Source organism: Choloepus didactylus, chromosome 2 (genome assembly GCF_015220235.1).
Source record: "Choloepus didactylus isolate mChoDid1 chromosome 2, mChoDid1.pri, whole genome shotgun sequence".
Lineage (NCBI taxonomy): Eukaryota > Metazoa > Chordata > Mammalia > Pilosa > Megalonychidae > Choloepus > Choloepus didactylus.
The window spans coordinates 157,044,012-157,547,504 of record NC_051308.1 but is presented as its reverse complement, the minus strand read 5'-3'; the positions used below and the strand labels follow the sequence as shown (position 1 = coordinate 157,547,504).

The 503,493-nt window shown below is 36.4% G+C and overlaps 1 protein-coding gene and 3 pseudogenes across 1 annotated transcript; 2 read left to right on the top strand and 2 right to left on the bottom strand.

The window, feature by feature from the left end:
* Window positions 1-26,759: 26,759 nt before the first annotated feature.
* COL24A1 (collagen type XXIV alpha 1 chain) lies at window positions 26,760-493,109 on the bottom strand. The gene is given in 62 exon segments (XM_037826738.1): window positions 26,760-28,178; window positions 31,038-31,253; window positions 33,443-33,552; window positions 36,828-36,996; window positions 37,582-37,647; window positions 46,302-46,328; window positions 46,428-46,463; window positions 70,645-70,680; window positions 75,030-75,083; window positions 78,159-78,221; window positions 78,823-78,876; window positions 78,969-79,076; window positions 80,712-80,819; window positions 108,257-108,364; window positions 109,485-109,538; window positions 128,376-128,429; window positions 128,536-128,589; window positions 142,460-142,513; window positions 148,188-148,244; window positions 148,870-148,923; window positions 149,179-149,232; window positions 154,071-154,178; window positions 155,821-155,874; window positions 181,801-181,908; window positions 182,069-182,122; window positions 187,498-187,551; window positions 187,773-187,826; window positions 189,774-189,827; window positions 201,361-201,414; window positions 208,648-208,692; window positions 208,811-208,855; window positions 209,124-209,177; window positions 231,253-231,306; window positions 232,666-232,719; window positions 233,938-233,991; window positions 236,254-236,307; window positions 295,065-295,109; window positions 297,885-297,938; window positions 302,148-302,176; window positions 302,179-302,191; window positions 303,388-303,409; window positions 303,411-303,439; window positions 324,617-324,670; window positions 361,899-361,952; window positions 366,861-366,914; window positions 370,533-370,586; window positions 370,837-370,881; window positions 370,958-371,011; window positions 377,076-377,120; window positions 378,888-378,941; window positions 396,416-396,460; window positions 399,182-399,235; window positions 419,728-419,772; window positions 420,923-420,976; window positions 434,439-434,483; window positions 443,115-443,168; window positions 446,961-447,014; window positions 455,537-455,590; window positions 459,501-459,554; window positions 466,725-468,088; window positions 485,635-485,699; window positions 492,974-493,109. Coding segments are annotated over 62 exon segments (5,178 nt in total). The 5' UTR covers window positions 493,075-493,109; the 3' UTR covers window positions 26,760-28,031.
* LOC119527089 lies at window positions 99,361-100,220 on the top strand (annotated as a pseudogene).
* LOC119527090 lies at window positions 185,704-186,352 on the bottom strand (annotated as a pseudogene).
* LOC119528162 lies at window positions 351,418-351,935 on the top strand (annotated as a pseudogene).
* Window positions 493,110-503,493: the final 10,384 nt, after the last annotated feature.

The window sequence follows — 503,493 nt, the reverse complement described above, 5'->3', positions numbered from 1 at the left end:
GGGGTTGCTCTTCTCTCACAGTCATATATACATTTCTTAATGTTAGAAACTCAGTATATGGTGGCTATTTATTATTGGGACTCCTGATGGAGTTCAGGTAGGAAAGAGGGCCAACTTTTATTCTTTCAATTATTTGTCAGTAACAGCCCGCATCAACTCATTCTCCATTTCCAGCATCCTGCAGGATTTCCTAAGAAAATGAATGTATATTTATGAATAAAAAGTGCTATTCATAGGCTGGGGCCAAAAGTTCAATCACCAGGAGTAAAAGATCTAAATACAAAACAAAAACCAACCAAACACACAAAACCCACCTTTGCATCTGTGTTTCAGGGTACTATTTTTTTCTTTTATTACAATTGGGCATTAGGCACTTACAAAACATGATTTCACTTATTCTTCATAGTGTGTATGTGAGATATATATTTTCCTGACTGCACAAGGAGACTTCAAAGAAATGGCTTCTTAGCTGTCAGCTCCGACCCTGTTAGTTCACAAGGCATTTAGCTGTTACCAACCATTCACACACTGGTCAGGAAATGGGAATTTTGAGTGGGTGAGCAGAATGAGAAAGATAATTTTGGAAACATGGTTGCAGCATCACCAATTGAGCAGTACTGGAAGAAGACTTGAAGGAAGTTTGGAGAGATTTTAGAAAAATCTCATGGGTTGTGAGGCAGAAACTTCCAGAAACATCATATGCACAGTGTTTTTTAAAGGTACTCAGAGGTGATTTGCCCATGGAATCAAATAAACTTGACTGGATCTTCAGGTTAGTTTACATCTTTATACCAGGAAAAAAACGGAAGAAAGAACCCATTTGTCCTTTTTGAAGACCATGAGTAGAAGATGAGAGCAACAAAAGGGAGTGTTGATCCTCAAAAGAATAAAACTGTCTAGATTTCCATTTAAGATCTGGAAATAAAGATCAGAGACCAGAAGCATAAGGACTTTCTAAGATTTTGAAATTTCTGTCATTACCTCACATTTGTTCTTGTAATCTGTGTTTTTTCATGGTTACTGGAAGAGAAATCATTAAACCATTGAGGATCCTTGATAGGATCACAGCTAATCCCTTATCTAAATTAAACAATCATCACTGTGGGAAAGGTAGTTTTAATGATGATATTGTTGTGGAGGTATGGAGGTACTGGTGGTATAGTTAAATGGCAGTTTTGAAGGAAGGGGGAGGCCTGAGTGGTCCCAGAAGAGGGGATTTTAGGTTGTTATAATGTAGAGCAAGGGTATTGCCTGCAAGGGGGGGAGGGGGCAACAGGTGGGGACAGGAAAAGGAAAGAAGTCATGTGGGGCTGTCACTGAATTTCTGTCCCTTTCCTCAAGACCCTTTCCCTCCCTTTTCCACATGTGTGGAATAAACAGGGAACAAGCCCAGCTCCTTCCCGGATAGGGCTAGACCTTGCTGTGCTCCTAACATCTCTGTCTCCTGCCCCTGCATCAGGACATAAGTCTATATTGTCTCTATTTCCAGACCTCATGATGCAGCTGTCCTAGCCACTTCAAGAACTAGCCTTTTGCCAAAACCTATAGTTGAGTTTGGTTTAACAACTGGAAACCTGGGGATGCTTTTAGGAAAACATCTCAGAAGAAACTGAAAGACCGTCAGAAAGTGTAGTTTTAGAAGTGGTTAAACCATTTCTAGTGGTTTATCAGGAACTGTGTGTAAGCATAAAGTCAACCAGTTTGAGAATTAAAAGGGCCTTTCTTTTTTAAAAAAAAATCATTTTATTGAGATATATTCACATACCATGCAGTCATACAAAACAAAGAGTACATTCAATTGTTCACAGTACCATTACATAGTTGTGTATTCATCACCAAAGTCAATCCCTGACACCTTCATTACCACACACACAAAAATAACAGGAATAAAAATTAAAGTGAAAAAGAGCAATTAAAGTAAAAAAGAACACTGGGTGCCTTTGTTTGTTTGTTTTCCTTCCTCATTTTTCTACTTATCCATTCATAAACTAGACAAAGGGGAGTGTGGTCCATATGGCTTTCCCAATCACATTGTCACCCCTCATAAGCTACATTTTTATACAATTGTCATCAAGATTCATGGGTATCTGGGTTGTAGTTTGATAGTTTCAGGTATTTACTGCTAGCTACTCCAATTCACTAGAACCTAAAAAGGGTTGTCTATATTGTGCACGTAAAAGTGCCCACCAGAGTGACCTCTCGGCTCTTTTTGGAATCTCTCTGCCACTGTAGCTTATTTCATTTCCTGTCACATCCCCCTTTTGGTCAAGAAGATGTTCTCCATCCCATGGAAGGGAGGTCTAGATTCCTCCCTGGGAGTCATATTCCACGTTGCCAGGGAGAGTCACTCCCCTGGGTGTCAGATCCCATATAGCGGGGAGGGCAGTGATTTCACCTGCCAAGTTGGGCTTAGCTAGAGAGAGAGGGTAAAAGGGCCTTTCCTGACGACACAAAAGACAGGTAAGAAAACTAAGACCCAAAGCAGTAAAATAATTTGTGCAAGATTACACAGCTCTTCAGTTCATGACAGTACTAAAACAGAAAATTAATGTACTGGTCAAAGCCTTTTGTTTACATTCAAGCCAGCTGATGATAAAGGGCAGGAAGTGGAAGTGCCCTGGCGTCCCACATAAGAGGCAGAAAACAGGAACCAGCAAGTCTAAAAGCATGAACTTTATTTTGTGAGTGTGTGTCTGATGTGTTGCAGGTTGGGCCACTCAGAGGCAGAAGCTGTTAGGAGTTATTAGCGATCAATACCTGTGAAAGGAAGGAGGAGGAAGCAAGATTGGTTAGAGTGATATTTTAAATTGTGATGGAGGCTTGACAAAGCCTTGGCCAACCTGTCAAGGAGCTCCAGAGAAAGTATTTTCCATTCGAGTGTCCCACATCAGGTAGAGCTAACCAGTACTTTATATTCAACTCACTCAGTCACCTGATGCAGGCTGCCCTGGGCAGGGCATGACATTGGGTGAGGGGCCTCTCTGTAGCTGAGGCTGATAGCTGGAGCTGCTGATTGCATTCTGTGACTGGGCAGCAAGCCTTTCTTCGAAGGGACATCTAGGTGGCACATCTCTGAGGCTACCGCAATGTGCATTTATATTCACCTCTGTGACCATATGGGCTGGTGCTGCTATTTTTATGTCCCCTCTTGAGTTTGGATGGTTCCTGATCTACCAGAGTTATGTGGTGTGCATAAGAGCATGATCAGAGATTCTATCCCTCCACTCCACTCACCACTCCCATCAGTATCCTTCTTAGACTCCAGCCTCCCTTTCCTTACCGCAAAAGGGACCCTTCTCTATTTCATCTCCTATGGGTTTCTCGGAGTTTCTGAGCTAGGCTCTGAGATCCATCATCCTCCTTTCACTTATGTGGACCCCAGGATGTGGGGACTGTAGGAGGCATCAGCTTGGTTAGTTTGCTATCATTTTAGTAACTGGCAGTCTCCAGATTAAACTTTTCAGCAATGGAGTATCGTAATGAACTTTTGAAATGATATGTGGGTGTCCCAAATATCCTTCCCACTGGGCTTCCCATGGCATCACCCAAATTCTCTGAGGATGCCTAAAGATTTCATTTGATTCACAACTTTGAGGCAATACATAGCAATTCCTATCTGGTTATCCATGGACTACTGCATCAGCATCACCTATTTATACTTGATCAAAACAGATTTCTGGAACTTTCCCCAGAGGAATCTATTCAAAATGGAGATTGCTGCTGGGAATCTTTGTTTTTAACTAGTGTCTCTGTGTGGTGGATCAGGTTTGGGAACCACTGGGTAAAGACACTACAATAGCACTATACAATATGGTAGCCACTAGCCATAGTGGCTGAGTATTTGAAGTGAGGTTATCTGAAATGAGAAGTGCTGTAAGTGTAAAATAAACACTGGATTTCAATGACTTCAGTACAAAAAAAAGAACGTAAAATATCTCTAACAACATTTTATATTGATTATATGTTGAACTGGTAGTTTTTTTAAAATATATTAGGTTATATAAAACATATTAAAATTAATTTCACTTGTTTCTTTTTACCTTTTTAAAATGTGGCTACCAGAAAATTTAAAATTACATATATCAGTTACATAACATTTGTATTGGACAGCACCATACTGGCAGATGTTATAAAATTCAAATTTCAGTTAGAAAGAGTTAACATAAAGTGAATACTCAAGAATTAGCCAAAAAGAACTTCTGCGGAAGATGGCAGAGTAGGGAGTTCTAGGACTCAGTCCTTCCACCAAAACTGCTATGAAATAAGCAGGTACAACTATTTTGAAACTCTGGAGGCCAGAATAACACTGTACAACATTCAGGGATGTGCTGGTTTGGGTGTATTAGTCCCTCAAAATGCCATTATCTTTGATGCAGTCTTGTGTGGACAGGAAATGTATTGGTGTTGATTGGGTTGGAGACTTTTGATTGGATGCTTCTGTGGAAATATGATCACTGAACTGTGGGCAAGATCTTTCACTGGATAATTTCCATGGAGGTGTGGCCCTGCCCATTCAGCATGGGCCTTGATTAGTTCACTGGAGCACTATATAAGCTCAGACAGGAGTGAGCTTGCTACAGCCAAGAGGGACACTTTGAAGAATGCAACAGGAGCTGAGAGAGGAGCTGCAGATGAGAGACAGTTTGAAGATGGCCAATGAAAGCAGACTTTTGCTACAGAGAAGCTAAGAAAGGAAAAACGCCCCAAGAACAACTAAGAGTGAAATTTTTGAGGAACTGCAGCCTAGAGAGGAATGTCTGGGAGAAAGCTATTTTGAAACCAGATCTCCGGAGCAGATGCCAGCCACGTGCCTTCCCAGCTAACAGAGGTTTTCTGAACACCATTGGCCATCCTCCAGTGAAGATACCTGATTGTTGATGACTTACCTTGGACACTTTATGGCTTTAAGACTGCACTTTGTAACCAAATAAACTGTCTTTTATAAAAGCCAATCCATTTTTGGTGTTTTGCATTCCGGCAGCATTAGCAAACCAGAACAAGGGATAAGTGGGAGGAAGAGGCTGATAAACAACAGTAAAGAACAGTAAATTGCTCTCTCTGCAAGGCTACTGGCACCCATCACCCATTCTCATGGCATGCTACATGGGGTCCAGTCCATGGCTAGATCACCGGTGACAGAAAGGAACCTAAAAGTCCTCTTCTCCAAGAACAGGGATGGGCAGGGCCAATCATTTGTCACAGCTTTTTATTAGCAAATTTGGATCTCTGGGGACTCAGCTCTGAGGGCAGCCATTGTTTCAAACCTCCCTGGACAGGTGTGGAGGTGGTGGAGATTTAAAAATGCAGCACTTATTCAGGGTTGTGGAGGACAGTTAGGCGAAGGGCTACATTTCCAGGACAGGCCAGGAAAGCTCAGCTTTGGGGAGCCATCAGAGAAGCTTTTGGCAGCCTTCCTGATCCCTTCCTCAGGGCACTTTGGAACTGGTCTGTGCCCCCTTCATGGGCGCCTGGCTCTGTTTTTTCTGGGAAGGACTATCTTGGGGAAGTCCTCTCTGGGGTGAACAAACTCCTAGAATTTGCCCTCCAAGCAAAAGCAATGAAAGGAGTGTAAAAAAAAACTATTGAGGCTGGAACAAAGGGCTACCAGCTTCAAACACTTGGGAGAAGGAAGTCTGTTTCTTGAGAAACAAAGGGGACAACCAAACTCCTGTAAATAGGGAACTCCAAAACAACTAACAAGCAAAAGCCCAGGACAAGACAGAGAACCAGAAAGACAGAGAAAATCCTGTACACTCCATTCGCCTTGGGAAGACCTTCCTGTTAGGAGGGCTGAAGCTCAAGAAAATCTCTGTCTTATCACTAGCTGGTTACAAAACCAAGAAACAAACATCTCAGGGAATAAATCCCAAATCTAACATTTTAAAGTATTAAAATGTACAATGTACAACAAAAGACTTCAAAACAAACAGGAAATGACGCCTATCCAAAGGAAGAGGATAAAAATACTGAAAATACCAACAAATGTGGACATACTGAAAAAACCCTTTAAAATGATCTTAAAAATGATCAAGGAGATGAAGCAAAGTACAAGGAAAGAACTAAAAGATGATATGAAAACAATGAAAGAACAGTATGAAAATCTAAGTAAAGAGACAGAAGTTATAGAAAGGACCCAAACATAATTACTGGTTGTGGCAACCCACGGCCTGAGCAAAACGGGCCTGCAAATCTTTGGTGCACATTTAGGCAGCTAAATGTTTAACTTATTGTCTTTGTAAGCCAGTAAAGAGAAAAAGTATAAATTGCCCTTAAAATGTAACTTTATGGGAAGCAGGCAGGAGGTGAGAGGCTCTTAGTCTCACAAAAAGAGCAAAATGTAATTGTTCAAGTGTTAGTCCTTCCTGTACCACCTCTCATGTCAGAGTGACCTGTTCCTGCATCTGTGTTACTCCCACTCTTAGGAAGGCCTTTGTCTTAAACCTTTGTAAAAGACTTTCTGTCTTCTTTGTATTACTCGATCATCTTCCGTGTGAATGCGATGCCTGCCTGGCCTGAGAGAGCCGTCATGATCTCTTCATGACTTCTCACCCTGTAAATACGCCCTGAATAAAAGCTCATGTATCAGAAAATACATGTTTTCTTTGGCCTTTGGACTGGCATGGCCTTCATTGGCTGTGACACTGGTGTTGAAGACCTCAATAACCAAAATAAAAAGTGCCTATAAGAGTTTCAAGAGCATACTGGAGCTGGCAGAAGAAAGAATCAGTGAACTTGAAGATAAGGCACTTGAAATGAGTCAGGCTGAGAAGCAGAAAGAAAAAAGAAACATTAAAAGTAAAGATAGCCTAAGACAGCTGTGGGGCATCAAGCACACCAGTATATGCATTATGGAAGTTCCAAAGGAGAAGAAAGAGAGAAAGAGACAAAAGGAATAGTCAATGAAATAATGACAGAAAACTCCCCAAACTTAGCAAAAGACAGGAATATGCATATCAAAGAAGCTCAGAGAATACCAAACAGGATAAACATAAAGAAAAATACACCTGTTGTATATTGATTATACTATCGAGTGCAAAGGACAGGACAGAGAAGAGTTCTGAAAGCTGCAAGAGAAAGGCAACATGTAACATACAAGGGAATCCCAATTAGATTGAGTGCTGATTTCTCATCAGAAATGATGGAGGCAAGAAGGCAGTGGGTTGAAACAGTTAATGTGCTGAAAGAAAACAACTGATAGCCAAGAATTTTATATCTGGCAAGATTCTCTTTCAAAAATGAGGAAGAGATTAAGACAGTCTCAGAAAAACAAAATCTAAGGGAGTTCATCATCACTAGACCAGCGCTACAAGCAATGCTAAAGGCAGTTCTTCAGACAGAAAGGAAAGGACACTAGTCAGTGGTTCAAAACAGCATAAAGAAATAAAGATGGGTGGTTAAGGTAACCATTTGGGTAATTATAAATGCCAGAACTGTTGTATTGTATTTTTGGTATGTAAATCAACTTCTTTCTTCCTGCAGGTACTAAAATGCAAATGTAAACAAAGTAATGATAAACCTAGGTTTTTGGACATACAATGTACAAAGATATAAGTGGTAACAAGTACTAAAAATTAGCAGGGATTTGAAGGGTATAGGGAAATATATATGTGCATGCTATTGACGTTAAGTTGGTATCACACCAAATCTGATTGTTAATATATTTAGGATGTTTAATTTTAATCCCATGGTAATCACAAGGAAAACAGGTGAAAAATATATCCAGATATAAGTAAGAAGGCACTCAAGATGGTGCAACACAAAAAAGCAAATAAATATAAAACTAGGCATTAACAGAAGTGAGGGACAAAAAAGGATAAGTTTTACAAAGGCTAAATAGCAAATGGCAGAAAAAAGTCCTGCATTATCTGTAGTGACTTTAAATGACAATGGATTAAATTCTGCAGTCAAAAGGCAGAGACTGGCGGAATGGATAAAAAAGCATGACCTAACTACATGCTGTCTGTAAAGTACTCACCTCAAATTCAAAGATAAAAGTAGTTTGAGTATGAAAGATGGAAAAAACATACCATGCAAGTAGTAAGCAAAAGACAGCTGGGGAGGCTATACTAATATTGGATAAAATAAGCTTTAAATAAAAAACAGATACAAGGGACAAAGATAGTCATATACTGATAAAGAGGATAATTCGGCAAGCAGATATAACAATTATAAATATATATGCACCTAACAGGAGAACCCCAAATATATGAAGCAAATACTGACAAACTGATGCATAAAAGGCATTTGACAAACTACAGCACCCCTTCTCGATAAAAATACTCAGGTCACTAGGAATAGAAAGATACTTCCTCAACATGATAAAGGGCATATATGGAAATCCCTCCCACAGCTAATATCCTATTTAATGGTGAAAGACTGAAAGCTTTCCTTCTAAGATCAGGAACAAGAGAAGGATAGCCACTGTCACCACTATTATTTTTCATTGTACTAGAAGTTCTTGCCAGAGCAATTAGGTAAGAAAAAAAAAAAGACATCCCTATTGGAAAGGAAGAAGTAAAACTTTCCCTATTTGCAGAAGATATGATCCTATATGCAGAAAGTCCACAACAAAGCCCCTGGAGCTAATAAATGAATTAAGCACCATGGCAGGGTACAAGATCAACATGCAAAAATCAGTAGTGTTTATACAAACAGGGAATGAACAATCAGAGGAAGAAGTCAAGAAAAGAATTCCATCCACAATAGCAACTAAAAGAATCAAATATTGAGGAATAAATCCAACCAAGGGTGCAAAGGACTTGTACACAGAAAACTACCAAACATTGCTAAAAGAAATCAAAGAAGACCCAAATAAGTGGAAGGAGATTCTGTATCCATGGATTGGAAGACAAAATATCATTAAGATGTCAATACTACCCAAAGCAATTTATAGATTCAATGCAATCTCAATAAAAATTCCAACACCCATCTCTGCAGAAATGGAAAAGTCAATCATCAAATATATATGGAAGGGTAAGAAGTCCTAAACAGCTCCTGAATAGCTAAAGCCATCTTGAAAAAGACTGAAGTTGGAGGACTCACACTGCCCAATCTTAAAATTTATTACAAAGCCATAGTAATCAAAACAGCATGGCGCCGATGTTCATAGCAGCATTGTTCACAATTGCCAAGAGATGGAAACAACCCAAGTGTCCTTCAACAGATGAGTGGTTAAACAAAATGTGGTATATACATACGATGGAATACTATGCAGCAGTAAGAAGCAACAAGGCCCAGAAACATATGGCAACCTTGAAGATACAATTCTGAGTGAAATAACTCAGATGCAAAAGGAGAGATACTGTATGTTACCACGTCTATGAACTATCTGAACAATGTAAAATCAATGTCTTATAAGGTAAGTATATTGGGGGCCTAGTGATAGACAGTAGCTAGTGAGTGGGAATGATAGTCTAATATGTTCAGATATGTTAATGATGGTGAATTCAAAGGTGTGATAATGGATAGGGGTGATGATTATTTGTTAATGGGATTATAAGTATCAGAGTTGTACTGAAGGCGAATAGGAATGAAAGGTCGTTTAAAGGCATGTTTCCCACAGATCAACACCACAAATATAGATAGGTGCTTGCATGATATATTTCCAATGTATAACACTGGCACAGAGACTTGACAACAGAAGGGTACATAGGAAAAATCTACACATTGCGTACTAGGGACTATAATTAATAGGAGCACCATGTTCTATAAAAGTTTCACTCACTAAGTTTATTTGTCAGAAACTTAAATCTTTCAGAGTGCTCCTGTGCTGGTTTGGATGTATTATGTCCTCCAAAACACCAGTATCTTTGATGCAGTCTTGTGTGGGCAGGAAATGTATTGGTGTTGATTGGGTTGGAGACTTTTGATTGGATGTTTCTGTGGAGATGTGATCACTGAACTGTGGGCGAGATCTTTCACTGGATAATTTCCCTGGAGGTGTGGCCCTGCCCATTCAGCATGGGCCTTGATTAGTTTACTGGAGCACTATATAAGCTCAGACAGAAGGAGCCAGCTTGCTACAGGGACACTTTGAAGAACGCACAGGAGCTAAGAGAGGAGCTGCAGCTTACAGAGACATCTTGAAGACGGCTGTTGAAAGCAGACTTTTTTTTTTTTATAATAAATTTTATTTTGAAATAAGTTCAATCTTACAAGAACAGCTGCAAAAACAGTACAAACCCCATACATAGAACTCCATCATACCCCGACCCCCCTCCCCCGATACCCCGATCCATCACCTTTAAGATCCTGTCACACCACTGTCTCTTTCTTTCCCTCCCTCTCCCTTTCTCCCTCCATCCCTAACACCCATCATCTATTGCTCTGTCCTCTGAATGTATGAGAGCAAGCTGCACATATCTTTGAACAAATATAATTCACATATACCTTTCCCATGGACAAGAACAGTATTTTATGCAATCTCATTAAGTGCATCTAAGAAGTTCAATAAATTCAACATTGATATAAAGCTTACATTCTATATTTCCCTGTTTTTTTACTTGTGTCTCATCTGTGTCCCTTTGAGCCTCCTCTCCTCCGACCTCAGATCCCATCCAGGATCATCTTTGGCATTTAATTGTCATCTATTTAGACTGTCTTATTTTCTTTTTTTTTCAATTGTGGAAAGATACATACAGCCTAAATCTTCCTATTCCACCCCTCCCTAGCATTACATTACTGGGATTAATCACATTTAGAATGTTGCAATGCTATCACCTTATGACCATCCATTTCTAGAAGTTTCCCTTCACCCCAAACAAAAACCCTACTCTTATTTCTTGACTCCCCATTGCCCCTTCCCCCACTTCTTGGAACCCCTACTCTACTTTTCATCTCTTTGGTCATCTTCTCTGATACTTTCTTTGTGTTTACCATGGGGCTTAAATTAAACATCTTAAATCTATAACAATCTTGTTTTTCTTTGATACCAACTTAACTTCAATAGGACATGTAAACTGTGTTCCTGTACTCCTCCATTCCCCCACCTTTATGTAGTTCTTGTCAAAAATTACATATTTTACATTGAGTCCAAAACCACTGATTTATCATTACAGTTTATGTATTTTAGATCCTGTAGGAAGTAAATAGTGGAGTTATAAATCAACAATAGAGTAGTATTGGTATTTATATTTACCATGTGATCTTTACTGGAAATCTTTATTTCTTCATGTGGTTTCAGTCAATTGTTTAGTGTCCCTTCCTTTCAGCCTGCTTAGGACTGATCTACTGGTGATGAAGTCCCTCAGCTTTTGATTATCTGGGAATGTTTTCATCTCCCCCTCATTTTTATCTTTCAGGTGTTTGTGAATTCTCCAAGTCTCTGAAGGTTATTGACTTCTATTTGTATTCCATTTTGGTCAGAGAATGTGCTTTGAACAAATTCATTTTTTTATTTTTTATTTTATTGAGGCTTGTTTTTATGTCCCCGCATACAGTCCATTCTGGAGAAAGATCTGTGATCACTAGTAAAGAACGTGTGTCCCAGTGACCTGGGATGTAATATTCTATATATGTCTGTTGAAATTCTCTATATATCTCTCTCATTTCTTTGTTTCTCTGTCGGTAGGGGTCCCTTTAGTATCTGAAGTAGGGCAGGTCTTTTATTAGCAAAATCTCTCAGCATTTGTCTGTGAAAAATTTAAGCTCTCCCTCAAATTTGAAGGAGAGTTTTGCTGGATAAAGTATTCTTGCTTGAAAATTTTTCTCTCTCGGAATTTTAAATATGTCATGCCACTGCCTTCTTGCCTCCATGGTGGCCGCTGAGTAGTCATTACTTAGTCTTATGCTGTTTCCTTTGTATGTGGTGAATTGCTTTTCTCTTGCTGCTTTCAGAACTTGCTCCTTCTCTTCAGTATTTGAGAGTCTGATCAGAATATGTCTTGGGGTGGGTTTATTTGGATTTATTCTATTTGGAGTTCACTGGGCATTTATGCTTTGTGTATTTATATTGTGTAGAAGGTTTGGGAAGTTTTCCCCAACAATTTCTTTGAATACTCTTTCTAGACCTTTACCCTTCTCTTCCCCTTCTGGGACACCAATGAGTCTTAAATTTGGATGTTTTATTTTATCTATCATATCCCTGAGGTCCATTTTGATTTTTTCAAATTTTTCCCCATTCTTTCTTTTGTTCTTTCATTTTCTGTCCTGTGCTCCTTGAGGAGGCTGAGTTGTTGTTCAACCTCCTCTAATCTTGTATTATGAGTATCCAGAGTCTTTTTAATTTGGCCTACAATTTCTTTAATTTTCATAAGATCTTCTATTTTTTTATTTACTCTTGCAATATCTTCTTTATGCTCTTCTAGGGTCTTCTTTATGTCTTTTATATTCTGTGCCATGCTCTTCTTCAAGTCCTTTATATCCTGTGCCATGCTCTCATTGCCTGTCTGTAGTTCTTTGATTAATTGGGCCAAGAACTGTGTGTCTTCTGATCTTTTGATTTGAGTGTTTGGGTTTGGGTTCTCCATGTCATCTGGTTTTATCATATGCTTTAAGATTTTCTGTCATTTTTGGCCTCTTGGCATTTTCTTTACTTGATCTTTAATTTGCTAGAATTGCAGCTTGGTGACATACACTTTCTCTAACCAGCAGATGGTGTCTGGGAGTCACTTATTCCCCTCAAGTCAGTTTTCCCCAACTTTGTGGTGTGTGGGGATCTAATTCTTGTGGGGTCCAATTGGTGCACTTAATTTGGGTGTGTTGTTGGCGCTGTCTGCCCTCAATGAGGGGCGTGTGCCTGAGCGGTTAGGGAGGAAGGGCAGGTTTAATAATCAAACCTCCCAGGTGCTCTCGGAGATTTAAGGCTGTTCTCGCCGGCTGACCCAAAAGTCCTTGGTATTGCTGTAGGTTCCCTGGGATTTCTGAGTGGCTCCCTGCTTCCTGCTGTGCTTTTCCAGGACCTCTGTTGAGGGGGGGAGGGCCGTGCCACGTCACAAAGTGAGGGCCAGCCTCCAGGGAAGCCCTGGGCCACCAGGCTGTGTAGGGGCATTCCCAGCCCACTTCAAAGATGGTTGAATGGGATGCGTTAACTTCCCCCTTTCCACACAGCTCCGCCCTCCCAGCTCTGGGACAATCAGCCATGGGTGTATTCAAGGCCACTGTCCATGGCTGATATTGTGTCATGTGAGCGGTGCTGCGGGAAAGACTCCCTGTCAGGCTGGGTTTCTTGGCTCAGCTCTGTGCTGTGTGTTTGTCCCCGGGAAGGAGTAGCCCTGCCGCTGGGGAGATGGCTGCAAGTGGTGCGTTTTTGTTTTTTAACTCTCCTTTTGGCTCCCCTTTGCTCCCCTGGACCCGAGAAAATCAGCAGTGGGTGTGGGAAGGGGTATCCTCCACCCGAGACACCGAGGCATTAGTCCAGACTGCTCCCATCTTATCTGCAGCTGTTCCCGGGCTTCCTTTTTTTTAAAAACACCAACCTACCATTTCCCCACACCGCAGCGTGGCCGAGGGACTCAGCCGACTCACTCACTCGTTTCAGAATGCAGACTCCTGGTTTCACCAAACGCACGTTCCCTGTGGCTTTAGCAGACCTTGTCCGGCTGGTGCTACTCTGGAAGTGGTGTTCTGGGTCACTTTCTGGTTTTTTATCTAGTGTTTTCCACAGAGGTGATTTTTGCTCTGTCTCACCTAGCCACCATCTTGCTGACCTGAAAGCAGACTTTTGCTACAGAAAAGCTAAGAGGGGACAAATTCCCCAAGAGCAACTGAGAGTGAGATTTTGGAGAGAAACTATAGCCTAGAGAGGAACGCCTTGGGAGAAAGCCATTTTGAAACCAGAACTCCAGAGCAGACACCAGCCATGTGGCTTTCCAGCTAACAGAGGTCTTCAGGATGCCAATGGCCATCCTCCAGTGAAGGTACCTGATTGTTGATTTGTTACCTTGGACACTTCATGGCCTTAAAACTGTAACTGTGTAAACAAATAAACCCCCTTTTATAAAAGCCAATCCATTTCTGGTGTTTTGCATTCCAGCAGCATTAGCAAACCAGAACAGCCCCTATGCCAGCTAAGTCCTGAGACCCAGAGTAAATAGCCTCTTCAAGAACATCAACTTTGCTCATAAAGTTGACATTCCTTTTCAACATGAACAGGTTAGGGTGGTCACTGCCTAGAAATCCCTGAAGATCCGGAAGATGACTAAACTAGAGGAAGGGGTAGCAACAAAGAAGATGGTATTTAACAAAGGATTATGAATACTGAATCTTTATGTAATTCTCTTTTCCTTAGTTGCTAGGGTATTAGAATAGTTAGAAGGAAAAAATTGATATGGTGGAACTGTAAGCCATAGCATCCCTTGAAATATGTTCTATAGATACTTGTTAAATTGTAATTTGAAAGCTATACTTTTTTGTATGTGTTAGATTTCACAATAAGGAAATGACTAAAACTAAGGTACTATACAACTCATAATAACTTTGGAAATTTCCTATATATCTACTAGTTAAATAGTACTTAGAAAGATATTACCTTTTTGTATATATGTTATATTTTATAATAAAGAAATAACTGAAACTGTGGAATTGTAGCCTATAATATTCTTTGTGATTTGCTCTCCAACTACTTGTTAAATTGCACTTGGAAAGCTATTACTTTTATGTATATATGTTATATTTTACAATAAAAATATGATAAATAAAAAAATACTACTAAAACAGAAAAAAAAAAACAAAAAAACAAAAACCCAGCATGGTATTGGCACAAGGACAGACATATAGGCCAATGGGATAGAAATGAGAGCTCAGAAATCAACTCTCACATTTATGACCAACTGATTTTTGACAAATTGGCAAAGACCACTTCACTAAGAAAAATGAGTTGCTTCAACAAATAGTGTTGGGAAATCTGGATCTCCGTTTGAAAAAAAAAGGAGGACCCTACCTCACATCATATACAAAAAATAACTCAAAATTGATCAAAGACCTTAATACAAGAGGGAGAACTATCAAACTCCGTGAAGAAAATGTAGGGAAGCATCTTCAGAACCTTGTTTCAGGCAATGGTTTCTTAGACTTCATACCCAAACCCAAGCAACAAAAGAAAAAAATAGATAAATGGGACCTCATCAAAATTAAAAACTTTTGAGCCTCTAAGAACTTTATCATGAAAGTAAAATGACAACCTATGCAATAGGATAAAATATTTGTAAACCACATATCCAATAAAGGATTAATATCCAGAATATAGAAAGAAATCCTTCAACTTAATGACAAAAAGACCAAAAACCCAATTAAAAATGGGCAAAAGACTTGAACAGATCAATTTCAAGATATTGAAATTTCTTGAAAAAATTTCAATATCATTAGTCATCAGGGAAATGCAAGTCAAAACCAAGAAGAGATACTACTTCACACCACTAGAATGGCTACTAAAAAGAGAAACAGAAAATAACAAGTGTTGGAAAGGATGTGGAGAAATAGGAACACTCATTCATTTTTGGTGGGAATGTAAAATGGTGCAGCCACTGTGGAAGATAGTTTGGGAGTTCCTCAGAAAGTTAAGTATGTAAGAACCATATGACCTGGCAATCCCACTACTAGGTATATACACAAAAGAATTGCAAGAAGGGAGTCACACAGATATTTGCACACTGATATTCATAGAAGCATTATTCCCAATTACCAAAAGATCGAAGCAACCCAAGTGTCCATCAACCGGTGAATGGACAAATAAAATGTGGGCTATACATACAATGGGATATTATTCAGCCATAAAAAGGAATGAAGTCCTGATATATGCTACAACATGGATGAACCTGGAAGACACCATGTTGAATGAAATAAGCCAGACACAAGAGGACAAATATCATGATTTCAGTGATTTGAAACAATTAGAATAAGCAAACACATATAGTCAGAATCTAGAATATAGGTTACCAGGGGACAGGTTGGGATAGGGAATGGAAAGTTAAGGCTTAAAATGTGCAGGGTTCCTATCTGGAATGATGGAACTGTTTTGGTAATGGATGGTGGTGATGGCAGCACAACATTGTGAATGCAATTTATAGCACTGAAATATATATCTGAGTATGATTAAAAGGGGGGGAAATGTTAGATTGTATATATGGAAACAAGAATAAAAAATTTTTTTAAAGCCTTGGAACTACACCATACAAACAGCAAACCCTAAGTTAAACCATGGACTTTAATTAATAGTACAATTATAAAAATGTGCTATAATGAATTGTAACAAATGTTCCACACCAATGCAAGTTGTGGTGGGGTGGTATATGGGAATCCTGTATTTTATGCATGCTTGTTCTGTAAACCCACAACTCCTCTAATATTGAAGAAAAAAAGAATTGCTTAAGCATATTAGTTTACTTATTGATTTGTTATTCAATTAAATATTTATCTTTCACTCATTTTCCAAACTGCATCCAGAGCATCTTTAGAAATCACAAGTCTGAGTCTGATCATGTTAGTCACCTCCTTAAAATCTTTCAATGCCTAATCTTTTCTACTGAGATCAAGAGATAAATCCTTATTAAGACCTCGAAAAGGTCGTTTATGCCCTGGACCACATCTGCTCTTCAGACTGATCTCTAATTACTCACCCTTCAGATGGCAATGCAAGCACTACTTCCCTAGAGAAGCATTCCCTAACCATTCCTCCTCCCCCCTGTGTAGTCTAGGTAGGGTTTTTGTTTGATTGCTTTTGATGGTCTTTCATTTAGAGCACTTATTTCAGGTTGTGATTAATATTATCATTTGATTAACATCATCATTTGATTAACATCAGTGTCCCCCACCAGAAAGAAAGCTCATCAATCACAGGAACTTCGCACTTTCTGTTTACTTTTGACTTGCCAACTCAGAGTGGAGTGCTTGATACATGACAGACACTAAAACATGAAGCTGTGAAGGACTTGGGCACCTATCAGGCATCTCCCACTGTGCTATGTTCTATGATCAGAAACATTAAAATCTACACTCTGCCATTAGGAAGCTCACAGTTTAGTGAGGGCAGACAAACATGTAAATAGGAAAAACAACACACTAAAGCAAGTGTTAGAATATAGACATATAATGACCCCAAAGAGGAAGGAGCATGCATTCCTTTTCAGGGAAAGTTAGGCAAGATTTCTTGAGGAGCCGACTTGAAAAATGAGTAGGAGTTGGCCAGGTTGACAGGGCAGGAGAGTTTTCCAGACAGAGGCATGGCTAGAGTGTATTGACCCTGACAGGCAATGGAGGGAAAAATGCAGTTGACAGGTAATCAGAAACCAGGTCATCATGGCCTTGAAGATCTTGTGGAGAAGTTTGCTCTTCTTTATCCTGCAGGTGACAGGAAGCCAGATTTTCCTGAGCTTAGATTCCAGGATTGGGGCACAGAAGTAAGTGGTCAGGGAAGAAACCACAGTATGATTATTCCTAATCAGAGGATTATGACTTAGATTGTGATTTAGATGGACTTATTATTACAACACAAAAACTGTTTTTAATGATTTGGCTAGATCTATTGTTAGCAAATACATTATTTGGATCAAACAAATACATCATGATTCAGGAGCTTCAATTGTAATTGATGAGCCTTTAGAAAGATTGAACAATTGGGCCATTACTATTAGAGGAATCCAGGACCTGATACAAAAGGCATAATATTTGCTGCAGAGAATTGTGTGAAATATATTTCTAAAAATATTTCTGATTTAATTTTTTTAAAACCTAAAACCCAGAAGCAACAAGTTTTTATTAGCCAGAATAATACTTGATTATGAAACCAAGCTAAATAAATTCCAATTGTTTTAATTTCATACTTTCAACCATTAAACCAAAAACTTGCTAGTGCCTACTCACTAAAGTATAAAATTTCATTTCCCATTGTAGTAAGATTTGATAGAAAAAGATATAATATTTTTTATGTGGTATTTTGAATTATGTGGGAAATATTTAGGAATAGTTAGAAAATATTTTAACTGTGAATGTTTTATACAGTATATTGGCAATTATATTGATACTTAAATGGTTTAATTTCCTTTACAAATTGAAAATGCTGATGTGTAAAAAATTGAATTAATTTGAAGTTTTAATTTTTTAATAGTTGAGGGAGATCCTTATCCCTTCAAGAAGAATGTCCTTTTCATGAAACTTGGTTTGCTGTGTTTGCTTCGGGAAGAAGTAAGTGAGAAGTTTTCTTACATTTCAACTCTAAATTTGTTCTGAACTAGATACGTAGTAAAATTATTTTTTTAATGGATTAGTACTGACATTATTTTTTGTGCTTGTATGAAGTCCTAAAATTTCACTGCTAACTATAGCCAAGATGATAACTCAGATTACCCATCAACTGCTGTTCTCTACAGAGTGCCATTTTTCTAACTTGGCTTTGAATTATACCAGGATTTGGAAACCAAGGCACACAGATTGCATAATTGTATACTCAAGCTTGGGTTACAATGACTTCATCATATATATCAGAGCCAATTATTATATAGTTCATGAGGAAACAGTTACTCCTTATCTTTAACTGGGCAAAGCACTATACATCAAAGGCTAGGCTTACACTTATTTTTAAAACTATAAAAGTGGATAGGCTTATGTGGAGGGCCAAACCCATGTTTTGGTTAGGATGTGAGGTCTGCCAAAGTGCCTGCTGCTGAACACCATGCTCCTACTGCTTAGTCATTTCTGTGACACTAGCAGCATTCCCTCTCATGGTTTATTGCAAAGTCATAAAGCAAGCAAACAAACAAAAACTTTCTGCTTCCTATAGAAAGAACTACATTTATGTTTCATTCATAAATGAAAAAAGCATAGGAAGATGCAGGTTTGGTGAAACCTGAAGCTTGTAGCATTTTGGGTGTCCTCTTTATGGAAAAGAACCGAGAAATATTGTACTTTGCAAACTTTACAAACACAAATACCTATGCAAACACATTTTGAAGGCTGCTTCAGGGGCTAAAGTTTAGATCTATTAGTTTCATGGTAAGTTTGCCTCTACAGAAGACATATTTTAGATGAACTTGATAGGACTTTTAAAAAATTAACTTGACATTTCTTTTAGATTTTAGTTTAACATGCTAAATTACTTTGCCAATGAGAAAATATTTTTAAAAGTGCAATTTGTGAATTTATAGATTTTACTTTTGACTTACGGCTATATAGTTGCTATATATATAAGTGTTTTGTAGCATATGGAATATGATTGAGGGTGTCTTGGTTTGGATATTCATGCTATTACTGTATGATAATATAAGAACTATAGGTGAAAAATGTTGTGTGGTGATGATATAGTGCCTTCAAGACCTGAGGCTCAACAGACTCAAAGCAGGATGAATATAAAGAAAACAAAACCTAGGCATATCATAGTCAAATTGCTGAAAACCAAAGAAAGATAGAGAAGTATCTTGAAAGAATCAAGAGAAAAATGACATACTACATACAGGGGAACAACAATATGAAAGATGCTAATTTCCAATGGGGGCCTGAAGATATTGGAATGACACAGTAAAAATGCTAAAAAAAAAAAAAAAAAAGTGCAACCAAGAATTATCTAGAGAAAATATCCTTCAAAAAATGAAGGTGAAAGAGACAAAAACAGAGATAACTCACTACCAGCAGACCTACACTATAAGAAATGGTAAAGGAAAATTTTCAAATGAAGGTAAATGACCCTGGATGGTAACTTGGATCTACATGAAAACATATATTTTAAATTTTCTTCTCCTAATTATATAAATATAAATACATTTAAAGCAAAATCTATAACAGAAGCATAATGGAGGAAGGAATTAAATGGAAGTATACTGTTGCAAGGTTCCTATACTTTGCTTGAAGTAACTCAGTGCTATCTCTAAGTATATTGTGATAAATTAAAGCTTAATATTGTAATCCCAGACTTCTGGGAAGATGGTGGAGTAGGCAAGCTGGAACAGGCTTCTCATCCATGAAAGTAACTAGAAAGGGGCTGGAGGACACCAAAGATCATGGTTTCAGGGTGTGACCGCCATAGAGGGTCCCCCACAGTACGTGGAGGGGACACTGACAAAAATGGAGGAGAGATGGTGACTGGAGGGATGCAGTGTTTTCCCTTTGGATGGCCTCCCAGCTGGCAGCAGCAAAACCGCTGCCTGGCAAGGGAGTGAGCAGCAGCTCTCCACTCCCATGCACCTACCTTGACAGTTAGCTGGGGGGTGATCCTCCACAGACAGCAGGGATCTCCTGTGGGGAATTTGGTGGGTAGTGTTTGCTCTCCCCACACAGAAGTCCGGTGTGTGGGGGTACAATGGCGAGCAGCGGGGAGGGGAGAAATGCCATACTGGTGATTGGGAGCCCATCCCACACCCCAGAGACTTGTGGGTGCAAGGCAGGTAGAGAAGCGGCAGGCAGAGCCCACGTCCCACCTGCGGGGTGCCCTTGATCAGGCTCCCTGCCTACCTGCTTGGGGCCCACATTGCAGCCCCTGGACCAGGATTCTCAAGAGCACACGGAGATCCGGTGCACTGACTGTTCCCACCTGGTTTGGACTCTGCCCACCACACAGGAGAAGTTCCAGGAAGACCTACTTGAGAGCACCACCTGTTGGCAGGTTATGGAAACTGCAGTGCAGCAAGCTGTGCCTCAAGAGCGGCACCTTCTGGTAGGATTTGGAAACTGCACTCCAGCAAACCAAATTATATATAAATGCTCAAATAATTCTGCACTTCCCAAAATAACCCTATCAAGACAAGCACATGCCCCAAAGCCAACAGAAAACTACAAAGCACTTAAGGATCTAGAAGATATGGACAAGTCAAACTAACAAATTAAAAAGCCACAAGAGACACAAAATTTGGAGCAATTAACTAAAGATGTAAAAACAAATCTCCAAAACAACTTCAATGAGATGTCTAAAGACATAAAGGAAATCAAGAAAACACTACAAGAGCGTAAACAAGAATTTGAGAGTAAATAAAAAATTAGCAGACCTTATGGAAATAAAAGACACTGTGACTCAAATTGAAAAATATACTAGAGACAAACAATAGCAGATTTGAAGAGGCAGAAGAAAGGGTAAGTGAACTTGAGGACAGAGTAAATGAATGTGAGCTCGCAAAAGAACAAATGGGAAAAAATGGAAAAATTTGACATGATCTCAGAGAAATTATGGACTACATGAAGTGAACAAATACAAGAATCACTGGTGTCCCAGAAGGACAAGAGAATGGTAAAGGGCTAGGAAGAGTGTTTCAAGATATAGTTGAAGAAAACTTCCCAAACATTCTAAATGACATAAATATGCAAATCAAAGATGCTCAATGAACTCCAAATAGAATAAATCCAAATAAACCTACTCTAAGACATATACTGTTTGGATTGTCAAATTCTGAAGAGAAGGAGAAACTACTGAAAGCAGCAAGAGAGAAACAATTCACTACATACAAAAAAACAACATAAGACTAAGAAGTGACTGCTCAGTGGGCACCATGGAAGCGAGAAGGCAGTGGTATGATGTATTTAAGATTCTGAAAGAGAAAAATTGCCAGCCCAAAATTCTTTATCCAGCAAAGCTCTCCTTTAAAATTGAGGGAGAGTTAAAAATTTTCACAGACAAACGCACGCCGAGAGAATTTGTTAACAAGAGACCTACCCTGTGGGAAATACTAAAGGGAGCTCTACCAGCTGAGAAAAAAAGAAAGAAAAGAGAGGTCTGAAGAAGAACACAGAACTGAAGAGTTATTAGTAAGGATAACTTAAAGGAAAAAGGAGAGAGGGAAAAATAGATCTAACAGTAATAACTCCCTTCAGAGTAATAACTTTCTGAATGGATTAAACTCTCCAATTAAAAGACAGACTGGTAGAATGGATTAAAAAATATGACCCACTGATATGCTGTTTACAAGAAACTCATCTCAGACCCTGTGACACAAAGAGAATGAAAGTGAAAGGATGGCAAAAGTATTCTACGCAAACTGCAATGAAAAGAAAGCTGGGGTAGCTATACTAATATCGGAAAAAAATAGACTTTAAATGCAAAGATGTCACAAGAGCAAAGAAAGACACCTCCAGAAAATCTCTTTTGTTGCTCAAATGTCGACTTTCTCTCTCTAAGCCTAATTCTGCAAATAAATTCATCACCCTCCTGCCAACGTGGGACAGGACCCCCAAGATGAATGAGCCTTCCTGGCGACATGGGCTGTGGATTCCGGGATTAGGTCTGACCCTGGCATTGAGGGATTGAAAATGCCTTTTTGACCAAAAGAGGGAGAAGAAAGGCAACAAAATAAGATTTTAATGGCTCAGAGAATTAAAATAGAGTCAAAAGGCTGTCCTGGAGGTTACTCCTATGCAAGCTTTACCTAGATATGCCAAATGACCACAATATGATAAACCCAAGTCAACAGTATGCCTGAAAACCTTAAAGAATACCTGGATCCTTATCTGAGACTCTAAAGTTTCATTCACTAAGTTTATTCTTCAGCAACTTAAATCCTTCAGAGTGCTCCTATGCCAGCTAAGTCCCCAAACCCAGAGGCAATAGCCTCTTCAAGAACATCAACTAAATTTGCCCCTTTGCTCATAAAGTTGACACCCCTTTTCAACATGAACAGGTTAGGGTGGTCACTGCCTAGACATCTCTGAAGATTGGGAAAGTGATTAAACTAGAGGAAGGGGTAGCAACAGACAAGAAGGTATTTAATGAAGGATTATGAATACTGAATCTTTATATAATTTTCTTTTTCTTAGTTGCTAGGGTATTAGAACAGCTAGAAGGAAAGAATTGAAGTGGTGGATTTGTAACACCTATCATCCTTTGAAATTTGTTCTTCAGCTACTTGTTAAATTGTAATTTGAAAGCTATACCTTTTTGTATATATATTATTTTTAACAATAAGGAAATAACTGAAACTATGATACTACAACTCATAACAACCTTGGAAATTTCCTATATATCTACTTGTTCAATCATACTTTGAAAGATATTATCTTTTTGTATATATGTTATATTTCATAATAAGGAAATAACTGAAACAGTGGAAATGTAACCTATAATATTCTTTGAAATTTGCTCTCTAACTACTTGTTAAATTGCACTTGGAAAGTTATCATTTCTATGTATATATGTTACATTCTGCAATAAAAATATATGATTAAAAAAACTGTAATCCCTACAACCACCACTAACAAATGGAATAAAGGACAGACATTTTTCTTCCTTTACACGTATGAGGAAACTTCTGCTTCTAGCTATGATGGAATTGCCCATAACAGACAAAACCTGTCACCAAGAGAACTACAAAATCTGGATAAATATAAAAAAATAGCTGTTTCATGGCATCAGTGATCATTCAAAGCAGCTAGGAGAGACTAGAAAGGAAGAAGATGAAGTGAACTGAAGCTTCTCCAGCATTTTTGTCCCTTTCGGGCATTTGCTGAGAAGAAAAGCAGTAATATAGAGCCTTTGACAGTCTCCAAGACTGGGGCAGGGGGCAGGGGATAAAACTTAGAGCTCAGAATCCACTAAGAAGGATGGGTCCTTGTAATCATCCTAGGCTTTCAGTTGAGGGCTACTCATATGAGTATGGTAAAACTAGAAATAGACCAGCTCTCAGAAGGCCTAAATTCTAGTCTTGAATTATCTCAGTCACTTACTGTGTCTAATTTTGTCACAAGAAAATTAAATCCTCTTGGGCAGACGATATCAAGTTCCAGAGCTTCTGCAATATTTCATACATAATGCTTGGCATTTAATTAAAAAATTGTTATACATGCCAGGAGACAAGACCAAATGACTAAAAACCAAGAGAATAAAACAGACAATATAAATAGACTCTTATGACATGCAGATATTGAAATAATCAGATATGGACTTTAAGTCAACTGTGATTAATATGTTCAATAAAGGATAAATGACAAGATGGAAGGTTTCATAAAGGAATTGGAATCTCTAAAAAAATGAAATGGAAAAATTAGAATTGAAAAATACAGTTTCTAAAATTAAGAACTCAAAGATAAGTTTAACAGCATATTAGACACTGCAAAAATAGAGTTAATTAACTGAAAGATAAATCAATTTATACTGAAGCATGAAGAGCAAAAAGATGAAAAATACAGGAATAACATAAAAGATATATGAAGGACAGTAAACATGCTTCAAATACGTGTAATTGGAGTCACAGAAGGAGAGAACAGTAGAATGAGCAGTAGTAATACTTGAAGAAACCCTGGTCAAAAAATTTCCAAAACTTAACACAGAGATTAAGTCACAGATTCAAGAAGGTCTTGAATTCCAAGCAAATAATAACAAAGAAAATTCTGCTAAGCACATTTTAGTAAAATTGTTAAACACCAAAGATATAAAACCTTAAAAGCAAAGAAAAAAGACACAATGTGTTCAAATGAGCAAAAATAAAACTGACAAATGACTTTTCAACAGAAATAATGGAGGCCAGAAGACAACAGAATAACATCTTTAAAATGAAAACAAGTGACAATCTGAAATTCTATACCCAGTGACAATGTTCTCCAGAAATAAAGAGCTTTTAGATGAAGAAAAATGAGGAAATTCGTTACCAGCAGGTCCACATTAAAATAAATATGTAATGGAGTTTTGTAGCAAAAGGCAAATTATCCCAGAGAAAGCACCATAATGAAGGAAAGAAACAAAAACACAGGAATGGGTCAATAGGTGGATAAATATTACAATATTACTATTGTTAAAACATTAGTAATAATGATATTCTGCAGGGTTTTAAATATATGCAGAATTAAACAGGATTAAAGTGTTGCAAGGTCTTTGTATTGTCTGGAAAGTCAAAAAGTATGAGAAGCCTCTAAACAGTCAAATATGCTTATTGTAATTTCTAGGGTAACCACTAAAAAGACAATAAAATAATGTACAACTAACAAATTAAAAGAGGCAAAATGGAATGATAAAAATATTTTATCTATAAAAAAGAGGGAAAGAAAGGAGGAGAAAAGTAACAGATGAGACAAATACAAAATAATAGCAATATAGTAGGTTTAAATGCAAATATAACAGTAATTACATTAAACGTAAACAGACAAATTACTCCTATTAAAAGTCTAAAATTATCAAAGTAGGTAAAAAATAAACAAAAATCCAGCTACAAGTTGCCTACAAGACACATTTAAATAAAGGACAAAGAAAGCCTAAAATAAAAAAATAAAAAGATATACTATGCAGACACTAACCAAAAGAAAACTGGTATAATTATACTAATAATAGACAAGGTCTTTATTTTAAGGCAATAAGCATTACTAGAGATAAAAGGGACATTCATGATAAAATAGTTAGTCTAACAGGATATCACTAGTATGCTGGAGCTGACTTGGACCATCTTGTAAGAGCCAATATGTGAATCTCTTCCGAATTCCATGTTCAGTGACTTCACATTAATAGCTTGAAATCAGTCACAATATGAGTATTTACACCATGGACATTGGCTAATGCTACAAATCAGGGCTTTTCCCTCTTCTCCCCTTTGAAGGGTTGGTTGTTAAGATTTATCAGCATACAACTGGATATAACAATTGTTAAACTGAATGCAATTAATTATACTTATAAAGCAAAAAAGTGAGAACCAAAAAGGGAAACAGGCAAATCCATAATTACAGTTGGAGATTTTAGCATACCTCTCTCATTGTAGCTGACAGAACAAGCAGGGAAAATAAAACCCCAGTCCAATGTAAGTAAGGATGGAGAGAATTATAACTTACCCAAAACCAATGAGTGGTAGCTAAGGTTGGAACTGAATTCATCTTAGCCTAATTTTGCTTTTGCTATGGTTTTCTATTGCAGGGAAGAGCTGTGATATTTACCTTATAAGGATCACTGTGATTTCTATATTAATACAAAATAGGAGAAAAACAAAGCATATTTCTTAATTACATATGGACACAACTACATCTCATTGCTAGAAAGCCTTTATATGAAAGTCTATATTTACAAAACAAATTATGGGGACAGTATGGCTTTAAAACAGAGGAATAATTTTAAGGGATGCCCTGTAATTTTCTTTGGTAACAACTATCATGGAACTATTAAACCTTTGATAGTGGTGGTGATGAGAATGATGATGATAATGATAGTAAAGAAGACAATAGTGCAGCTAATTTTTACTGAGGGCTTGCTTTGTGCCACGCATGATTTTAAGCACTTTCCCATGTGACCTTATTGAATCCACTCAACAAGGAAATGAGATTGATACTTTTGTTATTGCCATTTTCCAGAGAAGAAACCGAGGCACGGAAAAATAACTAATATACCTACATCCACACAGCTAATCCTAAGAGTACTCTTACCAATATACTATTCTGCCTATGCTTAAATTGATTAAAATGTGCTTTAAATTTAATATTTCATGAACATACTTCAAATATAAAGAAAGGTATTTATGTTATATATATATTTCTTAAACAGTCTCTAGGGAAAGCATTTATGTCTCTGAACTAAGTTTTTTGTTTTTCATTTTGAACAGTAGGTATAGCAGGCAGACTGAAGCTAGAGAGAATATAGGCTCTTGTTTTCTTCATTTAGAACCAACTTCTGTGCTCCTTTTTGAAAACGTCTTTATCTTTCTCAAACAGAAAATCAGGCATTTTTGCCATGCCCCATTTTGTTCAAATAGGAAACATAGCCTGTAAATTCTTTTGTAGGTATATAACAGTCACTTTCTGAAAATGTAAATATACACAGTAAAGAAAGATGCCAGAGGGACTAAAATACATAATAAGATAATATGGTAACATATGAAGAAAAACAAATACCCACGAAAATGATTTAAAGCACATTTTTTATTATAGATAGTTAAGTGTGATTTGCTGTAGTTAAAGGTATGTTTATAATGGATGAACAAACTTTTCTTTATACCAAGAGGTATAATATTTTTCTTTTAATAGTGAACTAACATTTTTCTGACAACAAGGAAAGACTGAACTGGCTGGGCCTATTTTAAATGGCAAAAGATGTTTTTTTCCTGGATGTTGCTTCAAAGACTGGTAGGTTAAATGCCTTTCGGTCCCAACACATTAAATTTAAGAACAGTGAAAGAGAAATCAATGAATATGACAAAGCAGAAATATAAAGTTTTTATAATTTAAGGAAGCAGCAATATCAAAAGATTTGCTGAATTAAAACTTTACAAAATATATATACAAAAGCATCATTCCAGATGATCATGGTTTTTAAAAAATAGTACATCACAATCCCCAAACTCTAACCCAAACCTACTACTGGATGTAGCTGGCCTTTACTATTTTTTACAACAATTTAAACAAAAAAATGAAAATAAAATAAACCTCCCAATTCTCTTGTGTATAAGCACAGGATACATTGTGCTGGCTTTGATTCCATATCCACAAAGAGAATTCTAAAACAGAACAAGGACTTCACATAAATAATACTTTACTTGGTATTACGTATGTGACCAAACAAATTAAAATAAGTATGAACAACCAAGACATATCTTGATGTAACCAGTACATACACTCTTAAAGAATGACAAGACGAAAAAAGAAACAGAATACTCTACAAAAGCCATAAGCACCTTGTTTTAGAAAGAGCACCAAGCAACACAAAAAGGCAACACATAAGAGGTAGTGTACCACCGGCTAAGATGTATATGTCCATTAGGGACCTGAATACAGCTTAGTGTTTGGGAAAATAAGACATAATAGACTGTGGCTTATAATTTTTAGACAGAAGCACAGCACATTTGGGAGCATTAGCCAGTATTGCTCCATAGTACTCTGCATCTCCAGCTGTCTAATGGATACCTCGCTATCAGACAGTCAAAAATATAGGATACCCTGAAGAATTCCATATTCATAAATTTTCAATTCTCAGGAATTCTCTAAGAAAGCTCAGATCAATATTATTTTTAAAAGAATTAAATACTTTGTCAATTATAGTTCTTTAAGAAATGCTTTTTCTCCTTCTTAGGAGGAAGTCTTTTCTTCCTGAGTTTCTTTATGATTTAGCCAATGCTTTATTCCATGCATTTCATATTGATAGTACCTTTCTATCTATAGTTTTGCCTCTGCAGCAATTACCTGGCCAACAGCATGAATTCTGAACTAATTTAGAGACTTTAGAGAAAGCATACAGAACTGCTTTCAATGTAGTACTTCTGTCCAGTTTTGAGATAAGGAAGTTTTTGTACTTCAATCACTGGAAGTTGAGCAGGGTCCTGGGTTTGAAAAAGGAATTTTGCTTTATGCCAACTGCCATCCTGAATCTGGAAAATAAGAACAAAATGCTTTTATATGTCATTGTTTTTTAGCAGTCATTCTCAGAAGAAAATGCCCTTTGTAGACAATGCAGATTTATTTTAAGGATTAGAGATAATGAATTGAAATTGCCTGGAACAGAATAAATGGTAACACTTACTATTAATAACTGAAAATTTGGGTTTATTCCTTTTTCTGTAACTGCATTTTTTGTTGTGATTTTTCCCGAAGACCAGGCTTCTGCTTCTGTTGTCTCTGGATCACTAGACCAGATATGAAGGAGAAGGCGCCCCTTCTCCAAATAGGAGTAATAACCGGCCATTCTGTGGATGGGCATTTTTCTTGGATGGAAGGGAAGGAGCTATCTTAACTTCTCTGTACTTTAGGCAAGAAATAACCAGAATCATCTTAGTCAGAAGTAGTTAAATAATAGCTACACTGAATCATCTTTTAGGTTTCTTTTTACTCCATTCTGCAGCTCCCTGTTTATATCATTTTTTTCTTTTCTCTCTTCCTTCCAGGCTTTTTGATTTAGCATATTATTATATGTTCTTTTGTTTCTGATAAATTCTATTATGGATCAAAAACATATCATAAAATGTGCTATGATTAAGATTCAATAAGACAAAATAAGGATAAACAATTGACAAGTTTTGTGGAGCTTTCTATTCAGGAATTTATTCATTTACTTATTCATAGAATTATCATGTGATGAATTTTAAAATTTGAAGGACTTTTAGGAATACATAAGTTAAAATTTCCATTTAAAATTAAGGCAATTAAAGCTCATTGAAGATAAGTCACTTGTCTGATGTCATAAGTTTACTGCATATCTAGAACTAGAATACTGTATGTAAGACATTTTTAGATTCATTCATTAAGTCTTTCAAACAATATTTATTGAACACTAAGTACTTTTGACATAGCTGAACAAGAAGTTATCGGCAATTTTCTTACAGTGCTGTGGGAAATACAAAGATGAATACATTAGTCCTGGCTTCTGAATTCTAGCAGCTTATAAATCTAGTTGGAGAGAGGAGAAACATAAACAAATAGCCATAATACAAGACCAAATATAGTAAATGCAATATAAGTAATACAGATGGTGAATGCTAAATCCCTTATTTCTAACTAGAGTAGTCAGGGAAAGCTTTATGGAGAATTCAGAATTTAAGATGGGCCATAAAATATGTCTGAAAGATTCACTTGGTTAGAGAGGTAGAGAAAGGCATTTTCAGAGAAGGGAATGTCATGAGGTTTAAAAAAAAACAACACAGGAAAGCAGAAGATGGGTCTGAAAATCAGTCTAGTTTTAATGGGTTAAAAGCGCAAACCATGGCTTGGGACAGATTTGCATAGGAATCTAGGTATGTTCTTCACATATAAAATCGAAACAATAAAAACCTACAATATAGGATTGTGAGGATTAAATGAGATTTCAATGAAAAGTCCCTATAGTATAGCGTGGCATGGGCTTTTATAGACATCTGTGGTTAATTTCTTGCTCCTTGACCTTGGGCAAGTTCCTTAACCTCTCTGTGCCTTCATTCTCTTACCTACAAAATGGGACTAAAAATACCTTTTTCACAAAGCTGTTATGATTAAATAAAATAATGTATGCAGTGCATGGTACCTGCCATATAATAAGTCCTCAATAAACAGTAGTAGTAGCTGTTGACATGATTATTATTATTATTAGTTTGGCAATAGTGTAAAGTACACAGCCAGTGAGAGCCTGGGCTAGAAAGGTAGGTTGGGTTCTGACTGTTTTAAGTTTTGAATAAAGGATTGATAAGTTTGGATTGTAAGTCACTGAAAGTTTCTGAGCAAGATTGTAAAAATTAAATGAATTGGTAGGTGATACTGATCCCTTGGAATATGGATATAAAGAGTTGTAGACTTCTGACTGTTTGCTTATGATTTTTGAAATGCCTAAGCACTACTGATTTTTCCTGGAGGAACTACCTCCCTAGAAATGAAGTGCTAAGAAAAAGTGGAGTCCCTTGGGGACTAAATCATGGGTTGCATAATGTACAAAAGAAAACCAAGCAACTTAAAATAACTAATGATGTGTACATAAAGTCAACAACTCTATTCTCTATAACAGGGGTCAGTAGACTTTTGCTGTAAAGGACCAGGTAGTAAATGTTTTAGGTTTTGTGGACCATGCAGTCTCTGTTACATCCATTCAACGCTGCCACTGTAGCATGAAAACAGTCATGGGCAATAAGTAAACAAATGGGTGTGGTTGTGTTCCAATAAAAATGTATTTACAAAAATAGGTGACGGGGTGGGCAACAATTTGATGATATCTGTTCTATAACACAGTGTTTTAAAATGATAGATTTTTCTAACTATTTATTTAATTATAGTAGGAAAATGGGCTACATTTCAAATATTGATTAGTAGGGCCAGTCAATCTGCAATTATAGTCACATTTGGTATTAGGCACAGAGACTGACAAAATGAAATAAAACTGATTTGCCTCTATAACTGGTCTTGTATGCATTAATGAGATGTAGAATCACAGCAGCAAAAATAATATGAAAGAAATCTATTTATATGCTCTATCTCTCCAGGTATAATTATTTCATATGGAAGAAAAAATAATTTTTATGTATTAACACCTGTTTCCTATGTAAAAATTCATGAATGACCAACTGCCGTGACAAAAGTTGACAAGATATGATACAAGCAAATGACTGATTCTAAAAAATATAGGATTATGGTAAGTCAGGCCCATTAAAACTTACTACCCTTCAGTATCTGCAGTTTGCATAGAAATGTACTCTCATTATACTTATTTTATAGTTTTATCAATTTTAATTTAGTCATGGTGAACAATTCTAAAAGGGCCATTCCCTTACCTTGCAGTCATTTGAAAGCACTTTAGGTTCAAGCGGAGTGTTTTCTTCAAAAATCTGTCCATTCCATGCTCTGAAACCAACAGGCAGTCCTGGGCCACTTGTCTGTCCACTTGTCCACAATGGAGTGTTTAGACAGTGAATGGTGATGATATGGGTAGCTTCTGAGCTCAGTAAATGAAGGAAGTTCATCTGGACTTTTCCAACTCCAAACTCCAACTAATGTCATAGAAACAATATGCAGGTTATAAGATATGGCAACTGAGCAACTTACAGTTGGGAGAAATTTGAGGAAAGCCCTAAAAAGGCAGCCCTGAAAAAGCTACTTTTCTGGGAATTTAAGTGCCACTCTGTGGTGTGCTGGTAAATGTTCAACCCCTGGCTCTTTGGAGGAAAAAATCCTGATTTATGGCATTTTCTGCTTTCTATGCTGTAAATACTCCCACCACAGCTGATTTCAGGCTAACAAGGTGATGTCACTGAACATGGAATTGGGAAGAGATGTGAACAATTGGCTCTCCTGAGGTGGTAAAAACCAAGATAACTCTCATTAATGTTATCTAAAATGCAGAACTACTTTGCTGTTGTTTAATGCTTTAATCATTTTTTTCATAAAAATCTGAAATTCTGCTGTGCCTTTTTTTTTTTTGAAAATTTTTGCGTGTATTTCCAATTAAGTTGCAAGTTGTAATAATAATAACTTGGTTGAGCAATTTTAATTATATGTGCCCCTAAGGACAATGACAAAATTGTATTCTTTTGTGTTGCCAGTCCCTAATGCAGTTTCAGTCATGCAGTGAATCATCAATAAATGTTTACCTAATGAAAAATATGAACAAATATTAACTGATAAAGTCAACAACATACGCCAAGTAAACAGAAATGGTTCCTATTGAGGAATTTATATTAATCTCCAAACTTAAAGCTAGAAGAATATTAGTTATGAAGTAGCTGAGAAGGAACAAAAATAACAACAATGAAAACAACACAGAAAGCCCTACGAAAACAGAGGAAAGCCAAAAGAAGGGCATAAAGATGAGACCATGGAAGGATAATGATAAGGGACATGAGATTTAAGTAGTTCAATTCCTTCATTTTACATGTGAGGACCAGAAACTTGCAAAATATGTAACCTTTCTGCCTTAGTTTCCTAGTTGGTATGGGGTATAACACCTCGTTATGAGAATTAGAGGTGCCAAGTGTAATTTACCGAGCATAATGCCTGGCGTGGAGGCCCTCTATTATCCAAGTTCGATAGATAATAGAGGAGGAGAGCCTAAGACCCAGGTCCCTGATTCCAAGTCTTCTGTTCTTTCCACTATCTCTCCAGCCTCCCTCAGATCGAGTTTATGCATAGGAGCTATGGGAGAACTGATTCAATGGAAAGAACTGGAGTGCCTTTCCCCACTGCTCCTATCTCCTTTGCACACCCCCCCCCCCTTCCTTCTATCATAATCCAAATGAAAACCCTGGGCAAACTTCCAGGGGCGCGAGGATGATCACATGGATATTTCTCACCTCAGACTATATGGATTTCCTGGGAGTGGAAGAATCCTTCCCTCCTCTGTTTTGGGGATAATAATGGTGAATGCCTTCTGGGATGAATCAGTGAAACACCCTGGTTTAATGAAGGGGATGTTTCAGGAGGAAAGAATAGTGCAATAATAAGCAGCTAAAGGGACTGAGAGACTGTACATTTTACTTGCGGCTTTTTTTTCTATTGATGAACAAAACACACAATAAGCACATGTAATCAGTTATTTACTGGTGAGAAATAAGTTCTCGGTAATACCAAGCTGGTTTAATCAGTTATAAAAAGAAAGAAATGCAGTTCCCATTTTTTCAACTTTATGGTAGAATTTGTTATAAAACCCAGTGTTATACCAAACTAACTCGCATTCATTTAAAAAATTTGGTTCACAGAATAACCCCTGATATAAGTTTTAAATAGTGTCCAAGGGATGTCTAAGGAAGGTTATTTTGTGCTCAATCACCAAAAATAGCAGGCTTTGTGACAAATTTTTTCCTCTAATGATGATGATGTCATTTTCAGTAAAACTTTAGGTAACTGATTACCAGTTACAAACACTGTAGCTGTTTAGAGGTTTCCTAAGGTATGTACATGCACAAAAAACATAACATATTGCATATTTTAAAGAAATGTATGAAACATATCAGTAGAGTAAGCCAAGCTAAGCCATTCATAACAATACATAATCAAAATGTGAAGAATTACTGGAATTAGATATTTTTTTAAAACAAAAAATTTTCTTTCTTATGTATGATAAAGAATAATACCTTGCATTCATTTTTAAAATTTATAATTATTGAAAGTAACAGAACATTAAAAATTATTGTTCAGTAATATAATGCAAGTACTGACATATATTCTAAAATTCAATACATACTTTTGTCACAGAAACAGGAGGTAAACATGTCTGGCCACCAGCACTGAAATTGCAGAAAACCTCAATGGCATCTGAAGAGCATCCGAGATTTGGATCAATCCAGTATTTTCCTATTAATTTAAAGTAAAACACGAGTTGCTTAAATGCCATTCTAAAATATATTTGAAGTATCCTTACAAATTGCCACGATGCTTTAGATAAACTTAACATAGTCTTGCATATTGAAAAACTTAGATTATAAATATATTTGCATTTAGTGAGTGAATGAAAACTGAAAGCATTAGGTAAAACTGATACTGAAATTACTGTATTTTTTGAAATTGTACTTATCAACTTGACATTTCATAATATTAATCGAAGATGACAGCATGATTGAATCTATTGCTGGAAGAGATCTTATAACCATGTAGTTAAACCCTTCATTCCGCAGATAAGATGAGTTTATTTAAAGTGAATCAGCAACTTAAAGTGAATATCTAAAGTTACATAGTTAATAGAAGTTAGTGTAGTATACATGTATATTTCTGTTCTACATCATTACAAATTTAGAATGAATATTTTTTAAAAATTGAAACTTCAGTCTCTCTAAGGAAAAATATAATATCTTTATATGTAATACTGATATTAACAATAGAAACAGTAAATATTTTTGCTTTCAGAAAGAAAAATATAAAATTAAGTGGTTATTTTTATACTCTGTTCTTCAGATGTGTTAGTGGGAGTTGAGAATGGAGGAAAAAACTGAAGTTCCTACAGCTGGTGTAAGTCTGCCAATTTTTGCCTCCACTGAGGGCTCAGGAGAATAAAATGGGGTCTAAAATCAGACACAGGAAAACCTCAGACTGAAAAACATTGAGCTAGCATCCTAATTCCAGAATAACAGACTCAGAATATTGAAAGAGCATCTTATTCCAAATGCAAAGGGCAAGAATTTTTTCATGAGGCAGTCCTGCGTTCTTGAGAAAAAGGCAACACAATCAGGCAATTTTTGTCAAATGTCATTTCCTACAATAAGTAAAGATCTTTGTCTAGTCCACTCTAGCCCCATAACAAAGATTACTCTAGTTCATTCTGGGCTTCCTCTAGTCCATCATTTTAGTTTTCCAAAACATCCTCAACTGCTATTCTACTAATACTTCAAAATGCATACTTGCTGAATTGGCAGCTCAGAGTATAGGGGACTGTCATTTATTGCAGTGGTTCTCAAACTTTAGTGTGCAATGGATTCATCTGTTAAAACTCAGATTGCTGGGTCCTAACCCTCAGAGTTGCTGACTCATTAGGACTAGGGTGGGACCTGAGAATCTGCCTTTCTAACAAAATCCCAGCTGACTGTGGTCCGCTGGAGAACCACTGATCTTCAGAAACAGGGTAGAAAGACGGTGAAGGAGAATCTCCCCTCAAAGTCCCTTTCTTCATTTCCTCAGATTTTTGAACATTTTATAAAGCTTGTAGAAATTATAGCTGGGTTTTTCTCTAGGATCCAATGTAGGCTTTTAGTCTTACCTAATGGGGTAAACACATAGCATCACTCACCACCTCCTCCCTTTCAAGAACTACTTTCCTACCACTATGTGAGTTGATAAGCTCTTTATAAAAGGTTTCCCGTCAAGCAAACCTTTGTTGTTACATGGGGTGGTATGCTTTGAATTTGGGCTTTATACTGTGCAGTGGTGAACTGGTGGAGGTTTCGTAATTTTTTTCAGGATATGCTGGGATATAAGATCCTATACTACCATATATCTTTTGTGGGCTTAAATATTCTAACTCAAAACTGGCTCTTTCCTCCCTGAGGACACTGCTTCCTTGTAGCCTTTTTGAGTTCTGCCATGGCTTCCATGGTAATGTGTCTGAAGAGGATAAGGTATCTTTCTAGCTCCTCATTGCCAATTTCAGACAATTTCCCTCTCTTTCTCCCCCAAAATATTCCATATTGAAATTATTGTCAATACCCTCTAACACTCATTACCTCTTGTTGCAATCATAAGACTTTCATTCCTTGAAGATTTTACCTAGTTTGGCTATCACTTTTTAAAAATCAGTTTATGACCTAATTCTTGGTAATTTTAAATCCACAAGGATGATCTGTGCAATTCCAGGTGTTTCTTTTCCCATGTATATGGGTATTTTTTTCTAAGGACACCTAAAAAAGTAAACAATTCTCAATTTCTTAAACAATGAAATAAACATCTAGCACAATTTCAATTGCTTAGGTAGGCCAGCAATGAATGTATTTTTGGGCATGAAGACCCTTCTGATACCCGCAGTCTACATCACTTAGCTATTTCCCCTACAAGTGAGGTAGACTTTAAATTAGATTTCATAGTGATATGTATGTCTCACATTTTTGTTCCTTTCAATCTTACAGAGTCACATTTTTCTATGCTTAAATATGAATCAAGCTCATATTTATTATAGGCTCTGCAACTGTAAATATTATTTTAGTTTTTATAGTAATTTAGGACAGGAAATATCTACAGAAGTATTTTATTAATATAAATAAAATGAATATTTTCATTGTACTTGAATGGAAGCAGATATTTTTGGACACATACATATACGTATTTATATAAAGTATGCACTACTCTTCACCCTATAGAATGACATAACAATTTTTCAAACCAGCATAATGTGTCATCATGCTGAGATTGGCATTTTTAGCAAAAAATGATAACTACCAATACTGATTTTATGGATGATGACAGACCAAATAGAAATTAAAATTAAATAACATATTGTACCAGACAGGATTTTCCCTCCTTATCTGATGACTGCTCCATTTGGTTTAAAACCCTTCCTTGATGGTTCAATTCTAAGTTCATTTTTGTACCTCTGATTAATGAATTTGGGATGTATATGTAGCGGATGAGAAATTTACAAGAATGACAAACCATTCCACCTTCATGGTCACTGATTCTAAAATGGGGCATTTAAAATCCATTTTGTGAAACTGTATTTTTAGAGGGAGTGTGGTGGAGGAGCTGTGATATCTTTCTTCGTGTTGTCAAACTTGGTGGCTCTGGATTCATAAGTTCTAACAGGAGCTCCTGTCTCACTGTCAACCGAAATGTCAGCCCTACCTATTTAACATGAATGTGCTACATTCTACAAAGTATAAGTAAATAATGTTGGTAGGGGTAGGGTAGAAAAAGTTGGGGTTCAATAGGGCTGTAAAGAAGACCTTTGTAATGTGAACCCTTGAAAAAAGATACTTTGACATAAGAAATGTCTCCCTCTAAGATTATTTTGTTCTTGACATCAAAGTGCTATCTGCTAGGGTTTTATAAAAACAATCAGATTTGGAATGAATTCACTTTAAATCTCAAACACACTGAAATGATGAAATGAAATTGGACACTATAATTTGAAGAAACCAAGAACTTACCATCTGATACTTTGTGTTCACAGTTAAGCAAATCTTTGCAGATTCGTGCTGGGTTATCTCGTGTGCCAAGAGGATTCTTGATACTGTGCAGTAAATTGCTAAGGTAATTCAGAGTTTTGAATATCTCTGCACTGTGGTCGAGTAAAGTCACTTCAGTATTCTGGTAGCTCTGCCAAATCATCATAAGAATCACATTAGCACAAAAGCACACAGCAGCTGTCACAAGTATGTAACCCTATTGAATAACACAGAACAAGGCAGAAGAAAAATGTGTAGCGTTGTCTTGTTGAGTTGGGAAAGGATGTAAAACACATATTTAAATATAGGCATGGTTTCAAGCTGGCATAAAACTTAAAAATTACCACATCTATTGCATAATGTTTTAAAAAAGTTCTGCTTTGAATAATTAGAGTTTGAAGAAGAAAAATGAGTAGTCATGATAGATACCATTCTCAGAAACATGGTTGACTTCATTTAACTATTGTCTTCTGTAGTATCATATTCCTTCCTTACAAATAAATCCTTTAATAATATTACATGTTTGTTTTAAATATTTTCCTTAAAAATATCCTATGCATATAGATCTGTTTAATTGTATTAAAATAGCTTACTTTTTCTTTGAAAATGTTTTTATCTTTTCAATCTGTTTTAAATACAATCTTTAAAATAAAGCCACATTTTGGCATCCAAAACAAATTTCTCTGTTCAATCTGTACACTTAAAGTGCCAGTGTAAATAAAGCCAGATATATTACCTCCGTTTGTAAGGCAGTATTTGATTCAATCAAAGCTTGAATAGCAGCATTGATATCCATATGTTTCTGTATAAAACAAAACCATTTGAGATCAGCAATAAAACCAACCTTGAATGCTCTGAAATAAAAGCTGTAAATCCCGAAAGCATTGCTATTAAAGTATACTATACTCATTATCTAAAGGGGGTTTGCAACTCTGGTTAGACAGACCTTGCAAATATTGCCTGGTTATCTGAAAGGACAATATGCTGCTTTCATCCAAATTTCAAAGGTCTCCTAATTAAAATAGGACCAAAGTCTAGAGCCCTCAAATGAAAAACTATTTGTCTCTGCTGCATGAAAACACACACAAAAATTTACTCAAATGAAAGAAGAATGAAATATGATTCCTTCAGGTAATAAATTGTAAAGTGGAGAATAAATAACTGTAATAATTTTCAAGTTACATTCTTGGAAGGAAAACAGAATAAAATATTACTGTCCTGAGGTAGTGACCACTTTAGTTTAATCTGATACTTCTGTGGTCTTAAAAACAATTTCTGAAGTTGAAAAATGTACCATTAGTCCCAAAAGAAATAATATAGCAAGAATCTAATCTCCTCTTACATTTAGTAAAAGATATTTTTTAGAGAAAGACTCAGAAGACTCATTATTAAAAGTCTTTTTGTAAAATTTAAAAATATAAAAGCTTGGAAACTAAGTAGCATGAGTTGGCAGGTGATTCTGGGAATAGCATCTGTGGAAGCTAACTGAACACTCTAAAATCTTTCAGAATGATTGTGCTGCTAAAATATCTTTTTATTTGGAGGTCCATACAAAAGAAACTGTTTTCAACAGATCTCTCATAATTCATGGTTGGTAATTTGACAAACTATTTAAAAATTATCAAAAATCAGTAAAATGCACTATATCTACCTCAACCTGTGGTTTTCATATTGGAAAAGCACTGATTCATTCTGCATATGTATATCGCCAAACACTGTGATAAATGTTGAAAATCCAGTGTTAAGCAAAAAAGAAACTTGCACTTGTGGTACTTAAGTTTACAGGGGAGATAGGCATCAGTCCAATCATCACATAATTACAAATTGTGATATATGCTATTAAAGAAAAATGCATGGAACTATGAGAGAAATTAGGGAATCTCAAGACTGGAGGACACAAGAAGTTGGAAGGTATAGGTTAAGGAAGGCTTCCCTGAGGCAGTGACATTTAAGCTGAGAACTGAAGAATAAATAAGAATTCTTAGGAAAAGGGGTAGGAAAGCTTTCCAAGTACAGGTAACAATCTGCCACAAAGGCTGTAGGGAACATGGCCTATTGAAAATGCATAAAGGATTAGCTAAAGTGTGCTCTGCAAATGAAAAAATTCTGACCACCAGGCTCGTGTGAATGGGCAGATTTTGGGCAAGGGCCACAAAAAGATATTATTGGCATTAAACATGGGAAACTGAATTATGTACAAAACAAGAGCTGCCTTTATATTTTCCAGTTGTTATTAAGGGCTTTAATCTTAAAAAACCCAGCATAGCAGTTCTCAGACTTTTCAGACCCAGAACCCTTTAGTACTTGTACGAATTATAAAGGGCCTTAACGAACATTTGTTTATGTGAGTTATAACTTTTGATATTTACCATATTAGAAATTAAAACAGAAATCTAAAAACTATTTGTTAGTTCCTTGAAAATAACAATAAACACATTATATTGTAATACAAATATATTTTATGCAAAATAACTCTGTTTTCCAAAACAACAACAAAAAATTAATGAGAGGAGTGGCACTATTTTACATTTTTGCAAATCTCTTTAATGTCTGGATTAATAGAAGCTAATTGGGTTCTCATATTTGCTTTGTATTCAATATGTTGTGATATGTTACTTTAGTTGAGGATATTCTGGCTTCATAGAAATATATAGTTGGAAAAAGAGAAGTATTTAGTAGACTTTTCAGATAATTGTGGGTATTCTTCTTTGATACTACACGAAAACTTAGCAAGTGGTAGTTTCTTAAAGGTTAGTTGCAATGTGGAATCTGAAATCATATCAACAAATTTTTTGTACTCTTTTATATTAAAATCTATTAATCTATCTTAAACTTTGAAAATGTTTTTTTCTTTTACCTGTACATGATTTTGTTAACATTATGCACTGATAATAAGGAAAACATTAGTTCATAGAATTATGCAGATCTACCAAATACTGAGACATTTTATGATATAATGTTAAAAAATTGGTAACATCATAACCAATATCATCATAAAAATTCAGGTATTGGGAAGCTGTCAAACGCAGAGTGATAGAACACATTTTCCCAAATTCTTATTTTTGCTTGAAAGCTTAAATTTTATCAAAGGCATCACATTTTGTCAGTTGTTTTTCTTGAAGTGACAGATTCATGTCATTATTTTCAAGGAAATATCTGCCAAATACTCAAGTCTGAATAATACTGTTGGTCTGTCAAATGAAAATGGTGTTCCATGATAAAACATCTAGTTCAGTTTGCAATTCAAACAATTGCCCAAGTGTTTTTACTTAAGGCAACCATTGTACTTCAGTATGCAGCAGAAGTCCTTTATGCATTCTTCCATTTCATCACTCAGAATATTAAAAAGATGTATTCTCAGGTTGGAGATTTAGGAGACAGTCAGCAAAAATGGAGGAATAAGACTCTTCCACTCTGCCTCCTCCAAAAAGTTCTCTCCTTGACAAAAGAAATGAGAACACTGGCAAAAATTGTCAGAATCAACTTTTTCCCCAGAACTCTGGAAATTAACAAAATTCTTGCAGCAATACTAGGAGTGTTTATTCAAGAGAAACAGCTGAATCACAATTAAAGCAGTGAGTTTTATGGTGTTTTAAATTGCTCTCTCCTTATCACCTTTCTCCAGCTCTGTAGTAGCCTTTAAAACAAACAGCCTGCAATCACAGTCAGAACTAGCAGCTGGATAGCCACAGGAGGGAGCAGATGAGGTTGAAGCTCCTTCAAAGCCTCATTCCCTGAGAACTGTCATTATTTGACCTGTCAGGTGGTTCTCTAAAAGACACTACTTGCAAGATTGTCTTTATTCGACCTGAACTGGAACTCATTCAGTGTGAAAAGTCTTTCCCCCAGATTCGTTAAAATAAAACATTTGTGTGTTTAAAAACAAAATTAGAAGGAATTGCTTAACTTCAGGGCTGCCTGAAGCAGTGGATAACAGTTGGGACAAACAATAGGCTAATCAAAAAAGTTTCAAGTAGAAGTTGGGGAATGTGGTGTCTATAGAGACTTTGAAAAGTCCTGACATTGCTGGGAATCTAGAAGGCCACGAAGATGCATAGAATTGTGTGAATGTTCAGGAAAAACCTTCTCAGGCCCCAAGCTCTCTCCTCTGGTTGGCCTTGAGGTTCTACACAAGCAGGAAGCAAGGCTAAGGTGTAGTTATCAATTACCTACGTGTTGAAGGTGTGTGTATCTCAACATCCCAACACAAGCCCTGTGGCAAAGACTGGCAGACTTATTGGTTCTGGTGTTTAAGGAAATCTCTGTCCAATCATTAGCTGACTACTAAGCTAACTGAGCAGAGACTTCAAGCTGATTAGGGAGATGCTGGGCTCACTTTTCTCTCAGAAAAACAACTACAGGTCAGGCAGAAACTGTCAGCAACAATTGGATCTGGGGCTCTGGAGACGGGTTGGGGAGAGTGCTCTGCAACACACACAGAAAGTGTGGGAGGAAGAGACAGAGAAACTGCAAGGAGAGATTGTGAGTAACCTCTCAAAGCCCAAGCTCCTGGCACCCATCCTCAACTCTCAGAGCAGAAAGTGACCAGTTCTCTTGTCTCTGGAGGGTGGGCAGCTCCAGACTGAAAGGGCAGTGGAGGTCCACTCTCCCAAGAACAGGGTGGGACATGATCTAGCACAGTGCCAGCTTTTGGCTGGTGAATTTAAACTGCTGGGACCGGTGGTTTCAACCTATCTGCCTGACTTGGCTATTCCATTGTCTGATGCCAACAGCTAAGAAATAGCCTGCTGAGGTGAATAGGTTGCTGAAGAACACCATCTGCTGGCAGACATGGAAAGTGCACCTCTGGGAAGCTATTTAAAAGGTTTTTGGGCGAAGAGGGCCATATGCTGGACAGGCCAGGAAAATGCACCCTTGTGGAGCAGAATTAAAGGCTTTTTTTGGTGTCTTCACCTAACCTTCTCCCTGGAGTCCTGTGTAACTGGTGTGTCACCCCTTCATGGGTCCCTAGCCCAACCTTGGTTGTGTAATACTGACAAAACAAGTGTCCAAGAAGAGCAGTAACAGAAACCCAATTAACAGCAAAAACTTTGGCAAGAGACAATCCGACCTTCAGAGTAAACTCATCAACATAATCTGATGCCCAGACATCAGCAAAAATAACAAACCACATTAAGAAAAAGGATGATATGGACCAGTCATAGGAGCAAATCATAAAATTGGAGGAGATACAGAATCTGGAACTAATCAAAGATATTCAAACAAATCTCTTTTCAAAGAGATAACTAAAGAGGTAAAGGATATTAAGAAGACACTGGGTGAGCATAAAGAAGAACTTGAAAGCATGCAAAGAAAAATAACAGATCTTAGGGGAATGGAAGTTACAACATATGAAATTAAAAATACGCTAGAGGCACACAACAGTAGCTTTGAACAGGCAGAAGAAAGGATCAGCAAGATGGAAGACAGAGCATCCGAATTTGAAGAAATAAAGAGCACTGATAAAGCTAACTATTTCGATATAGGTAAATGTAAAACAAAGTATAAATGTATTTGTTTTTAAATTTTTTTCCCCAGATTTACTGCATAAAATAATAATTATAAATCTGTATTGACAGGCTTACAATGTAAAAACACATAATCTGCATGAAAATAACACATCAAAGGAGGAGGGAGGGATATTGGGGCATTTTTTTGTATTCTACTGAAATTAAGTTGATATTAATATGAACTAAGGTCTTATAAGTTGCTGATTGTAATCCCTTACCTTAAGGTTAAGACATTTAATAAACGTAGTAATGTTTACTACTTTATTTAGGATATTTTTAAGTGAAATGGGCATGTGTTTTTTTTGTGCATGTGTGTCAGTGAAGAATACAATGATTATTAGATTAACAGTGTAGAGTTTGGGACTTGATTCATGCTAAAGTACCAGCAGTTTTAACCACCCATCACTGCAAATGTCAAATCAATAAAAAAGGCCAAAAAGTCCTAATGTTATTAAGAAAATAGTTTTGATCTCACAGATAGACCCCTGGGGTCTGCAGATCACACTTGAAGAACCAGTGCTCTGTACATAGTGGCCTTCAATGAGCTGTAGAAAGATCTTTACCCTAGGCACATTTTGTAAAAGAGTTTCAATAGGTATTAGAAAGAAAAGAGATGTCATAAGACTTGGCAACTTATGAATCTTCTTGGCAATCTCCATAGTCCTATGATTCCCAATGCATTCTCAAAGCTTAACTTATGCCTGTCATAGTGTAGGCATTCGATTTGTTGAATTAATTAATTTTTTCCCTAAGGGTAGCTTTTAGGGAGGGCAGACCTAGAGAGACTTCATTAAGTGGATTTTCCTGGTAAGCAAGAGCTAAGTGCTCATGTCGGAGTGCAAAACTCTCATCAGGTGCAGTGATGGGGATCCACAAGAAATAGCTTCTTACATGTACTCTAGTTAGAGAGAACACATTCTCACATGAAAATAACTTAAGGTTTACAAAAAGTGCACATAAAATACAAAACAGAGAATATGGAGTGATCAGACTGGTGGGATAAAGGAGGGGACAGAAGGATTCATTGTACCTTTGGGGAATGTAATCCTCACAGTTCTCTCCCAACTTATTTGTAAGAAACTAGCATCTAGCCTAGACACCCTAATCTTTTGAGGGTGCTTTTTTATGGTGAAAACACTGATGGGACAGGACCTGATTTCAGGCCATGTCTCTCTCCATGGTGGAAGTATTTGCTGGTGCTAAGGAATCAGGACGATACCAGCAGATGCCACCTCTCAATTCATCAATCCAGGTTTCACAATCCACTTACAGGAATAAATCACCTGCAAATTCCTTATCTCATTTGATGTTTTTAAATGATTACTCTTTCTCTACTACCACCACTCCCCATTACTCCACACATACTTCCCTACAGCTTATTCTTTCCTTTATCCCATCAAACATTTTTGGTTAACTTTGACATCCTTTTGCAGATTTGTTAGTTTTTAAATACTTTACCATTTTAGCTATTCTATGCTAAGAATTTAGGCAAGTCAATTTACTTTTAAAGGTCTTAGAAAGAGAAGGTTGAACTGAATTAGAGGTTTTCAAACTTTTTTGATCTTGACCCACATTAAGAAATGCATTTAAAAAATTATGACAATGTTCACACATATATACTTATATTTAACTTAAAAAACTTTCACAAAACCATATTTATTTTTACTAGTGGTAAGGTACTTTTTTTTTGTTCATCTTTAAAGTGCTTTTTTATTGAGGCAAAATTCACAGAACATGAAATTCACCATTTTAACAATTTTAAGGTGTAAAATCCAGTGTTTTTTAGTACATTCACAATGATGTGCAATCATCACCATCATAAAATTTCAGAACATTTCATCACTTCAAAAGTAAACCCCATGCTCATTAAGCAGCCACTCTCAGTGATAATTTTTCCTATTCAGTTCCATTTCATTTCAAAAGAATGCTGAATGGGACTCATTAATTTGATCCATTGACTAATGAGTCACAGCTTACAGTCTGAAATAATTACTAGATAATTACTAAGAAGATTGCTATTTCTAATTATATGATCCTATTCCATTCTAGACACTATTTCCCTCCAAGTGAAATCTTCTAGCTTAAGGGATATCCACTGAAATTTTCTAAGAGACTGGGCTTACTTTCCTGGACCCATTCATTCAATCAGTGGACACTTATTAAGGGCTTGAATGGATAAGAAATGAAAAACAAAAACAAAAAAACACAAAAAACAAAACCATAGTTCCTTCATTCAGAGTTCACAATATAGTAGAGGGAAACTGGCATGAAAATAAATGTGCATGAATTTGTGATGAAGCAGAAGTGATCAATTCTGTCCTGCAGTATGATAAGATGGAATTAGAAGAATTTTACAGAAGATATGATCCTAAATAACTTTTGAAAGGATATACAGGCGTTGTCTTCATGTCATGTAGATGTCTGCTCTAGAAGTCTTGTTTTCAAGGCTACACCATCTCTTTATTAAGATGGACTCTGAAAGTCCCCAAAAGACAATATAGAGAAATCTTTTTCATATTGACCAAGAAGGAGGAAAACAGAAATGAGAGAAAAGAAGGAAACAATGAAACTAACATTTATTGAGTAGCTACAATGTCATTTTCTCATTTAATCCTCATAATTCCTGAAAGTATATATTCTTATCTATATTTTGCTCAGAGCAAAAACTTCTCACATGTCCTACTTTATTTTGGTTGGATAGGATGCCCCAAACTTTGGTGTCAAAATATGCAAATTTCCACTACACACCTTTAATTTGCCCTTACGCATGATTGTTTATAGCTTATTCCTTCTTGGAAAGGCAGTTACAGTATATCAAAGTCATTATTACATGGGAAGGCAATTGGTAAGGGCACTTGTTATCCATGCATGGGGTTAGGTAGAGGGGGAAAGGAAGAACAGAGAAGTGGTGAGTAATTTGAAGATTTGAAGAAAGACATTCCCATTAATGTTCATACAAGGAAGGTTTCAGTCTCCATCAGTCAGATGGCCAGAAAGGGGGAGGAATTTTTTAAAAATCATAGAGAAAAGGGTCTCCTGTTTCCAAGGGGACAATCTTCCCTCTGAAATTTTGCTTGAAAAGTATTCCTTGCCCCAGTGAAAAGGTGAGGGGAATGAAGAGTTACTGGTCTGCTGAGAGTAGAACGTAGTGATCCACCAACTGGAACTGACAGAGATCAAAATAACACCAGAGCAGCATGTAGAAAAATAAATAAGGCTTGGAAGACATATGACTGGTCATGGTTTGGGGCAACTGGACAGTGTAGCCAAATGTGGATCTCCTGTAGGCAAGAAATATGACCAAGGACTATTGTATTTGGCCAAGAGGCTATAGGAATGGAGTGTAGATGGGACTGGGGGTGGAGGGAGACCTCTTGTAGGGAGCAAAAAGACAAAGAAATTGTAGAATTTTGAGACTGGATACTATGCATAAGGGAAACCAAGCTCAGAACATCAGAGGCCAAGGGTCAATAACTGAAGCAACAGAAGAAGCATGCCTCAAAGTAAGGGTGGCTAGCTTGGGCTGTAATAGATAATAAGCAAATACATGAGAAGTTTGAGGGCTTTTACAGCCACCAGCAATTGAGAAGGATTCATCTAAAGCCTAAGAAGTGGATTACTCTGGCTGGCAAAAAAGAACATTTGAAAAAAGAGGACTAGAACCTGGAAGTAGGAAGCACTTCCTGGGCACTTATGTGTATGAGGCACTGTACTGGGTGCTTCAGTTACTTCATCCTCGAAACCACTCAAGGAAGTAGGAGATATCTCTGTTTTATAGATGAGCAGTCTGAGGCTTGAATTTTAAGTTAGTAAAGGGGGTCAGCTCTATATCAAATTAGCAACAAAGCACAGAGGTAGGCAAGAGAGACACATTTTAACAGTTACCAGAAGCAGCTTTCAAAAGTTAGTTTAATGTACTAAAATAAAACAAATCAGGAAAACTTACTCTTGGGCCAGGTGCTCCAGGTGGACCCTATAACAGAAAATTCAAAAAAGATATTTAGTAGATATCCTAAAACTAGCAAACATATAAACTTCAACAGTAAATAGATGCAAATTTAAATAAACTCACTGGGGGTCCTGGTTGACCTCTTGGTCCTTGAACACCCTAGAAGAAATGGAGACAAAGCACAATATGTATATTGTGCTTTTGATTTGGTATAAATAAGAGAACTAACATTCAACCTTTAAATGTGGCTTTTTTGTGTGAGGCAGGTCATAAGATTTCAAAGTGGTTTGAGTGCTTTAAAATCATATGCTCTTGTATTTAGCTATCATCCTCATTCATGAACAAGCCGTTTCCTGTTTTATTGATATTTTCAGAAGCTGAATTTACTCATGTTAATAAACTATTATAAATGTAGCATTTAAAAATGTTAACTCAGCCTAAGCTTTCCCTATTATTTCCTACCTATCATTCACCTAATCATCAAAAAATAGAAATTTCAGTGGTCTTAGACACTCCCTTTTCCTTCAATATCCACCTATAAATTGGTTATCAAATCCTGTTGATTTCATCTCCAAATCACTCCAAAATGCTTTTCTTTCTCCCCATCCCCACAGTAACTTAGTTCCCTCACTAATCATTTTTGCCTGTACTACAAATTTGACTTCCCGACTTTATTCTTTCTATGTGCTACTTCCTACATAAAAAATGTGAATCTAATCATGTCATTATTTACCTAAAATCCTTTAATGACTCTTTACTGCTTAGAGGATACAATATAAACTTCTTAATAGTAGTAGCTACCACTTACTGAGAACTCACTGTCTGCCAAACTGTATGCTATATCTCCATGTTACAGTTAAGAAAATGGAATGGCTAAGTAACCAGTGAATAAGGGGCAGAGCTCGGATTAAAATCCAAAGTCAAGCAGACACAAAAGTATATGTTCTTAGTCACTGTGCATCACTGCCTCCCCTTTAAGGTCTAGTCCTCATATTTATTTTCCCCAACACACCCTACACTCCACCTGTAACCAATTACTTGTAGATCTTGGAATCTTCCAAGTTCTTTAATACATGTATATCTCTTGCATGTGTTTTTTCATTGACCAGGGATGTTCCACTCTACGTTTTCTATCTGTTGAACAACACTCTTCTTCTAGTACTTCTTTAAAACTCTTTACCCACATAGCCTATCTTCACCCACCTTCCCCCTCCTTAAATAATTACTTCTTTTTCTGCATTCCATGTAACACTGGAAAGTCCTTAAGGAGTCTTAGTCACTTTTTTTTTATCTTCTGGAACAAGAACAGTGCCTAATACACAGTAGGTGTTCAACAATTGTGAGTGAATGATTAAATCAATGAATTAATAATATTAAAATTAATTAGTATTAAAATTAGAATAGTTAAAATGTGTACGGTAAACTGTCAAAAGTTATGATGACATTTTTCAAAATGAAACAATAGTAACCACTGTTAAGAATGTTAGGAAGTTTTGTATATCTGCTCAAAAATTTACTTACTTGATGGTCAACTGAATATTAAGACCATATTGAGTCAAACTCAGAACATGGTTAAAAGTTTACAAAACGAAATTTGTCTTCATCTGAGTTTTGAATAATGTTGATGCTATGCTTGACTTAGTTTTTTTTTTTTTTATCATCATTTTATTGAGATATATTCACATACCACGCAGTCATACAAAACAAATTGTACTTTCGATTGTTTACAGTACCATTACATAGTTGTACATTCATCACCTAAATCAATCCCTGACACCTTCATTAGCACACACACAAAAATAACAAGAATAATAATTAGAGTGAAAAAGAGCAATTGAAGTAAAAAAGAACACTGGGTACCTTTGTCTGTTTGTTTCCTTCCCCTACTTTTCTACACATCCATCCATAAACTAGACAAAGTGGAGTTTGGTCCCTATGGCATTCCCAATCCCATTGTCACCCCTCATAAGCTACATTTTTATACAACTGTCTTCGAGATTCATGGGTTCTGGGTTGTAGTTTAATAGTTTCAGGTATCCACCACCAGCTACCCCAATTCTTTAGAACCTAAAAAAGGTTGTCTAAAGTGTGCGTAAGAGTGCCCACCAGAGTGATCTCTCGGCTTGTTTTGGAATCTCTCTGCCACTGAAGCTTATTTCATTTCCTTTCACATCCCCCTTTTGGTCAAGAAGATGTTCTCCGTCCCACGATGCCAGGTCTACATTCCTCCCCGGGAGTCATATTCCACGTTGCCAGGGAGATTCACTCCCCTGGGTGTCTGGTCCCACGTAGGGGGGAGGGCAGTGATTTCACCTTTCAAGTTGGCTTAGCCAGAGAGAGAGGGCCACATCTGAGCAACAAAGAGGCATTCAGGAGGAGACTCTTAGGCACAAATATAGGGAGGCCTAGCCTCTCCTTTGCAGCAACCGTCTTCCCAAGGGTAAAACTTATGGTAGAGGGCTCAACCCATCAAACCACCAGTCCCCTATGTCTGTGGTCATGTTAGCAACCATGGAGGTGGGGTAGGCGAATACCCCTGCATTCTCCACAGGCTCCTCAAGGGGGCACTACATCTTTTTTTTTTTTTTCCTTGTTTGTCTTTTTTCTTTCTTTCTTTTTTTTTTTTTTAACTTTCCCTTCTTTTTTAAATCAACTGTATGGAAAAAAAAAGTTAAAAAGAAAACAAACATACAATAAAAGAACATTTCAAAGAGACCATAACAAGGGAGTAAGAAAAAGACAACTAACCTAAGATAACTGCTTAACTTCCAACATGTTCCTACTTTACCCCAAGAAAGTTACATAATATAGCAACATTTCAGTGAACTTGTTCCTACTACATCCATCAGAAATTAACAGACCATAGTCATTTCTGGGCATCCCCAGAACGTTAAATAGCTTATCTGTTCTTCTTGGATTATTGTTGCCCCTTCCTTAATTGCTCTCTACTGCTAGTTCCCCTACATTCTACATTATAAACCATTTGTTTTACATTTTTCAAAGTTCACATTAGTGGTAGCATATAATATTTCTCTTTTTGTGCCTGGCTTATTTCGCTCAGCATTATGTCTTCAAGGTTCATCCATGTTGTCATATGTTTCACCAGATCGTTCCTTCTTACTGCCGCGTAGTATTCCATCGTGTGTATATACCACATTTTATTTATCCACTCATCTGTTGAAGGACATTTGGGTTGTTTCCATCTCTTGGCAATTGTGAATAATGCTGCTATGAACATTGGCGTGCAGATATCTGTTCGTGTCACTGCTTTCCGATCTTCCGGGTATATACCGAGAAGTGCAATCGCTGGATCGAAAGGTAGCTCTATATCTAGTTTTCAAAGGAACTGCCAGACTGACTTCCAGAGTGGCTGAACCACTATACAGTCCCACCAACAATGAATAAGTGTTCCAATTTCTCCACATCCCCTCCAGCATTTGTAGTTTCCTGTTTGTTTAATGGCAGCCATTCTAACCGGTGTTAGATGGTATCTCATTGTGGTCTTAATTTGCATCTCTCTAATAGCTAGTGAAGCTGAACATTTTTTCATGTGTTTCTTGGCCATTTGTATTTCCTCTTCAGAGAACTGTCTTTTCATATCTTTTGCCCATTTTATAATTGGGCTGTCTGTACTATTGTCATTGAGTTGTAGGATTTCTTTGTATATGCAAGATATCAGTCTTTTGTCAGATACATGGTTTCCAAAAATTTTTTCCCATTGAGTTGGCTGCCTCTTTACCTTTTTGAGAAATTCCTTTGAGGTGCAGAAACTTCTAAGCTTGAGGAGTTCCCATTTATCTATTTTCTCTTTTGTTGCTTGTGCTTTGGGTGTAAAGTCTAGGAAGTGGCCTCCTAATACAAGGTCTTGAAGATGTTTTCCTACATTATCTTCCAGGAGTTTTATGGTACTTTCTTTTATATTGAGATCTTTGGTCCATTTTGAGTTAATTTTTGTGTAGGGGGTGAGGTAGGGGTCCTCTTTCATTCTTTTGGATATGGATATCCAACTCTCCCAGCCCCATTTGTTGAAAAGACCATTATGGCTCAGTTCGGTGACTTTGGGGGCCTTATCAAAGATCAGTCGGCCATAGATCTGAGGGTCTATCTCTGAATTCTCAATTCAATTCCATTGATCTATATGTCTATCTTTGTGCCAGTACCATGCTGTTTTGGCAACTGTGGCTTTATAATAAGCTTCAAAGTCAGGGAGTGTAAGTCCTCCCACTTCGTTTTTCTTTTTTAGAGTGTCTTTAGCAATTCGAGGCATCTTCCCTTTCCAAATAAATTTGATAACTAGCTTTTCCAAGTCTGCAAAGTAGGTTGTTGGAATTTTGATTGGGATTGCATTGAATCTGTAGATGAGTTTGGGTAGAATTGACATCTTAATGACATTTAGCCTTCCTATCCATGAACATGGAATATTTTTCCATCTTTTAAGGTCCCCTTCTATTTCTTTTAGTAGAGTTATGTAGTTTTCTTTGTATAGGTCTTTTACATCTTTGGTTAAGTTTATTCCTAGGTACTTGATTTTTTTAGTTGCTATTGAAAATGGGATCTTTTTCTTGAGTGTCACTTCCGTTTGTTCATTTCTAGCATATAGAAACATTACTGACTTATGTGCATTAATCTTGTATCCCGCTACTTTGCTAAATTTGTTTATTAGCTCTAGTAGCTGTATCGTTGATTTCTCAGAGTTTTCTAGATATAAGATCATATCATCTGCAAACAATGACAGTTTTACTTCTTCTTTTCCAATTTGGATGCCTTTTATTTCTTTGTCTTGCCGGATTGCCCTGGCTAGCACTTCCAGCACAATGTTGAATAACAGTGGTGACAGCGGGCATCCTTGTCTTGTTCCTGATCTTAGAGGGAAGGCTTTCAGTCTCTCACCATTGAGTACTATGCTGGCTGTGGGTTTTTCATATATGCTCTTTATCATGTTGAGGAAGTTTCCTTCAATTCCTACCTTTTGAAGTGTTTTTATCAAAAATGGATGTTGGATTTGTCAAATGCTTTTTCAGCATCTATTGAGATGATCAATTGATTTTTCCCTTTCGACTTGTTAATGTGTTGTAATACATTGATTGTTTTTCTTATGTTGAACCATCCTTGCATGCCTGGAATGAACCCCACTTGGTCATGGTGCATGATTTTTTTAATGTGTCTTTGGATTCGATTTGCAAGTATTTTGTTGAGGATTTTTGCATCTATATTCATTAGGGAGATTGGCCGGTAGTTTTCCTTTTTTGTAGCATCTTTGCCTGGTTTTGGTATTAGATTGATGTTAGCTTCATAAAATTAGTTAGGTAGTGTTCCATTTTCTTCAATGTTTTGAAAGAGTTTGAGTAAGATTGGTGTCAGTTCTTTCTGGAAAGTTTGGTAGAATTCCCCTGTGAAGCCATCTGGCCCTGGGCATTTATTTGTGGGAAGATTTTTGATGACTGATTGGATCTCTTTGCTTGTGATGGGTTGGTTGAGGTCTTCTATTTCTTCTCTGGTCAGTCTAGGTTGTTCATATGTTTCCAGGAAATTGTCCATTTCTTCTACATTATCCAGTTTGTTGCCATACAGTTGTTCATAATATCCTCTTATAATTTTTTTAATTTCTTCAGGATCTGCAGTTATGTCACCTTTTTCATTCATTATTTTGTTTATATGGGTCTTCTCTCTTTTTGATTTTGTCAGTCTAGCTAGGGGCTTGTCAATCTTGTTGATCTTCTCAAAGAACCAACTTTTGGTGATATTTATCCTCTCTATTGTTTTTTTGTTCTCTATGTCATTTATTTCTGCTTTAATCCCTGTTATTTCTTTTCTTCTACTTGGTTTAGGATTGTTTTGCTGTTCATTTTCTAGCTTCTTCAGTTGATCCATTAGTTCTTTGATTTTGGCTCTTTCTTCCTTTTTAATATATGCGTTTTGTGCTATAAATTTCCCTCTTAGCACTGCTTTTGCTGCATCCCATAGGTTTTGGTATGTTGTGTTCTCATTTTCATTCGTCTCTATATATTTAGCAATTTCTCTTGCTATTTCTTCTTTAACCCACTGATTGTTTAGGAGTGTGTTGTTTAACCTCCAGGTATTTGTGAATTTTCTAAGTCTCTGATGGTTATTGACTTCTAATTGTATTCCATTGTGGTCAGAGAATGTGCTTTGAATAATTTCAATCTTTTTAAATTTATTGAGGCTTGTTTTATGTCCCAGCATATGATCTATTCTGGAGAAAGTTCCATGCGCACTAGAAAAGTATGTGTATCCTGGTGATTTGGGATGTAATGTCCTGTATATGTCTGTTAAATCTAATTCATTTATCAGATTGTTTAGGTTTTCAATTTCCTTATTGGTCTTCTGTCTGGTTGATCTATCTATAGGAGAGAGTGATGTGTTGAAGTCTCCCACAATTATTGTGGAAACATCAATTGCTTCCTTTAGTTTTGCCAGTGTTTCTCTCATGTATTTTGTGGCACGTTGATTGGGTGCATAGACATTTACGATTGTTATTTCTTCTTGCTGAATTGCCCCTTTTATTAGTATGCAGTGGCCTTCTTTGTCTCTCAAAACATCCCTGCATTTGAAGTCTATTTTATCTGAGATTAATATTGCTATACTTGCTTTCTTTTGGCTGTAGCTTGCATGAAATATTTTTTTCCATCCTTTCACTTTCAGTTTCTTTGTGTCCCTGTGTCTAAGATGAGTCTCTTGTATGCAACATATTGATGGTTCATTTTTTTTGATCCATTCTGCGAATCTATATCTTTTAATTGGGGAGTGTAATCCATTTACATTCAACGTTATAACCGTGAAGGCATTTCTTGAATCGGCCATCTTATCCTTTGGTTTATGTTTGCCATATTTTTCCCTCTCTCTATTAATATCCTTTATTGTACCCATACCGAATCTCTTTAGTACTGAACCTTTCTCCAAGTCTCTCTGTCCTGTCTTTTTTTCTCTGTCTGTAGGGCTCCCTTTAGTATCTCCAGTAGGGCAGGTCTCTTGTTAGCAAATTCTCTCAGCATTTCTTTGTGTGTGAAAAATTTAAGCTGTCCCTCAAATTTGAAGGAGAGCTTTGCTGGATAAAGTATTCTTGGCTGGAAATTCCTCTCACTCAGAATTTTAAATATATCGTGCCACTGCCTTCTCGCCTCCATGGTGGCTGCTGAGTAGTCACTACTTAGTCTTATGCTGTTTCCTTTGTATGTGGTGAATTGCTTTTCTCTTGCTGCTTTCAGAACTTGCTCCTTCTCTTCTATGTTTGACAGTGTGATCAGTATATGTCTCGGAGTGGGTTTTTTTTGGATTTATTCTATTTGGAGTTCGCTGAGCATTTATGATTTGTGTATTTATGTTGTTTAGAAGATTTGGGAAGTTTTCCCCAACAATTTCTTTGAATACTCTTCCTAGACCTTTACCCTTTTCTTCCCCTTCTGGGACACCAATGAGTCTTATATTCGGACGTTTCATATTATCTATCATATCCCTGAGGTCCATTTCGATTTTTTCAATTTTTTTCCCCATTCTTTCTTTTATGCTTTCATTTTCCATTCTGTCATCTTCCAGGTCACTGATTCGTTGTTCAACTTCCTCTAGTCTTGTACTATGAGTGTCCAGAATCTTTTTAATTTGGTCAACAGTTTCTTTAATTTCCATAAGATCATCCATTTTTTTATTTAGTCTTGCAATGTCTTCTTTGTGCTCTTCTAGGGTCTTCTTGATTTCCTTCATATCCCGTATATGGTCTCATTGTTCATCTTTAGTTCTTTGAGTAGCTGCTCTAGGTGCTGTGTCTCTTCTGGTCTTTTGATTTGGGTGCTTGGGCTTGGGTTATCCATATCGTCTGGTTTTTTCATATGCTTTATAATTTTCTGTTGTTTTTGGCCTCGTGGCATTTGCTGAACTTGATAGGGTTCTTTTAGGGTTTGTAGACCTATTGAAGTCCTTATCTCTAATTTATCAGATCTACAGCTTCGTGGAGTACACTTTCTCTAACTAACCAGCAGGTGGCGTCCACGAGTCACCTGTTCTCCACAAGCCAGTTCTCCCCTGCTTAGCCTTTTTGGTGAGTGGGGGAGTGAGTCTTGTGGGGCCCAATTGGTGTACCAAGCTTGCATGTGTAGTTGGTGTTGCCTGCCCTGTATGTGGGGCGTGTTTCTGGGCAGTCGGGGAGGGGGGGTGGACCTAACAATCAAATCTCCCTGATGATCCTAGAGTTTTAAAGCTGCTGCAATAGTCTAATCCTTCAGTTCAGTCCTGCCACAGTTTGTCTCTGCCACTGACCCACAAGTCTTTGGTATTGGCGTATGGCTCCTGAGACTTGCAAGTGGGCCCCTCTTCCAGGCTGTGCACCCCGGGTCCTCTGTTGAGGGATGACTGTGCTATGTCACAGGTGAGTGCCGTCCCCCCAGGGCAGTTCTGGGCTGCTGGGCTGTGTAGGGAGGCTCCCAGTCTGCTCAAATGATGGCTGAATGGGGCTTTGTTAATTCACACTGCTCCACCTTCCCAGCTCTGGGACATTCAGCTGAGGTTGCAGGGAAGGCTAATGTCCATGCCCAGTTTTGTGGTGTGTGCCTGTTATTTGAAGCACTTCCGTCACACTGGGTTGTCTGGGGCAGCTCTGGGCTATGGGGCTGGCGATGGGCAGGAGTGTTTCCTGTCCACCAGGATGGTGGCTGTGAGCGGACACCCCCCTTTTCTTGGGAAGTTGTGTTGTTTAGTGAATTTTCTCAGCCACTGGATTATTGCCTTTTGTCTCAGAGCTCTCTTAGTTCTTTTCTTGACTTGATGTGCCCAAATTGCAATTCTTTGAAGCTTTCTGTATTGGGCTTCTTAGAGTAATTGTTTTAGAAAAAGAAAAAAGGATTTAAAAAAAAAAACAAAAAAAAAAAACGGCCCTCCTCAGAGATCTAATGGGTTATTGAAATGCTAATAGACAAAGCAACCAGGGCCATTAAGGAAAGGTCCACAGGGCAGAGAGATCAGCTTTTCTTCGGGATTTGCATATGCGCCTCAAGGCCTGAGCTCCGCCCTTCCCCTTTCTGTGTTCACCAGAACTCCAAAAATCCTCTGCTTTTATTTTGGAGTTTTTCGTGTTGTTTTTTTTCTATGCCTGTCTCCTCTCTGCTGGGCTGGCTGCTCTCAGAGTCTCTGGTTTCTGGTCTCAGTCTATCTATGGTTGGAGTTTGAATCAGTAGAATGAGTTTCCGATAAGAGCAGCCACTGCAGTTCTCCCTTCTCCTTCCTGTAGCTGACAGCCCCTCCTCCCCCGGGACTGAGCCTGGCAGGGAGGGGCGCGGGTCCCCTGGCCGCAAAAACTTACAGATTTCGCTGATCTCAGCAGTTCCACGTTTTCATGAGTGTTGTATGAAGTATGCCCAAAGACAGATTGCTCTGTGGTGTCCAGTCCACGCAGTTCCTGGCTTTTTACCTACTTTCCTGGAGGAGTAACTAAAACTTACAGCTCACCAGTCTGCCATCTTGCCCCGCCTCTCCGCTTGACTTAGTTTTAAGTATCCTTTATTGCCAAAAGCTGTTGATCCTAAATATACCATGACAGCTAGAACAAACAACACATAATCATTTAAAAAAAGTAGAATATTCCAACAGCATGCTTGATGGACATTTCTTAGTTTGTCTGGCTTATGATTACAATTTTAAGCAGAGAATGTACAAAACTTGTGCCTCAGAAGCTGCATAAGTTACAGAAATGTCATGTTAGAGATATTCGTTTAAATATACAGAGGCTCAGAGTGAATTTGGCTGTGTAAGTTTCTCCACTTTGGACCAACATTTCAAAAATAATAAACAGGTGTGACATTTCACCCCACTTTCCATATTTCTGCCATATGCAAAATATCACTGATGCTTTAGTACAAAAAAAAATATATTATATCTTGGATTTTGAAAGAGGAATTTATCATAGAATAGTTAGGAAGAAACTATTTCTACTGTGGATTTTATTGAGTTCATTTCTGCTTGCTACCTAGAACAAGTCAGATCACCACAAATATGATCAAATGAAATACTTCAAACCCAAAAAGACAGGGCAGGGCAACCCCAATGTAACAACTACATAGAGCAGAGCAAGTAACCAAGGGAAACAAGATGATTCCAACAATATAACCCTTTATTAATTCTTTTTTATTCCTGTGGCTACCACGAATTAGAAGTGATTCACTCCCTCAACATACTCTATAATAAAACTACAATTGTCTGTGTTAGTTTCCTAAAGGGAAACCAAATTATTGTTACTGGTGACGATTTGGCCACAGTGAAAGTACTGCCTTTGAAAATAGACTCTCTCTCATGTAATACCAGAATTTACATTTGACCATCCAAAAGTAACATATTTTATCATTAGACTTTAAAAATACTGTTAAGTACATGTCCTTGAACGCAAGTATGTTAAATTTTGCCTTTATATAAAGGCAGTCTTCATGATCTTTACTTTAGGCTGGCTTAACATGGCTTTCAGTTGTCAAGAGCTTCCCTTTTCTCATTTGTAAATTGAGCAGCTTACATTGTAGGATGTTTAACAATATTCCTGGCTTCTACCCACTACATGCCACTAGAAACCCCTCTTTCCCTCAGTTGTGACACCCCAAACTATCTCCAGACATTTACAAATGTTGGGGTGGGGGTGGGGGTACAAAATTACTCTTGTTTGAGAACCACTAGTTAAGAGGGTTTAATTGGGAATTCAGCTATACAATTAAGATTTGTTAAACAGCAATGCAATTGGGATGGAGTTATAAGGCATGAGGCGTGACGACTACTAATCAGCTGTCATATAGGTGGCTGGCCCACTCTTGCTATAGGTAATTGGTATTATATAATCTTTTCCACCCAAGTTGGTCCTAACTTTTATTTTATGAGAGGCACTATGATTTATAGAAAAACATAATGACCTGAGAATCGGGAAAGCTGTACTCTAGTCTTAGCTCTGTAACTAATTTGCAGTAGATCCTCAAGGAACTGAACATTTGGATTTTAGACATCTAAACTACACCATGAGGGATTTCATGAGATAATCTCTAAGGTTCATTTTAGAATTGTAATTTTTGAGCCTTTTATCAATTTTCTTCTTTATGTTTTGTATTTGGAGACAGAAGGGGTACACATGCATACAGGCTGGGCATTTCAAATTGGAAGTTTGTATGGATGTAAGGGGAATGTGTACTTGAATTAAGAGTTTGGTAATTTTTCATTTAAATGAATTATACTATGAATTTAAAAAAGAAATTATATATATATGCTTGAAATTCTTAATTTTTTAATATTTTGGGCATTTCCTCCTAACAGTTTTTCCTTCCAATGCTTAAAACATCTTCCTCCTTTCAAATTAGAAGTTCATAGATAATTCTGCTACTCAAGAATTATGCAGACACATAAACTGAGAGGCAGTATTTGAGAAAACTTCAATGGTATTCTATAACATTTTGTTGATTTTTATTAAATAATACACCATAAAAATAAAGCAGATAATCTAAAAACTTATACTGGGATTGATTTATATAATTTTTTGCCTACTTTTTTTGTTTCTATAGATTTATTTATATTTACATTTTATATAAATGGAACTGTACAATAAATAGTACATTATGTCTGGTTTCTTTTACTTCATTTTTTTTTAAATAGTATCTTTTTTTAAATTAGAGAAATTGTAGGTTTAGAGAAAAATTGTGTAAAAAATACAGCAGTCCCATATACCCTCCTATTATTGACACTATGCTTTAGTCTGGTACCTTTGCTACAAAAGATGAAAGAATATTAAAATAGCACTATTAACTACAGTTCAAAGTTTACATTAGGTGTATTTTTCCCATATAACACCCTATTATTAATACTTTGTATTAGTGTTGTACTTTTGCTATAATTTATGAAAGAACATTCTAATACTTGTACTATTAACCCCAGTCCATCGTCCACAAAAGGGTTCAATGTTATACACTCCCATGTTTTATCTTCTAACTTTCATTCTAGTAACATACATGACCCCAAACTTTCCCTTTCAACCACATTCATACATAATTCAGCACTGTTAATTACACCCACAATAATGTGCCACCATCACCATTATTCATTTCCAAACCTTTACAATCAACCTAAATAGAAATTCTGTACAAATTAAGCATCAGTTCTCCATTCTCTACCAGTCTATCCTGGTAATCTATGCTCTAGATTCTTACTCTATGAGTTTGCTTATTACAATTAGTTCATATCAGTGAGATCATACAATATTTCTCCTTTGGTGTCTGGCTTATTTCACTCAGCACAATGTCCTCAAGGTTCATCCATGTTGTCATATGCATCAGGGCTTCATTTCTTTTAATAGCTGAATAACATTCCATTCTATGTATATACGACATTTTGTTTATCTATTCATCAGTTGATGGACACTTGGGTTACTTCCATCTTTTGGCAATTGTGAATGCTACTCCTATGAACATCAGTGTGAAAGTATCTGTTTGAGTCTCTGCTTTCAGTTCTTCTGGGTATATATCTAGCAGCAGGATTGTCAGGTTATATGGTAATTCTATATTTAGTTTCCTGAGGAACTGCCAAATTGTCTTCCATAGCAGTGCATCGTTTTATATTCCACCAGCAATGAGTGAGAGTTCCTACTTCTCCACATTCTCTTCAACACTTTTAATTTTTAAAATAATAGCCATTATTATTTTTTATTATGGGTGTCAGATGATATCTCATTGTGGATTTGATTTGCATTTCCATAATAGCTAGTGATGTTGAGCATCTTTTCATGTGCTTTTTGGCCATTTCTATCACCTCTTTGGAGAAACATCTATTCAAATCTTTTGCCCATTTTTAAATTGAGCTGTTTGTTTTTATTGTTGAAGTAGGATTTTTTATATATTCTGGATAATAAGCCTTTATTGGATATATGATTTCCAAATATTTGCTCCCATTGAGTAGGCTGTCTTTTCACTTTCATGACAAAGTCCTTTGATGTACAAAAGTTTTTAATTTTGAGGAGGTTCCATTTATCTATTTTTCTTTTGTTGCTTGTGCTTTTTCTTTTTAATTCATGTTTATTGAGATATATTCACATACCATGCAGTCATACAAAACAAAGTGTACATTCGATTGTTTACAGTATCATTACATAGTTGTGCATTCATCACCAAAATTAATTTTTGACATTTTCATTACCACACACACAAAAATAATAAGAATAAAAATTAAAAAAGCATAATTAAAGTAAAAAAGAACACTGGGTTTTTTTTTTTTTCTTCCCCCATTTTTCTACTTGCCCATCCATAAATTGGACAAAAGGGAGTGTGGTCCATATGGCTTTCCCAATCATGTTGTCACCCCTCATAAGCTACATTTTTACACAGTCGTCTACAAGATTCATGGGTTCTGGGTTGTAGTTTGATAGTTTCAGGTATTTACTGCTAGCTATTCCAATTCATCAGAACCTAGAAAGGGTTATCTATATTGTGCATAAGAGTGCCCACCAGAGTGACCTCTTGGCTCCTTTTGGAATCTCTCAGCCACTGAAGCTTATTTCATTTCCCTTCACATCCCCCTTTGGCCAAGAAGATGTTCTCCATCCCACGATGCTGGGTCTAGATTCCTCCCCGGGAGTACTATTCCACGTTGCCAGGGAGATTCACTCCCCTGGGTATCAGATACCTTATAGGGGGGAGGGAAGTGATTTCACCTGCCAAGTTGGCTTCGCTGGAGAGAGAGGGCCATATATGAGCAACAAAGAGGCATTCGGGAGGAGGCTCTTAGGCACAATTATAGGGAGGCCTAGCCTCTCCTTTGCAGCAACAGTCTTGCCAAGGGCAAGTCCTGTGGTAGAGGGCTCAGCTCATCAAACCACCAGTCCCCTATGTCTGTGAGCACATCAGCAACCATCGATGTGGGGAACCCCAATATCCCTGCATTCTTCAACAGCTCTTTAAAATATTTTAACACACTTTGTTACTCTTTGTTTTGTTAATGTGATATATCACATTAACTGATTTTCTTATGTTGAACCACCCTTGCACAACTGGGATAAAACACACCTGATCCCTTGTATAATTCTTTTAATGTGGTGTTAGATTTGGTTTGCGAGTATTTTATTGAGGATTTCTGCATCTATAGTCATAAGAGAAATTGGTCTGTAATTTTCTTTTCCTGCAGTATCTTTATCTGGCATTGGTATTAGGGTGATGTTGGCCTCATTGAATGAGTTAGGTACCCTCTTCTTCAGTTTTTGGAAGTGTTTGAACAGGATTGTTATCAGTTCTTCTTGGAATCATTAGTGGAACTGTGGAGCCATCTGGTTCTGGGCTTTCCTTCATTGGGAGGTTTTGATGACTGATTCAATCTCTTTACTTGTAGTTGGTCTGTTGAGGGCTTCTATTTCTTCTTGAGTCACTGTAGGCTGTACATATGTTTCTAGAAATTTGTCCATTTCACCTAGGTGTCATATTGTTGGCTTACAGTTGTTCATAATTCCCTCTCTGATGCTTTCTATTTCTGTGGGGTGAGTAGTAATGTCCCCCCTCTCATTTCTGATTTTATTTATTTGTACTTCCCTCTTTTTTTGTCAGTCTAGCTAAGGATTTTCCAATTTTATTGATCTTCTCAAAAAACAAACTTTTGGTTTTGTTAATTTTATTTTTTAAATTCTCAAATTCATTTATTTCTGCTCTAATCTTTGTTATGTCATTCCTTCTGCTTGCTTTGGGGTTTCTTTTCTAGTTCCTCCAGGTGTGCATTTAGGTCTTTGATTTCAGTTCTTCTTTTTCAATGTAAGTCTTTAATGTTATAAATTTCTGCCTCATCACTGCCTACATTGCATCCCATAAATTTTTATATGTTCTTGTTTCCATTTACCTCAAGATATACTCTGATTTCCTTTGCAATTTCTTCTTCAACCCACTGATTATTTGAGACTGTTAATAGTTCCCCACCTTTTATAGATTTCCAGCTTCAATTCATGATGGTCAGAGAAGATGCTCTGTATGACTTCAATCTTTCTAAATTTAGTGAGGCTTGTTTTGTGACCCAATGTATGGTCTACCGTGGAGAATGATCCAATGTGCTTGAGAGGAATGTATATTCTGCTGTATTGGGGTGTAATGTTCTGTATATTTCTATTAGGTCTAGTTCATTGATCATTAGTCAAGTTTGCTGTTTACTTACTGATCTTCTGTAGATGATCTATCTATTGATGAGAATGGTGTACTGAAATCTCCAACTATTTTTGTAGAGGAGCCTATTTCTCCCTTCAGTTTTGGCAGTGTTTGCCTCAAGTATTTTTGGGGCACTATGACTAGGTGCATAAATATTTACAATTGTTATCTTTTCTTGGTGGATTGCCCTTTTTATTAATATACAGTTTCCTTCTTTGTCTATTATAACAGCTTTTTGACTTAAAGTCTATTATGTCCCATATTAGTATAGCTCCCTAAACTCCTTTGGTTACTATTTGTATGGAAATACATTTTTCCATCCTTTCACTTTCACCCTATTTGTGTCTTTGGGTATAAAGTGAGTCTGTTGTGAAAAATAAATAGTTGGATCATGCTTTTTCGATTTAACTTGTGTCTTTTGATTGGGAGTTTAATCCATTAACATTCAGCGTCATTACTGTAAAGGCAGCATTTACTTCAGCAATTTTGTCCTTTGGTTTTTATATATCGTGTGTGTGTGTGTATATATATATGCATATATATACATATATTTTTTTTCCCTCTCATGTCCTTTATTGCAACATCCTTTTCTGTATAGTTGAACTTTTGTGATGTAACTGACTGATCCTTTCTCATTTTTTTCTGTGTATTTTAAAACTACTTTCTTTATGGTTACCCTGGGGTTTACAGTATACAACCTACATGTATAACTCACTAATTCAAAAAGATACTGACTTAGCTTCAATAACAATTTCTCTGTTCCCATATGCCTGTATTTTTGCTCTTTATGTTGTTTTTGTCTCACTTTAACACTTTAGATTTTGTACATCCTTTATCAAGAAATGTGCCCCCTTTCCTTGTTTAATTGTATTCTGGTTCTTACATGAATTAAAGAGTTATATATTGAGGATACAGTACTATTGGGTTTTGAGTTACCCTTTTAGTTACCCCTACTGATAATCTTCACTTTTTCACACAGCTCCATCCTACTCTTTCCTCTCTTTTCCTTTCAAACTGCAGAACTCCCTTTAGTAATTCTTGTAGGGCAGGTCTCTTGATGAACTCTCTCAGTTTCTGTTTATCTGTGACTATTTAAAACTCCCCCTCATTTTTGAAGGAAAGTTTTGCTTGATAAAGAATTTTTGACTGGTGGTTTTTTCTTTTAGTAGCTTAAATATAGTATATGATGAATCGTTTTCTATTGCTACTTTCAGAATTCTCTCTTTATCTTCGGTATTTGACATTCTAATAGTATGTGTCTCATTACTTCTGTTAGGATTTATTCTGTTTGCAGTACATTGAGCTTCTTGGACATGTATGTTTGTGTCTTTCATGAGATTTGGGATGATTTTGGCCATTATTTCTTCCATTATTCTTTCTGCCTCTTTTCCCTTCTCTTCTCCTTCTGGGACACCCATGACATGCATGTTGTGTGCTTTGCTCTGTCACTCCAATCCCTGAGACACTGCTTATTTTTTCTATTCTTTTCTCTATTACCACTTCTGAATGTACAATTTCAATTGTCCTATGTTCTAGTTTGTTGATCCTTTCTTCTGTTCAAATTTGTTGTTGTATGCCTCTAGAGTATTTTTAATCTCTACTATTGTGCCTTTCATTCTCATAATTTGTTATATTTCTCTTTATACTTTCAAATTCTTCTTTATGCTCACACATTGTCTGATCATCCTTTAGCTCTTCATGCATATTTTCCTTCATCTCCTTGAATTTATTTAGGATATTTGTTTGAACATCTTTGATTAGTTGTTCCAACTTCTGAGTCTCCTCTTAAGTTTTAATTTGTTCCCTTTACTGAGCCATATCTTCTGTTTCTTAATATGACTTGTAATTTTTTTGCTGCTGTCTAGGTACCTGATTATCTTGATGTTAATTCTGAATGTTCATTTCTCCCTCTTGTCTAGGGTTTTATTGTTGATTTGCTTTGTGCTAAGGCTCTTCTTTGACACTTGGTTTCACTTATTCTTGACCTGTAGAATAATCTGTGTTTAACTGTTCAGATTTTCTCAGCTCTTCTTCTTCTGATTCTTCCCCTGGATATGAGGTGCAATTTTTGAGACTGCACCTTTTGTGGAATTTTTTCACCCCCTGAAGAGAGCTTGCTTTCCTCTCCTCCTTCTCCAGGAATCTTGATCTTTTCTGTTTTTTCTTTTTTCAGACTTTTCTCCCCAGCTCTTACGATTTGTTTAAATTTTCTCTCTCATTCATCGCTCCATTTTCCTTACACTTCTCAGTTCTGGTCCCCATCCTATCTTATAGCAGTTCAGTTTAATGCCCCCCCACACACTTCTTTTCTGTGAGGCTTTTCTATCTCCAGTTTCTTCCCCCTTAGGGCATCCTTCCCTGGGAAGCCTGATGGGGTCAATCCAGAAAGACAAATCAGTTGAGAAAAGTTTGTTTTGCTTTTAGGTGTTCAGCTGACTAAAACTTAATTGAGTGAGGGCACAACAGTTCTTACTAGCCTTTCTATTGCAGTCTCTCTTTTATTTTTGTTCCTGGAGGCGCTTTTGTATCCAGCACTCCTCAGCGACTTGTGTTTCACTCTGAGTCTCTTTGGAGTCACAGTGCCTGGATATGCCTGGAATTCTAACCTCCTGCTGTGAGTCACTCTGTGGTCTCATTCTGCAGTGGGAGGGACCTGGGCCATACTGCCTCTGTGGACTCCCAAGTTGTGCAGGACTGAGTGAGGGGGAGGGGAATGTAAACTGACTGGTGTCTGGGATGGACTTCTCTTACCTGAGAATTTTTTGTTTTTCAATTCAGTCTTACGGAGTCTTTTAGTCTCTACTGTCCCCCAGAGTTCTAAGCAAGTGAGATTTGTCCTTTTATTCACTAAATCTCTGGGGAGGCTTTTTCAGGGGATGTCTTATGTTGTCATGTTGATGACATCACTTTTTTCCTACTTTTATGACTTTAAGTTATATGTTTCAAGTTGTGACATTTTGCTGAACTCCTTTTCAGATGACTGACACTAAGATATTATTTCTGCCATGAGTTAAATTTAATTTTTACTAATTTATTTCAGTATTTCTGGCAATCCTCTTTGCATTACTTACTTCAAAAATTACTCAGTCACGTTCTCAAAATGTTTGGAGGGGGGTCTTAGCTGTCTGGAGATTTTTGTAATCTTTCAAGATTAATTTGTCAATAGTGCTATAGTTTTGAAGTAGGGGAGGAGGAGAGAATTCTATATCTACCAGGAGATTTTCTTAGGATGTCAAAAAACTCTGGTTCTGTTGAGAAAAAATATATGAACTGCATTCAGGGACTTATTTTTTACACAGCCCACAGGTAGGCAGATATGGAACAAGAACAGAATAGAAAGGTAAGGAACACATACATGGCAATAACAGAAACTCTCAGTGGTGAAAAGGAAATACTTGGGATGATTGCTAGGGTTTACAATGTCAAAATGTAAATGGCATGCAGCCTAACCAAGTGTGCCAGTTTGGCTGTATTATGTCCCCCAAAATGCCATGATTCTTTAATGCAATCTTGTGGGGGCAGACATATTAGTGTTGATTAGGTTGGAACCTTTTGATTGTTTCCATGAAGATGTGACTCAATCAACTATGAGTGAAACATTTGATTGGAAAATTTCCATGGAAGTGTTTCCCCACCCGTTCAGGGTGGGTGTTAATTAAATCACTGGAGTTGTGCAAAAGAGTTCACAGACAGAAGGATCTCAGACCAGCTAAGAGTGACATTTTGGAGAGCAACTGAGAGTGATATTTTGGAGAGGAGCTACAGCTGAGAGACACATTTTGAAGACGGCTGTTGGAAGCTGACATTGATATTTTGGAGAAAGCCATTTTGAAATGCAACCTGGGAGCAAGCTAGACGCCAGCCACATGCCTTACCAGCTAACAGGGGCATCGGCCATCCTTCAGCAAAGGTACCCTATTGTTGATGCCTTACCTTGGACACTTAATAGCCTTAAGACTGTAACTTTGTAACCAAATAAACCCCCTTTATAAAAGCGAATCCATTTCTGGTGTTTTGCAAAACAGCAGCATTAGCAAACCAGAATACCAAGAAATCCAAATTCATGCTAAAGGGGCTACTTTTCATGTGATGTGTAATAAGCTGTAATTTTCTCTGTATTTTTTGAAGTCATTGAATCATGCTTTAGTCTTGGCATATAAATTCTTATAAGCTTCATGTATAACCAAAAATGAAGATTTATAAAGCATAATTTAGTGGATTGTTGTGATTCTGATCTTTGTACAAAGAGTGAAGTCTCTTATTTGTCTCAATTCAGTAGGTCTTGGCTAATAAATATCAATCCAAAAATGTTCCATTTACTGGCATTTTCTGAGGCTGATTTCCTTGAGGGTATTACATTTCTGAAACATAATAACTAATCAGGAGTCTTTAGCCACTACTTAAACCATTGTATTGAACAACGGTGAAGAATGTACTGAAAAAGTCCTAATGAGAGCATAAGAAATGTTACCAAGCTTTTCCATAGAATCAAAGCAGAAAAGGTTTAATAGCACATTTTATGAATTAAGTTAATTACAGAATGATCATTTGGGATTAAAAGATTACCTTAATAAAGCTCTTAAAATCTAATGGAATCAAAGGAAAAGAGACGGTACCATGATATTTAGTACTAGTTACTCAATAATAAAAACAGAATAAACTCATAATTTTAATGTGCCAGTGAATCCTTTTTTAGGCATCTAATTTAATTGCCTGCACTAAGTGTGCCTGTTTTGTTTGCTTGTTTTTGTTTTTTGTCTTTGATAATGGGAGTCTGCACCTTATGTGCAAAGAGAACTAGGGCAACTCACAGAGCAAGAAACTAGTAAGCATGTTAATTCTGGGAATGTCACTTTGGTAGTCTAGAATTGGAGATAGCTGTTAACCTTTTCATTTTAGGGAACAGTATTCAATCATTTATCAATACATTTATCAGACATTACATATTACATGCCAAGTTCTGTTCTGGACACTGATGACCAGTGTAACACACAAAATTCCCTACTCTAAGGAAGTTTACTTTCTAGTGGAAACAGAAAACAAGTAAGTTCAAAAAGTGGAGGTGCTACGAAGCAAACAAAATAGGATATTGTGAGAGAATGGGAATAACATGAGACAGAGTGATCAGGGAAGGCCTTCCTAAAGAGATGATACATCAGCAGAGACCTGAATAATGAGATAAAGGCAATCATTTGAAGAGCAGGTGAAAGGGCTTTCTAGGTAAAAGGGAGGCATGTTCCAAAGAATAGAAAGGTCAGCCTAGTGTGTGGAAGAAAGTGTTACATCATGAGATTGGAGAGGCAAGCAGGGACCAGCTCATGTAGGTCTTGAAGACCAAGGTAAGGAATTCAGAATTTATTCTAAGTGCAAGAGGAATTCTAAGGGAGGTTTTAAACAGGGGAGTATTATAATTTGATTTATTTTTTAACAATATCCTTCTATTTGCTATGTAGTGGGGAGATCATGGCTATCTGGACAAGGGTGTCAGTAAAGACAGTGAGAGAAATGAATAGATTCAGAATAGGTTTAGAGCTGATAGGAATTAACATCTACTTTTAAGGACCCTTCTTTATGGTCTTTTCTTTTGTCAGTTCTTTTTCTTTCTTTCTTTTTTTTTATTAGAGAAGTCGTGGATTTATAGAATAATTATGCATAAAATGCAGGATTCCCATATTTTCACATACCACCCTTTTGTCATTTCTTTCTTGGGGGATTATTTATTTTTCTTTTATGTACAAGCATGACTCTTAGAAGTGGAAAGGACTTTAAAGGTACCTATTCTAATCCCCTACTCAATGCAGAATTACCAGTCCAGTAACTAAGATGGTCATTAGGCTTCTAGTTCATTGTCTATGGTAGTTTGGAACAGTATGTACCCCAGAAAATCATGTTCTTATAGCTAATCCAGTCCTGTGGGTGTAAACCTTTCATAACTAGGACCTTTTGATTAGGTTACTTCAGTTAAGGTGTGGCCCAGGGTGGGTCTTAATACTCTTACTGGAGTCTTTTATAAGAGAATGTAATTCAGACAAAGAGAGAGAAAGCAATGGAAGCAACATCTGAAATCAGTGAAACCCAAAAGAGAAGGAAGAGAAGGAGATGCCTCCATGTGCCTTGCCATGTGGCAGAGCTGCCAAGGATTGCTGGCAGCCAGTTTTCAGGAAGAAAGCATTGCCTGATGATGCCTTGATTTGGACATTTTTCTCAGCCTCAAAACTGAAAGCTTTTAAGCTAATAAATTCCCATTATTAAAGATCACACATTTCATGGTATCTGCTTTGAGCATCTGAGGAAGCTAAAACACTATCTCAACTATATGATCCTGTTGTACAGCTCTAATTGTTAGTTCATTTTTATTACACTGAGCTGAGACGTGCTCCAGAATTTCATCCTTTAGTCAATAAGTACCGTGTGTTAGTTAGGTGCCAGTTGCTATGATAAGGCTGGGGACTAGGGGGGTACCAAAGGTCGTTGGTAGGGACGAGGTGGTATCAAATATACTCCATGACCTTCATGAGAGCATGGAGCTCACTGTTTTTCAGGGAGATGAGCCCCGAAAATGAAAATACAATTCAATAAGTAAGTCATTGGAATTTTATTCTCTAGAATTACTCATGTTATACCTATCCTCTCTTCCACAAGACAACCTTTCAAATATTTGAAAACAGCTATCATGTCCCAACATCTCAAGACCTCTCTAACTCACTTATCAATAATTCATTAAGTATTTATTGAATGTCAACTATAAGACAGGCACTGTCTTAGGTATTGGGGACAGAGCATTCAAAAGAAATAGCAGATAAAACATCTGTGCTCATGGACCTATATTCTGGTGAGAGAAGATATAATAAGCAAAAGACAAATATGCAGTATGTTAGGTGGTAAGGAAACAGGGGGTAGGGAAAGATAGGGAGTCTTGGGAGCGTGGGGATATTGCTGTTTTTATAGGCTAGTCAAAAAAAGCCTCTCTGAGAAGGGAGCATTCAAGTAAAGAACTGAAGAACTGGCATTAGGCATTGAACTAGGTCTGTTGTACTCGGTGCTAGGACCAAGGTTGACAGTGGGGTGGGGTCAAAACATTAGCAAGTCCATCCTGAGCAAGTGACCTTTAACTTGAAACCTCAAGATGAGTAAGAATTAGAGGGAGGAGGAGTAAGGGAGAGAAAAAGCAGGTGCAAAAGCCAGAAAGTGAGGAGAAAGCTGCGAGAGCTCGGAGGAGGTATGATCAGGTGGGAAAGTCTGGCTAAACAACTCAGATATTTAAATTGACCTTCCCAAGATATGGCTCCCAGCTCCATCACCAAGCTGAGAGAGCCCTTCTCTGAATGTGCTTAGTTTTTTTTTTTTTTCTTTTTAATCTTCATTTTATTGAGATATATTCACATACCACGCAGTCATACAAAACAAATCGTACATTCGATTGTTCACAGTACCATTACATAGTTGTTCATTCATCACCTAAATCAATCCCTGACACCTTCATTAGCACACACACAAAAATAACAAGAATAATAATTAAAATGAAAAAGAACAATTAAAGTAAAAAAGAACACTGGGTACCTTTGTCTGTTTGTTTCCTTCCCCTATTTTTCTACTCATCCATCCATAAACTAGACAAAGTGGAGTGTGGTCCTTATGGCTTTCCCAATCCCATTGTCACCCCTCATAAGCTACATTTTTATACAACTGTCTTCGAGATTCATGGGTTCTGGGTTGTAGTTTGATAGTTTCAGGTATCCACCACCAGCTACCCCAATTCTTTAGAACCTAAAAAGGGTTGTCTAAAGTGTGCATAAGAGTGCCCACCAGAGTGACCTCTCGGCTCCTTTTGGAATCTCTCTGCCACTCAAGCTTATTTCATTTCCTTTCACATCCCCCTTTTGGTCAAGAAGATGTTCTCCATCCCATGATGCCAGGTCTACTGAATGTGCTTAGTTTTGTCCATGTTCCCCTTTGAGGATGGCCTGTCTAGTGAAGACTGGTATACCAACTGCTTTATTGTGGATGCTGTATTTCTGTCAATACAAGCTAAGATTGCAGTTATAATCCATTGAATTTGTAATTCATCAGAGCATCTGGTGTTTTTTTCCCCACGTGATATAGCTGTCACATTGTTATAGGTACCCAAGGCTTTCTAATCCTGTCGGAAGCTTAGGTTCAATCACAGTACCTGGAAAGGATAGGTCAGGGAGGCATTTGGAGCCAGGCAAATCTGGAGAATGGGCTAATTTCAAGGCTCCTGACCTTTCCTTCCCCACTCCTCTCCTTGTGTGGGTTATGGCTTCACTGTCTGCATATGGCCTTGCTTCCTGCTACTGTGTGTCTGCTGAGAAAATGTGAGGGCCACACTTCTGCAAATTGAACACATCTATTTTAATGTGCTTTAGGAATTCTTAGGCTATCTGAAATTTCATAATTTCCTTTCTTCAGTTAATTAATATAACTGCAGTTTACTATTTCTGGTGCCCAAGCATACCCTATTGTGCAAGCAAAAATCTCAGCTGTCACAATGTAATTTCATTTCCTTTTATTCAAGACCTTGCTATCTTTAAGTTTGTTCTATGGGCCTTCTGTACTTGGTTTCAATCTCCCTCCCTCCATTCCAAGCCAGGCCTGTGCTCATGGCTGTTGCTTTAATAAATTCAGCTGGGACAATGGTCCCTTTACAAAATACCTTTAACTCTGAAGTACTGGTATCCCAAAAATGTGGGAAATAGTACCAGTATAAGCCACCTAGGTCCTGAAAGTGCTATGTATGCTATGTACCTTTTGCCCATCTTCTTACTAGTAATGATATCAATTGACTACAAAATACAAATAATGATTTGCTTTTGCTTAGCCACCCCCTTCTGTGCTGACTGGACATAGTGGTTACATACCCAAAGCAACTTGGCAGAACTCTTGTTCTGGCACTGGTGGAGAAAGTCCACACCTGCTCTCCTGCTTTCTGACAAGGCAAATGTTCTATTTCACATAATGATCCAGGAAGAATGTGACAGGCAAGTTCTTAAACACCCTTAGGATAATCAGATTTCACTGTGAAATACTGTGTATCTTTGTTGTACTTCTCAACAACTATTATAATTTTATTTTTATGCCACAAGTGTTAGAGTCATAATAGTGAAGAAATCAGACAAGATCCTTGTTTTCTTGGATTCTAGTGATAAGGGATACTATAACCACAAATTTAAACTTACAGTTTCACCTCTAATGCCCTTTTCACCTCTGGGTCCCTAAAAGAAAAAAAAGTTAGTTCAGGGTCTTATTTATCAAATGTAGCTGAGGTTGTACACAGAAACATGACGATTTGTGTTTTCTACCTAGCAAGAAAGTTTTTTTTTTTTATTAATTTATATAAATTCTAGCTTTTTATTCCTAAATAAATCAAAGCAAAACAAAAACAAAAACCACCTGTTAGTCCATTAATGCTGTCTGCTTTGCTATCCCTAGCTGCACACTGAAGTGAGACTGGGACAACAAGCTATTTATTCATTTAATTAAGTCAAAACAGTTGATCTAGCAGTCATATGCAAAACAATTTAGAAAGGAAAGTGACAGGTTAAATTTGACTAATATTTTTCTCCTTTGGGCTTTGAAAACTGTTTCTAAGGTGGTTTTTTTTCCTTTCATCTCCTCTTTCTACTTTTTTAGCTGCTTCCCACAAATTTTGACATGTTGTACATATTTTCATTCAGTTTAAAATATTTTCTAATTTACTTGAGACTTTCTCTTTGATGACTGGATTATTTAGAAGTGTATGGTTAAGTTTTCAAGTGTTTGAAGATTTTCCCATTATCTTTCTATTACTGATTTCTAGTTACTCCATTATAGCCGGACAACATACTTTGTATGACTTCAATTCTTTTAAGTTCGTTAAAATTTGTTTTACAACTCAAAATATGGACTATCTTGGTGAATGTTCCTAGTGCATATGAAAAGAATGTGCAGTCTGTTGTTAGATGGACCTAAGGCTTTTTAAGCTGCTGTTACTATTTTCGTGTCCACCATTATGTAAATTATATATGTGCTTTATTAGTAAAAAATTAGATGGTACCATTCATCTTTCCTGTAACCCGAATTTATCCCTTCACAATATAATATGAATTTCTTCCATGTTGATCAATCCACATTCCTCCAAATAACTACAGTACTCACCTGATATTTAATAGACTGATAATATTTTTATTTAATTTCCTATCATTAGATTTTGTTTTTTTCTATTTTTGTCATTATAAACAACTGTATTAACATCCCTGTACTCTTTAAAATTTTTGATAAAAACTGTCCTTCAGAAAGTTTCTCTGAATTTGTATTCACACCTGCAGTATATGGGTGTGTATATCTCTCCTGAAACATGCCATGTACTATCATTCTTTGTCACTCTTGCAAGCTAAAATACTATCTCACATATTTTTCACATATTGTCATATGTACTTCTTCTTTTGGGTTTCCCATCTTGTCCTCAGCTCACTTTAAATTAGGGTATCAACTCTAAAAAACTGATTTTTAAGACATCTTTACAGCATTTCTTTTTTACATTCTCTCCCACCTCCAACCCAGTATTAACAACCTAGTTAATAGCTTTTTCATATCTTTTTCTAACAAGATATTTATAAATATATTTATGTATGCATGGGGGTTATTTGCCATGTTTTATAAGATTGGGAACATATTATATACACTTCTATGTGTTACGCTTTCCTACTTCAAAATGTACCATGAAATAACCGCAAGTTAGTTGAACTACATATAACTAATTCTCTTTAAAAGTTACACAATATTTCATGAAATAGCTATACCATAGTTTGCTCAACTATTCCTCTACAGATGAGCATTCACATGGTTTTCAGGGTATTTTTTGCCAATACAAACGGTGTAGTGATAGACACTTGGTGTACTGGTGCTTTTATTTTTATGGGATAAAAGTGGAACTCTTTGGTTAAAATATAAGTATATGCACTTATATTTTAACAAATATCTTCCTGAAAAGGCTGTCATTCACATTTCTACCAGTGATAAATGACAGTATATTTTCTCTTCTGAGACGTTAGATGTAATACCTCCTTATTACTTTAATTTGCTTTTCTCTAAAAGTAAGATAAGTACCTTTTCAAGTAATTTTTGACCTTTTGGATTTGTTTTTCTACAAATTACCTATTTAGACCCTGTGCTGGTTTTCCTATGGGTTTTCAATCTTTTTCATACCAATTTGTTGAGAGCTCTTTGAACATTAGCTTGTTACATGCTGCGTGCTTTGCAAATACTTTCCCCAACCTACCTTTTTATTTTTATTTATGGAATCTTTTTCCATACAATTAAATTTTTTTTTCAAATACTCAAATATGTTTTCTTTTCTTTTATAATTTTTAGATTTCCCATCTTCTATAAAAGATCCCCCCAACTCTTAAGCTAGGCATTAGTTTTCTAGATTATTTTTCTAAGATTTTATAGTTTCATCTTAGTTCATCTGGGATTTATTTTTTAAAAATCCTGGGTGAAGTAGGGTTCCAATTTCATATAGCTGTAATAGGACAAAGTAATTCCATCCCTCTTCCCTGTCACTGGTTTAGGAATGGGTATGTGGCTGGATGCTGGTCAATTAGCCACAAGAAGAAAGGCAATGGAAGACTTTTAGAAAAAAATTTATTTTCCCAAGGTAGACACAGATCACTTTTTCCCTTTGGATAATAAGTATGTGTGTGGATCATAATTATGGATGTGACTCCTAAAAAGTTGTAGTCATTTGCTATACTCCTGATCATGAAGTCAACATTTGGGATGGAAGAGTAAAGATATGGAAAGAACCTGGTCTTGGATAGCAAGATTGAGTCACTAAATTAATGAAATCTGAAGTCTTCCTACTTCTGGATTTCTTATAACGTGATGTAAATTTCCTCATTGTTAAAGCCAGTCTGATTCAGGGTTCCTATTGCTTGTAGCCAAAATTATCCTGATATACTATTCTTGTTGTAATTAAATTCCTAGATATTCTGAGGTCCATTTCTAAGCTCTAGGGGAGTTCCACTGATGAATTTGTTTATTTCTTTGCCTTACCTTATAGCTTCATTTACAATGACTTGGTAGTGTTTTCTTATTTGAAAATGCAAGCTCCCCCACCCTCATTCCCTGCCACTATTTTTCTTTGCAATGTTTTCGGCCATTCTCAAATGCTTATTCCTTCATAATGAACTTTTCATAAAAGTTTCTTCTGAGAATGGAAAAACAGAAAATGGAAAAAATGTGATGTGCATGCTGAATATTATAAGGACCTTTAAGAACTAGCCATAAACAAAACAATAAGATATTTTTATTCAGCCATTTATTTATCACATTTTCTTTGGCTAATTAATATTTCACATTTTTGACAGAGGCGAACAATTGCTCAGTAATCAGAACAGTATGTATTCCTTTGCTTGCTGAAGAACCACCCACTGAAATAAGAGAATTCTCCCACTTAAAATCTCCAACTTAGACTATATAACTGAGTGGTAAATGCGAAAAGGCTAAAGAAATGTTGAGTTATACAATTATTTTGCTTATAAATCCAGTAACTTTGGTGTTGAATTTTTTTCTCAATTTATCAAAGAGTAGAGTTGTACTTAATACTCAAAGCATTCCATTTTTTGTATTTTAAAACTGTCTCTATATATAACACTTTCAAATTATTCAAAATATTGATTCTCAATTTGACCCTTTTTACTGTGCTTCTCTTGTATGTTTCCCTATTATCAGTATTGTGAAACTCTCCCAGGAAACCATCACCTCCCCAACCACTGTCTTATTTCTCTGCTTCATTTCATAGCCATATTTCTAAAGCACTGGTATATACTAACCGTCTCTATTTCCTCTTCAGATATAGCTTGAATGAGGTGGAAAGAGCACTGGTTTTGAAGTAAGAAATATTAACTATATAATTCATTAGTTGTAACACTTTGAATGACTAGATGAATCTCTATATACATCATCGGTTTCCTTATCCATTAAATAAAAATACTAATATTCAATTCAACAGTTTACTGTGACAATTTGAGAAGTAATTAAATATTTTCTATCTACTCCCTTCTTCACTGCAATCTGTACTCCATCTTCCAATGCAACTCAGTCTCTCAAAAATCACTGTCGACCACTCCTTTCTTAAAACTTCACCTACCCAACCTTGTACTTTTCTGGCTTTCATGCTATTCCTACCAATTATTTCTTTCTTTCCTTTACAATTGGTACTTCCTAAGACTCAAATCTTGCCTGTCTGCTTTTCTTTTGCGATGGTCTCTCCTTCAGTAAGATCCATTTTTATTGTTTTAGTGGTTACTTCTATGTTTATGATGCTCAAAAACTGCCAGTTCTATTTTCCTTTCTCAACTCCAGTTTTAAGTGCCTACCTCACTATTATACTTTCTTCATTACACACATGATCTCCAAGTTCTCTGTAAAAGAGAAAGAGAATATCTATTTTTTGCCCTTTGCTTCTCATATACCCAGGTTGATCCTTTTTATTTGAAAATTTTATTTTAAAAACAGGACTAAAGGAAAAATAAGGAACATGAAAAAGTAAAAAGAAAGACATGTATATTGACAAACTTACAATTCCACCTGTTGGGCCTAGTATACCTTCTCTGCCAAGGGGGCCAGTATTTCCCTGTTGTGATAAAAGAAAAACGGTCAGTCTCATTTCCAGTACAATTCAGAAAAAATCCGAAGAATATCTTGTTCAATGGTAAAACAGCTCACATCTTTGTGATTACAGTTCTTATTATAAAATCTTATAATTAAATTAGCAGAAATAATAGTAATTTTGATTCACAATCTGTGATGCAATTCTGTAAGTTACAGTTTTGAAATAATATAGTATGTTTTCTGTATCAGGAAAGATACAGTATCTAATAAATTGATAAATCAGCATTGTAATTTTTATGCAGAAATAATTTTAATGATGTCATTTTATGTGTGTCATTACATACATGGAATTAATTTATATATATAAAGGACTATGTGGAATGATGAACAAATTGGTGAATAAATTTCTTTATAGATGTTGAAGGAATAGATGTTTAAGTGACATACATCATGGAATACAGAGAAAGCTTGGGAGAGAACCAGAGGGCATCCTATGTAACTAACTAAACTTCAATTTCATCATCTGTAAAATAGGAATAAGAATGTCTACCTCATAAGACCATTGTTAAGACTAATTGTGAAAAGTGCTTATTAAGTTGCAATCTGTTATTTGATTATGAAGATACTCTTGAATAACCTAGGTATGAACCCTTTCACTTCTCAATGAATACAAAATACCCTTTTTAGTTTTCTTTTCTCTCAACCTCTACCCCCATTCTCACTGGCTGCCAATTTCAGTTTTTCTGGTTCAAACTTAACCTGTAACACATAAATGCAGATGTTTAACGGGCTTCTCTTTTTCCAACTCCTCTTTTGCCAACTCCTGCCAAAGTATAGGAAATACTATTAATTGTGATCGTTATAAAGCTATTAAATTGCTTTACTATTAAAGTGGCATTAAATAGTGAAATTATCTGATACTCTAAAAGTAAATCTAATTAAATCACATTTAAATGCAAAGCTCTACTTTAAGTGGTAATTTCTAAATATGGTATCCAAATCTCAAAGATTTTCTTAGCCTAACCAAATGTGTCCTCTGGTCTGGCTGATTACTGAAAACAATGACAAGAAAGCTTCAATCTAATCAATCGAACTGTGATCTTTGAAATAATGATTCATTTTAAAACATGGAGTGGTATACATGGATTCAGATAAAGTAGGACCAAAGAGCAAACAATTGTTTATGTTTATCTAGATGTGTCCAAAGGACATGGTGCTATAATTTTAACGGTTGGTAGCAGTTAGCTACACAAATATATCTTTAAAATGAAGAATAATTAATCCAGATTTCCTAGTTACTATTAGTTTTATTTATTTAATCATCAAATTGTTTTGCTAGCATATTTTATGCTAGGTACAGAACTAGGTACTGAGTCACTTAATAATATCCATTTTATATTCTAATTCTTATTTGCCTTTTGCAATGAAGTCAATAAGATGTTGATTCAAATCCTGGCTTTTCCACATACTAGCCATATATGTCCTTGAGCAGGTTAGATTCCAAGACTCAGTTTCCCCCCTGCAAAATGGGGATAATGGGATCTCTCATGGGATTTTTACGAGCATTAAATGAGATAAAGTGCACAAATTTAGTATCAGTGTCTGGTATATAATAGTCTGTAGCTAAATATTAACTTATCAGGAATTTTCACCTGTCTCCTAAAATGACTTAATCAACAGATGTCTACATGCATAAATAAGTATTTGTGAGCTAGTTATCAGAACTTTACTATTGGTGAGCCAATAAAATTTCTGGACATGCAGAGCAGTACAAGCTCAGATCCTGGCCCAGAGAGACAGAACACTTGGTAAGACCCTGCTTAGGACAGGTGCTAGGCAGGTAGCCAACGTCTTTTTGACAATATCAAGAAAGGAATTAATTAACTGTGAACTAAATAAAACATAAGTGAAGGGACTTAGTTCTTCAACAAGAACTGAAGTGCAATATTTACTATAGAGATGCCTACCCATCTTTAATCCACCTGTGTAAATCAAGAACTAGACTTTACCTAAAGCACCAACTTTCCAGTTTTTCAGAAATCATAAAAATAACTAATAAATTCAAAGAAATGTTGAGAAGGGTCTTTAAACAAACATTTCCCATGACAACACTGTCCTATGTATTAAAAATAACTTAATGTAGGAATTAGAGAAGAGGTGTAGGATTTAAAAATTTTGATTTTTCATTTAATATTTTGCACCATACAGTGGTTTTCAGCTGTAAAGTCTTCTTCATGATTCCTTTTTCCTGGATGTGAACTGGTCCCCCTCCTCCTCTCTGCTTTCTCTACCCCTTGCCCTCACAGCTACTGTTAGTCATAGAGGTGGTACTATTATAGCCAAACCACTGTTTGAAGCTTTATAGCTTTCATTTTTTTCCTTTTCAGTTTTTAGACCATCTTACCAATTAGGAGGCTGTGTTTAGTAAAAAACGAAGACAAACCAAAAAGGGAAAAATCAAACAAAATCAATGACCAGTAACTGCTGATAGCTTATTTATATTCTCTACAGTTTGCAATTCCAGGCACTAGACAGCTAAATTGTTAATTGGAGTTCTTCAGACCCCATCTTTGCAGCTCTTTAAGCACCTTTCCCTTGGGATATCCATCTTCTACCTGGAAAACACAGCCATAAGGAAGTATTTTTCAAAGTGTGATCTGAAGAGCTCTGGTCAAAGGCAGGCCTCCTACAGGTGGTGCATGGGGTGGTCTCAGGTTGTATTAATGCTCATAATGTGAATTATTTTGCTTTGTTCAGGCCAGGCTCTCCATAGGGTCCTTGATCACCTTTCTAGTCCTCTGCGTCTCAATATAACCAACCAATTAATAAATCTGATAACAGTACAGAGTATTTCCCTTTTTTTCTTAAAAGCAAAAACTGGGAAAATACGGGGTGGGTGGCCTGGGGGACTTTTTGCTCAAACTAATATATGAACTGAAAAAGTTTGAGAATCTCTGCATGTGCTCTAATGAGCTTCTATCTTAAAAGTCACTTGCTTAAGTTTTTAATTTGACTTTTATTAATTTTAGAGTTCATAACCTGATTCCTACAATAAACAACCAAAATTTCTGGGTAGGTAGAATGTTTTTACACTTACTCGCTGTCCAGTAGGACCTTTAGGACCTGATACTCCAACCATGCCAGCATCTCCGTCAGGACCCTAGAAACAAAAAGTCAAAAATTTTATCTGAACATGAAAATATGAATTTTATATGAACATTTTACAAATGAAATACTCTTGTACCAATATATCAAGAATAAGCTCTTAAAAAATCAAATGTGATAATGCATGCTGAATGTTTAGGGGGAAGTGTACTGAAGTCTGCCATTTACTTGGAAATGCATCAAAAATGGATATAGAGAGAAAAAGAGAGAGAGAGAAGGATAGATGGATAGACACATGATAAATTAAGTGGAGTAAAATGTTAATGGTAGAGTTTAGGTAATAGGTATCTGAGTTTCACTGTAACATTCTCTCAGTTTTTTTGGTATGCTTGAAAATTTTCCTAATAAAATGTTTGGAAAAAAATAATGAGAGGGATCAAAAGCAAATCATATAATAAAATTGTGAGAACAATATATAGTTACATAAGTTTTAAAATTAACATATTCAAAATTCAAACATATAAGTCTCTATACAATTAAAATTTTGCTGATTAAAAAATTAAAAGCTCAGGTCAAGTTACTAAAAATTGATATTAAACATCTCTTTTTTTTTTTTCTAGATAGCTTGAAGACTAGCAGAAAAAACATAAACATACTTTAGGGCCTGGGAATCCTTGAAAACCTGTCAAACCTTGAGCACCATGTTCTCCCTGCAATGTGAACAGACACAATCATCACTGTTGTGCAACAGTGGCCTGCTCTGTAGAATAAATATTTGGTGAGTTTCTGAGTTGGCACATACAGGCTGCCCTTTCAGGCCAGGCTCTCCACATGGTCCTTGATCACCTTGTGCTCCTTGGTGACCTCTTTTACCTTGCATCCCAGGTTCACCAGGTAGCCCTTGTTCACCCTATGGACAGAAAAATGAAAGGTGATCCCAACTTTAGAACCAAAAAACATCTTGGCTTTTAAATGAAACCCAAAGATAGGCTTATCCTTAGCTATAGTACAAGGTACTGGGGAAATAAAATTCTGCATGATCAGCCTCTCAGCCAATATTTTCCACACAAGTAATATTTGATTATAATGAACAAGAAGGGTAGCAGAGAGGAAAGAAATGTAATGTCAGAGGTTGTGATAACACAGGATGGTAGGGGACTTACAAAATTAGGAGGAGGGTGGTGGAGCTACAAAGAGGATGGTGAGAGTGTAGTGTGCATGGGTGTGTTTACATGTGATGGAACTTGTATTCTCTTTGAATTGATATTAGTTTGCTGTTTTTTTTCCCTACCGTGCAGAGAAAATTCAGTTATCTGACACCAGAAATGGAGCAGGGCTTACTGACGTGTGAACCCTGGTTTTTGCCACAATGATCTTTTCAGTGAAGGAATTTCCATCATCTGCTTCCCATAGTTTCTCCAATATAAACTGTTATCTTCATTTTTATCCCCTAAAAGTTCACTTCAGTGATATGCTTAATTATCATTTTATTTTTAAAAGTCAAGGTTTCTTCATTTACTTTTTATTTTTGCTTTTGAAATGAGAGTTGGACTATTTTTTTTACACCATTTCTAATAATAAACTTAGGAATCAGATGTAGTTAGGGGTAGGTTAATAAAAGATAATGCTTAGTTGACTTGAGCCAAATGTTCTTCAAAATTAGTAAATTATCTTTCACTGATTTGACATAAAGCTGTGTCTTTGGCACTAGATAAATATGGATCCTTTTCTTATTGCAGAAAATTCACACATAAGAGGTAGGGATTTTTCTGACATTTTTTTTTCCCCTTGGCTTTAGCATTTGCTCAGGTGCCTTGGGTTTCAGTGGAAAGGGATTATTCATGGTATAAATATTAACAGAAGGCTCAAACAGGAAACAGTAAGTAGCTGGTTTTCAGCTGACCCATATTGGTTGGAATACCTGAAAATTGTGTAGAAGCGGAACTATCAAGTTAAGGGGTAATAATGATTTCTAGGCTTTTATGAACTAATCTCTACATTGACTGGGTCAATAATGCACTCTGATATTTCTAAGAGAGGCCTTGTCGGGAAAATCTATTGACACATGACAATACTCCATGCATGGAATGCTAATGCAAGACTTAATTGCTCTCACTAATTCTAGAAAATATTCTGTACTGTTACCAGATTTATTAACTGGTTGGTTATGTTGAGACATAGAGGATTAGAAAGTGTATCTGAGAAAGTATTCATCTGGAAGTAAATAAGATTTCTCTGTTTTGGAGGAGAAGGTAGATGACAGAGAAAAAAGAACAAAGATGAATCAAAGACACCATTTTTAAGCATTGCCAGTCCTGGGTTAATGGGCTGTTTTGGCAAATTAAAAGCTATGTGGTTATCATGGGAGACGGACATGTCAAGGGCACATACTTTTCTTTTTACCTAATGTGTTTTTACTATTTTTACTATTAGCCACATTTTATTGAAAGCCATTAATCTTACCATCTTGTGATCTAGCTATTAAACTCAGGACCAGTAAGGGTGGCCAGAGCTGCTCATCCATCAGAACAAAGCAACAAAGTACCTTTGGGCCTAGAAATCCTGGGCTTCCTGGCAGGCCTGATAAGCCTCTAGCTCCTCGAGGACCTGGAGAACCAGCCAGTCCTGTTCTTCCTGGGCTGCCTCTGATGCCCTTAATAAGAAAGATAAGAAAGGAAAACTGCTGCAGTTATTAGAATATCCATGAGAGGCTCAATAGGGGTTTGGTGGGCTAGTGTTTTAAAGGCTGCTTGTCAAAACACTGCTTAGGTTTAGGAGTTATCCTGTGCTTTTTTCCTCAAATAAGTGAAATGTGTAAATAATTTTGTGAGAAACCCCTCCGCTCACCTGAAATCTCTGATTATAGTTAATGCAATGATCTTAGGTCTTTAAAATAAAAATACTGAGGCACTGCATGGTCCACCGGTATCTTCTGATTTTAGCCTAGGTGTGACGCATATTTGTTGTATTCCCAACTTTTTGTTTAATACTCTAGTTTCCATGACAGATTTATTAACTAATTAATGTCTCCTTAAGAAGAATATTCTATTTCTTAACCACAAGTGTTCCAGAAAATTTACTATAAATAGTTTATTATTGGGAATAAGCTTAAGCAAACAATAGTTCCTTAAAATCAAGTCCTAGAACAGGGGCTGGCAAATTATGGCCACAAGCTTAATCTAGTCTGCCACCTATTTTTGTATAGCTCGTGAGTTAAGAAGTTTTTTGTTTTTAAATGGTTAAAAAAAATCAAAAGAAGACTATTTCATGACATGTGAAAATGATATGAAATTAAAACTTCAGTCTCCATAAATAAAGTTGTATTGGAATACAGCCATGCCCATTCATTTATTCAATGTCTACAATGACAGAGTAGTGGCAACAGAGACCTTATGTGGCCCTCTCACCACTTTGCACTGCTGCTTGCTGCACTATACATTGCAGTGATTCAGTTACAACTCAACTGTGTTTTGAAAGGCACATATATCATCTTACTATGATAATTTATTTTATTTGTTTTATTACCAGGGAATATCCATCATGTCAAAAAAATAAAAGAAGAGAAAAGTGGACTTGGAATGTCATGCTTTTAAGGTATAGTGGTATGTGGATTATTTTGTTATCAGATTATTGCCTTGTGTTTGTTATGCAATGACATTATAGCTGTGCTAAGAGAATACAATATTCATCAACATTACCAGACCAAGTACTTATCACAATATTCCCATTTTACAGGAATACAACAGTTAGATAAACTAGAAAATTTAAAAATTTACTGCAGCAGAATATCTTTGCAAAAAAATGAAATCAAGGCTGCAACTAAAGTAAGTTTCTAAACTAAAGTAGTCCAGAAAGGAAAGTTGTTTTCAGTTTTAACTCAGTACACTGAAAAGTGTACTGGAATTGAAATGTCAAGTTGCTCTACAAACTTCCCATCCTGTCAAAAATTAAAACAAGCAGTGAGATCTCCATTCCCATACAAATTTGCAGTGAATATATTTTCCGAGCTCTAACAGTTCCAGCAGTGCTTTATGGACTCTGATGCAAGAAGTCTCTCTGTTTCAAAATCCATTTAATTGCAATTAAGGAGTTCCCAACTAATCTCCAATTGTAAATGACTAACCTGCAATGTAATAAAATGCTAACAAGCAATTATCAAGAGAAGAATATAACAGAATGCTATAAATGCATTCCAAGCCATGAATATGCTCAATGAAAATCACATGCTCATGAATTACAGTGTTGGCAGTACCTATCTCTGTGAAAAGAATTTCCAAACATGAAATGTGTAAAATATTTGAAATCTCATTATAAATTAGCATTAACAGAAAAACAGATGTTGATGATAGTGAACACTAACTTTGAACTCCAATAAGTTAAATGTTATCCTCCCAAAGAATTCCATTCTTTTCACTAGTAGACTTCTATTACAAAGAAATGTACTCAATTAGTATATTTGGAATTTCATCAATAAAAATTTTGTGGGAATTTACTTTCTCTCATTATATAAGTCCCTACATAATATCCTTGATTTTGCCTCTTGCCCCACAAAACCTAAAATATTTAGTATTTGACCATTTACAGAAAAGGTTTGCAGATTCCAGTTATAGGAGATGATTGCTTGCTACTTTCTGAGTTGATTTCTGAGATACTAAGTTGGGTTGTGCAATAGTTCTTCCATGCATTCAAAAAATATTTATTAAATATCATCTGTGTAAGGACGGTGGCATGGGAAAGACACAGTTCTTGATTTCAAGAAGCTTAAAATAAAGAGAGATAGAATGTAATATATATAAAATTATAATGAAGGCAAAAACATTAAAAAAAGCCAGAATGAGAAGAAATACTGAAGAAGTAAATTACTTCTGGTGCTAAACAGAAAAGGAATCACTGAGGAGGTAGCAGCAGAACTGGATTACAAGATAAAGAGATTGCCCTTAAAGATATAAATGTGGTAGGAGAGATGATTTGGCTCAAGAAAGGATAGAGTTATTTTTGTGGAAGATCTGGTTGAGAAAATGAGATTTAAATGGGAAAGCCAATTTTGAATTCAATACCAAAGCATTTTTCTTTTTTTTTTTCAATAACTATTTCCTCCAAATTGTGTTATTACATATCCTTTTATTCTCTTACTTATGGTAAAAAATAATTTAATATTCTTTATTTTTGCAAACTTTATCAAAAAATTAAAAAAAAGTTTCAAACAAAACAAAACAAAGGAATAAGAAAAACAAATATCCTAATATAACTACATTGCTTCCAATATGCTCCTACCATACACCAAGAAAATTAATGAACCATAGTCATTCCTGAGCATTCCCATATCATTAAGATTACCCTCAATATATCTTATCTGTTCTTATTAGATTATCATTCCCCTTTCACTAGTTGCTGTCTATCTCTAGGTCCTCTATATTCTATAATATAAGACACTTATTATACGTTTTTCACCAAGTTCACATTAGTGGCATCATACACTATCTCTCCTTTTCTATCTGACTTATTTCACTCAACATTAAGTCCTCAAGGTTCATTCATGTTGTCATATGCCTCATGACCTCGTTCTTTCTCACTGCTGCATAGTATTCCATCATGTATATATATCACATTTTGTTTATCCACTCATCTGATATAGCATTGTGAACAATGCTGCTATGAACATTGGCGTGCAAATTTCTGTTCATCACTGCTTTCAGGTCCTCTGGGTAAATACCAAGAAGTGAAATTGCTGGATCATAGGGTACCTCAATACCTAGTTTTCTGATGAACTGCCAAACTGTCTTCCAGAGTGGCTGAACCATTATACAGTCCCACCAGCAATGAATAAGAGTTCCAATTTCTCTACATCTTCTCCAGCATTTGTAGTTTCATGTTTGCTTAATGGCAGCTATTTTTATTCATGAGAGATGATATACCCTTGTGGTCTTGATTTGTATTTCCCTAATAATTACTGAAGATGAACATTTTTTCATGTGCTTTTTAGCCATTTGCATTTCCTCTTTAGAGAAATGTCTTTTCATATCTTTTGCCCATTTTATAATTGGGTTATTTGTACTAATGTTGTTAGTTTTAAGATTTCTTTATATATATAAGATATCATCTCTTATCAGATAGATAATTTCCAAATATTGTCTCCCACTGAGTTGGTTGTCTCTTTACCTTTTTGACAAATTCCTTTAAGGCAAAGAAGCTTTTAATTCTGAGATAATTCCCATTTATCTATTTTTTCTTTCGTTGCTTGTGCTTTAGGTGTAAGGTCTAAGAAGCAACCTCCTAATACTACATCTTGAAGATGTTTCCCTACATTATATTCTATGAGTTTTATAGTGGAGTCTCTTATATTGAGGTCTTTGATCCACTTGGAGTTCATTTTTATATAGGGTGTGAGGTAGGGGTCCTCTTTCATTCTTTTAGATATAGATATTCAATTCTCCCAGCCCCATTTATTGAAGAGGCTGTTATGTCCCAATTCAATGGATTTTGGGCCTTATCAAAAATCAGTCAACCATAGATCTGGGAGTCTATTTCTGAATTTTCAATTCAATTCCATTGATCGATATGCCTATCTTTGTGCCAATACCATGCTATTTTGACTACTGTGGCCTTATAGTAGGCTTCAAAGTCAGGCAATGCAAGTCCTCCCACTTTGTTTTTCTTTTTTAGAATATTTTTAGCAATTCAAGGCATCTTTCCCTTCTAAATAAATTTGATGACCAGTGTTTTAGTAGAGTTATATAATTTTCTGTGTAGAGGTCTTTTACATCCTTGGTTAAGTTTATTCATAGATACTTAATTTCTTTTTAGTTGCTATTGAGAAGGGAATCTTTTTCTTGAGTGTCTTTTCAGTTGTGTCATTTCTACTGTATAGAAACATTACTGACTTATGTGCATTAATATTATATGCTGCCACTATACTGAATTTGTTTATTAGCTCAAGTAGGTGTGTCATCAATTTCTCAGGATTTTCCAAGTCTAAGATCATATCATCTGCATATAATGAGAGTTTTGCTTCTTCCTTTACAATTTGGATGCCATTTATTTCTTTTTCTTGCTGAATTGCTCTGGATAGAACTTCTAGCACAATGCTGAATAATAATGGTGACAATGGGCATCCTTGTCTCATTCCTGATCTTAGAGGGAAAGCTTTCAGTCTCTCACCATTGAGAACTATACCAGCTGTGAGTTTTTCATATATGCCCTTTTTAAATGAGAAAAAAAGAAGGAGAGAGAGAGCTGGAGAAGGGCACAGAACTGAAGAGTTTAGTAAGGGCACCTTGAAGAAAATAAAGAGAGACAGAGTAAAAACAGATCTGACAAATAAAAACCAAAGGATAAGATGGCTGATTCAAGAACAGCCTTCACAGTAATAACATTGAATAGGAATGGATTAAACTCCCCAATTAAAAGATAGAGATTGGAAGAATGGATTAAAAAATATGAACCATCATATGTTGTCTCCAAGAGACTCATCTTAGACCTAGTGACACAAAGAAATTGAATGTTAAAGGGTGGAAAAAAATATTCCATGCATGCTACAGCCAAAAGAAAGCAGGTGTAGCAATACTAATTTCGAGATAATAGTGACTTTAAATCCAAGGATGTTATAAGGGACAAAGAAGGACAATATACACTAATAAAAGGAACAATTCACCAAGAAGAAATAACAGTCATAAACGTTTATGCACCCAATCAAGGTGCTCCAAAGTTTAAGACACAAATATTGGCAAAACTGAAGGAAGCAATAGATGTTTCCACAGTAATTGTGGGAGACTTCAATATGACACTCACTCCTATAGATAGATCATCTAGACAGAAGACCAATAAGGAAATTGAGAATTTAATCAATATTCTTTAAAAATTGCCTTTTCTAAGTAGATTTTCTTCATGACCACAAAATTCATTAAAATGATGAACAAAAATTTATTTTGTATCTACTAGGTGCCATGCATTGCTGAGTGATTATAGGGAACTATCTATAGGATATAGGTTCACCTTTGCCTTTTCTGTTCACTGTATCTTAACCATTTATTTTCTACCTTTTCTCTATCTTAGTGGCTCTGAATTATGGGTGCATCTTCCAATCCAACTTTATTGTCATCAGAATTATATTTCATAATAAACACTGGTGAGCAAAATCCTCCCAAGAAGCACCACTACCTAAAGGATTAAGATAAATATCTTAATATAGCATTGAAGATCTGATCTAACATATCATTGCTACTCAAGTTATCTGTGACTATAGCCCTTAATGAACCCAATAACATGGCCATTTTGAATCCTCAAAAGGTGTTCTATATTTTCTTGTCTTAGAATTTTCACTTATAATGTGCTCTCTATTTGAAAAAGATCTTTCTCTTCTGTCATTTGGCTTTAAAGATCAAATATAAATTCTCTCTCTCTTAAGAAATCTTTCAAGATTTCTAGACTCTGTAGACTTTTGTTTTACTTTGAGTACAATATTTACCATATTCTGTGTTATTTCATGCTTAATATGTGAAGTATTTTTCTCTCCCATAAGATTTTAAGTTCCTTGAGGCCAACTGTCTCCTTCATTTTATTTATTCAAATATTTATTGATCTTCCACTGTGTCTGAAGTACTTTTCTATGTACTAGGGACTCAATGGTGAACAAGATAAGGCCCTTAAGGGAGCTTATAGATGGTTCCACTTCTAAAACATAGTTTGAAAACTACTGGTTTAGACTAACCAGCATTAGTCCAATTATCATATTCATTTTGCAGTTGATAAAAATAGGACCATGAAGATTAAGCAATGTATCTTTACACAAAAAATATGAAATGGCAGAGCCACTGATTATAAAATTTTTGCAGAAGCAAGACATTACAGTGACGGGGAATGTAGAAATTCTGGCTCTTTAGAAATGTGTTATATATTCAAAGCAGAACATCTGATAAATTATTGACTTACATTTCTAATTGAGGAAGCTGGAGGAGTACTATTTGATTCTCAATTTTGACTAATAGGAAGAAAAGACTGGCAGAATGGAATGCAATGATGTAGTATATATTTACTATACTTTTGAGAATATTCAATCCTGATAAAGAAGAAAACAAAACAAATGGGATACATAAAATTGATGTTATGTACAGATAAGTAAGCTAGTAACCTATAAGACATAAAGTAAATAGAGCATATAAATTTCTTTTTATGGGTAAACATAAATAGAAAAGGACTGAAGGACCATGTACACACTAAATATTCATGAGACACTAAATATTCATGATATACTAAAATTCATGAGGCATATAAGGCTGTCAATATTCCTTAGGTTTTAAATAGGCCACACTCTGGTAATATTCATTCTGGCTCCATATGTATTCTGCCAGATAAAATCCATATGTTTATCAAAATAATTGTCAAGCTACAGCTGAGCCCAGGTGCACTTGCCTCTGTGTCTCTCTAATAAAGTGTGGGTCAATGTGCCTGGATAGATGGAGACAGAGATAGAGAAATAGAGAGAGATTAGAGATAGAGATAGGGAGAGAAAGAGAGAGAGAGAGAGAGAGAGATCAAGCCACCTTGTGTAACTTAGGATTCAGGTGGTACGGTTCTCTATCTACTTTATTTGCACTTCATCCTAAATGTATTAGCCTATCTCTATTTCACCCTGCTTCTCACTATGTGTTTTATTTTGATTTAATTTAGACTGTGAGCTTTTTTGTTCCATACCTCTGGGATAGTTTGTCAGATTGTGTACTTTCCACATGAGTTATGAAAATTCTGGGTATATGATATAGATGCCACTTTAGAGCTCATCAATGCAAAGGAAAGGAAAGCCAATCATATTTTCTGTGACTTTGGGTATTAGATTTCAAAAACATTTGGAGAAGGCACAGATATAAGTTATACCAATGGTCAGGACTCTAGTGGCAATATGACTACAGAAAAGGAAATGTTAAAAACACAATTTTGATGAATAGTCTTCCTCCTCCAAAAAGATAGGTAAATAACCTAAAGAAACCAATGGCCCGTAGGGAAAGCAGATTTTAAAGGATCATATATGAAAGATGGACAGAAGAGCATGTAAGCAAGAGAAAAAATCAAAAGTTTTACACCAAGAAAGTAACTCCAGAGTTAAACTAGGTGAAAAGTTAAGTTGCAGAATTTAGATTAATGTGAGAATTTTCCCAAAACCTTTCCTGATCTGAATATCTAAGAACAGCAGAGACCATAGTTTTGCTATTGGTTAATTACTTCTGGTGTCCAACAGATGTATTTTGCCATAAGTAGCTTACAAATATCAAAATGTACTTGAAAATATTTTTCATATTCATAATCTTCCTTTAGTGTTCTATTTGGAACACTATTCCATCAGGAGTTGCTGCTTCCTGATGCCCATCCAAGTCTTAAAAACTTTCTAGCTTTCAGGATGATAGGCCAATAAGTGTAGAGTTTTCCAAAAACTGTAGTGGGTTGTCTTGCAAGGTAGTGTGTACCCTATCCTTGGATATATTATAGAAGTCACATATGTTATGGAGAGATGATTTTAAGATACCGAGTTTCCATGATTCTAAAATAGTATCACTTCGTTTGTAATTCTAGGTAATTTTTAAGACCTTTATTCTTCAATAGGAAAAAAATGTATCTTTTGGGTGATACATGAACAATGGACATTTAGATGGTATTGAACACTCCTGAACTCAAAAGGAATTACTGGGTGAGAATAAATAACAAGGACAGTAAGAGTAGTCCTTTGGGTTTAACTGTATACTAGAAACTTCATTTTACTTGCAGTGCTATCAGACATTTAATCCAGCACAATGAATATGTTCCAAGTCATTTACTGTTCAAGTTGGTTTCTTATAACTGAAAGAAATTTGAGAATAGTAGCAGAGTGTTCTGTACAAAGTTCCAAACCATGTTTCATACAAGTAGAGAACAAACATTTCTGATTATGAATACACAGATGGATGATTAATTCTGCTTTCAAGAGAAACAGATGCTAATCCCTAGGCATTCTTTCCAGTGTCTTCTAAATGATTCATCTAAAACCAATCAACAGAGAGTAAGTAGGTCATTCTGAGGAAATTTTAGAAAGCAAATAAGACCATAATTACTATGAATTTGTTCAAAGATAACTGAACCAATGAACAGCTTACCTGAGTCTTAAAAAAGTTTATTATGGTCGGTGGTAAGAATGCATGATCTCTCAAGGCCTGAGACCTCCATTATTCTTAGAGAGGAGCCAGTCTCCTTGTTGAAAATGCTTCTGACCAATGTGGGAAAGTGTTGTCAATTTTTAACAGTCCTGACACTGATGACTGCCTAGGCCTTTGGACTTTTAGGAAACAAGTACTTGGATCAGTAATGACAACAATGAGTTACTTTTTATTGAATGCTTTCTATGTATCAGAAACTGTACTAGACATTATAGTTGTATTATTTTATTTACTCTGCTGTCAGTTAAGGGAAGAAGAGGGAGTTGTCTTTCACTTTAACTTCTCTGTGGGAAAAGGAAGGAATAGTTTAAGTCTGCCCTCATTCTAAAACTGAATGGAAAGATCTGCAAAGAAAAATGGGGCTATCTGCACACATTTACAAGACAGACACAGAGACAGATTTTGGAATGATGATGTTGGTGTGTATATAGAAGTGAAACATACCAAAGAGACTGTCATTCTGCTTATTTCCCTCCCCTTTGTTTAGCTGTCTTATTCCTATTAGGATTAAAATAAATATATTAGGAGATAAATAAGGAATAAATGAAAATTGTTAAATCTGGGCAACAGTAGAAATCTACATTTAAAAGAGAGTTCACAAGAAATACTATCTTTAAAATTACCTTGAATGGCAAGTATAGAATTACCATATGACCCGGTAATCCCATTTCTAGCGATATATCCAAAAGAAGTGAAAGCAGGCACTTGACCAGATATATGCACACTGATGTTTATAGTTGCATTATTCACAACTGCCAAAAAATGGAAGCAACCCAAGTGTCCATCAACAGATTTATGGATAAACAAAATGTGATATATACATACAATGGAATATTATTCCACTGTAAAAAAGAATGAAGTTCTGATACATTCGACAGCATGGATGAACCCTGAAGACAGACACAAAAGGACAAATATTGTATGATCTCACTGATGTGAAATAATTAGAATAAGCAAACTCATAGAGTTCAACAAGAGTACAGGTTACCTACCAGAAGCTGTGGTGGGAATAGGGCATGGAGAGTTAATATTTAATTGGTACAAAATTTCTGTTTGGGGTGATGGAAAGGCTTTGGTAATGGATGGTGGTTAAGGGAGCACAACATGTGAATGTGACTGACACCAATGCATTGCATATTTGTTGTGGTTAAAAGGGGATGTTTTAGGTTGTATGTGTGTTACTAGAATAAACATAAAAAAAAAAAACAGGACTGTACAACACAAATAGTAAACCCTAATATAAACTATGAGCCATAGATAACAGTGTAATTCTAATAATATTTCATCAATTACAACACTAATACAAATAAACTAGTGTTAATAAGGGGAAATTTTTAATAAGAGGGAACTCTGTATTTTCTTCATGAGTTTTCTGTAAACCTACAATTTCTCTAATAAAAAATTTACCTTGAGTGAAATTATAAATACCTGTAATTTAATTGCTTTCTGAACCATAGAACATAAATTTAAAATGACACTGAACTTCAAACTATTGCTGTTTTTCTTTAAAGTATGATCTTGAAAATTTTCTAGGGAGACAGTTTTTGCTTTCCATACTGCCAAGCCACTGCATGTACACAGCACTATGTTATATAGTTATTAACTGTATGAGAAAACAGTAATAGAAATTAATTTACTTTCTATAGTACAAACAAAATAAACATGATGTCCTGAAATTGTGCTTGCATTAATAGGTTACTTGAGTACTGTATTTTTTAAGTCAGCAAACCAATGAGTTCTAAAAATAATACTTTGCATCCTTTACTCCAAATGACTAAAAACACTTCTGTTTAACTAGGAATTTATATTTTATTTGGTTAACTAAATATACCACTCCTTGGAAAGAACTGGCTGTTTAAAAATATGTGTGCTAGTAAGTATTAGGTGATTATATGCAAGACTACATTATACATAAATAATTTAGCATTCATAATATTTTCCTTCAGTACTAATCATAAGTAACATGGCCAACTGCTTTAACTAAGATTTATTATGAGCTATATAAAAAGCTTGGAGGTAACTTTAGTTCTGAATTCCTAAAGAGACAAGTCTTAGAGTAGTGAATAAAGGTCTGCTTGACTTAGGTACTTTCCCAAGAGTATACAAAACTAACCTCTTGGTAAACCTTAAAAAATAGAGGCATTTCAACACTGTGTTACCTCACAGAAACTATTCACACATTTCCTATTAGAACAACTGGTGGTCTATCAATTCTACAAAATGGTGCAAATGCCACTATAATATTAGACAAAATTAGGGAGTCCTATGAAATCTCCTTTACTCAAGTCTCAATACACATTCACAGAACTAACCAGGCCTGAAAAAAGAAATTTTATTTGTACTTTGGCTGTTATGCATATCTAGAAATGAATGCCCATCTTTTTATTTCAAATAGAAATACTTTATGTGGTTATACCCACTCTATCTTATTTGATCTTCCAATAACCCTGTGAAAATGCCAAATTCTTCTCTGACTGCAGGTTTCTTCATTTTGGTTTCTTCTATGTGCATGCTTTTCCCAGTTCTTTGTACATCCGGCTCCATTTTACTTTCAGTCCTCAGCTCAAGTATAACCTCCGCAGTGAGGCCTCTCCAGTCTACTCCATCTCCTGTACCCTGTCTCTTCCATTACGCTCTATCTCACAACCCTATTTGTTTCTTTCATAGCACTTACCACAATTTGGAATGATCTGCCTTTCTTCCTTTGCTCTCTTCCTCCCTTCCTCACTTGCCTTTTCATCTTTTTTTTAATTGTCTATTATCCAATTATTAGATTTATCCTTAAGAAATTGTGATTACCTTTGGTCAAAAAATGGTCAACTGTCAGCAATTTCTTATGATTCCACATGATAGAATATATGCTTCATGGGGTGAGCTCCTTGCCCATCTAATTCAGTCCTAAATTCCTTAACTCCTGGCTCAGATTAGGCAACTAAAAAATAATCTTTTGAATGAATGAATGTCAGCCTACTCATGAATATTCGTTATTATGGAAAGATAATCACTCAATAAATGCATGCACTGTGCTAAGGACTTTACATGCGATATTTCATTTGATTTTTGTAAAAAGTATATATGAATTAGGTACTATTTTACCCATTTTATAGATAAGAAGTTGTTCATCATAAAGTCAGAAAGATAGAAGAGCTTTCCAAGAGAGGGAAAAAATTACATGCAAAAAGGCATGAAAGAGAGGGAAAAACACAGAATTTGGAGGTATGTTTAAGTAACTAAACATACTTGAAGTTGTAGAGCACAGTGGTTAAGAACATGGGCTATGCAACCAGATTGCCTGGTTTTGAATTCTGGCTCCATTACTTGTTGTTTGTGTGACCTTGGACAACTTACTTTGTCTCTCAGAGTCCCAGCTTGTTCTGTAAACTGGGAATAATAGCTATACCTACTTCAGTGGGGTTCTTGTGAGGATTAAATGACAAAACATATTCAGCACTTAGAATAGTGGCTGGTACATAGCAAGCATTCAATATTTGTTAGCTGTTACTATGACTGGGATGCACAGCACATGTGAGGAGAAAGGTAGAATAGTAGATTAGATGTACACAGAATTTAGATCATGAAGGAACACCATTCTACAAAGAGTTTGAACTATGATTAACAGTCATGAAAGTTTCAACTAGGAAAGTTACCTCCTTAAGCAAATCTTTCTGTTTGTTGCTAATAAGTAGCCAAATAGACTGAGTTTTGTCTCCTTTGGAAGAGTTCCTAATGAGCAGAAAATGGCCCAGAACAAGCAGTAGGAGGGGGAAGAGGGAGAAAGTACCAATCAGGATAACTCATAACTGGATAATAATCCTCTCAAAAATCAAGGATTGGCAGATACTGAATGTGGATCTGGTTGAGGCAAGTATGTTTCTTTCTTCAAAATGCTATGAAGGAAGAGAATGTATATTCTTAGAAACAGAAGCTACTTTAGCATGACTAGCTCAAAGACTAGCGGACACCCAGCCCAGAGGGGTGGCAGGGCTGCTGTTGTTCCTAATAGAGGCTTCCATGGTGGTCCTGCTACTCTCTGCTTGGATTATGAGTGGGCTGATGAAGTGTGTTTTTCCTTATACTGGACACAATTCACAAATGGAAAACTCAAAAATTTCAATGTTCTTTTAGGAGAAGCATCTCATTTTAGACTACGTTTAAGCCTGTTCACCTGACAAAGTCAAGATGAAAAAGCCTTGATTTTTCCTAATCAAGTTGCTAGTTTTCTCTCTTTTCCTCCCTTCCAACAACCAGTTTTATTAGTTGCAGCAATAAAAAATAAGACTGGTAAGCCTTCATTTTGATGACAAATGGATTTATGATCTCTGGAGAGAAAAGTTATTTTCCTTTTTTTCACAAATGATGGAGGTACTATGCTTGTACAGAAGTCCAACTCAATGAAAACAGAATGGTAGACTCATTTGCCACAGATGTGTTAAGTTGACTGGCCTTAAAGCACTCATTTGTACAGAAGGAAATTCACACCAGGCAGCTGTGAGCCTCCCCAATACTGTCCTTTCAGTTTTAGTCACATGATCTTTGAAAAACATTGAAATTACAGATTGAATATGCCAGGAATTCTTTAACTCCTTGGCCACATCAAAACAAAAAAGAACATTGTTTAGGAACATCAGGCAGTTGCATAATGCTAGAAATCCCAGAATAAATATTTTTCTCATGGAAAAACCCAGCAGAGTCTTTAAAGGTAAGCCAAGAAACACCATGGTGCCATGATTTAAAAATAAAAGGCCAATGGAAAGATGTCCTTTTCCCTGGTTGAAAATATTCCAGGGAATCTGTTAGTATTTAGAAATTGTATTACTTTCTCTAAAGTAGTTTTTCTATTATCAGAGTAATTTCAGAAATAATTCTCTTAGAATTCACATTCCCTAATGACCAGTTTAGCCATTTCTACCTAATTTCAGTTGAAAAACTGACTAATTCCCTGCAAAGCATTAATCATTGTAACTGCATATCAAATATTCCACAGAGCACAAAGACATTTGTAGAAAATATTTCCATATTCATAAACATCAACAACATACGCAGACCTTAGATTACAAAGAGAAGTTCCTGTTTTTGTTTGACCAATTCACACTCACATTGTCCTTTCCCTGACCATGTCTTCAACCTTCCCCATCTCTACTAGGTCATTCCTAGCGAGCATTTAAATGTGGTCAAGTTTCTCCTGTTTAAAAATAACTTTCCACCTTGATCTCAGTTTCCTCTCTAGTTACTGCCCGCAGAACCAAACTTCTCAATTGAGTTGTCTGGATCTCTTTCTTCATTTTTTCACCATCCTCCCTCTCCTCTAGCACACCAATTCTGTTTTGCCTTGCACTAACTAAATCAAATGGTTCTTGCTAAAGTTATGAATGAATTCTATGTGCTAAAATACAATGACCATAATTTCATTCCTTTATATTTCTATATTAATCAGGGTCCTTATTTACAAACACCAGAAACTAACTCTGAATGATTTAAGCAGAAAATTTATTGAGAAGACATTTGGTAGCTCATATAATCACAAATCACCAGGTTTGGAAAACTGGTAGAATTAAAGGTAGGTAGCTAGAATTAGACACTGTAGCTTGCACTACCATTGCTGCTGGTCAATGGACACTATGGCTGACATTACTGTCACCCCTGGAAACTGGGTGCTATTGATGTAACTGCCACTGCCACCAGAACAGAATCTCCACTGTATATGATTCTTTGTGTCATTATCCCCCAATTTGAAGACTCAGGTGAGTATATCTGATTGGTCATAACTGGATCATGGGCCTACAGCTTTGTTTCAAGGAGGGCCTGGAAGGTGAGAGTCTGAAAGTTTTTACTTCTATAGTGCAAGATGGCCTCCCATCGAGACTCATAAAGAGAATGATTTCTAAACATGAAAATGGGGGTAAGATACTGAGTAGCCAAAAAAAAAAAAAACAAAAAAAACAAAAAACAGAAATAATACTAAAAAAAAGAAAGGCAAATGTCCAATAAAGTCCTTCAGGATTATTAGATATAGTTGATGACTTCCTTCTTCTTGAAATACTCTTTCCTAATTTTCCATGAAATTATATTCTTTTTCTCCTACCTATTATGATCACACCTTTTAAGTTCTGCTTTTTTGTCTCGTCTTCCTTCTTAACCTGATTTCTAAGTGTCAGAATTCCTCACAGCTTGATTTTTTTTTTTACTTACTAGATGTGCCTGTTTTTCCCCATTTGCTCTCTAGGCCGATTAACTACCCTTCTCTTTCTTGCTATTTGCCCTGAGAATCTGACCTTCAGGGACCTCATCATCTTGGTTCTCTTGCCCTCTGTCTTCCAGTTGGGATACGCTAACAGGTGGGAGGAAAGAGAAGTAATATATTTATTCCTCCCATTTCCTTCCATAGGCATTCTGTCAGTGGCTGGGTTACCCTCAACTGTAGTTCCTGCTCCTCTTCCAATAGCACCAGCTTTCAACTTGGATCTTATAATATCCCTTTTTTTCTATGAGGCCAATATTATCCTGACACTAAAACCAGACAATAACATTACAAGAAAAGAAACAAAAGAGCAATTTCCCTCATTATCTTAGATGCAAAAATTCTAAACAAGATTTAGCAAATTGCGACAGGATTGTGGGAAGATGGAAGAGTAGGGAGTTCCAAGAATCAGTCCCTCCACCAAAACAACTACTGAATTGTCAAGAATCGTTTAACTCAAGTATTTTGAAACTCCAGAGTCTAGTGGAACACTATATAGCATCCAAGGAAGAGCTGGAGAAAGAGGCTGGTAAATTGTGGTAAATACCAGTGAATTTCATGCTCCCTGAGCCTCATGGCAGACAGTAGAAGGGACTGCAGCCTGGGTTCCTGGTGTAGCTTGCTGGTGCCAAGGTGGGCTTTAAGGACCTAGTCTTCCAAACTCTAAAAGTGGTATGGTGGCTGATCACTGCTTTTGATCAGCTACTTCAGATCACTGGGGGATGGCTCTGAAGGTGACCACTGTTCCAAATCCCCCCAGGCAAAAGCAGCAGAAGAATCTTAAAGACAGTACCCTTCCTCAAAACTACAGAAAACAGTTAGAGGGCTGCATTAACTGGGTGAGTGAAAATCAAGAAAATGCAGCATCAAAAGCTCTTGCTGGACGTCCCTTAACCCGTCCCTGGTATGGTGTGCAGTGAGCCTGAGCTCCCATTGTGGGTCCCTGGTCCTATTTCAAACGGAGCAGAGTGGCCCCTTTGTGCATACTGGGGTACATGTATGTCAGTGCCAATCTATCTGGTAGAAATCTGAGGGACTGAGCCAAAGAACTTGTCTCAGCATTGTCCTTCCAGAGTTTTTCCTGATGGCAGGGAAGTGTATGCCTTACATAAAGCTGGGAAGTGTGAGAAACAGCTAAGTCAAAGCAAGGCAAAGCACTACCTGCAATAAGTCACACACTAGAGCACCCATGAGGGGGTGAAAGTCTATTTCAAAGGGCTTAGAAGGAGCATTTGAAGTTCTATAAACCATAAATGGGAGAATTCCTAAGGCCACAAGCAAGCATAGGCCCAAGAAAGGAAGCAAGGTTCATGGCTCCAGGTAGGCATACATAAGACAGAGAGGGCCCTGCACTTCGCATTTGCCTTGGGCTGATCTTCTTGATGGGAGGGCAAGCTGTGATGGAAACCACCAGCCAAAGCAGAGTGAATTTGCAAAGACAGTGAAAGGTGCTTTTTGCTTTGGTTTGTCTGTTTGGTTAGCTCCTGTCATTCAATAAAATCTCTGTTAGATTACTAGCTGGATACAAATTTAAGGAACAGATAGCTCAGGGACTAAATCCTGCTGTTAAAATATTAAAATGTACAGTATGCAACAAAAGATTACTAGACAAGGAAATAGGAAATGATGGTCTATCCAAAGAAATAATATAAAAATCCAAAAACCATCAATGAAGAGGACAAGACTCTGGACATACTGAAGAAAGATTTTATAAAAATGATCCTCAGTATGCTCAAGAAGATAAAAGAAAGCATAGAGAAAGAAATAAAAGATATTTAGAAATAAATGATCAATATAGAAACCTTTCTGAGTCTCTCAACAGGAACCAAACAGCAATACTAGCATTGAAGACCAAAATAACTGAAATGAACAATTCCTTAGGGGGTTCAACAGCAGATTGGAGCTGGCAGAAGTAAAAATCAGTGCCTCAAAGAGAGTACATTTGAAATGATTCAGGCTAAGGAGCAGAATTAAAAAGAATTTAAAAAAGCAAACAGAGCCTAAGAGACCTACGAGACACCAAGCATACCAATATATATGCATTATGGGAGTCCCAGAAGGCAAGAAAACAGAGAAAGGGGAAGAAGGAATATTCAAAGAAATGATGGTAGAAAACTCCCAAAATTTAACCAAAGACATGAATATGCACATCCAAGAAGTCCAATGAACCCCAAACAGGATGAACTCAAAAAGAACCATGTGTAGTCACTAGTAATCAAATTCTCCAATGGCAATGCTAAGGAGAAATATCTGAAATCTGCAAAAGAAAAACAATGAGTTATGTAAAGGGAATCCAATAGGATTAAGTTCTGATTTCTCATCAGAAAACATGGAGGCAAGAAGGCAGCAGTATGTAATATTTAAAGTGTTGAAAGAAAACAATAGCCAACCATGGATCTTATATCTGGTGAGATTTTTGTTTTCAAAAATGGGGGAGAGATTAAGACATTCCCAGATAAACAAAAGCTGAAGGAGTTTGTCACCACTAGACCAGCCCTACAAGCAATGGTTAAAGGAATTCTTCAGACTGAGAGGAAAGGATCCTAGAAAGTGGATCAAAGTGGTGTAAAGAAATAAAGACCATTGGTAAAGGTAACCATATGGGTAATTATAAATGCCACTGCTGTTGTTTTGTACCTTTTGTTTTGTAACTCCACTTCCTCTTACAGGTTCTAAAATGCAAATGCATAAAAAGTAATGATAAATCTATGGTTTTGGACATACAATGTATAAAGTAATTTGTAACAAGTAGAAATAAAGGTTTGGTGACAGAGAACAATAGGAACGGTATATGTGTATGCTACTGCAGTTCAGCTGATATCAAATCAAATATGATTGTTACAGATTTATGATATGAATTTTAACCCCTTGGTAACCACAAAGAAAATAAATGAAAAAATATATTCAGAAAGAAATGAGTGGGGACCCAAAATGGTACAATACCAAAAAAACAAATAAATATGAGGTAGACATTAATGGAAGAATTGACCATCAAAAAAATAAAAGATTAAAAAGACAAAGTACAAAACGTCAGAAGAAAGTCCTGCATTATCAGTAGTTACTTTAAATATAAATGGATTAAACTCACCAGTAAAAAGGCAGAATTGGCAGAATGGATAAAAAACCATGACCCAACTATTTGCTGTTTATAAGGAACTCACCTTAAATTTAAAGATAAGTAGGTTGAAATTGAAAGGATGGGGAAAATATACCATGCAAATAGTAACCAAAAGGGAACTGGGATAGCTATAATAATATCAGATAAAATAAACTTTAAGTCAAAACGTATTACAAGGGACAAAATAGAACACTATATACTGATAAATGTGTCATTTCAACAAGAAGACATAACAGTTGTATATATATATATGCACCTAATGGCAGAACCCCAAAAGACATGAAGCAAATATTGACAGATTTGAAGGGAGGCATAGACTGTCCTACATTAAAAATAAGAGACTTCAATACACGGTTAAAATAATGGATAGAAAATCCAGACAGAAGATAAATAAGGAAATAAAGGACTTGAACAATACTCTAAATCAGCTATACCTAACAGATACACATGAAACACTTCACCCAATAGCAGCAGCATACACATTCTTCTCTAGAATACACAGGTCATTCTCCAGGATAGGCCATATAATAGGTCATAAAACAGGTTGCAATAAATTAAAAAATACTGAATTCATACAATGTATCTTCTCTGACCACAATGCAATGAAGCTAGAAATCAGTAACAGGCGGGTGGATGGGCTGGGGCAGAGCAACCTAAGATGGCCGATTTTCAGGATCCAGTGTTCGATGAGGAGAAGGTACACGTTGCTGCTAAATTCATCACTCATGCACCCCCAGGGGAATTTAATGAAGTGTTTAATGATGTCTGGCTGCTACTTCTACTTAATAATGACAATCGTCTCAGGAAAGGGGCAGCACATGCATTTACCCTATATAACATGGATCAGTTCACACCTGTGAAGATAGAAGGATATGCCAATCAGGTCTTAATTACAGAACATGGTGACCTGGGTAATAGCAGATTTTTAGATCCAAGAAACAAAATTTCCTTTAAGTTTGATCACTTATGGAAAGAAGCAAGTGACCCCCAACCAGAGGTAGTAGATGGATGTCTGAAGTCTTGGAGAGAATCCTGTGACAGTGAGTTAAGGGCCTATGTGAAAGATCATTATTCCAATGGCTTCTGTACTGTTTATGATAAAACTATAGATGGGCAACAGACTATTGTTGCATGTATTGAAAGCCACCAGTTTCAGCCTAAAAACTTCTGAACTGGCCATTGGAGATCAGAGTGGAAGTTCACCATCACACCACCTACAGCCCAGGTGGCTGGAGTGCTTAAGATTCAGGTTCACTGTTATGATGGCAATGTTCAGTTGGTTAGTCATAAAGACGTACAGGATTCAATATCAGTTTTGAATGAAGTCCAAACTCCCAAGGAGTTTATTAAAATCATAGAGCATGCAGAAAATGAGTATCAGACGGCAGTTAGTGAAAACTATCAATGTCAGACACCACATTCAAGGCATTGCGCTGGCAGCTTCCAGTTACCCTCACCAAAATAGCCCGGAACAAGATAATTAGCTACAAGATTGGCAAAGAAATGCAGAATGCTTAAAATGCTGAATGTAGGATTCTTAAGTACCTGGGGGAAAGAGGATTCATTCAACTTGTGGTCATATGATAAATAGGTAGTTTATAAACAAGAATAATATTTTGCTAGGGCTTCAAAGATAACTGGATTTCTAGCCTCATGGAATACTGTTGAACCTCCAACCATTGTCTTGATTCTTTTGTGTTCTTTGTTTTGTAATTTTCTGTTCCCTATATCTACTTGTACTTTTTTTTTTTTTTTTTTTTTTTTTTTTTGCCACAGTTAACGTTGGGGAGAGTGCTCTATCCAGGAGTCATCTGACTGGAAAATTTTCCTAGCCATGACGCCCTGTTACCAATACAGACAGGTAATATGTTCAGTACTTTTCTACCCCGTCCTTCAAAGCATTTCTGGTACTTCATTGGTTTTTACCGATCCACCAAGAGCCCAAGAGGCTGCCCTACACTATAATTAAATGGAAAACACATTCATCCTTCTCCCTCAACTTAGGGCATCTCATGACTGTAGTTTTCAAAATTTGGGGATAGGGCTTTCAGGTTCTTTTGGGGGGGGGCAAAGGAAGTTTCTGGGAAATTCCATTATTGCCAGCTTCTCTGGGGAAGTTGTTTTTAAATCCAAAGACTTGAACGACATTCCCTGCACATGAACATGTTTGCTTTTTTCCTTCCCTCATTGTCTCCTTTCCATTTAGTACAATTATATATATATATATGTATATATGCATTTTTAGAAGAGAGTTTTACCCATTTATTATTTTTTTAATAGTCAAGAACTGCTGACATACTGTGGAGGTAGTAGAGTAACTATGAAACTTGAAAAATGCAGCTATTGAAGAAATAATAGGTATCTTGTGCTTTAATGCTTCGTGGCAGGATTGTAGTATAAGCAAATGAATTAACTATGTAAATCATGAATAAAAAAGTAAAAATGAACCAAAGTGAGAAGGTTAACTTCCAGTCAGTATTCTTCTTTTGTAACCTTTTTATTTAAGGGAATACTAGTGATTTGTTCTAAATAGGATGTAAAACTTTTTTTCCAAATTACTCTTATTCAGTTCTGCCTGCCGAGGATGTAAACCTAACTGTGATATAGCTAGCCTTCTCAGGTATACTGTTTGATCTCAGAGTACACAGGTGACATAGATATGATATGATGACTTGTAATGATGGATTCATTTACATTGTTTATACTTCTATGACCAGGCCTTAAGGGAAGTTTTTTAAAAACCAAGCAGTGTCTTCCCATCTCCAAATACATGTCAAAAAAGAACGGTGATTGTGCTTCAGCTTTGTTTTTGCTCAGTAATACAGTCAAGCAAGAGTGTTTCCAAGAGACCCGTTGTGCTGAATAAGCATTTTTATTTCAAATAAAATATATTTGTATTACTTATCATTCATACTATCCACCCATACCTCACTATCCTCTGTAACAGGTAGTCCAATAGAAATATACCTGTTTTGTTCTAAAAAATAAAAAAAGAAATCAATAACAGAGAGAGAAATGGAAAATTCACAAATATGTGGAAATAAAACAACATACTCTTAAACAACTAGTGGGTCAAAGAAGAAAACACAAAGGAAATTAGGAAATATCTTAGGCAAATGAAAATGAAAATACAACATATCAAATGGTATGGGAAGCAGCAATCACAGTGCTGAGAGGGAAATTTGTAGCACTAAATGCTTACATTAAAAAAAGAAGAAACCTCAAATCAGAGACTTAACCTTACAACTGGCCACAAAAAATGAGCATATTAATCCCAAAGCAAGCATAAAGAAGAAAATAGAGATTAGAGTGAAGATAAATAAAGTAGCAAATAAAAAAAACAATAGAATCAACAAAACCAAAAGTTATTTGTTTAAAAGATCTATAAAATCAACAAACTTTTTATCTAGAGTAACAGACACAAAAAGAGAGTCACAAATAACTAAAACCAGAAATAAAAGGGGGAACATTACTACTGAACCTATAGACATAAAAAGGATTATAAGAAGATACTATGAACAACTGTATTCCAACAAACTAGATAACCTAGATAAAATGGACGAATTCCTAGAAACACACAAACTACCTACACTGACTCAAGAAGAAACAGAAGATCTCAACACACCAATAACTAGTAAAGAAATTTAATAAGTATTCAAAACCCTCCCCAAAAGACAAGCCTAGGACCAGATGTTTTCACAGAGGAATTTAACCAAACATTCCAAGAAGAATTAACACCAATCCTGCTCAAACTTTTCCAAAAAATCTGAACACTCCCTAACTCATTCTATGAGGCCAACATCACCACAATACCAACGCCAGATGAAAATACCACAAGAAAAGAAAATTACAGACCAATATCCCTTAGGAATATACACACAAAAAACCTCAGCATAACACTAGCAAACCGAATCCCATAGCACATTAAAAGAAATATACACCATGATCAAGTGGGATTTATCCCAGATATGCAAGGGTGGTTCAACATAGGAAAATACTTATTAATGTAATACATTAACAGAACAAAGGAAAAAAACCCACACATAATAATCTCAATTGATGCAGTAAAGGCATTTGACAAAACCCAGCACCATTTCTTGTTAAAAATACTTAGAAATCTAGGAATAGAAGGAGACTTCCTCAACATGATAATGGGCATATATGAAAAATTTATTGCTAACATCATAGTCAATGGTTAAAGGCTGAAAGCTTTCCCTCTAAGATCAGGAAAAAGACAAGGATGATCACTGTCACCACTGTTATTCAACACTGTACCAGAAGTTCTAGCCAGAGCAATTAAGCATGAAAAGGAAATAAAAGGCATTCAAATTGGAAAGGAAGTAAAACTTTCCCTATTTGCAGATGACATGATCTTATTTATAAAAAATCCTGAAAAATATGGTGTAAAGCTACTAGGGCTAAGAAATGAATTCAGCAAAGTAGAAAGCCATGAGATCAAGGTGCAAAATAGTGTTTCTATACATTAGTGATGAACAATGTGAAGAGGAAATTAAGAAAAATATACCCTTACCAATAGCAATCAAATATGGAGGAAAAAATTTAATCAAGGATATACAGGACTTGTACATTGTACATGAAAAAGCACAAAACATTGCTAAAAGAGTTCAAAGAAAACCTAAATAAATGGAAGGACATATGTGTTCATGAATTGGAAGACAAAATATTGTTAAGATGTCAATTCTACCTATATTGATTTATAGATTCGATGCAAAATGAATCAAAATTCCAGCAGCCTTCTTTGCAGAAATGGAAAATCTAATCATCAATTTTATAAGGAAGGGTGAAGTACCCCAAATAGCCAATACCATCTTGAAAAAGAACAAGGATGGAGGACTCACACTTCTGATTACAAAGCTACAGTAATCAAAGCAGCATCGTAGTGACTAAAGACAGGCATTTAGACCAATAAAACTGAATTGAGAGTTCAGAAATAAACCCTCACATCTATGGTCAATTGATTTTTGATAAGTGTGCCAACTCCATTCAATGGGGAAAGAATAGTCTCTTCCATAAATAGTGCTGGGAAAATTGGATATTTTATGCAATAGAATGAAGGTGGATCCCTATCTCATACCATATATACAGAAATCAACTCAAAATGGACCACACTCCTAAATAAAAGAACCCAAACTATAAGACTCCTAGAAGAAAACATAGGGAAGTATCTTTAGGACCTTGCATTGGCAATGGTTTCTTGGACTTTACGCCAAGAGCACAAGCAACGAAACAAAAAATGGATAAATGAGATTCATCAAAATTAAAAACTTCTCTGTATCAAAGGATTTCATCATGAAAGTAAAAAGACTACCTACAGAGTGGAAGAAAATATTTGGAAACCACCTATCCAATAAGGGTTTAATAATCAGAATACATAAAGAAATCCTACAACACAACAACAACAAAAAGGACAAACAACCCAATTAAAAAATGGGTAAAAGACTTGAATACATATTTCCCCAAAGAAGATATATAAATGACCAATAAGCATATGCAAAGATGATCAACATTATTAGCCATAAGGAAATGCAAACCAAAACCATTGAGATACCATTTCACACCCATTAGCATGGCTACTTTTAAAAAAATGGAAAATAACAATTGTTGGAAAGAAGGTAGGAATCCTCATTCAGTGTTGGTGGGAATGTAGAATGGTGCAGCCAGTGTTGTAAACAGTTTTATGAATTAGCGTGACTTGGTAATCCTACTTCTAGGTATATACCCAAAAGAACTGGAAGGACCCAAACAGGTATTTTCACACTGACGTTCATGGCAGCATTATTCACAAATGTGAAAAGATGGAAGCAATTCAAGCATACATTAACAGAGGAGTGAATAAATAAAATGTGATATATACATACAATCAAAAATTATTCAGCCTTAAAAAGAGATGAAGTTCCAATATATGCAATATGATTGAGCCTTGAAGACCTCAGGTTGAGTAAAATAAGCTAGATACTTAAGGACAAATATTATATGCTCTCACTTATATGAAACAATTAGAATAAGCAAATTCTTAGAGTCAGAAACTGGAATACAGGTTACCAGGGGTTGGGGTGTGGAAAGGGAATGGGGAATCAAGGCTTAATTCATACAGAGTTTCTGTTTGGAGTAATGAAAAAGTCTCGGTAATGGATGGTATTGATGGTAGCATCACATTGTGAATGTAATTAACACCACTGTCTTATATATTTGAATGTAGTTAAAGGAGGAAATTTTAGATTGTATATTTGTTACTAGCATAGTTTAAAAATAACAACCACAGGACTGTAAATCACAGTGATTACCGGTATAAATTATAGCAAAAAGTTAATAGTATAATTATAATCATATTGTTTCATCAACTGTAACAAAGATATCACATTAATACAAAGGGTTAATAATAGGGAAAACTGATGGAAAAGTTTTGGTAGTGGATGATGGTGATGGTGGTGCAATATTGTGAATGTGATTGGCACCACTGAAATGTGTACTTGAATGTGGTTGAAAGGAGAAATCTTGGGTTGTTTATGTTACTAGAACAAAAATTAGAAAAAACCATAGAATCATACAACACAAACAGTGAACCCTAAAATAAAGTATGGTTTATGGTTAATGGTAAATTGTAGTGATGTTGTTTCGGCAGTTGTAACAGGGATGCCACTGGTGCAAAGTGTTGGTGATGGGGAGGACTGCCTACATGAGGGGGGGTATATGGGAGTTCTCCATTTTCTATTTTCTATAAGAATTTTAGTAAATCTGCAACCTCTCTAATAAAAAAAAGAAAAAACACCCTAGTGCTTAGTTAATACAGTAAGAAACAAAATGACTTATTATCATCTACATGGTTAAAATTAAATGCTCAAAAATGTATATTTTTAGAACAACATATCTGAATAAAAATGCCTACATTAAAACACATAAAAATGGCTGGCTATGTTAGGGGGAGAAGGAGAATGAGGATAAAAGGAAATGAATCAGTCAAAGAGCAGATACATGCAAAACCTGAAGGATGATTATATGCCCTAAATTCACGAATATGAATAGGCCAACAAGTCTGTAGCTAAGAGTAAAAAAATAAAAAAAGACAAAGAGAGGGGTGAAAAGAATCCAAAAAAATAAAGAAGCCAAAGTAGAAATCTTTTCTCTTCTCCTGGTCTGGCATTCAGGATTTGGGCAAATGATGTAGGTCAATTATTTGACATTGCCATGTAGGTCTCTGAACCCTGAGGGAGTGGCATGAAGATGCAGAACAGTTTAGAAATTATTCACAGTGACAGTGGCCCTAGCACTGAGAGTCCAATGGGGGTAGTTTCCAGTGGTGTCAAAGCCATTGGTGGCATCCTAGTTAGCCTGTTCTTTGCCTGGGAAGTCTTGTTTTAAGTATCCCTTAATTCCAGCATTTTCTGGCCTTGGATATCCAGCCTTTCCATTGATTCTGTAAGCTACCCTACTTCCATCTCATACTTTGTTTTCTACTTAAGTTAGCCAGCTGATACTCCAGATCTCTATCTGGATTTTGGAATAACCCTAAGCATACAAGTGACCTTGGCATCTGATGCTAAGTCCCCTTCATTCTTGTCTATTCCAGATAGACCCAGTGATTTGATTTCATGCATAAGCCTTCACCCACATGGATTCTAGGAATAAGGGCTTAGAGTGGCATCAAGTGGAATTAGTCTTTTATTTGCATGGATTGATTACTTGATATTGGTTTTCACTGATCCATTAAATTACTATCCTTTAAGTATTATCTGACTACTGAACAAGGCTGTACAGATGTTAGGAAATATCTACTTTCTTGCTAGAAACTAACAGCAGATAAAAATCAGTTGCCATATTGCTGTCTTTGTGCAAGAATAAATGTTTTAATTTTTGTAATTCAAATCAATGTTTTCCATTCCATGTAATTTTCAATCCTTCCTACAGGAGACATCAGGCAGCACCTATTGTCAGAAAGAAGTTGTTTGTCACAATGAACCACTAAATGACTTGATGTAAAAAGTAATTGATAACTCTGATGGGTCACCAATGTTCTGATGACTATCCATACACTGAACATCTGAAATTCTTGTTAAACACATATATGTAGCATCCTGGTTATTATTAACGATATCTGGAATGGATATCTGGTTTAATAGTATTTTAGCCAAAGAACAAATTATTTCCTATTCCTAGTAATTAAATAAAGAACAAATTATTTCCTATTCCTAGTAATTAAATAAACTCTTATGCTTTTGTTAGTTTTTTACAATTCACTTATTAGCCTTATAAACTTCTGGGCACATCCACAACCACATCACCTCCATGCTTAAATTTGTGTTCAGCAACAAGAAGTACACAATATTTTGAAATGTGGACCAGCTCCAATAAAAAATTTCCCAATTCAACCTAACACACAAAAATATAGATTCTCTCACCAATTCAGAGTTTTATTGTTGTATTTTAAAATACACATTTCATTCTAAGATTATCATATGGTGAGCCTGAAGAGCAACATGAAAATGAAGGCCCAATAGATAAGTTCCCTATAAGACTGAGATTTAAATGAAAGTGCTCTTTTCACCATACTGTTGGTATTAGTAAGGTCTCTAAAGTATCTATTTTAATTAAAAACATGAACCTGGCTGTCAGAGTTTTTTAGATCTTATCTTGATAATCTTATGTTCTGACATATTGCCTCCAAAATAAATAGAACCATATTTAGACTCCTTAGAAACACTCATGCTTGCAGTAGATATTTATTTCTGGGATAATTAAATTGGTTAAGTCATAGTTATATTTTTACAAATGAGATAACTCATCACAGTGAAAGAAGAATAACCATTTGGGTTTGAGTTTAGGTATAGCACCATGCTAGATTTAAAAAACAATTAGGATTGATTTATTATTTAAGAAAACAAAACAAATAAACAGGTAACCATATCCAAATGGCAAAAATGTAAAAGGATAAATTTTACTGATTCTTGAAATATGTGGTCAATTCTTTCATATTTCAAGTTAAAACACAACCTGGGTAACAAAATATCTGGATCAACATGACATTGGGGAAGGAATGAGGGAAAAGGGCTAAGTGAAAACAAAAGTGATCTTTAAAAATTTATCATCATATACATAAGAAAAATCTGCATAAAAATAATAAAAGTAAAGGGAAATGAATTTTGGCAAAACCTACCTTGAGTTACCGCCAAGACATAAATGTTCCAAAGGTGGCTTAAGACATTTTGTTGAACTGAAAATACAGCCAGGTTGTGTAGCCTCTAAAATTTTCTTCATTATAATTCTTATTTACAAGATTTTATATGTGTAAAAGCAGCATGTTATTAATACTGTATGGGTTATTAGGTATAAAATAGTCATGAGAATGTACCCATTAGCATTTCTTTTAAATATATTTGATATAATCATAAATACAATTTCAAAATATTTGTTAAAGAAATGACTGGTTTAATCTAAACCAATGCTAAAACTAAGAAAGATAGCCAAAATATCTATATTTTAGCAAAGAGACACTTGCACATAAGAAATAAACAGCAAAAAAAATTCAAACTACTTACAGGAAGTCCCTGTTTTCCTGGTAGCCCAACTCTTCCAGGGTTTCCTGAAATGCCGTCTGCTCCATGGTATCCCTGCATGCCTTTTGGCCCAGGTAGGCCTGGAAGTCCCTTGATAATTAAAAGTTACTTGGATTAGAGACAGATGCTGTACAGATGTTGAAATGACAAACACCTTCTTATTTATGGGGGTGAAAGTACATATTTTTAATACCCTGAACCAGGACAAATTTTCCTGTTTCCTGGATTCCTTAGTGATTTACTATTTGGATTCAAAATATGAGGTAACTCTTTATAAGCTCCCTAAACAAAAATCCTTAGCAATCAGCACTTTACTGTGTAACATTTTCAGCTTCAATGTAATTCCCTGGTATGTCTCTTTGGGTCAGCCCATGCTTTAGCTAGCTGTGGAGAAAAGATCAGATACATGTGCCTAGGAGATAGGCCATCATTCATCATCTGTAAAACCTTGCATTGCGACTATTTTCCGAAGAAACGAATTATGGCTCTTTTTGCTGCCACTTTGAATCAGATAATTGTAGGGCTGAGAAAAAGTCTGAACATTTTGTTTCTACTCTTGGGCAACTGGATTTTATCTGTAGTCATCTCTGATCTGAATGTGCTTATAATTCATGTTCATTTTCTCTATTTTTTTTTGAACCCACACAGGCTACACCAAGCAAGCACCTAGGTTCTGGCTACGGGAGACCAGCAGAAAGTCTTTGCTAATAAGCCAGTCAACACACATCTGCCTGGCCAGAAGAGGTAACCGATGGCTAATGTAAAATTAAGCTTTTTTCTGTGATGGAAGGATTTTTTAAAAATTTTTCTAAAATCCCATTTGCCAGGAGAATGAGAGACTGAATCCTCCAATGAAAACTCAGTCCATGCCTTTTTAATTAGTGCTTGAAGTTCTTTAACCTTCATCACCATTCATTTAGCCAAGATTCCAAGTTTCCTGCTTCTCAGTGGTTCACCAACAAAGAAGCATGAGTCCACAGAGAGGGTTGCATAACACATCCTTCAACTGCAAGGACATGTCTCTAAAACAGCAAGCTTGATTTTGAGCTAAATGTTCATATTTTGTTCCCTCTGTGTTCCAGCATGGTTTTTTTTTAAATCACAATCTGATTTATACAACATTTGTCATAACTGGCTCCAAACTTTTCTGCTTGTAAAAGTTGCCAATTCTATTTAGAACAACACAAAAGAAAAAAGGTTTGTTACTTACAGGAATCCCAGGTTTTCCAGAGGGACCAGGTACTCCTTTCTTCCCCTTAGGACCCTAAAAATGTGAAGCACAGCTGTCAATTGACGGTTATACATTTAATTAAACTGAAGGCATGGGAAACCCCCCTGAGTCCTGCATGCTACAGCCAGTGCTGCCACTAATTGTATATCACTGAGGTTGCCTTTTAACTTTTCTGGGAGTCACCTTCTTCATATGAAAATGAGAGAATTTGTCCAGGTAATCAAGAATTTCCTTTAGGATACAAATTCTATGATTTAAAAACTTAAATCATAGTTCTAAAAAGGAAATGTATAGATTATTTAAAAATATCCCCAATTTCGGGCAGGGTCTTTGTCTCCCTTCTGAAAGTGGCTCAAATTCAGTAAACATTTATTGAGTGGTATGTATCAAGGATTCTGATAAGTGCTGGGAATGCAAAGGTGAAGTTCCTGCTCACAAAGCAGGAAATAAATCCATATCCCATAATGTGCTTCTCTGGAAGCACAGGGAACATACTTGTGAATCAAAGGAAAATATATTCATTTCTCATGGAACTGTTTATTTTTCCATGTGTGAGATGTTTTAAATCATAATTGATTCAGCAGTAATTGGCCTACCAGGATAGTTAGGAATTTTGACCTTGAAAATCATGCCATTGTTATGATGATATTCTCAAATTATTTTAAGAAGAGAAATGGGAAGAGTGACCTGGTTCACAAATAAGAAAAAGAACACATTGCCACTACAGAAACATTTCTCAGGAATCATCACAAGTTCTCACAAATAAGAATTCCAACAAAGTGGAATGTTAAATTACTCAAATTAAAAGACAAATTGTTCCAATGATTCAACGCAACAACAACAAAAGAAACAATTTCAGAAGTTGTTACACCTTCTGAAAATGATCTTAAATATTTTTAGGAGAAATAGTATATGTAGTCACAGAAAAAAAGGACATGATGTTTTCTGTAAAAGATAAAAATCCAACTTTGATATAATTCAATAATATTTAATTTGGAGGGAGATATATGGATCAAGGATTTGATCCCCAACTTTGAAAACTATTTAATTTGCCTTTAAAAGTCACTACTGCAAAGTCTTCTAAGGGTGAAGAAGTCAGAAAATGGAATAGTTGGTGACCTAGGTTTAGTTGAAATACATAGAATTCTGGAACATATCTCCATAGTAAGTAAAACATGTCTTTCAGAACACAATAAAAAAGTAAAAAAGCAAATAAAGACTATTTTGAATACTGAAAAATGTTCTGATTTCAGTCATCTTGAATAGTGCTAATTAAATAGCATATGAATTATGATACTATTCAAATGTTAACCAGTATGTTTTTTTCCTTCAAGGTATTTCTTTATATGCAGAGATAGATCTATTCTAGACTTCTGATTTTCAGAATAGACTTTTACTTGGCTTGTGTGGTGGTTTGAAGTTGTATGTACCCTTGAAAAACATATTCTTAAATTTAATCCATTCTTGTGGGTGTGAACCCATTATAAATAGGACCTTTTGACGAAGTTACTTTTTTCAGAGACGGAAGAAGATGGCGGCATAGAGAGGAGTGGAAGCTAGTTTGCCCCCCTGGAACAACTAATAAACAACCAGGAACAACTAGTAAATAATCTGGAATAACTGTGGGGGGACAAACGTGACTGTCCACTCATCATACACCAACCTGAATTGGGAGGAATGCCCGAGATAGCAGCATAAAATCTGTAAGCAAAAACTGCAGATCCAAGCCAGGAGCCCCCTCCTGCCACAGCCTGAACTGCAAAGCCTCATGGTGCTAGAGACCAGCACTCTCCTAACAGGTGAATATAGCTCAGCTGAGCTCCAACTGGGGTTTTAATTAACAAACGTGGACTGCTCAATACAAGCTATGAATCCCCAACAAGCAGACAGAGGCTCTTGGTGACAACTGACCTTGGAGAGCCGGAAGGTGGCTGTGGACTGGCCCTGAAAGGGGCTTTCTGTCCCTTTTTCAGCTCAGTGGAGAAAGTCTCAGCCATTTTCAGTTTCCAGTGTTCTGAACCAGACAAGGGTGGAGACTGCACAGGCAGAGAGTATTCAAATACTAATGACCTCTCCCTAGGGCGGGTATCTTCCTTATGAGGAAAGAGGTGGGGCCTAGCTCTACTACCCACCTTCCATTTAGAACTAGACCCCAGAGCCTGGGGGAAAACAGCCACAGGCCACACCTCCTAACACCAGTCTAGAGCTACAGGCTGACGGTGCCATCTGCTGGGCAGAAAAGCACAGTGATTTGAGGCCTCACAGGGTGTACCAATCTTCTAAGACACCCTCAGGGAAACCGGATACTATTGCCTCCTTCCAAGACCTGAGCCCATTCTGGTCTGGGAAAACCTGATTGGAGTAACTGAGGAAACCAGATACCTAGACAACAGAAAACTACAACCTACACTAAGAAAAATGAAGTTATGGCCCAGTCAAAGGAACAAACTTACACTTCAACTGAGATACAGGAATTTAAACAATTAATACTAAATCAATTCAAAAAGTTTAGGAAGATATGGCAAAAGAGATGAAGCAAATAATGAAAATACTGGGCATACATAAGGTAGAAATCGAAAGTTTGAAAAAAACAACTGGCAGAATCTATGGAAATGAAAGACACAACATGAGATGAAAGACACAATGGAAACATACAACAGCAGATCTCAAGAGGCAGAAGAAAACACTCAGGAACTGGAGAACAAGGCATCTGAAAGCCTACACACAAAAGAACAGATAGAAAAAAGAATGGAAAAATATGAGCAATGTCTCCAGGAACTTACGGACAAAATGAAAAGCAGGAATGTATGTGTCATTGGTGTCTCAGAAGGAGAAAAGAAGGGAAAAGGGGCAGAAGCAATAATAGAGGAAATAATTAACGAAAATTTCCCATCTCTTATGAAAGACATAAAATTAAAGATCCAAGAATCACAGTGTACCCCAAACAGAATAGATCTGAATAGGCCTATGCCAAGACACTTAATAATCAGATTATCAAGTGTCAAAGATAAAGAGAGAATCCTGAAAGCAGCAAGAGAAAAGCTATCCATCACATACAAAGAAAGCTTAATAAGACAATGTGCGAATTTTTTCAGTAGAAACCATGGAAACAAGAAGGAAGTGGGGTGTTATATTTAAAATACTGAAAGAGAAAAACCACAAACCAAGAATCCTATATCTGGCAAAACTGTCCTTCAAATATGAGGGAGAGCTTAAAATATTCTCTGACAAACAGAGAATGACGGAGTTTGTGAACAAGATAACTGCTTTACAGGAAACACTAAAGGAAGCACTGCAAACAGAAAGGAAAAGACAGGAGTGAGAGGCTTTGAACACAGTTTTGGGAGATAGTAGCACAGCAATGTAAGTACACTGAACAAAGATGCCTATGAGCATGGCTGAAAGAGGAAGGTTAGGATCATGTGGGAAACCAGAACAAAAGATGGAAGATAAAGAACTGGGACTGTATAACTCAGTGAAACCTAGGGTGCTCAACAATTGTAATAAAAGGTACAAATATGTTTTTACATGAGGTAGAACAAATAAATGTCAACATTGCAAGGTGTTAAAAAATAGGTTGGGATTGGGGGGAAAATACAATCAACTAGAGACTATAATTAACAGAAACATTATATTATGCTTCCTTTAATATAACAAAGGCAATATACCAAAGCTAAATGCACATGGCAGGGTGGGGCATAGGGGAAGGGTATGGGACTCCTGGCATTGATGATGTTGTCTGACTCTTAATTCTACTTTAGTTTAATGCTGTCTTTCCTTTTGTTGCTTTCCAGCTGTCATGTTTTTTTTTCCTCTCTCTCTCTTTTTTCTTTTTCTTTTGTCCCTCTACCTTCTTTGCCTCTTCCTCCTTCTTTGTGGAAGAAATGGAAATGTCCTTATATAGGAAGTGGTGATGGTGCTGAATACATAAATATGTGATTATAGGGAACCAACGATTGTTTACTTAGGACAGAATGTATGGTGTGTGAACAAAACCATCTTAAAAAAATGGGTTGATGAAGAAACTTTGGGGGCACTATATTGAGTGAAATAAGACAGACACATAAGGACAAATATTGCAGGGTCTCACTGATATGAACTAATTATAATATGTAAACTCATAGACATGAAATATAAGTTACCAGGATATAGAACAAGGCTAAAGAATGGGGAGCAGTTGCTTATTATGAGCAGAATGTTCAACTAGGGTGAACTCAAACATTTGGAAATGGACAGGAGTGATGGTAGCACATTGTGAGAATAACTAACAGTGCTGAAAGGTATGTGAAGGTGGTGGAAAGGGTAAGCTCAGAGTCACGTATGTCACCAGAAGGAAAGCTGGAGGTTAAAAGATGGGAATGTATAAAACAGTGAATCTTGTGGTGGACAATGTCTGTGATTAACTGTATAAATATTAGAAATCTCTCTCATGAACTAGAACAAATGTATGACACTAAAGCTAGAAGTTAATAATAGAGGGGCATATATGAAAAAATATACCTATTGCAAACTATATACTACAGTTAGTATTTTAACATCTTTCATCAACAGTAACAAATGTACTATATCAAAACTATGAATCAATAATGCAGGGGGGGTGGTTAGGGGTATGGGAGGATTTGAGTTTCCTTTTTTTGTCCTTATTTCTTTTCTGGAGTAACGAAAATGTTCTAAAAATTGACAAAAGAATTGTGGTGATCGATGCACAGCTGTACGATGGTGACATGGGCATTGATTGTACACTTTGGATCTTTGGATAGTTGTATGGTATGTGAACAATCTCAATAAAAAAATAAAGAAAAGAAGAAAAAAAGAATGTGTGGCCCATTTAGGATGGGTCTTAATCGTATAACGGGAGTCCTTTATAAGCAGAGTGAAATTCAGACAGAGAGAAAGCTGCAGGAAGTAAGAAGCTGAAATCAATGAAACCCAACAGAGAATGGAGAGGCCAGGAGAGGCTGCTATGTGCATTGCTGTTTTATGAGCTAAGAACCAAGGATCACCAGCATTGAGCCCAAGAACTCCACAGTCTTCAGGGAGAAAGCATCACCTCGATGATGCCTTGACTTGGACTTTCTTTTAGGCTCAAAACCATAAGCTAATAAATCCCCATTTCTAAAGTCAACCCATTGCATGGCATTTGCTTGAGCAGCCTAGAAAACTAAAACAGCTTATCAATTTCAAAATATTGCCTCTGAAACTCATAACAGGGGGTGGGGGCAATAGATTGAGAGAAAAACATTTTCAGTTTCAAAATCATGATTTGTAAAAATAAAAAGCCTGATTTTTTTTCATATTAAAAGTCTATATTTTAGTATTGAAAACCAAGGTCATAAAGGATTCAAGTCATAAAATTAATGCCATCAAGAAGAGATTTAGAAGCATTATAATAATGTAAGTTTTTTCTGCCTAATGGGATATGAAAAAATCTTCCAGTTGGGAAAAGGGAAGAGGAGAAGGGCCCTTTGCCCCACCCCAACTCCAAGACCTTGGGTGGATGAGATAACACCACCAGAAAAGTTTGGGGATCTAGGCACAGAGGTGATGGATAGGGAGAATAAAGGCCTTATTAAGATGTCCACATACCATGCCCGGAGTATCGGCAATAAAGTAGAATTCTACACGAGTTATCTAGGCCAGTGGGATTGAGAAAGTCTCTCTGAGTCTTCCAAGCACCCAGCATGTATGGGAAGCAGAAGCAACAGAATATTATTTCCATGTGGCCAAGAGGAGCAAACATATGGCATTGAGAGCCACATCTGAGGAGACCTTGCATCTCAGACAAGAAAATAATATGCTCCAGCATGGACCAAAGATCACTCTCCAGGTTAGCCAAGGCAGATGCCAATATGGTGGGATGATGGTGATGGGGACAAAAGGGATGATGTAGATTTCAGAGGATGGTAGTGTGAATTAATGATCACCAAGGACCAAAGTCACCTCCCATTTCCCTTCCCCCCACTGCCACCCAGAATGTAATGGCAAACCTAAGAGAGTGAATGCAGAAAACTCTAAATCAATGCAGGATATATGAGTGGTTGGAGTTAAATGTGGTCCATTGACTGGATTTCTGCCAATCAGGCTTCTATCAACAAGCAGGATTGGTACTGTTTTAGTTTGCTAAAGCTGATGAAATGCAATACACCAGAAATGGGTTGGCTTTTGCAATGGGCATTTATTAACTTACAAATTTACAGTTCAGAGGCCATGAAAAATATCCAAGTCAAGGCCTCAACAGGATGATACCTTCTTCTTGAAGAAAGGCTGCTGGTGATCTGGGGACTCCCCCGTCATATAAGAAGGCACATGGTGATGTCTGTCTCTCTCTTCTCTCCCAGATTTCACTGCTTTCAGCTTCTTGCTTCCATAGCTCAGCTTCTGGGTCCTTTCTCTGTCTTCTGTCTCTCTTAGCTTCTTTGGCTTTTATCCTCTCATAAAGGGTTCCAGTAATAGGATTAAGACCTACCTGAGACACACCTCAACTGAAATAATCTAGTCAGAAGGTCCAACCTACAATAGGTCTACACCCATAGGAATGGATTAGTTTTAAGAACATGATATTTTCTGGGGTATATACAGCTTCAAACCATCTCAGGTACTCAGATGTTGAGTTCCATTATAAAGAACATAAATAAAATTTTATTTTTAGTCAACCTGTGTTTATGGCTTAAGATTCAGATATGCTATACACGTATGTGAATATCTTATTCCAAACCTTCAAATAACAAAATGAAAACAGAGAGAGTCACATATTATCACAGATCAGTCATGTTTTGGGGTTACTATTACATTGCAGATTATTTAAGAAGAGTTAAATATTATGCCTTACACAATCTACACTTATTGGCCTATCATCATGAAAACTTGAAGGTTATTAGGACTTGGATGGGAAGCAGCAGCTCCTCATAGAATAGTGTTCCAAATAGAACACTAAAGGAAAATTATGAATATGAAAATTTTAAAGTACATTTTGATATTTATAGTAGGATACTCATGGCAAAATACATCTGTTGGACACCAAAAGTATTTAAAACTATGTTCTCTGCTGTTCTTAGATGTTCAGATCAGGAAAGATTTCTGTAGGGTAAATAGTTTTATTTGTGTAAACCTTGCTTCCCTTGCTTGTTATGACTTATTTTCCCCTTTGTTCCCATGGAAATGCCTAACCCCTCATTAATTTTCTATGGACAGGGAGTAACGAGTGTATACAGCATGACTGGTACATAGGGCTGATACAGGAAGAAACAGGTACGGGCAAAGACAGCCATGTCAATTAAATGTAGAAATCCAGTCTCATGACTGCAATGACATGGGACAGAACATAAAGAAAAGGCTATGCACATTTCACTGAAAACCCCCCAAGTCCTGTGATTTATTATGCCCCTGGTATTGTGTCTTCTTTGTTCTCTTCCTATATATACTGCTGCATATCCCCACTAGAATAGCAGAGTGCTACATGGGGTCCACTGTGGATTACATCTCCTGTATGTTAGCATCTCTAAAGGAACGTTTGTATGAGTCGTCCATGTCTTCCCAAGGTGTTGTTCTTTGGGCTCAAGAGCCAGGGCGGTAACACCCTAGGATCCGAGGCTGTGTTTCTATAGCAGCACAATTTCCTTTTTTATAATTATTGTCACCACAACTAAAAGTAGGCTAGCTAGAAAAACCATAGTCTTACACTGGAGATTTAAAAAAATATATTTCACAAAAGTGTAGAGTATTGGTACCCCTTTTTGAATTTGTGCATTTAAAAATACTCAAAGTTGGAATTGCTGGATAGTTTTATAACTAAACTAAGTTATCTAACCACTAAAAATTAATCCTGCACAGAGGTGGTCTGTTCAGTAGGAAATCACAGATTGGGCCAAAGGCAAAGAAAATATGTTGTCACATAAAGTGTAACAAAGTTTAATTGAGTTGGTATAAGAAGGGAAGAAAAGTCACTCCAACCAATCCCCAAAATTAAATATTAAAAAAAAACTAGAAGTATTCTATACTACTTTCAAACTTAACTTACGTATGTTATTTTATTTAAATATAAGCACCCTATAAATCAATGAGCAGACTTTTTTATTCTCATAATAGGAAAGGCAAATGAATTTTATATGTAGTCTTTAGAGTGCATAAAATACTGTGTTTTCCTTTTTACATGGCTAGCTTTGAAAAATACATAGAATAGCCCATTTGAAATCAGATCCATTTAAGACAGGCTTCTATTCATTTGTACTAGTTTAAAGACTACTAGAGAGGGTAGTTTAATTCCCTATCTTGATAAAGGACATTTTTTTTTTTTAATCTCCCATTTTATTCCAAAACTTTGTTTGTTTTCTGTTTAAATGAGGCTGAAGGACAGTGAAGTTATCTCAATTCTTTGCTAGTTCAAATGACCTTTGAGAAGGCAGCTTTAAAAAGAAAACACGTTTAAAGAGTTAGGCAATACACTCTTTTTTTAATCAAGAAATTTCAATTCACTAAAATCTGGAATTTTGTTTTGGGAGGAAAATGAGAGTTTGGCTTGAGTCCTACTCTTTGAAAGCCATTATAGGACAATTCACAGTGCATTACAAAAGTCTTTTAAAACATGTAGTGGCTCTGCAATTGGTTTTGACTTGCCCTTTTTCTTTATAGTTGCCCACAATACCAAATCCAAGAACCTAATAAATATATTAGTTGGTTAAATAAAATTAATCATATTTTTCTTAATTTATAAAACATTGCAAAGTAATAGAAGACTTCTGTATAATAATGGGAGCTAGGAAATAAAGTTTCTAGTGTTGGTTCTGTTGCTAACTAGTTCTGTGACCTTAGGTAAGTTATAATCTCTCTGAATCTTAAATTCCTTCTGAAAATTTAATCTGAAAAATAAGAGGGCTGTTTCCAAATCTAAAAAAGAAATTTAAAGCTTTGGCAAAATGTAAGAAAACAAGATGACAGCAATTGGGCAGGATATACCTGACTGTCGAAGGTGCTCTGGGTGAACAATACACAGTCAATGTTTATTCTTGTTGCTATTTAAGTCCTAAGAAGCTGGAAATATTTACAGAAAATACAGAAACACTCAGAAGTTACAAAAAGTCACCTGTCAGGTAGAATGAGAAATCTTTTTCTCCATAAGGATCGGAGAACAGAGAATTATGTATTCAAAAATTAGGATATTGATTACATCGAATTTTAATGGCTTATACTCTCATTATCCTATTATTTTTAACCAAGCACTTATTTTAAATAGTAACACACTCTAAAGATACTCGGGTTTAAGTTCATTTTCCACCTAACTTCAGAGGAATTTCTTATCCATTCATAAAGATTATTTCATTAAAACAAAGCAAATCCAAACAGCTAAACCTGATCTTTTTTTTTTAACAATCTGCAATTCCAATTTTTATTTGATAGAAAAATTATGACTGCCATTCAAGCATTGTCATAGGAAAATTTGCATTTTTAAAAGACATTTAAACAGTTTAGGGAAAAACTTTTAATTCCCAAAAGCACATATTTTTTAGTCTTAACTTTTTGTAAGATTCTAGCAGTTTTCTATTTCATTCACATTTTTTACACTCAATTTTTGCTGGACTGTTGTTTGTCAATATACAATATATACCAGGACTTATCAAAAATTTAGACTCAACACTAAAATGTGTACTAATTTTGAGGAAGGGGAGCAACTAATTAGTAAAAACTGCAAATCATTAAATATTTGATACTTTAAAATATGGTTATATTCAAATACATGTTGTAAAACAAACTAAGGGTCAACAAAGCATCTTCATATGTGCCTAAGGAAATGCAAAAGAATGATAATTTTGAAATTACATATAATTTTCTGCAAATATAAAGGTTTACTCTCTTGGGTATGTTAAACATCATCTCCTCCATAATGATTTCACAGGGCTACTTTTCAAATCCCATTGCCTCCCAATAATGTGAAGGTAAATTTAATAGAAGTAATAAAAAATAAAATGTATATTGAGCTCTTGCTATCTATCACTGTTAAGTGCTGTATATGAATTATCTAATTTAATTTACATGAATATCATAGAAAGAATTTTCAGATGAGAAAAGATCTAACAAATTTGCCCAAGGCCATACAATCTACTAAGAGGTGAAGCTGGGATTCAGAACCAGGTAATTTGACTCTAGACTGAGTCAAAATAATAAATTTTTTGAATTAGTAGAATTCTCAATTTTCTAACATATTAATAAACTTAAAAAACATTGTAGCTATATTACTTTTGTCATCCTTATTAGGATATGAAGTCTAAGAGAAAGACTGGTCTTGCTACATATTCCAATAATGAGTCTCATGGATTTGTACAGAGAAGATGACAAGTTTCTTTATGAACAATTGGCATGTCTTAGTCTTCCAATGTGTGTGTTTTGGAATTGTGCCATTCACTTATTCACCCATTTCACAGATTTTTATTTAGTACTTTCAAAAAACAGATAAGGTACCTACCCCAAGTAGCTATTACAGTGGGAAAAAGATTTTTTTAAAAAGTTTATTATAATTTCAGGCAGCAATATGAGTGAGAAAGAAAAACAAACCACAGTAAAGGAATAGAAAGTGACAGGTACATCTATCCCCTTCTCTGTGCATCTCTGTGTACCTACTTTAGTTAACCATGATACCTAACATTTGTGTCCTTATTATGTCCCAGACACTGTTAAAATGCTTTACATCTATTAACTCATTTATTACTCATAACAACGCTATGAAGTAAGTACTATTACTGTTTCCATTTTACAGATGAAGGAACTGGGCACAGAGATGTTAAGTAATTTGTTTAAAGTTCCCAAACTACTAAGTGGCAGACCTGGATTTGGACCCAATCTAGCCCCAGAGTTTGTTCACTTCTTAACCTCTATTCTAGACTATACTGATAAGGCAGGCAAAGACATTTTGAAGTACAGATGCTGTTGGAATAAATTTCAAAACAGCAACTTGGATCTAAAACCAAATAAGGAAGACTATTTAAGATGGGCAATTAAAAAAAAAAAAAAGATTTCTCTGAAGGGTGCATCTACATTGAGAAAACATTTAAAAGGCCCTGATTATATCTACTTGGGATCTGTATATGATATGTTGGATTGCACATTAACTGTATTTTCAAGAAATAAAACTATAGTCAGTTTTAGTTCTCACTTCTTCCCAATTCACTTACTAAAATTCATTATTAAAGAGTGTTACAGAGAGGTAAAACATAAATCAAGGGAAATAAAGCAAGAGATTGAAAAGGCAATTAGAAACCCTAGTCAAGGGACAAAGGGGAAATATTATTCTTTTCTTTTAATTTTTTTAAAATTCAATTTTATTGAGATATATTCACATACCATATAATCATCAAAGTGTACAATTAGTTGTTCACTGTACGACAACATAGTTGTTCATTCACCACCCCAATTTATTTTTTCAACATTTTCCTTTACCAGAAAAAGTGAAAATAAGAATAAAAAATAAAAGTAAAAAAGAACACCCAAATCATCACCCCCCTCCCACCCTATTTTTCATTTAGTTTTTTGTCCCCATTTTTCTACTCATCCACCAATACACTGGATAAAGGGAGTGTGATCCACAAGGCCTTCACTATCACGCTGTCCCCCCTTGTAAGCTACATTGCTATACAATCGTGTGTGATGAGTTTTTTAAAACAGGCAACTCAGATATCTGTGTTTAGGAATAAAAATATCTGGTTCCATTCTTCCTATGTTCTTTTATTTTTTTATTCATATTTATTGAGATATATTCACATACAATGCAGTCACACAAAACAAAGCATACATTCAATTGTTTACAGTACCATTATATCGTTGTGCATTCATCACCAAAATTAATTTTTGACATTTTCATTATCACACAAAAATAATAAGAATAAAAATTAAAGTGAAAAAGAACAATTAAAGTAAAAAAGAACACTGAGTGTGGTTTTTTTTTTCCTTCCCCCATTTTTCTACTCATCCATCCATAAACGAGACAAAGGGGAGTATGGTCCATATGGCTTTCCCAATTACACTGTCACCCTTCATAAGATACATTTTTATACAATTGTCTTCAAGATTCATAGATTCTGGGATGTAGTTTGACAGTTTTGGGTATTTACTGCTAGCTATTCCAATTCATTAGAACCCAAAAAGGGTTGTCTATATCGTATGTAAGAGTGCCCACCAGACTGACTTCTCGGCTCCTTTTGGACTTTCTCTGCCACTGAAGCTTATTTCACTGCCTTTCACATCCCCTTTTGGTCAAGAAGATGTTCTCCAACCCACAATGCCGGGTCTACATTCCTCCCCAGGAGTCATATTCCATATTGCCAGGGGGATTCACTCCCCTGGGTGTCAGACCCCATGTAGACGGGAGGGCAATGATTTCACCTGCCAAGTTGGCTTAGCTAGAGAGAGAGGGCCACATCTGAGCAACAAAGAGGCATTTGGAAGGAGGTTCTTAGGCACAATTATAGGAGGCCTAGCTTCTCCTTTGCAGCAACAGTCTTCCCAAACGCAATTCCTGTGGTAGAGGGCTCAGCCCATCAAACCACCAGTCCCCTATGCCTGTGAGCACATTAGCAGCCATTGAGGTGGGAGAGCTCAACACCCCCGCATTCTCCACCAGCTCCTCAAGGGGGCTCTGCATATTTTTTTCATCGCTTTTTTTTTTTAATTTACTTTTTTTAAAATCAACTATATAAAAAAATTAAACAAAATACAATAAAAAAAAATTTTGAACAAACCATAACAAGGGAGTCCAACATGTCCTACTCTACCCCAAGAAAATAACCTAATATAGCAACATTTCTGTGACCTTGTTCCTATCATACCCTTCAGAAATTAACAAACCATAGTCATTCCTGGGCATTCCCAGAATGTTAAATTTACCCACAATAGCTTATCGGCGTTTATTGGGTTATTGTTCTCCCTTCATTAATTGCTCTCTATTGCTAGTTCCCCTACATTCTATATTATAAACCATTTATTTTAGGAGTGTGTTGTTTAACCTCCAGGTGTTTGTGAATTTTCCAAGTCTCTGATGGTTATTGACTTCTAATTGCATTCCATTGTGGTCAGAGAATGTGTTTTGAATAATCCAATTTTCTTAAATTTATTGAGGCTTGTTTTATGTCCCAGCATATGGTCTATTCTGCAGAAAGTTCCATGAGCACTAGAGAAGAATGTGTATCCTGGTGATTTGGAACGTAATGTTCTATAGATGTCTGTTAAATCAAATTCATTTATCCAATTGTTTAGCTTTTCATTTTCCTTATTGGTCTTCTGTCTGGTTGATCTATCTATAGGAGAGAGTGATGTGTTGAGTCTCCCACAATTATTGCAGAAATATCCATTGCTTCCTTTAGCTTTGCCAGTGTTTGTCTCATGTATTTTGTGGCACCATGATTGGGTGCATAAACATTTAGGATTGTTGTTTCTTCTCGTTGAATTGCCCTTTTTATTAGTATGTAATGGCCTTCTTTGTCTCTCATAACATCCTTGCTTTTAAAGTCTATTTTATCTGATATTAGTATTGCTACTCCTGCTTTCTTTTGGCTGTAGCTTGCATGAAATATTTTTTCCCATTCTTTCACTTTCAATTTCTTTGCGTCTCTGTGTCTAAGATGAGTCTCTTGTATGCAACATATTGATGGTTCATATTTTTTGATCCATTCTGCCAATCTATATCTTTTAATTGGGGAGTTTAATCCATTTACATTCAATGTTATTACTGTGAAGGCATTTCTTGAATCAGCCATCCTGTCCTTTGGTTTATGTTTATCAGCTATATTTTTCCCCCCTCTCTCTTAATGTCCTTTAATAAACCAATATTGAATCTCTTTAGAACTGAAACTTTCTCCATCTCTCTCTCTTCTTTCTTTGTTTCTCTGTCGATAGGGCTTCCTTTAGTATCTGAAGTAGGGCAAGTCTTTTATTAGCAAAATCTCTCAGCATTTGCCTGTGAAAAATTTAAGCTCACCTCAAATTTGAAAGAGAGCTTTGCTGGATAATGTATTCTTGGTTGGAAATTTTTCTCTCTCAGAATTTTAAATATGTCATGCCACTGCCTTCTCGCCTCCATGGTGGCCGCTGAGTAGTCACTACTTAGTCTTATGTTGTTTCCTTTGTATGTGGTGAATTGCTTTTCTCTTGCTGCTTTCAGAACTCGCTCCTTCTCTTCAGTATTTGACAGTCTGATCAGAATATGTTTTGAAGTGGGTTTATTTGGATATATTCTATTTGGAGTTTGCTGGGCATTTATGCTTTGTGTATTTATATTGTGTAGAAGGTTTGGAAAGTTTTCCCCAACAATTTCTTTGAATACTTTTTCTAGACCTTTAGCCTTCTCTTCCCCTTCTGGGACACCAATGAATCTTATATTTGGAAGTTTTATTTTATCTATCATATCCCTGAGATCCATTTTGATTTTTTCAATTTTTTTTTTCTCCATTCTTTCTTTTGTTCTTTCATTTTCTGTTCTGTGGTCCTCGAGGAGGCCGAGTTGTTGTTCAACTTTCTCTAATCTCATATTATGAGTATCCAGAGTCTTTTTAATTTGGCCTACAGTTTCTTTAATTTCCATAAGATCTTCTATTTTTTTATTTACTCTTGCAATTTCTTCTTTATGCTCTTCTACGGTCTTCTTTATGTCCTTTGTATCCTGTGCCACGCTCTTCTTCATGTCCTTTATATCCTGTGCCATGCTCTTGTTGCCAGTCTGTAGTTCTTTGATTAATTCTGCCAAATACTGTGTGTCTTCTGATCTTTTGATTTGGGTGTTTGGTTTTGGGTTCTCCATACTGTCTGGTTTAATCATATGCTTTAAGATTTTTTGTTGTCTTTGGCCTCTTGGCATTTGCTTTACTTGATCCCTAATTTGTCAGAACTGCAGCTTGGAGGCGTACACTTTCTCTAACTAACCAGCAGATGGCGTCTGTGAGTCACCTATTCCCTTCAAGTCAGTTCTCCCCAAATTTGTCTTGTGGTGCATGGGGATCTGATTCTTGTGGGGTCCAATTGGTGCACCAAGTTTGGGTGTGTTGTTGGTGCTGTCCGCCCTGAATGTGGGGCGTGTGTCTGGGTGATTAGGGAGGAAGGGCAGCTTTAATAATCAAACCTTCCGGGTGTTCCTGGAGATTTAAGGCAGTTGCAGGAGGCTAAGCCTTCATTTCAGTCTTGCCACAGATTGTCTCTGCCGCTGACCCACAAGTCCTTGGTACTGGCGTCTGGTCCCTGGGATTTCTGAGTGGGTCCCTCTTCCAAGCCTTCTAGGACCTCTGCTGAGGGAACGTTGTGCTATGTCACAAGTGCACGCCATCCCTCAAGGGAAGTTCTGGGCCACCGGGCTGTGTAGGGCCGTTCCCAGCCTGCTGTAAGGATGGCTGAATGGGGCGTGTTGACTTCTCCCTTTACGCAGAGCTCTGCCTTCCCAGCTCCAGGACTATTAGCTGTGGGTGTGCGAAAGGCTACTGTCCACGCCGGATATTGTGGTGTGTGCACGTGATGCTGGAAACACTTCCTGTCACACTGGGTTTTTTGGTGCGGCTCTGGGCTGCGGTGCCGGAGTCAGGCAGGAGCGCTCCCAGTCTGCCGGGAAGATGGCTGCAAGGGGCGTGGTTATTTTCCCCTTTTGGCTCCCCTCTGCCTGCCTCGCTCTGAGACAATTAGCAGTGGGTGTGCAAAAGGCTATCTTCCATGCCAGATATTGAGGCGTACCCACAGTCTGTTCCTGCTGCGCTTCACTGTGTGGTTCTTGCTGCCATATCTGCAGGCATTTTTGTGTTTTTTAAAAAAGAACTAGTCCACCTCCAAATACCAACCCACGGTTTCCCCACACTGCAGCATGGCTGCTGGACATTCAGCCGGCTTATGCGTTTCAGAACGCAGACTCCCAGTTTCACCAAGTGCATAATCCCTGTGGATTCAGCAGAACTTGTCCAGCTGGTGCATCACTGGAACTGGTGTTCTGAGTCACTTTCTGGCTTTTACCTAGTATTTTTCATGGAGGTGTTTTTTTGCCTTGTCTCTCCTGGCCACCATCTTAGGTTCTCCCCAGGAAATAGTATTCTTAAGTCAAGATCTATAGTTGGATATTCATGTAGAAAATCATGGGTGTAATTATTGTTTGAAGTCAATGATAAAAGGGAATTGGTATATTTCATGTGTCATTTCATCTACAGAAATAAGGAAATGGTATAGATTATTCCAGCAGATATAATAGAAGACAGTACAGAGACTAGGGTCACAAAGAGGCAGAGGCACAGGCTGGGATTTAAAGTTCTCTAAATCCTCATATAGATTTACTTTATAATATTGTATGGGGACAACTATCCTGGCTGACAGAATCACATTTACTTTATACAGACCCAATCTGGCTAGAGAGGAAAGATTGACTACCTTTGCTGAACTAACAGTATAATAACTCAAATTAGTTCTGCTTTTTTTCAGTGACCTCAAATATGCTTAAGTGAGGAACAGCTATAGTAGAATACAGATATGATGCAAGGAAATAGACTTTAAGACTTTTCTTTCCCAATGACAAGCAAACTATGTAACAAAATTCAATGATAAGGATTCCTGTGAAATTAACTTCTAATTCAATCTCTAAGGGGAAAATGATTCAAGTACATTGCCAAAAAGGGAAATAGGCACTGGTATTTAATTATCAATACATAGATGAAAAGAAGACACAAGAAATCAGTCATTAACAGAGAATAGTGTTTATGCATCTACCAAAAAGTGGCCTGTATTTATTCATATCCTCTCCCACCCCCAACTTCCTCTTTTCTCTCTTCCTCTGTCCCTCTCTCCCTTTCTTTCTTTCTCTCTAATGTGCCCTTGGGTTGTATGCCAGCATTTCCCAAAGTAGGAAAGAACTAGTTCCCCTGAATTATGCAGAATTTAAACTTTGGTTCCTGAACAACTTTCAGCTCCAAAACCCAGGTTGAACTGACTATGTAGGCTGAAGAAGCAGTTGTCTAGTAAGAACATTTCACTGACATAATCTTAACAGATTCTAGTATATATCAAGAACATCCTTGTCTTCTTCCTGAGATATACCCAAAAGGAAAAAGAAAATATTGCAAATATGAAAATACTAACTGTAAAAGATTAGAAATTTTAGGATCAAGCCTTGAGAGAACACTTGTATTCTTTGGCACTTAATGCAAATATAGGAATGCAGCATGAAAGCAGTAGCAGTGTTCTACATTCTCAAATTTTCTGTGACTTTTTCCAATTCTGGTATTTAAAAATTCTAAGTGAATGAAACAATGGTCCTCTTTTCTCAGCAGTTTTTCTTGTTCAAGCTTGCCCTCAATGGAATATCTTATTTCTTAATTATTTTTTAATTCTTATTATTAAGGAAATTAACTAATAGTCCTAAGACTATTCGAAAGGAATAGGTGAGTGAACACCTATTTAATGTATCTAAATTGGCTCCATTTTATTAATTATTCCCCAAAGTGGGAAACACAGTATGGGTGGAGACTGTTCAACAAATTAGGAGAAATATGATCTCAAAGTCATTACTTATTATCTACTCTCACGTAATTTATTATTAAAATATAGTACATTTTCTTTTTTTAATACATTTTATATTGTGAAATATAATATATACAGAACAGTGATAACTTTCAGAGTACGACTTAACAAGTAGTTATATAGGTAATTCCAAAGAATGCTACGGGTTACAGTTCCACTGTTTCAGTTATTTCCTTATTGTGAAATATAATATATATAAACAAAGGTGATAACTTTCAAAATATGACTTAACAAGTAGTTATATAGGTAAATCCAAAGAATGCTATGGGTTACAGTTCCACTGTTTCAGTTATTTCCTTATTGTGAAATATAACATTTATACAGAAAGATGATAACTTTCAAAGTACAATTTCACAGTAGCTATAGAGCAAATTTCAAAAATGTCATGGGTTACAGTTGCACGATTTCAGTTATTTCCTTAAAGCCATCCCAATACCCCAGCATCCAAAAAAATATATCTATATAAAGATTCAGTATTCGTAATCCTTTGTTAAATCCTATCTTGTCTGTTGCTACCCCTTCGTCTCATTTAATCACTTTCTCAATCTTTAGGTCTGTCTAGGCAGTGATGACCCTAAGTTGTTCACGTTGAAAAGGGGTGTTGACATTATGGGGAAAGGGGCTGCATCTGGTTGATGTTCCTGAAGAGGCTGCTGCCTCTCTGTTTTGGGACTTATCTGGCATGGGCATTTTCTTAGCAATTAAGTTTAAAATCAGTAGCACCTGAAGCCAGGATACAATGAAAAGCAGGGCAGCAATGAACTTATGGTGTAAATGACAAAGCCAGTTTAGCTATGTAAGGCTGAAACAACATCTATCAATGCACAGGGAAAAAGAAGTCTAAATTCAATACACCAACCAATTTTTAGTTTGCTTATGACAAATAACTAATTTGTTTTATGAAAAGAAAATGTTAAAACCAATTGTGAGTCTGTGTCATGTCAAACTATTTCTGTCCTTATCCTTCTTATCCTTATCCTAACCACTGAAGAGATTTGACTGATAAATTTTTTACTCTTCGATGCTGGTTTTAAGGCTCATTGCTATTTCTGCTTGAAACTTCAGAAGAGACTATTAGTTTGGGACAATCTTAGGTAATATTCACAAAGCCAGGTTATACACTGGGTTGCTGGTAAAGGGAAATTTTGATAATAGTCAAACATATGAATCAATTAATTATTATGTTTTAGTAAAATTACTGACTAACACCCCATTTTGAGGCCTACAGTGATCCCTGCTCTGGAGGAATGAACAATCATTTGAATTACAATAAATAACTACTACTTATGCCTCTATTTTCTCAAGCCAACAATAAATTTCAAATTGTCTTAAATGGTTTCAACTTACTTCAGATCCTCTCTCTCCTTTTAGTCCTTGTTCACCCTGGTCACCTGGTTTGCCCTTTAATAGGAACCAAAAACAGAAAGCACACATGAAGCAAGGATCAAATAAATTATACTAATTTTTTTAAATGCCAGAATTAGAAAAGAATGGTTTCAAAACTTACGGGGGGCCCTTGTTGTCCAGTGGTACCTCTTAGCCCTGGTATACCTACATGACCCTAGGGATAGAAAAAATTATATTGTTAGAGTCAACACAGAAATGTGACTTAGAGAATTGGGCAGGATCACTTAAAAGGGTAGTCAAGTGTTGCAAAATTCAATTTAAATATCATGGAGATTATGATACTCTCTTAGAAACAGGATAGAACATAATAGCTACTGGATACTATAATGAATGACAAACAATGTAGGTGTTTTGTTTTGTTTTGTTTTCTCCATGTAAATAGTCAATGTAGTGGGTTGAATGGTGACCTTCCCCCCGCCCCCCAATCCGGAAACTGTGTATATATGACCTTATTTAGGAAAAGGGTCTTTGAAGATCTAATTAAGTTATGGACCTTGAGTTGAGATCATCCTGGAATATTCATATGGATCCCAAATCCAATGACAAGAGGGAGACAGACAGAAGACGGAGAAGGTCATATGCAGAACAAGGCTGAGATTGGAGCAGTGGCCTCACAGGAATGCCCACAGCCACAAGAAGCTGGAAGAACAAATGAATGATTCTATCCTGAAGCCTATGGAGGAGAGGGAGCATGGACCTGTCAACACCTTGATTTTGAACTTCTGATCTCTACAACTGTGAGAGAATAAAATTCTGTTGTTTTAAGCCATCTAGTTTGCTGCAATTTGTTACAGTAGCCTCAAGTTAATAACTAAAGTAATAAAGAGTTTGAGAACAAATTTCTTTTTCAACATATTCACACTGTGGGAGTATACTAAGGTCTCCATTTTTACAAAGTAAATTCATAGCCATTTTGATAGAAGGTTTACTGGGCTGAAGACTGGGAGCAACTACTACATATTATGCCAAGACACATCAAATACTCTGACATTTAGCAATCAGTCATCACCCTAGTTCTCCTAAAAAGGAAAGGCTGACCTACCATGTTTCCCTTTGCAAGTGGATAAACAGAAACTAGCAACAACCCAGGGGCATGCCAGGTGAGAGTTATGCAGGAAGAATTCTGCATGTAATCTCTTTTATCCCCTTCCCCGCTGTCTCCTTCACATAAGGTTCCTTTCTTCCTATTTTCTGAATATTACACAAAGGATGCCTTAGGAAAGATGGTTATCAAGCCCATCTCCTTTTTATGGGCTAGGAGAAAAAGGAATTACATACATAAGCTAACAATATTTATCTCACAGAAAGGTCATTTGAGCCTTCTTTGTTTGCACTCTATGAGGCAAATATTTGTAGGTTTTAAGTTTCAAATTCCTGATAAAGGAAATGAATCATGGTTAAAGGAGTGAACGTTGGCAAGAGAGAAAGGTTAGTTTGGAGAGCTTTCTATATAGCACATGGCCACAGTAAAGAAAAAAACATTACCACATATGACCCTCAGCAGCAAAAAATGAGCAGAGTCAGCAAATAACAGAATCAGGTTAATCAAGAGGGAGAGTTTGGTATATAGCCCCCAAGTAAATATGACTACCTGTAGACCACTTATGAAAGAGGATGCAGAAGTGGCTGGTGAGAAGCTTGGGTTACAGTATGAAAGTGAGAGTGAGCGAATGAGGAAATTAAAACAGCTCAGAATTATGACGGCAAATTAAGGCTTTGTCACCAACCTTGGCTATAATTTTAGAGTCCTTTACAGACTAGTCATAGAATACCTACTGCCTCTCTTTGCTTTGTGAAAATATGACACAGATCTGGCCAAAGACCATTTTTCTGCAGTGTTAAAAATTAAATATGTTGTAGTAAACATTATTATAAAGTTATATTTGTGAAGTCATGGGAAGTGATGAATTTTGCATGATTATATTCATGGTGGGATGAGTTGAATAGTTGAGGGGGGTTGGGGAGGATTTTGTAAGGGAAGTGAAGGTATGCTAACTCTTGAAGGAATAATGTTCCAGGCAGTAAAGTAAAAGGAAAACATTCTGGGTAGAGGGAACAGCATGAGAAACAAATGGATATTCATTGGAGAGAACATGTCATGTGGAGAATGGATTTGGGAGGGCTATGAGGAAGACAGAGAGACCAGTTAGGAAGCTATTGAAATAATACAGGAAAAAATTGAGCATCTGAACTAACATAGGGCAATGGGGCTCGATTCAAGATATATTTAAGAGTCCCAAAGAAGCAGCCCATTGACTGTGAGAGATGAGATACGAGATGAGAGGTGAGAAGTGTAAGACAGAGAAAGGGGGAGAAAGGATTAATCTGTTAAACAAAAACATATATATGGAGTACCTACTAAAGGATTCACTGTGCTAGTAGCTAGGAGGGTCAGATTTGGGGAGGATGATGATGCTATCGTTTGGGACATACTGAATTTGATGAACCTCTGATAATGTCCAATAGGTAGGTACCTGGATATGTGTGCCTGATGCTAAGGAGCAAAGGCCAAGTGGGGATTTAGTTATTGTTATTTCACGGCATGCAAAAAAATCTATGACTTTTGCCAAATCAAAGTAAAAAGGAATTTGTGATAGAACATAATTTATTCAATGTTTTTCTGGGACGTTGGCTTGTATACGTTTAGCCTGACTTAATATTGGGTGTCTGCTTGTTTCTGTACACACTCTTAAAAGTACATGTTGACAGGATAATATATCTAAACCCACATATCCCTTGGCTTTTCTGAACTTCAAGTGATTGTTTTGACCTAGTGATGTATATTTTGCTGGATAAGAGCTATAAGTAACTGTGTCTATTTTTATACTGATTAAATGTTCTTATATTGTATGTCTTAGATATGTGTTTTCCAAAGGGGGAGGCAGAGGCTGTATCTGGGGTGTCCAGTGTATCCATAGCACTTAGCTCTGTTCCTGGCCCATGACAGACACTTGAAGATATGCTGAATGAGCAGAGACTGAGTTTGTAGAAATTTTATCATATATAACACATAAAATGTGCCATGCATTGTGATGCCTAGTAAATATTTATTCAAGATAATGAGGAAGACACTTGAGTTTTGTCATTCTTAGTTTTTTTTAAGGGAATTAAAAACAGAGGTTGGTGAGAAGGATTGATAAAAAAATTAATTTCCAATTAGTTCACAGCCAAATAGAAGAAAAATCTGCATTATCCATTCCATTATTTCCTCCAACAGGATAATCATAAGTTCATCACAATTGTAAGAATATTTATGAATATAAAAGTATTTTTAAAAACCTTGGTGATTATTCAGTCACAAAAAGGAATGACATACAGAAACACACTACAACATGGATGAACCTTGAAAATTTTAAGCTAAGTAAAAGAAGCCAGACACATATTGTATGATTCCATTTACATGAAATATCTAAAAAAGGCAAATCCATAGAGACAGAAATCAGATTAGTGATTGCTAGGGGCTAGGGAGAGGGGGAATTGGGAAGTGGCTGCTTAATGGGATTTCCTTTTGGGGTGATGAAAATGTTCTGGAACTAGATAGTGATGATGGTTGTACAACACTGTGAATGCACTAAATGCCACAGAATCATACACTTTGAAATGGTTAAAATGATAAATTTTATACTGTGTGAATTTCATAATAGAAAAGTAGAGAGGCGGGGCAAGATGGCAGACTGGTGAGCTGTATGTTTTAGTTACTCCTCCAGGAAAGTAGGTAGAAAGCCAGGAACTGCGTGGACTGGACACCACAGAGCAATCTGACTTTGGGCATACTTCATACAACACTCATGAAAACGCGGAACTGCTGAGATCAGCGAAATCTGTAAGTTTTTGTGGCCAGGGGACCCGCGCCCCTCCCTGCCAGGCTCAGTCCCGTGGGAGGAGGGGCTGTCAGCTCCGGGAAGGAGAAGGGAGAACTGCAGTGGCAGCCCTTATCAGAAACTCATTCTACTGATCCAAACTCCAACCATAGATAGACTGAGACCAGACACCAGAGAATCTGAGAGCAGCCAGCCTAGCAGAGAGGGGACAGGCATAGAAAAAAAACAACACGAAAAACTCCAAAATAAAAGCGGAGGATTTTTGGAGTTCTGGTGAACATAGAAAGGGGAAGGGCAGAGCCCAGGCCCGAGCTCAGGCCCTGAGGCGCATATGCAAATCCTGAAGAAAAGCTGATCTCTCTGCCCTGTGGACCTTTCCTTAATGGCCCTGGTTGCTTTGTCTCTTAGCATTTCAATAACCCATTAGATCTCTGAGGAGGGCCCTTTTTTTTTTTTTTTTTAATCCTTTTTTCTTTTTCTAAAACAATTACTCTAAGAAGCCCAATAAAAAAGCTTCAAAGACTTGCAATTTGGGCAGATCAGGAGAGCTCTGAGACAAAAGGCAATAATCCAGTGGCTGAGAAAATTCACTAAACACCACAACTTCCCAAGAAAAGGGGGGTGTCCGCTCGCAGCCATCATCCTGGTGGACAGGAAACACTCCTGCCCATCGCCAGCCCCATAGCCCAGAACTGCCCCAGACAACCCAGTGTGACGGAAGTGCTTCAAATAACAGGCACACACCACAAAACTGGGCGTGGACATTAGCTTTCCCTGCAACCTCAGCTGATTGTCCCAGAGTTGGGAAGGTGGAGCAGTGTGAATTAACAAAGCCCCATTCAGCCATCATTGCAGCAGACTGGGAGCCTCCCTACACAGCCCAGCAGCCCAGAACTGCCCTGGGGGGACGGCACTCACCTGTGACATAGCACAGTCATCCCTCAACAGAGGACCCGGGGTGCACGGCCTGGAAGAGGGGCCCACTTGCAAGTCTCTGGAGCCAAACGCCAATACCAAGGACTTGTGGGTCAGTGGCAGAGACAAACTGTGGCAGGACTGAACTGAAGGACTAGACTATTGCAGCAGCTTTAAAACTCTAGGATCACCAGGGAGATTTGATTGTTAGAGCCACCCCCACCTCCCTCACTGCCCAGAAACAGCCCCATATACAGGGCAGGCAACACGAAATACACATGCAAGCTTGGTACACCAATTGGACCCCACAAGACTCACTCCCCCACTCACCAAAAAGGCTAAGCAGGGGAGAACTGGCCTGTGGAGAACAGGTGGCTCGTGGACGCCACCTGCTGGTTAGTTAGAGAAAGTGTACTCCACGAAGCTGTAGATCTGATAAATTAGAGATAAGGACTTCAATTGGTCTACAAATCCTAAAAGAACCCTATCAAGTTCAGCAAATGCCACGAGGCCAAAAACAACAGAAAATTATAAAGCATATGAAAAAAACAGACGATATGGATAACCCAAGCCCAAGCACCCAAATCAAAAGACCAGAAGAGACACAGCACCTAGAGCAGCTATTCAAAGAACTAAAGATGAACAATGAGACCATAGTACGGGAGATAAAGGAAATCAAGAAGACCCTAGAAGAGCATAAAGAAGACATTGCAAGACTAAATAAAAAAATGGATGATCTTATGGAAATTAAAGAAACTGTTGACCAAATTAAAAAGATTCTGGACACTCATAGTACAAGACTAGAGGAAGTTGAACAATGAATCAATGACCTCGAAGATGACAGAATGGAAAATGAAAGCATAAAAGAAAGAATGGGGAAAAAAATTGAAAAAATCGAAATGGACCTCAGGGATATGATAGATAATATGAAACGTCCAAATATAAGACTCATTGGTGTCCCAGAAGGGGAAGAAAAGGGTAAAGGTCTAGGAGGAGTATTCAAAGAAATTGTTGGGGAAAACTTCCCAAATCTTCTAAACAACATAAATACACAAATCATAAATGCTCAGCGAACCCCAAATAGAATAAATCCAAATAAACCCACTCCGAGACATATACTGATCACACTGTCAAACACAGAAGAGAAGGAGCAAGTTCTGAAAGCAGCAAGAGAAAAGCAATTCACCACATACAAAGGAAACAGCATAAGACTAAGTAGTGACTACTCAGCAGCCACCATGGAGGCAAGAAGGCAGTGGCACGATACATTTAAAATTCTGAGTGAGAAAAATTTCCAGCCAAGAATACTTTATCCAGCAAAGCTCTCCTTCAAATTTGAGGGAGAGCTTAAATTTTTCACAGACAAACAAATGCTGAGAGAATTTGCTAACAAGAGACCTGCCCTACTGGAGATACTGAAGGGAGCCCTACAGACAGAGAAACAAAGAAAGGACAGAGAGACTTGGAGAAAGGTTCAGTACTAAAGAGATTCGGTATGGGTACAATAAAGGATATTAATAGATAGAGGGGAAAAATATGACAAACATAAACCAAAGGATAAGATGGCTGATTCAAGAAATGCCTTCACGGTTATAACAATGAATGTAAATGGATTAAACTCCCCAATTAAAAGATATAGATTCACAGAATGGATCAAAAAAAATGAACCATCAATATGTTGCATACAAGAGACTCATCTTAGACACAGGGACACAAAGAAACTGAAAGTGAAAGGATGGAAAAAAATATTTCATGCAAGCTACAGCCAAAAGAAAGCAAGTGTAGCAATATTAATCTCAGATAAAATAGACTTCAAATGCAGGGATGTTTTGAGAGACAAAGAAGGCCACTACATACTAATGAAAGGGGCAATTCAGCAAGAAGAAATAACAATCGTAAATGTCTATGCACCCAATCAAGGTGCCACAAAATACATGAGAGAAACACTGGCGAAACTAAAGGAAGCAATTGATGTTTCCACAATAATTGTGGGAGACTTCAACACATCACTCTCTCCTATAGATAGATCAACCAGACAGAAGACCAATAAGGAAATTGAAAATCTAAACAATCTGATAAATGAATTAGATTTAACAGACATATACAGGACATTACATCCCAAATCACCAGGATACACATACTTTTCTAGTGCTCATGGAACTTTCTCCAGAATAGATCATATGCTGGGACATAAAACAAGCCTCAATAAATTTAAAAAGATTGAAATTATTCAAAGCACATTCTCTGACCACAATGGAATACAATTAGAAGTCAATAACCATCAGAGACTTAGAAAATTCACAAATACCTGGAGGTTAAACAACACACTCCTAAACAATCAGTGGGTTAAAGAAGAAATAGCAAGAGAAATTGCTAAATATATAGAGAGGAATGAAAATGAGAACACAACATACCAAAACCTATGGGATGCAGCAAAAGCAGTGCTAAGAGGGAAATTTATAGCACTAAATGCATATATTAAAAAGGAAGAAAGAGCCAAAATCAAAGAACTAATGGATCAACTGAAGAAGCTAGAAAATGAACAGCAAACCAATCCTAAACCAAGTAGAAGAAAAGAAATAACAAGGATTAAAGCAGAAATCAATGACATAGAGAACAAAAAAACAATAGAGAGGATAAATATCACCAAAAGTTGGTTCTTTGAGAAGATCAACAAGATTGACAAGCCCCTAGCTAGACTGACAAAATCAAAAAGAGAGAAGACCCATATAAACAAAATAATGAATGAAAAAGGTGACATAACTGCAGATCCTGAAGAAATTAAAAAAATTATAAGAGGATATTATGAACAACTGTATGGCAACAAACTGGATAATGTAGAGGAAATGGACAATTTCCTGGAAACATATGAACAACCTAGACTGACCAGAGAAGAAACAGAAGACCTCAACCAACCCATCACAAGCAAAAAGATCCAATCAGTCATCAAAAATCTTCCCACAAATAAATGCCCAGGGCCAGATGGCTTCACAGGGGAATTCTACCAAACTTTCCAGAAAGAACTGACACCAATCTTACTCAAACTCTTTCAAAACATTGAAGAAATGGAACACTACCTAACTCATTTTATGAAGCTAACATCAATCTAATACCAAAACCAGGCAAAGATGCTACAAAAAAGGAAAACTACCGGCCAATCTCCCTAATGAATATAGATGCAAAAATCCTCAACAAAATACTTGCAAATCGAATCCAAAGACACATTAAAAAATCATACACCATGACCAAGTGGGGTTTATTCCAGGCATGCAAGGATGGTTCAACATAAGAAAATCAATCAATGTATTACAACACATTAACAAGTCAAAAGGGAAAAGTCAATTGATCATGTCAATAAATGCTGAAAAAGCATTTGACAAAATCCAACATCCCTTTTTGATAAAAACACTTCAAAAGGTAGGAATTGAAGGAAACTTCCTCAACATGATAAAGAGCATACATGAAAAACCCACAGCCAGCATAGTACTCAATGGTGAGAGACTGAAAGCCTTCCCCCTAAGATCAGGAACAAGACAAGGATGCCCGCTGTCACCACTGTTATTCAACATTGTGCTGGAAGTGCTAGCCAGGGCAATCCGGCAAGACAAAGAAATAAAAGGCATCCAAATTGGAAAAGAAGAAGTAAAACTGTCATTGTTTGCAGATGATATGATCTTATATCTAGAAAACCCTGAGAAATCGACGATACAGCTACTAGAGCTAATAAACAAATTTAGCAAAGTAGTGGGATACAAGGTTAATGCACATAAGTCAGTAATGTTTCTATATGCTAGAAATGAACAAACTGAAGAGACACTCAAGGAAAAGATACCATTTTCAATAGCAACTAAAAAAATCAAGTACCTAGGAATAAACTTAACCAAAGATGTAAAAGACCTATACAAAGAAAACTACATAACTCTACTAAAGAAATAGAAGGGGACCTTAAAAGATGGAAAAATATTCCATGTTCATGGACAGGAAGACTAAATGTCATTAAGATGTCAATTCTACCCAAACTCATCTACAGATTCAATGCAATCCCAATCAAAATTCCAACAACCTACTTTGCAGACTTGGAAAAGCTAGTTATCAAATTTATTTGGAAAGGGAAGATGCCTCGAATTGCTAAAGACACTCTAAAAAAGAAAAACGAAGTGGGAGGACTTACACTCCCTGACTTTGAAGCTTATTATAAAGCCACAGTTGCCAAAACAGCATGGTACTGGCACAAAGATAGACATATAGATCAATGGAATCGAATTGAGAATTCAGAGATAGACCCTCAGATCTATGGCCGACTGATCTTTGATAAGGCCCCCAAAGTCACTGAACTGAGTCATAATGGTCTTTTCAACAAATGGGGCTGGGAGAGTTGGATATCCATATCCAAAAGAATGAAAGAGGACCCCTACCTCACCCCCTACACAAAATTAACTCAAAATGGACCAAAGATCTCAATATAAAAGAAAGTACCATAAAACTCCTAGAAGATAATGTAGGAAAACATCTTCAAGACCTTGTATTAGGCGGCCACTTCCTAGACTTTACACCCAAAGCACAAGCAACAAAAGAGAAAATAGATAAACGGGAACTCCTCAAGCTTAGAAGTTTCTGCACCTCAAAGGAATTTCTCAAAAAGGTAAAGAGGCAGCCAACTCAATGGGAAAAAATTTTTGGAAACCATGTATCTGACAAAAGACTGATATCTTGCATATATAAAGAAATCCTACAACTCAATGACAATAGTACAGTCGGCCCAATTATAAAATGGGCAAAAGATATGAAAAGACAGTTCTCTGAAGAGGAAATACAAATGGCCAAGAAACACATGAAAAATGTTCAGCTTCACTAGCTATTAGAGAGATGCAAATTAAGACCACAATGAGATACCATCTAACACCGGTTAGAATGGCTGCCATTAAACAAACAAGAAACTACAAATGCTGGAGGGGATGTGGAGAAATTGGAACTCTTATTCATTTTTGGTGGGACTGTATAATGGTTCAGCCACTCTGGAAGTCAGTCTGGCAGTTCCTTAGAAAACTAGATATAGAGTTACCATTCGATCCAGCGATTGCACTTCTCGGTATATACCCGGAAGATCGGAAAGCAGTGACACGAACAGATATCTGCACGCCAATGTTCATAGCAGCATTATTCACAATTGCCAAGAGATGGAAACAACCCAAATGTCCTTCAACAGATGAGTGGATAAATAAAATGTGGTATATACACACGATGGAATACTACACGGCAGTAAGAAGGAACGATCTCGTGAAACATATGACAACATGGATGAACCTTGAAGACATAATGCTGAGCGAAATAAGCCAGGCACAAAAAGAGAAATACTATACGCTACCACTAATGTGAACTTTGAGAAATGTAAAACAAATGGTTTGTAATGTAGAATGTAGGGGAACTAGCAATAGAGAGCAATTAAGGAAGGGGGAACAATAATCCAAGAAGAACAGATAAGCTATTTAACGTTCTGGGGATGCCCAGGAATGACTATGGTCTGTTAATTTCTGATGGATATAGTAGGAGCAAGTTCACAGAAATGTTGCTATATTATGTAACTTTCTTGGGGTAAAGTAGGAACATGTTGGAAGTTAAGCAGTTATCTTAGGTTAGTTGTCTTTTTCTTACTCCCTTGTTATGGTCTCTTTGAAATGTTCTTTTATTGTATGTTTGTTTTCTTTTTAACTTTTTTTTCATACAGTTGATTTAAAAAAGAAGGGAAAGTTAAAAAAAAAAAAAAAGAAAAGAAAAACAAGGAAAAAAAAAAGATGTAGTGCCCCCTTGAGGAGCCTGTGGAGAATGCAGGGGTATTTGCCTACCCCACCTCCATGGTTGCTAACATGACCACAGACATAGGGGACTGGTGGTTTGATGGGTTGAGCCCTCTACCACAGGTTTTACCCTTGGGAAGACGGTTGCTGCAAAGGAGAGGCCAGGCCTCCCTATGGTTGTGCCTAAGAGCCTCCTCCCGAATGCCTCTTTGTTGCTCAGATGTGGCCCTGTCTCTCTAGCTAAGCCAACTTGAAAGGTGAAATCACTGCCCTCCCCCCTACGTGGGATCAGACACCCAGGGGAGTGAATCTCCCTGGCAACGTGGAATATGACTCCCGGGGAGGAATGTAGACCTGGCATCGTGGGACGGAGAACATCTTCTTGACCAAAAGAGGGATGTGAAAGGAAATGAAATAAGCTTCAGTGGCAGAGAGTTTCCAAAAGGAGCTGAGAGGTCACTCTGGTGGGCACTCTTACGCACACTTTAGACAACCCTTTTTAGGTTCTAAAGAATTGGGGTAGCTGGTGGTGGATACCTGAAACTATCAAACTACAACCCAGAACCCATGAATCTCGAAGACAGTTGTATAAAAATGTAGCTTATGAGGGGTGTCAATGGGATTGGGAAAGCCATAAGGACCACACCACTTTGTCTAGTTTATGGATGGATGAGTAGAAAAATAGGGGAAGGAAACAAACAGACAAAGGTACCCAGTGTTCTTTTTTACTTCAATTGCTCTTTTTCACTCTAATTATTATTCTTGTTATTTTTGTGTGTGTGCTAATGAAGGTGTCAGGGATTGATTTGGGTGATGAATGTACCACTATGTAATGGTACTGTAAACAATCGAAAGTACGATTTGTTTTGTATGACTGCGTGGTATGTGAATATATCTCAATAAAATGAAGATTAAAAAAAAAAAAAAACTGTATGAAAGGAAGACAGAAGTAGTTGCCAGGGAACTGTTTGAAATTCAGTCATACTCGATAAATTTTTCATTTTAAATTTATAGAAATAAATGGATAGCTTATAAAGTAGATATCTTAAATGCACTCATATATATTTTAAATGTTTTGTAGAACATGTCATTCCAAATTGTTTTGTGAAATATCATAGGCATATTAAATTAGTCACATATTTTAATATTTCTTTAAACCATAGATTTCAGCAAGCATGGTTCTATGTCTTACAGGCCTGGAAGCTTATTCAAATTGTGGGATATTTAATAAAAAGCCATAATATAATTATTACAAAAAAATAAAAATAAAAAGAAAAGTAGTTTGGTGATAATGCTAATCATCAGTTTACTTGAATGAAATCATAGTATGTATAACATCCATCTAGAAAAGCAAATATTTAAAAATATCACCTGAGGCTACAACAGGATAACCTAACTAAATAAAGCATGGTTCACCTGTGTAAATCATACTCATGTTTGGGAAAACTTGTGTAGGGGGCAGGTGTGGAACTTCATGACTTTCAGATGTCTAAGCAATGAAATTAGCGTGGTTGTCTAGCATCAGATTGTGGACGGTTTAGAGTAGAAGAAACGATAAAATGAGCCCTAAAATCTCAGAAGATAGGATAAAATAAGACAGAAAGGAAGACATAGATCAAGGTAGTTCATGAAACATGCACAACTGCAAACTTCATGAGAATATGTGGAATGAGGAATGAGAAATAGATTACATAGTGAGCACAGGGAAAAATTTTCCTCTGATGAAGGATTTCTGAAGGATTCTATCCAGAATAAAGGGGGCAGCGTTTTTTTTTTTTTTTTTTTTTTTTTTTTTTCTGTTAGCCAGGTGAAGAGTTTCTTTTCTTCTTCCCATTGTGGAGTTAACTGCTCATTTGCAGTAAAAATACTGATTTAGCTACTGAATGTTTTGTACTTGTTAGAGACCAAAAGAAAGACATGGCAAGAATCTGATTTTCCTGAGAATGTGTGGAATCATGCACAGAAATAGTTAAGGAAGTTTAAAAAGTTTCTCAGATTATGCTAGAAGCAGTTAGGCAGGCTTCTCAAACCAAAGAAAAGGTAATTTCAAACAAATCTGCTGAATTCCTTGGATTAAGAAATACTTGTAGAACCAAATGTTATGTAAATTGGAAACAGAACATGTATATCATTCTAAAACAGCTTCTCTGAAAACAGAAAAACATAAATATGGCCATTACAGTAATTTCACAAACAGTTAGATCTATCTTCAGTGTATGACTCAAAGAGGGCTCTGGAAAATGAAAGTTAAATGTTCAGATTCCTTTGGCTTGAGAAAATCAGTTTATCAATGATAGCTGTCTACCTGTCAGTTTATCCATTCAATCTAGCTAATCTAAGTCACCATTTCAGACATGACCACAGAAAGTTTACCTTGGTAGAGGGATATACTGGACCAATTAATCCATCAATTCATTATTAAAAACCTATTATGTACAAGGCTCAGAACTAAATATTGTACAAGAAAGAAAGAAGCCATATTCACACTTGCGGAGGGGAGATAAGACACTGGCACATTAAAAAGTAATTAGCAAAAAAAAATACTTGCTACAGAAGATAGTAAAATATTTGTGTTGAATGATATAAATATTATAGGAATACAGAAGAGGGGAAGACTGCTGTTAGTCTGAGTGGGTCAGTGGAAAAGAGCTTGAGCTAGCTTATAAAGGAGATAGGATTTATGTAAGTGAAAATGAGAAACAATGGCAGGCAATGTTGTGAGCAAAGTAATAAGACAGGGACTATGGAGAGTGAGTTAACAAATGACCATTTTGTTTAGTAACTGACATTGTAAATGGAGAGGCAAGAGATACAAGGCAAGAATACAGAACATTCTCAACACAAATGTGCTTATAAAAAACGACAATAAATTCTGGCACAGTTTAATATAATTTCAGCTGATGAAGTTTGTCTCATAAAATCCTTCTAAGGAATGGAAGATGTTAAGAATTGACATAGGGCTTGAGAGTATAATGGCATTCATCCATCTGTTTGGCAACTATTTATTGAATTCCTATGATACACGAGGAACTTTGTGTTCTAGAAATTGGGGTTACAATGATGGAAAAGACAGACAAGATTCCTGTTCTCATGGTTCTTACATTTTGGTGAGAGAAGACAGACAATAAACAAAGAAGCAAATATATTAAAAAGTGATGACAATTTAGATAACACTGTCATGAAAGAAATTGGGTAATATGATACAAAGTCATGGCTATATATCTATTTTAGATAGAGCAGTTAGAATGTTACTCTCAGGAGGCAACGTTTCGGCTGAGATCTGAATGATGAGAAAAAGGCAGCAGGAGAAAGAGATGGGAAAGATGATTCTAGGAAGAAGGAACAGGAAGTACAAAGACCGAGGCTTTTTCTAGGACCCAAATATAATCCACTACTACTATGTCAGTGAAGCTTCTTTTCATCTGACACTGAGGAGAACCACACAGAACCTTATTCAAATTTAGAAAAAAAGGTGTGTAACTTGCAGTTTTACCTTATACCCTTCTTCTCCTGGCTCTCCTCTTTCTCCTTGTTCCCCTATTGGACCCTACAGAGATCACACACACACAAAATCAACTTCACAGCTGGATCTAAGTACTTGTAAATGCAGATGATAAATTAATGTGGATTATACTTTGCCAAAAATATGAAAAAAAAATGGCATAACCCAAATGTATGATAATTTATTTAGTTACACTGAATAATTTTAAAAGACTTAATTTTAGTGACACCAAGTTATTACCAAAATATGCCAATTACTGAATTTTATAAAGATAATCTTATAATTATTCTGCCTGGGAAAATATTTAAGGAATGAAGTCTAATTAAAAAAATACAAATTTTAAGATGAGTAAAGTATGTTTTACATGATGTCAAAAGAACTTGCATTTTTCTTTCATGTTAAAATGATTGAAAATGATTTAAGCAGGACTATTAAGTCATTTAATTCCATTAATAACATGAGATATGTAAAATGATATTTTAAATGTATTTAATACATAATCCTACCTTACTATTTTTTTTTAAATTTAATAAATTTTATTTTGAAATAAATTCAATCTTACAGGAAGAGTTGCAAAAACAGTACAAACCCCATACATAGAACTCCATCATACCCCGACCCCCCTCCCCCAATACCCCGATACATCACCTTTAACATCCTGTCACACCACCATTTCTTTCATTCCCTACCTGTCTCCCCCCCATCTATCATCCATCATCTATTGCTCTGCCCTCTGAACATATGAAAGCAAGCTGCACATATCTTTGAACAAATAATATAATTCACATATACCTTTTCCATGGACAAGAACATTCTTTTATGCAATCTTATTAAGTGCAGCTAAGAAGTTCAAGAAATTCAACATTGATACAAAGCTTACATTCTATATTTCCTTTTTGTGTGTGTGTGTGTCCCATCTGTGTCCCTTTGAGCCTCCTCTCCTCCATCCTCTGATCCCATCCAGGATCATCCTTGGCATTTAATTGTCATCTATTTAGACTTTTTTTTTTTTTTTTTCAATTGTGGAAACATACATATAGCCTAAATCTTCCCATTCCACCCCCTTCCTAGCATTCCATTAGTGGGATTAATCACATTTAGAATATTGCAATGCTATAACCTTCCCACCATCCATTTCTAGAAGTTTCCCTTCACCCCAAACAGAAACCCTACACTCACTTCTTAACTCCCCATTGCCCCTTCCCCCACTTCTCGGAACCCCTACCCTACTTTTCATCTCTATGGTCATATTCTCTGATACTTTCTTTGTGTTTACCGTGCGGCTTAAATTTAACATCTTAAATCTATAACAACCTTGTTTTTCTTTGATACCAACTTAACTTCCATATGACATATAAACTATGTTCCTATACTCCATCATTCCCCCACCTTTATGTAGTTCTTGTCAAAAATTACATATTTTACATTGAGTCCAAAACCACTGATTTATCATTACAGTTTATGTATTTTAGATCCTGTAGGAAGTAAATAGTGGAGTTATAAATAAAAAATACAGTAGTGGATGATTGTATGGTATGTGAATATATTTCAATAAAACTGAATTTAATAAAAAAAATACAGTAGTATTGGTATTTATATTTACCATGTGATCTTTACTGGAAATCTTTATTTCTTCATGTAGTTTCACTCAATTGTTTAGTGTCCCTTCCTTTCAGCCTGCTTAACTCCCTTTAGCATTTCTGATAGGACTGATTACTGGTGATGAAGTCTCTCAGCTTTTGATTGTCTGGGAATGTTTTCATCTCCCCCTCATTTTTATCCTCCAGGTGTTTGTGAATTCTCCAAGTCTCTGATGGTTATTGATTTCTATTTGTATTCCATTGTGGTCAGAGAAAGTGCTTTGAACAAATTCTTTTTTTTTTTTTTTTAATTGAGGCTTGTTTTTATGTCCCAGCATATGGTCCATTCTGGAGAAAGATCCGTGATCACTAGAGAAGAATCTGTGTCCCAGTGACCTGGGATGTAATATTCTATATATGTCTGTTAAAATCTCTGTATCTCTCTCTCCTTTCTTTGTTTCTCTGTTGGTAGGGCTCCGTTTAGTATCTGAAGTAGGGCAGGTCTTTTATTAGCAAAACCTCTCAGCATTTGTTTGGGAAAAAATTAAGCTCTCCCTCAAATTTGAAGGAGAGTTTTGCTGGATAAAGTATTCTTGGTTGGAAATTTTTCTCTCTGAGAATTTTAAATATGTCATGCCACTGCCTTCTCGCTTCCATGGTGGCCGCTGAGTAGTCACTACTTAGTCTTATGTTGTTCCCTTTGTATGTGGTGAATTGCTTTTCTCTTGCTGCTTTCAGAACTTGCTCCTTCTCTTCAGTATTTGACAGTCTGATCAGAATATGTTTTGGAGTGGGTTTATTTGGATATATTCTATTTGGAGTTTGCTGGGCATTTATGCTTTGTGTATTTATATTGTGTAGAAGGTTTGGGAAGTTTTCCCCAACAATTTCTTTGAATACTCTTTCTAGACCTTTAGCCTTCTCTTCCCCTTCTGGGACACCAATGAGTCTTACATTTGGAAGTTTTATTTTATCTATCATATCCCTGAGATTCATTTTGATTTTTTCAATTTTTTTTCTCCATTCTTTCTTTTGTTCTTTCATTTTCTGTTCTGTGGTCCTCAAGGAGGCTGAGTTGTTGTTCAGCCTCCTCTAATCTTGTATTATGAGTATCCAGAGTCTTTTTAATTTGGCCTACAGTTTCTTTAATTTCCATAAGATCTTCTATTTTTTTATTTATTCTTGCAATTTCTTCTTTATGCTCTTCTAGGGTCTTCTTTATGTCTTTTATATCCTGTGCCATGCTCTTCTTCATGTCCTTTATATCCTGTGCCATGCTCTCACTGCCTGTCTGTAGTTCTTTGATTAATTGCGCCAAGTACTGTGTGTCTTCTGATCTTTTGATTTGGGTGTTTGGGTTTGGGTTCTCCATATTGTCTGGTTTAATCATATGCTGCAAGATTTTCTGTTGTTTTTGGCCTCCTGGCATTTGCTTTACTTGATCTCTAACATGTCAGAACTGCAGCTTGGTGGCATACACTTTCTCTATCTAACCAGCAGATGGCATCTGTGAGTCACCTATTCCCCTCAAGTCAGTTCTCGCCAACTTTGTCTTTGTAGTGTGTGGGGATCTCATTCTTGTGGGGTCCAATTGGTGCACCTAATTTGGATGTGTTATTGGTGCTGTCCACCCTGAATGAGGGGCATGTGTCTGAGCAGTTAGGGAGGAAGGGCAGCGTTAATAATCAAACCTCCCAGGTGTTCCTGCAGATTTAAGGCTGTTCTCTGCCACTGACCCACAAGTCCTTGGTATTGTCATAGGTTCCCTGGGATTTCTGAGTGGTTCCCCCTTCCCTGCTGTGCTCTTCCAGGACCTCTGCTTGGCCACGCCAAGTCACAAGTGTGCACTGGCCTCCAGGGAAGATTTGGGACACTGGGCCATGCAGGGGCGTTCCCAGCCCGCTTCAAAGACGGTTGAATGGGGCATGTTAACTTCCCCCTTTCCGCACAGCACCGCCCTCCCAGCTCCGGGACAATCAGCCGTGGGTGTATTAAAGGCCACTGTCCATGGCCGACACTGTGGCGTGTGCACGGAGCTGCGGGAAAGACTCCCCGTCACACTGGGCTTCCCCGCATGACTCTGGACTGCGGGCCTGGCCCCAGGCAGGAGTGTCCCCTGCCCTCTGGGGAGATGGCTGCAAGTCGTGTGGTCCTTTCTCCCTTTGGCTCCCCTTTGCTCCCCTGGGCCTGAGACAGTCAGCAGCGGGCGTGGGAAGGGGTATTCTCCACGCCAGACACTGAGGCGTTAGCCCAGCCCGCTCCTGCTGTGCTTCACTGTGGGGCTCTCCCCGTTATATCTGCAGCTGCTCCTGGGCATTTTTTTTTTTTTTTTTAAAGAACTAGTCCATCTCCAAATGCCAACCCACTGTTTCCCCACACCGCAGCATGGCCGAGGGACTTTCAGCCACCTCACTCACTCGTTTCAGAATGCAGACTCCTGGTTTCACCAAATGCATGGTCCCTGTAGATTTAGCAGACCTTGTCTGGCTGGTGCTACTCTGGAACTGGTGTTCTGGGTCACTTTCTGGTTTTTCTCTAGTATTTTTCATGGAGGTGTTTTTTGCCCTGTCTCACCTAGCTGCCATCTTAGGTTCTCCTACCAGAAATTCTATTATTTATTCTTTAATTTGTGAAATTTTAATCCTCAAGACCAAAATTGACCTAATCAAAATTGCACATATTAACTTAAATCGTCAAGGCAGAAACTAAGCTAATAAACTCAAACTTATTAACTTTTTCTAAACATTTCTAACATCAAATCTTTGATATAATAAACTGTTCAAAGTATCTACTCTAAAATGCACTTGAAACATCTTTCATTACACACTAGGACCTGATGTTGAAATAGATACTAAAATTGAAATTAGCTAGCAAAACCATAAGAGAATTTATTATGAAGCATTAATTGATAAATTTTAACTTATTCCTAGATGGACAAAGTTATTGGACATAACATAAAGACATTAATCTCTGACTCTGCTTTAATTTTTTAGGTTATTTTTTCATTTAAGTTTCACACCTTTCCCATCTGTATTACATTGTATTTATAGGATAAAACTACCACTGTTATATTAGATTTTTAATAAATTTTTATATTTCAGGTGGTATTCTTCAACCTTGGCTTGCCAGAATCTGGGGGAAAACAGGTACTATTATAGTCTATTTGTCAATTTTTTTTCCATTCACTTTTAAGTCTTGCGTTATTCCTAAATTTTCTCCTGCATCAGATGTTTAGAGACTAGAACATATTTGATGAAGAACCTTACATATTCTTTTTTATAGATAAGTTTGCCTCTATATGAGATGGCTTGATTTAATCATAAAAAAAAATTAGAATCATCCTATTTCAAAACCAAAGTATAACTTTCAACCATCTCCAAAGGGTCACACCAAATATCCAACAGTGACTACAAATTCTGATCCTTCTGCTTTAGGATTCTTCCTTAGGATTCTTTTACCCTATTTGAAAATAACTGTGAAAAATAGAATATTAACCAATTACATTTATTTCTATGAACTAAACATTTTTATTTTAGCATTTAATTTACACATGTCCTTTAGACATTGCTTTAGTCAAACTGTAACATAGAGATGGTTACTCAGATAATCAAAGTTACAAGAATAGCTACTTTTCAAAATAATATGGCTACAGTTAGCACTTAAAATGCTTAATTAGAAGACTATAGCTTAAAGGTTCTTGGTTCTATTAGTGGGTTAGAAGGGTTTTAGACTGATTTGGCAACTATGTGTAAACTACTATAAAAATATGCAGATTAAGGTTTTTGAATACTTCAGAAATAAATCTAAATATCTACCCTAAAATGTCTAGAGTATGCAATTTTTTGGATAATCTCTATAAAAAGGTTTTATGTATCCACATTGAAAGTTAGGTTTGGGAAGTCACTGTACTGAATCTATGTATTATGCTAAAGACCTTGACTTGGATATTAATATTTTTTCATATCTATGGCTTTCATATCATTTAGAATTTTATGACCTCAAATACTGCTCTCCTATCAAACCATGTTATAAAGCTAAGAACATAAAATTCTTTGAAAAGATGTGATTTGTATGTGAATGTATTACAGCAATTACAATTTATCTTGAAGCATCAAATAATTTTTTAAAAAAAGACCTACTGGTTCACCTCGAGGCCCAGGTGGTCCTAGGACTGTGTTATCCTCTCCTGGATAACCCTAAAATGAAATAATGATTTAAAAAGAAAGACCAAATTAATAAAATAACCATTAAAAATATGCAGCCTATTATTTTCTAATATATTAGGAAATATACAATCTGGTTTTATCTTTCTTTAAAAGGAAAACTAAGAAACTAAGCATATGCCATTTTATATGCATTGTAATTTATATGAAGTTCTGCTTAGAAGTGCCAATCTATTTTAATAACTAAAAAGTACCTTAGAAATTTTTGCAAAGGGTCAGATTTTTAACGATATTATAAATCCAGGGTAACATTGTGATTATTTCTAAGTCATCAGAAAATTTTAATACAAATATACTATAATTAATCATTTAACCTTGAGCCTCACAATTGCTTTCAATAAATAACTTTTTACTTTTACACAGCTTTACAGATTGCAAAGCACTTTCACATATATTATTTTGATTGTACCTCAAAACAAGCTATGGAAAATGTTTTTAAAATTTAGCCACTGGCATCTTTTTAAATTCTAGAATTCGCAATATTTCTCAAGTTGAAAAGTGCTTCTTTTATTCCTTGAGAATAGTTCCATGCATTCTTTCAGAAATAATTCATGAATTCAATGGATAACTTTAGGATTAAAAAGGTACATGCACATACCTTTTCTCCTTTAGGTCCTGGCAATCCAGAATGTCCTGGTTGACCTTGATGGCCCTAAGAAAAGGACAAGTAAGTAGACATTCTCTATATCACTTGTATGTGCACTGCCTAATATCACCATGCCCTTGCCATTAGATATTGCACTATTCTGAAATGGAAACTAAGATTCACTCTATAGGTGGATGAGGGCTAAATATGTTAGAGAGGTTTGTCAGGGAGATTTCATATGAATTTGCATTTTTGAGATGTTATCTTTAATACAAATATTTTGATGCAAATATACACTTTCATTATTTCATTTACAAATACCAAAAATCCTGGAATTCCTGGTTCTCCATCAGGTCCCATCAGTCCTGAATGTCCCTATAAAGCAAAGTAAATAGTAGTGAGGGAGAAAAATGTACAATTGATTAAATCAAACTTGAACTCCTATTATTTCAGTTGTTCCCTTTATATTTTTCATGGCTTGAAATTCTACCTGGTCTCAAATGGGAACACAAAAACATAATACCCCAACTTTTAATATTCTTTTGAACCACAAAAGTACCAAAAGAAAATCTCTTTGGTTTACTGCTGGTATGAATATCTTTAATCATATTAAGAGAAATACTTTCAGTTGTTAGAATCCACTGGTCTCTAGAGAATTCTTGGAATTATAGTTTGTATCTGTAAAAGTCTGTGGTAGATGTACATCACTGAATATTAGAGGTGAAGCCTTACAGTTTTTGATTTTGTCACTATGGGATCAAGGAAAACTCCATACTCTGATAGTTTTAGAAGCTTTGATGAATATGGATTCAGTCTTGGTCAAAGTTGTTAAAACAGAAATGGCTGAAATGTTATGCATAATAATTCTACTATGATTGTTCTTATTATCAATATTTTACAAATAAGAAAACCAAACAAATTAAGGGCTAATCAGTAAATGTCTCTAGCCTACTGGTAAGATGGCTTGGACAACTGAAAAAGAGAAAAAGTAATGATCCTAAAAATGTACTATCTTTTATATTATCAAAAAGTTTCCACATCAACTCTCCTATTTGAGTCTCAAAACAAACACGAGATCAAGAAATTAAGGCACAGAACAAGTATGTGACTTGCCAAATACCACACTAACCATGTACTAGAACCAACTCTGTCGATCCCGCATGTAGAATATTTCTCATTTGAACATTGCTTCACTATATTGGGTGACTTTTTTAAAGTCCCAGCTCTAAAAAAGTCCGTGGTTCAACTGTAACCATATATCAGTAAATTACAGACTCCTTCAGTTAAGATCATGTGTCAAATTGAAAGCTGTATGAAATCAATTTTAAAAATATAATAGGAATTCAGCCACTCCACAGGTGAATAATTTATACTAGAATGTAACTATTCAGTTCAGGCTACTAATTAAAAATCATATAAGAAAAGTTGCCAAAGCCCTCTAAGAAACTAGTGCATACTGGATTGAGACGGCTGAAATGACACACGTGTTTCTCCAGCACCATCCCCCCAAAATGACTGAAAAGAATGCTATTTATTTATTTGTTTACAATAACAGGACAGGAAAACAAGTAAGTATCAGTGAAACAAAATTGTATGATCTGAGATAGGAAAGGAGAACTGAAAACAAAGAAGAGAATTGTTGCAGATGTAGAAATGGTTTCAAGAAGTTTCAAAACTTCAAAATCAATCATTAAATTAAAGGGGCAGGATGGTAAGGGTAATGGATAAGAGCTGCTACAACAAGACATAAAATATGTGATTCATAAAGAAGAAATGTGTTATGAATCTTAATGTACATAAGAATAAATATTCAAAATATGTAACTCCTCCCCTCAAAAAGCGGGGGGATGAGTTAACATTGAGGGGGAGACTTCAATAACCTCTCTCTGAAATCAAGAGATCAAAAAAAAAAAAAGTAAGAAAGCTATAACAATATGAGTAACTTAGTTAACAAGCTTGATTTAACAGAATTGTATAGAACCTTAGCCCTCTCAAAAAAGAATGCACAATCTTTTAACAAAAGTTGAGTGTATAGTAGGCCACAAGAAAAGTTTAATAAAGTTTCCCAACACAAAAATCATATAGGCCACATTTGTTGACTACAATCCAACATAATTAGAAATTAACAATAAATACCAAAAATAACTTAAATTTTTAAAAGACCCATTTAAATAACTCTTGTTAAGGAGACAATAAAACCTGAAATTGGAAATGATTGATAAGTGTATGATAGTGAAAGCATTAACATAAAAATATGGGGATACAGCTAAGGCAGCACTCAGAGGAAAACAGGTAGCACCATATGCAGAAAGAACATAAGAAAGAAAATTTGAAAAAGTCACAGACCTACTATTAATAAAAACATCAGGCCTAGATTATTTTAAAGCATGTTTCATCAGAACCTTTGAAGAGCAGATAACAGCTATGTTTCCAAACTGTTACAGAGAACAGAAAACTCTGAAACTTTATTAACTGAAAATTTATTAACTGATTTCATAAGGCTTGCACAATTCTTACACCCAAACCCAATAAAGATAGTGCACATTAAAAAAACAACAACAACACAAAACTATAGGGGAATCTTGCTTACAAAAGAGATGTAAAATTCCTAATATAAATGAAGCTAAACTAAAACACTTAGATAAAACATTAGAAAATAGAATCCAGTAGCATTAAAAGAATAATACAATCATGAAAAAGCAGGATTTATCCTAGGAATTCATGGTTGGTTCAACTTTTGAAAATCCAGTGATATATTTTCTCACATTAACAAAACAAAGCAGAGGGAGAATGAGATTATCTAAATAGATAAAAAAGCATTTGATAAAATCCAACATCTATTCTTGATTAAAACTCTTACCTAAGAACATAGAGAAAATATTTTTAAACTAGGAAAGGTATGTTTTTTTCTAAAAAAATTGCAAATAAAACTTGTCAGTTACACATGAGAAGCATTCTCAATAAAGACAGGCACAAAAGAAGATTCCTCTATCATGACTCTTACTGTAGTACCAGAAGTCTAATTAATATAATGAGTTGAGAAAATAAATAAGAGGAGGCAATAAGTTTTTTTTTTTTTGCCCAAAGAACCCAAGAGACTCATCAAAGTTCAATAAAGTAGAAATAAGATCAAAATACAAAAATAGATTTCTTATACAGCAGCAATAACCGATAAGAAAATGTAATAGAAAAAGGATTATGTTAACAATCAGAATAAAATCCATTTAAAAATGAAGAATAAACCTAAAAAGAAAGGTGCAAGACCAGAGAGGAAGGAAATAATAAAACTTTACTGAAGGATATAAAAGAAGATAGGAGTAAATAGAAGACATATGTTTCCTTGTAGAAAAGACTCAATATTAATGGAATGTGGCAAGCTGACTCCAATGTTCACATGAAGAGAAAATCATGGTAAAAGCTCACCTTGTTAGAAAAAAATATTATGGAGTATTTTCTCTAAATACTCAAAGGATGTTGATCTCAAAAGATATCCTAAAGATCTAATAATTAAAATTGTTGGTATTTACCAAGGAACAGACTAACAGATTGATAGGAAAAAATAGAATAGAAACAGACCAATGATTATTTGATAATTTATTTTATGTTAAGGGTAGCATTTTATAAAAGTGGGAAATTGATTGATTGTTCAATAAATGATATTAAGACAATTGGCTATCAATTTGGGAAAAAAAAATAGTCCTCTACACTTATCATACCAAACCAAACCAAAGCAAACTCCATATGACTTAAAGAGTTAAGGGTAAAAATAAAGCTATAAAAATAATAGAAAAGAATATGGAAGAATATTTATATATATTTGATGTGAGGAAGGTGTTTCTAAGAAAGAACTAAAACTCAGAAACTGTAAAAAAAAAAAAAAAAGCCTTACAAGTTTGGCTGTGTAACAATTAAAACTTTCTCTACAGAAAGACAAATAAGATAAGTGACAGAAAGAGAATATATTTGTAATATCTTTTGCAACATATTTAACAAAAATATACTAATATTTTAAAACTGTAAGGTGCTATTGCAAATAAATAAAAGGACAACAACCCCAAGAGACAAATGTGTAAAGGATATATGAATAGACAGCTTCCAGAGAAAACAATACAAATTACTTAGTTGCAATCAAAGAAATGTGAATAGAAACAAAAATGAGATACAAATTTTCATTTATTTCCTAGGCAAACATCAAAAGGATTACTATCAAGTGGTAGGGGGTGGGAGTGTAAATTTAGTGAACCCCCTTGGAACATGTGTCAAAATTTAAAAGAGAGTATTCATTTAAAAGAAAATCCAAAATAAGAGACTACTTTAGGTCAATATTCTATGGATGTATCAGTTCTTATTTTATTAAAAAATCAATCACATTACATAATATTTTTGAGCACATAAGTCAAAGACAGAATCATTCGTAATTTAAATAAAAGGAAGTAAGAAAGGCTTGGAGTAGAAAGATGATAGTAACTGATGGAAGACTTAAAATGAGCCTGAGGCAAACCTTCCTGAGACAACAGATGGACTATGCAATGCTCTCCAACAGGCCTTGGTGAAAAGTCTAGCATTTGAGACGTTTAAATGGAGATTAGGAACTATACATGCATTTTTAATAAGCTTATGAAACAGTCAGAAGACCAAATTGGGTAAACTCTTAAGCATTTTGCTTTTATAAGTTCAGAAGTATCATGCTGCACTTGCTCCCAACATCATGCAAAGTCCATGCAAAAGATTAAAGATTTAATTGGATGTTATGGAGATTTAATCGTAACAGGTTAGAAAAATAATCTCTAGATACAATACATAGAGTCCAAGCATATAAAGAAAATCCATTTTTAAGTAAACTTAATTTTTAAAGCAATTTGTTAACCATGACAGCATAGTTTTATGCAGGTATTAAATCCTGATTAAGTGTTAGGCATATAAACTTTCCTACTTAGGTTAGAAGTTATAAACTGATTTCTTAAACCTCATTTCATATTTTATTTCCAGTTTTAGTTTTTTTTCTGCCTTTCCTTTTTCACGTCCAGAAACCACTAAGCCATTTAGGTACTGTGGAATGCTTACAATTCACCACATCCCATGGAGGTAGATTATTTTCAATGGAACTATTGCTTTCTCTGTAAAGTTAATCAAGGGATGAAGCTTTAAGGACATGGATACATTTCTTTTCCATCCACAGTGACTCAGTTCTGGTAACAAATCAAAATACTAACCACAGAACCTCTTGTTCCTCTGGCACCCTTAGGACCACTTTCCCCAACTTGTCCAGGGGTACCTCTGCTTCCAATTTCTCCTGTGGGTCCCATTTGTCCCTTTTCACCCTGTGGATGTCATTAGTAAGAGAGAAAAGTAAGAAAGAACAAATTTATACTTAGACTAATTAACTATATCATATACTTGAATGATTCCAGAGGATATTCTATTAGACAAATTCTATAAATATTAATTTAACAGTACTTACAGACCACTACTAACAATAATAACATACTACCACCACACAAATTATTTAAAGATATAATTACAAGCAATTTTGGAAAAAAGTCTATTAAAAATAATTTTGGTCAAACAAGCAGAGGATATCTGGTGCTTATGTTGAATTCCAAATAATCAAGCTTTTTATTTTGAATTTTGTTATTTATTTTCTGTTTTGACAAAGAACTTCAATGCCACAAAGATCTGTTTAATGTAAAAAATGCTCCCACACAGTTCTGCATATCCAGGATTATCAATCACTAGTTTGGAATATGCCTTCAAAAACATACAATATTTTAAAATCAGTTTACATCTCTTTGAAAACAGTTACTTTCTGTTTTCCATTGGACTGGCTCTTTCCTAGCAGAGAGCCACTCTTAAACAACACTAAGTGTTATGCATTCTCTGAAGGTGGGAACCAACCTGTTCCATTATTGATAATGAAACAGACACAAAGAAAAACTAAACTGTAACCACAGTCAGCCAGGAAATTTTTGGTATTTGTAGGACTGAAGAATTTTAAGCACTTTTTTTTTTTTGTGATCTCTTTTGAACACCAAATAGACTTTATTTTACTTTCTCAGAAGTGCAGGTTGTTGTATGGAGCTATATGTTCCACTTCACTTGCTATGCTGATTTTAGACATAATGCTACGTATGATGAAACAATACTCCAATATTGGGGTTATTTTCATGGACAAAATGACAACTAAAATTTGTGTCATTCATATTTTTTCTCTTAAATGGCCAAAGATTCTGAAAAAGATGAACTAGGTCTATATTAGCAGAAGTGGTAGAATTGGACCTTGAGTATTAGAAATGGTATAATTTGAAGTTAATTATAGTAAATATATTCAGGAGTGTTGTAGTCCCATGGGAAAACCTTCTTAAAGCCATATTGAGTTTTAAACAAATTTTTGATCCCATACAAAGAGGAATTTTTCATTATAATGTAGTAGAATTTCACAAATACATCAAGTTTTTCAGTAAAAAGTAAATTGAGCAAATAAAAAATATTCTTAATTCATGGTTCTTGGTCAATACACGGGAAAGGTAAAATCACTCATGAATCTTTTCAATTTAGAGAAACAAAGTAATAGTGAATCCAGAGAGAATTTTAATCATATTGGTTTTTCTACCAAATATTTTACTAAATACGTCACCAAGTAACACAAATGGCATAGTATTTTCCTTTTTTCTCTTTGCTTACTGATAGGTTGCAGGAAGAATTTTTGGCAAACAGGAAAAGAAGGAAAAGCAAAGACCTTTAATCATCTAAAAGTAGAAAATTTGCCTTCAAATAAAAGAGGTAAGTACTCCTAAATGAAGTTAAATATTAATTTATGCAAATATGTCTTTTTTAGCCAAATTTACAATTCTTTATTACTTTATATCTAGTACAAATAAAAACATTACAGCACTCTATGTAGCTCTGGGCATATCAGAAGAAAGAAAATCAGCACAGAAAAATGTAAAAAAAAAAAAAAAGTACCTTTTTTCCTGGTCGACCTCTTTGTCCTGGAATTCCCACAATTCCTTCAGATCCCTGAATATGCAATATAAAAAAGGAAATAAATGTTTAAAGAAAACACAAAATGGAGTGTCTAAATACTTACTATCATAGTCACTAAATGGTACACTAAGTAAAAATAAGAGTTACTTTTCAACAATATTATCTTTGTATAATTATTTATAAAGAGGTCATAATGATTAAAGTCACAGCTGTTAATAGCTAGTAAAGTCCACACATGCAAACTGGCCAATATAGTCAAAATGAGACTGTTCTTTACTCTAGGAGAAAAGTTGCTTGGTTTCAGCATACCCATCTTAATTAGCAAGAATGTAATTAAAGTAAATCTGAATGCATCCATTTCAATTCTATGAGCTACTGTTGAACTTATAGGATTAAAAAACATATGTAATACATGGTCAAAGAAAATCCCCAAATCTCATTAAATACAGAAGAGTAGAGATAGTCTTTGATCTGTGGAAAAGAGGAGATAAGGACATAAAGGAAGAAAGAGAAGGTAGTCATATTAAACTATTTAAAATTATGTGTTCATTTCAATATGTATTTTGTTTAGGTGAAAGACTAAAACTTTTCAACTTTTAATCAACTTTGTTCAGTAAAAAAGCATTCAAAATATTTTAGATATTGTGAATTTGCAGATCAACAATAGTTAGGCTTAAATGACAGCTACAGTAAGCCAGTTTGCAAATTAAAAAATGGATAATAATTAATCACAGCAATCTTTGCATTAGTTGGAAATGAAAATGGAAATCTCAAATTTGTGTCCCAAAGCTTGATGAGTTGCAAAAATGATGTAGACAAGAAATAAATTGTGGTTTGCCACTGTGCTATGTAGGCACTCGATAAATATTTGCTGAACGAATAAACAGAAGGAAATGAGGAAATGACTCATGCCCTATGCTCCTGAGCAAATGCTCTTTTAGCCTCTGAAAGTTGCTGGATATAGAGGCCAAAGCAGCTAAATTCTATTGCTGTAGTTCTAGCTGCATCCAGAGGTTGAAACGATAGTTGCACTATACTAAGCACCTCTGTGTGCTTAATGAGATCTTTTAAAAAGAGGCTGGTTAACCTTCATAGAAGTTAAGGCAAGAGCTTTTAAAAGGCAGACTGCCCCAGTTTCATATTCTGGCTTTGGCAGCTAATAGCTAAATGACCAGAGGCAGGTTATTAAACCGCTAAAAGCCTTGGTTTCCTTTTATATAAAATGAATATAATAATATCCCCTAAATGAGGCACTAAATTTAAATGAGATAATGGGTATAAAACTTAGAATGGACTAGGTTTAAAAGAGCTCAATAAATATTAGCTCTAATTTCTGCTGTTTCTTTTAAAGTGTATTATGCAATATTTAAAATATACAAAAAAGATAGTAAACAGTAAAATGAATAGCCATGTACCCACTTACAAATAGAATCATATTTATACATAATACATATATAAAATTGAAGCCACATACACAGAAACCTTTCCAAAGACATCATCATCCTCCCTCCCCACTCAGATGTAACCATTCTATCACTCCCATTCATTTCTTTATACTTTTACTCTGTTTGTATGCAACCCCAAGCAATACATGGTTATTTTGCATCTTTTTAAACTTTAAATAAAGAGTATTACACTTTAAATATTCCTTTTTTTTAATTTGACATTTTCTTTTGAAACTTGTTTTTTATTTTTTGGCACAACATTTTATTTTTTAATATATTCAGTGTGGCTTTAATCCATTCTTTTTTTCTTTTTATGGTTACAGGATTTATTATCAAACCACAAATTTTTAACCATTTTCCAGTTGATGGACTTTTTGGGGATTTCCCTTTTTTTTTTTTTTTTAATGTTACAGACAATGCTGCAATAAATGTCCTGCAAAAAAAATTTCCTCTTCGTGCCCAAGCTGAGTTTTTTTAAGGGAATATATCATGGAAACTTGGAGTTGGATTCTGGGTTGTAGGATATATGCATCTTCAATAACCTAGGTAATGCTAAATTGTTCTCCAAAGTGGTTGTGTCCATTTATATTCCCACAGCAATGTTTAAGAGTTCCAGTTATACCATATCTTCTGTTATGCTTGGTGCTATCAGACTTAATATTTGCTATTTGTGATTTCAGTTTGCATATCCCTGACTATTAAGGAGGAATGAATATCTACTCAAATAGTTATTTGGACATTGATGTATGGATATCTGGTCCCTATCTTCTGCCCATTATTCTACTGGGCTGTTCTTTTCTTACTGAGTTATACATAAGAGATCTTACATGTATTACTGATAGTTGTGTTTTGCTCATTCCACATATCACAAATCTCTTCTCACCTTGTTTATTATAACTTTTGATTAACACAAGCTGGCAATTTTAATGTACCCAACTTCACCATTATTTTTCTTGTTTATTTTGTTTCTTGTAGTGTATTGTTTAGGAGATCCTTACTGCTTCGCATAAGGTCATAAAAAATTCTCCTAAATGTTTTCCTAGGATTTTAAAGTTTTGATTTTCCCAATTAGGTCTTTAATCTAGTTGGAACTTAACTCATGTGTGTGTTTTTGTGCATGGTGACGGAGAGACTTTTTTTTCCATTTGGTTAGCCAGTTGTACCAGTATCATTTATAGAACGGTTCATCTTTTCCCTAAACATCTGCAATATATAATCAGTTTAACAAACAAGTTTCAGAATATACTTAGATATGACTCTAGGTTATCTTCTATTTCCACTGATCTATTTGCCTATCTGTGTACTACTATGACACTGACTTAATTACTATACCTTCAATAATAAATTATGGCATCAGGTAGGGCAAGTCATCCCCTCCCAAGCTCCCCAAAAACATGCTCTTTAAAACTATTTTGACATTGGCCCTTTGATCTTCTACATCAATTTAAAAATCACTTTTCATCAATTAAGTTCTAGAAAAAAAATTCTTTAGGGATTTTGACTGAAATTGTATTGAATTTATAGACTAATTTCTGGGAGAACTGACAATTTTATGATATTGAGTCTTCTTATCCATTAGCATAAAATATTGATCATTTATTTAGGTCTTCTTTAATAAACCTTTACATTTTTTTCAACAAGCTTTTGTAAGTATTTTGTTACATTTATTCCTAGATTATTTATTTTGTGGCTGATTATATTGTAGCTTGTATTTTATTTAAAAATAAGTTTTCTAATTGCTTGTTGATAATGAAGAATGGAATGTTTTTGTATATTGATTTTACATTCAACATCTAGCTGAACTCTCATTAATTCTAACATTCTATATATTATTTCTCTTGTTTTATTGTACTTGCTGGGAATCTGAGTAAATATTGAGTAGAAATGCTAAAAAATTGTAATCTTTGCTCATTTCTTTGGTGTTTTACCATTAATATAATAATTATAGGTTTTTGGTAGCTACCCTCAATGAATGGATACTAAATTTTACTAAATACTTTTTGTTTCACCAATTGAGATGATATCTTTTATATCTTCCTTTAATTTGTGAGTATGTGACTTGGGTTTATAATTCTTTAAATGTTAAATCTGTTGCAAGATGGGTATAAAAGGGAATTCATAAACTGCTTTATTATATCAGTACTGCATAAATGCACTGAATTCAAGTGTTCATGTATCAGCTGACACTATTGCTTGGTGATGATACCTGCCCACTAACAACTCAGTTTAGGCATTGTGGTATGTGTTTATACAGGTATTTATAAAACATTGTGGGATGCTTCCAGTTGACCAAGATGGCTGTATAAGATGTTCCAAGGTACCATTCCCCCACCAAATCTTTGAGCAACTAGCAAAAATGGAGAGATATCTTCCTCAAAACTCTAGAAAACAGTTAAAGGGTTCCAGTAACTGGGTGAGGGCTGGATCAAGAAAGTGCAGCTCTCAAAATGGTAGGAGAAGTTCATGAAGTCCCTCTCCCCTCCCTTTCCTGACATGGCGTGAAGCCATGTTCCACTCCCATTGTGGGTGCCTAGTTCTGTTCCAGAGGGAAGAGAGTAACCCTTATGTGCAAATTGCCCTGATTATATGTTGGTGCAAATCTACTGAATGGAAGTTTGAAAGACTGAACTACAAAACTCATATAGGGCTCACACTCCCAGAACTTGCCCTACTGGCAGAAGCATCTTGCCAACAGCTAAAGCTGTTGTAAGAAACAAGTAAGTCAAAGCAGCCTGGGTCAAAGGATTACTCATTTTTAAGTCAAACAATAGAGTACCAGGGAGGGGGAGAAAATCTATTTCATAGGAAGTAGAAGGGGCATTTGAATTCCTAGGAAGGAGGGAATTCCCAAAGCCAAGAGCAAGCACAAACCCAGGAAAAGATGCAGCATCAGAAAAGAGATTACCATGCACTTCAAGGTTGCCTTGGATTGATCTTGAAAGGAGGGCTAAACTCTGAAGCAGGGCAGCAATCAATGCAGAACAATTTACAACTACTGCGAAAGTTGTTTTTGGCATTGGTTTGTTGATTTCTGTTAGCTCCTGGCTTTCAAGGAAATCTCTCTCATACCATAGTTGGATACAAATTAAAGGGACAGCTGAGGGACTAAATCCCAGAGTTAACACATTAAAGTCTTAAAATGTACAGTGTGCAATACAAGATTACAAGACAAAAATAAATAAATAAATAAAAAGAAACAGGAAATGACGGCTCATAAAGGAACAAGATAAAATCCAGTAACCACCAATGAACAGGACACATATTTTGACACACCAAACAAAGACTTTATAAAAATGATCCTCAATATGTTCAAGGAGGAAAACACAGAGAAAGAGGTAAAGGATATCAGGAAAATGATAAAAGAACAATATGAGAATCTCAATTAAAATTGAGAAATTTTAACAATGAACCAAACAGAAATAATAGAGTTGAAGAACACAACAAATGAATAGAAAAAATTACCAAACAGCAGATTGGAGCTGGCAAAAAGAATCAGTGAACCTGGAAATGAGACAATTTAAAACAAGAAATGATTTGGCTGAGGAGCAGAAATAAAAAAGACTGAAAAACGAAAGTGAATAGAGCCTAAGAGACCTGTGGGACACCTTCACATGTTCCAATACATGCATTATTGGAATTCCAGAAGGAGAAGAAAAAGGGACAGAAAAAATATTCAGAGAAACAATGGCAGAAAACTCCCCAAATTTAATGAAAGATCTGAATATGAACATTCAAGAAACCCAACAAACCCCAAACAGGATAAACACAAAGCAAACCATGCCCAGACACATAGTAGACAAATTTTCTAATGCTAGGGACAAGGAGAGAGTTCTGAAAATTCCAAGAGAAAAGCAACATGTTATGTACAAGGAAGTCCCAATAAGATTAAATTCCAATTTTTAATTAGAAAATATGGAAGCAAGAAGGTAGTAGGGCAACATATTTAAAATGGTAAAAGAAAACAATTACCAACCAAGAATTTTGTACTTGGTAAGACTGTCTTTCAAAATTGAGGGAGATATTAAGACATTCCCAGATGACAACTCTCTGAAGAAAGTCAATGAAATGTCTGTGAAAGCTAAGGCTTCTGGCGTGGATGTTGGCAACTCCTGAACAATCTTCTCCTTCTAGCATTTGGGGGTGTGAACCCTGTTCCTCAGCTCCCTGCCCTACACAGAGGAGAGTCATGGCAGTAAAACAGATCTATTTACCCAACATCAGATTGAAGTCAAATTAACTACCCAGTCCTTCTTTATTAAATATTAACTGACCACTAAGGATCACCAGAAACTGGGAAAAGACTTTTAAAATAAAAAAGAGGCAAATGCCAGTAATATTGTGTTTTAGTTTGCTAAGCTGCTTAAAGCTGATAGCATAAAATGGTTTGACTTTTTTAAAAAGCAGTTTTATTGAGATATATCCACACACCATCCAACCTATCCCAAGTATACAATCAATAGCTCACACTATAATCACAGTTGTGCATCCATCACCACAATAAATTTTAGAACATTTTCATTACTCCAAAAAGAAAAACTCCATACCCTTTATCCCTCTACCCCTATTATTGACCCTAAATTTTAGAACATTTTCATTACTCCAAAAAGAAAAACTCCATACCCTTTATCCCTCTACCCCTATTATTGACCCTTAGCATTGGTCTGGTGTATTTGTCACAGTTGTTGAAAGAATATTAAAATATTACTGTTAACTATAGTGCATAGCTTGTATTAGGTTCATTTCTCCCCACATACCACTCTATTATTAACTCTTTGTAATAGTGACATACATTTGTTCTAGTTCATGAAAGAACATTATTATATTTGTACGATTAACCATAGTCATCATCCACAACAGGGTTCACTGTGTTAGACACTCCCATGTTTTATCCTCTACCTTTCCTTCTAGTGACATACACGACCCTCAACTTTCACTTTCAACCACAATCACACATATAATTTAGTGCTGTTAATTACCCTCACCATAATGTGCTACTGTGCCAGTATGAATGTATTATGTCCCCCAAAATGACATTATCTGTGATGCAGTCTTGTGTGGGCAGATGTATTAGTGTTGATTAGACTGTAATTCTTTGATTGTTTCCATGGAGATGCAACTCACCCAAGGGTAGGTGATAACTCTGATTAGATAATTTCCATGGAATTGTGGCCCCGCCCATTCAGCATGGGCCTTGATTAGTTTACTACAGCACTATATAAGCTCAGACAGAAGGAGGGAGCTTACTACAGCCAAGAGGGATACTTTGAAGAACGCACAGGAGCTGAGAGAGGAGCTGCAGCTTTCAGAGACATTTTGGAGATGGCCTTTGAAAGCAGACTTTTGCTCTGGAGAAGCTAAGAGAGGACAAACCCCCCAAGAGCAACTGAGAGTGACATTTTTGAGGAGCTGCAGCCTAGACAGGCACATCCTGGGAGAAAGACATCTTGAAACCAGAACTCTGGAGTAGATGCCAGCTACTTGCCTTCCCAGCTAGCAGAGGTTTTCCGGACACCATTGGCCATCCTCCAGTGAACATACCCAATTGTTGATGACTTACCTTAGACACTTTATGGCCTTAAGACTGTAACTTTGTAACCAAATAAACCCCCTTTATAAAAGCTAATCCATTTCTGGTGTTTTGAGAAAAGGCAGCATTAGCAAACTAGGACAGATTTTGGTACCAGAGAAGTGGGGTGCTTTTGCTGCTAAGTTTGCAAATACCAAACATGTTGGAAAGGCTTTTTAAATGGATAAGGGGAAGATTCTGGAAGAACTGTGAGGAGCTTGATAGAAAAGGCCTAAACTGCTTTGAAGAGATTGTTTGTGGAAATATGAACTCTAAAGATACTTTTGACGAGGCCTTGAACAGAAGTGATGAATGTGTTGCTGCGAATTGGAAGAAAGGCGATCCTTATTTTAAAGTGGCAGAGAATTTGGCAAAATTGAGTCCTGGTGTCAGATGGAAGGAAGAATTTGAAAGTGACAACCTGGGATACTTAGCTGAGTAGATCTCCAGACTACATGTGGAGGATGTACCCTGGCTTCTCCTTGCAGCTTATAGTAAAATGCAAGCAGAGAGAGATAAACTTAGAGCTGAACTCTTGGGTTCAAAGAAACCAGAAGCTGATGGCTTGGAAAATTACGGGATTCCAGGGGGTGGAATCCCAGAAGCTACAGCCCAACGTGAGGATGTTACCAAACGTGGAACACAGCCACCATTTCAGTACAAGCCAAGATTGGAGATGGAGTTATCCAGAAAGGATTTGTGGAAAGTTCTACTGTCTGATGGCTTTGACCCGTGTGCTTCATGCAAAGCCAACAGAATTTTTGCGAGATCTTTATAGACAGAGCCGCTGCTAGTCGGGACTGGAGGAGACAGACAAGGAACAAATTGCAGGAAAAATTTCTTCAAAGACAGAGCCATGGAGGTTGAGGTCTGGAGTCAAGAGGTCTCAGGCTGGGAGAGCGGAGCAGCTCACATGCATGGAAAGGGTGAGTTTGCCCTTGAGGTCGAGGGTGGGCCCTCCGCCTCTATGCTCTGGAAGAGTTTTGCCACCTCAGGTCCCAAAGAGGGTGGAGCACATTCCCAGGGAATTGGGGAGAGCCTGGCTGTCACCCCACTGTTCTGAAGGGGTTGAGTGTGTGCCCCAGAGATGGAAGGGAATCTGGGAGCTGCCCCGATGTTTGAGGAGGGTGGGGCCGAGAAGGTGGTGTCCCCAATGTGTGGATATGTTGGAGCACTCACCTAAGCATTTGGAGAGGAAAGGGCTGCCACAAAGACCCTTAGGAAGGGTTAGACTCCCGCTCTCTCAAGCCCCAAGGATGCAACATCATTCTGTTAATGACTCTCAGACTTTGAAATCTAATGGAGTTTGTCCTGCAGGTTTTAGGAACTGTTTTGGTCCTGTTGACCCTTTTATCCTTACTGTTTCTCCTTATGGCAATGGGAATGTTTGTCCTATGAATGTCCCTCCTTTGTATATTGGAAGCACATAACTTGTTCTAAGTTCACAGATCCACAGCTACAGGAAAATTATGCCTTAGGACTGACCATGCCTGTAATTGATTTTGATGGAATTTTATACTTAACTATAGTTACTGAAATGATTTAAGTTTCTGTGATATTGTTGTGGGATGAATGTATTTTGTATATGGAAAGATAATGTCATTTTGGGGTCCAGGGGGTGGAATGTGCTGGTTTGAATGTATTATGTCCCCCAAACACCATTATCTTTGATGCAATCTTGTGGGGCAGACATTTTAGTGCTGATTAGATTGGAATTCTTTGAATGTTTCCATGGAATGTGCCCCATCCAACTGTAGGTGATAACTCTGATTAGATATTTCCATGGAGGCATGGCCCCACCCATTGAGGGTGGGCCTTGATCAGTGGAGCTATATAAATGAGCTGACAGGCAGAGGGAACTTTCAATCTATCTGAGTGATATTTTGAAAAGGAGTACAGCCGAGAGGGACACTGAAGAAAGCACAGGAGCTGCAGATGAGAGACAGTTTGAAGACGGCCGTTGAAAGCAGACTCTTGCTCCAGAGAAGCTAAGAGAGGACAAATACCCCAAGTGCAACTAAGAGTGACATTTTTGAGGAACAGCTGCCTAGAGAGGAATGTCTTGGGAGAAAGCCATTTTGAAACCAGAACTTTGGAGCAGACGCCAGCCACGTGCCTTCCCAGCTAATAGAGGTTTTCCGGACACCATTGGCCATCCTCCAGTGAAGGTACCCGATTGTTGATGTGTTACCTTGGACACTTTATGGCCTTAAGACTGTAACTGTCTAAGCATATAAACCCCTTTTATAAAAGCCAATCCATTTCTGGTGTTTTGCATTTCAGCAGCATTAGCAAACTAGAACAAACTTCTAGCACAATGTTGAACAGGAGTGGTGACAGTGGGCATCCTTGTCTTGTTCCAGATCTTAGAGGGACAGCTTTCACTCTTTCACCATTGAGTATGACGTTAGCTGTGGTTTTTTCATATATATCCTTTGTCATGTTGAGGAAGATTCCTTCTATTCATATATTTTAAAGTGTTTTTATTAAGACAGGATGCTGAATATTGTCAAATACTTTGGAACTGAACAGGATTTATAGTAATTCTTCTTGGAATGTGTCCCAGTTTGCTAAAGCTGCCATTATGCAAAATACGAGAAATGGATTTTTATAAAGGGTGTTTACTCAGTTACAAATTTAAAGTTAAAAGTGGTCAAACTGAGGCATCAACAAGAGGATACTTTCACTGAAGGAAAGCTGTTGGTGTCTGGAATGCATCTGTCAGCTGGGAAGGCATGTGGCCAGTGTCTGTTGGTCCTTTGCTCCCAGGTTGCATTTCAAAATACCATTCTCCAAAATGTGTCTCTCAGCTTCTCTCTCTCAGCCTCTGTGCATCCTTACTTGGGCTTCTGTCACTCTCAGCTTCTCTCTCTCAGCTCTAGTGCATCTTTGCTTGTTCTCTGAGGGCGTTTCTCTCCAAGTGTCTGGGGGTCCTCTCTTAGCTTCTCCAGGGCAAACTCTGGGCTTCATCTCTTAGCTTAGCATCTCCAAATGTCCTTCTGTCTGCATCTTGAAGTGTCTCCAAGCATCAGCACCTGTGTTGGCTCCTGAGCTCTCTTAAGTACTCCTGTGAACCAATCAAGACCCACCCTGAATGGACAGGGTCCACACCTCCATGGAAATAACCCAATCAAAAGGTCTCACCCATGGTTGGGTGAGTCACATTTCCATGGAAACACTCAATCAAATGTTTCCACTCTAATCAAAAGACTAGTAAGTCTGCCCCCACAAGATTACATTAAAGAATCTGGCTTTTCTGGGGGACATAATATATACAAAGTGGCATAGAATGTTTGGTGGACTCCACCTATGAAGCCATCTGGTCCCAGGCTTCTCTTTGTTGGTGGGTTGTTCATGACTATTTCAATCTCTTCACTTTTGATTGGTTTGTTTAGGTCTATTTATTCTGGAGATAGTGTAGGTTGTTTGTGTGTTGTTAGCAATTTTTCCATTTCATCTAAGTTGTCTAATTTGTTGGCACACAGATGTTCATAGTATCTTCTTATGATCCTTTTAATTTCTCTGGGTTCAGTAGTAATGTCCCCCTCTCACTTCTGATTTTATTTGCATAGTCTCCCTTTTTTTTTGTCAGTCTTACTAAGGGTTTGTCTATGTTATTTATCTTTGCAAAGAACCAACTTTTGGTTTTATTGATTCTATTTTTTTGTTGTTGTTCTCAATTTCATTTATTTCTTCTTTAATCTTTGTTATTTCTTTCCTTCACTTGCTTTGGGATTAGTTTGCTTTTCTTTTTCTAGTCCCTCCATGTGTGCAATTATGTCTTTGATTTTAGCTCTTTTTCCTTTTAATGTAAGCATTTATGGATATAAATTTCCCTCTCAGCATTGCCATCACTGCATCCCACAAGTTTTGATATGCTGTGTTCTCATTTTCATTGTCTCAAGCTACTTACTTGTTTTGGGACCCAGCATATGGTCTGTCCTGGTGAAAGATCCATGAATACTTGAGAGAATATATATACTGCTGTTTGGGGATGTAATGTTCTGTATATCTGTTAGGTCTAGTTCATTTATCATTTTATTCAAGTTCTCTGTTTCCTTATCGATCCTCTGTATAGATGCTTTATCTATTGATGAGAGTGGTGTATTGAAGCCTACAACTATTACTGTAGGAATGTCTATTTCTCCCTTCAGTTTTGGCAGTGTCTGCCTCATGGATTTTGGGTCACCCTGGTTAGCTGCATAAATATTTATAATTTTCATTTCTTCTTGATGGATTGCTACTTTTATTAATATTTAGTGTCCTTCTTTGTCTCTTATAACATTTTTGCATTTAAAGTCCATTTTGTCTGATATTAACATAGCTACCCCAGATCTTTTTTGGTTACTGTTAGTGTGGAGTATCTTTTTTTTTTTTTTTTTTTTAATCATCATTTTATTGAGATATATTCACATACCACGCAGTCATACAAAACAAATTGTACTTTCAATTGTTTACAGTACCATTACATAGTTGTACATTCATCACCTAAATCAATCCCTGACACCTTCATTAGCACACACACAAAAATAACAAGAATAATAATTAGAGTGAAAAAGAGCAATTGAAGTAAAAAAGAACACTGGGTACCTTTGTCTGTTTGTTTCCTTCCCCTACTTTTCTACACATCCATCCATAAACTAGACAAAGTGGAGTTTGGTCCTTATGGCATTCCCAATCCCACTGTCACCCCTAATAAGCTACATTTTTATACAACTGTCTTCGAGATTCATGGGTTCTGGGTTGTAGTTTAATAGTTTCAGGTATCCACCACCAACTACCCCAATTCTTTAGAACCTAAAAAAGGTTGTCTAAAGTGTGCGTAAGAGTGCCCACCAGAGTGATCTCTCGGCTCGTTTTGGAATCTCTCTGCCACTGAAGCTTATTTCATTTCCTTTCACATCCCCCTTTTGGTCAAGAAGATGTTCTCCATCCCACGATGCCGGGTCTACATTCCTCCCCGGGAGTCATATTCCACGTTGCCAGGGAGATTCACTTCCCTGGGTGTCTGATCCCACGTAGGGGGGAGGGCAGTGATTTCACCTTTCAAGTTGGCTTAGCCAGAGAGAGGGCCACATCTGAGCAACAAAGAGGCATTCAGGAGGAGACTCTTAGGCACAAATACAGGGAGACCTAGCCTCTCCTTTGCAGCAACCGTCTTCCCAAGGGTAAAACTTATGGTAGAGGGCTCAACCCATCAAACCACCAGTCCCCTATGTCTGTGGTCATGTTAGCAACCATGGAGGTGGGGTAGGCAAATACCCCTGCATTCTCCACAGGCTCCTCAAGGGGGCACTACATCTTTTTTTTTTTTTTCCTTGTTTGTCTTTTTTCTTTTTTCTTTTTTTTTTTTTTTAACTTTCCCTTCTTTTTTAAATCAACTGTATGAAAAAAAAAGTTAAAAAGAAAACAAACATACAATAAAAGAACATTTCAAAGAGACCATAACAAGGGAGTAAGAAAAAGACAACTAACCTAAGATAACTGCTTAACTTCCAACATGTTCCTACTTTACCCCAAGAAAGTTACATAATATAGCAACATTTCAGTGAACTTGTTCCTACTACATCCATCAGAAATTAACAGACCATAGTCATTTCTGGGCATCCCCAGAACGTTAAATAGCTTTTCTGTTCTTCTTGGATTATTGTTCCCCCTTCCTTAATTGCTCTCTACTGCTAGTTCCCCTACATTCTACATTATAAACCATTTGTTTTACATTTTTCAAAGTTCACATTAGTGGTAGCATATAATATTTCTCTTTTTGTGCCTGGCTTATTTCGCTCAGCATTATGTCTTCAAGGTTCATCCATGTTGTCATATGTTTCACCAGATCGTTCCTTCTTACCGCCGCGTAGTATTCCATCGTGTGTATATACCACATTTTATTTATCCACTCATCTGTTGAAGGACATTTGGGTTGTTTCCATCTCTTGGCAATTGTGAATAATGCTGCTATGAACATTGGCGTGCAGATATCTGTTCGTGTCACTGCTTTCCGATCTTCCGGGTATATACCGAGAAGTGCAATCGCTGGATCGAAAGGTAGCTCTATATCTAGTTTTCTAAGGAACTGCCAGACTGACTTCCAGAGTGGCTGAACCATTATACAGTCCCACCAACAATGAATAAGAGTTCCAATTTCTCCGCATCCCCTCCAGCATTTGTAGTTTCCTGTTTGTTTAATGGCAGCCATTCTAACCGGTGTTAGATGGTATCTCATTGTGGTCTTAATTTGCATCTCTCTAATAGCTAGTGAAGCTGAACATTTTTTCATGTGTTTCTTGGCCATTTGTATTTCCTCTTCAGAGAACTGTCTTTTCATATCTTTTGCCCATTTTATAATTGGGCTGTCTGTACTATTGTCATTGAGTTGTAGGATTTCTTTGTATATGCAAGATATCAGTCTTTTGTCAGATACATGGTTTCCAAAAATTTTTTCCCATTGAGTTGGCTGCCTCTTTACCTTTTTGAGAAATTCCTTTGAGGTGCAGAAACTTCTAAGCTTGAGGAGTTCCCATTTATCTATTTTCTCTTTTGTTGCTTGTGCTTTGGGTGTAAAGTCTAGGAAGTGGCCGCCTAATACAAGGTCTTGAAGATGTTTTCCTACATTATCTTCTAGGAGTTTTATGGTACTTTCTTTTATATTGAGATCTTTGGTCCATTTTGAGTTAATTTTTGTGTAGGGGGTGAGGTAGGGGTCCTCTTTCATTCTTTTGGATATGGATATCCAACTCTCCTAGCCCCATTTGTTGAAAAGACCATTATGACTCAGTTCAGTGACTTTGGGCGCCTTATCAAAGATTAGTCAGCCATAGATCTGAGGGTCTATCTCTGAATTCTCAATTCGATTCCATTGATCTATATGTCTATCTTTGTGCCAGTACCATGCTGTTTTGGCAACTGTGGCTTTATAATAAGCTTCAAAGTCAGGGAGTGTAAGTCCTCCCACTTCGTTTTTCTTTTTTAGAGTGTCTTTAGCAATTCGAGGCATCTTCCCTTTCCAAATAAATTTGATAACTAGCTTTTCCAAGTCTGCAAAGTAGGTTGTTGGAATTTTGATTGGGATTGCATTGAATCTGTAGATGAGTTTGGGTAGAATGGACATCTTAATGACATTTAGCCTTCCTATCCATGAACATGGAATATTTTTCCATCTTTTAAGGTCCCCTTCTATTTCTTTTAGTAGAGTTATGTAGTTTTCTTTGTATAGGTCTTTTACATCTTTGGTTAAGTTTATTCCTAGGTACTTGATTTTTTTAGTTGCTATTGAAAATGGTATCTTTTTCTTGAGTGTCTCTTCAGTTTGTTCATTTCTAGCATATAGAAACATTACTGATTTATGTGCATTAACCTTGTATCCCGCTACTTTGCTAAATTTGTTTATTAGCTCCAGTAGCTGTATCGTCGATTTCTCAGGGTTTTCTAGATATAAGATCATATCATCTGCAAACAATGACAGTTTTACTTCTTCTTTTCCAATTTGGATGCCTTTTATTTCTTTGTCTTGCCGGATTGCCCTGGCTAGCACTTCCAGCACAATGTTGAATAACAGTGGTGACAGCGGGCATCCTTGTCTTGTTCCTGATCTTAGAGGGAAGGCTTTCAGTCTCTCACCATTGAGTACTATGCTGGCTGTGGGTTTTTCATATATGCTCTTTATCATGTTGAGGAAGTTTCCTTCAATTCCTACCTTTTGAAGTGTTTTTATCAAAAACGGATGTTGGATTTTGTCAAATGCTTTTTCAGCATCTATTGAGATGATCAATTGATTTTTCCCTTTCGACTTGTTAATGTGTTGTAATACATTGATTGTTTTTCTTATGTTGAACCATCCTTGCATGCCTGGAATGAACCCCACTTGGTCATGGTGCATGATTTTTTTAATGTGTCTTTGGATTCGATTTGCAAGTATTTTGTTGAGGATTTTTGCATCTATATTCATTAGGGAGATTGGCCGGTAGTTTCCTTTTTTGTAGCATCTTTGCCTGGTTTTGGTATTAGATTGATGTTAGCTTCATAAAATGAGTTAGGTAGTGTTCCATTTTTTTCAATGTTTTGAAAGAGTTTGAGTAAGATTGGTGTCAGTTCTTTCTGGAAAGTTTGGTAGAATTCCCCTGTGAAGCCATCTGGCCCTGGGCATTTATTTGTGGGAAGATTTTTGATGACTGATTGGATCTCTTTGCTTGTGATGGGTTGGTTGAGGTCTTCTATTTCTTCTCTGGTCAGTCTAGGTTGTTCATATGTTTCCAGGAAATTGTCCATTTCTTCTACATTATCCAGTTTGTTGCCATACAGTTGTTCATAATATCCTCTTATAATTTTTTTAATTTCTTCAGGATCTGCAGTTATGTCACCTTTTTCATTCATTATTTTGTTTATATGGGTCTTCTCTCTTTTTGATTTTGTCAGTCTAGCTAGGGGCTTGTCAATCTTGTTGATCTTCTCAAAGAACCAACTTTTGGTGATATTTATCCTCTCTATTGTTTTTTTTGTTCTCTATGTCATTTATTTCTGCTTTAATCCTTGTTATTTCTTTTCTTCTACTTGGTTTAGGATTGGTTTGCTGTTCATTTTCTAGCTTCTTCAGTTGATCCATTAGTTCTTTGATTTTGGCTCTTTCTTCCTTTTTAATATATGCGTTTAGTGCTATAAATTTCCCCCTTAGCACTGCTTTTGCTGCATCCCATAGGTTTTGGTATGTTGTGTTCTCATTTTCATTCGTCTCTATATATTTAGCAATTTCTCTTGCTATTTCTTCTTTAACCCACTGATTGTTTAGGAGTGTGTTGTTTAACCTCCAGGTATTTGTGAATTTTCTAAGTCTCTGATGGTTATTGACTTCTAATTGTATTCCATTGTGGTCAGAGAATGTGCTTTGAATAATTTCAATCTTTTTAAATTTATTGAGGCTTGTTTTATGTCCCAGCATATGATCTATTCTGGAGAAAGTTCCGTGAGCACTAGAAAAGTATGTGTATCCTGGTGATTTGGGATGTAATGTCCTGTAGATGTCTGTTAAATCTAATTCATTTATCAGATTCTTTAGGTTTTCAATTTCCTTATTGGTCTTCTGTCTGGTTGATCTATCTATAGGAGAGAGTGATGTGTTGAAGTCTCCCACAATTATTGTGGAAACATCAATTGCTTCCTTTAGTTTTGCCAGTGTTTCTCTCATGTATTTTGTGGCACCTTGATTGGGTGCATAGACATTTACGATTGTTATTTCTTCTTGCTGAATTGCCCCTTTTATTAGTATGTAGTGGCCTTCTTTGTCTCTCAGAACATCCCTGCATTTGAAGTCTATTTTATCTGAGATTAATATTGCTACACCTGCTTTCTTTTGGCTGTAGCTTGCATGAAATATTTTTTTCCATCCTTTCACTTTCAGTTTCTTTGTGTCCCTGTGTCTAAGATGAGTCTCTTGTATGCAGCATATTGATGGTTCATTTTTTTTGATCCATTCTGCGAATCTATATCTTTTAATTGGGGAGTTTAATCCATTTACATTCAACGTTAAAACCGTGAAGGCATGTCTTGAATCGGCCATCTTATCCTTTGGATTATGTTTGCCATATTTTTCCCTCTCTCTATTAATATCCTTTATTGTACCCATACCGAATCTCTTTAGTACTGAACCTTTCTCCAAGTCTCTCTGTCCTGTCTTTGTTTCTCTGTCTGTAGGGCTCCCTTTAGTATCTCCAGTAGGGCAGGTCTCTTGTTAGCAAATTCTCTCAGCATTTCTTTGTCTGTGAAAAATTTAAGCTCTCCCTCAAATTTGAAGGAGAGCTTTGCTGGATAAAGTATTCTTGGGTGGAAATTCCTCTCACTCAGAGTTTTAAATATATCGTGCCACTGCCTTCTCGCCTCCATGGTGGCTGCTGAGTAGTCACTACTTAGTCTTATGCTGTTTCCTTTGTATGTGGTGAATTGCTTTTCTCTTGCTGCTTTCAGAACTTGCTCCTTCTCTTCTATGTTTGACAGTGTGATCAGTATATGTCTCGGAGTGGGTTTTTTTGGATTTATTCTATTTGGAGTTCGCTGAGCATTTATGATTTGTGTATTTATGTTGTTTAGAAGATTTGGGAAGTTTTCCCCAACAATTTCTTTGAATACTCTTCCTAGACCTTTACCCTTTTCTTCCCCTTCTGGGACACCAATGAGTCTTATATTCGGACGTTTCATATTATCTATCATATCCCTGAGGTCCATTTTGATTTTTTCAATTTTTTTCCCCATTCTTTCTTTTATGCTTTCATTTTCCATTCTGTCATCTTCCAGGTCACTGATTCGTTGTTCAACTTCCTCTAGTCTTGTACTATGAGTGTCCAGAATCTTTTTAATTTGGTCAACAGTTTCTTTAATTTCCATAAGATCATCCATTTTTTTATTTAGTCTTGCAATGTCTTCTTTATGCTCTTCTAGGGTCTTCTTGATTTCCTTCATATCCCGTACTATGGTCTCATTGTTCATCTTTAGTTCTTTGAGTAGCTGCTCTAGGTGCTGTGTCTCTTCTGGTCTTTTGATTTGGGTGCTTGGGCTTGGGTTATCCATATCGTCTGGTTTTTTCATATGCTTTATAATTTTCTGTTGTTTTTGGCCTCGTGGCATTTGCTGAACTTGATAGGGTTCTTTTAGGGTTTGTAGACCTATTGAAGTCCTTATCTCTAATTTATCAGATCTACAGCTTCGTGGAGTACACTTTCTCTAACTAACCAGCAGGTGGCGTCCACGAGCTACCTGTTCTCCACAAGCCAGATCTCCCCTGCTTAGCCTTTTTGGTGAGTGGGGGAGTGAGTCTTGTGGGGCCCAATTGGTGTACCAAGCTTGCGTGTGTAGTTGGTGTTGCCTGCCCTGTATGTGGGGCGTGTTTCTGGGCAGTCGGGGAGGGGGGGTGGCCCTAACAATCAAATCTCCCTGATGATCCTAGAGTTTTAAAGCTGCTGCAATAGTCTAATCCTTCAGTTCAGTCCTGCCACAGTTTGTCTCTGCCACTGACCCACAAGTCTTTGGTATTGGCGTATGGCTCCTGAGACTTGCAAGTGGGCCCCTCTTCCAGGCTGTGCACCCCGGGTCCTCTGTTGAGGGATGACTGTGCTATGTCACAGGTGAGTGCCGTCCCCCCAGGGCAGTTCTGGGCTGCTGGGCTGTGTAGGGAGGCTCCCAGTCTGCTCAAATGATGGCTGAATGGGGCTTTGTTAATTCACACTACTCCACCTTCCCAGCTCTGGGACATTCAGCTGAGGTTGCAGGGAAGGCTAATGTCCATGCCCAGTTTTGTGGTGTGTGCCTGTTATTTGAAGCACTTCCGTCACACTGGGTTGTCTGGGGCAGCTCTGGGCTCTGGGGCTGGCGATGGGCAGGAGTGTTTCCTGTCCACCAGGATGGTGGCTGTGAGCGGACACCCCCCTTTTCTTGGGAAGTTGTGTTGTTTAGTGAATTTTCTCAGCCACTGGATTATTGCCTTTTGTCTCAGAGCTCTCTTAGTTCTGCTCTTGACTTGACGTGCCCAAATTGCAATTCTTTGAAGCTTTCTGTATTGAGCTTCTTAGAGTAATTGTTTTAGAAAAAGCAAAAAGGATTTAAAAAAAAAAAAAAAAAAACGGCCCTCCTCAGAGATCTAATGGGTTATTGAAATGCTAAGAGACAAAGCAACCAGGGCCATTAAGGAAAGGTCCACAGGGCAGAGAGATCAGCTTTGCTTCGGGATTTGCATATGCGCCTCAAGGCCTGAGCTCCGCCCTTCCCCTTTCTGTGTTCACCAGAACTCCAAAAATCCTCTGCTTTTATTTTGGAGTTTTTCGTGTTGTTTTTTTTCTATGCCTGTCTCCTCTCTGCTGGGCTGGCTGCTCTCAGAGTCTCTGGTGTCTGGTCTCAGTCTATCTATGGTTGGAGTTTGAATCAGTAGAATGAGTTTCCGATAAGAGCAGCCACTGCAGTTCTCCCTTCTCCTTCCCGGAGCTGACAGCCCCTCCTCCCCCGGGACTGAGCCTGGCAGGGAGGGGCGCGGGTCCCCTGGCCGCAAAAACTTACAGATTTCGCTGATCTCAGCAGTTCCACGTTTTCATGAGTGTTGTATGAAGTATGCCCAAAGACAGATTGCTCTGTGGTGTCCAGTCCACGCAATTCCTGGCTTTTTACCTACTTTCCTGGAGGAGTAACTAAAACTTACAGCTCACCAGTCTGCCATCTTGCCCCGCCTCTCGGAGTATCTTTTTCAAGCCTTTCACTTTCAATCTATCTGTATCCTTGGGACTACAGTGTTTTGCTAGTAGGCAGCATACAGATGGATCATATTTTTTTTATCCATTCTGCCAGTCTGTGTCTTTTGATGGAGAGTTTAATCCATTAATATTTAATATCATTATTGTAAAGGCAGTACTTCAACCACTCTATCATTTGGCTTATTTTTGTCTCTCTTTTTATCTTTTTAGTTACCCTTACCGAAATCTTAATTTCTACACTCTCCTCTAAGCCTATCTCTCTTTTCTTTTCAGTCTGAAGAACTCCCTTTAGTAGTTCGTGTAGGGCAGGGCTTTTGTTAATGAAATTTCTCAGTTTCTATTTATCTGTAAGTATTTTAAACTCTCCCCCATTTTTGAAGGATAGTTTTGCTGGATAAAGAATTCTTGGCTAGTAGTTAATCTCTTTCGTTACCTTAAATGTATCATACTGCTGCCTTCTTGACTCTGTATTTTCTGATGAGAAATCAGCATTTAGTCTTATTGAGCCTTATAGGCGACATATCTCTTTTCTCTTGCTGCTTTCAGAATTCTCTCTTTGTCCTTTAGCATTTGACATTCTAATTAGTACGTGTCTTGTAGATCTATTAGGATTTATTCTGTTTGGAGTATGTTGAGCTTCTTGGAAATGTACATTAAATTTTGCACATTTTTGAAGAATCTATTATGCTTGAGAAAAGGGGGTTGTCTATATTCTATACGTCATTTTATTCTGTTGTTATAATAAGAAAGGTCTCCCTGGGTTCTTTTGTTCACATTTTTTTCCTCTTCAAAGATTCACTTTTTGGGGGGTGAGACTAAACTTGCATTGGTATTACATTGGCTTAATCTAGAGTTTGTCCTGAAATGCACAAGTAATATTTTGCTCCAAAATGTTGGCTTTTAAAAGTTAACATTATCCAATGAAACCCGTTTGTGTATTTAGAGGCTTGCAGGGCAGGCTGAAAAAAAGAGAATCATGTTCTACAATATGCATTTTTAAATAGCTTTCAGCAATAATTACAGAAATAAGAATACTATTATATAAATATTGGTGACAGAGAAGAATGCTTGATGTTGCCTATTGATAAAATAGAGGAAAAGCTGTGATTCTGTATTGATCATTTAAAATTTTGAGAGAGTAGCTGTTTTGTCTCAGAAGTACCACCTCACGTCTATCATTTTTAACAGCTTTATTGAGATATAACTTACACGCCTTACAATTCAACCTTTTAAAGCTTAAAATTCAATGGTTTTTAGTATATTCACAGAGTTGTGCAACAATTACCACAATCAATTTTAGAACATTCCCATCATGTCCAAAAGAAACCCTGTACCCATTAGCAGTCACACGTCATTTCCTCTATAGATTTGCCTATTCTGGGTATTTTATATAAAGGGAGTCTACAGTATGTGGTCTCTTGTGACAGGCTTCTTTCACTTGGCATAATGTTTTTAAGGTTCACCTATGTTGTAGCATGTAACAGTATCTCATTCCTTTAAATTGCCATATAAAATTCCATTATATGGCTATACCACATTTTATTTTTCATTTATCAGTTGATGAGTGTTTGGGCTCTTTTCACTTTTGAACTATTATGAATAGTGCTGCTATTAGCTTTTGGGTCCAAGTTTTTGTTTGAACACATTTTCAACTCTCTTGGGAATATACCTAGGAATATTCATGGGTAAAGTGATAATTCCATTTTAAAATTTTGAGGAACTGCCAAACTGTTTTACAAAGTGGCAACCCTAATTTATACACAACGAGCAATGTATGAGAGTTCCAATTTCTCCCTGTTCTCATCAAAACTTGTAATTTCTGTCTTTTTTTATTATTATTATAACCATCCTAGTGAATGTGAAGTGCATTGTATCTCAGTGTGATTTTGATTTTCATTTCCTCAATGGCTAATGCTTGAGTACTTTTTCATGTGCTAATTGCCCATTATTTGTATATCTTCTTTGGAGAAATGTCTGCTTAAATACTTTGCCCATTTTTCAGCTGGATTATTTGTCTTCCTATTGTTGAATTCTAGGAGTTCTTTATACATTTTGGATTCAAGTCCCTGATCAGAAAAATAATTTGCAATTATATCCTCCCATTCAAGCAGGTTGTCTTTTCACTTTCTTGATAATATCTTTTGAATCATAAAAGTTATTAATTTTGATAATTCCAATTTATCTAGTTTTTTCTTTTGTTGCTTGTACTTTTGGTGTTGTATCAAGGCGGCTTTGCCCAACCCAAGGTCACAAAGATTTACTTCTCTGTTTTCACCTAATACTCCTATAGTTTTGGCTCTTACATTTAGGTATATGACCCATTTTTAGTTAGTTTTTTTTTTTTTTTTTTTTTTTTTGTATGTTATAAGGAAGGGGTCCACAACTTCATTCTTCTATATATAAATGTCCAGTTGTTGTAGCTGTTGAAATTGTTGAAAAATCTATCCTTTTCCCTATGGAATTGTCTTGGCATCTCATGTTTTTATAATTTAAATTTATTTAATTATATTTTTTTCCCTTAAATTTCATCCCTCCAGATAGCCAATAACTAGATATTATTAAACAAAGTTTAGAAATTACTTGTGATTCCCATCAGAGAATAGTTTCCTTATATGCTTGAAACCTTTCAATGGCTTCCTGCTGTGCTTCGAATATGACAAATTTCTTACCTTAAAAGGTTCTTCATGATTTGCTTCCTACCTATTTCCTCAAACTCAGCCCAAACTATTTTTCACCTTGTTCACTATGCTGCAGTGACAACAGCTTCCTTTTAGCGTCCCCAAAATACCTTAGCTAATTCTTACTTCAACATCTTGGCCTTTGCTGTTCCTTCTCTCTTGAAGCTCTTCCCTCAGCGATTTGCGTGACTGGTTCCTTTTCATTCTTCAGGTCTCAACTTAATTTTCTCCTATTCAGAGATGGCTTCCCTGACTGCCTTGACCAAAATAGGCTTCCTTTCCCTTAATCAGTTATTCTCTCTCATCACCCATTTATTTCTATCATCACATTTATTACAATGATCTTATCTATCGTCATTCTTCTCTTCTAGAGTGTAAGATCTGAAATCAGTGACCTTGCTGGTCTTGTTCACTGCTGTATCCCCAATGCTTAGCATAGTCCTTGACTCATAAAAGATACCAAAAAAAAATTTGTTAAATTAATGAATGGACAAATACATGTTAAAGAATCACAGAGTCTGTACACTGAACAAAAATGTAGAAACATCCAAATTAATGCTATTTCAGAACTATATAACCTTTTCTTCCAAAGAAAATCTATACAGAAGCTAATTTGTTAAATAGATTACAAGGGTCTTTTCTGACTGAAGTAGGAATAGAAGGAACAGAGAGCCCTGCTAGTTCAGCATCCCTCTCGACACAACCATCTTGGGAGGTTCTGCATAGCTAACTCTCTATTATGTGAAATGTGTAAACGTAAAACCAAAGAGTGACTCATCCAACAATGTACAGCTTTTTCCAGTGGTAGAGCAGAGATTTGAACAATGGTTACACATTGGTTGGTCCAGGGCTCTTTCTATTTCTGTATTGCTTTATGAGAAGCAGTTCAGAACAAACAAACCTAATGTAAAACCAGAGTCAAAGGAACCACTCAGATGACAGAGATTTAGAGTAAACCTTTAATCCTTAATGTTTGTCACTGACCCCAAATTCCCAATCCGATTATTTTTTATGGTTTCCAGGTAGACAGTCTCTCAGAAAGAAGAGAAACCATGTACACTTTATCATTCTTTTCTAACTATTGATATTCCTCTCATCTTTATGATTTCATTTTTCAGATCCTATTGGAAAAGCTTTTTAGAGAGATACTTTATTTCATTTCATCTTCTCTTAAAATATTCACCACTACTTAATAACATACCACCTTAACCAGATGGGGAAACCCAAACTTTAATAAGCGAACCAACTTTTGACCTAATGGAATAAGACAAGCCAATTTCATGTTTATGCATTTAATTTTGGTGTTTATAGCTCCACATCTGTTTAGATCTTAGATATCACAGTGGTAGGTTTTTTAAGAAATGAACAATCAGGCAGATTTCCAAATTCTTTTCTCATACAGAGTTATGCATTTAAGCAATTGAACATAAAATACTATATTTTTTCTTCTGTTCAAAGGAAGACTACATCTGGATTTGGAATTTGTTACATGCGTCCCTTGGTATATTTTCCATTCCAGCTCTCATTCTTGAATCTTCTAGAAAGTTAGAACATCATCTCTTTTCTTGGGGAAAAAAAGTTCTCTCTCTCTTTCTTTTTTATTTTTTAAGAATCCAAGGTAGTATCTTTGTTACGCTGCCTAAGGAAGAATTTAAAAAGTGCAAAAATAAATCCAACATCAGGCTGTCCAATTAAGCAATAGTTCCTTGGATCATAATTTTTTTTTTGAAAAAATATGCTAAGGTATTTTTAGTGAGTTTATGAGTTGAAAGGCATTTAAAATTCCAAGGAGAACAACAAAAAGAATAAAAAAGAAACACATATGTGTTGTTACTAAAAAAGGCACTAAAGATGTGTCCTAGGCAGGATTGTTCCTGGGAAAAATTATGAAGCAGATGAAATCTGTGTTTATCATTTTTCCAAGCTTTGTTTTGAGCCCCTATTCTACCACTCACCAGATGTCATGCAGCATCACCCTCCCTGGGATTCTTGGCTTCCTTATTCTATGGCATGCTTTAGACTTTTCTTTTTTTTTCTTTCTTTTTTTTAAGTTCTGTGTTCTTCCCCATCCATTCATCCTTAGGGTTCTGCTAGGAAACTGAGCTAGCTGATTGAAAAAATTCATGCTGAAGTATTAGTAATCGTATATAAAAGTATAAATTCGATAAGAATTCTCAGGGAGATGACCACATTCGCTTGGTACTTTTACTTGGCTTCTCTGTGAGTCCAGACCTTATGCTAACGGGAGAGGGATGAATGCTCTGAAAGGGATGAAAGTTATCAAGAACCCTAGAAAAACAAAACAAAACATAGGACCAGGGGTAGGTACCTTATGAATAAGTAAAGTATGGTTTAGAGACAGAGAAGTCAGAAAATAATGAATCTAGACCCAGGTTTCCATCCCCCATATTATATTTTAAAAGACTCTTAGTTTTCTGAGCCTTAGTTTTGTCAGTTGTAAAACTGGGAATAATAACATCTGCAGGTTATTGGAAAGATTCTATGAGACAACATAAGTGAAAAGATTGTATTTTTCAGTGTCTTGACCAATGGCATTTAAGAGAAATTTCTTTTTGAAAACATTAGGGGTAACCTAATGTTTTATAATTGCTGTAGTGGTACATCTATCACAGTTTTCCAGTATTGGGAGGGCAGAAAAGAGGAGAAATGGACACTTTAATACCACTTAAAACTGGAGGAAAAAGACTCAATTTATCAATGCTCAAAAACAAAACGTGATTCTTCTGATTCATCCTCACTCTTCAAACGTCATTTTGAAATATGCTGGTATAATTTATCTATTATTTTGGGGAAGAAGTGAGATATTATTATATTAATTGTTGCCAAAGCAGTATTGACATGGGTAAATGACATGGATGGTGAGGTGGCCAGTTTGTGCTTCGCTTATTCTTCCAGTTAGGACTTTTCTTGAAGTCTTTGCAAACCTAATTGAGCTGACTGGGTTGTGGGCTCTTATTGACAGGGCAAGCAGTGCTCTGGAGGTTAAAAGCCAGAGAAAGAGAAGTACAGAAAAAAAAATGTGAAGACAAAATCACTTTGTCTCCCAAGCTATTGATATTATTTGTCCACTCAAGATACGTTACTCTTTACTGAACTCCTATGTGGAAATGCTGGAACACAGAAGTACTGGACACTGTGGTGTATGGGAAGGAGTAAGGACAGAACCTCTGCTTTTGAAGAGTTGTGATCTCTCTTGGGGAAGAAGCCCACATGCATAAAAGTTAACTCACAGACTTTAAAAGGCTAAATAAGACTATGAGAGCCGAGAGGAAAGAGAAATTATTTTCTGTTAGGGCAAAAGGGGATGACTCTCAAATTATGAGAATATTTCATATCTCTAAGGCTAAGAATACCTAGAGAAGCACACAGAGAATAATTTTGGGGAGCACCCACATTGAAGGATATGCGTCAAGGATGAGGGAATAGTAAACAGTAAAATGACCAGAAAGGCCCTATGTGGCAGAATACAACAAATATCATAAATGAAACTTTTAAGCAAGAGGGAAACCGTTTGCATTATTTGTTCACATCTTCCACTTGTCCCAAGGTGAAAAAACTTATTCAATATGTAGTTTAGAATTTCCCTTGAAGTAATATTACAATCTAGATCAATTAAGGATAGCTTATATTAGACTTGCAAAGGATTCTTATTTCATCCAATAGGTAGGATATTATTCTACAGGAGGAATGTCAGGTCTATGAGTAAAGATCAAAAATATCCACTCAAACTAAGTTTGAGAAAACACAAAACATTCTCCTGCAAATGCTTTATTACAGAAGTCTCATGACTTACACAAATATGGGAAAAGTATTTTTCCTCTTCAGAGCTTGGCAGAGAGCAGGGGCAGGGGGCCTTGGTTGGTCCCCCTCTCAAGCCACAATTCCACACCTCCAATTTCCCCCTGGACATATAAGGAGTCAGTGTGTGTTTGTGTGTGTGTGTGTGTGTGTGTGTGTGTGTGTGCGTGCACATGTTTAGGGACTGAATTTACTGAATATTTGAAAATGAACCCAGCAGTACTTACCGGAGGACCCATTTGACCTGGTCCACCCAAAGGCCCCGTAGTTCCTCGTAATCCTACATCTCCTTTTTCTCCATCCTCTCCGGCAAGGCCCTTTCCTCCTGGGGTCCCCTGTAACCAAATACATATTTTTAAAAAAGGAAATGCAGTGAAATAACCATACAATGTAATAAATAGATTTTTGTTTGGCACACAAAAATAATTATGTCTGATATTTTAAAGATTCAAACAAAACATCTATTTTATACACAATGCTAAAAGTATAATTTACCTTTAATCCATCTTTTCCTTGGAGACCTTCTTCTCCAGGAGCTCCTGGTTCACCCTATTTTGTACCAGAAACAGTTAGGTTAAATATTTTGCTAAATCACTTATCTTTTGTTTGTTTGTCATCCCCCATTACAGATTTTTTAAAATTAGAGAAGTTGTGGGTTTACAGAATAATCATGCATAAAATATAGAATTCCATGTATCACCCTATTGTTAACACCTTGCATTGGTGTGGTACATTTGTTACAACTGACGAAAGCACATTTTTATAACTGTGCTATAAGTCCATGATTTAACTTAGTGTTTACTGTTTATGTTATGCGGTTCCATGGATTTTTTTAAAAATGTTTATTCCTGTACCATCTATTCAACCTCAAATTTCCCCTTTTAACCACATTCAAATATATAACTCAGTGTTGTTAATTGTGTTTACAATGTGTGTTCTCATCACCAGCATCTATTACCAAAACTTTTCCGTTGTCCCAAATAGAAACTGTACATTTTAAGCCTTAATTCCCTGTTCTTTACCCCGACCCTGTCCCCTGGTAACCTATATTCTAGATTCTTACTTATTCTAATTATTTCGTATCAGTGAGATCATACAATATTTGTCCTTCTGATATCTGTCTTATTTCACTCAAAATAATGCCTTTAAGATTCATCCATGCTGTCACATGTTTAGAAAGAACATCATTCCCTTTTTATAGCTGATTAATATCCCACTAAATCATTTATCTTAGTTTATTTTTTAACCCTTAGCATCTATAGAAACTAGAAGGTTTGTGTACATTTATTCCTCTACTTTTTTTCCACCATTTAAAAGTATAAATTTCAGTGGTTTTTAGTATATCCACAGGATTGTGCAACCATCACCATTAATTCCAGAACATTTTCGTCCCCATGAAAAGAAACCCCATATCGATTAGCAGTCCCTCTACACTCCTCCCAACCCTCCCAGCTCTAGACAACCACTAACCTACCTTCTGCTCCTATGGATTTGCCTAGTCTAGACATTTCATATAAATGGAATCATGATACGTGGTCTTTAGCATCTGGCTTCTTTCACTTAGCATGGATGGATGTCTGTGTGGTTCTTATGAATAATGCTGCTACAGACATTCATATACAAGTTTTTGTGTGGACACTTGTTTTCATTTCTCTTGGGTATATACCTAGGAGTACAATTGCTGGGTCATGTGGTAACTCTTAACTGTGTCAGAAACTGCCAGACTGTTTACCAAAGCAGCTGCACCATTTTGCAGCCATGTATGAGGATTCTGATTTCTTCATTTCCTTGCCAACACTTGTTATGATCTGTCTTTATTATACTCATCCTAGTGGGTGTGAAGTATAATCTCTCTGGGGCTTTGATTTGCAATTCTCTGCTACCTAATGATGTGGAGCCTCTTTTCATGTGCTTATTGGCCATCTGTGGATCTTCTTTGGAGAAACAGCTGTTCAAATTCTTTGCCTATTTTTAATTGGGTTGTCTTTTTATTTTTGAATTCTAAGAACTCTTTATATATACTAGATATAAGTCCCTTACCAGATATATGATTTGTAAGTATTTTCTCCCATTCTGTGGGCTGTCTTTTCACTTTCTTAATAGCATCCTTTGAAGCACAGATTTTTTTTTTTTATTTTTTTTTATTTTGAAGATGTCATATTCCTCTCTGTTTTATTTTATTGCAGTGCTTTTGGTGTCAAATCTAAGAAACTGTTGCCTAATACAAGATTACACAGATTTACATCTATGTTTTATTCTAAGAATTTTATACTTTTAGTTCTTCTATTTAGGTCTTTGGTCCATTTTGTGTTAATTTTTGTGTATGATGTGATCAATTAATTCTTAATTAACTAATTCTCTTGCATGTGGATACTCAGTCTGTATTGTTTTCAATCATCAGAGAGGAGCAGAGAGGATGGCCTTCCTTTGATTTCCTAGAAGCATCTTTTGTTACTGAATTTTGCTGTTAGGCACACAAGTAGTCTTGAGTTGCTCATTATTTATATGAAAATGCCTCCCAAGGAGAGAGAGCTATTATGTAATTCAATCCCATCAACCACTATCTATTGAGCATGTATTAGATGACAGCGATTAAAACAAAGGTTCCCACCCTCACAGGCCTTACACTCTAGCAGACAAGAATGTAACAAATAAGTATATTATATAATATGCTAGAAGGTAGTAAGTGCTGTGGGACAAAAAAGGGAGCACAGAGCCAGGGGAGTGGAGCATGCTGGGAGATAAGGGGTGGAAGTTTGCAAATTGGAAAAGGATGATCAGGGTGGGCCTCTTTCAAAAGATGAGATTTGAGCAAAATTTGGGAGTTGGCCAGGGATCTGAGGATGCAGGTATCTGGGAAAGAGCATTCGAGGTGGAGGAAACAGCCATTGCAAAGACCACAAGGCAGAAGCGTGCAGGGCATTTCTGAGGACCAGCGAGGATGATGGTGTGGCTGGGGCAGTCTGAGGAAGAGGGAAAGGGCAAGAGGCCACAGAGAGCCAGATCGTGTAGGGTCTCATAAACCATTTTAGGGACTTTTATTTTGAAGGAACTGAGAAAAGTCACTAGGAGTTGCTGAGCTGAGCAGTGATGTTATTTGATCTGCCCCTCCTCCCTCTCCTTGCTTTTCAGGACTCCAATTAAATGAATATTGTGATTCTTGAAGGAGTATCACAGTTCACTGATGCTATGTTTACTTTTTCAGTCTCTTTTCTGTGTTTCATTCTGGATAGTTTCTGTGAAGACAAGTGGTTCCAGCTTGGGCATGTGGAATTTAAGAATCTCATCAGTTTTCAAGTTGGAGGCAGGGGTGGAATCCAAGAACAAGGCCAAGCACTGCATCCTGGTACCCTCTGGAGTTAGGAGTTCAGAGAAGAGGGTGAAGCAGCCAAGGAAGCTGGTTTTTGGAGCAGTGTGGCAGCTACTTAAGAGCATCCCCTGACCCCATCCCCTGTCCCATCTTCCTTCCTTTTTCCTTCTCTTTCTCTTTCTTCCTTCCTTCTTTTCGAGAGGCACCAGCCATGTACCAGGAATTGGACGCAGATTTTTTGCCTTCAGTAAACTCATGGTCTTATAGGAAAGAATGACATAAAATGCACACTTATAAAAGAACGTGCACATGTGGTGATGAATGCATAGAAGCTTGGGTTTCCAGTTGTTAACCATTTATGCAAAATTATAGTATGGACAGCTGTTTGTAAACTAGCACAAAAGAGTCTGGGATCTAAAACTGTCATTAATCTTTCTCTCCCATGCTTAATTTATTGCAATTATTATCAGGAGACTGATTTACTTGGTCATGTTAACTAAATTCAGTCTCGATCTAAGAAAAGACTTGTAAAGCACCAATCAAAACTATTACATTGTCCACTGTTCTTCAAAACCCAACTTTTTGTGATTTCTGTCACTTTATTAATGATCCATTGTTGATGCTTTTGGAGAAGACAAACTATGAGACCAAATAAGGACCAGCTTCGTTTGCTGTTATTTGAATGTGCATGTTGAACTCGCATCCTTAAGGAACAAGATAGCACAGAGAAAAATCACATAATACCAACTGTACATTTCTTATTCTGCAAATCTTACTTAAGTTAATATCATCTTCTGCAGACGGGGTAAGTGGACGTACTTTAAAATCTTTCTGATAAATATATTGCCAGGCTGCATCCAACTTGGGAAACATTCTTCAAAATGGAATATGCTGGAGCCAATTCTGCATTGTGGTCAACGCCTATGTCACGGGCTCAGGTTCTTCATCCTGAAATTTCTTTAACTCCTGAAGAAGTTACTCGTATTTTTCAGAGTCCTGCTCCATCAAAGTACTGACCTGGTTGTTATGGTGCTGTGCTATCTATTCTTCCACAGCCATGGCACAGGCCATTGCTCCTTCCTTCCCAAGCAAGGTGGTCCCAGCTCCCAGGGCAAAACGCATCACGTTCCAAAAGGGCATCAGAATTGTCGGCTGGACCCCGAATGCAACCATCAATGGACTGAACTTTTTCAAATGGACTTTTCTTGATCCCACATCTTCTGCATGACCGGTCTGACGCTGGTCCAGCACAGCATACCATCTGCCCTGCGCAGATGCGGTTCGCTCCATACTCACTGTGTGATCCACTTGGATTATTTGATCAATGGCTGCCTGATTGATATTGTCTAAGGTCATTTCTGAACCACAAAACCTGATGCTGATTCTTCTTCCATAAACTGAGAGGGGCCGCTGGCGCCTGTGCGCAGCTGCCACAGTGAGCGAGCTGCCGCTGCCCCGGCACAGCTCATTACCCTGACAGCAAAGCAGCCGCTCCCGAGTGGACGGGGCCAAATGTGCCCTTGGCGCAGACTCTCCTCTACTTTATTTTTAAGGGGGATTTAACAGCATAATAAATATGATTTAATTTTCCTTGATATACAAGGAAAGCTGCAGATGATTTATGGAGTCATAGTGTTATAAATTCAAATACAGCAGAGTCATAGAATGACAAGAAATTTTACATAATTTAAAGGTAATATATTCATTTGGAAGTACTGGATATTTACACAGGTACATCTGTTTCTGAGTTCAAAGAATGTAAATATTGCATACCATAAAGTAATATTTTACTATAGTGTATTTGCATGGATTCATCAAATACTTAATTCAGTTATGATCACTCCACCATATTTATAGTGTTTCTGTGTTTTCTCCCTTAAGAGGAGAGGCAAAGAATAAAGCTCTGGTAATTCAAAATAAGCCGTCTTCCAGATACAGAATATGCAGAAGAGTAGTTTTATCGTCGTCTACCTCTCCCACCACTGACACTTCCATTACCCTTATACCTCACCCAAAAGATAACTGAAAAGGAAGGAGAAAAAAAATCAAATGAAAAATATATCTCCGTACTTTCCCTTTTTGTAAACAAAGGCCCCTTAAAATTATCTTGGACACTGTTATCTTGCAAAAAAACTCCTCTCCACAGCTCAAAATAAAGGTTATTTGTATTAGTATAACTTCTCTAAGATATCTAATCACAGGTATTTACAATTATTTCCTTGCTAACTTTGCATAATTCTAGTTTTGTTTTTGTGTTTTAGCATAAATTATATTTCAATCCTTTGTCTTATGAGGTCAGGGAATATACTGAGAGTTGATCATTGGTATTTGTGAATTTCTTCTTAATGCTAATATTAGCAACAGAGTGTCTCCACATATTTCCAAGGGTTCTGCAGACTATACCCGATTCTAAAAGGATTTATGAGGTTAGGACTCGAAATGCTACTAAATTACAATGTAACAGAGTTTAGCATGCAGCATTTGAAATAAAAAATAAAGACAAAAATTTTGTATAATGTGTCAAAAAGGTTTATTATGCTATTTTTTGAACTGTTTAGGCTGATACATTTTTGCCCTCTGAAATGCATCAAATGGATTTCCAGTAGATACTTACCCGTAACCCTGGTTCCCCAGCCACTCCAACACTGCCTGCAGGTCCAACATCTCCCTGAAGAAACAAAAAGATTAAACTCTTCCAATAAAATTGCATGTGTAATAATGAAGGGTATATCATAATGGACAAGGGCTCCAAAATGCTTCCCATTTTTTTCTGCTGGCTTTCACCTGCTTCTAGGATGTTGGTGTGGGTGTTTGCTAAACAATGGCAAATGTAGGGGAATCAATGGTGAAAGTTTAGATGCTATCACTTTTGCTTTTTAACAAGGTTACCTTGGCACCTGGCTCCCCTTGCAGACCAGCTTCTCCCTCAATGCCTGGGGGTCCCTAGAAGAGAAGGATTTGACAAGTCATTGATAAGCATCCCGTCATCAATTACAAAGGCAAAACAACCTCATAAGAAGATGATAGTAATTTTTTAGCTCAAGGGTAAGATATTCTTTCCAGAAAAGGGTCTTTGTTGTCCCTTTATAAACTTCATGGCATGAGATTAGACCAGATACTTTCTGGACTTCTTTAACAGTTCAAATGGCAAAACAACTTTGCCAGAAATCAGGACTTTCAAGATAGGTTTCTACTGATTTTTCATCTTTTAATCCTTGGTCAAAGAATGAAAGATAAACCACCTCCTATGTCCTCTTCTAATTTTAAACCTGCATAGTGTTATTAAGCTCTGTGCTTCTTCATTTTTGCTCTCCCCATCCCTTTCTGCTGAGCCCTCTGGAACATTCCACTTTCTTAAAAAGTTCATTTTTCTTTATTGGTTTTACAAAAAAAAAAAAGAAATCACAAAATTAAAACATGAATTTATTCACATTATAATATTCTCTCTCTCTCTCTCTCTCTCTCTATATATATATATATATATATATTTTTTTTTTTTTTTTTTTTTTTTTTTCCCTAGTATCCTTTCTGTGGGACCAGTTTTATTGGAGAGCTTTTGGTTCTTTTAACTTTGAAAGCATACAATGTCCTGCAACCTCTGGTTTTTTCAGGACTAGAGCTCAGCAGGTCTGAGCTTTTGTATTATTTTTGTCTCCCAGAAATATTTATCTTCCCTTTTCATCCCTACTTTCTTTCTCTCTCTCCCTGTCAATACATACACATATATACACACACAGGTATTCTAAAAGGCCTATGAACAGAGAGAGTAGTTTAAAGTATTAACTAACAGTAACATCTTGACTAAAAGTTTCCCCTTTGCTTTCTATCTTCAGGGACTTCTCAATATTTTTGATCCGTGGATGACAATCTTTTTTTTAATAATTATTAGAGATTAAAATATTTTTTTTTGCCATTTTATTGTATTTTAGATGGGAAGAAGTTCAGTTTTCCATTTTGATCCAGTCTCTGCAAACCATAATTACTTTTTTTAAAAAATAAATGTTACACATACTCAACAGAACAGATGGGCTTATAATGAAAAGGCCTAATTCCATTCTTCAGAAGCAACTACTATTTAAAACAAATCTTGTTTTTTAGTTTCTCCTAGTGGTTCTTTCTATAGCTAAAGAAGTATACCTCTACTTCTTGATATAGCTCTCTGCTAAAAACTTTGTTCATTTATACTACCTCCCCTTTCACCATCATTTCCCTAATTATTCAATAGTTGTGTTATTTTACTTCTTCCTATTGGTTACCTTTAAGACCTCTTCACTGTTAGTATAGTGAAATACTTAAGAGAAAGGACTCTGAAGTCTGATTTTGTGCTCTGCCTCAGAAATTATACGACTTCATAATCCACTCCAAGATTAAAATTCCTTCTTGAAAGAAAATTCAAGTTCTCTCAGGACTTCTTTCATGTCAAAACTGCTTTTAATCTCAAAGACCTCCTCCAGTCCCTATTTTTTCCCAATTTGTCAGTCCTCTTGGCCTCTCTTATTCCTTTCTTAGGCTAAATCCAATAGATGACCTTCTGGAATAGTTTCCTTACATTACCTCTTTTCTTTTACCAAGCCTTGATCAAGTGCTATAATTTGCCTTCTCCATTTACATTCCCAGATGAATACTGCTGGAGAAAGTTATACACTTGTGCAAAGTGGCACCAATAGATGTTGAGAGGCATACTTTTTGTTCTGTGATTTTCATAAAAATCAGGTTCTTACAACAGTCATCTCTGCTTTTAATGGTGTTTACAGTTTTATTTTTACGATCTGAAACAAAATATTGTAGAATTGTTCTTCATAATATATATGTAATATATAAAATTTACTAGAGAAGTTTTCCAAAGTACATTGGGTACTGATGAACTAACCAGAGGCACAAAAAAATTACCTCAGCACCCATTTCTCCAGGAGGTCCAGCATCACCTTGCAGTCCTCGTGGTCCCTATTGGAAATAAAATTTTAAATCTGAGAATCGAAGTTTTCTCTGTATTTCAGTAAATATATACATCTAAATATGGAATTTATAACATAATGTATACAATATATCATAATATATATATTACTTTTATTAGTACATTAATTTATTCTCTTTATAAACACAATTAATATCTTAAGTTGATTCACCTGTTTTTTAGTGTGTCTGTATGACTACTGTTAAGCTATGCTGGGATTTAAAAGGAAAGGGAAGGTGTGAAGGGAAATGAAATAAGCTTCAGTGGCAGAGAGAGTCCAAAAGGAGCTGAGAGGTCACTCTGGTGGGCACTCTTATGCACAATATAGACAACCCTTTTTAAGTTCTAATGAATTGGGGTAGCTGGTGGTAGATACCTGAAACTATCAAACTACAACCCAGAACCCATGAATCTTGAAGACAATTGTATAAAAATGTGGCTTATGAGGGGGGACAGTGGGATTGGGGGGGCCATGGGGATCATACTCCCCTTTGTCTAGGTTGTGTATGGATGAGTGGAAAGGTGGGGGAAGGAAACAAACAAACAGACAAGGGCGCCCAGTGTTCTTTTTTACTTTAGTTGCTCTTTTCACTTAAATTATTATTCTGGCTATTTTTATGTGTGTGGTAATGAGGGTGTTGGGGACTGATTTTGGTGATGAAAGTACAACTATGTAATGGTACTGTGAATAATCAAATGTACGATTTGTTTTGTATGACTGTGGTATGTGAATATATCTCAATAAAATGAATATTTAAAAAAAAAGGAAAGGGAGGGAAAGAAAGAATAGTAACATTCATTCTTGTATTCCTTAACTGACTCATTCATAAAACAAACATCTGTCAAGCACCTAATAAGTATGAAATACTGTGTGAAGAGCTTTCATAAGTAATCTTATTTAATAGACATGATAGTTATAGATCTACTTAATATTCCTGGTGAGTACGTGACAAACAAAAAAAGCAAATATATGGTCTCCAATGAAATAATAAAAATTTGTTGAAGTTTGCTTGATGACACACTTTATTCTGAGAGTCCAGCTGAATAATTCCTGTTTCATATTAATAGATGTAACAATGTTTACATAGTATAATCATTAACATGCAATAAAATACATGCTGGGACCTTTACAGAAATCTTGGTCACTGTGCTACTGAATAGTATCATTTTAAGAAAATGAATATTGAATAACCAGTTTATTGCAGAAATATAAAATTGCTGACCCAAAAGGATCTATGTATCAGTGTGTGGAAGCCATCTGCTGTCTACAATTATTTTAGATGGACTGACGTTTATTTAGCAACTATAATACAATGGTATTTTCCCAGCCATCCAGAAAAGCTACTTGCATATTGGATCTTTCTGGAGAGACAATACAAGGCATATTTTTTTTAGATTCAGAGAATAACAAGATGGTTCAATTTTTCTGAGATTATACTCCACCACAATTCTGTAAATGCCTCACTTTAAAAAATGTAGTAAGGGGAAGGAGAAACTGTGGTATGGCTAGTTATCTTAAACTGTTTTTAAAAATTGTTACAGTAATGTTAATTTTTAAATATTTAAAAGGTATAGAAAGTATGTGCAAAAAAGCAGATTATGTAAATCACCCATAATCCTACCCATAATATTCTTGCATATTTCCTTCCAGTTCTTTTGTGGGATCATTCTTATAAGTTTATATCCTTCTGTTTCATGTTTAATATCCTACTGTTCATATATATATTTAGCATGTCATTATAAATTCTTCATAATTGTTCAATCACTGCATAATATTCCATCTATTTAATATTCCACTGTATCATAAATCATTTCCTAAATGCTAGACATGTTTTCAATTATTCTTTATAATATAATTTTGCATTAGTAGATTTATTGTATGCATTTTAGAGTATAAGTGATCCTTAAGGACTGTAACATCATGTAATAAAGTCAAATAGCTGAGATACATATTTGAATGAATGATAGGATTTTAAGGTTGGTATGCAGAAGACATATATGCTGTCCTCTACTAAATGGTAGAGCCATTAAAAGTATTAAGGCATATTGGTATTTTTCAATTATGGCCTACTACATTTTATAGATAATATTTTTAAATTTATGAATACCTCTTAGAATGCATTCCTACTCTACAAACATACTGAGAGAAATATCTTTGTGCATAAGCCTTTTATGTGCAGTCTGCATTTTTCCCCTAGAACAGTCTGAAATGTAGCATTATTTGCTCAAAAGTCAATAACTTTGCATAAAGTTTGCAATAATTAACATTCCACAAGTAGTATATTTAAGTTAGAGTATATTTCAGTGAATCCATGGCACGACAGAATATTACTTTAAAAAATCTTTGTTAATTTGATAGACAATACGGGATCTAAAAAATCTTGTTTACCTTTGACTACTGGTGGAATTGAATGTTGTTTTGTCACTTGTTTAACAGCTATCTACATACTCTTGTTTTTTCATGCCTTTTGCCCATATATTTTCGGGGTCATTTACAAAGTCTTGTATGAATTTTTTGTTTTGAAGATACTAACTCTTATCTGTCCTAATTACTGCTAACATTTTTCCAGTTTGTGGTTTGCCATTTAATTCTAATATATTGTTAAAGCTAACTCTTTTTTTCACCTGAATATGCTTATTGCTAGAATACTTGAAAATACATAAAGGTAAAAATAACCCACCATAACATTTAACCACTTAATATTTTGGTGCATTTCCTTCAATCTTTGAGCATTTTTTCAAAAATTGGGATGAGAGAAGTTTAAAATTTGTATATAGTTAAATCTACCAGTCTTTTCTTTTATGATTTATTCCATCACATTTAAGTTTACAACATCTATACCCATTTTAAAAGTTCTCTCAACTACTTTTTAAACTACTTTTGGTTTAAAAATATTTATCAATTAAATCCATTATTTTGATGTACCTACAGTATGAAGTGATAATCAAAACTAATTCTTTTAACCAAAATCAAACTTCCTAACTTGCACTTTACACTATAGTAGAATGCTTGGAGTTTCCCTGAAAATATTTCCATGTCTTTTCTCACGCTGTTCCATCGACCTAGAGTCTTATTCGAGACCAGGGCACCAAGTGTCATTTCCTCAGTCAAGTCTGGGCTAAGTGCATCTCCTATGTGCTCACTTAGGAAAGTAAACAAATCATTATTTTAGCATTTACCCTAATACATTGAAATGATCTGTTAATGTACTCCCTGTATTTCTATTAAATTGTAAATCCTCATGTCTTAATAATACTAAATCCATGATTTATTTACTCTGGCCTCTTAGCATCCAGCACTGTACTTACTACAGAGTAGACTTTCAACAAATATCCATTCAATTGATTTGGAACAGTAAGCCAATATTCCCAGCATTAGTTTTTAAACAACTCTTGTCTTTCCTACTGATTTGTGATATTGCTGTTAACAAAAATTAAATTCTTGAATGTACTGGTTTATCTATTTTTTCTTATGTTGCTTGTGATCTTGGTGTAAAGTCTAAGAAACTATTGCCTAACACAAGGTCCTGAAGATCTTTCCCTATTTTTTCTTCTAGGAATTTGATAGTTCTAGCTCTTACATTAAGGTCTTTGATATATTTTGAGTAGATTTTTGTAAATGGTGTGAGGTAGGGGTCCTCCTTGTTTTTGCAAGTAGCTATCTAGTTTTCCTGGCACCATTTGTTGAAGAGACTATTCTTTCCTCATTGAGTGGTTGTGGCCACTTGTCAAAAATCAGTCGGCCATAAATGTGAGGTTTGATTTCTGAGATCTCAATTCTATTCCATTGATCTATATGTCTGTCCTATGCCAGTACCATGCTGTTTTGATTACTATGGCTTTGGAATAAGCTTTAAGAACAGGAAGTATGAGTCCTCCAACTTCATTTTTCTTTTTTCAAGATGGCTTTAGCTATTCAGGGCCCCTTACCCTTCCATGTAAATTTGATGATTGCCTTTTCCATTTCTTTAAAGAAGATTGTTGGAATTCTTATCGGGATTGCATTGAATCTATAAGTTGCTTTAGGTAGTACTGACATCTTAATGATATTTAGTCTTCCAATCCATGAACAAGGAATGTCCTTCCATTTATTTAGGTTTTCTTTGATTTTTTTTTAGCAATGTTGTAGAGTTTTCTGTGTAGAAGTCCTTTACATGCTTGGTTAGATTTATTCCAAGATACTTGATTCTTTTAGTTGCTATTGTGGATGGAATTCTTCCCTGATTTCTTCTTCTGATTGTTCATTGCTTGTGTTTAGAAACAATACTGATTTGGGGGTGTTGATCTTGTACCCTGACACCATGCTGTATTCATTTATTAGCTCTAGGAGCTTTGTTGTGGATTTTTCAGGACTTTCTGTATATAGGATACCATCTACAAATAGGGAAAGTTATACTTCTTCCTCTCCAATTTGGATTTCTTTTTCTTGCCTAACTGTTCTGGCAAGAACTTCCAGTACAATGTTGAATAATGGTGGTGACAGAGGTCAACATTGTCTTGTTCCTGATCTTAGAGGGAAAGCCTTCAGTCTTTCACCATTAAGTAGGATGTTAGCTGTGGGCATTTCATATATGCCCTTTATTATTTTGAAAAAGTTTCCTTTTATTCCTAATGTTTTAAGTGTTTTTAACAAGAAAGGGTGCTGTATTTTGTCAAATGCCTTTTCTGCATCAATTGAGATGATCATGTGGGTTTTTCCCTTCATTATGTTAATGTAGTGTATTATATTAATTGATTTTCTTATGTTGAACCACCCTTGCAGACCTGAGATAAATCTTACCTGATCATGGTGTATAATTTTTTTTAAATATGCAGCTGGATTTGGTTTGCTAGTATTTTGTTGAGGATTTCTGCATCCATATTTATTAGAGATATTTGTCTGTAGTTTTCTATTTTTATGATATCTTTATCTGGCTTTAGTATGAAGGTGATGTATGAAGGCCTTGTAGAATGAGTTAGAGAGTGTTTCTGCCTCTTCAATTTTTTGGAAGAGTTTGAGGAGAATTGGAGTTAAGTCTTCTTGGAATATCTGGTAGAACTCTCCTGTGAAATCATCTGGTCCTGGGCTTTTATTTTATTTGGAGATTTTTGATTACTGATGCAATCTATTTACTAGTAATTGGTTCTTTGAGATCGTCTATTTTTTTCTTGCATCAATGTTGGTAATTTGTGTGTTTCTAAGAATTTTTCCAGTTTATCTAGGTTATCTGATTTATTGGCCTACAGTTGTTCATAATACAGCTTATAGTCCTTTTTATTCAGTGGAGTCAGTAGTAATATCCCCCTTTTCATCTCTGACTTAGGCTGTGTCCTCTCTCTTTTCTATTTGTTAGTCTAGCTAAAGGTTTGTCAATTTTATTGATCTTTTCAAAGAACCAACTTTTTGTTTTGTTGATTTTCTCTACTGTGTTTTTTTTCTATTTAATTTATCTCCACTTTAATCTTTGTTATTTTCCTTTCTTCTGCTCACTTTGGGTTTAGTTTGCTCTTCTTTTACTAGTTCTTCCAGTTCTGATGTTTGGTCTCTGATTTGAAGTCTTTCTTATTTTTTAATGTAAGCGTTTACAGCCAAAAAATTCCCATTCAGCATTGCCTTTGTTGCATCCCATAAGTTTTGTTGCATTGTATTTTTATTTTCAATCATCTCAGGATATTTCCTAATTTTGCTTGTGATACCTTCTTTAACCCATCGTTTGTTTAAGGGTATGTTGTTTAATTTCCACATATTTGTGAATTTTCCATTTCTCTCTATATTGATTTCTAGTTTCATTCCATGTGGTCAGAGAATATACACTGTATCATTTAAATATTTTTGAATTTATTTACTTGTGTCTCAACATACAGTCTATCCTGGAGAATGATCCATGTGCACTTGAGAAAAATGTGTGTTCTGTTTTCACTGGGTGCAGTATTCTATGCACGTCTGTTAGTCTTGTTGGTTTAGTGTATCATTCAAGTCCTGTACTTTCTTATTGATCTTCTGACTAAATGTTCTATCCATTTTTGAGGGTGGTGTGTTAATATCTCCTATTACTAATGTAAAACCATTAATTTCATCATATGTTTGTCAGTATTTGCCTCATATGTTTTAGGGCTCTCCTGTTAGGTGCACATATATTCATAATTGTTACATCTTCTTGTTGAATTTTCCCCTTTATCAGTATATGACCATTTTTGTTCCTTGTAACTGTTTTGATTTAAAGACTACTTTACCCCATATTAGTAAGGCTATCCCATATCTCTTTTGGTTAGTACTTGCATGTTATATTTTTTCCATCCTTTCACCTTCAATGTACTTGTATCTTTGACTTTAAGACTCTTGCAGAACAGCATATAGTTGGGTCATGCTTTTTTATCCATTATGCCAATCTCTGCCTTTTGACTGGAGAGTTTAATCTATTTACATTTAAAGTTACTACTGTTAATACAGGTCTTTCTTCTGCCATTTTGCTATTTTATGTTTGAAAAATTTAACACCCTAAATATATAACAATCATCTTTGGTTTGATACCTACTTAACTTCAATATAAAGTACATATAATTTTCCTATACCTCTCTGTTTCCCCACCATTTTTTTGGTACTTGTTACCATTTATATCTTTATACATTGCATGTTCCAAAACATAGATTTAACTTTAGTTTTTATGCATTTGCCTTTTAGAATCCTGTAGGAAATAAGAAGTGGAGTTATATACCAAACAATACAATACAATGATACTTGCATTTACAGTTCCCTAACTGGTTACCTTTACCACCCATCTATTTCTTTATGCTTCTTTGAACCACTGTTTAGTGTACTTTCCTTTCAGTCTGAAGAACATCCTTTAGCACTGCTTGCAGGGCAGGTCTATTAGTGATGAATTCCCTCAGCTTTTGTTTATTGGAGAATGTCTTAGTTTCTTCCTCATTTTTGAAATAGAGTCTCCTTGCATATAAAATTATTGGCTGGCAGTTTTCCTTCAGTACTTGAAGTATTTTAACCCACTGTCTTCTTGCTCCATGGTTTCTGATGAGAAATTGGCACTCAATCTAATTGGGCCTCCCTGGTATGTAGCATGCTGCTTTTCTCTCACAGCTTTTGATGGGGTGCATTTTTTTTTTCTCATGTTTATTCTGTTTGGTGTTCTCTGAGCTTCTTGCATGTGCATATTCACACTTTTGCTAAGTTTGGGAAGTTCTCTGTCATTATTTCTTTGACTCTTCCTTCTGCCCCTTTCTTCTCCCATAATGCAGACTTTGGTGGGCTTGTTGGTGTTCCATAGCTGTCTTAAGCTATTGTCACTTTCAGTATTCCTTTTTTCTTTCTGCTTTTCAGCTTGACTCATTTCAAGTGTCTTGTCTTCAAGTTCACTGATTTTTTCTTCTGCCAGCTCCAATCTGCTCTTGAAATCCTCATGGGCATTTTTCATTTCAGTTTGCCCCCTCCAGAGGGTTGATACAATGGCTGACCTCAGAGCCGGGAAACAGTGATCTGAATTTGCTAATCAAAAGCTGTGATCAGTGATTGGCCATCACCACTCCTGTTTCTGGGGAAGAGGATTTTTACATCCCTTTCTGCTATCGGCAGTTAGCCAGGAACTAGACCGTGTGGAGGCTTGCCATGAGAGTGGGGGATGGTTGCTGGCAGATGCCACACAGAGAGAGCAATCTACAGTTCTTTACCTTAATTTATCTACGTCTGCCTCCTGCTCTTCCCTAGATGCTCTGCAGTGTTGTTCTGACCTCTGGAGTTTCAAAATAGTTGTTTTAGGCAGTTTCTCCCTGTTCAATAGTTGTTTTGGTGGGAGGAATGTGTCCTGAGCTCTGCCATTTTCTCCAGAAGTCCCTCAATACTGTTGAATTTTACTTGATTTTCTGATGTTAAGAGTTTATAACCATATTTGTAATTGAAATTCATCTTCAGCTTTTTCTGCAGATATTATGTTTGATTTTGGTATGTCAAAATTCTCCTGAAATGCTGGTATTGCGTCTTCTGTTATCTTTTGTTTCCAGGACTGCTGCCATTTTGTGGTAACTTCATAAGTAACTTGGTGGGGAAATGAGTGAGGCTTCATCATATGTTTTCAGTTAACCTGGGAATTTTTTAAATTTTCTGTTGAGGTAAGTGGAAGTGAGTTCTGGTATTACTTAGGGAAAAGTACCTAGAAAGTAATATTTTAAAAATTATCAGGTATATTGTAAAGCAAGTTTATGAAGAATTAATCTTTAAGAGGACAGCATTCCCTTCTTTCCCCCTTTTTAAATGGCAGTTTTCAAGACTTAGAGATATCAACAATATTTATTGTGATGAGCAGGTGCTTCTTTCTACTCAAGTGTTGAACACCACCACCACCACCACCAGCAACAACAAACAAAAAGGAAAAGAAGTAACATTTTCCTTTTATTAAGAGCCACTGTGTATAGTTGTGCAGGTTTTTCATTGCACAAAACTAGGAAGCACAAAATGTATCAGCTTTGCATGGACTATATATTTTTTTCCAAATGTGATTAAAATCTAGATCAGAGGTCAGCAAACTTTTCCCTAAAGCACCAGCTGTAAGCATTTAGGCTTCTGTGCCATGAGGGCTCTGCCACAACTACTCAACTTTGTTACTGTAGCATGAAATCAGCTATTGACAATACACTGTGTAACTGAATGGTTGTGGTTGTGTTTCAGTAAAATTTTATTTAAAAGAACATGTGGCTGGCCAAGGACTTAGTGTGTCTACCTCTGCTCTAGATACATACTTATGCCTACGTATTTCTCAACAAAACTAAGACTGTCATGAAGATTTTATGTCAGGTTATGATTATGACTGAAACTCTTAACTTCTAAATCTTATTTTCCTTTACCTCTCTTAATCTCCACTGCAGTTTTATCCTCTTCTACTAACATCCTGCCAATGTTAGAATTCTTCAAAGCTCGGTCTTAGATCTTCTTTTTTCACTCCTATACTCTCTCCCTAAGCCAGTGAAAATGATTCCAGTATTTTTAACTTCAATGCATTCCTGTCTCTGAGCTCCACATAAACTGCTCACTTGATGTTTCCACCATAATTTCTCAAAGGCACCTCAAATTCAACATAATCTTCCATTATCAAACCTAGTTTTCTGTTGGTGCTCCCAGTTTCAGTGAATGGTACCATTGTCTCTCTAATTCTACAAGTCAGAAACTTAGGAAGCATACTTGACATACAGGATTGCTATGCCCTGTTGATATCCTTGTGAACCTTTTACATATGTCCCCTTCTTTTCTCTTCTATCAAAAAAGTTTCTACCGTCTTTTATCTAGATTACTGCAACAGATAACCATTCTTGCTTATTCTTGGCCGCTTCCAATTTAATCTCCACTTCTAGTTTGAGTTTTCTTTACAACACAACTATCTCATCATAAACTAGCGCTATGCCTTCAATGGCATCCCTTTGTTCTTAGGATAAAGACATAAATCCCTGGGAATATGGCTCATAAAGCTGGGTGTGTTGAGTCCTCTGTCACCCTTTCCATCCTCATCTTGCACTTACTTTCCATCTACTTTGTGCTACAGCCACACTAGCCTTTTAATTCTTCAAATAAATCAGTGGTGTTTTCTCACAGCTCATGACTTCTCTCTGGAATGACCTTTCCCTATCTTTGCCTGGGTAGCTACTATTCATCTTTTATATCACAGTCCAATGCTCTCCACATGGAACCCTTCCCTAACCCCCAGATTAGGACAGTTTCTCTGTTATAGGCCTTCTTACACCTGAATTCCTATCCTTTAGGGAACTTAGTTTGTAATTACTCATTTACCTCTGTGATTTATTAAATTAATGCCTGCTTCTATCACTAGATTGAAAACTCTATGCTTACCACTATATAGGATCTTAAAAAATATTTGTTGAATGAATGGCCAACTATCCAAATCCAAATACTTGCATTGCAATGAACAAACTAGTTTTGAATCTTGTGTGGGAAAAAGAGACAACTCTTATTAGAGATGCCTGCTATAGAAAGGCTATAGGCCTCTATTATTTTATTATTCTCAAAATATGAATATATTTCAGTATCTCTTCTGTGTCCTTCATTTTACCAATTTGCTTCTGTGCTTTTCATTCTATTATTAGTCCAGGCAGCCCAAACATATGAAACAAAACCATTATATTTTGATTTATATTTTACTTACCAGGCTCCCTGAACCTGTGAACTGCATGTCAATTTCAGGGGCTTTAAAGTCATTTGGTCATTTAGGGCTACAAGTAACAAATCTTTTCGGTATAAAGTCTAAGATATTATTTTTGCTATTGCCTGCTCAATTGACACACTTATGTTTACTTAAATGAGTACTTTTTTAATAATTAGTTTTCATTCCATTTCACTATAGCTGAATGATTATGCCTTTGGGTATACCACCTTTTGTCAATTCAGTTTAACAAGCATGTATTGAAAACAGATATAATATGCCAGACATGATACCAGGAAAGGGGATTACAAAGGTGATGGAAAGGTCTCTGACTTCAAGGAGTTAACAGAATTTTTAAAGTAAATAATATTAAAGAAAGTTATATTATTTATGTCAAATAAATATCAGAATTGGGATGGTATGTTAAGAGATGAAAAACAGGGAGAAAACTGAGAAGAATTTAGTTATATAAAATCAACACCAAAATTAAAATTCTTTATTTGGAAAGAATTTATGTATATAGTCAAATCTTTATTTATTGTTTGGAGAGTTTAGATCTCAGGTTAAATATGCAGAGTTTATATCTCAGGTTAAATATGTAAAGAAAGAAATAAACACAGTTTGGTAAGAATAGTTCCCTGACTGTTAGAATTTTCCACTTGCTACTAGCTAAATGAAGTATGCAAAGGGCACCCGTAAACCGTCATGTCAACTGACAGATAAGATCAACCCAGTTGTTTGAAAGACTATATTGTATTGTAAATTTTAGAAGCATGTTACAGCATATTACATCTGACACCATCAACTAGAAGAATGAGTTCATAGGCAATAAAGAATAAATTGTGAGAAGGCAGGTGTGACACGGTCTTTCCCTTTCACAGTTTATTTTCCATGGAAACTCTATACCTAATATTTATGAAATTGTGATGTAAGTTTTTGTATTGTTGTTGGAGAGGTATTTCTGCCATGCCTGTACAATTTGGCCTATTACATGTAGAGTTATGCTTTACTATAGGGTCTTTTATTATAGAGTTGGCCTCACAAATGTGATTGTGTATGTGTGTGGCAGTGTAATAATTATAAAACAGCAAGCTATTTGAAACAGAATTTCTGAGATTCAATAAAACAGAGTTTTCTTTGTTGAAATATGCTCAATTTTAACAGTTTCAGAAAAATATTACTAAATGTGGCTATACAAAACTAGGAAGGCAGTAAAAACTATACTCACAGAAAAATATTTGGTGAACATAACTAGTCTAGGAGGTCTATGATAAATGCTGCTTTCAAAAATATACCAGTCACAGAAGAGCAAGGCAATAATAATGGAAAGGTAAGTGTACATTATGAGAAAAACACAATTAGAAAAATATAAAGATACACTTACTGGTTCTCCTGCAAGTCCCCTGTCTCCTGGGCTTCCAGTGGATCCTTGTAAACCCTGAACAAATAAAGGCAAGCCTGGAGAAAAAGTGGTGCTTGACAATATTTTAGGCAGTTTCTTTACCTCAAATTTCCTTCCTAATCCTTCCACCTAACTTTTCTATGTCTACCTCTATTCTTATATTTAATCTCTACTTCTATACTGGGCCAACTAACTATCCAGAATTATTTTAAATTTGGATTTCTTTATACTTCTAATATTTATATAAAATGGCTTACTATTATTTTTTTAAATAGTATTCTTGTTGTGTATTCACAGATATGACTTATGCCCTAAAACCTTGTAAGGCACAGGAGTTCCAGCATCTAGATGACTACAGATGACCAAATTAGACCTCTCAAACTTCCTTTTAAAAGAATTTTTTTTTGTTTTTACACTATGCCATTCATGGTACCCTAAAAGCGGCTCTTGAATATGGAAGTATATTCTACATGGTGAAATGGTAGATAGAACTCTAAAACAATTTCCAGGTCCCCTTTGATCATCCTATTCACAGATTTACTGAGCATGTACAGTATGCCAGACACAAATGACAGCTAAAGATATATAAAATACTGCCCCTTTCTATTTGCAATTTACCTCTTCTACATTATTGACCTGGGGAAAGCCAGCAACTTTACAGCTGATCACAATGACCATTTTATCATAAAAACCAAAAGCTGAGAAAAAATATGCTATTGAATTAGAAGTAAAAATGTTCAACATTCTTAGCAACATACAATCTTCTAAGTTATGATCATTAGTGCTATATTCAGTTATATAAGGCTATCAGGTTAAAGAAAGGGAGATATATAAAATCATGGATTCTCATCTGGCTATGGCCTTGTTACATGTAAAATCATATCTTACCCATTCACTCCAAGCTCCTAAATTAAGAAACAGGATCAATGTGAAGGTCCCCATCATGCCAGTTAAATCAACAGCAAAAGTTTGGAGCCTTAATAATGTCTGCCCAGCTCTCTTTGAAAAGTATGTTTAGAGACACTATCAAGCTTAATAAACACCTTTGATACTGTTTAAGATGCATATTTGATAGCAATTTCAAAGCTGTTTGGGGAAGCTTTGTAACTACTTAAACAGACCTCTTCATTTTAACTGTAGATAATAAGAAAAAGGACAGGCTGGCACAAAATTAAAAATTCCCATTCTGGCTTTTCAGTTGCTATTGATAACATATCATTTGTAGCAGAACTTCTTATCCCGTGACTTAAAACTCAGTAATTAGGATAATGAGTATGATAATGATGACCTTGAGGACAATAATGACTATAACGGTTACTATTTATTGAGAGTCTGTGCCAACCACAGTTATAACATCAGGTGTTATAACTACAGAAGTTAAATATTAATGATCTCCATTTTAAAGACAGGGAAACTGAGCTTCAGAGAGGTTAAGTAATTTGTACAAACAGCTAGTAAGTGAACCAGGATTTGACTCCCAATATGTCTGACTCTGATGTCATGCTCTTCCACTATACTGATCTACTTCCTACAGATTTTAATGAAAAACTGAGCATTCAATGGCATTTCCATTTTCGGAAAACATGTGTGGAGCATCCTCAAACACCTTTTATGAGTATAAGCAAGGAAGCATATATATGTTACTTTCATGGTTACACTTTAGTGTGTGATCATGGGTAACTATGATAACTTTATGTGTTCTGCCTCACTACTGGAAGAATGGGAAAGAATAGCTTTTAAAATAATTTTTGAATTATAAAGATGAAATAAATGTTTCTCAAGTATCCTTAGTTACTTCAGGGAAAAAGATATGTAAGAAAGAATTAAGAGTTCCCACTTTCAATAATGGCCAAGTAGCCCCTATCAAATCAAACTATTTGCAAATAACAAGTATAAACTGAGAAAAATTTTTTTAAAAATTAAATAAAAATTATGATAAAGTGTTGGAGAGAGACCAAAAATTGGAGTGGAGGGGTCTACACTTGAAAAAAGTGAATGGCACTGAATAGGTTTCTGATTTTTTAATATGGCTTTAAGTGGATGGCAGGTCACAATGGATGGTTAAAACTAGTATCAAAATCTATAGTCTTACTGGCTTGTAGAACCTGAAGACAGAATTTGGAGTGATTACAGCTGCTGGAAAGTAATGGAAGAAAGAGACAGAGAGGAGGAGCCTCAAATTACTGATACAAAATCTGCCTAAATCTCTTGATGAGATTTGAACTATATCTGCAGGGCAGATTCCAAGCAGCCCAGCTAAGGTTAAAAGAATTGAACAGAGATTTCAGATGCCACCCACTGCAGAAGAGATAGTGTGGTGTTTGAATCTAGCTAAGCTACTGCCTGCTAAATAAAAAACAAAACAAAACAAAACAAAACAAAAAAAGCAACGCTCCTCAAAGAAATATAAAAGAATTTGGAGTCTCTATAATAGATCATGAAAAATGTCCAAGATACAATCTAAAAATTATTTGACAAGAAGATATGCCTGTATTTATAAGAAAAGGCCATCAATGGAAACCAATCTCAAGATTAGCCACATAGAGTTACCACACAAATGTTTTAAAGTAGTTATTATAACTATTCTCAAAGATGTAAAGAAAAATATACTCTTGAATAAACAAATAGGAAACCTCAGCAGACAAAGAGCATTTATAAAAAGAACGAATGGAAATTATAGAACTGGAAATTAACCACCCTAAATAAAGTTAAAATTACCTTATCTCAAATTTAAAAATCCACTGAACAGGCTTAACAAGGAAGTGGAGATGAGAAAAGAGTCAGGTTATCTGAGTACAAAAACAGGAAAAAGAAAAACTGAAACAAAAATTAACAGAGCCTCAGGCCATGAGGGATGATATAAAAACAAGTCTAACATATATGTAACTGAAATCCAAGAAGGAAAGGAGGGAGAAGGTGGGGAGAAAGAAAATATTTGAAAAAATAATGAGTGAAAATTTCCCAGTTTAGTGAAGACACAAATTTATAGACCCCCAAAGCTCAGCAAACCTCATGCACTTATGCAAAGAAAATTCACCTAGGCACATTAAAATCAAACTGCTGAATGTCAAGGATAAGCAGAGAATCCTAAAAGCAGCCAGAGGAAAATGATATGAGGAAATAAGATATGGGTAACTGAAGACTTCTCATCAGAAATAATGGAGGCCAAAAGATAGTGGTGTATAATTGGGCATGCTAAATGGAAAAACAAAACAAAACAAAACAAAACCAAAAACCTGTCAATCCAGAATTCTATATCTGATGAAAATATCCTTCAAGAATGAAGGTGAGACAAAGACATTTTCATAAATAAAAACTAAAAGAATGCATCACCAACAAAACTTCACTACAAGAAATCTAAAGGAACTTCTACAGGCTGTAGGGAAATAACACCATTTTGGAAAGAATGAAGAGCTCCAGAAATGGTAAACATGTGAACAAACAAAAGGCTATTTTTAATCTCTAAATATCTTTAAAGTACATATTCCATTCACAGTAAAGCAAAATTACTTTATTTATATTACATCAAAAATTATAACTTTGCATTGTGGATATAATAAGACATGTAGATGTGAAACTTAAAACCATTATAGCATAAAGGTCAAGGTGTTAGTGAATGGACCTATGTGGCTACAGGTTACTCACATTTTATATGAAGTATTACAATATTTAACTCTAAGTAGACCATGGAAAATTAGGATATATACTGTAAACCCTAATCCAGGGGTTGGCAAACTACAGCTTAGGGGGCCAAATCCAAACTGTCAACTGTTTTGTAAATAAAGTCTAATTGGAGCAAAGGCATGCTCATTGTCTATGGCTACTTTTGCACTGAAATGGTAGAGTTGAGTAGCTGTGATAAAGACCATATGTTCCACAAAACCTAAACTATTTATTTTTTGGCCCTTTATAGTAAAAAAAGTGCCGACCCCTGACCTAAACTTAATGGCTTAAAAATAATGAGAAGAGATATAGTTAAAAAGCCAATAGATTAATTAAAATGGAATTCTCAAAAGTATTCAGTGCCAAAAGAGGGCAATGAATTAAAAATTAGGGGACAAAGAAAAAACAAATTTTAAATTGGTAGACTTAAAACCAGCCATATTTTAATTATATTAAATGTAAACCAAACACTTTAATTAAAAGGCAGAGAGTGGCAAAATGAATTTTAAAAGCAAGACCCAACTGTAAGAGACTCATTTAAAAAATAAAGGCACACTCCCCCCTACGTGGGACAAGATTCCCAGGGTGTAAATCTCCCTGGCAATGTGGGACATGACTCCCAGAGAAGAGCCTGGACACAGCATCATGGGATTGAGAAAGCATTCTTGACCAAAAGGGGGAAGAGAAATGAAACAAAATAAAGTTTCAGTGGCCAAGAGTTTTCAGATGGAGTAGAGAGGTCATTCTGGAGGTTATTCTTATGCGTTTTATAGATATCCCTTTTAGTTTTTAGTATTTTGGAAGAGCTAGAAGGAAAAACCTGAAACTGTTGAACTGCAACCTAGTAGGCTTGATTCTTCAAGAAGATTTTATAACTATGTAGTTTACATAATGTGACCACGTGATTGTGAAAACTGTGGCTCACACTGCCTTTATCCAGTTTATGGACGGATGAGTAGGAAAATGGGGACAAACATTAAATGAATAATAGGAGAGGATGGGGGATGGGATGTTCTAGGTGTTCTTTTTTACTTTTATTTTTATTCTTAATTTTCTTTTTTTGGAGTAATGAAAATGTTCAAAATTGTGGTGATGAATGCACAACTACATGATGGTACTGTTGACAACTGACTGCACACTTTGAATGACTGAATGGTATGTGAATATATCTCAATAAAATTGAATAAAAAAATAAAAGGCACAGAAAGGTTGAAAGTAAATGAATAGAAAAAGAAATGCCATACAAACAATAAACGTAAGGCTGGAGAGACAATATTAATATAAGATAAAGTAGATTTCAAGACACAAAGAATATTACTAGAAATAAAAAGCATCAGCAGAGATACAGAGATAAAGAGGAACATTTATAATAATGAAAGGGTCAGTTGACCAGGAAGAAAATAATAATCACAAATGTAGATAAACTATTAACAAAGTTTCAAAATACATGAAGTAAAAATTGACAGATTTAAAGGGAGAAGTAAAGAAATACAAAATCATAGTTGGAGATTTGTAATAAGTATCAAGACAAAAAATTCAGTAATATATGAACACTACAGTTTTTATAAGATTTAGAAAGCTAAAAAGAAAAAAGTGACCCAGGATTTAATCACCTTAATAACACAATTCTTTGTAATAAACTGCCCAAATGATCATACCACTTCCTCTAAATTCTCCCTTTGGGTCAGATCTATGCATGCATGGAAGTAAAATTTAGGAAACAGCTTTGGCCAAGAGACAAATATGTTTTTGGTTACCTAGACTTGCAGAGTACTATATGTGCTGCCAGTATGAGAACTATGGCTTTAGAATCATGACAATTTAGAGCTTGAGGAATCTTAAAAGGAGATCTTACATACCTTACCAATCTCTTTATTTTACAGATTAGGAAAATAAGACCCAGAGAAGCTAACCAATTTAGCCAAAGTTATATAGATATTATTAGCATGCACTAGAACAAAGTTCAATATGATTTCCACCAAAACTTTTTATTATACAGCTTTGCCTGCTTGTTGATAATACAAAAATGACCAGAGGCATTAAGATTACTATGCAGGATCAAATGAATCTTTGGAGCGTGTGTAATTTTCTTGCAATAATCATTCCTAGCTTCCCCAAGATCCTATTTCAGTTAAATCAAGGAGAAGATAATGTCAGTATAGAGTTAAGTAAACCTCAATAACTATTATAAACATATGATTTAATGTCCAACCCAGGTCATCCAAGAAGGTAACTTTATTTTCCAGTAGTCTATGAGACTTGTTTGCCATAAGCTATGGCTACAAAATAGTTCTAGTATCTTTTATTAGATTTAGGAAGTTAAACATCAAATTTCACATTTATCCAGACAAATATGATAAGCTGAAAATGATGGTAAAATTTTAAGGAATGTCAACATTGTACAAAACAAGAAAGTAACTTTATTTCTATGGGCCTCATTTTCCTAAAATGAGAAGACTGAATTTGATGAACTCCATATTTCTCCATTCACTGCAGTATATTAGCTTTGTGTACAGTGTAGCAAAGGGATCAGAATCTACAGAAACACCAACTGCATTGATATAATAGAAACCTAAATGATGAGTTTTAATACTCGAGGAATGTTTTGGGGGGATTTCAATTAATATATAATACTGCTTACACACTCTTCTTTCCTTGGATACGGTCATTTTTCTCTTTTAGGTCTCATATTTTAGGTTTGACCAATATGAGGCTATTGAAGGAAACAACAGGCAGGGGGCAGCAAATTTCAAAGGAATAAGCAAATGTAATGATATTAGTTACAATTACTAAAACAGTCAACATTTTTATCCTATACTTTTTTGATTCTTCAGGTGCAATCTATTTATATTATCTAACTGTACTACTTTAATTATATATTGTATATGTATATGACTAATCAAAATGTCATCATTAAAATTATGATTCCAAATGGAAGTAATTAAAAATACATAAACATTTAATAAGCTTATTTGATCATATTAATATATACAATATATTTTATATATGTGTATATGTGTGTGTGTATATATGTATATGTGTGTGTGTATGTATACACAAATATATATATCTTTCTTTTTTAAACATTGTTTTCTTCCTCAGTTAGTGATGATAACCACAGAATTTGTTGCCTCTCCTCAGGAAAAAAATGCATAATTCTGACAAGATTTTTGATGGTAAGAAAACAGCATTATGTAATACTAAAAACTCTTAGAGTGGTGCCGTAGAAAGCATGATGATACACACAACTCCACACTCCGAGGGCCTTAAAAGCAGTCATGCTGAGTTAAAAGAAACTAGACAAAAAGTCTCAAAGAAGTTTCTTGTGTTAGTTTTATTAATGCAACATTGTTATATTTATATATCACACCATTTTATTTTGAAATGAGTTTTACAAAATCTAACTTATAACCAGGATGAAGTAAAAATAAGAATTATTAACACCAGTTTATAGATAGTTATAACTAAGAACCAACTTGCCCAGATTGAAGGAGAGAAAAAACTTATAAATTCTCTTAGTTTAACATACTAAATATCAACCAGTAGTTGTTCCAGAGGATAAAGCTGATGGAAATGCTCATAACCTGATTATGTGTCATTACTTACTGGTTTCCCTTGAGCTCCTCTCTCTCCAGAGTTTCCAGCCTTACCCTATACAGGAAAGAAAATGCTTGGGTCAAATAGCCCCTGCCTAAAATAGTAATCAAACATTTAGAGAAATTGCAGATTTTAAATGTTCATGTTTAATGAGAAATATTTTATTACATACAGTAAGACCATGAGGTCCTCTTTTTCCTTGATCTCCTTTTTCACCCTATAAAGTATCAATAACAGTTGAGTTAGTAAAAATGTAAATTATTGTCCCATACATGCTAGCATACGATCACATACAAAAATAAGGTATCAATATATAGTTCTATATTGAAAATAAAACATATTTGTATATATAGTAAAAACTTCATACTTAGACTAAGAGAAAATTTGGAACCATACCTTTGTAAGGAAATACATCATTTTTAAAGACAGGATTTATAAGCTTAATAAAAATTAACTGCATATGAAATGAGAAAATCAATGATTACCTTTGTACCTTGTATCCCTTGTTCCCCTGAGAGACCATCTTGTCCTCTTGGACCCTAAGGGTAGAAAGAATATCCTGTTGTTAATTTGAAATGTCCTTTTTTACTGTTATATGTCCTTGCAATGAAGGCAGTATGTGCTTCCTTAGTTGAAAAACTCCTTCTGCTTGCTCCTATGCCCTGATCACAGAATACAGCTGAGGTGTTATTACTGAAGCCATTTGCGTGGGAAAATCAAGTCAGTATTTTCAAGACTTAATATAAAATAGTAAATCATATGACCACAAGAACAGCTGATTCAGTTGTTGAGGTGGCAAACATAAAAGTTAGTTTTCAGGTATTTTGTTTACTTTATTTACGTAGATGCCAGCCAGGATTTATTCTAAAAACAACTCTATGTCACCTTAAAAGTGGCTGGTTTGTTTGTTCATCCAACATCTTAAGTTTTCTGATGGAATGGTAGTCTTCTCTTCACATTACTAGAAAATAAATGCTGACTGAATTGTGCCTGCTATGCACCTGCTTGACAACAGTTACTGGGAAATGGCAGGAACACAGAAAGAGAAAATGCTGTTGGGAATATTAGTGTAAAGTATTAAAATTCTCAATTTGCTATCAAAATTAATTCAGTAAATAGAAGAAACCAGCTGAAGCATTAACTGCAAAAGTCATTCTCTAATAAAATGATAGCATATGTCTCCCTAAGTTACAAATTTCCTTGCAAGATCTTAAAGTCCTTTTCAAAGGACTCACTTCATTCTACAACCACTAACTAAACATGTACTGTGGAAATGGCACTGGGTTAAGTGTTATGGGAATACATATTATAAGACAGTTTCTCAATTATAAAGCTCATAGAATGATAAAATAAATTATACAAATGACTATAATATAGGAAGAGATAAGGGATGTCAAGTGCTTAAGGGATTCAAAGGAGGGAGACAGTTTGTACATACACGTAATGGGAATGAAGATATTTTTACAGTTGGAGATAATGCTCTCATAGACTTTTTCAAAATATATGGCATTCTAGATAGAAGGCATATGAGAAAAAGGCATAGAGGAAGGAAATAAGATACTGAAAGAATAACAAAGTTGTCTATTTAGCTGGACTACTGGATGTAGAGAAAACGTAAGAAGTACATGTAGCAAGGAAGACTGGGACGTAAAAGGTAAAGAATGGAGTTTATATCTAAAAAAGTTGATAATGGGGGCAGCAATAAAATCTCCCAGTACAAAATGGTGATCTGAAAGTGACCCCCTAGTCTTCAGCACCTTCTCTTGTATCCCAAGTGGGATCAGCTTTGGATTAGCTTTATATTATTACAAACTGCTTACTATAATAGGAATCTCTTCTTGGGTATTCTTGAGCAACTGCAATCCTTGATCTTCTTGGAAATGTTCATGGGATTGGACTTGTACTCCGTGAGGATCTATGACTCCACTGGTCACATTAAAGTTAAAGCTATGGATCCAGCTCTACAATTTCTTAGTCTGTATTCAGAGTATTTCATCATCTGTCTCCAACCTTCCTTTCTGCTCTGTTTTCCAATAAAAGACTTCAAAATAAAGTTACAGTCTTAGTCTCATTGTGCAGGGCCTTCAATGGCAAATTGAGGAGTTGGGACTTAATTCAACAGATCAGTAATTTTCAAAATGTTGTATTCATTCAGCAAACATTTACGAATGCCTACTGCATGCCAGGCACTGTTTTAAGCCCAGAGAACCTGGGAGGGACAAGAAACAAAACCCTGACTTCATAAACAAGCAAATAAACATATAAAATGAAATATATAAAAATGACAATAGACAAGTGCAATAAAGAAAAATAAAGGAGATTAAGTGACCAGAGAGTGTCCAAGGTGGGGAGCACTATTATAGATTAGGTGGTCTGAGAGTTTCTCTAATGTGACATGTGGGTAGACACCTGAAGGAAGTGAGAACATACGCCATGAAAATATCTTGGTAAAAATCATTTTGACAGAAGAAACTTCAAGTGCAAAGATCCTGAGGTGGGGACATGCTTGGAATGTTTGACAACTGAGTAACTGAAGATGAGAAAGAACAAAGATTAAAGGATGACTCTGATTTTCAGTGTGAAGGCCCTTCAGAACCCTACTCTAAATAATCACCCTCAAACACTCAGCAGCCTGTTTTGATTCTCTTTCTTTCACTCCTTCAGTACCTTCCTTTTTATTCTTGCCCTGTAAGAAAACACTTTCCTTAAAGTTTTTGGAAGAAGAGGAAGGCTGAGAGAGTTTGAAAACTAATGAGTGGTCAACACTCTAAAACATTGCAGAAAACAAGTAAGAGCTAGACTGAAAATGTCCCCACTGTTAACTAGGTACCTAAAAACCTCTGCAGGCTGAAATTTCTATCAATCTTTCTTGGTTATTCTGTTAATGAGTGTTCTAGTTTGCTAATGCTGCCAGGATGCAAAACACCAGAAATGGATTGGCTTAAAAAGGGGGTTTATTTGGTTACACAGTTACAGTCTTAAGGCCATAAAGTGTCCAAGGTAATACTTCAACAATTGGGTACCTTCACTGGAGGATGGCCAATGGCGTCAGGAAAACCTCTGTTATCTGGGAACGGACATGGCTGGTGTCTGCTCTAAGTTCTGGTTTCAAAATGGCTTTCTCCCAGGACGTTCCTCTCTAGGCCAGAGTACCTCTTCAAAATGTCACTCTTAGTTGCACTTGGGGTATTTGTCCTCTCTTAGCTTCTCTGGAGCAAGAGTCTGCTTTCAACAGCTGTCTTCAAACTGTTTCTCTCCTGCAGCTCCTGTGCATTCTTCAAAGTGTCGCTCTTGGCTACAGCAAGCTCGTTCCTTCTGTCTGAGCTTATATAGTGCTCCAGTAAACCATTCGAACTAAACGCTGAATGGGTGGGGCCACATCTCCATGGAAACTATCCAGAGTTATCACTCACAATTGGGTGGGGAGCATTTCCATTGAAACAACCTAATCCAAACATTCCAACTTAATCCCCACTAATATGTCTGCCCCCAAAAGATTGCATCAAAGAACATGGTTTTTTTCTGGGGGACATAACATATACAAACTGGTACAATGTGTAACTGGTAAAATGATGGCATAATAACAGAAAAAAATTAGAAATGCAAGTTTGTTTAGCAAGGAGTGTAGGAAGATAATGAGTTCAATTTGAGATTATCAGCCATTTGAAGCAGCAATAACCAAGGAGAGGGATGGAGATTTAAAAGTCATTCTGGGAGTGACATCATCAACATGGTAACATAAGACATCTACTGAAAACCTCTCCCCAGAAATACAGCAATCAATCAATCAATCAATCAATCAATAAACAGACAAATCTAACTTGCTCAGAACTTTAGAGGAAGGTGAAGAAGACTGGAGAAGGAACCCACAAATGTTGATTTGAAGAAAGAGAAAAATATCAGGTAGTAAACTTCCATCCCAGACTTGCCAGACCATTTCCTTCTCCCTCAGTCCCACATAGCTTGGGAAGTGGCCAGAGGCAGTGGCTGGGATCCCTTCAACCTCCCACCGGGGAGACAGACTACAAAATCTCTCACATCAGTGAGAGAGATCCCCACCTATATACAGACATAGAAATCCAAGTCCATAGGGACCCTGGCAGGACTCAAGCCACCGGAGAGGGTGGAAAACAAAAGAGCACCAGGGAGGAACTAAAATGGAGGAACAGCAAGTAGCCAGGCAGAAACTGTCTGAAACAACTGTTTGGGGACTCAGAGGACTGGGGAGGACATTTCAATACCCAGGTCAGTGCAGGACAAAGGGACTGAAAAAATGGGAACAGAGACTGCAATTCCACTATGGATCCTGGCACCCATTCCCCTCCCTTGAGGGAAGCAGCAGCAGGAGGCCTGATCCTTGCCTGGGGGACTGCTGTGGACAGGGGTGGCTGTGGAAGTCCTCTGCCACAAGTACAGAGGAGGACACAGCCCAACACTGAGCCAGATATTGCCATGCAACGTGAGAGCCCCACAGTTTCAGCTCTGCCTGGTCAGACACTGACAGGGACCATGAGTTAAACTGCTTCTGAGGATAAATAAGTTACTGAGATTGCCGTCTACTGAAAAGGCCAGAAAGTGCAGGGGTAAAATGAAGGGCTTTTTGGAACCTCTCCAGACCCTATCTCAGGCATACTAGAGCTGGTCTACACCTTTTGCATGGGTATCTGGCCCTGTTTTGGCTGGAAGATACTGATAATACAACTATCAAAGCCCTAATAGAAAACCAAGGCAACAACTAAATCCTAGACAAGAGAAACTGACCTTCAGAATAGACTCATCAAGAAAATCAGATGACCAGATATCAGGAAAAAATCACAAGGCATACAAAAACACAGCAAAAAATGGCCCAGTCAAAGGAACGAAAAAGTTGGAGGAGACACAGAATCTGGAACAACTAATCATAGATGTTCAAACAAATCTCCTGAATCAATTCAAAGAAATGAAGGAAAATATACATAAAGAGATAAAAGATATTAAGAAGACACTAGAATAGCATAAAGAAGAATTTGGAAGTATACATAGAAAAATAACAGACATTATGGGAATGAAAGATGCTGTAGATTAAATTTTAAATATATTTGAGACACACAACAGCAGGTTTGGAGAGGCAGAAGAAAAGATCAGCAAGCTAGAAGCTAATGCAACCGAATTCGAACAGACAAAAGAACAAATGGAGAAAGAAATGAAAAAAATTTGAGCAGGGTTTCAGGGAAGTGACTGACAACACAAAGTGCACAAACATATGCATCATGGGTTTCCCAGAAGGAGAAGAGAAGGGGAAAACACTAGGAAGAATATTTGAGGAAATAATGGCTGAAAATTACCCAACCTTTATAAAAGACATACATATGCAAATCCAAGAAGCCAAACATACTCCAAACAGAATAAATCTGAATAGACCCACTCCAAGACAAGAGAAAAGTGATTTTCCACATACAAGGGAAGTCAAATAAGACTATGTGCTGATTTCTCATCAGACACCATGGAGGTGAGAAGGCAGTGGTATGGTAAGATAATGAAAGAGAAAAATTGCAAGCCAGCAAAAATGTCATTCAAAAATGAGGGAGAGTTTAAAATATTCACAGATAAATAGAAGCTGAGAGAGTTTGTTAGCAAGAGACTGGCTCTGCAAGAACTATTATAGGGAGTTCTGCCAGCTGAAAAGAAAAGACAGGAGGGAGAGGCTTGGAGGAGGGTACATAAATGAAGAGTACTAGTAAGGGTAATTAAAGGACAAAGAGAGAGAAAAAAATAGGTCTGACAAATAAAAGCCAAAGAATAAAACTGTTGAAGTAAGTATGCTTTTATGATAATAACATTGAATGTTAATGGATTAAACTCCTCAATCGAAAGACATAGATTGGCAGAATGGATTTAAAAAATGATCGTCTATATGTTGTTTACAGAGACTTATTTTAGACCCAAAGATGCAAATAGGTTGAAAGTGAAAGGATAGAAAAAGATATGTCATGCAAGCACTAACAAAAAAAAAAAAAAAAAAAAAAAAGTCAGGTAGCTATATAATATCAGACAAAATAGACTTTAAATGCAAAAATGTTATGAGGTAAAGAAGGACACTGTATATTAATAAAAGGGGCAATTCACCAAGAAGAAATAACAATCATAAATATCTATGCACCTAATCAGGTTACCCCAAGTACATAAAGCAATCACCGGCAAAACTGAAGAGAGTAATATATGTCTCTACAATAACAGTGGGAGACTTCAACACACCACTTTCTTCAATAGATAAAACATCTAAATAGGTATCAATAAGGAAACAAAGGACCTAAATAATATGATAAATTAATTAGACCTAACATACATATGTAGAACATTGTACCCTAAAACAGCAGGACATACATTCTTCTCAAGTGTTCATGGAACATTCTCCAGGATAGACCATATGCTGGGGCACAAGGAAGGTCTTAATAAATTTTAAAAGACTGAAATTATACAAAGCACTTTCTCAGGTCATAATGGAACAAAGCTGGAAATCAATAACAACCAGAGAACTGGAAATTGCACAAATATATGGAGATTAAACAACACACTCTTTAAAAACAGTGGGTCAAAGAAGAAATAGAAGGCAAATCATTAAATATCTTGAGATGAATGAAAACGAGAATATGACATATCAAAACTTATGGGATGCAGTGAAGGCAGTGCTGAAAGGGAAATTTATAGCCCTAAATGCCCATTTAAAAGGAAGAAAGAGCTAAAATCAATGACCAAGTTGAACAACAGGAGAAACTAGTGAAAGAACAGCAAACTAACCCTAAAGCAAGCAGAAGGAAAGAAATAACTAAAATTAGAGTGAAAATAAGTGAAATAGAGAATAAAACACAATAGAATCAATTAAACCAAAAGTTGGACCTTTGAGAAGATCAATGAAATCGATAAACCCTTAGCTAGACCGACAAAGACAAAAAGAGAAAAGATACAAATAAATAAAATCAGAAATAAGAGGGAGGTCATTATCACAGACCCAGAAGAAATAAAAAAGATCATAAGAGGACACTATGAACAACTATATGCCAATAAACTAGACAACTTACATGAAATGGACAACTTCCTAGCAATCAATGAACAACCTATACTAACTCAATAAGAAACAGAAGACCTGAACAAACCAATCACAAGTAAAGAGGTTTAATCAGTCATCAAAAACCTTCCAACAAAGAAAAGCCCAGGACCAGATGGCTTCACAGGTAAATTCTACCAAGCATTCTAAGAAGAATTAATACCATTCCTGCTCAAACGGTTCCAGAGCATTCAAGGGGAAGGAACACTACCTAACTCATTCTATGTAGCCAACATCACCCTAAAACCAAAGCGTCATAAAGACACTACAAGAAAAGAACACTACAGACCAATGAATATAGATGCAAAAATCCTCAACAAAATACTTGCAAATTGAATCCAACAGCACCTTAAAAGAATTATACACCATGACCAAGTGGGTTTTATTCCAGGTATGCAAGGGTGGTTCAACACAAAAAATAAATTAATATAATACACCACATTAAGAAATCCAAGAGAAAAAACACATGATCATCTTGATTGATGCAGAAAAGACATTTGACAAAATTCAGCATCCTTTCTTGATTAAAACACTTCAAAAGGCAGGAATTGAAAGAAACTTCCTCAAAATGATAAAGCCACAGCTAATATCACACTCAACAGTGCAAGATTGAAAGCTTTCCCTCCAAGATTGGGAAAAAGACAAGGTGTCCACTGTCACCACTGTTATTCAACACTGGGCTAGAAGTTCTAGCTAGAGCAATTAGGCAAGAAAAAGAAATAGCACACATCCATATTGGAAAAGAAGAAGTAAAATTTTAACTGTTTACAGATGACATGATCCTATATTTAGAAACCCCCCAGCCCCAAACACAATAACGCTACTTGTACTACTAAACAAGTTCAGCAGAGTGGCAGGATACAAGATCAACATGCAAAAATCAGTAGTGTTTCTTTATTCTAGTAATGAACTATCAGAGGAGGTAATCAAGAAAAAATTCCATTTACAATAGCAACAAATAAAAAAAGAATCAAATATCTAGGAATAAACTTAACCAAAGATGTAAAGGACCTGTACACAGAAAACCACAAAACATTGCTAAAAGAAATCAAAGACATAAATAAACGGAAAGACATTCCATGTTCATGGATTCGAAAGCTACACATCATTAAGATGTCAATCCTACCCAAATTGACCTACAGATTCAACACATACCAACCAAAATTCCAACAGCCTACTTTACAGAAATGGAAAATCCAATTATCAAATTTATTTGGAAGGGTAAGGGGCCTTGAGTAGCCAAAAACATCTTGAAAAAGAATGAAGTGGGAGGACTCACGCTTCCTAACTTCAAAGCATATTATAAAGCCACTGTGGTCAAACAGCATGGTATAGGCATAAAGATAGACATGTTAATCAATGGAATTGAATTGAGAGTTCAAAAAAAGGACCCTCAGATCTATGGTCAATTGATTTTTGACAAGTAAAGAGATTGAATCAGTCATTAAAAGGCTCTCAAGTCCGCTCAACAGAACAGTTGGGACAGAACGGTTTCTTTAATAAATGGTATTGGCAGAACTGGATATCCATATCCAAAAGAATTAAAGAGCACCCCTATATAACACCCTATACAAATATTAACTCAAATGGATTAAAGACCTAAATATAAAAGCCAGTACCATAAAATTCCTAGAAGAAAACATAGCAAAAATCCTCAAAATCTAATAATAGTAGTTTCCTAGACTTGATACCCAAAGCCCAAGCCATGAAAGAAAAAAAAATGAGACCTTCTCAAAACTGAATACTTCTGTGCTTCAAAGGATTTTGTCAAGAGGTTGAAAAGGCAGCCGACACAATGGGAGAAAATATTTGGAAACCACATATCTGATAAGGGTTTAACATCCAGCATATATAAAGAAATCCTACAACTCAACAACAAAAAGACAAAAAACCCAATTCAAAAATGGGCAAAAGACATAAATAGATATTTTTCCAAAGAGGAAGTACAAATGGTTAAAAAGCACATGAAAAGATGCTCAGTTTCACTCGCTATTAGGGAAATGCAAATCTGAACCACAATGAAAATCATTTTACACCCACTAGAATGGCAACTATTAAACAAATAGGAAACTACAAGTGTTGGAGAGGATGTGGAGAAACTGGAACACTCATTCATTGCTGGTGGGATGTAAAATGGTGCAGCTGCTATGGAAGACAGTTTAGCAGTTTCTCAGGAAGCTAAGTAGAGAATTGCCATATAACCCAGCAATCCCACTACTTGGTATATATTCAGAAGATGTGAAAGCAGGGACGTGAACAGACATTTTCACACTCACGTCCACAGCAGCATTATTCACAATTGTCAAAAGTCAGAAGCAACGCAAGTATCCATCAACAGAGGAATTGATAAACAAAAGGTGGTACATATATAAATAGAATATTATTCAGCAGTAAGAAGGAATGATGCCTTGAAGCATGCAACAACATGGATGAACCTTGAGGACATTATGTTAAGTGAAGTAAGTCAGACACAAATGGAAAAATATTGTATATCAGTAATATGAACTAATCATTAACATGTAAATTCACAGACATAAAAACTACAGGATATAGAATGAGACGAGAGAATGGGGAGTGGATGCCTAATATGTGCAGAAGTTTTAACTAGGTCTAACTTTAACATTTTGAAATGGATAGAGGTGATGGTAGCATGTTATTGTGGGTATAATTAACAGTGCTGAACTGTGGGTGAATGAAAGGGGAAGTTTACAGTCATGTATGTCACCAGAAGGAAAGCTGGAGGTTAAAACACGGGAATGTATAACAAAGTGAATCTTGTGGTGGATGACGACTGTGGTTTACTGTACAAATATAAAAAGTTCTTCCATGAACTAGAAGAAATATATGATACTATTATAAGGAGTTACTAATAGAAGGGTATATGGGAAAAAAACGTACCTATTGCAAACTATGGACTACAGTTAACAGTAATATCTTAATATTCTTTCATCAACAGTAACAAAGGTACCACATCAATACTAGGGGTCACTAATAGGGGGGTACAAGGGGTACGAGATTTCTTTTTCTGGAGTAATGAAAATGTTCTAAAATTGATCATGATGATGAATGCACAACTATGTGATTATACTGTGAAACACTGATTTTATACTTTGGACAGATTGCATGGTATGTGAATATATCTCAATAAAACTGCACTTAAAAAATGTTCACTGCAGGTAAAAAAAAAAGTCATTCTGCGTAAGTTAAAATGGTATCAGCTGTAAGAGTAAAGCTTTCAAAAGTCCCCTCAGACACTCAGCTATATGTTTAGAGGTTTTAAATTTTATTTTAATATTGGTCCAAAGATGGCAAATAGGTTTCATTTCTTGGCTGAAATCAGATTAAGTGGTTGACTACATATAGAGAAAGAGAAAAAAGGATTTTGAGGCTGCATCTAGCTCAGGCGGACTCATAATTAACTGCCAGTTTCTGTCATGATGCATAAATTATGTGCTGCCATGGTTGAACTAATACAAACTTCGCTTTTTAAGATGAAGAAACTGAAGCCTGAATATGTTAAGTGAGTTGCCTGACTCACATTATGCTGATCTAAATGTTCAGACTTTGAATTGTGCTTAGTTAAGTTTGTAATAATTTTTCAAATGTGAAAAATAAGGACTGGAGAGGCGGGGCAAGATGGCAGACTGGTGAGCTGTAAGTTTTAGTTACTCCTCCAGGAAAGTAGGTAGAAAGCCAGGAACTGCGTGGACTGGACACCACAGAGCAATCTGTCTTTGGGCATACTTCATACAACACTCATGAAAATGTCGAACTGCTGAGATCAGCGAAATCTGTAAGTTTTTGCGGCCAGGGGACCCGCGCCCCTCCCTGCCAGGCTCAGTCCCGTGGGAGGAGGGGCTGCCAGCTCCGGGAAGGAGAAGGGAGAAATGCAGTGGCTGCCCTTATCGGAAACTCATTCTACTGATCAATATTCCAACCATAGATAGACTGAGACCAGACACCAGAGAATCTGAGAGCTGCCAGCCCAGCAGAGAGGAGACAGGCATAGAAAAAAAACAACAATACGAAAAACTCCAAAATAAAAGCAGAGGATTTTTGGAGTTCTGGTGAACACAGAAAGGGGAAGGGCGGAGCTCAGGCCTTGAGGTGCATATGCAAATCCCGAAGAAAAGCTGATCTCTCTGCCCTGTGGACCTTTCCTTAATGGCCCTGGTTGCTTTGTCTATTAGCATTTCAATAACCCATTAGATCCCTGAGGAGGGCCCTTTTTTTTTTTTTTTTTTTTTTTAATCCTTTTTTCTTTTCCTAAAACAATTACTCTAAGAAGCCTAATACAGAAAGCTTCAAAGAATTGCAATTTGGGCACGTCAAGTCAAGAGCAGAACTAAGAGAGCTCTGAGACAAAAGGCAATAATCCAGTGGCTGAGAAAATTCACTAAACACCACAACTTCCCAAGAAAAGGGGGGTGTCCGCTCACAGCCACCATCCTGGTGGACAGGAAACACTCCTGCCCATCGCCAGCCCCATAGCCCAGAGCTGCCCCAGACAACCCAGTGTGATGGAAGTGCTTCAAATAACAGGCACACACCACAAAACTGGGCGTGGACATTAGCCTTCCCTGCAACCTCAGCTGATTGTCCCAGAGTTGGGAAGGTGGAGCAGTGTGAATTAACAAAGCCCCATTCAGCCATCATTTCAGCAGACTGGGAGCCTCCCTACACAGCCCAGCAGCCCAGAACTGCCCTGGAGGGACGGCACTCACCTGTGACATAGCACAGTCATCCCTCAACAGAGGACCCGGGGTGCACAGCCTGGAAGAGGGGCCCACTTACAAGTCTCAGGAGCCATACGCCAACACCAAGGACTTGTGGGTCAGTGGCAGAGACAAACTGTGGCAGGACTGAACTGAAGGATTAGACTAATGCAGCAGCTTTAAAACTCTAGGATCATCAGAGAGATTTGATTGTTAGGGCCACCCCCCCTCCCCGACTGCCCAGAAACACGCCCCACATACAGGGCAGGCAACACCAACTACACACGCAAGCTTGGTACACCAATTGGGCCCCACAAGACTCACTCCCCCACTCACCAAAAAGGCTAAGCAGGGGAGAACTGGCTTGTGGAGAACAGGTGGCCCGTGGACGCCACCTGCTGGTTAGTTAGAGAAAGTGTACTCCACGAAGCTGTAGATCTGATAAATTAGAGATAAGGACTTCAATAGGTCTACAAACCCTAAAAGAACCCTATCAAGTTCAGCAAATGCCACGAGGCCAAAAACAACAGAAAATTATAAAGCATATGAAAAAACCAGACGATATGGATAACCCAAGCCCAAGCACCCAAATCAAAAGACCAGAAGAGACACAGCACCTAGAGCAGCTACTCAAAGAACTAAAGATGAACAATGAGACCATAGTACGGGATATGAAGGAAATCAAGAAGACTCTAGAAGAGCATAAAGAAGACATTGCAAGACTAAATAAAAAAATGGATGATCTTATGGAAATTAAAGAAACTGTTGACCAAATTAAAAAGATTCTGGACACTCATAGTACAAGACTAGAGGAAGTTGAACAACGAATCAGTGACCTGGAAGATGACAGAATGGAAAATGAAAGCATAAAAGAAAGAATGGGGAAAAAAATTCAAAAAATCGAAATGGACCTCAGGGATATGATAGATAATATGAAATGTCCAAATATAAGACTCATTGGTGTCCCAGAAGGGGAAGAAAAGGGTAAAGGTCTAGGAAGAGTATTCAAAGAAATTGTTGGGGAAAACTTCCCAAACCTTCTAAACAACATAAATACACAAATCATAAATGCTCAGCGAACCCCAAATAGAATAAATCCAAATAAACCCACTCCGAGACATATACTGATCACACTATCAAACACAGAAGAGAAGGAGCAAGTTCTGAAAGCAGCAAGAGAAAAGCAATTCACCACATACAAAGGAAACAGCATAAGACTAAGTAGTGACTACTCAGCAGCCACCAGGGAAGCAAGAAGGCAGTGGCACGATATATTTAAAATTCTGAGTGAGAAAAATTTCCAGCCAAGAATACTTTATCCAGCAAAGCTCTCTTTCAAATTTGAGGGAGAGCTTAAATTTTTCACAGACAAACAAACGCTGAGAGAATTTGCTAACAAGAGACCTGCCCTACTGGAGATACTAAAGGGAGCCCTACAGACAGAGAAACAAAGACAGGACAGAGAGACTTGGAGAAAGGTTCAGTACTAAAGAGATTCGGTATGGGTACAATAAAGGATATTAATAGAGAGAGGGAAAAATATGGCAAACATAAACCAAAGGATAAGATGGCCAATTCAAGAAATGCCTTCACGGTTATAACGTTGAATGTAAATGGATTAAACTCCCCAATTAAAAGATATAGATTCGCAGAATGTATCAAAAAAAATGAACCATCAATATGTTGCATACAAGAGACTCATCTTAGACACAGGGACACAAAGAAACTGAAAGTGAAAGGATGGAAAAAAATATTTCATGCAAGCTACAGCCAAAAGAAAGCAGGTGTAGCAATATTAATCTCAGATAAAATAGACTTCAAATGCAGGGATGTTCTGAGAGACAAAGAAGGCCACTACATACTAATAAAAGGGGCAATTCAGCAAGAAGAAATAACAATCGTAAATGTCTATGCACCCAATCAAGGTGCCACAAAATACATGAGAGAAACACTGGCAAAACTAAAGGAAGCAATTGATGTTTCCACAATAATTGTGGGAGACTTCAACACATCACTCTCTCCTATAGATAGATCAACCAGACAGAAGACCAATAAGGAAATTGAAAACCTGAACCATCTGATAAATGAATTAGATTTAACAGACATATACAGGACATTACATCCCAAATCACCAGGATACACATACTTTTCTAGTGCTCACGGAACTTTCTCCAGAATAGATCATATGCTGGGACATAAAACAAGCCTCAATAAATTTAAAAAGATTGAAATTATTCAAAGCCCATTCTCTGACCACAATGGAATACAATTAGAAGTCAATAACCATCAGAGACCTAGAAAATTCACAAATACCTGGAGGTTAAACAACACACTCCTAAACAATCAGTGGGTTAAAGAAGAAATAGCAAGAGAAATTGCTAAATATATAGAGACGAATGAAAATGAGAACACAACATACCAAAACCTATGGGATGCAGCAAAAGCAGTGCTAAGGGGGAAATTTATAGCACTAAACGCATATATTAAAAAGGAAGAAAGAGCCAAAATCAAAGAACTAATGGATCAACTGAAGAAGCTAGAAAATGAACAGCAAACCAATCCTAAACCAAGTAGAAGAAAAGAAATAACAAGGATTAAAGCAGAAATAAATGACATAGAGAACAAAAAAACAATAGAGAGGATAAATATCACCAAAAGTTGGTTCTTTGAAAAGATGAACAAGATTGACAAGCCCCTAGCTAGACTGACAAAATCAAAAAGAGAGAAGACCTATATAAACAAAATAATGAATGAAAAAGGTGACATAACTGCAGACCCTGAGGAAATTAAAAAAATTATAAGAGGATATTATGAACAACTGTATGGCAACAAACTGGACAATGTAGAAGAAATGGAAATTTCCTGGAAACATATGAACAACCTAGACTGACCAGAGAAGAAATAGAAGACCTCAACCAACCCATCACAAGCAAAGAGATCCAATCAGTCATCAAAAATCTTCCCACAAATAAATGCCCAGGGCCAGATGGCTTCACAGGGGAATTCTACCAAAGTTTCCAGAAAGAACTGACACCAATCTTACTCAAACTCTTTCAAAACATTGAAGAAAAGGGAACACTACCTAACTCATTTTATGAAGCTAACATCAATCTAATACCAAAACCAGGCAAAGATGCTACAAAAAAGGAAAACTACCGGCCAATCTCCCTAATGAATATAGATGCAAAAATCCTCAACAAAATACTTGCAAATCGAATCCAAAGACAGATTAAAAAAATCATACACCATGACCAAGTGGGATTCATTCCAGGCATGCAAGGATGGTTCAACATAAGAAAAACAATCAATGTATTACAACACATTAAAAACTCGAAAGGGAAAAATCAATTGATCATCTCAATAGATGCTGAAAAAGCATTTGACAAAATCCAACATCCCTTTTTGATAAAAACACTTCAAAAGGTAGGAATTGAAGGAAACTTCCTCAACATGATAAAAAGCATATATGAAAAACCCACAGCCAGCATTGTACTCAATGGTGAGAGACTGAAAGCCTTCCCTCTAAGATCAGGAACAAGACAAGGATGCCCGCTGTCACCACTGTTATTCAACATTGTGCTGGAAGTGCTAGCCAGGGCAATCCGGCAAGACAAAGAAATAAAAGGCATCCAAATTGGAAAAGAAGAAGTAAAACTGTCATTGTTTGCAGATGATATGATCTTATATCTAGAAAACCCTGAGAAATCGACGATACAGCTACTAGAGCTAATAAAGAAATTTAGCAAAGTAGCGGGATACAAGTGCATTAAGTCAGTAATGTTTCTATATGCTAGAAATGAACAAACTGAAGAGACACTCAAGAAAAAGATACCATTTTCAATAGCAACTAAGAAAATCAAGTACCTAGGAATAAACTTAACCAAAGATGTAAAAGACCTATACAAAGAAAACTACATAACTCTACTAAAAGAAATAGAAGGGGACCTTAAAAGATGGAAAAATATTCCATGTTCATGGATAGGAAGGCTAAATGTCATTAAGATGTCAATTCTACCCAAACTCATCTACAGATTCAATGCAATCCCAATCAAAATTCCAACAACCTACTTTGCAGACTTGGAAAAGCTAGTTATCAAATTTATTTGGAAATGGAAGATGCCTCGAATTGCTAAAGACACTCTAAAAAAGAAAAACGAAGTGGGAGGACTTACACTCCCTGACTTTGAAGCTTATTATAAAGCCACAGTTGCCAAAACAGTATGGTACTGGCACAAAGATAGACATATAGATCAATGGAATCGAATTGAGAATTCAGAGATAGACCCTCAGATCTATGGCCGACTGATCTTTGATAAGGTCCCCAAAGTCACTGAACTGAGCCATAATGGTCTTTTCAACAAATGGGGCTGGGAGAGTTGGATATCCATATCCAAAAGAATGAAAGAGGACCCCTACCTCACCCCCTACACAAAAATTAACTCAAAATGGACCAAAGATCTCAATATAAAAGAAAGTACCATAAAACTCCTAGAAGATAATGTAGGAAAACATCTTCAAGACCTTGTATTAGGTGGCCACTTCCTAGACTTTACACCAAAAGCACAAGCAACAAAAGAGAAAATAGATAAATGGGAACTCCTCAAGCTTAGAAGTTTCTGCACCTCAAAGGAATTTCTCAAAAAGGTAAAGAGGCAGCCAACTCAATGGGAAAAAATTTTTGGAAACCATGTATCTGACAAAAGACTGATATCTTGCATATACAAAGAAATCCTACAACTCAATGACAATAGTACAGACAGCCCAATTATAAAATGGGCAAAAGATATGAAAAGACAGTTCTCTGAAGAGGAAATACAAATGGCCAAGAAACACATGAAAAAATGTTCAGCTTCACTAGCTATTAGAGAGATGCAAATTAAGACCACAATGAGATACCATCTAACACTGGTTAGAATGGCTGCCATTAAACAAACAGGAAACTACAAATGCTGGAGGGGATGTGGAGAAATTGGAACTCTTATTCATTTTTGGTGGGACTGTATAATGGTTCAGCCACTCTGGAAGTCAGTCTGGCAGTTCCTTAGAAAACTAGATATAGAGCTACCATTCGATCCAGCGATTGCACTTCTCGGTATATACCCGGAAGATCGGAAAGCAGTGACACGAACAGATATCTGCACGCCAATGTTCATAGCAGCATTATTCACAATTGCCAAGAGATGGAAACAACCCAAATGTCCTTCAACAGATGAGTGGATAAATAAAATGTGGTATATACACACGATGGAATACTACACGGCAGTAAGAAGGAACGATCTTGTGAAACATATGACAACATGGATGAACCTTGAAGACATAATGCTGAGCGAAATAAGCCAGGCACAAAAAGAGAAATATTATATGCTACCACTAATGTGAACTTTGAAAAATGTAAAACAAATGGTTTATAATGTAGAATGTAGGGGAACTAGCAGTAGAGAGCAATTAAGGAAGGGGGAACAATATTCCAAGAACAACAGATAAGCTATTTAACGTTCTGGGGATGCCCAGGAATGACTATGGTCTGTTAATTTCTGATGGATATAGTAGGAACAAGTTCACAGAAAGGTTGCTATATTATGTAACTTTCTTGGGGTAAAGTAGGAACATGTTGGAAGTTAAGCAGTTATCTTAGGTTAGTTGTCTTTTTCTTACTCCCTTGTTATGGTCTCTTTGAAATGTTCTTTTATTGTATGTTTGTTTTCTTTTTAACTTTTTTTTTCATACAGTTGATTTAAAAAAGAAGGGAAAGTTAAAAAAAAAAAAAAGAAAAGAAAGAAAAACAAGGAAAAAAAAAAAAGATGTAGTGCCCCCTTGAGGAGCCTGTGGAGAATGCAGGGGTATTCGCCTACCCCACCTCCATGGTTACTAACATGACCACAGATATAGGGGACTGGTGGTTTGATGGGTTGAGCCCTCTACCATAAGTTTTACCCTTGGGAAGACGGTTGCTGCAAAGGAGAGGCTAGGCCTCCCTATATTTGTGCCTAAGAGTCTCCTCCTGAATGCCTCTTTGTTGCTCAGATGTGGCCCTCTCTCTCTGGCTAAGCCAACTTCAAAGGTGAAATCACTGCCCTCCCCCCCTACGTGGGATCAGACACCCAGGGGAGTGAATCTCTCTGGCAACGTAGAATATGACTCCCGGGGAGGAATGTAGACCCGGCATCGTGGGACGGAGAACATCTTCTTGACCAAAAGGGGGATGTGAAAGGAAATGAAATAAGCTTCAGTGGCAGAGAGATTCCAAAAGGAGCCGAGAGGTCACTCTGGTGGGCACTCTTACGCACACTTTAGACAACCCTTTTTAGGTTCTAAAGAATTGGGGTAGCTGGTGGTGGATACCTGAAACTATCAAACTACAACCCAGAACCCATGAATCTCGAAGACAGTTGTATAAAAATGTAGCTTATGAGGGGTGACAATGGGACTGGGAAAGCCATAAGGACCACACTCCACTTTGTCTAGTTTATGGATGGATGAGTAGAAAAATAGGGGAAGGAAACAGACAGAGAAAGGTACCCAGTGTTCTTTTTTACTTCAATTGCTCTTTTTCACTCTAATTATTATTCTTGTTATTTTTGTGTGTGTGCTAATGAAGGTGTCAGGGATTGATTTAGGTGATGAATGTACAACTATGTAATGGTACTGTAAACAATCGAAAGTACGATTTGTTTTGTATGACTGCGTGGTATGTGAATATATCTCAATAAAATGATGATTAAAAAAAAAATAAAAAAATAAAAAGGTTGCCTATATTGTGCATAAGAGTGCCCACCAGCGTGACCTCTCGGCTCCTTTTGGAATCTCTCTGCCACTGGAGGTTATTTCGTTTCCTTTCATTTCCCCCTTTTGGTCAAGAAGATGTTCTCCATCCCATGATGCTGGGTCTAGATTTTGTAAGAACTCCAAGTTGATCCCTATGTCCCCTGTAATCCACATTAATAGACTATCTATGAATGAAAGAAGCATCCCTTATTTACTGAACAAATCTTTTAACTTGGACTCAGCATATTTACATTTCCTTTAACCACTGCTGCCTGTTAAATACACCCTTTGCTTGACCTCTTTGTTAATTATTTTTTTAAATCATATTTTTTATTGTAGAACATATATACATAGAAGTGCTAACTTTGCAAGTACAATTTAACAAGTAGTTAGAGAGCAAATTTCAAAGAATATTATGGGTTGCAGGTCCACAGTTTCAGTTACTTCCTTATTGTGAAATATAACATATATACAAAAATATAATACCTTTCAAAGTATGATTTAACAAGTAGTTATATAGGAAATTTCCAAAGCTGTTACGAATAATTCAGAGCCTAACTAACTATGCCTAGCAGTCTTTTCTGGCTCTTGCTTTAAACTGGAATAAAATGTTTCATTAACAGAAACTAACATTATCAGTGGTTTGGGGAAAAAATCTTTTGATTTTCTTTTTGTTACGAACTTTATTTCAGAAGAAGAAACTAGAGATGAAGTTCTGCCTTATCATTTGGAGTGCTCTAAGCATTACTAGCATTGAATCTAAATGTTAAGTATTATTGCTGCTTCCCCAATTTTCTCCCTCGAAGGAGGCAAAATTCAGAATTTGTATAGTCATATCCATTTTACATCTTGCACAGAAAATCTTAAAACAATATTACTAATAGTTATTTTAGTCTCCTTTTTCTTTTATTCAAACCTTAAGGAGCATGGTCAGAATACAAAAATCAGTTAGTTGTATGCCTTCATACCACCCCTCTAGAGAAAAGCTGTAGAACCCAAAGATATCTCATGATCAAAGACCCAATTCAAGGTCAAGGAAGGAGATGAACAAGTTAACTTTGCTCTGTGTGTCATCTTTCCTGACCAGCAGCTGGACACAAAAGTATGTGTTGGAGAGACTCCAAGGTATCAGTTACCTAGCCCCAAAGAGTTAAATCTGCACACGAGGGGCGACAGCTGAGCTTATGCTGATCTTACAGACCAACAGGCAAAGTCATTACCTTTCTGTTATTGCAGTAGAGAAGCTCCTAGACTATATTGTCTTTACAAGGGACAAGATTTTGTGTGTAACATTAATTAGGCTTTGGAAAATTAAATTATTTAATTTCACTTATATAACATTCTTCAGACAAACTTTCAGGGAGAAACAAAGCTTAAAGAATGTAAGATGAGTAATAATACTTTACATTTCAAAAAGAAATACTTTATCCTTAGACTTCCATCTAAGAATCTAACTTTTAGCCAATCCTAATGTTACCTTTTACAGCTATATAATAGGATTGTACAATGTTCACAAAGTATGTTAGAAACATTTTTGTGATACTAAGTTGCTTAGGTAGTTTCCCGAGATGGCAAGGAATACTGCTTAGCTGTGTTTTTCCCATGCTCTGCCAATATTGCAGAATACTTCAAAAGCCTCTAGATTATAAGCCATTCAACTGGAGAATCCATGTGGCTTAGATCTAAGGGATGGTTACTATTGAATCCTTCATGGGGCTAGTGGAGTGGCTGACAAATTGTAGGAAATTAGTAAGTGTTAGATGGAGGGGTGGATAGATAGGTGGGAGGGCAGCAGATGGGCAGGTGGAATCCTCTGGTAGTGGTCCTACCATATCTGATGTATCTGATGTTCACATAGTCATTTGATGAAAATCACAGGCAGAACAATAAAGGCATACAAACACTAGTTCCATAATGATAAATCACCATGTGGTTTCAGGGCTGATGTGCCTAGGGCAGAGCTTCTCCTCCATCATGCTATGACACAGATGGGTGCCCCAAAGGGCTTAGAGGTGTGTTAGAAATATCAAACCCCTCAGCCTTTGGAGTAGCTGGGCAAAGCTGGGGCACAGGAACCCTAGCTAGATATCTTCTTCATTTATCTCAGTGGGCCGAACAAATATGATATTTTGTGACTGAAAAATATTGAGAAACACTGGCCTTGGGTGCTGGGATCAAATCTGTAGTGGAGGATGGATTGGAGAGAGGAGGGTAGAGACATGAAGATACCAGGTGGCTTCTGCAATGGAATTTCCTAAGACTATATTATTTCTTAAATATTCTGGTCTTCAGTTGTTTTTTGTATTCCTGATATACACTGACTGCTTGGAATAATCTTAAATTAAAGAAAGTCTTTTTTTTTTTTTTCTTATCTGGAAATTCAGATTTCCTTGTTTAGAAAATATTGGGTGAAACTTTAAATAATTATGAGGAGCCATTTGGAAGATGACCTATAAAATTATTTGGAGATTAAAAGGAAAGGGAAAATAGACACATGGGGAGGCAGGAGTTGAAGACAAATTGGCAAATCATGAAAGAGAAATAATCTGCACAGGAATCATGGGAAGGTTAGGAAACTGCAGAACAAATAAACTTTCCATATGGTTTATGATTTAGCATGCTTGATTTAGGAGGAGATTTTGCTTAGGTACATTACTTCATCCTGGATAATCAATAAGTCCTCAATAGCTTAATTAACAAAAGGCACAAATATTTCTTCTTTTTTTCACCTGTCACAAAACTAGTTGAACTTTCCCACTAGGACTAATCCAAAATTGAATAAACACATTTGACCTGACCAAGTATTGAATGCTGGCTGGGTAGGGACCACTAAGTGACAGTTTGGATCCAGGCCATCTACTGTTATTTTTTATTTTATTATTATTTTTTATTTTATTATTTTTAATCCTATTTGAGTTAAAATATATGGGACATCAAGGTTTTTTTTTTATAGACCGCAAGTCCAAAACCCAGTGAGGAAAATCATTTTCAGAAAAGAAAAAACAATGCAGACAAATTTGCTCTCTTTCTTCAATCTTCATCTAAAATACGGGTTATGAAATTAAAGTTATTATTTCAAAATGGGCATCTTTAGCACTCTTCTCCCATTTACCAACTGGTAAACTGCAATTTTGTGTGTGCATGTGTATGTTTAACCTTTGTTAGTAATAGCCACATGTAAAAATTTTAAATACATTAAAAATTTTTTAAATACTATTTCTAAAACTTAAATCAAAGTAAGGGCAAAAGAGAAAACAGAACTCACAAAGACCATATATTTGAAATTAATTAATATTCCATATGATATAGTATAAGCATAGGATTTAGCATCAGACATATTAAGGTTTAAATACTGTTTTTGTCACTTTGCCATGTGTCTTTACGTCACATACTTAAGCTCTCTGAGCCTTAGTTTCCACCACTGTAGCTGAGGTAACACCTCACTCTCTTAAGGTGGTTCTGAGTATTAAGTGATTCAACATATGCAGAAGTGCCTGGTATGCAATGGGCATACAATAAATGTGTTCTTTTTTTTAAGAAAAAAGGATTTAAAAACAACTTAAAGAGAGGAAGATTTTTCATTCAATTATGTATGTACAGTTATTACAATGATGATTATAACACCTCTCATATGTAGTTAATAAACTCATATTCCTCCTGCATGTCCTTATTCTATTTCTCATTGCTCTTCTTTTATCATGCCATTACTATTCCTTGCTATTTAAGTCTATTATGAGCAGAAAACTAATTTATTTAAAGATTATCACATTCACAATTTCTCCAAAGAATGGAACTGGAAGTAGGAATAAGAAAGGAGTAGTCTAAATGTTAGTGAAATGTGTATAAAATAAGATGGAAAAATACAGTTTTATAAGTGTAAACTGACATGTCACATTTCAATTAATATAGGTAGATCGTCTAACATAACAACGGTTATATCAGATCTAAGCATAGTACTAGAAGGTATGGTGCTATCTTTGCTGAACACCTATCACTTTTCATGAAGTCATTTTTATTTAAGTTAATTACTTCTTTTATTAGATTACTTACTCTTTGTCCTTTAGGACCTTGACTTCCAGGTGGTCCTCTTGCCCCCACACGACCCTACAGGTTGAAAATTTAAAAACAGAATTCAAAGGAATGTTATCAGAATGGAAGCCATAATCTTTCTTAGACATATGTAATTCTCTTTGGGAATTCTTAAAATAACATTGATTAGTCTCCTTTAAAAATATGCTTTAGTTATCAAATTCTGCATACTTCTCCCCCAGTATTCTGCTTTTGATGTATTCTACTACTTGGAGAAATGTCACTTCTGGGTGTTTACACCATGACCAAAGAATGGGAAGCTTTTATTATTCACTGCTTACCCACTTTCAGCCCAGTTCACCAAAGAAGCTATGGCTATCACTGAAAGATTTCTCTCTCCTTTATTCTAGACATTTATGACAATCCCATCAACATCACATAAAAACTGATTTTTTTCTGTTACCAATCATGGACAATTACAAAAAATATTTCAAATTTAATAAGCCATAAAAAATAGCCAGAAATGAAGATTCTTAAGTCAATTACAATGAACTATTTTTATGGTTTATAGTCTTCAATAAAAGACTCAAGTGGAAATCAAAATTTATTTATCTAGATAACATTAGGTAGATAAAAACTGAGTGGACTTTTATAGGGTCTCAAGTTCATTTATTCTTTTATGTGAGTAAAGAGGTTGACAATAGAGCCCTAGACCAGTTTTCCTAATTTCAGATGCCAAAAATACATCTAATTATATACTGGAAAATCAGGCTTATCTTCAAAACAGAACCTTCACAAAATTTAGTATAAACACAATTTCTGATAAGAACAGTTCTGCTTGGGGGTGGGGGGACGAGGCTTAAAGTGGATCTTTTTTAAGTTCATAAAAACTGCCAAATTTTGATAAGCAAACTTTATCTTTTAAGCCACAAAATTTCATTATTTTCTTGAAAACAACAAAGTATTTTCAAAACCCACTTTTCATTTAATAAAGTTATGTTTGCTATGAATTTTATCTGGTGTGTTTGAGAATATTTACAAATTTTTAAGAAAAAATATGTTGGAACTTTTGCTTATGACTTAAGTGTATCCAATTGTTCTCACTTCTAATCTTGATTACTAACCCTGTTGTTATTTTACATGGGGTTATTTGAAACAAGTTTTAATGTTCTGCAGTTATAGGTTGCAAAACAGAAACTGGCTTATATTGACTATCAGAAGTTAGCGATAAATAACATAGCAAGTAGAGGTGAGGAAGGTCAAGAAACCATGACATACTCCAGAGTGTTTTGCCTTGACTGGGAGAGAAAGCAGCCACTGCCAGTTTACGCATGACTTATTTTGCACAAAAACAATTAAATATGGCATAATTAAAAGATAGATTTAAACTTAAAAGGGCACTCTAGAAGGAATCATAGTCTTTCCTGTACTTACAGGTAACCCCAGTGGACCCATGGGTCCTGGAACCCCAGGAGGACCTTGATATCCCTATAATTTAAGTAAAAAAATGAAAGACATAAAACCTCCATCATATCTAATTATTTACATTGAATTGAATTATAAATAGCAATAAAAATGATAATTTGATAAACTGTCTCTCTCATATCCAAGATATAAGAGGCCACAGATAGACCATGGAAATCAAATACATGTTTACTCAGAAGCTGTGTATTCTTCTATTAGAAAACTTTTGCCTAGAAGAGAAAATTGCTGGCTACGATCACTATTTCAGCCTACTGAGAAGAGAAAATTCATCTCATCTTTCTGTAGGTTATGTTATGCTTTGCATAGATACATGTTATGTTATGTAGATTAAAGTATTTAACCGTATCATTTTCAGGGAGGTCAGAGAATTCTATAATTTAGGAAAGTAAATGTGTTCAAATACTTTTTAGCCTGCCAAATTTTAGAAGGACCGTAACTCTTTATGGAATTAACACTGACTCAGACACTCTTTTAGGAGGTAACAAACCTGTAAGGCAAACTTATAGGTATGCTAAATTTCTTACCTGATAACAATTGGAGATATCTAAAAGATAATCTTATAGAGATTTTCAGATAATATAGAACTTAAAATTAAAGACTAACCTAGGTAAAATGAAGTTATAGACATAAATATTATGCGCCACCAGATCCATCATATTTTCTGAAAACAGGATTCTTTTATTGATAATAACCATTCATTCTAGTTCCTATCATATTTATAAATTGTCAAATAAACTAAAAAAAATGCAACCCAGATATCAAACTTCTCAGCTGTTATATTCTAAAGAGATAAGAGAGTACAATGAAGTCTTAGTTCTGAGCTCTCGTATGTCAAAGAATTATATCGTGATCACAAATTCATGGACAAGTGACAATGATGATATATGCCACAGAAACTATAAGCAGTAGAAGAATAAATAGAACCCTAATCGAATTTTCTTCTTCAACCATTTTAGCTAAATTATGGTGGTTTAATTCTTCTCTTTAATAGAATCATTTCACTATATCATTTCACTAAGCCATCTGAACCACATGCTTTTCAATGCTATAAAGAATTCGGAAAGGTCTACCCTTTTAAGGAAAAGAAAATTCTAAAGGAAATTTTATTATAAAATAACACTTTTCACTTACTTAAATTCCAGTCAAGGCAATTCCACCTCTGGAATGCCTTAACTTTATTTGATCTCTGGAAACATATTTTTCAAATCACTGAGCTCTTACCATAACACCTTTTCCCCCCTGGGGACCAAGTGGGCCTGGACTTCCACGGTCTCCCTTTTAAAACAACAAAGGAAAAAGAGAAACACTGAAAGATGTTAGTCATGATTGATCTTAGCCTGCATAGGAAAATTGCCAGAGTTATACCCTTTATGTATATCTCATTCTAATTTCCAATACTTTAAAACTTTACACATTTTACATTTTTATTCTAAAATTGCTAGACTTTTAATATAATGAAATTATCTGAATATGTTTTTTAATACCTAACATACTAAAAGTTTCATTAAGATGAAGAAAACAGAGTTATGGACCAATAAATACGATGTAAAATTGAACATATATGCTAAAGTTTTGTAATTGGAAAATGCTTACAATTTTATGGGACATACAAAATATAAGAAAAAGTAAAAGCATCACAGCATATTGTAAAAATTAACTATTTAATAAGTATAACTACTGAAAAACTTGATTTCTATAGTTTGTCTACCACAATTAAGTACACAGAAATAATTCTGGAGAATTATGACAATCAAATTTGCCACAGCAGATTAAACTGAACTGATTCACATTAAAATTCCAAGGATTGTTAAAATCTTAGTGTAGTAGAAGATTTGACACAGAATGAAATAACTAAATAAAATTTAAAAATTATAAAATCACCTAAAATTTTTGAACTGAATCCTTAATATATTTTGTTATATAGCTAATTAAAAAGCAGTAAGTATTTATTTAGCACTTTCAATGTACTAGACGGGAGTTAGAAAAGACATAAAAGAAACTTGACTATATTCTGCTCGCAAGTAATTATAGAGATGATATCAACAAAGATGAAGCATCCAGAAGACAAATTTTAAACTGTGTGGTATTCCAAGCACAGCAAGGGAAGCAATCAGGAAAGAGTAGAGGAGCTTGAGGAGACCTCACGGAAGAGATGGAATTCAGTTGAGTTTCACAGTTTAGGTTTGCATAAATAGAAGGAAGGGGAGAGGATAGGCTAGACCAAAAAACTAGTAAGAGTGGGAATAGGAACAAGCATATAATGCATGAGACAGGGGAGAGAGGAAGGTATATCCTGGAGACTTGAAAATTTGTGGGATAAACTGATTAAGCCAGATTTTACAGTGTCTTGAAGGCAAGGTAGAAGAATTCATAGTGTTGGCAGCAGGGAAGTTTTTCAACACGTTTCATGATGACCCATCAAAATTAGTCTTCTAATATAATTTATAGGATGGATTAGAGGATAAAAAAGGAAAAGTATAGAAAATATAATACAGAGGGCAAATTTAGGCATAAAGTGGTAAGGGTTTGTCTGAAGGGGTGGCTGTTGGACTGGCCATTGGAAAGGGTGAGTTGTAAAGAAAGATCCATAGGACCTGCCGATGAAGTAAGCATAGGGAATGGAGGAAAGGGAAAACTCACAGATGGGTTCATCACACCGATCCTGGAAGACTGGAATAAATGTAAGGCTCACAGAAATGAGGTAATTGGAAAGATGCCTGTTGAGTGTGGGACAAAATGATAAATACAATTTTAGATACGTTGAGTTTTATTTGAATTAAAAAATTCAGATGAAAATAACTGGGATTATCTATTTTCTAATTTACTTCCAGTGCTGGCTCCACTTTATTTTTTAAGAGTAGCTTTTTTGTAGTAACTGTGCCAGACTGTCATGTTTACAGTTTATATTCAGCAAGCCAGGTTTCAGTCAAAGATCCAAACTCCTTGGTTTATTACCTACTTAGTCCATTACAAAATTCCATCCAAACAAAAAATCAGAAATGCTCTAGACGGTTTCAAGTAAAGTATTACTTTTCATTTTTAAAAAAATCTCCTGAATTTAGAACTCAACATGGAAATCACTCTTGAGGTAAAGATTCTGGGTAATCTTTAACTATATTACAATTTCCAATTATGATAGCTTTCCCAAGACTAACTGCTTACTGGATTTCAAATGGAAATGAAGATATTGTGACCAAGACTTGGAATAGATAAAGTGATAACTTATTGTCTTTCAAAACTGCCTCTTACAGGGGCTCTGCTTCCATAAAGCATATTTAAATATTCTCCTGTCATAAACGTAGATTGTCAGTTTCGTCTTTTCTGTTCAGATCACATCTTTCCAACCAAGAGGATACTCTACCCTTTTGAAAATAGAAACATACACGCTATTAGCTATATTTCAATATATTTAAGAGATTCAGTACAGGTAATGTATTAAAAGTTACAAGTGATTTCTAATTAACATAAAATAGCATATGATTACCTCTCCTGTAGCCTAAAATCCTTACTGTTAAACAGAATAATGAAATAAATTACCTTTTCACCAGTGCTCCCAGGTATCCCAACTTCTCCAGGTAAACCAACAGGTCCCTTTTAGGAAAAAATATAACAGAAAACACAGATACATTACATTCCTACTCTAGCATCCTGGTCTTAAGTCACCATAATCACTATGTTTCTTTCTAACTCATCCTAAATATTATCTTGGAGTAAAATTTCTCCTGGTATAGTAAGAACCTATAAAGTCATATCAGTATTAATAAGTCCATTCAGTCAATCGACAAATCTATGAGATTGCCTAATCTATTAACAAGCACTATGCTAGGAGGCACTGAGTTTCAAATAATGAACAAATCCAAACATAGACTCTGTCTTTTGGAGCTTACAATCTAGTGGCTGTTATAAAAAAAACAAACAGACTGCAGTTTTCATAGCTGCTTGATGTGGACACATTAGTTTAAGAAACCATTTATGTGCTGTCCTTCTTTGAAAGCACCTCAATAAGTGATAGAATGACACACTCTCATTTATTCATTTATTCATTCATTCAAGAAATATTTGGTACCTCCTCTGTGCTAGTTGCTGTCCTCATGGGGTGAAAAGCCTTGTAGCATGGAGCCAAAAACTAAGCTAAAAATTAAATAATTACAAATTGTGATATAGGTTCATAAAGGAAAAAACTATGATGCTGAAATGGAGAATAAAAGAGAAAACCTACTTTAAGGAAGATGGTATGGGAAGGTATGATGCCTGAAATTTAATCTGGAACCCAAAGAATAAGAAGGGGCCAGTCAGCCAAGTGAAGAAGGGAGGAAGGGTATTCTAGTAGAATAAATAACCCGAGTAAGGAATAAGTTTGGTGTCCTGGAAAAAGTGAAAGGAAGGCCTTCAGTGACACTGGTTCAGAGTGAATAAGGCTCAGAGTTTATCTTTCTTTGTCATTTTTTATTTTCTAGAATTCCTCCTTTAAAAAAGACTAACACAGAACAAGCTTAACAGCAAGAGCATAATTCTTCCTCCTGACTCTCCAATTATAAAGAGGTTGTTTTCTACTTTTATTTAATGATGTGTGAGACAATTTCTTTTTCAACAGCTACTAAGCTAAGACCCTGTGGATAAATCATCATATAATAATATGATATATTATCACATAGAAGACTGAACCATAAATAAATGACTTGCTGTGTTGAATCTAACCAAAGTTAATGCATGGGGCATGATTTTTTTCCTGAGAAGACCCAGTAACTATATGGAAAAGCATTCTTTCTGGCAAACATTAGATAGAACTAAGTAGCAGCTGCACTATTTAGACATATACATTCTTTACCACAGTCCCTATCACTCTCTATTGTCTCTTACTCATGGCTCATACCATGTATTTATACTACCTGCCTAGTCCCAAGTGGTCATTTGAGTTTTCCACACTCAACACAAGTATTAAAGGTGCACTCAGTCAAAAGGGACTCAGCATACAGTAGTTGCAATGAATATAATTGGGAAAAGTAGGTTCTTACTGGAAAAAAGGCAGTTCATCAGACTACATCTTTAATGAAACTTAGAATTGGAGAAGGCAGATTTAAATTAATTGCCCTGCACCATTCCAGAACCTCAAAGAGTCTAAATGAAACACATGTCAAATTTGATATCATAAGCATTAGTAGGTGCAGAAAGAACTCTTACATAGCAAGGAGGAGTATAAACTGGCACAATCACTTCAGAAAGCAATTTAGCATATGCAGTAAAGTTGGAGATGCACATAATCTACAACATAACACTTTTACTTTTAGTTGTTTATATGTGCTTCTACTCACATTTATGCACTAGGAGACATGTAGAAGGATGTTCACTACTGCATTACTTAAGCACAAAAATAGAGTCATCTTGATTATCAATATGGAAACAGATAAACTGAGATTTATTCATATAATGGAAAAAACCTCAACAGTGGCCAAAATAAATGGACCAGATCTACATGTATCACCATGGATAAACCTTTAAGAATACAATGTTGAATGGGAAAAAAAGCAAGTTTCAAAAGGATATATTCATTATTTTATGTACAATTTTAAAGCACACATAATAATAGTCTAAATTGTTAATGGTATAAAACACGTGAGAATGAGAAACAAAACTTTAGGATAATTGCTTATGTCTATGAAAGCAATGGTAGCTCACTGTTATTTTAACTTGTATTTCTCTGATAACTAGTGAATCTTAGATTGCCTTCATGTATTTGTTAGCCTTTGGACCTTTTGTGTGCATTTCCCATCCAAATCCTCAGCTCATTTTTTTTCTATTGAGGTTTCCTATGTTTTTCTTGACGTTTTGCAGGAATCACTATATATATACAAGGTATCAATCCATGGTTGGTTTAAGGCTGTTATAAATTCTTTCTCATAATCCATCATCTGTGAGGTTTTTAAAAAATGTCTTTCGTTTACTAGAAATCCTTAATTTTGATGTAGTTAAGTTCATCTGTTCTTTTTTTTTTCCCTTATTTTTACTTTATTGCATTTTGTGGATCTTGCTTAAGAAGCCTTCCCCTACCTTTATGTCATAAAGATAGTCTGCATTCTTTTCTATTGCTATGACTTCTCTATTTAAGACTTTAATTCATCTGGAGTCTATCTTTTCTTACATGGTATGATTTGCAGTGTGCCTTCCTACGGGAGGAACATATCCCTCCATCATACTTATTTCAGGTTTGTCTATGTAACTTACTTTAGGGAATAAAAATATGCATGGAAGTGACATGTGCCACTTTTCTTAAAAGTCAATTTCCTTTTTCCTTCTGTCATGAGTTCAATAATGTCCCAGACTGGGGCTGCTCCTCCAGCTTGTGTCTCAGAATGCAGATGACATGGAACACAGCCACAACCAAATCACAGTGGCTAGAATGCAAGTAAGAAATAAACCTTCATTTTAAGCCAAAATTTTGAGGTTGTTTCTTACTGAGCATAATTTAGCCTAAGCTGAATGATGCAAAGTGCATTTTAAAATTGATGAGATATGGCATTTATTTACCCCCCAAACAGGTGATTTTCTCCACTTTCTTTACTCCATGTGCCAAAGAGGTCCTAGGGGATGGTGGAGCCACAAGAAGGAAGGAGCCTGGGTCTCTGAATCACCTTGTAGGGGAGATCTACCCAGGAACACCTGAACTGAACTATTATATGAGCAAGAAATAGCTTTCTACCATGACAAAACAATGAAAAATTTTAGGTTTATTTGTTATAGCACCTAATGTTACCTACAAATACAGTGAATTAAAATATGTGTCTACAGGAAATTGAATGACTTTCTAATCTAGCACAATTGGCCTGTTCAAAAGTGAGTCTCACACAAATCATTTTATAGATGAAGATGGCATAGAGTACACTGAACCAAATTCTGGTTTAGGTTGCAAATCAACTTTTTTTTCAATAAATGTGAAATAATCTGAGAAAATAAAATCAGGCAATTATTTATTTGTGTATGTTACAAGCATTGTGCTGAAAGTTGCAGAGGATGCAAAGATGAGTAAAATATACTAAGGAGTTCATAATCTAGAAAATTGAAATAAGGCAAATATATATTTGACTATAAATTAAAGGAAGAAAAACTATAATTCTACATAATGCAGGGAATATTATATCTGGGTAGGAGCATAAGTAAGGATTTTACAGGTGTATTTGCGATATGGCTGAATTGTGACAAGATGAAATAGTGAAAGGATATTCCAGGTAGAAGGAATGATGTGAACAGGAGGCGGAAAACATAAAGTTAATCCTGATTGTCTGGGACGTAAGATATGTGTAAAGAAATAGACTGGGAAAGATATATTGATGATATACTAGTAAGGGCCTTGAATGCCAAGTAAGAAATTTGTATGTGTTTGTGGTATTTGCAGGAGAATTTGTGTTCGCAGAAGAATCATTGTCAGTTTTGAGCAAAGGAGGAATGTAATCGTAACTGTACTGAATGGATAGTAATCTAACATCACTGTGTTCAAAGGGGAAAAAGGGGAAAAATAGAAAATGGGAAGAACAGTTAGAAGATATTGTTCCAGGTGTAATGACTCTTATGAGATGAGGACAATGGTATCATCACTAAAAAAAAACAGTAGGATCAGGAGAGAAGCTAGTTCTAGAGGAAAGATGATGAATTAAGTTATGGGACATGTTAATTTTGGCCCTTAGGGTGTTGAGTTTTTCCTAAAACATTAATTTGTGAGTTCACAGAAAAATCAATTATTGAAACTATAAGAATGATGTAGGAATAACTACACAGAGGAACAAGGACAGAATATTAGTGAAGACTCTTTAGAGTCAAGATGTAAAAATAGAAAACAAAAAGAAGAATCAGATAGGAGAAGAACCACAAATGTGCAATGAATGTTAAGGGAGGGAAAAGTTTCAGGGAGGGAGAAATCAGTGTCATATGTGGGAAGGTTTGAAGAGGATGTGGATTGAGACAGAGTCCTGGAATTTGGGAATTAGAATGTTGTGGTGAATGCTAAGAACAAGTTCGGTAGCTTTGGTGTGTTTGAATATTAGTTTGCCAAGGAGTTAATAGTGTGTGGGTGGAAGAAAGTGGAAAAATTGTGTAGACTATTATTTTAAGTTTGGCAGCAAAAAGGAGGAGACATAGTAGCTGTTTGAGGTTGTAGTTTGCAAAATAATTTTATTTGGAACCTAATTTTGTACTGTTTGCCAAATAGAAAAAAGCTCATGTACTATAGAAAAATACTCTTTTGAATAGAAGGAAATTATATTCAAAACCTGTATTTTTGCTGTGTTTCATAGAAAGAAGTTTTTAATAGGCTATGACTAACCCATCTCGATTGGCTGGGGACCAAACACATCTGTATCAGACAGAAGATGCTGGCATCTTTAATTTGTACCCCCAGGGTTATCTCCTAGCCAGCTTCCTCATTCTGGATAGTTTCCCTGCACTTAGTTCGTCCCGTGAGTTGTAGAACTCACAGCTGGGAGACATGTTGGGCAAGGGTACCCTATAACCTAACGTTTTCTTTCTTCCTAGCAGAAGTTCTGTTAAAAGGTCTGACTGATGGTGCCATGACTTGCTTTCATTTTTATCCATGAAATCTCAATGGAAGTCATATATTCCACTAAACAGATGAATGCAAGCCACAATCAAGGACGAAGAATTATATTTTAAATTTTAAAGTGCTCAAAGGTAAATAATGTATATATGGAAATGGCCATAATTTTTTTTTTTTTATCTATTGACCCTTATAATGGAAAAATGGATGACTTTTGTTTTTGTTCCTTTCTATTCACTCTTCTTCATTTCAAAACAAATGTTGAAATTTTTTATATGACTGTACTGTTTATCTATGGCTGCAAAACAAATTATCCCCCAAAGTAAGTAGCTTAAAACAATAAATACTTATTATTTCAAAGTTTCTGTGAGTCAGGAATTTGAGAGTGGCTTAGCTGAATAGTTTGGCTCAGGGTCTTTCATGAGATTGCAATGAAGATTCAGCAAGGACTGCAGTCATCTGAAGGACTGACTGCAGCTAGAGAATCCCTTTCCAAGAAGGCGGTTGGCTGGAGAATTCAGTTCCTCACTTGCTATTGGCAGGAGGCCTTACTTCCTTGCCATGCAGATCCCTCCATAGGGCCTGATGACATGATAGCTGACTTGCTCCAGAATGAGTGATCCAAGAGAGAGAGGAGACAGGGGAGAAGAGGCACTGCCTTTTATGACTTAGTCACAAAACGTCACATCCATCATGTCCTATTTGTTAAAAGCAAGTCACTAATTCCACCTCACACTCAAAGAGAGTGAAATTAGACCCCACTTTTTGGAGGGAAGACTATCAAAGAATTTGTAGATATATTTTTAAACCATCACATGACTAAATTCTATTCTATTCTTGGTTTGATTTAATATTTTATTAAGATTTTGATAACTTCCAATAGTTTTTCTTCTCTTTTAGATTATTAGATTTATTTTCAAGTGACAACACTTCTGTAGGAGCTTTCTAAATTAATGTTGTCTGCAGAAAGTAATTTTCCTAAAGATGAAATGCATAAAATGTCTGTCTTAATTTTGCTAAGCTGTGACTGCAAAACCACAAACTAGTTTTGGCTTACACAACAGAAATTTATTGGCTCATGGTTTCAGAAGTTAGAAGGCTTGGTTCCTTCTGGGGTCAGTACCATTCTGGCTGCCAGCAATCCTTGGGTTCCTTGGCTTTCCAATCACTTGGTGATGTCCTCTCCTTTCTTTTCCAGGTTCCATTGACTTCCTGGCTTCTGGCTCCTATCCATAGCTTTCACTCTTTATGTCTGGATTTCTTCTGTTTACAAAGGACTCCAATCATTCAGATTAAGGCCTAACCTCATTCAGTTGGGCCACACCTTAATTAAAATAACATCTTCAGGAGATCCTATTTACAATTTACACACCCACAGGAATGTGGATCAAGACCAAGAACATGTCTAAGTTGGGGTACATAATTAACTCCACCACAGTCCACCCTCTGGACAACTAAAAGACATGTTATTCCTACATGCAATATACATGCACCCAAGCTCAATATGCCAAAAGCCTTAAGACATTTCAGTAACAACTCAAAATCCTAAGTGTCAGCATAATCAGTTATGGGTATGGTTCATCCTGGGGTAAAATTCCTCTCTATCTGATGGTTCTGTGAAATTTAGAGAACAAGTTATCTGCTTCCAAAGTACAATGGTGGGACATGCATAGGATGCATAGAAATTGCATATAATAGAAATTGGATGGAAAATAGGGGCCATGGGTCCAAGTAAGTATAAATCCCAGCAGGCAAACTCCACTAGATTTGAAGGTCTGAGAGCCATTTGTGGATTGCTTTGTCCACTGGGCATGCTGGAGAAGCAGCCCCACTGTTTTAGACACTTGACAGGAGCCATGCTCTCCCAGAATGTTGGGGTCTAGGCCCCACCCTCTCTGAGCACTGGTGTGGTGGCATTGCTCTACCCAAAACCTGCATGAGGCCTCTACTGGCATGGCTGTTGAACTCTCCATGATTTGAAGTGGGAGCCCCATCTCCTCCAAGCAGCTGAGCAGAAGGTCTGCCCACTCTAAGCCCTGGAGTGAACCCATCTTTTCCACATACATGAGTGGGTCCTCTCTCTTGGCCCAAGGAGATCTTTTCATTCCAGACCTCTGCTTCCATGATTCTGCCCTAGAAGACATTCTTCCTTCAATTTGTCCCTTCTTTGTCCCATTCATTCCATGCTGGCCATGCTTCTGTTCATATAAATTTTGCAAAAACTTTTGCCAGTTTTGTGGGTAATTCAAGGGGGTTCAACTATTAGACAAAAGGACTCTGCACAGATCCTTCCTGGATAACTGCATTTCCAATCCTGACTTTTTCTGAAGGGCTGACTGGATCCATGTTCAGCCACACCCTCTTTAGCAAAGGTTGTCCAGTTAAACCCTCATGTGGAGCCCTTTTCTCAGGGGTCTCACTTTTTGAAAGCTTGGGGAGGGCCCTAGCCTCAGAGCATGCTATTTGGATAGGCTGGGAATCTTCCAAATCACCAATTGCCAGGTTCCTTTGTACTTAAGAGTTCACTTCTCAGCATATCTATTTCCTCACTCATTTTATTAGAAGTTCCAAGGAGAAAGCATGCTTAGCTTGGAAACCTCTTCAGCTAAATAGCCAAATTCATCTCTTACAAGTTCCACTTTCAATCCCACACTAGGACAGAAGTCATTCTTATTTCATTAGTTACTGAAAATCTATCATGTGTAAGGAACTATACTGGCTAATTTAGTATCATATTAGTATGCAAATATTGTACTATAAAGTACAATAGAATATCATATAAAGTAGTGATCAGCAAACTATGGCCCTACAGTCTGGCTGCCTATTTTCATAAATAAAGTTTCACTGCAACACACCCATGCCCATTCATTTATGCATTGTCTTTGGCTGCTTTTGCACCCTGATGACAGAGTTGAGTAGCTGTAACAGAGACCACAGAGTCCCAAAAGTCTAAATCATTTATTATCAAGCCTTTTAAGAAAAAGTTTGCTGACCCAAGATAATGCAGGAGATTCACTGTCAGTGTAGTTCATGGAAAACTCCACGGAGGAGGTGACATTTCAGCTGATCTTGATGAAAGTGAAGGACTTAATTAAATGGAGTGGGGATGTAAAGAGTATAATAGGATCAAAAGCACAGAGGTGGAGAAGTTAACCTGACACATATAAAATTGTTCATTTGATGAAATGACAAGCAGTAGTGAGAAAGAAGGCTTAAAAGATAGGTTGAGATAAATTCACAAATGTCTTAAATGTTAGGAAGTGTTGACCTTTTTAAAAATATTGGGGATTAAGGGGAATGACAAAATCAGAGCTATTCTTCCAGAAGGCTAACACCACACTAATTTGTAGAATGAAATGAGAGGCTTAAGGAAGAATGAACAGTAAGAAAGTTATTATAAATTCCTTTAGAATTTAATGAAACTTAGCATTGATTCTATTACAGTGTCACACATAAACTAAATCACAGTTTGATAAAGATGATTAATTCATGTTATTCCTCATCTATATAGCAGCTATCTATAATTAACATTTCTGTTGGGCATTTAAGGGAAATACAAAGACTACATTGAAGCCATAGTCTTCTGCTTATAAGAAATACCAGGAATTTATACCTGTTGATCAAGAATTTTCCCTGAAACCATTACATAACACTGATTTCACATTTAACACACATTAAAGAAAATGAGCTAGACAACCCTACAATAGTTGAAAACATTTTACTTTTTACAAAAATAGAACAAGTAATAATCTATTCAAAGATTTTGTTAGCTAAAGCAGAAATTGAGAAGGCCAAAAAACCCTTATGTCTAAAAAATCATACAGACATATGAAGTAAAGAAGTGTAGAAGTATATGGAAAGTGTAATTTATCTGGAAAAGAAAGAGGACCTGTGTACCGGTTTGTATATATCATGTCCCCCAGAAAAAGCCATGTTCTTTGATGCAATCTTGTGGAGACAGACGTGTTTAGTCTTGATTAGGTTGGAACCTATTGACTAAGTGTTTCTATAGAGATGTGACTCAATCAACTGTGGGCAAGACCTTTGATTGGATAATTTCCAAGGAGGTGTTACTGAATTAGGGTAGGTCTGAATTAAATCACTGGAGCCATACAAATGAGCTGACAAACAGAAAGCCTTCAGAGCAATGGAGAGTGACATTTTAGAGAAGAACTGCAGCTGAGAGCCATTTTGAAGATGGCTGTTGGAAGCTGATGCTGACATTTTGGAGAACGCTATTTTGAAACACAACCTAGGAGCAAACAGATGCCAGCCACGTGCCTTCTCAGCTAACAGAGGTTTTCTAGACACCATTGCTATACTTCAGTGAAGGTACCCTACTGTTAATGCCTTTGTTTTGACATTTTCATGGCCATAAGACTGTAACTTTGTAACCAAATAAACCCCCTTTATAAATGCCAATCTATTTCTGGTATTTTTACATAATGACAGCATTAGCAAACCAAAATAACCTCCTTTTTAGACATGATGAATAGGAGATCCCTACAAGGCATTCTGTTAGGGATATTTAGAACAGACTTGAGTATCTGGGTCTAGAACTAAGGACAGATATCTGTGAGTCATCAGCAAATAGATGGCAGTTAAAGACCTTGGAAGCAGAGGAATCACCAAAGAGAGTATGTAGACTGAGAAGAGGAAAATGTCAAGAACAATAACAGAGTAGGTTGAAGAAAAGAAAACTTATGGAAATAACTATCCACAGAAAGAAAGTGAACTGTCAAAAGGAGGATATTGTTGTTATTCCCTTTCTCAATAATGCTTCTTCAGTCTTTTTTCTTTGGGGTAATTTTATGACTTGACAAATATGAATGAACCCTTTCTGTTTACTTGTTTTTTTTGTATTCGTTTTTGTTTTGAATTTTTTAATTGAGATTGTTCACATACCCTACAATTATCCAAAGATCCAAAGTGTACAATCACTTGCCCATGGTACCAGCATACAGCTCTGCATCCATCACCAGTTAGTTTTTTTCCAATTTTTAGAACATTTTAATTATTCCAGAAAAGAAATAAAGACACACAAAAAAAGGAAACTCAAATCCATACCCCTAACCAACCTCCCTCCATTGATTCATAGTATTGGTATAGTACATTTGTTATTGTTGATGAAAGAATGTTAAAATACTACTAACTGTAGTATATAGTTTGCAATAGGTATATATTTTTTTCCTATATGCCCCTCTATTATTAACTTCTAGTTATAGTGTCATACATTTGTTCTAGTTCATGAGAGAGATTTATAATATTTGTACAGTTAATCACAGACATTGTCCACCACAAGATTCACTGTTTTATACATTCCCATCTTTTAACCTCCAACTTTCCTTCTGGTGACATAACGTGACTGAGCTTCCCCTTTCCACCACCTTTACACACCATTCAGCACTGTTTGTTATTCTCACAATGTGCTACCATCACCCCTGTCCATTTCCAAACATGTAAGTTCACCCTAGTTGAACATTCTGCTCATAGTAAGCAACTGCTTCCCATTCTTCAGGCTCATTCTATATCCTGATAACTTACATTTCATGTCTACAAGTTTACATGTTATAATTAGTTCATATCAGTGAGACCATGCAATATTTCTCCTTATGTATGCAACTTATTTTACTCAATATAGTGCCCTCAAGGTTTCTCCATCAACCCATTTTTTTAAAGACAGTTTTGTTCACACACCATACTTTCCAACCTAAGTAAACAATCGATGGTTCCCTGTTTAGTCACGTATTTATGTATTCATCACCATCACCAGTATCTGTATAAGGACATCTCCATTTCTTTCACAAAGGAGGAGGAAGAGTCAAAGAAGATAGAGAGACAGGAGAAAAACAAAAAAAGAAAGAGAGGAAAAAAAGAAAAAAAAACATGAAAATTAGGAAGCAACAAAAGGAAAGATAGCATTAAAATCAAGTAGAATAAAGAGTCAGACAACATCACCAATGCCAGGAGTCCCATACCCTTCCCCTATGTCCCCCCCGCCATATGCATTTACCTTTGGTACTGCCTACGTTATATTAAAGGAAGCATAATACAATGTTTCTGTTAGCTATAGTTTCTAGTTTGCATTGACTGTATTTTCTCCCCAATCCCACCCCACTTTAAACACCTTGCAATGTTGACATTCATTTGTTCTACCTCATGTAAAAACATATTTGTACCTTTTTTCACAATCATTGAGCACCCTAGGTTTCACTGAGTTATACAGTCCCAGTCTTTATCTTTCCTCTTTCCTTCTGGTGTCCCACATGCTCCTTACCTTCCTCTTTCAACCATACTCACAGTCATCTTTGTTCAGTGTACTTACATTGCTGTGCTACTATCTCTCAAAATTGTGTTCCAAACCTCTTACTCCTATCTTTTCTTTTCTGTCTGCAGTGCTCCCTTTAGTGTTTCCTGTAGAGCAGGTATCTTGTACACAAACTCTGTCATTGTCTGTTTGTCAGAGAATATTTTAAGCTCTCCCTCATATTTGAAGGATAGTTTTGCTGGACACAGGACTCTTGGTTGGTGGTTTTTCTCTTTCAGTATCTTAAATATATCACCCCACTTCCTTCTTGCCTCCATGGTTTCTACTGAAAAATCCACACATAGTCTAATTAAGCACCCTTGGTATGTGATGGATCACTTTTGCTTCTTTCAGGATTATCCTTTTATCTTTGATGTTTGATAATCTGATTATTAAGTGTTTTGGTGTAGGCCTATTCAGATCTATTCTGTTTGGGATATGCTGTGCTTCCTGGATCCATAATTTTATGTCTTTCACAAGGGATGGGAAATTTTCATTGATTATTTCCTCTCTTATTGCTTCTGCCCCTTTCCCTTCTCTTCTCCTTCTAGGATACCAGTGAGACATACATTCCTGCATTTCATTTTGTCCTTAAGTTCCTGGAGACATTGCTTGTATTTTTCCATTCTTTTCTCTGTTGTTTTGTGTGTAGGCTTTCAGGTACCTTGTTCTCCAGTTCCTGAGTGTTTTCCTCTGCCTCTTGAGATCTGCTGTTGTAGGTCTCCATTGTGTCTTTCATTTCATGTTTTGTGCCTTTCATTCCCATAGATTCCGTCAGTTGTTTTTTCGAACTTTCAATTTCTACCTTATGTATGTCCAGTGTTTTCATTATATGCTTCATCTCTTTTGCCATATCTTCCCTAAACTTTCTGAATTGATCCAGTACTAGTTGTTTAAATTCCTGTATCTCAGTTGAAGTGTAAGTTTGTTCCTTTGACTGGGCCATAACTTCAGTTTTCTTAGTGTAGGTTGTAGTTTTCTGTTGACTAGGCATCTGGCCCCCCTTGGTTAACCCAATCAGGTTTTCCCAGACCAGTATGGGCTCAGGTCTTGAAAGAAGGCATTTCAGGTCTCCCTAAGGGTGTCTTAGAAGATTGATGCACACTGTTAGGCCTCAAGTCACTGTGCTTTTCTGCCCAGCAGGTGGTGCCTGTCAGCCTGTAGCTCTAGACTGATGTTAGGAGGTGTGGCCTATGGCTGCTTTCCCCCAGGCTCTGGGGTCTGGTTCTGAATGGAATGTGGGTAGTAGAGCTAGGCCCCACCTCTTTCCTCTTAGGGAAGATACACCCCCTGGGGAGAGGTCATTAGCATTTGAATAGACTCGGACTCTGCTATCTCCACCCTTGTCTGGGTCAGAAAGCTGTGAACTGAAAATGGCTGAGGCTTTCTCCACTGAGCCAAAAAAGGGACAGAAAGCCCCCTTCAGGGTCAGTCTGCAGTCCCACTCAGTTTCACCTGTCGGCCAGAAACAACACCTGGTCCTCTGGGCTCTCCCTCCCTCCCAGAGAGGTCCTCCAGCTCTCCAAGGTCAGTTGTCAAAAGCCTCTGTCTGCTTCTTGGGGATTCATAGCTTGTATTGAGTGTGTGCTAATTAAAACCCCAGTTGGAGCTCAGCTGAGCTATATTCACTTGTTCAGAGAGTGGTGCTCTCCAGCACTGTGAGGGTTTGCACTTTGGGAGAGTGCTGCTCTGTAGCACCATGAGGCTCTGCAGTTCAGGCTGTGGGGGGAAGGGGCTCCTGGCTCAGGTCTGCAGTTTTTACTTACAGATTTTATGCTGCGATCTCTGGCATTCCTCCCAATTCAGGTTGGCGTATGATGAGTGGACGGTCATGTTTGTCCCTCAGCAGTTATTACAGATTATTTTCTAGTTGTTCCTGGCTGTTTATCAGTTGTTCCAGGGGGGACTAACTAACTTCCACTCTTCTCTATGCCACCATTTTCTTTCCCCCCTTTCTGTTTACTTGTAAATACAATGCTCTTGTTTCCAAAAAGCAAACCTTTGGATCACTCACTCCTATTTTACAATGAAATCTTTTACAAAGAAATGTATTTCTTTGATAGTGTGACTTGGAGGAAGCTACTGTATCTCACTGTGCCTTATCTTTCACCATTTAGGAAAATGTGACTTTAAGATTTGTCTGTATGCTCTATAAAGTAGGAACGCATCTTGTTTGAGTCTGTATCCCTTATCCTAGCTTACTGCTTGGAATACAGAAGATAATTAATATATAAATGTTGAATGAATGAGTGAACAAATCAGATACAGTAGTCACGGCAGACACAGAAATGAGCTCCCCAGAGTCTCCTTCAAACAAAACCTTGCTGCCCCTGCATCAGATCCCTCAAGGTTTAACCCTCAGCAGAGAGCCCTGCATTAAAAATCTTGTTAAGGTGGGAATATAAAGCTCTAGCTGTTTTGGCTTAATGTGCAACTAGTTTGTAAGACCATACATGCTTCTGAACTCCCCAGCAGGTTGGCTGAGGCTTTGTAGGATATCTTGATTTCTCCCTTTGCCCAAATCTGCTTTCTCCTTACTCCTTTTCATACGCATTAATTCCTAATAAATACCCTAATTACTGAACTTTGTCTCAGCATCTGCTTCCAGAAAAACAAACCTGCAACAGGTGTGGTCTAAGAAAGCAGGTGAAAAGTTGTGGTTTTGGAGTGGTATTACTTACCATCCAGCTGGCAATGAGGACCCCATCGCTGATAGTAGGTGGAATATACACAACCCCTGGCATAAGTTGGTGATCTATTTATTTAAAAGGTTCACCAGTAGTGACCTGGGATGGTATGCCAATGGAAGGGAATGCACTAGTTAGTGTCATAGGAACTGGGGGAGGACACCTGGGACCTGACTCTACAGGTACCTACCTGTTCAAGGGAAACATAATAACATAACACAACATTACATATAATGTAACATAAAACATAACATAACACAACATAAACATAACATAACATAGAATTAGACATGAAAGAGTTTATTAATTTGAGACCTCCTTCCCATGATATAGGATTTTACATCTTGGCAAGGACCCCAAGAGATCATTCAAACACATATCATGGGACCAAGCAGTGAGGTAAGCAGCCCTGCCACTTGGGCCAAATGATTTGGCAGATCCTATGGTATTAGAGACATTAGTGGTAGGAAACGATGCCATATGGAACTTCTGTGAAGCCTCAGTGGGAAGTTCACAATGCACACTCCTGGGGTTCTGGAACAAGGACTCCCATCTACAGCAGTGATTTATGTGCCTTCTAAAAAACATATCCTACTGTGCTACTGGGTTCTGATAGAAACTGAGCACTTAACCATGGGATACCAAGGGACCATGCATCCAGATCTATCATAAGCTGTGTTCGGCAGACTCACCAAGTCATAAGGTCAGGTAGTCCTAGTGCAATCTGGGATAGAATGTGAGCAAGACAAAGGCTCAGACAAATGGAATGAATAAATAGCCCAGACCTGCAGCCAGTACTATTCTTCAGGTGACACCTTTGGCTACATAGGCAGTTCCTTATGAAAAGGTGATAAACAAGGAAAAAGCATGAACTTGGTTTATGGATGTATACGTATGGTATATAGGCACAAACTGAAAGTGGATAGCAGTTGCACTACCATTAAGAATTCCTTAAAAGACGGTGAGGAGTGACATCATCAACACAGTGACAAAAACAGCTACTGAAAACTCTCTAGAGATTCAATGAAGAAAAGGATAATTCTAAATTGTTTGAAATTCTGGGGGAAGAAATAGATTGGAGAATAACCTTGCAAATGCTGAATTGAAGAACGAGAAGAAATTTCAGGTAGGAATCTTCCATCCAGGGCCAGCTGGTCTTCTCCCCTCTCCCTTACTCAGTCTCAGTGTGGGAAGGGCACAGAATCAGCAGACAGGACCCCTCCCACCAGGGACACAGTCTATAAAATCTCTCACAGCAGTGAGACATGCCCCTACTGTTTGAAGACCTTTGATATAGGGGAGGACATTTCAAAGCCCAGGTCAGTGAGGGACAAAGAGACTGAGAAAATGTGGACAGGGACTGCATTTCCAGCCCTAGGTCTGAACACCCTTCCCCTACTCTTGAGAGAAGTAGCAGTGGGCAGCTGTTTCCTTGCCTTGGGGATGGCTGGAGTACTGGGTCAGCTGAGGGAGTACTTTACCACAGATGGAGCCCCACATTGAGCAAGATTTTGGCCAGCAAAGTGAGGGCATAGGAATCCACAGTTTCAGCTCACCTGTGTAGACACCTGTGCTTGGAGGTAAAGCAGCCTCTGAGGACAATAAAGTTACCAAACAGAGCCATCTGCTGCACAGTCTGGAAGGTTCAAGAGAATTAAACACCTTTAAAAAGATGCTCCAGACCCTTTCTTAGGACCACAGGAGCTGGTCTACACACCCTGTATAGAAAGCCAGCTCTGTTTTGGCTGAGAAATACCGAAGACCCAACTGTTAAAGCAGGGTTCTAAAACAAACCCAGGTCTTACTGGCCGGTGGAAAACAGAGCACCACTGGAAGCCAGCAGATTTTTATTAGCTCACATAGTGCACTTGCTGGGGTTCCCAGTGCCTACCTCCCATCCCCGTGGTAGGCCATGGTGGGTGCCTGATTTTGGGGGGAATATTGGGGGCCAGAGCCAACCCAACAACTGGCCAGTGAAAGAAACAAAGAAAATAAAGAGATCAAGGACAACCAACATGAAAACCCTAGGTAAAAGAGAGAAAAAATCTCCAAAATCAACTAATCAAGAAAATCAGATGCGTAGACAGCAAAAAATCATGAGACACATCAAGAAATATGAAGATATGGCACAAAGGAACAAACTAACACCTCAACTGAGATTCAGGACTTGGAACAAGTACTTCAAGATGCTCAAACAAATCTTCTAAATCAAATCAGCGAGGTGAAAGAAAATGTGATAAAAGAGATGAAGGATATAAAGACAACACTAGGTGACCATAAGGAAGAATTAGTAAGCTTGAAAAAAAACAAATGTCAGAACTTATGGGAATGAAAGCCACAATAGAAGAGATAAAAAACACAATGGAGACATACAACAGCAGACTTGGAGAGGCAGAAGAAAGGATTAGTGAACAGAGGACAGGACATGTGAAATCCTACACACAACAGAACAGATAGGGAAAAGAATGGAAAAATATGAGCAGGGTCTCAGGAAACTGAATGACAACATGAAGTTCATGGATGTACATGTTATAGGTGTCCCAGAAGGAGAAGAGAAGGGAAAAGGGGCAGAAAGAATAACAGAGGAAATAATCAATGAAAATTTCCCAACTGTTATAAAAGACAAAAAATAACAGGTCCAAGAAGCGCAGCATACCCCAAACAGAATTGATTCCAATAGACATACTCCAAGAAACTTACTAATCAGATTTTCAAATGTCAAAGACAAAGAGAGAATTCTGAAAGCAGCAAGAGAAAAGCAATCCATCACATACAAGGGAAATGTGATAAGACTAAGTGTAGATCTCTCAGCAGAAACCATGAAGGCAAGAAGGCAGTGGTATAATATACTCAAGATACTGAAATAGAAAAACTGTCATCCAAGAATCCTATATCCAGCACAACTGTCCTTCAAAAAATGAGGGAGAGTTTAAAATATTTTCAGATAAACAGACACTAAGAGAGACCTCCTTTACAAGAAACACTAAAGGGAGTGCTACAGACAGATAGGAAAAGACAAGAGAGTGTTCTAGTTTGCTAATGCTGCTGGAATGCAAAACACCAGAAATGGATTGGCTTTTATAAAAGGGGTTTATTTGGTTACAAAGTTACAGTCTTAAGGCCATAAAGTGTCCAAGGTAAGTCATCAACAATCAGGTACCTTAACTGGAGGATGGCCAATGGTGTCTGGAAAACCTCTGCTAGCTGGGAAGGCATGTGGCTGGCATCTGCTCCAAAGTTCTGGTTTCAAAATGGCTTTCTCCCAGGATGTTCCCCTCTAGGCTGAAGTTCTTCAAAAATGTCACTCGTAGTTGCTCTTGGGGTGTTTGTCCTCTCTTAGTTTCTCTGGAGCAAGAGTCTGCTTTCAACGGCTGTCTTCAAACTCTCATTTGAAGCTACTCTCTCAGCTTCTGTGCATTCTTCAAAGTGTCCCTCTTGGCTGTAGCTACTCTTCAAAATGTCACTCTCAGCTGCACTGAGTTCCTTCTGTTTGTCAGCTCATTTATATGGCTCCTGTGATTTAATTTAGACCTAACCTGAATGGGTGGGGTAATACCTCCATAGAAATTATCCAATTAGAGTCATCACCCACGGTTGGGTGGGGCACATTTCCATGCAAACAACCTGATCCAAATATTCCAACTTAATCCCCACCAATATGTCTGCCCCACAAAACTGCATCAAAGAATATGGCTTTTTCTGGGGGACATAATACATTCAAACTGGCACAGAGAGGTCTGGAGAAGAGTGTAGAAATGAAGATATCAGGAGATAGAAAGAGGGCAGAGATTAGGTATTTGATGCTCAAGGAGTATAGAATGTTCAACAGTATTGATTGTACAGATCCAGAAATGGATAGCACAATACTGTGTGATGGTAGCACAATATTTATAAGTACACTGAACAAAGATGACTGTGAGTACAGTTGAAAGAAGAAGGTTAGGGGTATGTTATGACACCTGAAGGAAAGACAGAAGATAAAGACAGGGACTGTATAACTTAGTAATACCTAGAATGGTCAATGATTGTGATCAAATGTACAAATATAAGAATGTTTATAGATGAGGGAGAACAAATGAATGTCAAGTTTTCAAGGTGTTGAAAATGGGATGGTATTGGGGAAAAAATAAAATCAATGCAAACTACAGTCCACAGTTAATGGTAACATTGTAAGACGCTTCAATTAATTGTAACAAAGGCAATATACCAAAGCTAAATGTCTATAAGAGGGGGTTATAAGAGGGGAGTATGGGATTCTTGGTATTGATGTTGTTGTCTGACCTTTTTATTATATTTTATTTTTATTTTTATTTTATTTTATTTTAGTCATCATTTTTTTTTCTTTTTTTTTTTTCTTTCTTCTTTCTTTTTTCTCCAATTCCTCATTCTTTGTGGAAGAAATGGACATGTCCTCATACAGATTGTGGTGGTGAATGTATAACTAGGTAGTTATACCGGGAACCACTGACTGTTTACTTAGGAGGGAATGTATGCTGGGTGAATAACACTGTTTAAAAAAATAAACAGAGGGACACAAGTGCTGGAGAAAATGTGGAGAGAGGGATGTACCTAATTCATGTTGGTGGGGAAGTAGAAAGGTGCAGTCCATCTGGAGGGCAATGTGGTGGTTCCACAGGAAGCTAAGTATGAAGTTGCCATATGGCCCTGCAACCCTATTAGTGGATATATACTTGGAAGAACTGAGAACAGGGACGTGAATGGACATTTGCACAGTGGGGTTTATGGTGGCAGTATTCATGATTTGCAAAGGATGGAGGTGGCCTAAGGTACATTGACTGATGAATGGAATGGCGAACTGTGGTGTATACAAACAATGGAATACTGAGTGACTACGAGAAGGAATGAAGTTGTGAGGTATGCAACTAAGTGAATGGAATTTGATGACAGTATGTTGAGTGAAATAAACCAGAAATGAAAAGACAAACATTATAATGCCTCACTAATATGGACTAACTATAATGTATAAACTCTGAGAATTGAATCTGAGAAAATAAGTTATCAAGGGAAGGCTTATGGTAAAGGTTCCTAGATTGTAAGCTCTTACAGCAGTTACATATATTCCTGAGTGGTAAGAGCTATTTCTAAATTCTGAGATGCTGAGCTCTTTATGAATAACTGGTTGGTCCCTGCAACTTTGGGTATCTGTGTGTTGAACTCAGAGCCAGAGTTCAGCAGCTATGAATGCCAGCATTACCCCATACAGCAAATGCTAAAGAGGCTGAAAAAGAGATCAGACTTTAATTAGAGATATGAATGAAATGGACTTGGTTAGGACTAAGGTAAACCAGACTAAAGGGCAAAGGACGATAATAATGGTATTTTAAAACTTCAACTTTTGTGAGACCAAGGGAAGAGATGTTTGTTTGGTGCAAAATCTATATTTTCTGTAACACACTATATAGTTTAACTTGCATGGTCAGTATATTCAAACACCAAAATTACATGGAACTTTGAATAAGGAATGAGGTCTGGTTGGTTTGTACTGGTTAGTGTGAATCCCCGATACATCCCAGAGTAATGTGAGCAGAGAATAAAAATGTATTTGCAAAATCCCCTTGAGGGACTGGGGAAAAATGTGAAAATATTAACTTTCCCCACCTGGGGAATTACTGATAATTCTCACAAGCATTGGGGACTACCAATTTAGAAGGCTGAGCCTTGGATCTTGGGGCTTGCTCTTAGGAAGCTTGTTACTGCAAAGGAGAGGCTAAGTCTACTTATAATTGTGCCTATCAGTCACCCCTGGATAACTTTTTTGCTCAGTTGTGGCCTCTCTAAGCCAACTTGGCAGGTAAACTCACTGCCCTCCCCACTACATGGGACATGACTCCCAGGGGTGGAAATCTCCCTGGCAACATGGGACATGACTCCCAGGGATGAATCTGGACCCAAAAGCATGGGATTGAGAAAGCCTTCTTGACCAAAAGGGGGAAGAGAAATGAAACAAAATAAAGTTTCAGTGGCTGAGAGATACCAAAGAGAGTCGAGAGGTCACTCTGGAGGGCATACTTATGCGTTAGATAGATATCCCTTTTCAGTTTTTAGTGTATTGGAATAGCTAGAAGGAAATACCTGAAACTGTTGAACTGCAACCCAGTAGCCTTGATTCTTGAAGATGATTGTATAACTATATGGCTTACACAGTGTGACTATGATTGTGAAAACCTTGTGGCTAACATTCCCTTTATCCAGTATATGGACAGATGAGTAGAAAAATGGGGACAAAAAAGTAAATGAATAATAGGGAGGGATGGGAGATAGGATGTTTTGGGTATTCTTTTTTCCTTTAATTTTTTTATTCAATTTTATTGAGATATATTCACATAGCATGCAGTCATATAAAGTGTACAATCAGTTGTTCACAGTACCATTATATAGTTGTGCATTCATCACCAAAATTAATTTTGAACATTTTCATTACCACACACACAAAAATAATAAGAATAAAAATTAAAGTGAAAAAGAAAGAAAAATTAAAGTATAAAAAGAACACTGGTTTTTTGTTTGTTTGTTTGTTTTGTTTTTTGCCCCTGTTTTTCTACTCATCCATCCACATACTGGACAAAGGGGAGTAAGATCCATATGGCTTTTCCAATCACATTGTAACCCCTTATATGCTACATTGTTATATAATTGTCTTCAAGATTCAAGGGTTCCAGGTTGTAGTTTGATAGCTTCAGGTATTTACTGCTAGGTATTCCAATTCATTAGAACCTAAAAAGGGTTGTCTGTATTGTACATAAGAGTGCCCATCAGAGTGACCTCTCGGCTCCTTTTGGAATCTCTCTGCCACTGAAACTTATTTCATTTCACATCCCCCTTTTGATCAAGAAGATGTTCTCCAACCCATGATGCTGGGTCTAGATTCCTCTCCGGGAGTCATATTCCAAGTTGCCAGGGAGATTTACACCCCTGGGTGTCAGATCCCACGTAGGAGGGAGGGCAGTGATTTCACCTGCCAAGTTGGATAGCTAGAGAGAGAGGGCCACATCTGAGCAACAAAGAGGCATTCAGGAGGAGACACTTAGGCACAATTATAAGCAGGGCTAGCCTCTCCTTTGCAGTAACAGTTTTCCCAAGGGCAAGTCCTGTGATAGAGGGCTCAGCCTATCAAACCTCCAGTCCCCAATATCTGTGAGCGCATCAGCAACCATCGAGGTGGGGAAGTCCAATATCCCTGCTTACTTTAATTTTTATTCTTATTTTTTTTTTGTGGTAATGAAAATGTTAAAAAAATTAATTGTGGTGATGAATACACAACAATAATGGTACTGTGAACAAGTGATTGTATACTTTGGATGATTGTATGCTATGTGAATATATCTCAACAAAATTGAATTAAAAAAAAAAACAGGACAGTGGCAAGGAATCATCCTCCTAATGGGTGGAATTTTCAGCACTGAACTAGGTCATCCACTTTGTGTGAAAGGAGAAGTATCCTGAGGTTAGAATATGTGAAGATTAATGAAGTAGTGAGTGGCTTAGGTGGTTGGTTAGGTGCCTGAAAGAAAGAATATTCTAAGACTGGGGACAAGGAAATTTGAGGTGGAGGCATGTGGATGGGCATATGGGAGAGAGCACAAAGTGTGAAGATTGTGTATCATATGTTAATGCCTACCAGAGAGCATCAAACATGAAAGAGGACCTATAAGTAAATGAAATGACTCAGAAAGTGGACATCAGTCATCTTGGTCAACAACTACCTCAGATCTGAATAATGGACGTGTGAATGGAAAGGGAATAGGATAAGAGATGGAAGTTATACATGGTCCCAGTATCGTGAGTTCCCATTTAACAAGGCTAATTTAACTACTGCTGTCACCGAATATGCAAACTGCCAGCAACAAAGACCAACACTGAGCCCCTGATATGAAACTCTTCCTCAAGGAGACTTACATGGTGGCAAGATGACTACATTGGGCCCCTTTTATTCTGGGAAGGCTAAAAATTTATTCTAATAGGAATAGATACATACTTTGAGAATGGGTTACTTTTCCTGCACTCAGGTTCTCCACCAACACCACTATCCAAGGGCTTTCAAAGTGTCTTATCTACCATCATGGTGCCCCAAAACACTGTGCCAGGCCAAGCGACCCACAATACTGCAAATAAGGTATGACCATGGACTCTAATATCATATCAAGGAGCTTCCAAACTGATGGAGCATGAGAATGGCTATCCTATAGAATGACACATAAACACTGAATCAAAGACAGACCATCCTGAGGCAAAGTTTATTGTCATCCTACAGAATGAAGTATAAATATTGAATCAAAAACATTTATCTTGCACAGTGCTTCCAAAAGGAAGCATTCATGGGTCTTGGAACCAAAAGGTGGAAGCTTAATTCACCCCATTTACTGCCACTCCTATAGACCCTCTATGCTTCCCTTCACAAAATGTGGGCTCTGCAAAGTTGGAGGTTTTGGACCCTTTTCCAGTTCGCTAATGCTGCTGGAATGCAAAACACAAGAAATGGATTGGTTTTTATAAAAGGGGGTTTATTTGGTTACGCAGTTACAGTCTTAAGGCCATAAAGTGTCCACCAACAAAGGGTAATGCATCGACAATTGTGTACCTTCACTGGAGGATGGCCAGTGGCCTCCAGAAAACCTGTTAGCTGGGAGGGCACGTGGCTGATGTCTACTTGTCCTTTGCTCCCAGGTTGCGTTTCAAAATGGCATTCTCCAAAATGTCTGCATCAGCTTCCAATCGCCATCTTCAAAACATCTGTCTCAGTTCCAGCTGTGAGCTCCTTATGTCTGAGCTTATATAAGGCTCTAGTAAACTAATCAAGGCCCAAGCTGAATGGGCATGGCCACACCTCTATGGAAATACTGAATCAACAGGTTCCAACCTAATCCACACTAATACATCTGCCCCTACAAGACTGCATTAAAGAATATGGTTTTTTCTGGGGGGCATAATATATACAAACCAGCATAGCCCCCAAAGAGGACACACTTTAACCTGGTAACATAGTAAGAGTGTCCCTTAACTATAAACTATGGCTACCCCATGGACACTTCAATCTCCTTGTGTCCAGGGACCAGGAAACAAGGAAAGGAGTCACTATCTTGCCACAATTAATTCACCCTGCTGATCAGGAAGAGGGGGAAGACTGATATAATTTTGCAGTCCTAAAACTAGTGCAGTGCCAGGGGCTATAATTTATACCACTAACACCTCCTCTAAGTTTCCCTCAGGAAGAGAATCCACCAGAATCCTAGAAGGGCATCTCTTTGAAAGCATATGAAGAAGTATATCCAAAGTGGCACAAAGAGTGGACTATGGTGAACACCGAAACGGATCACCTAGATCCTACTTTAAGGAAGAACTTGCTGCCCAAGCTGGCAGCAGACAGCTCCAACTATCAGCAGCTTCAAAGTTTGCCTCTGCCTAGAGAGCCTTCTTGGCCAAAGGTACAATCTTCCCAGGGTGGCCCATACACAATGACTTCATATGGTAGCCGTTACAGCACAGCATGGGATAACTCTGATGGATCATAAATGATTCAGAGCTTCCTATAGTGCTGGCTTAGATTTAGTTAGGCCTTTATCATAGTTTGATTTTTCCCTCTGTCCAAGCCTGCTTCCTCCCCTTTCTTTCCAAAAGTGATGATTCCCTAATAAATACTCTGTAGCAAAAATACCATAGCAACAGTCTGCTTCTGGAAAATCCAATCTGTGCTTGCAGTTCTGTAACTGTTCCCTCAATTCACTAGAGGACCACGGTATTACAGCAAAGTGTCACTGAGTCCATATAAGACATAAATGCTGAGAGTAGACTAAATACATAAAAGCACAGCACATCTCCTATACTTGTGGGCTTGTAAAAACAATTCTCATTCTTGAAAAGGTTGAAAACCACTAAGATAGAGTATGTCTGAATTAATGAACAAAGGCAGAGTCACTTTTTTACCAAAGCTTGAGGTTTTTGAAAAACATGGGGAATTTCTACCTGTATTCAATGTTCCTTTATGTTCGAAGAACACAACTGCATGTGGCTTCTAAGATACACACCTAAATATGGGTAATGACTATTACCATCCTGAAGATAAAAAGAATGTTTTATCTTTACTATTTGTTGTATATACGTGGTTTCTGGGAATTGGTTCCCAGATCCAAAGGAAACAGTGTTTGGAATATATCCTAAATTCAAGCAGAGGGAGCCTCTCTGGAGCATCTGGAGTGAGCTAGTTATCCAATTCCCCTTTCTACTAAGTGACAAACCTTTTCCTGTTGATTGGCTGAGGATGCAAGTTTTCGACCCTCACCAATGACTGAGGACATTTTGGCAGCAAAAAATACAGCTTATTATAATTTGTTTTACCTAATATTTGATTTACTTCATGTAAGATTGCCTTAAGCCTACTTCTCTTTCATTAAGTGAGCTGTGCTTATATCATGTGCTTAGACAATTTTACTATTTTACAATGTCTAGTGCTTAAACAGTACAAATAAACCAAATGAGGAAATGATATAACACAGAGATTAGGCTAAATCATATCTCTTAATGAACTATGAGATACATAGTCCTCTTAATTTTTTCTCTGGGATGAGGAAGGGGTATAGGAAAATAAAGATAATAATTACCTGTGCTATCTGTTGAGCCAGTCTGTGAAACTAAGAATGTGTCTATTTAGCCTTATTAATTAAAGATTACAAAAAATTGAAGATAAACTGAAAACACTGGTGACTAACAGAAGAAAAGACAATTATATAGAAACCCTGCATTTGTTTTAAAAATATAGAAATGCCATAAAAATTCACTTAGTAAATATTTGAGCACATAATACATGCCATCCATTGCTAAGCAATGTAGAATAGTTTATACAGTCAGTTATATTTAGAATATAGTCAGGAAACTCATTATTTTAGAGGCTCCTAATTGGTCAATATTCTGTCTTGGGGTCACAGTTCTACTTCAGGGACAAGGTCTTTGTTGATATATAGGTATCCTAAAAGATGTAACTAAATGATCTGTTCAGTATTCAAACAGGGATGTCAGCCTCTGACATTTCTCTAACAAGTATGTGACTCTTCCCTTGGATATAACATGTAGTTGTGAAATAAAAGTTGAGAATGAAGCTCTGCCTCAGGAAGGTCTGACAATGATCAAGAGAATATGCCTGAATGTCTACTCAACAGATGCTTTTGCTCACACTTTTGTTACAGGAAGCTCCAGAATAGAAAGGCAACTGGTGCTGTACTCCCTGCACTAAATTTGCTAAGCTGTGCTGTTCACATTTTCTGTTCCTATGAATAAATTTCTTTTTAATAAATCAAGGGTGATAATGTGAATATCAGCATAGAACTACCACCTATCTTGGCTGAATTTTCCAGGTTTATATTAACTAAAAAAATTAATAAGTTGGATGAAAGGAATTTTCCTGCTATGACAAAACATTTAATTTGCAAACTCTTCATAAGACTCTAAAAACTAGCAGAGTCATTCATATAAAAGAATATGTAGTTATAACCATAGAATACCTTTTCACATATAAAGTGTTAAATTAGTTCTCTATTTCTTTCATGCAGACCTAATAGGTATTGAGATTTTTGTGGATCCTATGTAAAGACAGAATTAGAGTCAGAAAATCTGACATCTTCTCCGGCTTTGCTCTGGATAGAATCACTGTAACTAAAAATGAGGAAAATATCAGCACAGTGTTAGCAGATTACTAGTCCAAATACTTGAGTTCCAGCTTAAATCTTTGATGTGAAGCAAATAACTTAACAGTTTGTGTCTCATCTTCCAAACTCTAAAAAAAATAAAAAGAAGTTGGACTAGATAATCCCTCTCAAACTTTCCAGCTTTAAAACTGTATGATTTTAACCATAAGAGAGATGAAAAGCACAAAGGTATCTGAGGAGCATTTATAATCTTTTGAACAAGTGACAAAGAGACATGTAAACTTTTTAAAACTGAAGTGCTTTTATTTCAGAGGAAGGAGGAGTTTCCAACATTCTGGATCTTCAATATTTTTAAGAAACTATTTACTGACACTATCTATTGGAGGCACATTTTATGACCACTCATACAGCTTACTTTATTGTTTTCTTTAATCCCACTGTTGGGGATTTTTTTAAAAAACTTGTCGTTTAAACTTGTGTGAGCTCATTGAAAGTAGGAGGGCTGTGTTCTGTTCACCTCTATGTTCATTTCGTTGCCTAGCACTGTATCTGACACACGGTAGGTGCTTAATAAATGTTTGTGGAATGAATGAATAGTGGAGATCAGAGAGGAAGGATTTCCTCAAGAAAATGTCCTTCTCTCATTAGGCTGTGACAAAACCTTTTGAAATTTTCTACCAGCTGGTTGGACTATGGTTCTTTGCAATACAACTTGTTTGATTTATATGGCACTTTTAGTGCTTAAGTGCAGTATAACATATTTAAGACACGCTGCAGAATAACCTGGAAAGAAAGATCTACCAAAAGGAAGCATAGCTTGCAAAAATAAATCAGACTGGGCCACATTTTTAATTTTTTTTGCTTTGGGGTCTTGTCCTGTATGATTTATTGTTATTGGTTCTGACTATGTATTATACATAGTTCCAGCCCTATTCAGTAACTGGGCCTTCATTATGTGCCTTCCAGTCCTTTTCCTTGTTATACAACAAATCTTAACTAAAAGTACTACATTTTTATGCAACAGTTTCTGTAAAAACTCTGGGAGTGGGTAGAAAATGAGAAACATTTTATAAATATAAACTGCATGCTTGTTTTGATCAGCATATTTACTACCATGAACTGAATTAAGTCAAGGTCAGCCTATGTAAATTACAAGTTATACTTAGGGTTAAAACACAAGGCCTGCAGACTGACAGCAAGACAGCAGAGTATGCAGCTACAAACTCCCATCTGTCTCCCCACAGAAACATCAAGAAACAAGCAAAACCTGTCAGAAACAATTTTCTCAGAATTCTGGAAAACATTCAAAAAGTTTACAGCAAACAAGTGAATATGAATCAAGAAAAAGATAACCTAAAAACAGTAGGAGAGATTTGTGGCATTTTTATTTGCCTTTGCCCTATCTCCTCCACAACTGATCATCAATATTGAATACTGGGAAGCTGGCATTTCCAGTGTGGGACCCTGGTCTCTGGTTCCAGAGGGAGTGAAGTAGACCTTATTCACAAATTTGTGTGTATTCTGTTCTAACCAGTTTGATGGCTCCTTGAAGGACTGATGCAAGGAACTCGTCTCTGTTTTGCCTATCTTGGAACTCACTCAGGGGGGAAAGTGGCAGGCATTTCTCAAAAATACTGTGGGAGAACAATCAGTCTGCAGTCAAAGTTTCCCTGTGATAATATTCAAATATTCATATTTCAACAAAAAAAAGTACAATGAATAGGGAGAAGCAGGAAAGGGTGGCCTAATCAAATGGACAAAATAAAGCAATAGAAACCACTCCTGAGGTAGCCCAGACATTGTAGAAGACAAAATCTTTAAAACAAATGACTGAAATATGTTCAAAAAGCTAAAGGAAAACATGAACAAAGAAGTAAAGGAAATCAGGGAGGTGATGTAAGAACATAAGGAGAATATCAATAAAGAGTTAGATATTACAAAAAGGAATCAAACAGAAATTCTGGGACTGAAAAATATAATAACTGAAATGAAAAATATCACCAAGGGGGTTCAACAGGAGATTTGAGCATAGAGAAGAAAGAAATACTGAACTTGAGGACAAGACAACTGGAATAATCAGTCTAAGGAACAGAAAGAAAAAAGAGGGAAGAAAAGTGAACAGAGCCTAATGGACCTGTGGGATACTGTGCCAGTTTGGATATGTTATGCCCCTCAGAAAAAGCCATGTTCTTTAATGCAATCTTGTGGGGGCAGCAGACATATTAGTGTTGATTAGGTTGGAACCTTTTGATTGAGTGTTTTCATGGAGATGTGACTCACCTAACTGTAGGTGGTAACTCTGATTGAATTATTTCTATGGAGATGTGGCCCCACCTATTCAGTGTGGGTCTTGATTAGTTTTTTGGAGTCCTTTAAAAATTGCCACACAGGCCCGGATGCTTGCTGATGCTGACACTTGGAGATGCTTGGAGATGCAGACAGAAGGACAATAGCTAAGAGATGAAGCCCAGAGTTTGCCCTGGGATATGCTACAACAGGACCCTCAGGCACTTAAGAGAGAAATGTCCTGGGAGAAAGAACCAAGAATGTACAGCAGTTGAGGAGCTGGAACACAACCCAGGATCAACAGACATCAACAACGTGCCTTCCCAGCTAACAGAGGTTTTCTGGATGCCATCGGCCTTTCTTCAGTGAAGGTACTCTCTTTTTGGCGCCTTAGTTTTGGACACTTTTATGGCTTTAGAACTGTAAATTTGTAACTTAATAAATTCCCTTTTATAAAAGCCAATCCATTTCTGGTAGTTTGCAAAACACCAGCATTAGCAAACCAGAACAGATACCATCAACCAGACAAACATATATTATGGGAGTTCCAAAAGGAGAAGAAAAGGGGGCAGAAAGAACATTTGAAGAAAAACTGACTGATAACTTCCCAAATTTGATGAAAAACATAAATGTACACACCCAAGAAGTTCAACAAACTAAGTAGGGTAAATTCAAAGATATCCACAACAAGAGAAAAATTATATTACAACTGTCAAAACCCAAGAAAAAGAGACAGTCTTGAAAGAAGTAAGAGAAAAGTGACTCGTCAGGTACAAGTAATTCTCAATAACATTAACAGTCAGATGCTTATCAGAAACCACAGAGGCTAGAAGACAGTGAGGCGACATATTTAAAGTGCTGAAAGAAAACCAAAAAAAACATTCAATCAAGAATTCTACATTCAGCCAAACTATCCTTTAAAAATGAGGGATAAATTAAGACATTCCCACATAAACAAAAGCCAAGACTTGAGTCCACTGTCACTAGAAATGCCAGTTGTCAATGGTATTGGACACATAATGTATAAAAATGTAATTTGTGACAAAAGCATAAAGCAGAGGTAGAGCAGTACAGGAGCAGAGTTTTAATATTATACTGAAGTTAAATTGGTAACAATTCAAAATAGACTGTAATACATTTAGGAAGTTAAATGTAATACCTATGGTAACAAGAAAGAAAATATCTAAAAAATTTACACAAAAGGAAATGAGAAGGGAGTCAAAATGGCTTACCACAAAATATCAACTAAATACAAAAGAAGGCAAAAATGGAGGAAATGAGGGATAAAAACCATATAAGACATAAAAAATGAGAGTCATATGAATCCTTCCTTATCAGAAATTACTTTAAATGGATTAAACTTTTCAACTAAAATACAGATTGATGGATTGGATTAAAAAAATTAACAAAACTATGATCCATCTAAACACTGTCTACAAGACATTCACTTTAGATACAAAGATACAAAGAGATTGAAAATCAAGAGAGAGCTTGAGTGGCAATATTATTGTCAGAGAATATAGATTTTAAGTCCAAATGATTTCAAGAGATAAAGAAAAACATTGTATACTGATAAAAGTTTCAACTCATCAAGAAAAGACAATGATTATAAACACATATAACCTAAGAGCAGAGTCCCAAAATATATAAAGCAAAATTTGACAGAAATGAAAGGAGAAACACACATTTCTACATTAATAACTGGAGATTTAACTGCCTCATTTTCAAAAATGGTGTGCTGGTTTGAATGTATTATGTCCCCCAGAAAGAGCCATATTCTTTGATGCAATCTTGTGGGGCAGACATAATAGTGGGGATTAAGTTGGAACGTTTGGATTAGGTTGTTTGCATGGAGATGCACCCCACCCAATTGTAGATGATAACTGATGGGATATTTCCATGGAGGCGTGGCCCCACCCATTCAGGGTGGGCCTTGATCAGTGGAGCCATATAAATGAGCTGTCTTAAAGAGACTGAACAGAGTGCAGCTGTGAGTGACGTTTTGAAGAGGAGCAAGCTTGCTAGAGAGGAATGTCCTGGGAGAAAGCCATTTTGAAACCAGAACTTTGGAGCATACGCCAGCCATGTGCCTTCCCAGCTAACAGAGGTTTTCTGGACGCCATTGTCCATCCTCCAGTGAAGGTACCCGATTACTGTTGTGTTACCTTGGACACTTTACGGCCTTAAGACTGTAACTGTGTAGCCGAATAAACCCCATTTTTATAAAAGCCAATCCATCTCTGGTGTTTTGCATTCCGCAGCATTAGCAAACTAGAACAAATGGATAGACCAATCAGAAGATTAGAAGGAAATAGAGGACTTGCACAACACTCTAAACTAATTAGACCACAGAGACATACAGAATACTCTTCCCAAAAAAAGCAGAATATATATTTCCTTAAGTGCATATGGAACATTCTCATTGATAGACAATATGTTAGGTCACAAAACAAGTCTTGGAAATTTAAAAAAGAGTGAAATCATACTAAGTATCTTTCCAACCACAATGGAATGAAACTAAATATCAATAACCAAAGGAAAACTGGAAAATTCACAGATACATGGAAATTAAACTCACATTATATTAAATAATCAATGGGAAAGAAGATATTTAAAATGAAATTTGGAAAATTCTTTGAGATGCAAATGAAAACATAACATACCAAAATTTATGGGCTATAGTGTAAGCAATGCTTTGAGGGAACTTAATAGCTGTAAACACCTATGTGAAAAGAGAATGCTCTGAAATCAATAACATCACTAGACACCTTAAATAACTAGAATAGAAAGAACAAAATAAAGCCAATGCAAGCACAAGAAAGTAAATAATAAAAATTAGAGAGGAGGTAAATGAATAGGAGAATAGAAAGTTGTTCTTTGAAAAGATCTACAAAATTGATAAATCTGGAAATGGACAAATCCCTAGAACACAAAAACTACTAAAGCTGGCTCAAGAAGAATCAGGAAATTTGAATAACCTATAACAAGTAAGACAAGAAAATCAGTAATCAAAAACCTCCCTCAAAAGAAAAGTACAGGATCAAAAAGTTTCACTGGAAAACATTAAAAGAAGAATCAACACCAATCTTTCTCAAACTCTTTCAAATAATTGAAGAGGAGGGAAAACTTCCTAACTCATTCTTTGAAGCCATCAATGACCTGATATGGAAGCCAGACAAAGACATACAAGAAAACTATAAGGCCAATATGACTTAGGAAATTAGATGGAAAAAATATTCAAAAAATACTAGCAAATCAAATCCAGCAGCATATTAAAAGGATTATTCACTATGATCAAGTGGGATATATCCTAGGAATGCAAGGATGGTTCAACAGATGAACATCAATATAATACAACACACTGATAGAATGTGTGTTGTATCCTTTCAATTGATCCTCTTTCATGAAAAAAACACCCAATAAACAAAAAATGGAAGATAATTTCCTCTTTCATGATAAAAACACCCAATAAACAAAAAATGGAAGATAATTTCCTCAACATGATAAAGGCTATATATTAAGAACTCCCAGCTAACATCATATTCAGTGGTGAATGACTGAAAATATGTCCTTTAAGATCAAGAATAAGACAAGGATGCCAGAACTAGTAGGCAAGAAAAACAAATAAAAAGCATCCAAACTGGAAGGAAGAAGTAAAACTATTTGTCGAGCAGGACAAGATGGCGGAGTAGTGAGGTGTGGAATTTAACCACTCCTCTAGGGCCACTGGTAATTAGCCAGGAACTGAATAAAACAGCATTTTCTGGGTCTCTAGTGGCCAGTCATGCATCGTACACTAGTCTCGAATGGGTGGTACAGCTGAGATCACAGCAAAACCTGTAAGTTTCCCCAGATCTGGTGGACTGTCTTATAGCTGGCTCCCTAAGGGGAGAAAAAAACAATCTGCTGGGAGCAAGAAGGGGGACTTAACCCAGCCTCAATTGCAGAATTAACAAATTAATTAATTAACTTTTGGAGTTGGGGGCATTCAAGGTACTGGAGAAGAACTAGGCTCCAGGAAGGGGTGGGGCACATGGAAGCAGGCACCCATTCAGTGGTTCCAAAAAGGCCTTTTTTTTTTTTCCTGCATTTTGGGCCTTTTCTTTTCTTGCTCTCTGACTTCTTATCTTTTAACACTGCAATAGCACCCTGGCAACAGCAGAATTAAAGCTGTTGGAGAGTAACTATCCAGGTGAAAGACATAATAGCCTAAAGCATGTATCTTTAAATACTCTATATAGAGACTGACAAAACTTGGGGGCTGGGGAAAGGCCTAAAAAAGGGATACTTCTTTTTCTTTTTCTTTTCTTTCCTTTCCTTTCTTTTTCTTCTTTTTTTTCTTTTCTTTTTTTTTTTTTTTCATTTAAAATAACTATTCTAAGTGGCTCTTTACAGAAAGCTTCAGATATTTGCAACTGGCCTCTGGACCCAGGCAACAGAGAGCTGAGATAGGTCTGACAGACAAAGCAATGAACCAATTGGGGGAGACAATTCCATAAAGGGCATAACTTCCCCAAGGAAAGAAGGGTTTGATCTAGCTCAAGTGGCAGCCTTCATCCAAGGAATTCAGATCCCCAGGGCTAGAAATCAGAAACCAGGGACAGAGTCTGTGGAGAACTAAAGGCACCACAACCCTTTACACTGGTGGGGAGCTGCAGGCTGACTAGCACCACCTGCTGGATAGGATAGGAAAAGCACAGAGTCTAGAAGCCTCCCAGGAGGGTCTCATTTTCAGGGAAACTCTACATCCTCCTCCTGAGACCTGGGCCTCTCTGAACTGGGAAAACCTGAATGGGGTCAACCATATCTGAGAAGATCCTCTCACAAAAAGACTACATAGAGGCAGGGCAAGAAACAGAAAAAGAAAAGGTGAAAAACTCTGATCAACTAAATAGAAGCTAAGTTAGAGGTCTAGAATAAGTTGAACTGAACACCAAAGGATAGAGAACAAAGCCAACCAACAATAAAACCCTAGGTAAAAGAGTGAAAATGAGCTCCAGAATAAACTAATCAAGAAAATCAGATGCCTAGACAGCTTAAGATAATGAACCATACTAGGATACATGAAAACATGGACCAGTCAAAGGAACAAACTAATAGTTCAACTGAGATACAGGAGTTGAGACAACTAATTAAAGATGCTCAAACAAACCTCCTAAATCAATTCAAAAATCAATTCAATGAACTGAGGGAAGATATGGTAAAAGAGATGAAGGATATAAACACATTGGATGAATATAAAGAAGAATTTGTAAGCTTGAAAAAGCAAATGACAGAACTTATGGGAATGAAAGACAAAATAGAAGAGATGAAAAACACAATGGAGGGATACAGCAGTAGATTTGAAAAAGGCAAAAGTAAGGATCAGTGAACAGGAAGACAAGACATTTGAATTCATACACACAAAAGACCAGGCAGGCAAAAGAATGGAAAAATATGATCAGGGTCTTAGGGAGCTGAATGATAACATGAAGTGTACAAATATATGTGTTATGGGTGTCCCAGAAGGAGAAGATAAGGGAAAAAGGGCAGAAAGAATAATAGAAGAAATATTCACTGAAAATTTCTCAACTCTTACAAAAGACAGAACATAAAAGATTCAAAAAGTACAGCATACCCCCCCCAAAATAGATCCCAGTAGACCTACTCCAAGACACTTACTGATCATATTGTCCAATATCAAAGACAAAGAGAGAATTCTGAAAGCAGCAAGAGAAAAGTGATCCATCACATAAAAGGGAAGCTCAATAAGACTATGTACAGATTTCTCCACAGAAACCATGGAGGCAAGAAGGCAGTGGTATGATATATTTAAGAAAATCAATAAATCAATTAATGTAATACACCACATCAGTAAATCAAAGCAGAAGAAACACATGATCATCTCAATCAGTGCAGAAAAGGCATTTGACAAAATTCAACATCCTTTCTTGATGAAAACACTTCAAAGGATAGGAATAGAAGGGAACTTTCTCAATATGATAAAGGCGAAATATGAAACCCATAGCTAACATCATACTCAATGGGGAAAGGCTGAAAGTTTTCCCTCCAAGATCAGTAATAAGACAGGGATGCCCACTGTCACCATTATTACTCAACATTGTGCTGGAAGTTCTAGCTGGAGCAATTAGGCAAGAAAAAAGAAAAACAAAAGGCATCCAAATTGGAGAGGAAGAAGTAAAACGTTCACTGTTTGCAGATGACATGACTCTATACATATAAAATCCAGAAAAGTCCACAGCAAAGCTACTAGAACTAATCAATGAATACAGAAAAGTGGCAGGCTATAAGAGCAACATGTAAAAAATCTGTAGTGTTCCTATACACAAGTAATGTGCAACAAGAGGAGGAAGTCAAGAAAAATATTCCATTTGCAATACCAACCAAAAGAATAAAGTATTAAGGAATAAACAACCAAGATCACTAAAGACCTATACAGAGAAAACAAGAAACTGCTAAAAGAAATTGAACACAACCTAAAAAAATGGAAGAACATACCATAGTCATGGATTGGAAGACTAAATATAATTAAGATGTCAATTCTACCTAAACTGATTTGTAGATTCAATGCAATACCAATTAAAATCACAACAACTTACTTTGCAGAAATAGAAAAACCAATAACCAAATTTATTTGGAAGGCCAAGGTGCCATGAACAGCCAAAAATATCTTGAGAAAGAGGAACAAAGTGGGAGGTCTCACAATACCTGAAATTTTAGCATGTTACAAAGCTACAGTGCTCAAAACAGCATGGTACTGGCATGAAGGATAGATATACCAACAAATGGAATTGAATTGAGTGTTCATAAATAGACCCTCTCATCTATGGACAATTGATCTTTGATAAGACAGTCTGGGACAGAGCAGCCTCTTCAATAAGTGGTGTCTGGAGAACTGTATATCCATTTCCAAAAGAATGAAAAAGAACTCCTGTCTCACACCTTATACAAAACAACTCAAAATGGATCAAAGACCTAAACATTAGTACTAAGACCATAAGACTCTTAGAAGAAAATGCAGGGCAATATCTTAAAGATCTTGTTATAGGAGGTGGTTTCCTAGACCTTCACCCAAAGCGTGAAGAACCAAAGAAGAAACAGACAAATGGGATCTCCTCAAAATTAAACACTTTTGAACATCAAAGAACTTTGTCAGAATAGTAAAAAGGCAGCCTACGCAATGGGTGACAATATTTGGAAACCACATATAAAGTGCTCCTACATCTAAACAAGAGAAAAGACAAACAACCCAATTAAAAAATGGGCAAAAGACATGGATAGACACTTTTCTGAAGAGGAAATACAAATGGCTCAAAAACATAAGAAAAGATGCTCAACTTCACTGGTTATCAGGGAAATGCAAATCAAAACCACAATGAGATATCATCTCACACCTACCAGAATGGTCATTAACCAAAAAACAGAAAATTTACAAGTGCTGGAGAAGATATGGAGAAAGAGGCACTTATTCACTATTGGTGGGAATGTAGAATGGTACAGCCACTCTGGAAGGCAGTATGGCTGTTCCTCAGGAAGCCAAGTATAGAAGTGCCATATGATCCAGCAATTCCATTACTAGGTTTATACTCAGAGGGACTGAAACCTAAGACACAAATGGACATTTGCAAACCAACATTTATAGTGGCATTATTTATGATTGCCAAGATATGCAAACAGCCCAGATATCCATCAACAGACAAGTGGATAAACAAACTATGGTATATACGCACAATGGAATACTACGCAGCTGTAAGACAGAACAAAGTCATGGAACATATAATAATGTGAATGAACCCTGAGGAAGTTATGTTAAGCGAAGTTAGCCAGAAACAAAAGGACAAATACTGTATGGTCTCAGTAATATGAACTAATATTAATAAGGAAACTTTGAGAGTTAAAGCTGAGAACACAGGTTATCAGAAGATAGAAAGATGGTAAAGATCAGGCATTTGAAGCTGAAGGATTATAGAATGCTCAACAGGATTGACTGAGTAGATCCAGAAATGGAGAGTGCAGTGCTGTGTGATGGTGGCACAGTATTGTAGGTGCACCAACCAAGGATGTCTGTGAGTAAAGTTGAAAGAGGAGGGTTGGGGGCATGAATGATACCAGAGGGAAGGATGGATGATAAAGTCTGGGACTGGTAACTTAGTAAAACAAGTGGTTAGTGATGGTGACTAAATACACAACGTAAAAATGTTTTTACATGTGGGAGAACAAACGAATGTTAACCTTGCAAGGTGTTGAAAAGGGATGGCATTGGGGAAAAAATATAATCAATGCAACTAGAGTCTGGGGTTAACAGTAACATTGCAATATGCTCCCATCAAATTCAACAACGACAATATACCAAAGCTAAATGTCTGTGACAGGGGGGTGTAAGGGAAGGGTACAGGATTCTTGTTAGTGGTGTTGTCTGACCTTATTCCTGTATTTTATTTTATTTTTACATTTTCTTTTATCCTTTTTATTATTCTTTTGTTTCAATGCTTCTTTTGAGTAATGAATATGTGTAAGTGCTAATTGTGGTGATGAATGGACAATTATATGATGATAATGTAAATGACTGATTGTATACTGTGGATGATTGTATGGTATTTGAATATATCCCTATAAAATTGCAGGGAAAAAATAAACAGAAAGATACAAGTGCCGGAGAGAACTTGGAGACAGACGTGTGTATTCATTGTTGGTAGGGAAGTAGAATGGTGTAGCCTATCTGGAGGACAGTGTGGTGGGGTGGTTCCACAAGAAGCTAAGCATGTGGGTGCCATGAGGTCCTGCAACCACATTATGGGGTATATACCTGAAAGATCTGAGAGCAGGGACAAGAATGGACATTTGCACACAGGTGTTTATGGCAGCAGTATTCACAATATGCAATGGATGGAGGTGGCCTAAGGGTACACCAACTGATTAACAGAGTGGTGAACTGTGGTGTATGTATACAATAAAATATTGAGCGGCTACAAGAAGGAATGAAGTTGTGAGACACACAACTAGGTGAATGGATCTTGAATACAGCATTTTGAGTGAAGCACGCCAGAAACGAGAGGACAAACATTATAATGCCTCTCTAATATGGACTAACTATAATGTGTAAACTCTTAGAACTGAATCTTAGGGCACAGCTTATCAGGAGAATGCTTACTGTAAAGGTCCCTAGATTGTAAGCTCTTAAAACAGTCATATCTATTCCTGAGTTGTAATGGTTATCTCTAAATCCTGTGATGCTGAGCTCCTTGTGTATATAACCTGGTCGGTCTCAGGAACTTTGGGTATCTGTGTGATACCTGAGACTGGGAGCTAGAGCTTAGCAGCTATCATTGTCAGTATTACCCCATATGGCAACTGTTGAAAGAGTTGAAAAAAGAGTTCAGACTTCAATTAGAGATATGAATAAAGCGGATCTGGTTAGGTCTAAGGCAAATCAGGCCAAAGGGTAAAGGACGATACTGATGGGGTTTAAAAACTACAACTTTTGTGTGAGACCAAGGGAGGAGATGTTTATTCAGTATAGGATCTATATTTTCTGTAGCACACTAGATAATTTAACTTGTACGATCAGTTTTTTTGAACACTAAAGGTGCATGTAGCTTTGAATGGGAAGTGGGATTTGGCAAGTTTGTACAGGCTGAGGTAAAATCCCGATACATCCCAGAGTGATATGGGTGGAGAGTAAAAGTGTATTTGTGTCCCTGCTCCCCCCAAGGAACTGGGGAGAAATGCGGAAATGTTGACTTCCCCACCTGGGTTATTGCTGATTTTCTCACAAACATTGAGGACTGCCAATTTGGTGGATCGAGCCCTCCAAACGGGGGCTTTCCCTTGTGAGTGTTGTTGCTGCAAAGGACAGGATAAGCGTACTTATCATTGTGCCTAAGAGTCTCCTCCAGACAGACTCTTTGTTGTTCAGATGTGGCCGCTTCTCTAAGTCCACCTGGTAGGTGAAATCACTACCCTCTACCTGCTGTGTGGGAGATGACTCCCAGAATGAGCCAGGACCCAGCACTGTGGGATTGAGAAAATCTTCCTTACCAAAAGGGGGAAGAGAGATTAAACAAAATAAGGTTTCAGTGGCTGAGAGATTTCAAATGAAGTTAAGAGGTCACTCTGGAGGGCTGGAGGGTATTCTTATGCATTATACAGATATCACTTTTTAGTTTTTCATGTGTTGGAATGGCTAGAGGGAAATACCTGAAGCTGTAGAATTGCAACCCAGTGACTCTGATTCTTGAAGATGATTGTACAACTATGTAGCTTGCATAGTATGACTGTGTGATTGTGAAAACCTTGTGGCTCACACTCCCTTTATCCAGTGTATGGACAGATGAGTGGAAAAATGGGGACAAAAATTATATGAAGAATAGGGTGGGATGGAGAGGATGGAAGTTTGGCATGATCTTTTTTGCTTTTATTTTTATTTTGGAGTAAGGAAAATGTTCAAAATTGATTCTGGTGAATCACAACTGTATGATGGTACTGTGAATAACTGTACACTGTACACTATGGATGACTGTAGGTTGTGTGAATATATCTCAATAAAACTGTATTAAAAAAAGTAAATGAACCTTGGGGGAGGAGAGGAATGGGATGTATTGGATGTTCTTTTTTATTTTAATTTTAATTTTATTTTTTGGATTAATGAAAATGTGAAAAGTGAAAATGCACAACTACACGATGATACTGTGAACAACTGATTGTACACTTTGGATGACTATATGTTATGTGAATATATCTCAATAAAGTTGCATTTTTAAAAAAAATTCTATATATCACTTTGAACAAAAATGGCTGTGATGTGCCCCCCTCAGGCTATTTTGTCAAATCAATGAAATAAAGAAACATTTCATAAACAGAAGACAGATTATAAATGTAAAATTCTCTCAGTCTATTGGGAAATACAAGTGTAATGAAATTCCCTTAGAACTCTTTTCCAAGCTAGTGGGAAAACTTACTAAAACTTAATATATGGATATGCTTTGATTCTTAAAACAGGACTTCAAAAATGTACAATGTTCAAACAAATGCTTCTAGTGAACAAACATATAAAGAACATTTCATTGTTCTTGGAAAATATTTCATAGTAAGACTCAAGTATTTCAGGTAAGAAAGATAAATTCCAGTAGAACTTCAGATATACAAGTGCTGTACATAAAATGCAAGTTAAATTATTAAGTTTACACTCAGTACACAAAATCAATGAATGGTAACAAAACAATCTGTCTGCTAGTTTGAATCCAATTTCTGATTTCAAAGAAGGATTTGAAGAAATCACATTTTTATTTAGTGCTTTTTTTTGTTAATGATAAAAGACTAATGAAGCAGAATCACATATGGCAGACTCAATTTAATAAAAACTGATGCATCCCAAACAAAGTATAACTTTCTAGAACAAGCAATGGCAAACAAGAGCCTCTAAGCCAAATCCTGCCCTCCATCTGTTTTTCTAAATAAAGTTTTACTGGAACACAATCTCATCCATTCATTCACATATTAAGCATGGCTTCTTTCATGCTAAAAGGACAGGGTAGAGTAACTGTGACATAAATCTTAATATCCTGCAAAGCCTAAAATATACACTATTTCACTCTTTACAGAAAAAGTTTGCTGATCCCTGTTCTAGAATGTCTGTAACCTTTGAGTCTTGAAATTATCTTCATCCCCATTCTTCTATATGAACAAGCCATGTATACTACATCTTATATATCTTGAACATAAAAACATCATTAGAAATCTTTGCTATTTTTATTGATGTATAAATATCTAAATAAAAAGAATATAATATACTACTAATAAATGAAAGTAGTAGCTTCTATGCAAATGCCACTCCAAGAAAAGTCTCTTAACCCCTTGCAACCAAACTGTAACCCCTGAGATTCTTCTATATAGAAATTTAGAGCTGCCATTTCTTCAAAAGCTTTGATGACCATTTGATTCAAAAGCTTTGATTATCATTTCCTAAGAGAAGAGTAACATATTTGTGCTGGTTTGGAACTGTTATGGACCCCAGAAAGCCATGTTCTTTTATTCCAATCTTGTGGAGTGGGATCTTTGATTAGATTATTTCCATGGAGATGTTAACCCTCCCATTCAGGGTAGGTCTTAATTAGATCACTGGAGTCCTTAAGAGAGCTGAGAGCCCACACAACCCCAGATGCTTGGAGATGCTAGGAGATGCAGACAGAAGGGATGTTTGGAGATGCTAAGCTAAGAGACGAAGCCCAGAGTTTGCCCCAGAGAAGCTGAGAGAGGACTCCCAGATGCTCAGATAGGAACATCCTGGGAGAACAAGCAAGGACCAGCAGACGCCAGCCATGTGCCTTCCCAACTGACAGAGGTGTCCTGGATGTCATCGGCCTTTCTTCAGCGAAGGTATTCTCATGTTCATCGGCCTTTCTTCAGCGAAGGTATTCTCATGTTAATGCCTCAGTGTGGATAGTTTTATGGCCTTAGAACTGTAAATCTGTGACCTAATAAATCCCCTTTATAAAAGCCAATCCATTTCTGATATTTTGCATTCCTGCGGCTTTAGCAAACCAGAACAATATTTTTAGCCACATAAAGACAGTTTTCTATCAACATATATGTCCTTACAGTAGGTATCAAAAATAATATTCACTTCTTTTTCTTATAGACTCTTGTATAAGTCCTAACAGGACTAGTATTTTGACAAAATCATGTGCATAAGTATTTTTTCATTTTCTAGATGATAAGCTACTTAGGGACTATGCCTTATTTAGCACACAATAAGTATTCAATAAGTCTTTTGAATAACAGAATAAATAAACTAAAGAAATAAATAAGATTTACCTATATTTCATTTTTATTGGCTATATAAATCATAATATCCTTCCAGAGCACAGAAATATAACTGCATGATGAAGAAAAACATTTGAGATACATATATTTGAAGATAATGAATTTACTTCAAATCATAGAACTATAATCTTTAAACCTATTTGGATTCAGAATCTGAATGCCCCAGACTTAAAAATACAGAATTATCTTGAATGTAATTTTTAAAAATGGTCCTCAGGCATAAATTCTTAAAAACCAGAGAGAATTAAAAAATACTTATTTCTATCAATTATAAATTAGGTAAAGTGATCAGGTCTATGTTTCCTTAGTATGAAAGCTAATAGGATTAGCAACCCTTGGCAGTAAGCTCACTAAATGTTCACATCTGAGCAAGACTGCTGTTATCTGTATTTGGAAACACAAAGTTCCATTTTAATTTCTCTTTTAGTCTGAGTCTTTGAAGTAGTTTATTGCTATTCCAATTTAGGCAATCTGAGAAATTTTATTAGATTAAGAATGTTACTCCTGATTATTATTCTTTAATGTGGCATGTATGATAAATAACTTGTTAACTATAGCACTGGTTTTCCCAGAATATTTTACTTCTTAATAGTTGCTAAATGCACATTTAGTAAAGATAAGATAAATAAAATACATGGAATATAAAACTGGGTATATAAGTCTCACTGAATGTTTGGCTTTCAATAACTTTGGTGTTTTTAGCTTGTAGCACAGAATCACATATATCATTTATTTTCCCCTTAGAAATTTTGCCTTTTAGTTTTTGTATCATTTATTTTCCCCTTAGAAATTTTGCCTTTTAGTTTTTGTCTTACAATTATACACATTTATTTTTTATTTTTGTGGGTTCACTGTCTTAATATCCCGTCACGTATAATTAATCTCAGTCTATTTCTTATCACTATTTCTAAAAGATTTTTTTTTCAGTTTTGTCATATGAATAAATTTCTGTAGTTTGCATTTTCCCACACCCTTTAACTTTCATAGTTCTTGAAAAAGTACTGTAGGGCCACATCTAATATTGTGTTTTTTATTTTCCTAATAACTTGTTTCTTATAAAGAGATTCACATGTGTAAAGTGCGCTATAGTGAAAGATTTTGGCTTGTGTTTGTCCCCAGTTCCTGAATCTTTGGGATTTCCTGTGATAGGAATGTTAGTTTTTCTTCATGGACCACACCTGATAGTTCATATGCTAATAAGCCAGGGAGGGGCCAACCACAGCTGTAGTCTTAGGGCAGACAGTTACCCCACCAGAAAGACCACCCAGGTAGGGGGTTAGGGCGTGAGGTCTTGTCATATCTGCCCATGTCCCCAGTCTCTGAGAGGGGAGGGGGAATGCAGATTGAGTTCAACCCATTAATTTCTCATTCATGTATACATAATGAGATCCCCTATAAATCTGGGACATGAAGCTCCAGTGAGCTACGATGATTAAAAAATTATACTGCTGCTGTGCCAAGAGGGTGACAGGTTTTGACAACACATGGAGAGGACATGGAAGCTTGCATTTGAGACCATCCCAGACCTTGCCCTATGCATCTCTTCTTTTGGCTTCTTATTTGTAAACTTTAATTATACTATAGTTATAATCGTAAGTTTAGCACTTTCAGTGAGTTGAGTGAATGGTTCTAGCAAATTATTGAACCCAAGGGGGTGCTGAGAATCCCCGAATTCATAGCCAGTTGGTCAGAAGTGTGGATGGCCTGGGACCCTGAATTTGCAACTAGTGCCTGAAGGATTCTTGTAGAGGATTGGCCTTAACCTGTGCAGCTTGGCCTAACTCCGGTAGTTAGAGTCAGAATTGACTGGGTTGAGTGAAGTCTTCGCAATTGTAAAGGTTTTGTTTGTTTGTTTTGTTTTGTTTTCTGGTGCCAAAACCCGGGTTCAAATGTAGAGAAGTTTCTGATAACTATTGCAAAGTCAGGGAAATTGTATATCTAACAGCACAAAGACCCAGACATCCCTATACCTTTCTAAGCATCTCAACTTTCCTAGAAATTTGCCATTACTTCATTTTCTTAGATAAATCTCTTTTGTTTGTTGAAAAACTATTGGCACCTCATTTATAAAATAACAGTTCATCTTGGAGCTAGTTCTACCTGGATTTCAGAGGGTGGGTAGGAATTATCCTTTTCAATTAACTACCCTTCAGTTCACCATGAACTATAATGTCATATATGTTCTCTGTTCACATCTGCATACTTTCTGTATCCTTCCTTTTAATATTACCACTTATATACTCCCTTCTAATTTTCTACACCTTCATAGACATAATACTATAATGAAATTAATTCATTGTGCCTTTTTTTTCCACTGTGCCTTCTTAATTGCATAAATGATGCTATTTTTAGATTTCAATGATTATAAATGCCAAACACATGATCCCACAACACAATGATTTTAATCTACCCTTGTTTTTGAGAATCACTTCCAAAACCACAATGTAGTATTTGGGGCCCATGATCTCTATCTTCATGCAGTAATAACAGGACCATATGGTATCCTTTAGAAAGACAATTTGAAATCGAGTTAATTGTTAAGACAAGTGGGGTTGTATGGAGATAACAGACCTATCTCCTTTTCAATCCTAGCTCTGCAACTTTACTATCTGACCTAAGGCAAGTTTCTTAACTTCTCTGAAATGCAAGTTTCCTTTTGTATAAAATAGGAATAATAATTATTTTCCAGGGTCTGTATGGGAAGTAAAAGGCATAAAATACATAGAAAGTATGTAAGCATAACACAGATTTTCAATAAATGGCAGCAATTTTTATCATTTCCAGTTAAATGTCTCTCTCACCCTCTGTATGGAATGCATATAGGTATTATCATGGATATACATTTCACATAACTTTACATTCCCTGAGAAATATTCTCTTTCCCCCATGAAGGAGGCATATAAGAGCTTTGCAGCTGTGCTATATAGGTCTGTGCAACTTAAACACAGAAGGGGGGTACATGACGTTCTTTAAGATAAAGGCACTGAGATTACTGAGGCCCTATCTTCCTGTTTAGTTAAAGGCCGCCATCAGCTTCTGGGACTTTACTTCAGGGAAACATGATTCACTTATTATTTCAGTAGACCCACCTAAAACTAGCATATTCTTAATGAAAGGAAAACTGGAACTCATTTTAAAAAGTAAAATCAACTTGTATCAAATTTGAAAGCAATTTCCTGGTTATCCAGAGAGCAGCAAAACCAATACTGTATCAAATAATAGTTTGCATTGAGTACTCTAAAATATTTCTTCTAGTTTCTTCAAAATCTTTCCTGCTTCCATGGTAAAGACAGTAAATTATGTTCGAATACTTCTCAGAAACTAATAACATCTGATAATATTTTAAAATTTAATTGCTAGCTTGGCCTAAAGAGAATACAGAGTAAAATTTTATTTGGTCCTTTTCCAAATCTTCCTAACCATTAATTGGTTGGTTAATAAGACAAACTGATGATTGCTTGATGCAGATAAAAGAGTTCTGGAACTAGAGCTAGAAAATTTGAAGCCCATATCTGCTGTTTAATAGCTGTATGAATTTGGGCACAATACATAACTTCATTAATTTCTGTTTTCTCATTTACAGACTGGCAATAAGAAGGCCTATTTTATAAGGGTTATTTATTTTTGAAAAGAGTAAATGAGATAATAGATCTTTATTAAGTAGATTTCTTTCCTTTTATTCCTTCCTTTGACTCTACCTGTTTGATCTTGAATGAATTAGTTATAATCCAGTTTGGAATCAGCCATCAGAAGCTCTATGATTTGAAAGCTTTTTAAAATAAGAAGTAGAGTACTGATTTTGAGGATATCTATGGCCTTTCCTCTTTCTCTTCTTTTCTGTCCATCAGTCATTATCTCACATTGGAGAGCAGGCAGAAAAACAGAAGACACCATAGATGATTCATCAATTCTTGCTAAATTGATAAATTGAGGAATGAATGATATGAAACAGTAATGTTTTAAGTGGCAAATCAATGTGGCCAGACTATAGGAAAAAAATCACATGAATCTCTTCAAGTGGGCTGGAAAGTAATAGATGAAATATAATCAAAGGCAATTTATGAAAAAACTTCCAAACTTTACATTTAAAATAACAGACCAGGAAAGCATGCTTATTATTTTCCAAAAACATCTCCAGTTTCCTGCTATACGTATAAAAAGCTCTTCATGATTCTGAATATCAAAAATAAGGAAAAAGAAAAACAGACATTATTACCCACTCATTGAGAAAGCTGTGAAGCCACTGCCTCTAAAATACTTAGTGTGGTTTTGTTTGCTCCAACTCCAGAAAGACATCATGAAATTGGAGAAGGACCAGAAGAAAGAAGCCAGACTGCTTGGGAGAGGAAGACTAGGAACACTAAAATTCTCAGAAAAGAGGCATAGATTCTTAGAATTGGAATGATCCTTAGAAAACATATATACTTATGCTTCCAAAATATTCCTGACAAATCAACAACAGTTGAATTATCAACTGTTTAATTAACATCTGGGGACCAACTAGAATCCTTCCTGTTTCTGCACCCTTCATCCAAACTATCATCTCAAATATATCTCAATACATCTATTTCTCTTTATCTCCACTGCTGTCACCCTGATCTAAGCTCTCTTTCTCATTTAAACTCTAATTTAGAAACTGAATCCTGACTGACTTCTGCTCTTCACAACCGTATACCAATTTACCAATCCACTGCAACCAGAGAAAGTTCAAAACAAACTGGATCATGTCATTGGCTTACATAGAATACTTCAATGGCTTTTCATCATTAGGAACAAGTCCAAGGTACTCAACAAATGCCCTGAATGATTTGGCTCCTGCCTCCTTTACTAGTATCATCTTCCTACATGGCTTTTCCCTTCGCTCAGTCTGGCCACACTGGCTTTCAGTTCCTCCAAACAGGTAAAATCCTTTCCTATTTAACACCATCACATATAACAATAACATCCACGACCACCATTACCATAGCAGCAACATTTACAAATTTTTTGCTGTGTGACAGGCACTGTTGGAAGGGTTTTATGTGCATTATCATGTTTAATCCTCACAAGAAACTATGAGACAGTTATTACTTTCCTTCCTTTACTGCCAAGAAAACAGATATTTAGAGAAGTTAAGTAATTTCTCTAAAGCAAGGTAAGTGGCAAAGGTGAGAAGTGTGCTTTCTTGTATATTCCTGGATTGTTCTTTCTCTCCATATTCTTCCTGGTAAATTCATACTATCCTTGTCACAAAGCATGTCATTTCCTCAAAGAGTCCTTCCTTCATCTCCTAATCTAAATTTAATATCCTTCTCATAGTCCCTTAAACTTTTCCTATATAAAATATATCACAATTTATAATTTTATATTTCTTTATGCAATTGGTTAATGCCTGTCAAATCTTTAATAAGTTTCATGAAAGCAGTAACCATATATTCAATAAAAGTGCCTGGTGCCATCAATAAATATCTGCTGAATCTTCCCTTAAATTTATTTGTAAAATGTAGAATGCTAGAATAGGTGGGATGAGCACCTTTGAAACTCGACTTATTTTGGGCACATTTACAGGAACTACTTCTTTGCACACAGAAAATGATTGTAAGAACTATTACGGGGAGGGCGGGGCAAGATGGAAGACTGGTGAGCTGTATGTTTTAGTTACTCCTCCAGGAAAGTAGGTAGAAAGCCAGGAACTGCGTGGACTGGACACCACAGAGCAATCTGTCTTTGGGCATACTTCATACAACACTCATGAAAATGTCGAACTGCTGAGATCAGCGAAATCTGTAAGTTTTTGCGGCCAGGGGACCCGCGCCCCTCCCTGCCAGGCTCAGTCCCGTGGGAGGAGGGGCTGTCAGCTCCGGGAAGGAGAAGGGAGAACTGCAGTGGCTGCTCTTATCGGAAACTCATTCTACTGATCCAGACTCCAACCATAGATAGACAGAGACCAGACACCAGAGAATCTGTGAGCAGCCAGCCCAGCAGAGAGGAGACAGGCATAGAAAAAAAAACAACAACACGAAAAACTCCAAAATAAAAGCAGAGGATTTTTAGAGTTCTGGTGAACACAGAAAGGGGAAGGGCGGAGCTCAGGCCCTAAGGCGCATATGCAAATCCTGAAGAAAAGCTGATCTCTCTGCCCTGTGGACCTTTCCTTAATGGCCCTGGTTGCTTTGTCTCTTAGCATTTCAATAACCCATTAGATCTCTGAGGAGGACCCTTTTTTTTTTTTTTTTTTTTTTTTAAATCCTTTTTTCTTTTCCTAAAACAATTACTCTAAGAAGCCAAATACAGAAAGCTTCAAACACTTTCAATTTGGGCACGTCAAGTCAAGAACAGAACTAAGAGAGCTCTGAGACAAAAGGCAATAATTCAGTGGCTGAGAAAATTCACTAAACACCACAACTTCCCAAGAAAACGGGGGTGTCCGCTCACAGCCACCATCCTGGTGGACAGGAAACACACCTGCCCATCGCCAGCCCCATAGCCCAGAGCTGCCCCAGAAAACCCAGTGTGACGGAAGGGCTTCAAATAACAGGCACACACCACAAAACTGGGCATGGACATTAGCCTTCCCTGCAACCTCAGCTGATTGTCCCAGAGTTGGGAAGGTGGAGCAGTGTGAATTAACAAAGCCCCATTCAGCCATCATTTGAGCAGACTGGGAGCCTCCCTACACAGCCCAGCAGCCCAGAACTGCCCTGAGGGGACGGCACTCACCTGTGACATAGCGCAGTCATCCCTCAACAGAGGACCCGGGGTGCACAGCCTGGAAGAGGGGCCCACTTGCAAGTCTCAGGAGCCATACACCAATACCAAGGACTTGTGGGTCAGTGGCAGAGACAAACTGTGGCAGGACTGAACTGAAGGATTAGACTGTTGCACCAGCTTTAAAACTCTAGGATCACCAGGGAGATTTGATTGTTAGGGCCACCCCCCCTCCCCGACTGCCCAGAAACACGCCCCACATACAGGGCAGGCAACACCAACTACACACGCAAGCTTGGTACACCAATTGGGCCCCACAAGACTCACTCCCCCACTCACCAAAAAGGCTAAGCAGGGGAGAACTGGCTTGTGGAGAACAGGTGGCTCGTGGACGCCACCTGCTGGTTAGTTAGAGAAAGTGTACTCCACGAAGCTTTAGATCTGATAAATTAGAGATAAGGACTTCAATAGGTCTACAAACCCTAAAAGAACCCTATCAAGTTCAGCAAATGCCACGAGGCCAAAAACAACAGAAAATTATAAAGCATATGAAAAAACCAGACGATATGGATAACCCAAGCCCAAGCACCCAAATCAAAAGACCAGAAGAGACACAGCACCTAGAGCAGCTACTCAAAGAACTAAAGATGAACAATGAGACCATAGTACGGGATATGAAGGAAATCAAGAAGACTCTAGAAGACCATAAAGAAGACATTGCAAGACTAAATAAAAAAAATAGATGATCTTATGGAAATTAAAGAAACTGTTGACCAAATTAAAAAGATTCTGGACACTCATAGTACAAGACTAGAGGAAGTTGAACAACGAATCAGTGACCTGGAAGATGACAGAATGGAAAATGAAAGCATAAAAGAAAGAATGGGGAAAAAAATTGAAAAAATCGAAATGGACCTCAGGGATATGATAGATAATATGAAAAGTCCAAATATAAGACTCATTGGTGTCCCAGAAGGGGAAGAAAAGGGTAAAGGTCTAGGAAGAGTATTCAAAGAAATTGTTGGGGAAAACTTCCCAAATCTTCTAAACAACATAAATACACAAATCATAAATGCTCAGCGAACTCCAAATAGAATAAATCCAAATAAACCCACTCCAATACATATACTGATCACACTGTCAAACACAGAAGAGAAGGAGCAAGTTCTGAAAGCAGCAAGAGAAAAGCAATTGACCACATACAAAGGAAACAGCATAAGACTAAGTAGTGACTACTCAGCAGCCACCATGGAGGCGAGAAGGCAGTGGCACGATATATTTAAAATTCTGAGTGAGAAAAATTTCCAGCCAAGAATACTTTATCCAGCAAAGCTCTCCTTCAAATTTGAGGGAGAGCTTAAATATTTCACAGACAAACAAATGCTGAGAGAATTTGCTAACAAGAGACCTGCCCTACTGGAGATACTAAAGGGAGCCCTACAGACAGAGAAACAAAGACAGGACAGAGAGACTTGGAGAAAGGTTCAGTACTAAAGAGATTCGGTATGGGTACAATAAAGGATATTAATAGAGAGAGGGGAAAAATATGGCAAACATAAACCAAAGGATAAGATGGCTGATTCAAGAAATGCCTTCATGGTTATAACGTTGAATGTAAATGGATTAAACTCCGCAATTAAAAGATATAGATTCACAGAATGGATCAAAAAAAATGAACCATCAATATGTTGCATACAAGAGACTCATCTTAGACATAGGGACACAAAGAAACTGAAAGTGAAAGGATGGAAAAAAATATTTCATGCAAGCTACAGCCAAAAGACAGCAGGTGTAGCAATATTAATCTCAGATAAAATAGACTTCAAATGAAGGGATGTTTTGAGAGACAAAGAAGGCCACTACATACTAATAAAAGGGGCAATTCAGCAAGAAGAAATAACAATCGTAAATGTCTATGCACCCAATCAAGGTGCCACAAAATACATGAGAGAAACACTGGCAAAACTAAAGGAAGCAATTGATGTTTCCACAATAATTGTGGGAGACTTCAACACATCACTCTCTCCTATAGATAGATCAACCAGACAGAAGACCAATAAGGAAATTGAAAACCTAAACAATCTGATAAATGAATTAGATTTAACAGACATCTACAGGACATTACATCCCAAATCACCAGGATACACATACTTTTCTAGTGCTCACGGAACTTTCTCCAGAATAGATCATATGCTGGGACATAAAACAAGCCTCAATAAATTTAAAAAGATTGAAATTATTCAAAGCACATTCTCTGACCACAATGGAATACAATTAGAAGTCAATAACCATCAGAGACTTAGAAAATTCACAAATACCTGGAGGTTAAACAACACACTCCTAAACAATCAGTGGGTTAAAGAAGAAATAGCAAGAGAAATTGCTAAATATATAGAGACGAACGAAAATGAGAACACAACATACCAAAACCTATGGGATGCAGCAAAAGCAGTGCTAAGGGGGAAATTTATAGCACTAAACGCATATATTAAAAAGGAAGAAAGAGCGAAAATCAAAGAACTAATGGATCAACAGAAGAAGCTAGAAAATGAACAGCAAACCAATCCTAAACCAAGTACAAGAAAAGAAATAACAAGGATTAAAGCAGAAATAAATGACATAGAGAACAAAAAAACAATAGAGAGGATAAATATCACCAAAAGTTGGTTCTTTGAGAAGATCAACAAGATTGACAAGCCCCTAGCTAGACTGACAAAATCAAAAAGAGAGAAGACCCATATAAACAAAATAATGAATGAAAAAGGTGACATAACTGCAGATCCTGAAGAAATTAAAAAAATTATAACAGGATATTATGAACAACTGTATGGCAATAAACTGGACAATGTAGAAGAAATGGACAATTTCCTGGAAACATATGAACAACCTAGACTGACCAGAGAAGAAATAGAAGACCTCAACCAACCCATCACAAGCAAAGAGATCCAATCAGTCATCAAAAATCTTCCCACAAATAAATGCCCAGGGCCAGATGGCTTCACAGGGGAATTCTACCAAACTTTCCAGAAAGAACTGACACCAATCCTACTCAAACTCTTTCAAAACATTGAAGAAAATGGAACACTACCTAACTCATTTTATGAAGCTAACATCAATCTAATACCAAAACCAGGCAAAGATGCTACAAAAAAGGAAAACTACCGGCCAATCTCCCTAATGAATACAGATGCAAAAATCCTCAACAAAATACTTGCAATTCGAATCCAAGGACACATTAAAAAAATCATACACCATGACCAAGTGGGGTTCATTCCAGGCATGCAAGGATGGTTCAACATAAGAAAAACAATCAATGTATTACAACACATTAAAAACTCGAAAGGGAAAAATCAAGTGATCATCTCAATAGATGCTGAAAAAGCATTTGACAAAATCCAACATCCGTTTTTGATAAAAACACTTCAAAAGGTAGGAATTGAAGGAAACTTCCTCAACATGATAAAGAGCATATATGAAAAAACCACAGCCACCATAGTACTCAATGGTGAGAGACTGAAAGCCTTCCCTCTAAGATCAGGAACAAGACAAGGATGCTCGCTGTCACCACTGTTATTCAACATTGTGCTGGAAGTGCTAGCCAGGGCAATCCGGCAAGACAAGGAAATAAAAGGCATCCAAATTGGAAAAGAAGAAGTAAAACTGTCATTGTTTGCAGACGATATGATCTTGTATCTAGAAAACCCTGAGAAATCGACGATACAGCTACTAGAGCTAATAAACAAATTTAGCAAAGTAGCGGGATACAAGGTTAATGCAAATAAGTCAGTAATGTTTCTATATGCTAGAAATGAACAAACTGAAGAGACACTCAAGAAAAAGATACCATTTTCAATAGCAACTAAAAAAATCAAGTACCTAGGAATAAACTTAACCAAAGATGTAAAAGACCTATACAAAGAAAACTACATAACTCTACTAAAAGAAATAGAAGGGGACCTTAAAAGATGGAAAAATATTCCATGTTCATGGATAGGAAGGCTAAATGTCATTAAGATGTCAATTCTACCCAAACTCATCTACAGATTCAATGCAATCCCAATCAAAATGCCAACAACCTACTTTGCAGACTTGGAAAAGCTAGTTATCGAATTTATTTGGAAAGGGAAGATGCCTCGAATTGCTAAAGACACTCTAAAAAAGAAAAACGAAGTGGGAGGACTTACACTCCCTGACTTTGAAGCTTATTATAAAGCCACAGTTGCCAAAACAGCATGGTACTGGCACAAAGATAGACATATAGATCAATGGAATCGAATTGAGAATTCAGAGATAGACCCTCAGATCCATGGCCGACTGATCTTTGATAAGGCCCCCAAAGTCACTGAACTGAGTCATAATGGTCTTTTCAACAAATGGGGCTGGGAGAGTTGGATATCCATATCCAAAAGAATGAAAGAGGACCCCTACCTCACCCCCTACACAAAAATTAACTCAAAATGTACCAAAGATCTCAATATAAAAGAAAGTACCATAAAACTCCTAGAAGATAATGTAGGAAAACATCTTCAAGACCTTGTATTAGGCGGCCACTTCCTAGACTTTACACCAAAAGCACAAGCAACAAAAGAGAAAATAGATAAATGGGAACTCCTCAAGCTTAGAAGTTTCTGCACCTCAAAGGAATTTCTCAAAAAGGTAAAGAGGCAGCCAACTCAATGGGAAAAAATTTTTGGAAACCATGTATCTGACAAAAGACTGATATCTTGCATATACAAAGAAATCCTACAACTCAATGACAATAGTACAGACAGCCCAATTATAAAATGGGCAAAAGATATGAAAAGACAGTTCTCTGAAGAGGAAATACAAATGGCCAAGAAACACATGAAAAAATGTTCAGCTTCACTAGCTATTAGAGAGATGCAAATTAAAACCACAATGAGATACCATCTAACACCGGTTAGAATGGCTGCCATTAAACAAACAGGAAACTACAAATGCTGGAGGGGATGTGGAGAAATTGGAACTCTCATTCACTGTTGGTGGGACTGTATAATGGTTCAGCCACTCTGGAAGTCAGTCTGGCAGTTCCTTAGAAAACTAGATATAGAGCTACCATTCGATCCGGCGATTGCACTTCTCGGTATATACCCGGAAGATCGGAAAGCAGTGACACGAACAGATATCTGCACGCCAATGTTCATAGCAGCATTATTCACAATTGCCAAGAGATGGAAACAACCCAAATGTCCTTCAACAGATGAGTGGATAAATAAAATGTGGTATATACACACGATGGAATACTACACGTCAGTAAGAAGGAACGATCTCGTGAAACATATGACAACGTGGATGAACCTTGAAGACATAATGCTGAGTGAAATAAGCCAGGCACAAAAAGAGAAATATTATATGCTACCACTAATGAGAACTTTCAAAAATGTAAAACAAATGGTTTATAATGTAGAATGTAGGGGAACTAGCAGTAGAGAGTAATTAAGGAAGGGGGAACAATAATCCAAGAAGAACAGATAAGCTTTTTAACGTTCTGGGGATGCCCAGAAATGACTATGGTCTGTTAATTTCTGATGGATATAGTAGGAACAAGTTCACAGAAAGGTTGCTATATTATGTAACTTTCTTAGGGTAAAGTAGGAACATGTTGGAAGTTAAGCAGTTATCTTAGGTCAGTTGTCTTTTTCTTACTCCCTTGTTATGGTCTCTTTGAAATGTTCTTTTATTGTGTTTGTTTTCTTTTTAACTTTTTTTTTCATACAGTTGATTTAAAAAAGAAGGGAAAGTTAAAAAAAAAAAAAAGAAAGAAAGAAAAACAAGGAAAAAAAAATGATGTAGTGCCCCCTTGAGGAGCCTGTGGAGAATGCAGGGGTATTCGCCTACCCCACCTCCATGGCTGCTAACATGACCACAGACATAGGGGGACTGGTGGTTTGATGGGTTGAGCCCTCTACCATAAGTTTTACCCTTGGGAAGACGGTTGCTGCAAAGGAGAGGCTAGGCCTCCCTATATTTGTGCCTAAGAGTCTCCTCCTGAATGCCTCTTTGTTGCTCAGATGTGGCCCTCTCTCTCTGGCTAAGCCAACTTGAAAGGTGAAATCACTGCCCTCCCCGCTACGTGGGATCAGACACCCAGGGGAGTGAATCTCCCTGGCAACGTGGAATATGACTCCCGGGGAGGAATGTAGACCCGGCATCGTGGGACGGAGAACATCTTCTTGACCAAAAGGGGGATGTGAAAGGAAATGAAATAAGCTTCAGTGGCAGAGAGATTCCAAAACGAGCCGAGAGGTCACTCTGGTGGGCACTCTTACGCACACTTTAGACAACCCTTTTTAGGTTCCAAAGAATAGCTGGTGGTGGATACCTGAAACTATCAAACTACAACCCAGAACCCATGAATCTCGAAGACAGATGTATAAAAATGTAGCTTATGAGGGGTGACAATGGGATTGGGAAAGCCATAAGGACCACACTCCACTTTGTCTAGTTTATGGATGGATGAGTAGAAAAATAGGGGAAGGAAACAAACAGACAAAGGTATCCAGTGTTCTTTTTTACTTCAATTGCTCTTTTTCACTCTAATTATTATTCTTGTTATTTTTGTGTGTGTGCTAATGAAGGTGTCAGGGATTGATTTAGGTGATGAATGTACAACTATGTAATGGTACTGTAAACAATCGAAAGTACGATTTGTTTTGTATGACTGCGTGGTATGTGAATATATCTCAATAAAATGATTAAAAAAAAAAACCAAAAAAAAAAGAACTATTACGGAAATGAAATATTGATGGGACTGCTGTGCTTGGAATACTCTATCACAAATCAGGTTCTAATTGGGTAAATCCAGAAAGAAACAAATCAAAAATGAAGGACGTCCAGGTAAAAGCAATTAAATGACTGTACAAAAAGTTTGGGCAAAGTAAAAAACTAGCTACTTTGGGATTTCCCAAAGTTAGAAGATTGATGTCCTGAAGTACAACCATATCTTCCCACATCTCGAGAGTTTTGTTGGCAACAGAACTCCAGATTATATGAACTGTATTTCTCAAATTTTGAAACTAACAAGAAAAAAACTGGGAATTACTGAGAGCCAAATGCATTCTTTAGGCAGTCTATATTTTTTAATTAATTCAATATAGCCATTACATAAAAAAATAAAAATAATAATAAAAAAGGAGCCTTTATCCTCCAACCTTAATGAGAAAGAAGGAATTCAAAGTTGGAAAGATGTTTGTTTGTTTAATAATATAGCTGGATACTTAAAGCTCCTTTACAACATCTAGGCCAAGTGGCTGTCCAACTAATATTAAACATTCTCAGCATGGTATAATGCAGAAAGATTTGGATTTTGAGTTAGGAGCTCTGGGTTTAAATATCTCAGCAATTTATTAGCTAAGTAACTTTCAATAGGTTACTTATTGTGTTTCAGTTTCCTCACTTTTACAATTTTAATAACAACATTTGTTTTTTTAAATTGTTTGACAATTTATTGAAACCATAAGATGAAATATCACTTAACATAATGCTTGGCACATAGCAAATGATTAATACATTTTCTTTTCCAGTATCTGACAGAAATCCAGTATCTGCCAAGACAGCACATTTCCTTTTTGGACAGCACTGGCCTTTGGTTCTTGTAATGTGTGGAACTAGTTCAACACAATTAAGTAAACATTTAAAAGTTTGGTATATAAGCTATTTTAAGAAAAGATGCTCTTCATTGGTATTTTAACTTTGGCTACTAACTCTATAAACATTTCTTAAGTAATTTGTCAATCAGAAATTGCAGAATTTAATTTATTCAACTGACCTTAGAGATATTTAAGTTAACAATCATATTTGATGAGAGCTTTGATAATCTAATTGTTATAAATGCTCCATTGAAACTTCTCTTCTCAGCAAAGACAAGCAAAGTTGACCTTCCAGTGATTCAGGATTAACTGCTGTGGCAAAGGCTTTTTAAAACTAAAGAGATCTTCTTCTTACTTTTATTAATAATGACAAAAATAAGACTAACAGAAATGTTTTTTATTCATTTACTATATACAGGAAATATAATTGTTTAATTACATAAACTTAAAAAACAGTTCTGCAGAAAATTTTATTATTATTTAAGTCACAAAATAGGAGTATGAAATTGAATTTGCTCATTTATATTTTCAAGTGATATCACCTGCTTTGTGACAATTAACCCTGCACTCTGTAAATAAACTCACTTGCCTTTTGTTAATTTATCACTTTATATATGTTACATGGGGTAATTTCTTAGACTATTTTGGCTGACTTCCCCACTACAGATAATAAAATTACTTCTAACAGATTTGGTTCAAATACAACATAAAACCTCCTTATTCAACAGTAATGTAAATTTAAGCAAGTCAAATATTATTTGAGTAACGAAACTATAATATATTTTCTAGTTAATTATCTCTTGGTTTACTCCAATCTTTTAAATCTAAATAAAAATTACCTTCAAACCATTTAACTACTTTATGGTTTAATAACATGGCTTTTAATAATGAAAAATGTTAAGGTCAAATTTATATTAAAATTAATCAGAATGAAAATAAGCCAACTATTAGAAACAAGAATGCTCTTGATAGCATAAATATAATTTATATTGGAAGAATTTCCCTCATTTTTCTTTTGTACAGTAGGTCTTATTTGTCAACAGAAACATCACGAGTAAGTTTAAATTTGTAATGGACCATAATGTAAAATATAAACCCAGTCATTTTTTTCTATAACATCTGAATGCAGATCTTTGTGTTGCATTTGTATAATACTGATTTATTTACCCAGTTTCATCTTAAGTCATTTTTATACAGTCCATTTCTATTTGAAGGTGGACATTTAAATGAACAGTATTATTTTATTTGTATTCCATATAGATAAGAGTAGAGTTTGCAGTGGATTTGCACTTAAAACCTTTAGCTTGAGCAGCACTAGGGGGTGCCACTGGAATAATAGTTTTAAAATGTGTTACATGAAAACCAAAGTGCATTAATATCAGTGTAGAAAGAATGGCTGAATACATAGTCAGTAGTTTGCTGTAAAGAAGCATTTTGATGGTTTTAAGCATTTCATTGCTCATGGGGATAATGAAAACCTAATTTCAGAAAACAGTAACTGCCATATGAAATGGCAATCCTGTTAGTAGGTATATACTCAGAAGAACTGAAAGCAGAGACACAATAGACATTTGCACACCAATGTTTATAGTGGCCTTATTCAGGATTGCCAATAGATAGAAACAGCCCAAGTGTCCATCAATGGATGAGTGGATAAACAAACAGTCTATACACAAAAGATGGAATATTATGCAGCTGTTAGAAGGAATGAAGTGGTCCTGATGCATGCAACAACATGGATGAACCTTCAGGACAACATGTTGAGTGAAATAAGCCAGACACAAAAGGACACATATTGCATGGTTTTACTAAAATGAACTAATTATAATTAGCAAACAATGTGAGGTAAAATCTAGAGTATAGGTTACCGGGGGATAGAAAGAGGGCAGAGAATGAACAGATAATACTTAATCTGTAAAGAATGTTGAAAAAGGTTTCTGTAAATGTTCAGAAATGGATAGCACAACACTGTGTGGTAGTAGCACAATACTGTAAATTTAACTAACAATGCTGAGTGGGCATATGGTTGAAATGGGAAGGCTAGGGTCGTGTATGTCATTAGAAGGAAAGCTAGAGGATAAAACATGGATCTGTAAAATACTGCAAAATCTATATGGACAAGGACTATGGTTAACTGTATAGATGTAAGAAAGTTCTTACAAGAACTAGAAAAAATGTACATCAGTATTGCAAAGTGTTAATAATAGGGTGGTATGTAGGAAAAAAATACAATTAATGCAAACTAAGGACTATAGTTAACAATGACATGGTATAATATTCTTTCATCAATTGTAACAAAGGCATTATATCAAAGCTAAGCATCAATAATAGGGGGGTATAAGAGAAATGGAATTTTTTTTCAGAGAAATGAGAATGTTCTCATATTGACTGTGGTAGTGAATGCATAACTATGTGATTATACCAAGAGCCACTGATTGTACACTTAGGATGTACTGTATGGTGTGTGAATAAAACTGTTAAAAAAATAAAATAAACAAGTTTACTTACTCATTTCCTGAATGTCTTTTGCTACTATCAAATGTACATTTGAAAAGATTTCCTCACTTTCCATCACCATTTATGCCTCATTTCTCATGAAAACAAAATCACTTATATGACATGTATTGTTCAAAAAATAAAGTATATCTACATTTGTTTTGATCTAGTGGGGAAAAAGTCTTCAGAATTAGTTATGATATCTGTACGTCTATATTCTAAACTGTTCTTGACTAAAGTTTGAAATTAGATATTTTCCCTTTTTTCCTAAGTGAATTCCCAGTAAAGAATTCAGCAGGCTGCTCACAGTGAAAACTGTTTCTCAGGACATTAAATTATATGGTCAATGACTCAGTGTTAATAACTTTCCTTGCCCTTTCAGTTTTTTCTCTGCAAATTGGGGATGAAGAGCCTACTAAAGAGCCAGATAAAATAATGACACCTTCATGAAGCCTCCCCTGATTTCTCCAATTTGTAAATATACATTTCCTTCCCTGACAATTGTTTCCTCTAATCAGCCAAAGCTACTTGGAGACTAATTAATCTCTTGAAAAAGACATATGTCAGGAACCTTGGATTCAGCAATCCTTATCTTTAGGATCACATTTCTTCCTCGGTTTTGCTTGAACTAGGTGCCTAAACTTGATTCCTAGGGCTAAGGCCCTTCACCTAGGCATCTTACCTGTATTGATAAGTCACCTCTCCTAGTCCTCAATTTTTGTTGTTTACAGGTGCCAACTTGGGTATTCAATAAGCTTATATATTTTGAGACATATAAACTTGGTAGAACAAGCTACTGATTTTCTCTTCACTTTTTTTTTTTGAAATTCAATCATTTCTTCACTCCAGTAATTACCACACCCATAATATTAAATTAGTAACTCCTGGTGTTCTCACAGAATTTAGAAAGGACATTAAATGAGAAAGGACTACAGATCCATTTATGCATAGAATTATTTGTTACAGGGAAACTGTGAAACAATGAAACACTTTCAAATTATGAATAAGGAACAAATATCTTTAATTCAGATCTTTACCATTTTTGGCTTGATATGATGAAACAGTCTCTTACATTTTCCCTCTGCCTTTATAAAATCCAGCATCTCACACATTTCTGTTGAGATAACTTAAAAAATTTGTAGTGGACAAGAATTTATTTTGAATTTTAAATACTGATTGTGACTAGTATGATTCCTCAAAATGCTTACATATGATTAAAAAAATGAAAGTAGGAGCATAAAATAAGCTTACTGTTTCACCGATTTTTCCAATGTTTCCTTGATCTCCTACTTCTCCCTGTTAATAAAGAATATAAAGTTGCAAAAATGATTATTTTTCAAACAAGATTACTCATAACATCTCTTCCATTTTTATTCTAATGTAATTATCTAGTCATACCTTAGAAAAAGGCAAAGGAATCTCAATTATCCAAACCTCTTAATAGTATTATGGTCCACCTGTAGTATTTCTGTAGTATTTCTGTGGTCTTTCCTCTATTCTTGTGTGAACAGTATTAACCCACATTTCTAAATTTCTTTCTTCTATTTATGACTCTTAATTACTTTAAAAACACATTTTTACAAATAAAATTTTTAAAAAATAAAATGTACTCAGGCATGTTCTATAAAAGGCAGAGTAGTAGGCATTACTACTAAAAAGATACTAAGAAGAATAAAAATAAAGTACCTGTCCACAGGGATACTATATTTGCTTGAGAAGATATGATGTATACACACAAGAGATACCTCACAATGCTGAGGAGCACAGAATAAATGCCGTGGGTAATTATTAAAGGAGTGCATAGAAACAGGTACCCTGTGGACTGGAACAGCTAGAGCTGGCTTCACTAAAGAAGTAATGTATGTTCATAATCCCTCAGCCACAATGTCGAAGTCCACAAAGTTCTGAAACTCCAAAGTTTACACAAATCATTTGGTGACAAACTGAACCTAACCTGAATGTATTGGCAGCAACACTACCTGATCTCAGAGGCTATTTATAGTTTTGACTTATTCCTCTTAATCTGAACACACATGTCACTTGCAGAATATTAATGCATCTGGCTATGGTATGCTCTCTCATACCCTACCGGCAGTGTAAAATAACAGAGTAAATGTGTCACAAGACCTTGCTGAAACTCTGTTCTCACACCTCCTTGTCCTAACCCTTATAAACCACCCCCCTGGCAACCCCTGCTTTTGCAGAGTGCTAACTTCCATCTTTCACAGCTGCTGCTGCCATGGAACCATAACTCCTGTAAGTAACTCCTATTAAATTCATGTCTAACTCCATGCCTGGCGTGTTCTTGGTCCTAGGGCTAAGCTCTGTTGTGATAAATAAAATATATTATTAAACTAATTTCATTAGTTTCTTTTTTACTTTTATAAATATGGCTCACATTTTATTTTTGTTGGACAGCACTGAATTTATTCGCTGAAACATAACATAATGAGTAATCGTTTTGGAATAAACTTTCAAAACGTATACAAATTTTCTTTTCAATTCCTATATGCATCTAGATAAATAGCAAAGAGTGGAACACCTGTAGTAGGTTGTAATACTTAGTTTTTGACTGGCAATTCATCAGACAGATTTTATAGAAAATGTGTGGCAGGATAATACACAGATTGCTAATATCCTAGTATTTTCCCCTCAACACCCCTCCCCCATCGAATTCCAAAAAGAGAGACAGACCCATTGTGCTAACTGGCCTTAGGAGAGGTTTATATTATCAGGCAGAAAGCAAGTTGCCTGCAGATTGCCTGAATTCTTGTTTCAGTTTTCCAAAAGTCTGAAGATAAGAGGTTAGTTGTCTATAAAGGCAATGAGAAAGGAATATTTCCCCAGGTCTAGGGAGAGAACAGAGGTCCTCTAGTTGCCTTTGGCCTATTTATGTAAAGGACACATCTAGGTAAATGGCTACATGATAAGCAGAGATGAAAATTTGAGCCACAACTAAGAGGCAGGGATATTATAAAAACTTTCCTCTTTTCCTGAGCAACTCAGAAGCCATCTAGATTCTCGTGTGATCCTAGGCAGAGGGTGGGACATCAATATGACTGAGATTTGGTTTCTTGTCAGTTTTACTGAATGGTAGTTTGTAGCTGGATTTCGTACAGCTATTGGACAGTATTAATATACAGGGGTTAATTCTAGTACAGGAGAACTGATTGATTAAGACTTCTTGTAAGTACTGTGCTTCTTGTTTTCTGGGGGTGAGGGGGCGGGGTGTGTGGTCTGTAACCTGAGAGTCAAGAATACATAGTCCCCCAAGCTAATTTCTGCCACAGTCAGATATACTGATATATTTAGAATATTTTAACTCATATTTCTTTTTAAATTGATCTGGAAAAGTGATGCTTTGATTTCCTTAGATTCCAGCATCATAAAAATGATGATAAGTTAAATATAAATAATGAACTGTAAAGCTTTAGGAAATTTAGCAATAATGCTGTGATTTCAATTTTTACTTAAATTTAAAATTTGCACAAGTCACTGATTCTTATAATTAGTTTCTTTCAGGCCTTGATGCCATACAATCACTGCATTACTTTTTCTTTGATAGTGCTACAAAAAAAAAAAAAAAAATCACCCAAAACCTAGAAATTAGGCTCAAAAAGTGGGTGACCATCCTTTCAATGTCATAAAGGGGGACGACCACCAATGATTACCAAGGGAATGTACTTAGACTATTTACTATTGTTTAAAGAACCCAGACTTAGTGAAGTTATATTAACTTGTAGATTTCTATTCCGTTCACTAAAATAGATAACCTCAAAATCTGTGGTTTAATGCCCTGTTTCTAACCCACATATTTTATTCTAACAATTTTTTTACAAAATTGCATATATATATATGCAAATATAAATATAGGTAAATGATTTCCTAATGCTCTTTGAATGAATTTTAACATTTACTGGTTCCCTCATTAATTAATGAGATGAATAAAATCTCTGACTTGCCTTTATTTCTTATCTGTATGAAAGTCATGATTTTATCTTTTTTTAAATTATACTTTAAAACTGATTTTTAAAAAGTTTATTATCATTTATTATTTATTATCAGCTTTACCTTTACACCTTCTGGTCCTGGTACACCTGCATATCCCTTTCGACCAGGTTTTCCCTATAAGACAACAGAAAAAAAGAAAAAAAGAGATGTTTAGGCATTATCATTTTTGAAAGTTTCCTATTATGAAATTTTAGACTATTCTTATAAGATTAAGCACATCAAAATTATTTGATAAATGTGATTTTAAAAATCATACTCAGTAGCCATTCATTCTGCAAATATTTACTGACTGTCAACAATGTGCCATGCACAGTTCTAGGGTACTAGGGATTAAGGAGTACACCTATCATTATAGAGTTTACATTCTTGTAAGGATGACAATTCAAAAATAAGTAAAATATATAGTATGTTTTATATATACTATATGTTAGGTAGTGATAATTGTGAAGGAAAAAAAATTAAGGAGAGAAAGGAGATATAGACTGTTGTGGAAGTTTTGAAATTTTTTATAGGATTGCTAAGGAAGACCTCACTGAGAAAGAGGCATTTGAGTAAAGACTTAAAGAAAAGGATAAGTTCTATGACTATCCTAAGGAAGAGCATTTCAGGTGAGGGAAACAGCAAGTGCCTTGAGGTAGGAATGACCTAGTTTGTTCAAGAGACCATGAGGAGCCAAAGTAGAGAGAGGAGAAAATCAGTAAGGAGATGAGATCAGAGAAAGGAATGGAAAGTGGGAGGCCAGGACATATAGAGTCTTGTAGGTTACAGTAGGGACCTTGACTATTACTCTGAGTGAGACAGGAAGTCTCAGACAGGCTTTGAGAAAAGAGGTGATATAATCTATGTTTTAACAGGATTACTTTGGTTGAAGAACGAAAGCAGGGAGTCCAATTAGGAGGCTATGTAATAATCCAATGATAGCAATCAGGATGGTAGCAGAGTAAGTTGTGAGAAATAACAAATTCTGCATAAGGTTTGACTGTAGAACTACCATGAATTGCTAGCAGGTCCTATGTAGAATGTGAGAGAAGAGTAGTTAAGAATGAGCTAAAAAAATTTTGATCTGAGTTACTGACCAAATGAAATAGGGAAGACTGGGACGATCAAATTTGGAGGGCAAATCAGGAGCTCACTTTTGGGCATTTTATGCTTGTTAGACATCTAAATGGAGAGATCTTGTGGTAGTTACACAATTCTAGAGTTTTGGGGCAGAAGGTTCTGAAGATACAATATTAGGAGTTAACAGCATTTTGATGGTATTTAAAGCTACAAGATTGGATGAGCTTATCTAGGCAGAGTTTAGATAGAAAAGAGAAGAGGTCCACAGACTAAGCCTTGGGGCACTCCAAAATCCAGAATTTGAACAAACGATGAAAAATATGCAAATTTCCTGCCAGAGAGTTAGGAGGAAAGCAACGCAAGTGAAAAAAGTATTTACAGGAGGAGAGAGTGATCAGCTGTTGTATCAAATTCTGAAACAATGAGTATTAAGTAATGTGAGGATTAGGGGGAAGAAAGCAGAAATGACCATTGGATTAAGCAATATGGGGGTTATTGATAACCTTCATAAGATCTCTTGTATTCAAGTGGTGGAGATAAAAGTGGTTTCAGCAGGTAGGAGGAGAAAACTTGGAAAGAGCATGTATACACAACACTTTCAAGGAATTTTACTGGAAAAGGAAGGAGAGAAATGTGGTAACACCTGAAGAGGAAACAAGTCAATGCCAAGTTTTGTTTTTATTTTAAGCCGGAAATAATAGCATGGTTGTATACTGATAACAATGATTCAGCAGAGAGGAAAAAATTATGATGCAGGAGAGAGGGGAGAGAATTGCTGGATCAGTGTTCTTGAGAAGGCAAGAGGGTACAGTATCTAGTGTACAAGTGGAAGGTTTGAGCTTAGCTAGAAAAATGGCCTGTTCATCCATGACAACAGGAGAGAAGGTAGAGCAAATGGGCATCGATACAGGGAGAGGCAGATGTTACGCTAGGAACTTGTGGAAGTTCTCTTCTGATAACTTTAATCTCAGGGAAATAAAGAGCAAGATAAAGGTCTAAGTGAGGATGAGAGAGAAATTGATGGAGTTTGAGGAGAGAAAAAGTATGAAATAGGAAGAAACGTGAAAGAGAGAAAGGCTATGGAAATAGAGTTCAGGATATAGTGTGTTGGATAATTATGATGTTTTAAGCAGGATGAGTAGGAATGTGAGGTCATGAGGGAGATGAGAAACAGTGGAAAGGCAGTAGGATCAATGGACTAAAATTCCTAATGGGAGTGTTAGATTGGGTTACAAAAGGGAATGTATTGGAAAGAAAGAAGGTGGTGATTAGAGAGTGAGAAGTTTGAAATTAAGGAGGGGTTTCTGTTACAGATAAAAATAAAGTCAAGGTCAAGGGTATGATCATAGGAGTGAGATAAGATCACTGGAGGATAAGATCCCTGGAGGAGAGGAAGTCAATACCCCAGTTACTGAGAAGACTAATCTATATGGTTTCTAATACCAAACAACTGATACCTGATTATATGAGATTTGGTTAGGGAAGTCACTATGTCTCAAACAATACATATGACAAATTTAAATCTGAGTAACAAAGGGGGAGGGGGAAAAGAACGGGAGTACTAATTTATATCTACTAGTCATTATAGATTTAGACTTTAAGATCACTGCCCATTTACAAATATTCTCATATGTTTCTTTCTTAAAGAAAAATAAAACAAAAACAATCTTTTGGCTCTGATTCTCTTTTGATCACATTAAAAGCTTTACCTTTTCTAGCTTTTTAAAAGATATCCACCCAAAAAGAATTGTTCTAATTTTAGCTTGTGCCTTACTTAAAATTATCTGGTAGTTTCCTACCAAACACAAAGTAGAGCAAAGAACTGAAAATTATCCTATTGTATTGTTAAATAGCAATGCTCTCTAATCTATTTAGAGGTATAAGATATCTACTTAAGAATTCTGAATTATTAGATTTGTCTATGATATTTATAAAAAATTTCAGTAATATATTTTTATTCACACTTGTTTGAAAGAACTTTAGTGAGAATTTTCCTTTATCTTTAAATAACATAACACTCATGCAGATACCACAGGACATGACAGAATTAGGAAATAGTTATACAGCATATTTTATATAAGAATAAGAATATATAAGAATAGTTATACAGCATATCTTATATAAGAATATATATCTTATATTCTTATATAAAGAATCTCACTGGAATCTGTTATCAGTACACTGATAATCTCTTGAAATCAAGCGATTCAGAGCATCAGTATTGGAGTCATACTTAAGCTAACAGTCCTTGTTTAACTTCTCTCATGTAAAGTTTATCTTAAGCATATTATGCTTCAGCATGTAATATTGAGATCATATTTTCATATCTAAAAAAATGGAGATCAATATCTTGCAGGGTTGTTATCAAAATTAGACATGATTCAGGCTACATAGCCAAAACTAAGTTCTAACTTACCTTCAATCAATAGTAACAACAATAATAATAAATATTAAGACCAAGTAGGCAAGAGCTGAACATGGTTCTCTTGTTTTCTAGGAAATGAATTTTTAAAAAGATAAAATTTACTGAGCTCAAATACAACAGTTTTTCTGTTACATAACTCACCTCACAAAAAATAAAATAAAACTTTTTTCTCAACGGATTAATGGTGATATATGCACTAGTGAGGTGCTCTGGTGAGAACTGTCTCCTTAAATGGAAAAAATGTTTTAAGAACCTGTACTCTATGATGTTCTCAAGAAAAAAGAAATGTGTATTTCATGTGAGTATAAATGAATGTAATTATTACAAAATAATAGACACACACTTTAATTTATGATAATGTAACTTTGGACACCATTCCCAAAATGCTGAAAGAATCCATTTTCAGAACTTGAAAACAAGTAATTCATATATTACCATATGATATTAACTGAAGAAAAAAATGGCAGAAAATGAGTCTTCTCAGCTCTCTCAATAATTTTACTGACACACTTAGAAAACAGAAATTTCCAAAATATTGCCACAAATGTAGTTAACTTCCTAAATACTTTGAGAAACTTAATAGATAATTTGTACAAATTACTAAGACCAGACAACCACTGAAGAAACAAGTAAATAACTAGCAGGTATAATATCATTCAAAATATCTCTAAGTATTTCCATTATAGGCCTATTTTATTATGGAGGATTTTATAGTTTTAGGCTATAGTTTATTTTAATCCTTGTCTTTTGCTATACTTAAAATTTTGTGCTATTTTAAAAAAGATTTACAGAACAATTGTTTCAACAGAAGCACTTACTGAAAACTATATGATACCTACTATTGGCCCCAGTTCTCCAAAGGGTCCACTGGTCCTTCTTCTCCCTTAAAAAAGGAAAAAATCACACACATCACAGTGTAAAATAAGTACTTAAAACTGTAAGCCTTTATTCTTCTATTTATGCTGAAATCTGAAGCTCATTCTGAGATGTGATGAAATGATGCTGTGATTTTCTTGTATTTCAGAGTTGAGCCACCCCATGATATTAATTTTGTGTGTTTTATAATCCCACATCTACCCTAGGAGGAAATTTGTCAGGGAACTCAAAATTATATTTAGAAACTTGGTGGTAGAGAAGAATGAAAGTAACTAGGTTATTACCAAATAAGAATTGGGATTACTGAGATCAAGAATTAAGGATAATTTTTATCTCTTTGTAATAATACCTCACTAACATAGCGAGGAATTCAGTACACATTGGTATACTCAAAAAATTACTTACACAGACCATGTCTGTTCTTGGCACATTTCAATACTTCATTCATTCCACAAATACATGTTTGAAGCTTAGCTTAGTTGTCTTAAGCCCTAGAGATCCTACCCAAATGTGGCTTAATGTCTACGTTTATTCTTAACTAATCTACAAGTCCAACATTCCTCAAGTCAAATCAGCTAGAAATGTTCTAAGATATAACATCTAGGGCATTCTCCTAAAGATCAAAAACTATGGTTGGACAGAGACTGAAGAGTGGAACACAGAAAAACTAAGGAAAGGGGCTTTATAATTATCAAAGCAAGTTTCAAACATTATTTTAAAAAATTATAAGTAATAGATGTGTTTACCCCATTTATGGTCTTATTTACAAAATATAATGATTTCTTCACTTTTAAATAAATAGCTGAGATTGCCACATCGGACCATATATTCTATTTTATTTGATGAACAAATATTTTGCTCAATTCCCAATCAATTAAAATATAATGTATTAGGTCACAAATATAAAATAGTCACAAACAGTAAATAAAATTCTAGTAAATATGAATGAGATTCTGGGTTCAGATTCTTTAGACATTCTATGGAGACCAGTGACAAAAATCACTTGCTGAATTCAGAACACTGTAAAATGATTTCAAATCCCATTCAATAATTGCCAGTATAAAATGGCAACCTTGAAATCCTCCATGGCAAAAATTGTTTACACTAAGACAGTTTCACAAAGCAAAGCTAAAGTTCCACAAAAAATCAAATGGGAAAACTTGAATTAAAAATTTTCTGACTAGATATTTATTTCCTGCATACCTGAGTTCCTTTGAGACAGGAGTCCAGGAGGTCCTCTACTTCCAAGAAGTCCCTTAAAAGCAATATTAGCACACACAATAAAATGTTTTGGTCAATTAACACTATGATCAATCAGCATTAATCTGGACTTTTGTCTTCATATTTTATTATTTCAGAGACAATGTAAGGAGGAGATGGATAACACTATTTGGTACTATCATATACCATTAGGAAGTTTCAAAATGGGGTGGGAGAGTAAATGAGCAGATTACTACAGGACGTCCAAACGTTGGGAACATAGGATAAATTTATTTTTAAACAGTAAAATGTTCAGATAATCTGCTTGGTATGTTATACCTCAACCTCTAGACAATCTTTCAGAAAAAAAGTACTTTTAAATTTATTTCCAATTGTTAATCTGATAATACCACAATAACTATATAATAGAGTATCCACAACAAGTCCGAAAACGGATGGAAGGGGGACATAGTTTTTAACATCTGTTAAAGATCAGCCGACTCTGGAACACATTATTGTACTAAATTCTTTCATTTAAATCATACTTATTTCCTGTCTTGATATAGGCTAACTAAGAAAAAGGCAATTTGGGGGAAGAAAGTGACAGTCTGAATTTGACTAGTAATTTCAAGGACTAAAAGAAATCAAAATGCAGATTGTTAAAAAATAATTTGCTCTGAATGAAATCCATTCAAAGTAACTTGAAAAAAAAAACCTTCCTACTTCAGAAAATACCCTACAGCACATATTCAAAATTAACATTTTCATATTCAGTTCTGTTCCCCTAACTCTGCAATATGCAATAGCAGAAAAATTCTTTTAAGAATTATGCTTCCCTTTATTGCTTTTAGTTTATTCTATAATCATCAAAAGGCTTTATTTAATTTTTGACTATAGCAAATAACCATTCCTAATAGCAAATCTACATACTGACTCTTATTTTTGGTTTGGAATGCAGCAGAGTGATAAACAATGCACCAGAATCATTCCTTCATGTTCTATCATTGCTGTATTTTAATACAAGCAAAAAATGAGAAACTCCTGGTCTGTTTAAAAGTCTCTAATATACTAATACAGGTTTATTGTATACATAGCACCATGCAAGAAACATAATGACTTGGGCAGTAACCTAACTTCTTTGTGCAGCCTTCTTACTTTTAAAATGAAGAGATGGATTCGATTATTAAAACGGCATTATTATTTTATGCCAGCCTAACATACATTCATCCTTTCACAGGCAAAAGCACCCTAATTTTCCTTAAGAAAACACCTTTCCCCTGTTCTTAGTCTATGTGGTTTGAGGGAAAGTGACTCTACCTCTGACTTCAAGATTGGATATTAACATGGACATAAATTAGTCTGCATATTCTAAAACCTAGAAACAGCAATTGGTTTAGAAATAAGGGACCTAATTCAGTCAAACTGAAACAAATTCCAGACTTCAGTGGTACTACTGGAAAGAGAGAAGAGCATTAAGGATGATGTAAACTTGAACAGCAGGAACCACCAAATGGAGAAAGCTTGAGAATAAAATCAGTGAACTAACAAATGGAGAAAGAAGGAGTGATCAGGCTCCAATGGTATTATTTGAGGTCCTGAAACAAGATGTAATTGAGTCCCTAAATTTTTCACATTTTATTTAAGTCTGCTTAATTTGGGTTTCCATTACTTATAACTAAAAAAATCCAGACTGATACAATGATTCTCAAACTCTCATCAATGTCCAACATACTGCTCTTTTAGAATTCTAAGTGGAAAATTTTAAGTGTTTAGAATGATAGGAGGTACAGAATCAGAATGCTGAGATACTTAAATTCCACCAGAGGATAGCTGATGTTAAATCATTTAATTCATTTGTTCATTCATTTTTTCATCTATTTTGTTAATTTTCTTTTATGTGTAAAGCCCAATAAACAGCACCTCATTAGCCCTAAGTATACAACTATAAATAATATACAGTCACTGTTCTCAATGAATTTAGTATGGGAGATGGTCTTTTTAAAATTTTTTATTTGAGAAGTTGTAGGTTTACAGAGATCCCATCAATAAAATACAGACTTCTCATATATCACCCTATTATTAACATCTTACATTAGTGTGGTATATTTTTTATAATTCATGAAAGAACATTTTTATAATTGTACTAGTAACTAGAGTCCATTGTTTACAATAGACTTCACTGTTTGCCTTGTACAGTATTAGGTTGTTATTTTAAAATTTTTATTCTAGTAACATATATACAACCTAAAATTTCCCCTTTAGCCACATTTAAATATATAATTCAGTGCTGTTAATTACATTCACAATGTTGTGCTATTATCACCACCATCCATTAGCAAAACTTTACAATAAACCCAAATAGAAACTCTACACAATTTAAGCATTAATTCCCCATTCTCCACACCCACCCCAGTAACCTAGATTCTAGATTCTAACTCTATGAGTTTGCTTATTCTAATTATCTCATATCAGTGAGACCACACAATATTTGTCCTTTTGTGTCTGACTTATTTCACTCAACTTAATGTCATCAAGGTTCATCTATGCTGTCGCATGCATCAGGACTTCATTCCCTTTTATGGGTGAATAATACTCCATTATCTGTACATACCACATTTTATTTATCCATTCATCAGTTGATGGACACTTGGGTTGTGTCCATTTTTTGGTAATTGTGGAAAAAGTGTTCTACTGTAATAAAAGTAGAGTTAAACACAAAGTGAAAATTGGAACCTAGAAGAAAGAGCAAAATCCTTCCCGGGAGAGTCAGAAAATTTTTAGTATGTACAAATAATTTTGTATTGAGTTATGATGAGCTAATAAAAACTTATAAATACAAAACGTGCACATCAAAAAATGTATAGACAACTCCTGGAGCTCAAAAGGCCCTGATGAACATACAATTTTAGATAAAAGTGTGTGTGTAAGAGACTGGCTTGGCTCCATATCCAGGTGTATCAAGTGGAGGGCTTAGCTGTCATTCCTGGTGACTAAAGAGAACTATGTCCTCCTACTATCTCATTGCAGCTGTTTACACCCTAGACAGCACCACTGATTATGAAACAAAAATATCCCTTTCAGTAAAGTAGACAAGCCCAGCCTCCTTTTCCCTCTCTCTTCCAAGGTATTTGTAATCTTAAAGGAATAATAAAAGCTAGATTAAGAAAAAAAAAAAGGTTATATATTGTTTACAAGAAATGCAACTAAAATAGAAAAATGCAGAAAGATTCAAAGTCCAAAATACAGAAAAAGTTATGTAAGGGATCTACCAACTCAAAAATATCTGAAGTAATTATATTACTGTTAGGCCTAATAGACTTTAAGGCAAAACATATTGTTATAGATTAGAGGACCACCAAATAATGATAAAAGGCAATTTTACCTATCTAATAACACAAAATCCAAACATATAGAGCAAAAAATTGATAGATGAATAAAGAGAAACTGACAAATCTACTCTCTTAAGTGGAAAATTTAACAAATCTCTCTCAGTGATTAGTAGGTCAAGCAGAAAAAAATTAGTCAGAATAAAGAAGACTTAAATAGTATAATTTTAATAAAGTTGATCTAATGGTCATATACAGGAGACTGAAGACCCCAAATGGAGTTTAAAGTCTTTACAAGACACATTTGTCAAAACTAATCACATAAATGTCACAGTACCACTGATTAAAAAATTAGTTACTTGTACAGTGAATTACTATATATAGCATTAAAAAGCTATAATGAGCTATAATTACAGGCATCAACCTAGATTAAGTTGAAAGATAATGTTGAGTGGTAGGAGCAAGTCCACTAAAGGATATATGTAGTATTTCATTTATGAATTTCCAAAATGGTGGGTAAACAATAGGTATTGCAGAAGTATGTACATAGATGGTAAAAATATGACACAAGAGAGTGGTTACCTCTAAGTTCAGGAGGGAAAGAGGTGGATATGATTAGAAAAGGACATGCAGGGCCTTCCAATGTTCTATTTCTTAACCTTAGTGGGGTTTGTTTTATTATTGTTGTTTAGCTGTGCATATATGATTCACATTTATCATACATTATGTAAAAACCAAATTAAAATATTTTTTTAATGCACAGAACCTGAAGTCCTTCAAAGAGCCTGGATTTGAATCCCAGCTCTGCAGCTTATAGAGGCATGACCTCAGTTTCCTTGTCCATAGAATGATTAGATCAGCATCAGAGATGTGTTGTAAGGAATACATAAAATGGTACCTGGAAAATAGCAGGGAGTCAATAAATAATAGCTTCCTTTCTCATTATCATCACACCTTGAATAGTGTTTGCAACAGTTTCTGAACTGGCATTTCACTTGTCTACCTTATCCATTCATCCCATTCATATTAATAATCTACTATTATTATTCCTAAAACATTTCTTTCATTATCTCACTCCTCTCAAATTTTTTCATGGGCTTGCTAGTATCCAAATTCTTTACCTTTATATTTAAGACCTATCAGAGTCTGTATACAACTACTTTCTCTAATCAGATAGGTTTTTGTCTGTTCTCCATTCTTTGTTCCTTTTGTACCTCTTGCAAAGAATCTCATTATTTGGCAACACTTGCCAAATCCAAACCAACTCAAATCCCATTTTCTTATGAAGTCTCTCAAAATAATGGCTACACAAATTATTCTCTAATCTGAACTCTTATTACTCACTTATTGTATGTCTCCTAGTTATGCTTTTTGACTTTTCACATGTGGAGGTCTCTCATCTCCAGAGGATTACAAGTTCCTAATGACTGAAAACCATGCTTTAATCTTGTTGTCAAGTTATGGAAACATGGGTATCTTACCCATTAAACAAACTCAATAATTCTTTCTTGGCTGACTGAATGCTATCTGGTGAATAAAATAGTTAATATAAGAAATCCAGGTATAAAATCATGATTTGAAGTATGGGACGTGAATCTTCAGGGTTGGGTTAAGATGACTTTGGAGAACTATCTAGAGTTATACATCTTTTTCTTATCAAGTTAGCTCACTGCTATATGGAAAAATGCATGACACACTGAAATAATTCCATGTAAAAGCTATTACCTTATATTCTTTCTTTTTACATGCAATTTATTGAGATATAATCACATAACATACAATCATTCAAAGTGTACAATCAGTTGTTCACAGTTTCATCATACAGTCGTGCTTTCATCACCACTTACATCAAAGATAATGGCATTTGGGGGACATAATACATTCAATAACAATTGAACATTTTCATTGCTCAAAAAAGTAAAATAAAAATTAAAATAAAAAAGAACATCCAAAGCATCCCATTCCCCTCCTCCCCACATTGTTCATTTAGTTTTTAATAGTTTAACTCAGATAAATTGACACACCCTACAGTCACCCACAGTGTACAATTATTCACAGCACCATCATACAGTTCTGCATTCATCACCAGAATCAATTTTTGAAACTTTTCCCTACTCCAAAATAAAAATAAAAGCAAAAAAGAACCCCTAACTCTTTCCATCCCCTCCATCTCACTCTATTCTTTATCTAATTTTAGGTCCCCATTTTTCCACTCATCTGTCCATAAGCTGGATAAAGGGAGTGTGAGCCACAAGGTTTTCACAGTCACACAGTCACACCATGCAATCTTCATAGTTAAACAATTGTCTTCAAGAATCAAGGTCACTGGGTTGCAATTTGACAGATTCAGGTATTTCCCTGTAGCCAGTCTAACACACTAAAGACTAAAGAATACCCTCCAGAGTGACCTCTCAACTCCATTTGAAATCTCTTAGCCACTGAAATCTTACTTTGTTTCATCTCTCTTCCCCCTTTTGGTCAAGAAGATCCTCTCAATCCCACAGTGCTGGGTCCAGGCTCATCTCCAGGAAACAGTTCCTGTGTTGCCTGGGGGTTCACGCCCCTGGGAGTCATGTCCCATGTAGTGGGGAGGGCTGTGAGTTCACCTGCGTAGTGGGCTTAATGAGAGGGGCCACATCTGAGCAACAAAGAAGTTCTCTGTAGGGGACTCCAGGCACAATTATAAGTGGGCTTAGCCTCTCCCTTGCAGCAACTAGCCTCACAGGGGAAAGCCCCCAGATTGAGGGCTCGGTCCACCAAATTGGCAGTTCTCAGTTTGTGGGAAAATCAGCAATAGCCCAGGTGGGGAATTCCAGCACTTCTGCATTTTTCCCCAGATCCTGGCGGGGGTGGGGGGGTGGGCAGGGAGCCCTCAAATACACTTATACTTTGCCCATATCACTCTGGGATGTGGCGGGATTTCACCCCAGCCTGTACAAACTCACCAAATCCCACTTCCTATTCAAAGCTCCATGCACCTATGTTGTTTAAACAAACTGATTGTACAAGTTAAATGATCTAGTGTGCTACAGAAAATATAGATACTGCAGCAGATAAATATCTCCTCCCTTGGTCTCACACATAAGTTGTACTTTTAAAACACAGTCAGTACATTTGCACACTGGTGTTTATGGCGACAGTATTCATGATTTGCAATGGGTGGAGATGGCCTAAGGGTACATCGACTGAAGAACAGAATGGTGAACTGTGGTGTATGCATACAATGGAATATTGAGCAACTACGAGAAGGAGTGAAGCTGTGAGGCACCCAAGGAGGTGTATGGATCCTGTAAACAGCATTTTGAGTGAAGTACACCAGAAACAAAGGCAAACATTATAATGCCTCACCAATATGGATGTTCTAGTTTGCTAATGCTGCCGGGAATGCAAAACACCAGAAATGGATTGACTTTTATAAAAGGGGGTTTATTTGGTTACACAGTTACAATCTTAAGGCCATAAAGTGTCCAAGGTAACACATCAGCAATCGGGTACCTTCACTGGAGGATGGCCAATGGTGTCCAGAAAACCTCTGTTAGCTGGGAAGGCATGTGGCTGGCGTCTGCTCCAAAGCTCTGGTTTCAAAATGGCTTTCTCATACTATGCTGCAGTTCCTCAAAAATGTCACTCTTAGTTGCACTTGGGATACTTGTCCTCTCTCAGCTTCTCCGAAGCAAGAGTCTGCTTTCAATGGCCGTCTTTAAATTGTCTCTCATCTGCAGCTCCTATGCTTTCTTCAAAGTGTCCCTCTTGGCTGTAGCAGCTTGCTCCTTTTGTCTGATCTTATACAGTGCCCCAGGAATTTAATTCAGCCCCACCCTGAATGGGCAGGCCAACACCTCCATGGAAATTATCTAAACAGAGTCATCACCCACAGTTGGGTGGGGCACATCTCCATGGAAACACACAAAGAATTACAATCTAATTAACACTGATAGGTCTGCCCACACAAGATTACATCAAAGATAATGGCATTTGGGGGACATAATACATTCAAACTGGCACAATGGACTAACTACAATGTGTAAACTCAGAAGTGAATCTTAGAGCACAGCCTATCAGGGGAATGATTATTATAATGGTTCCTAGATTGTAAGCTCTTACATGGGTCAAATCTATTCCTGAATTGTAATGACTAACTTCAAACTGTGAGATGCTGATCCCTTTGTGTATAACCTGATCGGTCTCTAGAACGTTGGGTATCTGTGTGACACCTGAAACTCAGAGCTAGAGCTCGGCAGATATGAATGACAGTATTAGCACATACAGCAACTGTTAAAAAAAAAAAGCTGAAAAAGATCCCAGACTTCAATTAGAGATATGAGTGAAGCAGATATGGTTAAGAATAGGGCAAATCAGGCCAAAGGGTAAAGGCCGAAACTGACTGTTTTAAAACTTCAACTTCCATGTGAGACCAATGAAGAGATGTTTATTTGGTGCAGGATCTATATTTTCTAAACAATATAACTTCCACAGTCAGTTTGTTCAAACACCATAATTACATGGAACTTTGAATAGGAAGTGATATACGGCAGGTTTGTATAGGTTAGAGTGAAATAGTGACACCCCAAAGTAATTTGGGCAGAGAATAAAAATACATATGCAGGCCCCCCTGAGGAGCTGGGGAAAAATGCAGAAGTGTTGGACTTCCTCACCTGGATTGTTGTTGATGTCCTCACAAACATTGAGAACTGATGGTTTAGTATGCTGAGCCCTCTATCTTGGGGTTTGCCCTTATGAAGCCTGTTACTGCAAAGGAGAAGCTAAACCGCTTATAATTGTGCCTAAGAGTCTCCCCCTGAGTACCTCTTTGTTGCTCAGATGTGGCCCTCTCTCTCTAGCTAAGCCAACTCAGCAGGTGAACTCAATGCCTTCCCTGCTACATGGACCTGACTCCCAGGGGTGTAAATCTCCCTGGCAACACAGGATACGACTCCTGAGGATGAATCTGGACCCAGCATCATGGGATTGAGAACATCTTCTTGACCAAAAGGGGAATGCAAAATGAAACAAAATAAGGTTTCACTGGCTGAGAGATTTCAAATGGAGGTGAGAGGTCACTCTGGTGGACATTCTTACGCACTATATAGATAACACTTTTTAGTTTTGGTGTATCGGAATGGCTGGAGGTAAATACCTGAAACGGTAGCACTCCAATCCAGTAGCCTTGACTCTTGAAAATTATTGTATAACAATGTAGCTCACCATGGGTGACAGTGTGATTGTGAAAACCTTGTGGATCGCACTGCCTTTATCCGGTGTATGAATGGATGGGTGGAGAAACGGGAACAAGGACTAGGTGAAGAATAGGGTGGGATGGGGGGGATGATTTGGGTGTTCTTTTTTACTTTTATTTTTTATTCTTATTCTTATTCTTTATGGTGAAAGGACAATGTTCAAGGATGGATTGGGGTGATGAGTGCATAACTGTATGATGGTACTATGAACAGATGATTGTACACCATGGATGATTGTATGGTATGTGAATAGATCTTAATAAAACTGAATTTAATTAACAACAACAAAACAAAAACAAAAAACCCAGTCAGTATCGTCTTTTACCCTTGGGCCTGATTTGCCTTAGTCCTAACCATATCCTCTTCTTTTATATCTGTAACTAAAGTCTGAATTCTTTTTCAGCTCTTTCAACAGTTGCCGCATGGGGTAATACTGACATTCATAGCTACCAAGTTCTAGCTCCGAGTCTCATGTGTCACACAGATACCCAAAGTTCCAGAGAACAACCAAGGTATACACGAAGAGCTTAGCATCTCAGGATTTAGAGTTAACCATTACAACTTAGGAACAGATATGATTGCTGTAAGAGCTTACAATCTAGGGACCATTACAATAAGTATTTTCATGATAAACTGTGCTCAAAGATTCAGTTCTTAGAGTTTACACATTATAGTTATTCCATATTAGTGAGGCATTATAATGTTTGTCCTCTCGTTTCTGGCGTGTTTCACTCAAAATGTTGTACTCAAGATCCATTCACCTAGTTGCGTGTCCCACAGCTTCATTTCTTCTTGTAGCCACTCAATATTCTACTGGATGCATACACTACAGTTAACCATTTTGTTCATCAGCCAATGTCCTCTTAGGCCACCTCTGTCTATTGCAAATAGTGAATACTGCCGCTATATATACCGGTGCATAAATGTCCATTTGTGTCCCTGCTCTCCAATTTTCCAGGTATATACCCCATACTGAGGTTGTAGGACCTTGAAACCCCCACATACCTAGCTTCTTGTGGGATCACTGTACTGTCCTCCATATAGGCTATACCATTCTGCTTCCCCATCAACAGTAAATACATACATCTCTCTCTCCAAGTCTCTCCAGCACTTGTGTCCCTCTGTTTATTCTTTTCCCTGCAATTTTATAGGGATATATTCAAATACCATACAATCATCCACAGAGTACAATCAATTGTTTATAGGATCATCATATGGTTGTGCATTCGTTACTGCAATTAGCACTTACACGTTTGTTACTCAAAAAAAGAGAATTGAAACAAAAGAATAATAAAAAGGATAAAAGTAAAAGTAAAAATAAAATAAAATACAGCAATAAGTTCAGTATTAAAAAGGATAAAAGGAAAAATATAAATAAGATAAAATACAGGAGAGGAACCTAAGATGGTGACTAGGTGAGATAGAGAAAAAAAAACCTCCGTGGAAAACACTAGATAAAAAACCAGAAAGGACCCAGAACACCACTTCCAAAGTAGCACCAGCTAGACAAGTTCTGCTAAAGCCACAGGGAACGTGCGTTTGGTGAAACCAGGAGTCTGCATTCTGAAACGAGTGAGTGAGTAGGCTGAATCCCTCGGCCACGCTGCGTTGGGGGGAAACGGTGGATTGGACTTTTTAAAAAAAATAAAAGCAGCCAGGGAACAGCTGCAGATAAGACAGGAGCGGTCTGGACTAACGTCTTGGTGTCTGGGGTGGCGGATACCCCTTCCCACACACACTGCTGATTGTCTCGGGTCCAGGGAAACAAAGGGGAGACACACAACTTGCAGCAGTCTCCCCAGCGGGCGGGGCTATTCCTGCCCAAGCCAAACACACAACGCAGAGCTGAGCTGAGAGGCCCAGCCTCGCAGCCGTCACTCCAGCAGGCGGGGCTGCTCCTGCCCCGGGCCAAGCACATGGCGCAGAGCCAAGCCGGGAGGCCCAGCCTCACAGCCGTTGCCCCAGCGGGTGGGGCTGCTTCTGCCCAGGGCCGAGCACACAGTGCAGAGCCCAGCCAAGAAACCCAGCCTCACAGCCGTCGCCCTGGCGGGCAGGGCTGCTCCTGCCTGGGGCCGAGCACACGGCGCAGAGCCAAGCCGGGAAGCCCAGCCTCACAGCCATCGCCCCGTCGGGTGGGGCTACTCCTGCCCCGGGCCGAGCACACGGCGCAGAGCCGAGCCAGGAGGCCCAGCCTCACAGCTGTCTCTCCAGTGGGCGGGGCTACTCCTGCCCGGCTGAACACACAGCACAGACCCGAGACAAGAAACCCAGCCTGACAGGGAGTCTTTCCTGCAGCATCGCTCACATGACACAATATCGGCTGTGGACATTGGCCTTGAATACACCCATGGCTGATTGTCCCGGAGCTGGGAGAGCGGAGCTGTGCGGAAAGGGGGAAGGTAACGCGTCCCATTCAACCATCTTTGAAGCGGGCTGGGAACGCCCCTACACAGCCCGGCGGCCCAGGGCTTCCCTGGAGGCTGGTGCTCACTTGTGACATGGCATGGCCCACCACCCCCCACCCCAACAGAGGTCCTGGAAAAGCACAGCAGGGAGGGGGGAACCGCTCGGAAATCCCAGGGAACCTACGCCAATACCAAGGACTTTTGCGTCAGCAGCAGAGAACAGCCTTAAATCTCCGGGAACACCTGGGAGATTTGATTGTTAGATCTGCCCTTCCTCCCTAACCACTCAGGCACACGCCCCTCATTGAGGGCAGACAGCACTGACAACACACCCAAATTAAGTGCACCAATTGGACCCCAAAAGAATCAGATCCCCACATACCACAAAGTTGGGGAGAACTGACTTGAGGGGAATAAGTGACTCACAGACGCCATCTGCTGGTTAGTTATAGAAAGTGTGTCACCAAGCTGCAATTCTAACAAATTAAAGACTCACAGATGCCATCTGCTCGGTAGTAAGAGAAAGAGTACGTCACCAAACTGTGTCTCTGAAAAATTAGATCGATATCCTTTTTTTTTTTATACAACTTCAAAGAACCCTATCAAACAAAACAAATGCCAAGAGCCCAAAAACAACAGAAAATCTTAATGCATATGATAAAACCAGACGATATGGAGAATCCAGCTCCAAACACACAAATCGAAATTCCGGAAGAAACATCGTACCTTGCAAAATTAATTAAAAAACTACAATCAAAGAATGAAAACATGACAAAGGATTTAAAGGACATCAAGAGGACCATGGCCCAGGATATAAGTACCATAAAGAAGACCCTAGAAGAGCATAAAGAAGATATTGCAAGAGTAAATAAAAAGATAGAAGATCTTATGGAAATAAAAGAAATTGTTGGCCAAATTAAAAAGACTCTGGATATTCACAACACAAGACTAGAGGAAGCTGAACAACATCTCAATGTCCTAGAAATCCACAGAATAGAAAATGAAAGAACAAAAGAAAGAATGGAGAGAAAAATTGAAAAAATCGCAATGGGTCTCAGGGATAAGATAGATAAAATAAAACGTCCAAACTTAAGACTCATTGGTGTCCCAGAAGGGGAAGAAAAGGGTAAAGGTCTAGAAAGAGTATTCAAAGAAATTGTTGGGGAACACTTCTCCAACCTTCTACACAATATAAACACACAAAGCATAAATGCCCAGCGAACTCCAAATAGAATAAATCCAAATAAACCCACCCCAAGACATATTCTGATCAGACTCTCAAATACTGAAGAGAAGGAGCAAGTTCTGAAAGCACCAAGAGAAAAGCAATTCACCACATACAAAGGAAACAATATAAGACTAAGTAGTGACTACTCAGTGGCCACTATGGAGGCGAGAAGGCAGTGGCATGACATATTTAAAATACTCAGAGAGAAAAATTTCCAGCCAAGAATACTTTATCCAGCAAAACGCTCCTTCAGATTTGAGGGAGAGCTTAAATTTTTCACAGACAAACAAATGCTGAGAGACTTTGCCAATAAAAGACCTGCCCTACTTCAGATTCTAAAGGAAGCCCTACCAACAGAGAGACAAAGAAAGGAGAAAGAGAGATAGAGAATTTTAACAGACATATATAGTACCTTACATCCCAAATCACCAGGACACTCATTTTTCTCTAGTCATCACAGATCTTTCTCCAGAAGGGACCATAAGCTGGAAAATAAAACAAGCCTCAAGAAATTAGAAAAAAAAAAAATTGAATATACTCAAAGAACATTCTCCAAACACAATGGAATACAAATAGAAGTCAATAATTTTTGAACTATAACTCCACTATTTACTTCCTACATGATAAAAAATACACAAACTCTAAGGACAAATCAGTGGTTTTGAACTCAATGTAAAATATGTAATTTTAGACAACTATATAAAGGTGGGGGAATGAAGGAATATAGGAACATAGTTTATGTGCTCTATTGAAGTGAAGATGGTATCAAAGAAAAACAAGACTGATAGGGATTTAAGAGGTTAATTTTAAGCCCCACAGTAAACACAAAGCAATTATCAGAGAATATAACCATAGAGATGAAATTAGAGTTTGGGTTAAGAGTAATGGGGGAAGGGGCAATGAGAAGTTAAGAAAGGAGTGTAGGGTTGCTGTTTGAGGTGAAGGGAAATTTCTAGCAATGGATGGTGGGAAAGAGCATAACATCATTCTAAATGTGATTAATGCCACTAATGGAAGGCTAGGGAGGGGGTGGAATGGGAAGATTTAGGCTGTATATATGTTTCCACAATTGAAAACAGGAAAAAAAAAAAAGAAGACAGTCTAACTAGACGACAATTGAATGCTAAGGATGAACTTGGATGGGATTGGAGGGTGGAGGACAGGTGGCTCGAAGGGACACAGTTGAGACATAAGGAAAAGGAAATATAGAATGTAAGCATTGTACCATTGTTGAATCTCTTATACTTCCTAGCTGTGCTTAATGGAATTACATAAAACAATGTTCTTGTTCATGGGAAGTACATATGTGAATTATAGTGTATGTTCAAGGATGTGTGCAGCTAACTCTCATATGTTCAGAAGACAGAGAAATATATGATGGATGATAGATAGGGAGGGAGGGAAAGGAGGGTAAGAAATAGTGATGTGACAGCATGTTAAATTTGGTGGACTGAGCGATTGGGGGAGGGGGTTCAGGGTATGATGGAATTCTGTGTATGGGGCTAGTACTGTTTTTGCAACTATTCATGTTACTTTGAATTTATTTCAAAATAAAAAATAAAAAAAAAAGATAAAATACAGCCACAAAGAAAGAAGATGAGGCAAAAAAAGTAAAAAGACAAAAGAAAAAGAAATAAAAGAACGGCAACTAAAAAGCCACAAAAGAAAAGGTTAAAATAAAATAGAATACCATAAAAAAGTCAGACAATGACATTAATGCCAAGAATCCCATACTCCTCCCTTATATCCCTCTCTTATAGGCATTTAGCTTCTGTGTATTGCCTTTGTTACAATTAAAGAAAGCATATTGCAATGTTACTGTTAACTATAGACTCTAGTTTGCATTGATTGTGTTTTTCCTCCAATACCACCCCCTTTTTAACACCTTGCAAAGTTGACATTCGTTTGTTCTCCCTCAAGCAAAAACATATTTGTACATTTTATTACAATCACTGACCACTCTAGTTTTCACTAAGCCACACAGTCCCAGTCTTCATCTTCTATCTTTCCTTCTGGTGTCCTACATTCCCCTAACCTTTCTCTTTCAACTATACTCACAGTCGTCTTTGTTCAGTGTACTAATATTACTGTGCTACCATTTCCCAACATTGTGCTCCAAACCTCTCTCCTGTCTTTTCCTATCTGTCTGTAGTGCTCCCTCTAGTATTTCCTGTACAGCAGGTATCTTGTTCGCAAACTGTCATTGTTTGTCTGTCTGAGAATATTTTAAACTCTCCCTCATATTTGAAGGACAGTTTTGCCGGATACAAAATCCTTGGTTGGTGGTTTTTCTCTTTCAGTATCCTAAATACATCATACTACTGCCTTGTTGCCTCCATGGTTTCTACTGAGAAACTGGCACATAGTCTTATTGATGTTCCTTTGCATTTGATGGATTGCTTTTCTCTTGCTGCTTCCAGAATTCTCTTTGTCCTGGACATTTGTTAATCTGATTATTAAGTGTCTTGGCATAAGTCTATTCAGACTTATTCTATTTGGAGTTCGCTGTGCTTCTTTGATCTGTAATTTTATGTCTTTCATAAGGGATGGAAAATTTTCAGTGACTCTTTCCTCCATTATTGCCTCTGCGACTTTTCCCTTCTCTTCCCCTTCCCATGACATGTACATTCATGTGCTTCATGTTGTCACTCAGTTCCCTGAGACATCGCTCCATTCTTTTCCCCATCTGTTCTTTTGTGTGTAGGGTTTCAGATGTCCTGTTCTTCAGTTCATGAATCTTTTCTTCTGCCTCTTGAAATCTTCTGCTGTATGTCACCATTGTGTCCTTCATCTTGTGTGTTGTACTTTTCATTCCCATAAGTTCTGACAATTGTTTTTTCAAACTTTTGACTCCTTCCTTGTGTTCATCCAATGTCTTCTTTATATACTTCTCTTTTGCCGTATCTTCCCTCAACTCACTGAATTGATTTTTGAATTGATTTTTGAATTGATTTAGGAGATTTGTTTGATTAATAATTAGTTGTTTCACTTCCTGTATCTCAGTTGAAGTATAAGTTTGTTCCTTTGACTGGGCCATATCTTTGTTTTTTCTAGAGTGATTTTTTTGTTTTCTGTTGTCTAGGCATCTAGTTTCCTTGAATGCCCCAATCAGATTTTCCCAGACCAGAGGGACTTATGTCTCAGAGGACACTGTGTATTCAGCATTAGGTTTCCCTGAGGGCATGTCCTAGAAGACTGACAGACTTTCCTGTGAGGTCTCTAGACTCTGTGCTTTCCCTATCCAGCCCAGCAGGTGGCGCTTGTCAGCCCACAGCTCCCCACCAGCGTTAAGGAGGTGCAGTCCCTTTAATTCACAGTGGACCCTGACCTAGTGAGCGGCGGAGAGTTTCAGAAGCCAAGTGGCTGTTTCTGGTTTGTTTGTTTGTTTTCCCCTAGGCCCTGGGGTCTGAATTCTCTGAAGGAGGACCCCTCTTTCCTTAGGGAAGATACACCCCCTAGGGACTTACCTTCTCCATCGGAATTCCTCCTTTGTCTTTCTGGCTCTGTTAACTCCACACTTGCCTGGGTCAGTGCAGAATTGAAGATGCCTGAGGCTTTCTCTAATGGACTGCTTAGAATGCGAGGAAAAAAAAAATGGAAAAAGAGCAAGAGCCCCTTTTCAGAGCCAGTCCCCAGCCCCTCAGTTTTCTTGGGACACAGCCATCTTCCAATATTCTGAGGTCAGCTAAAAGTCTCTGTTTTTACTTATTCATGTATTTTTTTCCTGTCAGCCCTGCCTCCTCCCTGCTGGAAGGAATCTGCTTCCCTTCCTGCTCTGTGCTTGTAGCTTGTATTCAGTAGTCCAGATGTGTTAATTAAAACCACAATTGGAGCTTGGTTGAGCAACTTTCCCTGTGACCTGTTTCTTTTTTTCACATGGCAGTGTTTCAGCTTGGCCTGCCATGTCTGAGGGGAGAGGGGCTTCAGCTCCATGTTTGCAGAGCTTTACTTAACAATTCTGTGCTACAGTCTCAGCTGCTCCACCCATTCCAGGCTGGTGTATGATGTGTGTCTATTCACGGTGTCTCCCAACAGTTGTTCCAGATTATTAGTTGCTCTGGGTTATTTACCAGTTGCTCTAGAGGACTAACTAAATTCCACAACTCTCTATGTCGCCATCTTGCTCTGCACACCCCCCGCCTTATATTCTTAAACATAACCTCATATCTGGTAGGCATTCTCTGAAAATTTATCAGGGCTGCTATAAAAGAGGGATTAACACTGTTTTAACATCTCTAATTCCACAGCCAAAGTAATAACACAAACCTTTACAGCAACAAATAATTCCTGTTTACTGGAGAACAGAGAATATTTACTGGGTACTCTTACTTTTTGCAGTAAGCAGCAAAGTACTCTTACTCTTTGCTAATATTATGGGATGCTTGAAAGCAGATTGCCAAATTGGGCAGCTCTCAAGAAGGCCTACTGAAGTATGTTTGATACCTATAAACATACATACCTCACAATCGATATAACTCATAATTAACATAAGTTTCCAATCCTAGTTTGAGGTTTTTAGTCAACGGGCATAAAATGAACAAAAAATAAAAGGATTCTTTAGAGCTGTGCCAAATTGTTCTGGAACAAACCCAATTTGTATTCACATAGAGTGCACATGATTTTCTTGATGACCACCTTATATAGCCACAACAAGTCTTTAATAATTTATATTAACTCCACTTTCCAAACAAGATTGTATACGAAAATGAAGGATGTTTTAAGATGCTTCCGTGAAACAGTATACACAGCTAAAGAAACAATCGTGTTAATAGGATCAGTAAGTTTCCTCTGTTTTTCAACTCTGTCTCTAGAAACAAGTTCACAGCAAATGGGAAGGACCAAGAAAAGAGAAAAACAGTTCCTTCTGAATCTACATAAATGACTAAAGTTTCTCATCGTCTTCCACCCTCGTTCCTCCTCTAAAATTCTCAGGTTCTTTTGATTTAAAAAGGGTCTCCTCAAGCTATAGTTTTAAACTTTAGTGATCTGTAGAAAATCAATTAGCCTCATGTTATTGGTGCTGATGAGTCTATAAGGTTGTATTTATTGAATAAATTGAGATAAAGTAATTCACAAAATCCTTATTTGCCACTGGAAAGTCAGCCATTGGTATTCATAAAAATGTCCACTTTCAGGCTTTTGTTCAACTTTTAATATTCTCATTTTAAGACTAAAGGAAGCAGCAAGAAGGAAGTTTTAAAGATCACTATTATACAAATATTAAAGAGGTCAGTTAGCTTTTTTTTTTCAGTTCTCTGACATTTTTCTTGACAAAACTTGGAAAGTACCAACATCTCCAAACTGAAAAGAATTTTGAAAGTTATCTAGTTCTTCATCTAGATAATCATACTTAAAACGATTAAGATCAAATGTCATTTTCCCCTGAAGTATTCCCCATTTCCCAAGGCAGAAAGTGTGGCTCAATTATCTAGCTTCTATCATAGCACTTCACTAACTCTATTAAATAGCATGTTTTACAATGTTTTGTGATGATTTGTGTGTTTTCTCTCTTTTACTAAGCTATAAGCTCTTTCATGGTAGGGACTATTAACTTAAAAATCTCTATAACCATTTAATACTTGGCCTCACATGTAGAAGAAATTCAGTATATGTTGAATGAATGAATTGCAGAATGAATGGATAAATGAATGTGTTTACATAAGTATCATGTTCAAGTTCCTAAGTCTGCAGTAGGTTAAGAACTAAACTAGACAGGAGAAATCCTCAAGTGCATTCTTTATACTATCTCCCCTTCCTTTCATGCTACTATATCTAATTTTCTCATTGGTTTACTAGGAGCTATTGATTATTTCTACCTAGATATCAAACAGGTACTTCAAACTAAATATATCCAGAATCAAACTAATTACCTTCCCCATCTTCCAAACCTGTTCCTCCTCCTGAGTTCCCTAGTTCAGCCATGTACATTAATCACCCAAGTCAGAAATCTCAGATTCATCCTTGACTTCTCTTTCTTCCATCAACTTTATTTAATCAGCTACCAAGCTGTATTGTTTCTACTTCAAAAATATCTTTAAAATACAATCATTCACCCAATCATCCATTCAACCAATACTTAGTGAGTTACTATTATGTGCTATGGGTATTATTCTGGTTATTAGGGATGTGAAATTTAAAAAGGCATGGTCTCTTCTCTCAAAAAGCTTCAAGTCAGTAAATATAATATATAAGATAAGTGTGCAATAGATTTTTTTTCAGGAATACAGAGAAGGAATATTGCAATTAGATTTGGGAGGATCAGGGAAAGCTTCTTGGACAATGTGATATGTGATGTGTCAGTGTTAGCTAGATGAAGAAGGGTACAGGGAAGTAGGGAGATATTCAGACAAGGAGGACAGTGTACACAAAGCTGTGAGAGCTGAACAAGCATGGCATGGTTTGGTACCATAGTTTAACTGAAGTGAATGATGATTTTGGAAGAATGAAGATATATGTGGCTACAGAGTTAGATACAGAGGGTTAGATCATAAAGAACCTTGTGTGAAAAGTAAAGAAGTACAAGCCTTAATCTGGAAGCTGTGTAGATTACTGAAGAATTTAAGCACAAGAATTACATAATGAGATCTATACTTTACAAAGATTACTTTATCAACAGCATGGAAATAATTCGAAAAAGTGCCAGACTAGAGGTAGGAAGAACAATTACAGGGCTATTGCACTAATCCAGGTAAAAAATAAAGAGGAATCAACCTATAATATTGACAGTGGAAATGGTTTTAAGGGCAAAGAGAGAGAATTTCAGGTCAAAGGAGAGATCAGGCTGAAGGTGATAACTGATTACGTGAGGTTGTTCAGGAAGTCAGGGGATTTTGAACAGGAGGAACACTTCTATTGAGACAGAAAAGGAGGAGGAAAGATTACTACACATAAGGATAAGTTTGTAGGTGGCATGTAGGGTTGCCAGATAAAACACAGGATGCCCAGTTAAACTGGAGTTTCAGATAAACAGTGAATAGGTTTTCGTATCAATACGCCCCAAATATTGCACTTCCCTCCTTTCGCAAGTTTCTTTTTCCTGACTGCTATATCCTGCTTGTCTATTTAGCAAATTTCCACTAATTCATCACGTCAGTTCAAGTGCTACCTCTTGTGCTATGCATAATCTGATTCCCCTAACCCTGTGTTTTCACACATTCATCATGATTATAAACGCATTCCCACATACCTTTTTAAAAATTTTATCATATTTTTAATTGTGGAATATAACATACATACGTAGAAGTGACAACCCTCCAAGTGCAACTCAACAAGCAGCCAGAGAAAAATTTCAAAGAATGTCCTGAGTTACTGTTCACAGTTTCAGTTATTTCTAGTTTATTGTGAAATATAACATGTATGCAAAAAGGTAATAACTTCTAAAATACAACTTAACAAGCAGTTACACAGGAAACTTCCAAAAATGCTATGAGTTACAGTACCACAGTATTGGCTATTTCCTGACTGTGAGATATAACATATATACAAAAAGATGATAACTATCAAATTACAATTTAACAAGTAACTATAGAGCAAATTTCAAAGAATGCTATGGGTTGCAGTTCTACCATTTCAGTTCCTTCCTTCTAGCTATTCCAATACCCCAGCAACTAAGGGAAAGAAAATTATATAGAGATTCAGGATTCATAATCCTTTGTGAAATTCTTTCTCTAGATCAGACTGTAAATTTCTTGAAGATGGAGACCAGACTTTTCATCTTTATAACCCTAGGGTCTCGCACGCTAGCTGTCACATACGAGGCAGTCAATAAATATTTGCTGAATATTTTTATGAAATATTTTTATCATTTAATATTTAATATTTTTATCATTTCTGGCCTAGATTTTTCTAGCTCATCTTCCTGACTCCCATTGCTCCCCTCTTTAAACCATCCTCTATACTGAAATGAGGTAGCTTTTTAAAACACAAATTACCTGGGATACTTTACTATCAAAATTTACTATTTACTATTTAAATATCTTTGATTGCTTTCATCATGCCCATAAGATAAACCACAAATTCTTTGGCATGGCATTAAGTGTTCTCCACAATTTAGTTCCAAAGTTAAGTGCTTAAGAACTCAGACTTTGAAGTCATTTGGGTTAGAATCCTGGCCATGCCTTTTGACAGTTATGTAAGTTTGAGTAAATAACTTAACCATTTGTAAAATGTTAATATCTTCTTCATCATGTTGTTGGGATGATTAAATGAGATAATGTCTGTAAAGCATTTACTATAGTACCACAGTACTTGACACTATAATACATGAACAAACAGAACTATTACTAATTTCCTTCTAGATTCAACTCCTATCACTTCCTCTCTATCCACACCTATTCTTTCCACACCTGCTACACTTCAAAACTTGCCAATCTTCCAAACTTTAGGCTATTAATCCTTCCATGTATATTCATAATGCTTTATTTGCTTGCAATATCCATTCTATATCAGCATGCCTGGCAAATGTTGCATTTAAAATTTTTCTATGGATAATTTCTAGTACACATACACAACAACAGTAAAGGAAGCTAAAAATGCTCAGTTTTCTTCTAGTATTTTGTGTTATGTAGAGCTTATGGGACATTATAAGACTTTCTTTTATTTTAATCAGTGACATTTTATGGACCCTAGGAGGTTTTCTGGTAAGAAAAATCTTATCCATTTATTGTATGCTATGTCATTTTAGTGATTCTTTTTCAACTCTTCCAAGGAATTCCTCTTGAGTGACTTATTTGCTTTGCAAATATATCATCCTAATATACCAAACCAGGACATCAAATCATTTTTGATTACCTGAGCCCAAGAGATTGGATAACATAATCTAACTAAATGAAGGGCACCACAGGAATAAACAGACATGCAAGCTACTTCCTAATTATCTTGAAACAAGCTGCACAGAGTTTATTAAATGCACCAGAGACAGCTCATCTCTAGGATATACAGAAATATTCTGATACCCCTAAAATCTTTTTTGTCATTCATTGATATATATTAGAACACTTTAGATATCAAATTTCTTTAATCTTTTTTTTTTTTTACCTTTGGTCCTTCAGGGCCGTTTTGTCCAGGTATTCCAATATCTCCTGGAAAACCCTAAGAAATATAAAAAAGTAGAGAGTTTATTCTATAGTAAATTATTTTAAACCTATTAAGCATCTAAAATTCTCTTTTGCTGTTCTTTTAAGTCAAGTTAAAGAAATTTCTACTCCCCAAAGACTCAATATTGAAGATTCATTAAATTAGACAGTTTTTAACACTGGAATACAAAACTTAAAAGTTGTACTAAAACAAAATTCACAAACAATTCTCATACCCAAGGGAAATCCTCTAGTCCAGTCTAAGATACTGGAAGTTCTACTTTAAAAATTTTCCACAACTTGTAAATAAGGCTGAAAAAGTGTATTACACTTCCTTCTATTGTCACATGGGACACAGGACCACTGGAAGATAAGAGTCAGTACTTTGACTCGTTAACTTATAAATTTTTGTCATGTAGAACTGTAAATAACTTCTGTCAAGTAAAAAAAAAAAAAAAATTATCCAAATGGTTATGGTTTACTAAGCAGAATATTAACCAGTTTTGTATCTAACCTACCCAGTACCTTATCTTAAATTCCTGTATTTAATTATCTATAAATACTTAGCTCCTCAAGTGCTTTTTGAACTGGTCTTAACATCTTACTGGTTCCATCATTAATCAATGAATTGAATAATATCTTTGACCCTTGTTTACTTCTTTATTTGCATGAAAATCATGATTTTACCCTTTTGGATCTTATAGTTTAGCAGTCTAAAACAGCTCAAGAATTAGAAATTGACAATAGTGTTTAAATAAAACTGTGCTGAAAAAAGGCCTAGACTGTTGCTTTTAAATGGTTAAATTAAAATTCTTGCTGAAATAATGAATTAGAATATGATTCTTCATGATCAATTTCGATATTGATAATAAGCTAATAATTGTGGTTTCACGTGTATTGATTTTGTCACAGATAAAAGCTGTTCCAGTGTTTCTTGGACATAAAATTATATTAAAAATTGTGAAAATAAGGAGTTCCATAAGAAAATTGACATGGACAAAGGAATAAAAAATAAGGCAGGGACAAGGAAAAGGAAAGAAGGCTACAATTAAGATATGAATATCAGCTAAAAAAGGCAGATCTGTGAATGGATAAATGTGATGTGATAAAATGTCAATAAGTAAGATGGAACAGCAAGGTTGATTCTGGGATACTCCATGCAGGAAAGAAAAACAATTAGGAAAGTAATATGCACTCATTCTCTCCAGCTTAGGACAGAAATGTCTTGACTCTAATTTAAAACTTCAATTCTGTAAAAAAAATTGTTACTTGGAACATTGCTGGCAAGAGAAAAAGCAATGGTAACAGAAAGGCTGGTCAGAGAATCAGAAGTTTTGGAATAGAATACATTTAATACAAACTGTTGTTAAGTGCTTTAGGTTCTTATATGTTAATATTTGTATATATGGAAACTTTAAAGACAAGATTATTTTTTCAAATAATTTCAAATCCCTTCTCTCTAACATACCCTTTGCTAGTATGTTTACTGGGGGGAAATCTCTCTGGACTTGAATCAAGACACTTCTATTCTAGTTTCTGTTGTACCACTATTTGTTCAAAATTGAACTCATCATCTTCCCCATTATACCTGCTCCTTCCTCATCTTGTGTTCACTATTTCTGTTACCGTTATCTACCAGTTTCTAACCCAAAAAGCTGTACAACATTTTTGTATAGCTTGTTTTTATCATATCACCAACACCACCATCCAATCATTCACCTAGCTCCGTGCATTCTATCTCTTAATTGCCTGTCAATTTGAGCCCCTTTTCTCCATCCTTGCTGCCACTCTCACTATACTTAGCCTAGTTTACGCCACCAATCTCCAGACTACTCTCCTTGCTTTTATTCTTTTATCCCCGGGCAATGTATTTTTCACTCTGCAGCTAGAGTGATTATTCTATGCAAATCTAATCATGCTACTGGCCTCAGAATAAAATCCTAATTCCTTAACACATGGTTTACATGAGCCTTGATGGATTGGTTTCTAGTTACTTGTTTAATCTATCCCCTTCCATCCAGCATTCTAGTCACTGACCTGTTTTCTGTACTCTGAAGTACATTCTCTCAATTCTGGGCTTTTGCACATACTGTTTCTTCTGCCTTTTATGTTTTAAATAGAAGACTGAGAAATATTTTACTTGCAATCTTTCTCTGACTTCCCCACCTCACTAATATCCTGAGTTAGAGCTCTTCTATGAACCTCACACCATCTTGGGGTCCTACAAGGTCACTTACAGAATGTTTTGGTTTGTTTTGTTTTCCTCATCAGATTGTGATGAGGAAAAAACTGCCTTGAGGGCAGTTTTATGTCTCATACACTACCACATCCCCAGCAATTAGTATAGTATCAGGCACATAGTAAGTGCTAAAATAAATATATATTTTTTTGTTGAATGAATGATTTGTGTGGTTCTTTTTTTACAAAAACAGCAACAAGTTCTTTTGGCCTCTGGGCAGTGGTTTAACCCCTGGTTCAGAGCATCCACATGGTTAAATTCATAATTCCTGTCTATTCTCCAGATGATTATCAGAGAGTAAGGAAGATATCAGAGGTATCAAATCTAGGCCCATATTAGAAGAACTCATTGGAAGCTTGAAGAGGATCCCACTGGCCATATGTGGGACAATATGAACTTCCATAAAAATAAGAATTGCAATAAATTGAAACACTTCATATATGTTTAAATACATAAGGTCATAATAATACCAACAAAAACTGACTACATTTAGAAGATGAAAGGGAATCAACTTATTATCTTGAAAACTGGTAAACAAAAGAAATCAAATAGTAGATGAGGGGATATTTTATAGCTAATACATTTAAAAGATATGATAGAATAAGAATATCAAAGCTTTGCAACCACACAAATGATCTAATAGAAGTAGGGAGTGAGTATCAACCACTGTTAACATCACAAAAAAAGAATTAACTTCCTGATGAAATATCACAATACTATAGTCTTATCAAAAACAAACGAGCAAACCTTATCAAGCTGTTATATGTGACTGCAAATTTGCAAAACACAGAGGATAGAGAAATATGTGGAACCACACCATGATAATATAAATAGCAAAATCCAGACTGTGGGAAACTGCTGAGTTTCTTCAACAACTAAATTGTAAGAGGTAGAAAACAGAATGGGGAGAGAACTTGTAGATTAAAAGACATAGCAAATACAAGAAAAAACAGGCTAGACTAAGTCATAGTTTTTAAAGATGCACACTTGTGGGATAAACTATAGAAGAAGAATAAGGAACTATGTTACTTTTGAAAGGAGGGAGTTTGGGCTGGGACATATAAGAGTTTCCGGGGGTAACTGGCAAGTTCCATTTCCTGACCTCTGTGGTAATTACAAGATTGTTTGCCCTATAATGATTCACTAAGTTTTGCGGTTGTCTTAAACAGTTTTCTGTGTCTTTGTTTAATTTTAAAGTAAAACAGTAAGAAAAAAAGTTACTGAGGTGACTTCTGGTTAGACAAGGAATGTTGAGAATATGCATTAGTCCTTATTCCTTCTAAAAATCTCATTAAAATATCAGTAAAGGAATTCTAAAAATACATAAAGTACCAGAGACAAGGGATAAAGTAGACAAGAGAGGTCAAGAAATCTGATCTTTTATGACAGACTTACAAGTAGAATATTTTAAAATTAAAATTTTATTGAAAAGCTCAGAAAAACACATTAGCACAGTTATTAAAAGGAAGAAAACAATCTATTTCTTTTTGACAAAGGCCAGCTTATCAACTTGGCCAAAGAATGATTTCGTTATTTTAAAAACTCATACCCGGCCTGCTGCCAAGTAAAGATTTCACCTTTTATAGAATAAACTTCAAGATATAAAAACAATCTTAGTTAATGACAACATACATCTATAAAAGGAATCTTTTTTTATGCTCAAATATACTGTTCAAGACGTAAATCAAATGACAGGACATGGGCATCTTTATCAAATAGGAAAATTTGAGAGAGTTTACAGATTGAAAAATTAAAAAATACATCATGCAGTCTATACTTTTCTTTTTAAAAAAGTACCTGGCATAAAATTATATTGGGAAAAAAATAAAAACCTGATAAAGGTACTCTCATTTTTTAAAAATATAAAATAATTTGGAAGACACTGAAAAACAGAACATTTTCTACTACAATGTGCTCTACTATCTCAGTTAAGTCAGCACATCACAATAGAAAATATCATAGTTTAGTGAGGAAAAGGAAAAGCAACCTGAATTCTGTTACCTTCCTAATAAAAAGAGACTAACTGGAGAACCTAAGATGGTGGCTAGGAGAGACAGGGCAAAAAAACATCTCCATGAAAAATACTAGATAAAAGCCAGAAAGTCACCCAGAACACCAGTTCCAGAGATGCACCAGCTGGACAAGGTCTGCTAAATCCACAGGGACCGTGCACTTGCTGAAACCGGGAGTCTGCATTCTGAAACGAGTGGGAAAACCTGCTGAATATCTGGCAGCCACACCGCGATGTGGGGAAACCGTGGGTTCGCGTTTGGAAGCAGACTAGTTCTTTTTTAAAAAACCCAAAAGCAGCTGCAGATACGGCAGTGAGAACCGCACAGTAAAGCGTAGCAGGAATGGGTTGTGCGAATGCCTCAATATCTGGCGAGGAAGATAGCCTTTTGTGTGCCCGCTACTAATTACCTCAGAGCAAGGAAGGCAATGGTGAGCCAAAAGGGGAAAATAACCACGCCCCTTGCAGCCATCTTCCCAGTGGGCTGGGAATGCTCCTGCCCGGAGCTGGAGCCACAGCCCAGAGCCGTGCCAAAAAACCCAGCATGACAGGAAGTGTTTCCAGCAACACACGCACATGCCACAATATTGGGCATGGACAATACCCTTTCGCGCACCCACAACTAATTGTCCCAGAGCTGGGAAGGTGGAGCTGTGCGAAAAGGGGGAAATTAACACACCCCATACAGCCATCCTTAAGCAGGCTGGGAACGCACCTACACGGCCCGGCGGCCCAGAACTTCCTTTGAGGGATGGCATGCACTTGTGACAGCACAACCTTCCCTCAGCAGAGGCCCTAGAAGGGCATGGCTTGGAAGAGGGACCCACTCAGAAATCCCAGGGACCAAACGGCAATAATAAGGAATTGTGGGTCAGCAGCAGAGACAATCTGTGGCAAGACTGAAATGAAGGTTTAGACTCTTGCAACAGTCTTAAATCTCCAGGAACACCTAGGAGGTTTGATTATTAAAGCTGCCATCCCTCCCTAACCACCCAGACACATGCCCCACATTCAGGGCGGACAGTACTAACAACATACCCAAACTTGGTGCACCAATTGGACCCCACAAGAATCAAACCCCCACACACCACAAAGAAAAAGTTGGGGAGAGCTGACTGGAGGGGAATAGGTGACTTGCAGACCCATCTGCTGGTTAGTTAGAGAAAGTGTACACCACCAAGCTGTAGGTCTGACAAATTAGAGATTAGTCTTTGAATAATCCTACATATCCTAAAAGAACCCTATCAAGTAAAGCAAATGCCAAGAAGCCAAAAACAACAGACAATTTAAAAGCATATAAAAATCCAGATGATATGGATAACCCAAACCCAAACAACCAAATCAAAAGATCAGAAGACACACAGTACTTGGAGCAATTATTCAAAGAACCAAAGACAAACAACAAGAGCATGGCACAGGATATAAAGGACATGAAGAAGAGTTGGCACAGGATATAAAGGACATGAAGAAGACCCTAGAAGAACATGAAGAAGAAATTGCAAGAGTAAATAAAAAAATAGATGATCTTATGGAAATAAAAGAAAATGTTGACCAAATTAAAAAGATTCTGGATCCTCATAGTACAAGACTAGAGGAAGCTAAACAATGAATCAGTGACCTTGAGGACCAAAGAATGGAAAATGAAAGAACAAAAGAAAGAATGGAGAAAAAATAAAAAAAATCAAAATGGACCTCAGGGATATGACAGATACTATAAAACGTCCAAATATAAGACTCATTGGTGTCCCAGAAGGGGAAGAGAAGGGTAAAGGTCTAGAAAGAGTATTCAAAGAAATTGTTGGGGAAAACTTCCCAAACCTTCTACACAATATAAATACACAAAGCATAAATGCCCAGCGAACTCCAAATAGAATAAATCCAAATAAACCCACTCCAAGACATACTCTGATCAGACTGTCAAATACTGAAGAGAAGGAGCAAGTTCTGAAAGCAGCAAGAGAAAAGCAATTCACCACATACAAAGGAAACAACATAAGACTAAGTACTGTCTACTCAGTGGCCACCATGGAGGTAAGAAGGCAGTGGCAGTACATATTTAAAATTCCGAGAGAGAAAAATTTTCAACCAAGAATACTTTACCCAGCAAAGCTCTCCTTCAAATTTGAGGGAGAGCTTAAATTTTTCACAGACAAACAAATGCTGAGAGATTTTGTTAATAGAAAAGCTGTCCTACTTCAGATACTAAAGGAGCCCTACCAACAAAGAAACAAAGAAAGGAGAGAGAGATACGGAGAAAGGTTCAGTACTAAAGAGATTCAATATTGGTTCATTAAAGGACATTAAGAGAGAGAGGGAAAAAAATATCTGATTAACATAAACCAAAGGACAGGATGGCTGATTCAAGAAATGCCTTCACATAACAGTAATAACATTGAATGTAAATGGATTAAACTCCCCAATTAAAAGATATAGATTGGCAGAATGGATCAAAAAAATAGGAACCATCAATATGTTGCATAAAAGAGACTCATCTTAGACACAGGGACACAAAGAAATTGAAAGTGAAAGGATGGGAAAAAATATTTCATGCAAGCCACAGCCAAAAGAAAGCAGGAGTAGCAATATTAATCTCAGATAAAATAGATTTCAAATGCAAGGATGTTATGAGAGACAAAGAAGGCCACCACATACTAATAAAAGGGGCAATTCAACAAGAAGAAATAACAACCATAAATGTTTGCGCACCCAATCACGGTGCCACAAAATACATGACACAAACACTGGCAAAACTAAAGGAAGCAATTGATGTTTCCACAATAATTGTGGGAGACTTCAGCATATCACTCTCTCCTATAGATAGATCAACCAGACAGAAGACCAATAAGGAAATTGAAAACCTAAACAATCAGATAAATGAATTTGATTTAACAGACATATATAGAACATTACATCCCAAATCACCAGGATACATGTTCTTCTCTAGTGATCACGGTAATTTCTCCAGAATAGACCATATGCTGGGACATAAAACAAGCCTCAATAAATTTTAAAAAAATTGAAATTATTCAAGGCACATTTTCTGACCACAGTGGAATATAAATAGAAGTCAATAACCATCAGAGACTTAGAAAATTCACAAACACCTGGAGGTTAAACAACACACTCTTAAAATAAATGGTTTATAATGTAGAATATAGGGGAACTAGTGAGAGAGAGCAATTAATGAAGAGAGAGTGATAACCCAATAAGAACAGATAAGCTATCATAGGTCAATTTACCTTTCTGGGAATGCCCAGGAATGACTATGGTTTGTTCATTTCTGATGGGTATGGTAGGAACAAGTTCACAGAAATGGAGATTCCCTTAAAACAATAAGGTTGAAAACCTTATTATATATTTGTGAGCAATTTGGATATCCTGCTTTACGAAGTGCCCATTTTTCTATTACGTTTTATGTTTTCCTATTATTGATATGAAAGACTTATTTTTATATTTCTGTATATAAGTTTTTTTAATGAATTACATGTGTTGTAGATGTTGCTTCCCAAACCAATATTGCTTTTCAGTTTCTTAATGGAATTTTAACTATAATTTCTTAACTTGAATGTACTCCAGTTTATCCTTTATAGTTAGTTCTATGATTAGTGTGTTAAAATATTTTAAGGAGCTGGTGGAGAATGCAGGGATGTTGGGCTTCTCCACCTTGATGGTGGTTGATATGCTCACAGACATAGGGGACTGGTGGTTTAATGGAATGAGCCCTCTACCACGGGACTTGCCCTTGGCAAGACTGTGGCTGCAAAGGAGAGGCTAGGCCTCCCTATAATTGTGCCTAAGAGCCCCTCCCAAATGCTTCTTTGTTGCTCAGATGTGGCCCTCTCTCTCTAGCTAAGCCAACTTGGCAGGTGAAACCACTTCCCTCCCTGCTATGTGGGATCTGACACCCAGGGGAGTGAATCTCCCTGGCAACGTGCAATATGACTCCTGGGGAGGAATCTAGACCTGGCATCGTGGGATGGAGAACATCTTCTTGACCAAAAGGGGGATGTGAAAGGAAATGAAATAAGCTTCAGGGGCAGAGAGATTCCAAAAGGAGCCGAGAGGTCACTCTGGTGGGCACTCTTACGCACAATATAGACAACTCTTTTTAGGTTCTAATGAATTGGAATAGCTAGCAGTAAATACCTGAAACTATCTAACTACAAACCAGAACCCATGAATCTTGTAGTTGATTGTAGAAAAATACAGCTTCTGAGAGGTGACAATGTGATTGGGAAAGACATATGGACCACACTCCCCTTTGTCCAGTCTATGGATGGATGAGTAGAAAAATGGGGTGGGGAAAGGAAAAAAAAAAAAAAAAAACACCCAGTGTTCTTTTTTACTTTAATTGTTCTTTTTCACTTTAATTTTTATTCTTATCATTTTTGTGTGAGTGGTGATGAAAATGTCAAAAATTAATTTTGGTGATGAATGCACAACTATATAATGATACTGTAAACAACTGAATGTACGCTTTGTTTTGTATGACTGCATGGTATGCGAATATATCTCAATAAAAATGAATTAAAAAAAAGTCTAACCACCAATTTTTACAAAGAAGCAGAAAACAAAAGAATCTATAAAGATAATAAGTAAAAATGTGTCTATTTTCAGACCTCTCACATCTGTTTGTTACACCGACAAGAGCGACTCAGCATTCTCTCCAGTAAAAACAGTTTTATTTTCTGTATTCACTAAAGGCTGTAGAATAATTCACATGATTTTTTGTTTTGTTTTGTTTTTTGTTTTGTTTTGCTTTGTTTTTTGTTTTTTGTTTTTTAAGCAACACCCTAGGAACCAAAGCACCAGCATATTCCATTAGTTTCCCAGGAAATCAAAAAAAGTAAAATATTGATATTCTTATAGTGGCAGTAGTTAGAAGCTTGGAAGATAGAATGTTTGGACATAGTAAACTTATGGTGCTCTATGGCATACATTAAGGATTTAGTAATTCTCTAAAAGGGGTGATACAGTCTATATGATTTCTATTAAAATAGATAGTCCTTCCAGTTAAAAATAGTAAATGGATAAACAATCCACAGATAAATAAATCTAATGAATAAACAACTAATCATGGTCTATCCATAAAATGGATCAACCTGAATGCAGCAACCTAGATAAATCTCAAATGCAGTATGTGAAGTGTACAAAGGAGTATATACTATATGATTCCATTTATATGAAAACTTTAGAAAATACAAATTAATCTAGAATGACGAAAAACAGATCAGTGGTAACTGGGGAAGGGAGAGGGCAGGAAGGGCAGCAGGGGCAGAAAGGAGGGATTATAAAAGTACAAAACAAAATTTTGGGTTTGATGGATATGTTCACCAATCTTGATTTTGGTGATAGTTTCATGGGTTATACATACATCAAAAATTATCAAATTATGCCATTAAATATATGCATTTTATTGTATATCAATTATACCTCAATAAAGCTGAAAAAAAAAGTAATTGGTATTGGTTAAGATAATTATTTGTTTTTTGATAGGCAGCAATTTGTATCAATTTGAAGACCTTTACAGAGCAAATAGCTTTTATTCATTGAACTTTCCTCAGATAATTATCAGTGAAGTTCAGATTTTGGAGTGTTTTGGAGGTAATAGCTTGTTAAATTATAATAATAGCTTTAAAATAAAGTACATGATTTTGGTAAACTGAAAAATTTCTGATATTTTGTAAAATACTTTCAAAATATTCTGTTGTGGTACTTAGTGGTACTTAGGCCATTTATCACTCTTGGAAATTTTCTGTTTCTCAATGATTTTTATATCCATTGTGCTTTAAATACTGAAGACCACAGTATGGTTTGGCTTAGCTATAGCTTCTGAGTATAAGTCTGAACAAAGTAGAGACGAATTTAGCCCTTGGAAAAAAAAGTCATATTAAAAAAAGATAAAATTAAGAAAACATTTAAGATAGGACAATATGCAAATTATGAATTCCTAAAGGGCAAATTTATGCAAAGCCTAGTCGGCAGCTAGGCATATAGTACTTTCAATAAACATCTGAGGGCCTGGGCTGATGACCAAATTAAAGATGAATCCAATTTGAATAATTATATTTTCAATTATGCAGCTTCAAAAGTTACCTTTTGTCAAAAAACAAACAAAAATCCTAGCATGGCTTCTACAGATAGAATTGAAATTTTACATATGCAAACAAGAAAGAATGCATCCATAGGGAGAGACATTCTGTAATGAGAGAATTTGGTTTGAGAAATGGATCTGGAATACAGTTAGAAAATTGTGTTCTCTAGCATTTGTAGAAGTACATGTTGGCAATTCAGAAAGTTCAAGTAAGAAAGTATTTTTTTTAAAAAAAGGATTTAAAATGACCTTCTCTGAGTGAGGATAATCCATCCCAAAATTAACGCCAAAAAAATTTTTTTTAAGGGCAAAAGTAATAAATTTATTTCCCTAGTAAACTATAGTAACTGACCATTAGGACAAACCAGTATGCAAAATGCAAATGAAAGAACTCTGTCTTCTTAAGAAAACCACAAACAGGAAATATGAATTTCTGGAAAAGAAATGCAAAATAATGAAGGCATCTACCTATCTAGTATCTGGTTCTCTTTTATTCTCTTTTGTTGTTTTAGATCTAAAAAGTAATCAAAAACAGATTTGTTTTTCATTATAATAGTCTTATTAATTTTTGCAATGTGTTATTCATGTATTTTTCCCTCTTGTAATTCTATTTTTTGAGCAGAAAATATGGCACAGTTGAATTCACATGCATAGCATCCTAAAAACTCAGCAGAGAAAATCCATAAAACACACAAAAACAATAAAATTCCTTGTGACATATACTTTGTTCCAAATGAGACTTTGTTTAAATACAGTCCTCACAGCACTTTTTTTAAATCACTTTTAAAGGAATCTAAAAAGTCAATTGGAAAGTCTACTTTTATCCACAGAAAACTACACTAAACTTATAATTTCAAAATAAACTATTCTGACCATTATTTGATACTTAAATTTGGATAATCTATAGGGATGAAAAGCAGATGTGAGATAGCCTGGGGAAGGAAAGGGCAGGAGGGACAGAAGACAGGGATTACAAAGGCACAGAAGGAAATTTTGGGGTTTGATGGCTATGTTCATTATTTTGATTTGAGAGATGTTTTCACAGGTTATTTGTATGTTAGAAATTATCAAATTGTACCATTTAAATATACGCATTTATTTGTATGTCAATTATACCTCAATAATGCTGTAAGAAAAAAGATAATTGGTATTGGGTATTTAAGACAATCACTTGCATTTTGATAAACAACAATTTGTAACAATTTGAAGACTTTTAGAGAGAACTTAGCACTTATTCATTGAACTTGCCCCCAGATAAAATCAGTGAAGCTTAGATTTTGGATTATTTTGGAGGTAATTGCATGTACATTACTTGATACTAAGTTTTCAAAAAGTATTTTAGGAGCTTGATACGTATTTGACTTTTAGGATTCTTATGAATAACTTAATTTAAGAAAATCAATTCATTCATCAGTTACTATGTTCTCACACTGGGGGGAAAAAAAACCCACACCAAATTCCCTGGCCTTATTTTCCCACTTTTCATGTGTATTTATTCGTGTAAGGGAGTGGGAAGATAGAAGATTAAAAAAGCAGATTTATATTGTTATGGGGAACTGGCACAAAACAATTGACTACATTTGTTCTAGATACATGGCTATGGGCTTGGGGCCATTCTGTGTTGTTTCCCATTCTCTATTTTTCCAAATAAAATAAATATTGTGGCTATTTATTTTTCTTTCTAAAATTATATACTGGTTAGTTGAGATTAGATCTATACTGAGGTCTCACTGAGAAGAATGCACAGTACACTTAGAGACGTAAGCAATAATTGGCCAATTGGGTTACCGTCCCAATGTATTAGGAAAAGATAATGCATTTTCAGCTGTGTGAGTAGCTGTACTATGTTAGGCAAAGGTATTTATAAAGTATAAGTGGAAAGAAGGTGTTTGCGGATGTTGGGTACCAAAGATGTGGAATATAGAGGGCATTTTGAAAAATCTGCTTACTATCTCTTCAGGGAACCACTTTCCCCAATTCTGGATCCATGTGCTTCTAATACCATCTCTGTATTTAAGGGTGGGCAAATGACCCAAATCTTGCTAATTATATTATACCAGTTCCACAGCTTTGGCAAATGATTTAAGAATGGTCATGTTATCCAAGCCAGATTGGCTAGAGTCTGAAGAATTTTTATGGAAGCTATAAGGAAAGATTGCTAACAAAGCAATATAAACCTGGAGCTACCCATGGCTATCTTTTCCACAGTGTGTTTTGGTGAATAAAGACAACAGGAATATGTAAGGCTAAGAGATGGAGAGCATCTCAATCATATTCATTGAGCTCCTATAACCAGCCGAACCTCTAGGCACATGTGCTGCTGAACTTCCTGATTAGGTTAGCCAATACATTCCTTATTTTTTGCTTAAATAGTTTGAGTTAGGTTCATCACTTTCAATGGAAAGAGACCTAATACACTGAACTACGTGCAGTTCTTTAAATACATCTAGTTTTCTCATATATCTGTACCTTTATCAATGCTGTTCCTGATGACTGGAATGCCCTTGCCTTCTGTGCCAGTTTGAATGTATTATGCCCTCCAAATGCCATTATCTTTGATGTAATCTTGTGTGGGCAGATGTTATCAGTGTTGATTAGATTGTAATTCTTTGAGTGTCTCTCTGGAATGTGCCCCACCCAGCTTTGGGTGATGACTCTGATTGGATAATTTCCATGGAGGTGTTGCTCTGCCCATTCAGGATGGGTTTAAGTTGATCAGTGGAGCCATATAGATGAGCTGCAGACGCCAGCCAAGTGCCTTCTCAGCTAACAGAGATTTTTCGGATGCCACTGGCCATCCTCCAGTGAAGGTACCCAATTGTTGATGCATTACCTTGGACACTTTATGGCCTTCAGACTTTAACTGTTTAACCAAATAAACCCTCTTTTATAAAAGCCAATCCATTTCTGGTGTTTTGCATTCCGGCAGCATTAACAAACTAGAACACCCTCTGTTTCCATTTTCTAGATTCTTAGTAACACTGCCCATCGCTGCAAAAGCAACCATGCTTCTTGGAAGTCTTCTTTGATTCCCTGCCCCAGGTTCTTACACAATACGAGCTGTTACCAACTCAAACAGAATAAAGTCTATGAAGCCTTTAATGGTTCCTGTCAATCAAAAGCAGTAGGTTTCTCCTTTATATTCCTACAGAATTCTGTTAATAATGCTATTTAGCACTAATCATATACTATGTTATTATTATGGCCATGTTTCTCTATTTCAGCAAAATGTGAACACAAGGAAAATGAATGTATCCTTTTGTACCCCCAAAAAATTACAAAATCAATACTCAAAAGATTTATTATTGTAAACCCTACCCTGAAACCTCAAATATCTAACTCAATATGTTGCAGGGAGATAATTCTCCATGGGTCTCTTGGTCTCCTGCATTTTTGAACATCATGCAGGTGAGGGAGTGACTATCCACTGTTGTGGTATACCTCTCCAGGGATTTTTAAATAGCAAAGATAGATACAGTATCTTCCTCCAGAGCAAAGAGCAGGCATACTTACTGTCCAACATAATAAAGATGCTCTCTCCTTTTGAAGCACATTATCTTTTGTTACTACCCATTATAAAAGATCAGGTTTCCCTAAACTCAAGATTCCTCTCAGGAATCTGTATATGCAAATGTTATCTAGCCATCTTCATGCTACCATGTGGGAACTGGGGCTAAATAAGTCAGTGCAAAAGGGCTGATCTTCTATATATCGGCTATTGCTGAGAATAATAAACTCGTCTCTGATCCAAGAGTTTTGTGTCTTCTACCAGAATACATGAAACTGGTAGGCTAACTTTTTGGCTTGTTAGTAAGAGAAAATCACAGATACTTCATATTCCTGGCAGTTTTGGTGATGATGATAGGATACTGACAGAGATATAGCATTCTAGAAGAAGAAGCATGAGGGCCTCATGAGTTGATCAATAGGATTTGAGAGAAGTTCATAGGAATCAGCAGTGAATATGTTGGCCAAATTGTATGGTCAAACAGCTCATTAAGAAGGAAAACTGAGGAGATTCACTCCAGGCCGAGTACCAGGAATTAGGCTCAAAGACATTTGCCCTAGTTATTGCTGACTCTCCTCTGGGAGACTTGCTCATCAATCTGGTGGTCAGTCTCAGGTCCATCCCATTTTACAATTAGTACTAAGATTCATCCTTGGTAGGCAGAAGATTCTCTCCTCTTTCAGACAATAGTTACAGAGACTTCCACTACAATAGGTATGAAAGGAGGACATTTTTGACCATTATGGACAGAAACCAGGTAAATCAATAGAACTTTGCTTCACCTGCTCCCACAATACCTAACTACTGAATACTCTGATTCTGACATAGCCTGGAATATAAGGTCTTATGCAGTTTGGTGCCAGCCTACTTTTACAACCTTATCTGTTACTCTGTGCTAACAGAGAGCCTGCATCAACTAGCCAGTTTCACTCACTGTTCTGTAAATCCCCACACATATTACCTAGGTCTCTCGGCTTTACTCATGTGATTCTACTTAGAATGCCCTCCTTTCGTCCTGCCCTTTATTCGTAAACAATCTAATTCTGGGTTCATTTTTTTCTATGAACCCTTCCCTAATTCTCTATCTCATGTTAATCTCTACTACCACTGAACTACAATAATTATTTACTTAATTCTCACACGTCTTTACCATTATCTAACATTTTATATATGTATCTTGCTTTTCCCAACTAGACTGAAAATCTCCCTAAATAAAGATAATATATTTTTATATATCCCAGAGTATTTAATAAGCACAGCTTTGCACAAGTAGGAACTCAACCAATACTTTTTAATTGACTGATTTAATCTCATGTTCTCTTTCAGCACCACTTTTTGTTTAATAGAGAAGTTGTTGTACTACAGAAAAATTGTGCATAAAATATAGAGTTCTCATATACCACCCTCTTATTGATGCCTTGCATTAGTGTGGTACATTTGTTACAATTCATGAAAGAATATTTTAATAATTGTACTATTAACTATAGTCCATCATTTACAATAGTGCTCACTGTGTTGTACAGTCCTATGTTTGTTTTTTAATTTTTATTCTAGTAATACATATACAACCTAAAATTTCCCATTTTTACCACCTTCAAATATATAATTCAGTGCTGTTAATTACATTCACAATGTTGTCAGTACCACTTTTTGAGTAACAACTAACAACACCAAATCACTCAACCAAATCTGAGTCACTAAAGATAACAAAGAAATAATTGACCTCAGTGAAAGGAATCCATTAACACTATGGTCTAATCAAGTGATATATTTGGCCACAACTGCCTCATTCCAGTTAAACTCACTGCAGTCCTAAAATGGACATTTAGACGCATGCCCTTGCTTCGATATAAGGAGATTATCCAAGCTAACCTGTCTTTGTCTCTAATCATTGAAGACCACCCTGGTGGAAAATGAGGACCCACTGCTTAGCCACTTACGGTACCTCTGTGAACTAGTGGTCTCAGCTCATTTTTGTAGTAAACAACTGGCCCCATTTATCAAGAACATCATCCAAAATTCAACTATTTGGCAATCTCTGAGGCACAGAGGGATTAACAGCAGAATCAACAAACACTCTAACTACCTTGCTACCACATTAGAAGGTGGTCTGCTGGTCTGCTCACAGAACTGGGAGGAGGCATGGGGTCAGTGGCCAGAAGTGACATTACTATGCTTAAAGAAATAGAAAAGATTCCTGTACAGCATCTTTCATATATTTTTATTAAAAGCAGATGAAGAATCAGTATGAAAAAATTTTAATCTTATGTTTTAAAGCACATGATATTTACTCTTGGGACATCTCTAATACTTACACTTCTGTAAAAACTAAATGCATAGATACTTTTTACTTCTTTGTTATAGCAATTTAATAATTTGCCTAGAATAAGTAAAATATTAAGAAACAGGGAAAGATTTTTGAAGTGTTTTGAAATGGTATGTGTTTTGATGATCTTTAATGCTGAAAGGTTCTCTTCAATGCCAGTGGCAAATGCTCAGAGTTTATGACCCAAAACTTGAGTGCTTTGCTTTTACTACCTCTTATGATTATCTGAGCTTTCTGACTAAAAGGCACTAGCAAGATATGTTGGTAACTTTTGTTCTTCCTCATTGGTAAACAGATGACTAATTGTACAATCTGATTAATTTGAGGAGTATCAAAGTTTCCAATCATCTGCAGATTTCCCCTCACTCATTTAATGACACCCAAAATTCTATAACTAGAGACTTGTTACTCTAGTCTCTGGCTTGTTTAGCAATGAAATGTAAACATCCTTGGAAGGCAATTATATTTCAGTTATCTGTTAATCATTTATTGTTGGAGTGAAATATATATATCAGATATTTCCAAAAACAAAACAAAACATACTTTGATAGGAAGTAAGGGCAGATCACGGAGAGAGCAAGAGCACAGTGGTGATTTCAGATGGACAAGAACTCATAATATCCAAGAAGAAAAGAATATAGAAAGAAGACACCAGGGACCTAAGGAAAGAAATGCTTTGCCATTTTACAATTTTTTTCTGAGGACTGCACTGACTCTAGATTTTCAGGTAATGATATTTTTAGTTTTTTATGTTATTAAACCTAATCAATTCTAATACCTGGGGAAGAGCCAGAGACAGCGGAGGCTTTGGCATAGTACGAATTGAATATAGATTTGAATATAAGTCCCTTGAAGTCAGGGATCTAATCTAATTCACCTCAGCATTTTTTTTTTGTTATTGACAAAAAATATTTGTTGAAAAAAGAATAGCTAAATTTGGAATGTCTAAAGAGAAACCTGAAAGGCACGGATACACCTACAGTTAGGTGGACCTTTGGGTTCTCAGGACCAAGCTAATCACTCACATCTGGAGAATGACTGCCAATTGTACTGTAGGCAGGACACCAGATATTATTGCCTCCATTAAAGGTCTAAAACATGTAGGGAGTGGTGATACCTATCATAGAATTCTTTAATTCACCAGTCTGGTCTCTGTGGAAATGGAATGGATTCTGGAGAATGACTGTAGACTACCATAGCCCCAACTGTAGTTGCTATGCAGATGTAGTACCACTGTTAGAGCAGAGTACTAAAGATTGATTTACATGGTGCATGACCATTGGATTTGGTGAATGTGCTCTTTACCTTTCTAATTAAAAAAGAGAATCACAAACAGTTTGCATTCTTGTGGGATGGACAAAAATATTTATTTACAGTTTTGCTATGTTAACTCTCCTGCCTCCATCATAATATAATCTGAAGATACCTCAGACCATGCCATACTGACATAATGATATCATGACATCATGCTGATTAAATAGGACAAGCAAGAGGTGACTAGAACACTGAAGGTCTTGGTAAGGCACGTATGCCTCTGACGGTGGGAGATAAACCCCAGAAAGATTCAGAGGGTCTTCAGCCAGCCTCATCACCAACATCAGACTACCTAAGCAAACTGCCTGATTTATGCAGGGAGATTTCCAGGGAAGATGGTGGAGTAGGGAGCTCCAGGACTCAGTCCTTCCACCAAAACAGCTGTTGAGCAGGCAGGAACTGTCTAGGGTTCTAGAGGCCAAAAGAACTCTGTATAGCATCCAGGGAAGAATAGGAAGAGGAGGCTGATAAACCACAGTAGAGAACAGTGAGTTGTTCCCTCTGTGTGGTGACTGCTGGTGTCCATCCACCACTCTTGTGATGGGTTGCCTTTGGGTCCAGTCCCTGGCTAGCTCCCTGGAGACAGAAAGGGATATAAAAATCTTTCCAAGAATAGGGTTGGGTATTGTCAAGCACTGATCATGGCTTTTGATTAGCAAAGACAGATTGCTGGGTCCTGACTCTAAGCTACTGTTTTAACCTGCCTCAGAAAAAAGCGTTGGCAGTCTATGTTTCAATCCCACCCCAGATAAAAACACAGTGCTTTCCTCAGGACTGCAGGGAATGGTTAGCTGAAGGGCTGCAATTGCTGGGCAAGCCAAGAAAGTAGAGCTTTGGGAAACCATCAAAGAGGATTTTGGTGTCCTTCCCTATCTCCTTCCCAGGGCACTTTTGATCCAGTCTGCATCACCTTCATGGGACCCTGGCCCTGTTTTGGCTGGGAAAAACTGACTAGGGAAAGTCCTCTCTGGGGTGACCCTCCTCCCAGAATTTGCCCTCCAGAAAAAAGTAGCTAGAAACAATGAAAGGAATGTATAAATCTATAGAGACAAAACAAAAACAAACAGAACAGATCAAGAATCCTGGGGAAGGAACAGAGGAAAGGAAGCTTTCTCTTGAAGGCAAAACAATTGCCCAAAAGTACAATCTTAAAAATTGTACTGCAAATCTGCGGCAAAAAAGAGATTAGGAAGAGCTGAAAAAATATGATCAGTTAAACATTAGCTAACTAAAGGTCTATAATAAATTGAATCAAGCATCAAAGAAGAGCTTTAACACAAAGGCAATTAACTGTAAAACACCAGACAAGACAAACTCACCTTTAGTGTAAATTCAAGATAGTCAGATGCCTAGACATCAGCAAAAAGTTACAAGCCATATTAAGAAGCAGGAAGATAATACCCAGTCAATGAAACAAATTAAAATTTCAGAGGAGACAAAGAATTTGGAAAAACTAATCAAAGATGTTGAAACAAATCTCGTAAATGAATTTAAGGAGATGAACGAAAATATGGCTAAAGACTTAAAGGATATTAAGAAGACAATCTGTGAGGATACAGAAAAATTTGAAAGTATAAAAAAATCATTACAGCAATTATGGGGATGAAAGTCACAATAAAAGAGATTAAAAATATACTAGAAGGAGAAAAGATGGTGGCATAGAGGGGAGTGGAACCTAGTCAGTCCCCCTGGAACAACTAATAAACAATCAGGAACAATGAGTAAATAATCTGGAATAACTGCAGTAGGACAAACGTGACTGTCCACTCACCATACACCAAATGGAATTAGGAAGAATGCCCAAGATCACAGCATAAAATCTGTAAGTAGAAAAAGCGGATCCAAGCTGGGAGCCCCCTCCCCTAACAGCCCGAACTGCAAAGCCTGAGAGCCCCCTCCCCAATGACAAGCTGCAAAACCTCGCAGTGCTGGAGAGCAGCACTTTCTAAGCAAGCAAATATAGCTCAGCTGAGCTCCAACTGGGGTTTTAATTAACAAGTGTGGACTACTCACTACAAGCTATGACTCCCCAACAAGCAGACAGAGGCTTTTGGTGATGACTGACCTTGGAGAGCCAGAGGACCTCCCTGGGAGGGAGGAGAAGTCCAGAGGACTGGGTGCTATCTCTGTCCAATGGGAGAAAGTGAGGGGCTCCACAGTATGACCCTGAAGGCGGGGCATTCTGCCCCTTTCTCGGCTCAGTGGAAAAAGCCTCAGCCATTTTCAATTACCAGTGCTGAGACCCAGACAAGGGCAGAGATAGCAGAGTCAGAGACTATTCAAATGCTAATGACCTCTCCCTAGGGGGTGTATCTTCTCTAAGAGGAAAGAGGCAGTATCAAGCTCTACTACTTGCCTTCCAGTCAGAACCAGACCCCAGAGCCTGGGGGAAAACAGCCACATGCCACATCTCTTTATACCAGTCTGGAGTAACAGGCCGACAGGTGTCATCTGCTGGGCAGAAAAGCACAGTGACTTGAGGCCTCACAGGGTGTACCAATCTTCTAAGACACACCCTCAGGGAGACATGATACTATTACCTCCTACTAGACCTGAGCCTGTTCTGGTCTGGGAAAACCTGACTGAGGTAACCAAGGAAACCAAATGCCTAGACAACAGAAAACTACAACCTACATTAAAAAAATGAAGTTATGGCCCAGTCAAAGGAACAAGCTTACACTTCAATTGAGATACAGGAATTTAAACAACTATTTAAATTAAATCAATTTAAACTAAATCAATTCAAAAAGTTTAAGGAAGATGTGGCAAAAGAGATGAAGCATATAATGAAAACACAGGGCGTACATACGGTAGAAATCGAAAGTTCAAAAAAACAACTGACAGAATCTATGGAAATGAAAGGAACAATACAAGAGATGAAAGACACAGTGGAGACATATAATAGCAGATCTCAAGACGCAGAAGAAAACTCTCAGGAACTGGAGAACAAGGCATCTGAAAGCCTACACACAAAAGAACACATAGAGAAAAGAATGGAAAAATATGAACAATGTCTCCAGGAACTGAAAGACAAAATGAAATGCAGGAATATACGTGTCATGGGTGTCCCAGAAGGAGAAGAAAGGGGAAAAGGGAAAGAAGCAATAATAGAGGAAATAATGAAAACTTCCCCTCTCTTATAAGAGACATAAAATTACAGACAAGAAGCGCAAGAAGCGCAGCGTACCCCAAACAGCATAGATATGAATAGGCCTACACCAAGACACTTAATAATCAGTTTATCAAACGTCAAAGACAAAGAGAGAATTCTGAAAGCAGCAAGAGAGAAAAGCAACCCATCACATACAAAGGAAGCTTGATAAGACTATGTGCAGATTTCTCAATAGAAACCATGGAGGCAAGAAGGAAGTGGGGTAATATATTTAAGATATTGAAAGCGAAAAACCACCAACCAAGAGTCCTATATCCAGCAAAACTGTCCTTCAAATATGAGGGAACACTTAAAATATTCTCTGACAAACAGACAATGACAGAGTTTGTGAACAAGATACCTGCTCTACAGGAAACACTAAAGGGAGCTCTACAGACAGAAAGGAAAAGACAGGAGTGAGAGGCTTGGAACACAATTTTGGGAGACAGTAGCACAGCAATGTAAGTACACTGAACAAAGATGACTGTGAGTATGGTTGAAAGACGAAGGTTAGGAGCATGCAGGACACCAGAAGGAAAGAGAAAAGATAAAGACTGGGACTATATAACTCAGTGAAACCTAGGGTGCTCAGCAATTGTGATAAAAGGTACAAATATGTTTTTACATGAGGTAGAACAAATGAATGTCAACATTGCAAGGTGTTAAAAATGGGGTGGGATTGGGGGAAAAATACAATCAATGCAAACTAGAGACTATAGTTAACAAAAAAGTGTATTATGTTTCCTTTAATATAACATAGACAATATACCAAAGCTAAATGTATATGAGGGGTGGGGCATAGGGGAAAGGTATGGGACTCTTGGCTTTGGTGATGGTGTCTGACTCTTTATTCTACTTTAGTTTAATGCTATCTTTCCTTTCATTGCTTCCTAGCTATCATGTTTTGTTTTGTTTTGTTTTGATTCTTTCTATTTTTCTTTTTCTCATCCCTCTTTGACTCTTTGTTCTCCTTTGTTGAAGAAATGGAGATGTCCTTATATACATAGTGGCGATGGTGGTGAATACATAAATACATGACTATACAGGGAATCAATGATTGTTTACTTAGGATGGAATGAATGGTGTGTGAACAAAACCATCAAAAAATGGGTTGATGAGGAAACCTTGAGGGCATTATATTGAGTGAAATAAGACAGACACATAAGGACAAATATTGCAGGGTCTCACTGATATGAACTAATTATAATACGTAAACTCATAGACATGAATGTAAGTTATCAGGATATAGAATGAGGCTAAAGAATGGGAAGTGGTTGCTTATTATGAGCAGAATGTTCAACTAGGGTGAACTTAAACGTTTGGAAATGGATAAAGGTGATGCTAGCACATCGTGAGAATGACTAACAGTGCTGAATGGTGTGTGAAGGTCGTGGAAAGGGTTAAGCGCAGAGTCACATATGTCACCAGAAAGAAAGTTGGAGGTTAAAAGATGAGAATGGATAAGACAGTGAATCTTGTGGTGGACAATGTCTGTGATTAACTTTATGTCCTAGTTTGCTAATGCTGCGGAATGCAAAACACCAGAGATGGATTGGCTTTTATAAAAAGGGGGTTTATCTGGCTATACAGTTACAGTCTTAAGGCCATAAAGTGTCCAAGGTAACACATCAGTAATCAGGTACCTTCACTGGAGGATGGCAAATGGCTTCCGGAAAACCTCTGTTAGCTGGGAAGGCACGTGGCTGGCGTCTGCTCCAAAGTTCTGGTTTCAAAATGGCTTTCTCCCAGGACATTCCTCTCTAGCAAGCTTGCTCCTCTTCAAAACGTCACAGCTACACTGAGTTTTCTCTCCTTGAGCCAGCTCATTTATATGGCTCCACTGATCAAGGCCCACCCCGAATGGGTGGGGCCATGCCTCCACGGAAATATCCCATCAGTTATCATCCACAGTTGGGTGGGGCGCATCTCCATGCAAACAACCTAATCCAAATGTTCCAACTTAATCCCCACTATTATGTCTGCCCCACAAGATTGCATCAAAGAATATGGCTTTTTCTGGGGAACATAATACATTCAAACCAGCACACTGTACAAATATTAGAAATTTCTCTCATGAACTAGAGCAAATGTATGACACTATAACTGGAAGTTAATAATAGAGGGGCATATAGAAAAAAATATATGCCTATTGCAAACTGTATACTATAGTTAGTAGTATTTTAACATTCTTTCAACAACAGTAACAAATGTACTATACCAATAGCATGAATCAATAATGGGGCGGCTGGTTAGGGGTATGGGAGGATTTGAGTTTCCCTTTTTGTGTGTCTTTATTTCCTTTCTGGAGTAATGAAAACATTCTAAAAATTGAAAAAAAATTTAATTGTGGTGATAGATGCACAGCTGTATGATGCTACCATGGACAACTGCTTGTGCACTTTGGATCTTTGGATAATTGTATGGTATGTGAACAATCACAATAAAAAAAAATAAAAAATACACTAGAAACATACAACAGCAAATTTGAATGGGCAGAAGAAAGAATCTGTGAACTAGAAGACAGGACAATCAAACTCCTACCAACACAAGATCAGATAGAAAAGACAACGGAAAAAATTGGACAGAGCCTTGGGGAATTGAATGACAGCACAAGGTGCACAAACATATGTATAATGGGTGTCCCAGAAAGAGAAGAGAAGGGAAAAGGGGCAGAAAGAATAACTGAAGAAATATTTCAGGAAGTTTCCCAAATCATATGAAAGATATAAATATACATAAATATACATGTACAAGAAGCACAACATACTCTAAACAGAATAAATCCTAATAGCTTACATACTAATCAGAATGTCAAATGCCAAAGATAAAGAGAGAATGCTGAAAGCAGCAAGAGAAAGCAATTAGTCACATACAAAGAATCTTCAATAAGACTAAGTCCTGTTTTCTCATCAGAAAACATGCTGGTGTGAAGGCAGTGGTATGATATATTTAAGGTACTAAAGAAAAAAACTGCTAGCCCCTTGTGCCGGTTTGAGTGTATTGTGTCCCCCAAATGCCATTATCTTTGTGGTCTTGTGTGGGGCAGAAGTTTTGGTGTTGGTTAGATTTGCTTGGAGTGTGCCCCACCCAGCTGTGGGAAATAATTTTGATGAGATGTTCCCATGGAGGCTTGGCCCCACCCATTCGGGGTGGGCCTTGATCGGTGGAGCTATATAAATGAGCTGACTCAAAGAGGAAAGAGAGTGCAGCTGGGAGTGATGTTTTGAAGAGAAGCAAGCTTGCTGGAGAGGAACGTCCTGGGAGAAAGCCGTTTTGAGGCCGGAGCTTTGGAGCAGATGCCAGCTGCCTTCCTAGCTAACAGAGGTTTTCCGGAGGCCATTGGCCATCCTCCGGTGAGGGTACCCGATTGCTGATGTGTTGCCTTGGACGCTTTGTGGCCTTAAGACTGTAACTGTGTAGCGAAATAAATCCCCGTTTTATAAAAGCCAATCCATCTCTGGTGTTTTGCATTCTGCAGCATTAGCAAACTAGGACAGATTTTGGTACCAGAGAAGTGGGGTGCTTTTGCTGCTGAGTTTGCAAATACCAAACATGTTGGAATGGCTTTTTAAATGGATAATGGGGAGTTTCTGGAAGAGTTGTGAGGAGCTTGATAGAAAAGGCCAAAACTGCTTTAAAGAGACTGTTTGTGGAAATATGGACTCTAAAGATACTTCTGACGAGGCCTTGAACACAGATGATCAATGTGTTGTTGTGAACTGGAAGAAAGGCGATCTTTGTTTTAAAGTGGCAGAGAATTTGGCAAAATTGAGTCCTGGTGTCAGATGGAAGGAAGAATTTAAAAGTGATAACCTGGAATACTTAGCTGAGGAGATCTCCAGACTATCTGTGGAGGATATACCCTGGCTTCTCCTTGCAGCTTATAGTAAAATGCGAGCAGAGAGAGATAAACTTAGAACTGAACTCTTGGGTTCAAAGAAACCAGAAGCTGATGGCTTAGAAAATTACGAGCTTCCAGGGGGTGGAATCCCAGAGGCTACAGCCCAACGTGAGGATGTAACCAAACACAAAACCCAGCCGCCATTTCAGTACAAGCCAAGATTGGAGATGGAATTATCCAGAAAGGATTTGTGGAAACTCCTATTGTCTGATGGCTTTGACCCCTGTGTGCTTCATGCAAAGCCAACAGAATTTTTGCGAGATCTTTATAGACAGAGTCATTGCCGGTCTGGACTGGAGGAGACAGACAAGGAAAAAATTAAAGGAAAAATCTCTTCAAAGACAGAGTCATGGAGATTGAGGTCTGGAGTCAGGAGGTCTTGGGCTGGGAGAGCGGAGCAGCCCACATGCATGGAAAGGGTGAGTTTGCCCTGGAGGTCGAGGGTGGGCATTCCACCTCGATGCTCTGGAAGAGTTTTGCCACCTCAGGTCCCAAAGAGGTTGAAGCACATTCCCAGGGAATTGGGGAGAGCCTGGCTGCCACCCCACTGTTCTGAAGGGGTTGAGCGTGTGCCCCGGAGATGGAAGGGAATCCGGGAGCTGCCCCGAGGTTTGAGGAGGGTGGGGCCGAGAAGGTGGTCTCCCCAATGTGTGGGTATGTTGGAGCACTCACCTAAGTGTTTGGAGAGGAAAGGGCTGCCGAAAAGGCCCTTAGGAAGGGTTAGGCTCCCGCTCTCTCAAGCCCCAAGGATGCAACGTTGTTATGTTAGTGACTCTCGGACTTTGAAATCTAATGGACTTTGTCCTGTGGGTTTTAGGAACTGTTTTGCTCCTGTTAACCCTGTTTTCCTTACTGTTTCTCCTTATGGCAATGGAAATGTTTATCCTATGAATGTCTCTCCTTTGTATATTGGAAGCACATAACTTGTTCTAGGTTCACAGATCCACAGCTAGAGGGGAATTATGCCTTAGAACTGACCAAGCCTAAACTTATTTTGATGGGATTTTGTACTTAACTTTTGTTACTGAAATGATTTAAGTTTTTGTGATAAATGAATGTATTTTGTATTTGGAAAGATAATGCCATTTTGGGTTCCAGGGGGTGGAATGTGCCGGTTTGAGTGTATTGTGTCCCCCAAATGCCATTATCTTTGTGGTCTTGTGTGGGGCAGAAGTTTTGGTGTTGGTTAGATTTGCTTGGAGTGTGCCCCACCCAGCTGTGGGAAATAATTTTGATGAGATGTTCCCATGGAGGCTTGGCCCCACCCATTCGGGGTGGGCCTTGATCGGTGGAGCTATATAAATGAGCTGACTCAAAGAGGAAAGAGAGTGCAGCTGGGAGTGATGTTTTGAAGAGAAGCAAGCTTGCTGGAGAGGAACGTCCTGGGAGAAAGCCGTTTTGAGGCCGGAGCTTTGGAGCAGATGCCAGCTGCCTTCCTAGCTAACAGAGGTTTTCCGGAGGCCATTGGCCATCCTCCGGTGAGGGTACCCGATTGCTGATGTGTTGCCTTGGACGCTTTGTGGCCTTAAGACTGTAACTGTGTAGCGAAATAAATCCCCGTTTTATAAAAGCCAATCCATCTCTGGTGTTTTGCATTCTGCAGCATTAGCAAACTAGGACACCCCAAATTCTTTATCTGACAAAACTGTCATTCAAAAATAAGGAGAGTTTAAAATATTCATAGATAAAAAGAACCTGAAGAGTATGTCAAAAAGAGATCTGCCCTAAAAGAAATACTAGAGGGATTTCTGCAGATTGAAAGGATAAGATAGAGAGTGGCTTGGAGTAGTGTGAAGAAATGAATAATATCACTAAAGATAACTAAAAGAGTAAAAAGGGGACCAAAAAAGGATATTACATGTAAAAACAAAAGGATAAAATGGCAGATGTGAGTACTGACTTTATAGTAACAACACTGAAGGTTAATAGATTAAAAGACACAGATTGGCAGAATGGATAAAAAGCATAATCCAACCATACGCTGTTTACAAGACATTCCACCTTAGAACCAAAAATACAAATAGGTCAAAAGTGAAAGAATGGAGAAAAATATTCCATGCAAATAGTAACCAAAAAAGGAGCTGGGGTAGCAATATTAATATTGGATAAAATAGACTTTAAATGCAAAGCTGTTACAAGAGACAAAGAGACTAGGGTGACACCAAGCTGCTGGACCAGCTTTTCAGAGACTCATAGAAGTTCCCAAGGCCATTTCTGTGATGTCATCCCCTAAAGGAAGTCAGATCCAGAAGATGAGGCTGCCTGTTATACATGGAAGGGAACCTGGGAGGTGCCGTCCCCATCAGAGAAGGACTGGTCTAAGGATGACGAAGAGGGTTACGTCCTCAAGGATCCGGATCAGGAGCTGGATTCCCTGTCTCAGCCTTACCGAATGATCAACAAGCTGGTGAACCTCCTGTTTGACTGGTCATGGGAAGTTATTGAGGAGGGGGTGGAGGCAAGGGAAGCTGAATGCAGCCAGATCCAACCCGCCATGTACCCTCCTCTTATAGAGAGCAAGCTCAACAGCACGCCAAAGTTTATGGCAATTTCTCAAGACTATGTGCTTCTTGGAGAAGCCACTGGATTCTCAATCTATAATCTGTACAATGCTAAATGAATAGGTGCTTGGGAGAAACTTAAAATTGATGTCACTTCCATCTGGGCCACAGATTTGGGAAGTGAAAGGCTCACTGCTCCTGTGGATGAAATGGGTATTTTTTCTTTACTTTTTTAGCCTAATTTACCTGTGAGGTTCTGGAGAAGAAACAAACACAAGGGCTGTAGACTGTTGTTTGATTTGATCTCCTTTGGGGGAGGGGGCATGAGTGGGGCCAGGCATGGAGAGTTCCCCTGGTCATTAGTAATTAACACATACCTAGCAAGTGCACTATGTTAGGCACTGTTGTAACAGTTCACATCTGTTAGCCCACTTAATCCTCACAATAGCCCCAGGAGGGATTTATTATCCCCATTGCTCAGAAGAGGCTAACTAACCAGAGGTTAAATAGCTTACTTGAGATAACACAGAAAGTAAGTGCCACAGGCTGGATTCAAACCAAGCATTGTAGCCTCAAAGTCTACACCCTCCTGGCACTCAGCAACCCTGCCATTCACATAAACCAGGGCTGGCTTTTATCCCTCAGCATGGGGATGAACCAGGCCCTCAAGAACAGTGTAGAGATCTATAGACACCATCCTGGCTGGTGAGCTGCTGCTATTGGTTGTACTCAAATTCTAAGAGACCATTACAAGCAGCACAGTGTGGGTGCAGAGTGTGGATATGCCTTCTGCTGGACCTGAATGAATGTGGCCTAGAACAGAGAAGAGCTCCCCAAACACTACACACATCAAGCTGACCAAAAGAAGGGTCACAAGATTGGACAACTGACTTCCTCTTATCCTGGATAGCTGGGTTCCTTCTAGCTGTCTTTGTATTTGAGTGACCCAGACTGCTGTCCCTGGATATGGGGAGCTTCCTCTTGGTGGGGGTGAGATAGTGTTAGAATTGGTCAAGCAAAGTCAGGGGGTGAATGTGCAACATCAGGACATACAGAGCTGAAAGTGTCTGCTGCCCTCGAGATCATCCATGAAAGCATGCATTTCCCTAAGCAGCAGGTTCTGCATAGCCAGCACAGCCACACTGAGGAACTTAATGCAGGAGAGTGACATGACCAGATGGGCATTTTAGAAGGGTACCCTGGTGGAAGATTGAAAAAATCAAAATGAGAGGTGGGAAGGCCAGAAAGAGTTATCGTCTTCCCCAAGGAGAGAAATTATGAGGGTCTGAACCAATGCCTGGGCAGTTAAAATGAAAAGGGAAATTGTATTGTGGTTATGTAAGATGTTAAGATTAGGAGCCATGGGCTGAAGGCTGTAAGGGAACTCTTGGTACTATTTTTACTTACTTTTCTGTAGGACTAAAATTTGTTCAAAATTAAAATTAAAAGTTTAGGTGCCAGCCCACCACATTTCTGGCTGTGTGTCCTTTCTTGCAAGATTGTAAATAAATTCTTTTCTCCTCCAAAAAAAAAAAAAAAAAAAATAGAGACAAAGAAGGACCCATATATAAGGACACAATATATTAATCCACAAAGAAGAAATAACATACATAAATATTTATGCACCTAACCATAGTGCCCTAAAATACATGAGGAAAACACCAGTAAAACCAAAGGGAGAAATAAATATCTCTACAAAAAGAGCTGAAGATTTCAACTCTCATCAGTAGACAGAACATCTAGACAGAAGATCAGTAAATAAAAAGGAGAACTTGAACAATACGATAAATGAGTTAGACCTAACAGGCATATAAAGAACACTATGCCCCACAACAGCAGGATATACATTCTTCTCAAGTGTACATGGATGATTCTCCAGTATAGACCACATGTTGGGTCAAAAAACAAGTCTTAAAATTTACAAACATTGGAATTATACAAAGCACTTACTTTGACCATAATGGAAAGAAGCTGTACATCAATAACAAGTGAAGAAATGGAAAATTCACAAATATATGGAAGTTAAACAAAGCATTTTTAAACAATCAGTAGGCCAAAGAAGAAATTGCAATGGAAGTCAGGAAATATCTTGAGAAAAATGAAAATGAGAACACATCACATCAAAACTTATGGGCAAGATGGTGGCATAGAGAGGAGTGGAATTTAGTTAACCCCCTGGAACAACTAATAAACAACCAGGAATAACTAGTAAATAATTTGAAATAACTGCTGGGGGACAACTGTGACTGTCCACACATCACACACCAACCTGGATTGGGAGGAATGCCTGAGATCGCAGCATAAAATCTGTAAGTAAAAACTGTGGAACTGTGTCAGGAGCCCCCTTTCCCCCATGACAGGCTGAGCTGCAAAACCTCACTGTGATAGAAACCAGCACTCTCTGAGCAAGTGAATATAGCTCAGCCCACCTCCAACTGGGATTTTAATTAACAAATGTGGACTGCTGAATACAAGCCACAACCCCCCAACAAGCAAACAGAGGCTTTTAGTGACAACTGACCTTAAAAAACCAGAAGACTCATCTGTCCCTGGAGGGGAGCCCGGAAGACCAGGTGTTACCTCTGGCCAATGAGTGAAACTGGAGAGCCGTGTACTGGCTCTAAAAGGGGACTTTCTGTTCCTTTTTCTCTCTCTCAACCTGAGGGGCTCAGTGGAGAGAGCCTCAGCTGTTTTCAGTTCTCAGACCCAGACAGGGGTGGAGATAACAGTCAGAGAGACAACAATTCAAATGCAGATGATAACTCCCTAGGGGGTGTATCTTCCCTAAGAGGAAGGAAGCAGAGCCCAGCTCTACTACTGGTCTTCCCTTTAGGACAAGACCCCAGCACCTGGAGGAAAACAGCCAAAACAGAAACTCAAGGGGCCACACCTCCTTATACCAGTCAGGAGTGACAGGCTGACGGGTGCCACCTGCTGGGCAGGTTAGGAGAAGCACAGTGGCTAGAGACATCACAGGAGAGTCTGTCAATCTCTAAGACACACCCGCAGGAAGACTTGAAACTGAATATGACCCCACTCTGAGATCTGAACCTGTTCTGGTCTGGGAAAATCTGGTTGGTGTAACCAAGGAAACCAGATGTCTAGACAACAGAAAACTACAATCTACACTAGGAAAAACAAAGATATGGCCCAGTCAAAGGAACAAACTTACACCTCAATCAAGATACTGCTGAGTTATTGTTTCACTTTAATGAAACAATCTATTAAAGACTTGCAAAGAAATATGCTAAATCAATTCAAAAACCAAATCAACAAGTTCAGGGAAGATATGGCAAAAAAGATGAAGGCTATAATGAAAACACTGGGTAGAATAAGGTAGAAACTGAAAGTGTGAAAAAACAACTGGCAGAATCTATGGAAATGGAAGGCACAACACAAGAGATGAAAAACACAATGGAGACATACAACAGCAGATCTCAAGAGGCAGAAGAAAATACTCAGGAACTGGAGAACAAGACACCTATAATCCTACACACAAAAGAACAGATAGGGAAAAGAATGGAAAAATATGAGCAAAGTCTCAGGGAACTGAGTATCAACATGAAGTACATGAATGTACATGTCATGGGTGTCCCAGAAGGAGAAGAGAAGGGAAAAAGGGCAGAAGAAATAATAGAGGAAATAATCAATGAAAATTTCCCATCTCTTGTGAAAGACATAAAATTATAGATTCAAGAAGTGCAGCATACCCCAAACAGGACAGATCTGAATAGACCTACGCAAAGACACTTAATAATTGGATCATCAGATGTCAAAGACAAAGAGAGAATCCTGAAAGCAGCAAGAGAAAAACGATCCATCACATACAAAGGAAGCTTGATAAGACTGCAGATTTCTCAGTAGAAACCATGGAGGCAAGAAGGAAGTGATGTGATATATTTAAGATACTGAAAGAGAAAAAACTGCCAACCAAGAATCCGATATCTGGGAAAACTGTCCTTCAAATATGAGGGACAGTTTAAAATATTCTCCAACAAACAAACAATGAGAGAGGCTGTGAACAAGATACCTGCTCTACAGGTAATACTAAATGGAGCACTCAGACAGATAGGAAAATTCAGGAGTGAGAGGTCTGGAACACAATTTTGGGTGATGGTAGCACAGCAATGTAAGTACACTGAACAAAGAGGATTGTGAGTATGGTTGAAAGAGGAAGGTTAGGAACATGTGGGACACCAGAAGGAAAGAGTAAAGTTAAAGACTGGGACTGTATAACTCAGTGAAACCTAGAGTGTTCAACAATTGTGATAAAGTGTACAAATATGTTTTTACATGAGGGAGAACAAATGAATATCAACATTGCAAGGTGTTAAAAAGAGGGTGGTATTGAGTGAAACAATACAATCAATGCAAACTAGAGACTATAGTTAACAGAAACATTGTATTACACTTCCTTTAATGTAACAAAGGCAATATACCAAAGCTAAATGCCTATAAGAAGGGGACATAAGAGAGGGGTATGGGACTCTTTGCATCGGTGATGTTGTCTGACTCTTTTATTCTACTTTAGTTCAGTTCTATCTTTCCTTTTGTTGCTTTTCAGCTGTCATTTTTTTTCTTTTTCTTTTTCTTTTGTCTCTCTACCTTCTTTGACTTCCTCCTGCTTTGTGGAAGAAATGGAGATGTCCTTATATAGATGGTGGTGAAGGTGGTGAATACATAAATATGTGACTATACAGGGAACCATGGATTGTTTACTTAGGATGGAAAGTATAATGGGTGAACAAAACTGTTTTTAAAAAAATGGATTGATGAAGAAATCTTGAGGGCACTATATTGAGTGACAAATATTGTATGGTCTCACTGATATGAACTAATTATAATATGTAAAGTCATAGACATGAAATATAACTTACCAGGACATGGAACGAAGCTAAAGAATGGGGAGCAGTTGCTTATTATGAGAAGAATGTTCAACTAGGGTTAACTTAAGTGTTTGGAAATAGACAGAGGTGATGGTAGCACATTATTGTGAGAATAACTAACAGTGCTGAATGGTGCGTGAATGTCGTGAAAAGGGGAAGCTTAGAGTCATGTATGTCACCAGAAGGAAAGCTGGAGGTTAAAAGATGGGAATGTATAAAATGTGAATATTGTGGTGGACAACGTCTGTGATTAACTTACAAATATTAGAAATCTCTTTTACGAACTAGAGCAAATGTATGACACTACAAGTTAATAATAGAAGAGTATATAGAGAAAAAAATATACCTATTGCAAACTATGCACTACAGTTAGTAATATTTTAATAGTCTTTCATCAACAGTAACAAATGTACTATACTAATATTATGAGTCAGTAATGGAGGGGGGTGGTTAGGGATATGGGAGGATTTGAGTTTTCTTTCTTTGTCTTTATTTCTTTTCTGGAGTAATGAAAATGTTCTAAAAATTGGAAAAAAAATTAATTGTGGTGATGGATGCACAGCTGTATGATGGTACCATGGGCAATTGATTGTGCACTTTGGATCTTTGGATAATTGTATGGTATGTGAACAATCTCAATAAATTTAAATTAAAAAAAACCTTATGGGATGTGGCAAAGGCACTGCTGAAAGGGAAATGTTTACATTAAAAAAAACCAGGGGCTAACATCAAAGATGTAACTGCACATCAGGAGGAACTAGAAAAATAACAGCAAACTAATCCCAATGCAGGCAGAAGGAAAGAAATAAAAAAAGATTAGAGCAGAAATAAATGAAATTGAGTATAAAAATACAATAGAGAGAATTAACAAACCAAAAGTTGGTTCTTTGAGAGGATCAATAAAACTGACAAACTCTTAACTAGACTGACAAAGAAAAAAAGAGAGAAGCTGCAAATAAATAAAATCAGAAATGAGAGGGGGGACATATCTACTGATCCCACAGAAATAAAAAGGATCATAAAAGGATACTATGAACAACTGTAGCCAACAAATTTGACACATCAGATGAAATGAACAAATTCCTAAAAACACATGAACAACCTAGAAACACATGAACTGATTTTTGAAAAAAAATAGAAGACTTCAACAGACCAGACCAATTGCAAGTAAAGAGATAGAATTAGTCATCAAAAACCTCCCAACAAAGAAAAGGCAAGGACAAGACGGCTTCACATTGAATTCTAACACTTATTCCCAGAAGAATTAATATCAATCCCATTCAAACTCTTCCAAAAAAAACTGAAGAGGAAGGAACACTACCTAACTCACTCTAATATGACAACATCACCCTAATACCAAAGCCAGATAAACATCCTTCAAGAATAGAAAATTACAGACCAATCTCTTTTATGAACATAGATGCAAAAATCCTCAACAAAATACTTACAAATCGAATCCAAAAGCACATTAAAAGAATTATACACCATGATCAAGTGGATTTTATCCCAGGGATGCAAGATTGGTTCAACCCAAGAAAACCAGTTAATGTAATATACCACATTAACAAATCAAAGGGGAAAAACAACATGATCATCTTGATTGATACAGAAAGGCATTTGACTAAATCCAACATCCTTTCTTGATAAAAATACTTAGAACACTAGGAATGAAAGAAAACCCTAAAAATGATAAAGGGCATATATGAAAAATCCACAGTTAACATTGTATTAAGTAGTGAAAGACTGAAAGCTTTCCCTCTAATATCTGGAACAAGACAAGGATGCCCACTGAGAGTGCTGTTACTCAACATTGTACTGGAAGTTCTAGCTAGAGAAATTAGGCAAGAAAAAGAAATAAAAGACATCCAAATTGGAAAGGAAGAAGTAAAACTTTCCCTATTTGCAGATGATATGATCCTATAAAGAAATACTTGAAAATCTACAACAAATCTACTACAGCTAATAAACGAGTTCAGCAAAGTGGCAGAATACAAGATCAACACACAAAAGTAGTTTCTATACACTAGTAATAAGCAATCTGAGGAGAAAATCAGGACAAAAATTCTATTTACAATAGGAACTAAAAGAGTCAAATAACTAGGAATAAATTTAACCAAGGATGTAAAGGACTTGTACACAGAAAAGTACAGAACATTGCTAAAAGAAATTAAAGACCTAAATAAACGGAAGGACATTCTGTATTCATGGATTGGAAGACTAAATATCATTAAGATGTCAGTTCTACCTAAATTGATTTACATATTCAATGCAATCCCAATCAAAATTCCAACAGCCTATTGTGCAGAAATGTAAAAGCCAATCATCAAATTTATTTGGGAGGGTAAGGGGCCCTGAATAGCCAAAAACACCTTGAGAAAGAAGAATGAAGTTACAAGACTCACACTTCCTTACTTTAAAGCATATTACAAAGCTACAGTGGTCAAAACATCATAGTACTGGACTTGAATTCAGAGTTCAGAAATAGATTTTCACATCTATAGCCAATTGATTTTTGTTTGTTTTTTTTGTGGTTGATGTTTTACTTTTTTTGTGCCAATTAATTTTTGACAAGGCTGTCAAGTCCACTCAACTTGGAAAGATATTCACATTATGTTCATAGTTCGTCAGTTCCTCAAAAAGTTAAACATAGAACGTCCATATGACCCAGCAAATTGACTTCTAGGTATATAACCACTGAATTAAAAGCAGGGCTTGGACAGATATTTGTAAACCAATGCTCACAGCCAATTATTCACAATAGCCAAAAAGTGGAAGTAAACCAAGTGTCCATCAATCAATGAATGGATAAACAAAACGTGGTATATACATAATTGGAATATTACTCAGCCTTAGAAGGGAATGAAGTCCCGACACATGCCAATACATGGATGAACCCTGAAGATATCATGTTGAGTGAAATAAGTCAGACACAAAGGGACAGATATTGTATGATTCCATGTATATGAAATAGCTAGAATATGCAATCACATAGAGAAAGAAAGTACAGTTTACCAACGGTGTGGGGATGGGGATGGGAGAAAGAAGAATTAATGCATAATGTGTGTAGTGTTTCTGTATCAGGTGAAGGGAATGTTTTGGTAATGGATGGTGGTAAGGGTAGCACAATATTGTAAGTATGATTAATCCCAATGTACGGTATGCTGTATATATGTTTCCACAATTTTTTTTTAAAAAGAGCTACTAAAGTGACAATGATAACACATGATCCTGGACTGGAACTAATAATGGGACAAAATGACATTATCAGGAGACAGGAAAAACTTGGAATATAGTAAATTTCTTGTACTTGATAACTGCACCTAAGGGGTTACATAAAGGAATATCCTTGTTCTTAGGAAATGTCTATGGAAGTATAAGTGTTTAAGAAGCATGATGTATATATAACCTACCCCAAAGGATCTAGATGGATAGATTAGAGATGGATAGATGGATGCATGGATGGATGAAAAGAATGATATGGCAAATGTGGCAAAATGTTAAAAGATGATGGCCAAGGTTATCTGGATGGGGGTATGTTGGAATTGCTATAAGAATTTTGTATTGTTTTTGCAACTATTCCATAAGTTATTTTTTAAAATTATTTCAAGATAAAAGGTTAAAAAGAAAAGTTTAATGTCAAGAATGATGTAGATAAAAGCATTGCCTCCAATGTGGTTACCTAAGTACTATATTCTTATTATCTAAAAGAAGTTTACATATTTGGATAAGGCCTCATTGCCCAAAAGAATTTGCACCAATTCTTGAGAAAGTACAGGATTCATCTTTAGTCCCATGAAAAAATTTAATACAAGTGAGGTGGAAGAACAGGTACAGTCTGACAAGGACTTTGTATTAGTAGTGCAGAAATCAGAAACAGCAAGACAATGTTTTGAATGATTATGGCAAATCATAAAATCCCAAAGGGAACAGAGGAAAAAAGAAACACTTTTGGAAGACCAAGATAAAAATGACTGAAAACACGACCTATGAACCCTTTAACCTGGCTTTATAAGAAAGAATAAAATGATGCAAAACCATACTAATAGCAAGAACATAACACAGTCTTCCCTAGGGCACATACTATTTGTAACTACAGTTACAGCACAACAATTCATGTTCATAATTATAACCTCTACACATAATAAAAGTTAAATTAGGCTCCATATCCTCAGTATGGGAAGTCAGATAAATGCCAGTCATTCAAGGAGGTTTTCATTTAAAAATGTAAAATAAAAAGAATATTGGCTCATATAAAGCAATAAACAAATATTAACCAGAAATTTTAACTACTCAAAATAATTTTCCTCCTTGCCAGAATGATGACATCAATATATTGCTGTGCTTTTCCTCCTATTACTTCTCTGTCAATAAAAGTAAGTGCAATGTTTTTCAGATTTTTGAACTATCAATTTCCAGTATGATTTTGAATTAGACTATACATAGGAATGGACATTTGCTAAAGAAGTCAGCCAAAAATGAAAGACAACTATGGAGTAAGTAGATTCTATGGTTTTCAAGAGAGGGAGAAGGTATTAGTAAAGTTCTATTCCTAGAAACTCTGCCTACTACTCTGACACCATGGGGACCATGATTTATATGAGGTACTATGAAATCAAATTTGTTTTCCTCAGCTTTACTGTTGCAGCTATGACTCTGAGTTAGATGGGTATGTGTATTTATATGTGCATATATGTATATATTGTGGCTTGTATTTCTGAACCAGAGTGAACTTCAGAAGCTTTCTCTCCATGTGGTGTATCTCTGATTCACAACATGATTTTTAAAAAAAACCCAAACATTTCATCGCAGAAGTTTATGTTCCATGTACACTTTCAGAAAAGAAAGCTGCTCTAAACCAAGCATTAAGCCAAAGTCAGATTTTTAAAGAGTAAACAAACAAATTTAATATATGTACTACAGACTTAATGGTATTTACTCCAGAATATAAGATCCAAACCATAAAAACATATATTAGAAATTTGAAGCATTTTGCATTTAAAATTCTATGGAATTTATGTCCTGAAATTTTATTACAAGCCCTAAAAAATATGTGCTACTGATAACTGTTGTACAACTGTTGATCAGCTTGATCTAATCAGGATGAAAAAGTGGCGTTAACACTCTTCTATTTCCTTGGTATAACTGTTGCATATTTCCTGACATAACAAAAAAAAGTTAACCAAATTATTTACATAAATAAAAACTTTAAGGAGTATTTTCCTTAAGCCTACTATATACAAACATGTTTTACAAATCAAGTTTAACATCCACTGTGTTTGTTTCTCATTTTTTATCTTTCCATTGGCATTTTACCTCTGGTCCTGAAGGGCCAGTTGATCCCTGGGGTCCTGGGTCACCTGTTTGGCCCTAAATTGGGAAAAATTAAATTATAAACATTAAATTAATAAATGAATTTTAAAAGGAAACAGGCATATGGTAAGCAAACAGCACTGGACATATTATGTTCAAAGTTGCAATGACTTTTCAGATGGGCGTAAAATAATTATTAATCATCATCATTATGGAAAACTTATCTAAAATGTTAAAGGATACATTACATATATACTTCTGAGTGTTAGAGATAAAAATAATTAATGAGTTAAATGCTCAAATGAGAAAAAAATTGAGTGTGTGCATGTTTTTCCAAAAGATAAGACAACAAAGTTTGACTCAAGAAGGTAGGGAGCTCAGATGAGTAACTTGTTTTTATCAATAACCAGAGTACTAGGACTATCTCTGAAAATTCCTTTCCTATTTGATCTCACAAGTAGCCTGATATTGTAATTAAGACTCCCCTGGATTTAAATCCTTGTTATTTAATCTCTTTACAATTTCCTCATCAATAAAATAGTAATAATATTAATAGTACTAACATCCTCACAGTCATTGAGAGGATTAAATGAGATAATATATGTAAAGTGCTCAGCACAGTGTCTGGTACATAGAAAGTACTCATTAAATGTTAACCATTTCATAATCACGAATTGTTACTCCCCATCCTCTCTCCTCTCTTGACTGATACCCAGAATTCCACTGTTGTTTTGATCCTTTAACTAAAGTTTTGAAGATTTGATATCAATATCTCTGGGGCCAGTTTATGACATTCATATTCAGGATTTGAAATCAGGGCTGGAGATGAGGGTAAGAGGAGGGAGAAGTGGGTATAAAGCCTGAAACAAGAGAAAACTGGCCATGCGCTCAAGAAATGAAACTATAGAAAAGGGAAGGCCAGTAGTCTGATGATACTCTCATTTTCATAGGAAAACACTTGAATTCATTATTTCTGTTATAGGCAATTCATATATGGGAGTCAAATTTGATTTAAATAGGCCTCTAATCATATAAAGTTTCAAGATACAATGTGGGATCACCTACTTTCAAAGGACTAAAGTACATTCTACCATATGCACTGAATCCATTCTCACATAGTGCTGGGTACATAAAACAGGACATAATATAACTACTGCAATTAAATTTAGAGCAATGTAATAGAATATCATGAAAGGTTCACTTAAAACTCCCCTCCCCCAAATAAACAAAAACAAAAACTGTAATCCATCAGAATCAACTATCTAAGGAAGTTCTTAAAGTGACAAGCATCTGTTAGACACGGTTTTCATTGGGGCCCTCTAGTGGCAAAACCCAACCAAAATGCAAAATTTGCAAGCAGCAAGGAAAAAACGCGACCGAGGCCTTTGTTTACAAAACACTGATTAAGAAATAATAGATACTTAAAAACATAAATTATGGAATAATTCATTATTCAAAATAATTCCTCATTTTGCAAAACTTCAATTTTAAGGTTCCTTTGAATGTCCATTCTCCCTCATAAAAACTGAGTTTTCAAGTAACTTTTAGAGAATAAAATCATGAGTAATATTAAGTAAACCTCTATAAATGACAGTAAATTCTAGTTGAAAATGGAAATAACATAGTAATTGTCTGTTTTTTCTGTCATAAGGAAAGAGTATTTCTTAACAACTTCAGAGTGGTATTTTTCTGCATTTTTAAAAGACTTGCAGAGGAAAAGCTTCCCTATTTTCAATGTAAAAAGCCTCAGGATTAGGACATTCTTCTTATACATCAAAAATACTATTCTATTCCATTTAGATCCATTTGGAAAACCAAAGTAGGAGATATAAAATAGCAAAAAGATCCTGATGACTTTGACATTCTCTCCATGATGGTAAACAAGTGTTTTAGGTAGGCACTAACTTGTATAATTGAGCGTGGGTTTGTTTCTTAATATGATAACTGATTCCACATATACAATTTTTTATCAAACAGGTACCTTATTCCATAACTAGGGAAGGTTTCTAGGCCAAACATCTACATTTTTTCTATTAATAAGACACAAACAAGTTATTAAAAAGTGAGAGATTAAAGACAAAGCCATCTCAATAATACTAATTAATGAGTCTCTATCCAATCTCTAGCCTAAAGTATATATTTTGCAAAGGTTTTATAAAACAAACGAAAAGCAGACAATTAACTCCCTACCAAGGTAATACCTGCTGGCATTAAGAAATTTGTTTTTATTAGAATAGTACAGAAAGTTATAAAATTAACAAGTAAAAGTCTTGTTCTATCATCTCATGTTCCCTATATCACTGCCCTAAAAGAATCACATTAGTTTCTTCTGATTTATTAAAAAAATATATATTAAGGGTTTTACAACAATGTGTAAAGGTATAATAGGTCCTCTGCCATTTCTTTTTCTTAGTTTATTCTAGAGAAATATTAAGCACTATTACTAAGGGAGAAAAAAATCATCTATTTTACAGAGCTCTAAGGAACCTTAAATCTGATACAGTCCAACTCTCATTTTAAACCTAAGAAACTGGATACCACCATGGTTAAATGTCCAAGGGCATATATAGCAAGTCTGTTTCAGAGCTGGGACTAGAATCTAGGTTTCTGTCTCTCAGACCAGTAATTTTATTCTGATCACCCTGCTATCAATATATTCTGAAGCAAAGAGTAAGGTTTATTAATGTTAGCCTTATGTAGGCATGATATTTGACTCCAGTTTCCTTCAAAAATCAATTCTAAAGCATAAGAGAATAATACTGATATTGTTTACTAGTTAGCATTGGACTTAAATAATATATTGTATCATTTTCTCTCATTATCAAAGGTTTAGAAAATCCTCACATTATAAAATATGAAGATGTAAAATGTTAGGGTCTTATTTTGCCAACCACTACAAACAACAAAAGTCCCTATTATGAAAAATAGAAGTTGTCTGGTCAGCTTTATGATCTATTTCTTATGCTCCTTATTTAAGTACTTGGAGTTTTTTGAAATTCAACTCCAGGGCACAAGGCTGGGTTCAGAGCTGACTGATTTAACTGCTATGAGTCCAGGGTGAAAAACTAGTAAAAGCAAGTTTCCACCAACATGCTATCACACAAACAGATGGCAACATTTGTTCTTTGGATTAAACAATTCCTGAGAGAAGTATACAAAAGGCTGTCACTGGTGAACTCGCTGCCCTCCCCCCTACGTGGGACCCAACTCCCAGGGGTGTAAATCTCCCTGGCAACGCAGAGTATGACTCCCGGGGATGAATGTAGACCCGGCATCGTGGGACTGAGAGTATCTTCTTGACCAAAAGGGGGATGCAAAATGAGACGAAATGGTTTCAGTGGCTGAGAGATTCCAAATGGAATCGAGAGGTCACTCTGGTGGACATTCTTATGCACTATATAGATAACACCTCTTAGGCTTTAATGTATTGGAATAGCTAGAAGTAAATACCTGACACTACCAAACTCCAACCCAGCAGCCTGGACTCCTGAAGACAATTATATAATAATGTAGATTACAAGGGGTGACAGTGTGATTTTGAAGACCTTGTGGATCACACCCCCTTTATCTAGTGTATGGATGAGTGGAGGAATGGGGATAAAAACTAAAGGACAAATGGGGTGGGATGGGGGGATGATTTGGGTGTTTTTTTTTTCACTTTTATTTTTTATTCTTGTTCTGGTTCTTTCTGATGTAAGGAAAATGTTCAGAGATAGATTGTGGTGATGAACACATAACTATGTTATCATACTGTGGACAGTGGATTGCATATCATGGATGATTGTATGATGTGTGAATGTATTTCAATAAAACTGAATTAAAAAAAAAAAAAAAAAGGCTGTCACTGTTCGAAATCATAAAGAATTGGGTACATAAAGTTCTATAAATTAATTCTGCTTCCTGAGAAGGAAAAATAAACAATCCTGAGAAAGGAGAGTGGAGTTAGAAGGAACACTTAATTGCTTAGAAAAACAATGCTTTTTATGCACATTTTAATGCTATTTTAATAAACTGTGACTCTATATATCATTTTTTCTATATATAATCACATTCACCTCCATAGATTTGTAATCAATATTAAAGTCCTAACACAATCCTAATATATTAAGTCCTAAAACAGTATGGCATAGTGCTTAACAACATGGGCACTACTACACCTGATTACTAGGTTTTCCCAGGTGGCCACTTACTAATGTGGGACCTTGGGCAAGTTACTTGACTTCATGTGTCTCAGCTTTCTTAATCTATAAAATGGGCATGATCGTAGTACTAATGTCATAGGATTGTTGCAAGGATTAGGTTAGAAATACATTACTTAGAAGATGCCTGGCACTTGGTAAGCACTCAGAAATGTCAGCTATAATAATTATTATTTCTAATATGCAGTGAAATATTTATGATGTGTTTTAATCATTTAAAAATGATTTTAATTATTCAGTAATTTTAGTTCTATAACTTGTTGGGATACTATGATAAGATATCTTTTTCTTTTAACTGTTTGATATCCAAGGGTTATAATAAGACAGAGTATTAGAATACCTGGGATTACAAGAGACTGTGACATGGTATCTTTTCTGTATAATGTTTAATAAACCAGATATTTGGAAAAATTAAAATATTATTTGAGATGCTTTTTATTTTATAGGTTAAAAACACACTATTTACTTTAGATATTGTATATAATATAACATTCAGGAGAATAATACAACCAAGATCTTCAGGGTTCACAGAAACTTTGTTTCAGCCTGGGAAGTTGGGGGTAGGATAGGTGAGATCTAATCATCTATGGAATGTGAGCTAAATACTTGAGGAATTAACTATATTCTAAACTGAAAAGAAGAAAATTGCAAGACTGGTAAGCATATATCCTATTTTTTATATTCTATTAACCTCAACAAGTATCAAGACTCAGGCCATGACATGTACTCAGTTGATACAGAAAACAAAGCAAAAGTTCAAACCTACTGAAGGTCCTGGCTTTCCTCTCATCCCTGGTGGTCCTGGCAAACCAATAGTTCCCTAAAGGAAGAGAATAGTTGAAGGAAGAGAAAAGCTATTATACCACAAAAAGGCAGATCTGCTTCTATTTATAAATACGAAAAATTTTATGTAAGTCCTAAAAAATTGAGAAAACTGTTTCAAACCAAACATGTAAAACCACATTGCTGAAGGAACCTAAGATGGCAGCTAGGTGAGACAGGGCAAAAAAACACCTCTGTGAAAAATACTAGATAAAAACCAGAAAGCAACCCAGAACACCACTGCCAGCGATGCACCAGCTGGACAAGGTCTGCTAAATCCACAGGGAACGTGCAATTGGTGAAACCAGGAGCCTGCATTCTGAAACGAGTGAGTGAGTTGGCTGAAAGTCCTACAGCCATGCTGAGGTGTGGGGAAACGGTGGGCTGGCGTTTGGAGACGGACTAGTTCTTTGAAAAAAAAAAGCCCAGGAGTGGCTGCAGATACGACAAGGAGAGCCGCGCAGTGAAGTGCGGCGGGAGCGGGCTGGGCTAGCGCCTCAGTGTCTGGCGTGGAGGATACCCCTTCCCACACCCACTGCTGATTGCCTTGAGACCAGAGGAGCAGAGGCGAGCCAAAAGGAGAAAAAAAAAAAACGCATTCCTTGCAGCCATCTCCCCAGCAGGCAGGAGATGCTCCTGCCCGGGGCCAGACCCACAGCCCAGAGCCATGCCAAGAAACCCAGTGTGACGGGGAATCTTTCCTGCAGCACTACACACAAGCCACAATATCGGCTGTGGACAGTGGCCTTTAATACACCCACAGCTGATTGTCCCGGAGCTGGGAGGGCAGAGCTGTGCGAAAAGGGGGAAGTTAACGTGTCCCATTCAACCATCTTTGAAGCACGCTGGGAGCGCCCCTGCGTGGCCCAGCGACCCAGGGCTTCCCTGGCAGGCTGGCACACACTAGTGACGTGGTGCGGCCCTCCCTCAGCAGAGGTCCTGGAAGAGCACAGCTGGGAAGGAGGAACTGCTCAGAAATCCCAGGGACCCTACGTGAACACCAAGGACTTGCGGGCCAGTGGCAAAGACAATCGGTGGAAACACTGAAATGAAGGCTTAGGCTCCTGCAACAGCCTTAAATCTCCGGGCACACCTGGGAGGTCTGATTACGAAAGCTGCCCTGCCTGCCTAACCACCCAGACACACGCCCCACATTCAGGGCGGACAGCACCAGCAACACACCGAAACTTGGTGCACCAGTTGGACCCCACAAGAATCAGACCCCCACGCACCACAAAGTGGGGGAGCACTGACTTGAAGGGAATAGGTGACTCACGGATGCCATCTGCTGCTTAGTTATAGAAAGTGTATGCCACCAAGCTGCAGTATTGTCAAATTAGGGATCAAGTAAAGCAAATGCCAAGAGGCCAAAAACAACAGAAAATCTTAAAGCATATGATAAAACCAGACGATATGGAGAACCCAAACCAAAATACCCAAATCAAAAGATCAGAAGACACACAGTACTTGGCACAATTAATCAAAGAATTACAGACAGGCAACAAGAGCATGGCTCAGGATATAAATGACATAAAGAAGACCCTAGAAGGGCATAAAGAAGAAATTGCAAGAGTAAATTAAAAAATAGAAGATCTTATGGAAATAAAAGAAACTGTTGGCCAAATTAAAAAGACTCTGGATACTCATAATACAAGATTAGAGGAAGTTGAACAACAACTCAGCCTCCTCGAGGACCGCAGAACAGAATATGAAAGAACAAAAGAAAGAATGGGGAAAAAAATAGAAAAAATCAAAATGGACCTCAGGGATATGATAGATAAAATAAAACATCCAAATTTAAGACTCATTGGCGTCCCAGAAGGGGAAGAGAAGGGTAAAGGTCTAGAAAGAGTATTCAAAGAAATTGTTGGGGAAAACTTCCCAAACCTTCTACACAATATAAATACACAAAGCATAAATGCCCAGCGAACTCCAAATAGAGTAAATCCAAATAAACCCACTCCAAGACATATTCTGATCAGACTGTCAAATACTGAAGAGAAGGAGCAAGTTCTGAAAGCAGCAAGAGAAAAGCAATTCACCACATACAAAGGAAATAACATAAGACTAAGTAGTGACTACTCAGCAGCCACCATGGAGGCAAGAAGGCAGTGGCATGACATATTTAAAATTCTGAGTGAGAAAAATTTCCAACCAAGAATACTTTATCCAGCAAAATTCTCCTTCAAATTTGAGGGAGAGCTTCAATTTTTCACAAACAAATGCTGAGAGATTTTGCTAATAAAAGACCTGCCCTACTTAAGATACTAAAGGGAGCCCTACCAATAGAGAAAAAAGCTGAGGGACTTCACCACCAGTAGATCAGTCCTATAAGAAATGCTAAAGGGAGTTGGGCAGCCTGAAAGGAAGGAACACTAAACAATTGACTGAAACTACATGAAGAAATAAAGGGTACCACTAAAGATCACATGGTAAATATAAATACCAATACTACTGTATTTTGATTTGTAACCCCACTATTTACTTCCTACAGGATCTAAAATACATAAATTGTAATGATAAACCAGTGCATTTCGACTCAATGTAAAATATGTAATTTTTGACAAGAACTACATAAAAGTGGGGGAATGAGGGAGTATAGGAATATAGTTTACGTGTTATATTGGTTAAGTTGGTATCAAAGAAAAACAAGATTGTTATAGATTTAAGATGTTAAATTTAAGCCCCACGGTAAACACAAAGAAAGTATCAGAGAATATGACCATAGAGATGAAAAGTAGAGTAGGGGTTCCGAAAAGTGGGGGAAGGGGCAATGGGGAGTTAAGAAATGAGTATAGGGTTTCTGTTTGGGGTGAAGGGAAACTTCTAGAAAGGGATGGTGGGAAGATGATAGCATTGCAACATTCTAAAGGTGATTAATCCCACTAATGGAATGCTAGGGAGGGGGTGGAATGGGAAGATGTAGGCTGTATATATGTTTCCACAATTGAAAAAATAAAAAAAAAAAGACAGTCTAAATAGATGACAATTAAAGGCCAAGGATGATCCTAGATGGGATCTGAGGATGGGGGAGAGGAGGAGAGGAGGCTCAAAGGGACACAGATGGGACTTAAGTGAGGAAAAAAAAAAAAGGAAATATAGAATGTAAGCTTTGTATCAAGGTTCAATTTCTTGAACTTCTTAGCTGTGTTTAATGGGATTGCATAAAAGAATGTTCTTGTTCACGGGAAATGTATATGTGAATTATATTGTTTTTTCAAGGATGTGTGCAGCTCCCTCTCATACATTCAGAAGACAAAGCAATAGATAATGGATGATAGGGAGGAAGAGAGGGAGGGAGGGAGGGAGAGAGGGAGGGAAAGAAAGAAAGAAAGAAATGGTGGTGTGACAGGATGTTAAAGGTGGTGGATGGGGTATCGGGGGAGAGGGGTTGGGGTATGCTGGAGTTCTATGTACGGGGTTTGTACTGTTTTTGCAACTGTTCCTGTAAGTTTGAATTTATCTCAAAATAAAATTTCTTATTAAAAAAAACATATTGCTGCCATATCTTAACAAAACGCACAGTTAAAATAATGGATACTATTTACTTTTGAAAGAACTTACAACTTTCCACTGGTTTTGCATATTTACATAGAATAAATGGTATAAATAATACCTTGTCTCCAGGATACCCTGGTTCTCCTGGCTCTCCTGCAATGCCTTGTTCACCCTAGAGAGAATAATTTCATACAAAGATACTTATGCATTACAAAAATGGCAATTTTATAAGAAAGCAACCATTAATTATGAAATAATAATTACTCCATTTTTGCTACTTCTAAGGAAGATCAATACATAATTGATAATACAGAGTAGATTCCATCAATATAAAATATTTTATAAATTGTGTTGACTTGAAAGAAAGAGAAGATTAATGTGATAAGAAATTGTCTCTATGATAATGTAAATATTTAAATCACCTTATCACCTTTGAGTCCAGGTAGCCCTTTATTCCCTGAAAGACCCTAAAAAAGAAAAGTTATATTTTGTGACACCATAGAGTAATTAAAGGGAAATATCATTATGCAAACAGAACCATACCATTCGGCCAGGAATTCCAGAAGGTCCAATCGGTCCAACTGGGCCAACACTGCCCTGAAAGGCAGTAAGGAAGAAAGGCACCATTAAGCATCCACAAAGACTAGAAAAAGACTGTCGAGATGAGGTAATTAATTAACCTGCAATAGGTAATCTCACTAAGCTCCCACACATGCCTTGTTCTTCAATATTTCTTTTTTTCCCCACATTTTCAATCATACTAATTTTTCAAACTTAGGCAAGTCCCTCCTATTTCCTGAAGACTTCTCATATTGGTCTGGTCCACAAGGATCCTTCCCTCCTTTGAGCTCCTACAATACTTACTGGCCTTGACACTCACCTTGTAGTATTTCTCCAACCAGATAATATCTTGAAGATAGGGAACATATTTTAGTGCAATGAAGCCAAGAAATATTCAAAAGTTATTTTTATTTGTTTTAGATTTTTATTTTGCCTTTTTTTCAGCAAATATTAATTGAGCAGGTACTATGTACAAGACATTCTAATAATTTGACTTCATGATTTTAAATTTGCAGAATAAGAAAAACTACCGTAATTTCAGAGATAAATTGAGTGGTGAAAAATGGCTCTACTCTCCTGGAATTCTCTCATTCATTGATCATTTAATAACTTATTGATCAGAATAAGCACCAGATGCTGCAGTAGGATTGAAGAAACAAAGATGAAAAATACATAGTCTCTAAAACTTTAAGTTTCTAAGTTTAATGATCCAATGTAAGATTACTCATTAATCAAACTACCAGTATAGTCTCCTGCAATCACTTAAAACGACTCCTTAAATATGTCATCTTAAAAGAGAAATAGTGATAGTAACAATAAGGGGGGTTGTAAAGACAATTTTGAAAAAATTGTGGATGTCTCCTGGGGGTTAGTTATAGTTTTTGTGTCGTTGAGGCCTTCATTTTCCTCTAGCTACTTCTCTGTGCCTGGTTTCCATATTTGTACTCATCCTTCATCCTTTAAGACCACTTTCCTTTTATTATTTCCAAATATTCAGGACTTTTTAAATGTATATTTGTGACAATGCTGAAAATGTTATTCTTAACCACCTCTGGTAGTTCTCCAACCTCTTTGGTTAGAATCCAAATTTCTTAAGATATTAAGAAATCTACTACTAGGCTTCCACTGATCCTTTCATTCTCATCTCCTTCCATTTGTCCCCACACCACAATCTTTACTTCTCCCTTCTCCAAATCCTACATTTTAACCACAATAAACTATTTTCTATTCTCTGAACATGTTCCCTCTTATCACATTCTCCAAATCTTTGAAGGTATGGTCCCCACTACTGGGAGGCCCTTCTACTACGCTACTGAGTACACTGCACTGGACTGTGCTTTCTGTTTTTCTAGTCTGTGCATTCTGTGAGGACAGAAGCATGTCTTATTCATTTCTTTTTATTTCCCCAGACCAATCATAATAACTAGTTCATAATAGTTTTGAAATAAATGAGTATGGAATGAATTAATCAACTCAAAAAAGAAAATTTAAAATCAGGATTTCTAGAGTTCTCTCAACATAGAGTATTTCTAATAGTCTATATTTGTATAATACAAATTTCAGAATGGAAAACATGACACCTTTACTTTTGGATGAGTTCTAAAGTCTGAGAAATATAATGAAGATAAACTATTTCTAACATGAGCAATCCTGAAATACATGGGACTGTGAGAGGAAAAGGGTAATACTTTCCAACTTAATAAACAGATATGCAATATTAATACATCATTGCTTGTAATTTCAAACTCTGTCAATGGGAACAGTTGTTCTTATGATTAAAGTGGTTAGTTTATCCAAAGTTCAATTTGCTTCAAAGTTCATAGCTTTAAAATTTATAAGCTGGAGAAAGTTCAATATACCCCTCTGTTTAGAAATTATACAGCAATAATTTATGCAGGCATGAAAAAGAATACCTTACAAACAAAAAAAAATCTTTATTCTTTTGTTTTCTCATTTACAATATAATATTCTTAACTTTTGTTTCAGTAAATATATTACTGTGCATAATCTGGCATCTTCAGATGAATCATACACTTTGTATGCACAATATCCTATTTTACTTTTTTAGTGACTCTAAAAGAAAAATCACAAAATAGTAAGTATTTGGAGATACCAATAAAAACATATGCTATCAAGGATTCAGTAAAATTGAGAGTTAAAAAGTAAAAATTGAATGCTATGTGTATAGAAATTTCTAAGATATACCAAGCATTTTATGGCATGTCACAAGTTGTGTGGCAAGCATTAATCCTAAAAGAAGTACACCACTCTGAAAGCGATCCATGATAGCACAGTTTTTAGCTCCGCAAAATTTACCTGTAGGCCCTTCAGCATTCCTTACCTACCACACTCCTGTTCTATAAGAAGGTGGAACAGACAGAGGAAATACTTTCAAGCATAGGAGCTTAGCTGGGGATATCTGAGATACAGCACCAAAGGCAAAAGAGCCTCCAACAAAGCGATAAATAACAGAGAACTTTGAGTCATGGTAAGTCTTAGAAATAGAAAGACCCTAAGGATAGTTCTTCATGTATAAACAGCAGCCACTGAACAATTAATAAGAGTGCATATGAATATTTTGTTGAAATATACATTTGGTTTTTTAACCATACACACCCACACTGATAGGCAAAAATCACTGTCACTAGAGTAGTTAAGAAAGCAAATGACAATAACAATCAACTGATGGAAAAAATAATTTAGAGAAAGCAATCATCTCTTATCAGAAACTATACCTGCTGGAAGGAGCACCTGAAAGATGACGGGAAGGTTGCAGCTCTGAGCATCAGATAAACTGCTTAATATGAAGTAAAAAGGTTCTTCATAATCTTTCCCAATTACATTCAAAACCTCATCTCCTTCCATTCCACTCCCATTCCCCCATTTCCCAAACATTTCATTCTTCTCCTCTTCTGTGCATTTGCACACAGCAAATGCCTAAATAGCCCCTTTCCCTCTCCTCTCCACCCTACTCAAACACAATCTTCAAGCCTTTGCCTCCCCACTACATGGAATATGGCTCCCACGGGTATAAATCTCCCTGACAACGTGGGACATGACTCCTGGGGATGAGCCTGGACCTGGCATCGTGGGATTGAGAAAGTCTTCTTGACCAAAAATTGGAAGAGAAATGAAACAAAATAAAGTTTCAGTGGACAAGAGATTTCAAATGGAGTTAAGAGGTCATTCTGGATGCGATATTTAGATACCCCTTTTTAGTTTTTAGTGTATTGGAATAGCTAGAAGGAAATACCTGAAACTGTTGAATGCAACCCAGTAGCCTTGATTCTTGAAGATGACTGCATAACTATGTAGCTTACACGGAGTGACTGTGTGATTGTCAAAACCTTGTGGCTCACACTCCCTTTATCCAGTGTATGGACAGATGAGTAGAAAAATGGGACCAAAAATTAAATGACTAATGGGGAGAAGGGGGATGTGATGTTTTGGTTATTCTTCTTTACTTGTATTTTTATTCTTACTTTTATTTTGGGGAAAGTAATGAAAATGTTCAAAAATTGATTGCAGTGATGAATGCACAACTATATGATGGTACTGTAAACAACTGATTATACACTGTGGATGATTGTAGGGTGTGTGAATATATCTCAATAAAACTGAACTGAAGAAAAAAAAAAAGATATCGCCTTTGGAAGCCTCTTCTGACTCTCCAAGATAACATAAATTCCTCCTTTCTCAGTGGCTTTACCTTTAATCCATTATAGCAGTAATCACATTATTTGCTTTTTCTTCATTCCATGCCATTTAGATTTTAGTGTTGCCCAAAACAATAGTCTTGACTTGTTTGCATTTTTAAGCCAACCTCTTAGTCCAGTCTTTGATACATAGAAGGTCCTCACACTGTTTTGATAAAAAAAATTAATGAAGGTAAAATGGAGGTAATAATACCAGTTCTACCTACTCCCCAACTTAAAGAACAAACGGGTTATGTATGTGAAAGTTCTTTGAAAAATATAAAACACTATCTAAATTAATGTAGAAGAGATGAGGATTACAAAAATGACTACTGATGTCATTAGCCATCTCCTCCTCTGTAGAATCTCTTCCCATCTACCAAAGGGGAATGAGAAAAAAAGAAAATTCAGCTTATTTTTACTGAGCACTGTGCCAAGTCCTAGAACTGAAGTAAAAGAGTTAATTAAGCAAAAAGAAAAGATAGACTGTTTCAAGTACATGAGCATGTTCAAAGTCCTTGAGGTAAGCATGTCTCACCGTATCTAAGAAAGAACAGCTTTGCTGGTGCACAAAGAATAAGTCCTCAAGATGCAGGTAAGAATCAAAACATGCTACTTATCTTAGACCATGTTAAGAACCTGGTATTAATCTTAAGAATAATAGAAGAAGCTTTGGAGCTAACCAAATCCATGTTGATAGGTGAAATGAAGTGTGTATTGAGAGAATTTGGGGAGCTCAACTCCCTTCCCCTACTTTGTTTCTTTCTTTATTGATAAGGCCACTGACTGCTAACTATACATAGGTTCAAACCCTATTCTAGCTTCTGAGGAAAAAACTGGTCCTTCCTCCCTCACATAGAATTTCTCATAAAATCCTAAAAAAAAAGCTTAGAAGAGATAGGCATTATGTATTTTAAGGTATTGTAAGTTTTAAGGAGGTGGTATACACAATTGGTAGAATTTTGGACTTCAGATTTAGATTACCTTCAATTTGGGGCTCAAGCACTTTTAAGCTAAGCGGTCCTGAGCGGTTCTGAGAATTAAATAACACTTATGACTACCACATAGAATACACAAAACAAATCTGAGCTGCTATTATTTTCATTACTACAACTACTACTGATATTATTATTATTATTTAAGAGAAAAGTTAAAAGTTTGAACTCACTCAGTTTCTCTAACCCTAAATCCCATACTTTTGTCATCCCAAAATGGTGACTTTAGTTTTACTCCAGTTTCAATAACTGAGCTCCTGCCTTATTTATTTGATCAAGTTATTACTTTGTGCCTTGGGGCAGTTAACACTAGGGGAAAGAACACTGAATCTGGAGTCAGAAGACCTGAATTTCAAGTTTAGACTAGAAATATTGAGGTTATAATTGATGATATAAATTCTGGAATCTTAATTATCTACTTCATCTGTATAGAGCAAACTCTAAATTGATTTTCTTTAAAAATCTTACCACTGCCTATGGTCACATCCCACTTTTGTATGGGTATAGGTAGTTTACTATTAAGATTCTATTCTTATTAAGCCCCTTACATTTCATGAAAGTATTCTGATTCTGCATTTACCTCAGCTGAATGTTAAATCACATGGCTGTAAATTTATACAAAATATCTGCAATTCATATCCCTGTCAAGAACCATAAGTTTGGCTGAGAGAGATATATTTATGAAGATATATCAGAAGTAGCAGCCTGTTAGCTTCAATGAATAATCTCAAATTTACACTCAATCATCACAAAGCTACATAACTGAACTACATTGTTTCGGCCTCCACAAATTTGCTTTTATTAAATTGTCCTTTGCCTGTATCAGAAATTCCAAAGAAACCCATAGCTGAATTCACTGTATAAAATTTGATTAAGTGGACAAATAATATCGTCACTTGTACTTTCAGTAAAATAAATAAATTGGGTAATAAACTGTTTAATGACATTGCTGAAGTTCAGATCCTACATTTGTTTACAATGGCATTCCTAACCATTTATTCAGTTTTATTCCATAAACAAAAATTTACAGTTTCCACATGTTTTTGTTGAGATCCATCTGTCTCTCCAGCAGGTAGCATGAAAGACTATTTCAAAGGAAAGAGGTGGCTATTCTGTGTCTCATACTTTAGAGGAAGCAAGATCCTGATTAAGAATTATTACATGAGACAGGCATAAGTGAATGTATATAAATCTACACAAATATATTGTTATTTTAGCTTATGGTAAAATATAATTTGTTTATTGATCTATAATACTGGTCTAATTTGCATATATGGATAAGCAAGGTTTATATCCAACAATGACATTAAAAATTCTCATTTTCTCAAGTTTCAATAACAAATTGGCTAAATATAAATTACACTAAACATAAAAGATTTTATAAGAATGATGATATTTAGTGATACTCACTCTAAGCCCCGGAAATCCTGGTGGGCCAATGCTACCTACAAGTCCCTATAAAAATATAAATGAGCAAAATTAGTTAAATATAATCCTGGATTAGTTTATAGAGTCACAACTACTAAGGGTATTTTCTGAAGAGAATACAAAAGGTCTCAGAAAATTTACTTTTTACTACAGTTAACTTTTGAAATTTCCTTACTCTTATGTACCCCCTTGAGAAGTGATTCATGTTCTTCAAAAGCGTCCTTGGCTTTATGCTTGTGGATGCTAGGACTATTATCTAGCCTAGGATATATACAGCTCTATGCCTCCTATGTAACCAATAAAGGAAGTAAACCCCATTAGTAATCAACATCGTAGACATAACTAGTCTATATATTATATGAAAAGATAGGAGGTCAGTATATAGATTTAGAATATTTCCAGACTGTTAAAAACACTATCAACTCTTTTGAAGTACATTCAGTTCACTCAACTTTAGTTTTCTCATTTGTGAAATAGTAATAATAATATTTGTACTCATTGTTGTAAAGATCACAATAAAAAGTATGTCATATATATAAAAGGTTTGGAAAATTTTCCTAATGCACTATACAAATGTAAGAATTACCGATATTTCTAAATTATTTATATAAATGTAAGATTTTTAATTATCATATTAATTTTTCCATTTGAATTGTGATGGGTCTTTTGAACCCATTGTCATTATAAATGATCCTGTTACATTATTTACATAGTAAAAGGTACAAAAATAGTTCCCCACCTCTGTTTTTGGCACTGCAAATTCTATTTTGAAAGAAAGGCATAGTGTGGGCTATAGAAATTATAAGCCAATAAACTAAAAAATCAGTTCACTCTTGCTTTTCTAATACTCAAAACCCTCTTCAGGAAGCATTAAATTATATTTCAAGTTAAAATCAGATTTCAAAAAGAAAGTCTTAAGTATTATATGAGTCCAACCCTAACAGACTTCATGTACAGACAAAAAAATTAGTAAGATGGCCTCAAACTAAGCATGCAAATCCATAAATGGTATTAAAAAGAAAACCAAATAATGCTGCTTTACTATTCTTGAAGTGGATAGCTCCCCAGAATCATGGATAAAAAAAGGATGGTAAACATCATCTACATTTTAAAAACTTTTTGGAAATCAGTTCTACTCTTATCTGCCATGCCTTATAATAAACAATGGCTAAATTCACTGAATTAGCTAATATAATTATAATTTAGAAAGAGAGATTAAAAGGAAACTATTTTCAAACGCTTTTTGTTAAACAGAAATGCTAGTAATTTGCATGTCTAAATACAGAAATTGTTCCTAATTTAGGCTACAAGGACTTTTGTGGTTGATTCTAATTTGCCTTAAATATAATGAAAAGAATGTGTGTATGGCATAGATCAAATCATTCTTTGATAGTCTTACTAAACTAATTGCAAAATGGTAACACTTTCCCTAATCTGAACAAAGACATCTGAACAATCCCAAAATAGATGGCTTCTTTATAAAACACTTAAAAGAGATGAATCCATGATATGTCTTAGTCCAAAAGAGCAATCACTGAGTGTACAATTTTTGTGTGAGGCTTATTAGTACAGGTAATTAATTTTAATGATTGTTTCTCAAAAAAAAGTTTAGCCAACATATTTTTGGCTTATTTCCCATGTTGAAAAATACAGTTTGGCGTGTACACAGTGGTACTAACCCTGTACAGCTAGTAGGGCTTATTCACAAAACATGGTAATGCAGATGGCAAGCACAGTTGCTATAAAATCTGAGTGATGTTGGAATGTAAGGCTGGACCATCGCAATGTACTCACAGGACTGCCATCAGGACCAGCCAGGCCTCTGTCTCCAAGGTCACCTGGAAAACCCTGGCACAGTAAAAAGAAGAGGAATGCTGTTAAAGCCAAAATATTTAAAGAATTCATTTTTTTTGTTGTGCTTTCTTGAAAAGGAATGTAGTAATAGGAAATTTATAGCTTAACCTCCAAATTGTAATGTGACAAAAACTTGAATTTTTTCACATAGTACTTCATTAACATCAAGTACAATATTTCTATGTTTTATAAAAAAATTTCATATGCTAAGGTCTATATATACATTATTATATACATCACTTCATTTAAACTTCATGACAGTTCTATTTTAGTACAGAGGGGTACTAATATTACCCTCACTTTGTAGTTGCTGGAATTAAAGCACAAAGAGTTAAGTCATTTGTACAAGGTCAGACAAGTAGTGATTGGTGGGACTCAGATTTGAATGGAGGCAGTCTGACACCAGAGTCCATTTTCTTTACCACTAGGCTACACTAAATACTTAAACTCATCATTCCAAGATAGAACTTGTAAAAAAAAAAAAATGCCTTTAAGAACAATTTTATTGGGGAAAGGCATATTGTACATAACTATTGTAAATGTATAATTTGGTACCACAGAAAATAATGCTTCCCAAATGCCTAGAGAATTCTACATTGTAAAAGTATGACTCATATTAAAGTAAAACACTTTCTCATTATAAATTACATTGTAAAATAATGTAACTATTCAGTTACATTTACTTTATATACCACAGTTTTTTTTTTTTGCTAAAGATTTACCAACTAATTTATCAACTTTTAAGCTCTTTTTTAAAAGGCTAGTTTATAAAATGGTTTATAAGACTTAATATTATAATTTTTTAAAGACTCGTAAGAGTAACATAAATAAAAATACATCATTCAATTCTTATAATCTCTTTATTTAGGCAAACCAGTGTTAATTATTACATTCAACAGATTGCCAAAAATCCCTGGTTTACCAGTACAAACGTGAATGGGCTAAGTCTAAAAGAAGGTTTAACAATGGAAAAAAAATGTATGATGTTTCTAAAACATAGTTAACTTGTACTAGAAACAATTCCTCTTATTTTGTAATCAGAGAGTAATAATAATACCATGTGTGTAGTCAAACATATTATAGCCATACCCCCTTCAAAGTCACTTGAAGTTAAGGCAGGAGTTTTGCTTTCATTGTCTTTGGAAGTCAATTCTGTTGTCAACAAGCTTACAAAACTACAATACATCATTCTATTCAGTATGACCTAATGTGGGTATTTGAAAGTATTTATGATGCACAGGTAATGGAAAAACAGAGGGAAAATACTGTAATACATCTAAGCCATTAGAAATGATTGATTTTTTAAGATAGATCTTAAGAAGGTTTTCCAGAAATCTCAGTAAAATAATAAAGAATGGAGGACATACTACCTGATTCCAATGATGTGAAATGTCTAGAATAGGCAAATCCATAGAGATAGAAAATAGATTAGTGATTATCTAGGGCTGGAGAGGTTGGAGAGAAATGGAGAGTGACCTCTAACGAATACACAGCTTCTTTTGGAAGTCATGAACATATTCTAAAATTAGATATTGGTGATGGCTGCATAACTCTGAAAATACTAAAAACACTGAATTATACTTTAAAAGGGTGAATTTTATGGTATATGAATTATATCTTAATAAAACTGCTCTTAAAACAAGAAAAGAAAAGAAAAAGAAACAATCTGTCTAAACAAGGAGAAAAGTTGTCTAAAAACATTCCTGGGGACTCAGGGTTGCTTAGATATTGTTCTATATGGACTGATTGGCGCCCCTCCTCATACAGTGGGAGGAGCTGCTTTCCAGCTCACCTTCCCTCAAAACTGGTGATTTCTCCTCCTACCAAGGAGGACTGCAACTTCCACAGGCCTAGAAGTCCCAGGTGCTGGGCAACTGGAGTTTCCAGACCTTTTCCTATAAACAGCTTGCACCCAAATCCACACAAACTAAGGGTGGAGGGGGAATAAAATAAGGCTAAAGTCCTACATTTTGTAACCTGTAGAAATAATATTTCCAAAAATGACTTCTATTAAGAATTTCAGGTGGGATTATAGGTCTATAGAAAAGAAAATTGAACTGAAATTAAATGGGCTTATGTAAGTCTGACTGAAAATTCTTAAAGATGACAGAAGCCTCATTTAATTAAATTCAACAAATATTAGATTCACTCTGAGAAGACATCATGCTTATGATACTGGTTTGTGATAAGCCATTCCAATAAATCAAACAAAGAAATAAAAGTTAAATTCTACCTTTATAATTTTTAAGAACACTTACTTTGGGGAAATTTTCCCTCATTTCAAAAAAGAGTATAACAGTTAATAATAATTTTTTTAAAGTAGATTAGGGAAACAGGGTAAATCCACACTCTAACTTCTGCTAGGATGATTGATTGCAACTCCTTTTAATCTTTCTGCAAGATTTTAACACAAAAACTAGGAGACATCTCAGAAATTAATTTATCACAATCCAGATAAACTGAAGAATGATCTCAACTCATTCCACATTATTCCTAATAGCCTCAGTACTAGCTAAACATGAAAGTTATTCAGCCAAAATCCTGTTTCACAAATATCCATCTCTCTAAAAAACTTCGGAGTTTTTTTTTAAAACTATGGCGTATTCTTTCCTTAAAGATGGAGAATGTCTTATTTATCTTTTCACTTCCCCTTACTGGCCAGCATAGAATTCAAAACACTCAGCAAAACTTTATATAGGATTTTTATATATAAAATGCAGTAAACTGTAGTTTCTTATTATATGAGTGAAGGATGCAATTCCTAGCTCTTTAAAAATGTCATTACCATAATATCATTTTTTTCTAAAAAATAAAATCAGAACAAAAACCTTCCAGACCATCTAATAGCTTAACCAGTTAAAATCTGTATATATTTAAATCATGTCCAAGAAAAAAACAGAATTGTATTGATTAATAACATGTACAACATTTTTAAAATGAGAACTATATATGAATATGTAAGAATAGTTTCATTCAGGCTCACCCCTAACATTTGCAGAGTCCTAGGCAAGAATATAATTAAAGGCCCAAATACCACATATATAAATATTTAAAAGTGATAAATCAAGATGAACTGTTAAATAAAATATGTAACCATCTACCTTGACAGAGATACAAGGTAATAATTTAATTTCATCATACAAATTTCTAACACTTATAATTTTCATTGTCTCTTAAAGTAATATCTAGAGCCATGTAGTATTTTTTCAGTTCTACTTCTTTGGAATTTTTCAATTTGGTATTTCAGAGAATACCAAAATTAGCAGTATACTGGTCAAGTTGTTCAAATTTTTCTTCAGTTGAGACTATTTCTTGATCTATAATAGCCAGAAAACAGTCTCTAAAAATTAGAATCATTAAAAAGTTACTTTTGATGTATATTTCAAATGCAGGTTTTTCAATTTAGAAAAACCATTTTTTTGCTTATTTTAAAAAATATTTTTAATCATGTAAGAATATAATAGCAAAACTGGAGATCTGATTTCTTCTCTCACTTTAATAACCATTAAACTAAGCATTTCATTTTTAATTCCCTAGTCTAATTTGTTTTTTATTTTTTATCCTTCTTACATACTGGGCATGGTAGCATCAATTTTCAAAATCATTTATACTAAATCTAGAAATATTCTCTCATTTTCTGAAATATTGTAGAGTTAATGGCAATATATGTATCAATATATTTGATTACATATATATATAACATTTTCTTTTAAGAACATCATGCCAATGTTTTATATTGTTGAACATTTCATCAATTTTTTTTTTTGCTCTTTATTCAGTTGCTTTGGTTCTAGTAATTGTATGTGTGCTTGTTAAATGCAGGTGAGGTTCTGTATTCTTAAAATCATGAACCTTAAAGTTTCCAGTAACATATCTTCATTACCGAAAAATGATCTTAAAATTAGTCGTGCATATGGAACAGTATTGACAAAATACTTTACTTTTGAACTTACAATACAAAAGACAATTTCTACAGTTTCTTTCTCCATTTGAAAAGAATTTGTTGTAAATGAAATACTGTATTTTCTGTTATATTTACCTAATGGAAAATAATGATCATTAATTTGAATCAAACTCTGCTTTCCTAGAGATATCCTCACGCTGTCAGAGGGAATTATGGTCATTTTACAGGATTATCATCCAGTAAACATAGGAAAGCTCCAGAGTAGTAGCTTTCTTAAGAAATTTGCCCATTTTATGAGTTTAATTTTCTTCGTTTTCTAATGGGCATGTCAGAGTCTTGCTGCTGCATCTGTGTTGTGTATAAGTCTTTTTCATTTTCATTGTTTTGATCAGTTACAAAATTTTATTTTATGAAAAGTATAAAGTTTCAGAGATTTCACTTGATCTCTTCAAGTTATGAACAATTTACTTGCTTGTTTCCACTGTTTGATCAGTGTGGTGGGTCGACTGTAAGGTAACCCCCAATGATTCCCACTTTCTATTAGTCACACTTTTGTTGTAATCCTCTCCCTTTGAGTGTGAGTGGGATCTATGACTTGCCTTTAACAAACAGAACATAGAAATGGTGATGGAATGCCATATCTGTGATTATGTTATACTATTTAAGACTCTGTCTTGGCAAAGTAGAGCTAGAGACTTTCTTTGTGAGCTTGATCAAGTTAAGTGGCTGTATTGGAGAAGCCCATGTGACAAGTAACTGTGGGTGGCCTCTAGTTACTATAGACAGTATCTAGAACCTAAGGGTGGCCTCTAGCTGTCAGCCAGCAAAAAGCCAGACTCTGATGTCCTTCAACCTCAAGGAAATGAATTTTGCCAACAACCTGAATAAGCTTAGAAGTAAATTCCTCCTGAGCTGAGCCTTCCGATGATAAAACAGCTTGACTGACAGTTTGACTGCAGCCTTATGATCCTGAACAGAGAGGACCCAGTTAAGTAATACCTGGAATCCTGATCCATGAAAGCCGTGAGATAATAAATGGGTGTTGTTTTAAGCCACTAAGTTTGGAGTAATTTGTTATGCAGCAATAGAAAAAGAAAACAAATAAAATCAGTAACAAATCTTCTTTAAACTGAAAATATATGAAGTCCTGTTTATGAGTAATGCTAAATATAAGTCTACTGACATTGTTTTGACTTTTCAAAAATTTAAGAAGAGGACCTCTTTGAAAATTTTCTATTGCTCTATATTTTCTATTGCAAATTGCAATTCATGAATATCAAAATTAAACAAATAAATTTAAAATTTTATATTTATTTTTTAATTTCATTTAATCTTACTAGATATTTATATTTTAAAAATTTCATCATCTTAGCATTTCAGGTCCATCTAGTTGCCAATGTAAAGATTTTTTATCACGTTTCATGAATTTTCTATTTCTAAGTAAATATAAATTAAAGAATATGAATTTTTTAATAATGCAAAACATTTCTGTCTCCAGGTGCAACTGTTGCAAATATCATCATACTAATTCTACTATTTCTGAAACCTCAAATCAGAACACAAAGAGAAGAAAGAAAACGGAAGTTTTGCATGACCAGGAAAAAAATACTTCATCCTGCAAGATTCCACTGTATTCATGCTGAGAGAAGAATCAGATAAGTTAATTTATTTTTCCTCTTACCTAAGTGCTTCCACCACCTGCTCAAATCTCCCATCCCTCCCCTACCTAATCTTAAGCAGTTTCTATCTTCAAAGTTGACAGCAGTACCACCTCTAACTCTTCCCGGCATTCATACATGAGGATACAGGCAAGAGGTGTAAAGAATTTCTCTGAAGCCTGAATATTATTAAATTGTAGTAGCCAGTCTCAAAGATGGTCCCAGTGATCCTTGCCTCCTGATATTCATGCCTTTGTGTAGTTCCCTCCCATGTTGAATCATAGCTGGCCTATATGACCAATAAAATACAGAAGTGACAGTGTGTGACTTCTGAGACAAGGTCATAAAAGACATTGTAACTTTCACCTTGTTCTTGGAACACTCACTCTGGGAAAAGCCAACAGCTCTATCATGAGGACACTCAAGCAGGCCTGTGGCAAGTACCCCATGGAGAGGAAATGAGGCCTCCAAGCAACAGCCAGCACCAACTTGGTACCTTAAAAAGAGATCCTCTGGTCTCAGTAAAGCCTTCAGATGACCAGTCCTGGTCAAAATCTTGACTGTACCCTCATGGAAAACCTTAGCCAGAATCACCCAACCAAGTAAATCCCAAATTCCCAGCCTACAGAAACTATGAGAAATATTGGCTGTTATTTTAAACTTACACAGCAATAAATAAATGAATGAATGAATGAATGAATAAATAATAAACATACTCACAAGAGTGGATATGCCTGTAATATGCTAAGTCCTGGATCCTGAGTAACAGGTGCACTCATGGATTTTTAAGTAAATTTATAGTATTTATTTGTAATGTGCAAGCCCACTAAAGTGTAGAGCCCAGAGCAAGAGTCTCTTTTGCCTGGGCCTAAGGGTGATACTATTGTGAAACATGGTAGTTATCAAACATTAAGACCAAAAGAAGTATTCTAGACTTGCTATGACTGAATATATATATGTGTATATATATTAATATTTTAGATCACTCATAGATGGCAATACTTGGTAGAAAATCCAAATATCTTGACGCAGTGGAAAACTCCTTGCTTAAGAGCTTAGTAAAAGATTTTTTTCCCTAGCTCTGCAAAGAAAATAGAAAAGCAATGTATATAAAATAATTAGGAAAATTTGAGGATCAAAATAACCATTTAAAAAATTAAATCAATGCTAAATTCTGTTAAAGACTACAGTTAACTATGCACATATAGAGTAGGGTTTATAAACAACACATTCAATCTATCTATAGTAGAGATAAAAAAAAAACCACAGAACGTATACACTAAACAGACATCACTGATGATAAGAGAAATTCAACTTTCTCCCAGTCTAAGCAATGAAAAGAGATCAATGAAAATAGGTAAGAGAAACTAAAATAAAACCTAGGAGTTACTTCTATGCACCCTACACATGACTACATAGTACCAAGAAATCCTAGTGTTTTGGTTTGCTTAAGCTGCTGGAATGCAATGTACCAGAAATGGACTGGCTTTTAACAATGGAGATTTATTAGGCTACAAGTTATAATTCTAGGGCCGTGAAAATGTCCCAGTTAAGGCATTGGCAAGATAATACCTTCTCTAAAGGAAGGCCGATGGCATCTGGGGTTCCTCTGTCATATCAAAGGCACATGGCCAGGGTTTAGTGGTGGCTTTCAGATTCTGGCTCTTTCAGTTTCTGTGGGTCCTTGCTTCTCCAGGGGCTTTTCTCTCCAAGCTTTTGGGTGTCTCTCTCTCTCTCTCTCTCTCTCTCTCTCTCTCTTTCTCTCTCTCTCTCTGCTCTCTTATCCTCTCATAAACGGCTCCAGCAAAGGATTAAGCCCTACGTTGAATGGGGTGGGTCATATCTCAATTGAAACAACCTAATAAAAGGTCCCCCCACAATTAGGTCTGCCCCCACAAGAATGGATTAAAAGAACATGGCATTTTTTGGGGTACATAACAGCTCCAAACCAGCACACCTGGTATTTTAAATACTTTAAAATGAAATTAGATCACTTTTAGAATAGGCTGGAGTATGAAGTGTTTTTTCTGTTCTTTTCCAGTCTTTGTACACTTTTTTCTCACTTAAGACAATTTGATCCACATTTCAAGAGTCAACCCTTTCCTAACAGTTGAGACTAATTCTAAACTTAGGTAGGAATTTAAGGAATTCTTCCCAATTCTCAGATCTTAGCAACAAGTCATGTTTACTCCTAACCTAGCTATGATCTGGGCCTCATTTCTCATTACCAAGTTTCTGCCTTGTTCTAAAGCCTGGTTACCAGCTTGTAACCTTCCTCTGGGAACTGGAATCTGCCTTGTGTCCAAGAACCTGTTTTGGTACCCTACGTCATGGTCTATTCATCAATGTATTTTTTTCCCTCAGAGGATACAATCCTTGAACGCAAGCCAAACTAGCTGTCATGTTTGCACTTACATTCCTGATTTTGATAACTAACAAGGCTCTCTGAGCTTTTCTTTACATTATCCACCCTGAAAATAACTGCCTACCTGAATTTCCACCTATTGATGTAATTTCTCTGTGATATCATGCTCTGCCTAGATTTCCCCAAATTATCAGCTGCAGTTCATTCGGTGTCCCTTTGTTTAGTGCCTGTCCTGATTGTGTGGATGAGTTTATTTCAAAGTCCTGGCCTCTTCCACATATTTTGTCATGCTATAATTAGCCATATATAGTTACTATAGTCTATGCACAGTAAAGTAAAATTCAGAAAGTACATTTTTCCTGAAAGAGACAGAAACACTTAGAAAATTAATGGCAGATTATCATATGCTCTAGTGACTATAGTAATTTATGATCAAATTAACTGCAACTATTTCCTGGACAACATACAAACTGTCTCCAAATTCTCCATAAAATGTATATATCTGAGATACTAAAGGGCAATATGTATTAGGATTGTCTTGGGCTGAGGACAGAAACCAATAACAGATGTCAAAACAGAAGGATTTTATATTCTGAAACTCTAACACTGGAGTTATAAGCCAAAATACAGTTTGTTTTAACTCTTCTAACAGAAAAATGTACAAAAAGAAAAGAGGAGACACTCCTTGCTATAGTTAGAAAAGTAAACATTTCTGGAGCCCAGATGCATTAAGGGTGTTATTTTATCCATCATTTTAAGAAAGAAAATTGAGCATGGTTTTGTTGCTTGCTAAACTTCTAATACAATAATATTTGATTATTTATAGTCTGTTTCCATCAGGTCTGAAAAAAACTTGAAAAACCTCTATATTTTGACAACAGTTTTCTAGGTGTTGTTCAGAGTAAATTCCATCTTCAGTTTCATATTTATCTTCAATTCCAGCAAGTCAGTTCTGTAATAAATTCTTTAGGAACTGGATCTATGGAGCCATGCTACACAGCATTCTCTTCTATTATAAATCAGTTGATGGCTTTTATGCTTCTAATGAATCTGACTCATTTCAGATATGTCACAAGAAACTTCTCAAATTAAGATAATAAAACATGTAAAATAGAACAGTAGCTTTATGGTGTTTAAGTGTGGCCCTCACCAATAAAGATTGTCTACTACATTGTTTTTACCTGAGCTTTCTGGAGAATGGACTTTAATTGAACTACAGTCTCCACAGAGAGAGAGCAAAAGGATGGATTAAATGGCTGCTTGGTATTCCCCAACTCCAACTTCAACATACATTTTTACTGAGTTCACCTACAGCTCAACAGGTGTCCTAAAATATTCATTGGAAATAAGGATTTTGATCCAACTGGACATGGTGGTGGTAACAGCAGGAAGGGGTAGAGGAGGTAAAAATACAATGTCCTCAATATCCAAAATTATGAATATATACATAAATTGACTAATACACAACAGTGATTACACAAGGTCTTTTAAAAAGTTGTGGTGATTAGTACCTTATGCTCCTGAAACCAACTATAGCTTATACTACAAGGAAGAAAAAACATCTCAAATGGCAACAACCTAAATCCAAGAAACAAATGAATTTATTAATAGAACTATTTTTCACTCTCTTTGATACTAAAATACACCAAATTCCTAACAAAAAGTTTTCCTATTTCAAACTAATGGTCCTGGTTGAAAAAAAAATGTGTTACAAATACCAACTGTATCTGTAAACACTGAATGAATACAATGTTTTATTTTGGGAAAAATGAGTTTTGGGTAAAGTAAGATTTAGATGAAATAATTTTTAAAACAAACTTTAAATTTGAAAGTATCAGTACAAGGCTAACTAATAATTACCTCTTCAATAACCAAAATAATGTTATTTTAAAATGTGTCCATTTTCAATAGCATTTACATGATATTTATACTGTCTAGAAGAATATACCTCTTACTTGTAAGTCTATACTTTCATCTAAAAAAAAAACTTAATTCCATGATTAGTGTTTACTCAGGGAAGTAAGTGGTCATTTGGCCAGTAGTTTGAGCATGTGATTTATAGTGACAACTTCTCAAATCTAAGTATAGCAGTGTTACTAAGTCATTCGACAATTTTGAACAGAACTTTTACTATTCTGTGTTTCTGTGCTACACGTACATATGATATGATATCAATAAATGTATACTTTAATATTTTGTAAATTATTCATATGAAACATAGAGAATTTAATACACAGCTGAAAAACTTAATTCAGCAGTCCAAGGAAGCATATCTTAATTAATATTTAGAATGACCCGAATTTAGATTTTGAAGTGTATCATGCCTATTAGTTTCACTGTTTTGAAAAATTGCTTCATATCATACATAATATAGAAAGTGAAGTAATTTGTCTTATTAATTTCTATCCTTAATCTCAGACACTTTAAAAATATAGTATGAGGATAGAGAATGCGGAACTAATGTTTAATTTGTACAGAATTTTTTAAAAAGGCTGATCATAAACATTTAGAAATATGGGTGATGATAGCACATTATTGTGCGTATAAATAACAGCAATGAATCCTGCATGTGACTGTAGTTGAAAGGGGAGGTTTAGGGTCATGTACATCACTAGAAGGAAACCCAGAGAATGAAACAAGGGACTGTATAACAGTGAAGCCTGTTTTGGATGATGAAGATGGTTAATAGTGAAAATATAACAATGTTCTTTCATGAATTATAACAGAACTATGTCACAACTACAAGGTGTTGATAATGGGGTGATATATGGGAAAAAATATACCCAATGCAAACTATGGACCATGTTAAATAATATCTTAATGTTCTTCCATCAGTTGTAACAAAGGTACCACACCAAAGCTAAGTGTTAATAATAGAAGGGTATAAGGGGAATGGAGTTTATCTTTTTGGAGCAATGAAAATGTTCTAAAATTGATTGTGGCCATGAAAGCACAGCTCTGCGATTATACTGAGAGCCACTGATTGTACACTTTGGATAGACTGTATGGTGTATGGATAAAAACATTTTTAAAAAATGGGAATAAAAAATCTAGGTATAAAATGTTACATAAGGGGAGAACCTAAGGTGGCGACTAGGTGAGACAGGGCAAAAAAACACCTTTGTGAAAAATACTAGATAAAAAAAAGAAAGTGACCCAGAACACCAGTTCCAGCAATACACCAGCTGGACAAGGTCTGCTAAAACCACAGGGACCGTGCACTTGGTGAAACCAGGAGTCTGCATTCTGAAACGAGTGAGTAAGCTGGCTGAAAGTCCCGCGGCCACGCAGCAGTGTGGGGAAACAGGGGGCTGGCATTTGGAGAAGGATTAGTTCTTTTTTAAAAAAAAAAAGCAACCCAGGAGCGGCTGCAGTTACAATGGAGAGAACCACGCAGTGAAGCATGGCAGGAGCAGGCTGTGCCAACCTCTTGGTGTCTGGCGTGGAGGATAGACCGCTGCTGATTTCCTCAGGGCCAGGGGGGCAGAGGGGAGAGCCAAAGAAGAAAGAAACCACGCTGCTTGCAGCCGGCTCCCCTGCGGGCTGGAGACACTCATGCCCAGGGCCAGACCCTCAGCCCACAGCTGCGCCAGGAAACCCAGCGTGACGGGGAGTGTATCCCACAGCACCGCGCACACGCCACAATATTGGCCGTGGACAGTGGCCTTGGGTGAACCCACAGCTAGTTTTCCCGGAGCTGTGATGGCAGAACTGTGCAAAAGGGGGCGGGGGGGTTAAGATGCCCCATTCAGCCATCTTTGCATCAGGCTGGGAGCACCCCTGCATGGCCCGGCGGCCTGGGGCTTCCCTTGAGGGACGGTGCGCACTTGTGACGTAGCACAGCCTTCCCTCAGCAGAGGTCCTGGAAGATCACAGCTGAGAAGGGGGCCCACTCAGAAAACCCAGGGATGCTACATCAATGCCAGGGACTGTGGGTCAGTGGCAGAGAAAATCTGGGGCAAAACTGAAATGAAGGCTTAGACTCTTGCAACAGCCTTGAATCTCCAGGAACACCTGGAACGTTTGATTATTAAAGCTGCCCTGCCTCCCTAACCACCCAGACACATGCCCCACATTCAGGGTGGACAGCACCAACAACACACCCAAACTGAGTTAAACAATCGAACCCCACAAGAATCATTTCCCCACACACCACAAAGACAAAGTTGAGGAGAACTGACTTGAGGGGAATAGGTGACTCGCAGAAACCATCTGCTGGTTAGTTAGAGAAAGTGTACACCACCAAGCTGTAAATCTGAAAAATTAGATCGGTATTTTTTATAACTTGAAAGAACCCTATCAAGCAAAGCAAATGCCAAGAGGCCAAAAACAACAGAAAATCTTAAAGCATATGATAAAACCAGACGATATGGAGAACCCAATCCCAAACACCCAAATCAAAATATCAGAAGAGACACAGTACTTGGCACAATTAATCAAAGAACTACAATCAAAGAATGAGAGCATGGCACAGGATATAAAGGACATGAAGAAGAACACGGCACAGGATATAAAGGACATAAAGAAGACCCTAGAAGAGCATAAACAAGAAATTGCAAGAGTAAATAAAAAAATAGAAGATCTTATGGAAATAAAAGAAACTGTTGGCCAAATTAAAGACTCTAGATATTCATAATACAAGATTAGAGGAAGTTGAACAACGACTCAGTGTCCTAGAGGACCACACAACAAAAAATGAAAGAACAAAAGAGAGAGTGGAGAAAAAAATCAAAAAAATCAAAATGGATCTCAGGGATATGATAGATAAAAATAAAACATCCAAATTTAAGACTCATTGGTATCCCAGAAGGGGAAGAAAAGGGTAAAGGTCTAGAAAGAGTATTCAAAGAAATTGTTGGGGAAAACTTCCCAAACCTTCTACACAATATAAATACACAAAGCATAAATGCCCAGCCAACTCCAAATAGAATAAATCCAAATAAATCCACTCCAAGACATATTCTGATCAGATTGTCAAATACTGAAGAGAAGGAGCAAGTTCTGAAAGCAGCAAGAGAAAAGCAATTCACCACATACAAAGGAAACGACATAAGACTAAGTAGTGACTACTCAGAGGCCACCATGGAGGTGAGAAGGCAGTGGCATGACATATTTAAAATTCTCAGAGAGAAAAATTTCCAGCCAAGAATACTTTATCCAGCAAAACTCTCCTTCAAATTTGATGGAGAGCTCAAATTTTTCACAGACAAACAAATGCTGAGAGATTTTGCCAATAAAAGACCTGCCCTACTTCAGATACTAAAGGGAGCCCTACCAACAGAGAAACAAAGAAAGGAGAGAGAGAGATAGAGAATTTTAACAGACATATATTGAACCTTACATCCCAAATGACCAGGACACACATTTTTCTCTAGTGATCACAGATCTTTCTCCAGAATAGACCATATGCTGGGACATAAAGCAAGCCTCAATAAATTAAAAAAAAAAAAATTGAATATATTCAAAGCACATTCTCTGACCACAATGGAATACAAATAGAAGTCAATAATTTTTGATTTGTAACTCCACCATTTACTTCCTACATGATATAAAATACATGAACTCTATTGACAAATCAGTGGTTTTGGACTCAATGTAAAATATGTAATTTTTGACAAGAACTATATAAAGGTGGGGGAATGGAGGAGTATAGGAACATAGTTTACGTGTCCTATTGAAGTTAAGTTGGTATCAAAGAAAAACAAGATTGTTATGAATTTAAGAGGTTAAATTTAAGCCCCACAATAAACACAAAGAAAGTATCAGAGAATGTGACCATAGGGATGAAAAGTAGAGTATGGGTTATGAGAAGTGGGGTAAGGGGCAATCGGGAGTTAAGAAATGAGTGTAGGATTGCTGTTTGGGGTGAAGGGAAATTTCTAGTAATGGATGGTGGGAAGGTGATAGCATTACAACATTCCAAATGTGATTAATCCCACTAATGGAATGCTAGGGAGGGGGTGGAATGGGAAGATTTAGGCTGTATATATGTTTCCACAATTGAAAAAAAAAAAAGTCTAAATAGATGACAATTGAATGCCAAGGATGATCCTGGATGGGATCTGAGGATGGAGGACAGGAGGCTCAAAGGGACACAGTTGGGACATAAGTGAAAAAAAAAAAAGGAAATATAGAATGTAAGCTTTGTATCAATGTTGAATTTCTTGAACTTCTTAGCTGCACTTTAATGAGATTGCATAAAAGAATGTTCTTGCTCATAGGAAATGTATATGTGATTATAGTGTTTATCCAAGGATGTGTGCAGCTTGCTCTCATATGTTCAGAAGACAGAGCAATAGATGATGGATGATAGATAGGGAGAGAGGGAGGGAAAGAGAAATGGCAGTGTGACAGCATGTTAAAGTTGGTGGATCGGGGTATCGGGGGAGGGGGGTCAAGGTATGCTGGAGATCTGTGTATGGGGTTTGTATTGTTTTTGCAACTGTTCCTATAACTTTGAATTTATTTCAAAGTAAAATTCAAAAAAAATGTTACATAAAATTCATGGAGTTCTTTTTCACTCTGAGAAGAGTTACTATTATTCTACAAATTTCACACTATAATGATTTTTTAAAACTGAACCATATTCTATGTTCATAAGACTGAACACTTCTATCTGCCTAAAATTTAAGGAAACAAACTCATTTAAAACACAGAAAGATTAATTAAAATAACACCATTATTTAATTACATGGGAATAATAAGTGAAATAAAGTACATCTTCTAATTTTATTCATACTAATAACAGTAAATGAAATAACCTAGGATCTACACAGCAGTACTGTAATGAAGCATCAATCTACACTTCTAAACAGCTCTGAAATCAGCAGAAAACTTGAAGTAACAATCTGACATTTGCCTAGCCAAAAGTTTCTCAGAAACTAGCACTTTCAAACTTTAGCATTTCCAGATTTTTGTCATATCCTTTATGATGGCCTGGCATTTTGTTGTTCTGACTCTTTATTTCAATATCTACTTCATATATAGCAACAAATAGTATACATGCTTTAATAAATTGCCAAGATAAAATGGCCATATTCATATTCTGCATACCTAATATTTTCTATATGAAAGAGAGTAGATATATTATCCAATGGTCTTTTCCTTTTACCTTATTAAAACAGTAGTAAATGACCATTCTTCTCAAAGAATGAAAATTGAAATACAAGTATCCTATTATACAGTCCAGTAATCAGTTGATTCACTATTTTTCCACAGTTGTCTTGAACTCCCTTTAGAAATCAATAGCATTCTATTTTATACTTTCATAATTCCCTATGGAGTAAGAAACCTAAATTTATTTAGAAATTTCCATGGATGACTTTATAATTCATTATGGATTAGGAAACATGAAATTATCTACACATTGCCAAGACCTATATAAGACCAGCCATATTATTAAATTAAATTCATGGTATAGTGGTTTGAAGCTGTACAGTACCCCAGAAAAACATGTTCTTAAATCTAATCCTTTCCTGTGGGGGTGAACCTATTGTAAGTAGGGCCTTTTGATAAAGCTAGTTCAGTTAATGTGTCACACACCTCAATCAGGATAGGTCTTAATCCTATTACTAGAGTCCTTTATAAGTGGGATAAATAGAGAGAGAGAGTGGGAAAGTCAGTCATGGAAGCAAGAAGCTGAAATCAATGAAAATGAGACCTGGAAAAGAAGGGCAAGACCAGCAGATGCCGCCATATGCCTTGCTATGTGACGGAGGAGCCAAGGATTGCTGGCAGCTGGTCTTCTGGAAGAAAGCATTGTCTTGATGATGTCTCGATTTGAACATATTCCTGGCCTGAAAATTGTGAGCAAATAAATTCCCATTGTTTAAGCCAAATCATTTCATTATATTTGCCTAATCAGCCCAGGAAACTAAAACAAGTGGTTATCCAAATGATATAACACAGGGGTCCTGAAAAAATCCCCTACTTGCTCACTAGCTCCTAAAATTCCACCACTGCAGATTATTTTGTCTTAAGACTTTGTACACTTAAATTTACTAATGAATAAGGTAACACTTTAAGCATTGTAAGTAATTTATATATTATCATAAATGACTTTATTAGCTCTTTTACTAACAGGATACTTTGATAAGAGGATAACTGGAAAAACATATGAAGACACAGAATGGAGAGGCCAAAGATAATAAACTTTACCTAGTTGTTGAATTTTGAGAAGGCCCAGACCTGAATATTTAATAGAGAGATACTTCTGCTGAGGTTTGTATATGTAGGCTAAAACTTAAAGAAATAGCATACCAATGTTTTGAAGTATAATATAATATAATCAAATGAGATGGCATGCAAAATATTTAGGATAGAACTTGAGAAATCAAATATTGGTAATGATAGTAATGATGACGGGGATGATTTCTGTTGTCATAATTGTTATAAGATCAGATTTAAAGTTGTGTATAAATACCAGAAAACAATAAAATGTTTGCCTTATTTTAAATCGCTTGACATATTTTTAAAAGTTTACTTAATAAATTAAAATCTTTAAAATTAAACTTAAAATTATTTTATCACATTTTGACCAAAATGTCATGTAAAATGAATCATGCCTTTTCTAAGCAGTGTGAGTAGAAGATAGCAGAAATACATAAGAGTTAGGAAAAGGATTCTGGATTTATAATCAAAGGAACTGGGCTCAATTCTTGATTTACCACTGAATTCTGTGATTCTGAACAAGTCTTTTAATCTCTCTAATCCTCAATTTCCTCATCTATATAATGTTGACATTAATATCTACTGTAACCTTCAAGGAATATTGCAAAGCTTAAAGGAGAAAATATCCTAAAAATGTTAATATTCTGGTGAGATTTGTAATCCCATAGCATTATCATTAATATTTTATTCATGCCTGAAAAAATTTTAGAAAAGTTCTATGAAAAACTCAATTTTCTTCTTCACAGACTAGAGGATACAGTGAAACACAGAATGTCTTACTCTAAAAAATGTCTTTGAAAAATAAAACGTAGAACTTTCAAAGCGAACTATTAATAAAAACAGCACAAATGGAAAGCAGGTGGCTAATTAGCTAAACTAACTCAGCCAGGATTAACGTGAGGATGCTTCCGGACCACAGTTTTTTCATTTGTTAAATAATGGGGTAATGCATGATGTTTCCTTCCATTTCTAATTATTATATTATCTAGCAAAATTCACGTTCCTTGATTTTTTTATCTGACAATATCAGAAGCTGTAGCAAACTAGTCTCTGAGCTAAAACTTGAAGCAGGCATTTTTAAAACCTCTACAACATGAGGATGACTCATCAGTGTTTTAAATTGTTGGTGGATTTCCCTGGCATGGGATTAGGAGTATTAGATCGAGAGTTATTTTTAAGTGCTAAATTTTCCTTTAATGAAGGTGATGATTTGCTAGGCTGTTAAAGTGGCAAAAATTAAACTCTATTGAATAGGCTGAATTATGGATGGCAACAGCAACAAAAGTACATTGAGATTTTAATAGCTGAGAAATAAACATATAGTTAGACTAAAGTTTCCAAACTGAACCTCAAGAAATAAGAACTGAATTACCGGTCTTCCCTTAAGACCCTTCTTTCCACGTATCCCAGGAATGCCCTAGAATACAGAAAAGTCAAACATAAATGTTCGTTTAATGAATAAATAAGTTACATGCTACAGATCTTTTTCCCAAACATCGAGTAATACAGTATGCCAAAGAGAGAAATAAATTGTTTTATACACAAGTATGACATTCAGAAAAGCTGCAACATATTAATTTAACTGAAATTGAAACCATGGTTGATTATCTGTGGCCCCTTTCCTTCTTCATAACAAAATCCTGATTTTATTCAGGAATCTACTTATCACCACTTTGGAAGTGGATATCCTTGGGTGACAGTTATTTGTCCAGAGATAGGCCCACAACCAAAATTGGCACAACCAGACAAACAAGAAAGTCTTACTTTCCATTCCTAAGGGACATGCTCTTCACTCTTAGCCCGTGAGAAAAACTTAGCCTTTGCACTGACAATCCTGCAATCATATGGGAAACCAACCTTCGGGCAAAACCAAAATTGAAAAAGGCAAAACAGAAAGAAGGATCCTGATATCACTGAGCTTGAGATCATACTGTGCCAAGATCCCACTTACCTTAATGCTTTCTGGTCATGTAATAAGCAGTAGTACATGGTACTTAAGCACCCAGGTTTTGGATCCAGAATAACTGTATTCAAATCCTGGCTCTGCTCTTACTACCTGTATATAGTGTGCCTAATTTTTTAAAATCTATAATGAGAATAATAATATTACCCACCTCATTGAGTTTTGTGAGCATTAAAGTAGTTAATTCACATAAAATATTTTGTATAGTGCCTTGCATATATAACCATTCAGCAAATCACTTGCTATCATTATCATTATTAGAAATTTTCTGATTTTTAAGCCAGTTTAAGTTGAGGTTTTCTGTTACTTTGCAGTCCAAAGCATCCTAATTAATATCATCACTTTGAGGCTTATAATCACTTATAAGCCTTAGAGACTCAGAAATATATCAGAACCATGTACCTTGAGATTAATAATACATATAAGTTAGAAGACATCATTGGTTGAAGTAATCCATTCACTGAAGTCAACATTGTTTGATAAATACTCATCTGTTGTCTCAGGTTACCAAAAAAGAGTTCATAGGTGAGCAATAGGGCTCATTGCATTAGGACTTTTTGCATCTTTACTTACTACCATTTTTAAGAACAGTAAGATAATTACTTTCCCAAACTTACTAACTTTAATAAATGTAGGCAGGAAAACTAAGAATACTGAAGGCAGAATTATATAAATTTGTATGATATAAATATGCATCTGTACAATGTTTACTTCCAGAAAGGCCTTTTTCTTTTTGTCTTCATGAGTGATTAATATTATATTATTTTTATGCTTTTCTGTCTTTAACTGTTTCATAACATAATAATAACACCCAGTTAGCTACATCATCCATAGTTTTAATAAGAATTTTGATGTAGCTAAATAACATGGTGCCCATGATAGGCATAATTATCTGGAAATAGTCTTATATTTATGTATTGAGACAATACAATATTTTTCATATAGACTGGTTAAAATAAGTAAGTGTATTACAGACAGTGTGCCCATTCATGGTCACTGTCAACACCGGGTTAAAGATACTTAAATCCAAGATGACAACAAAGACATATAACTTTAGTTTATTTATCACATCCTTTACTAGAAATAAGTTTATGCCAAAAGGTCAGGAAAGGGTTGTATTATGAGTATAGTAATTAACAATGTAAACTAGATATAAGTCTTTGGGTCAACAGCAAACAGTTCAATCTTTTGCTTAGATTTTTTTTTGATATTGAAAGAAATGTTATGTTCAACCAAGGGAAAATATTTACCTCATCTCACCTAAGAAGACTGGACTTCCTGATTGTCATTACAGCACATCTAAATTCTGAATACTTCTTCTCCACAGGGGCATTCACAAGTACTTACAAAAAATATGATTTAATTCACTCTCTCAAAACTATATATTTTAAAAACTCATTTATCAAAGAGTAATCTGGTTCATTTTCAAATGTAAAAATCAATTTCCAGAAATGAAAATTTGACCTGAATTGCATTCCTATAATGGTAGAGTTCAAGGCTAAATTCTGAATATGATTCTTTAATTTTTAACTTTATGATAATATGTCAACATTATTCAATTCTATCTTTTCAATTAATATTGACAGTATAAATGAAGACATATAAATAGAATTCACCAGACTGCATACGGCATTGAAAACTAGATATGATGAAGTCAGAATGCCAGAAATCTTTAAATTATCTTGATTAACATTTTTAAGCACAACAGACCAGTTTGCAAAGATTCTATCTTTATTCTTTAGAATCAACATTTATTAACACCTATCTTTCATTATCAAATTAAACAAAAAATATCTTCTAAGGCTGAATTCTTTACTGCACATTGCATTGCAAAACACAAGACCTATTATGGGAAAAAAAGTTTATACTCAAAGAGTAATGAATTAGAAAATAAAATTTTAATGTTTAGATATTTTAATATTTCAACTTGTGTTTTTTTCAAATCTGAATTTAAAATAAAACATAATATCTAACCATGTATATTTGTATCACATTATTTCTTTACCACAAAATTCAATAAAATTCAAGAAAGTCTTTCCAGCAGGTGATTTTTCTTAACCTGGCTTGCTTCGCTGAATAAGATTACCTGCCTGCCTCCTATTGATATCTGGGTTTATGACCCTGTTGTACATTATCATAAATATGTCAAATAATACTTGAAGGAAATGGACTTACTCTTTCTCCTTCGGGTCCCAATTGTCCCACTTCTCCAGGAGAGCCAATGAAACCCTTAAAGCAAGCACATAATCTTTCTATTATTTCATTTGAATATTCATCCTATAAGTAATTTCAAACAGAGGTAATTAAAAATTTATTCATGGTAATATAAAATTATAAAATTTTTAAATGTGCATATGAAAACCTTCCTCTTACCTTATTGCTCTTCTTCCAGAAGTTACAAATCAATCTTTTCATTAAAAATAAATTAGGGAATGTAACTTAAGACATGGTGGCTAATAAAAACCAACAAGACCAAATCCTTTCCTACACAGAACTTTAGAGTGGGCAGGAAATACATGTATACAATTAATTCTATAAGGCAAAATAGAGGAAACACAAGAATGTAAGAAGTAAAGAGGAGGAAGAAATTCATTCCAATGTGGCAGGAGGTAAACGCAACCAAAGAAGGTTCCAAAAGAGACTGTCATTTGTGTTAGACCTTAGAAAGTAGGTGAAATGTTGATAAGTAGAGGTTGATGAAACAACACTCCAAGCAGAGAATGAGAGTAAGCAGAGATATGAGAGAGAGAGAGAGAGAGAGAGAGAGAGAGAGAGAGTAAGAGAGAGAGGGAGAAAGTTAGTTAGTTCGGGGACTATTTTTAAATGCTAACAACTACATTTTATGATGATTTGGAGAAGACCAAAATCCCAACCTGCCCTCAAGATTACAATCTGGTCTGAGAAATAAGAGGTGCATATCAATAACAATCCTAAAGTACTTTAGTTATAGCTCATCTGTGACCAATAATTAAAGCTTTTCATCAAGTTTAGCGGACAATGTGTCACACAGTCTTGGGACAAGATTAAAAAGAGCTTTAAATTTCAGGCTAACAATTTGAGACAACTGATAGATATTGTCATTGGAGGAGTACGCAAGTGTCCTGATGGTAAGTTGCATTTCTCAAATATTAATCTGTTGGTAGTATATAGAGTATGCCAGAGATAGGAAACACTGCAAATAGGAAAACCAACCAGAAGTATTTCAGTCGTCAGAGTTTAAAGGAATATGGGTCTGGGTCACTGATTTAACAAATATTTTAGTGCTCACTGTGTGTTAGGTTCTCGGATTATAAAGATGAATAAAACCAGTGCCCTCAAGAAGTTCATGGTTTATTAGGAAAGAGGGCCATACAAATAAATAATTGTAATGCTATATGATAATTGTAATAATAGAAAAACAAGATGCAAAAGGAACTTTAGAAGCAACTTTGCCTAGAGGGAAGATTTAGGGAAGTTTTAAAGAGGAAGCAAAGTTTGTGCTAAGTCTTGAAGTAAAGGAAAGGCATTCCAGGCATGGCTAAGAAAGGACCAGCAATAAATTAATCAATCAATAGAAAGGAAATGACATGGCATTTTCAAAGAACTGCAAATAGCTCGATATGGTTGGTGGGCATTAGGTAGCGTTGGAAAAGGTGGCAGAGCCCAGAAGTCTTCTATGCGACAATAGATAGTTTGGAATTTACACTGTGAGTTGTTAAAACAATGTAGGCATGGCTTTGATATATTCAAATTTGCAGTTTAGAAAATTCAGTTGGACTACATTGGGCCAACAGGTCTTGGTATCTATCTTTAAGGATCAAAACAAAGATGATTCTAAGGTTTATAATCATTTATAGATTGAGAGGTGAATGATAACCACTGATAGAGATACGGAAATCAAACAGGAAAGCTTAAGTTTGGTGGAAAGAGGATGAGTTCTGTCAGTCATTTTGTGTGTATGCTGATGATGAGGCATTTAAATGTAATTATCTTAGCAGGGAATTGGAGCTATGGGTCTCACAGAGTTTATAGACAGAGATAAAATTTGAAGGTGAGGTGGGTCTTAGGTCCTAAAAGTAGACTAGAGCTCTGAGGGAGAAAACAAGGAGGAAAAGATAGAAGTTGAAATGGGGATAGGAGAAAAAAGAATTTGATGGATACAGAGAAAAGCCAAGGTTTAAAAAAATTTGAAGGAAAGATAACAAGGAGCCATTCTGACACGGTCCTAAATAAAGACTACTTGCTTTGAATCAGAGAATGGGTGACTTTTCAGAGTAAAATGTTCTATATTAATATACATTAAGAAAGAATTCAGGCATTAAAAACATAAATGTCACAGGAATCATTTCTAGGTTGCCTGGAATGAGAAGCTTGGAAGAGATTTAGTTCCTAAGGGTGAAAGTCAGTTGGGTGCTGCCAAAGTAAAAGGAGCATTTTTCTTTGACAAGGGAAACTATCTTTAAAATTCCTTATGTTCTACAGTTTGTATGAACAGTCAGAAGAAAAGAAAGAAGAGGAGGAGGAGGTGGAGGAAGAAGAAAAAAAGGAGAGGAGTTTCCTTCTACTTTAATAAACGAAACATCTATAATTTTGCTTGCTTGAAAGACAAGCAGCTGGAGGAGGGGGAGTTTTTTCTTTTAAAATGAAGTATATGGAAATAAAAGGCATCCAAATTGGAGAGGAAGAAGTAAAACTTTCACTATTTGCAGATGACATGATTCTATATGTAGGAAATCCAGAAAAATCTACAGCAAAGCTACTAGAACTAGTCAGTGAATACAGCAAAGTAGCAGGCTACAAGATCAACACGCAAAAATCTGTAGTGTTCCTATACACAAGTAATGTGCAACAAGAGGAGGAAATCAAGAAAAAAATCCCATTTACAATAGCAACCAAAAGAATCAAGTATTTAGGAATAAACTTAACCAAGGACACAAAAGACCTTTACATAGGAAACTATAAGAAACTGCTAAAAGAAATTGAACAAGACCTGAAAAAATGGAAGAACATACCATGTTCATGGATTGGAAGACTAAATATAGTTAAGATGGCAATTTTACCTAAACTGATTTACAGATTCAATGCAATACCAATTCAAATCCCAACAACTTACTATACAGAAATAGAAAAACCAATAACTAAATTTATTTGGAAGGGTAAGTTGCCCCGAATAGCCAAAAATGTCTTGAGAAAGAGGAGTGAAGTGGGAGGTCTCACACTACCTGACTTTGAAGCATACTACAAAGCTACAGTGCTCAAAACAACATGGTACTGGCATAAGGACAGATATACGGATCAATGGAATCGAATTGAGTGTTCAGAAGTAGACCCTCACATCTATGGACAACTGATCTTTGATAAGGCAGTGAAGCCGAAGCAACTGGGAAAGAGCAGCCTGTTCAATAAATGGTGTTTGGAGAACTGGATATCCATTTCCAAAAGAATGAAAGAGGATGTCCATCTCACACCTTATTCCAAAATTAACTCAAAGTGGATCAAAGACCTAAACATTAGCACCAAGACCATAAAACTCTCAGAAGAAAATGTAGGGCAGTATCTTAGAGATCTTGTGAAAGGAGGTGGTTTCTTAGACCTCACACCCAAGGCACGAGCAACCAAAGAACAAATAGACAAATGGGATCTCCTCAAAATTAAACACTTTTGTACATCAAAGGACTTGTCAGAAAAGTCAAAAGGCAACCTACACAATGGGAGATGATATTTGGAAACCACATATCAGATAAGGGTTTAATATCCCGAATATATAAAGCAATCCTGCATCTCAATAACAGAAAGACAAACAATCCAATTAAAAAATGGGCAAAAGACATGAACAGACATTTTTCTGAAGAGGAAATACAAATGGCTCAAAAGCATATGAAAAAATGCTCAACTTCACTGGCTATTAAGGAAATGCAAATCAAAACCACAATGAGATACCATCTCACACCTACCAGAATGGCCATTATCCAAAAAACAGAAAATGACAAGTGCTGGAGAGGATGTGGAGAAAGAGGCACGCTTATTCATTGTTGGTGGGAATGTAGAATGGTGCAACCACTCTGGAAGACAGTATGGAGGTTCCTCAGGAAGCTAAATATAGATTTGCCATATGACCCAGCTATTCCATTGCTGGGTATATACTCAGAGGAACTGAAACTTAAGACACAAACAGACATTTGTAAACCAATGTTTATTGCAGCATTATTCACAATCGCCAAGAGATGGAAACAGCCCAAATGTCCATCAAAGGACGAGTGGATAAACAAACTGTGGTATATACACATGATGGAATATTATGCAGCTGTAAGACAGAACAAAGACATGGATCATGTAATAATGTGGATGAACCTTGAGGACATTATGTTGAGTGAAGTTAGCCAGAAACAAAAGGACAGATTCTGTATGGTCTCACTAATATGAACAGACATTAATGAACAAACTTTGGGAGTTAAAAGCCGACAAACAGGCGACCAGGAGATAGAAAGAGGGCAGAGATCAGCCATTTGATGCTGAAGGACTACAGAATGTTTAGGATTGACTGCATAGATCCAGAAATAGATAGCATAATACTGTGTGATGGTAGCACGGTATTGTAAGTACACTGAACAAAGATGTCTGTGAGTAAAGCTGAAAGAGGTGGGATAGGAGAATGTATGACACCAGAGGTAAAGATAGATGATAAAGACTGGGACTGTATAACGTGGCAAAAACTGGAGTGGCCAATGACTGTTACTAAATATACAAATATAAAAATGTTTTTGCATGTGGGAAAGCAAATGAATGTCAACCATGTAGAAATTTGAATAAGGGATGGTATTCAGGAAAAAACATAATCAAAGCAAACTGGAGTCTATGGTCAACAGTAACATTGTAATATACCTCCATTAAATGTAACAAAGGCAATATGCCAATGCTAAATGTATATGAGAGGGGGATATAGGGGAGTAATGTGGGATTCTTGGTAGTGGTGGTGTTTGCTGTCCTTGATAGTGTATTGTATTGTATGACATGTTGTTTTTCTTTTTAACATTTTTTCTTATTGCTGAAAAGAAAGAAAACAATTTTTCTTGTAGTAATCAGTATGTTTGGATGCTGATTGTGGTGATAAATGTACAACTTTATGATGATACCATGAACAACTGATTGTACACTGTGGATAAATGTATGGTATGTGAATATAACTCTATAAAATTGTAGGAAAAATATATATAGGAGTAAAAGTGTTGGAGAAAGCATGGTGAGAAGGATGATGCCTCACCAATATGGACTAACTACAATGTGTAAACTCAGAATTGAATCTTAGAACGTAGCCTAACGTGGACACAATAATTGTAATAGTCCCTAGATTGTAAGCTCTTACAGCAGTTAACTCTATCCCTGAATTGTAAGGCCTATCTCTAAACTTTGAGATGCTGATCCCCTAGCATATGTTGTTACAAACACTGTGACTGGTGGTTTGATGTGCTGAGCCCTTGAGTATGGGACTTGCCCTTATGAAGCTCACTACCACAAAGGAGAGTCTAAAGTTATATATAATGGTGCCTAAGAGTCTCCCCCTGAGTACCTCTTTGTTGCTCAGATGTGGCCCTCTCTCTCTCTCTCTGAGCCATCTCGACAGGTGAACTCGCTGCCCTCCCCCCTACGTGGGACCCGACTCCCAGGGGAGTGAATCTCCCTGGCAACGTGGAATATGACTCCCGGGGAGGAATGTAGACCTGGCATTGTGGGACGGAGAACATCTTCTTGACCAAAAGGGGGATGTGAAAGGAAATGAAATAAGCTTCAGTGGCAGAGAGAATCCAAAAGGAGCCGAGAGGTCACTCTGGTGGGCACTCTTACGCACACTTTAGACAACCCTTTTTAGGTTCTAAAGAATTGGGGTAGCTGGTGGTGGATACCTGAAACTATCAAACTACAACCCAGAACCCATGAATCTCGAAGACAGTTGTATAAAAATGTAGCTTATGAGGGGTGACAAGGGGATTGGGAAAGCCATACGGACCACACTCCACTTTGTCTAGTTTATGGATGGATGAGTAGAAAAATAGGGGAAGGAAACAAACAGACAAAGGTACCCAGTGTTCTTTTTTACTTCAATTGCTCTTTTTCACTCTAATTATTATTCTTGTTATTCTTGTGTGTGTGCTAATGAAGGTGTCAGGGATTGATTTGGGTGATGAATGTACAACTATGTAATGGTACTGTGAACAATCGAAAGTACGATTTGTTTTGTATGACTGCGTGGTATATGAATATATCTCAATAAAATGAAGATTTAAAAAAAAAAAAAAAAAAAAAAGACATAATGCTGAGCAAAATAAGCCAGGCACAAAAAGAGAGATATTGTATGTTACCACTAATGTGAATTCTGTGAAAAATGTACAATGTTTTATACTGTAGAATGTAGGGGACCTAGAGATACCAATTAGTGGAGGGGGAATGATAATCTAATAGGAACAGATAAACTATGGAGGGTAATCTCAATGTTATGGGAATGCTCAGGAATGATTATGGTTTGTAAACTTTCTTGGATATAGTAAGATCATGTTGGAAGCAATAGAGTTATTTTAGTTTTTTTTTTTCTCTTATTCCTTTGTTTTCTTAGGGGTTGTTAATTTTCTTGGGGTATGGTAGGAACATGTTGGAAGCAATGTAGTTATTTTAGATTATTTGTTTTTCTTACTCCTCTGTTTGGACATGGTTTATTAATTTTCTTGGGGTATGGTAGGAACATATTGGAAGCAAAGTAGTTATTTTAGGTTATTTGTTTTCCTTAACCCATTGCTTTGTTTGAAATGTTGTGGGGTTTTTTTGGTTGTTGTTTGCCTGTTTGTTTTTAATTTTTTGATAAACAAAGTTAAAAAATTGAAAAAATATCAGTAGAAAAATGGGAGTAAAAACTAAATGACAAATAGGGTGGGATGGGGGGATGGTTTGGGTATTCTCTTTTCACTTTTATTTTTTATTCTTATTCTGATTCTTTCTGATGTAAGGAAAATGTTCAGAAATAGATTGTGGTGATGAATGCATAACTATATGATCATACTGTGAACAGTTGATTGTATACCATGGATGACTGTATGGTTTGTGAATATATTTCAATAAAACTGAATTTAAAAAAAAAAAAAAAAAAGATGAATGTCAACACTGACTTGAAAAGGCTATTAAAAAAAAATTGTAGGAAAAAATATATATAGGAGTAAAAGTGTTGGAGAAAGCATGGTGAGAAGGATGATGCCTCACCAATATGGACTAACTACAATGTGTAAACTCAGAATTGAATCTTAGAATGTAGCCTAACGTGGACACAATAATTGTAATAGTCCCTAGATTGTAAGCTCTTACAGCAGTTAACTCTATCCCTGAATTGTAAGGCCTATCTCTAAACTTTGAGATGCTGATCCCCTAGGATATGTTGTTACAAACATTGGGACTGGTGGTTTGATGTGCTGAGCCCTTGAGTATGGGACTTGCCCTTATGAAGCTCACTACCACAAAGGAGAGTCTAAAGTTGTATGTAATTGTGCCTAAGAGTCTCCCCCTGATTGCCTCTTTGTTGCTCAGATGTGGCCCTCTCTCTCTCTAACTGAGCCATCTCGACAGGTGAACTCGCTGCCCTCCCCCCTACGTGGGACCCGACTCCCAGGGGTGTAAATCTCCCTGGCAACGCAGATTATGACTCCCGGGGATGAATGTGGACCCGGCATCGTAGGACTGAGAGTATCTTCTTGACCAAAAGGGGGATGCAAAATGAGACGGAATAGTTTCAGTGGCTGAGAGATTCCAAATGGAGTCGAGAGGTCACTCTGGTGGACACTCTTATGCACTATATAGATAACACCTCTTAGGCTTTAATGTATTGGAATAGCCAGAAGTAAATACCTGAAGCTACCAAACTCCAACCCAGCAGTCTGGACTCCTGAAGACAATTATATAATAATGTAGAGTACAAGGGGTGACAGTGTGATTGTGAAGACCTTGTGGATCACACCCCCTTTATCTAGTGTATGGATGAGTGGAGGAATGGGGACAAAAACTAAAGGACAAATGGGGTGGGATGGGGGGATGATTTGGGTGTTTTTTTTTCACTTTTATTTTTTATTCTTGTGGTTCTTTCTGATGTAAGGAAAATGTTCAGAGATAGATTGTGGTGATGAACGCATAACTATGTTATCATACTGTGGACAGTGGATTGTATATCATGGATGATTGTATGGTGTGTGAATGTATTTCAATAAAACTGAATTTAATTAAAAAAAAAAAAAAAAAAAAAAAAAAACTCCACTACAGGCCATGCCCATTCAAAAACCATGTCCAATTGATTCCACCCATTTAAAACTTGCTATGACTGATATCTCTGCTCAAATATTTACATCCCTACCTGAATGCACATAATAGAGTTTGAGGAGCCTTCCACCTCCACTTTCACTTCCTTCCAGCCAAATCTCCATCCTTCAGCCACACTTATTTCTCATGGTTGCAGGGCTAATGCTAACGCCACCTGTTAATACTCTTCCAGGAGTGCTAACACTTAAGGAGACATTTAATACTCTTTATCATGGCACAGAAGCCCTATATAATTTGAGTCCTGCCTGCTGCTGCAGAAACATACAGAAATATTTACCTTTCCCCATGTAGACAGCATTGTCTAGTGGTTCCCTGCCTTTATTCAAGATTTTCTAATATTATAACATCCTTTCAGATATCAGGTATTTTGATCACATATCAGTGTGAGTTCTCTGCAGGATTTGTAGCAGCAGGAATGCTCAAGTTCCTGCACTGATAGCCGCATATCATCTAAACTATCATTAATATCATATTACATAATAAGGCAATAATGTGTGTTTTTTTTTTAAATTAGTTACACACACACACTCACACACACACACACACACACACACACACACACACACACAGGAAATTTATCTGCTGCTCTGAGACTTTCCTTCTCCTAACTATCCACATCTCCAGGGAAGAGAGAATATAACATAACTGTAGAGCCAAGGCATCACATATTTATCTTTAGTTCCCAAAGCCTCGTTTGTGTTAATCCCACTCTTAGTTAAATATTAATAGATTGATCAATTGATAGATAACTAATAAAAATTAGAAAGACCTAAAAAAAAAAAAAAAATGAAGTATATGAAAGTATTTCTGATCCAAAATATTTAGGATTATGATGACAAGCTGCATGCATTTTCAGAATCATCAGTTTTCAAGTTTAAAAACAGCTAATTTTATTTCAGTATATCCAACTGGAGTTTTGCTTATAAATAAAAAGAACAGACACCCCAACTTGTGTATACTTATCAGTGAACTAAATAATCAACTGCAAACTCCAGAGTTGAAAAGTTCGACCTCTACGCAACACACCGTGGATAGGGTACAGACTCAACATTTCACAATGAAAGATTTTAAACAGTACAATGCTTTGAGTAAAATGGTTTTTTTTTAGTAAAATGCATTTGAGTAAAAAAGGGTACAATGCTTTGAGTCAAAGTACAATGCTTTGACTTAGGTGTTTCATAAGGTTTCCGATAATTAAGCTGCTAATTCTAACAAATAAAATGTCAGCAGCACACACTGGTTGTGGTCATTTTCAAACTAACCTTGAGTTTGGTGTGCAAGAAAACAAAAAGTAAAAAAAAAATATTAGTAACATGGGTACTTTTACTTTGGGGATTGAAGGTTGAGATCCAGTTAGAGACAATTCTGTGTCACCGGCAGGGCCGTCAAGAAGTCAGGAGAGGCCCTACACGCTTTCACTTTTTGAGGTACCTAGCATACTATTACACAGAGAAATGACAAAGGAGGGGTACAAAACTATGTTCTATTTTAAATGTTTACCTTTAACAAAATATCCTCTTAGCAGAAAATACAATCAGATAACCATACTAGTCAAAAGACAATTTACCACAGGATCTATAAAAAATACTAACTTATAGTACATAATGTGTGGTACAGTTCAGTAATAGGACACAAATGAAAAATATAAGCCTGTGTTTTTCTGTGATTTTTGTCTTTTTAACCACATGGATTTAATGTTAAAAGTCTACATTTGAGGCGGGGCAAGATGGCAGACTGGTGAGCTGTATGTTTTAGTTACTCCTCCAGGAAAGTAGGTAAAAAGCCAGGAACTGCGTGGACTGGACACCACAGAGCAATCTGTCTTTGGGCATACTTCATACAACACTCATGAAAACGTGGAACTGCTGAGATCAGCGAAATCTGTAAGTTTTTGCGGCCAGGGGACCCGCGCCCCTCCCTGCCAGGCTCAGTCCCGGGGGAGGAGGGGCTGTCAGCTCCAGGAAGGAGAAGGGAGAATTGCAGTGGCTGCTCTTATCGGAAACTCATTCTACTGATTCAAACTCCAACCATAGATAGACTGAGACCAGACACCAGAGACTCTGAGAGCAGCCAGCCCAGCAGAGAGGAGACAGGCATAGAAAAAAAACAACACGAAAAACTCCAAAATAAAAGCAGAGGATTTTTGGAGTTCTGGTGAACACAGAAAGGGGAAGGGCGGAGATCAGGCCTTGAGGCGCATATGCAAATCCCGAAGCAAGGCTGATCTCTCTGCCCTGTGCACCTTTCCTTAATGGCCCTGGTTGCTTTGTCTATTAGCATTTCAATAACCCATTAGATCTCTGAGGAGGGCCGTTTTTTTTTTTTTTTTTTTTTTTTTTAAATCCTTTTTGCTTTTTCTAAAACAATTACTCTAAGAAGCTCAATACAGAAAGCTTCAAAGAATTGAAATTTGGGCACGTCAAGTCAAGAGCAGAACTAAGAGAGCTCTGAGACAAAAGGCAATAATCCAGTGGCTGAGAAAATTCACTAAACAACACAACTTCCCAAGAAAAGGGGGGTGTCCGCTCACAGCCACCATCCTGGTGGACAGGAAACACTCCTGCCCATCGCCAACCCCATAGCCCAGAGCTTCCCCAGACAACCCAGTGTGACGGAAGTGCTTCAAATAACAGGCACACACCACAAAACTGGGCGTGGACATTAGCCTTCCCTGCAACCTCAGCTGAATGTCCCAGAGCTGGGAAGGGGGAGCAGTGTGAATTAACAGAGCCCCATTCAGCCATCATTTGAGCAGACTGGGAGCCTCCCAACACAGCCCAGCAGCCCAGAACTGCCCTGGGGGGACGGCACTCACCTGTGACATAGCACAGTCATCCCTCAACAGAGGACCCGGGGTGCACAGCCTGGAAGAGGGGCCCACTTGCAAGTCTCAGGAGCCATACGCCAATACCAAAGACTTGTGGGTCAGTGGCAGAGACAAACTGTGGCAGGACTGAACTGAAGGATTAGACTATTGCAGTAGCTTTAAAACTCTAGGATCATCAGGGAGATTTGATTGTTAGGGCCACCCCGCCTCCCCGACTGCCCAGAAACACGCCCCACATACAGGGCAGGCAACACCAACTACACACGCAAGCTTGGTACACCAATTGGGCCCCACAAGACTCACTCCCCCACTCACCAAAAAGGCTAAGCAGGGGAGATCTGGCTTGTGGAGAACAGGTGGCTCGTGGACGCCACCTGCTGGTTAGTTAGAGAAAGTGTACTCCACGAAGCTGTAGATCTGATAAATTAGAGATAAGGACTTCAATAGGTCTACAAACCCTAAAAGAACCCTATCAAGTTCAGCAAATGCCACGAGGCCAAAAACAACAGAAAATTATAAAGCATATGAAAAAACCAGACGATATGGATAACCCAAGCCCAAGCACCCAAATCAAAAGACCAGAAGAGACACACCTAGAGCAGCTACTCAAAGAACTAAAGATGAACAATGAGACCATAGTACGGGATATGAAGGAAATCAAGAAGACCCTAGAAGAGCATAAAGAAGACATTGCAAGACTAAATAAAAAAATGGATGATCTTATGGAAATTAAAGAAACTGTTCACCAAATTAAAAATATTCTGGACACTCATAGTACAAGACTAGAGGAAGTTGAACAACGAATCAGTGACCTGGAAGATGACAGAATGGAAAATGAAAGCATAAAAGAAAGAATGGGGAAAAAAATTGAAAAACTCGAAATGGACCTCAGGGATATGATAGATAATATGAAACGTCCAAATATAAGACTCATTGGTGTCCCAGAAGGGGAAGAAAAGGGTAAAGGTCTAGGAAGAGTATTCAAAGAAATTGTTGGGGAAAACTTCCCAAATATTCTAAACAACATAAATACACAAATCATAAATGCTCAGCGAACTCCAAATAGAATAAATCCAAAAAAACCCACTCCGAGACATATACTGATCACACTGTCAAACATAGAAGAGAAGGAGCAAGTTCTGAAAGCAGCAAGAGAAAAGCAATTCACCACATACAAAGGAAACAGCATAAGACTAAGTAGTGACTACTCAGCAGCCACCATGGAGGCGAGAAGGCAATGGCACGATATATTTAAAATTCTGAGTGAGAGGAATTTCCAGCCAAGAATACTTTATCCAGCAAAGCTCTCCTTCAAATTTGAGGGAGAGCTTAAATTTTTCACAGACAAAGAAATGCTGAGAGAATTTGCTAACAAGAGACCTGCCCTACTGGAGATACTAAAGGGAGCCCTACAGACAGAGAAACAAAGACAGGACAGAGAGACTTGGAGAAAGGTTCAGTACTAAAGAGATTCGGTATGGGTACAATAAAGGATATTAATAGAGAGAGGGAAAAATATGGCAAACATAATCCAAAGGATAAGATGGCTGATTCAAGAAATGCCTTCACGGTTTTAACGTTGAATGTAAATGGATTAAACTCCCCAATTAAAAGATATAGATTCGCAGAATGGATCAAAAAAAATGAACCATCAATATGTTGCATACAAGAGACTCATCTTAGACACAGGGACACAAAGAAACTGAAAGTGAAAGGATGGAAAAAAATATTTCATGCAAGCTACAGCCAAAAGAAAGCAGGTGTAGCAATATTAATCTCAGATAAAATAGACTTCAAATGCAGGGATGTTTTGAGAGACAAAGAAGGCCACTACATACTAATAAAAGGGGCAATTCAGCAAGAAGAAATAACAATCATAAATGTCTATGCACCCAATCAAGGTGCCACAAAATACATGAGAGAAACATTGGCAAAACTAAAGGAAGCAATTGATGTTTCCACAATAATTGTGGGAGACTTCAACACATCACTCTCTCCTATAGATAGATCAACCAGACAGAAGACCAATAAGGAAATTGAAAACCTAAACAATCTGATAAATGAATTAGATTTAACAGACATCTACAGGACATTACATCCCAAATCAACAGGATACACATACTTTTCTTGTGCTCACGGAACTTTCTCCAGAATAGATCATATGCTGGGACATAAAACAAGCCTCAATAAATTTAAAAAGATTGAAATTATTCAAAGCACATTCTCTGACCACAATGGAATACAATTAGAAGTCAATAACCATCAGAGACTTAGAAAATTCACAAATACCTGGAGGTTAAACAACACACTCCTAAACAATCAGTGGGTTAAAGAAGAAATAGCAAGAGAAATTGCTAAATATATAGAGACGAATGAAAATGAGAACACAACATACCAAAACCTATGGGATGCAGCAAAAGCAGTACTAAGGGGGAAATTTATAGCACTAAACGCATATATTAAAAAGGAAGAAAGAGCCAAAATCAAAGAACTAATGGATCAACTGAAGAAGCTAGAAAATGAACAGCAAACCAATCCTAAACCAAGTACAAGAAAAGAAATAACAAGGATTAAAGCAGAAATAAATGACATAGAGAACAAAAAAACAATAGAGAGGATAAATATCACCAAAAGTTGGTTCTTTGAGAAGATCAACAAGATTGACAAGCCCCTAGCTAGACTGACAAAATCAAAAAGAGAGAAGACCCATATAAACAAAATAATGAATGAAAAAGGTGACATAACTGCAGATCCTGAAGAAATTAAAAAAATTATAAGAGGATATTATGAACAACTGTATGGCAACAAACTGGATAATGTAGAAGAAATGGACAATTTCCTGGAAACATATGAACAACCTAGACTGACCAGAGAAGAAATAGAAGACCTCAACCAACCCATCACAAGCAAAGAGATCCAATCAGTCATCAAAAATCTTCCCACAAATAAATGCCCAGGGCCAGATGGCTTCACAGGGGAATTCTACCAAACTTTCCAGAAAGAACTGACACCAATCTTACTCAAACTCTTTCAAAACATTGAAAAAAATGGAACACTACCTAACTCATTTTATGAAGCTAACATCAATCTAATACCAAAACCAGGCAAAGATGCTACTAAAAAGGAAAACTACCGGCCAATCTCCCTAATGAATATAGATGCAAAAATCCTCAACAAAATACTTGCAAATCGAATCCAAAGACACATTAAAAAAATCATACACCATGACCAAGTGGGGTTCATTCCAGGCATGCAAGGATGGTTCAACATCAGAAAAACAATCAATGTATTACAACACATTAAAAACTCGAAAGGGAAAAATCAATTGATCATCTCAATAGATGCTGAAAAAGCATTTGACAAAATCCAACATCCCTTTTTGATAAAAACACTTCAAAAGGTAGGAATTGAAGGAAACTTCCTCAACATGATAAAGAGCATATATGAAAAACCCACAGCCAGCATAGTACTCAATGGTGAGAGACTGAAAGCCTTCCCTCTAAGATCAGGAACAAGACAAGGATGCCCGCTGTCACCACTGTTATTCAACATTGTGCTGGAAGTGCTAGCCAGGGCAATCCGGCAAGACAAAGAAATAAAAGGCATCCAAATTGGAAAAGAAGAAGTAAAACTGTCATTGTTTGCAGATGATATGATCTTATATCTAGAAAACCCTGAGAAATCAACGATACAGCTACTAGAGCTAATAAACAAATTTAGAAAAGTAGCGGGATACAAGATTAATGCACATAAGTCAGTAATGTTTCTATATGCTAGAAATGAACAAACTGAAGAGACACTCAAGAAAAAGATACCATTTTCAATAGCAACTAAAAAAATCAAGTACCTAGGAATCAACTTAACCAAAGATGTAAAAGACCTATACAAAGAAAACTACATAACTCTACTAAAAGAAATAGAAGGGGACCTTAAAAGATGGAAAAATATTCCATGTTCATGGATAGGAAGGCTAAATGTCATTAAGATGTCAATTCTACCCAAACTCATCTACAGATTCAATGCAATCCCAATCAAAATTCCAACAACCTACTTTGCAGACTTGGAAAAGCTAGTTATCAAATTTATTTGGAAAGGGAAGATGCCTCGAATTGCTAAAGACACTCTAAAAAAGAAAAACGAAGTGGGAGGACTTACACTCCCTGACTTTGAAGCTTATTATAAAGCCACAGTTGCCAAAACAGCATGGTACTGGCACAAAGATAGACATATAGATCAATGGAATCGAATTGAGAATTCAGAGATAGACCCTCAGATCTATGGCCGACTGATCTTTGATAAGGCCCCCAAAGTCACCGAACTGAGCCATAATGGTCTTTTCAACAAATGGGGCTGGGAGAGTTGGATATCCATATCCAAAAGAATGAAAGAGGACCCCTACCTCACCCCCTACACAAAAATTAACTCAAAATGGACCAAAGATCTCAATATAAAAGAAAGTACCATAAAACTCCTAGAAGATAATGTAGGAAAACATCTTCAAGACCTTGTATTAGGAGGCCACTTCCTAGACTTTACACCCAAAGCACAAGCAACAAAAGAGAAAATAGATAAATGGGAACTCCTCAAGCTTAGAAGTTTCTGCACCTCAAAGGAATTTCTCAAAAAGGTAAAGAGGCAGCCAACTCAATGGGAAAAAATTTTTGGAAACCATGTATCTGACAAAAGACTGATATCTTGCATATACAAAGAAATCCTACAACTCAATGACAATAGTACAGACAGCCCAATTATAAAATGGGCAAAAGATATGAAAAGACAGTTCTCTGAAGAGGAAATACAAATGGCCAAGAAACACATGAAAAAATGTTCAGCTTCACTAGCTATTAGAGAGATGCAAATTAAGACCACAATGAGATACCATCTAACACCGGTTAGAATGGCTGCCATTAAACAAACAGGAAACTACAAATGCTGGAGGGGATGTGGAGAAATTGGAACTCTTATTCATTGTTGGTGGGACTGTATAATGGTTCAGCCACTCTGGAAGTCAGTCTGGCAGTTCCTTAGAAAACTAGATATAGAGCTACCATTCGATCCAGCGATTGCACTTCTCGGTATATACCTGGAAGATCGGAAAGCAGTGACACGAACAGATATCTGCACGCCAATGTTCATAGCAGCATTATTCACAATTGCCAAGAGATGGAAACAACCCAAATGTCCTTCAACAGATGAGTGGATAAATAAAATGTGGTATATACACACGATGGAATACTACGCGGCAGTAAGAAGGAACGATCTGGTGAAACATATGACAACATGGATGAACCTTGAAGACATAATGCTGAGCGAAATAAGCCAGGCACAAAAAGAGAAATATTATATGCTACCACTAATGTGAACTTTGAAAAATGTAAAACAAATGGTTTATAATGTAGAATGTAGGGGAACTAGCAGTAGAGAGCAATTAAGGAAGGGGGAACAATAATCCAAGAAGAACAGATAAGCTATTTAACGTTCTGGGGATGCCCAGAAATGACTATGGTCTGTTAATTTCTGATGGATGTAGTAGGAACAAGTTCACTGAAATGTTGCTATATTATGTAACTTTCTTGGGGTAAAGTAGGAACATGTTGGAAGTTAAGCAGTTATCTTAGGTTAGTTGTCTTTTTCTTACTCCCTTGCTATGGTCTCTTTGAAATGTTCTTTTATTGTATGTTTGTTTTCTTTTTAACTTTTTTTTTCATACAGTTGATTTGAAAAAAGAAGGGAAAGTTAAAAAAAAGAAAAAAGACAAACAAGGAAAAAAAAAAAAAAAGATGTAGTGCCCCCTTGAGGAGCCTGTGGAGAATGCAGGGGTATTCGCCTACCCCACCTCCATGGTTGCTAACATGACCACAGACATAGGGGACTGGTGGTTTGATGGGTTGAGCCCTCTACCATAAGTTTTACCCTTGGGAAGACGGTTGCTGCAAAGGAGAGGCTAGGCCTCCCTGTATTTGTGCCTAAGAGTCTCCTCCTGAATGCCTCTTTGTTGCTCAGATGTGGCCCTCTCTCTCTGGCTAAGCCAACTTGAAAGGTGAAATCACTGCCCTCCCCCCTACGTGGGATCAGACACCCAGGGAAGTGAATCTCCCTGGCAACGTGGAATATGACTCCCGGGGAAGAATGTAGACCCGGCATCGTGGGATGGAGAACATCTTCTTGACCAAAAGGGGGATGTGAAAGGAAATGAAATAAGCTTCAGTGGCAGAGAGATTCCAAAACGAGCCGAGAGATCACTCTGGTGGGCACTCTTACGCACACTTTAGACAACCTTTTTTAGGTTCTAAAGAATTGGGGTAGCTGGTGGTGGATACCTGAAACTATTAAACTACAACCCAGAACCCATGAATCTCGAAGACAGTTGTATAAAAATGTAGCTTATGAGGGGTGACAGTGGGATTGGGAATGCCATAAGGACCACACTCCACTTTGTCTAGTTTATGGATGGATGTGTAGAAAAGTAGGGGAAGCAAACAAACAGACAAAGGTACCTAGTGTTCTTTTTTACTTCAATTGCTCTTTTTCACTCTAATTATTATTCTTGTTATTTTTGTGTGTGTGCTAATGAAGGTGTCAGGGATTGATTTAGGTGATGAATGTACAACTATGTAATGGTACTGTAAACAATCGAAAGTACAATTTGTTTTGTATGACTGCGTGGTATGTGAATAAATCTCAATAAAATGATGATTAAAAAAAAAAAAAAAAAAAAAAAAAAAGTCTATATTTGAAATCATTTGTGAATTTGTGAGACCTGGAGAAAGCGCCCTCCTGAGGAGCCCATCCCCCAAGCCTCTACAGGAAAATTTTCAAGATAAAATATAATATATGGAAATTCTTTATAATATATAAATTCTATATAAATGATACTTAGTTGTTTATGATTTTGTTGTAATTTCTTAGAATTACTAATTACAGAATTAAATCAATTAGAAAAAAGACTAAATCTATTATTTAAAAAAAAAAAAATACATTCTTATTCAGCTGGTCATCAAAACCAAAAAGCACAACTTAAAAGAGTTACAAACTAGACAACAATTTTTAATACAGATGCAGGGAAGAGCAACAACAAAGAGTATTTAATACAGAAGAAATGGTATAAAGAAGAACTCAGAGAAGTTACAAGAATAAGAAAATGAGATCATAGTAAGTTGCACAGTACCAAATATATCTTGCACACATGCTCAGAAGAATCTCCCAAATTTTAATAATAATCATAGCACCTAAGTAGTACATGTAATATGCCAGGCACTGTGCTTTAAGAAAGTTATCTTCATTTAAATCTCATATCTATCTGAGAAGCAAGTTTCATTATTATCTTTAAAGAAAAATGAAAAACAGAAGGTTAAATGACTTATCTAAAGTCATAAAGCTAGTAAAAAAAAAAAGGTAAAAAAAAACAAAACAAAACCAATGCCCATGCTCTTGATCACTAATCTCTTCTGCTTCCCAAATCTAAGTCAACATATGCTTTCAGTGCAGTTGCTAACAAAAAATACATGACTTTTCCCCATAATATTTTTAATTAATGCAAAGTCAGAGACACAATGGGACAGTGGAAAGAGCTAAAAGTGAGAAGACCTTGGTTCTAGTCCTAGCCAGGTAAGACTTTGGCAAATCACTTAAGTTCCTTAGCTTGCTATTTTCTCACCTATAAAGTGGGGATGATATACCTATTCTCCTACTTCAAAATACTGATGGCAAAATAAAAGAAAAAAATACATATGAAAGTATTTGAAAATGTTTCAGAATTTTAAACATATAAGGCATCATTTTACACAAAGTGTTTAAATACTATATGCTTTACTTGTTTCTAAAAGGTATATTAGATAACATTAGGCACAGATGTGCTTCTGGTAAATAACTGGCTATTTAAAACAGAGAATTTCAAAAACAAAAATTTTAGTTTATTTTTACTAACTTTTCCTAGAACCAGCTTTGATTTCAATTTGTAGTGCATGACATAACATGAATATCTTAGCAATGTCTTTTACCCTCTTAATGGTGAAAAGTAGCCAAAAATTCCTTTATTGTTTTGAAGTGCAACAAGAGATTCTTGACATAAGCTTATTTTCTTCTTTGCAGATATTTATGTACTCCTTATAATTTTCTTATCATAAAATTATCTCAACTGAACTAATGTGAATTTCTTTGCTGCTTCGTGTTTTTTAAATCATGACTTTCCAGGTTTGCATGTGCTCATACTAAATAATACTAAAAATGTTTATAGAGCATCTTCTCACATGCCGAACTTTATGCCAGAAGTTGGAAATTAATCAAGAAGAATGATGCAAAACCTACCACAATAAGATTGCTTTCTGTAGGCATAAAAGTAAAATTAACTTCAAAAAGTGTTTGCTTACTAAATAATTTGACTTGTCGGTCAGTTTATTCAAACACCGTGATTGCATGGAGCTTTGAATAGGAAGCGAGATCTGGTAGGTTTGTACAGGTCAGTGTGAAATAGTAATACATCCCAGAGTAATCTGGGCAGAGAATAAAAATATATATGCAGGGCGCCCTGAGGAATTGGGGGAAAATGCGGAAATGCTGGACATCCCCACCTGGGTTACTACTGATATTCTCACAAACATTAAGCACTGACAATTTGGTGTGCCGAGCCCTCCATCTTGGGGCTTGCCCTTATGAAACCTGTTGCTGCAAGGGAGAGGCTAAGCCTACTTGTGGGTTGTGCCTTAGAATCTCCCCCAGAGTGCCTCTTTATTGCTCAGATGTGGCCCCCTCTCTCCAGCTAAGCCAACTTGGCAACTGAATTCACTGCCCTCCTTCCTACGTGGGACATGACTCCCAGGGGTGTAAATCTCCCTTGCAACGTGGGAAATGACTCCTAGGGATGAGCCTGGACCAACATGGTGGGATTGAGAAAATCTTTCTGACCAAAAGGGTTGAAACAAAATAAAGTTTCAGTGGCTGAGAGATTTCAAATGTAGTCAAGAAGTCACTCTGGAGGGCATTCTTATGTACTATATAGATATCCCTTTTTAGATTGTAGTGTATTGGAATAGATAGAAGTAAATATCTGAAACTATCAACCTGCAATCCAGTAGCCATGATTCTTGAAGATGACTGTATAACTATGTAGCTTACATGGGGTGATGGTGCGACTGTGAAAACCTTGTGGGTCACACTCCCTTTATCCAGTGTATGGATGGATGAATAGAAAAATGGAGACAAAAACTAAATGAAAAATAGGGTGGGATGGGGGGGATGATTTGGGTGTTCTTTTTTATTTTTATTTTTTATTCTTATTCTGATTCTTTCTGGTATAAGAAAAATGTTCAAAAATAGATTGGGATGATGAATGCACAACTATATGATGGTACTGTGAATAGATGATTGTACACCATGGATGATTATATGGTATGTGAATATATCTCAATAAAACTGAATTCATTAAAAAAAAAAAGTATTTGCTTCTTTTAGGATAAATCTCCGTTAAAATTCAAGCCTCCTAAGTGTGAAACCAGTAAGCATTTTCTATATTTCATTCTACTTTCATGCAAACATGCTTAATAAAATGATAAAAATGCTTACTTACTCTTACACCTTTAGAACCTGGATTACCTTCTGGTCCAGCTAAACCCTAGTTTGAAGAAAAGATGTCACCATCATATTATAGTACTTCTAAAAGAAGTTGTTAATAAATATATTGATAAGAAGGATATAACAAGAGATATTAATTTCACAACTATAAAAACCAGCACTCAATATACCTAAAGAAGAATACAAAAGTTCAAGGAATTTTAAATTTCTCAGACTTGAAAGAGGCAGTGAATATAATCTCCATTACAATAGATTTTAGATATCTATATAATGTAAATTAAAACACACTGTCAGATACAAAACATTTTTTCATTAAATTATTTCTCATTAGGAAACTATCTGTATTCTTTACAAATACTTCTAATTAATTTATTTTAAAATATATTTCCTTGACTTTCCATTAGAAAAAACACATTCTTAAATTCAGATGAATGCCCATATGTTCAAGTAATTACATTTTGTATTGATAAGATAACATAGATAAATACTTGATGGTAATATTCTAATATCCAATACCTCCAGGTATTTTTAAGGACCTAAAAAAATGAATTTTGTTAAAAATAGACTATTTTTTGGAGTTTTTATTTCTTTCATTCTTGAGAATAAAAATGATGTCATATATATGTAGTTTTCTAATATGCTAAAAAAATAATTTCAGGAATAATCAATTCATGAAAACCCAAGACAGCAAAAAGGGCTCTATTATTAGACTATGTGATGTAGTAAGAGAAAGTAAGAAAGACTTGAATTCAGTTCAGATAAAATTATTCAAAAGTGGTACTTGTAGCACTGCCAACTGTTTCCCAAGTATTTACAACTGTGCTATTTTAAAAATAATGGTTAATATAAAGAGTCTTAACTCTTACTATTACTTCATTTTAGTCAGTGGCAGTTTTGTAACATCAGTAGCAGGGCTATTTTAAGATATTTTTAGATCCTAGGGCACTTTAATTTTTACGACCCCACTGTATATTATACAAACATGATTAAAAACTCTTCTCCCATTCTTAATAAAACTTTTTGCAGTTATATTTTTGAAAGGATTTTTACAATTTGAATTTGAAATGATTTAGCTATGAATATTCACTGTTTAATAAAATAAACCTACTTGCCATTTGAACATTAACTCTCAAAATCAGAATATAAATGAAGAGGAACTAAAACTGGAAGTGCAAATATAGTTACTGCACCTGCCTGCCAGGGTAACCAGGTGAACCAATATTACCAGCCAATCCTGGAATACCCTGAAATAAAAAATAAAATAAATAATACAATAAACAATACAACAAGGCCAAAAGAAGTCCAAGGAAAAACACATTTGGTACATTTATAATACTCAAGTTTTGAAAGAATTTTCTCCCCATACAAATACTGAATCTTGCACATTGCTTATCTGATTGATATCAATTTTTAAAGTAAAAATGAACCAAAATTGCTAAATAAAAGTAAATAAAACTGTTAGATTAGGGCCCAGAGGAGACATCAATCATTAATAACAATAAATCTAAGAGAAAAATTCAGCACTACATAACTAAAGAACACATTTATTTTAGAGGAAGAATCAGTACATTTCTTAATAATATTAGCTGCTTGGATTGAATTCCTTCTTCTGTGTCTAATCACCTTGCAACATTTCTTAACTGTCTGAATATGATCCTCAAAAGACTAGAGCAGCAGTGAAACCTTCAAACCAACCTCTTATTCCTTGCTAAGACAAATGTATTTTTACAAATTTTGATTAAGTAAATGGATATTAAGGGATAAATACCTTTATTGTGACATGATTCTATCTGAAAATGTACATAGTAACTTTGGATGGTGTGCTGGTTTGAAGCTGTTATTTACCCCAGAAAAGGCCAATGTCTTTGACTCCACTCCTACGGGTGCAGACCTGATCGTGGATAGGACCTTTTGATTAGGTTGCTTCAACTGAGATGTGACCCACTCAATTCAGGTGGGTCTTAATCCTTTATTGGAGTACTTTATGACAGGATAAAAGGCAGAAAAGGCCTAGAGAGTGCAGAGAGAGACACGCCCAGAGAAGTCTGGAGAGAATTTACAGAGAAAAGTCCCTGGAAGAGCTGAGACAGCCACGGAAGCCAGAAGCTGAATGCAACGGAACCCGGAGAGAAGGACCAGCAGATGCTGGCCATGTGCCTTGATATCTGATCGAGGAACACTGGATGCCAGAGGCCTTTCTTCAAAGAAAGTATTGCCCTATTGATGCCTTATCTGGGACATTTCCGTGGCCTCTGATTTGTAAATCTGTAAATTAATAAATCCCCATTGTAGGCAGGGCAAGATGGCGGACTGCTGAGCTGTATGTTTTAGTTACTCCTCCAGGAAAGTAGGTAGAAAGCCAGGAACTGCGTGGACTGGACACCACAGAGCAATCTGACTTGGGCATACTTCATACAACACTCATGAAAACGTGGAACTGCTGAGATGAGCGAAATCTGTAAGTTTTTGCGGCCAGGGGACCTGCGCCCCTCCCTGCCAGGCTCAGTCCTGTGGGAGGAGGGGCTGTCAGCTCTGGGAAGGAGAAGGGAGAACTGCAGTGGCAGCCCTTATCGGAAACTCATTCTACTGATCCAAACTCCAACCATAGACAGACTGAGACCAGACACCAGAGAATCTGAGAGCAGCCAGCCCAGCAGAGAGGAGAGAGGCATAGAAAAAAAACAACACGAAAAACTCCAAAATAAAAGCGGAGGATTTTTGGAGTTCTAGTGAACATAGAAAGGGGAAGGGCAGAGCTCAGGCCCTGAGGCGCATATGCAAATCCCGAAGAAAAGCTGATCTCTCTGCCCTGTGGACCTTTCCTTAATGGCCCTGGTTGCTTTGTCTCTTACCATTTCAATAACCCATTAGATCCCTGAGGAGGGCCCTTTTTTTTTTTTTTTTTTTTTAATCCTTTTTTCTTTTTCTAAAACAATTACTCTAAGAGGCCCAATACAGAAAGCTTCAAAGACTTGCAATTTGGGCAGGTCAAGTCAAGAGCAGAACTAAGAGAGCTCTGAGACAAAAGGCAATAATCCAGTGGCTGAGAAAATTCACTAAACACCACAACTTCCCAAGAAAAGGGGGGTGTCCGCTCACAGCCATCATCCTGGTGGACAGGTAACACTCCTGCCCATCGCCAGCCCCATAGCCCAGAGCTGCCCCAGACAACCCAGTGTGACGGAAGTGCTTCAAATAACAGGCACGCACCACAAACCTGGGCGTGGACATTAGCCTTCCCTGCAACCTCAGCTGATTGTCCCAGAGTTGGGAAGGTGGAGCAGTGTGAATTAACAAAGCCCCATTCAGCCATCATTTCAGCAGACTGGGAGCCTCACTACACAGCCCAGCAGCCCAGAACCGCCCTGCGGGGATGGCACTCACCTGTGACATAGCACAATCATCCCTCAACAGAGGACTGGGGTGCACAGCCTGGAAGAGGGGCCCACTTGCAAGTCTCAGGAGCCATACGCCAATACCAAGGACTTGTGGGTCAGTGGCAGAGACAAACTGTGGCAGGACTGAACTGAAGGATTAGACTATTGCAGCAGCTTTAAAACTCTAGGATCACCAGGGAGATTTGATTGTTAGGGCCACCCCCCGCTCCCTGACTGCCCAGAAACACACCCCATATACAGGGCAGGCAACACCAACTACACACACAAGCTTGGTACACCAATTGGACCCCACAAGACTCACTCCCCCACTCACCAAAAAGGCTAAGCAGGGGAGAACTGGCTTGTGGAGAACAGGTGGCTCGTGGACGCCACCTGCTGGTTAGTTAGAGAAAGTGTACTCCACGAAGCAGTAGATCTAATAAAGTAGAGATAAGGACTTCAATTGGTCTACAAATCCTAAAAGAACCCTATCAAGTTCAGCAAATGCCACGAGGCCAAAAACAAAAGAAAATTATAAAGCATATGAAAAAAACCAGACGATATGGATAACCCAAGCCCAAGCACCCAAATCAAAAGACCAGAAGAGACACAGCACCTAGAGCAGCTACTCAAAGAACTAAAGATGAACAATGAGACCATAGTACGGGATACAAAGGAAATCAAGAAGACCCTAGAAGAGCATAAAGAAGACATTGCAAGACTAAATAAAAAAATGGATGATCTTATGGAAATTAAAGAAACTGTTGACCAAATTAAAAAGATTCTGGACACCCACAGTACAAGACTAGAGGAAGTTGAACAACGAATCAGTGACCTGGAAGATGACAGAATGGAAAATGAAAGCATAAAAGAAAGAATGGGGAAAAAAATTGAAAAAATCGAAATGGACCTCAGGGATACGATAGATAATATGAAACGTCCAAATATAAGACTCATTGGTGTCCCAGAAGGGGAAGAAAAGGGTAAAGGTCTAGGAAGAGTATTCAAAGAAATTGTTGGGGAAAACTTCCCAAATCTTCTAAATGACATAAATACACAAATCATAAATGCTCAGCGAACTCCAAATAGAATGAATCCAAATAAACCCACTCCGAGACATATACTGATCACACTGTGAAACACAGAAGAGAAGGAGCAAGTTCTGAAAGCAGCAAGAGAAAAGCAATTCACCACATAAAAAGGAAACAGCATAAGACTAAGTAGTGACTACTCAGCAGCCACCAGGGAGGCAAGAAGGCAGTGGCACGATATATTTAAAATTCTGAGTGAGAAAAATTTCCAGCCAAGAATACTTTATCCAGCAAAGCTCTCCTTCAAATTTGAGGGAGAGCTTAAATTTTTCACAGACAAACAAATGCTGAGAGAATTTGCTAACAAGAGACCTGCCCTACTGGAGATACTAAAGGGAGCCCTACAGACAGAGAAACAAAGAAAGGACAGAGAGACTTGGAAAAAGGTTCAGTACTAAAGAGATTCGGTATGGGTAAAATAAAGGATATTAATAGACAGAGGGGAAAAACATGACAAACATAAACCAAAGGATAAGATGGCTGATTCAAGAAATGCCTTCACGGTTATAAAGTTGAATGTAAATGGATTAAACCCCCCAATTAAAAGATATAGATTCGCAGAATGGATCAAAAAAAATGAACCATCAATATGTTGCATACAAGAGACTCATCTTAGACACAGGGACACAAAGAAACTGAAAGTGAAAGGATGGAAAAAAATATTTCATGCAAGCCACAGCCAAAAGAAAGCAGGTGTAGCAATATTAATCTCAGATAAAATAGACTTCAAATGCAGGGATGTTTTGAGAGACAAAGAAGGCCACTACATACTAATAAAAGGGGCAATTCAACAAGAAGAAATAACAATCATAAATGTCTATGCACCCAATCAAGGTGCCACAAAATACATGGGAGAAACACTGGCAAAACTAAAGGAAGCAATTGATGTTTCCACAATAATTGTGGGAGACTTCAACACATCACTCTCTCCTATAGATAGATCAACCAGACAGAAGACCAATAAGGAAATTGAAAACCTAAACAATCTGATAAATGAATTAGATTTAACAGACATATACAGGACATTACATCCCAAATCACCAGGATACACATACTTTTCTAGTGCTCACGGAACTTTCTCCAGAATAGATCATATGCTGGGACATAAAACAAGCCTCAATAAATTTAAAAAGACTGAAATTATTCAAAGCACATTCTCTGACCACAATGGAATACAATTAGAAGTCAATAACCATCAGAGACTTAGAAAATTCACAAATACCTGGAGGTTTAACAACACACTGCTAAACAATCAGTGGGTTAAAAAGAAGAAATAGCAAGAGAAATTGCTAAATATATAGAGACGAATGAAAATGAGAACACAACATACCAAAACCTATGGGATGCAGCAAAAGCAGTACTAAGGGGGAAATTTATAGCAGTAAACGCATATATTAAAAAGGAAGAAAGAGCCAAAATCAAAGAACTAATGGATCAACTGAAGAAGCTAGAAAATGAACAGCAAACCAATCCTAAACCAAGTACAAGAAAAGAAATAACAAGGATTAAAGCAGAAATAAATGACATAGAGAACAAAAAAACAATAGAGAGGATAAATATCACCAAAAGTTGGTTCTTTGAGAAGATCAACAAGATTGACAAGCCCCTAGCTAGACTGACAAAATCAAAAAGAGAGAAGACCCATATAAACAAAATAATGAATGAAAAAGGTGACATAACTGCAGATCCTGAAGAAATTAAAAAAATTATAAGAGGATATTATGAACAACTGTATGGCAACAAACTGGATAATGTAGAAGAAATGGACAATTTCCTGGAAACATATGAACAACCTAGACTGACCAGAGAAGAAATAGAAGACCTCAACCAACCCATCACAAGCAAAGAGATCCAATCAGTCATCAAAAATCTTCCCACAAATAAATGCCCAGGGCCAGATGGCTTCACAGGGGAATTCTACCAAACTTTCCAGAAAGAACTGACACCAATCTTACTCAAACTCTTTCAAAACACTGAAGAAAATGGAACACTACCTAACTCATTTTATGAAGCTAACATCAATCTAATTCCAAAACCAGGCAAAGATGCTACAAAAAAGGAAAATTACCGGCCAATCTCCCTAATGAATATAGATGCAAAAATCCTCAACAAAATACTTGCAAATCGAATCCAAAGACACATTAAAAAAATCATACACCATGACCAAGTGGGGTTCATTCCAGGCATGCAAGGATGGTTCAACATAAGAAAAACAATCAATGTATTACAACACATTAAAAACTTGAAAGGGAAAAATCAATTGATCATCTCAATAGATGCTGAAAAAGCATTTGACAAAATCCAACATCCCTTTTTGATAAAAACACTTCAAAAGGTAGGAATTGAAGGAAACTTCCTCAACATGATAAAGAGCATATATGAAAAACCCACAGCCAGCATAGTACTCAATGGTGAGAGACTGAAAGCCTTCCCTCTAAGATCAGGAACAAGACAAGGATGCCCGCTGTCACCACTGTTATTCAACATTGTGCTGGAAGTGCTAGCCAGGGCAATCCGGCAAGACAAAGAAATAAAAGGCATCCAAATTGGAAAAGAAGAAGTAAAACTGTCATTGTTTGCAGATGATATGATCTTATATCTAGAAAACCCTGAGAAATCGACGATACAGCTACTAGAGCTAATAAACAAATTTAGCAAAGTAGCGGGATACAAGGTTAATGCACATAAGTCAGTAATGTTTCTATACGCTAGAAATGAACAAACTGAAGAGACACTCAAGAAAAAGATACCATTTTCAATAGCAACTAAAAAAATCAAGTACCTAGGAATAAACTTAACCAAAGATGTAAAAGACCTATACAAAGAAAACTACATAACTCTACTAAAAGGAATAGAAGGGGACCTGAAAAGATGGAAAAATATTCCATGTTCATGGATAGGAAGGCTAAATGTCATTAAGATGTCAATTCTACCCAAACTCATCTACAGATTCAATGCAATCCCAATCAAAATGCCAACAACCTACTCTGCAGACTTGGAAAAGCTAGTTATCAAATTTATTTGGAAAGGGAAGATGCCTCGGATTGCTAAAGACACTCTAAAAAAGAAAAACAAAGTGGGAGGACTTACACTCCCTGACTTTGAAGCTTATTATAAAGCCACAGTTGCCAAAACAGCATGGTACTGGCACAAAGATAGACATATAGATCAATGGAATCGAATTGAGAATTCAGAGATAGACCCTCAGATCTATGGCCGACTGATCTTTGATAAGGCCCCCAAAGTCACTGAACTGAGTCATAATGGTCTTTTCAACAAATGGGGCTGGGAGAGTTGGATATCGATATCCAAAAGAATGAAAGAGGACCCCTACCTCACCCCCTACACAAAAATTAACTCAAAATGGACCAAAGATCTCAATATAAAAGAAAGTACCATAAAACTCCTAGAAGATAATGTAGGAAAACATATTCAAGACCTTGTATTAGGTGGCCACTTCCTAGACTTTACACCCAAAGCACAAGCAACAAAAGAGAAAATAGATAAATGGGAACTCCTCAAGCTTAGAAGTTTCTGCACCTCAAAGGAATTTCTCAAAAAGGTAAAGAGGCAGCCAACTCAATGGGAAAAAATTTTTGGAAACCATGTACCTGACAAAAGACTGATATCTTGCATATATAAAGAAATCCTACAACTCAATGACAATAGTACAGACAGCCCAATTATAAAATGGGCAAAAGATATGAAAAGACAGTTCTCTGAAGAGGAAATACAAATGGCCAAGAAACACATGAAAAAATGTTCAGCTTCACTAGCTATTAGAGAGATGCAAATTAAGACCACAATGAGATACCATCTCACACCGGTTAGAATGGCTGCCATTAAACAAACAGGAAACTACAAATGCTGGAGGGGATGTGGAGAAATTGGAACTCTTATTCATTGTTGGTGGGACTGTATAATGGTTCAGCCACTCTGGAAGTCAGTCTGGCAGTTCCTTAGAAAACTAGATATAGAGTTACCATTCGATCCAGCGATTGCACTTCTCGGTATATACCTGGAAGGTCGGAAAGCAGTGACACGAACAGATATCTGCACGCCAATGTTCATAGCAGCATTATTCACAATTGCCAAGAGATGGAAGCAACCCAAATGTCCTTCAACAGATGAGTGGATAAATAAAATGTGGTATATACACACGATGGAATACTACGCGGCAGTAAGAAGGAACGATCTTGTGAAACATGACAACATGGATGAACCTTGAAGACATAATGCTGAGCGAAATAAGCCAGGCACAAAAAGAGAAATATTATATGCTACCACTAATGTGAACTTTGAAAAATGTAAAACAAATGGTTTATAATGTAGAATGTAGTGGAACTAGCAATAGAGAGCAATTAAGGAAGGGGGAACAATAATCCAAGAAGAACAGATAAGCTATTTAGTGTTCTGGGGATGCCCAGGAATGACTATGGTCTTTTAATTTCTGATGGATATAGTAGGAACAAGTTCACAGAAATGTTGCTATATTAGGTAACTTTCTTGGGGTAAAGTAGGAACATGTTGGAAGTTAAGCAGGTATCTTAGGTTAGTTGTCTTTTTCTTACTCCCTTGTTATGGTCTCTTTGAAATGTTCTTTTATTGTATGTTTGTTTTCTTTTTAACTTTTTTTTCATACAGTTGATTTAAAAAAGAAGGGAAAGTTAAAAAAAAAAAAAAAAGAAAAACAAGGAAAAAAAAAAGATGTAGTGCCCCCTTGAGGAGCCTGTGGAGAATGCAGGGGTATTCACCTACCACACCTCCATGGTTGCTAACATGACCACAGACATAGGGGACTGGTGGTTTGATGGGTTGAGCCCTCTACCATAAGTTTTACCCTTGGGAAGATGGTTGCTGCAAAGGAGAGGCTAGGCCTCCCTATGGTTGTGCCTAAGAGCCTCCTCCCGAATGCCTCTTTGTTGCTCAGATGTGGCCCTCTCTCTCTGGCTAAGCCAACTTGAAAGGTGAAATCACTGCCCTCCCCTCTACGTGGGATCAGACACCCAGGGGAGTGAATCTCCCTGGCAATGTGGAATATGACTCCCGGGGAGGAATGTAGACCCGGCATCGTGGGACGGAGAACATCTTCTTGACCAAAAGGGGGATGTGAAAGGAAATGAAATAAGCTTCAGTGGCAGAGAGATTCCAAAAGAAGCTGAGAGGTCACTCTGGTGGGCACTCTTATGCACACTTTAGACAACCCTTTTTAGGTTCTAAAGAATTGGGGTAGCTGGTGGTGGATACCTGAAAGTATCAAACTACAACCCAGAACCCATGAATCTTGAAGACAGTTGTATAAAAATGTAGCTTATGAGGGGTGACAATGGGATTGGGAAAGCCATAAGGACCACACTCCACTTTGTCTAGTTTATGGATGGATGTGTAGAAAAGTAGGGGAAGGAAACAAACAGACAAAGGTACCCAGTGTTCTTTTTTACTTCAATTGCTCTTTTTCACTCTAATTATTATTCTTGTTATTTTTGTGTGTGTGCTAATGAAGGTGTCAGGGATTGATTTAGGTGATGAATGTACAACTATGTAATGGTACTGTAAACAATCGAAAGTACGATTTGTTTTGTATGACTGTGTGGTATGTGAATATATCTCAATAAAATGAAGATAAAAAAAAAAAACTATCCCAATTAAAAAAAAAAAAATCCCCATTGTAAAAGCCAACACATTTCTGATATATTGCATTCTGGCAGCTTTAGCAAACCAGAAAAGATTTTGGTGCCAAAAGAGTGGGGTGCTGCAGTTTGCAAATACCAAAAATGCTGGAATGGCTTTATAAATGGATAAGGAGAAGATTCTGGAAGAATTGTGAGATGCTTGATAGGAAAGGCATAGATTGCTTTGAAGAGACTGTTGGTAGAAATGTGGATGCTAAAGGTTCATCTGATGAGGCCTTAGATAGAAGTGATGAATGTGCCATTGCAAACTGGAGAAAAGGCAATTCTTGTTTTAATGTGGCAGAGAATTTGACAAAATTTAGTCCTGGTGTCAGATGGAAGGCAGAATTAGAAAATGACTAGCTCAGATATCTAGCTGAAGAAATTTCCAAACTAAATGTGGAAAATGCAGCCTGGCTTCTCCTTGCAACTGATAGCAAAATGCAAGAGGAATGGGATAAGCTGAGAACTGAACTCTTGGGTCCAAAGAAACCAGAAACTGATGGTTTGGAAAATTCTGGGCTTTCAGAAAGTAAGATCCCAGAGGCTAGTGCCCCATGTGAGGATTTAACCAAACACAGAAGAACCAGTCAGCCATTTCAGTGCAAGTCAGGCCTGGAGACAGAATTATCTAGAAAGGATTTTTCAAAAGTCCTATTGTCTGATGGTTGGGACTCCTTTGTGCTGCATGCTAAACAAACAAGTTTGCTGTGGGATCTGTATAAATGGAACCACTGCCAGTCTGTACTAAAAGAGACAGAAAAGGAACAGATTGAAGGAAAAATGATTTCAAAGGCAGAACCATGGAAACTGAAGTCTGGAACAAAGAAACCTCAGGCCAAGAGGGTGGACCCACCCATGCATGTGGAAAGGGTGAGTCTGCCCCAGAGTTTGCAGAGGGCAGGCCTTCCTCACCATTGTTTGGGAAAAGTGCTGCTGCCCCAGGGCTCTCAGATGCCTAGGGAATTGAGGGAGCTTAGTTACCCCATTTTTCAGCAAGAATGTCGCTGCCCCAGTCTTCGAAGAAGGTGGAGCAAATTCCCCAGGGATTGGGGAGAGCCTGGCCATGACCCCACTGTTTGGAGAGGGGGGAGCCTGTGCCCCAGAGATGGCAGGCAGTCCAGCTGCCACTCAGATGCTTGAGGAGGGTGGGGTCAAGACAATGTTAAAGTAGCCTTTACAGGGTCAATCAGCTAGTAAGCGAGAAGCCAGGATTTAAATCAGCGAGTCTAACTCCAGAAACCATTCAAGGCTGCCTCCTAGCATGGGTTTGAAATACGAATGATGTTCAATACCATTCTAGTGAAAGCCTCTAATTATGAAAATTTCTCCAACCTATTTACACCTGTCTTCCTAAGCCCATACATGGTGGTTTGAAGCTGTAGGTACTGCAGAAAAACATGTTCTTAAATTTAATCCATTCCTGTGGATGTAAATCCATTGTAAGTAGGAGGTTTGGATGATGTTACTTCAGTTAAGATGTGTCCCATTTCAATCGGGATGGGTCTTAATCCTAGTACTGGAGCAGTGTGAAATTCAGACAGAATGAGAGAAAGCCAAAAGAGGAAAGAAGCTGAACCCGGAAGAGATGGGAGCTGTAAGCAGACACCACCATGTGTCTTGCCATGTGACAAGCTAGGAACCCCAAAATCATCAGCAGCCAGCCAAGGACTCCACAGTCCTCTGGGAGAAAGCATTGCTTTGAAGATAGCTTGATTTGGACTTTCTTTTAGCCTCAAAAGCATAAACTAATAAATTCCCATTGTTTAAGTCAATCCATTTCAAGGTATTTGTTTGAGAAGCCTAGGACAAACACCATCCTATTCCAAAATACAGAGGTCTATATTCAGACATTCACATACCTTGTATTTGGATATGCCAACAGAAAGGAGTGAAACAAATTTAAAAGACAGGATATCATCTATCCAGCTAACGTCAACCACCATCCCTTTGCAATTCATTTCTTAGCCAAAATAGGTTAATTAACCTCAATAAAAAGCAAATCCATTGAGGTCCTAAGTGAAATCTGATTTTGAATAAACAGTCATAGAATATATTAAGGCAACATGTAGAGATCTAACACATTTCAGCAGCACAGAGAAAGACACAAAAGAATTCCACTTGATGTTTAATTTCTGCTATACTGGAATAGCAGTAAACACAGTAAACAAGTAAGCTTTCATCATGGTCTTTATATGGCATAAACATATTCTGAGTCAACCACACCCTAAAATCACTGTGACAACCACAGAAACTCAAAAGAAACCCTAAACAAACACTAAGATTCTATTCACTGTGCGCTTAAAAATGGTTATAAAAAGTTGGCTCACTCAAATCTGTAGATTGGATGGGGAAGCAGAAGCATAAAGTTATATCACTGGCCTTTTGAGAAATTAGGAATAGGAAGCCTATCCCAATCCCACTCCTCACTCTAAGCATAAAAGCACATGTTCTGATCAGTCAGACTTCATTTAGAATCCCAATACTGCTACTATATATGGGATTACTGTGAGGAGAAAACAGGACAATGTGTAGGAAGACATTTAAAAGTGGAGGTAACTGCAATAACTCTTATGTTGTTAAGCATTAAACTAGTAAACATATATAAAATATTTAATAAATAAGCAAACTACTAGTACTTGTAGTTTTAGTAGTAGTTTGACAAATGACAAGTTCTTAGTAAATGACACTTCTTATTACTAGATCTTGCACCAATGATATAATTTCATCTCCAAATGTGTGTTGACCAATTTATAGATATTTGCAAATTTTCCAGAAAGGGGTGTCTACCAGCAAATCCATTACACTTCTCTTAATGTCCACAATGTTTTCACAGTTAAAATGCAAAATTATTTTGGTTGTACCCCAAACTTTGCCTCCCTTTTTCTGGAGACAGAAAATTAAGAGCAAGAATTGACTCCAAAACATATTTTCCAACTGTTAAAACTGATCTTAGACTTTTCTAATAATTATACCATGCTTAGAACAATTAACATATATGCAAATAAAATCAGGTTATAGAGCATTTGTAAGAGAGCTGGTCAGTACTGACACATGTTCAACATTTCACTTACTTGTGAAGTATCTCAGTTTTCTTCACTGGAATCCACACATTTGTGCCAAAGGCATATTCTAGGGCTTTTCCCCCCACAAACTAATCCCTCCCACTCTTCTAATTTTCTTCACATAAATGCCAAATGCTTTTCAGCACTTATTAGATCTTCAGGAAACCAAAACTGCATCTGTTACAGATACATATATTGCTTTGCTTACCAGGTCTGATAATCAGTAATTTTGAAAAATTGTGCCCCAGAGACTGAACAGTGTGCACTATCTCACTTAACATGAATGAAAAAGAAAATTGGCTTCGTTTCTTCATTTATATCTTTCCCACAAGAAGCATCCATCCCTTTCCTCCTAGAGCTTCCTTTAGGGTTTCCTGAGGTTCTTTGATGAATCTCCAATAATGGTGTGATGGTTAATTTCATGTATCAACTTGGTCAAGCAAGCACTGGCCTAAGTGTTACTGTGAGAGTATTTCATGGATTTAAATCATAGTCAGTTGATTGTATCTATGGCTGATTACATCGACAATCAACAAAAGAGATTGCCGAATAAGAAAAGTCTCATCCAATCAGTTGAAGGCCTTAGGGGGAGAACTGATGATTTCAGTGGTCAGAAAAAAGAATTTCTACTTCAGACAGCCAGCTTCTCCTGGAGGAATTCTTCATCACCCTGATCAAAGTTCCCAACTTGTGGCTTCTCCTGGGGAATTCAAAGTCACCTCCATCAAGTGTCCAACTTGTGGCCTGCCCTACAGAATTTGGACTTGCCAATCTCCGTGACAACATGAGCCAATTCCTATAATAAATCTCTTAATATTTACAGATATATATATCCCCTGTAAGTTCTGTTTCTCTGAAGAACCCTGACTAATACAAATGGTACCCATCCCATTAGTCCGTTTCTCATCTCCTCCCCTTCTCACTGCTTTAACTGCTTTATTCACACTGGCTTTTACACACTATCTTGAAAGCAAAAGATAAAACTTTTTTTTTTCTTATGATATAATGATGTATTATGCTCTGAGGGAAAGAGAAACAGTAAGATTATCAAAAACTAAACAGTACCCAAAGTATTCTGACTATAAAATATGTGTGTATGTGTATAATAGACAACAACATACATACCATTCTAATTTGGAAAGTTACTAGAATTTACTTGCATTTCCTATTGCAAGAGTCAGGGAAATAATAGCTACATATAAACTTTGGTGAACCAACAAGGCCCTTGAAATTGGACCCCAAAAAATCAGATGTGTGCATACATCAATATGTATATTTCTTGGTTCATAATATTTATGAAATACTCAAAGAGGCCTATGGGTCACAGATGTTTAAGAACTGCTGGTTTGGAACATGCTAGGCAAATAGTACACAGCAAAAATCACTGGAGACAAATCAAAATAGTTAAGTGGGAAAAATAATCTCTCAGTGGAGTTCCCTACTGTGTATCTTTTTCACTGGAGAAAACATATCTTATAAAGGAAGCACTTGAAATACTTACTTGTTCACCTCGGAGCCCTGGGAGTCCTGGATACCCTTTGAGACCCTGCAAGGGAAAAGGTGAAGACATGCTATGAAAAGTAAACTCATATAAGCCAAATAACTAAACATAGGTTTTGAGTTACTTTTACCCCTAACTTTTGTTTTCTTCATCAGTGCAAGTTTAATTCTTATTAATTTATCTCATATTACATTAATGTTACTTATTTAAAAAGAATTTAATTTTTATTAAATAATTATTGTTAATAATTCTTAATTAAATTAAGTGCTTAGATTTTTCTATCAACTAAAATAGCATAGTATTGAATAGTGAACAAATAAAACACAGCATCTTTTACAAAATGTTCATATGCAGCAGTGATGCTATGGCTGTTTAAAAGTTGGTTTTAGTTCAATAATTCTGGGACAAAATGCCCTCAGACATAATCTGTTTGTAATTACTGAGATACTGGACCATATGCAGGCAGTTTCTCTAATCCAAATCATTGTAGTAGCATTCCATGAATGAGCTAACACAAATAAAAGAGGCTGCTCACAGGTTCATCAAAAGACGTTCTCGGAAGTTCTCTAGGAAATTAGTAATAAAAAATATTTTCCAAATAATACAACCAAAATCAAATCTTAATCGCTATCATTAACATCCAAAGTTGTAAAAGGACAATATCCTTTTTCTTCTAGAAAGATTTTCTTCTAGGAGCAAAATGAAGAAGACTAAAATAAAGCACAGGAAGAAAGAAAAAAAGGAAGATTTGGAGCTTATTCAACAATCAACAATCTAATCAACCTCCTGTTTATTAGAAGATTTTAGAGCACATAAAAGAGAGTTAAGTTCTTTTTCTTAAGTAGCTCAGATTTTAAGCAAAATATAACTCAAAAATCTGAAATAAACAATAATTTACAAATATCAAAAAGTTCAAATTAAAATACTGTGAACTGAAGACAGGTTTTAGGCCTTCAAAATATAGAGTAATGGAGAGAAAAGAGTCATTAATGCATAATCATAGAAAGGTTACAGAAGAGGTGAGTTTGGATTTATGGATTAGAGAAGGAAATGTCTGGTTAGGTAATGGGCAAATTGGAAGAGATACCTATTTACAAAATAAGGCAATGATTTCAACAGCTTTTGAGGTGTTAAAACAACAGTAAGATGTTTAAGTAGAAATGTCTCAGTGGGAACCACAGAGAAGAGTAGAAAAAGTAAGAGAACAAGTTTGGAGACAAAGATTTTTGTGTTACCTACACAATATATTAGTAACATGCTCCCTCAAGGGAAAAACAAGAAGGAACAAGAAAAGGCTTCAGGGTATCGGTTCCTTTGTGACAGGCTATTAGAAAGCTATCAGGAAAGCACCCATGAGAAAAAGAGAAAGAAAGAGGGAAAAAAGGGAAAAAAGAAAGGAACCAACGAATTTCATTGAGCAACTATGTGCCAGGGCTTGTGCCAGCCACTTCCAAATATATTAGCTCAGTTTATTTTTATGGTAATACTATGAAGTACGGGTTGTCCCCATTATTACAGATGAGGAAATTGAGTGCTGAGAAATGAAATGAATTGAGCAAAATCAGGCAGGTAGTAAGGCAGAATCACATTGATTTGAGATAGATTTATCAAGGAGTTGAGTAACTTGCTCTTGTATTTACTTTAGATTTCTATAATCATCTCCTTATACTCAAATATAGTCCATTCTCATTCTCATCAATATTTTCAACTCATTAATTACAGACCACCAAGAAAAATCAACAAAAGGAACTATATTTCATATCATGGGATTATCAAAGCTACATATTTACCAATAGTGTCTAACATATCCAGTACTTTAACTCCATTTTTTTCTGAATTTTTACATATTTTTTAGATCAATCTAATTGCATATTCTACTCAGTTGTCCATAGGTTACACAAGATTCCACAAATAAAATAACCACAAAGCTAAAGGCTTTTTTTCCCACTTTTTTAATAATAGGAGATTTAAAAAAATATATCCCTAGCACTAAGACAGGGGTGGCTCCTTGAGATGAGACAGTAACTCTAGGTGGGAACTGGAAGTTTTCCAGGAGTATCGGGAACGTTAGGAATGAGGAGCCATGTAGGAGACACCTATGTTAGAGAGAATCTCTACCAAAAGCCTATTTTCTTTTCCTTAAAAAAAGTTTGTTTACTGCTTATTTACTTTTATTTCTGTGAACCCTTGGGTTTAGCTACTTGCTTCCCTTTTTGCAGCTACCATGTGTTTTTCTGACCAGGATTTCTTTCTGCCCTAGCCTATGATAAAACAGAACACAGTGATCCAACTTTTTTAACTTACTTTCCATGAAGCACATTGTAATGGTGAACTAGACATGTCAATCATCATCTCTTCCTTTTTAAGAAACTTTTCCTCATCCAGAGTCCCTGATAAGGAGGCAGCACCAAGCAGCCTGATCTTTACTTCACAAACCATCATACCCTATCTCGGCCACAAGAGTTGGCAATTGATCTAAAGAGGACAATACAAACTCTGGCTATTAGCCTAAGTCACATGGAATGAAGAGTTTTTCCTAAATAAGGACAGGCTGGGCCAACCAAATACTCTTTTTTATCTGGAGTTTAATTGTTAAAAAAATAAAATAAAGAAAAAATCAGGTAGCAGTGGGGAAAGAAGCTGGAAAGATTCACAAAGAGGTTAAGAGGAAGAGCAGGGACATTAAGATACTACAAAAAAGCCAAATTATAAGTAAGAATTAAGAGTAAGCAGAAACTGTGTTAAGAAAAAAAAAAGCTGTTTTTCAGAGGAGAAGCCAGATTACACAAAAAGAGAGATTCTCCATGAGGAAAAGCTATATTACAGTACCTATTCTTAAATTCCATGAGATCCCTGTTTCTCGTATTGCTGCAGAGGGAATTGGAACAACTCTCTCTTTTCCTTGAGATAGCCTGAGTCTCCATCCTTTGCCATCAAAAGACCCTAAGTAAAACAAAATGTTTTTGCTTTTTTGTTTTTTTAAGTTGCTAATAATAATGAAGAACAGACCAAATACACTGAGTCCTAGATCTAGTTTTATCACTTATAAAATGATGCCACTGAATTAAATTATTGCTAAATTGTCTAGTATTTCTGGCATTCTGTAATTACATGAATTTGTAATTTAGGATTCCTCTTCACCACATCCTCTTTTTTTCTTCATTTAGCTTTGAATGAAATACAAAGGCATACATGAGTTAATTCAGGCTTGGAGACATAGGAGGAATTCAAGTAAGATCTATGTAGACAGAGAAAACCCAGATTCGGGCCCTCAAGAACATTTCCTCTTATCATCTGAAACAAAGACGGAGGCTCTGGGTTAAGAAGAATAGAAGAGAGAGGGTAGGTTAGGGAGATAGAGATGGTATGTAGGCCTCTTATCGAGCTTAAGCTCCTTGTCTGCTTTGTTCATTGAAGTACCCCAATGAACCTAGGACAACGCCTGGTATATAGTAGGTGCTCATTATGTATGTGTTGAGTGAATGAATTTATGGAGAGACTTAGATTTTAGAGTTAGCTGTGAAGAAAACAGATTTTGATTCTAATAATTTAATATGGTATCTCAATTCTCTTAAATAATATTGAAATAAAAGGTAAATAAGAGAAAGAATACTGGTTTGTTATTTTTTATTGTGATACTACTATATCTACAATATACTGGGGTTAGCACCATCATTTTATATTGACCTGTTTTTTTCCCCCAAATGACTACATGTCTCATTTATTTTCTACTTAAACACTAGTTTGCAAAGTTTTAAAAGCAAAGGGAATAAGTTCCTGGGAAAACTGCTTACATTCAAGCTTTGGCATAGTTCAACTTAAGGATTTGACATTTTATTTTAAAAAACTACTTTACATAGTAATCTTTCAAAAACATTATTTGAATCACTATTTTCTATACTCATATAGGGAGAATAACAAAGAAACCTCTAGTAACTAACAAATTATTTCCTTCTGATGAACACGTTGGAGAAAACTGAAGTGAACACGTATCTTAAGGAATGCCAATAGGAAAATTTACAGCTAGACCAAGGGAAATATCTTTGGCCACAGGGAAGTTTTCAGAGTCCCACAAATTACACCACTTTGGCAACCATTGGCTTGCCTGTTGGGGGAGTTTCAGTATTGTGTTGCCTTGTTCTCTGCTTTCCCTACCATTAGTGGGAATAGAGGATTGCAGAAGAGATGGTAACAGTGGTGACAGCACAGCCTCTATCTAAGCAGCAGTGGTTGTACTAGATTTTCAGTACTGCACTTGGATTAGGAATCACCCCAAAGTAAAATGTAGTTCTGCAGATTTTTACAGGGAGTATGAACAGGTGAAAATATGAATATGAGAACTCTGTATTTTTCTCTTCAGGCACTAATTTCATGGCAACCCTAATTTGTTGTTCTCATTGATATTCAGTATTGTAGCTCCTTAGTACTGTTCTTGCTTTAGTTTATAAAAAATGCATACTTTTTGAGTGACTGATAAATCACAATACATTTCACTTGTCTTCAAAAAGATACTTCCAGTTCTTTTATCCTTTTCAACTTTATACAAATATTTACTGCGTCTCTCCTATGTAATGGAATGATTTTTTTTAAAAATAATTGAAGTAATTTGATGAAAGCTGAGTAAGAATTCACACTGATTTATAATTATCACTAAACCCATAGTAGTTAGTGTTTTTTGATAATCAGAAAAATAGTGCTAAACATTATACATGAAAACCTGTTTTAAAATGTGTGCATCACATTTCACAATTGTTCTGAATTATACCTTCATGCTAAGATGTGCATAACTGCTTCCATCTGGCTTATCCTCTTGTTCCTAAAAAAACTGCTTCAATTGATTTCACTTTTAATGTTCTTACAATTTTAAATAGCAGGCTTCCAAATTTAATATAGCAACTATTGCAATATTAAAAATCAATTTAAAAATCCATCTTGATTCCAAGCTCAGAATTACGACTCTTGTCTTCCATCCAACCCAGTATGCGGTCTGGATCAAACTTAACTGCTTTTTGGCAAAAATTTAGACACTTGGTGGGAAGTGAAAATATAGTGCAGTTACCAGGAAAATAAGAGTTACATGAAGGTGGCTAATTGAGGCAATGTAATTTGGGGAACATGGCTTGGTAAAGATGTTAATACTGGTAAATATAAGACATTTTTTAAAAAGGAGAAAGAAAGAAGCAAATAAAAAAAAAAATCTATTGAAGAGTGAAGAAAATAGTGCTGCTTATTTTCTTGCTCTGATATTTCTAGCTCAACATTATTTTTTTTACATTAATCATCTGTTTATATATCTCAATATTTTTCATGGGCTGTCAGGGTGTTCCAACTTTCTTGCAGCCAATTTAGCTTTAAAGATTATATGAGTATGGTTTATATTAAAAGAATTTCAATATTTCTAGATACTTACCAGAGAAAAAGAATAATGAAGTCATTATTATCTATCATCCATAACTACATTTGTTTCCTTGGCTTTCACGAAAAATAAATTTTACTTTCTCTTGTGTGCATGTTTGAGATAGAAGTACTGAAATAACCAATATCTAGAAAATACTGACTTAGTTAACTAATTAATAGTAAAGCAGTAACCAAAGTTATTAAGAGCACAGTCATTTGTGTAAAACAGGCCTGGATCTGAGTCTTTACTCTGCCAGTTAATAGTTGTATGGCCTTGAGAAAGCGATTTAACCCTTTTATACTTATATTATCTCACTTTTGAAATCCTGAACATATATCTGTCTCAAAGGGCTGGTCTGAAGATTAAAAGAGCTAGTGCTTAACAGAGAGACCGGAACATTGTACAAAATTATATAGCTCTTTTTAATATTAGTAGCAATAATTATAATCATAATTCATAAAATAGTTTAACAGATAAAAAGACGTGATTAACTTCATAATATTCAAAACTCAAGTACCTTATTCACCTCTCGTAATAGGCACAGAATAGTTAAAAGCAAAGTGCATTCATTATCACTGTTTTATCTCTTGATCCTGCCATAACTCCTCTGAATGACCTTGAACAATTCTCTTAACCTCTCTGGGCTTGTCTCAGTTTTCCTACTTACAAAATAGTATAGTATAAAACACTTTTCTTGTCTTGGTCTTAAGAATTCATTTGCACCCAAGGGCAAAAACCCACAGATGAAGGAATAGGAGTCTCTACCTTACAGCTAATATGAGCAGTTATTCCAGGTTCTCCCAGCACCACCTGCTTGTAGGAAGTAACCACCTACGTACCTAGATGGGCCTACAAATGAACCATATTAGCTAATTCCATTTAAAAAGGTGCATAACTTACTTGAAAATGTTACCCAGTAAGCATTCTTAGCTTTTCCCCTTTCATGCGAACCACAGAATCAGGCTATCAAGCTCATTTTGAATGGGTTTCTACTGAATACTCAGGTTAAAGTAAGACATAAACATAGACAGTGTAATGGAAAATTGTCCCAAGCCCTCCTTAGGTGGAGCATTAGTTTAGATTAGATTGAGTCCGTATGTACTCTTCCTGGCAATAACTTGATTTTCTAAAAACTGTATGTAGTTTCCATTAATAGACACACTCAGAAAAGGGGGAAAACATTCTCAGAAATACTACAAAACCATCTCAAATACTTCAATACTGTTCTGAACCACTGTCAAACCACAGTCAATGACACATCTGAGGGAATGCTTAGAAAATAATAATTTGTTTTTCTCCCAAATGCAGTGTCACTGTTTATGATGCAATAACTATATATTTAATATTAAATAAAATAATTGAGATCACTTCCTTATTTTATGAGGTTTTCTGTGATTAATGCTATATGTCAGTACAGCTTCCTCAGAGATATACTGAGGAGCATTAAACAAACCAATTCTTGACTGTAGATCAAGACCAATTCTGTTGAAAATGATCACTCTGCAGTTTCATGTCTTCACAGGAGCAAGTGGCAATCTTAAGGGAGTTATCAGTTTCTAACTACTGTCTAGGATAATAAAGACTAGTCTGAAGGCCACAAGAATAATAGTGTGGGTATGGGAGGGAAAACACTCTCATGAGATCAAAAGCTTTTTCATCATTTTACAATTCAGCCCTTTATCAGAGGTTATGAAGGAAAACAAGAGGTCAGGATCCTTTCCAAAACCAGATAAATACTGATGGTTAACATTTATTAAGGGCTTGCTATTTGCCTGGCACTGTATTGCACGGATTACATGGATTATCTCATTCCATCCTCTCAACAACTCCCTATGAAGTGAGTAGTATTATCTTCACATTTTACAGATAAGGCAGTGGAGATTTACAAAGATTAAGCAACCTGTCCAAGGTCACACAACTAGAAAATGGCAGATGGCATTTGGACCAAGTAACCAGAGTCTACATACCACCTCCGACCCAAATCTCTCAAGAGGAAAAGTGTATGACATACTAAGACACCAATAACAGTTCATTTAACAGGCCTCCGTACCAAGTAAAATACTGCCCTCCAATATCTTGAGACCCTTAATTTCTTAGAAAGAAATTCTATGCTTCCTGTACCCCCTGCAGAAAACCAACAAGTCAGTGTATGGAAGAAAACAAACGACCAGACAGAGAAGGAATAACACTTGTGTTATTCCAGAAACCTGCATAATGTATTCTATGAAATAATTATAACAATTATTAATGTTAGTACTCCATTCTACCTCAGAAACCGGTCTACCTGGTTTTATGAATACTGTTTTTATTGGTTATCCCCAATTCTCACTTCTACTCTCTGCTTCATGCCTCACATTAGTACATACACAATGGCAAAGATTATTATTTCCTAATAAAATGAGAACACCTTTAAAAATACAAGTTTATTACCTATGTTATTAGCTCACTTAGGGTATACAGAAATTTAAAAGTAATTTCAAAGTTTCAGAAGTAGGTTATGCCCTAATATAATCAAAAGGGGAAAATACTTCTGTGATGGTTTGAAGCTGTATGGACACCAGAAAAGTATGTTTTTTAAAGTTAATCCATTCCTGTGGGTGTGGACCCATAGTAAGTAGGATCTTTTAGTGAGTAGGATTGTAAGTGAAGATGTGACTCACCTCATTCAGGGTGGATCTTAATCCTCTTACTAGAGTCCTTTGTAAGAAAATGAAATTCAGACAAAGAGAGAAAGAAAGAAAGCCATGGAAGGACGAAGCCAAAAGCAACAAAACCCAGAAGAGAAGAGAGACCATCATATGTCCCCATGTGCCTTGCCATGTGACAGAGGAGTCCAGGATCACTGGAAACTGTTTTTTAGAAAGTATCATCCTGATGATGCCTTAATTTGGACACTTTCATGCCCTTAGAACTGTAAGCTTGTAAGCTAATAAATTCCCATTACTAAAAGCCAACTCATTTTACGACACCTGCTTTTGGCAGTCTAGCAAATTAGAACACCTTTCTTCAACATCCTGTATGTGACTCTGACTATCTTCTGTCTGACTTTCTTTCTTTTATGTCCATCACAAAACTGAAGAGTTTTTTATTTTTTATAAGATGCTGCCTTTTGTGGGCACCACTTTCCTGGATTAGGGCACATCCTAACTTCCTTTTGCTGAGAAAAGGAATTTAAAACACTGGCTTGGGGGCTCAGCTGCAAAATGTGGTTGTATTAGTTGAAGAGCTCCCAGATCCACATGGCATCCAATCATGTAAAAGTTAAAACTACATCTTACCTTATTACCTTGCATACCAGGAGGCCCCCTTAATCCAGACAACCCTTGGTCGCCCTATAAACAAAACACAAATGGAGGTTTAATGTCATGAAAGAGAATTGAAAATTAGTTTCCTTAAAGCAGGATTCCATCTTGACCATGAAAACCTTACTGCATCCATTTTGGATCTTCACAATTCTGCTCAAATTCCACCTTGTTTCTAAGACCTTTCGAAAGCTTTGCTGGGACTTCCAGACCTATCCCTTCCCGCAATGAATACCTGACGCGTACTTGTCTTCTTCCAAGCCCTCGATCCTTTTTCTCTGATGTTCTTTCCTCTAGAAATGCCCTTCCTCCCTTATTCCAGTCAGCCTAAAGTCTACCTTGTTTTAAAAAGCTAAAGGAATTTCTTTAAACATTTTACAAGCACTTTGTGAGGCAGCCATGGAGGGCTCAGGCCTATGCCTTTTCCAACAGGCCCAGCTGCCCGGTCTGACTCTGATGGGGAACCTTGCAGGCAGGTCCCGTCGGGCTGCCTGGCCCCGCCAGGTGCACTTGGCGACGCAGGGAAGGGGCATTTCCGTTTCCGGGGCTGTGCTTCGTGTCCCCCGGCTTACAGCGAGAGCTTGGTGTCACAGGGCGGTGCAGTGCCAGCTCCTCTCAGAACCCACCCCCGGGTAGTAACTGCAGGTGAAAACTTATTGGGAGACCGTGTATTTGGCTCAAACAGACCCGGCTTCGCGGATTAGGAACGTATTTACGTCAGCCTCTATCCTGATGGGGCTGTAAGCCCATCGTAGGGGAGGGAGGAGTGTCTGTGGCTGTTAAAGGTGACACAAAGGGGCCCTCTCTCTCTGGCTAAGCCAACTTGAAAGGTGAAATCACTGCCCTCCCCCCTACGTGGGATCAGACACCCAGGGGAGTGAATCTCCCTGGCAACGTGGAATATGACTCCCGGGGAGGAATGTAGACCCGGCATCGTGGGACGGAGAACATCTTCTTGACCAAAAGGGGGATGTGAAAGGAAATGAAATAAGCTTCAGTGGCAGAGAGATTCCAAAAGGAGCCGAGAGGTCACTCTGGTGGGCACTCTTACGCACACTTTAGACAACCCTTTTTAGGTTCTAAAGAATTGGGGTAGCTGGTGGTGGATACCTGAAACTATCAAACTACAACCCAGAACCCATGAATCTCGAAGACAGTTGTATAAAAATGTAGCTTATGAGGGGTGACAATGGGATTGGGAAAGCCATAAGGACCACACTCCACTTTGTCTAGTTTATGGATGGATGAGTAGAAAAATAGGGGAAGGAAACAAACAGACAAAGGTACCCAGTGTTCTTTTTTACTTCAATTGCTCTTTTTCACTCTAATTATTATTCTTGTTATTTTTGTGTGTGTGCTAATGAAGGTGTCAGGGATTGATTTAGGTGATGAATGTACAACTATGTAATGGTACTGTAAACAATCGAAAGTACGATTTGTTTTGTATGACTGCGTGGTATGTGAATATATCTCAATAAAATGAAGTTAAAAAAAAAAGATGACACAAAGGAAGTTGTGTGACTTGAAAAGAAAAATATAAAAAAGAGACGGGAGCATACATCTTTTTGAGTCAGTTTCCTCAAGTACAGTTACTTTTTTCTTTACCTTCCTTCCATTCCCTTTTACCACTGCAACAGATAAACGGTGTGTGAAAGAACCAAGTTGTATTTGACGGCAACTACTTAGGTAATAATCCTAAATAAACTCCTTAGTACTGTATGTTCTTTTAATTTTTCGTGCGCTGTCTACTTTTTTTAACATTGAAATTAAACGGAAGAGAAAAACGTTTCTGATTATTAACAATGGAGTGCTTTCCATTTGTTCTAATATTTTCATTTTAATGCTTCTGCCCAAAGTTTCATTAAGATATCTTCCATTTGTGATGGGATGGTATTATATTTATTACTTGATCGAGGGAAAAGAAAACTTCAGTAGGAAACAGGAGACTGAAAGCTGGTCCCCTACACTAGCTCTAATCATGGGTAAATTATTTAATCTTTCTTCACAGTTCCTCAATCTGTAAAATGAGAGTAATAATAGTAATGTCCCACTTGTTTTAGGGAAGAGGAAAAATTATCACCATTTGAAAGCGATCTACATTTGCCAGTGAGGTTCCAAAAGGGCTTAAACACTTGTGTATGCCATGATAGGTGTTTGTTAGGTGGTAAAGGACTAGCCCATTCGTATTATTTATTGCTTCATTGTGGACTATAAAATGGATAAATAGTTGAAGATAAAATAGTTTTTTCCCAATTCCCTCCACTCCAACCAATTTAATGTTCATGTTTTATTTGTATTCATATTGCAGGTGTGAAATGAATTTCCTGCTTCCTCACTGTAATTGGACCCAATTTGATGTAAATAAAACTTCTCAGAGATTGTTTTAAAATTTTACCATTTTAGAAATACATCTCTCAATTTTAAAAACTGGATTTCACTTAAAACTCATTGACAACATGTTATTAACTCCTATATATTCCTACATTTTTCCTATACAACATTAATTAGAATTAGTATATGAGTAAATAAAAAAAAAATAAAAAAAGACTGACATACTTCCAAACCTCAACTCCTGTTAAACCACCCTATATTTTGTATAGAGATACCAAAAGGAAAAATAAAACCAAGCGTTTTGTATTATTGTAAATGTCTACTCTGGGGGTTTTATTTAAATCCGTCACCAAAACAGAGTGGGCCTCTAATTTCTTAATTTTAAATAAGAAATTAAATGTCCTATATTTACATATTTAAAAGATAGCATTTATATTTTATTCTCAGATTGCAGAAATTTTTCTCTTGCAATAATTAAGGGATCAGTGAAGATATTTTATTTCTAGAAATAAACTTTCAGTCTTTTTTAAAATTATTTCAACTCAGTAAACTCAGTTCCATGACAGCAATAAAATTCCTAAAATTCTAGATTTCAAACATTTTGATAGTTCACTTGTTAGTATATCTGTAGAATTCATTAATATGTGACTTTTTTTAATTTACAGGAGTTTCTCTAAGACTATTAGAAGATCAGCTTTCAACACAGGAGCCACCAAATTATTCAGGTATTTTTTAAAGTTTGTGAATGTATGTGTACCACATAAACAAAAACATTCTATAATTGTATCATATTCATCAGGAGCTAGTATAAACATATCTTTCCAGATGTCTCCCTAAAGACTTTTCATTTATATTCTTCCTCACTGGAAAACAGCACCCTCCTCCCAATAAAGATTTTGTTGCTATATTTACTTTAAGATATTAGCTCATTTTTACCTAAATGTATGTGTGTATTGATGTGTGTTTGAGAGCATTTTGATAAAATGAAAAGCATACTAGACTAGAAGTGAGAAGACTTGGATATAGCATTAACTCCCCACTATTCTTGTGATGACTCATTTAAAACCTCCCAGTCCTATTTTCTCAACAAGAAACCCCATTAATGATGGCTGTCTCTCAGAGTTTCTGCAGCACTTAAACAAGATAGAATATGTAGAACGATCCTAATAAGGTGCAAATCAGCATCGGCATTTATGTATTATTTGAGCATACTTATGCACAGCAAAGTCTTTGATGGTTAGGACCACATCCTGCTCTATTTTTTTACCCTACCCACCCCTAATTGGCATGTAGCACAATGGTGAACCATAACAGACACTCAGTGAAACTAGTTAATATTAAGATACAATATTTCTTCCTTCGTTGAAATCCAGTGGCTCTCTGATATCTTCTGTGTCTGACGTCAAGTAAAATGTAGATTAAAAAAAGAAAAAAAAGAAAAAAAAATGTTTGAACTATATTACCATGATTTTCTCATGGACAAATAGTTACCTTTTTTCCAGAAACAGCTTGACCTGGGGAAAATCCTGGATCTCCTTTGGAGCCCTAGATAAAACAGTTATAAAATACTTGATAAAGCCTAAGTTACATACAGAATATCAGATATCATCATTTGTAAGGATCATCAGATGCTGTGGACATTATATGGCATTAAATAAAATTATTTTAAATTGAAACAATATGGATTATTTACTTTTTCATGTATCTTATTTCTTAGCCTTATTTTTAAATGCTGGGAAGAATCCTAAAAATTCCCTAGACATAGTTGATTGTTATAATCTAATAAATATAAAGTTTTACTACAATTAGAAATATCTTTCTTTGGGGGACCTAGATAAAGGCTCTATTATCTTTTCAATTTTTATGACATATTGGGTCGTTATTCCTATTTTAGTACCGGAAGACTACTTTTCGTAAAAGAAACCTGATTCAAATTATTTTTAAAATATTAAGATATCATTCCAAGTTTAGATATTTTCTAAAATCTTGCAATGAACATGCATTACTTTTATAATAAAGAAAGATAGCAAAAAATTATATCTCCAATTTCCAAAATTATTTTTATTCTATTATAAAAATAGATACTTTTCATAGTCTGGACATCTTTATCTTTTAAATTTCAAAAGAAATATGACATTAAGTTTCAACCAAGGTTTTGTGATACAATCTTAAAATAATGTTTCTTATAATAGATACAACCAAAATATCCCTTTTTCAAACTATCTGTCACACCTCATGAAATATAGGGGCCACAACTGAGATTCTCTAAAATTCAAATTCTGATTTCATCACAATTCTCAAGTAAGAATAAATAAGTCACCATTCCTAGATACTTGTAAATACTATATTCATTCTATAGGAAAAAGGGAAGTAGTTGTATCTTCTTTCACACATTTAAGGATGCTTTAAAATAGGTCACCCCACCCCTCCTCCTTAATGTGGTATTAATATAAAAGAATGCCTAGTTATCTGGGGAGAGGCAATCAGGAGTAGGGGAAAGAGTAAGACAGATGCAATTTTGAATCTAATTTACCAGTTACAAGCTGTGTTACCTTGGTTAGGTTCTCACCACTCTGAGTCTTTTTCCTTCTGTTCAAAGAAAACATGTATGCACTATTCTCAGTGCCTCATTACTAATATTAAGTGAGCTTATTGTTTTAATTTAACATTTATTGGGTGCCCATCACATGTTGAGCACTGAGCTAGGCACAAATGAAAAGATGAATAAGATCTAGCCCCTGTACTCCAATAACTAAGAGTCTATTGAGGAAGACAAACACATAAGGGATCATTCATTTTTCCTGAACAGAGATAAGAACTACCAAGATGAGCTTACACTTTTGGTCCTTTATGATAAATACTAATTTGATTGTTTAAGTGTAGCATGAAGTAAAATGGATTAGTTTTTGTGCCAGTCTTGAATATTTTCACAAAATAGACTTTAAAATATTCCTGTAAGGTGAATATATTTTTGGACTGTCTTAAGGTATTTTCCCTCTAAGAAAACCCAGCATTAAAGCCTAAGTCTTAATGTATCCTTTATATCAATTGGTTACAATAATTACACACAATATTAGCTAGTACTCTCTCAATATTCTAATATAATAACTCCCACCCAAAATATGAATCAAGTGAAAGATGGTATATTTGAAAATGAATTTAAGAATCTCAATTTATGATCAATATCCTCTGATAGGAAAACTTATTAAAACATATACATAGCAGAACTTGAAAATTTAGCTTCTCAAATACGTTTATTTTACAGGTAAATGTGTTGCTAAAAAATTTTTTTTTAAATACAAGGTATATAAAATTTAAAAAGACTTAAAGGACTGGCAGAATCAGATATATGATTGCTAAAAGAGAAGAGACAGTTTCCAAAAACATGCCAATCAAGGAGAATAAAGAACCTTTATAGATCAGGTACAAATTAAAATTTTTCAAAAGGGAATTAATAGAACATCTTAAAAGGACTTTAGGAGTAGTAACAGCTTTTAAATTTCTTCAAATATACTGGAAGGAGAAAGCCAGAGGTAGTTAACCTCAAAGATGCCTCCTCCACCCCCACAATGATCTCCATCTTGTATTCATGCCCTTGTGTAACCCCCTCCCACATTGAATAGGACTGACTTGCATAATGAATAGAATGTAGTAGAAGTGGGAGTGCATTACTTCCAAGACTAAATAAGAAAAAGCCTTGTGGCTTCCTCTTTGCTCTGTCTCCTGTATCATACACACTGGGAGAAGCCAACTGCCACGTCATCAGGACACTCAAGCAGACTTACAGAGAGGCCCACATGGAGGTCAGGAACCCAGGTCTCCTGCCAGTAGCCAGCAGTGAGCAAAGGCTTCCTGCCAACAGCAATGTAAATGACCCATCTTGGCAGTGGATCCTTCAGCTGCACTCAAGCCTTCAGATGACTTCAGTCCTAGCTGCAATTTTTTTACTGCAGCCTCATGAGAAATCCTGAGCCAGAACTACCTCAGCTAAGGTGCTCCTAAAATCCTAATTCACAGAAACCATGAAATTAAAAAATATATTTGTTTTAAGCTACTAAATTTGGGGGTAATTTGTTACACATAAATAGATAAACCATATAGACTGTTAGAAAACACTGGAATCATTCTATGTTTGTTAAATACTTTCTGGGAGTATACTCTGAGACATGACAGGCTGAATTAATTCTTTGCTGGATATCACAGAGCACACTGTTGGGAATACTTTCAACCCAACTTCTCCTTAAATTAATAGGTTAGAGGTGCTAGATCAACTCAGCTTGCACATTCTTGTTATAGTCTTAACCATGTAATTTTTCTATGTAGAGAAGTTACTAATACTGAAGGAATTCAGGGTGATATTAGATTCTTAGCTCAAGATTATGTTGTCCAACAATTCCACCATCCAAGTTGCCAGTGATGTAGTAATTTCCCATTATAACCCCATTCATAAAAGCCAATGTTTTATTTAACAAAGAATAATTTGGGCATTTCTAGTAACAATTGGATTTCTCATTGACCTAGTTACCTTATAAATCGCTCCTCCAAGAAAAGGGAAACAACATTTTCTTAAGTGTCAATTATGTACAATCACTCTATCAGGTATTTGATGTGCTTCATCTCATTTAACTTACATAAAGTACCTTTTGTTTCTAATAATTTTTATAACGTACATAATACACGTTTGGGTAAAGTCCCATAATGTGTTAGATTTCCCATTCCAATCAGACCTTCCCTAAACTTGAAATTGTGTTAATTTGTACTTTCCAAAACTGCAAGTAACCCACTTTGAAATGGATAGATGAATTCTTGTGCAAGTGACAAGATGATCTTTTATACAGTTTCTTTAGAGGCCAATGATTATAGCTTGCTACTCTTGTAAAACAATACCTGACAAAAGCAACATTGCTAAAATTGTCTTTATATCCTAAATCTCTTAATTTAAAGGTAATCTTTATTCCCTAAAGGAAAATAAATCCTGTTATTAGCTGTCAAAATTTATTGTCATAAGCAAGCAATATGAATTTTTATTCAATTGTCTTGAATGATATTTTAAAAAGATTATAAGGTATAAAACTTGAATATCTGTTAATACTGATTACTCTAGAAATGCATGTTAAATGCCTACGAGAATCATACACTACAAGCTTTACCTGATGCACTTGAGACACAGTAGCAATTTTGGACACTTATGACAAATCCAATGCCCTCCATAAATATGTGCAGTTAAAAAAAAATCATGGTCAGTGTTAATTATTTTGGACAGTTTTCAAATTTTTTTAATTAAATATGAATTAAAGACTAATGTTTAGTCTGATTATATTAAGCACCCAAGAGGTCTAATTAGTTGCTTGAAAGATAAATGTAGGTTTTTTTTCTTCCTCATATATGGGTTCATAAAATACTCTATTGGTGAATATTATAAATAGTCAAAATTATAGCCATACTACTAAGTACATTATTGAAAAGAAACCTTAGGGTTCAAATTTTCATCTCTCCTAAATAATTTTACCACAGATACATTCATATCAGTTAATACTGAAAATATACTTTTTAATCTTGGGACAAAGATAATTTTCATTTAATACAATGTTCTTCATTCTCTGAAATATTTTCTCCTGAATATATACATATTTTAAGGAGGAAATTAAGTAAAATACTTTCTCCCATCTCTGTGTCCATCTCTCTTCACCCTATTCTCCATATTTTTTGTTTGTTTCTGTTCTGAAACAGCAGCAGTGTTAATCAAGAAAGGAGTGTCTAAATGGCATGAACTTATTCTTGCTACAGCAGATTGAGGGTTAAATTAAAAGACTACCTAACTGTTTATTACTGTCTGAAATAGGTAAAGGAGAGCATACAAGTCATGACAGAATTCCCCTCTAATTTTTTCTGTCTTCCTTATTGTAGAGATGTGGTTATTAGCAGTAACATAAGCCCAATATAACTTCAACCCTGTGGAGAAACATGAGCTAGACTTTTACAACTACTTTTATCCTTTTATTGAACTAAATATAGTTAAAGTTCTAAATAAAACTTGAAAGGATAAAGAATTACAAATTAAAAAATAAACTTCTGAATTTCTTTAGTAGTCATTTGTCTTCTCTTTCACTGTTACACATCCAGACAAATTAAGAGTCTTTTTTCTCTCTAAGACACATTGAACTCAAGAAATTATGGACAGAAAGGAGAAATTTTAGGAAATTTAGATTTCATTGTCCTAGCTATTTGCTATTATTATTATCTGTTAATAATACTACTTATGACATGTTAGTGTCATGTACAGTGCTTTACACACATTCATTTATTTAGCCTTCACTACAACCCAATGAGGAGTGTAGTTGGTTGAATTATGTCCCTCAAAAAACTATGAGCAAATTCTAACTCCTTGTACCTGTGAATGTGACCTTATTTGGAAATAGGGTCTTTGCAGATATGATTAGTTAAGGATCCCAAGAAGAAATCATTCTGGATTTAAGATGGACCCTAAATCCAATGACTGATATCCTTACAAGGAAAGGACACAGAAACACAGACACAGAAGTCATGTAAAGACATAGAGTTGCAGTGATGCAGCAACACATGAATTGACACTAAGGATTGCCGGGAGCCACCAGAAGCTAGGAGAGAGACACGGGACTTCTTCTCCCTCAGAGCCTCCAGAAGGAACCAACTCTGCCTACACCTAGATTCAGAATTCTAGCCTCCTTAACTGTGGGATAATAAATGTATGTTAAGTCACTTGGTTTGTGGTAATTTGTTTAGTTAGCCCTAGGAAACTAAAACAAGGAAATGCTATAATCCTCCCTATTTTATAGAAGAGAAAACTGAAGGGAAAGCAAGTTATTTGCTTCTAATCATATGAATTGAAAAAGCTAAGATTTGAATCAAAATCTGACAGATACCAAAGCCTATAGTCTTGACCCCTATGATATATAGCTACATGTTTATTTATTAACGTGCTCAGTAATAAATAGAGGTTTTGAGAAGACTCTAAAAAAGTAATGAAGTTACTAGCAACCAAGACCTTAAATTTTAGTGATCTTTCCTGACTGCCACTCTACTCCCATTCATCCTCCCAAAGTAGCCATTATTAACAGCCTGGTATATGGTATATATTCTTCCACACTTTTTCTATGCTTATACTACTATCTATCACACTACTATTATACAACTATCTATGCTTATATATATGTAGGCTTTTTCAGGTTAGTTGTTTACATAAAACTTTAATCATCCTATGAACAGGCATACCTCAGAGATATTGCAGGTTCAGTTCCAGATCATTGCCATAAAACAAATATTGCAATAATGCAAATCATATGAATTTTGTGGTTTCTCAGTACATATAAAAGTTATGTTTATACTATACTGTAGTCTATTAAGTGTGCAATAGCATTATACCTAAAAAATATGCATACCTTAATTAAAAATACTTTATTGCTAAAAAATGCTAACCATCACCTGAGCTTTCAGTGAGTTGTAATCTTTTTCTGGTGTAGGGTCATGCCTCAATATTAATGCCTGCTTACTGATCAGGATGGAGGTTGTTGAAGTCTGGGGTGGCTGTGGCAATTTCTTAAAATAAGACAACAATGATGTTTACCACATTGATTGACTCTTCTTTTCACAAAAGATTTCTCTGTAGCATGTGATGCTGTTTGATAGCATTTTATTCACAGTAGAACTTCTTTCAAAATTGAAGTCAATCTTTTCAAACCCTGCCACTACTTTTCAATTAAGTTTATGCAAAATTCTAAATCCTTTGTTATTCTTTAAACAATGTTCACAGCATCTTCACCAGGAGTAGAATCCAGCTCAAGAAATCACTTTCTTTGCTCATCTGTAAGAAGCAACTCCTCATCCATTCAAGATTTACCATGAGATTGCAGCAATTTACTAAAATCTTCATGTTCTACTCCTAATCTAGGTCTCTTGCTATTTCTACCCCATCTGCAGTTACTTCCTCCTCTGAAGTCTGGAACCCCTCAAAGTCATCCATGAGGGTTGGAGTCAACTTCTTCCAAACTCCTGTTAATGTTGATATTTTGACCTCTTCCCATGAATCACAAATGTTAATGGCATCTAGAATGGTGAATTCTTTCCAGAAGATTTTCAGTTGACTTTGCCCAGATCCATCAGAGGAATCACTATCTGTGGCAGTTATAGGCTTGTGAAATGTATTTCTTAAATAATAAGACTTGAAATTTGAAATGACTTCTTGACTCATGGGCTGCAGAATGGATATTATGTCAGCAGGCATGAAAACAACATGCATCTCATTGTACATCTCCATCAGAGCTCTTGGATGACCAGGTGCATTGTCAACAAGGAGTAATTTTTTTTAAATAGTCTTTTTTTCTGAGCAGTAGATCTCAATAGTGGGCTTAAAATATTCAGTAAACCATGTTGTAAAGAGATGTGCTGTCATCCAGGCTTTATTGTTACATTTACAGAGTACAGAGTAGATTTAGCATAATTCTTAAGGATCCTATGATTTTTGGAATAGTAAATGAGCATTGGCTCTTAAAATCACTAGCTGCATTAGCCCCTAACAAGACAGTCAGCCTGTCCTTTGAAGCCAAGCACTGACCTCTCAAGTGATGAAAGTCCTAGAAAACATCTTCTTCCAATATAAGGCTGACCCATCTACATTGAAAATCTGTTGTTTAGTGTATCCATCTTCATCAGTAATCTTAACTAGATCTTCTGGATACCTTGCTGTAGCTTCTACATTAGCACTTGCTGCTTCATCTTGCACTTTTATATTACGGAGCTTGCTTCTTTCCTTAAACCTTATGAACCAACATCTGCTAGCTTCAGACTTCTCTTTCTCCAGCTCCCTTACCTCTCTCAGCCATCACAGAATTGAAGAGGGTTAGGGCCTTGCTCTGGAATGGGCTTTGGCTTAAGGGAATGTGGGGGCTGGTTTGGTCTATCCAAACCCACAAAAACTTTCACCTTATCAGCAATCAGCTGTTTCACTTTCTTATCATTCATGTGTTCACTGGAGCAACACTTTTCATTTCCTTCAAGAGCCTTTCCTTTGCATTCACAACGTAGCTAACTGTTTGGTGCAAGAGGCCTAACTTTTGGCATATCTCGGTTTTCAACATGCCTCCCTAATTAAACTTCTTGACATGCCTTCCTCATTCTAGCTTTTGATTTCAAGTGAGAGATGTGTGACTCTTCCTTTCACTTGAATACTTAGAGGCCACTGTAGGTTTATTAATTGGCTTAATTTCAGTATTGTTGTGTTTTAGGGAATAGGGAGGCTCAAGGAGAGGGAGAGAGAGAGATGGGAATGGCTGGTCAGTGAATCAATTCGAACACACACAACATTTATCAATTATATCGTTGCAGTTTGTAGAGCTCCAGATCAATTACAATAGTAACATCAAAGATCAGTGATCATAGATCACCATAACAAATATAATAATACTGAAAAAGTTTGAAATATTGTGAGAATTACCAAAATGTGACACAGAGACACAAAGTAAGCATATGCTGTTGGAAAAATGGCACTGATAGACCGGCTCAATGCAGGGTTGCCATAAACCTTCAATTTGTAAACACTACAATGTTTGTGAAGTACAATAATGTGAAGCACAATAAAATGAGGTATGTCTGTATATCATCCTCATATATATTTTTTTCAAGTAAAAATATTAGGTGCATATAAAAACATATAAAAATAAATGTTATTTTATTACCTTAGTGTTTATTTATTTACCTGTTTTTTACAAGTTAAAATGGCAATATATGGAAACCTCTGAAATATAGATTGTGATTTGAGTAATTTATCTTAAATTAAGGCCATTATATTTTGACAATAAAGATTTTGGAAGACCAAAGCAAGCCTGAACCTGACTTTACAATTAAGCATATAAATCCAAAAGTGGTAGCCTTTAGGAGGAACCTAGCTGTCTATCAGTCTAAGAAAATCCTGTTAAAGAATCATACTCTGGAGATGATAGAGATCTTCTGTGTCCAAAGGCTGGCCTTAAAAGAAAAGAGTCTTCCTTTGTAATGTCAGGAACATCAGGCAATATTCATTAATAATCACTCACCTTTGGACCTGGTAATCCAGGTAACCCAGGCTTTCCATGTGGTCCTGGTGTGCCCTGCAAATAGTGAAACAATCAGATCATTCTTAGAACATATATAAATACATATAACAGAGATATGTATTATTAAAATAAATATTACATAATTTCATTAAAATGAACACAAACTTTTTTACAAAGTTCCTTATCTTTTCTGAGATTTTGGATATTTCACTCTCAGAAAAGATAGCTATGTTAATGATAGAGCAGAACTGTGGTTTCCATCCTTTGCTTCAAAACACTGCCTCAAGATGTTTACAACTTCCCTTTTTCACCACCCATCAGTAGCCTCAGCATATTGCTTAGTGCTACTTCTAAGAGTTGTGCAGAGTAAGAAGCCTAAAAATAACAAAGTACAATTGTTTACACTCCTATCAACATGTGTTATGTTTTCTGTATTTGAGTTTTTGCTTATGTTATTCTGTATGCCTTAAAGACTTCATTTACCTTGCTCCCCTGTATCTACCCAAATCATTCCTCAAGACTCAACTCAGATCGTACCTCATTTTTAAATCCTGACCACAACAGTATGAAGTGATTTCTCTCTCCTACCAACTTCTATAGAAATTACTGCTTGTTAAATTCATTTGCCAATTAATCATATAGGATCTTGGGACTTATATCATTTTAAATTGTTATTTAAATATTTTACCTCTATTTACTTTATGGCATGTGCTACTGAGTTCTAGGATTATAAATTCTTTGAAAAGGGACTGTTTCTTATATTACCAGTGCAGTATTCAGCTCTTATTAGCCACAAAGAATATTTGTCAACTTGATTTCACTTTACTGGTAAATTATGCAATCTGAATTCAATAATTGTTTCTATTTACTGAAATAATTTATGTGCCAGGAACTACATTATAGCTTTATGTTCCTTATTTTTAAGTTCTACAAGGTGGTTATTTTTACTCTCATTTACAAATGAGAAAACTTAAGCTGACACAACCAGTAAATAGAGGTATTGAGATTCACCTTCTCCAGAAAGTTTTCCAGGTCTCCAGACCCCCGATATTCGGTTTAGGTTTGGTAGCCCACATCTGTGCTCTTCAGTCATACCTTTCTATCTTAACACATACCATACAGTTAATAATTATTTGTCTCTTCAGCTGAAAATAAATAGAGCAGAGAGTTTCAGAAAGAAGAGAGGTAGTCAGCAGTGCAAATATTGAAGGCATGCTAACAAGACACAACTAAGGAAAATGATTCAATTTTATGACATGTTGGTAATCTTCAAAAATAAATTTTAATAAAGTAGATAGAAAGGATTCATAGGGATTAAAGAATTAGTTGTTAATGTAGATGTAAGAGCAATGGATATGAACTATTTTTTTACAAAGCTCAGTAGATCAAGAATGAGCCAGATTCTGGGACAATCTGGTAGAGCACTGATGTTTACATATATCACATGGGCTAGTTATGGATCACTTGAGGTGCCTGGAAAGGTACCCTCCCAAGAATTCTTCCTGGGAAGGGAGACGACCCCAACAGAGGGTCTCTTAAGAATCCACAAAAGCACCCAGTGAGAGAAAGCACCAGCTTTTTGAGGGACCAAATAGCAAAAACTTTATCACTTCAATAACAATATTTCTACATTTTACTTCTTTTCCTCCCCATCATACCAACTCTAGAAAAGCCATAGAAAGCATATTAAGTAGGGGAGGAAGTAATAAAATTTTCTTCTCCCTTTGAATTTGGATTTGCCTATTTCTTTATGTCAAAATTTACTTTTTTGCCAGGTCATCTGAAAAAAATTGCCGAGAAAAACCACCTTGCATCTCCTTCTGCCATGTGAAATTATGCAGTAAAGAAGCCTTCTATAAAAGACAAAATGTTTAATATTACAAATACATTTGACAAGTCTGTTCCCTCCCATTGAGTTGTAGTTTTACCATTCCACTCCTCTCAAACTGCAGTTCAGCTTTGAGGTGACCACAAATTGACCTGAGGTTGCCGACTGGGCCACAGCTATGCCGCCACTCAGCCTGAGCCAGCTCCAGAATGGGAAAACAACTCTTCAGTGGAGTTCCATTAGGGACTTAGACAAGAATAGCCACAAAAGCTTCTGTTTCCACCACTACCCGAAAAGCAAGACTCTGTCTCTGCTGCACTTCTCCATGAAATCATGCCCCCAATCTTGTCTTTCTCAACTATTCTTTCCATTCTGTCCCCTGGAACTTTCACTTCCATATGCTCTTACAACTCCAGACGTTTTACAAAAAAAAATCTCCCAACCTTATTACCTTCACTGATTTTGGCTATTTTTTACAGGTAACCATCTTCCTTATGGTATTTTTAAGTTGAACACTCTTCATTCCTCCATTTGCCACATGCCCCAGCACTTACTGGAAAGTTGGGCATTTTTCTTTTCTCTTCACTGCAATTTTCCACCACGCAATATATTCTGCTGCACTATCCAATACAGAAGCCACTTGTCATATGTCACTATTGAGCACCTGAAATGTGGCTATTCAGCTGAGATGTGCTTTAAGGGTAAAAAGCACACTGAATTTTGAAGACTTATTATCTAACAAAAGAAGGTAAATATATCATTAATAATTTTAATATTGATTACATGTTGAAGTCATAATTTGGATATATTGGATTAAATTAAATATATTATTAAAATTTTAAAAGAGTAAGCCAGGACAATAACTTTAGGAAAATTTAATATCAATGAAAGTTTGGGATTAAAAAAAAAAAAGGATAGTTTGTTTGAAGCCAAATGGGATAAAACCAAGAGAAAGAGAAAAATTAGATTTGCAAGTGTTGTTAGACAATTGAATGACTGAAGGAGATAAACTGAAGAACGCAAATGATATAATTAGTCTTGAGAAGGAAGATTAAACAAATAAATGCAAAAAAAAAAATGATGGAAATTAGGGAAAGGGAACTGCTGAATTTCGAGAAGTGATGAAGATTCGGAACCCAAAGTTATGCTATGGTAGATTAACAGCTTTAGCAATGAGCGCAAAGATGGAATCAGTCACTCAGAAAAGTAGGATCCAGAGTATTCTTGCAGAGAGGTAGGAAGATGGAAATCGTTCTAGGGCTAGAAAAGAATGGGCAAGATTTAGAAGAGACTGTGAAGAATGTGATAGATGATCACCCATTGAGAAATAAAGTCTAAACAACAGCTAGGGACCACTGAGAATTCATGTTAGGCCTCATATGGACAATAGTTTTATATGAATATAGACAATTTAAAGTAATAATTTAGGGTGTTTTTCTTTATTTAAAATATATTGTTCGTGTGATAGAATCAGGTTAAAATAAAGTGGATTAGTGGATTATATAAATAGCATTTGGATTTGTCTCTTTAGCACACAAGCACAATTCTTTTTCCAGCTCACTGAAGAAAGAAAAACTTTCTGTTAGTAAAAATCTACATTTCTTTTTTTAGGTTTGAAAGAAACTCATTCTAATATAGCAATAAATCTTTTGTTGGACCCATGTAATGTGAGAAACTACTGCTGATCCTTAAGACAGCGTTTTTCCTCAGGGCATTTTTTTTTCTATCTATAGCTCCAGTATTTTCCACGATGTAATCCAGGAATGCACTATTTTAAATCAGTCTGCTCCTCTTCATTCCCCAAAATAAACGAACCTCACCTCAGACTATCAACTATATATGAGATCACTTTATAACTAAGAATAATGTTACAAGTAGCACCAGGACAGTCACTAATCTACAAATTTGACAATCTTTCTTGGGCATGTTCACAGAGAATGCTTTGGCTGGGTGTTTACACTCAAATAAACGAGGCTGCACGTGTTCCTAAGCTTCTCTTGAACTGGCAAAGGCAGGGCTAAGTTTGAAAATCCAGGCAGGTTTCCAAAGGAAGTGCATACTGTACAATACTAGGAAAAACATGTTGGAAAGTTACGAATTCTAACAGCAAATGGGAAATGGGTCTTATCTACTTACCCGTGGACCTCTCTTGCCTGATGGACCTGGGATGCCTGCTGGACCAGGAGGACCCTTAGAAAACAAATGCCAAGACATTAAGTATGAAAATAGACACACCTTTTCTCTCTAGTATTAGTATGAGTTCTACTTCAGGGTAAATTGTTTAAGCTCCCAATTCTGAGCTAATGATGATTTTAAAGTAAAATGAACCCCCTCAACCTAATCAGCAGGAGTGCGAGTTAAAACTGAAGTGTCCTCTTTAATCTGGCCAGAAATGGCAGCAGGAAATCTATGACTTATGGTTACAGCCACTGTATCTGGTTTTTTCAGCGACCATAACTAGTAGTTTTGTGGGTAATTTTTTCCTAAGTTTACTTTTACTACTGAAAAAGGAATTCAATTTAAGGTTTGGAGACCAACTACAGGTTGTTTCATGTGCATTTCAAAAGAGGACTTGCTTGAAAAATTAAAGAACTGGCCATTTTATGTTCTTTTAAAAGAATTAAACCAAAGATCTGTGTTATGTGTTAAACTTTATAATGGGATCCTTCTAGTATATCAAGTAATAAATTTATACCAAATGCAGCACACTGGAAGGTCACTAATAGAGTTAAATAATTTGTAAAACAAAGTATGACAGTGAAAGCTGACCAATTTTTAAAGTATTCTGAGTTCTTTGAATTTACTTTTAAAAATATGTATAATAAGAAATAGGAAACTATTCTTTGCTTCCTCATTTAAGCGGGGTGTGTGTGTGTGTGTTTGCTTTACAGTCAACTGCAGAAGAATAAAAAAGAAATGCTTATTTGGGATATGGTTGAGCACATATGCATTCATTCATTTGTTCATTTGTTTAATTGTTACTTACCACTCTGCTGATACGGCATTCTTCTTAGTGTTTATAGAGCATACACATACTCCATTTAAGAAATATTCATTCATTATTGCAGTAAAAATGGCACGAGTCTTGATGTTAGATGTATCAAGGTTAACACAAACAAGTAACATGACCTCCTGAGCCTCAATTTTCTTAATTTTACTAGGTTTATATTATTTATGCTTATGGCACATAAAGTAAAGGTATAATCCCAGGTTGAACCATATGTAACTGCCAGTGTGTGACCATTTTTTAATCTACAAAAACATGATTTCATATAACTAAATTTATACCATGGCCATGTTATACCTAGAAGTTTTCTCTAGGAAGTAAAATTTACATAAGTGTCTTGGGAGGAGAAGGAAATAGATTGATGGGAAAGGGGGACGAGGTCATTCCAAATGAAAAATGCAAGGGGGAAATAAGTAAGTTATATTTGAGAAATAATAGTTATATAGCATTTTTCTCATTTCTTATTCTTCTTGATATCAGCTACTCTTTGAAACTCTGTCCTTTATTGATAGTACCATCATTTGGCACTTTTCTGATGCTCTTTATATATTTCTAGCCATTCATTTTCCTTTCATTGCACTTCTTCCTTCTCCTACCCCCTAACTTGATAAACCTTTCCCGTATTTCCTAATATCGAGAGAGAAGGAGTATATTTTATCCAACCCCAAACTAAGAGCTTCTCCTTCCTGAGAAGTTCAGATATTTTAACCAGCTATTATTATATCACTAGTTTTTATCAAAATTGACTTTCATTTACTGTTATAAAAGTTGAAATTCTTTTCAAATTAGTTCTGGTTCTGTTAGAATTTAGCAGTTGTTGATTTGTATTTAAGTCCCCCAAAATAAGCAAGTAGGAGAAATCAGAACTGATATGAAAAACTAAATGGAAATTAAAACAAAATATCTAGTTTTGTTTATTGCCCTTACTATATTCTTTTGTGACAAAGAAAATGCTATTCCATTCAAGTTGAAAAGGCAGTTAATATTAGATACTGAGGAAAAAAAGAAATTACATTTTATGACATGACTGAAAAATTGAGTTGTTCAATAAGCACTAAATAAAAAACAATTTTAACATGTCTTCTCAGATTTGCATTTCCAAATCTTTGAGAGAAAGTTTTTAATAGAAATTTTCTGGAAACTAGAGTCGCAAAGAAATTTTTTACTGCATGATTTTTTTGAGGGGATTAAATTATTTTCTGGAAATAAAGTTAAATACTAGAAAAGGCACTTTAACTTTTAGATTACTGGTTATTAAGAGAAAGTATAATACAATTAAAGGAGTAATGCCTTTGTAATCAGCCAATCTAGATTTATATCATGCCTCAATCATTTCTTAGCTTAATGACCTTGGACCAGTCACCTACCCTTTCTAAGCCTTGGTTCCCTCATCTCTAAAATACTGATAATAAAATAAACCTTTCAGGATTATTGTGAGCATTAAAGTTATTATATAGAAAATACTTGTCACTGTGCCTGGTGCATAGTAGGTTACCAGTAAACTATAGTGTAACTTTTTTAACTATCTTTAGGTACTTATTATGGTTATTTACAAAGAGGTCACCTGAGAAAGTTAAGGTCCCTTCCCAAATACCAAATGTGAACTACAAAGGACAATGAATTATTTTGCAACGTCCATTCTTCAATGGAGAAATGTTTATATGTTTGGGAGAGTAGGAAGAACAGTGGCCACCTAGTCTACTGAAATTTATGTCTAGAATAATGAATAAAATGAATTAGGGAATGAATAAAACAAAACAAGCAAACAAAAAGAAATGTAGTCTGATTTAGGAACTAATAGAAAACTAATAGTAAGAGCAAGGGGAAAAGTGGAAAAAGATGAGGCTGCATAGGTAAGCAGGAGAAAGATCACTGCACGGGTCATGGTAAGGAATTTTTAGTTTATTCTTAGTGCTTTATTCTGCCACTGAAGGGCTGCAGCATATAAATCATGTGATCTGATTTATGTTTTTAAAAAGCTCTCTAGAGAATTTTGATAAAAGATGGCAGGCAGGCTAAAGGCATTTTTATAAACTACCCTCCCTTTCTCAAAACCCACTGAAAACAACAAAAAGCACCAAAAGAAGAAAACATTATCTCCAATGAAGCAAGAAAAGGACCACAACCACAAACCACAAAATATGAAGATTTTCTGCCAAATACGGAAAAACTTTGGAGCAAGGATAGATGTTGAGATTGGGGGATACACACACACACACACACACACACACACACACACACACACACATATATACATATATTATATGCATATATTATATACATATACTACCTCCTCAGACCTCAAACCTTGGACAGGCTAACAGCCATATTTAAAAGTATATCAGTCCTTAAGATCCATTCCAACAGTCCTTTAATTACAATGATAAGGTTTAAGGACATGAGCAGGCCAAAAGGGAAATAATGCATGACTCTGTAAGGACCTCAGTTCCAAACAGTTAAGAATATGGAAGGCAGAGCTGAAGAGGAAGAACTAAGTCATTTTTATGATCTACAACCCAATCTGCTAATCATAGGAGATTTTTGATGGTGACGGGGGATAAAAAACAAACAAGAAAAGCAGAAATCACCATATCACTTCTCAGAGAGCCTGTGATATAAAGAGATTCACAACATATTGTTCATGAAAATGAGGGGAGTTATGTCTCTAGGTAAAGGACAAAACAAATATGGTAAGATGATGTTTAAGACAGCAATCTAAGTTTGACACTGTGTACAACTCAATCTTGGTTCCCTTTGCCTCTCCCTATACTATTATAAAACATATAGCTGGCCCACATCGATTAAAAGTAAATAACCAGAAAAAAAAACAGCATGGGACTTATTCATAGATATGGGGGTGGGAGGTGGGGGCAGTGGAAGTAGACGAAAATCATTTACCAGATGAGGAATTACCCCATGCAACAGAGAAAGAGTTTAGTCACATAGTTTACTATAGATTCAAAAAACTTCAGGATGACGTTTTTCTCTAAAAAGATAAAGAAGAGTTGCAAGAGATAAAAAAGAACAACTAAAGAAATGTGAACCAGAAGAGCTGAAGAAAGATATGAAAGAGAAAAAAAAGAAAGTATTCTAGATTTTAGTCTGTCAGAAACAATAAAACATTAAATACAACAGAAAAAAATCAACAAAGGGCTATGGATATAGGATAAATGAATTCACACAGAAAGGAATGGAAAACAGCAATTGCATTGACATGATTATAGAGAAGATAATAAATACTATCTGTCATCACAAAGGAGATCCAACACATGCATATTGGTGTGCCATGCCTGAAGAAGAGTATAGAAAAATGGAGGACAAAAATATTTGAGGATATAAGGGAGACTTTCCTATAGTAAATATAAATAATCTTCAGATCAAAAGATTTTCAAAGGTAACAAAAGAACTTCATGGGCATACAGGCAGAAAAAAATAATCACCTACAAGTAGGAAATAACAGACTGGACTGACTTTCCACAGTAATATCCACTTCAAGAAGCAATGGAACAAATCCCTACGAAATTCATCATATCGTCACCATTCACTCTCTCATTAGCTTTCTGAAATCTACCTTTAGTCTTCTACACTACCCCAAAGTTGGATTCTCAAAGTTGAACAATAATTTTCCCATCAGAAGATGCAGTGGATGTCCCCCAGCTTTTTCTCAGTTAACCTTTTTGACTTCTCTGTATTTTTTGGGTCTGTTGATTGCATTCTTCTTGAAACTCCCTCTTTGGGCTTTTGTTACAGTACAGTATTCTCTCCCATCTCTCTGATTACTCCATCACAGTTCTTTTTCTTTCTTTTTTTTTAAAATCAAACTTTTGCCATGATTTGGATCTTGACCCTATTCCAAATTCTTTTTCTTGAAATATTATTCAATTCTACAGCTTCAACTTGACCTCTTTTTCACTTCAGCTTCTTCAACTTTTCCTACAGCTTACTGAATTGCTAACAGTTCCTTAAATGTTTTAACTTCTTATTTTCCTCTCCTAAAATTGACTTCCTCTCTTAACTACTGCTTAGTAATGTATTACTATTCTCCCAATCCCTCAGACTTAAACTTGGAGTCATCTTTGGTTCTCTCCTTTTGTTTGGTCCCAAGTTCCAGTTATTTTCCTAGTTCTACCAAATCTTCCTTCAAAACATCTCTTGAATCCTACTTTTCCTTTGTGGTTTAACTGCTACCAACCTAGATAATGTCCTAGTCATGTAACACCAACATGATAACAGGAACTTCATGTCTGTTTTGGGCACTGCTACCAGACTAACTTTCCTATTAATCCCCTGCTTAGAAACCTTCAAAATTCCCAATTGAGAAGATAAAGTTAGAACTATCAATTTGACAATTAAGACTCTAAACAACCTGGCCCCATCTATCTCAGGTCTTGATTTGTCTAATATTATTCAGTCTAATACAGTGAACCCAGAAAACCTGGGTTCAAATCCTGGCTCTATCATTTACTAGTCATGTGGTTATGGGTGAGTAAATCAACTCCTCTGGGCTTCAGTTTCTACATCTGAAAGATGATAGTAATACCAACCTTACAAAGTTGTTTTAAGACAAGATAATGTATATAAAGGGCATGGCAGAGTGTCTTCCACACAGTTGGAACTCAAATGATAGCTATTATGCTGTTTTCCCTCTATTAAAACAAAAAAAAAAAACAGTTCCTCTCCATCTATCAAAACCTTATTTATCCTTTGAGAGCTAGAGCAATCATAATTAACTTCATCCACAAAAACATATCCTAAATAGCTCAGCCTTAAGTGATGTTTCATAGAGATTCCCTCAAAAAATATTATTTTTCTTACTTTTGAACCTCCTTCCCCCATACATTTAGTTTGCACCTCTGTCACACTTATCTCACTTTACAGTAGGTATAAATACACTTCCTTTATCCTTTATCCTCATTACTGAAATGTAAACTTCTTCTGAGCAGTTGACTGTGTTGTACATACTGTGTTCCTGTCTTGCACATAGCAAAGGCTAAGGAGTTGTTAAAGTTGCTTCACTTATCAATGTTGAAATAGCTATGTTTGGATTTACAGAACAGAGTAATGCTTATCTCATCCCATTAACTTTTTCTGAAGAAAGTAAATGGCTTCCATACTCTAACACAACCTGCCTAGTGGCTCAATTTTATTATTAATATTTTGACAATTAATTGTTGTAATCGAAAAGAGTTTTTCACTTTTCTGTAAAAGTATATTCTTCAGGCTTTATTTTAAAACCTCTAAACATTTACTCTAATAACAGTTGCTCAGTAACTATCAAATCACTTCCAGTAATAACCACAAAGGAAACACAAGCTAAGCAAGTGGCATCATCCTCTCCTATTCTATGGTTTCTGGAACTAAAGCAAATGACTCAAATTTTATTTTCATCAAATAAAGAAATACTTTAAGATCTATTGTAGTCTGCTTGCAATTTTGAAAAAAAATAATTACTGAAGACGTATAAGTTGATTATTTAAGGTATACAAATATGAAAGGCAAAAACCATGCTTCCACTGTTGTGATTTTAAATGATTTTTAAATAAGGTTTTAAATGATTTTAGAAATTTTCAAACATTATCCTGTGATTACACCTACACCACAAAAGAAATTCTGAGATTAAAAATTCAGCCTTTTATATCACAGGTTTCTGTTTGTTTGTTTTGTTTACACATTATTAAATAAGTGGCTTGACTGGTTTTTTCCATTAAAAGAACCAATAGGCTTACTAGTTATTTTCAGGTTAGGTAAATGGAGCGTTTATTGATCAATAAATGTTAAATTGACTATATAGTTTAAAACATAATGGAATATGTTACTCTTCATGAAAATTAAATATTTCATTTAGAATAGTAATGCCAGGGTTTGTTTCTTCCCAGTCAATGATTCACCCCAAAATAACCTCTATCTACAATAAATTTACACTCTATTTTAATTCATTTGACACTATTTTGCTGGAAGGATATTTAATTGTATGTAATGTCTTTTGCTTTAGTCTACTACAACTTTTATGTCTTACTCTTAACATGATTATGCATTAAGCCTACAATTTTTATAAAGAATGCTGATCTATATTTAAAGTTGAATCCCTTGGTTGAATTTCAACTGAATAAGAGTAACATATAGTTTCCAGTCACTTTACCAGAATTAAGTAAGCTTTCCAGCCTGCCAATTAAAATAAAAAGTACAAAATTTTAGCCAACACTGCATTCTAGTTGGATGTGTTGTAACAACCATAAATTCATTCAAAGACCAGCAAATCTGATCTGTTCTATATAGCTCAGTCCAGAGAACGCTCATTGCAATGTACGGTAAGATAGTGCATTAAGACATTTTTTAAAAAAACAAAAACTTACGGGAGGTCCAGTATCCCCTTTTGGCCCTCTTAGATTCTCCATTTCAAGCATTGTATTAAGATCATCATCATAATAATAATCATAAAGCTCAGTTTCATAACTATTTTCGATGATGTAAGTAGCAGCAGGATCAAATTCCCCTTCCTTCCTTAGATCAAGGTGATTATCCACAGATGGCTCATCTGTCACTCTATATAAAGTTGTGTTTAAAATCTGTTGCATTTCCATTAGTTCATTAGTGTGTAGATTTGCTTTAATAGCCTTCTTGAGATTATTAACTGAATCGTGTTTTCTATGTTGGAGAAGAGATGACATCTTAATCGGTGAGAGACCAGTTACTCTATGGCCATGTTGTGTGATATTGCCGGACACATTTAGGAGAGAACTAAATTTCTCCTTGGTTTGCACTCTTGCCTTACTGAGGCTCTGATGGGTCATTGACAGGCTTAAATTTGTCTGAGTATATTCCTCCATGATCTTTTCTTTGGCCTGAATCCCATGGGTCACAAGATCCACAGCAGAGACATTCCCTGAAGGAAGAGAAGTTAACTGAAGTCTTGGTATTTGGTGTTCTTCTTGTTTATACACTGTTGCAGAATCATTATTTATGATATTTGGAATACTTTTGCCTTCAGTAAATGTATACTCCAACAGTACTTTTTCACCAAATTGTTTGGGGGAAAGAGAGTTTTCTGGTATCTTAGTTGGTACGATAGCTGTGTGAGGAAGGCTTGTCTCAGGTCGGTATGTGTCTGTTTGGCGACACTGTTGTTTCACATATCTGCAATAGTTTGCAGATGCTTCTGCAGAAGGAATAATATCCAGCTGACATACTATTCCTTCAAAATGGACAGAGTTATTATTCATACTTCCTAAGGTAAACACACTGTTAGAATCAAAGGTCTGAACTTCCGAAAGTGTCTCTCTGTTAAAATAATTCTTCCCACACTCAACAAACATTGAGACAACTTTGTTTCTAATATTAATGGCAAATGAATGCCATTGCTCATCATGAACACTGTAGTTGAAAAATACAGACTGCTTTTCTCCGATGTATACTACTAATTTTTTAGGTAATAGTTGTACTCCTAGTTGCAGTCTATTTTTATTTCTAATGGTGAAGAGAAATGCATTGTTTACTCTATGTGACTGTAACCCAATTAATATTGTGAATGGCTGTCCTAAGTTGACTGGTAAAATTTTCACAAGAGGTGACTCAATATAAGCATCATTTGTTAAAATGACACCTGATTCTGTTAAATGGACCCCCTGAGGTAATGGTGTAGATGATGATGGTACAGCAGTCACTGATGAGTGTCTTACATCTTTGCCTCCAAGACCTAGTTGATGAAGAATATCTATGCCTGGAAATTAAAAAGAGAGAGAGAGAGAAAGAGAGAAAGAATCTTACTCTTATGCATTCATGTGTTCATATAAATGTTTGAGTATGAGAAAATCTTCCTTGTCTCTATCAAAAGTAATTACTAAAATAAGCATACTCTCTCTATGAATCACTAGTTTCCAGAGTTCAAGAGATAGAGAAGGGGGTGTAAGATATTATATTCAATAGTTTGAATAAAGCACACACACACACACACACACACACACACACACACTCACACACCAATATCTTTAAAACCAATATTTAGTGAATGAATTAGTTCTCTCATTTTTTTTCCTATCAACTAGAATTCTTATTTGTTACTCCAATGAATATATATGTTCAAACATTTCCAGATGTCATTTACAATTTCTTTAATTTAGAACTTAAAATTTTGTGACTTCTGTAATAAAGAGAAACTGGGGTCATACAACACTTGATCTTAGCCAAAGGTCAAGAAGTGCATAAAACTGGGGTCATACCTACAAAAAGAAGTTTGAAATTTGTGAACCATTTTATAAAGTAAATTCATATACTCTTTTAAACCCTAATTTTTCTGGCTGTTTTCTCTTCCAGCCTTCTGGGAATTTACAGGTCACACAGAAGCTCTCCTAATGCCTAATATCTTAAGTCTGTGCTACATTTGAAGTACTTAAGTCACCAAATCCTTTTTGATATTGCCTGGAGAAGAGAATTTAATTTCTTTTGTTGGTGATCACCATGCTTTTTCTCTTCCTTCCAAGTTTCTCTCTCTTCCATTTTTTTCCCAGTCCTCTACATCAACTTTTATCCAAATAATGTGTAGACTCTTTTCTAATGTTGATTAATAATATAGATTTTATATAATTATGGATTTTCTAGTTTGTTTATTGATAGTAAACTGCTTGTCTCCCCAACCCAAATATAAGCTCCTTGAGGATAGATTCTACATCTGATTCATTTTTGGACCTCTACAGCATCCCACCTTACAAATTGTTCTATAATTTATGAGTGAATCAATTTGCCCCACCAGAATCTGATATCACATTCATTGATAGAGTCCTATAAAATTAAGTGCCACTTGTAAAGAGTGATGAATCATCTTAGAAAAGTTTAGTCAGCCATATGCTCTTTATTATTTATTGGGTTATAAATCTCCCATGGGTATCTTTTCATAGACGTAATCATTTCCAACCAGATTTGAAAGAATTATTCATTCATAGTTGTGAAAAGGGAGGAAAAATAGTTTTTGAAGATTTAACAGAAACATTGGGCATCATCTTAGTTTTTCCTTTTCTAGGAAATTGGTAGTTATGTGATAATGTTCATTACTACTATAAGAAACAAAAATGTATGGTGAATTTCAGAATCATCTGTCAATTTTACACAACAATTAAATAATTACTTGAATATTTCTCACACATAATCTAACAATACAATTAAAATATTTTCCCATCAGAGAGCTTTATAACACTCAAGTGTTTTATAGTGATGGCTAAATTAACCATCATTTTATTCAGAAAATAGTTGCAATTCTATGACAGTTTTAAAGGCTATAAATGCTCATGTCTAAGATGTTGCATGGCTGTGTCTCTCAAATTTTTCCACCAAAATATTTCTAACAGCAGTGGAAAATTATAAGCACTTTCAGGGACTTGGGTGCATATTTTATAGCAGCCCAATATAAACTCAAAAAATAGCTTTTCATATTTTATAATTACAATTCAGGCAAATGTTTCATATTACTCCATAATATGGCTGTTTGGTTTAATATATAATATAAAATCTGCCAAATCAATTCATTACACCCACCTTAATCTTCAATAAAAGCTTACACTTCTGAAACATATGCCATGCCTAGTCTGTGACTTTGGGTACTTGAGCCCAGTGCTACCTGCCCATAAGGGTATGCATATCTCAGTCTGAGAAGTAAGCTATGGAAGAAACATTGCTTCTGTGAAAATCACAATGCTTAAATTTAAAGTATGTATAATCATAAAGTTTGTGAAAGTTTTAACTCTCTGATGCCAGATAGGCTATTCTTGTACAAAGGCAGAGTCGCACCTATGTGGTATAATATCAAGGGCTACTCTTGCCCAGAGTAAACTCTCCTTGCATTTTACAGTAACTCCTGCCATCTATTGCCTCAATTTTCTGATCCTATTAAAAGGAAATATTATTGGGAAGGGTATTATTTAAAAACTTTAGAATGGATATATGTGTTTTCAATATTTATTTATACATATATCAATATGTTTCCTTCAATTCTATTTCTATTCATGTTTTATGACAAAGCTGGGATTTTAAAATTAAATGTCTTTGAGCATATATTATTCAGCAAATTTCCTGTTATTGAACTATCCTTGCATTCCTAAAATAAAATCTACTTGATAGTTATATATTACTCTTTTGAAACCTACCTGAATCTTGACTAATAATTTATGTAGAATCATTGCATCAATATTTACCAGTTAGTTCTGATTTGTGGTTTTCTGTTATTGTACAGTCTTTATTGAACTATAATATTGCAGGCTTTTCCCCCTATGACCTAGACAAGTTTACATAACTTTGGAATTATCTTTTTTCTGAAAAACAAGACAAAACTCAGAACTAACTCATGTTGGTTCTTTCATTGATAGCTCTTCATTCACTTGCCTAAGCTCTTCTATTCTTTGTCAATTTATTCAAATCTTTGACTGCATCTTGGATCAATTTTAGAAATTTATATTTTTCTATGAAATAACAAATTTCCTCTAGACTTTCAAATGTGTTACTCAAAGAACTACATGTAACATTCTCTTATAATGCTTTTCACTTTCCCTATTTCTGTGGTTCTCTGTCTCATTTTTCTAACTGAATATTTTTCTGTTTGTTCTTTAATCAGTATCATTATTGGTCATTTTAAAAGTAAAGCCTTTGGGAAAAAAATGTAGCCTTTAAATTTGTTTAACCTTTCTACTATCTTTGTCTATTTTCTTTATCATTAATTTCAACTTCCATCCTCATTAATTACCTTCTATTTTCTTTTGGTTTATTTTATTGCTGTTTTCCTAATTTCTGAAGAGAGTACTTAGTTCTTTATTTTTTTCTTTATTTCCCTCCTTAACAAAAGCAATAAATTTTCCTCAGTACTACTTTAACTGTATTCTACAGATTCTGATATACATGAAGTATTTTCATTTTTGTTGTTTTCTAGAAACTGCAATTTTTATTTGTTGGACTCAAATTGTTTAAGAGAAAAATTTTAAATTTCCAGTTAGGAGGGCCTTTTTGTTTTTTCTTTTATTAAAATCTAGTGTAATAGTATTGTGATCAGAGAGTATTTTCTAATTTGTACTCTTTGTATTTTTGATACTTAATTGTCCCAACAAATGGTTAATTGTCAGTCAGGTTTAATAAGCCCTTGCAAAGGTGTTTCAGGGCACAGAATAAGCGTTATACTTCATTGTGAATATATTTATATTCTCTATATATTTGTTTATTTTATACAATTAATCTGTCATGGACTAAGAGGTAAAGAAAGTCTCTCACCACTAGTGTATCTATTTGTCTTTATCTCCTATGGTTTTGCTTGATGAATATTGATGACATGATTATTAATCATAGTAATAAAATTCATATATTCATTGGGTGTTATACCTTTTAGTATTTAAAAAAGTATTTTAGTATTGGGTGTTATACTTTTTTTAGTTTACTGGGTTGTTTTTTGGGGGGCATAACTTCTACCTTATCTAGTATTAAGACAAAGGCCCCTCTCCCCCCCAACCCCACTCCACCTCCCCATTTCTGACCACTTTCTGTTTTGTTTGCATTTGCCTGATATACCTTTGTCCATGCTTTTCTTTTCACCTATTTTGAAACACTATGTTTTAGGTAAAGAGGAAAGAGTTGGATTTTACTTTGTGACCCAATCTGAAAATATTTTTCTTTGAATATGTAAGTTAAATATATACATATATACATTTTTTTCATGGCCCACAACTTAAATAGACTATTCCAGCTAGTCAGTCCAAGCTGAGAATGCCATATTCAGTCACACATGTGCAGCCTGAGGGACATGATGGTTTGATTAATCAGGTCTGTCATATTATTTTATATTATGTTTTCCCATTTATTTTTTAAGCCTTACTATGTGGTTTGTTTCATTCATCATTTTGTACGTAATTTTTTTGAGATTTAGAAAGATTTGTATATTTATTCTAAGGGTTATCTTTTAAATTATAAATGTATGTAATATCCCTAGTCCTTTTCCTTTAGGCATATCTATTTCTTCTTTCTTATGAACAATGTTTCCTTTTCCTTTCCTTTTCTCCCTCTCCTTACCATCTACTGTTAGTCAAGATAAGTGTTTATATTGTTAAATATCCTTATATTTCTTTTATTTGATCTATCAGCTTTAGATAATATTTATTTCCCAGTTTCTACAGATGAGGCATTCAGCAAAATCTATATACTTCCCATCTTCTTTTCTACTTCCTTCATTTTTTTGTTAGTTGCACCATTCCTACATTGTTAGGGCATATGGCATTTATATTCTGTTCTATTACTGTAATTCCCATGTTAAAAAATAGTTCTGATAAATATATCTAGTGCTCACTGTTAATTTTTTGCAGTAGGCTCCTTGGTCATTTCATTTTCATTGAAGTTTATCCTCCATTAGTCTCTTCAAGAAGAGTTCTTGGGAACATTTCTTATGTTTGATGTTTCAGAATTGTTTGCTTGTAGCTTTATACTTTAAGTTTCACTGCATATAAAATTCTTTGCTGATACCTTCATTCCTTGAATATCTTATGCATCACTGTACTCAAGGGTTGTAAGTTAAGATAGAGAAATGTGTAGTTAGCTAGCTTTTTTTCTCCTAAGTGACTTGATTTTTTACCAGCATGCCCAACAGATTATCTTTATATTTGAAGTGCAATGATTTTACTAGGATCTGGCTCTATATTAACCATTCTGGATAAGTTTTCCCGGGTACATAGTATGCCTTCCATGTATAGATTCAAGTCTTTTTTTTTTTTTTTCAGCCAAGTTTTCATGAATTATATTTCTGAATATTTATGTTATTACATAGTTTTGGTTTTCTACCTCAAAAATTCCTACTGTGAGTATCTTGGTCTTCTATATCATTTCTCAGTGATCTTTTTTAATATGTTTTTATGTTCAGTTCCTTTTCTTTGATTTTTTTCATTTCTGTCTTTTCTTTGTTTTCTACAATGTCTTATTTCCTTTTCTGCTCTGTAGTGGTTTAAAGCTGTATGTACCCCAGAAAAAAGGATATTCTTAAGTTTAATCCATTCCTGTGGGTGTGAACTCATTGTAAGTAGGACCTTTTGATGAGGTTACTTCAGTTAAAGTGTGACCCATGGCCTTCAGGATGGGTCTTAATCCTATGATTGGAGTCCTTTATAAACAGAATAAATACAGAGAGAGAGAGACAGAGAGACAGAGAGAGAGGGAGGAAACCATGGAAGCAAAAAAGCTGAAATCAATGAAACCAGAAGAGAAGAGAGAGACCAATAGACCCCACCATGTGCCTTGCCATGTGACACAGGAGACAAGGATCACTGGCAGCTAGTCTAGAAGAAAACGTCACCTTGATGATACCTTAATTTGGACATTTTCCCAGCCTCAGAGCTCTAAGCAAAAGAATTCCCATTTCATGTTATCTCTTTTAAGCAGCCTAGGAAACTAAAAATGCTTCTTCCAATTCCATCTTGATTTATTAAAAATGTTTTGTCTTTTCTATGACTTCTCAGTTCTGCAAGCTCACAATTCCTTTAATGTCTTACCATCTTTTCCTCTTCCTTGAGTTCTTACACTTCTGCGTTATGATCTTCTTTCATAGAGGTGATTGTTTTGTTGTTTCTTCATGAGCAGAATTTTCATCTTAGTAGCAATTTGTTTTGCATGCATTCTCATTTTTGCTGCTTTTTCCTTGTCATATCTTTCTACTTATACTCTGCCAGCTTCTTTTAATTACTTGTTATTTCCTCCTCTACCAGTTTATAGAAGGATGCTGTGGGGAGAAGAGGGAAGGCCATAATTGCCCTCCAAATCTCAAAACCCAAAGATTCTACTTCAGAGTTATCAGTGCTTCCTTCTAAAATGGCTCCTTTATATAACCTTCTCTGAACCAACTATTGTCCAGGCAGGCTTCTACAGTCTTTTTCATGTATTTAACTGATAATTGGAAGAGCTGAGCCCAATCAGTCTGACTTCACAGTCTACACTCTTTAACTGCTCCACTGTACTGCCTCACAGGCAATATCCATTCCATTCCACACCTCCCTTAGAAAAGCTCGCTAATTAGTCATGGCAGAGATAGACAGACAGACAGACAGATAGATAGATAGATAGGTAGGTAGAAAGAATGATATGGTAAATGTGGCAAAATGCTAAAAGTTGGCTCTGGGAATCCAGATGGGGAAATGTTAGGGTTTTCAGTATGAGTTTTATATTATTTTTGCAACTGTCCTGTGAGTTTGAAGTTATTTCAAAATAAAAAGCTTAAAAAAAAAAAAGAAAGTTTACCAGAGGATAAACATTTTAGCATTTAACTTAAGACTGGCCCAGGATATCATCGAATTACAATTTGGTATTAAATTTAGATAATGGGTACCAATATGTCCAACAAGAAATGACTAAGTTATCTGTAGTAATTTACCTGTTCCATGAGTTGCCCTATCTACAAAATCAGTCCACTTTGTGTAACTTAGGAATCAGTTGCTATTTAAAGAATATTGAGTATCTACCAGGCACTACATTAGGTGCTTTACATTTTTTTTTTAAAGAATAATAGCAGCATTTACAAAACTCTTTATGTACCAAGAACTGCTCTGAGAACTTTACTGTAAAGTCACTAATACTAACAACCCTATGAGGTAGGTACATTATTATTCCCATCTCACAGTTATGAAAACTAAGTCACAGAGAAGTTAAATAATTTGCCCAAGGACACCCAACTAGGAAATGGCAGAAGCAGGATTTGAACTTGGGTAATCTCTAGAGCCAATCACTTAGCATGGTGATTTTTAAGAATGCATGTGTTACCCAATAGCAGAACTGACTGTATCTCTTTCCTCTACTTGCTTCTTAAACGGAGAATAAATGGTGGCATCACCAAGACAACGCCTTTCTCTTTTCACTGTAAACATTAGGCCTAATGACTTCATCCAAACCGTGGCTCCAACAACCACATATGCTGACTCACAAACCTCTCTTCTGGACTTACATATCCAATTGCCTACTGAATTTATCCAGTAGGGATTAGATGTCCCACAAGTAATTTTAACTCAATATATTTTCTCCAAAACTCATTCCTCTTACTTTAATGCCTCTCTCAGTGAAGAGCCCCACAACTACGCAACAGCCAGAGTAATCTTTTTGTAGTGTAAATTATATCATAGTGTAAATTGTATCATGTCACTCCCCTGATAAAAATCCTCTAATGCTTCCCAGTACACTAAGAATACAATCCAAATTATGTGGTGTATGAAACATATGCTATTTGCTCCTTATCATCTCTCTGATCTGATCTCCTACCATTTTCATCCCAGCTTGCTTTGCTCCAGACAAACTGGTCTTTCTTACTCCTCAAAGCTGCTAAACTCATCTTTCACTCATGGTTTATGCACTTACCATTCTCTTAGCCTTGAATGCTCTACACCCTTAGTTCATTCAGATATAGGCTCAAAGGTCACCAACTTCCCTGAGAGGCCTTCCTGACCACATTACCTAAAATATAAAATATCTTTCCTCTTTGCCCCAATAATTTTCCAATGTCTTATCATGCTTAATTTTTCTTCATTGCACTGAATATTTGAAAAAACAATTTTTAACTTATTGCTTGTCTCCCAAGTTGAAATGTAAGTCCATGATGGTGGGGCTTTATCTTGTTTCACTGCTGTATTCCAACATGTAGAACAATGACTAAAACAAATTAGGTCCACAGTAAATATTGGTTGAATTAATTAATTAATCCAAACATTTAACCCAGAAACTTGGTAGTCATCTTTGACACCTCCTTCCCATCTATTCTCCACATCTTTTCAGTCACCAAGTCCAACACAAATCTTCATTAAGCTCTCCTTATTTCTTAGTCAGTTTATTGCATTAGCCTAATAGATTTCTCTGCCTCTTGATGACATGCTTGTCTAGTCCAACATCCGCACTGCTGCTAAAGAAGCCTTTCTAAATTACAGAACTAAGTGAACATTTAGTTCATGGCACTCCTTCCCATGTAACATCAGAAGTTCTCATAGCTTTTAGCACAAAACTCAAATTTATTTTAGCACTAAGGCCCTTAATGATCTGACTCCTGCTTATATTTCTAGTCTCACATCTCATACTTTCCTAATAAGCTTTCCACTTCTTAGTTCATGCTAATTGTCAATGGTTATCAACTCCAAAGGTCAAAACAGGAAAAGTTAGAGTATAGGCAACAAGGGAAACTCTTAACAAGAAAGTTTATAGTAGAAATAAAATAGAAACATCAAATAAAGAATGAAGTAATCGTACTCTTTCAGCTTTGTGGATATCCTGTTAAAAAAGTCCTTTTCCCACTTTTGATCCCCTCACTCTCTCATTAAGGGATTAGGACTTCTAAAATGATTTTTATGACTTAATTCTAAAATGATTTTTTGTATTGATTTTTGTATAGAACTCTGTGTGAATATTATATAGTTTACAAGACTAAGCAGATTCTGATTAGCATCATTTAAGACGATCCTTGTAATTGAGAGTGGCATAGTGCCCTTACTGCAAAACCATCAAATAATGCAAGAGTTATGGAGACCCCTTGATCCCACTTTTCTGAACCCTTCTTTCCTATCCTTTCCACCGTGACCCTAAATCCCATATGTTACCTATGCAGTAAAGAATTTAACCTTGCCTAAAGAGAGGCCTGGCCTTTGTCCTGGGCTCAAGGGAGGTAATCTCTAAGCCCTTGGAACATCCTGCCTGATGAAAGTATTTTGTTTACCTGGAGGCTTTGACCATACCAGAGAGTCTAACAATGTGATTTATTGTAGGTGTTTCAGCTGGATCACCAGAGGATTGGACACTGTGGTCAGCCACATAGGACATCACACATGTCTACATGATAGGGTCCCAATAAAGACTCTAGACACCAAGGCTCATGTGAGCTTCCCTGGTTGACAGTACTCTGTGCATATTGTCACACATAATTACTAGGAGGGTAACCACATCCATGACTCTACTGGGAGAAAAAAACTGGAAGCCCTGTACATGTGAGCTTCCCTGGTTGACAGTACTCTGTGCATATTGTCACACATAATTACTAGGAGGGTAACCACATCCATGACTCTACTGGGAGAAAAAAACTGGAAGCCCTGTACATGGAACTTTCCTGGACTCTACCCCATGTATCTCTTCCCTCATTTTAATGTTTCCTTTCATTGTAATAAATCATAACTGAATGTAACAGCTTTTAGTGAGTTCTATGGGTTCTTCTAGTGGATTACGGAGCCTGAGGGTAATTTGGGGACTGCCCCCTAACTTTATATTACCTCTTAGTCATTTTTCTCTTCAGTGATATATCTTCCCAATCCACAGCATTCTCCATTATTATTTTTTACTTTCTTGAATTTCTTTCCATATCAAAGTATATCTGTTTATATATTTTTATCCCATTTCTTCAGATCCTTGCTAAGTGACTGCACTTTCATGCCTAACTTTTACTTATCCTTACAAAACTCAGTTCAGGTGCTACCTCCTCTTTATGCCCTCAATGAAATTTTTGTTTTTGGTTGTTTTGTTATACACTAACAAGAAATGTATTCTCTCTTAGTATACTAACAAAATCAGTCTTTTAAGCCTGCAGGGCCAAGGCTCAGACATAGACACAGACACCCCAAGCTTGCTGAATTAAAATACTTAATCCTCAGTATTTTAAATCCCCATATTTCCAGATTAGTTAAATCCCAAAAGCTATATTCTTTCCATTTTATAGAAAATAAAAATAAAGTGATATTTAAGATAAAATCATCAAATCTGTAAATAAACAGGCAAGATTATACAGAATTTCAACATATTTTATTTTTCCTTACCCAAATGGATGAAATTAATTAAATAATTGCCCAATATCTACTTTGTATTCTGTATAGTCCTAGTCAAATAATCAGTGTCAGAATCAAGACTCAAATTCAGGCTTCCTGGCTTTAGCTACTGAGTTAAGGAAGTAAAGGAAGTTGTTTAAAACCAACCGTTTTCATCCCAAAGTAATTTGGGCAGAGAATAAAAATATATATGCAGGGCCCCTCCTCAGGAGCCAGGGGGAAATGCAGAGGTGTTAGGCTTCCTCACTGGATTGTTGCTGATATTCTTACAAACATTGAGGACTGACGGTTTGATGTGCCAAGCCCTCTATCATGGGACTTGCCCTTCTGAGGCTCTTTACTGCAAAGGAGAGGCTAAACCTCGTTATAATTGTGCCTAAGAGTCTCCCCCTGAGTACCTCTTTGTTGCTCAGATGTGGCCCTCTCTCTCTAGCTAAGCCAAATCAGAGGGTGAACTCACTGCCCTCCCCCCTATGTGGGATCTGACTCCCAGGGGTATAAATCTCCCTGACAACGTGGGATATGACTCCCAAGGATGAATCTGGACTGGACACCCTGGGATTGAGAACATCTTCTTGACCAAAAGGGGGATGCAAAATGAAACAAAGTTTCAGTGGCTGAGAGATTCCAAATGGAGTTGAGAGGTCACTCTGGTGGGCATTCTTATGCACTATATAGATAACCCTTTTTAGGCTTTAGTGCAGTGAAATAACTAGAAATAAATACCTGAAACTATCAAACTAAAAAAAAAAAAAAAAACTTTTGTTTTATTTTTCGATATTATAAAGATATGGAAAAGAAAAAGATCTAGAGTATTATTTTTTCCCACTAAAATTTATTGTACATTCATTGTGTAACAGGCAATGTCCTAAACACTTTACATATGTTACTTCATTTTATCCACACAACAAACCTATGTAGTAACCACTATTATTATTTCCACTTTGGAGTTGCTGAAAATGAGGCTCAGAGTATTTAAGTAACTTGTTCAAAGCCACACACCTTGTAAGTGCTGGAGCCCAGACATAAATCCAGACTCCTGGCTCCAGAACTCCTATGCTTAAGCACCACTGCTGTCACACTGAGTATGTTAAAAGTGGCAACTGTGACTCGAAGTATTCTTTATGTAATTAACACATCTATTATGGATAAAGAAATGAAAACAAGCTTATTTATAAAATGAGAAACGACATTTTAAGCTATATATATAATTTTTGGTTGGGGCTAATAAGGAGTTTTTGGCAGAAAATATTGGAGTTATTACAGCTAGAATGAACTACTTTTCTGATAATGATAAACACATTTTGGATTAATTTCTACAGGAAATGCTCTTCTTAGAGACGGGTATTCTACACATAGAGATTTCTACACATATGGTTTTTATACCTATGGTTCATGAATGTGAGAGTGCTGTGCATTTTGAGAATTAGTTACACATCTTGCATGATATAAGTCATCATGTAGAGATGTTACAACTATGCCAATATTTCATTTGCAGCCATCCCACCAACACAGTGTAAAAAGGAAAAGTATACTGTAGTAGGTAAGTAAAGCTGTCTGTCAAATCCTTAGAAAACTCAGCCTTGAAGTAATTAATTTTTTGTTAAAATAGAATCATTTATTCATTAGGGTATACCTAAAACTTGGTTATAAAACAAATATAAAATTTATATCTATTAATAATATATTTTAAATGGCTTTCTTAGGTTTTTAAAATTTAAAGAAATAGCTGAAAACATGGTAGATCACATAGATGTTTATTTTTGCTTTGTTCTGAAATCTCACTAAAAGGAAAGTAAAGAATTGTGGTTTTAAACTACTGGTCAAAATGAATGTGTAGAAGAGACAATAGCAGACAAGAGATAATGCATTTTTTGGAAGATGAAAGCCCATGAAGGAATTGGTAAAGCTGAAAAATTTGAATGCTAAGGGCCTGCAAAGACAGTTGATAATGAAAGGCAGGCCAATTCACATTGCAAAATCCTGAAAAGCCACAAAATGAATGTACCAAATTACTGAATGCAGGAGTGAGGCACGAGGCTTTAAATTGGGGCAGGGAAGTAATTGGCTGAAAGTATGGATAAGCAGCTTTTAGACCGTAACAGAAGATTAAAGGCTAATTATGTGGAAACATTGAACCAATCACAGTGGAAGATGGAGGATAAGCACCATACTGAAAACTTCAGCACCATACTGAAAATTGAGGGATGCATACTAACTGGTGAGACTATTCACACCCTAAGAAGCTACTTATATCACTTCACTCAAGGAATAGCCACAACCAGATGATCCAAAAGTCTTAAAAAGGAAAATTAAAAGGTCACATATAAAGGATCAAGAAGTAAAATAATATCAGATTCTTTAACAGCAACCCTAAAAGCCAGAACACAATACAGGAAGGCCTCTAAACTTATGAGGGAAAAATATTTACAGCTTAAAATTCTATCCACAAGTGAAAGGGTGACAAAAAAGATATTCTCAGAAATGCCACATTGTAAAACATGAACCACCTATGCACACATTCTCAGGATACTACAGAAGGTTATGCTCCACCCAAACAAAGAAAAAGACTATGAAAAAGGAAGATATGAGTTTCAGTAAAGTGGATCGAACACAGATGAGATTCGTTGACTCTACAGGAAGCTTAGAGAATAAACAGTCCACAGCAGAACAAGAGCTAATGGTAGCTTCTAGGAGGAATATCTCCAAGAAAAAAAATCAAATTTTTAGAGTACTTGGTGGGTATGTTTTTATGGAAAATATTTCTCAAAGAAGTTTTAGAATTCTTTGTTGTATCTGAGAAAAATTAGCAATAATGACATAGAACAAAAAGCAAACAAAAAAGGAGGTCATTATTAACTCGTGATGTTATTACAAGAAAATGTAAATGTATATAGCTCAGTGGTAAAAAAATTCACATGCAGTCATAATGAGGTAAATTATGAATATTAATTTAACCAAAATTTTTGATCAAGCTATACTGAGAGGAAAAAGAAGGGGGAAAGGGGGTATTGAATAGTATAAAAGTGTTAAATCCTCATTATCGATAATAGGAAGCCAATGCTATATATAAGCATATTATTAAGATATTTGGAGGTTAAAAGAGTTTGGACTGAGGGTTTCAGGAATGGGTAAGGGAAAGGTATGCTGTTTTTTATTATAAATCTTGTAGTACAACTTGACTTTTAAACTGTGTACTTGTATTACTTTGGTATTTTTTAAATTTTGAAAACTCTCATAAGCACATAAATATTATTTCCCATAAGTTTAACTTGGCATAATCTCCAGCTCAGATAGACATATTCAGCTGTTAAGGTTGCAAATGATATTGGTAATTATAAAATCACAATTTCTTGGAAAATGTTTTTATAATACCTGGTTACATGTTACATGTTGCATCATGCCAATTTAATACAAAAATTTATTTTAGGAAAAAAGTGCTTCTATGCTTCTAGTAACACACTACTATGTCTCCTTCTTTTTCATGCTCAAAAATATCTCATCTTCTGAAGTCTGAGAAGTTTTCAAAGGATTTTTTTTGTCAATAACAAGCAGTAAATTTTATGGTTATTGGAAGTCTGAAAATTAATATGTTTACCCTGAAATGAAAAAGCATACTTTTGATATTCTATAAATGAGATAGGTTGAAAGAAAGATATTGTTTTTTTCATTTACTCATTTCATTGGTTCTGGATTTAAAAAAAATCCTTTCATAAATATTTAATTTCCCTATGTCTTTCTATGCCTGAATTTAAAATATTTTGATAACTCTATAATTTATAAGTTTTTAAATTCATAACATGAGCAGCTGGCAATCATGAAGCAAGGGGATATATAGTGGAAAGAGTTTTGTCTTCAGAGATAGACAGAACTAGACTCAAATCTTAGCTACATAAGCCTGAGCAAACAGTTTCTTTGAGCCTCAGTTTCTAAAATGGGATACTACTACCTACCATGAAGTATCATTATGAGGATTAGATAAGATATGTAAAGCCCCAGCAAAGAACATTATACACAACATTTATTTAACCAATAGTGATATTCTCCCTCTCTTTCTTTACTTCCCTGAGACTCCAAGAGGCTTAATTTTAAAGAAGTTGTAGGCTCTGAAGTCAAATATCTGAGGTCCAATCTTTGTTCTTCCATTTACTAGTCTGTAACCCTATGGATACTTACCAATTGTCCCTAAATCTTGGTTTCAGCAATTCTATTATGGGCATAATTATAAAAACCCTATGATGTACTTAGAGTGGATTGTATGGTATGTGAATAAGTCTGTTTAAAAAATAAACAGAGGGATACAAGTGCTGGAGAAAATGTGGAGAGAGATGTACCTATTCACTGTTGGTGGGGAAGTAGAATGGTGCAGCCCATCTGGAGGGCAATGTGGTGGTTCCACAGGAAGCTAAGCATGGGGTTGCCATATGGCCCTGCAGCCCCCTTACTGGGTATATACTTGGAAGAACTGAGAGCAGGGACATGAATGGACATTACACAATGGTGTTTATGTTGGCAGTATTCACAGGTAATCTAAGGGTACATCGACCGACAAACAGGATGGGGAACTGTGGTGTATACATTCAATGGAATATTGAGCAGTGGCAAGAAGAAATGAAGTTGTGAGGTATGCAGCTAGGTGAATGGAACTTGAGGACAGCATGTTCAGTGAAATAAGCCAGAATCAAAAAGATAAACATTATAATGCCTCACGATGTGGACTAATTATAATGTGCAAACTCTGACAACTGAATCTGAGAACACAGGTTATCAGGGGAAGGCTTTTGGTAAAGGTTCCTAGACTGTAAGCGCTTACAGCAGTCACATCTATTCATGAGTTGTAATGGTTATTTCTAAATTCTGAGATGATGAGCTGTTTGTATATAACCTGATCAGTCCCTGGAACTTCAGGTATCTGTGTGACACCTGAGACTCAGAGCCTGAGTTCAGCAGCTATGAATGTCAGCATTACCCCATACAGCAAATGTTAGAGAAGCTGAAAAAGAGATCAGACTATAATTAGAGATATGAACAAAATGGACTTAGCTAGGACTAAGGTAAACCAGACTAAAGGGAAAAGGATATTGACTATGTTTTAAAACTTCAACTTCTATATGAGACCAAAGGAAGAGATGTTTATTTGGTGGAAAAATCTGTATTTTCTGTAGCATGCTATGTAATTTAACTGGTATGGTCAGTTTATTCAAACACCATAATTACATGGAACCTTGAATAGGGGGTGAGATCTGGTTGCTTTGTACAGGTTAGCATGAAGCTCTGATACATCCCAGAGTAATCTGGGCAGAGAATAAAAATGTATTTGCAAAGCCCCCTCGAGGGACTGGGGGAAAACTGGAAATATTAAACTTCCCCACCTGGGGAACTCCTGATATGCTCACAAGCATTAGGGACTACCATTGTAGTAGGTCATGCCGGAGATCTTGGGGCTTGTCCTTATGAAGCTTATTACTGCAAAGGAGAGGCCAAGCCTACTTATAATTGTGCCTAAGAGTCACCCCCAGATAACTTCTTTCGTTGCTCAGATGTAGCATCTCTCTCTAAGCCAATGCTGCAGGTAAACTCACTGCACTCCCCTCTATGTGGGATGACTCCTGAGGATGAGCCTGGGCCCAACATCGTGGGATTGAGAAAGCTTTCTTGACCAAAAGGGGGAACAGAAATTAAATAAAATAAAGTTTCAGTGGCTGAGAGCTTTCAAATGGTGTCGAGAGGTCATTCTGGAGGTTATTCTTATGCATTTTATAGATATCCCTTTTTAGTTATTAGTGCATTAGAATAGCTGGAATACCTGAAACTGTTGATTCCAGTATCTTTGATTCTTGAAGATGATTGTGTAACTATATAGCTTATACAGTGTGACTATGTGATTGTGAAAACATTATGGCTGACACTCCCTTTATCCAGTGTATGGACAGATGAGTAGAAAAAAGAGGGACAAAAAGTAAGTGAATAATAGGGGTGGGGGAAGAGTAGGAGATGTTTTGGGTGTTCTTTTTACTTTTATTTTTATTTTTATTCTTATTTTCATTTTTATTTCTTGGAGTAATAAAAGTGTTTGAAAAATTGATTGGTGATGAATGCACAACGATATGATGATACTGTGAACAACTGATTGTATACTTTGGATGATTGTGTGGTATGTGAATATATTTTAATAAAATTGCATTTTAAAAAAACAACCCTATGATGAAGTAGTGGAGAGGAAAATAGACATTTTACTAGCACAGTGTTTAGTACATAATTTATCAGAAGCATTAACAGTAATAATAACAATAACTTAAGAGACAGTTTCACTCTTCTTCATAGTTACTTAAAGCAAAATGAAGTAACAGAAATGCCTTTGTCAAGAATAGCATGTCATGAAATTGCATGTGACATGTGCTCTAAGTAAACATTTCCCCATAAAAGAGAATTAGAAAATACCTTCCAAGAAATATTTTAATTCATCTATGTGATACTTGATGAAATAATTATCTATGTCCACTTCTCAACTTGGTCAATCAATCTGATAAAATACTACTCCTTCCTTTGTGCGTCTGCTTTCCCCTGCACATATTGCATTTCATAAATTATATAGTCTGATTTACTGACAAGGATTTATTGAACTAACCATTGAATTGAAAAGTTGGTTCGGTCAGAATGATTAATTTGGCAGCCCCACAGAGTCCTGCCAGATATTAGACAGAGGAGGAAAACAAATGGGGCCATGTTGATACAGTCTGTAGGTCCAGCACAGTTCCAGGGTTTTTCTTTTTGACTTTGGCATTTTCTTAACTTTGTCAAAGGCACTTGTTTTTTCATCTTGAGGCCAGAGGCATTATCTTATTCCTATTGCTATCATTGGCAATTAGGACATTGCATGGCATACAGAAGATACTTTTAAAATGCTGTTTAATAAATGAATGAATTAGGAAATACAATAGATTCCTGAAACTCTGCTGTCATACTACCAGAGCAACTAGCTACCAGGCAAAAACAAAACAAAACACTGAACTATTTTCTAAACCTTTCCATCTGAATTAAGTAAAATCCCAAGCCCACTAGTATGTAAATTTTATTTTGCTTCCTAATCATGCAAATCTAGACTGAGCATTTATTATATGCTTGTGTTGTTTCAAGAAGAGCAAAGGTAATTCAGTCACAGTTTGCCACCCCCAAGAACTCCCACTTCATATGAAGTCACAAGCAAAGCCTTTTTACTGTACAAAACTCCCCTTTTATAGAGTTTGCTTAAAAATGTAAGCAATTTCACAGACAGAAGATCTGAGTAATTTCTTAAAGGTCATATTTCCCCCCAAAATTGGTTCCTTTACCCTTACATTATCATTGTACTGGGTGGAATTTTTTTATTGTGTAATATTTAATTTAAGGTTATGATGACTAAAAGTCACACACTTTTGTTATCTGGAAGCAGAATTTTTAAATAAGCAAATAATTAACAAGGTAAATTCCTCACCTTGTCCTTGGGCATGTACAGCACCCCCAGACACACATAGCACAATAAAATGAAGGAGTAATTTCCTGAAAAAAGAAAAACAATTGGGAAAAACTTATTAGTTGGACATTTTAACCTATATTCATTATAAAATCCAAAGGAACTTTAATGTAAGATTAAGAATTAAACTATTATTTTAATTAGCATGGTACTTTAATATTCATAGGAGTTAGAAACAAGGGCTCTGGATTGAAGTTCCACCTCTGCTGCTTACTATGTGACATGGACCCACTGTTGAATAAACTCTGTGCCCAGTTTCTTCATCTGTTAAACCTATTGTATAAGGTTTTCTGAGGAGTAACTGAAAAAGTTCATGTAAAGCACGCAAACAATGCCTGTCACATAGCAAGCACTCAATAAATGTAGTATACATGATATTATTATTATATATTATGTCAAATTACCATATGTGCAATTTTATACAAAGTAATGGCTATTTACACAAAATATTACTAATTATAATCACTTAATTATAATTTGTTTAAATATATTTGTTTAAATGAAAGCCATTTGAATATTTAAATATTGTACATATTTAAAACACCTGTACTAGATTCATGGTTTTTTGTTTCAGAAAATAGAGATAGCCTGTGGATATCAACTGCAACAGTTTGAATAGTAGTTATTGAAAGCATTATACCCAATCACCTACAAATCAAAATGTTCATTCATATTGATCAGCTATCCAAGTAAAACTGTTTTGTAACAATTTTAGTATACCCAAACTTCTGATAGATTTTGGTTGAGATTTTTCTTAATTGGTTATATCTACCTCCCAAATGAAAATCATAGAGGTAATTTCAAAAATGATGAAAATGCTGGAATGATACTTTATTACCTAATCCCCGCTAATATAGACTCTGATTCTGTTTCTAATTCTAACATAGGGTCCCCCAAATGACAGTTTTGTAAAATACAGTTTTGCAAGGAGTGATTAAGGAGCCCCCAAGGTGTACTAAGCACCTGATGTACTAGTAGTAATTGGTTCATTTTCATTTTACTACCAATAAGATGTTTTCATCTTTATCAACTGTACAAGGAGCATCTCAATGTAAGATGGTAATCATATTTTTACAAAGTTCAATCCAGCAATATAAAATTATAATATTCTCCTTGATATAAGGGAACAAAAATCTCATGTGCATTAAAATGGTATTAACCATCTGTTAGTAAGTGAAAAATGTACATACTGAGGTCACACTCAGCCAGAGCATAGTAAGACAGTGTTTTGATAGTGCTTAACAAATGTTGCTAACTTTATAAACTGATCAAGTGATTCTAATATAAAATATATATATATATTCTAATATAAAATACAAACTCAGGAAAAAAAACAATTTAGAAAATTCACTATTTATATTTACATTTTACTTAAAATACAATTAAATTGATAGTATATTGCTTAAATCACATATATTTAATATTATGACATGACACAAACTAGATTATTTGACTGTCTTTCCTTATCCTTTTCTACGGCTCTAGATCAGTGATTTTCAAAAGTTAGTGTACATCAGAATCACCTGGAGGGCTTTTTAGAGTTGGCAGGGCATCAATACCAGAGTTTCTGATTTTAGTAGGTCTGGAATGGCGCTCAAGAATTTGCATTTATTACAAGTTACCAGGTGATGCTGCTGCTCTGGGAATCACATTCTGAGAACCACTGCTCTAGACTAGATGATGCTCATGAGATACTTTAAAACCCACCTGTTTTGGGTCTTTTTAAACCTTAGCTGTACATTGTAATCCCCTGGGAAGCTTTAAAAAATACTAATTCTTAGGTACTGCCTCCGGAGATGCTGATTTTAATTGATCTGGGGTGCAAGTGATTTTAAAACACTTCCCAAGTGATTCTAATGTGCAAACAAGGTTGAGATCCACAGATTAAAATGATTTATCTTGGTTCTCCAGGATGGATCCCAGTGTAGTCTAGAGTTTGAGTAAAAGGAGGCTAGTTTCCTTTCAAATTTATATGTTCTACATATAATTGGTAGGGTACATATCAATGAGAATAGAAAATAGCCCAGGATTACAATAACTGTAAGACAGAGAGTGCATCAGAATTATGCTGCTTTAGTAGAATGTGAATGGAAGCATGTCTCACCTGCCCAATGTAATCTGGCTCACTTGGGTGCTTGGAAACAACCCAACAAGCACTTTTCCGTTCTGAATAAAGCTAACTGTTCATTTACCAATTCAGCAAACTCGTAGACCTCCCTAGTGACCTCAGGGGAGAAAAATGGAAAATAAAGTTCTTTCTAGACATGTTAGCAGGTCCATTCCTGGTATGAGGGAGGAAAACCTGAACACATCAAACATCATCCTTTAGTCAGGTGATCCTAGGGAATTATAACAAATCAGATGAACCATACCTTATGTAAGTATGTTTACATACTAAAGTTGATGACTAATGGAGATGTAGAGATTGATGACTGAAATACAGATTTTCTTTTTTTTTCTAATTATGCTCAAAACTAAGGAAAAAAAGGAAAAGTCAAGTTCTTTACTAGGTATACAAGGTTTATCATTCAACTCCAACATCCCTTTATTTTTGGCAATATGGTCCCACTACACTGAATACCTCCACAGTTCCAGTCATACAAGTTATTCTCTATTCCCGCATGACCTTGTTTGTGCCTGAAATGCCCTCCCAGTATCCACCTATCAGAATCTTAAGTATCCTCAAAGCCAAATTTAAATAAAACCTACTCCATGAAGTTTTCCATCATCCATAAAGAGTAATAAATCTTGTCCTCATCTCTGTACTCTTTATGCTTTAATTGTAACTTTACTATAATCCTTATATGTTTACCTGTTATGATTAGCTCATAAATAAATATCTGAGTAAGCAGCAGGTCTTCACCTTTTTTCATGCATGCACCCATGTCTTTCATGAAATTGACACAATAAATACTTTTAAACAGGAAAGAAGCAACAGTACCATTCCTCAGTGACTGAGGAATTCAGTTCTTCCTTAAAGATCTGATTTTTTTAACATTTGGGAAAAGTCAAATAAAAAGTTCCTTTAGTTAAGTGTCAAAAGAGAGAAAAGAGAATTAGGATATTTAAAATATTTAATAATATTGAAAATATTTAATAATACTGAAAATCTGCTATTAGGGTAAACACAGAGAAGAGATCAAGATTCACTGGCATAATCAGTTTGATAAAGGTCCATACCCCATCACTGTGTGAAATTGATGACTAATGAACCAAAGCTTTATGGGAAATATCTGGTTGGGCTTGGTTTCATTTTTGCCTCCTATGATATTACATTTACCATACAATTAAGTAAGGAAAAAATCAAGTTTCCCATGTTAGCAGTACATGGTAAAGTCCTCAGGGGCTGCAGCTGTGCTTTGTACTTCTCTTTTGTGCATTGCATTTAGTGCTAAGACATGCTCAAGTCCTTGAGTAAGTTAAAATTATAACTGTATTAAATTGTTGCAGAGAAAACAACATGGTGAATAAGAAAATAACCCTAGACTAATCCTGGTTCTATTTCTAACTAACTGTGTGACTTGGCTATGTCATTTTGATTTACTGAGTCTTAGCTGACTCATCTATTATGTGAGTATATAATTAAATTTTATATTTTTATATTTTACATTCAAAATATAAAATTCTATAATTTGTGCACATGATGGGATACCATTAATATTCTAGCATTAGAAGAGACAAATCAAATTACTTAACAAGATGCTCTATAAATCATAGACATGTTTCATAACTCTATATCTGAAGAGATCTTCCTACACTTTTTAGCAGGTACTCTTTAAGTCACTTAATATAGTCTACTAAGTTCACTAATTTGTTCATATATTTACCTTGCTCTAACAAAAAGTCTAGCTAGTGTATTAAATATGAATATTTTTCACATATTGAAATTTTTTTCTTTCCTTTTTTGTACATCTGCACCGTGTGTCACTGATATAAAGTGACAGAAGTATATATACTCAGACATTTAACAAAATCAAAGTAGGTCTATAAGAAGTCAACAATATGGTAATAAGCATTTAATAAAGGTTCAAAGATATAATCCATGATATTGATATTTGAGGGTATCTAAGAAAATATGAAACACTGCTTGTGCCTGGTCAGCTAGCCACGTTTTCAAGTTGACATCAGTCACTGTCAAAGCATAACCAGACACAAGAGCAGTAAAGGGCTTCAAAGGGAACAGGGAGGAAATAGATATTCAAAGACCATACTCAGAACATTTAAGATACTAATATCCTTCCCAGGCATCTTACCTGGATGATTCTTAGATTTATTCAACTTTCTTTATCTGAAGGGCCCAAGTAATTTTAGGGGAACTCCAGAGATCTTTTTATTTAGGTCATCCATAAGATTCTTAGGTATTATAATATATGTCTTCAGGCTACTGAGGCTCATTCCTACATAGATACAATTTATGTAGGGCTTGTCATATCTTGTGAATAGGAAACTTTTTTTAATGAGTTGGCGGTTTTCTTTTAAACCAATTGGAAAGGATGTAAACACATCTGAAAAGCACACGTGATATACAGCAATAATTTCAACAATTTCCACAAATGCTATTTTTACATGCCCGAAATTTCTCTAAAACATTACAGCTTTATAGATTTTGCCCCATACTAGCTGCTAAGAAATAGTAAAATGTCTGCCCTTTATTCTTAAAATAACTAAAAAAGTAAAAAGTTCTTATCAGCCACAGTGGGGATAAAGTTGGATGACTCAGGGAGTAAAGTGTTGTCACTAATTTATATACAATGAATTACTTAGACTACCAATTCAATTCAATAGGTATTTGTATAACTAATCCAGTGTGAAGCATCTGAAACTTTGGTTAAATTCAAAGTATACATGCAATTCATGAAGTGCAAGGAAGATGAATGTTAAGGACTTCAAGTCATCAGAGTACCTAGAATCCAGTCAGCAGGAGGAAAGTAAAACACACCTAAACTAGTCTGTCCTAGTAATACCACAGGGACTGTTAAATTGATTGCTGCTTAGGCTACCAAAGTTCCTGGTATATAGTAGTGTTAATAAAGATGTTTAAATGAATGAATGACTCAATCAATCTTCAGTCAATAAGACTAGGAGGTGGTCCTGAGTTTCAACAAATACATAACCTCTTAGCATATTCTATCTACATACTTATCCCAAGATCAAGAGAAGTCAGGTCTTCCTAACCTCCATTTATTTAGCTAAGAAAGTAATATGTTTAAAGGCCTTTTACGATCTAGTCTCTATTTATCTCTGCAGCTCCAGCTCTAGTCACTCCTCTCCTAGAATGTGCATTCCACCTTCTCTCCTTTCAGGCCCTCAAACGTGCTGTGCTTTCTCACCTTGGAGACATTGCTTTTACTGTTCCCTCTGTCTAGAAATTTTCACATACTTTTCAGTTACGTTTCAGTCTAAATTTACTTCTTTTGGTTGGTTTTTTCTTCCCATATTGTCCTTCCCTACCTTTCTTAGGTAGGGAACCTAATGTTAGGTACCCCTCCTGTATACATTCATCACATTTTGTTACACTTGATTGTTTCATTTTCTATTTCCTCTTCTAGACTGGACAAATTGGGAGGGCAGAGACTTGTCTCTGTCTTGCTTGCCACTGTATCCCCACTGCCTAGAACAGCAGGTATATAATGGGAACCCAATAAACATTTGTTGAATAAATCAGTGAATGAATAATGAGTGAATGAATGACAGAATAATGTTAGTCTATTATGAGAATAAAATGAAATGGTCTTTACAACACTTCTCACTTAGAGTTACAAATTCTAAAATAAATCATAGTTGCAAGACAAGGTAAGGAAACTAGCACAGCTATTTTGATTCCTGTAATAACATATATTTCTCTCCTGCAACTTCACAGATTACTAAGCAGAATATCTAAACAATACTCAAAATTATTTTTTCATAAATTATATTTCCTCTCCCTGAAACATCAGTTTATTTTAAACATTTATTTGAACTACAAAGATAACTAAGCAACTTTTTAAAACTAGAATTGCATGCCAGCTAGTAAATAGGTCTTTATATCCAAAATTTGTTGTTGTTGTTGTTATGGAAACCCTTTAATTACCATAATAGCCTGCCTGGGAAACTTTCCAATAATATGTCAAATCAATGTATCTAACACTGACTTTTGGGTTTTAGTCTCCTTTTATTAATTCCACAAATTCACGTTAGGTAAGCCATCTAAAAGCAGGATATAAAATGTCTTTAACAGTCTAGTTTTAAAACTATAAGTGTTTTTGGGGTGACTAATCAGACCTATGATTTTCAAAAGATGCCCCTGTTCTTCCAAAACATCACCACAAAGGGATGGTGGAAAATCAAAACCTCATAGATTTCATTAGGAACTCTAGGGTTTAATTCAGCTGACATTATCATCATCTAATCAGCTCCTTCTCCCAAGTCCCCTCCCTGTATGGAAACTCAGAATTCTTTATGGAAATTGTATTTTTTTTTCTCTAGAAACAATTTTCTCAGTCCAATTAGTAACCACCTTTCCCCCACTTTGCATGTGTGTGGTTGGAGCTGTGAGGGGCTGCAATCCAATGTAACAGTGAATTACCCTTCATCCTTTGCAGCTCACCCCGCTGGCTCCTATCTATAATGGAACGAACTGGATATCAGATGAGGCTGCGAGACCTCTGGTCAGGAGACTCTCTAGGAGTGCAGCGGAGACCAGCGCCTTCAGCCAGGATCCCATAGCCACCCCGCCATCTCTCCACAAGGATTCTTTTCCAATTCCACGTGGTATAATTTTTCCTCAGAAGTTCCTCGGTGTAATACTTTCTATTTGGTTTCTCTCCCTCCCTCCCCCCAATCATCTGGACCCAATTTACAAACCCCAAAATTGCCCAAGAATTTATGCAGGGCCTTTTCTGGGAGCGTCTGGAGGGGAAGTGCAAACCAGACAAGACAGAGGCCAGGAGCAGAAGATCTGCTTTAATCCAAAAGGTCGGTCACAACCACCAAGCGGAATGTTGGTGACGGAGGCCTCGTGCAGTGGAGGGGGAAAACCCTGACCATGCAAGCGGGCAGCGAAGGAAAGAAGGACACCCGAGATGGACGCGGAGGCTGAGGCTGGAGCAGAGGTGAAGAGCTCACCCAGCCTCTCCTAGTGGCTCTAGAACCGCAGCAAGATGCTCTTGGTACGACGAGATCTGCTGCTCCCTCCCGCCCCGCTCTCCACACAGGTCCATATAAACCGACTTTTATCAAGAAGAGTGGCGCGAAACCTCCTGCCTCGGACCCGGTGTGTTCCGCGTGAGCTGCAGTGGGAAAGTGGCGGGTAGAACCTGACCTCTTCTCCGACCGCTGTCTCTCGGGCCACTGTGGCTCGCAGTGGTTCCAAGCTTTCCTCTTCACTGAATCATCCGGGAGCAGGTGCGCGCGGAGCTGCATCCCCGGCAGCTGGGGAAGCCCGGCAGCGCGGCTTCCAGGGGTCGCAGGAGAGAAAGCGCCCAAGAGCCCCAACCACGCAGCGCTACACGCGGCTGGAAAGCACATGTTCAGACAAACACAGCCACAGGGCGGTCTTTCTCAGAACCCCGCCTCCGCCTGCCCTCAGCTGACTCGGTCAGTTCTGCCCCCTGCCTCCTCCCACCTACTGTCCCGGGCCTCCCGGCAAAAAAGACCACAGCCGCGTTCGCTTCTCCCGCCCCCAGGGCCAGTAGCAACTTGTGTAACCCAATGACCTCTTCCAGGGGATCAGGGCAGCCAGCCAAAGCCGCGCGATCTTTTCTCAGTGAGATGGTCGGATCAGGTACAGCGCCCAAAGAGGAGGAAAAGGAGCCCGTTAGGGCCCTTCGGAACACTCCTCGGGAAGAGCAGCCCCGCCCCGCTCGTCCTGCTCCCCACTCCGCCTGCCCCCGCCGCGAATGCAGCTTCCCCAATGACAGGCCGGCTATCAAGGCGCAAACTCGGCCCCAGATGGGCAGCATGTTTGCTGGTTTCCAAACTACAAGAGTCCTGACATCTGAGGTTCTGCAGACCCTCCCTTCGTCCCCAGGCAACTTAGTCCCGCTCCTGGGCCCTGCGGTCCACGCTGTAGTCACTGAGCCCAGGGCACCGCTAGCGCCCCAGCAATACCGAGGCTGGACGCCCTGAAGAGCGCCGCGGAGCTCTGAGCGAGGAGAAGGGAAAAAGGATGCGAGGGTAGAGGTAGCGGTTGCGGGGCGGGCGTCGTAGCCCAACTGCAGAGCTGCTGCGGAAGACATCGGAACACGCGCCAGCGAGCTTTTCCTCCCGAGCCTCAGGAACGCTTCAGCATAAACTGTCTGAGAAGGAGGCTTCCTTTAAAACATGGTATTTTACAAATTGAGAAGACAAGAGGAGGATGCCACGGCTGCTTGCCCGCTTCCAAGTTCCAAAAAAAAAAAAAAAAAATGCCAAGGAGCCGGACCACAGACCTCCAACCCCACTCAGCAGACCCAGGGTGGGGTTGGGAGGTGGGTGGTCTAACCCCAACCCCGGCGGGTGGGTTACTTACGTTTCTGCCGTGAGGGAGAACTTTCCACGCCTTGTCCTGTGGGCTTCTAAATGCATTTGTATGCATTTGTCCTTGCAGCGAAGTGCTAACGGAAAACAGAAGCCAACTCCGAACTGCTAAGGGTGCAGGTACTGTCCACGAAAAAGGAGGGGAGTGGGTGTTTGAATCACATGAAAACGATGCTTCAAAACCGCAACAAGGGGGAAAAGGGTGGGGGGGTATGGGGCAGAAGGGAGAGATACAGCACCAGAAGAGAAGACAGATAAAGCTTCGTGACTCCCTAGCTCGGTAGCGCTCCCCTGGGAGAGAGGGAGAGAAGAGAGACCTCTCTGGGGTGCCGGTAGTGGAGGGAGCTCGGTTGTGAGTGCAGCCCTTGAGTTCACTTGCGGTTCAAAGGCGACTCTGTGACTCCAGTAGAGTCCTCTGCTTTGGGCCTGGGAGGAGAAAGAGGGGCAGGCGGGGGACGGGGGTGGGGGGGTGGGGCGGTGAAGAGAAGAAGATTGGGGGTGAGGGGAGAGGGAAGTAGCTCCCGAACATTTGTCAGACAAGCACACACACCCACTTCAGAAATCAAGTCAGTGAGAGCGGGCCGGTGGCAACTGCAGGCGCTCGGCGTTGACTTCTGCCGGCTGCTTCCCCAGAAAAAGGAGCCAAACAAATCCGGCCGGTGTTAAATTTCACCGCTCACTGACTTGCAATGACATCACCAAACACTGAGCACACCTCCCCCTCCGCCCCGCAACCTTCCCCCACCCAGGCCCCGCGCCGGGCCGCGGCGCCCCTGTGTGCGAGCCCTGCCGGGCAAGGCTGAACTAGCGGTGCCTAGGACATGCACGCCGCCGCCTGGGCACCGTCCGGACGCTCTCCCTTCCCACGCTATCCTTTCCCTCGAAATTTCTGAAACTTGTAGGTAACGAATAGTATTCTTCCTTCATCACAATGTCCATTCACCATGTCCTTTTTCAGCACTTTCCCCTTGCGTGTGATCAATCTCCTACCTTGATCTTTTTTTTTTTTTTTTTCTATCCCCTCCACCTCAACCTCCTTCTGAGCTTCTACTCAGCCCAGCACAGTACTTCGATCCTGTCAGCCCTACCTGCTTTCTTTTCAGTTACGCTTGTGGCCTAAGTCATAACTGTAACTTTCTCATTTCTACCTTTACTCCCCTTCAGTTTCCTTTCAGTCTTGTTACTTTCTACTGATTTTTCTCTCCTGCAATCTACCTTTCTGCCTCTCCCAGCACTTCTCCAGTTTACATAGGGGATTGTAATGGTTAGTAGTTATGCGTTGCAATAGCATGCTAACACACCACGACCTTACCAACTTGAATACCCTCTCGAATTGTTGTAATAAATTTCTTTTTTATCATAAGCCTCTATGCTGCCACAGTCTTTTCATACTGAGAAGTCGATGTAGCCATCTTCAAATTGTTGCCAAAAAAAAAAAAAAAAAAGGTTTTTGTCTCGTCTTCCTTATTAATAGAACTGGAATCTCCAAGAACTCAGAGATCCATTATCTTCCTCACTGTTGTATATTCAGCACCTGAAACACTACCTGGCATCTGTTGAATGAATGATTGGTGTATACCACTGAATATCATTTCTCCAAATTCGTTTCTCTTGTCTATTCTATGCACCAACCCCAGTTACTGACTAAAGGAATCCTATGCACTACACACATATTATGAAGGATAAAGTGACCATCTTAATGAATGAAAGTTATTGATGTTACAAGCTTGGTAATTTTTTTTCTCTAAAAATATAAAATTTAATTCATCTCCCCCTCCTCTCAATTTTTTCTTTTACCTTGAAATCATTTTAGAGTTTATGGAGCCCTCATCATGTAGAAAGATGAAAAAGGGCACACATACTTTCAGTCAAAGTACATCTGTTTGGGGAGAGGAGGCATTTGTCCACTAAAAGATTAACAATGTAAGGTTTAAAATCTAAAGGAGTTATAGGATGGTAAAAATTAATGTGAATCAGGTGGATCAGAGCAGATTAAACAGAGACCATGGAAATTAGCCAAGCCTTGATAAGTGAAGAGGATTTACATAGGTTGAACAGAGGAAGAAAGATATTCTGATTGGAAATGGAGCATGGGAAAACAAAAAATGGATCAAGTTGAGGATATTGAATAATATTCAGGAGAGAGGAATATGTTCATCAGCTTGGATTAGAGGTTTGTGCTTATGAAGAGAGACAGATCAAATTGGAAGCCTTTGAATGCTGAGATAATGTCTCATTAAGTCATTCAACAAACATTTAATCATGTTACTTACTATGTGCTGAGAACTGTTCTAGGCAGAGTTACATTAGTGAACCAAATAACAAAAATAACAGCAAATACTTCCTAATGCTTACTATGCATCAAGCACTACTGTAAGTGTTTTATATATATTAACTCATTTTATTGTCTAAATAAATCCTATTAAGTAGGTACTATTATTATCCTCATGATACAAAAATGAAAATTAAGGCAGAAAAATGTTAATTAAATTGCCCAAGATCACAAAACTGGTAATCAAGAATGGAACCCATGCAGACTGGCCCTGGATGAAATCCACGCTCCCAACTAACAGTTCCTTTCTCTTGCCCTCACTCTTTCTCTTACTCTCTTCTCAAAAGAATGGGGGGCTTCAAGATAAGGAGCAAATGTCCAATTCAGAAGGAAATAAAAGTGGGGTTGGGAAGGATAGAGAGGAAGCCACTGGACTTAATAACTTATGATTTATTGATCATTTTAAAGAGGAGATTTACACAGGACTCAGTAGTGATTAACAAAAAAGTAGAGGCATCAGGTACAAAAGAAATGGACAATAAAGAGGAATAGAAATAGGACTGTAGCTAATATAAAGTGGGTATTTATTTATGGAAGAAATCAATAAATATTTTTGACACTACTGGCATTGTAGAGAGAAGAAGATGTTCTAAAGAAATAAGATGAGTATGGAAGCAAGGGATGCACACTTGCCACTCTTGGTTACCTTACAGCCTCTCCTTCACTGTCTTTCTATGGTTGGATAATCTCCCACACTCATGAGATCTGCCTTCCCAGAGCAGAAGGCAGAAGTTACTTTCTCAGCCTCCCTTGCAGCCATGGTCAGGCAGATGCCTTAGGTTCAGAAACACCTACAATGATTTTCAGAAGAGAAGATAGTAATAAGGCAAAGGTGGAGGTTCTGATATGCCAGGCATCATGGACAGTAGTGCATGTCAGTGCCTAATGTCAGAGGCAGTGGGTTTTGGCTGAGCAGTCCTGAGGGGGTGTATCTGGCATGTGGAGGCCTTCTAGCCTGACTTTGTAGCCCCCTGAAAGATTCTGTTAGCTGCTTAATATCTTCAATAAATTTCCTTTCCACTGAAACTAGGGGAACAATGTCTTGATCAGAACAATTGCTTGAAGAAATCAGGAATGAATGAAATCTTAGGCAAACGGAGCGAGGGTGGGGGTAGAAGGGAATGAAAAGATGCTGCATATAAGGCAGAGATGTTTTACAGTGGGAAAGGGGGTTGATGAGGGAACTCGTGTCCAAAGAAACAGGATTCAGCACATTTGAAATTGAGTTCTTCGGAACATTAGTCCCACAAAATGCTACAGAAATAGTGTGTGATCAAATTAATTCAGTAAAAGCTGCTTACTACAGCTCCTCTTTGGCGAGTCAAAATGCATATTAGCATATAAAGGTACCTAAAAAATTCTGCTGTAAAGGAACCAATTTAACTTTATTTACTTCAGCCTTTGCAAACTTTTTAGCCACAGAATCAGTTTTTCACATAACCATTATTAACATCCCTCAGATAATGTTCCAAAGAGCAGGAGACTAGAGACCCCCTGACCTAGATCATTATGGTTAAGGCCCTGGTCAAATGCCATCTCCTCTAAGATACCTTCATTAACACCCATCTCCTTCCCTCCCACCCACTAAGAGTAACTTACCATACTTTAAACCCTGGAATGTTCTCCCTAACATTCTCAAGGCTTATTGGATTATCTGACTTAAATTATAGAGATTTTAAGGACTAGGTATATATAGGTGTGTCTTAGGCCATCTACTAGACTAATTTCTTTGAAGAGAGAGAAAGTCATATCCATTTTTTTCACTTAGCTATTCTTATTTTTATTTATTACTTGCAATTTTATCAAGATATGGTCATCCAAAGTGTACATCCAAAGTGTACAATCAGTTCACAGTATCATCATATAGTTGTGCATTCATCGCCACAATTTTTGAACATTTCCATTACTCCAAAGAAATAAAAAAGAATAAAAATAAAAGTAAAAAAGAGCACCCAAAACAACCCATCCCCTCTGTGCCAGTTTGGATGTATTATGTCCCCCAAAACACCATGTTCTTTGATGCAGTCTTGTGGGGGCAGACGTATTAGTGTTGATTAGGTTAGAACCTATTGGTTCGGTGTTTCCATAGAGATGTGACTCAATCATCTGGGGGCAAGACCTTTCATTGGATTATTTCTATGGAGGTGTTGCACCACCCATTCAGGGGGGGTCTTTATTGGATCACTGGAGTACTTCTAAAAGAGCCACACAGGCCCAGATGCAGAGCAACTGAGAGCGACATTTTGAAGAGGAGTTGCAGCTAAGAGAGGACAAAATGCCCCAAGAGCAAAATTTTGGAGAGTGCCATTTTGAAACACAACCTAGGAGCAAGCAGCCCCTTGTAACTTTACTTTGTTTAATTTCTCTTCCCCCTTTTGGTCAAGAAGGCTCTCTCAATCCCATGATACCAGGTCCAGATGCATCCCTGGGAGTCATGTCCCACACAGGGGACAGGACAGTGAGTCCATCTGCCAACTTGGCTTAGAGAGAGACCACATATGAGCAACAAAAGAGGTAGGTCTCTGGGGGAGAATCTTAGGCACATTTATAAGTAGGCTTAGCCTCTCCTTTGCAGTAACAGGTTTCAGAAGGGCAAGCCCCAAGATCGAGGGCTCAGCATACCAAACTGTCAGTCCCCAATGTTTGTGAGAATATAAGGAATTCCCCAGGTGGGTAAATTTAATATTTCCACGTTTTTCCCGTCTCTCAAGGAGGGTTTTCAAATATGTTTTTAATCCTCTGCCCAAATTACTCTGGAATGTATTGGGGCTTCACACTACCTGTACAAATGAAGCAGATCTCACTCTCTGTTCAAGGTTCCACATAATTATGGTGTTTGAATAAACTGACCATACAAGTTAAATTAGATAGGATGCTACAGAAAATAAAGGTTTTCCACCAAATAAACTTCTCTACCTTTGGTCTCACACAGAAGTTTAAGTTTTAAAACACAGTCAATATCATCCTCTTCCCTTTAGTCCGATTTACCTTAGTTCTAACCAAGGCCATTTTGTTCATATCTCTAATTTAAGTCTGATCTCTTATTTTCTTTAAACTTTGTATTTTGAAATACTTTGAAACTTACAGAATGGTTGCAAAAATAATACAAACCCCATACAGAGAACTCCAACTTGCTCTCCCTCAGATATCGAGATTCACCAATTTTAACTTTTTGTCATTGTTCCGGTTTGCTAAAGCTGCCAGAACGCAAAATACCAGAAATGAATTGGCTTTTATAAAGGGGTTTTATTAGGTTACAAATTTACAGTTCTAAGGTCATAAAAGTGTCCAAACTAAGGCATTAATAAGAGGATAACTTCACTGAAGAAAGACTGATGGCATCTGGAGTTCCTCTCACATGGAAGGCACATGGCAACATCTGCTGATCCTTCTCTCCTGGGCTCCAGTTTCAAAATGGCTTTCTCCAAAATGTCTCTGGACTTCTGTCTTAGCTTCTCTCTCTCAGCTCCTATGCGTACTTGCTTCTTTCTCCCAGGGTGTTTCTCTCTAAGTGTCTGGGGGTGCTGTCTTAGCTTCTCCAGGGCAAACTCTAGATTTCATCTCTTAGGTTCTCTCCTGGTTATGGTTTCAACAGCTGTCTCCAAATGTTTCTGGGAATTTTCTCTCTAAGTGTCTCTCTGCTCTCTTCAAAATGTCTCTACCTTTTATCCACTCATAGAGGATGCCAGTGAACTAATTAAGACCTACCTTGATTGGATGGGTTCACACCTCCATGGAAATAATCCAATCAAAAGATCCTACCCACAATAGGCTTGCACCCACCAGAGTGGATCAAAAGAACATAGTCTTTCCTGGGGTACACAACAGTCTCAAACTGGCACAGTCATATATGCCATATCATTCTATCTATCCATATATCTGTCCATCCATCCATCATATATCTATCTATCATCTATTTATTTTCTAAACATTTGAGAGTAACTTGTCTATATTATGGCTACAAAATATTTAAAAACAGAAACCTTAAGAAAACCTTATAAATGCAGTTACTAGGAATGAAGGTAACCAAGTGTTAACAGCTAGACTAGCTTTCTTGCACCGGGAACCTTGGGTTAATAAATTCTGAGAGATCTTTTCAGAAGTCCTGATACAATTTTCTGCTGTTTTATTTCCCTGCTCTCCTTATTGTCTTTTTTTTAAATTCAGTCTTACTGGGATATATTCACATACCATACAATCATCCATGGTGTAGAATCAACTGTTCACAGTACCATCATATAGTTTTGCATTTATCGACCCAATCTATTTTTGAACGTTTTCCTTATACTAGAAAGAATAAAAAATAAAAGTAAAAAAGAACACCCAAATCATCCTCCCCATCCCACCCTATTTTTCATTTAGTTTTTTTCCCCATTTTTCTGCTTATCCATCTATACACTGGATAAAGGGAGTGTGATCCATAAGGTTTTCACAATCATATTGTCACCCCTTGTAAGCTACATACAATCATCTTCAAGAGTCAAGGCAACTGGATCAGAGTTTGATAGTTAGGTATTTACTTCTAGCTATTCCAATTCATTAAAACCTAAAAGGGATATCTATATAGTGTATAAGAATGCCCACCAGAGTGACCCCTTGACTCCATTTGAAATCTCTATCCATTGTAAGTTTGTTTCATTTTGCATCCCCCTTTTGGTCAAGAAGATGTTCTCAATCCCATGATACCAGGTCCAGATTCATCTTCAGGAGTCATATCCTGCATTGCCAGGGAGATTTACACCCCTGGGAGTCAGATCCCATGTAAGGGGGAGTGCAGTGAGCTCACCTGCTGAGTTGCCTCAGCTAGAGAGGGCCACATCTGAGCAACAAAGAGGTACTTGGGGGAGATTCTTAGGCATAATTATAAGCAGGACTAGCCTCTCCTTTGCAGTAACAAGCTTCATAAGGGCAAGCCCCAAGATAGAGGGCTCAGCATACCAAACTGTCAGTCCTCAATGTTTGTGAGAACATCAGCAACAACCCAGGTGAGAAAGTCCAACACTTCTGCATTTTCCCACAGCTCCTCAGGGGGGCCCTGCATATATATTTTTATTCTCTGCCCAAATTATGGTGTTCGAACAAACTGACTGTAAAGTTAAATTGTTTAGAAAATATGGATCCTGCACCACATAAACATATCTTCCCTGGGTCTCATATGGAAGTTGAAGTTTTAAAATACAGTCAGTATCATCCTTTACCCTTTGGCCTGATTTGCCCTAGTCCTAACCATATCTGTGAAGTCTGATCTCTTTTTCAGCTTCTTTAACATTTGCTATATGGGGTAATGTTGACATTCATAGCTACCAAACTCTAGCTCTGAGTCTCAGGTTTCACACAGATACTTGAAGTTCCAGGGACCAACCAGGTTATAAACAAGAGCTCAGCATCTCAGAATCTAGAAATAACCATTACAACTCAGGAATAGAGGTAACTCTGTAAGAGCTTACAATCTAGGAACCATTATAATAAGCCTTCCCCTGGTAACCTATGTTCTCAGATTCAATTCATGTCCATGTTTGTATCCATCTTGTAACCTTACAAAATAACTTGAGCACAGTAAGGATCTCAATAAACAAAAGAATAAAAGAATGAATTTCAGTAAAATCCAAGGTGAAATCATCTACTCTGAGAGAGAAAAATCTTCAATAATCAATTAGAAACCAAAATGGGAAAAATATCCTATTGAATATTGCAACAAAAAAATATAAACTGCAACAACTAAGACTTCTGTGGAAAAAAAAAATTGCAAAGCTGTAATGAATGATTTGAATAAAGAAAGTGACAGCCTATGTTCCTGGAGGAGAAAAGGTAAAGACGTGCATTCTCTCAGAAAGACAGATGTTTAGGAAGTATAATTTAAATTTTCTAAGTGGTAAAATAAAGAAACAAAAATCTTACACAATATAAACCAAATGAAGAAACAAATGACAAACTGGAAAAACATTTGCAATGCAATACATTTTTATAAAATATTTTATTTTGAAATAATTTCAGAAAACTTGCAAACACACTGTGAAGAATTCTCATATGCTCTTCTCCAAATGTTACCATTTTATCATGTTGCCTTTATCATTCTCTCTCTTTCCCTACTTCCCCCCTCAATGGTTTGAGAGTATGTTGCACATTATGCTCCTTTACCCCTAAATACTTCAGTGTGTATTTCCTAAAAACAAAGACATTCTCTTCCACAGCTGCAATACAATTATCAAAATCAGAAAATTAATATTGATACAGTGCTATTATTTAATGTACAGACCTTATTCAAGTTTCATCAATTATCTCCCTACATTATAATAAACCTTTTTTTATTTCTTTTTTTTTTCCTGCTTCAGGATCACATATTGCATTTAGCTGCATGTAGTCTCCTTTAATCTGGAACAGTTGCTTAGTTAGGGTGACCAACTTCTCCCGATCTGCCCAACTTTCCTGCTTTTAGCCTTGAAGTCCCACATCCTGGGAATGCCTCCCAGTCCTGGGCAAACTAGGACCATTGGTCTCTTCTTGAACTTGATATTTTCAAAGAGTTTTAGTCCTTTTTTTTTTTTTAGAATGTCAATATCATCAATACCTGAAGATTTCTTATAAATCAATTAGGAAATAATAGATTAATACAGAAATGTAGAAAAATGGGAAAAAAGAATATACAATTTCCATAGGATGAAATAAAATTGGCCCAAAACATATTAAAAATATTGAACCAAATCAATAATTTAAGAAATGTAAATTAAAACAATAAACTCTTAAAAAAAAATAAAAGTTTTTTTTTAAATTTTAGCATCCATTATTGGAGAGGTAGAGTGAAAAAGTTCCTCTTATACAAGCTGGAGGAACATAAATAGGTAGAACTAGATGGAATTTATCAATTTGAATCAGGAGTTTTAAAATACTATGTTTTTGGCCTGTGATTATTACTCTAGAAATGTATCCTAAGGAAATAATTACCAGATTTAACCATAAAAAACATATGTATAAGGGTGGTCATTATGATTTTA